At 37.0% G+C, this 463,060-nt stretch overlaps 64 protein-coding genes, 1 long non-coding RNA gene, 1 other non-coding gene and 8 pseudogenes across 89 annotated transcripts; 47 read left to right on the top strand and 27 right to left on the bottom strand.

The window, feature by feature from the left end:
* The first annotated feature begins 4,445 nt into the window (after nucleotides 1-4,445).
* On the top strand, nucleotides 4,446-7,895 carry LOC147276496 (DUF21 domain-containing protein At2g14520-like). The gene is made up of 11 exons (XM_086252910.1): nucleotides 4,446-4,813; nucleotides 5,458-5,534; nucleotides 5,622-5,705; nucleotides 5,925-6,038; nucleotides 6,163-6,249; nucleotides 6,388-6,527; nucleotides 6,626-6,713; nucleotides 6,862-6,935; nucleotides 7,055-7,179; nucleotides 7,331-7,599; nucleotides 7,705-7,895. The coding sequence occupies exons 1-11, from the start codon at nucleotides 4,636-4,638 to the stop codon at nucleotides 7,747-7,749; spliced, it is 1,281 nt and encodes a 426-aa protein (XP_086109036.1). The 5' UTR covers nucleotides 4,446-4,635; the 3' UTR covers nucleotides 7,750-7,895.
* A 2,211-nt stretch (nucleotides 7,896-10,106) lies between these two features.
* Nucleotides 10,107-13,773, top strand: LOC147276495 (DUF21 domain-containing protein At2g14520-like). Its single transcript, XM_086252883.1, has 11 exons — nucleotides 10,107-10,433; nucleotides 11,090-11,166; nucleotides 11,254-11,337; nucleotides 11,548-11,661; nucleotides 11,786-11,872; nucleotides 12,011-12,150; nucleotides 12,249-12,336; nucleotides 12,485-12,558; nucleotides 12,678-12,802; nucleotides 12,954-13,222; nucleotides 13,328-13,773. Exons 1-11 carry the CDS (start codon nucleotides 10,256-10,258, stop codon nucleotides 13,385-13,387), a joined length of 1,296 nt encoding a protein of 431 aa, XP_086109009.1. The 5' UTR covers nucleotides 10,107-10,255; the 3' UTR covers nucleotides 13,388-13,773.
* Nucleotides 13,774-15,839: 2,066 nt separating this feature from the next.
* On the bottom strand, nucleotides 15,840-18,689 carry LOC147276494 (G patch domain protein). 5 transcript variants are annotated; one of them, XM_086253772.1, is made up of 5 exons: nucleotides 18,545-18,689; nucleotides 17,988-18,042; nucleotides 17,206-17,395; nucleotides 16,494-16,764; nucleotides 15,840-16,356 (listed from the first exon to the last, which is right to left on the bottom strand). In XM_086253772.1, exons 3-5 carry the CDS (start codon nucleotides 17,372-17,374, stop codon nucleotides 16,041-16,043), a joined length of 756 nt encoding a protein of 251 aa, XP_086109898.1. In that variant the 5' UTR covers nucleotides 17,375-17,395; nucleotides 17,988-18,042; nucleotides 18,545-18,689; the 3' UTR covers nucleotides 15,840-16,040. The 5 variants fall into 5 exon arrangements, with proteins under 5 accessions (XP_086109898.1, XP_086109901.1, XP_086109899.1 ...); XM_086253775.1 differs by having other exon boundaries at nucleotides 18,004-18,042; XM_086253773.1 differs by having other exon boundaries at nucleotides 18,004-18,042; nucleotides 18,468-18,654.
* A 99-nt stretch (nucleotides 18,690-18,788) lies between these two features.
* Nucleotides 18,789-22,742, top strand: AGD2 (Pyridoxal phosphate (PLP)-dependent transferases superfamily protein). Its single transcript, XM_086253770.1, has 10 exons — nucleotides 18,789-18,946; nucleotides 19,039-19,115; nucleotides 19,219-19,286; nucleotides 19,691-19,807; nucleotides 20,070-20,132; nucleotides 20,676-20,780; nucleotides 20,901-20,951; nucleotides 21,235-21,555; nucleotides 21,866-22,072; nucleotides 22,189-22,742. The coding sequence occupies exons 1-10, from the start codon at nucleotides 18,867-18,869 to the stop codon at nucleotides 22,480-22,482; spliced, it is 1,383 nt and encodes a 460-aa protein (XP_086109896.1). The 5' UTR covers nucleotides 18,789-18,866; the 3' UTR covers nucleotides 22,483-22,742.
* Nucleotides 22,743-23,046: 304 nt separating this feature from the next.
* Nucleotides 23,047-25,882, bottom strand: LOC147276492 (uncharacterized). The gene is made up of 2 exons (XM_086254201.1): nucleotides 25,786-25,882; nucleotides 23,047-25,119 (listed from the first exon to the last, which is right to left on the bottom strand). Exon 2 carries the CDS (start codon nucleotides 24,963-24,965, stop codon nucleotides 23,205-23,207), a length of 1,761 nt encoding a protein of 586 aa, XP_086110327.1. The 5' UTR covers nucleotides 24,966-25,119; nucleotides 25,786-25,882; the 3' UTR covers nucleotides 23,047-23,204.
* Nucleotides 25,883-26,828: 946 nt separating this feature from the next.
* ADSS (adenylosuccinate synthase) lies at nucleotides 26,829-30,032 on the top strand. The gene is made up of 5 exons (XM_086253751.1): nucleotides 26,829-27,106; nucleotides 27,877-28,191; nucleotides 28,264-28,956; nucleotides 29,187-29,498; nucleotides 29,669-30,032. The coding sequence occupies exons 2-5, from the start codon at nucleotides 27,886-27,888 to the stop codon at nucleotides 29,837-29,839; spliced, it is 1,482 nt and encodes a 493-aa protein (XP_086109877.1). The 5' UTR covers nucleotides 26,829-27,106; nucleotides 27,877-27,885; the 3' UTR covers nucleotides 29,840-30,032.
* A 4,664-nt stretch (nucleotides 30,033-34,696) lies between these two features.
* Nucleotides 34,697-44,463, bottom strand: LOC147276490 (ARM repeat superfamily protein). Of its 2 annotated transcripts, none has more exons than XM_086255360.1 (22): nucleotides 44,090-44,463; nucleotides 43,789-43,999; nucleotides 43,611-43,692; nucleotides 43,218-43,506; nucleotides 42,610-42,702; nucleotides 42,381-42,521; nucleotides 41,960-42,133; nucleotides 41,598-41,797; nucleotides 41,312-41,485; nucleotides 41,129-41,217; nucleotides 40,350-40,497; nucleotides 40,057-40,144; nucleotides 39,538-39,701; nucleotides 38,443-38,609; nucleotides 37,658-37,715; nucleotides 37,500-37,572; nucleotides 36,462-36,563; nucleotides 36,248-36,344; nucleotides 36,065-36,160; nucleotides 35,750-35,979; nucleotides 35,489-35,629; nucleotides 34,697-35,095 (listed from the first exon to the last, which is right to left on the bottom strand). In XM_086255360.1, the coding sequence occupies exons 1-22, from the start codon at nucleotides 44,372-44,374 to the stop codon at nucleotides 34,916-34,918; spliced, it is 3,282 nt and encodes a 1,093-aa protein (XP_086111486.1). In that variant the 5' UTR covers nucleotides 44,375-44,463; the 3' UTR covers nucleotides 34,697-34,915. The 2 variants fall into 2 exon arrangements, with proteins under 2 accessions (XP_086111486.1, XP_086111488.1); XM_086255362.1 differs by having other exon boundaries at nucleotides 41,342-41,485.
* A 2,345-nt stretch (nucleotides 44,464-46,808) lies between these two features.
* LOC147276489 (squalene monooxygenase SE1-like) lies at nucleotides 46,809-50,491 on the bottom strand. Of its 2 annotated transcripts, XM_086255364.1 has the most exons (8): nucleotides 50,282-50,491; nucleotides 49,339-49,450; nucleotides 48,995-49,169; nucleotides 48,457-48,628; nucleotides 48,128-48,346; nucleotides 47,619-47,894; nucleotides 47,125-47,403; nucleotides 46,809-46,931 (listed from the first exon to the last, which is right to left on the bottom strand). In XM_086255364.1, exons 1-8 carry the CDS (start codon nucleotides 50,489-50,491, stop codon nucleotides 46,821-46,823), a joined length of 1,554 nt encoding a protein of 517 aa, XP_086111490.1. In that variant the 3' UTR covers nucleotides 46,809-46,820. The 2 variants fall into 2 exon arrangements, with proteins under 2 accessions (XP_086111490.1, XP_086111489.1); XM_086255363.1 differs by having other exon boundaries at nucleotides 46,866-47,403.
* An 8,616-nt stretch (nucleotides 50,492-59,107) lies between these two features.
* LOC147276488 (squalene monooxygenase SE1-like) lies at nucleotides 59,108-62,680 on the bottom strand. The gene is made up of 8 exons (XM_086255410.1): nucleotides 62,311-62,680; nucleotides 61,623-61,734; nucleotides 61,250-61,427; nucleotides 60,968-61,136; nucleotides 60,631-60,849; nucleotides 60,268-60,543; nucleotides 59,748-60,026; nucleotides 59,108-59,628 (listed from the first exon to the last, which is right to left on the bottom strand). Exons 1-8 carry the CDS (start codon nucleotides 62,557-62,559, stop codon nucleotides 59,524-59,526), a joined length of 1,587 nt encoding a protein of 528 aa, XP_086111536.1. The 5' UTR covers nucleotides 62,560-62,680; the 3' UTR covers nucleotides 59,108-59,523.
* An 8,855-nt stretch (nucleotides 62,681-71,535) lies between these two features.
* On the top strand, nucleotides 71,536-75,325 carry LOC147276487 (neurofilament heavy protein). Its single transcript, XM_086255124.1, has 11 exons — nucleotides 71,536-71,683; nucleotides 72,134-72,198; nucleotides 72,349-72,395; nucleotides 72,500-73,434; nucleotides 73,570-73,684; nucleotides 73,773-73,845; nucleotides 73,970-74,089; nucleotides 74,175-74,294; nucleotides 74,378-74,473; nucleotides 74,566-74,777; nucleotides 74,870-75,325. Exons 1-11 carry the CDS (start codon nucleotides 71,536-71,538, stop codon nucleotides 75,147-75,149), a joined length of 2,211 nt encoding a protein of 736 aa, XP_086111250.1. The 3' UTR covers nucleotides 75,150-75,325.
* A 2,652-nt stretch (nucleotides 75,326-77,977) lies between these two features.
* On the bottom strand, nucleotides 77,978-82,195 carry PIP (proline iminopeptidase). Its single transcript, XM_086253626.1, has 11 exons — nucleotides 82,015-82,195; nucleotides 81,716-81,921; nucleotides 80,751-80,849; nucleotides 80,555-80,665; nucleotides 80,411-80,473; nucleotides 80,218-80,311; nucleotides 79,708-79,805; nucleotides 79,418-79,519; nucleotides 79,202-79,315; nucleotides 78,654-78,728; nucleotides 77,978-78,265 (listed from the first exon to the last, which is right to left on the bottom strand). The coding sequence occupies exons 1-11, from the start codon at nucleotides 82,133-82,135 to the stop codon at nucleotides 78,167-78,169; spliced, it is 1,182 nt and encodes a 393-aa protein (XP_086109752.1). The 5' UTR covers nucleotides 82,136-82,195; the 3' UTR covers nucleotides 77,978-78,166.
* A 1,970-nt stretch (nucleotides 82,196-84,165) lies between these two features.
* On the bottom strand, nucleotides 84,166-87,813 carry LOC147276485 (receptor-like protein kinase 7). Its single transcript, XM_086253625.1, has 2 exons — nucleotides 85,038-87,813; nucleotides 84,166-84,820 (listed from the first exon to the last, which is right to left on the bottom strand). The coding sequence occupies exons 1-2, from the start codon at nucleotides 87,592-87,594 to the stop codon at nucleotides 84,435-84,437; spliced, it is 2,943 nt and encodes a 980-aa protein (XP_086109751.1). The 5' UTR covers nucleotides 87,595-87,813; the 3' UTR covers nucleotides 84,166-84,434.
* Nucleotides 87,814-94,130: 6,317 nt separating this feature from the next.
* On the top strand, nucleotides 94,131-97,237 carry LOC147276484 (malate dehydrogenase, glyoxysomal-like). The gene is made up of 9 exons (XM_086255464.1): nucleotides 94,131-94,413; nucleotides 94,649-94,864; nucleotides 95,634-95,948; nucleotides 96,039-96,128; nucleotides 96,225-96,308; nucleotides 96,470-96,505; nucleotides 96,593-96,682; nucleotides 96,774-96,868; nucleotides 96,979-97,237. Exons 1-9 carry the CDS (start codon nucleotides 94,342-94,344, stop codon nucleotides 97,049-97,051), a joined length of 1,071 nt encoding a protein of 356 aa, XP_086111590.1. The 5' UTR covers nucleotides 94,131-94,341; the 3' UTR covers nucleotides 97,052-97,237.
* On the bottom strand, nucleotides 97,217-99,224 carry TIN1 (tunicamycin induced protein). The gene is made up of 3 exons (XM_086255463.1): nucleotides 99,040-99,224; nucleotides 98,622-98,954; nucleotides 97,217-98,280 (listed from the first exon to the last, which is right to left on the bottom strand). The coding sequence occupies exons 1-3, from the start codon at nucleotides 99,151-99,153 to the stop codon at nucleotides 97,477-97,479; spliced, it is 1,251 nt and encodes a 416-aa protein (XP_086111589.1). The 5' UTR covers nucleotides 99,154-99,224; the 3' UTR covers nucleotides 97,217-97,476.
* A 312-nt stretch (nucleotides 99,225-99,536) lies between these two features.
* TRNAV-AAC (transfer RNA valine (anticodon AAC)) lies at nucleotides 99,537-99,610 on the bottom strand. Its single transcript has one exon. It is a non-coding gene; the product is annotated as a tRNA-Val (tRNA).
* Nucleotides 99,611-101,044: 1,434 nt separating this feature from the next.
* LOC147276481 (transcription factor bHLH18-like) lies at nucleotides 101,045-103,939 on the bottom strand. The gene is made up of 5 exons (XM_086254344.1): nucleotides 103,802-103,939; nucleotides 103,449-103,537; nucleotides 102,592-103,140; nucleotides 101,789-102,160; nucleotides 101,045-101,649 (listed from the first exon to the last, which is right to left on the bottom strand). The coding sequence occupies exons 2-5, from the start codon at nucleotides 103,482-103,484 to the stop codon at nucleotides 101,575-101,577; spliced, it is 1,032 nt and encodes a 343-aa protein (XP_086110470.1). The 5' UTR covers nucleotides 103,485-103,537; nucleotides 103,802-103,939; the 3' UTR covers nucleotides 101,045-101,574.
* A 6,629-nt stretch (nucleotides 103,940-110,568) lies between these two features.
* On the top strand, nucleotides 110,569-112,960 carry LOC147276480 (NAD(P)-linked oxidoreductase superfamily protein). Its single transcript, XM_086255515.1, has 5 exons — nucleotides 110,569-110,841; nucleotides 111,366-111,594; nucleotides 111,777-112,076; nucleotides 112,224-112,352; nucleotides 112,581-112,960. The coding sequence occupies exons 1-5, from the start codon at nucleotides 110,660-110,662 to the stop codon at nucleotides 112,710-112,712; spliced, it is 972 nt and encodes a 323-aa protein (XP_086111641.1). The 5' UTR covers nucleotides 110,569-110,659; the 3' UTR covers nucleotides 112,713-112,960.
* A 305-nt stretch (nucleotides 112,961-113,265) lies between these two features.
* LOC147276479 (auxin-induced protein 15A-like) lies at nucleotides 113,266-113,639 on the bottom strand. The gene has a single exon (XM_086255516.1). It carries the CDS (start codon nucleotides 113,587-113,589, stop codon nucleotides 113,296-113,298), a length of 294 nt encoding a protein of 97 aa, XP_086111642.1. The 5' UTR covers nucleotides 113,590-113,639; the 3' UTR covers nucleotides 113,266-113,295.
* Nucleotides 113,640-118,159: 4,520 nt separating this feature from the next.
* LOC147276478 (auxin-induced protein 15A-like) lies at nucleotides 118,160-118,739 on the top strand. Its single transcript, XM_086252797.1, has one exon. It carries the CDS (start codon nucleotides 118,337-118,339, stop codon nucleotides 118,595-118,597), a length of 261 nt encoding a protein of 86 aa, XP_086108923.1. The 5' UTR covers nucleotides 118,160-118,336; the 3' UTR covers nucleotides 118,598-118,739.
* Nucleotides 118,740-125,005: 6,266 nt separating this feature from the next.
* On the top strand, nucleotides 125,006-159,164 carry LOC147276472 (auxin-induced protein X15-like). 2 transcript variants are annotated; one of them, XM_086252796.1, is made up of 2 exons: nucleotides 125,006-125,091; nucleotides 158,936-159,164. In XM_086252796.1, the coding sequence occupies exons 1-2, from the start codon at nucleotides 125,006-125,008 to the stop codon at nucleotides 159,162-159,164; spliced, it is 315 nt and encodes a 104-aa protein (XP_086108922.1). The 2 variants fall into 2 exon arrangements, with proteins under 2 accessions (XP_086108922.1, XP_086108921.1); XM_086252795.1 differs by having other exon boundaries at nucleotides 158,933-159,164.
* On the top strand, nucleotides 127,325-129,990 carry LOC147276477 (uncharacterized). 2 transcript variants are annotated; one of them, XM_086252790.1, is made up of 4 exons: nucleotides 127,325-127,788; nucleotides 127,861-128,013; nucleotides 128,361-128,462; nucleotides 129,542-129,990. In XM_086252790.1, exons 1-4 carry the CDS (start codon nucleotides 127,657-127,659, stop codon nucleotides 129,842-129,844), a joined length of 690 nt encoding a protein of 229 aa, XP_086108916.1. In that variant the 5' UTR covers nucleotides 127,325-127,656; the 3' UTR covers nucleotides 129,845-129,990. The 2 variants fall into 2 exon arrangements, with proteins under 2 accessions (XP_086108916.1, XP_086108915.1); XM_086252789.1 differs by having other exon boundaries at nucleotides 127,327-127,788; nucleotides 128,361-128,609.
* On the top strand, nucleotides 130,851-134,333 carry LOC147276476 (uncharacterized). Its single transcript, XM_086252791.1, has 6 exons — nucleotides 130,851-131,389; nucleotides 131,485-131,684; nucleotides 132,380-132,520; nucleotides 132,741-132,821; nucleotides 133,482-133,606; nucleotides 133,879-134,333. The coding sequence occupies exons 1-6, from the start codon at nucleotides 131,167-131,169 to the stop codon at nucleotides 133,925-133,927; spliced, it is 819 nt and encodes a 272-aa protein (XP_086108917.1). The 5' UTR covers nucleotides 130,851-131,166; the 3' UTR covers nucleotides 133,928-134,333.
* Nucleotides 136,977-137,968, top strand: LOC147276475 (gibberellin-regulated protein 1-like). Its single transcript, XM_086252793.1, has 3 exons — nucleotides 136,977-137,203; nucleotides 137,286-137,328; nucleotides 137,413-137,968. The coding sequence occupies exons 1-3, from the start codon at nucleotides 137,093-137,095 to the stop codon at nucleotides 137,592-137,594; spliced, it is 336 nt and encodes a 111-aa protein (XP_086108919.1). The 5' UTR covers nucleotides 136,977-137,092; the 3' UTR covers nucleotides 137,595-137,968.
* Nucleotides 147,008-152,189, top strand: LOC147276474 (uncharacterized). Of its 5 annotated transcripts, none has more exons than XM_086252788.1 (13): nucleotides 147,008-147,712; nucleotides 147,926-148,104; nucleotides 148,210-148,267; nucleotides 148,716-148,840; nucleotides 148,933-149,143; nucleotides 149,239-149,536; nucleotides 149,652-149,721; nucleotides 149,799-149,859; nucleotides 149,992-150,055; nucleotides 150,152-150,236; nucleotides 150,368-150,718; nucleotides 150,790-151,002; nucleotides 151,347-152,189. In XM_086252788.1, the coding sequence occupies exons 1-13, from the start codon at nucleotides 147,634-147,636 to the stop codon at nucleotides 151,812-151,814; spliced, it is 2,262 nt and encodes a 753-aa protein (XP_086108914.1). In that variant the 5' UTR covers nucleotides 147,008-147,633; the 3' UTR covers nucleotides 151,815-152,189. The 5 variants fall into 5 exon arrangements, with proteins under 5 accessions (XP_086108914.1, XP_086108912.1, XP_086108911.1 ...); XM_086252786.1 differs by having other exon boundaries at nucleotides 150,143-150,236; XM_086252785.1 differs by having other exon boundaries at nucleotides 147,011-147,712; nucleotides 149,655-149,721; nucleotides 149,986-150,055; nucleotides 150,143-150,236.
* On the bottom strand, nucleotides 153,260-155,209 carry LOC147276473 (AP-2 complex subunit sigma). Its single transcript, XM_086252792.1, has 6 exons — nucleotides 155,040-155,209; nucleotides 154,830-154,928; nucleotides 154,675-154,725; nucleotides 154,346-154,519; nucleotides 153,798-153,857; nucleotides 153,260-153,449 (listed from the first exon to the last, which is right to left on the bottom strand). Exons 1-6 carry the CDS (start codon nucleotides 155,040-155,042, stop codon nucleotides 153,408-153,410), a joined length of 429 nt encoding a protein of 142 aa, XP_086108918.1. The 5' UTR covers nucleotides 155,043-155,209; the 3' UTR covers nucleotides 153,260-153,407.
* Nucleotides 159,165-161,630: 2,466 nt separating the features above from the next.
* LOC147276471 (auxin-induced protein 15A-like) lies at nucleotides 161,631-162,399 on the top strand. The gene has a single exon (XM_086253116.1). The coding sequence runs from the start codon at nucleotides 161,679-161,681 to the stop codon at nucleotides 161,985-161,987; it is 309 nt and encodes a 102-aa protein (XP_086109242.1). The 5' UTR covers nucleotides 161,631-161,678; the 3' UTR covers nucleotides 161,988-162,399.
* A 742-nt stretch (nucleotides 162,400-163,141) lies between these two features.
* On the bottom strand, nucleotides 163,142-170,483 carry MRL1 (Pentatricopeptide repeat (PPR) superfamily protein). Of its 3 annotated transcripts, XM_086254079.1 has the most exons (18): nucleotides 169,544-170,482; nucleotides 169,174-169,405; nucleotides 168,676-168,739; nucleotides 168,454-168,598; nucleotides 168,257-168,372; nucleotides 167,762-167,890; nucleotides 167,433-167,606; nucleotides 167,154-167,318; nucleotides 166,884-167,024; nucleotides 166,684-166,783; nucleotides 166,405-166,513; nucleotides 166,219-166,310; nucleotides 165,627-165,717; nucleotides 164,933-165,164; nucleotides 164,746-164,838; nucleotides 164,532-164,580; nucleotides 164,197-164,287; nucleotides 163,142-163,790 (listed from the first exon to the last, which is right to left on the bottom strand). In XM_086254079.1, the coding sequence occupies exons 1-18, from the start codon at nucleotides 170,403-170,405 to the stop codon at nucleotides 163,553-163,555; spliced, it is 3,123 nt and encodes a 1,040-aa protein (XP_086110205.1). In that variant the 5' UTR covers nucleotides 170,406-170,482; the 3' UTR covers nucleotides 163,142-163,552. The 3 variants fall into 3 exon arrangements, 2 of the variants coding, with proteins under 2 accessions (XP_086110205.1, XP_086110206.1); XR_015123846.1 differs by lacking the exon at nucleotides 164,532-164,580 and having other exon boundaries at nucleotides 163,650-163,790; nucleotides 169,544-170,483; XM_086254080.1 differs by lacking the exons at nucleotides 164,197-164,287; nucleotides 164,532-164,580 and having other exon boundaries at nucleotides 169,544-170,483.
* Nucleotides 170,484-172,552: 2,069 nt separating this feature from the next.
* Nucleotides 172,553-173,179, bottom strand: LOC147276469 (agamous-like MADS-box protein AGL62 pseudogene; annotated as a pseudogene).
* A 7,642-nt stretch (nucleotides 173,180-180,821) lies between these two features.
* On the bottom strand, nucleotides 180,822-181,589 carry LOC147276468 (agamous-like MADS-box protein AGL29 pseudogene; annotated as a pseudogene).
* A 2,747-nt stretch (nucleotides 181,590-184,336) lies between these two features.
* Nucleotides 184,337-186,788, top strand: LOC147276467 (putative HVA22-like protein g). The gene is made up of 7 exons (XM_086255211.1): nucleotides 184,337-184,405; nucleotides 185,191-185,321; nucleotides 185,439-185,537; nucleotides 185,637-185,693; nucleotides 185,881-185,944; nucleotides 186,067-186,282; nucleotides 186,500-186,788. Exons 2-7 carry the CDS (start codon nucleotides 185,290-185,292, stop codon nucleotides 186,677-186,679), a joined length of 648 nt encoding a protein of 215 aa, XP_086111337.1. The 5' UTR covers nucleotides 184,337-184,405; nucleotides 185,191-185,289; the 3' UTR covers nucleotides 186,680-186,788.
* A 1,531-nt stretch (nucleotides 186,789-188,319) lies between these two features.
* On the top strand, nucleotides 188,320-192,580 carry LOC147276466 (Calcium-binding EF-hand family protein). The gene is made up of 5 exons (XM_086254485.1): nucleotides 188,320-188,694; nucleotides 190,905-191,201; nucleotides 191,421-191,639; nucleotides 191,750-191,878; nucleotides 192,052-192,580. The coding sequence occupies exons 1-5, from the start codon at nucleotides 188,455-188,457 to the stop codon at nucleotides 192,262-192,264; spliced, it is 1,098 nt and encodes a 365-aa protein (XP_086110611.1). The 5' UTR covers nucleotides 188,320-188,454; the 3' UTR covers nucleotides 192,265-192,580.
* A 311-nt stretch (nucleotides 192,581-192,891) lies between these two features.
* LOC147276465 (aquaporin TIP2-1-like) lies at nucleotides 192,892-193,916 on the bottom strand. Its single transcript, XM_086255359.1, has one exon. It carries the CDS (start codon nucleotides 193,708-193,710, stop codon nucleotides 192,913-192,915), a length of 798 nt encoding a protein of 265 aa, XP_086111485.1. The 5' UTR covers nucleotides 193,711-193,916; the 3' UTR covers nucleotides 192,892-192,912.
* Nucleotides 193,917-200,402: 6,486 nt separating this feature from the next.
* On the bottom strand, nucleotides 200,403-201,982 carry LOC147276464 (aquaporin TIP1-1-like). The gene is made up of 2 exons (XM_086255397.1): nucleotides 201,824-201,982; nucleotides 200,403-201,140 (listed from the first exon to the last, which is right to left on the bottom strand). The coding sequence occupies exons 1-2, from the start codon at nucleotides 201,980-201,982 to the stop codon at nucleotides 200,403-200,405; spliced, it is 897 nt and encodes a 298-aa protein (XP_086111523.1).
* Nucleotides 201,983-206,165: 4,183 nt separating this feature from the next.
* Nucleotides 206,166-208,009, bottom strand: LOC147276463 (uncharacterized). Of its 2 annotated transcripts, none has more exons than XM_086254563.1 (3): nucleotides 207,907-208,009; nucleotides 207,682-207,778; nucleotides 206,166-207,069 (listed from the first exon to the last, which is right to left on the bottom strand). In XM_086254563.1, exons 1-3 carry the CDS (start codon nucleotides 207,969-207,971, stop codon nucleotides 206,275-206,277), a joined length of 957 nt encoding a protein of 318 aa, XP_086110689.1. In that variant the 5' UTR covers nucleotides 207,972-208,009; the 3' UTR covers nucleotides 206,166-206,274. The 2 variants fall into 2 exon arrangements, with proteins under 2 accessions (XP_086110689.1, XP_086110688.1); XM_086254562.1 differs by having other exon boundaries at nucleotides 207,889-208,006.
* A 7,869-nt stretch (nucleotides 208,010-215,878) lies between these two features.
* On the top strand, nucleotides 215,879-218,951 carry LOC147276462 (COBRA-like protein 1; annotated as a pseudogene).
* A 1,289-nt stretch (nucleotides 218,952-220,240) lies between these two features.
* On the top strand, nucleotides 220,241-223,928 carry LOC147276461 (Phosphorylase superfamily protein). Its single transcript, XM_086253614.1, has 8 exons — nucleotides 220,241-220,474; nucleotides 220,582-220,645; nucleotides 220,984-221,075; nucleotides 221,535-221,641; nucleotides 222,003-222,077; nucleotides 222,630-222,704; nucleotides 222,967-223,059; nucleotides 223,512-223,928. Exons 1-8 carry the CDS (start codon nucleotides 220,378-220,380, stop codon nucleotides 223,707-223,709), a joined length of 801 nt encoding a protein of 266 aa, XP_086109740.1. The 5' UTR covers nucleotides 220,241-220,377; the 3' UTR covers nucleotides 223,710-223,928.
* Nucleotides 223,929-224,897: 969 nt separating this feature from the next.
* On the top strand, nucleotides 224,898-226,530 carry LAP5 (Chalcone and stilbene synthase family protein). Its single transcript, XM_086254674.1, has 2 exons — nucleotides 224,898-225,081; nucleotides 225,423-226,530. The coding sequence occupies exons 1-2, from the start codon at nucleotides 224,898-224,900 to the stop codon at nucleotides 226,415-226,417; spliced, it is 1,179 nt and encodes a 392-aa protein (XP_086110800.1). The 3' UTR covers nucleotides 226,418-226,530.
* A 393-nt stretch (nucleotides 226,531-226,923) lies between these two features.
* On the bottom strand, nucleotides 226,924-229,741 carry LOC147276459 (uncharacterized). Its single transcript, XM_086253495.1, has 6 exons — nucleotides 229,343-229,741; nucleotides 228,441-228,640; nucleotides 228,089-228,229; nucleotides 227,903-227,983; nucleotides 227,255-227,379; nucleotides 226,924-227,139 (listed from the first exon to the last, which is right to left on the bottom strand). Exons 1-6 carry the CDS (start codon nucleotides 229,563-229,565, stop codon nucleotides 227,091-227,093), a joined length of 819 nt encoding a protein of 272 aa, XP_086109621.1. The 5' UTR covers nucleotides 229,566-229,741; the 3' UTR covers nucleotides 226,924-227,090.
* Nucleotides 229,742-230,961: 1,220 nt separating this feature from the next.
* On the bottom strand, nucleotides 230,962-236,580 carry A/N-INVB (Plant neutral invertase family protein). Of its 4 annotated transcripts, none has more exons than XM_086255511.1 (5): nucleotides 236,299-236,580; nucleotides 234,598-235,111; nucleotides 233,520-233,951; nucleotides 232,222-232,780; nucleotides 230,962-231,496 (listed from the first exon to the last, which is right to left on the bottom strand). In XM_086255511.1, exons 2-5 carry the CDS (start codon nucleotides 235,039-235,041, stop codon nucleotides 231,201-231,203), a joined length of 1,731 nt encoding a protein of 576 aa, XP_086111637.1. In that variant the 5' UTR covers nucleotides 235,042-235,111; nucleotides 236,299-236,580; the 3' UTR covers nucleotides 230,962-231,200. The 4 variants fall into 4 exon arrangements, with proteins under 4 accessions (XP_086111637.1, XP_086111638.1, XP_086111635.1 ...); XM_086255512.1 differs by having other exon boundaries at nucleotides 234,598-235,076; XM_086255509.1 differs by lacking the exon at nucleotides 236,299-236,580 and adding an exon at nucleotides 235,819-236,281 and having other exon boundaries at nucleotides 234,598-235,076.
* A 1,460-nt stretch (nucleotides 236,581-238,040) lies between these two features.
* Nucleotides 238,041-248,029, top strand: LOC147276457 (uncharacterized). Its single transcript, XM_086255508.1, has 10 exons — nucleotides 238,041-238,336; nucleotides 238,765-240,433; nucleotides 240,709-242,163; nucleotides 242,377-242,762; nucleotides 243,298-245,051; nucleotides 245,778-246,219; nucleotides 246,492-246,654; nucleotides 246,806-246,909; nucleotides 247,356-247,447; nucleotides 247,533-248,029. Exons 1-10 carry the CDS (start codon nucleotides 238,065-238,067, stop codon nucleotides 247,607-247,609), a joined length of 6,414 nt encoding a protein of 2,137 aa, XP_086111634.1. The 5' UTR covers nucleotides 238,041-238,064; the 3' UTR covers nucleotides 247,610-248,029.
* Nucleotides 248,030-251,521: 3,492 nt separating this feature from the next.
* On the top strand, nucleotides 251,522-252,247 carry LOC147276456 (uncharacterized). The gene has a single exon (XM_086254924.1). The coding sequence runs from the start codon at nucleotides 251,577-251,579 to the stop codon at nucleotides 251,964-251,966; it is 390 nt and encodes a 129-aa protein (XP_086111050.1). The 5' UTR covers nucleotides 251,522-251,576; the 3' UTR covers nucleotides 251,967-252,247.
* Nucleotides 252,248-259,670: 7,423 nt separating this feature from the next.
* Nucleotides 259,671-260,810, top strand: LOC147276455 (uncharacterized). The gene has a single exon (XM_086254967.1). It carries the CDS (start codon nucleotides 259,781-259,783, stop codon nucleotides 260,720-260,722), a length of 942 nt encoding a protein of 313 aa, XP_086111093.1. The 5' UTR covers nucleotides 259,671-259,780; the 3' UTR covers nucleotides 260,723-260,810.
* Nucleotides 260,811-261,293: 483 nt separating this feature from the next.
* Nucleotides 261,294-261,893, bottom strand: LOC147276454 (uncharacterized). The gene has a single exon (XM_086255316.1). It carries the CDS (start codon nucleotides 261,822-261,824, stop codon nucleotides 261,408-261,410), a length of 417 nt encoding a protein of 138 aa, XP_086111442.1. The 5' UTR covers nucleotides 261,825-261,893; the 3' UTR covers nucleotides 261,294-261,407.
* A 671-nt stretch (nucleotides 261,894-262,564) lies between these two features.
* TIM (triosephosphate isomerase) lies at nucleotides 262,565-266,690 on the bottom strand. The gene is made up of 9 exons (XM_086252889.1): nucleotides 266,328-266,690; nucleotides 266,033-266,059; nucleotides 264,887-264,956; nucleotides 264,329-264,452; nucleotides 264,020-264,104; nucleotides 263,785-263,917; nucleotides 263,503-263,676; nucleotides 263,019-263,101; nucleotides 262,565-262,889 (listed from the first exon to the last, which is right to left on the bottom strand). Exons 1-9 carry the CDS (start codon nucleotides 266,550-266,552, stop codon nucleotides 262,833-262,835), a joined length of 978 nt encoding a protein of 325 aa, XP_086109015.1. The 5' UTR covers nucleotides 266,553-266,690; the 3' UTR covers nucleotides 262,565-262,832.
* Nucleotides 266,691-278,607: 11,917 nt separating this feature from the next.
* On the bottom strand, nucleotides 278,608-282,422 carry LOC147276452 (transcription factor bHLH121-like). The gene is given in 6 exon segments (XM_086252888.1): nucleotides 278,608-278,637; nucleotides 278,640-278,762; nucleotides 278,906-279,385; nucleotides 279,482-279,609; nucleotides 281,647-281,768; nucleotides 282,166-282,422. Coding segments are annotated over 6 exon segments (1,029 nt in total). The 5' UTR covers nucleotides 282,312-282,422.
* Nucleotides 282,423-284,000: 1,578 nt separating this feature from the next.
* LOC147276451 (Translocon-associated protein (TRAP), alpha subunit) lies at nucleotides 284,001-288,067 on the top strand. Its single transcript, XM_086253635.1, has 8 exons — nucleotides 284,001-284,167; nucleotides 284,773-284,937; nucleotides 285,026-285,076; nucleotides 285,291-285,379; nucleotides 286,148-286,225; nucleotides 286,538-286,741; nucleotides 287,132-287,203; nucleotides 287,671-288,067. Exons 1-8 carry the CDS (start codon nucleotides 284,104-284,106, stop codon nucleotides 287,719-287,721), a joined length of 774 nt encoding a protein of 257 aa, XP_086109761.1. The 5' UTR covers nucleotides 284,001-284,103; the 3' UTR covers nucleotides 287,722-288,067.
* Nucleotides 288,068-290,555: 2,488 nt separating this feature from the next.
* LOC147276450 (uncharacterized) lies at nucleotides 290,556-293,104 on the top strand. Its single transcript, XM_086254716.1, has 2 exons — nucleotides 290,556-290,829; nucleotides 291,414-293,104. Exons 1-2 carry the CDS (start codon nucleotides 290,664-290,666, stop codon nucleotides 292,871-292,873), a joined length of 1,626 nt encoding a protein of 541 aa, XP_086110842.1. The 5' UTR covers nucleotides 290,556-290,663; the 3' UTR covers nucleotides 292,874-293,104.
* A 2,431-nt stretch (nucleotides 293,105-295,535) lies between these two features.
* Nucleotides 295,536-297,513, top strand: LOC147276449 (uncharacterized). The gene is made up of 2 exons (XM_086254732.1): nucleotides 295,536-295,808; nucleotides 296,311-297,513. Exons 1-2 carry the CDS (start codon nucleotides 295,643-295,645, stop codon nucleotides 297,174-297,176), a joined length of 1,032 nt encoding a protein of 343 aa, XP_086110858.1. The 5' UTR covers nucleotides 295,536-295,642; the 3' UTR covers nucleotides 297,177-297,513.
* A 5,660-nt stretch (nucleotides 297,514-303,173) lies between these two features.
* LOC147276448 (nucleoporin (DUF3414)) lies at nucleotides 303,174-321,475 on the top strand. Of its 2 annotated transcripts, none has more exons than XM_086254381.1 (31): nucleotides 303,174-303,510; nucleotides 304,010-304,105; nucleotides 304,280-304,349; nucleotides 304,485-304,612; nucleotides 305,430-305,570; nucleotides 305,651-305,808; nucleotides 307,846-308,014; nucleotides 308,106-308,204; nucleotides 308,451-308,528; nucleotides 308,610-308,669; nucleotides 308,818-308,975; nucleotides 309,823-310,024; nucleotides 310,184-310,303; nucleotides 310,969-311,054; nucleotides 311,154-311,258; nucleotides 311,968-312,045; nucleotides 312,400-312,488; nucleotides 312,770-312,918; nucleotides 313,150-313,293; nucleotides 313,435-313,491; nucleotides 313,817-313,927; nucleotides 314,540-314,644; nucleotides 314,752-314,862; nucleotides 315,528-315,706; nucleotides 315,875-316,337; nucleotides 317,145-317,252; nucleotides 317,476-317,534; nucleotides 317,928-318,312; nucleotides 319,114-320,670; nucleotides 320,860-321,067; nucleotides 321,159-321,475. In XM_086254381.1, the coding sequence occupies exons 1-31, from the start codon at nucleotides 303,220-303,222 to the stop codon at nucleotides 321,257-321,259; spliced, it is 5,865 nt and encodes a 1,954-aa protein (XP_086110507.1). In that variant the 5' UTR covers nucleotides 303,174-303,219; the 3' UTR covers nucleotides 321,260-321,475. The 2 variants fall into 2 exon arrangements, with proteins under 2 accessions (XP_086110507.1, XP_086110506.1); XM_086254380.1 differs by having other exon boundaries at nucleotides 313,384-313,491.
* A 1,116-nt stretch (nucleotides 321,476-322,591) lies between these two features.
* Nucleotides 322,592-323,497, top strand: LOC147276447 (peptidyl-prolyl cis-trans isomerase 2). The gene has a single exon (XM_086254382.1). It carries the CDS (start codon nucleotides 322,695-322,697, stop codon nucleotides 323,214-323,216), a length of 522 nt encoding a protein of 173 aa, XP_086110508.1. The 5' UTR covers nucleotides 322,592-322,694; the 3' UTR covers nucleotides 323,217-323,497.
* Nucleotides 323,498-326,378: 2,881 nt separating this feature from the next.
* On the top strand, nucleotides 326,379-330,835 carry LOC147276446 (putative magnesium transporter NIPA6). 3 transcript variants are annotated; one of them, XM_086252961.1, is made up of 9 exons: nucleotides 326,388-326,907; nucleotides 327,174-327,230; nucleotides 327,331-327,421; nucleotides 327,538-327,698; nucleotides 327,812-327,939; nucleotides 328,051-328,188; nucleotides 328,790-328,882; nucleotides 328,983-329,097; nucleotides 329,754-330,835. In XM_086252961.1, exons 1-9 carry the CDS (start codon nucleotides 326,784-326,786, stop codon nucleotides 329,855-329,857), a joined length of 1,011 nt encoding a protein of 336 aa, XP_086109087.1. In that variant the 5' UTR covers nucleotides 326,388-326,783; the 3' UTR covers nucleotides 329,858-330,835. The 3 variants fall into 3 exon arrangements, with proteins under 3 accessions (XP_086109089.1, XP_086109087.1, XP_086109088.1); XM_086252962.1 differs by having other exon boundaries at nucleotides 326,395-326,907; nucleotides 329,757-330,835; XM_086252963.1 differs by lacking the exon at nucleotides 329,754-330,835 and having other exon boundaries at nucleotides 326,379-326,907; nucleotides 328,696-328,882; nucleotides 328,983-329,098.
* Nucleotides 330,836-332,213: 1,378 nt separating this feature from the next.
* On the top strand, nucleotides 332,214-334,842 carry LOC147276445 (glycine-rich protein). Its single transcript, XM_086253913.1, has 2 exons — nucleotides 332,214-333,499; nucleotides 334,499-334,842. Exons 1-2 carry the CDS (start codon nucleotides 332,301-332,303, stop codon nucleotides 334,563-334,565), a joined length of 1,266 nt encoding a protein of 421 aa, XP_086110039.1. The 5' UTR covers nucleotides 332,214-332,300; the 3' UTR covers nucleotides 334,566-334,842.
* Nucleotides 334,843-337,598: 2,756 nt separating this feature from the next.
* On the top strand, nucleotides 337,599-339,101 carry LOC147276444 (Pollen Ole e 1 allergen and extensin family protein). Its single transcript, XM_086254268.1, has 3 exons — nucleotides 337,599-337,822; nucleotides 337,921-338,389; nucleotides 338,658-339,101. Exons 1-3 carry the CDS (start codon nucleotides 337,669-337,671, stop codon nucleotides 339,007-339,009), a joined length of 975 nt encoding a protein of 324 aa, XP_086110394.1. The 5' UTR covers nucleotides 337,599-337,668; the 3' UTR covers nucleotides 339,010-339,101.
* Nucleotides 339,102-340,786: 1,685 nt separating this feature from the next.
* LOC147276443 (putative amidase At4g34880) lies at nucleotides 340,787-343,031 on the top strand (annotated as a pseudogene). The gene is made up of 5 exons (XR_015123863.1): nucleotides 340,787-341,362; nucleotides 341,576-341,790; nucleotides 341,899-342,162; nucleotides 342,265-342,457; nucleotides 342,563-343,031. The product of XR_015123863.1 is annotated as a putative amidase At4g34880 (transcript).
* Nucleotides 343,032-345,672: 2,641 nt separating this feature from the next.
* Nucleotides 345,673-347,900, top strand: LOC147276442 (putative amidase At4g34880). The gene is made up of 5 exons (XM_086253851.1): nucleotides 345,673-346,205; nucleotides 346,468-346,682; nucleotides 346,787-347,020; nucleotides 347,126-347,321; nucleotides 347,436-347,900. Exons 1-5 carry the CDS (start codon nucleotides 345,717-345,719, stop codon nucleotides 347,796-347,798), a joined length of 1,497 nt encoding a protein of 498 aa, XP_086109977.1. The 5' UTR covers nucleotides 345,673-345,716; the 3' UTR covers nucleotides 347,799-347,900.
* A 926-nt stretch (nucleotides 347,901-348,826) lies between these two features.
* Nucleotides 348,827-349,156, top strand: LOC147276441 (putative amidase At4g34880 pseudogene; annotated as a pseudogene).
* Nucleotides 349,157-349,808: 652 nt separating this feature from the next.
* Nucleotides 349,809-352,467, top strand: LOC147276440 (putative amidase At4g34880; annotated as a pseudogene). Its single transcript, XR_015123823.1, has 5 exons — nucleotides 349,809-350,358; nucleotides 350,805-351,019; nucleotides 351,189-351,428; nucleotides 351,551-351,749; nucleotides 352,111-352,467. The product of XR_015123823.1 is annotated as a putative amidase At4g34880 (transcript).
* Nucleotides 352,468-353,427: 960 nt separating this feature from the next.
* On the top strand, nucleotides 353,428-355,799 carry LOC147276439 (dirigent protein 4-like; annotated as a pseudogene).
* Nucleotides 355,800-369,061: 13,262 nt separating this feature from the next.
* On the top strand, nucleotides 369,062-369,552 carry LOC147276438 (uncharacterized). The gene is made up of 3 exons (XR_015123961.1): nucleotides 369,062-369,127; nucleotides 369,257-369,330; nucleotides 369,502-369,552. It is a non-coding gene; the product is annotated as an uncharacterized LOC147276438 (long non-coding RNA).
* A 9,702-nt stretch (nucleotides 369,553-379,254) lies between these two features.
* LOC147276437 (putative amidase At4g34880) lies at nucleotides 379,255-382,556 on the top strand. Its single transcript, XM_086253865.1, has 5 exons — nucleotides 379,255-379,833; nucleotides 380,338-380,552; nucleotides 380,778-381,017; nucleotides 381,090-381,288; nucleotides 381,771-382,556. Exons 1-5 carry the CDS (start codon nucleotides 379,273-379,275, stop codon nucleotides 382,272-382,274), a joined length of 1,719 nt encoding a protein of 572 aa, XP_086109991.1. The 5' UTR covers nucleotides 379,255-379,272; the 3' UTR covers nucleotides 382,275-382,556.
* Nucleotides 382,557-383,574: 1,018 nt separating this feature from the next.
* LOC147276436 (putative amidase At4g34880) lies at nucleotides 383,575-386,610 on the top strand. Its single transcript, XM_086254161.1, has 5 exons — nucleotides 383,575-384,324; nucleotides 384,806-385,020; nucleotides 385,167-385,406; nucleotides 385,529-385,727; nucleotides 386,089-386,610. Exons 1-5 carry the CDS (start codon nucleotides 383,794-383,796, stop codon nucleotides 386,443-386,445), a joined length of 1,542 nt encoding a protein of 513 aa, XP_086110287.1. The 5' UTR covers nucleotides 383,575-383,793; the 3' UTR covers nucleotides 386,446-386,610.
* A 765-nt stretch (nucleotides 386,611-387,375) lies between these two features.
* Nucleotides 387,376-387,983, top strand: LOC147276435 (Disease resistance-responsive (dirigent-like protein) family protein). The gene has a single exon (XM_086254162.1). It carries the CDS (start codon nucleotides 387,376-387,378, stop codon nucleotides 387,940-387,942), a length of 567 nt encoding a protein of 188 aa, XP_086110288.1. The 3' UTR covers nucleotides 387,943-387,983.
* A 1,420-nt stretch (nucleotides 387,984-389,403) lies between these two features.
* On the top strand, nucleotides 389,404-390,186 carry LOC147276434 (Disease resistance-responsive (dirigent-like protein) family protein). Its single transcript, XM_086254893.1, has one exon. The coding sequence runs from the start codon at nucleotides 389,483-389,485 to the stop codon at nucleotides 390,056-390,058; it is 576 nt and encodes a 191-aa protein (XP_086111019.1). The 5' UTR covers nucleotides 389,404-389,482; the 3' UTR covers nucleotides 390,059-390,186.
* Nucleotides 390,187-392,676: 2,490 nt separating this feature from the next.
* Nucleotides 392,677-393,756, top strand: LOC147276433 (uncharacterized). The gene has a single exon (XM_086255186.1). It carries the CDS (start codon nucleotides 392,695-392,697, stop codon nucleotides 393,754-393,756), a length of 1,062 nt encoding a protein of 353 aa, XP_086111312.1. The 5' UTR covers nucleotides 392,677-392,694.
* A 5,872-nt stretch (nucleotides 393,757-399,628) lies between these two features.
* On the top strand, nucleotides 399,629-400,241 carry LOC147276432 (dirigent protein 22 pseudogene; annotated as a pseudogene).
* A 792-nt stretch (nucleotides 400,242-401,033) lies between these two features.
* TOC120 (translocon outer complex protein 120) lies at nucleotides 401,034-405,973 on the bottom strand. The gene is made up of 2 exons (XM_086254546.1): nucleotides 405,860-405,973; nucleotides 401,034-405,515 (listed from the first exon to the last, which is right to left on the bottom strand). The coding sequence occupies exon 2, from the start codon at nucleotides 405,483-405,485 to the stop codon at nucleotides 401,457-401,459; it is 4,029 nt and encodes a 1,342-aa protein (XP_086110672.1). The 5' UTR covers nucleotides 405,486-405,515; nucleotides 405,860-405,973; the 3' UTR covers nucleotides 401,034-401,456.
* A 3,669-nt stretch (nucleotides 405,974-409,642) lies between these two features.
* LOC147276430 (Pentatricopeptide repeat (PPR-like) superfamily protein) lies at nucleotides 409,643-411,788 on the top strand. Its single transcript, XM_086254970.1, has one exon. The coding sequence runs from the start codon at nucleotides 409,801-409,803 to the stop codon at nucleotides 411,601-411,603; it is 1,803 nt and encodes a 600-aa protein (XP_086111096.1). The 5' UTR covers nucleotides 409,643-409,800; the 3' UTR covers nucleotides 411,604-411,788.
* Nucleotides 411,789-413,667: 1,879 nt separating this feature from the next.
* LOC147276429 (uncharacterized) lies at nucleotides 413,668-415,188 on the bottom strand. Its single transcript, XM_086254680.1, has one exon. The coding sequence runs from the start codon at nucleotides 414,836-414,838 to the stop codon at nucleotides 413,882-413,884; it is 957 nt and encodes a 318-aa protein (XP_086110806.1). The 5' UTR covers nucleotides 414,839-415,188; the 3' UTR covers nucleotides 413,668-413,881.
* Nucleotides 415,189-415,457: 269 nt separating this feature from the next.
* On the bottom strand, nucleotides 415,458-419,787 carry FIO1 (methyltransferase). Its single transcript, XM_086254681.1, has 8 exons — nucleotides 419,546-419,787; nucleotides 418,677-418,882; nucleotides 418,114-418,570; nucleotides 417,811-418,018; nucleotides 417,092-417,199; nucleotides 416,855-417,004; nucleotides 416,702-416,771; nucleotides 415,458-415,959 (listed from the first exon to the last, which is right to left on the bottom strand). Exons 1-8 carry the CDS (start codon nucleotides 419,779-419,781, stop codon nucleotides 415,892-415,894), a joined length of 1,503 nt encoding a protein of 500 aa, XP_086110807.1. The 5' UTR covers nucleotides 419,782-419,787; the 3' UTR covers nucleotides 415,458-415,891.
* Nucleotides 419,788-421,518: 1,731 nt separating this feature from the next.
* Nucleotides 421,519-422,354, top strand: LOC147276427 (chaperone protein dnaJ 11, chloroplastic-like). Its single transcript, XM_086255178.1, has one exon. The coding sequence runs from the start codon at nucleotides 421,746-421,748 to the stop codon at nucleotides 422,067-422,069; it is 324 nt and encodes a 107-aa protein (XP_086111304.1). The 5' UTR covers nucleotides 421,519-421,745; the 3' UTR covers nucleotides 422,070-422,354.
* Nucleotides 422,355-427,865: 5,511 nt separating this feature from the next.
* Nucleotides 427,866-429,830, top strand: ARO1 (armadillo repeat only 1). Its single transcript, XM_086255179.1, has one exon. The coding sequence runs from the start codon at nucleotides 427,866-427,868 to the stop codon at nucleotides 429,828-429,830; it is 1,965 nt and encodes a 654-aa protein (XP_086111305.1).
* Nucleotides 429,831-436,181: 6,351 nt separating this feature from the next.
* GRP2B (glycine-rich protein 2B) lies at nucleotides 436,182-437,183 on the top strand. Its single transcript, XM_086255280.1, has one exon. The coding sequence runs from the start codon at nucleotides 436,288-436,290 to the stop codon at nucleotides 436,921-436,923; it is 636 nt and encodes a 211-aa protein (XP_086111406.1). The 5' UTR covers nucleotides 436,182-436,287; the 3' UTR covers nucleotides 436,924-437,183.
* Nucleotides 437,184-443,542: 6,359 nt separating this feature from the next.
* LOC147276424 (auxin transporter-like protein 2) lies at nucleotides 443,543-447,990 on the bottom strand. The gene is made up of 8 exons (XM_086255281.1): nucleotides 447,835-447,990; nucleotides 447,533-447,718; nucleotides 447,216-447,328; nucleotides 446,870-447,053; nucleotides 446,592-446,689; nucleotides 445,553-445,760; nucleotides 445,038-445,295; nucleotides 443,543-444,008 (listed from the first exon to the last, which is right to left on the bottom strand). Exons 1-8 carry the CDS (start codon nucleotides 447,988-447,990, stop codon nucleotides 443,748-443,750), a joined length of 1,464 nt encoding a protein of 487 aa, XP_086111407.1. The 3' UTR covers nucleotides 443,543-443,747.
* Nucleotides 447,991-457,169: 9,179 nt separating this feature from the next.
* On the top strand, nucleotides 457,170-459,746 carry LOC147276423 (Pathogenesis-related thaumatin superfamily protein). Its single transcript, XM_086255279.1, has 3 exons — nucleotides 457,170-457,329; nucleotides 457,448-458,141; nucleotides 459,251-459,746. The coding sequence occupies exons 1-3, from the start codon at nucleotides 457,269-457,271 to the stop codon at nucleotides 459,321-459,323; spliced, it is 828 nt and encodes a 275-aa protein (XP_086111405.1). The 5' UTR covers nucleotides 457,170-457,268; the 3' UTR covers nucleotides 459,324-459,746.
* The last annotated feature ends 3,314 nt before the right edge of the window (nucleotides 459,747-463,060 follow it).

The following is a 463,060-nucleotide window of genomic DNA, read 5'->3' as shown; positions in this document are numbered from 1 at the left end:
CTTAAGCGAAATTTCGAAAATTTCGAAAATTTCGCCGAAATTATACCGAAAATTTAACAAAACTAGGTTTCGATTTCGCCCACTCCTCAAATCGAAAATTTCGCCGAAATTTTCGAAATTTAAACCCTTGCCTCTCACTTGACTTCCTCTCTTATTCTTCTCGCTCCCTAATATAATTTTATGATCGAAACTGAAATTATTTATTTCTTATATCACACTTTAAGGGTCGTTTGGTTTGGACTTTAGAATCTTGTGAGTAGAAAAATAATTTCATTCTCATGTTTGATAAATACATGTAAAAAATTATTTCATGACACATAGAAATCTGATGCTTCCAAAAGGGAGAAAATAAATCATTTATCTCAACTTGGGTTTAGTTTTCCCTCCTTATGAAAAAGCTTTAATGATGTTTTTTCAAGAATATTTTACCCCATTTTATTTTATATTTCTGCACAAATTAAACATGAAAATGGAAATAAAAATGCATTTCCTAATGTACTTTCCCAACTTTACCAAACAAATAAATGAAATTCTTACATTCTCTTCTCTCTGAAAAATGTAAAAATATGTTAATGATCATCTTTACAAAAACTTAATCAAATTGAAAATTATTTAATCATGTAATTGTTATCCAACAAATTAATAGTGAATCTAACTACTACCAAAACCGTATGTTTATTTGATAATAGTACATGAACACACGATTTTCGATTTGGTTGATTTTTTTGTAAAAATAATTTTTAAAGATGATCTAACAAATGAACTATTTTGATCATAAAATTACAGAATGATAATAGTAAAAGAGAATATTGAAAGATGAGGTAAATTAAAGAAAGTAGCCAGTATTCCTCAAAAAAGTAAGCATCATTTTAGGTAAACCTATTTCAAATAATGTTATGATTGTTCTTATTGGATTTGGAAACAATATGTATACCCCAATCATCATTTGGTCTAATGATGGTACATGTGTACCTAATTTTTCTTTTGTGGGAGGAGGTAGTAAGTTTAAATCTCATAGGCAATGAGAATAATTCAAATGTAAACATGGTGAGTATGAAATATTTAGTGACTCTTCACTGTTCCCATTACCAACAACTTTTCCCTTACATTGAAAATTTAAAGTTATTAGATCTTAATTGGAAAAATATATTTACCAAATGGGTCGATCTAAAAAGAGTTAAACAAACTCAATATAATGTTAAAAGGTTAAAGACCATTTGATCTAGTGAATGACATCTAATTTCTCTTTATTGAATGAGGTCCTAAATTCAAATCTTATAGAGTTATAGGCGAAAATTGATTAAAAAAAAAACAAATTCATTATAAAGAAAAAAAAAACTCTTATCAAATATTTCAATTCCATGCACTAATAGTATTCTGACAAATAGTGCGTGCTATAATGCAACCGAACCCAAATTGTAACGGATCATAGATGTACAAGGCCCATATAGGTATAGTTTTGAATATGGGCCTATACTTAGCAAATAGTGATAAGGTGGGACTAAGCTATACTCTACTGGATGGATGTAGAGTCGTAGTCATGGACATAGACATACATTTCATGTCAAAGATTATTAGGCTTGATTTATTTGATGAGCAAAGCAGGGAAACCTATTAAAATAAGAAAAACAATATTCTTTCTTTTGTTTTAATATAGTACTTTTATTAATCTATTGTAATTTATCATTTATCATTTTAATCATTAGTAATTAAAATGAAATTATAAATTTATAAATTTGAAAATTTTATTAATTTATTTACAAATAGCCTAAATAAAACAAAGAACTAGGAGATCATCATCCCAATGATACGCAATGACATTAACAACAATAAAAGTTAGGAAACAGGAAGTGCATCACCTTACTCCAGTAATATTAAATACCTTATCCCACAATGAATTAGTAGTTCATTGTCTCCCAAAATAAATTATAAATAAATAAACAACAACAATCACATATTAAAGCTCAAAAGCTAGCTGGTCAAAGATTGATCAATCCCACAAGGCCACAAGTAATCATGATTAGTTAGCATTGTCCCAGGAATAAAAAGTCCCTTGGTACACACTCTTTTTAGTTGCACAACACAAATTTGATTTGATATGCAATTTTTATTAATTATAAATCATAAAAAAATGATATTCATGCTCATAATACCAAAAGGACATTGTTCTACGTGTTATATTTTCATTCATGACAAGACTAACGGTTGTAAATTCACTAAAATTGTCATCTTCTAAATTGATAGGCTATTTAGTAGAACAATCATGTTACATATATGGTGGATCTCATTAATATACTATTATATATTCTTATTTTTTATAAAATTTATAATTTTTTAAATAAATAAAACATAGGTAACCGCCCCCTATATACATGATACAACTGCCGTGTCTAAACATTTTTCTTCTAAATTTATGAAAAATCATAATTTTTCTAAAGGATGATATTGGACTATTGGATAGCAATCATGTGGAGAGTGTCCCATTAATAATTTAAGCCAATTATTAATCTAGTCAGCATCGTTTAATTAATGTAGGACCCACGAACTGTGCCCCAAAGCAGGTCTTCTCAGGGCGACCCCGCCAAATAAATGATGAAGCAATTGAAGATGATACCGACGAATTCCGTTGAGAATTGATATCAAACCCGCATATTCGGACTATCCAATTGACCCACTGGCGCACACACCTTTGTACTACACGTCACCCCCTCACAAACGCCAAACCCAACTGTCGGCCTAATCTACCCATTTGATTGTAATAAGAGTTTTTGGTAATTATATATATATTGGAAAAAAAAAAAAAGAAGTCAATTCAATGTGGCCACTCTTTTACTTTTTATTTTTATACAAGACAAAGGCCACCATATTTTTATTTAAGAAATTGATTACCTTGTTATATAAAATGAAATAACTTATCATGATTATAAAAGCATAGATTAGTTGAATTATTTTCCTATTTTATATGATAGTATTCTAATTTATTCAGTAATTTTATTATAGTTTAGAACTCATATGCAAAGCATGCCTTGAAGGACAACATCCTTCTTTGTTATAAACACATTATTTTAAACTATAAGTTTTTCTCTGTAATTTTCTTACCCAGGGAGTTATACTTTCGGTCTTTATAGTTTATGCCATTTTCACTTAAAATCATATAGTTTTAATTTTTGTAATGAGGTCTACGTAGTTGTTAACATTACCAATTACAAACAAATCAGATTTTTCGTGCATTGATAGAATACGTACATAATAATCAACTGCAATGTTATAATATTAATTTTGTGTGTGTTGACAGAAATTAGGTAAATGAATTGAAACCAAAATGAAAACTAATCCAAATTATTGAAGTTGTTTTAATTGTTAACGTTATGGGAAAGTCGTTTAATAAAATTTTTCTGTCTTATTGTTTACACTTTACAGTTAGGCAAAAGATAAAGATAAAAGTAAATAGAAAAAGAAAAAAACAAACATGTAAAAAAGGTAAAGACTAAACTTGGACAGTCGACAATACAAAAAATTGGGTCCTTTGCATTCCTGATAACACTATGACTCACTTACTCTAGAGCTTTATATGACCTTTCAAGGAATGATTATCCAAAAAATAAGGTTAAAAAACTGAAAAGTGAAAACAATTTGGAACTGATTTTGTCTTATAAGCTACCTTTATGTATTCTGATTTCTGATTCATACCTTCATCATCTCTATTACTTCTCTTCCTACAATCTTATCTGTTTACCAAAATAAGAAACAAAAAGAGGTTTTTGTAATTTTGTATTATTATTGGTGGAGAAAAACTTCCCTGTCACCGGAATGGCAGGTCAAATTTCTAATTTGACATCACTGAGTGCTCGGTATGGTCGCCGAGTGCTTGACACTGTCATTTTCTTCTTTTCTTGAGCACTCACCACTAGTCTGTCGAATTTATGTTAGTTTTAACTCTAAGATTTTGGACGGACACACTAGGTCACCGAGCGCACTGTCATGTCGCCAAGTGCTTGACATTGTCATTTTCTTCTTTTCCTGAGCGCTCGACACTTTTGTTCAAAATCTCAGAGTTAAAACCTAACATGTAGCCTCTACAAATCTTATTCTATACCCTAGAATCGTAGGAGGTGAACTCTTTGAAAAGTATCATAAAAAATTGGCGGAAGAAATATTGCCGAATGCTTCTAACAATGCTTGCTGGTTATAATAAAAACATTACTGAGTGTTCGGTAAATTCACCGAGCGATCGGCACTGTCAAACCAAAAACAAAAAAGGATGTGTCTCATTTTTATTGACTCGGGATGCCAGGTCAGTCGGGTTCAGGTAAGTTATTTCTTTATTGGTAATTTGGTATTGTCATTTAAAAAAAAAAAAAAAATAATAGAAAGAATGGATATTGAAAAGGTGATGCAAAAATGCTCGTGTGGTAATGTGGTATAAATTCCCATTTCCCACCATTCTCCAGAAATTCCTCTCTCTCTCTCTCTCTCTCTCTCTCTCTGAATTGTCGGAGTCGGTCGACGAAGGTTCAAGCAATCCAGCAATGGAGGTGTTTCTCTGAGTGGGAGTGAGATTAGAGCTTTGTTTTTGGAGATAATTGGTTGGTTCATTGATTGATTGGGAGCTGAGAAAAAGAAAGCTTTTTTTGAATGGCGGTGGAGTACGTGTGCTGCACGAGCGGGTTCTTCATTCACATACTGGTCATCGTGTTTCTGGTGTTGTTCGCTGGGCTAATGTCTGGGCTCACCTTGGGCCTCATGTCCATGAGCCTCGTCGATCTCGAAGTTCTCGCCAAGTCCGGCACCCCTAAGGACCGCAAATTTGCCGGTACGATTCTGCTTTTTTTCTTTTATGCTTTTTTATTGCAACTTTCTAGCATCTGCTCTGTTTGGTTGCTCGGAAAATGTGATGGACAAAAAAGAGGGAAGGATCAAAGAGGAAAAGGTGTGGGACCCAATATGATTAAAGTTTCTATTTTGATGTTAAATTTGAGTTTAGTTGATTATAGAAGCTCTAAATGAATGTTTGGATTGGTCAGCTTAAGAAAATTATGGAGTGTTGTTAGGCGGTGGAACTATTTTCTCCAACTATGTTGTATTTGTAAAAATATAATCCAAGCTTTTTCATGTGCATGAAAAGTGATATTAGGAGAGGAGAAAGAGTGTGTCACTGTTGGAATTAAAGAATGAAGAGTGAATTGACAAGACTCAAATGAATTGTTGCAGCATCTTTTATGAGGGTTGATACTGGGATTCTTTTTTATTTAATGTTCTGGGTTTTCAAGACTGTAAATTACTAGAAAGATATAGAGTTACCAAAGTGCTTTCCATAAAAACAACAATTTTGTGCAGGGGACTTGAGCTTTGTAATGATGGATTTTGGTTTCACTAGTCTCGCACGATATTTCTTATGATAATGTTTTTTGACTAATAAATGCATCTCTTTGTGTGTATTTTGTTCCTAATCTACAGCGAAGATATTGCCGGTTGTCAAAAACCAGCATCTGTTGCTTTGCACCCTACTGATTTGCAATGCTGCTTCTATGGAGGTCCGTGTTATTGATGTTCATTGAAAAAGATATCGAATCCAATATGAGAAAACAAGATGATACTGACATGGTTGTTCCTTCTTTCAGGCACTTCCCATTTTCCTTGATGGTCTGGTGACAGCTTGGGGTGCGATCCTAATTTCGGTGACACTGATTCTTCTGTTTGGTGAGGTCAGTGATATGGGATTGTGTTTGTATTGTAGACTTGTATGAATAATGATTCTGCACATGCTGCACATGCTGCACATGCATTCTTCAAGTCAGTAATGATGTAAACATGGTGTGTGTCACTAACTTCTATTCACATGTGTCAAACAGATTGTAGGATATACAATGACTTTTCTCATTTTTTCTTTTCTAAAATTAAATTCTATGTATTTCTGTGAGCAGATTATACCACAATCTGTTTGTTCCCGATATGGTTTGACGATAGGTGCAACAGTGGCTCCATTTGTCCGCGTTCTTGTTTGGATCTGCTTTCCTGTTGCATATCCAATTAGCAAGGTGTTATATGTTGATTTAACACTTACTTATGTCTTTGTAATTTCTTATACCAGTGGTTTGAGGAAACTTAATTGTTTAATATACTACTATTTTCTCTGACTATTTATGTTCTCATGGTTCCCAGTTATTAGACTATCTGCTGGGCCATGGACATGTAGCTCTATTTCGGAGAGCTGAGTTGAAAACACTTGTAGACATGCATGGCAATGAGGTGTGTCTGACAGCTCTCAAACCCTTGTCTTTTCCAATATCGCCATGTTGTTAAACTCTTTTCTTTTGGACTTTTCTTCTCATCAATGTTTACAGTAAATACCATCTGCTCTATAACCATATGATTGTTTTGTTCCAGGCTGGAAAAGGTGGAGAGTTGACACATGATGAGACAACAATTATTGCCGGAGCACTTGAACTCTCTGAGAAAACAGCTAGTGATGCCATGACTCCTATAGCTGAAACTTTTGCAATTGATATCAATGCCAAGCTTGACAGGTTTATTATGTTTTCAATATTAGAAGAGAAAAGTCACCTTCCGTTGACTGTATAACTTCTGTTTTGATTTGCAACCCTAAATGCTGCCTATCACACAGGGATTTGATGAATCTAATACTGGAGAAAGGGCATAGCAGAGTGCCAGTTTATTATGAGGAGCCTACAAACATAATTGGACTCATCCTGGTATTTTATTTAACATTTAAATGTTAATGGCATTTTGTTTTTTTTTTTTTTATTTGCTTTCATCCCATCTGATTTATCTTCATATTAGTTAGTTGCTATATTTTTCTTGGTGACATACTTTCCTCAACTTTTTTCATTGAAATCTTAGGTAAAGAATTTGTTGACGGCGAACCCAGAAGATGAAGTACCTGTAAAGAATGTCACTATACGCAGGATTCCGAGGTACTTTGTGTTGGTTAAAGGAAGGTTACATTTGTTGTAGGCTCAATTGCAGTACAAGTTTAGGATGATTTACGTCATGTTACTTATAATCTGATGTTCTACTCTTGTTTGTTTGATAGGGTTCCAGAAAATTTGCCATTATACAACATATTGAACGAGTTTCAGAAAGGTCACAGTCACATGGCTGTTGTTGTAAGACAGAGCAATAAGAATGTGGAGCAGCCCAATGGCAACCCTGCTGACTGTAAGCCCCTGCTTCCTACTGTAGAATGGCTTAAAAATTTTCCTAACCAAAATCTCTCCATCTGCAATTTCTGCCCCTTCAAACATTATGATGAGACTTTTTTGTTTTCCATTTTTGTGATGGTAACTGTCCTTTATGTCTCTCTCAATAGATCCAGTGAAAGAAGTGAAAGTGGACATAGATGGTGAAAAGCCTATTCAAGAGAAAATTTTGAAGAGCAAAAGATCACTGCAGAAGTGGAAGAGCTTTCCCAACAGTGGGAGTAATTCATATAGGGCTGGGTCCAGAAGCAAGAAATGGTCAAAGGAGATATATTCTGACATCCTGCAGATTGATAGCGAACCACTCCCCAAGCTCCCTGAAGAGGAAGAGGCTGTTGGCATTATAACAATGGAAGATGTCATTGAAGAGCTTTTACAGGTAATAGCCGTCATCTTTTTATACTGTATTTGTAATTTTATGTTTCATTCACAATATCTCTTACAAGGTCCTGTATCCTGACATCAAATATTCATTATTATGTAGGAGGAGATATTTGATGAGACCGATCATCAATTTGAGGACTCATAACACTGGCCTTTCTAGGAAGCAGAATGAATTGCAGTACATTGTTCTACGTGTTATATTTTTATTCATGACAAGACTAACGGTTGTAAATTCACTAAAATTGTCATCTTCTAAATTGATAGACTATTTAGTGGAACAATCGTGTTACATATATAGTGGATCTCATTAATGTACTATTATATATTCTTATTTTTAAAAAATTTTATAATTTTTTAAATAAATAAAACACACGTAGCCGCGCGCTATATACATGATACAAGTATACAACTGCCGTGTCTAAACATTTTTCTTCTAAATTTATGAAAAATCATAATTTTTCTAAAGGATGATATTGGACTATTGGATAGCAATCATGTGGAGAGTGTCCCATTAATAATTTAAGCCAATTATTAATCTAGTCAGCATCGTTTAATTAATGTAGGACCCACGAACTGTGCCCCAAAGCAGGTCTTCTCAGGGCGACCCCGCCAAATAAATGATGAAGCAATTGAAGATGATACCGACGAATTCCGTTGAGAATTGATATCAAACCCGCATATTCGGACTATCCAATTGACCCACTGGCGCACACACCTTTGTACTACACGTCACCCCCTCACAAACGCCAAACCCAACTGTCGGCCTAATCTACCCATTTGATTGTAATAAGAGTTTTTGGTAATTATATATATATTGGAAAAAAAAAAAAAGAAGTCAATTCAATGTGGCCACTCTTTTACTTTTTATTTTTATATAAGACAAAGGCCACCATATTTTTATTTAAGAAATTGATTAACTTGTTATATAAAATGAAATAACTTATCATGATTATAAAAGCATAGATTAGTTGAATTATTTTCATATTTTATATGATAGTATTCTAATTTATTCAGTAATTTTATTATAGTTTAGAACTCATATGCAAAGCATGCCTTGAAGGACAACATCCTTCTTTGTTATAAATAAATTATTTTAAACTATAAGATTCTCTCTCTAATTTTCTTACCGAGGGAGTTATACTTTCGGTCTTTATATTTTATGCCATTTTCACTTTAAATCATGTAGTTTTAATTTTTGTAATAAGGTCTACGTAGTTGTTAACATTACCAATTACAAACAAATCAGATTTTTTATGCATTATAGAATACGTACATAATAATCAACTGCAATGTTATAATACTAATTTTGTGTGTGTTGACAGAAATTAGGTAAATGAATTGAAACCAAAATGAAAACTAATCCAAATTACTGAAGTTGTTTTAATTGTTAACGTTATGGGAAAGTCAGTTTGATAAATTTTTTCTGTCTTATTGTTTACAGTTAGGCAAAAGATAAAGATAAAAGTAAATAGAAAAAGAAAAAAACAAACATGTAAAAAAGGTAAAGACTAAACTTGGACAGTCGACAATACAAAAAATTGGGTCCTTTGCATTCCTGATAACACTATGACTCACTTACTACACTATGACTCACTTACTCTTGAGCTTTATTTGACCTTTCAAGGAATGATTATCCAAAAAATAAGGTTAAAAAACTGAAAAGTGAAAACAATTTGGAACTGATTTTGTCTTATAAGCTACCTTTATGTATTCTGATTTCTGAGTCATACCTTCATCATCTCTGTTACTTCTCTTCCTACAATCTTCTCCGTTTACCAAAATAAGAAACAAAAAAAGGTTTTTGTAATTTTGTATTATTATTGGTAGAGAGAAACTTCCCTATCCTCGGAATGTCAGGTCCAATTTCTGATTTGGTATCACCGAGCGCTCGGTATGGTCGGCGAGTGCTTGACATTGTCATTTTCTTCTTTTTTTGAGTGCTAACCACTGATTTGTCGGCTTTATGTTAATTTTAATTTTGGGATTTTGGGCGGACGTATTAGGTCACCGAGCGCACTGTCTTATCGCCGAATGCTTGACACTGTCATTTTCTTTTTTTCCTGAGCGCTCGACACTTTCGCTCAAAAATTCAGAATTAAAACATAATATCTAGTCTCTATAAAGCTCTATTATACACCCTAAAATTATAAGAGGTGAACTCTTTCAGAAGTATCCTAAAAAATTGCCGAAGAAAATGGTGCCAAGCGCTTGTTGCATCGCTCACAAATTATAATAAAAACACCGCTGAGTGCTAGGTAAATTCACCGACCGCTCGGCACTGTCAAACCAAAAACTAAAAAGGATGTGTCTCATTTTTATTGACTCGGGATGCCAGGTCAGCCGGGTTCAGGTAAGTTAATTCTTTATTGGTATTGTCATTTAAAAAAAAAAAACTAATAATGGTAAGAATGGATATTGAAAAGGTGATACAAAAATACTCGTGTGGTAATGTGGTATAAATTCCCATTTCCCACCATTCTCCAGAAATTCCTCTCTCTCTCTCTCTAAGTTGGAGTCGGTCGACGAAGGTTCAAGCAATCCAGCAATGGAGGTGTTTCTCTGAGTGGGAGTGAGATTAGAGCTTTGTTTTTGGAGATAATTGGTTGGTTCATTGATTGATTGGGAGCTGAGAAAAAGAAAGCTTTTTTTGAATGGCGGTGGAGTACGAGTGCTGCACGAGCGGGTTCTTCATTCACATACTGGTCATCGTGTTTCTGGTGTTGTTCGCTGGGCTAATGTCTGGGCTCACCTTGGGCCTCATGTCCATGAGCCTCGTCGATCTCGAAGTTCTCGCCAAGTCCGGCACCCCCAAGGACCGCAAATTTGCCGGTACGATTCTGCTTTTTTTCTTTTATGCTTTTTTATTGCAACTTTCTAGCATCTGCTCTGTTTGGTTGCTCGGTAAATGTGATGGAAAAAAAAGAGGGAAGGATCAAAGAGGAAAAGGTGTGGGACCCAATATGATTAAAGTTTCTATTTTGATGTTAAATTTGAGTTTAGTTGATTATAGAAGCTGTAAATGAATGTTTGGATTGGCCAGCTTAAGAAAATTATGGAGTGTTGTTAGGCGGTGGAACTATTTTCTCCAACTATGTTGTATTTGTAAAGGTGGGAGAAATATAATCCAAGCTTTTTCATGTGCATGAAAAGTGATATTAGGAGAGGAGAAAGAGTGTGTCACTGTTGGAATTAAAGAATGAAGAGTGAATTGACAAAGACTCAAATGAATTGTTGCAGCATCTTCTATGAGGGTTGATGCTGGGATTCTTTTTTATTTAATGTTCTGGGTTTTCAAGACTCTGTAAATTACTAGAAAGATATAGAGTTACCAAAGTGCTTTCCATAAAATCAACAATTTTGTGCAAGGGACTTGAGCTTTGTAATGATGGATTTTGGTTTCACTAGTCTCGCACGATATTTCTTATGATAATGTTTTTTGACTAATAAATGCATCTCTTTGTGTGTATTTTGTTCCTAATCTACAGCGAAGATATTGCCGGTTGTCAAAAACCAGCATCTGTTGCTTTGCACCCTACTGATTTGCAATGCTGCTTCTATGGAGGTCTGTGTTATTGATGTTCATTGAAAAAGATATCGAATCCAATATGAGAAAACAAGATGATACTGACATGGTTGTTCCTTCTTTCAGGCACTTCCCATTTTCCTTGATGGTCTGGTGACAGCATGGGGTGCGATCCTAATTTCGGTGACACTGATTCTTCTGTTTGGTGAGGTCAGTGATATGGGATTGTGTTTGTATTGTAGACTTGTATGAGTACTGATTCTGCACATGCTGCACATGCATTCTTCAAGTCAGTAATGATGTAAACATGGTGTGTGTCACTAACTTCTATTCACATGTGTCAAACAGATTTTAGGATATACACTGACTTTTCTCATTTTTTCTTTTCTAAAATTAAATTCTATGTATTTCTGTGAGCAGATTATACCACAATCTGTTTGTTCTCGATATGGTTTGACGATAGGTGCAACAGTGGCTCCATTTGTCCGCGTTCTTGTTTGGATCTGCTCTCCTGTTGCATATCCAATTAGCAAGGTGTTATATGTTGATTTAACACTTACTTATGTCTTTGTAATTTCTTATACCAGTGGTTTGAGGAAACTTAATTGTTTAATATACTACTATTTTCTCTGACTATTTATGTTCTCATGGTTCCCAGTTATTAGACTTTCTGCTGGGCCATGGACATGTAGCTCTATTTCGGAGAGCTGAGTTGAAAACACTTGTAGACATGCATGGCAATAAGGTGTGTCTGACAGCTCTCAAACCCTTGTCTTTTCCAATATCGCCATGTTGTTAAACTCTTTTCTTTTGGACTTTTCTTCTCATCAATGTTTACAATAAATACCATCTGCTCTATAACCATATGATTGTTTTGTTCCAGGCTGGAAAAGGTGGAGAGTTGACACATGATGAGACAACAATTATTGCCGGAGCACTTGAACTCTCTGAGAAAACAGCTAGTGATGCCATGACTCCTATAGCTGAAACTTTTGCAATTGATATCAATGCCAAGCTTGACAGGTTTATTATGTTTTCAATATTAGAAGAGAAAAGTCACCTTCCGTTGACTGTATAACTTCTGTTTTGATTTGCAACCCTAAATGCTGCCTATCACACAGGGATTTGATGAATCTAATACTGGAGAAAGGGCATAGCAGAGTGCCAGTTTATTATGAGGAGCCTACAAACATAATTGGACTCATCCTGGTATTTTATTTAACATTTAAATGTTAATGGCATTTTGTTTTTTTTTTTTTTATTTGCTTTCATCCCATCTGATTTATCTTCATATTAGTTAGTTGCTATATTTTTCTTGGTGACATACTTTCCTCAACTTTTTTCATTGAAATCTTAGGTAAAGAATTTGTTGACGGCGAACCCAGAAGATGAAGTACCTGTAAAGAATGTCACTATACGCAGGATTCCGAGGTACTTTGTGTTGGTTAAAGGAAGGTTACATTTGTTGTAGGCTCAATTGCAGTACAAGTTTAGGATGATTTACGTCATGTTACTTATAATCTGATGTTCTACTCTTGTTTGTTTGATAGGGTTCCAGAAAATTTGCCATTATACAACATATTGAACGAGTTTCAGAAAGGTCACAGTCACATGGCTGTTGTTGTAAGACAGAGCAATAAGAATGTGGAGCAGCCCAATGGCAACCCTGCTGACTGTAAGCCCCTGCTTCCTACTGTAGAATGGCTTAAAAATTTTCCTAACCAAAATCTCTCCATCTGCAATTTCTGCCCCTTCAAACATTATGATGAGACTTTTTTGTTTTCCATTTTTGTGATGGTAACTGTCCTTTATGTCTCTCTCAATAGATCCAGTGAAAGAAGTGAAAGTGGACATAGATGGTGAAAAGCCTATTCAAGAGAAAATTTTGAAGAGCAAAAGATCACTGCAGAAGTGGAAGAGCTTTCCCAACAGTGGGAGTAATTCATATAGGGCTGGGTCCAGAAGCAAGAAATGGTCAAAGGAGATATATTCTGACATCCTGCAGATTGATAGCGAACCACTCCCCAAGCTCCCTGAAGAGGAAGAGGCTGTTGGCATTATAACAATGGAAGATGTCATTGAAGAGCTTTTACAGGTAATAGCCGTCATCTTTTTATACTGTATTTGTAATTTTATGTTTCATTCACAATATCTCTTACAAGGTCCTGTATCCTGACATCAAATATTCATTATTATGTAGGAGGAGATATTTGATGAGACCGATCATCAATTTGAGGACTCAAAACACTGGCCTTTCTAGGAAGCAGAATGAATTGCAGTACATATGATCACGAAAAATTCGTTAAATTTGTTTGCAGTCATTTGTCTATGTAGGTGATAAAATAGGTTATCAGGTACTGTACTGAAACTGTATTTAAAAGCTATAAGGTTGAGAAGTAGTTATGTGGCACTTGCTGTACTCTAGTATTAGTCTATGCGTATGTTTGAGATGAATATGAAATTTTCTGCAGGCCAAGTTGTAAAAAGGTTGAGTTTATGGTCTTTGAGTGAGCTGGCTACTTGTATGTCCTGATATACATCGACCGCACAAGAAACTTAAATTGGCCATAATTTTTATTTGTAGCCTCAACTTTCGATGTATAAATCAGAATAGTTCAATTCAGTCCCCAAAAATTATGTTTTCAATTGTTCTGGATGGTTTCATCATTTAAAACTCAAATAGTGAAATACTTCTTATACTTTTATTTTTATGCTTGTTTAATTGCATCTTTTGTTTTAACTACTTTGAACAATGTTGTACTAGTGGCAAAAAAAAAATGTTGTACTATTCTGCATCATGATTCATGAGTCATGACCAAACCTGACCATGGCGTGTTGCGGCCATGACCTGGAGTGGTTATGGTGGTTATGGTGGGCCTGACTAGACTGATTAGCCACGGTTAATATTTTTTCCTTGTAATTTTAAAAATTAAAACATTGTTAATGTAAGTTAAAATAATAGAATTTTTGTTGCAGTTAAAATAATTGAATTGAAATTTAAAGATACCATGGTAAATGCATATACCCATTTCTAATCAATCCACTTCTCACATACCTCACTTTTAGGGGTGGGTTCGGTCCGGTTACCGAACCGAGAACCCCAAACCGGCAACTGACCGGACCCCCCTCGGATGCCCCTTTTGGTTACCGAGACCGGAACCGAAATGCCGGTAAACCGGCACTCGGTCGGACCAGCATTTCGGGTCGGCTCGGCTCGGTATGGGCATTGACCGGCTTGAGTTAAGAGAGAGAGAGAGAGAGAGAGAGAGAGAGAGAGAGAGAGGAGCAAGGGAACAGAGAGATGCCATCGGAGGTCGAACTGGGTGGCTTTGATTCGTCGCCTTGGGGAGTCGTCGGCGTGAGGGAAAGGTACCAAAATGACCGGCTCGATGAGAGGAATGAGTTCTGGGTGGTGGGAAGTCGCGAAGCCGTCGGAGCACAGAGATCGCCGGCAAAGGGCTCGGCTCTGCCTCAGCTCAGGTTGCCATGATTCTTGCCTTTCTGGAAAATCAAAACACATGGGCAAAGAGAGGAGGGAGAGGCGAGCATTTCGGAGGTGGTCTCGCCTCCATTAGCCGTCGGACGACAGTGCATCACTGGTCAAAGGCACGGCGTGACGTCGGGGAGAGAGAAAGGGAAAGTGAGAAATGAGAGAGAAAGGGGGAGTATTGGCAGGAGAGAGAAGGGATAATTAAAAACTAAAAATAAAATGTTTTAAAAATTCATTAAAAATTTAGACAATAGGGTATTTTGGGGTTTGGACTTTAGGGTTTGGGTGGGGTTTAGGGTTTGGACTTTGGGGTTTAGAGTTCTTACTTTGTATTACATATGTTTTATAATTTATATAAAACATTTTATATAATGCATTTCTAAACCCTAAACATTTATATAGACTATAGTTATAAGTTAAAGACTATTATCATATTATACCATACTAAACATTTTAATAGACTATAGTTATTAGTTATATACCAATTATAAATTATTGAATTATTATCAATTATAGTCTTAGAGTATATGGTATATAGGTATAGGATATAATAAGCCTTATAATGTATATGATTTAAAAATTTTAAAATACACAATAGGGTTTAGGGTATGAGATATAGGAATAGGATATAGAGTTTAGTATTTAGTTTATAGTTATATGATATAAATTGTTTAGAATATGGTATAATATTAGTTTAGGGTATTTGTAATTAGTTTTTATATAGAAATGTATTATATAAATTAAAAAACATATAAATTATTAATTATGGGGTTTAGGGTATAGAAAGGGTTTAGGGTTTATAAATTTATATATTTTTTATATAAATTATAGAAATTTATATAAATGTATTATAGAAAGGTATTTTAGGGTATAGAAATGTATAAAAATATAATATTTAAATTAAAAGTTATATATACTCGGTTCGGTTCGGTAAACCATCGGTTTTAAGATCTGAAAACCGGAACCGGAACCGAACATACCGGTTCGGTTGACAAACCGAGATCTCGGTACGGTTTCTCTCCGGTACGGTTATTTTCGGCATCGGTTGAAGCGGTTTCGGGTACGGTCTCAGTTTTTCGGTCAAACCAACCCAGTCCTACTCACTTTATCTTCTCTTACTGTGATCTATCACATTGCACACTCATTGTATAACCATGATGTTTCTAGTGCACTATAATTTAAAAAACTTGAGAATTTAAAAAAAAAAAAGGACTTGAGAATAAATTGTTTTAAAATAGTAAATAAAAAAACGTTCTATTATTTAGGGCAACAGTTGGGTCTTGGTGAGACCAGTGAGTAGATGTTACCCAGCCAACATCGAAGTTATCATCACTAAGAACATGATTTTCATGCCCAAATTTAGACAATACGCATGTCATGAGTGACACATGTTAAGTTAATCCCATCTACATGTTTGCACCTATTAGCTGTGGTATCTACTTCTTCTCTCTTCCTTTCTCCTCTTCTTCTTCTCTTTAGATTTATCCTTGGATTTGTGCTTCTTTGAGTGCTGCTTCTTCGAGCTCCCAGACTCGACCTTTTTGGATTTCTTCCTGTTATGGTCTAGCTCTTCTTCAGAAGAATCACATAATTTATGTGAAGGCTTCTCTGGTCCATAAACACGACGTTCTTGTACACTGGGGTTTGCTAGCAGCTCTTCCTTGGAGTCTGGACAACGAGGAAGATAAGGACCTGTTTCATCCATCCTTGATCCAACAGCACCTCTGCCACGCTTTACCCTGCCATAACAAGAGATCCATGTCAACTAGTCATATATTCTTTCCCATCATGCACTTTGTTAGACTCCAACAGCACAGATTCGCACACGAACAAATACCGACAATCACGAAACTAAGGGAAACTAAGGACTTAATACCTTGAATGTAAAAATTCTTCAAGTTCTTCATCTCTTAAACCTTTCTCTTCCCTTGAATGGCAAGTCTCAAATACTCTTTTTGAGGAGCAAGTAGGACTAGCATTGTCATCTGTGACAGCATGCCTCTTACTACTGTTTCTGGGAGAGTAACCGTCTCCGTGACTCCTGTCATTTCTGCTCCCATCCTTCATCTTGCCTTTAAGCCTATCATCCAATTCTAGCTCTTTCTGCCGGAGTCGCCACATTTCATTCACTTCCACCGCTCGATTTGCTGAAGAAAACAAAAGAAAATTAAACTCGAGCAATAACACAACTTTCACCAAATAAATAATATATAGGATCCTGTACAACAATTTTGCTTGTACACTTGTACTTTAATGTAAAGGAAATAGAACCTCATATATGCTAATGAAAACGTAATGAGCTCATCATAGATCTCTAGTTACATAAACAGGGTTAATTTCCATTTGATACAATTTAGGAAAGGCAACAGTGCGTGTTCCAACTTTGAAGCACTGATATGGTGTGCCTTATATATTGGACATGTAAATCATTCCATCAGTAGAAAAGGCCAGAAGACACCTTTAGAATGACACTGCGTTTTCTTAAAAGAAACATTTACACTTATTATGATAATTTTTTCTCCAATAAAGAATTATGAGGTCATATCACAGAGATAACGCAAGTACTAATAAAGCGCATAGAAACTGACCTTGTTGCACGCCAAGAACAGTAGCACTGAGGAACCGTGAATTTGGCCGAAACCTTGCTTTAGGTTGTTGAAGATAAGCATGCACACCTTCCCTCTCAGCTTGGCGCCGCAGCTGTGCTGCTTCTTTCATAAGAATCGCAGCTATCCTGTTCTCTGTCTCAAGATCCATCTAATCCTGTTAAGCAACTTCCTGGAAAAAAAATTAAGGAAAAGAATCTTGATCAAACAGAGCATGGATGAAAGAAATAACTTAGGAACCACAATGAACATCAATCAACGATAGAGTTTTCTTATATATAATCATATGCTTCTAAATGAGGTGAACTGTTCAAGAACAATACAAAAAGTAAACTCATGGGAACATACACAAAGGGAAAGGCATCATAAGTTTGTAGTATTCTTATGGTAACTCCTAAACTTGCCCACTAAATTGGTTGATATTAAGAAGAATAAACAAATACAATCTTTTGGATTTACTATTTCAAAAACTCAGAACTCCAGACATTTCTCCTATATCATAACGACTAGCAAAAACAAAGAAGCTAACTCAGAACTTCTGCAAACACAGAATTACTAAAGGCAAATCAAGCAATTTTGGGGATCATAAACTGGGTTTTGGCAGTGGACAATTAAAGAATCAACAAGCATAGCAAACAAAACCATTAATCTGGAAGACTGGATCTACGTATTAGGATCAGTTATTACAGACAATACACATACTGACAAGTTATCTGTATGATGTAAAGTGAGGGCATAACTTAATGGAATTAACGTATATAAACCTTCTAGTTACTGTACTTTATTGGCTTCTCAAACTTTCTTTTGCAAGTCCTCAACCTGATACAAAAACACTTCCATTAATGTAAGGGACAATATAAAACTTAATTCAATTCTAACTGACTAAAATTTGTTTCTAAAACAATGTTCCAAAGCACATCAGATAGCTAACATTTTGACAATGTAGCTCAAGAAGAAGAAAAATGCATGACAGTAATTGATTACCAACATACCCCCTCAGAAAAAAAAAAAACCCAAATCAACATCAGAATTCTCGTTGAAACATACACATATCAATCCGAATTAAAAAATTTCACAGAAAACCAAACAAAATTACAAATAATCAAGACGAGCCAATATCATAAAATTCGATAATTTAAAAGGAAAAAAACAAAAAGCAAAAGCAGACAGAGACCAATCAGAATCACAGAATTTCATAAAACCTAGAACGGATTCGAATTGTGTTGATGAAACCTAGAACGTACCCAGCAGAGAAACAAACAAGTCCACGAAAAATTATATCTACAAAAAAAACAAGGAAGACTTAGCGACGGTGGCTGACTCGGCGTTGGACGGTGGCGGAACCGGTGACGGCGTTCCTTCCGACGACGACGATTGCGTCTCCGTCGTTGCTTCTTCTGAGAGGCGTCGATTGAGTCGAAGTCGGGCTGAGCGAGGAGTCGTTTTGAATAATACCCCACGTCATCATCCCAACTTTAGAAAAGTAGCCGCCATTAACCATTTTTTATTATTTTCTGACTAAAATACCCTTGCCTAGTCGCAGAAAGAAACTCATATTAAAACGCATCGTATCGTATTTGCTCTCTCACTGTCAACAATACACACAGAGTCTGCTCTATAGCGCCGTCGCGTTGCCTCCAAAAATGTCTTCATTGCAAGCTTCAATCTCGTCGACTTCCTCTGCGTTCTTCGCGCACACCAACTACTTCACCTTCAATTCTAGGTATTTCCCACTCTCTTCTCTATTTCTTTCTCTTTTTCTGAGCAACCAAACAACTCTTGTTCGTAGCTTACATTATCACTGGTTTGTTGCAGAACTCAGAATGTCTCCCTTCCAGCAAAAACCATTAGCGTCTGTACATGTGTCGCCACTCCGCAAGCAGAGAAGACAGGTTTGAACTCTGTGGTTTTATGACTTTATCTTATTAAATTTTAGCTGAATTTATTTGATTTTTTTTTTGTACAAATTAAAAAAATTTCTAATTGTATGTAAAGCTTATAAGACCCAGGTGTCTCGCAATGGCAACATGTCCAAACTTCAAGCCGGTTATCTTTTTCCAGAGGTATGTAATGCCTTTCATTTGCTATCTTTCGCTGTAATGTTAAGTTGCTCAGCTGGGTCTCTCCAAGATGGCACACCCTTTTAATTTTCTCGTTCAAATATTATCATTTTAAGCTATCTACATCTCTGATATGATTCCAGACAAAAAATGTATATGGGTTATGCATAAAAGTAAGGAAAACTTCTCATTTAATTTGACTGGAGGATTATCGACTCTACCTTGAAGTTTTTGAGTTTTCTTTATGTGTTTTAAGTATTCTGAATTTCTGATCCATTTCTGTATTGCATTCATGTATAATTGCTGTTTTTTAGTTGATTTGTGATCTTACATTTCATTTTATTAACTTTTCTCTTCGTATTTTTTTTTTCTTTTTGTTTTTGTGTCTGTTGGGGGGGGTGTTATAGATTGCTAGAAGAAGGGCTGCACACTTGCAGAAGTACCCTGATGCACAAGTGATAAGCCTTGGAATTGGTGACACTACTGAGCCCATTCCAGAAGTTATAACCTCTGCAATGGCAAAGGTACTTCTTTACTTTCATATTTAGTCTATTCTGTTACTGCCCAACAAGAATGTGCCTTTTTGATATGGAAATCTCTCTCTCTCTCTCTCTCTCTCTCTCTCTCTCTCTCTCTCTCCTGGATGTTTTGTGCTATGCTGGCCATGAATCAACTCAAGCAACTATATGCAACCATATTAAAAGGCAAAAGCAGTTGTTTCATGTTGATGGTGTGTATGGATACAAGGGTGAAAGCTTACTATATTTATTGTTTTTTATTTGGCAGAGATCACATGCCTTGTCCACCCTAGAGGGTTACAGTGGTTATGGAGCTGAACAAGGTGAAAAGGTATTTGGTCTTTTTATGTAATTAGCTATTTACAAGATTAAGTTTTTATTAAAGGTATTGTTGAGGTTTATTAACTTGATAAAATCGTTTCCCATTGTAGCATTTGCATAATTTACTCCAATTTTTTCATTTTAACTAATACTTTATTTACATACCTTTAGTACACTGCATGGGTAACTGATTTGATATAGGAGGAAAAACATGTACCAAATAGCCATGCTTTATTTTCTATAAGAGATTATGTTAAGTTAACTCATTGAAAGTTTTTGTCTCAGATAGAATGCAACACATTTCTCTTTTCTCAACTCACAGAGCCTTGATTCTATTCATGGGATTGGATGTGTTCCTTATGTCCACTTAGTTCCATAGGCCAATAGTTACAAATTCAGTATTGTGTATATCACAGTTTGACAAGAATTGTAGTGCTCGTTGTTGACTAGTACCCTTAGATTTGTCACCAGTTCGTTTGAGCGGAGGTTCTAGAATAATTAAGAGTAGCTTTTGTGATATTGAAGTGTTAAGCATAATGTTTTATATGTGCAGCCACTGAGAGCTGCAATTGCTTCAACGTTTTATGACAACCTGGGCATAGAGGAAGATGACATATTTGTTTCTGATGGTGCAAAATGCGACATATCCCGCCTTCAGGTTTGCTTGCTTTTATCTATTGTGATTTTCTTTTTCATGTTAATTGGCTTGATTGATTCATAACCATAACTGTACTTCAATTGACTTTGCTTCTTTCTTTCTTTTTTTACTCTTTGGCAGGTTGTTTTTGGGTCTAATGTTACAATGGCAGTGCAAGATCCATCTTATCCGGTAATTTTTGGTTTTGTTCTTTAGTTGTCTTTATATCTTGTCTTGTCTGATTTCTCTCTCTCTCTCTCTCTCACCCACACACTAAGGTTATGTTCAGTAGGATTTTTTGGCTATCAAAAAGATTCTTTGGAAATGCTCAGGATTACATTCTGATTAAAAGTTTGTGAAAAAATAATTATCAATGAACAAGATTGGGCAAAATGACCTATCTTGATCAGTTAATGGTGTGCCAACTGTTAAGACCTAATGAAAATTTGGGAGAATTTTCCTTCCATATATGCAGGCTTATGTAGATTCAAGTGTTATTATGGGCCAGACTGGACAGTATCAAAAATCTGTTGAGAAGTTCGGAAACATTGAGTACATGAGGTGTACTCCTGAGAATGGATTTTTCCCTGATTTACCCAATGTTTCTCGAACTGATATCATATTTTTCTGTTCACCAAACAATCCTACTGGTTCTGCTGCAACAAGGGAGCAACTGACACAACTTGTAAAGTTTGCTAAGGATAATGGGTCAATCATAGTCTATGATTCTGCATATGCAATGTATATGTCAGAAGATAATCCACGCTCAATCTTTGAAATCCCTGGAGCCAAAGAGGTAAAGTCTGCAGTCAATAGTTTGTTTTTGTGAGGCTCTTGATTCGTACTTATCTTGAAACTTTATCTTTGCCCATTGACGATAATAGATTTGTTAAATAATAATGCTATTGACATGGTTTTTGTACACAAAATTCATCTCCACTTTGAAAACCTTTCGGACGTGGCCCAGATTGGCTGGCATGAGTCTATGTGCATTATACATTTGGGCTTGCATTAGCCTGTCATTTCTCCTTTTATAAGAATCCCTTTGAGCTCTTATCTGTATGATGATACAAGTTCTAACATTTATGCTTCTATGGACATTTCAGGTTGCAATTGAGACATCATCATTTAGTAAGTATGCCGGATTCACTGGCGTTCGTTTGGGGTGGACTGTGGTTCCAAAGCAGTTGCTGTTCTCAGATGGTTTTCCCGTCGCCAAGGACTTCAATCGCATTGTTTGTACTTGCTTCAACGGTGCATCCAATATTTCCCAAGCTGGTGGACTGGCTTGCCTTTCACCAGAAGGTCTTAAGGTCCATTCTTCTGTCTCTTGATTGGTTGGTAAAGTTTAAAGTTTCATACTTGAGATCCACCTGCATGTCTTGTTACAAGCATTGCTTACATTTAATTTGATTTCAACTCCTTGTAGGCTATGCGTGAGGTGATTAATTTCTACAAAGAAAATACTGACATAATAGTCGAGACATTTAACTCTCTTGGCTTTAAGGTGTATGGAGGGAAGAATGCACCATATGTTTGGGTCCACTTCCCTGGCCAAAGCTCATGGGATGTATTCAGTGAGATTCTTGAGAAGACCCATGTGGTTACCACACCTGGAAGTGGTTTCGGACCTGGTGGTGAAGGTTTTGTCAGGGTTAGTGCCTTTGGTCACCGGAGTAATGTATTAGAAGCCTGTAAAAGATTCAAGCAATTATACAAATGAACCAGAGTATTTGACTTGTAGACCAGAGTATCTGCTGCCTACTTATGTTTTATGTTGTGTTCTAGTAGACTTCAGCAAGTTCCAATGTTCCATGTCATATTGGTTTGTGGATTCTATCGCAGAAATTGATTTAATCAGCATTATTCAGATGTTACATTTTACTGCTGCAGCTTTTGTATTAAGATCGAAGCTTGATTTGTAACTTATTTTTGTTAGCTACAAGTTATGAATAAAGCGGCAGACAATTCGTATCCTTCAAATCAGTTGGGATTGAGCAGTCCAAGATGGGTATTTTGTACTTTAGATTATATTCCATAGCCAAAACTGCCCAAATGATACGTTTAAAACCATAAAGGCATTTTGGGGTTGTTCATTTCATCAGTTAATCACTTGTTTCATTTAAATATTTTACAAAGAATGAACCTCCAAGTTGCAGGCATGAATATCACCACCTGGACCAAGTGAACAAGGAATGAACCCCTTTTAGTTCCAGGAGAGAAGGTCCTGAGAAATGAGAATCAGTGGCAAAGTGATAGAAATATGCTGCCTTTCAACACCTCACTATAGCAATAAACAAATATCTAACATTTCCAAAAGTTCCCTCTAATTACACGCGCATCTAGTAGTACCAATGGACAATTCCTATTTTACAGGACCTGAATAACTATTCTACGCTAAAGTAACAGTAAGCGTTGAGGTCTCTAGAATACAAAATTAGACACCTAGAACTGTTCAATACTATTCATAGTCTCTGCTTTGCAGGTTGTCTTATAATGGCCGGTTTGGTTACACCGACTACAATGCACAGTGTGTTTCTCACGGTTAAGGTCCTCTACACAAATTCGTTTCTTTTCAGGGCGTCCTGGCGGTCTACGAAACTTAGGAGGTCGCACAATTTGAGTATCATCATCCATAGCAGCCTCATCTGTCTTTCTCCATTCAACTTTTCCAGGGATAGGGTATATCACTTCAGCATATGTCTCACGATAACTTGCAACAGTAAAGCATTTCTCTGTAAAGGCGTAAACATCTTTTCGACATGAGATGAGGGCAGCCACAGCATGGGAACATGGTATCCCATATAGCTGCCAATCACGGCAGGAACAACAATAGGTTCCAATATTCACAATGTCTGATCGACCAACTGAGAGTACCTCAAATTCTACTTGATCAGATCGAAGGACCTGATATGTGGATGCACGGTTGATGGCTTCTATAATATGCTTCTCAGCAGATGGGGCAAGTACAGACAACCAAGAACTACTCTGCAAACGCCGTCCTTCAAACTCAGCCATCAATTTACTGTGAATCCTCTCAATCACCTGGATTATGGGCAGCTCACGAGCTTCAAGAATCCATCTATTGAACTCCTCAATATTTGATGAGAGGTGACCATAACGTGTTCCTTCAAAATACACTAATGCCCAGCGGGAAGGATGGAATTGTTGTAGCCATTTTGCAGCATCCGAAGAAACCTCCTCTATTTCAGCCATTCTTTCTTTGAAACCAGTAGTAGTAGTGGCATATGCAGCTTTCCAAAGAAGTTGAACGAGCCTTGAGTTCTTGAACTCTTTTCCAATCCTTTCACTCAAGTGGCGCATGCAAAAAGCATGTAAAGAATTTGGGAATTTTCTTCTAACTGCATCTGCAATGCCCTTCAGTCCATCAGATAAAAATGTGAGCTCTGGCATATTCTCAGTGTTTATCTCTAGCGCCTTATGCAACTCTGATAAGAACCACATCCAGCTCTCATCATTTTCTACATCGACAACACCAAATGCAAGTGGAAATAACCCACCATCAGCATCAAAAGAAGTTGCAGAGAGTAAGGTACCAAGATATTTGCTCTTGAGCTGGATTGCACCAAGCCCAACGATGGGCAAGCAACCATTCAGAAAACCATAAATGGATGCATAAAAGGAAACAAATAACCGCTGAAACCGGTGATCTGCACCAGTGGTAAACACCTCTGCAATGCTTCCAGGGTTGGTCTTCTTTATTTGCTCACAGTATGAAGGAAGAAGGCAATATCCTTCCTCAGAAGAGCCATAAATCGCAGCAAGTCCTCGTTCCTTTGCACGCCAAGCTTGCTTATATGGTATGGTAATCCCATATTGCTTATGAATATCATGCAATATATCCTTTGGTTTGTAATTAATGTTATCCCGTAGACGTTCTTCTATAAAACTGACAATCCAATCAACAGAAGCCTGATGGTGCCCATTGTGTGCATTTCTACCACAAGTGTGTGTCCCTTCAAGGCTTCTTATTGTGAAGGTTGGGGCATCAGGAAGCTTCACAGCACGGATGCGCCATGGACAACCATCCGCTGAACACTTTGCGAAGTAGCGGATAAGGTCACTTTTTATGATACGAAGCTCAAAATGTTGAGCAATTGCAGCTTCCTTAATTGCATTCCTGAAGGCCTTGACATCAGGGAACTCTTGACCAACAACAAACGTGTGGTCCGCTTGGTCCTCCATGTAGCAAACCCAAACAATCAGAAGTACACTTCAACTTAATGATCAACTGTCCAAACATTTTACTTCCTCAGAGGCGAAAAAAGCTATGAAGAAGTCCATCTTTTTGCTGCATCTCACCAGAAACTCCCAAAGGAACATTCTCATCACAAAAATTCTGAAAGAAAGCAAGTGATCGCATTTAAAGTCATACAAAAGTGAAAAGAAAGAAACAAAAAACTAAAAAGCCAAAATGTCTCCTGCTATGAAACTCTTTATATGGCACTCAACAGTCAACAGTCAACACAATTCAAATTATTAATATCAATGGATAAGGTGCCCATATTTCAACAACTTTACAAAAGGACATTTCAACTCAGAAATTTCATGAACCAAATGCTCTCTCCCTTAAAAAAGAAAAAAGAAAAAAAATTGTTTTACAAAACCATATAATAAGCAACGAACTTGTACTGACAACAATTTATGCGAACAACATGTTGCTAATTAATTTTAAGAACTTCGTGCTAACCAACTGTACTAAGTGGGTCACCGTTGGTTGGTCATTTTGGTTTACAATAACATGGAAGTTGACAGTTTTTTCTGTTGTCATTTAAAAAGAAGTGAACTTTTGTTACCGTCACAAACAAAATGTTGAAAAAAAAAAAATCAATAAAAAAAAAAGAGGAAAATTTAGAACACAAGAACCATGTTTTGGGTGTGCATCTAAGATCTGCAGCTTGCATTTTCTGAGGTGAGAATTAAATAAAAAACAGAACAATACAGCCTAATACATACAAATTTGATACACATATGTTGAAGATACAAAGAAGTGCGTATAACTGACCTTTAAAAGCAGAAGCAGACGATCGCGACCAGAGCAGGAGAGAGCGAGATCGGGGGCTTCGACATGAGAGAGAGAGAGAGAGAGAGAGAGAGAGAGAACACTGCTGGAATTCTGACAAAAGATTAGGGCTGATTAGGTCACAATGAGGTGAGGACTAACCTGTCATTTCAATTGCCAAAGATGGGTATTTTAGTCATTAGAAGTTATTACAGAAAACCTCTTGTTTTTTTTTTTTAATGAAAAAAATAGAAAACATGTAAAGAGTTTGATTGTTTTAATTTTACTATTTTATTTAGACAAAAAAAAAAGTTTTACTATTTCATTATTTTTAAAGTTAAATTTAAATGCCACAAATAGTCCTTCTTGTTTGCCGCGTAATTCAATTTTACTCTCATATCATCGTGTTTACATTTTCATCTTATTTAAAAATCAAAACTTAGTTAAATAAAATATTTGTGCAGATTATATAAAGAGTACAATTATAACTGCACGTGTGAGATTAGCGACTGATAAACTTGAAAAAATAATTTTACCCTCGTGATTGACGTGCGCTCTATTTAATGATCATTGAGAGTTAATTACACTTACACCTCTTGAGGTTTATCGTCTTTTCACATACACCTCTGAGGTTTTAATAATTACACATACACCCCCTGAGGTTTTAAAACTGTTGCATATAATCCCCTACAAAAAAATAAATAAATAAATAAAAAAGAAAATATTTGTATTCAGGTTGGACCTTACACCTTAAATAATCTTATTAAGCTATTTAATCCCTTAGCATGCTTTTTTGCATAATTTCTCCTTATTTTCATCTCACTATAAGGTGTTATATGTAATGATTTTAAAATCTCAGGTAGTGTAAGTGTAATTAACTCGTTCATCGAAATGCTGAGTTTTTTTAGCAAGATTGAAAATACTATTTTAAAATTAATTTCTTTCTCTCTTAATATTCTTCTTTATATAAAAATATTTTGGGATTTCTTTCTTTAAAAGAAAAAAAAAAAATTATAATTTTCCAAATATTTCAAAGGACTGCCACAAAGTTTCAGCAAAAGTGAAGTTCTGCTGTCACACTCATCACCTAGCAGCCCGCCTCCCCTTGTTGTGCTTTGGTTCTTCACCACTACTTCTTATTCTTCTTCTTCAGTTCTTCCCTGTTTACTTCTTCAGTTCTAATCCCTCCCTCCCATTTCTCTTGCTTTGTTTCTGCACTTCTTCTTCTTCTTTCAGACACTCCCACAGTTCCAGTTCGGCAGTCTCACCCAGAATTGGAGGCTTGCTTTGTTGATTGGTTCCCATTTCTCAAAAGGGCCAAAAGGTATGTTTATTTCTTATTTAGGTTGGCTTCCCAATTTCTCTGCTGAAAGATTAGGGTTTAATTTATAGTATCTTGTGAATATGCAATGGTGGTGTTTAGGGTTTAATAACTGTGTTGAGACTTGAGAGTTTCATTGAACATATAGCTACTGGATTGAGAGTTTCATTGTCCCACTTTATATTGTGGTTATCTTCTTAGTTGATTGGGAGATTCATTGGAGATTTAGCTAATAGTTACATAAACTTCTGTTGTATATATTAAATTTGTGTATTATTCTCTTTATTTGGTATTCTTTTGCCCTTTCTGTTACTTCCTAGCAGCTCTGCCTGTACTTCCTTTTTGTTGATGAGAATAGTGAAATTCTTAACAATGTACTTCAGCAAATAACCAACCCATGGAATAATATATTGTCACTTTGTGAACCATGAGCTAACAATTGGTCTGTAACTCTGTATCTTATCTTGGTCTCTTACTTGGGAGGTTAGGAAATTTATGCATATCAGTACATGTATCGAGAATGTATTGGTTTAAGGGTTTTCATTTATTTGGTATTTGGAAGTAGTCTCTTTAGTATACTAATTATTTTATATGTAGGTATGTGTTAGGATGTATTCAAATTTCAAACTATAGTCTCACATTAGTTTTCTAATATCAATTTCATCCCAATTTTCAATAGTAATTAAAATTATTATTTGTGTTTCTATTGTGTGTTATAAGTTTCTGTCTTTTAAGTTTTAACTCTCTTTGATTAAACATTTTCTCTCTCTCAGTGCTTCACCATGAACAACCTCTCGTCCTTCACGGCCCTTGACTCCAACCCACTGTCCAACCCTCGCTCCTTTGGGCCCCATCACCACAGGCCCAATCTCCTCCAGCGCCCCAGAAATGTCGTCGTATGCTCGGTGAAGCCCTCAGTCACTGCCCCATCATCGCTAAGTGTGGCTGAATCCCCCAACCAGGGGCTTGGTCGAATTGAGTCACTAAGCCAGGTCTCGGGTGTGTTAGGCTGCCAGTGGGGGGATGAAGGCAAAGGAAAACTCGTTGACATCTTGGCTCAACAGTTTGACATCGTTGCTCGTTGTCAGGTAAAGGCAAACTCTCACTGGCACTGCCATGGCCAAATTTTGTGGTTCTGATGGGTTTTTGTATCTTTCCAGGGTGGAGCTAATGCTGGACACACCATTTACAATGCAGAGGGAAAGAAATTTGCACTTCACCTTGTTCCCTCAGGTATTCTTAATGAGGAAACTCTTTGTGTTATTGGGAATGGAGTTGTGGTGCATCTTCCAGGGCTCTTTAAAGAGATTGATGGCCTTGAATCTAATGGAGTCTCCTGCAAGGGAAGGATATTGGTCTCTGATCGTGCTCACCTCTTATTTGATTTCCACCAAGAAGTGGATGGGCTTCGAGAATCCGAGCTTGCTAAATCTTTCATTGGCACTACCAAGAGAGGCATTGGACCTTGTTACTCTAACAAGGTTATCCGGAATGGCATTCGAGTGAGTGACTTGAGGCACATGGACACTCTTCCTCAGAAGCTAGATCTTCTTTTATCAGATGCTGCATCAAGGTTCCGAGGTTTTGACTATGGCCCCAATATGCTCAGAGAAGAATTTGAAAGGTACAAGAGATTTGCTGAGAGATTGGAACCCTTCATTGCTGACACTGTGCTTGTTGTAAATGAAGCCATCTCCCAGAAGAAAAAGATTTTGGTCGAAGGAGGTCAGGCAACAATGTTGGATATTGACTTTGGAACTTACCCGTTTGTAACTTCCTCTAGCCCTTCAGCTGGCGGGATTTGCACTGGTCTTGGCATTGCTCCCAGAGTTTTAGGTGATCTAGTTGGAGTGGTGAGTAGATGGTTTACTCTTGTATTTGTAGAATTGTATTTCATTTGACTGATGTCAATATTTTACACTTTACTACTAATATTCATGTATGGGAGTATCTGGTTAAAATGTCTTCAAGGGAGTCACAACACCAAATGGTAATACTAGCTATGGGATGTCTTCTTGCAGTTACTACAGAGCCCAATTGAGATGGTCAGGTCATGTTGCTAACTTGGACTTTGTCTCTGCAGGTGAAAGCGTATACTACAAGAGTTGGTTCTGGTCCTTTTCCCACAGAAATCTTGGGTCAAGGCGGTGACCTCCTTAGGTTTGCTGGTCAGGAATTTGGTACAACCACTGGTCGCCCTCGTCGTTGTGGTTGGCTTGATATAGTGGCACTGAAATACTGCTGTCAGATTAATGGCTTTTCTTCTCTCAATCTCACCAAACTTGATGTTTTGTCGGAACTTCCTGAAATTCAGTTGGGTGTTGCCTACAAAGACATTGATGGTACACCAATCAAATCATTCCCTGCAGATCTTCGTCTTCTTGAGCAATTAAAGGCAAGTTCTCTCTTCTCCCTTCTTTTGGGATACTGTTTGTTCTAATACTAAATCTTCAGTAGGATAATTGTTACAATTTTCTAGTAATTGAGACCCTGCTTATAATTTGATGCCTTAAAAGATGAAATTCTGGTAAACTCTTGTTGATGGTATTGTTTTTCGGTGTTTAGGTGGAATATGAAGTATTGCCTGGATGGAATTCTGATATTTCTGGTGTTAGAAACTACTCTGACCTTCCAAAGGCTGCACGTCAGTATGTGGAAAGGATAGAAGAACTTGTTGGCGTGCCCATCAATTACATTGGTGTGGGGCCTGGACGTGATGCACTCATTTTCAAATAATCATCACATTATTTCCTCAAGATTTTGGATGATGTTCATACTGTCAGAAGTAAAATGGCGCTGGAGGAACTTATCCCTGTTATGCTGGGAGATGTTTTTTTTTTTATAGAACTGATTTTGCATGGTTATGAATTTGATGCAACACATTCTCCACCCAAGGAGGCCACATTGAATCTATTTTGTGTTGGTAGAATTTTGTTTCAGTAACATTGCGTGTTGGAATTCATGGATTGCTAATTTGGTAGAGTAGGAAGTTCTTGGTAACAATTAGAAGTTGAGGGAATATTGTGGGACACATTATTTTCTTCCCTATTATGCATTTGAAATCAGAACCAGAATCAGTTAACTTTGGACCCATAATCACAACATAGGGATGATCTTTTGTGTCCATTCAACCATACACTTCCACACATTAGGTTCGTTTTGGAGTGCCAAGGCCCAAAATCATCTTCCCTTCGATATTTGGACTGAAATTCTCTTTTATAATGTAAGTTTTGTAAATTTGTAATAAATGTCAAAATAGTTTTGTAATAATTGATGTGTCAAATTATTATGAATTTATGATAAGGCACAAATTTAGTCAAGCACAAGTTTAGTCGTGCCTTACTACGATAAGGCACAGCCCACAACATGTGATGAGAAAATTGCCATAATCTTTCTTCTCCTAACGTACCTGATATGGTGATGGAGAGTGCTCAAATTTGGGTAGCAACTCAAGCTCTTCGTCATAGGAAGCAATTTGGGTATTGACATTTTCCCGCAAAAGCAAAAAAAAAAAAAATCAAAAAAGCAAACAAAATTTAATGGCAAGTTGGCAACTGTGATTGCAAAAATACCCAAAAGAAAATAAGATCCGAAGAGTCCCTCTAATTCTTATGGAAAACCCTTAAAGAGAGAACAAAAGAGAATGAAAACAAAATAATTTCCAGGAATAATCAAGCAAACCAAACAAATTAAACAATACTCAAACAAAACCATCCAGAACCATAAGATCAGTCTCAAATATTAGATCTGACAAAGTAAATGGAATTTCCAAATACAAGATAACTGGAAATTAACTATTAACCATCCATCTATAGTCTAGTAGATGATCAGATGATGAACATGCAACAGAGATCCACAAACTCAAATAACAGGAAATTAACTATTAAAGATAGGGTATTAAAAAAAGCAAACTCATCAGAGAAATTAACTCGGTACGGTAGCTCCATACTTGAGCCTCTTCAATCTTACGCCTCTTCCTCGTCTGCCTCTTTTTCCAGGTCATCACCGGCTTCAAGGTCCTCAAGCTCCGCCACTTCCTGATCTTCTTGGTGACCTTCTGCAACTTCATGCTCTTCGTTGTTGCCTTCAAGCTGTCCGGCTTCCTTGTCTTTAATGGCTTGAACTTCGTCCAAGAGTCTTCGAAGCCTGGCTTGCCTGGCTTGGAACTTCCCAAGAGCTTCCAGCTTCTGTGTCTGCACCAACCGCTCGAGGTGGCAGGCAGCCTTGTGGTTCAGGATAAATGTGTTATGACTCTTGCGAAGATAGTTCTTCCCCAATAAGAGAGGTCCATGGGAAAGAACTATCTTCGCAAGAGTCATGACCCATCAACATGTTATCCTCAACCAGAAGGCTGCCCGCCACCTCGAGCGGGTGCAGACACAGAAGCTGGAAGCTCTTGAGAAGTTCCAAGCCAGGCGTCCGGCAAGCCAGGCTTCGAAGTTCAAGCCATTAAGGACAAGGAAGCTGAGCCAGCTTGAAGGCAACAACGAAGAGCATAAAGTTGCAGAAGGTGAATAGTTGAGATTTCAAAGAGTGAGCTGAGGAATTGAGGAAATTCTCTGTGAGTGAATAGTGATATGGGATCGCTCTTTGAGCTCAAATACTTGTAGCACATGCACTTCTTGTGTGACACGGTCACAGATCAAATTCTGACATGTGGACCAAAAATGAAAAAAATAAAACTCAAAATTTTGTTTTGGACTTTACTAAATTACCCCAGATATTAACAAATTGATTAATCTATAGTTTCTTCTATCGTACATTGGTACCAAACAAACTGGTTCTCTGGAGCCTTTGTGATTGCATTTTAGAGCTTTTTGCTAGCCGGTCCAATGTTAATTAGTATATCATCCAAAATTCGAGAACTATCAAACTATTTTAAAAATTAATAATCATACTGTAAATGCATGAGACATAGATAGGTATAAGTTACTTGTTTTAAAATCTAATTTCCTACATCATTGGTTGTTGATGCTGAAAAATGGTAAAGCAGTCAATGTCGAGTCGAACCACGTGGGCCCGTGACCCACCACTGAGTGGATGACACGTCGAAGTGGGGTAGGAACGGGTAGCTGGGTCCGACTAGTGAGTAATGAGAGAGAATGATATCCAATGCACCCTGCACAAGCACACAAAAGTGAGCGGGAAGGGCACTGGTGTGGTACCGGCCGAAGCTTCTCCGACGCTTAAGTCAGTGTTCAGAGAATCTGTGAGCAGAGTGAGTGAATAGTATAATATTGATTGAATTGTCCTTGTGACAATAAAGTACCTCTTTTATAGTACTTTTGGAAGAGTGCCAACCAATCCGGTGATGACACGTGTCCCTTGTAATGACTTGCACTGTAAGAGCGCCACATGTCACCTGTCTCGAGGATCCGAGTGAGTTGACACGGGTCGGGGCCCAGGAGGCTTGAGCTTGGGAGACCGGAACCTAGGAGGTCAGGACCTAGGGGGCCGGAGCCTATGAGGCCGGAGCCTGGGAGGTCAAGGCCTATGAGGCCGGAGCTTAGGGGGTCGGAGCCTATGAGGCAGGAGCCTAGGAGGTCAAGGGCTAGGAGCCCGGGAAGGGCTTAGCCTTTGGGCCTAGGAAGTCGATGCCTAGGAGGGGCTTAGCTTTTGGGCCTAGACCCAAACGACATGTTGTTAAGCCTTGTGTGACTTGTCGTTATGCCCAGATGATTCATCATACAAACATTGGTTATTAATTCTGTTTATAGAATATTTAATTACATTAATAAATAAATCAGAATTAAATTTTTTTAATAGAACCCTTGGAGCTGTATAATTTGCTTTTGGTCAATAGTAGTGTACATTTGCTAGGAAAGAACAAGGAAAATGCGTAATGGTGTAAACAGGATCCACTATTCACTGATTTTATAAAAATCCCATTATGCCACTTTATTAATTAGCTATAGTATTAATTATGTTTGCCAAATTAAACTCGTAATTAATTATTCACTTACAACCATAACTAAAAGTGATCAGATCATAAATTAATCATTAATAAGCAGCACTGCAGCAGGGTGCTAGGTTAGCAATTGTAACTCCCTCCAAAACAAAAGCAGAGAAAAAGAAGCAACAAAACTCAGAAAAGCCCATGTCCACCGTAGGCATTTGGTACCACAATATTGGACCTGCAGATCCAATCTCATCCGTCCATGCTTTGATGTCTTTGGCTGGACATATTTGCAACTGAAGAGTTACTCATCATTTTTATCTGATTATGAACTCATGGACAGTTGTTCACCACTAAAGCAACTCATTTATAGTTATCTACCTGCTCTAAAAAACAAATCATTTTCAACTACACACCTGACTACAAAAAAAAAATTGACCAATATAAAAGGAAGTTGACAATCCCGCCCCCCCTCCCCCTCCTCCAAAAAAAAAAACCCCCAAAAACTCACACAATATGAAAATTCTCAGCAACCTTTTTGTTCCTAATTCAGCCCCTTAGCTTTTATTTCTCAAAGTTCTCTTTATTTTCATTTGCAAAGCCTTTCAAGGTCCTTTTAGTTGTATTTCTTTATGCTTATGCAATTTCTTTGTATTTTAGGTTTTATCAAGGATACCTTTTGTTCTTTGAATTTATTTTAGTGCTAGTTTTCATTAAGCTCTCTTTTAAATTCATGTTGCCCTTTTACTTACATTTTTGTTGTTCATTTTCAAAGTCTTAGGCAATCTAGGCAAGAAAAGAACCTAGATAGGTTTTTCGTTCTTTTTCCTATCGCACAATTATTTTTTAGAAGTTAGATATTTAATTTAGCATATTTAATTTAATTTATATTTTTTGCATTTTATTTTATCTTTTTCTAATCGACTATTCCAAGCCGATTAGCGGCATGCTCGCATCCAAGCCAAAGGTCGAAAACCTCGCCAACCTACGGCAAGGCGTGTTGTGATTGATCTCGGCCGTCCACATGGCTGAGGCTATTTTGAGATGATAACTATATATATGCCTCCATGAGCGTTTACTATATAAGAGTAATCCAACATCATCAACACGAGAAATGAGGAAAGCCAGATATCTCCCATTCAAAATAAATATTATTTGTTTTGTTCATATTTTAATTATGTACCTACATGTTCAGTGTAACAAATTGTATAAGAAATTTCAGATTTAGACCAAGTTTTTTTTAGCTAATTAACATATTCAATTACACATTAATTTGATATACAAACTACAAAATAGATTGCAAAGCTAGAGTGTGATGCAATTAACGGTGGAAATTAAGTAGCTAGCAGTTCCCCGCAACCACAAAACATTGTTTGTCAAATGTACAAACAAGGGATTATGGATTATGGAGAGGGTATGAACATGGCCAATCCTGGGAAGAGCCAAGTCAAGCAAAGATTAAGAGTCATCATCACACATCTCCTAATTACTGATACTTAGTGATATATAAATGTGTTTAGGCTGGAGTGGGAAATGTTCTCAAGAACACTTTTCTTAGGGTACATTTGATGAAAATATGAGGTCTTTTCGATCCCAAGTGTTACCTTGGTTTCTTACTCCTTTGTTGAATTGTTTTAAGACATAAAATAAAACATTTATCAAATAGTTTATATTATATACATAATATAGATTTGTATTAAAAGGTGTAGCTGGGACATTCAGTAGGCAGCTACACCAAATTTATAAGTAACTAATCAAGAATCAATTCCCTCAAAACATTTGAAACCATCCTACTTTTCCTTTGTAATACAATGCCATTTGTCAATTTAAATACAAAAGTATAAGTACATCTATATACACCTACCAAAATGAAAAATGAAGCAAAAAAATTAAGTTGTACCCTACCAAGCACCATCTCAAAAAGTTAGGCATGATAGCAACTTTTTACAGACTTGACGTAGCTCGATTGATGGATCTTTCAAGGATATATTAGACAGCACAGGTCTTGCTTCTACTAATCCCCCATATATACTTTCTAAGATTGCATCATCACTAGCCATAAGTGACCCCATTAACTTTGCACCAGCCATCCTTTCCTGAAGAATATTTTAGGCCATCAGTTAAAATGTTTTTAAACGTTTCTCAAGATAAAGAGGGGAAGAAAATGCACCATGCAATTGTATCTAGAAAGCCCAGCCCCCAGCCCCCAGCCCTATGTAAATGAACAATAGCTACTTAACATTAAATTTTTTCCTTTTTATTGTTCGCTAGTTCAACTGCAGGGCACGGCCATGGTTTAAATTCACCGGGCACCTTGGGCCAAATTAATTCATTCTTGTGGAGGCTAAGACGCTCTTATTTTTAAGAGAAAGAGAAAGAGACTCATTTTCATATTGAAGGGAATCAATTCAAGGTTCCACGATAACTGATGATATGGCATAAAGACAGTAACTAATATATTAAAAATGAATGGAACTGGATTTCAATACCTTCTCTGATCCTTTTCTGAGAGCTTTTAATGAGACTTTGAGAAGATCAGTTGAGTATGGAAGAACTGCAGATTTCAGATGGTGCACAGCTGAAAAGAGAACCTCAATGCATGCAGCTTTGATCTCTGACTTTGTCATCACCTGCAGTATTTGACACCACATGTAAGAATAAAGTGAGACGAAGCATGATCTTATGAGCCACACCTCACATATCTCGAATAAATGAAAAAATCATGATAATGAAATAAATAATCAATATACCTCAACAGAACGAATGAGAGATGGAAGAGTTTTTCTAGCAAAAGGTTTCTTGCCAGTGTCCGATATCTTCTGGCAAGCACTGATGAGAACATTAGCCATGCAAAGATAAAATGAGAGTGGAACTGGCACCTCAGTGTCATCCAAGTTGGATGTTAAAACAAGTGGGTTGTTATCTTGTATCAGCCGATTGACCACATAGGTGAGGACGGAGTTCCTTGATGCAGCATCTCCTGCATTTCAGAACATAAAAGCCACATGTGCCCCACTCAGACAAAAACAAGTTCAGATTGAGTATAATAAACTAACCAAGATTACCTTTCTTCTCAACACTGCTAAATGATTCTGGATCTCGCAGTTCAGCACATATCATCAGTGCCAGGCAATCAATGCACCCATGCTGTGCTCTGGAAACTGAGAGGAAAGAAGCCGTACAGCCATCAAATTTAACTGACAGTAACAAAATTTCTTAGTGTTTGAGAAACTTTACTTGTTACACACCTTCATCCCCATTCAGAGAAGACCATAATAGAATTGTCTCCAATGTTTTTCTGATTTTGGGCATAGATGGATGAGAAAGTGAATCCCTGCCTCTGACCTGTCGACCACAACAACCTCCAGATTAGTTCAACATAAATAAAACAGGTGATGCCTAGAATTTCGCAGAAACTAAAGCAGAAGCTCTGAAAGGCACACGATCATGAAGGATAATTACCATAAGGGAGGTGCAAATTGAAAATAAACAAGCTTTAATAATTAGTATATCCTGAGAACCAGCAGCATTTTCTAACTGGAAGCAGACAATCGGAATTAGCACCTACAAATCAAAAGGAAAGAACAGATTAAAATGATTGGTATGGATTGAGTACAACATATACAGAAGCACAGAGGAAGCAATAGACTAAACTAAAAGTAACTAACTGGTACATGTTCTTCATACACAATGTTTCATATAAATCCTGTGTCCTGTACGTGGAATTCAACTTCTACAATTATATAGGGTAAGTGTTTTAAATTGTAATTGCTACCACAAAAAAGATGTGTTGGTATTGGTGAAATCATTAATGGAAAAATGAAATGGAAAACTGATGAGTAAACACTTTGGAATAACCCAACTTATTATAGATGTCACACAATATAAAATCCCTTACTTTGAGCTTTTATGGTCAGTATAGAAGTTAACAGGTAGTAGTTAAGATAGACATGATGGTAACAGTGAAAAAAGATTTTGAAAGTCTCTGTAACATACCCAGTTTCTATTTAATATGACCCAATGATAGAGTTGGAATCCCAATGAAATAGCATTGGTACTGCTTTAGTACAATGGCTATTAGTCCAATTAAAAGAAAAAGATTACATAACTGAGAAGGAAAAGCGAAGAACAAAAATGCACTCTGGTGTATGTTCCATAGGAACAAATGCTCACTAATGTTTAAAGAAGGCTAGCATAACATGCAGAAGCTGCAATTGCAATCCATACAAGCACTACATTTTAAAGAATGAACCTATAATCATCAAAGCCATAAAGTAGCATAACTCAAGGCCTTTTCTTTGAGAGTGCGATTCATACTTTCACTAAGAAAGCTTTTAGTAGATTGTTTATAAATACAAACATGGATATAATCACATAACAAGTTGCAAACCTCAAATGATAAATAAAAAGCCATAAGATAAAGCACAAATCAGTCTTCCTGGAACATGCAAAGGAAGATGCAGTCATAATAAAGAGTTGGAAAAAGTCAATGTTATATACTTGGGGATGAATACGCCCACAGAGCTCAGCAGCTAGTTTCCGTACATCGTTGAATTCGAACTTACAAAATGCTCTGAAATAAGAATATTACCCAAAAAAAAAAATCAGATGCCATTCATATTACTGAATCTTTGGTATGGTCATGTTCATGGAGTAACCTTTTCAAAAGAAGAGTAGTAACACAATCCTGATTGATGGCATTGATATCTCCACAGTCTAAAATCAAACAGAAACCAAAAATAGGTTATAACAAGAAGTGCCTCAACTTTTATAGATGTCTCATGAAAATCATGAAGTTATTGAAGAAATAATCATTAGGATCACATAATTGAATTTCACAATGTGGTCATCCATAATAGAGATCTCTACTAACTACTGACTACCATGTGTCATGTTGTTGAAACCAGGTTGCCCAGATTTGACACCATTCACTATAATTTGTCAAAAAGTTCCCCAGCTCAAAAGGTTGATCATGATTTGGTCAATATTAGCTTCACAAAAGGAAGAGACATTTTGAGGATCTAATGAATGTCCTACTAAAATATGAGAAATAAGCTCATCAGAAAAATTGAGAATAACTTGTGATGCAAAAACATTATGTCAATGTTTTAGTTATGTATGCACTTGAATCCACACATGGAAGTGTGTAACGTGGACAGTGGGAAAAGATTATTTTCCGCTGTTTTATACTCACTCACACATACTCACATGTGGAAATGTTCTTTAAAGCATCATCCTCATTCTAGATCATGTAAGTTCTAACATGTGTTGACAAGAAATAAAACACCCAAAGTTTACGTTTCAATTGAGAAATATTATACCCTTTGTTATAACTAAAAATTGCACGAAAACTTACAAAATATTAGCCACAATATAAGCAACTGGATTGAAGCTTCAGAGAGAGAGAGAGAGAGAGAATCGATTAAGGAAGAGGAAGGTACACCTTGATTGAGAAGTTGGCCATACATGATAGATGAATTGGGGTCATTAAATACTCTCAGTGGAAGCATCCTAACTATGAGTAACGGGCAAAGGTGTTCAAAAAGTGTTTCAGAGTTGTCACTTTTATAGGTTTGAGACTCCAATCTAGAAAGGCTGCTTTCATCAATCCTGCATGAGGAAAACAGATAAATCAAAAAAGAGAACCGTAGCATAGAAAGCTGATAAAATTCTTCAAACAAGCTGAAAAAGATACGCAAGCAGAATCAAGGAACCCTCTGATTCATGCAATCTGCCAACCACATTGCTTTAAGGTAAAAGCTCCTCTGTGCGCATGTACAGAACTGAAGGCCCTGACCACTAGTTGTAATTTTCTGTGAATAGGTACTGTACTGGCACTACCCCGCAGATACAGTGAAATATCACCTGTTAACTACCTTAAAGCTTTTATTATTATTATTATTATTATTATTATTATTATTATTATTATTATTTTTGGTATTGCGGTGTTCCTTTCCAAATCATAAGGTAAAGGATACATGGCCAAAGTAATTTCCCCAGCTCGAGTTCTTCTAACTTGATTTGATTAATTGCATTCCATTTTTACAGAACACATAAGTACACAAACCCAAAATGACCGAGACATGCTGGCAGTGGAAGTACTCAAAGACATTCTGTGGATGCATTAAATTAAAAAACTAGCACAATTTGGTAGAAGTCAGAAACATTTTTTAAACAAACGAGGTTCAAACCTAAGACCTATTACTTCCCCACCCACCCCAATAGTAAAGTCAGAAAATTTTTACCAAAGTAGTTTCCATTATGGAATATATTATCTTTTCCAGAAATTGGAAAGCCAACATTGTCCACCAGTTGTAAGACGAGTACAAATGACAACTTTCAAAATTATGTACTCCTCCTGTACATACTGGACATTTATCTTAAAGAACATCGGCAATGAAAGTTGAATGAACAGGTACACACTACACACTAGGTAGTAGGTACTAGTATAAACCACCGAGGATTAATTATTAACAGTATAAAGGGCATGCTATTGCAATTAGAATTAGATAACTATTATATAACATAATGTACTTACTCTGTCCGTCGTTTAGCATGCAATAGAACACAAGAAAGGAGTACATCAGAAGCCTCTGCCAAGTCCTCACTTATAGAACTCAAAAACCTGACAATGGTTGCATTAGATGGCTCTGCAAACATCTTCTCAATTAACGGTCCAATCAAGAAGTTCCAGCTTTGGACCTGCGATAATTCAATAGAAAACAAAAAGATCAGCAAGATGAAATATTTGTAAGAAGCAAATACATATCTAACCCAAACTTGAAATTCCATTCTGTTTTAGGGAGAAACATCAGGTCTGACATCAAATTTGCATAGATATACAAAGCCCCAACCCCCCAAATAAAAAATAAAAACAAGCATTTTTTATTACTGAAAAAGAAAAATAAAATGAGTGGTGATAAAAAGGAGCCTCAAACGTCATTACAGAAGTGAATGCATAGAAGGCTCAAGAGCTTCCATGGTTGTCCAGTGCATCACTCACAAGGTGAAAAACATGAAAGATACATAAAACTTATCGTGGCAAAATCAATCTTACACTTTTGGACCACTCTGGGATCAGCCTAAGCACACGATCACATATATCTCCTGTAGTGTTCTGAAGATCTACGCTTTGGTTGAGGTTGCTGCAAGGAAGAATAAATAATGAACGAGTAAACTGTTGTGTGCTTCCTAATATATCAAGAATTAGCAGCTTTAACTCAATAGACACTTCTCTAACCCAAACCCTAAACCAAAAACTAAAACATCTCAACAGACATTTCCAAAAACTAGACAAACATATTAAACTTTAAGAACTGAGGAAAAACTATGAATGAAAAGGCAGAATACCTAAGGCAGTCAAGCAGTATACATATAACTTCAGCATTCTGGTTATGATATTTGAGCACCCCAACACAGGCATCACTTGCAGTTGATTGCAATCTTTCATCCGATGAGTAAATTAGATGAACTAAAGCAGGCAAAACTAATGAAGGGTCTGCAAGAAAAGGTATGTATAACTGACCAATGCAAAGTACTGAAATCAAAATGCCAATCTTTACTATAATAGTAGTGCTAAAAGAAGTTTCAGACAGGAACAGTTTTACCCAAAGAAGATGATACACAGTCCTTTTCAAGATTGTCCATATTAAAATATAAAGGGGAAGAGATGAATTTTGGCTCATGCCTTTCCCACAACCTAATCTTATATCTTGCATTTAAATTTAAAATGTGTCTAAAAACCAAAGGTTGTAGGGGCCATAACTCCCTAAAACATATATCCATCTCCATCTCACATGCACCAAGATATCCCAGTCAATCACACATCATTGTAGATGCCTAGCTCAAATGAAAATGTTCAAATTAGGTTGCCTACAAAAAATTATTAATATTCTTTCACAACCCAAGTCACTAGCGTTTCCAATAATTTATATGCCTATTCAAGATAAGTTTCCTTCACAGCTTGGATTTACTATGTTAATGCAGGTACAAAATATATTTATACTATTATAATCCTAAAAATTATAATTGTTATTAAATTTTGAAACACCAAAATACACATAGAAAGCAAGTATCTGGAGGATGTCAAACAAGACTTGGCAGGAAACGTTTTAAACAGTTAAACAAACCGATCATTGGAAGCAAATTGGATGCTTGTTTCCGAATTGCTATTTCTTCATCTTTAAGTCGCTCAAGCAAGTGATTTGCTATATCTTTCCTGTAATTATCATAGGGAAAAAATACAAAAGGCAAAATGTTGAAAACATCATGCTATTACAAAATAACAGAAGCTGCTAGAACATTCTTTATACCATGATAACTGGGTAAGTATTTCTTTATACCATGATAACTGGGTAAGTATGTTATCTGAATCTGACGACATCCGAACGAGTTCTGATATAACATCAACGGCATTCCTCCTTTGTTGAGCATTTCCAGAAGCAAGGCGCTCTAGAACTTCTTTAAGGCACTGACTGTTTCTGCTCCTGGTGGATCATTCATGCCAAATTGCCAATCAGGTAGAGAAAAAGAGAGATCACAAATTTGATTTATGCATCCAAGTACCAAAGAACAAAGAGAATAGAAGAAGAAAAATACATCAAACAGTATTCTGCTATTAGCATAACAACAGCTCTAGCTGTGCCATCTCGTTCATCTAGAAGGTGAATGAGCAATGGTAGAACAGCATCCACCTCTCTGGTGTCAGTCAGACTGCTTCCAGATGATTTTGGATTAAAAATGACTGCTTTGAATATGGAAACAACCCCGTCTATCACATCATCATCAGTAGAATGAAGCTTCAAAATGAAATAAAATGTTAGCGTAGTCTAAGCATATTACAAGTCTACAAGCCTTTCAAGGGCAGTGTACTATAATAATTTGCATAAACCATATAGCTGTATGTAGCTCTTGCTTAGAATAAAAAACACAGTAACCTTCAAAACCTCAAGCATTACTACCTGTGGTAAAAGAACCTGCGATATCCTCATGCCATATTCTGACACTATGCTCTCAAATTTCTTGCTGTCAAAACGTCCCAATAGAAGGCATAAACAATTCAGGAAAAACTTTCTGGTCTCAGCACCACCATCCTTATTCTCAGTATGGCCTCCAGCATAATTATCTGCATAAAACTGCATATGTTTCTTGTATCAGAAACTTGATGATTCCATCAAGTGAAATAAAAAAAAATGCATTTATAAAAATAACTGTTGGCACACCCAGAAAGTAGGAGAAATCATGGCCAGACAAGAGAGATTTAGAGATATACACTTAACAAACGAGAATTCTTATTATCGTGCAATTTAAAATAATCAAAATAAAGATCATGTAATCCTCAATGACATAATATAATGAAATTCAGTGTTTAGTATATCTAACCTGTATGCCTGCCAAGTATTGGTCCAACAATTCTTTGTAATGCTGAGAAAATTTCTGATCTTCCAAGTGCATTAGCATGCAGTAATGCTTCCAACAAGAAGACAGTAGCAATACACCAGTCTTGATAAACCTTGAGCCTGTCTTTCATGTTACAAACAAGCAAATCATGACCCATAGAAAATTAGACACTGTAGAATGAGATATTTAATAAAGAATGGCATGCCTCAACCTTAAAGCGACAATAATGTGCTTCTATCTCCTGCAACCACTTAAGCACTTGCTCCAATCCTTTGCCATGCAAGGGTCGGCTTTTTCTGCTCCACTGCAGCGCATTGTAGAATCATTAACATACTATAAACTTCAAGAAGGTCACAAAATTTTATAATGTTCATGTTTGAAGCAAGTTACATACAACACATAGTGAGATCGAGATTAAACATTAGTATGTATGTATTCTCTAAAATTGAAAGGAAAGATTTGATTAGAGGATTAAAGGAATTTCTGATAGAAATGGTGTCCTAGTTTTTACAACTCACAACTATATAGAGATGTGCATACTAATTATTTAATTTGTTTTGAAAAATAGCATCACCGCCAAAATAAAAGTTTAAGATCTGAGATATTTGAATATACGAACGTAACCAACACACAAGGGCTGTTTCCCACTTGACCCGGACATAACACAGTAACTATCAACTACAAATACTGTATGCAGTCAAAAAGGAAAAGCACACATAGCAAGAACTGATAACCCTCCGTATTAATAGTAAATATTGGATGGGTTAACTCAACATGCAGATGAGAGAGGAAACATAAATGCAAAAGTAAAGGACTTACAGCAAGGAGTTTTTGCACCAGACGAATAAGTTCCTCTAAATGATCCCAAAGTATATATTCCATTTCCATGTTTGAGGCTTCTAAAGATTCGGAAGCTGGTTTTACTTTCTTATCACCACTATTAGCGGCCACTAAAGTAACCTGCCGGCTTGGTGCATTTGAATCCGACAATATTGGCCTGTTACTTGGAACCTTAGCCTTTTTTGTCAGCGCTTCCGTGATAGCTAGAAAACAATCAGCAGCAGACACTGCAAGGCGAGATGGCAGTTCATATCCACCCTGCAAAGTGCTACCAAAACAAGCAGCCGAAAATGGGACAAAATAAAACCAATTATTATAAACTTGAATATGACAAGTAAATAAACACCCAATTCACATCAAGTCAGTAAATACCTTCCTTTGTTTACAACATGTGAGAGATGTGGAATACAAGAACAGAGTATCTTCAACATATCACTGTACCTCTCCTTTATTCCTGTCAATTTTCAAGCAGTAAAACCTCAAATTCTTCCATTTTTAAACATTACCTATAGCAACGGTTTTCTAACTATTTTTGCTTCAAAAACTTTACCATTCATCTGAAATTGAGTGATAGTAGTCTCGTACTCCACAAGAGCACGCACAAGTGTACACCAGCCAAGCGCTATAAAGCGATCGTCTTTCGTCGAAAAAACTTTAGCCAGGTCCGTCGCAATAGCTCGGAAGAGAAAATCGTCTTGAAACAGCCAGTTCAAAAGCACCATAGCTTGACCACCGTGCTTCGCGTCCTTGTTCTTCAATGACTAAAATTCAGAAACAACATATAATCAGAAAAAAAAAAAAAAAAGCAAAAAAGCAAAAGCCTTTATGAATGAATGAATGAAATTGCGTACATTTTCAAGCATGGGAATGAGAATTTCATCGAGGGGCTCGTTGTGCTTTACGGCGTCGTTTAGGTACATGTGCAGGAAGCGGAGGGAGTCGTCCAGAGAGTTTGAAACGGAGGCCGGAGTGACTGAGTTGAGGGGATTATGGGAGAGTCGTGAAACGGCGTCGTGGAGCTTTCTGGGGCGAGCGGAGAGCAGAGAGGTCATTGCTCTTCCGAGCGTGACTGACATCATTGACTTTGATGGTTCAGCTGACTCCGATTCCCATAGCAAGTGTTGGCTTTGCTCCATTGGATTGAGAGTTTGAGATTATGGGAAGTGGGTATTGTAGCTTTGGCTCAGAGGGGTTAAGGGGTTAGTGTGGGAGTGCTGTGCAGACTGCAGGGATGCAACCGCCATGTCAAAGCCTTTGAGAAGCTTCAAGCTTTAACAATTGGTAACGGGTCAGACTGAGTCGGATATTTTGAAAAGTTTTTACCCGAGTCCAAACTCTGGATTCAATCCAATCAGTTGTAAGTTGTTGGATCAGTCAAGCCCATGGCCACATTATTTGGAACTTTGGGCCAAATTGGGCTACCAATGGAAGTATGGGACCGCGGACCATGATTGTTGTTTTTAATTTTCCATTTTATTTATTTATTTAATTATAACTTTAATATTTTTTTTTTGGCAAATTACACAAAAGTACCTCAACTAACCACCCTAATTCACTTGAGTACCCCAATTAAAAAAAGTTGCTCAGAGGTACCTCAATTACTGATTTTGCACACCCAGATACCTCCGTCAACTTTTCCGTCTGAAGACTGTTAACTGCTTACGTGGCGTGCTGATATGGTTTTTAAAAAATGCCACGTGGACAAAAAAATAATAAAAAATTAAAAAAACTTTAAAAAATGAAATAATTATTTTAAAAACTTAAAAAAAAAAAAAAAAAAAAAAACCCAGCAACCCAGCAACCTCGCATCCCCGATCCCTCCTCCCTCCGCCTCCCCCCGTCGGCCACCCAACCCACCCACCTCCCTCCCCCTCTACAGCCACCAGCTTCACCCCTCCCCTTCCCTTTCCCACCACCTTCACTGCAGATCGCGTCGGCCACCCAATTAACCAGCGTCGAGCCCTCCTCCCTGTTTATCTTCTTCTTCTGCAAACACTTCCAGCTATGGCTACAAATATGAGGGACCAGATTGAAGTCTGAGAACTGAATCTAGCCCCGCCCCTCCCTTCCTCGCCCAGCCAAGCCCCCTCACCAAGCCCCAGCCCCGCCTTGCCCAGATCTGCTCGCCGCGCCCAGCCTTGCCCCGACAAGCCGCGCCCAGCCTTGCCTCGACAAGCCACGCCGAGCCTTGCCACGCCCAGTCGCTCCCAGCTTTGCCACACCCAGCAGCGCCTAGCCTTGCCAATCTTTTTGTCTAATGGTGGGTCACTGAATTGGGTGGCCGACGCGGGGGAGGAGGGCTCGGGGCTGGGGTTTCGGAGAGAGAGAGAGAGAGAGAGAGAGAGAGAGAGAGAGAGAGAGAGAGAGAGAGGGGCGGGGAAAGAGAGGGTGGGTGGCTGGTGACAAGGTGGCTGGGGTCGGTGACAAGGTGGCTGGGTTGGGTGGCTCTCGGAGGGAGGGGTAGGAGGCGGGGGGAGGAGTGCTGCAACAATGCTCCATTTTTTTTTTTATTTTTTTTTGTTTTTTTAATTTAATTATTGTGTTTTTATTTTTTTTAGTTTTTTAAAATAATTATTTCATTTTTTAAAGTTTATTTAATTTTTTATTATTTTTTTGTCCACGTGGCATTTTTTTAAAACCATATCAGCACGCCACGTAGGCAGTTAACAGTCCTCAGACGGAAAAGTTGACGGAGGTACCTGGGTGTGCAAAATCAGTAATTGGGGTACCTCTGAGCAACTTTTTTTAATTGGGGTACTCAAGTGAATTAGGATGGTTAGTTGAGGTACTTTTGTGTAATTTGCCCTTTTTTTTTTCTAGTCTTTGGCCTAATTCTGAATTTCTGACACTCAACCTTAAATCATATACCCTAAACCACGTAACATAAATAAATACAATGTGTGACATAGGTAAATGTACCTACTACCTAGAGCATATGTGCATCATTGGATCTGAGAGTAGAATAGTTGAGTTATCATATTTTTTAATTAGTATTTAATGTAAGAAAAAAAAAATCAAGTGAATGTACATAAAAGGTCCATGGTTCCGTTTTTATTGTTCATCTCAAGTCTCCAAATTCTCAAGATTGGCCGACATATATAATGTATTGGATAATTTTTTTCTTTATTTTGATATAGTGCTTTTCTTTTAAAACTTAGTTATGGATTGCCACCTAAAATTGTTACATGGAAGCCGTGGTGAACACATGGTGGGGGCAATATCGTCTAGCGACCCTTATAGCTTTTTAATTGATAATAAAGTTGATAAATATAGTACAAATTTGGCTAAATTTTTTAATCTCAGATAGAACATTTTTAATTTTTATCTATTTATCTTTATTTTGACAATGATATCTTGAAAAATTTTCAAGTAAGGATATTCTTACTTTATTTCACATTGGTTTGAAATACCTAATGTCAAATTTTATGGTTCATATCGAGTCTCCAAAACCTCAAGGCCAACATATAGAATGATTTTATTTTTTCTTGAAACAGTGCTTTTCTTTTAAAACTGAGGTATGGATTACAATATGAAATTGTTTACATGGAAGAATCTGGTATTCATATCATTGAAAAGCTGTGCCTAGGCCATTCTAACAGGAGGAGCTCTGTGATATGATGGCACGGTCACAGGGAAGAACATTTGTCTTACTCCCTCAGCATTGATTATGGGGAAGATGATTCCTGATGCACCCTGCAAAATATATGGAAAGAAATTAATACCTATGAGAAGGGCATTAAATTAAATGCGACCTGAAAAAATTAATACCTATTTTTTGAACTCTTATCAGTTTAGGACTCATATCACACACACAAGAGAGTTGAGAAAAAAAAAAATTAAAGAAAAGAAACAAGGTTTTATAGCATTTTCCAACAGAGATACACACCAAAATCAATCTGGCTCCAATCCACATGCGTTTGGGAGAAGGAAATGGAAGTAACAAGCGCCCAACAGCATAAATAGCCACAGCAAAGAAGTGGAGAACCAAGCTCAATGGACGAGGCTTTAGACCAGAGAGAAGAGCCAGAGGTCCATTTGAAAACACTCCTCCAAGGCTCAAATAGTCAAAGCATGCTTGGCACATTTCCTTCCTTGCTGGGTCAGAGGATGCACAAAACACCTTGTATAGTGCACCTGCCAATGTGTTTATGGTAGAAGCCACAGGCTGCAAGCAAAACCAAGCATCAAAATTTGAGCTGAAATCAAGACACTTTGGCCTCATTAACAACTTCTCAAGTAATTTCTCATTGAAATGCATGTTGTTAAAACAGTATATAACAAATCGAGAACGTAAAGTCTTGCATTACAATATATAATATCTTAAGGCTTCTTTACCTATTGCTAATCGGTTAAAGTATTTGATAAGTAAATTTATTATACCTTGCGTAGGGTATAGAAGGATTCGAGGTATTTGCAAAGGGCAGGTGGATCATTCAGATTGTGCAGAGGTCTTAGAAGATTTCTTAGAACAACAATGTCTGATAGAGCCACAGTCATGCCTCCTCCAGTTAAAGGATGGCGCATGTTGACTGCGTCCCCCATTAGAAGGGCACCGGGGGTGGGATGAGGAGCAGCAGGCATGCTCCTGTTGGGCATCGATTTTATGTTTCCTTTATCAGTGGCAGCCAAAAAAGCAGTATACAGCTCAGGAGGAACCTGAAATGTACAATTTGAAAATCCCTTGATTAGGCCAAAGAGTTGGATAAGCGAAGCAAAAATCAAAAGGTAATGCCAGAGGGACCATATAACATATTAATGGACAAGTGAAAATAATTGATGTAATAAGTAGCATCAATGTCACGTCATGTAATTAGCTAATGTGGCATGAAATTGTGTTCCTTTAGTATATATTAATCTAAGCCAAACTATGTGAAGGGCACTAGGCATACCTGGGGTGCCACCTTGGTCCTCAAGTAGTGAGCCATTTCACCACCAGAAATAGAAGGTACTTTCTGGCCTGGCACATCAACCAGACAGCGAATCTCGGTGCTGCTGATGGGATAAAACAATATCGGTGAAGGATCTGCCAAAATTACATGTCCATGATTTGCATATGGGAGCTGGCAATTCTCAAGAACCAGACCAACAAAACAAGAAGGAATATCAACCTGCAGAAATAATAATGAGCATGATTAATTTGCTACTCAAAATTCATATATGAACCAATTATACTTTCTTGTGGTTCTTGTTATTTCACATGATTAGCATGTTTCTTCACCTTGGGATCGCAGAGAGAGCGTCGCAAGTTTGAATAGCAACCATCGCATACTATTGTGAGGGGAGCGTGTGCAGTGAGCTCTTGATGACTACCTTTGGATTTGTACTGCACCCCTTTGATAGTACCCTTTTCTTCAAGCAGAGATGTCACTGTTCCTTGTTCCAATCTCACACTATTATCGAAATTTATAGAAAGGAACTGAATAAGATTTCCAACAAAGTATGCAAATTTCTTGACAGACTGTACATGTTTATTAGGCTGTGAAACTGATACATATATTGACAGATTGATAATAACATGCTAGGATGTCTGGCAAGAGAACCTTATGAGAGCATCTTAATATAATGTAATCAAAGGAACTAGCTTTGTATAGCAAAAACAGTTAAAATTTCGAATTACAATAGTGCTTGAAAGAAAATACTTGAGCAGAGAGAAAGTCCATGCTTTCAACTACAACTTTGAATTACACAACATGCACAAGGACAGCCTAGTTACAGCAGAATAATTTGGACATATTTAGAAGGGAAAGGAAGCATACTTGGGAAGAGATGAAGCTTTTTTGCGCATTCTTTGAATGAAACGTCCATGGTGAAAGCTTCTCCCAGCCACATCTGGGTGGAAGTTTTCCAGAGGATATGGCAGCTTGGTATTCTTCCCATCCTTGTAAAGAGCATATCCAAAGACTAGCTGAGCGTCAATCTCATTCACACAATCTAGTTCATCCACATAGACATATTAACAATTAGCATATATGTGAATAAAAAAAGAAGGAAACTAAGTTCAACTTCTGAATTTGTGCAATCATATATATGAGGCCTCATGTTCTTTCTTCATAGTACTAGGTAATATTGTATATGCCTAATTAAATTCCTTATTGCTTACCCTCAAGGCCTAACTCAATCAATCTCAGATAGCCCCCTGGTTGTAGCAGTTCACCAACAATTCTGTCTGGCTCAGTCAAATCTCTTTCAATCACATGCACTTGGCGCCCATCCTGCACCAATATGCAGATAATGTAAAAACAGCATTGCAATACACAAGATCTACATTCTACATTTATCATTAGACCCAAACCAAAAAATTAAGAGCAAATTACAATGTACACCCTTCAGATTGGGGGTGTTTCACAACTTGCATCTAATTATTTCAATTTTTTCAATTTAGTACTTAATGTTTTGATTTACCTATAATTCACTACCCCATATTTTTTACTGTCTATTTATATGTTAATTGATGATTTGACAGTTGCAGATCCCACATTTTTGCCAACCTATAAAGCCGAATAACCTCTTTGCATGTGCATTTTCAGTACATTAAGTTTGATATGGATTTTGAGAGTTCGTTTAAAAACCAAAAATCTATATCAAACTGCTGAAGCACTTCTTATGGGCCAGTCTAGGAGATCGTTCGGCCTTATAAGTAACAAAATATAGGACCCGCAACTGCCACGTCATCAATTAATGTCTGATTAGACAGTCATACAAACTTGAGGGGTGTAAGTTGTAATTTGCTCAAAAATTAAAGTAACCTATGAAAATATCAAGTTGTCTTTTCTTCCCAGTCAGACAGATCCAAAATCCTTCTTAAGTTTTCTTCCCAACCAAGCGGAATCCGAGACAAAAGAAAAAGAAAACTATCATGTACTCTTCATGAACTTACTTATATGACCATCTTAAACATCAAAACGAAATTAACAATAAAGCTTTAACCATTTCCATAAACGAAAAGAATATTAATCCAGCATACACCTTGAACCTCATCAATTATATATATCACAGCAATATAGATAGAGGCATAGAGCCCTCAGGGAGTGAGAGGCTGTCACCTTCCCAAGAGTGTAAGCGAGTGCTGAACCAACAACCCCAGCACCAACAATGATAATGTTTGTACTTCCACTTATCTCAGCTTGCAGGCACATCCCATTTTGGGTCTCCACTACTGGAGCTCTGGAATTATTCTTCTTCCCTTTTAAAATGTACAAGAAAACAAACCCCAACAAAGCTATGACTGCACCCAATATGTGCTGGTAAACCATCTCCAAAGATTGTTGCAAATTGGGTTAAAGAAGGTGATAGTGGCACTCTTTGAATATTAGTTTTGAGTTTGTGCTAAGTCTAAACTTGGCGCCCTTATATAGAGTGAGCCAACATTCAAAAACCGCTTTTGGGGTTTGGCATTTTTGTGATATATAGAAACGTGGACTAGTTATGCGCCCACCACAGCACCACTGTAAAGGGGTTTGTTTACCAGACCAAATTAGAAGACCACAAAGTAACGAGTCACTTCTATAAGACTGCATAGATAAATTAGGAAAAATTAAGAGGGATATTTTTGTTGAGAGTAATGTGGAGCAATATCCCACATCGGAAAACTAGAGCTTAACATTTGTGCTTATAAGTCTTGGGCCTCTCCACCCATTACCAATTGGTTTTGGGTTGGATGCTCTAATTCTATCATGGTATCAGAGCCAGGTTATCCGCATGTAAGGCCCAACGGCCACACGTGCTCCCACGTCACCCAATACAATTTGTTCACGTGTAAGGCTCAAAATATCGCCACACGTGCGGGGGCGTGTTGAGAAATGTGGAGCAATGCGGAAAACTATAGCTTAACATATGTGCTTATAAGTCTTAGGCCTCTCCACCCATTACCAATTGGTTTTGGGTTGGATACTCTAATTCTATCAATTTTCTCAAGTTGCATTAAACTTATTAGACCAAACCTTACAAATCAACTAATGATTAAGTTTGAGACAATATCGATCCAATATGGAGGCGGAAAGAGGTGAGCTTTCAACAGTTTGCTGGTCCATAGATAACCATGGTAATTAACTTCACAGTTCACAATATTATACTGTTCTTTACTAGATTTTGGAGCTAATTAATATTATCATCATAAAACAGAACAAGGATGAATTAGTGAGTGAGTGAGTTATAATTGAATGGCTGTACAAGTAAGACTGAGTTTTGGTCAGAGAGAGGGTTGGTAATATGTGGGAAGTGGATGTGGATACAATTATTAATCTTCCTAGGCATGCAAGGTCAAAATTTTCTTTCCTAGGTTCTCAAAACCATGGGTGCCAAACAGGGGGTGACAACTAGAACTAGTTGTGTTAAATTAATTAAAACATGAGAAAAGGGAACAAAAAACTTCTCAAATATATATATATATATATATATATCCTGTAAACAAAGCTCAGCATACAATCATCAAACCATTAATTCATGACTGTTGGAATAATCTTTCACAAAGGTGGCTGGCTCTGGCTGGGTCAAGTCAGCATGATATTTTTTTGTAATTTTTGGAATATTATTCGTTTATCTTTCTTTGGAGATAATTGCAATTGGATTAAACTATGTGAGTATTTGTGGCCCTCCTTACAATGTACATCCTCGAAAGCTTACTCGAAGAATTTATAAAAGGTGAACTCAAAAATAATTAAAGTAGAGCTATTCGCGTCTCATGATTTATGCACTCTCACAAAACAGCGTGATTGAGGTACATTAGATTAAAAGAACGCGAATATCATTTTCTAGTAATTTAATTTTGTTAGATAATTTTCAAATATTTGTAATTTGAATTGAATCAATGTGTCCTTTGGGAAAGGTTACTAAACTTTCTGTAGAGGTGTTTTATATTCATAGAGTCATAACCTTTCATGAAAAGGTATGATTCAAATGGTATCATACCTCTTGAATAAATATTTCAAATGAATGGTTGCTATACCATTTCAGAAAGGGCACATTGGATTCATTATAAAAAGAGAAGTTCTCTACATAATTTTTTACAGAAAAAACAACTATTATCTCATTCTCCATCTTTTCACCAAATCAAATACAAAGAACTAATTTCTGCAGTTTTAGTTCTTTGTGAAACTTGAGTATTCTTGTTATATCCATTTGTGTGTTTGGTTTGTTTTTGGTTGTGTAGGACATTAACAAACAATAGTGTTACTAGGCTTCATTGTATCCACAAGGCATATTTGCAAATCTCTCTACACACAAGAAGTGGGGGCAAATATTGTCTGAAAGAAAGCGTTGTTCAACGTGCCTTGAAGCAAGTTTCTATCATCCTTTCAGCAGCCACAACTCACAAGAACTCCAACAATTTTTCCAACAATTTTCAGACAATATTTCTGCTGTGGCTATGTCATCCATGAAGGATTTTACTTCTAATTTCGTGAAGCTTGAGAGGTTTGAAGGAGGGAATTTCAGACGTTGGCAGAAGAAGCTACACTTTCTTCTTACAAGTTTGAAAGTGGTATATGTGCTGACTACTCCAAGGCTTGAGGAAAATGATGATGAGTCCATTGCTGCCCAACGTGAACGTATCAAGTGGGATCAAGACGACTACATCTGCAAGGGACACATCTGCAATGCTATGACCGATGCCTTGTTTGACATCTACCATGAGATGGAGAGCTCTAAGGAAATTTGGGATGCACTTGAGGTTAAATACATGACTGAAGACGCAACAAGTAAGAAATTCCTTGTTTCAAAGTTCTTCAATTATAAAATGACTGATGATAGAAATGTTATTGAGCAATTTCATGAGATTATACACATGCATAACCAACTTTCTCAATACAAAATGTCTATGGATGAGTCTATCATTGTTTCTGCTATTATGGAGAAATTACCATCTTCATGGAAGGAATACAAGAAGAACCTCAAACACAAGAAGGAGGATCTCACCATAGAACAATTGGGACAACACCTTCGGATTGAGGAAGAGTGTAGGGTCCGAGAGAAAGTTGATGATGGTTCATCCTCAAAGGTTCATATGATGGAGAATGGATCTAAACAATCCTACAACCACCAAGGGAACAAAAAGAGGAAAGGAAATTTCAACAAAGACCACCAAAACACAAAGAAGACAAAAGGGAGTTGTTTCCATTGTGGTAAACCAGGCCATTTCAAGAGAGACTGTCGTTATCTTAAGAAACAACAAGAGTCAAACTCCAAAGACAAATTTGTTGCTATGATTTCTGAGATCAATATGATGGAAGACAATGATGCTTGGTGGGTCGATTCTGGGGCAACCAAGCATGTGTGCATGGACAAGAAAATGTTCAAGACTTATGTGCCTAATGAGGAAGCCGATGTTCTATACATGGGAAATGCTTCTACTGTTGTTATTAAGGGAAAAGGCACAATAGAACTAGAGTTCACATCCGGAAAGGTGCTTACTCTCAATGATGTTTATCATGTTCCAGATGTTAGAAAGAATCTAGTTTCTGGAAGTCTCCTCAACAAATTTGGGTTTAAGTTAGTATTTGAATCAGATAAATTTATCTTGACCAAGGGTGGGACCTTTGTTGGAAAAGGTTATATGTATAATGGAATGTTCAAACTCAATCTCAATAAAATTTCTATTGGTTCTGTTTATATGCTTGATTCGTTATCTTTATGGCATAATAGATTAGGTCATGTTAATATTAAAAATATAAATGATATGTCTAATCTTGATTTGATTCCAAAGCATGTGAATGATTTGAATGATAAGTGTGTTACATGTTTGCATACCAAGATTACTAGAAAATCTTTTCCTAAGATAGAAAGAACTTCTACTTTATTGCAACTTATTCATAGTGATGTTTGTGATCTGCATAGTACACCCACAAGAGGAAATAAGAAATATTTCGTTACTTTTATAGATGATTTTAGTAGGTTTTGCTATGTTTATCTTATGCATACTAAGGATGAAGTGTTAGAAAAATTTAAGATTTTTAAGAATGAAGTAGAAAACCTTTGTGAAACAAAAATCAAGTATCTTAGATCTGATAGAGGTGGAGAATTTCATTTTCCATCTTATTGTGAATCCGTTGGAATTGTGCATGAAACTTCTATTGCGTATACACCACAACAAAACGGTGTGGCAGAAAGGAAAAATAGGACTCTTGTGGAAATGGTTAACGCCATGATGTTGAATTCAAACCTTAGTAAAGGTTATTGGGGAGAGGCAATGCTAACGGCATGCCATCTCTTGAATAGAGTTCCTACCAAGAAACTAAAGGTCACACCATATGAACTATGGTTCAAAAGAAAACCAAATCTAAGTTATCTTAGAGTTTGGGGGTGTAGAGCAATCGTAAGGTTACCCGAACCAAAAATAAAGAAGTTAGGACCTAAAGCTATTGAATGCATATTTTTGGGATATGCAGCACATAGCAAAGGCTATAGGTTTCTTGTCATAGAACCTAATGACTCCATAGGGGTCAATACCGTGATTGAATCTAGAGATGCTGAATTTTGTGAAAATAGATTCATGTCTATTTTAAAGGATACGAATGAAGTGGTGGAGGATCCACAAAGGAATGGAAATATTTTACCAAATCTTTCTGAAACACCATCAACTGAAACACCACCAATTGATAATGAAGAATCTTTTGAACCTAGAAGGAGCAAAAGAAGAAGGACTGAAAAATCCTTTGGTCCAGATTTTATCGTGTACCTTGTCGAAGGTACAAGAGACTCTCATAGTAAACAAACTATGATTACACCAAGTGTAGAGTCAGATCCTTTAACATTTGAGGAAGCCATGAAATCTCAAGACTCTGCTTTCTGGAAGGAAGCAATAAATGATGAGATGGACTCGATCATGGGAAACCAAACATGGAAGTTGGTTGATTTACCCCCTGGTTCAAAACCTATAGGGTGTAAATGGATTTTCAAAAAGAAAATGAAAGTAGATGGAACTATTGACAAGTTCAAGGCAAGGTTAGTTGCCAAAGGCTTTACACAAAAAGAAGGCATAGACTACTTCGATACCTATGCTCCAGTTGCAAGAACCGCAACTATAAGAATGCTAATTGCATTTGCATCTATATACAAATTTGAGATTCACCAAATGGATGTTAAAACTGCATTCCTAAATGGTGAATTGGATGAAGAAATTTACATGAACCAACCCGAAGGTTTTGTCATGACTGGACAAGAACACAAGGTATGTAAATTGGTTAAATCATTATATGGTTTAAAACAAGCGCCAAAGCAGTGGCATGAAAAGTTTGATAAAGTGATTGTATCCAATGGTTTTAGGATACATGAATCAGACAAATGCGTTTATAGTAAGTTCCAAAAAGATAAAGGAGTAATTATTTGCTTGTATGTGGATGACATGTTAATCTTTGGAACGGATATGGAATCTATAAACAAAACAAAAGAATTTTTGTCATCAAGCTTTGATATGAAAGATATGGGCAGCGCCGATGTAATTCTTGGCATGAGAATCAAAAAATGTAATGATGGATTGATGTTGACACAATCACATTACATAGAAAAGATACTAAAGAGATTCAATTTCTTTGATTCAAATCCAGTATCAACACCTTTTGATCCAAATATAAAGTTATATCCTAACAAAGGTAGGGCTGTGAATCAATTAGAATATTCTAAAATGATTGGTTGTTTAATGTATGCAATGACATGTACTAGGCCGGATATTGCATTCGCAGTGAGTAAACTAAGTAGATTTACTTGTTGTCCTAGTGAATTGCATTGGAATGCAATTACAAGAATATTTAAATATCTAAAGGGTACTTTGGATTATGGAATTTGGTATAGTGGATATCCTAATGTATTAGAAGGATATACTGATGCTAATTGGATAAATGATTTTGAAGATCATAAGTCTACAAGTGGCTGGATTTTTTTACTCGGTGGAGGAGCCATATCTTGGGGTTCAAAGAAACAAACATGCATATCGGACTCCACCATGGCAGCCGAATTTGTAGCCTTGGCTTCTTGTAGTAAAGAAACCGAATAGTTAAGAAACTTATTAATAGAGATTCCAGTTTGGTCTAAACCAATGCCTCCTATCTCTATTCATTGTGATAGTCAAGCAACACTATCAAGGGCTTATTGTCAAGTTTATAATGGTAAATCTAGGCATATTGGCCTAAGGCATAGTTCTGTGAGGCAAATGATTACTGATGGAGTTATAACCATCAATTTTGTAAGATCATGTCAAAACTTGGCTGATCCATTAACCAAAGGACTTGCAAGAGATATGGTGTGGAAGACATCAAAAGGGATGGGGTTAAAGTCCACTCCTATATGATTACCAATGGTGGAAACTCAACTCGAACTCTTGAAACATCAAGTCTTTGAGTTCAATGAGCAAAGTACATCATATGATTGTAATCGCAAGCATTTAGTGTTGTCATTTTGAATGACACACTCTAATTATTTTTCCATCCAAGGTTAAAGTGCTTGGTACCTGTAATGTATGAAAGAGGGTGAGTTACAACTCTTAATAGATATGACTGAAAGTACTTGAGTTACAGGGGTACTACATGTCTACCTATATGCGTGTAGGAGGTGGTGCCGCTTCCTATGAGACAAGGACTTGTCACTAGAGCACGCATGAAAGTGGGTATAGACACAAGGCCAATCCACGTGTCGGTTTATAAACACACAAAAGGGGTTGCAAAGTTTTGTGTGTGAAATATGTCCGGTTAATCATATAAGATCGAAAGTTCAAAGCAATGCTACTTCTCTATCTTGATTAACTTTGATATGTTTTCACTAAGTTAAAGTTCAAGTCCAAAAGACACTTTAATTTATGCACAACGCTTTCAAGAAATTGCTCAAGTAAGTTTTTAAATGTTTTTAAAATTTGAGTCGTTTTATATTTTGAAAATGGTGGAGGATTGTTAGATAATTTTCAAATATTTGTAATTTGAATTGAATCAATGTGTCCTTTGGGAAAGGTTACTAAACTTTATGTAGAGGTGTTTTATATTCATAGAGTCATAACCTTTCATGAAAAGGTATGATTCAAATGGTATCATACCTCTTGAATAAATATTTCAAATGAATGGTTGCTATACCATTTCAGAAAGGGCACATTGGATTCATTATAAAAAGAGAAGTTCTCTACATAATTTTTTACAGAAAAAACAACTATTATCTCATTCTCCATCTTTTCACCAAATCAAATACAAAGAACTAATTTCTGCAGTTTTAGTTCTTTGTGAAACTTGAGTATTCTTGTTATATCCATTTGTGTGTTTGGTTTGTTTTTGGTTGTGTAGGACATTAACAAACAATAGTATTACTAGGCTTCATTGTATCCACAAGTCATATTTGCAAATCCCTCTACACACAATAAGTGGGGGCAAATATTGTCTGAAAGAAAGCGTTGTTCAACGTGTCTTGAAGCAAGTTTCTATCATCCTTTCAGCAGCCACAACTCACAAGAACTCCAACAATTTTTCCAACAAATTTTAAGTCTTTAAAATGTGTATCATTTGAAATGCGAAAGGGAACTTAGTTAGACATATCAAGCATGAAAAAATTATTGCTTTTAGATGTAGACTAGTATGGCATAATTTGCATTGTCTTGACTTAACTGATCACTACACTACCTGATCTTTTGTCAGTTTCAGAAAATTTAGGACACGAGATTTAAGTAAGCACTTATTAGTACTTCGAATAAGGATAAAATAACGTCTCCATTGTTTATATTAAATGAATGAATGTGATGTAAATGTTTGAAGGTAATAAGAAGGTAACAAATAATCATGTTGAATAATTAAGCTTATCGAATGGAAAAGATGATAATTAAGCATCTATATCAGTCTCCAGTCTCCACAAAAGAAAACAAAAAGTGATCGCAAACTAGGTTGTTTTGAATTTTCATATAATTATCTTTTTAACATAAGCTCTAAATATTAAACCTTCACATGAGAAAGCTTAACGTAGAATCATGAATTTAAATTGTTGGTAGGAAATTACATAGGATCCTATTTTGATTTAAAAATTTGTGTCAACCCAATTTTGGAATTTGCTTATGTCATTACAGTTCACACTTTGATAGTTCACAAAAAACAAGTGAGTCTTTTATGAGACATGCCCTAATGTGACATCTCTCACAATGAAGTGGGTCTCATGTGTTGAGATGCTCCATACAAGACTCAAGAGCCAAAAACTCCTTATGAATTATGAGTTGGGTCCCACAAGAAATAGTCCAAATTGCACCTTAAGCAATCGATCCATTATTGGTATAATAGTATTGTAGGCTAAGTATTAGCCTATTAGGTTATGGTCCTCTTGACCCTTGAACGTTATTAAATACTAATTAATGTCACAAATCATGCACCGTCTATATTGATTTCTTTCCCCCCTCATAAAACAGCACACCATAGTTGATATTATTCCATTTTCTGTGCGCTGATAACCATTGTGCAGGTGTGCAACACATGATCGAATAATGATATTGTACAAGAAGAAAAATAGAAAACAAACAAGAGGACAATTAAGAATAAGAAGCAACCACAATTTGGGGCCATTAAGGTCACGTGGTCCCTCCAAATTAGGTGATTTTTAAGTCGGACGTGTCATGCATGAATATAATGCATCACAAGAAAACAAGTAGGCAATGGCGACAAAATCATGGTAGTTAGAATTGGGCCATATTCGTGTCAAACTGTGAAAGCCAAAAGCAGGGTTGTTGGAAGCTTAAGGTTGAAAACTTTGACTTGTAGAATTAAGCCGGCCAGGGCCAGACCAATGCTAAAGAAACCACATTTTTCGGTCATATAAATTAATGCATCAACTGCAATATCATATGCTCGGCTACTATGGTTAAAAATGGGGTGGGTATGGAAAATCTTGTGCACATCAACTCCCACTTAATAATTATGTAATGAGCGAAAAAAAAATTTATATTTGAATTATTTACCAACTGCTAGCTTCATACAAGTGTTTTGTGGGAAGTCTTGTTCCCTATTGCAGAACAATAAACCCTAAAAGAATTAAGGACATAATTGCTTTCTCTCCTAATTTCAGCATTCACCCCCACCTTGATTTTTATTTATTGGGAGGATCAATGCTGCTGATTTGATACAATTTAGTTTTTCATACCAACTAAAAAAAATCTGGGTATTGAATTTTATCGCCCAACAAGATTACCAACTTTCTTTTTTCCAATTTACGTGACATGATTTGTTGTGGCTATATATATGAATATCGTGTCTCATATAATATTGGGAAACAAAGTTAGGAAAAGAAGTTGAGATAAGTAGCATTTTTTTTTCCCCAGATAGGCTTTGCTTCCATTTCCTCAATGAACAGGTGGAGCTCTGTAATATGCTGGCACTGTTTCAGGAAAGAACATCTTTCTAACTCCTTCACCCTTGATTATGGGGAATATGATGCCTGATGCACCCTGAAAATGGAAAACCAGAAAGATTTGTTTAAGTATAAAGTTATGTGCATATTCCAACTTGTAAATTGTAATTGACCAACATGTTGATGAAAGAGTAATGGCAGTATTAGTTAACTTACCAAGAGCAATCTAATCCCAAGCCATGTGCGTTGAGGTGAAGGATACGGAAGCATTAAGCGCCCAACGCCGTAGACAGCCACAGCAAAGAAATGGAGAAACAAGTGCAGTGGGCGAGGGTTAAGACCAGAGAGTAGCGATATTGGTCCTTCTGAACAGATGCCTCCAAGGCTCAAGTAGTCAAAACATGCTTCACGCATTTCCTGTCTTGCTGGGTCAGGTGATGCACAAAACACCTGGTACAGGGCACCAGCCAATGTGTTTATGGTGGATGACACAGGCTGCAATAAAAACCAAGCACCATCAGCAAAGCAGAAACCACAAAGAATGGCAACAGTCATGTATTATACATTTTCACATATAGGGTAATGTTCTTTTGTCAGACTGTGAATCAAGATCACACATTCGAATTCAGGCATGATTCTACCTATTCAATGGTTCTGATTCACAGTATGGCAAGGGAAAATTTCCGGACCTTCAAAATGGCATACAAGAAAGCAGTTTTAGGTACGACTTTTTTACCTTACGCAATGTGTAGAATGATTCAAGGTAGTGGCACAAAGCAGGTGCATCATTGAGATCACCCAGGGGTCTAAGAAGATCCCTTAGAAGAACAATGTCTGAAAGAGCCACAGTCATTCCTCCTCCTGTTAAAGGATGCCTCATGTTGAATGAATCCCCCAATAAAAGTGCACCGGGAGTGGGATGAGGAGCAGCAGCCATGCTTTTGTTTTGCATTGACCTGATGTTTCCTTTATCGACTGCAGCTATAAAAGCCTTGTAGAGCTGAGGGGGAATCTGAAATACAAAGTCCTGAGATTAGTCCAGTTCAGCTAGGTATGAATAAATGCTGGAAAGTAATCAAATCAAGCAAATTATAGATACCTGAGGAGCCACCACAGTTTTCAAATAGCGAGCCATATCACCATTAGCTACTGAAGGTACTTTTTGACCAGGTACATCCACCAAACACCGAACCTCAGTGCTGCTGATAGGATAAAACAGGACAGGTGAAGGGTCTCCCAAAATCACATGTCCATGATTTGCATGAGGAAGGTCACAGTTCTCCAAGACCAAACCAACAAAGCAAGAGGGACTTTCAACCTGCAGTAATTAAAAAATACCCCTGTTAGTCTCATGAAAGAACAAACACTACTGTGCCTAAATGAGTTTAATGTAGAACAAATGCTTGATTTTTCAAAAGTTGGCATTGCATCATTACCTTTGGAGAACAGAGAGTGCGGCGCAGATTTGAAAAACAGCCATCGCATACTATTGTTAGTGGAGCATATGTTCTCAGCTCTTCTCCAGCCTTGTTCTTGTACATCACCCCTTTGACAATGCCCTTTTCTTCAAGAAGTGTTGTCACTGTTCCTTGTTCCAATTTGACACTTTAAAGAAAATTTGAGCTACGTGAGTAAGAGGTTGATACAGATTACATCAAAATACAAGAAATCATGGAAAATAATCATCTAATACACTGAAGGAAAATTGGGATTATTACTTTGGAAGAGTTGCAGCCCTTTCGCGCATTCTTTGTATGAAACGTCCATTGTGGAAACTTCTCCCAGCCACATCTGAACTATATTTTTCCAAGGGGTAAGACAGTTTTGTATCAGTCCCATTTTTGTAAAGAGCGTAACCAAACACTTTCTGAGCATCAATGGACTCATTCGCACAGTCTGCAGCCACACATAGATGTTGATTAGAATGAATGCGTAACTCAAGAGAAAATTAAAAACCAAGAAGTATGCTTTCAAATAACTAAAAGTTTATTGAAGTTAGAGCACACAAATATGCAGAAGCACTTGTATTTTTTTTTTTTTGTTTATGGAAGTTGTCATGAGCTACTAACAAAAGGCTAGGCAATTGCTTACCCTCAAGACCCAACTCGACCAATTTGAGGTAGCCCCCAGGCTGCAGCAATTCACCAACAATTCGGTCTGGCTCAGTCAAGTCTCTTTCAATGACATGTACACGTCGTCCTTCCTGTAACAAGAAGCAAACACATACTTAGCTCAAAAGGCCACATTAAAGATGGAAGCTAAAAAATTCTGCCATGACAACAATTAGGATCTGAATTCTTATATAATTCACATATTGTCCTCCTCAGGCTTCTCAAAAATAATTTACAATCGGATACCAAATTTAGCAGTGTAAAATATATAAAAATGGTTTGGTTCTGCACCAATCAAATTAGCACCCAACAAAATCAAATCAAAGGGGAAAAAAATTAGCTTTCACCCATATCATCTATTGACTAAAGCCTCATGTGTGCAAAAGAAAAAAGTTCATTTAAAATTCCTAATATATGTTAAGCCCCGTGATCTCTGAAAACAAAAAACGAATAGAAGAAAAAGTCAAAACTAGACGGCTTTAAGTGTTTGATTGCTTAGCTGGGATTGTTGACGAAAATGGAGTTGAAAAAAAAAATAACAAAAAAATATTAATGGCTACGCTTTCTATTGGGAAGCAATGGGATGAAATTTTTCCTTTGGTTAGTTTTCTCTGTCACCAAACAATTGGGAAATGATTGAATAAGAAAGAGAAGGAATTGATTATCACCTTCGCAAGAGTGTAAGCAAGAGCTGCACCGGCAACTCCGGCACCGACAATGACGACATCGGTACCTTTCTCCATCTCCGGCAGGCACACGCCGTTAGCTAACGGCATCCTCGCGAACCCATTAGTACTCTCTACACCCGCCGAAGCTCCGACCTTCTTCTTGTTTCCTCCGACACTGTTGATGATCATGAAGGAAATAAGGCCCAGTAGAGAGGCCAAGAGTCCACCGAGAACGTATTCGTACACCATCTTCAAGAACAAGAAGATTGGAATGGAGATTGAAGAAGAAGAAGAAATGGGTCGACTCTGTTTCTCTCTGAGGCTCTCTCTCTCGCTCGCACTGTATCTTTTGACGTGCGGGGGTTGAGAAGTGCTTTGTGGTTATGGAAAGCAATGGAGGTTGAATGGGTTTATATAGAGTTATTGGGCCAGCACGCAACAAGTGAAGGTTCGTTGTTTTTTCTATTTCCTTTTCTTTTTATTTATTTATTTAGGTTTTTATTTATTTTTTGTCTGAATTTTTATTTTCTTGTTTTTAACTTTTTGCTAACTTTGGGGTTAAACGTGTAGGTCCGTCCAGCCTGTAGGAGAGAGTTTTCTAGCCGATTTCTTTTAATGGGGGGCTGTACTGTCCTGTGTGCGAGCCCATGGTAGAATAGGATGAGCTGGAGCCTGAAAAGATAAAGATGGAGTCAGTTGGGGACAATTTGAATTTACTGGTGTCATTGACTGAAAAAAATAGTAATAATGCAAACAGAAATCCGATCAACGCTGGTGATTCTTGGACCATCATGGTCTTAGTAGTATAGTACACACTATCATCATCATCACTATTCTTACGGCCATTTGGTATTCTACTCAAATTTTTTTTTTTTCAGAAATTAAGATTTTTTTTTTAAATATGAGTTTTCAAAATCAATTTTTAAAATAAACTTGTTTGATAAGAAATTTGAAAACAATTTTTAAATTTAAAAAATGATGACAATTAAGAAAGAAGGAAGTGTAAAAAAAAAATATGAGAAAAACGATGTTTTATCATTTTTAAAAAGAGGCATGTTTTTGAATTTTTTTTTTTAAAACTGTTTTTGAAAATAGTCTATCAAACACGTTTTTTTGTTTTTGAAAAAAAATATAATTTTTGAATAAAATACCAAACATGTCCTTAGTTATTGTTGGTATTATTAATATCGCTAACATATAACATGATTTTGTTTGAAATAATATATAGAAGGGATTCAAATACAACAATCATTTTAATCAGGGCCGGTCCGAGGATTTAGGTGGCCCTAAGCGATAAAAAAATTTGAGGCCCTTTGCCCATTCAATAACTAAACTTAATTGACCAAAAAATCAATAAGCAATTTCTAATTTGATAACTATCAATTTAGTAAGAGAAATTAAAAAATAGAACTGATTTGCATTAATTGAGAATCGTTAAGTACACAAAAGTTGAAGTCAGTTTTGAAGATAACTAATATATGTAGCAAGCTTTAAGCTGCAAGTAGCAAACTTCTTGACAATCTATACTCCAAATTCTCTACTAACAAACATTTGTTACCAAATTAGAGAGCTTTCTTACTCCTCGATATTAATAAAGGAGACAAAGTATAAAGCAACTAAATCCCTGTTTATATTTCAAATTTAATTATTTATTAATGCATTAGTATTCTTATACTATTGGCTGCATAACAAGGTAATTACTAATAATATGTATTAGGATTCTCACACATGTAAGTCATTGTAGAGCAATCAGTCACATTAAAGTAGTTCATCATAATATTAAAAAATATATATATATATATATATAAAAACAAACACAAAACATGAAAAACAGGAAGACTTTTTTTTTTTTTTTTTAAAAAGAAGTTAACTTAGAAGTAGGAGGCCCTTTGGGTGGGTGGGCCCTTGGCGGTCGCCCAGCTCGCCTGCCCTCAGGGCCGGCTCTGATTTTAATCAATTGATTTGGTAAGAATTTTATATCTTATTATATATCATAATGCTTATTAGACCGTCGAATCCTATTCAAGAATATCATTTGAACGAGGTTTTAATTTATAGAAAAATGCAAGATTATATGAAATTCACAACTCATATTAGGTGACGTGTGATGCTAGACCTAATACATGTATTGCTCACTATGATAACATGAATAGATTAGAGTGTATAACCTAAAACTAATTAGCAATTGATGAAGAGATATAAAACCTTATAAATATATTGTATGGTAAGACTTTAATTATTTTCTAGTTAATGTGGGATATTATGTACTCTCAATAAATTCATTCATTACCTGCATTGTAAGATAATTCTACGATCATCACTGTTTTTTAAAAATTGTGAATTATCTACTTCAGAGAATTTCTATAGACAATTTGTGAAATCATGTATTAATTTGTGATTATGATTTATGGTTTAATAGCATAACTATGATAAAAGTAACATTACTCAATATATTGGAAAACGATATTTGCACTTTAGTGAAAACTCATTGTAATCTTTTAATAGATTGTAAAGAATGATCAATGTTATAATTGTAATATTATTTGCACTTCATGATCATGTATAGGAATACAAGTGGAGAGCGCGACTAACGCTCCCCAAATTTGTTTCATAAATGTTCTATTTTCAGACAATTTATTGACATACAATACTTATCAATCATCATGCAAACTTGAGTAGTAAAGATTTGGTCTGAACTTAGATATTATACGGCGATATATGATGTTTTATTTTATACCAGAATGTCCTTATACAATGATACAGTGATACGGTGATATAAGGTGTTCATCCTATACCCTATATTAGAGTATTTTTACATATAAAATAAATATTATGTATCGTCGTATAATATCAAATGTGAAACAAGTTCTTAGAACTTGAGTGCTAATTCGAAAATTTTCGGTAATACTAATATTCTGAGACCAAAAAGTTAAATCATTCATTAGTTTAACTATCGGCGTAGTCCATATTTGCCACACTCGATCTCATCAAACATTAGTAGTACATTACCCACATGGCCACATTTGTTTCTCTAATATTTTAATAGTATCGAGTGCATATATGAAGTGGCTGACTAAAGATCGCATACCGAGATGATAGAGTAGAACACAAGCGAATTTAATTTAAAACTTTAGTCAAAAGAATTGCACTGCCACTGTAGGCTAGCTCTCCAATTGCGACTAAATTTGGTCAAACAGAGGGCCATCTTTGGTGGTAACGTACGTGGGCATTGGACGAGCATGCATAATAACATAGTATAAACCCAAGCCACGTCATATTTTATTTTTATTTTTATTTTTATTTTGTGAGACATTTTCATTTTTCAAGGTTTTGAAAACCATGGGAAACAACCAGGAGCTGAGGATACAATTAAATTATAAAATATATCATAAGAAATAAAAAAAGATGTTCTTATAAGTTACAAACAAATCATAGAACAAGTCCGGCCTCCAAAAAATCATGGCTAGTTGGCTACCGGGGAAGTTAGGTCAAGTCAGCAGTATGGAGCGGTACTTTGTCAAGGACTCCAAGTCCTCGTAATTAAATATTACCCATCATAGTTTTTTATTGGCAATTTGTTGGAGTTTTTTTTTTCCCTTCTCTCTCTCTCTCTCTCTCTCTCTCTCTCTCTCTCTCTCTCTCTCTCTCTCTCTCTCTCTCTCTCTCTCTCAATCTTCTTTCTTTTTTCTTTTATGCTAACCTCCATTGAGGTTTAATAAATTATAGAAATCTCTTTTTTCTTTGTCCGGAAATTAAACTAACCTCCATTGTTTTAGTCTTTTAGATGATAAATTCTTGTTTTCAATTTCAATATAATATCCATATTGAAATTGATATTTTATTTTATTTTTATTAAATTTTCATAAACACATACAATGATTGTATTTTTTTTTCTAAAATATTGATGCATATGTTAAATATATATTTGAATTTATTTATTCATTCAAATTAAGGAGATAAAGTATCACACATGCATCTCTAGATATTTTAAATTCTTAAGTCCAGTCCTTTTACAATATTATTGCCTTTACGAAATAAAATGCCTTCACAAAATTCATATGAAATGTCAACAAAATGTAAGATCAAGAGACACTAACACCTTCACTCATTTGTCAATATGAAAGCAAATTCAAGCAATTAATAATGATATGTCCCCACGTGTGTGTATTTTCTACCAATCTATATCGGGTAGTGGGAAAAGAAACACTTGATACATATCTAAGATAATGAAATGGGTCCACAAAAATAATTCATATATATAAATGACAACAAACTTTTTCACCTAAGAAAAGCATAATAACAACACAAATGTAGGTAGGTCTTCACTGCAAATCAAAATGATCAAAACTACAAACAAGATTGAAGAACTGAAAGAGGAAAAACTCGATCGAGTCCGAGTCGATCTGATGCGAAGATATTGGAGTGGCACAGATGGATAATCACGTACGTATATAATTAAGCAAGACGAATATACATCATGCCATATTTGCCAACAGGCCCAACACATCAGCCATAAAATGTCAACAACATTGTTTGGTTAAGGAATTAGATTTTCTCAAGCAAGTCTTAGCTCCAAACCCTTTTTATTTTTGATTAAAGGTGATCGCTCCAAATCATTCATTAATACTTGAAAGAGCATTTACATCTATTTGGAGAGCAACCTCATTACAAGCCGGCCCGATGCTGATGAGAATTAGTAACACTTGTATTTTGTAATTTAACAAGGAAAAAAAACTACCTTAACTCTATTAAAAAAACAGCATATGTGCATGGATTGGTATGATGAATCAACAATGTGCACTAGTCAACTAGACCACTAGATAATACTAATTTATATGATAGTGAAAGTATGTATGTCAATGACTATTTAGTTTAGCGGATGATATTTAATCTCTAGCTCTTTTGTGGAAGTAGATTATGAACGATAATATATTTTTAATTAAAATAAATAAATTGTACGTATGTCATAAGGTTGTTGTGGAACTTTTAATTATTGGAGAGAACATAATAATGTTCTATACATATGCTTAATATTTGCCACGTACATGAAATGTCAAATTAATTTGCTCTTAATTGGCCTCTCGTCTTGGGTGAAGCATATTTTGTTTTGGGATCCAGTGAATGATATGGCTAATATACAGGGACAAGAAGAAAGAGATAAGCCTAAATTCTAAAATTATTGTCAATGATGTCCTGCTCATCAGACTGGTGGGGGCTGAAGGCTGGGTCATATGTTGGGGGGGGGGGGGGGGTGGTTGGCAAAGACCTGGCAAGGTCTTTAAAGCACTAAAAATATTATTAGCTTTCCTTGAAGTTGCCATCTAGTGGACTCAGCAGTGGCCATTTGGTCTAAGCAATCAAAGGTTTATATATCATATGTTCATATAGAGTAAGTTGCTTTGCTAAATTATTGACTATTAAAATAGTATATACAAACAAAAGAAAAACGTTTCTTCAAATTGTTAAATTGTGTCTCTATATAATTTAGTTATTTGTATTAAACAAATTAATGTTGTATAACAACTTCTTAACTAGTATTCTTAATTTAAGGTACTACTTAAGATAATTTCAATTATTATTACTATATAGGGCCGGGAGTACAATATTCATGCTTCACATAGAACTCATGCACTCTATTTTTTGTAAATGAAAATTTTGAAAACTTAATTGTTTCATTTAAAGATGGGTTAAATACAAAAATAATCTACAAACTTTACAGTAATTCTCAATTTGGTCCATTAACTATAAAAAATGTCAATTTAGTCTACGAGTTTTTCAAATTGTACTAAAATAGTACAAATGTTAACTTTCATCGAAAAAGATAACGGAAATTGGTCATGTGCATAACATGTGAGCACATTTTCAGGGACATTTTAGTCTGTTCATCACATTTTCATGTAACCAGTTCCGTTAATTTTTTTGATGAAAATTAACATTTGTATACTGCTTTGGTTCAACTTGGAAAATTTGTGGACCAAAATTGACACTTTTTATAGTTAATGGACTAAATTGAGAATAAGTGTAAAGTTTGTAGACCATTTTTGTATTTAATCCTTTAAAGATTTTTTGCCCTTTTTTTTTTAGAATTTGAAATTTTAAAAACTCTCGAGTAGTATTGAAGTTCATATTTAAAAGTGCTTGAACCCCCTCAAGTAGTGTTCAAACCTTGTCGAGTACTACTCGTTGGGGATAATTACACTTCTTAATGGGAGTGCGATCATTATTTGAGGGTTAGATTTCTAGATTCTAAAAAAAAAAAAAATTAAAAATCTTTAATATGAGATATATATACTTTCAACGTGGCTGATGCCGTTATGTCATGGGAAAAGTATTTCAAATTTTGAAATTTAATGAGAATTAATATATGGTGGTGGTTGTTGTTGTTGTTGTTGAAGCCTTGATATGTCTTTATCAAATTGTTACTTGTGAGTTGTGAGGTAAAGGGTGCGGGCAAAGAAAAAAGAAAGATAGTTGTCTGCAGCCGGTGTGCAAATATTGACCGCTATATTAGTCTGATTGAAATTGATCTAAGCCATTTATTTATTTATTAGGCGGCGATAGCATGTCGTCGTGCACATACTACCCTCTGCCTGCCCATACTTCCATGCATGGAGAGCTAGCAGTGGAGACCATCCTTAATTTAGGTGGCAGTACGTCGACCAATATCATCCACAACATTTTTTAAGCATTAAATATATTTGTCTCACATAAGATAAGTGATCGTTTATAATCGAATATATCTCGTCTTTAAATTGCACAATACAATTAAAATCTCACATATATTGCTCCTTCACGTGGTTAAATTTGAAATATAGATGCAATTAACTTGGAGAGTCAAAAAATGTGAGCTCTAGTAACTGGTATCAGAGTCGACAATTCAGCATAAGACGCATATATGGCAAGTGATTATTATTTGAGATGGAGTAAATCTCAATTGAGTTGGAGTTGTGACTCACACGTATTGTTCTTTTCGGCGATTAAATTGGAGAGAATATTATCTAAGCGTGGCTCGGGCAATTTCTTGAACATCTATTTAATGAAGATTTGGGTATATATTGATTAATTAATTAGGAAACATAGTTGCAGTAGGATAATTTGATGGTCTAGTAAAGCTGATTTTTCTTTCTGGTTCTATTTTAATTAATTAGTTTATAGGATTAATTAGGAGGGGCTTTGTATAAGATGATGGCATGGACATACACAAAGATACAGCAATCTCAGCACTCTGACCAAAATAATGCTAGCTTCACTGAACGCTGTTACAAAGAAGGTTCTACATAAGCTAGATATGCTAATTTTGTGTCAAATTAAGAATCAGAGATTAATTCCCATCTTCATCGAGATTGGGAATGGCCGTATGGGTATGGGGTTTCCTTTTAAAGAAGTTAAGGACACAATTCCTCATTTGGGTCTCCATATTTGAAGCATATGATATGACTCAGTCCCTTGAATGAGTTGAGTCAATGTGTATCCCTAAATCTGAGTCTCAATTTGTGAAGTTCACCATAGATTCGTTTGCTTTAGAAAATTCTCAGACCAAGATATTTAGCGTATGTTTGGAAATTTGATATATTATGCTTTCAAGATTCAACAACATCACAAAACTTCATGCTTACAAGTTACATCCGATTGCCCTCCCTTTCTTCAAGTTTTGTTTAAAGTGTAGCTCAAGTACTTGACCTCTTAAGGAGTGTAAAGACTTTGGGCCTTGCAAATATAAGACAAGAGAACCTTGCCTTAGCCCAAAGTAGAAGTAAAATGGTTGGGCTTCCACATAGGAATGTTAATTCTAAAACAACCCCACAGTTTGATTTTCGAACCCCACACAAAAATTTTATCCCTTAATCTTCTGTTTGTACCCTTAATATAAAACAAATACTTAATACCTATTTTGCCCCCTCAAATATGATTTGTGTGTCAAATTGTCCCCAAATTAAATATCTGGTACATTAATCCATTAAATTTTTTAAAATAGGTAAATCTGACTTTTTGTATAGGATTTCATCAAAATTTTCATTCAAAAAATGTCATGTGTCGTTTTAGTGAAGGCAAAATAGACAATCCACACCCTAAACCTAACCAGCCCCTATCAGCGACCCCTATCTCCTCTCTCTCTCTCTCTCTCTCTCTCTCTCTCTCTCTCTCTCTCTCTCTCTCTCTCTCTCTTCGATCACTTATCTTCTCCCTCTATATAAGATTTTGGACTTCTCCACTATCAATTAATTTTGAGTTGAATACTCTAATTTCTACACTCCATCGAACCACTGAAATGCTCGGCAAAATTGCTGGCCACCTCTTGTTTGGCAACTACCATGGTTTGAAATTATAAGATGTTTAAAATTTTAATTATATAAAAGCTACCAGGTTCAAAGTGTAAGCTAGTGATGCTTTCAGCTATTGGACTCTCGCCATCTAGGGTGTGGCACTCCACCCCTTTGCCTAGCAGCATGACACTTATATTGCTCTCCCACAACCCTATTTTCACAGTTTAGGCTATTCTTGATTCACTCGTCACTACTAAGGGAATTGTTTTTGCTTTTTTTTTTTTTTTCCTCTGGCTACTAAGATATTTCAATTTGCCATGTTGTCTCTTGCCTGCCTATGGATTAAGTAGTAGTTTAAAAGGTTGATCTATTCGGGAATCTTTGGATATACACTTATTTTTCAACTCCTCGAAGCATTTCATCAGGTAATCTAGTCATTCAAGGACCCTAGCTGGCCGGTGATCTGGGCTATTTCCCTCTGGACGATGAAACTTATTCCCAATTGTCCCACTAGCCGGCCTTAAGCTCTGTTATTTTGAAGTCATATCTAGTATTTAGAGTTTGATTTGGTACTGCTCTCATGGCCCGCACCATATACACCCAACTAATTAAAAGACCATGATCAAAACAGTGGGCTTGGGCCTCACCCTCACATCACATAACAGCTTAGTCCCAACTGGCACCCGTTAGGAGATCTGATAGTTGGTTGGGCACTTGAGGAATATTGCACCGCGACGCGAAGACCAAATGACGAAAAAGACCCTGAGAAGCAGTTTCACTGACCTTCTTGTCCGAATATCAGAACCTTTCCCAACGGCTACTTACAGACACCCAATTTAAAACTAACAACATTACATACTCCACGCACCTCCATTCCTAATCCAAACTCACTCACCCTGTTACTCAACCAACGCTCCACTCTCTCTCTCTCTCAGTCTCTCTCTCTCTCTGTCTGTGGAAAATGGAGGAAGAACCTCAGTCTGCGCAGATTAACGGCCAGGAAGGTGGGGACGAGTTCTACGAGGAGATCGAGGCGCCCAAGTTCGTGGACTTCACCACACCCGATCACTACCGCCCCGACGACCGTTATTGGTTCTGCATGCGCGTAGGTTCGTCTCACTCTAACCCAGTTTACTGATAAGAAGCTCTTCCTTTAAGCTTGAAAATGTAGTTTATTTCTATGTTGGGTGTCTCTCTTAGCTTTATTATATACTTGATCTGTTTTGCATTTGATAATGTTTTGATGTGTTTGGTTTGGAGCTCTGTTTGGTTGCTGAGAAATTGAGGGGATGATAAGTAGGGAAATTAAGTGATGATTCTATAGGAAATGGAAAAAATCAACTGAAAAGATCATTTATTTGAGTTGAAAACTTTAATGGGTTGAGCCTGTTGTTGACATGGTATGTGAATTTTTCAGAATCGCAGTGATAGCCAAAGCCTAATTATAGAAATAAAAATATGTGCTGTTCTTAGCCCCTGGCCTCTATATGCCTTTTTTTTCCAGAACCCTTTTCTTGTTTGGTAGTGAATTTTTTACTATGTTGGTGTTTGCTTTGTAGGGTGTGATCGGAAGCATGAAGAAGAATTAGACCCTGAAGCAGTTTACAAAGACTTTGTTCTTCGGGTGAGTTGTACGCTTTGGTTTTCTTTGAATTGGCATCACATAATTCACTTTGTTTAGATATGGCATCACATAATTTACTTTGTTTAGATATGACATCACATAATTCACTTTGTTTTAGATATGGCATCACATAATTCTCTTTGTTTACAGGTCATGGCAGCAAGAAGTCCAAATGTACGACGAAGGAAAGCACCAAGGTATATATGCAAAGCTTTCAATGTTTCAATTCAGTTCCTCTTCATAGTCTTGTAATTGGGCTTATAATAATCAACCGCTTTCTTTTTTATTTGTTATGTACTAGTTTGAAATGCCCCCTTACAGCTCCTGCAAAATCTTCCAAGTCTAGAGTATCAAGGTTGGCCCTGATTTCTTCAGTCTCTCATAAGTTAGTTGATGCCAAAGATAAGGCCAGACCTGTCCATAAGATCAGTGCAACCCCAAATGTTAAGGCAAAGAAACCATCTGCTGTAGCCAAGGCTCTCACTACTCCAAGGAACAGAAACCCCATCTCAAATCCGGATACATTTCGAAGTGTTCGGAACCCCAAGCCAAAAAATCTTTTGGTGCCAAAGAATAGGGTGGTGGCAAAATCTCTGGTCTTTCACTCTCCAAAGAAGGCTGTGAGAACCAAGGTTTCAGTGGAAATTGGTAGTCCTGTAAGAAAACTTTGTGCAGCCATGAAGAAACTTGATATCACCAATGGAAAGAAGCAACATGTATTGGGGTATAACAAGCCATTACCTTTAGATACTTCGAGAAAGCAATTTAGAGGGCGAGAGGTTAAAAGCCGGGTTTTTGATTCATTGCATTCTCACAATCGTAAGGGCCAGGAAGCCAAATCCATGAAGAGAAAGAACAAGGAAAAAGACTTAAAGCAGTGTTGTGATCCTGTGCCTCATGAGGGGGTTGATAATGATTCTAGTTACATGGAGGTTGATGAAAAATCAAGGAAGGGTTCTGTAAAAGGGTTCTCCACTTCTGTTACTCCTAAGAGTGGTGAAGTAAATGCTGATGAAGAGTTATTGGGAACTGCAAAAATCTCAGAACTCGCATTAGGTGAGAATCAAGTTGAAGTCCTATCAGAGACCTCCAAAGGTGGCAATACCTCCTTGTCAAGTTCTGAAGAGAGGGATTCAGAAGAGAATGATGATAAGGAAAATGCCAATGATGGAAATGGCCATGATGAGAGAACAAAGTCAAGTTCAGAGATGGGGAACACCCATGAAGGGATGGAGAGTGATGACAACACCTCCTTGTCAAGTTCTGAAGAGAGGGATTCAGAAGAGAATGATGATAAGGAAAATGCCAATGATGGAAATGGCCATGATGAGAGAACAACGTCAAGTTCAGAGATGGGGAACACCCATGAAGGGATGGAGAGTGATGACAACAAAGAAAATGCTTTGGCCTCTTACAACACAGAAAATGAGAACGAGAACATAGAAAGTGATGATAAAGAAAATAATATGATCTCTGATGATAACAGGTATGGACTTGTGCATCTTTACTTTTCAGTTTTATATTATTATTTTCTTACACCTTAATTGTAATGACATTTTGTCAAATGATTACAGAGAACAGAATTTTAATGGTCACTCCAAGAGGACCAATCTTGGCAAGCATGATGCTTCTAAGAACTCACAAAAGGTAGCTTCTTAACACCCCCTTCAAAATCATACAATAATCTCATACCTTCTAGTGTGATAAGCTTCTGTTAAACATTTCTCCCTCATGGTTTTTGATGCCTGCAAACACTTGAACAATGATGCAGGTCAATCAAGCAGATAAGGTTCTGAAAGAGAACTCCACACCAGCTGCCACCAATGCTCATGGGGTGAAGTATAGGAAACCAAAGCCCACAAATCCCAAGCCTTTTAGGTTTAGAACTGATGTATGTGAAACCTTTTCTGACCAGTTTCTATAAGAAAGAGTAATGACATCAAGGATATATCTGATATGATTTGAGCATATTTCAGGAAAGAGGGATGCTTAAGGAAGCAAATTCGGAGAAAAAAGTTCATGCTCCTCTAAAGGAAATCACATTAGTAAGACTCCCAAGGGCAAAGTCAATAAAAAAGAATCACAACGTGATAGAGGTAAGTCTCTTAGTTAAACTTTTTTTTTCCCCTTCCATCATGTCATGAATAAAGCTCTAGACTAATACATCCATTTCTGATAGACAAAGAAAAACTGCCTTGTACAAAGTGAACCTGAGAATGATAACCATGGAAACTGTGAAAAGAGATTAGACAGAAAAACACGACTAGATCAAAATGTAAGTCTATCTTGTCATAGGGAAGATGAAACTAGATTACTCTTGAAGTTCCTTACACAAAAATTAACCGAGTTTTATGGTATATTATGCAGAGAAGGGTGGGAGCTACATGCTTTGAGACTTCAAAAGGAGACTTTGAACAAAAATTATCTGTGATGACTTCACAAAGAAGTAATGTTTCTACATGCCAAAAAGCCAGCCTTGTTACTTCTCAAAATGAACATGGCCAGGGCAGAGTACAAAAATCAGAGAAGGAAAGGACTAAATCACCAATGGTGCAGCAAAAAATTGTGATACTGAGAGGGTGAGTAGTAACATCTGGCATTTATTATCTTGAATGACAAAGGATGCATGTGTGTAAGTCAAACCAAATCATACTTGCCTTTTCTTGTGTAGGGTTGATTCAAGTAGGAAGAAGGCAATGGTTTCCTCCAAGACACCTGTCAAACTCAGTGTAATAAAGGAGACCTCAACGACAAATATAAGAAGCAAGAAAGCAACAAAACCATGTGGTGCTTCTTCGACAACCAAAGCTTCTGCTTGTACTCCTCCCAGATCATTGTCTCGGGGAAGAAGGCCTGCAACCATTCCAAAAGAGCCACATTTTCATAGTATCCATGTACCGAAGAGCTGTACAAGACTGCACAAGGAAAATGACTTAGTTCAAGCCCAATAATATCATTGGATATCTTGTTGTTATTCAATAATATCATTGAATTGTATTGGCTTGATTAAATTTGTTGTGGTTGTTGGGCTTTTGGGAATTGTTTATTTGTGTATTGTAACATGAGAGAGGATTGAGTTGTATTAAGGAAGACAATATATTTGATCATTTTCCCAATTGAGACTTCATGACAATGACCTGCTTGGCAAAATATTTTTCCCCATTCAATCCATGGGTGTTAAGACCTCCGGACTTAAAAAGCCTCTCAGCAAAAATAATCTGTGCACCTCGGGCATGCCCCTGCCTCCTTGCAAGAACCGACTCGAGTACATAAAAACATAAGTCCGTTGACTTTAGTACCAAATTTCAATGTTTTTTCATTTTAACTATTAAAATATTAAGTCATTTCACTTTAGATACTAAATTTAAATTTATGTACCATCTTTAAAAAACATGATTCTACTAAGCGCTCGGCAAAATCATTCAACTGTGACTGTTGTACAGCCACAACTTTTATACTGAGACACAATCACAACTTAGTTAATTTGTTATTTTTTCAATGTTTGTATTATGGTTTAAGGCTTAAGCTTTAATATTTAACCTATAGGTTGTAGGACTTCATCCCTTTATAAACTTCGAATTTTTATGAACTTCATACAATTACAATTGTGACTGTGTGACAATAAAAGCTACATACCAAACCCAAAAAAAAAAAAAAAAAAAGACAACTGTAGAGACTACTGAGCGCTTGACACTTTTCCCGAATACTCTGCCACAATAAATGCATGTTTCATATAGATTTGTGGTCTAATCCAAAATATTTTGCTATATATAGGTTTATACCTAAACTAAAAAAATTTAGTGTCTTACTGTTTTGTTGAAAAATTGTCGGTATTTGATATTTAATCATAATTTTCTATTAAAAAAATTACTTCCCATTTAATAATGTTTATTTCTTTTTAAAATAAAGAGAGGTAAGATGTGAGAAATATTTAGTTTTGAGTCTAACAAACAACTTATCAGCATATCAATCAACAAAATGCTTACATATTCCATAGCCACTATCGAAAACCAAGGGTTTTGGGGGTACTGGACCCTCAAACCCTCGAAGGGGAACACTACTACACAACTTTGATACATTAGTCCAATAATTTTACAAAAATTATGTGCATAAAACTTGCATCAGCTTGTTTGCAATTTGCTTTGTAGTGGATATCTGAACTCTTTGTGAACATGCATAATGATAGATGCCGATATATAGCGAGTTTCGATATTCATTTTAAAACTATTTAGTTTTCATCAATTTTTCAAAATGTTTGCCAAATAATGTCAATAGCTTCTAAAAGTTAATTAAAAGAAACTATTTCATTATTAACAAAAAGTAGTATAAAATTGTTGTACATTATATATATATATATTAATACGAGTTAATTACACTTACACTCCCTGAGATTTCAATAATTACACATACACCCCCTGAGGTTTTAAAACTGTTACATATAACCCCCTATAGTGAGACGAAAATGATGAGAAATTATGCAAAAAAGCATGCTAAGGGATTAAATAGCCTAATAAGATTATTCAAGATATAAGGTCCAACCTGAATACAAATATTTTCTTTTTTATTTATTTATTTATTTTTCTTGTAGGGGGTTATATGCAACAATTTTAAAACTTCAGGGGGTGCATGTGTAATTATTGAAACTTCAGGGGGTGTATGTGAAAAGACGATAAACCTCAGGGGTGTAAATGTAATTAACTCATATTAATACACATATAATTAGCATGAATGATATGACACTACTTTGAGTGATTACACCAAAACATATTCACAAGCATTTTGTGCTGTCTCTCCTTGTGGGAAATGGAGAAAGAACATCAATCTGTGCAAATCAACGGCTGGGACTAGTTCTAAGAGGAGATCAAGGCACCCAAGTTCGTGGACTTCACCACACTCGATCACTACCACCCAACGACCATTACTGGTTATGCATGTGCGCCAGTTCATCTCAATCTAACACAGTAACCTACAAGTTTATCTTCCCTTTATTTACTAATTTAAAGCTGTTGCTTTAAATTTAAACTTGAAGATGTAGTTGATGTACATGATGCGTGTCTCTGTTAATTTTTATTGTTTCGCATTCTATATATACGTGTTCCTATCGAATTCCCCATGGAGAGAGAATCAAGGGTTTCAGGGTACTACACAACTTTGATACATTAGTCCAATATTTTTAGAAAAATTATGTGCGCGCATAAAACTGTCACCAGCTTGATTGTAATTTGCACATCAAGAATGTTTCGACATTTATTTTAAAAGCTATTTAGTTTTTTCCAACATCTCAAATTGTGTTTCCCAAAATATAATCACAAGAATTTTGTGTATTTATAAGAATTTTGTATATGTTGAATTTAGGTTTTACACATTTGTTGCATTAATCATCATCACCAATTGTCTTTTACCATAACAACTAATTCTTAAATATTAATTTTCTAGTTTGGGTTAATTATATACTTGATTATTTTTCAATTGATGTTAAACTGTTCATAGGCGAATTGTTCAGGGAAAGGATTCAAATCCCTAATCTCGTTATTAAGGCTATTTGGTAAAAGCATTTTCCTGTTAAAGATAGAATAAGTACGATAAAATACAAAATAAAAATAGACATACCCTAGAGGGAATGCTGTAATTATTAGAAAACTTCATGTTTATTTTTTATTTTTTACTTGAAATCTCTTAAGCATTTGAATGGTTAGAGAATTCCAATTTAAATAATCTCTATAATGTTAAAGAGCAGAGTAAAAGAGAAGACAAAGTTTTTACAAGTGACACTGACACATGCTCAACACATTGGTATTCTCTATAACATATATTGATTTTTTTTTATTTCACAAGTTTGCGCCAATGAACATGTTCCCTACTATATTCCGCCCTTGAACATGCATTCAAACTATCTGATTGTAGTTTGCGCCCACCACAGGGGAAGACTGTTGATTATTCTCTGATATGCATTCTTGTCTTTGTCTTCCTATGGTCCCTTCTTTATGTGCTTCAGTTTCTCATTTGCAGCCACAAGTTCTGCAGCTATTCCTGGTTCATTCGCAGAATGTCCTGCATCTTGAATAACCTGTCAATAGCAAAATAATTCAGTATTCCTTCATATATAATCAGAAAAACAGAGCTAAGACTTCCACAATTCAGGTGATGCAACGGTGCACATGATGCAGGACATTATGCATCTTAAACAGTCGGTAAATATTTCTGGAATAACATCTTACGTAAACTTTACAAGGCATTTTTCCTTTATTGGTATCGTAAACGCTCTTCACATGATGGGACCTTTACAACACATTCGACACACAATTCTAGTATATTTTTTGCTCGTGTAGAAAATAGGTTTACACCAAACAGTATGGACATACCTGCATACATGCCCAATGATCAAATACCAACCTTCTTAGCATATAAATTGAAACCAGTTTACAGCAAGATAAATGGCCCGCAGATTATCTTACCTTGAGATCAGCTTCTGGCCATGCTTTATGAAGATCCCATGCTGACATCATGGGGCAGCAAACATCATATCTTCCCTGCAAATCAATTATTATAGTTCTTTCAGCTTAGGTATCAAGTGATACTAGAATACTAGATTCCCAATAAACCTTACATAAGCATATACGATTGGAAGGACTCTAAGTTACTAGATGTGCAACTGCTGTTGAACACATTTATCATACTCATGCAGAAAACTTTCATATATAGAGAAAGAGTTTTTGCCTTTAATATCATGATGCACACACACATCATATATCAAACTATATGCACACAAATGGACAGCAAGTAATAGGTCTAATTTATTCCACTATTCATTTAAAACAATGCCTAAAATAGGCTAAAATAATGACTGCTACCCTAAACACAAAAACTGAAAAAGCATGGCAATTGAAGATGATACATCACTATGTCACCAAATACCATGCCCATAATGTGATAAGGTAAAATGTTTTCTAGAAAAATTGAAAGAGCATCTCCGTGATGTAGGGAGGAAAAATAAAATATCTACCTGTACGATCGTAGTTTTTATATGCCTTATCTTATCAATGTTATCTAACAGGAATGCATCTGAAGGAAAAAATCCTTTGTTCACAAAGTAATGATTTTCAATCCTTGCGAAGGCCTGATACAACAAAGCAAATATCATTATCAATTGAAAGGGAATTTCAGTCATCACTGAATCAACTATGCAAGATCTCTTATACTCATTAGTAAACCAACCTACCAATGAAAAGTTATCATCTTCCCCTCTTTTGACGTTCTCATTATTTGGAAGAAGATGGGCAGTCATCATTTCCCACATGGTCCATGCTCTAGCAGCTGCATACTAAGAAGTTCGGAAAGAGTTAAGGAGATAAAGTAGTTAGAATATAGGAGTTCCAACAAAAATAAAAAAATTGCATGCCATCATTCAAATGCCTGAGATGTGAACCATACCCTTCATTGACATAAAGAACTTAAAAAAATTATTCAAAATAATTAAACAGCATATGTCCAAAACCAGGCAAGCCTTACTTGTATTTCCTTATCATCGGAGTTTAATCTCTTTCTGTAGGCATCAACAAAACTTCCCCTCTCATTTTCTGGAATGAGATCTCGGAATGGTTCCCAAGCTGTATAGTTTGAAAACAGCACAAGAATTCAGCCACTTCAAAAACTAATAAACATGCCAAACCCAAGCCCATATATCTGGATGCACCAAATTATCAAGTATTGTTACTAGGAAAATAAAAATCCTCCATTGTTTATGAATTTTGAAACTATAAATCATTTAATAGTTTTCCCAACTTCCAACATCACTACATCAGAAACTCAAGCCTCCAACAATTCTTTGTAACATCTAATAATTGGAAATTCCACAAATACATTTCTTATGTCAATAGAATGATGGTAGAACAGCAAAGTGATCATAGTCAATGCATAAGGATTTCCAGAAACTATGAAAATAATACATACTTGAACATACTCATTTACACAAATTTTCAAATAATGGCTTATGTCTACAGCAAAGAAATTGTAGCATACCGTCAGGGTATATGGCAGCAGCACCACCCTCGTAAAACCAATCAATTTCCTTTTTTCTCAAGAGAAAAATCCCTCTAAGGACCATGCCAGTAACCTTAAAACACAATGACAGGGATAGTAAAAAAATTTATAACATAGAGTGAAGAATTTAGAACTACATATGAGATAATGGTAAATCAGCAATGTAGTGCACCTTGTCGGGGTGTGACTGGCTATATGCAAGAGCAAGTGTACTCCCCCATGACCCACCAAAAACCTGAATGATCACAGTAAAGAAAATTCTATGAAGTAATAAGTATGTGTTTTCTTTGTCGAGAGCCAGAAATGACATGCTGACCTGCCATTCTGGAATTTCTAAGTGTTCCCTTAGCTTTTCAGTGTCATGAATGAGATCCCATGTGGTGTTTTCTTCCAAGCACGCATGTGGGGTACTTTTCCCTGCACCTCTCTGCACATAAGGAAATATGGCTGATATAAACTGTAGGAGTAAATAAAATGTACTAATAACTTAGCATGAAAGCTGAAATAGTAACCTGATCAAATAGAACGATTCTGTAAAAATCAGGATCAAAGACTCTTCGATTACTTGGCGAAGTTCCACCTCCTGGACCCCCATGAAGAAATACCACAGGCTGCAGGATAAGATTCACAAGATTATAAACCAATAAGTAATATAAAATCATAAACCCAACATGGAATGTTTAGACATATAATATAAACAATTAGTACATTACACATATCTTTAGAGAAGACCCATCTAAGATGTTGCTAAATACGCTTACTAGGGAACATTTACTGAATCGATATATATTCTGACTGCTATCTGCTGATTGTACGATTTAAAACGTATCGGCAAATTCTGGTAGGCCAGAAATGAAGAAGCAAACTTATTTTTCCCTTTTCAATTGGAACAGGTAGGTGTTAGGTCAGCATTGGAGAGGACGAGAGGATCAGTGAGTATAAATCAGTGTAAAACATACAGCAAGCCTCATACTGGCAAAGTAAAGCTATTCTCAACACAACCATCCTATAGTTTAATCAGCAAAATATGACACTATCAACTAAACATAACACAACTGGAGTTTTAATTATCACCTCCAAATTCCCTTTACTACACAACTCTTAAGAGACATTCGAAAACCATTCAAGTCTCACCATGCAACATTGACAAGAAAAGGTAGACTTTACAATAGCTCTTTCTTTGACTCAAAACTGCTTAATCAATCATACTTTGTTAACAATGCGTAAACTAACCAACTGTTTGAAACCAAGGTACATTAGTCAGTTACCCTTATCATTTCTTTAAGAAAGGCAATGATTCCAGGTTAATTTAGTAATTTCAACGTGAGACCACCTTCTCTAGTAGAGTTCATTTGCAAATCCTCGTTTTTTAAAGATTTGGAATTTAAAATCTTTAAAAATTAAACAATTCACACTCTATGAACTAAATGGAAAACTTTAACTAATAAACTCAATCCAAATGTATAAAGCTACTCACATGCCCACTTGGATTTCCAGACTGCTCCCAATAGATTGTGTGAATATCCGAAACCTTCAGAAAGCCCGAACTGTACGGTTCTATATCCGGGTAAAGGCTTCTGTTCAATTCCGGGAATTCCTTTTCGAATTCCATCTTCAAATCCTGTAGCTTCAATTCACTCTTGCAACCAATATTGTGCCCTCGTAAAATCAAATCCCTTTTCCCTGAATTCACAAACAAACCATCATTTCCAGTCAAATTCGCACTACGTACATACATACAGACATAGAGAGAGAGAGAGAGAGAGAGAGAGAGACCTGAAGCAGTGAACTTGTTGAAGGATGAAGATGCCCAAGAAGTCGAAATGGTAGAAATTAGAGAAATGGAATTTGTACTCAATCCTGTTCCTATTCCTAATCCTAAGGTCCCTAGCCTCATTTCTTGTTACTTCTTCTGTAGTATTTGGTGTTATTAGGAATTAATCCAAATTAAAATGGAAAGTAGAATTATAGAATAAAAACAAAATGGAATCTAAATTTAGAATAAGAATAAATGTGTAAAAAAATAAAAACCAAATTCGAATTTAATATTACACTAGTGATCAACTGATCATAGTCCATGATGGAAAAAAGTCCCTTTATTTGCATTTCAAAAGCAACTTTCAAAAGTAGCTTTTGCAAGTCCCATCTAATCTTATGATTCCTATTCCAAATATTTTAATATTATTCATATTATTATTATTTTATATATATATAGGGAGGTGTTATTCACACTCCTCGAATATAATCCTGCACTTTTTTTTATTTTTTTATTTTTAAAATTTTATTTAATATGCTTTAATCAATTGAAGTACCAAATATTACCCTCAATTAATTAACAAACGTTTCACCTAACGCACTATGGCCACTGCTCATGATGAAGATGAACCCATATTGCACCCAATTGGAAATATAAAATAAGAAATGACTGCTATTATGAGAAGCCAAAAAGTACAAGAAGTAAAAATTGAGGAGAAAGCAGCATGGGAAAAGAGGGAGGTTTTTGAATTACTTTGAGTTAATTGGGTCTACTTACGGGGTGAGAGTGGGTGTGATAAAAATGGGAATTGAGATATTGTTATTTATTTATTTGTTTATGTGAACATGGGTGAGTTGCAGTGGAGGAAAAAGGAGGTTGAACTCTGCATATATTTTCTTTGTCAAATAAAATATAAGAGACAATAGTGACTATGATTCTTTTGTGGATGTGAGGGAGAGACAGAGAGAGAGAGAGTACGATGGTGTGGCTGGGAGGAATGAGAGAATTACTGGGCTGCTTGGAAAAGAGATGAAATTGGTCATTTGTAGAGACGGAGTTCCTCTGCTATAATGCTTAGATCTTAAAATTTTTAATGGTTCAATTCTTTTGGATTTTGGATATAATTGTAGATTGGAGTAACTGATTTAAATCTATGGTTTTGGGTCATCGAAATGTAAAATCTCTAAACTGATTTAAATGGTTTTGGACCTTTTCTTGCAACAAAACCACAACCCACGGGGCATTTCATATGTTGTTATAGATGGGCTACAATATGGTTCTCAAAGCTTTATGGAATAAAATTTTTTATGATAGATTGTTCTTTATAAATTTAAAAGATACATTTTGCAAAAGTTTTAGAGAGGAATGGATACGTGGAAGGAGAGAGGTAGAAGATGGAGGACACATTAAACTTTAACAAACTCTGGTATATCCGTATATGTAATTTTGTACCTTAATTTTTAGTTGAGGGTAGTCTTGGCAATTTTATTCATAAATATTTATTAAATGAATAAAAAATAAGTGGAGTGCAAGATTACATTTTAGGAGTGCGAATAGGGCCTCCCTATATGGTTATATATATGCCATTAACTTTTCTTGTGGATTTTAAAAGGCTCACTATCAAGTTCAAGTATACACCATTTGAATTGTCTTTTAACTTTTAAGACTGTTAAAAAATATGTTTTTTTTTTTTTGCCACTATCAAAAGATAGTTGAATTGACTAAAATGTTTTATAAACTCATTGTTTTCAATCTTTCTCCAACTAAAGTGTTGCATGGTTACCCATGAAGAGATGAGTCAGATGACTGATCTCCTTTTCTCCAATTCAGTCCACAACTTTGAATCAAATGTATTTCATGGCTTTTCAATCAAAGTGTTGCAGTTCAAACTTTCAATTAATTTGTTGGGTTGTGTATGTGAACCTTTTTTAATGAGATGACACTCATAGATTGACAATCTTGAATCAATTGTATAATTTCCATTATTAAACTGCTTCAGTACGTACTTGGTGACTTTGTTTGGCTTGTTTGGATCTTGATACAGTTTGATCAACCTCTTTTCTCATTGCCCATAATAGGCTTGGTTTTCATATTGTTGGATACAAGTCTTAAGTTGAAAGGCATTTTATTCACACTGCCAATCAACAATGCACTTCCATGATTGCCTAATGTTTTTCAAAAGTGATTGTATTATTGCAATTATATTACAAAGTAACCCACTCTGAATGAGCAGGAAAAATATCAAAAGGAGTACAAAAACTCTCTCTTGCAAGCAGAGATCTAAGTGATTCAACTCCTCCCAAGCTTTGTAGGTAGGAGCTTCTTCCTAGCTAAGAAGCCTATTACAGTTCACAAGCTGAGCATTGCTTGTGTCTTGTGAGGTATCTGAATTTCTTACCTCAAAGGTAAAAAGCTAAAAACCATTGAACTATTTTAGCATTCAGTAGGGGTACTTCCCCTGACTATTTTCACCTTCCTTGGTAATGCTTATGCTGCTGAGTCTACAAGGCTCAGCCTCTTCAAGCATCTGAACCACCATTCTCATGGAGGGTCTTAGAACTGGCACTTTCGCGGTGCAGCGAATTGCTATGCTCAACACCTTGATGGCATCTTCTTTTAGAGCATCTGAGATGCTCGAGTCCAACAGTTCAAGTACACTCTCTTCACTCTCTTTGCAGTTCACTTTGCTGCATACCCAGTTCACTATGTCCTTGTTCTCTCCAAAGTCTGGCTCAACTGGCTTCTTCCCTGTGACCAACTCCATCAAGACCACCCCAAAGCTATAAACATCACTCTTCTCAGTGACCTTGTAGGTATATGCATACTCTGAACCACCAAAACAAAGAGAAATTTAGTCACATTTCTGTCATAAACTGGCCCATTAAAATGTTCACATGATACTTCATGAAAATATATCTGATATGTTATGTCACTAAACTCTAATCAATGGTTCGGATTCACAGTCCAACAATATAACATAACATATATGACAAGATAACATTTTCCAATATAATATATATAAAAGAAAAAAAGGGAAAATTACCAGGAGCTATGTAGCCAAGTGTCCCAGCAATCATCTGGGTACAATCTCCACCAGCCTGCACAATCTTGGCAAGTCCAAAATCAGCAATTCTTGGCTTCCAATCCCCATCCAGCAGAATATTACTAGACTTCACATCCCTGTGAATCACAGGCCTATGACAGCCATGGTGAAGATACTCCAATCCCCTTGCAGCCCCCACTGCAATCTCATACCTTACCTCCCAACCCATCTTCATCTTCCTACTAGTGTGCAGCTGATCCCATAAGCTCCCATTCGGAAAGTACTCATAAACCAGCAGATTGCTGTCCTCACTTGTTATGCTGCAGTAGAGCTTCACCACATTCACATGCCTCAGTGAGCTCAGAGTGGCCACCTCAGCATCATACTCCAATGACCCGGATTTAGACTTCTTCAACATGGAGGCGCTGCTCTGGTAACTTCTCCGGTCACCGGAGTCTGCAGACGCGGTCCAAATGTGCTTCACAGCAAGTTCTTTCCCATTGCTCAGTACCACTTTGTATACATTCCCTGACCCTCCTTTGCCAATCAAATTCTCAGCTTTGATTGAGTCCAAGATTTCCTTCTCTGTGAAGCTTAGCACATGGTACTGCTTCATAGTCCAAGAATTACTCTTCAATGGATGGTCAAGATTGTTCCTCCTTAGCTTCAAGAGCAAGAAAACAGCAAGCAAAACAAGCACAGCAAGTATTCCAGCAATGAAACAGGACAGGAATAACCGGGGACTGCTGGAATTCCCAGAATTCGAAGAACAAGACTGCATATTCTTCATGTTCCGGCTACACAAACCCGGATTTCCAGCAAAGCTTCCATTAAAGGCTGCAATGGATAGTGATTCGGGTACGCGGCCAATCAACCGGTTGTTTGTCAAATCAAGAAGGCTGAGTTTGAGGCTTGACAAAGTTGTCGGAATTTCATCCGAAAGTTGGTTTCCTGATAGGTTCAGGGAGTTCAGATTAGGCAATGATCCGAGACTCGCCGGAATTTGGCCAGAAAGAGAGTTGTGGGCAAGGTTTATTTCAGAGATACCAACACATGAACCTAATGACTCTGGTATGGTACCAGACAACATGTTCTGATCCAAATGAAGATTGCCTAATTTCTTCAATTTCCCAATTGTTTCTGGGATTTGACCCTCAAATTGGTTCACACTCAGCTGGATTGAGACCAATGAAGTAGCTTCAGAGAAAGTAGCAGGTAATTCACCTGAAAATCTATTGTTGGCTAAGAGCAATAGTGACAGAGAGCTTGCCTTACCAATTTCTGAAGCCAGAGGACCTTCAAATTGATTCCTAGTAAGATCAATTACAATAAGATTTGGCAAGCTCCATATTCCGGCAGGGACAGTACCCGAAAGCGAATTGTTATTCACACGAAGCCGAATCAAAGACTTGCAATTTGCATAGCTTTCAGGGATCCCACCTGTGAAATTGTTCTGCAGCAGAAGAAGATCAGTCATTTTGCCATTTTTACACATGTCAGGTGGTATAGGACCTGTCAGACTGTTCTCTGAGACATCAATGAAGTCTAAGCCTCCCCAAGAACCAAGCTTCTGAGGAAGAGTCCCGGTGAGCTTGTTGGTGTAAAGTGAGAGATCAGTAAGGTTCTTAAACTCCCCAAACTCCTCTGGAATCTCTCCTACTAATTTGTTTTGGAACAATTGCAGAGAGACCAGCTGTGTCAAGAATCTGAGCTCGGAGAGATCGCCTTCGAGCCTATTAGTCGAGGCATCGAAGTTCCCAAGGCTCCTGAGGTTGCCAAACCCGACCGGAAGTTTCCCGGTCAGGAAATTCTCGTAAAGCTCGAGTTGCCGGAGCTTCTCGAGCTTTACAATACTCGGCGGAATCTCACCAGACAATTTGTTACCGGAAAGCTCGAGATTTTCGAGCAGAGTAAGGTTTCCAATACCCTCCGGGATTTGCCCCATGATGCTTGAATTTGTGAGATAAAGCCAATAAAGCTTGTTAAGCTTTACAACCTCCACAGGAAACAGAGTTTCATCAAATGGGTTGTCACCAATGCTCAAAAATGACAAGTTGGTAAGATTTTCCAGCGATTTCCATGGAAATTTCCCAGAAAATCTGCTTCCATTCAGACTCAAGAGGCTTAACTGGCTCAAAGAGGACAAGTCAGGCACTTCGCCTGTAAAAGAATTGTTGCCCAAATCCAAGTGCTGCAAGCTTGTACAGTTCCTCAAGTCCTCTGTGAGAGTACCATACAAGCCATTTGAGCCTAGAGAAAGCTTTTCTAGCGATTGAAGCGAGCATATTGCATCAAAAGGAAGAACCCCAGAAATTTTTTGCTGCGAAAGATTGATTTCTGCGACAAGTCCATTGGAATTGCAGGTAATACCTGTGAAGTTGCATGTGGGATTTTCTTGTTTCCAAGAACTGAAAACACTTGGGTTTGATTTTTGGAGGGCGGTCTTGAGCTTGAAGATTGGCTCGAGTTCAAGCTCGTCAGATATGGAAGGAGAAAGCAGGCAGAGGAAGAGCAGAGGGAGAAGAAGAGTCGGAGGGAGTTGTTGCCTGAACGACATGCCGTCCGGTGAAGGCTTTGAGGTTGAGACGTCAGTTTTGGTTATGGTGAATGGATGTGGCAAGTTGAAAACGGAGTTGAGTTAGGAAGGTGGCTTGCTTGGAATTTTGGGTTCATGAGTTAGCATTGTGTCATTGTGATTGTGATCGAGAGAGAGAGGTATTCATTCACGTGTATTGCAGAGTAGTGAAGGAAGAAAATTTTCGCACGCAAAGTTTGGAACTTCGAAGAGCATGGTTTTCAACTTTTCATAAGCGGATCCGATTCCATTAATACATTGGCCGGTTCGGTTTTCTCTAAAGATGATTTATAACTTTCTACCCTACACTACAAGGCACTGGAAACATATTAACGAATTACGTATGTCACTTGAGGATTTAGATTTTCTACTAATTTATGTTAGTCTTTTATTTTAGTCATATATATTTATTATCTATAGATGAATATAATTGATTCGAAGTATTTTTTAAGTGTGAATAAAATTACATAAATTTTTAAATTTCTATTATATAGTGAAGATTAAAACTAGCAGAGAATCCAAATCTATCACTTATTATTAACTATTTATATTATTATTATTATAGTTTATGTAATACATTGATATCAATAGCCATATCATGCAATCAACTAATACGTTATAAAGATGAATTTAGATCATCTACTAATTTTTTAGCTTAAATCTTAAATGATAAAACAAATGTCAATGATGTTTTGATCAAGTGAATGTCACCCAGTTTTTCTTTATTAGAGTATGTTATAAATTCAAAACTTATGAATAATAGTATATTAATAATAAAAAATTGATAAAATAAAGGACTTTGTTTTAGATATAAATAAAAGATAAATACTAAGGGGGATGTCCCCAACTTAGATTTCATTGGCTTTTAAAAGTTTAATGAAATTTAGGTGTCCCCAATTTAGATTTTAATGGATTCCAATGAAGTTTAGGTGTCCCCAATTCAGATTTTAATGGATTCCAATGAAATTCAGGTGTCCTCAAAAAGTCATGGATTTCATTAAGTGAAGGATTTTAATGGATTTGGATGGATTTGAATGCATTTTTTACACATAACAAATTCCATAAGAATTCCACCCAATTCCTTTGGATTTTGATAGATTCTATGGATTTTAAAATCCATTAAACTCCTTTAAAATCTGAGTTGGGGACACCCCCTAAACATCAACGAACGATCCTATTCCTACAAAATGTAGATTGTTCAACATTTTCCATATGTAAATCACATTGGTTTAAAACAGTGCTGATCAATTTACTTCTACTTTAAATCAATTTATCAGTGTAACTCATAAAATTTTTTAAAAAAAAGTCCAATCTTACAAAAAGTTGATAATGTTTACTATTAATACATGAAAATGGCAATCAAGGGTGCTGAATAAAATTACCTTTTATCACTTGTAAATGACATGTTGATTAAACTTTTTCTCTTCTCGTTTATATAATGATTGAAGGTTTTGCATCAAATTTTGTTTCCTCCAATAATTATTTCTATTAAAATAAAAAATGGAAAATAAAAAATAAAAAATAAAAATAGCTGAAGGTTCCTTCACCGTCCAATAGTCCAAAATGTGAGTAAAAGTGAAGTCGACGGTGTCCTTGTGAGACTTTTTGTACAATGCTTCCAAATCCAGCACTACAATAAAGTAACAAAAAGTCCCTGAATCCCATTAATAACACCGCATTATCTTTAAACGTGACGAAATTAATCACTGCGTAACCGTGTGCATGTATAGATTAAACAAAGTGATTTAATCATTATGTAATAATTAATTAAATATGCTTTAAATCTCTGATCATAGTACATAGCCGCACTACAGTTTCCACACACAGGCACACTGGCATAGAATGTGGTCTAAGCCGCCAGAGCTGACTGACCGACTGACTTTCCCTTTCTGGCACGTGTATATTAAATCACTGCCACGTAAGCAACACCGGAAAGTACCCCCGAAGGCTGGAAAACAGACCACCTTCTGAAAATTTCTCATGAACAAACAAACAATAATGAATACTACTTGACTACTGTTAGTCTAAGTTGAAGGCTAGGCAACATATCTATATCACTGATTTAATTTCTTGCCTCTTTTTGGCTGTTATATAGTCAAATGTGTATTTCACTATGATAAAATACACAAAGCTCTGGCTATAATGGGGTATATGATTAGCTCATTGTGGATAGAAAATACTATCAGATTTTCCAGGAAAGTGGTAATTTACAGATGGAAAAAAAAAGGGTTTGAGACTCTTTTACTGATTATATGTCAAAAAAATCTATCACATCTGAAATGGAGCTATAAAGCACATGGTTAATTAATCTGTAAAGCTATCATCAACAAATGTAGGGTGAGGAATGTATTCAAAAGGCCAATCTCTTATAATATCTATTATGGCATATTCAAACAGATACAAAGGTACTAATATCACAGGTGTACTAGTCAGGATATTATTACTAACATCATATATTATATATAAGTACTAGAGTGCGTGGTCATTGTGTTCTTCAACAATATTTCAAACCCTAATTAGTCCTTAGACAAGTATTTATTCCATTCATAATTTTCCAAGGGACAGGGCTTGCCCATGGGACCTAAAATTGATAAGTTGCATACTTTTTTTTCTCACTTAATTAAATACCGAAAGTGGTGCATAAACTATTTTCTTTAATTTTTGTTGTGTGGGAGCTTGTAGCACTAAAAGTTTTTTTTTTTTTTTTTTAGTTGGGGGAGGAGGGATCGAATATAGGTGCATTGTGGGTAAATCTACGCATGTTCAATTAGACTACCCAGCAATTGCATAACACTAAAAGTTTAGAATATTTATTTCTACACAAAATGTTTCATGTTTAAACTCTACCTCTTTCTATATTGTCTGATAAAAAATTATATTAATTGTTTCTTAATTAAATGTGTTACAAGATTGAGAAACAAAATAATTTGATAATTCTTCCAAAAGTTTATTTATTTTAATTAGAAAGGAATAGCACTTTGCTTATCCTCCTATAAAATATGCAACATCACAGGGCAAGTCAAAGCGACTAAGTAGCTAAGGAGGTTGAATATTGGAAACAAGAAAAAAAGGAGGTTGAATATTGGGGAACAAATTCAGTGAATGTTGAGCTAAAGATTAAACATCAAGTCCATAGTCAAACTACGACCAAACTTGTGGGCCCATGGACCAACAAACATGGTCACACTCACTGACTCACATCTGCAAAAGAGAAAACAGAAAGATATATCGTGGCCAAAAAATAAAACAGAAAGCTATGTCTTTACATCACACTTGGGACTTCTTCATTACATTACAACTTGCTTGATGGCTTCAGCCATCCCACTCACATTTCAAATCTTGCAAGATCGGTCTTTTTTTGCCCTTTTGGTGTGTGTCTCTCTCCATATCCCCTACTTTTTTTTAAGTGCAAGTTTTCAATCCTATACATCCTAATTTTTTTTGTCGACTACACCCTAAATTTTAAAATGCCTATTTTACCCTTCATTTAAAATTTTGAAAAAAATAAATTATATTTAAATAAAATATTTCAATATTATATAATGGTCAATGTGAATTTTCTTTTCTCATAAAAGTATATCGTTTTTGAAATTTTATCACACTTTAGTCGTTAAGCACCAACTCACTTGCTGATGTCATGTATTTTGATGCGTTGAAAAATACTAACTTGTCCATTTCATTTTTTTATTACTTATGAGCATACAATTACGACATTACCCTTGATTTGGTTTAAAGTATAGAAATGAAGTTTAGGATTTAGAAATAAGATTTAAGATTTGGAATTAGAGTTCTAGAACTTATGCCTCTGCCCAAAACCCAGGAGTTAAACCCTAAGTTGTTTTGTTGCATAACAGTCAAACACAAACCTAATACAAATCTAAATCTGCATAATAATGTATATTTATTGATCTATTGTAATTTTTTTTTTCATTTTAGTACTAAAATGAAATTATAAAAAAAGTGAATTGATTAATATGTAACTTTGAAAATTTTTATTGATTTATTTATAATTGGCCCTTTTGAATTTTTCTTTTCATCCTAAAAAAGTATAGGATTGAGATAGACTAAGAATTAATAATTTTTTTCTATTTTTATATTCAATAATGACTAAAACTAAAAACTTTGAGTGAAATAATAAAAGCTCTAGATCACTAGAGTTATGAGTACCCACAAGTTAGATTCCTTGGAATATAATCAAAAAATGAATTCTCAAGTTTATAATCCAGGCTCATAATTTAGTATTTTCATGCAAATTCTTTTTTGGGTTATTTATCAAAAATAAAAATAAAAAACACCTGACACAATTGATGGTCTAATGTCAAATGTAGGAATTTGAGAGCCATGGTAAGGGTGCCACCTTACCACGTCACCAAAAACAAGTTTGAAAAATTATTATATATGATCGTAACACTATATGTCATGATAATGTGGTGTTACTAATCTACTTAGATTATAACATATGTATGATTTTAAGAATATTTTTGAAGGTTTAAAATTTTATAAATTAGTAATTATACACATGTTATAATTTAAGTACATTAATAACACCATGTTATTAATCTAAACACATGTAGAGAAAAATTTGCATTTAAGGGTTTATACACTCATACTCTCACAACATTTTATCACATATATTAGTCATGTGACCATTTATAATGGGAGAAAAAATGTTTACATTCGTTACATGCAAATTTCTCTCTATAAAATCATAATTAAAATTGTAAAGCCACAACTGAGAGAGATGGGATAGGATAAGTTGTTAAAAGAATTAGTGAGATTGGTTCAGAGTGGGTGGGTCTGATCGTTCCAATGGATTTTTTTTTTTTTTGTTTTATGCTAATTTAATGCTAATTTTCTGGGGTTTTGGCTCATCTTTTGCTTGAGAGGGGCAGGTGCACTCTGAGGGGATCCAAGTATTGCCCGCTTGAGAGTGGGTGATAGGAAAATAAAGTGAGGAGGCGGAGGGGGGTGGTCAAACGAATGACACTGTTGGGCTTAGGTTCAGCTGGGTGAAATTTGTTTAGTTCCTTTTTATTTTTATTTTAAATATTTTTAAATGATTTTGTTTACGAGACACAATTAATTCACGTGGTGAAAATTTGGCATCTATATCATTAAAAAAGTCAAGTCTGCAAAAATCATAGTTGGGTATTTATTTTAAACTTGTGCCTTAAAACAATTAGTTTCCATACAAATGAAAAATTTTCAAAAACTATGCATCATTCTTTCCGATCATCCCTTTGTATCTTTGTAAAATGGAATTTTTGAATTTATTATTTAATTATTTATCATCGATTAAATGTAGGTAGGAATGTTGGATAGCTTGTGATACCATTACACACTTCAACCCTCTCACTTTCAACTTTGTCTGAAAGAGCACAGAGATAATGGAGTCCAGTGTAGAAGCTAACCAACGCATTGCAAGACTCCAGGTTTGCTCTCTTGGGTTTTTCTGTGTGCTTGATACAAAGTTGATTCTCATGCCTTTGGCCTCATACATGTCATATGTTCTCAGTTTCCTAATTTCCTAAATTTCTTCAATGTAAAACTGAACTTTTTTTGTTTCTTATGCATTATATTCATAAAGAAAATTGTTAAAATGTTTTGATGAGGTAGAGCATTTAGTATTATCAATTAACAACATTCAATATTGTTAAGTTCATATTGAGAATTAGTTTGATACTGGCAAAGTAATGATGGATTGCATGCTGCAAAAAGATAGAGGATGGTTGTGGTATAAGTAGAGCTGATTGCAGAGCCAAAGGAGGAGCACATGGCTTTAAAGTGTCTATTTTGGGTGCTGCTGGAGGCATTGGCCAATCTCTTGCAATGCTAATGAAAATGAATCCACTGGTGTCAGTTCTTCATCTCTATGATGTGGTTAATGCCCCTGGTGTCACAGCTGACATTAGTCACATGGACACTGGTGCTGTGGTAATTCTCTCTTCATCAACTTTGATTTTCAGTCTATTTTTGTTAAGAAATGTTTGCTACATTACATTCCATAGTGCATTGAATACTTTTCTTTAAGTGTTGTGATTCCCCACTTATTGACAATGAGGCTTAAGTTATGATGCTTGTAAGTTACATAAGTATTCTAATGAGAAACTAAATTGAGTACTTATTTTAGGACTTGCATATAAAATGGTAAAGCTCTGGATCACTGGAGTTATGAGTACCCGCAAGCCCAATGGGCCTTACAATCCAGGCTCATAATTTAGTATTTTGGGCTACAAGGGATCTATGTATCGTTGCTTTAATGGGCTCTTGGGTGGCCCATAACGATTCTAGTCCTGCCTAGACATGTCCTTCAGTCTCACAAGTCACACCAGCTTCATGGGCTATTTATCCGTCTGATTTTCCAATTGATGGGCCAGTGTCACATCTAGCCATCTAGGAATGTGAGAGCCATGCCACGTCACCACGTCACTATAAACAAGTCTGGATCAAACCCAGACAGATGATATAAGTTCATAGTTAAATTTGTGAGAGCCACAACTGAGAGATGGGATAGGATAAGTTGCTAAAACAATTAGTTTCCACACAAATGAAAAATTTCGAAAATTATGCATCATTCTTTCCAATTATCCTTTTGTTTTTTTCTAAAATGGAATTTTTGAATTTATTATTCAATTATTTATCTTCCATTACATGTAGGCAGGCTAGCTTGTGATACCTTTACACTTAAACCCTATCACTCTCTCCCTTGTCTGAAAGAATACAGAAACAATGGAGTTCAGTGTAGAAGCCAACCAACGAATTGCAAGACTCTCTGCTCATCTGTACCCATCAAATCCCCAGGTTTGCTCTCTTGGGTTTCTCTGTGTGCTTGGTACAATGTTGATTCTCATGCCTCCAATGTAAAACTAAACTTTTTTATGCATTATATTCATAAAGAAAATTGTTCAAGTGTTTTGATGAAGTAGAGCAATTAGTATTATCAATTAATAACATTCAATTCATTGTGAAGTTCATATTGAGAATTAGTTTGATGCTGGTAAAAATACTGATGTTTGGATTTGTGTGCTGTAAAAAGATGGAGGATGGTTCTGCTATAAGAAGAGCTGATTGCAGAGCCAAAGGAGGAGCACCTGGGTTTAAAGTGGCAATTTTGGGTGCTGCTGGAGGCATTGGCCAACCTCTTGCAATGCTCATGAAAATGAATCCATTGGTTTCAGTTCTTCATCTCTATGATGTCGTTAATGCCCCTGGTGTCACAGCTGACATTAGTCACATGGACACTGGTGCTGTGGTAATTCATCCTTCATCAACTTCAATTTTCAAGTTCCAATATCTTTTCTGATGAAAATGTTTGTTGCATTCCATAGTGCACTGAATACTTTTCTTGAAATGTTGTGATTCCCAGTTATTGACAATGAGGCTTAAGTTAGGATGTTTGTAAATTGCGGAAACGTTCTAGAGTACCTTAGTTGAGGACCTGCATATCAACCGTTAGATTAGATATGAACGGATAAGATGTACACTGTGATAAAGTGGATGAGATTCATCTCAGCCATCCAAATCTATTTAGCAGCTGATATGCAAGTCCTTAAGTCCTTGACTTAGGTCCTTATTCTGCCACGGGATTAATACCATTTTGCTCCCCAGATTATTACACTTATATCAGTTTGCTCTCAAGACTTCTAATTTGAAAAATTAAGGACCCTGACTTTTTTCAATTTTGCCAATTGAGGTTCTCCCGACAATTTACACATTTTTCATCCAAATCTTTGAGGGCAAAATGGTCTCTTCTATTTAGATTTTACCATTTTTTCCTCATGCATCATTTTTCCCTCCTTCATTTCTCGCTAAATTTTGGTTGATCATCCCGACATTTTGGATGAAAAATATGTAAATTGGCGAAAGAACCTCAATTGGCAAAATTGAAAAAGTCAAGGTCCTTAATTTTCCAAATTAGAAGTCTGGAGAGCAAAATGACATTAATCCCTTCTGCCACTGATGTTAGTCGTATCTATTAAACTGTGAATGACTCTAAAATAAATGTCATCCTTGGAATTTAGGTGCGCGGTTTCTTAGGGCAGCCACAGCTTGAGAATGCTCTCACAGGCATAGACCTTGTGATCATACCAGCTGGTGTTCCAAGGAAGCCAGGAATGACAAGGGATGATCTCTTCAACATCAATGCCGGAATTGTCAGGACCCTCTGTGAAGGAATTGCAAAGTGCTGCCCCAAGGCAATTGTCAACTTGATCAGTAATCCAGTGAACTCCACAGTTCCTATAGCAGCTGAGGTTTTCAAGAAAGCTGGAACTTATGATCCAAAGCGACTTCTAGGAGTTACAATGCTTGATGTAGTGAGAGCAAACACTTTTGTTGTAAGTATTACTCAGAGAAGTACCTCAGCATGCTTCCTATCATTGGAATTCATGGTTTTCATTTCGTTTCTGATCGTAATATCTTTGCAGGCTGAAGTTCTGGGGCTTGATCCTAGGGAAGTTGATGTTCCAGTTGTTGGAGGTCATGCAGGAGTGACCATTTTGCCACTTCTGTCACAGGTCTTATAGAATGCATTTATGAGTTTCAGCATTTTCAGATGTTACTTATGTTTAGGGAAGTGGGCATGATTCTCAAGAAGGTATCTCTCTATGCAGGTCAAGCCTCCTTGCTCCTTCACCCCAGAAGAAACAGTATACCTGACGAATCGCATTCAAAATGGTGGAACAGAAGTTGTTGAGGTAATGCCACCCACCACAAAAACCAAGTCTCCCAATCATTTGTCACTGGAGTTTTAACCAACTGCTACAGCTTTTCAGTCCAGAATTCTGTTTTGGTATCTTCATTCTTTAACAAAAACCATCTACATGATACCATCAAGTAATTGTTCACAATTTTGCAGGCAAAAGCTGGGGCTGGCTCAGCAACATTGTCAATGGTAAGCCATTTCAATTCGTTCAATCACTAAGCACAGAAGTCAATTGTTTGGGATTATACAAGTATTATAACTACGAAATATCTACAGGCATATGCTGCTGTAAAATTTGCGGATGCATGCCTTCGTGGCTTGAGAGGAGATGCTGGCATTGTTGAATGCAGCTATGTTGCTTCTCAGGTACTGTGTTCTAGCCTTGTGGGTGCATATGGTCTTCATATTCAGTTCTGAACCTCTAATAACCAAACATAATGTTCATTGTTTATGGCAGGTTACAGAACTTCCTTTCTTTGCCACCAAGGTACGACTTGGTCGTAATGGAGCTGAGGAGATCTACCAACTTGGGCCCCTGAATGAGTATGAGAGGTATATAGTGCTCAGACAAAACAACCACTCCACAATTTGTTGCAGCCAAATAGCATACTAATTACAAATAATTATTTGCATTCTGATATGTTCAACATCTCTCCATACAGGGCTGGTTTGGAGAAGGCAAAAAAAGAGTTAGCAGCAAGTATCCAGAAAGGCATTTCTTTCATCAGGAAGTAGATTTCTCATCTCTCTTACAGGGATTTATATTTAGTAGTTGCTCTTGTACTCAGAATCCAGTTGGAGGAAATGAATAAACCAGGAAGTATTACATTGTCACTTTGAATCAACAGTCCCTCCGACTAAGTTGAACTTCTACAACATACATAGGCTCTGTAAATAATATATATGCAATCGTTTTCATTATCGTTTCATGGTTTACATAACAGAAACGTAGCTATGGCCCTCTCTGTCTAAGAAGGTCCTTACATCATCAAAAAGGGGTAAAAATGATATACAATCAGAGAGAACTCAGAAGTCGTTAAAAAATGAATAATCTTAGTACCTCCGTTGCATACAGCTTTACAGTATCAAAAAAGAAGAAAAACCATTTTATCTTTTTACACTTCAAGACTTTCTATCAGTAACCCGAAAAAACAGAAGCTTTACAGGGTTAAGGGGATGGGCGGGGGTTGAACGATGGGGGTGGTGGACATGGTGGCATTCCCAAACAGGGCATTAGGGGCCACAGTATCCTCCACCATCACAGGGTTGATCGGGACAATTCTCTCCGGCACAATCTTATCCCCATCAACCTTAGCCAGCACCTCAAAATGCATCCTTACAGTCTCAGGCTTTGTCCTCCACTCTTGAAAACCTTCCAAGTCCTCTCCTTTCAGCTTCTTCTCCACCCCAAATCCAATCTTCAAAAACGTCTGCGCAGACACATCTGCCTTCAACAACTTAAAAGAACCTTTCTTGTTGGCCTTAGGACCCAGCACAGATGCAAGCAGTGCCTCGAACCCCATCAAGTTAGGGTTCGACCCATTGATGGAAGCCAGAGGCCAAACCGTGGTGAAATAACTAGGAGTCAAAAGGGCAGTTGCAAGGTCTTGGGGCTCAACGGAGATAGGTTTGGTGTTAGATGGTGAGGATAGCTCCACAAGGCCAGGAGCAAGACGCTTGAGCTTGAGCTTGTTGTTAATGGAGGGCGAAGATGAGGAAGGCGACGTGAGGGAGGTAGGACCCACAATGCGGAGAGAGAGCAATGGGGTTGATTGGGTTCGTGAAGCATGGCGCAAAAATTCAGCCAGGGTTACGAGCCCAGAGGAGAAGCCATTGTTGGTTCGGTTCAATGGCAGTGGGAGCTGAAGTGGGTGTCGCAGGCTCACTGACCTCGCACCCTTCACAGTGACCACAGCGCCTTCTGCTAATATCACCTTCTTCAAAACCCCAGCCTCCACATCATGCTGCATAACATAAAATCAAATCAATCATTTCCCAATTCCAGGAAAATTTGAAGTCCTTTCTTAATTTCCAAGAAAGTCATTTAGCATATTTTTTTTTTTAAATTTAGAAATAGTAATGGTCAAACAAGTGTTTGAAACAGAGTTCAAGAACACCTGGTGGGGATTCGAGCACTGCTAGTTAGGCTGGAACACTCGATAGGGGCTCAAGCAATACACAAGCTTATATATCAAACATTCTAAAAAAAAAATATCTTTAAAGAATTCAAATTTTGATTAGTGTTTCAAATCAAATCCCTAATTTCAATTTTAAATATTCAAAATCCTAAAAGCCCAATACTTACCGGGAGCGAGAGCCGCATGTCTTTGGCGTCCTGAATCCAGAGCTCCATAGGCCCGGCCAACTGAAACGGAGCCAAAATCGGTGGCAACCCGTTTTCCAACTTCTCCTTCTGGACCAAACCGGTTTCCTCTTCGACCCGAAATATAGGCAAATCGATGTAGTCCCAGCGGTCCACGTCCTCCAAAAGCTTGAAAGGCAGCACCTTATTGTCTACCTCCACATCGAACTCGTACGCTACCGAATGCCCCACCTGCGCGTCCCTCAGATCGAACCCCGTCACCTTCAAATCCTCCGCTTGAAACCCCAATCCCTTCACTATAGCCTCCTTCAAATCCTACAATTAATAAAAAAAAAAGAATTAAATTATATCCGAATCCAAAAATTATTGATTTTGAAATAGAAAAAAAATTAATGCTTACTTTGATGGCTCTGGGACTGGGGTAGTGAGGATTGAAACCGGGGGTCGAAATTAGAGACAAGGAAGATGTGAAATGCGTCGTTAAGAGAATCAGAAACAGAGCTCGGAGCGCCATTGTTAGGGTTTGGAGGACGGAATTGGAATTGTTGTGATTTGGGATCTGGGAATGAAGACGGTGGGTTTGGGTTTCGTTGGGTTTAAGTTTGGGAAAGGGAATGTTCGGGAATGCGGGAAAATATGTGGTGGAGATTGTAGAGGGTGATGACGTGGAGGCAACGGACCAATGGGAAGAGAGGAAGGTTATTCGAGGGTTTACGTGATTGGCTGAGATTTGTTGGAGGTTCGATATTTTTGCTGTTCCTGATGACGTGGATTTTCGAACGCGGGGTTGCGTCCCGCCCGTTTCGCCGAGGTTCGTTGCTCGGACTTTGGTTGTGTGATCATGGGGAATGGAACGGCGTCGTTTTAAAGTTCGGGGATAAAAAAAAAAAAATTGAATGGCTTCGCCCGGGTTCGAACCGGAGACCTTCAGTGTGTTAGACTGACGTGATAACCAACTACACCACGAAACCTTGTTGTCATGTTTGGAAAATATTACATTCATATAGAAATTGTAAAGTAAGTTGAATCATCCCATTGATTGCTTCTCTTTTTTTTTCTTTACCCAAGAACATTTTTATCATTCGCTGCACCTGATTTTGCTGCACATGCTTGTTCCAACCAAACAAGAGTAAAGAATTCTTAATAGCAATCATGAGAAAAGAATTCAACAGTTTTATTAGTGGCCTTGTAGATGAAATTTACAATCAAAAGGTTGTTAGAACTTAGAAGTGGTCCTATTCAATTATTTCACCATTGATTTGGTCTATGCAACTTGACATTATGTATCCAAGAGTTAGATAATTAGATTCATAGGCTGTCAGTTTCTCTGTTTCTTTGTTTTAGCTGGCAATAAGCCACTTGCCACAAGGAAGATTGCTCCATTTCATTGGATAGTAGAATGTAAATTAATTTGCTGGGAGATTATACATTGCTTAATGTATAATAGAAAATTTCTAAGATTATGTCGTTGAATTCATTAGTAGAACTTATCCTTAGAAATCGATCGATTAATCTCAAAATAGTGTACCTATGTTCTTATATACTATATATTCTAAAGATATGCGGACAATTTGTACTATGCTAACACATGTAACTAGGAAGTATGTACATATATATATATATATTGTGATGATATTATAATATTCCTGATTATCAAAAGGGGAAATAATTCTTTTAAAAGAGACTTGCATAAAGTCATAGTCATACAAAGATCACAATCACAGTGGGGGGAGGAGTATGTTAAATCCTTTAATGATTCAATCCTAAATGCATGACGTACAAATTTGTAAACTATAGATAAGTCCTCCATTGGCAACAAAATTCCAACTTTGATAACCTTATAATATAAGAACTTGTCTGCTAGACTGTCAATTCTTTAAAGTCTTACTCCAGCACCGACCGACCTAAAATCAGCTTAGCTAGCATGGCTGTATTCCCAGCTAATGCACAATAATTTAACATGGTATTCAACTATTGCCCTTGTGATTATTAGAAAATCTTTCTTCTTTTTGTCTTGTTTGCAGAGCATCTACACATTTGTATTTGTATGCAATCATTTGAAAAAGGAAAATAAAAAATGATTGGACTTGTACATAGAATAAGATAAATCTACGTTGTTGGAAAAAGTGGCTTAGATTGCAGCATGCTTGAAAGTTCACATTGGCTTTGTGAGGAGTCATGAATTAATATATAATAAATTAGACCAAGCTTTTTGGTAAAATCAAATACCCGTTTGGCAATCTCAGTGACTAAAGTTGGGAGATTATCCACATATTTGATATCTATGTGGATTTAATATGGGTATTTATGTGAATTTTCAAGAGTGCATGATTGGACTCATCAACTGGCTTTCGCGCAAGATATGTCAATAATATGCAACAATCATTTATGGGTAACGTGAAAACTTGAGTTATTCTATTACTTTCAGCCAAATTGTTACATATGAGGGGACATTACTAGGAAAAAGAAGCTCAACAAGCCTCTAAAACACTGACTTAAACAAACTGCTAAAACAAATGCCTGCTTTTACACTCACCTAAAAAACCTTTTCCCTTGCCAACAACTTAAAGATAAGCAGGGGACACAACACAGGTTCAGTTGCATTTTGCAAACTCTAGAAAAACAAGCTCAAACAAGCTGTGAGATCACTTACTGAAACAGGTGGGTAACTGAACATGGTAAACAAGTTAACCATGCAAAAAATTTAAAGTAAAAAACCCTCCTGAAAAATGGACCTGACAGCTAACAAGCTTGAAGGTACTGGGTCTAACATGGTGAAGAATTGCAGGCCTTGTAAACAGAAATTCTTTGAAAAAGTAGACTTGAACTGGTTGAATAATTTGAGGATTACTCCTAGTTATTTTGAAGCTTCTGGCATGCAGCAGCATAGAAACTTAGAATGAGATTCTTCCATGTGCGAAGTTGAGGCTTCTTTTCACATGAACAAGTTGAAAGCTGATCGTAGATTCTCGACGAGCTCCTTCACAGAGAGGCAGAATTCCACTTCCATCTGCCAAAGGTCAAGATGGTTCAACTGACTTTAGATGAAAAATTATAAAAGCATAAAGAAACTGAATCAATTTCCAGGACTCCTATAATAAGGCTCAAAAATCTTGATTTCCTATCATATGATGACATAACAAAATTACCTGAGAAATAATGGTTACATCAAGAGCACAGCTCCCAAATGTCATTACACTGCTATTGATGAATTTTAGTTGGAGCTTCTCAACCTCTGCTATTATTTTCTCCACAACTCCTTTTGTTTTCTCACAGTGAATTCTTATCATGACGTTTTTGTCACAGAACCTTGCTTCAATTTCAGGTAGTGTCTCATAGGGGCCAGTGGAGTTATTTTTGTCTGAGGAAGAGTTATCACCATTGGCAAAGAGCTGTGATTTCTTCACAAAGACAACTGATTCCATGTTTTTCTTTTTGGTTTGTTCCTCAAGTGTCTTTACCTTCTCCTGCAGTTGTTTGATGTACTTGATAGCATCTCCAAGAACAGAAGCCTTGTCCATCTGCCATAGCAGGAGGTATGATATAGGATTAGAGAACAATTCAGCAGAGAAAAAAAAAATCCAAATTAATTTCTAAATTTGCAGGAGATGATTTCAGGAAATAACATATGAAGAATTGGACAAGCACTATATTCAACATTAACTGTTATCTGGTGGTTGCTTGGAGAATGCACTGATTGTCTTTTGCTTAAGTTTAGATTGCTTAGAGTACAATCAAGACAAGAAAACTCAAGAATGTTTAAATAAAACCTGCAATGAATTAGCAGAAATACATGAATATTTAGCACTGGTTTATAAGTTACACACACAATAGCAACAAAAGCCATTATGTTTCAATTTCAGATCACATTAGTTCTATTATATTCTCAGTCTGAAAGGTACAACATATATTCTCAGTCTGGAAGCATAGACAATAATATAGATTCTGTTACCTTCTTTAGGCCAGGAACCATTGCAGATAAAGCTATGAACCGTTGACTGAGCTTCTCTCTCCTCTTCCTTTCTGCAATAATGTGGTCTTGAGTTTGCGAAAGCCTAGTGCTTGGGCTGATCCTCTTTGCTCCTTGACTGGCCTTAAACATATAATTTTGGTTGCCAAATGAACCTTGAGAAAGCAATATATCAGAAGGGAGAGTACTGCTGATGCTCTTTGAAATCACTGCTGCCTCCTCCTTAGGCTTAATAATAACTCCCATTTGGTTTGTGTTATTAGAATTGACAAAGGGAAGAAAGTTTGGTGAGGAAGCAACTTGTGGGTTCGATACATGATCCGTTTTGCATGAACTCCAGCTGTTGGTTTTGAGCTGTTTCATGGGTCTATCAATGGCAGTATGAGAATTATCCACAGAAGTTTTAAGGTTGAAAATTGGGTGAAAGTGAGATTGTTGCAAATTCTCTCCAAATGCAGATGCTAGTGGTAGCATGCTGAGCTCATCCAGAGAGTTCATGTGCCACTGGTTGATGAAGGGATCCTCCATTCCCTGCAAATTCAAAATTTTCTTTGTTGTCATCTAAATGTATTGTACACTTACTCCCAAAAATATCAAATTATTTGCAGTCATTTCATCAACCAGATAACATCAAGTCAAGTAACTTCCAATCATTATAATATTTCAACTTTCAAGTAAGCCTTTAATCTCTTACCAAAGTAGTGAAACACTGTTTCAAAAAAGTCCAAAGTAATAACATTTATACAATTATGTGCCATATAATTCTTGACTTCTCAAACAAATACAAAAGCAGAAGAATATGAGAGACAAAGGGGTGCAGAACTGCAGATAGCATTTACCAGTTCAGATAATCCTCCTATTGATGAAATCTCCATTAAAGTAGCTTCTTTTGCTTGATAGCTAGTCTAGAGCTAGCTCAAGAAGGACCCTGGAAAACAAAATCACTGCAACAAGTTATTTGGGTCTTCTTGCTCAACACACCCTTTTTCTTTGTGGGTGCAAATAAAAACTTCCCAAAAATGTGGAAAATACTAAACAAACTCCCAAATACACAAACACATATGGTTTAAAAGCATCTGATCGAGTTAATATGCCACGTACGTTCTCAGATTCTCTTCTGTGTGACAAATGTTTGTTAGAGATTAGTAGTAGTAGTAGTAGTATTAGCAATAAGAATATATAGCTAACTTACCCTTCAACAATGACCAAAGCTTCTTCTTCTTCCAAGTACTCCTTCGATCTCCTAGAGGTTACAAGACCTTGACCTGCTTCAACTTTTATAGCTCTTGCTCAGTTGCTTGTGTAGTTAGTTGCTTACTTGCTTGTGTAGTTTACCAACTGTATACCTTTGAACAATCGCTCTCTCTCTCTCTCTCTCTCTCTCTCTCTCTCACGGGGTAGCTGAAGTGAAACTGGGACCAGATAATTTGATTGATGCACCCATTATTCTATATTGGTACTGACCATATTGTTCCTTGATTGTTTGCGTGTAATTAACTATATTGAGTAATGTCTTAGTGGGTCTCTAATCTCTTTAAGCTTATAAAATATACATATTAGCAATTCAATTTTTGTTGCTTTGTGGACTTTTAGCAAGCTCTTCACCAACTAGCCATTGAAATTTCATTCGAGGTTGCTATTCAAGCAACAACACTATTAGACATGTGGGCCCTCCTCCACAAGGTCCCAATCACCAAGCCAACCCTGCATTATTCTTTTTCACATTTCAAAATCAAAGCCAATGAGTGTAGAAAAGATGAGTTGGTTAATTATGTCATCCCAATTTAAGTCGGTGATTAAACACACAGTGAGTGTACTGAGTCCATGTGAGTTCAGACGTGTCATTAGAGATTGATGGGTGTGGAAAATAGTTTAAAATTATTAATGAGGGTGATTGTGGTTATTACTTATTAGGAACCTTCCTTTGACTATTTGGGTTCTGGCCCAATAGTTTACTGACGCGTGCTCCAGAACGGTACACCTGACTACTTTATGCTTTTATTGTCGGGCCGACGTGCTCCGTCAAACCGGCCCATTAAGAGGTCGGCTCATGTTTTGGATTGGTCTTAGACTCTCAACTTAAACTTTTGCATACACATTTTGGTTTCTCTTTGCATTCACATTCATGGCCATCTTGCTTTCTCTACTTCGATCTCTTAGACTCACTCTCTTAAGTCTTCCCTTCTGGAAGTTTCAAATATCCCTTTGTATGTTTGGCCATAAGGGGAAAAAGAAAAACTTGGAATTCAAACCCAAAATGGAGTTGGATATTGAGGATCATTAATTGATTTGGATTGTGGGTCTTGGAAGACCATGTTAGTCCCCACTTAAAAATATAACATTGGGATCAAAATCAAGTTGAATTCTCAACACCAACATAATATACATTAATAAGTATAGTAGCAGGTTTTGGACCGGCCATTTAGGACTAGTCCGGCCAGTTTGGTCTTGAGATTCTAATTCAGATTCATTCCGTACATATGATAATATAATTACATAATTGTGTAAACTTTTTGACGTTTTTTTTGCCAATGATAAAATAAAATCGGGTTGAATTGGGTTATGGTTGGCTCAGATTGATGCCGGACCTAAGATCACGAGACCAAATAATGATCGAGCCTAATTAAGTTTTAGATCTTACAAAATGAATGTCAATGCATGGGATCACCCAAACGTTTTATATTGATAAAAATAAGACTATACATGTCAATGTATGCATGGGATGGATTTGCAAGTATTTTCTTACTTGTATATAACTGATAAATAATATGATTGGGTGCTGGAACCAATTCTTTTTTTTTGGGTGCTGGAACCAATTCTAGGGCACGCAATTCATGATAGAGTTGACAACATGGTGTGGTGAGTACTACAACTCAACTTTACACTACTTTACAGGATGCCACCTAGCTAGCCTTGATGTCAAGCACTCACAACCTTCTGGAAGATTATTTAACAATGGTACTTATAGAGTTATAGGCTTATAGCCTTATAGGTGTTGCTTGCGGCCAGTTCAGATAAAAACCAAAAGAGAATGGAGTTGATCGATCGATGCAATATATAATTATAGAATAAAACTTATCTATCCCTGGATACCACCTGTGTGGTATCACCAGAGAGAGAGAGAGAGAGAGAGAGAGAGAGAGAGATACCACCTATCCCGGAATATGTAAGTCCTTCTCAATAATTATATATGCATGGTGTCAACATTGCCAACATAGTATATTTTCTATTTTCTAGAATGATCTTTTTTTATAAAGCAGTATAACAATATAAGATTGTTATATTGATTAAAAATTTAGATTACACATTCAAATAATAAATAATATTATTAATGATTCAGATTTATAATTTAGCAACATAAATATTTTATATGTGTAGAATTGTAAATCAACTTGATACATGTATAATATATGTTGTTAAATTGTTTAACAAGAAAACATTTCCAGTATTCCTTATATATATATATATACAATGTACTTAATTGATCCTTGGCCCTAAGATTCATGGACAAACTATTAGTCCTTGAATCTTGATATTTATTTGTATGAGTAATGTTGGTCAAACAGTTTGCATAAAATATTATACTGTTGAACTGTGAATCTAAATCTCATACGTTCAATTGAAGATTTGTATGAATCATTGTGTGTTGTGTGTCAGCAGACTCAGCACAACCAAAAAGGGATCGATATGGCCAAAGGAGGACAAAAATTAAATGGAGTTATTGTTACAGAGGGAAGTTTCCTGGAAATGAGTTCCACAACTGGTCTTGGCCTCATGGGCATAAAATCTTATCCACATTTGTACACGAGCGTAGACACTGAATTGCACTCCTCTTTTCATTTGGTTTATTAGCTTTTTTTGAGAGGAAATCTGTGATTTTATTTAAACATGCCAAATCCTCATACAAAGCTTCTCCAAACCAAGGAGGCCTAAATTTAACATCTAACCACACATTAACACTATGGTTAGGCAAAATGTGAGCGACCCTCTTTGTTAGACTTAGCAACAGGCCTCAAGAAAGGATGTTACCAATGATTTATTTAGCTTTTGTTGGTTGTATACGTATTTCGAGACTGGTTAAAACAAACTAACCTGCATAAATTTTAATTTTGTGTGGAAAATGGTAAAGATCAAATAGGAGGGGTACAATGTATGTGGTTGGTTCTATATAGGGATGGCAAAAATCCCCGCGGGGCTGAATCCCCGCGGGGACCCGATCCGATTAAAACCCTAATGGGGGGAATAAATGGGGCCGGGTTCGGGTTCGGGGATTTAGGCGGGGCCCCGAGTCGGGGGCGGGGCGGGGATGGTTTTAGATCCCCCGACCCCGAACCCGCCCCGTTTACACTAAATATATATATAACCAAAATTTAAACGTGATAAGTGCTATGCTGGGAATCGAACTTGGCACCTCAAACTCCTTCCTTCAGCTCCTTACCATCAGACCACCAACTTCATATGAGTACACTATCCCAATTTATATATTTATACACACTTTAGATAATAAAACCCTAAACCCTAAACCCTAAACCCTAAACCCTAAACCCTAAACCCTAAACCCTATACCCTAAACCCTATACCCTATACCCTAACCTCAAACCCTAAACCCTAAACCCTATACCCCAAACCCTAAACCCTATACCCTATACGGCTATACCCTATACCCTAAACCCTATACCCTATACCCTAACCTCAAACCCTAACCCCAAACCCTAAACCCTAAACCCTATACCCTATACCCTATACCCTAAACCCTATACCCTATACCCTATACCCTAACCCTAAACCCTAAACCCTATACCCTATACCCTATACCCTATACCCTAAACCCTATACCCTAACCCTATACCCTATACCCTATATCCTATACCCTAAACCCTAAACCCTATACCCTATACCCTAACCCCAAACCCTAAACCCTAAACCCAATTTATATATTTATACACAATTTAGATAATAAAACCCTAAACCCTATATATACCCTAACCCTATACCCTAAACTTATTCTTCCAATTTATATATTTATACACAATTTAGATAATAAAATTAATAACCCTATACCCTATATCCTATACCCTAAACCCTATACCCTATACCCTAAACCCATACCCTATACCCTATACCTTATACCCTAAACCCTATATCTTAAACCTTATACCCTAAAGCCTTTAAACCCCATAAACCCTAAACCCTAAACTTATTATTCCAATTTATATTTTTATATACACATTTAGATAATACAATTAATAACCTAAACCCTAAACCCTAAACTTATTCTTCCAATTTATATATTTATACACAATTTAGATAATAAAATTAATAACCTAAACCTTAAGCTTTATATAAATGAAAAAACATATATATGTTAAGTAAATTAACAAATATATATGTCTAGGGTATATACCATATATTAATGTATGTTTGTTAAATTATATATTTATATATATGTTTTAAAACCCCAAATTCCAAACCCCAAAGCCAAACCTGAAACCCCAATACACCAAACAGTTGCACTGGTCCAAACCCTAAAGTCTAATCTCGATCTCTCAGAGACTCAGACTCAAACCCTAAACTCTAACTATCTCAGATTCTCAGTCACTCCGTCACTCGACTCACTCGACTCACTCGGTCTCTCTCTCGCCCTCTCGCCACTTCGCCAGTCGCCTCTCTGTCTCGCCCTCTCGCCACTTCGCCAGTCGCCTCTCTGTCTCGCCCTCTCGCCACTCAGTCACTCGGTCACTCGGTCGCCAGTCGATCTCTCAGTCACTCGGTCTCTCTCGCGCAGTCGTGCCGCCCTTTCGCCACCATCTCGCCCCTCTGTCTCGCACTCTCGAGTCTCGCCAGTCGCCTCTCTGTCTCGCCCTCTCGCCACCATCTCTGTCTCGCCCTCTCACCAGTCACCAGTCACCACCATCTCTGTCTCGCTTACTCCCCTCTGTCTGGACTCTGGTATGTATTTGGTTTTTGTTTGTTGATGCTTTCTGAATTGGTCAAGAACGAGTGTTGCTTTTAATTCCCTTCGATTTAACAGATTTTAGAATTGAAAGGTTGCCGTGCGCAACCATCTGTACTGCAGCTTTTGATGGGGTTGAGATTTAGTTGGTTATTTTAGTTTGATGGCTTTTAATCTGTACTGCTTGTGATTTAGTTTGGGGTTGAGATTTATTTTGGTTATTTCAGCTTTTCCCTTCGATTTAGTTGTTGTGAATTATGCTTGTGGAGGCTTATTCCCAATTAAATTTCTGTCCTTGGCTAATTAGTATTTTGGTTGGTGCCTGTTTTTTATCCTAAAGAGAGATGAAAGATTTGTTAACTCTTCCCTCCCTAAATTTGTACCAATATATCTGATATATGAATGTGTGTGTGTGTGTGCGTGTAAGAATGTGTTTATTATCTATACTGGCAGTCCAAATATCTATACTTGCCTTGCTGATTCTAAGGTATCAAGTATGTTTAATCTTTTATTACATTTCTCTTGGTTCAGCAGCCAGCAAGTGATTACAGATGGTTTTTATTGCTAAGTCAATTGTCACATGAATTTTGAACTATTTTCTTTTTCAATCACAATTTTGACAGGCTTCTGTAGTTAATACTTGATTTTGGATCACATTGCAACCTTTTCATTGTCATGAAAGTGAATGAAAATTGTAGTTGCTGATAGCTCACCTCTGTTGGTATTGTCAAACCCTATGTACCCTTTTGCTATATTATATGGTTTAAAGTATTTCATCTCCCCTGTTTTAATGTTATGCTGGTCAGTATTTAAACAAGGACAGGGGTCTTTTATATGCTAAGTAGATTAGTCTTCGAATTTCATAAGTTGAATCACTATTTTCAAAGGTATTACTTATCATTCCTTACAGCAATAAACTGTTTGAAGGTATTTTCAAAGGTATTTTCAGGGGTCTTTTATATGCTAAGTACATTTCTCTTGGTTCAGCAGCCAGCAAGTGATTACATGTTTGAAGCTTGATATCTAAACCAGCAAGCAAGATGCCATAGATGAAGCTTGATATCTAAACCAGCAAGCAACATTTCTCTTGGTTCAGCCAGCAAGCCATAAAGGAGATATCTAAACCATGTTTGAAGCTTGATGCCATATATGTGTTTTCTTATCAATTGATGGATGTATCATGTATTTAGTTTTATCCATTTATGGACTATTAGAACATTAATTTGTGAGTTTGATGCATTGAAACATTAATAACAGGTCTGCAACTCTGCAAGTTTGATATGTATTATGTTAAGCAAGTTTGAATTGAATCTATTGATACTAGCAAGTTTGTATTAATATATTCATGGTTTGTATTAATAATTACTGCTAGCAGGTTTGTATCATACTGCAGTGCTATGTAAATATGTAATGGTTATTTGATATGCATTATGTTCAGGGTAGAAAAAAAAGTGGACATTGAGGCGGGGATTCGGGGCGGGGATTCGGGGCGGGTTCGGGGAAGCCATTCCCCGGCGGGGTCGGGGACGGGGAATCCCCGTTTACATAATCGGGGATTTGGGGCGGGTTCGGGGATTCAAATAATTTCGGGGGCGGGGGATGGGGGTGGCACCCCCGGCCCCGACCCGCCCCGTTGCCATCCCTAGTTCTATAAGTTAAAGAATACGATATAAAAAAATCCATCTTATTTCTAGCTTACAAATTTCATGCTAGTTTCATTTACAGTCTATAAATACCCTTTTATATGCTTGGGACTTGGGAGTTTTTTTTGATTCGGGGACTTGAGAGTTTATGTGTTGAAAACAAATAACTAGCAATAAAAACTTCTAAGATAAAATTATTATTTTTCATTTCCTAAAAGATTAGTGTTTATTTAAAATAAGATATTATGAGAATTTGTAATAAACTATAAACAAATAGTGCATAACCCAAAAATTTATGCTCTTTTGTAAAAAAAAAAAAAAAAAAAATTAAAGAAGATATGTTCAGTTAGTTTCACTTTCCCCAAGGGAGAAGGGAGACCGTTTTTAAACAGACTCTTCTGACTTCCACGTTTCCGAACATTTCTCCCTTTTGAATCGAAATCCCAGGCAAACAATGGCTTCACCACACCCGAAGGTAGAGCTTCGAGAACTCGGCAACACAGGGCTCAAGCTCAGCAGCGTGGGCTTCGGTGCCTCGCCTCTCGGCAACGTCTTCGGTCCAGTCTCTCATGAAGAAGCCATCGGCTCCGTTCGCGAAGCCTTTCGTCGTGGCATCAACTACTTCGACACCTCTCCGTATGTAATTTTAATCCACCCAAGTTTTAATTTTGTGCGTACTGCTTGTTCCGTTTGGTTGCTAAGAAAATGTGAGAACACAAAGGGAATTTCAGAAAATTGAGCTTATGTTTTACAGTAAAAGAGTAAACCTGAATGGATACGATGCAGCCATAAAGTTTAGAACTTTGTAAATGGTTTGGTTGGAGAGGATTTGACGGAATTGAGCTTTTTCTGATACTTTTCTTTATATGTGTGTAACTCTGTTTGGTTGCTTAGAAAATGTGGCAATTTAAGAAAACGAAGAGTTGGGATTTATGTGGCTGCAGATCAAAAAAGAAACTCTTGAATCTTTAGAGTCCCCATTATTTGTGACCCAGAAAACCTGTTTGGTTGGTGAGATGCAAAGAGACTAAAACAAAGTTTTGATATGCAAATATGTCACAGAACTTTTTGTATAAGTCACATGCTTTCCATTTTTTTTCTGATTTTTTTTTTGGTGCCATCTTTATTTGTTTTTTTCTTTTGTTCTTCCCCATTTTTAGATATTATGGAGGGACATTGTCAGAGAAGGTGCTTGGAAAAACACTAAAAGCTCTAGGCGTTCCAAGAAGTGAGTATATTGTGTCAACAAAGTGTGGACGCTATGCTGATGGTTTTAATTTCAGTGCTGATAGAGTAACTAAAAGCATTGATGAGAGCTTGGAAAGGTTGCAGTTAGATTATGTAGATATATTCCAATGCCATGATATTGAATTTGGGTCACTAGATCAGGTACTATGGTATTTCTTGTTCGAGTTCTTCAATGTCTGTTTGTTTTATTTGCATTAATTCATAGTGTGTGGCATGAAGAGTTGTTGTTCACCTTTTTTTTTCCTCGTGCATTATAGAGTAGAATCTCATTTGATATGGCGTAACGATCAAGCTTGTGTTCTCCTGTTTGGTTTTGTTAACAGATTGTCAATGAGACACTCCCTGCCCTAAAGAAACTGAAAGAAGCAGGGAAGACCCGGTTCATTGGTATTACAGGACTTCCATTGGGAATTTTCACATATGTTCTTGATAGGGTACCACCTGGGACGGTGGATGTGGTTCTGTCATATTGCCACTACAGTATTAATGATTCAGCGTTGGAGGATTTACTACCATACCTAAAGAGCAAAGGCGTTGGTGTGATTAGCGCTTCTCCACTTGCAATGGGGCTTCTTACTGAGGGTGGCCCTCCAGAATGGCACCCAGCATCTGCTGAACTGAAGGTAGACTTTCTCAATACATCAGTTCCAGCCGGCAGTTTATTTCAGACCTAAGCGAATCCTCTTATTTGTCGCCGTAGCACATCCAATCTTGTTTTCTTTAATGTGATTTAAAACTCAACTGATTTAATGTGTTTTATATTTTTACAGTCTTCATGCCGAGCTGCTGCTGTCTATTGTAAAGAGAGAGGGAAGAATATTTCAAAGTTAGCTATGCAATACAGCTTGTCGAATAAGGATATCTCATCAGTGCTGGTTGGCATGAACTCGATTAAACAGGTTCTCATCCTTCATTTAACTTGCACATTCTTTCAGGATCGTATAGTTGGGAACAAAAGAAGGCACCCTGCTCTATAGCTTTGTCGTAGCATGATCATGAAAGTAAATGAATTACCTATTTGTTTATGTTGCATTGACATTGCATAGTATGAAACCCTTTCTTCTATTATTTTATAAAATGTGTACATTTATGAAGATAATTCTTCTGTCTATGATTTACATGATCAGGTTGAGGAAAATGTTGCTGCTGCTGTGGAGCTTGCAACTGTTGGTAAGGATGAGGAAACTCTAAGAGAGGTTGAAGCTATTCTGAAACCTGTGAAGAATCAGACATGGCCTAGTGGAATCCAGCAGAGTTGACAATTTTTCTGTTGTATGTAACCATTTGAATCTTGTACTTATTTTTAATGCTTTTCAGTTGCCTGCATTGGCCTAGAGGCAAGATATTAATCTTTAGAAGGCCTTATGCTATTGTTATGGAACTCTCTATACATAAGAGAGGCTGGGCTTATATCTATGGGATAAATCAATAAATATATTGTTCATAGGCTTGTACTCGATCCTCCTTGCAGATTGCAAGGAGGCGTTATAGCCTTTTCTTTCTCCAATCAGAATGTATATTGTTCATAGTCAACAATAAGGTATTGATGCTAGTTACAAATCATCGAGATCTCATATCCAATAAATTTGTGTGCAATGGGCAGCAAAGAGAAAGATGGATAGAAAAAGAAGAAACAAGCAATCAATTTGACTGAGATGAAGATCTGTTACTCCCAAATTTCTTTACAAGACAATACAGTTTCACTTGAGTTCTCAGAAATTAAAAAAAAAATGGATTAGGAAAAACAAAAATTTTACACTCTTGGTGTACTCAAAACCATATGTTAGCCTCAGTTATATGTCAGCTGCCCTTGATGTCAAAACTATATGTTAGCATCTACTCTCATCCACTTAAGTCAGACATGAGATCAAGGAACTTGTCTTCACTGCAAGGGATTGTGATACCACCCATGGGATGATCATATCCAAATTCTTCCTCAGCCTGACTTAGCAAGTCTTTGAATGAAGGTTGGTTCAAGTGTGAGATTGGAATCACAAACCGCTTCTTTTGGCTTTCCCCAACATAGATTGCAAAAAAGCCCTTTGGAAAATCCATAGATTTTGAAGCAGCTCGGTTTGAAGGAGAGCGTCGAAGCTTTTGTGTAGCATGAATGACACCAGGTATACGAAAACCCATGATTAATTTTTTATTTGCGTTGAGGAAGAACAAGAAAAAGGTCTCAAGGAACTTGCAGAACAATGGTAGTGTGTATAAATGGTCAACAATGTGCGATTTCTGTTGCTTTTGAAACTACTAACTACTAAGTTTTTATAGATATGAAAGGGCGAGTGTTAAATTCTCTATTAGTTTAGGGAATAGAGACATCAGCTGATGAGAATTCACATGGACTGGTCTCCTAACTATTGTCATGAGGGCTTCATGTGACATTGGTCAAATTGTAACCTTCTGGAGAAACATCTTACCCTACCTCATTTAGATAAAAGGCAGCAGAATACGTAATATAAGATAAGAGAGATTCAGACACAACAAAGCTCTTAATATTTAAACCTCTTGAATTAGAGACATGCTTGAGACATTTAGTTATTGATAAGACATAACAAAAAATTATATATATTGGAGATGATATTGCTGCAAGCAAATGATGGGCCAATTCATCAGTCAAATATGGATATCAGAAAATAGTGAGAAATGTGAATAATTTAAAGTGGCGGAACAGGTCCAAATCTATGGCATTACCAATAAGAACACAAAAACATTTCTGATTTTAGTTCTACATTCATCAACTTGCAATGCAAGCTTCTTGAAGTTCACATGAAGCATGCCCTACTACTCATCCTATCACTCCACACACCAACTTGAACAGCCAAAACAGGCTAAATACTTGTAATGCTTTTGTGTCAAAGATGTCCAACCATATTTACTGTACTTGTCACATGTACCCCCAAAAATTATAAACACTACATCCCTTTTTTCCCAAGCAATTACTAGTCACATGTAACTCACAAGCAGCTTGACTGCGGGATGAAGTGGAGGCCAGTAAATTTAACACTAAGAAGTCTCATTTTAGCTTGATATATATTGTTGGCTGATTCGTTACTACTTCAATTTTTGGGGCTCAGGGTTGTCTAACCTTCCCAAATCCCCAGGGAATACATACTGAAACTTTAGACAATATATGATATATATATGTCATCCAGTTAGCTCGCGTGACTCATTTTCCAAAATTCAAAGAAGTTGTTGAATGTATATAATATATATAATCTAACAGTTGATATACAAGTGATATATATATATATATATATATATTTCATGAGGAATCACATGGTTTTGTCTCCCAACTAATGATAAGACTCCTTGACAGATTTCGTTCTGATTATTAATTTTGTGTCACATTATATCATGGCCTACCATCAATGAACAGATAATATATGTTTGCATGTGGAATTGAAGCTATATATTACCTATATATGTACCATCAGCTGCTCACTAACACATATAACCTTCAGACCACTGGGACTAGAGATTGTTGAATCTGTCTATCAACAAGGTTCTCAACCCATGTGATGGTGTATTTTGACATAAACATGCCAGGAGTTGGTGATGACATGAACTTAATTGGTGCCTATATCTAGGGTCTTTTAGATATAACACCATGATTTAAAAGAAAGCTATGGCTTTGAAAGATACAGTTACTTTTTTCCCTTCTACATTTGGTCAATTTTGATATTCCAATTGATTGGCCATACATGGAAGATCAAACTTATCAAAACAGGCACTTTAGTCTAGATTTGACATGGAAAAGTGAGGGGTAGGCCATGATTTAGCAAGTTGCAACAATTATAAAGATTAAATTGACCAATCAACTTTTGAAAATCAGTCACTAGACAGAAGCATGTGGCTTCCTACAGTACTGTAGTGTCCTCTTAACTATTCCGTCCATAATTTCATCCCTATATATACACAAAGACAGGTCAAGAACTCATCATCCCAAATCTTCACATCCTTTATTGTCACAGCTTTTTCTCAACATTCAATCTCTTAAGCATAACAAATTAACAATCCACGAAAACCATGAATATCAGATTGCTATCAATCATCCGGCGATCTCTCCTGATGTCTAAGAAACCAAGTATGGCTACAATGAACACCCCGAAGGGCCACTTTGCTGTTTATGTAGGAGAGCAGCAGAAAAAGAGACTCATAATCCCAATATCATACTTGACCCACCAGTGGTTCCAAGACTTGCTGAGTTGTGCTGAAGAAAAATTCGGATACAGTCATCCAATGGGTGGCATCACTATTCCATGCACCGAAGAGGCCTTCATTGGTCTCAGTTCTTGTTAACATTTCTTGTAATGGTATGACCAACATAAGTTAGCTGATCCAAACTCTTCAATTTTGTGCTGTGAAGAGTTCACAAACCACTTGTAAATGTCCTCTTTGTATTGGGATACTGAGAAAGTAATTCAAAACCAATTCTTAATTCTGTTTCACAAGTTTTGTTGCTCATGTTTTTTACATAGATTTAACAAAGTACTTAGCCTGGATGTTAAATATTTGCTACATGCTGCAAAGCCTGCATATCAGAAAAATCTGTGAAAGGAACAGAGTACAATCACCTAATCCCCCACCATCCATCAATAAAACAAACCCAGATGATGTACTTAATTAGAAATGGTAATGAAAAATTTAATCCAGATTACCTTGTTGCATTTTGGTAGACTGGATAAGAGAAATTACTTGTATTGCTTATGAACAGAACAGAGAAAAGCACCTTAGTTTATACAAAAAAGTGGCAAATAGTTCAGCCTAAGTAAGTATGAATCATGGTTACAGAAAAATCATGGTTCTCCCATTTTAGCATATAGCACAATGAATTTTGTGCCTGAGCAAGTTCTTGAATTATGGATAGTTTAAACAAGTTCGTGAACGATTTTTTTTAAGTTTTATGAAACAACCGGACCAGCTACAGGACACATTTGGTGTTAATTAGGCCTTGGATCAGCACTCATGGCACCATCAACAGAGAAGTTATATACAAAATCTGTATTTAATTATGTAGTTCTGTTCCATGCACATGCATTCCTAGTTCTTTCCCTAGCTGCTTGTTTTACAAGAAAATTAGTAAACCTAATTATATACTTACTAATAGAATCTTATGCTACTGTGTGATCATGGATGGACCTATAGTTGGTCCAAAAAAATATGACTGTTAAAAAGCAATTCATTGTTCACAAATGAAGTCAACATTAACTAGCACTATCGGCTCAGATGGTTCACAAACATGACCCTTCTTTTTTTTCCATATAAAACATGCGATTTTGTGGTCACATTCATACCATGGCCATATGCTGACAAAAATGAGATCACTATTAACGCATTTTTTGCAAGAAAGTAAGAGCGTTTGTGATTTTATGATAGCTATAATTCATGTTTCGACAATTCAGATGTTGGGATATTGGGAGAAAAAATGACTCACTAAACTACTCATCGCACTAAGTAGAGGGCCTTCAAAGAAAGCAGAAGATGCTTAGGCTGACGCCGAGGTGGAGGTGGCTTAGGAAGCAACAGTGTCAGTCCGAGGCAGTGGAAATGGCAGCCGAGCTGGAAGCAGCAACAATGGAAGCCAATGCAGAGATTGAGACGGCTATCAGCGCTGCTTGTTAGGATGAGCAAACAGTACATTGCCTAAATTGCATGTATGGTGGTCATCTGCAGTGGGGTTTGGCGTTGTAATTTCTACTTTGTTGTCTTTTTTTAATTAACAGGCCTCAGGGATTTTGTTGCCATTTAGCTTAATTTTATGGGGGGTTTTTTGTCTACATGATGCTACAATTGGGCAATATTTTGGATAAAACTAGTTAGGTGGATAATTATAGCAGCTAGTTTAGCTTCAATTTCTGAACGATTAAGGGAAATAAGTTAAATAACACTACCATACACTTCTTCATAAGAGTGCAAGAAGCTTTTTGTGAAGTGCGAATAGAATTACCACCAGGGTGTCCCAAATCCACAGGAAATGCATACATTGATCCCCATATATGATAAATTTTTTGTGTCACTTTCATTTTCCAGAATTCAAAGAGAGTAGTTGAATGCATATATATAACAGTTTATATACAAGTGAAGTATATTAATTTCATGAGGAACAGATTATACATGGCCTACTTGGCAGATTTCGCACTGCTTATTTTGTATCACAATTATATCATGGCCTACCATCAAGGAACAGATTATATATGGTTGCATGTGGAATTGATGCTATATAGTACCTATATATGTACCATCACCTGCAGACTAACACATATAAACTGCAGACCACTGGGACTAGAGACTGTTGAATCTGTCTATCAACAAGGTTCTCACCCCATGTGAATATGTGATGGTGTGTTTTGACATAAACATGCCAGGAGTTGGTGATGACATGAACTTAATGGGACCTTGGTTGCCTATATCTAAAGTCTCAAATGACTTTGGATCACCATGATTTTAAAGAAAGCTATGGCTTTGAAAGATACAGTTTTTAATTTCCCTCTACATTTGGTCAATTTTGATATTCCAATTGATTGGCCTACATAGAAGATCAAACTTATCCATTAAAAAAGCCACTTTAGTCTAGATAGACATTAGAATTTGACATCGAAAAGTGAGGGGTCGGATATGCTTTAGCTAGTTGCAACAATTATATAGATTAAATTGATCAATCAACTTTTGAAAATCAGTCACTAGACAGAAGCATGTGGCCTCCTCCAGTACTGTAGTGTCCTCTTAACTATTCCATCCATAATTTCATCCCTATATATATATATATATATATACACAAAGACAGCTAAAGAACTCATCATCCCAAGTCTTCACATCCTCTATTGTCACAGCTTTTTCTCATCATTCAATCTCTTAAGCATAACAATCCACACAAACCATGGGAATCCGATTGCTATCAATCATTCGAAGGTCTAAGCAATCGAGTATGGCTACAACGAATGTCCCAAAGGGCCACTTTGCTGTTTATGTAGGAGAGCAGCAGAAAAAGAGACTCATAATCCCAATATCATACTTGAACCACCAGTGGTTCCAAGACTTGCTAAGTTGCGCTGAAGAAAAATTCGGATACAGTCATCCGATGGGTGGCATCACTATTCCATGCACTGAAGAGGCCTTCATTGGTCTCAGTTCTTGTTAACATTTTTTTGTAATAGTTTGATCAACATAAGTTAGCTGATCCAAACTCTTCAATTTTGTTCGGTGAAGAGTTGACAACCACTTGTAAATATCCTCTTTGTATTGGGATACTGAGAAAGTAATTCAAAACCAATTCTTAATTCTGTTTCACAAGTTTCTTGCTCATGCTTTTTACATAGATTTAACAAAGTCCTTAGCCTGGATGTTAAATTATTTGCAAATCTTGCATATCAGAAACAATCTGATAGGAACAGACTACAATCACCTATCCCTCACCATCCATCAATAAGACAAACCCAGATGATATACTTAATTAGAAATGTTAATGAAAATTTAAATCCAGATTACCTTATTCCATTTTGGTAGATTGGATATGTACATAACAGAGAAAGCACCTTGGTTTATACAAAACAGAGTGTAAAATGCTTCAGCCTGACTTTCTTTCATTTTAGCATATAACACAAGGAATTTTGTGCCTAAGCAAGTTCCTGAATAATGGATACTTTAAAGTTTAAACAAATTTTTAAGCGATTTTTTGAAGTTTCAGTGGACCAGCCACAGGACACATTTGGTGCTAATTAGGCCTTGGAGTAGCACTCAGGGCATCTTCAACAGAGAAGTAACACACAAAATCTATGTTTATGTAGTTCTTTTTGATACACATGCATTCCTTGTTTTTTCCAAAGCTGATTGATTTACAAGAAATTTGGTAAAAATACTTGATTATTTATTTACAATAGAATCTTATGCTATGAAAAAAAATAAGGTCCGTTAACTTTAGGTACTAAATTTCAATAGTTTTTTAGTTTATATACCAAAATTTAATATCATTTTAGATTAAATACTAGTTGAAAAGTCAAATATAATAATATAGTAAAGTGTATTATAATTTACAAATATTACATCACATGCCACTATAATAAATAAAAATATGGTCAATTACAAATAAATCAATAAAAAAAATATTAGGTTTGTGTTTGACTACTACTCAGCAAAACAGTTTAGGATTTAGCTCCTGAATTTTGGGCACCCGAGACCTAAACCCTAAGCCATAAGCTCTGAAACTATAAACCTCATTTATATATATCATGCACTTCATTTCTATACCCTACATCACATTTTTATACCTAAACTAAGGGCCCGTTTGACACTGCTTCTTAGAAGCACTTTTATTTAGTAGCGCTTTTATCAGAAATACTTATGTTAAGAAACACATATAAATTTTTATAAAACTTCTAAGTTGTTCATGCAAAAGCACTTGAAAGTGCTTCTTGAGGAAGCACCTAGCGCTTTTATAACTTAGAATCACTTCTATTTATTTTTGTCAAACGCTATCAAAAACGGTTTTACTAATTTGAACGTGCTTTTGACTATTCTAAAAGCAGTGTCAAACGGGCCCTAAATTAAGGCTAACGTTGTAATTTTATACTCACAAGTACAATTAGACTATATTAGCCACTTTTCAAGACAATATAAAAGCCTCAATAACAAAAATGTCAAATAGAAAGGCCCAAAACAAAGGGGCCAACATGTTTGTGACATAATTTAAAAAACTACATTTAAATTTTGTAGTCCAATTGAAATAATATATAGTCTTCATGCTATTCTAAAAAAGTTATTAGGATTTGGTATTTGATCTTAATTTTCTACAAAAAATATGACTGTTAAAATCACTTCAATGTACAGCATGAGATGTCACTATGTATAATTTGAAATGCATCAAGAGTATCATAAACATTTAAAATTTTCAAAGAACGACTTATGATGTCATAATGAACAACTTAGGATGTCCTGAGAAATGATTTGGGACGCCCTAAAGCACAACTTGAGAAATTATAGGGTATGACATTAGCAGTGTCAAAATATGACTCGGGATGTCACTAGGTACAGTTTGAAATGCATCAAAAGCATAAATATTTAAAATGCCTCGAGCTACGAACTGAAATGCTGAAAAAACGACTTAGATACCCTAATGAACGACTTAAGATGCCTAAGGAATAACTTGAGAAACTCTAGGGTATGACTTTAGAAGTGTTAAAACATGACTTGTTATGTCACTAGGTATACTTTGAAATACTTCAAGGGTATAAATATTTAAAATTCTCAAGAAACGACTTGCGATGCCCTAAGAAACAACTTCAGATGTCCTAAGGCACGACTTGAGAAACTCTAGGGTTTGACTTTAGAAGTGTTAAAACACGACTTGAGATGTTACTAGGTATAATTTGAAATGCATCAAATCTATAAACATTTAAAATGTCTTGAGCTACGAACTGAAATTCTTAAGGAACAACTTGAAATGCCCTATGTAACGACTTAAGAAACTCTAGGGTATAACTTTAGAAATGTCAAAACATAACTTGAGATGTCACTAGGTACAATTTGAAATGCATCAAAGGTATAAACATTTAAAATACCTCAAGCTATGAACTGAATTTCTCAAGGAACGACTTGGGATACCCAACATAACGACATGGGATACCCAACATAACAACTTGGGATACCCAAAGTAACGACTTGAGATGCCCTGAGGAACAACTCGAGAAACTCTAAAATATGACTTTACAAGTGTGAAAACAAGACTTGAGATGTCATTAGGTACAATTTAAAATGAATCAATGGTATAAACATTTAAAATTGTTCGAGTTACGAATTAAAATTCTGAAGTAAGGACTTGGGATGCCCTAAGGAATGACTTGAGATTTCCTAAGGAACGACTTGAGAAAATCTAGGGTATGACTTTAGAAGTGTCAAAACATGACTTGGAATGTCACTAGGTACAATTTAAAATACATCAAGAGTATAAACATTTAAAATAGCTCGAGCTACGAACTTAAATTCTTAAGGAATGACTTAGGATGCTCAAAGGAACAACTTGAGATGTCATAAAGAACGATTTGAGAAACTCTAAGGTATTACTTTAGAAGTGTCAAAACAAGATTTATGATGTCGCTAAGTACAATTTGAAATATATCAAGGGTAAAACATTTAAAATTTTCAAGGAACGATTTGGGATGCCTTAAGTTACGACTTAGGATGCTATAAGACACGACTTTAGAAACTCTAGAATATGACTTTAGAAGTGTCAAAACATGACTTGGATGTCACTACATACAATTTGAAATGCATCAAGGGTATAAACATTTGAAATGTCTCGAACTGCGAACTGAAATTCTCAAAGAACGACTTAGGATGCCTTAAAGAACGACTTGAGATCCCCTAAGGAACGACTTGAGAAACTCTAAGGTATGACTTTAGAAGTGTCAAAACATAATTTGGAATATCACTAGGTACATTTTGAAATACATCAAGGGTATAAAGATTTAAGATGTCTCGAGATATGAATTGAAATTCTCAAGGAACGACTTGGGATGCCCTAAGAAACGACTTAAGATGCCCTAAGGAACGACTTGAGACACTCTATGATATGACTTTAGAAGTGTCAAAAAATGACTTGGGATGTCATTATGTACAATTTGAAATGCATCAAGGGTATAAACCTTTAAAATTCTCAAGAAACGACTTGAGTTGCCTAAAGGAACGACTTGTGATGCCCTAAGGAATGATTTTGGATGCCCTAAAGCACGACTTGAGAAACTCAAGGGTACGACTTTAGAAATGTCAAAACATGACTTGTTATTTAACTAGGTACACTTTGAAATAGATCAAGGGTATAAATATTTAAAATGCTCAAGCAACGACTTGGGATGCCTTAAGGAACAACTTCAGATGTCTTAAGGCACGACTTGAGAAATTCTAGGGTATGACTTTAGAAGTGTTAAAACATGACTTGAGATGTTACTAGGTACAATTTGAAATGCATCAAATCTATAAACATTTAAAATGTTTCAAGCTTCGAATTGAAATTCTTAAGGAACGACTTGAAATGCCCTAAGGAACGACTTAAGAAACTCTAGGATATGACTTTAGAAGTGTCAAAACATAACTTGGGATGTCACTAGGTACAATTTGAAATGCATCAAAGATATAAACATTTAAACTGCCTCGAGCTATGAACTGAATTTCTCAAGGAACGACTTGGGATACCCAAAGTAACGACTTGAGATGCCCTAAAGAATAACTATGGAATGATTTGAGATTTCCTAAGGAACGACTTGAGAAACTCTAGGGTATGACTTTAGAAGTGTCAAAACATAACTTGGGATGTCACTAGGTACAATTTGAAATACATCAAGAGTATAAACATTTAAAATACCTCGAGTTACGAACTTAAATTCTAAAGGAACGACTTAGGATGCTTAAAGGAACAACTTGAGATGCCATAAAGAATGATTTGAGAAACTCTAAGGTATTACTTTAGAAGTGTCAAAACATGATTTAGGATGTCACTAAGTATAATTTGAAATATATCAAGGGTAAAACATTTAAAATTCTCAAGGAACGACTTGGGATGCCATAAGTAATGACTTGGGATGCCCTAAGTAACGACTTAGAATGCCCTAAGGCACGACTTGAGAAACTCTAAGGTATGACTTTAAAAGTGTCAAAACATGACTTGAGATGTCATTATGTACAATTTGAAATGCATCAAGGGTATAAACATTTGAAATGTCTTGAATTGTGAACTAAAATTCTCAAAGAACGACTTGGGATGCTCTAAGAAACGACTTAAAATACCCTAAAGAACGACTTGAGAAACTCTAAGGCATGACTTTAGAAGTGTCAAAACATGATTTGAGATATCACTAGGTACATTTTGAAATACATCGAAGGTATAAAGATTTAAGATGCCTCGAGATATGAATTGAAATTCTCAAGGAACGACTCGGGATACTCTAAGAAACGACTTGAGAAACTCTAGGATATGACTTTAGAAGTGTCAAAACATAACTTGGGATGTCATTATGTACAATTTGAAATGCATCAAGGGTATAAACCTTTAAAATTTTCAAGGAACGACTTGGAATGCCTAAAACGACTTGGGATGCTTAAGGAAAGACTTGGGATGCCTAAGGAACGACTTTGGATGCCCTAAAGCACGACTTGAGAAACTCTAGGGTATGAATTTAGAAGTGTCAAAACATGACTTGAGATGTTATTAGGTTCAATTTGAAATGCATCAAAGGTATAAACATTTAAAATGCCTTGAGTAATGAATTGTAATTCTCAAGGAACGACCTGAGATGCCCTAAGAAACGACTTGAGATGTCCTGAGGAACATCTTGAGAAACTCTAGGCTATGACTTTAGAAGTGTCAAAACATGACTTGAGATGTCACTACAATTTCAAATGCATTAAGGGTAAAAATATTTAAAATTCTCAAGGTACGACAAAAGATGCCCTATGGAACAACTTGAGAAACTCTAGGGTATGAATTTAGAAGTGTCAAAACATGACTTGAGATGTCACTAGATACAATTTAAAATGCATCAAGAGGATAAACATTTAAAATTCTCAATCAACGATTTGAGATGCTCTAAGAAACGACTTAGAATGCGCTAATGCATGACTTGAAAAACTCTAGAGTGTGAGTTTAGAAGTGTTAAAACATGACTTGAAATATCAGTACATACAATTTGAAATGCATCAAGGGTATTTAAAATTTGCAAGGAACGTACTTTAATATTTAAGACAGGAGGAGCTAACACTATTGGCTTAGATGCTTCACTAATCAATAAATAACAGTAAGTCAAGCAATTGTTTACTAAAAATTAATATTATGTCACAAATGCGATACATGCATTGTTCTTTGAGACCTTTCTCGAAACCTATAGGATGAGATGATTGGTTGAACGCTACTGTCTGCCAAGTTAGCCATAGAGTACGTGTCCATGTGAATGAGTCAAGTGGCACCCAATAATGGTTTAGCTAGCCTAAAAGGGAATCTGAAAGTAGAAGCCATGAATTGGATTACACTTCGGAGGGCTAGTCACCACAAAGGCTTACTGGCTGGTTGTCACTAAAAAACTAAGAACAGCCCAAGTCCAAGTTCAGTGCTTATGTACAAGCTAGCACAATGAATCAGAGAGTCAGAGTATCCTCTTCAGTTGATCCTGGCCTTTTATGTCAAGAACATGCCTAGCATAAAAAAGGCCATTTGCTTTATTAGTTGAAACATTACTCAGATAACTCAATATATATATATATCTTTTAAATTGAACCACTCTTTTATTGGTTCCTAAAGGTGGTAGGGTATGATGTCTTGGATAATTAAGGCAAAGACCATGTGAACCCTCAGCAAGTCCTTCACCTGATATGTTTCTCAACATTCTGAATAGAGCTCTTACTATTTTATCCATTTTAAGATTTGAAGACCTCCTATATATATTAGGTACTAAACATGCCAATTCAATTCAACCAAAATCTGCAGTTCTAGCTCATTCAATCACTAAAACTTTTTTATTCAACCTTAATTTGAGGTGCATTTGTTTATTTGTCAATTCTGAAGATGGGTATCAAATTGATGGGAATAGCTCATGCCAAGCAGAAACTCCAGCGAACTTATTCTCACCAATATCTGACTGCCAAAATGGCATGCCTCTTATTCTCACCCTCTGTCTCTCTGAAGGCTTTGACACTTTCCCAACTCTGCTCTGTGCTGATGGCTGCTGTATGATTGATCGCAGAATGGTCAGTCAATATGTATTCATTTTGCACTTTATGATTTTAATTTAAATATCATAATGTTAAATAATCACATGAGTACCCAATTCAAATTACAGGGTGTATATGGCTACCCAATTGAAATTCAAGCACTGTTCTTCATGGCTTTGAGATGTGCTCTGGTTTTGCTCAAGCAAGACAATGTGGGGAAGGAGTTTGTGGAGCGAATAACAGACCGTCTCCATGCTCTAAGTTATCACATGAGGAGATATTTTTGGCTGGACCTGAAGCAGCTCAATGATATCTATCGCTATAAAACAGAGGAGTACTCTCACACTGCAGTCAACAAGTTCAACGTAATGCCCGATTCGTTTCCAGATTGGGTTTTCGATTTCATGCCGAGTCGTGGTGGTTACTTCATTGGAAATGTGAGCCCTGCGAGGATGGATTTTCGCTGGTTCTGCTTGGGCAATTGTGTGGCAATCTTATCATCTTTGGCAACACCTGAGCAATCTGATGCCATAATGGACCTTATTGAATCGCGTTGGGAAGAATTGGTTGGGGATATGCCATTGAAGATCTGTTATCCAGCTATAGAAAGCCATGAATGGCGAATTGTCACCGGCTGTGACCCCAAGAATACTCGGTGGAGTTACCACAATGGGGGCTCTTGGCCAGGTAAACATTTAATATGTAAATCTTCCACATGTATAATAAATTAAGGGTTCGATTCCTTCTAATATAATTTTGTGATGCAGTGCTTTTGTGGCTGTTGACCGCGGCGTGTGTAAAGACTGGGCGTCCCCAAATTGCAAGACGAGCCATAGAACTTGCAGAAAGCCGGTTGTCGAAAGACAACTGGCCGGAGTATTATGATGGGAAGCTTGGGAGGTACATTGGGAAGCAGGCACGTAAGTTTCAGACATGGTCAATTGCAGGGTACTTGGTGTCTAAGATGATGCTGGAAGACCCTTCCCATTTGGGGATGATATCATTAGAGGAAGACAAGCTAATGAAGCCCCTTGTTAAAAGATCGGCTTCATGGAGCTCTTAGATCATTCTTCACTTTCTTGTTATATATGCTTCCATTCCAAACATTAAGCAAATACTTAAGTTGGACATGTTAACTTTTCGATTGAAATTTTTGAAGCACCACATTAAAGAACTTTTAGTTTATACTTTATACTTTCTCTTTTTCCATTTTCTGCTCTAAGTATACTTTACAAATGTTTAGAGACACATAGGCTTCCTGCATTTAGGCTAAGCATTGCTGCATATATTGTCCAATTCATCCTTCAGAACAAGCATTGGTGTCTCTTGGGCAAGTCTGTAAATGGAAGAAAGTCACTTCTCACTGCACGGTGCTGAGGAGGTGGTATATACAACAATGGAGGCCATTCTTGAGGCTTAGGAATAGGACAAAGGCTCATTTCATTGAAATCTGTGTTGTTTGACCCACACTTATCTTTGGTTTTACCTGAATTCCCACTTTTTGTAGCTATTTGGAAAGTAGCAAGGAAACAGCAAGTATTAAATCCAGCGTAATATTCGAGCACATACTTCGTTTTTACAAAATGAACATAAGATCATAAATGAAGAAGGTTTAACTGGGGGATGAAATTGAGTAAATGTGATTCGCAAGAAGATGGATTCAACCGGGGGATGAAAAAATGAAGTTATTCCTACCACATCATCAATTTAACAGATTAAATGACATAATTAACCGAAAAAAATAAAATGAGACAAAGAAGTCATTTATAGGTAATAAAGTGAAACATTTAGATAGTAATGTGGGATTTGAAAAATACCGCAAAATAGGGTTGGCATTTTTGACCGATGAACCTAAAAAACCGCCATTGATCTAAACAGATCAATTAGCTTATTTTTGTGCATTTTCAACTTTGGTTGGCAGAAAGGACCGAACCACAACCATCGGTGGTCGGAAGCGGCATGGAAAACCACCCCTCGCAAAACACCAAACAATAGAACCGCCCCACCAAATACTGTCGACCGATCCCAAAAAGTCGATAATTGACATTAACCAGTTCTTTTAGGTTTTCTTATTTTCGTTGACTTTATGCTGATTTAGCTTTTTTTCTTAGTATGTTATAAAAGTAGCATTTTTAAAATTTGAATTTGGGTGTCGAGGCAAGTTTATTTTCGTTTCAGTTTGTGGTTTAAATTAATGGTGGGAATTTTTTCGCAAGTCTATATACTCGAAAGTCGGAACGCAAAGAAACACGATCAGCAATACTGAATCTCCACCTAATGTTAAAATTGACCTTTTCTCCTTCGTTATTCTTCAAGCTACAGATCCTAAGGTCTTTGTGGTGTCGTTTAGTGGATAAGAAGGAAACCCAGAAAGTCGTTTTACTGCTGGGGCAAAATTTCATCTCATTCAGTGCGTGAGGACGAGAGTGAGAAAGAGGTGTGCAGGAATCTTGTCGTTCGGTTTCGGAGACTCGATTTGTACGGTGTCGTTTGTCGAAGGTTACGATGTTGAAACCAACCCAAATGCCCCAAAATCCGAAGTCAAATGTGTGCTCAGTTCAAAGGCCTAAGCAGATCAAAATGAACTCTTTCCCAGTTCCAGATGAGATTTCCCTCAAAATTGTTTCATTACTGCAGGTGAGGCCCTTGATGATTTCATTTTCTTTTTTTTTTTTTTTTTTTTAACTTACAGAGATTCTTCAAACGAAGGTATGGGATGTATGTGCGTTGGGCAGTTGCTCTAGGTTTTGGAGGGAACTATGTAGGGCAGATTGCATATGGGAACCACTGGTCCGAGAGAGATGGCCTTCTCTGTTTGATGGGTCGTCTTCTTCTTCTGCAACCAAAAAACCCATGTCCAAGGTACTCTGCCTGTTCACTGTTCACTTTATAATACACTCAGTTTGTTATACCATTTTTTTTGTAATTGCAACTTGTTTTATTTTTTTGGTGATAACCAACCCTTCATATGTTAACTTATCAATCAATTGATTTAATTACTCATAATTTCAGTTTGTGATGCCACCTCTAATGAGATATCTATGATTGCTTATGAAGGAAAACGGTATATTTCATTATAGTCCATCATGTTTGTAGGTCTATATTTGTACAGACAGTTTTGCTTAATGGATATTTAAGTATTGCCTTTTTTCAATCATTTCATTGAAAGGAAAGGGTAATATTCTCATCTACAAATTAAAATGCTACAGGGGTGGAGGAACTTTTACGTGGAGGTGCATAATGAGAAGGTGGCTAAAGCTACCTCGGCAATTCAGTTTGTGCAGAAATGTGCATCATCTGGATCAATTGAGGTTAGACAGTATAATATAGCAATGGAAAACCTTCGCACATTGCAACTTGGGTATAAGGATGTGGAAATGATCTTTTTCAAACCAGAGCTTCCTGTGTTAGTTAACCTGCTTGGCTTGCATTACTGCATATGTTGGCTTCGAGTGCCGGTATATACTTTTACCACTATTGATTATATGGCATAGGGTTCTATGTTACATTTATTTTTCTTTGAATTGCATGAATACTCTATTATAGCCTTGTATTGAATACTTTGTTATATCCTTTTACATTGAATACATTGTTATAGCTGCTCTGTGTCCTCAAAATGGCAGATTGTTTCCAGATGTTTGTTCCAACATGGCCAAACTTACAAAATGTGCCATGTTTTTCAAAGTTATGGAAAATATGCTTATAACCTATTATAAGCAAATGGGTTTGACAGCTAGCAGTTACACTCTGCTAACTGGATGTGACAATTAGCAGTAGCGGTTGTTAGTATTCTGATAACTTTAAGTTATTAAATTAGATTTCTAATAAGGTTGTTAGAAAATGGATGTGACAGTAGTTACAAACTCATCTAGATTAGCTCCTCTGGCTGTGTTTAAGGAAACCTCTTTACTCTTGAGCTCAATTGAAATTCACTTCAGAGAGTACAAGTCATTTTCTCATATTCCCTTTCTCTTTTCCTTTCATTGGGTTTTCTGTGTTTTATTATGTTTGGAATAACTGTAAATGTTGATTTCCCTTAGCTTTACACATGCAGCAGACCTGCACATGTATACAACTCTTAATTTCTCTCAAAGAAAACAAGTGGAATGTTATCTTGAACATTTGGAAGCTAGAGTGCAGAAAGCATTTGATAGAACAATTGTCCATATATTTGAAAGCTACGAATTCTATGGTTGTTTATTTTTTTCATGCTAACACTTGTGCTCCTGTCCGTGAGAGTGCATATTATATGTGTTTTATTGCTGGCCTAACCTAATGGGCTTTTGACAAATAAATAATAATCAGAAATATCAAAATATAACATTTTCAGTCCCATATTTGCAACTATTGATTTTAGATATGTTTAGTTGTTAAAATACATAATTGGCAGGACAAATGTCTCTTGAAAGGACTTCGGAGGAGCAAGATTTCAGAGCGGAAAGCTCTTGTTAAGTGGTGGAAGGTAGGGGGAAGAACACTCAATGGGGATCGCAAGCGAGATGAGGTTCTTTCTCGTCACTTCTGTTTGGCAGATATGGCAATGACCAAAGAAGATCAGGTTCTGATGGTGATTTATCGAGGGGTCTTTAATGAGGTACTCCGTGTTCAGATATGTGTTGATGGTCCCTTGTGTACACATTGGTCCATCACTCCTGCCAAAACACACAGAGAATGGTTTAGAGGATTGGACTAGTAAAAATGTTTTGTATACGTGCATAATGTCTCTCTAGTTCTTGTCCAGTGATTTATATTTTGCTGCATATGATGTGTGTATACACAACTTCTTTTGGTGTATGATCTATGTATAAATTAACTTCTTTTGGTAGCGTTATGTGAATTTGCTTGGCATTTGTCTTCTTTATTTGAATGTAGGTCTTCTTTGTCAAGTCTATTTATGAGTTTAGATTGATGTTTTTTCTTTGAGAAAAGACTATCGTTTATTTGTTTTGCGAGTGTTACAGTTGAACCAAAAGGTCCAGCACAGATAAATGTGATGAGGATAAAAAAAGTTGGGACCAGAGCAATGATTTTGTCTGCCAATATGCTGAATTTTTGCTAGTTGGACGCATTTATCTTAAGATTCTTAACGATCTTCAAAAATATTTCAACTTAAATTTTGGGGAGACTAATGTAGAGGACTCGTTGCAAACAAGCAATGACCATGAAAATGTTCCAGTTCTTCAACAACGGCTATTACTACCATCTCCAATTAATCAGTCTATTAAAAGATCGTTTGCCATATTTTTCAGGAAAAAAATTAAAGAAAATGAAGTTGGGGGAGTGGGTGAAAATGAAAAGGTAAGTGGTTGGATAACTTTTGGATCTGAGGGCATTTTCAGAAGGGATTTAAATAAGTGAAGAAGGGCAATAACTGAGGCCATTTTTTGTTCTTTGTTTTTGCATTCAAATTAATTTTTGTTAAAAAAATAAAGTTCCCTCATATTTATTCATCTGTGGCCTGTGGGTGAAGCATGAAGCCATGAACTACGAAGCATTTTACTGAGGGAGTGAGGGGTAATGGTTCAGTAATTTCGATTATTTTTACCTTGTTGTTTATGTTGAGCATTTTACCAAAGAAACGCGGATCACGACAGTAACTCTGGTAGGTTCCGTGGGTTCGTCTATAAATGACACTTATGTTGTGGTACCACTGATGTGGCGCGATACTACTGGCTGAGTGACGAGGCACTCAGTCACAAAATGGTATAGCCGGATCTCCTCTTTCTCCAGCGGGCTACAGATCCTGCAAAAGCGTCTGACCAACGACGCTGATTGTCAAATCTTCAAGTCAAAGGTGTTGATGCACTTCTGCCGCGTCTGCATGAACTGCTCTACTGCACCGAATCACCCATCCTGTGAGTAAAGTGGGTTGTTGAGAAGCCGATCGGGTAGTTGAACCGCCCAAATACCCAAACCCGACTCAAAACCCCAGACTTGACACGCACTCTCTCTCATTCTCAAGTTTCAAGCAAGTGTAACAGCGCAGCTCGAAGCTGAAACTGAAAGTGAGAGGAAATGAAGGGAGGCAAAGGTCCGACCCACTTCGTGGCGACATGGGTCCGGCGACAGCCGCCGAAGATAAAAGCTTTCATTGCGGTGGTGTCGGGAATGGTGGCGTTGGTGGTCCTCCGAATGATCGTACACGACCACGACAACCTCTTTGTTGCCGCCGAGGCCGTTCACGCCCTCGGAATCTCCGTCCTCGTCTACAAGCTCATGAAGGAGAAGACTTGTGCCGGTAATGCCCAAATAGCTTTCGGGTTTTGTACATTTGGAGCTCTAGTATTTCGGGTTTTTCTACATTTTGATTTTGGTGGTTTTGAGTAATTGCAGGACTTTCGCTCAAGTCGCAGGAACTAACAGCAATGTTTCTGGCTGTAAGGCTGTATTGCAGTTTGGTGATGGAATATGATATACACACACTACTTGATACAGCAACATTGGTGACAACGCTTTGGGTTATTTATATGATTCGTTTTAAACTCCGGTCCAGCTATATGGATGACAAAGACAACTTTGCCATTTACTACGTGGTCAGTCCCTCTCTCTTTTTTTTTTTTGAGTCGAGTCTGCAAATATTGGTGCATGAACTTTTTTGGGCATTAGCAATATAGTAATGTCCATTTGGTTTGAACTTTGAAAGTATGTTATGTCACTTGGAGGTTGTTACCCTTTTAATTTTGTGTTTGTTGATTAGATAGTGAGTGCTTTGGGGAAGTTATGCTTAATTAGGATAATTGTTATTTCATATGTGGATGATTTTTCTTTGGCAAAACTTCTATCTGACCAAAAACTGAAAGTGTATTTGAACTAATGAACTGAACTTTGCTAAAACTTTATATCACGCTCTATTCGGGACAGCACATGTAATGCTCTCTCTATCAGAATTTCTATTTTCTAGTCAAGGAAAGAAAAATTGTAAAAATTGAAGCATGATAATTTCCTAAAAATTACTTATGGGCATCTTATACAGATAAGATACCCGATTGGATAATATTGTGTACCAACTTATGTTCTGGGATTTACATATACCCATAATTGCTGTTATAATTGAAATTTAGAACGATTTTTTTTTATTGATACATTGATCTTAATTATAAAGTAATGAGAGTTTGAACTGGGTTTTATTTAGAATGTTGTCTCGATAGTTCTTTTTTTTTTTTTTTTTTTTTTTTTTTTTCTGGGCTTTCCATATTCATTATCCTACTGATTTCTTACCTTGATGTAGGTGATACCATGTGCTGTGCTTTCTTTAGTCGTTCATCCCTCAACACGGCATTTTATTGTAAACAGAATTTGCTGGGCTTTCTGTGTTTATCTTGAAGCTGTGTCAGTGTTACCCCAGCTTCGGGTCATGCAGAATACAAAGGTATGATACAATGACATGCATGCCTTGTATTCTGTAATTGAATGGTTTTTCCTGCTTCTCAAGTGATTTTATTTAACAAAAGGAGATTTGGCAGTTTTCATTTTTTTTTTTTGCAGTAATGCCTTTTGAATTTAGAGAAACAATATGAAGATAAATGATCTTTTGCATTATTTTTATTTTTCTTCCCATCCTTTTTCTTTTCTAATCTAAATTTTTTCAGATTGTCGAACCGTTTACGGCACATTATGTTTTTGCACTGGGAGTTGCACGGTTCTTGAGCTGTGCACATTGGGTCCTCCAGGTTTGACAATGCAGCTTAAAACTCCTTTAGAATTGATGTCTGTTAATATGTATACCATGTACTTTGGAAGAAATTAAGCATTATGAATAACTTTGCGACAAGCTAATGTATGTTCTTATTTTCTGTTCTTTAAAAGTATTCATGATACAGGATGTCAGAAAACATAGTGTTATGCGTATTGTTTTTTAGCAAATTTGGAAAATTGCATTGAATCTCATTGGTTATTACTACTGATCATGTATCCACACTGGGTCACACACTCTTTTGGATATGCTGCTGTCTTTATTCTACTTGTTTTTGGCTGAATATCATGTGCTATTTATAAGCTAGAGGATTGACAACTCTATCTGTTATTTACTTTGTTGAAGGTTGACCTAAGCCGATAGTCATTACCATCCAATAAAATTTAAATTTATAGGTCTTTAAGATCATTGCATTTGATGAGGTTGACTCTTCTCAATCTTCTTTTCCATTAACTTAGCCTTGACAAATCTTTCTTGGTTGGAAGTGTTCTGCTCCTACATGACCCACAAATTAATATTTCTGCTAAGCATGGTTCTAAGCATATATAAGCAAATAGTAGTCTTGATATTAATACGTAGGTAGAAATGACTAACTAGCATACTCTGTCTAAGATTATGTCTGCCTTGTTTGGCACAGGTATTGGATTCTGGAGGACGCATATTGACCACTTTAGGTTATGGGTTGTGGCCCTGTTTGGTGCTTCTCTCAGAAATTGTCCAGACTTTCATACTTGCAGATTTTTGCTATTACTATGTCAAAAGGTCAGTACAGTTATGTAATGTACTAATATATTAATGTATTCTTATTTTGTTACATGCCATCTCTTTTTTGTTTGTTAATTTACACTTGTATGTGTGTACCCCGGATGAGACTACCCGGGTATTGATCTCTTGATCTCATCCTCCACCCTTGTTCTTACTTATTACACTGGGAGGAGCTGCCATGGGGCCCAAGGGCTACTGCAACATGCCATCTCTCATATATTTGCTTGATGATGAGCTTTTCCAAATCAATGCTATTATTCTGGTTGCAGTGCTGTTGATGGACAACTTGTTCTACGCCTACCCTCTGGAGTGGTGTAGCCTTATAAACCTTCACAGTGCAAAATCAGGAAGCTGCTTCCACGAAGTAATCGGAAATTTGGGAAAGTGTCTACCTGCTCTTTTAGCACGTTTTCTTTTCTGATGCGGTTATTAAGAGTTAAGACAATGGTGGAGTTATGAGGAGTGAACTGTAAAGCTAGGGGGATGCAATGATTATGTACACAAGTTAATGGAGTCTCGCACCAGTCTGGTTTACAATGTAGACTTAAGGTTTAGATGGTGTCTCTTCTTAGCAGTTAGCATGATGCGTGTGAGAGGCTATCTTCACAGTTTTGTTTCTGCAATTAGTTTTGAAGTGTTTTATTAAATTATCAGTTGGATTTCTAGTCTTCTGTCCTCTCTCTCTCTCTCTCTGAATGTGAAAGAGCTTAATTGTTGATGCTTATTTTCTTTTCTGCCAAGATTTTGTGTGTGCAAACAACAAAGATTTTGTGTGCTGGAAGGGCAGCAACAAGCAACAAATTGCGGATGGCATGTCGTGGGCTAAAAGGGGACCCGTGTGAACTTTCAACTTTACATACAAACCGCAGGCTGAGGAGGCTGCTCATGGAAACTACAGCTACACAGCCTACACGTACACAGGAGTAGACAAGTGAATCAATCATAGAATGCGATATTTTTATAAAATAACACGTGGCACTGTGGCAGCTTGGCGTGTACAGCTGCAGCGCACCTTACATGGAGTAGACAGCTAGTCGTCACTCATACCAAATATGCTCATTTTCTTTAACCAAAAAGAGAAAAAAACAAGAATAATAAACTGTAATCGTAGGTTTTTCTCTCTCTTCAATGGTCATTACTCATTCATTTAAAAGCTCAATTTGACCTCAGGTCCTCAACTACTCAACTCAAACTCTCAAAGTTTAAAGTTGACTCTCTCATCAATTATTCAACAAATATCTAATTCCTGTTGCCAATTTTATATGGCAACCTGGGAATTGGGTACGTACTCTGTTCATCTGCAATTTGGTGTTTGTTTGTTTGGAAAAAAAAAAAAAAAAAAAGAGAAACATTCGCTTCGCTTTAGATATTTAGATGTGGTTTGCACTTTGCAGCGGTCTATTAGTTTATATTTCTTATTAGCTTTCAAATAAAAAGAAACGAAAGCATTTCAAATAATGTGTAGTTAGTAGTTAGTGTCATGGTTATATTGTAATTGGATTATCGAGTAGGTCTGTAGGTGAAATCAATTGATCAACCAAATATTTATATATATGCCGGGTCTCCTTACTTGTTATATTGTTTACATTGATATTGGATCAACCAATAATCATCTTGAATGTCCATTATTTGAATGAACAATGGTACGTGGATATTGGATAAGATCTTTGCCAAATTGTGATTTGGCGTTTGTAATTAAAGGATGGAGCTAGCAGAGTGAGTACTACTTCTTGATTACTTTAATTAGCAGCAAGTAGTACTCCACTCCAGCTGTACGTGAGTTCCATTCCCATGCACTTGTGATAACACCATCACTGTCATTTTCTGTGCACGTGTGGACTGTGGGGCTTGCATATATGCCAGGGGAGGGCAGACAACACGAATACGTTAAAGGTTTATATATACTTTATATAGGTAGCTAATGCATGTTAATATATATAGGACCTTCACTTGTAGAGCTGATTAGTTAATTTACTTGGGCATTATAATTAACCATTTTTATTAAGAAGCTTGGACTGAATCCCTGGAGAACCCTACGTACAGCAAAGGATATGGGTCCAATTAAGCCACCAATATATAATAATGCACTACTAATTTTTACTAACCACTTCGATCATATACAATTGTCTTAATTAATTGGTTTGGTAGTCCAACGAGTTGAGCTGGCCGAGGAATCCACTCATATAAATTAGGTAGCAAAAAGGTTAGTTCTATGACAAAAAAAGATCCATCATGCATTAATTCATTAAGTAAACCTTGTAACGTACACAATGGGTAACCAAATTAAGCTAGCTAGCTTTAACATTTATGGTTTTTGATATTGAAACAAGTGTCAGTTTGCTAGCCTGCCAGAAATATCAATCAATTATCTTCAGGAATATTTGATTACTTTAGATGTACAATTAACCTCAGCCACTTGATTGTTAGCAATATATATATATATATATATAGCTGTCCACCCAAGATTTTTGTTTTTCTTCTGTGGCTAACTGCATTGAAGACTATTATAGATATTTGTCTACTTAAGATGTTTATTTTTGTGCATAAATTAATAACATCCACAGTTTATATGCAATGCAATGTAAGCATCTTATTTATATATATAGTCTCGTTATGGACTTTCACATCGTGCAAATGTCGCATTTGATCGTTGGATCAAATCAATCAACGTGATTCAAAGGTCAGATACGACGTTCGCATCCACACTTGATCGACGTTCGCATACACTCCGCTTATATATATATTTTTTGAATATATTCCGAATATCCCAATTGCAAATTAGAAATATTTGAAGAATTGATTGGATCGGTTGGCCGGTAACAAGAGATCAGCTTTCAATTTTCATTGTGATTTGTGCGTGTATATATCCAAATCCAATTAGCTGTCTAATTGACTCCTTGGTTGACCCCTGAAAGATAAGTTTCCATAACAGTGCAGACTGCTGAGTACGTTAATTAAATAAGTTTCTATATGTAGGTAGAATTCAGTAGATAACCATGAGCTAGCTAGTTAAAGCCAAAAGCCAGAAGCCAGTTGGAAAGTGATGCCATCGACCCACAAAGCAATATTTAAAAAAAAAAAAAAGAGAGAGAGAAATTAAATAGCTTCACTCATTCCAGATGATTCCAAAAGCTTTGAATTTTCTTCTTTTTAATTTGTTTACTTTAATATATTTTGGCTTTGTTAGTAAATTTCCTTATTCTCCGCGTTCTTTTGTTATTTTGGCTGGCTTTCTAGTAATTTCCCTTCCTCTCTGTCTAGTCATATGTCATCGACTCATCATAATATCAGCACTATCTCCCACAGTCCTCTTATGAGAATGACCAACTTTTGGGCTATAAATAGGGCTGCCATGCATCTCATAGTACGCACACACTATATTTTCATTAAGGTTTCAATCAGGTTTGAGACCACCAAACCAATAGAAGTTAATTAATTAACAATTAAGTTTGTTTAATTAATTAATTAAGCAGTAGAGTCGACATGATGATGGGTATGAATATGAATATCTCCAAGGTGATGATCATTGCTTCACTTCTCATTTCATCCCTTCTTGTTTTCAATCCTCTTGTTGAAGCTGATGGGACCTCCACGGTAATTAATTAAGCTCTCTCCCCTACTTTTTAGTATTTAAATCAAATTTCTTGATCATAATATTGCTTTGCAATTATTCTAGGTAAACAAAAATGTAGCACAGACGTCTCTCCTTGACAAATTAGGTACGTGTGTTTAATTTTTTGGGTGTTATATTAATTAATTAAGTTGTCCAATTAATATATGTAATTAAATTACAAACGACACAGACTGTGGTGGAGCATGCGGTGCGAGATGTCGTTTATCGTCAAGGCCACGGCTGTGCAAGAGGGCATGCGGGACTTGCTGCCAACGTTGTAACTGTGTTCCTCCTGGTACTGCCGGCAACCTTGAGGCCTGCCCCTGTTACGCCAGCCTCACCACCCACGGTGGCAGACGCAAGTGTCCTTAAACCTTTCAAATTCAGACCATCATATCAATAAGTAAAATGTTTTAAAATAAAAAGAATAATTAGTTTCACTAATTTGTATAATTAATGCTGGCTACAGTCCTTCCTCTTTCACCTCCTTAATTACTTTCAACCAAAATAAGAAAGAAACTACACAAATATGCTTGTATTATAGTAGTGGACTCAGTTTTCCTCTTATGTATAATATCTTGGCGTTTTTTTTTTTTTTTTTTGCTAAGGTATATGTGATATGTCGGCTTCAATAAAGTTGAACTTCTGTTTTTCTTTTTGGGTTCAATAAATATGTGGCCAGGGCTCAGGATAAAAGAGATATGTAAACCATCATGGGCCATGTTTGTGATGATGTTCTTAATTTGAATTGATTCTTGCTTCTTCTAACTTGATCCATTTACCCGATCACAAACATAAGAGCCCAATAAAGCCCAGTTTGCTAAACAGGCTGAAGCCCAAAGTTTCGAGACGTCTGACTCTGAAGTTAATATGCATTCGAAACTTAAGATTGATGACCCAACAACGCAAGTAATTTCGAGTCCTATAATGGTTTTATGTACAAGGATTTGTCATTTGTGGAATAAGTATTCAGTAATCACCTGTTTTAAGAATAATATAGAAAAGCAGTCCAACTAAGTCCCAACTCGAGTCTTGTCTGTACGTCTTACTCTTATCCGAACCGTTCAATTTTTACATCTCCATAGATAAATTATCATTGTAAAAAATTAGCCAAATTGAAAATTATTTGTCTATCTAACTTTGATCAAATAAATAGACGAATCAAATATTTTCGATGAAACTGTCCATTTGTTTTATCAAAGTTAGATAGGCAAATGATTTCCGATTTAGCTAATTTTTTGCAAGGATAATCTATCAATGAAGATGATCCTTGTGAACGGTTCGGATCGACATAAAACGACTCATGTGAGCCCCAATAAGGTCATACCTCAATATAAATAAGTTGAGGTATACGTCAAGGAGCATTTATATATATATATACCCTACTTACTCTACTCAATAGTCAATGATGCTCATGCATGCAAAGGGTGATACCATAAATTAGCTGTCCATTCATCAACTCATTAAATACCACAATTTCATTTTTCGCATCTCAAGGTTTTCATAGGTTGAAAGTGAGAATATATTTGGTTTTGCATGCAACAGTCAATACATGCCAAAAATTAACAACTGCTCTGCTAAAGCACCACCTAATTAAGAGTCTAAGACCATTTAATTACTAAGCAGTAAGCAACACATGCAAGTGATAGTTCCAGATAGTGCTGATTAATTCTCAGACGTGCATGTGTGTAATTATTACCAAAAATATGTAAATCACATTTACATGACAGCACGAAAACACAGCTTACTAGCTTGGTCCATTAATTGGAGGACTTTGTATTTGCGGTGTCACTGTGACTTGAGAATTAATGCCCTCCCCGTAGGTAACTCTAGCTAGCTATGACCTTGTGTATAAATACTACACAACTTCTCTCCGTAAACGCACCAAATCCCAATTCTAACACTTGTCTAAGACTAAGCCTCAATTCAAGGTTTAGGTATAATGTTCAAGGCTCTAATGGCTCAACTTCTGGTTTCTCTTCTCATTCTCCAACTTGCTCATTCTGATGAAACGGTAAGCTAATTTAATCCATTTAATTAATGATTAATCAACATATATGCATAGTATTAAGAGCTTCACTAACCCAGTACAAGTATGGTAAAACGTACGTGTTTCAGGTATCGGTCGTACGTGTTGGGGAAAAAATAGGTATCGGTCGTATCCAATTAATTAATTATATATATGAGTGGGATTAATGTAATTGCATGAATTAACATATGTATGGGTTTTAATATACGCAGATTGCGAGGAAGCTTGTAATGTGAGGTGCCAGTTATCGTCAAGGCATAAGATGTGCAAGCAGGCATGCGGAACATGCTGTAATAGATGCAATTGTGTTCCACCAGGCACTTCCGGTCGCTATGAACTTTGTCCTTGCTACGCCAATATGACCACTCATGGTCACAAACGCAAATGCCCTTAATTAATAAAACGCACCCTATATTTATTATCATCACCATTAATTTCACCATCATTTCTGTCTTTGTTCTAATCACCTGAATTTTCCCAGTCTTTTTATTTTATTTTATTTACAAGAATAAAATCATGTATTCATGTACTACAGCATCGATCAATGAAATAATTTTTATGTTACATCAAGCCCAATGACTATGAAGTCTATAATGCCAAATGGTAGTCGACTTCTCATTACAAGGCCCATTGGCCCAACCAGTTGCCTTGACTTCTCATGAGCCATGACTCAACCGTTTCATTTTTGGAGTTAGTACTATTGGACTCCAAGGACACAATGTTCATATGAAAGTCATAGAGGGTTGCCTTGGTAATTTCCAACGGGTCACGCAGTAAACATGACTCTCTGCCACTCCGAGTTGCAGAGAATCAAATTATTGTATCAGTATGACTACGAGTCTACGATCCCATGAAAAAAAATCGCCGGCAACCAACCAATTAATCGCCGAGTTGCCACCACCCCAGCCCACGTCAGCAACTCTCTCCCCCTTCTTTCTGTGAAGATTACATAGTCAGCATGCCTAGTCAGCTTAATCTACAGCTGTCATTTCTATTAGATTAGTCAGTTAGTCTCTAGTTAGTTCCACTTGTTAGAGTTTGTTTGAGTTGGTTAGAAGGTTGGTTATGCAGCTTCAGTTATAAATCCATCGTGTACTGTAATCATTAATTCATTCAAGCAAATTACAACAAATTCTCTCTTAGTTTTTCTCTTCGTTTTCTCAGCTTTCTTTAATTTTCCTGGTATCCAAACATGGTATCAGAGCCTCTCTGATCCACTTCGTTACGCTTCTGCTTGTTACTCTGATCATCTTCTCCGACTCGTCTTCTCCGATCGTCTTCTTCGATCTTCTGCATCAAATTTCTTCTTCTCCGATCATCTTCTCAGATCGTCTTCTCCGATCGTCTTCTCTGATCGTCTTCTCCGATCGTCTTCTCCGATCGTCTTTTTCGATCTTCTGCATCAAATTTCTTCGATCTCATACTCTTCGATCCTCTCAGGTTCTTCGTTTCTTGAACATCGTAAATTGCTTTGCTTGTTTCTTGAACATCAGAATTCGTTTCTTGATTCTTGTACAAATTGTTGTCTTCTCCATCGTCCTCTTCAATCTTCTCCGATCGTCTTCTTCAATCTTCTGCATCAAATTTCTTCGATCTCATATTCTTCGATTCTTTCAGATCCTTCGTTTCTTGAACATCATAATTTGCTTTGCTTGATTCTTGAACATTAGAATTCGTTTCTTGATTCTTGTACAAATTGTTGCTTCTAGTGATTTCTTGGGATTACTGTGAAATTTCAACAATGTCTTTGTTACCTTCACCTTGGTCATTGCTTTCCAATATCTGCACCTTGGTAACTGTTCGTTTGGATGACTCAAATTATGTCACTTGGAATTTCCAAATTGAATCAGTTTTGGAGGGTCATGATCTCTTTGGATTTATAGATGGGTCACTGCCATGTCCTTTGAAGTATAGGATAACGGATGCTGATGGCATTATCAATGAACTCACTCCTGAATATAGAGAATGGAAGAAATATGATCGGGCCATAATGTCTTTACTTACTGCTAGCTACCATTTCGTCAGATGCATTGTCTTATGTAATTGGGAGTAAGTCATCTAAAGATGTCTGGGATAACTTGAAGGAGAGGTTCTCTTCTGTTACTAGGTCTAATGTGATGCAGCTGAAAACTGATCTTCAAACCATTCAGAAAGGATTACTAGGATACCTATCTGAAAAGGATTAAGGAAGCAAGAGATCAGCTATCAGCTGTTGGGGTTAATGTCACTGATGAGGACATAGTCATTCTCACTTTTAATGGCCTGCCTACGGAATTTAATACCATTAAAACTGTCATCAGGGCTAGAGAGAAGGCTATCTCTATGAAAGAATTTCGTTCCCAGCTTCTTGCTGAAGAAAAATCTTTGAATCAAGCTTCCTTGGGTATGCCTGCCATTCCTGCTATGATGGCTCGGGCTCAACCTTTTTCTGAGAATGTTTTTGGTCAGTCTTCTGGACATGCCCCAGTGCCTCTTCATGCACAGGGATCCTATTCTGGCCCTCATGGCTACTTTGCTGGTAGCAATGGAGGAAATGGAAATGGTTCTTTTTCAGGAAGTGGTTCCTTTATTGGTTATAATGATTCAAGGCAAGGTAATTCCTATCGGGGCAGAGGAAGGGGCAGAAACAACTCTTTTGGACAAAGGTTCACTGGTAATGACAGAGGCTATGGTGGCAATGGTTATAATGGTAACAGACCTTACAATAATAATAGGAACTATGGGAATGGGAATGCTAGGAAGTTTTCAGGATCTCAAGTCCAATACTTTCGTCCACCTAATGCTGCTCCTGGTATACTTGGATCACCAGCTTCTACTTCAGTTGTTGAATGTCAAATTTGCTCTAAGAAAGGTCACTCAGCTCATACATGCTATTACAGAAACACATCTGAAATCACATCTCCTCATGCTCCTGCTACTGATCAATGCCAAATTTGTTCTAAGAGAGGTCATACTGCCTTGGATTGTTATCATAGAGCTAACTTCTCCTATCAAGGGAAGCCTCCATCTGCTACTCTCACTGCCCTTAATGCCTCATTCTCTCCACAACAATTCCCTGAAGATTTCTGGTTGACAGACTCTGGAGCTACTAACCATATGACTTCTGATCTTAGTGCTCTGTCTGGTGCAGTTCCATTTCCTGGTTCTGAAACAATTACTGTTGGTAATGGTGCTGGTATTGATGTTCAGAACATAGGTTTCTCATCTTTACCTCTTCCTTCTCATACTTTTCATTTGAAGAATGTACTTCATGTTCCTCACATTGCAGCTAACCTCCTATCTGTTCATAAACTTTGCTTGGACAATAATTGTCGTTTGATTTTTGATGATACCTCATTTTTGATACAGGACAGGCACACAGGAACAATCCTTTACAAGGGGCTGAGCATTAATGGTTTATATCCCATTCCAAAGTCAGTTTCTTCGTCTTTTCTTCAGTCCACTTCTACTGCTTTCTTGGGACATGCTGTTAAGTCTTCTCTTTGGCATCAACGATTGGGGCATCCCTCTAATGCTGTTGTATCTCAAATTCTTTCCAAAACAAATCTTTCATTCAAGTCAGATGCATCCAACTCACTATGCCAATCATGTTTGTCTGGCAAGCTTTCCAAGCTGCCTTTTTCTTTGTCTGTTCATCAGTCTGTAATTCCTTTTGAAATTGTGCATAGTGATGTTTGGGGTCCTTCTCTTTGTATTTCTGTTGAAGGGTATCGCTATTACATTTCATTCATTGATGAATGTACCAGGTATACCTGGATTTTTCCAATGGTCAATAAATCTGATGCTTTTTCTCTCTTTGTTAAATTTCATGCTTATGTTTTCAATACCTTTTCACAGTCTATTAAAGTCTTTCAGTCAGATGGTGGTGGTGAATATCTTAACAAACCTTTTCAATCGTTTCTTGCTGAAAAAGGCATTCAATCTCACATTTCTTGTCCTTATACTCCTGAACAAAATGGACTTGCTGAAAGGAAACACAGACATATAGTTGAAACTGCCATTACCCTTCTTACTGCAGCTCATGTTCCTCATAGATTCTGGTTTCATGCTTTCTCTACCTCAGTCTATCTTATTAATCGCATGCCTACAGTTGTTTTGTCTCACAAATCCCCCTTTAAGATGCTTTTTGGTCAGGACTCCCCTATTGATCATTTAAAGATCTTTGGTTGTGCTTGTTATCCTATGTTGAAATTTTACAATCTTAACAAACTTCAGCCTAAAACTTTTCAATGTGTTTTTCTGGGATATGCAGCCCATTACAAAGGTTTTATTTGTTATAATCCTTTGGTCCAGAAAGTTTATATTTCCAGACATGTCGTCTTTGATGAAACCTTGTTTCCTTTTAAGTCATTAACACAGGCATCTGGTGTCTCTCCTTCTCCATCTGTCTATTCACCTTGTTCTCAATTTGTCTCTCCTGTTATTTCTCTTTCTGTACCACATCATTTGCACACCCCTGCCCCACCACCATCACCACCACCATCCCCATCTCCATCATCATTACATGTCTCTCCACATCTGTCTTCTGCATCTGGTCATAGTCCTTCTCCATTCAGTTCTTCTTCTCTTGCTCCCTCTGGTGCATCTTCTCCTATTAATGCTCATCCTCTTGATGTTCATGTGCCTGGTCCTTCAATGGATCATCCCAATACTCATTCTATGCAAACTCGTTCTAAGTCCGGTATTCATAAGCCAAAGGCTTTTCATGCTGCCACAGTCAAAGCCTCTTCACCTGTTGAACCTCAGTCTTATTCTCAAGCTGCTGGTTCTCCTGAATGGCAGGCTGCAATGAAAGAGGAGATTGATGCTCTTATGAAACAAGGCACCTGGAAGTTGGTTCCTCTTCCACCAAACAAGAATTTAGTTGGTTGTAAATGGGTGTATAGGATTAAGCACAATCCTGATGGTTCAGTTTCTAGGCACAAGGCTAGGTTGGTAGCTAAGGGATTTAGTCAAGAGGCAGGGATTGACTTTGATGAGACTTTTAGTCCAGTTGTGAAACACACTACAGTCAGATTGGTTTTAGCACTTGCAGCTCATTATGGTTGGAAGTTGAAGCAGTTAGATGTCAAGAATGCTTTTCTTCATGGCATTCTTCATGAAGAGGTTTATATGTCTCAGCCACAGGGGTTTGTTGATGCCACTTCTCCTGGTTATGTTTGCAAACTTGAAAAATCTCTTTATGGACTCAAGCAAGCTCCAAGGGCTTGGAATGAAAGATTCACAAGTTACTTGCCTACACTTGGGTTTACAGCTTCTATTGCCGATTCTTCCTTGTTTGTCAGAGTTAGTGGATCCTCAGTGGTCATCTTGTTGCTCTATGTTGATGACATCATTCTCACAGGCAACAACTCAGTTCTTATACAAGAAATTATTGATCAGCTGTCTTTGGAGTTTGATATGAAGGATTTGGGGGAACTGAGTTATTTCCTTGGTCTTCATATCTCTTCAAATTCTCAAGGTTTGTTTGTCTCTCAGCACAAGTACGTTAAAGATCTATTGCATAAAGCAGGCATGGATGATTGCAAGCCCAGTTCTTCTCCTTCTCTTCCCAATGTTAAGCTTTTCAAAGATGATGGCGTTCCTCTTTCTGATCCCTCTCTTTATAGAAGCTTGGTTGGTGGTCTGCAATACCTTACTTTCACTCGACCTGACATAGCCTTCTCTGTTAATACTGTGTGTCAGTTTCTCCAACGTCCCACAGACAAACATAATAAGGCAATGCACAGGATATTGAGGTATCTCAAAGGAACAATGGAATTTGGACTTCAATTTAGACCAGGATCTCTTACTCTGTCTGCCTTTAGTGATGCTGATTGGGGTGGTGATCCAATAGAAAGGAAATCCACCACAGGCTACATTGTGTTTCTTGGATCCAATCCCATCTCTTGGTGCTCTAAAAGGCAACCTACTGTATCTCGATCCTCCACCGAAGCTGAATATAGAGCAATGACTTTCACTGCAGCAGAGCTTGCTTGGCTTAGACAATTATTGCTTGATTTACGTGTGTTTCTCCCATCACCTCCTGTAATGCAGTGTGATAACCTTTCTGCCATAGCATTATCTTCCAATCCAGTGTTTCACTCACGTGCTAAGCACATTGAAATCGATTTCCACTTTGTTCGAGAGAGAGTTACTCGAGGTGATATCATTCTTGAGTTTGTCTCCAGTCAAGAGCAACTTGCTGATCTGCTTACAAAGGCTCTTCCCTCTAATCAGCTATGTTTCCTTAGAGACAATCTCACGCTGGCTTCTCCATCATGAGATTGAGGGAGGCTGTGAAGATTACATAGTCAGCATGCCTAGTCAGCTTAATCTACAGCTGTCATTTCTATTAGATTAGTCAGTTAGTCTCTAGTTAGTTCCACTTGTTAGAGTTTGTTTGAGTTGGTTAGAAGGTTGGTTATGCAGCTTCAGTTATAAATCCATCGTGTACTGTAATCATTAATTCATTCAAGCAAATTACAACAAATTCTCTCTTAGTTTTTCTCTTCGTTTTCTCAGCTTTCTTTAATTTTCCTGGTATCCAAACACTTTCCTCGCGACTCGCAAAACTTCTCTCTGGAATTAACATCTGCTCTGCTCCACATCGCAGATTTCAGTGTCACTCACACTCACTCTCTGAGCTGAAACAAAATTTCTACACACTCCAAATTTACTCCCACGCTCCCTTAGAAGCGTGGACATAACACTCCCTGCAGTCACCTACTCATCGCAAATGAAAACAATCTAAAATAAAAATTAATCTTAAAATACGGAATACTGAATATTTGTTGCATTTGCAGAGAGCACAATCTTTTCGTACGGGGAGCTTGTGCGCTCGCCACATGGCAACGTAATAACCGTCGATGAAGAAATCAGGTTTCGGTTACGAGGATAAGCCGGACAGATCACGAGCGTAGATTTCAGGTAGGGCATTTATTTGTCTGACGTGGATGCCACGCGGGATAAGTTTGTCTGATGCGGGGGATGGTAATCGAACGGCTGTGGAGGGTCCACAGAGTGTAAGCCGTGGATGGAGAAATGACGTGACGAGGGAAAAAGAGAAAGAGAGAGTGCGATGCGATGCGTTGCATTTAAACGCGATTTTTCGGAGCGCAAGCTGCGGTTTTTCCGAATTTTGGGAACATTTGTGCTTTTCTAGTTTCACGATCCTTTGAGAGAGAGAGAATGAGTCGCAGACAATATTACATTGAGCTTGGTTGCCATGCCTGAGAGTTGTTCTTTGATTTTCTGATAAAATTTTATTCAGTTTACCAAAATTCAAGCTTCATTGTTTCCTTCGTCGACCCTCAAACTCAACAATGGCGGCCCAGACTTAGCTTCAGATTTAATTTCAATGCTTTGATAGGTATATTGCATATATATATACTTGTCTTCATGTCTTCCTTAATTCCTCAAAAAAATTTCTTTTTTAGTTTTTTGGAAGGCTGGAAGTGGAAGAGAGAGGGAGATAATTTATAGTTGAATTTGAAGGAAAGATGGATGGTTAGAAAAATGGGTTTGTTGGTGAATTGGTTTCTACGAGATTCGAGCATTAATTGTTTTTGCTTTAAATTTCAATGAATGCGATCTACTCCGCATTATTTCACGGGTGTCTCTCGGAGAGCCTTTTTCCCTTCTTTACGTTGTGACTTGTGTGACTTGTGTGACTGTGAGTTTCGTATGTATTCGTTTCCTCATTTTCATTTATTTTCATCAATTTCTCCTCTCTATCTCTCTCACATACACACACAGAGAGATACAGAGACTCACAGTTTGTGTGCTTTATTTGAGCAAAGCAAGGGTCCCAGAACCTGATTCTCTGGACACGAGGGAGCAAATTACTTTTATTGCTTTCATTTCATCTAATTTTCTTCCTTTTACATCTATCGCTTTGGTAGCTTTTGCTTTTGTCTTCTTCTTCTTCTTCTCTCTTTCTCTCTGCCTATAACTTTCTCTCCCAGAATCCGATCACGCAGAGACAGAGAGAGAGATAGAGCTCTAAACTCTCACTCTCACAGAAACGGAGAGATATCTGGAAACGAAATTGATTTTTCTCCTTCTTTGGAAATAAAAACCCAAACCCACTTTTTTCGGTTTTCTTTCCGGCGACTTTTTTGCCGAGTAACTATACCCCAAAAAAGAAAAAGCAAAAACAATAAAAAACTCTCTCTCTCTCTCTCTCTCTACACGTTGTTCTCATTCACTTTGTTCATCAGCACCTTTGCCTCATTATCCAGCATCTGGGCTCTCTTGTATTTCATTTTTCTGACCTGGTATTTTGCTTACTCTGTGATTGAAGAGAGCTCAATTGCAGAAACAAGGATCTGGGTTCAACTTTTGGAGGCGTTTCTTGAGCTCCTTTGCAAAATTCCAGATGTTAATTAGTACCATTTACAAATGGACAAGCAATCATCGCGAGACGTGAGACGTGGAACCACTCGGTTTAAGCAATCTTCTGGACACAAGGTCTTCTCTTGTAATTATAATCCAAAACTCTCACCGATTTTTTCTTTTTGGATTTTTCTCAGCAAAGAAAACAAAAACCTCTTATGGTACTTGTCGTTATCTGTGTACTCTTGTTTGGTTTCTGATAAGAGCCTTGCAGATAATGCGTGTCCCCTTATAATTATCACCAGTCTTTCTTTCTTTGGGTAGTTGTTGTTATTTATATGCGTTTGTGGTTTTGAAGGTTTGGATGGTGTTGGTGGGGACTTTGTGCTCTCGGAAAAATCGAAGAAGGAGAGGCTTAGAAAATTGAGTGCTCTTGGTAGAGAAGCGAGCTCGAGCTCCCAAGACTTCGAAATGGGTTGTGATGTGTCTGACAGAGAAGATGAGCTTCCCAGTAAGAGATTTAAGCTTCCCAAAAAGGTTGGTTACCGTAAAGCCAATCTTTGATCAGAGCAGCTCATGCAATTTTATTTATGTTCCTTGTTTAAATTTTCAACTTTTTCTTTTCTAAATTGTTCTTTCCAGTTTTTCGATGACTGCAATGGCGTTGATCATGCCTCTGTTCCCCGGAAGCTGCGGTCAGGTATTTGGGTTTTGAATTATATATGGAAAATTTTGTCTTTTTATGGTTGTTTTCAAATTCAATGCTCATGGCTCGAATTTTCCTTTTTTGGGTTATTTTCGCTTTGTTTTAATTCTGGATTAGAAATTAAGCAAAACTGAAGCTTTTGCTTTTTCTTTCTTTTTCGGGACGCAAGGTTCAGCCAATTTTTTGCCCCCCACCTTTAAAGGCTTTAATTCAATTTAATATGGTGCTGCCAGTTTCATGGTGCAATTATACTTTTGGATTTTATTATATTGGTTTGCGTTTTTGCCTCTTTGTGTTCTGTTGTTCACTTTTCCAAAAGAGATGCTTTAATAACTTTCAATGATTCTGACGCTTTTGGATTATAGGGTGTTAAAAAACCAATTTCTTGATATATTTTATTGTATTAATGTCCTGTGCCTTTTAAAATTGTTTTTACACGCAGCAATGAAGAAGCGCAGTCGTGAATCTCTATCTCCATCTTTGCCAAATTCAAAGAAGCTGAACCATACAATGAGTGTCATCGAATCCCCCAAAAGGGATGGTGTAAAGAAACCCAGACCATGCTTGGTATCCATCTCCTTCTGCTACTTCAACATTTACTTTATGTTTGCCTTTTCTGTTCAGCACTTTGATACATATACTTGGAATTACTTATGAAGAAACAAGGAAACTCAGATAGGTCCCAGAGAGAAACTGCTTCTGGGACTATCACAAAAGATGAGGAAGAAGTTGTGGAGACCTTGTATGCCTTGGCTGGATTGTTCCCCAACACTGAAGCAAATGATAATAGTAAATTAGACTCTGAATCTTTAGATGCAAATCCTTCAGCTTTGCCAGAGTCAAAGGAGCATCCGACGCCTGCACTTGAATGTTTGTTTCATTATTCTCTGCTCACACATCTTATCCTTTATAATTCTCCCATTGTGACAGACTGTTAATTTATATGGTGGTTTTGGATACTGCAGTTGGAAAAGACAAATTGGGTTCATTCTGCCCCTTGGGAGATACCAAGGCTGCTGGTCCATCCGGTGTTGGAGGATTAGCTAAAGAAACTGATAAAGTTGATTCTTTGAACAAACCCAGTACTCAACATCAGCCTGAATTGACCAACAGTACGAAGTTCTGTATAGACTCAGATAATTCTGTTCCTCAATTGAATCCAAATGTTTTGTCCTTGCCAGCTAAAGTTGAACAATGCAATGAAAAGCCTATTGGCAATGCAGTCAACTTTGGCGTTCCATCTGAGCTAAGCCTGGATAGTGGGTGGGTATTTTGCAATTAATTCCAGCTTCTGTCTTTCTTCTATTCTATTTCAGTGTGTTATGTATGTGCTTATTTTCATTTCTCTTTTAACCCTTATCATTTTCAAATCATCCAGCAGGTTAAAGCAGCCTGTGCAACAGGAGACCTCAATTTCTGGGAGAAAACCAGAAATTGCATTGGAGCTGGTAAGCAAGCATAACTCAACATGTGTAAGTCAAATGTTCATTCAGTGATCTTATTTTAAGATTTGATTGCCTTTCAGGGCACGACCATTGGGAGTCAAGTTGAACTGCATGATATGGTCCAGGAGTCCAAGAAAAATGGTATAATTCTTGCTTGCTGAGATCTTCAATATAATTTTCACTTTGGTCATGAAAAGCAGTGTTCTTATATTGTATTTCATACCAATTTCTTGAAGATGACCTGATCTTTGGTTCTTTCATTGGAAGGTCCAGTATTGTGGCCTGGCTTGTCTTCAAATGTCTCACATGATGCTAGGAATGATAGTCCATCATCACTGTAATTTTCTTCTTTTCTTTTAATTGTGTAGACCTTTCTGGATAAGTTTCCATTCATCTGTGTTTTTCTCATTGCTCATGTTTATAGCTATTTTAGGTCCCCTGCTACTAAAATTCCGGCTTGGATGGATGCTGCCTTGTCTGCCTCTAGAGTCTCAGTCCTAAATGATTCATTTGCAAAGGTGAAATGGACTTTTAATTTGTTGATGATATCAGCTATATTTAACAACCTCTCAATATGTGCTACCTATTTCTGCACAAATGTCTGTATACTATGTCAAGCTTCTGATTGAGGTTACTATCAACTGTACAGGTTACTAGTGTTGCCATCAGTAGAAGGTCATTTAAGAAGTGTGCAGCTCATGTGTACATAAGTCATCTGATTCAGGCTTTACAAATGTCTGAGAGCAAAGATAAGTTACGGCTACAGCCTAATCAATTGAGACCACATGAAGGATCCAAACAAGGGGCTCTTTTGGGAGTTAGTATCTATACGAAAGTGAAAAATAGTTTAAATGGGGTTGTTTCTGCTAGTAGCATAGGTATTTCTACTGCTGAAATAAATTGTAATGAAGCAAAGAACAGTACTCTTCAGCAGAAGAAGCTCCATCAAGATCAGCTACAGTCTTCTATGGCATCTGCGGTATACACTACAGCAAAGCAGGTAAGCGTATATTGTAGTTGCTATTGGTTTTCTCTCTCATGATGTTCTGACCAGTCTTGTGTTTCTTGCAGAATTTTGATTTCCTGTCATTGTCAGCTGGAGGTAGTGGCTTGGAAACTAAAGATAGCTTCAGTAGAGCTACAAACGGGATGAAGCCATCGTCACAACCCCAAGTTCCTTATCTCCATTCTCTTGTGCAGCATCACCCAATCATTCCTTTCTCTTTCCCCCAGTCGCGCTACAACTCTTCTGCTTGCCCTGACAATCTTTCAGGGGCACAGCAGGTACTTTAGTCTTCCTTTTCTCTTCTTTTCATATTTCAATTCTGCTGTAAAGCTTTGATGCATTTGATAGAACCAGGATTAAATCCAATGTATGCAACGGTAGCTTGAGAGGGCAAATGACAATGCCGTTTCTGAATGGATAGTGAGCTAATAGGACAGTTGTGCATTCCAATGTTCCTCTGTAGCTTACAATTGTCTATCATCTTCAACGCTAATTAAGCAGCTTTTCTTTTAATTATTAATAAAATGATAGAATCGATAATTGTCTAGTTATTTATTGTAATGTTATTCATAAATAATTTAGTTTATAAAGTACTAAAATTTGAAATAATACTCAATTGTAGGCCCAGCTGCAGCTACCTCGATATCATGGGAACCCATTTTGTGGTCCTCAAGCAAGTGCCACAGCCTTGACAAAGCAACAACCTCAACAGCAACAGCTACAGCTACAGCAGCAGCAGCAAAGGCTTTGGGCAGCTCAGTTGGCTACTCAGTACAGGCCAGCGGGGACTGCGGCCGCGGTTCACTTTCCAAGCTGGCAAAATGGAAGGCAGGAGGCTTCTTCGCTAATACCATGTCCTCAAGCCCTTATCTCTCCTTCCCCTTCAACACTTGAACTAGTTGGTCCCAAGTATACTTCACTATCTCAACAACAGCAGCAACTAATGGCCGTTACTTCATCTTGTCCCCCTGGCACTGGCAGGGTAAAACGACAAGACCACCATCTGCCTTCTGCGTATGAGGAGTCTAGTGGTGGGTTCCGTGCTGGGAGTGCACTGCCTTTGCAGTTACTCTGCAACGAGCGCCTCTGATGAGAGATGATGGGCCAAGACGAAGACTAGAGCTGTTTTACTGGAAAGTTGCTGGTTAGTACATTATTTCATTCTTTCTTCTGTTCAGACTTGAGAGTTGAGACGTACGTGGGACTTGCAAGTAGCTTCACTTTGTCGTGACTTAATAAGGAATGTACATGGTTTAAGGTTTAACTGGTCACCCTGCATTTGGGCCATGGCTTCATTAGCTGGGGCATGCATGGATTCGGAAGGTAGGAAAAATAATCCTAGAGACTACTTGCTCTGTTTGTTCAGCTGTAAGGGGATGATCGTTGGCAACAACATTTTGTAGTAGATATTTAAAGTACGATGTTAATTTTTTACAAAGAAGGTAATAGAAAGGTTAATTTGATATTCCCTGTGCTCTACCTTACAAAGTACTCATTCTGAATCCTGCCTGAGTGATATACCACTCCATGTACAAAATATTCCTTTTGAAACTTTCACCCGCTTTGTAGCAAGTAAAAAAGGAAAAAGGTCAAAAGAATAAGATCCAGCATGTGTTGTGGGTCTCCACTCTAAAGCTTCTTAAGTGGGGTTTTAGGCATTTGTTCAGCGAAAAGGCCTTGAATAGCTGTGTGTGTCCTTTCAAGGGGCTTGAATTGCTTGGCAGATCATATTAGTGAACAGAATAAAACATAAAGATGAGGCAACGCCTTTGCCTTTTCTTTTGTTGGGTGTCTGATTGAAGCCTTTTTATCTTCTTTGGAAATATTTTGGAATGTTAGGCGCAGGCAAAGAAATTTTTAAAACATTTAATCTTGTCGACTGTCACTAGAATTCTTGTTTTTTACTTTCTAGTAATATGTGGGAGTGAACGAACTCAGCTTGCGTCTCAAAAATGGCTTGGAGTTTTGCAAAGCCAACACAATTCAAAGAATGGGTGATACACCCATTTCCAAGGTACAGTTTGGTACTTGGAACTAAAATTTGGCGCTGTTTTTTCTACTATTTGGCGTCTTGACATTCATTTACAGTGTTGGCTTTCAAGGATTTTTTGTAATGAGATGGCCCTAACAAGCCCTTGCTTTGATTTGAAGTTATCCAAAAACATAAGCATACTTTATTAATCTTCTCATTAGTTTTCAACAGTGCATTGTAAATTTAGTAGTTACTCTCCAATACCTGATTAGTTTTCAACACAATCACCCAGAGTATAGGCTGCTTATAACTCGAGTCAATGGGCATACTTTTTAAAATTCAAACACCTCGGGAAGTAATTCCATTGTCCCATGAAATTTACAAAAATTACCCGCCTAGAAGCATAAAAACTGAAAAAATTGCAGTACTCAACCTGAACAGAACCCTTACAGACCAAAAATAGGTAAAACAAGCACCCTCGATCGTGTATATTCCTTCAATATATGAATATGTATTTGAAACACAAATGGCAAAATGAGGAAAAGCCGGGTACAAAGGGGATATGAAAAGAAGGAAAATCTAATAGTTCAATTAACTTTTTATTACACAAGTAGAAGACACAACAAATGGTGGTACACAAATCAACTGAAACAATCAGCAGACACAGAGAACCATGTTCAATCCTAAAAAATTGTCACCACAGGAAAGCTTTCACTCCAGTTTTTCCAGTTCCCCCATTCTCTCGATTATTGCCTGCAAGTTACAACACAAAAGTGTCATGAAACCAGATTCTTTGATATCAAGCACTTGTATTGCAAATAATCGCATACCAAATGCAGACCTTCAAAGAGGTCGATGATTATATCACAAATGAACTAATATGAATAAATACTTCAAAGAGTGGCCCAGCCAATGTTTGTATATAACAAGAGTGAAAATTGTCCTATTGAGAACAAGACAAGAGAAAGCCGGGAAAGAACAATAAGAATAGTTATGGTGATGGTACCACTTAAACCATATATCACATTCATAACATAACAACACAAACCGAGGTTTGCGTTGCCTGCCTATCTAAAGCATCAGAAGCAGAAGTATTCTCACCTTCTTGCTTGTTTCTTGGAGCTCTCCAGCAAGAATGAATTCATCAAGTATCAGATATACCTTCCATAAAAAGTAAATGAAAAAAAAAAAATCAGTAATAACAAACAAGATACTACAATGATCCTAACCCCTCCACCACAGGGAGTGGAAAAGAAATTAATAAGCTTACAACACTAACAGAACATAACAAATTGTAAGGTAGAGTGGAGAAAACAAAGAATGTTACCAAGCATTCCAAGAAATATATGTACATTCAAAATACACTCTTTATTGTTTTCGTTGAAAATCTAACAGAATCTAATAGCAATGCCCACTACCAAAGAATGCCAATTCATTGTTTTCACATGTAAACTACCCTTGCTCCACTCTTTTCACTAGAATCACTACATGATCCCATAAATGGCCACGGCTAACCAAGGTAAGTTTGGTGAATAGAATTAGGTGGGTGAGTGCTATTAACTCAGTAACTAAACACAAAAGGATCAATCACATAAGAGGGGTTCACTTCAGGGTGGTAAATGAAAGTAAAGTGATAATAAGCAACGGACCTTGTGGAAGTTAAAGACCAAATCGAGCTCGCAAACGTTGCTGAAAAAGTGGTCCAAAATCTCCACGAAAAGATGAATGCATTCCAAGTATGCCAACTCATTATCAGTTATATCAACACACAGTGAGAAAAATAGCCCAGCATATCTCCTGTAGATAACCTTGTGTGTACGGAACTGCAAGATCATGCTACAATAATCAGCTAACAACAAGTCCTTTAAGAACTAGGGTTGCATTTGCATACAACTTACAGCTCTTTAAATTCTTGGTTTAGAGTAATGAAAAAGAAAAACACATGTAAATGAATTTGCAAAACAAAAGAAATTACAACCTCAACGAAATTTGTGAACTTGGGATCTCTGTTGACCACCAAACGATGAACCTGAATTCAAAAACCCATAAAAGTCTAAACTTTGTTGCACAACATAAAATTAAAAATTACAAAAATCAAAGAAAATAAGACCGCAATTAGGTGGAACAACAGACCTCGTATTCGACCTTGTGCTTCTCGGAATCCTCAAGAGGAACGTAGTACTTGGCCAAACGGGTCTTTCCCTGCCGATTCTGTAACAGAATGAATCGGATCTGCCACATGGAAATGAAAGATTGACGACCATGGTCAGAGCTGGAAATCAAAGACTAATCATCCAAATCAATAATCAAATGAAAAAGTGTTCAGGGTTATCGGAGGAGTACCATTGTTGAAGGAAGAAGATTCAAAGAGAAATTTACACCCAAAACTTCGAACGTTGATTTTCCTTTTGCGATGTCGTTTCGTAGTGCCAGTGAGCCGCGGGTAAGGGAAAGAGAGAGAGACAGTTGAGCGTTACTAGCGTACTAGTCATGCAGGTCGATAAACAGTATGCTAACTTGGTCGAGGAGACTTGTCTCCGTTGATGCATTGGTCAACGCCAACTCATACATCCGCGGCTAATTTGAACTCTTGACTTTGACTACAACAACACTTCCACGCGTCCCGGGCAAAGCAATAAGTGTTAGGAGAGGACATTTTTTTTTTTTGTCAGGGATGAATAGAAGATTAGAAGCTAATTAGGAGAGTACATTTATAATCTATTAACAAAAATTAGTCTTGATTCCTCACATCAATAAGACAAAGCTATTATTTGAGTATTACCAACACCAATCAATCTCTAGATAATTTAAGCATTGCACTTGCTACAAGTAGCATACAAAATCTATAGTTGAAGGCACTCTGTCTTGAAGCTGCTGCCTAGCGTGATTTCTTGCTTTTTCTTCCCTCTCCAATTCTTCGACAGTCACATTTGGAACTTTGTAAAATCCATACCAAGTATGAACAGGATGAATAACAATTTTAATTCTCACCAATATCTCACCCAGGGACGGACGCACAGCCAAGCTTGGGGGGTCGGGCGACCCCCCGAACAGCGGAGCACACAGGCTTGGACCTCTGGACGGCGACACCAGCGACCCCCCGACGTGAAGAAGGCGACCCCCCGACCCCGATGTGAAGAAGGCGACCTCCAGGGCTCCAGCCTTCCAGGTGTTTGATGAAAGTCTTCACTGAGAAACAGAGAAAGTGAGAAGAAAAGAGGGCGCTGGGCTAGTGAGCTGCGTGGGAATGGCAGTTGAAGTAAATTTCCTTTGTTGGAGGGTTGAAATAAGACGACCATTGTTTTTTCTGCTACTTGCAGCTACTGAGAAGACCCCAAAGTGAAGAACAAAGCGCGCCAAGGTGAAGCTCATAGGCGCTCTTGCTTTTCGATTCACAATGCAGTCTGTTGTCGCTGCGGATAAAGCAACGGTACTATATTATGTGTGTGATGGAGCAGGAAGATACAGTGGGGATTATGACATGGAAGTAGTCTATTGGAACAATTGACGGACTATGTTACTAGGTAAAATGGGCCTCTAATGCCAAGTTAAGGGCTGCGGGCTGTTTTTTTTTTTTTTTTAAGTTCCTACTCAAAACGACGTAGTTTTGAGCTAGGAATTAAAAAAAAAAAAAAAAGACTTTTGCTGACTCAGTGAGACAGTGACCCGTGTGTGTGGCTCAATGGCTGTGTGCTCTTTCAACCTCTTCCTCAATCCTCACTCATTAGTCATTCCCGAATCCCTTCATTCATTTCCCCAAAAAGCAAAATCCACACGGCCACACACAGAGCCCAAGTGCCCAACCCAGCCGTCACCCCTGCTGTAGTGCTGCCCGCCGTCGCCCGTCGTGTACACTATGACCCCCCGGAATCAAATTCCTGGATCCGTCACTGATCTCACCTAATAATTTCAATAGTGTCTAAGAGTTTTTTTAATTTAACTCTTTCCATTATTAAAAAAAAAAGTATAAAATTGTTAAATTGTGTACATATTCATATATTAAATCCTCATATAATTATTATAAATGTTATGACACATTATTTGAATGACACTACACCTAAAATATAAACATAAGAATTGTGAATAGATATATATTTACTTTAGGTAGCTTTGTTAATTTACTTTATAATATAATATATACGTATAAATATCCAAGAAAAATAAATAGTTGTGTATTTACGAACGGATATCGTCTTATTAATAGTAGGCGGATAAGATTCAAATAGAAACCAGCAGATAAGATTCAAATAGAAACCATTTTTCAGATTTTGGCTCATTTTCTTTACTAAAGAAAATAAAAGTGTTATCAAAATTTGATATGGTGTTACTAATTTACTTATATGTTATAATACATATACATTTATTAATATTATACTCTAAAATTATAAACACACATCATCCACTTACCTTATAAGATTAAAAACACCGGCTATGTGACTACCACATACAAAAAAAATTTATGCCAGTGAGTGAGTGATTTTGTTATGACTATCTTTTTTTCTTTTCCCCAATTTTTGTCGGCTGATCGAAAATCAGATCTACGGTCTACCTATCCATTTGTATACAATTGTGCTACATATTAAAACTGAAAGCTCCTTAATAACACGTGCATCCATATATATACTACACTTCACATCTTACTATCTTAGAATATGGCCTTCTTCCAATACCTCTCCAAGCTTTCACTCTAGCTAGTTAGGTAACGTACTAAATATATATATCTATTGAGTATTAATTGACTGACTCGATCGCATAACAATCACAATTAACTAGCTAGAATGCAAATAATCACAATCATTTTTCCAATCATGATTGATTATCCTAGGGGGTGTAGAATCTCCATTTTAGAATTTAAGATTTAAGATTTAATTCTCAGATCTTGCGCGCTCCAATGTTCTCTCGACGTCCAACTTCTAGACGTCTATTTTAGAAATTTTGATTAACATTCAACCATTAATTAATTGAGTGATCACTAACATCAAGAACATGCTCCAAACATAAATAGCGTTAGAAGCTAGGGTACATCATATGTATTTTTTTTTTACTATATATATTATAATAGATAAAATTATCACATTGATTAAGTTGTTCATTAACCTATCAACTAGAGGTGTCAAACGGGCCGGCCCGGCCCGGCCCGACCCGTTTAAGTTGAGTCCATCGTGCTTTCGTGCCGTGCTCGGGCCGGCCCATATAGTTAAGATCTAAGCCCAGCACGGCCCATGGCCCGCGGGCCATTCGTGCTCGTGCCGTGCCTTAAACGGGCCGGCCCACGGACCTATTTTTATTTTTATTTTTTATGGTGATAAAACTAATCTTATGATATTTTTTCTTATTTATAATTAAATATTAACATTATTTTTCATGAAAATTGAATATTTTTGTTGAAAAGTTCTTTAAAAATAGAAAAAACAATGTTAAAATAGTCGTGCCTAATTCGGGCCCATTTCGTGCTCGTGCTCGTGCCGTACTTGGCCCGTGTCGTGCTCGTGCCGTGCCGTGCTCGATGGGCTAAAAACTTCGGCCCAGCCCGGCCCATTTAATCGTGCCGTGCCTATTTTAATCGTACCGTGCCGTGTCGTGCTCGGGCCGGCCCGACCCGTTTGACACCTCTACTATCAACTAGCATATAATGTGACTTGATAATGTACGTGGAGAGAAAATGCTTTAGCATTACTCTAAAGAAGATATGAAAATGTGGGCGGCTCCAAATTAATGTTGTAATAGTTAAAAACGGTGGGCAAATTGGCTGGCCGGTCTGCAGAGTATGGTATTATGTAGGACCCTTCAGTCCCAACTCCCAAGTAATTAAAAACATAGTAATGATACTCTCACTCACAAGCCTACAAATTAAGGATAAAGGATGCTGAAAAATGAAAACCAACCCATATGCATGCACGTTATACTACTATAAACGTGTTTGTATCTGTTTATCAAATAATGTGTCAGTATATATATTTATATCTTACTTAATGCAGTACTTATAGTGGTAGTCGTGTTCCTATATATATACCTTAAGAAAGGTCGCGGTTTGGAGAACCATGAAGCCAAACTAGCAATATCCATAAAAACAAAGCTTGAATTCCTTCGGCTTTTGTCTTGTGATAGTGAGAGAAATTGATCGAGAGGGAAAATGGGCATACGTCTGCCGGAGATGGTTGCTCATGCCAAGCATATTATGCAACACCGCTGCACCGGCGCATGGCCAAGCATCAATTAAGATCCACCACCACTACCACCACCACTGTTGATGTTCCAAAAGGGTATTTTGCCATTTATGTAGGGGAAGAAGGGAAGAACAAGAAACGGTTTGTGGTTCCTCTCTCCTATTTGAAGCAACCTTTGTTCCAAGACTTGCTCTTCAAGGCTGCCGAGGAGTTTGGTTTTGACCAAATGGGTGGCATTACACTTCCATGCGCTGTGGAGGATTTTACTACTCTCACTTCTCGTTTAAATTTATGCTCATAGCTACCTGCTGAAGCTAACCAAGTTCATTTCAACCAAATTTTATATTTCTTTGTTTTTTAGTTAAGTTTTTTTAGGTTTTTCCAGGATATATAGCAGTACTGTAAATCAGTGAAGGGTTCAAGGCTATCCATTCACGAGTATTGTGTCAACTGCTTTCATCAGAGCAAATTTCATGAATATATAGACAAATTTTCCTAGACTAATTAAATAATTTATACGATCAAGTTAATTAATTAATACATGTTACAATCATTGTCTTCAAATCTATTAAGGGTGGAATGAGAACTGATCGAAGATCAACTGCAAAATCTTTTGATAGTGTATAAGTTAATGGATCCTAAATTTATTTTATATATACAATCTACGTACCATGTCCCTATTATCTTTTGATAACAAATATGTTCACCTAAGTGACTTAATTCGAGGGATAAATAAGGGACCGTGCATCTAAGAGCCAGCTAGCTAGCTAGATTTACTTCAATTTTATTAATTTCAATCATTTAATATGAGGGTTAACGTTTGATCCATTGTGATCAAATTATGTCCCATATGTGAACACTTCTGATGTTTTTAAAAGCATTCGTTGTGGGAGAAAATTCTGAAGGACCACTCCTGGTCCATTTCACTGAACTAAGGCTTAAAATACCACAAGGAACTCGATCCTTAATTATGGTTCATTTGGGTGAAAAAGGCTGAAGGTTCCTTTGTTATCCTTTTAAAATACTTTTTTTTTTTTTGTTTTCATCATTGATCTTTATACATTAAATAATAAAAAATAAAAACTTCTAAACCCTCTTACTAAAGATCATCTCTGCAAAAATTTAATCAAATCGAAAATTGTTTGGTCATGTAGTTGTTATCAAATAAACATACGGTAGTAATAGTTAGACGTACTTACTATTTGTTTATTCAATAACAATTACCTAACCAAACGATTTTCAAATTTGGTTGATTTTTTGCAAAGTTAATCTTTAAAGGTGATTAAAAAATGAATGGTTCTGATTATGAACCTACATTGTAAAACGACATAATTTTTAAGAGATAATTAAGTTTAGATTCTTTATAAAAACAGTTTTTAGATAGAGACTGGGGGTATTTTAAAATTTATAAGAAAACCCTTGTAATTCATAATAAAGTCTTTTTAATTTATAAGAAAATTCTTTTAATTCATAATAAAGTTTTTTCCTTATTTGAAGGGTATTTCTCCCTATTTGAAAGAAATTTCTCTTCTTAGGGTGTAGAGTGGGCTTTGTAGAGACTGTATGTTAGGTTTTAATTCCGAGATTTTAAGAGGACTTAATTAAAAACCCTAAATCACTACCAGTCTTAGTTTAAGAAGAACTCATAAAATGAACTAAACTCTAAATCTCCCTAATTTTTATTAATTAGTATTTGATCATCAAAGAAGAGATTAGTAAAGGATCCAAGATTTAAGTTGCTCAAACCCTTTGTGATTGGCACCAACTTAAGGATTGTTAGGTCCACATTTTAACAACTTAAATTTTTTAAAATATATGATAAACTAACAATTTACAATCATAATTAGAGTAGGAAATTTATTTTTTTATTCATTTTTAAATTTGAAACTTCTTCCAACTAAGAGAAAAAAATATTATTAGACTAATAACTAATTGGTTTGAGCAATAGAATTCTACATATATATAAGACTCTATAGGTGAATAAAAATCTACATGCAAAAATTTAGATTATAAAATAGTTATTGGATCAAGAGCTAGCTTCATTTTTATGATTGGTCTAATCGGCCGTGATTTCAGGACAAGAATGAGGCATGCTTAGCATGTGGACGAGACGGTTTTAGGCTTTTAGCCATCGATTTTCCGCAACAACATTCATTATTCACAAAAGTAGATAAGGATGGAGAAGTAGTAGTGTGTGTGGGCATTGGATAGTGAGAACAGATGGGATTGGATTGGAAGCAACTTTTATATATGATGAGGCCACACCATTGCTGCAATTAATAAATACAATACTTATATATGGGGTCCAGAAAACCCACAGCATTGCCATGCCATTTCATCATTTAATTTTCACAAATAAGTTTTAAGCTGAAATTGAATTTTGTTCCAGAAAACCCATGTCACATGGATAATGTTCCAGCATGAGTTGCTTTAATTCCAATTTCCGGTGTAGACCCTCTGCAGGTTTCTTTTTTTTCTATTTTTTTTGGCCAGGAACCTCTGCAGGTTTCATATGCATTAAAGTTGGGTGACATATGGACCTAATGGCTATGGTGGCACTGCCACAGCAGCCAATGAGTAATTTTATTTAATTATTTATTCGGACCAAGTGGGAGTTAGCATTAAAGTCGGTCCATAATTAGCTAGACATGAGCAAAGCCATGTGAGAATTAGCCTTTGAAAAATAACTCTATAAATAGAAGCACAACATTTGGCTCACACAAAGTGCTATCTTCTATCTACTCCTAGCAAAACCTATCAAGTGATTCAAGACCCCATATTCATAATACTACTGTCTATTTCACTCTATTTCATAATGGGTATGATTCGTTTGCCTTCTTCTATCATGAAACACAATGTGAAGCAGATTCTGAAGCTGCAGTCTCATCACCATCATCATGGTGTCCCAAAAGGGCATGTTGCAGTTTATGTGGGAGATCAAATTGAAACAAAGAAGAGGTATGTGGTTCCAGTGTCTTACTTGAACCACCCTTCATTCAAAGACCTGCTTAAGAGGGCCGAAGAAGAGTTTGGCTTCAATCATCCAATGGGGGGTCTAACAATTCCTTGCAGAGAGGAGACCTTCCTTGATTTCATCACTTCTCAGATGGGTGCCAGATCATGAAGATCATATATAGAGCAATATAAATTCCTCCACCATTTTGACAATTTTTGAGTTTGTTTGATTTTAGTCGAATTGCGAATGGTATCGAACCCATATGATCGAACTTTTGTACATGTAAATGAGTAGCTAGCTAGGTAGGAGAAGGCCTATGAATCTATTGGTGCATGTAGTCCTTAAATTCTATTGCACAATATTTTTGGAGGAATTACAAGCTTTGTTCTTAATTAACTATCTTTCATTACATTAATATGTGGGATCTACTCAAATACAAGCATTCATTCATCAATGTCTTTGTCATTTGGGGAATGCTGGGACTTCATGCTAGCGCATTGAGGTGATTGGCGATTGGAAAACTAACTTTGTGATATATGCTAATCTCTTCAGTTGTGAGTCAAACTGTAAAAGACTCTCTATGACACTGTGATGACAAATTCATGAGTCTGAAACTCTGAATATATAAGTGATTAATTAGGAGAAATAGCTTATGATGACAATAAGCCTCTGCCATGTGATGCATCCATTGATGGAATTAACAGTCATGTGTAGTTGTAACCAATGCAAGACACAATCCTGAAGTTAAATTTTGGCTGGCTATCACTGGCCTTCAAAGTAATACCTCTCTAATTAAAATAACATACAAAAAAGAAAATTGTGTTGTACAACCATAACCTAAGACTTCATGAATTGTTGCACCAGCAGATTGCATATTTTTTTCTTTTTCTTTTTTTGTTTATTATGAAGGATGCTTAAAGAGTTCATTGCCGAGAGTAGAATCCTGACCGTAAGTATTAGGTAATTGCTCTTCCACTGAAATTATTTTCCACTGCATTTGTTTCTTTGCCACAATAACTCCACATGGTTTTGTTTCCTTTAATCTAATCCATGGCTGCCTTTGGTCTTAGATAGGTTGCAGCAGACTCAGATTTTCACTAATTTGATGGCGGCTTCAATGGAACATGTCGGGCTGAATTAGATAGGTTGGGGGTGGGGTGGGGTGTGGATTTGTAGGTTGTTCAGTTTCCATAACAAAGACGTGCTTTTAAAAAGCCTAGGTCCCAACCCAATTTTCCAATTATATGATCAGGGAGAGAGAGAGAGAGAGAGAGAGAGAGAGAGAGAGAGAGAGAGAGAGAGAGAGAGAGAGAGAGAGAGAGAGAGTCTGCTTTATATCAACATAACATTTTATAGTCATAAGCATAAATATTAACTCCAATGATGCTATTGAAAAAGTCATCATCGAAGCTCCGGGGTACACAAAGCAACTGGACATCACGTGTGTCGAACAAACTCAGACTGCATCATGCATTTGGTCCTCTTTGCCTGATGCATTAGTTTGCATATCCAAGGAGGTTCTTCACATACTGTCATTACTCTTCTATAAACTCTATGCAAGGAAGAATCTTTCAACTTCTTTTTCCCAAGTTCGAATGAACTTGGGAATGGGGTAGGGTATAGGCATGTGAGATCATTGATAAAACTGTTGAGAGCATTGGCCGAAGTTAGGAAAAATGCATTAGATGCTTCTAAAATATCTACCGGGCAGCATTAATGTATTAGGCCCTTTCTTAGTCCAAGGAAAGATTGCCAGTTCGAATGTTGCGCTGCTGATGTGTGATTCCTTTCCCCAGCCATAACTGGGATGAGCCCAATTCTCCTGGTTTTTCAGTGAAAGTGGGAGAAGCAAGCTTTGGCTGAAACCATCTTTTCATGGCTAACCCAGTGATTTTTATCTTTCCATGTGATGCATTTCCTTGGTAAGCTAGCCCAAGCCTTCTCAATAATGCTGCAACTGACTGGCCAACCCTGTCAAACAAAAGATGTCAAGCTTACATTAATAATATGAAGAATATACACTACTTCTCTGAAACTCCATGAACTGTGGCCAAGTTCGGAAGTGAAATAAAGTTGACGCGGTTTTAATGCATATGGTACCCCATCAACCTTTGCAGACATTTGATCATTCATATTGATTTTCTTTTGTGCTTATTTCTTTGATCTTTCAAAACAGGTAGCCACACATTATGTATGCAGACATCTTGTAGGTCGGTTTACTAATGCAGCAGGCCTTCCTATCTTGGTTACTAGCTCACACTTATCAGTATTGTTTAAATTCAACTAATCAGAAATTTATGAAAAATTTTATTGTAAACACAAAATGCAGAACTTGAAAAAAACTCATTTTGATTGCATACAGAAATCTTATTTTCACCTTCCTGCAAGGTTGATTGGCTTCCCCTTGAGAGACATAATTTTTGACTTCTCTATGGGAAGTAAAATGGTCATGTTGGGTAACTTTGCACCTGCAAGATATGCCACAGCAAACGAGCAACGAGAGAGCAGTTAAGATTTAGGCTTTGTACAAAGGAAAGCCGACTTTTTTTATTATCTAAATGTTCTATACTCTTTGAGATCTAGACTTTTCACAATTTGTTTTTTTGTGACTCACAAATTCTTTAAATTCACCGTTTTTTTGACATTCACTCAAAAAGTCAAAACTGTTTTTTTTTTTTTTTTAAAGAAAAGAATAGAAGTAGTTTATATTACCAGCAGCAAGCCGATGTTTGAGACCTTTCAGAACAGTCAAGATGTAGACCTGGCAAGTTTCAAACATGATTTCATGAATAGTAATTCATGTGCTTCTGCAGTATTAATTAAAATAATCTTCTCTGCGGAGGTTTTAGAAATATCATACAACAAGCACTTGTTTCAAAAAGAAGAAGAAGAAACCAGCTACACTGAAACTAAAGAGAGAACTCGCCTCAGCAGTATGAATCTGCAACTTCCTTGCATCAACAATAACGGGACTTACTTTGAAGGATACACAAGGAACAATTCCAAGTGAAGCAGCTTCCTTCAATTATATAACATTATGAGATGGTTTCCAGTCAGTTTTATAACAAACCATGAGTTCAAGAAAGCACAGAACAATTCAGCATCCAACTGACCTGAAGTAATGAAAAAGCACGAGGGTCATATTCACCAAACCCATCTATCAATGAACAGAGATTTGTAGGTCTTGATAAGCCGGCAGTTACACCAAGATTCTCAATAAGCCTATTCTTCAAAGATGCACCGTAAGGGAGCTGCAAGCATCCCAAAACTTGTGATAGAACCTCAATGGTAGGCATTACACCAGCTACAATAGTTTTGCGGTAGGTCTTTAAGGCCAGTGATGTCCTATAGAAACAATGCAACAATTAGAAACTGCTCAGAAGACCCATTTTAGCCTTGAAATCTAAATTATGATCTTTTTAACTAATTCAGGAAATATAACAAACCATCTAAAACCTTTTAGACAAATAATATATATATATAAACAAGATTTCCTCTTCAAATAAATGTTGGAAATGTTTTCTGAAATGTTCTTAGTCTTCCCCTTTTTTCCTGTTTTTATTTTTATTATTATTTCAAAATGAAGAAGTTTGGATCACAAACTCTGTACAATTGCACCCCTTTATATTCTGGTATATGAGCGACAGTCTCAAGATCAATAACATAACTCTTTCCATTACATTTTCGAGAAAAATTCATAAATACAAAATAAGTGAAGGGCATCTCCCAAATACATTTGTTGCTTTTTAAATGACCGCAACCAAACAAATCTAAAGAAGTATTGCATAAAGTCAAAGAATCAAATACCATTCGCTATCAACTTGTAGCCGGCCTGAGTCAAGCGACAAGACAGGCTCACCAAGTGAACAAGCCTTCTCAGATTTCCGTAAGCACATGCCTTCAAAGAGATCAAAGGTGAAGAAGAATGAAAGTTTGTAAAATACAACACAGACTGCAATTTAAATTTAGAATTTGAAGCCATGAATATGTTTGAAGTTCAAAGAAATAAAGCACGGGATCAAAGCAATGGTAAAGAAGATACATACATTACATGTAACTCATATGTAAATGAATTAATTGGACACATGAAAGTTTTCTCTACATTATCTAAAGAGTTATATGTAGCTCTGCATATCTTTAATCTCAGTAGTGGTTCTGGAATATCGTTTAAAATGGTAAATTTTGCATCTCATGAATGATAGGAACAAAAGTTTGGAACAGCATTTTCGTACAGACTTGTAAGAATTATTATCAATGACATTATAGGCATCTTGTTTTAAGGTTGTGTCCTTAATACAATGAAGAAACAATTCATGTTGTGGGACAAAAAAATGAATCTATGCATTCAGATGCCAAAGCACATAGGATGGAAAGAATTTAGTGACTACTATGAACTCACCAATAATACATCTACACATGACAAGGTTTGGGGCAACCCCATCCTTTTCGGCTTGAGAAAAGAGCATGAGGCCAGCTTCTAGATCATCCTTTCTACAAACAGGGTGCACAAAAAACAAGTGTGATTTTTAACAGACATACAAACCAATAATTGTGATAAGCACTTGATCAACTCTAGAAGACTCACTTTTCACTTGCCACTAGAAGTATGGAGTATGTTATGCTGTTTGGATGCAATCCTAATCCCTTCATTTCTGATAGAACTTCCATAGCCTTCTGTAGTTGATCCCCATCACCTGAAGTGTGATTATGCGGCATGTCCATTAAGTTTTGCTCACACGCGCACATATTTTATATACATTCCTCAGAAAATGCGACAATTTAGGATTTCAAAAGCTGAAGGAATCACCACCATGCCTATTGTCACAATATCTTGAAAAAAAGAAAGCAACATTTAGAGACTTACATAGGGCAGTGATCAAAGCATTCACAGTTGAAACAGTTTGCTTAATTTTAGTAGACTTGAGATCCTCAAAGAGTTCCAGTGCTTTCTGCCAGTTTTTGGCCTGAAACAAGGAATAGGCAATTTATTAATTATTAAAGCATTTTTAGGAGCATTAAAGAGTTTACATTAAAGGCTCCCAGAACTGCCTATGTGAGACATACATTGCTACAGGCTCCCATCAATGAGCTGTATGATACAGTTCCAACTTGTATTCCTCGATTTCTAGCTTCTTGTAGGATTTCAAAGGCAGCATCTAACTTTCCAGCATGCCCAGCAACATCTACTAATGCACTAAGAAACATCTACATGGAAGGGCAAAAGCTTATGTGACCACGGTTTTAATGACTGAATGCAATGATCATACAAATATTATTTCCTTCCTCCCAAACACATCAAGCGTAATAGATAGAAAGACAACCCAACTCCATTACCTCATCAGGGGTAACGCCTTTCCTAGTCATGTCGCTATACACACTGCGTGCGAATTCCCAATCACCTGTCTGGCTGCAACAATTAACAGCTATGGTGTAAACCTCAGAGGTGCCCTTGATGTTATATTTATGGATCATCTTATATACTTCTCGTGCCCGATCAACCTACAAGCAATGCATCAATCTAAGTTGATTAAATATACAAGTAGAAACACCACATGCACAATAAACGTGAAGAAATTGACCCTGCAGCTTTTGTAGAAATATGAAAAACTTTACCTGACCAGCATTTGCACATGCCTTTATTAGTGCACCAACAGTTGTGTGATCAGGTTCTATAGGCTGTGTCTCCGCTATCATTTCAGCTACGACATCAAAAGCACGATCAACTGCTCCTGATTGACCACATGCAGTAATAAGCGCATTGAATACAACTCGATCTGGCTTCACTTTCTACTGCATGTAACATCTTATCAGCATGAAAAACTTATTTATGATGCAGGAAGAAAAAAAAAAAAAATCACATCCTTGCTCAGAAACCAAGGACTTGATAGAGTTCTATCAACAACTATGAAAAGAGATTATAAAGTTTCCCACTGCAATGGTACCTTAGACCTCATCATCCCATAAGCACCAAATGCCTTGGCCACTTCCCCAGCTCTGCCACAACCATCAATAAGTGCCCCATATGTGTGAACATTTGGTTCTACTCCAGCATTAACCATCTCATGAAAAACCTTGGAGAAAAAGAAAAAGAATGTATTTGAAATAATATTGGAAACTCAGATAATATGAGTAAGCAGAGGTTTTGTTCAAGAAATATCTAAAATAGAAGATAACAATTTACCAACTGGGCACTCATTGGTTACAGAAGTCATAAATGACAAATGTAGTGAGAAAATCAATAATTAGATTGAATGAAATCAAATTTAAAGAAACCGGTATTCTCTGTACTTATAAAGGAAAGCCAAAAGAGCATAACTTATCAGCCTGGCAGTAACTGTGACTAGAATAGGTAAAACGTCAATTAAGAAACTTTGGTTAAAAACTCAAAGTATATATGTCATTCTGAACTAAAAGAAACAAGAAGGAAGATACCATACATCAAACATTGTGTAAACTTTTCCACTTTTACCGCATGTTGATATCAGAGTAGTGTAGAGTTTGCAATCGACCTTCAGTCCAGCCTCCCGGACAAGTCCCAGAACATGGAAAGCTCCTAAAACCATAATACAGACATTATGAGGTTACTTTACAATAAATAATTAATAGCTCATGTAAGGTGTATAAATGAATTTACCCTCTGAATTTTGAGAACTCGCACAGACAGACATAAGCATATTATATGTACTCAAGGTTGGATTTGGAATCAGTTTGATGAAACGAAAAGCTTCATCAACGGCCTTTTGCGATTTGCAGATTTCGAAAAACCTTGCATGATAAACCTGATACCAGAGAACTTAATAAAATATAGAAACTCAACACACAAGAACAATTCATTAACAAAAGGTTACATCCTTACCTTATTCATATCCAACAAAGCCCTTCTTTCCAAATCTTCAAGCAATTTTACAGAGTCAGCTAACCTAAGAAGCCCATATTATTCAATGATCAGCTTTAAGGTTATAAACATTCTGAAGAGGAAAAAGGCTGGTATGGACTACCAAGAATTTCTGTCAACAATGGCTCCATTTGGAATGTCAGATTTCAAATCTAGAAATTTTAGCTAATGTTTATAGTTAATTACTTGAGCATAATGTTAACAATGCATTAAAAATTATATTTATATAGAAAGAAATGGAAAAAAATACATGGATTTCAAATGATTAACTTGATCGAGTCATTTCAATTCTTAATATTTCATTATAATATAATCATCTCAAATAAATTGCATTTAGTATTTTTTATTGTTTTTCTAACCAATTTAAGCTTCTTGATCCAAATCCATTCTTTTAAATTCCAAAATCCAAAATAGACCCTCAAAGTATTTTATAACATATATGTAAAAGATAATATGTACCTCCCATCCTTTAGCAAAAGATTGTACACACTTAATTGCTCCGAAAGAAGATCTCTGTCATTCGTATGCACCCCATTTGGGTGAGGTAACTGGGGCATAATCTTATCGTTATTTTTAGAGAAATGTCCTAATTCTCTGTCTGTTGAATATGCACTGCTTTTCCCCAAGTGTTTTCTACTCTGTGAATGACCTTGCTTATAATTTGCAATAGGTGGTTTTCCTTCTGCATACTCTGAACAAAACACCCTTTATATAAAGTCAGTACAATGGGAAAACTCAAATTTCTGGCACTGCAGCAAAGTAAGCCATTAAATTACAGTATAAGTGTTAGCAACAAGGTCAAAATATGGAATTTCCTTAATGGCATTACCTATAGTGTGATGGGAAACTTGTGGTTGTGGATGTAAATCTGCTCTTGTGAGGGTGGTGTTTCTCAAAAACGAAGATAGTTTATTACCATCAGTGCTTGCTACAGATTTCACCTCAGACTTGTTTGCCGCATAAAACATGTGAAGCTCTTCTCTCACTGATTCTTCTCCATGAACTAAATGAAACCCAGTATTTGTATCCTCACCCCCTTCTTCACTGACTTGTTCAACAATTTCCTCATCAATTACAGGAATAGAAGCTGAAGCTGAAGAAGCTAAGCCAAAGTTAGAATCACCCAGCAATTCAGAAAAAGGGTCGTACTCATGACCCATTTGCTGCAACTCAGTCAAGCCTGTGGGAAAATGAAGAGGTGGGAGAACTGCAGTTGATTCAAACACCAAAGGCGAAAGAGAGTCCTGTTTGAGATTACTACCAGAACTGTGAAACTGCTTCACACCATGGCTGGTCTCTCTAATTTCATCCTTCAAATTGGGGTCAAAATCGATAATCTGATCGACAATTGGGGATTGACCACTGACCTCTCTGTCTTGAACATCCTTCTTCCTGGGCTTGAAGGAGCGATTACTGAGGTAGACGGCGGAGAAGGCGACGACGGAGACGACAACGACGAGTATCGAATGCGAGTCGAGAGAGGCTTTGATAAGAAAGCGCGAAGGGGGAGAATAGTGGCTTAGCTTTCGGTGTTTTGGGAGAGAACGGAGACCGCCGGAGAGGGGTCTACTGAGGCTGTGAGCGCAGCCGAGGAAGTCTCTGCGGATCGATCGGAGAGAGGAAGAAGATGAAGAAGAGAGAGGCGTGCATGAGATGAGAATGAGGGGTTGAGGTTTGGCAGAGAAGCTCATCTCCTTTGGAGAGAGAGAGGAGCAGAGGAAGCTCTCTGTCTGTGACTCTGAGTGTGTGTGTGTGTGTGTGGGAGTGACGAGAGGGAAACCAACAACCTTTTCTTGAATAGATCAAATTATCCTTTATTTTTGCTGACGTGGCGCAATTCCTGGTTACAGTTTGGTTTTATTTGGCTATTGATTTGCTTGAAATCAATGTGCCTGTTGGGGTATACGTTTGCGCGCCTCCCTTTGCCCACCGAATATTTTTTTGTTCTTTATCTTTTGTTGGACTTTGGGCCCAAAACTACAAGTCTTTTGGTTGGACATAGTTTACTCTATTTGTATTTTGTTGGGCCAAAAATGTCAACATACTAAAATTTCCTGGATAACTTTGCTCGGGAAATACCATATACACCTCACTCTTTTCCTGAATCATTTCTTAAAGCTTGCAATCATGATATGTGCACGCCGACATTCTAAATCGCGTGACAAACATATTTAGTAATACCAATAACACATCTAAACTAAATCTAACTAACTAATAACTATATAAGATTATCATCATAGATTTAAGTTCTATTTATAGGAAAGATTTAGATGATTTTATTATAATGTTTCGATAATCCTAAACACACGTCAAAACATGTTACAAACATGCATGAAATTGCTTTCCTAAATAACGCAATCAAATTTTCAACCATTTTTCCTCACCTTGTCACTTTTTGTTGCAAGTGTCAATAGAAGTGTAGTTAATTTGGCCTCTCAAATTAATACTTCTTCACATTTCTCTCTTTATTTAAGCTTTAAGTACATTCTAGAATAAGGACATTACAAAGAAAACCGTACGGATTTGAAGCATGAATCTGCGAGTTACAAAATACTCATGATCATCATACTAGCTTTTGCCTTTGGTTCGGCTACAAACCCAATCAACCAGAAGCTAAAATTCATCACTTCTTTTTTTTATACTCTATTGATAGTTTATTTCTAATAATAGAGGTGCAGTGATACCAAAAGTTTTATTCATATATACATATAGTTATTTGGGGATTAAATTAAGGGACAAATGATAAATGATATATCTAAAAGTTAGATTCACTTTAATACAGTAAAACCCGGCCTATAAATTATTACTATAGGGACTAAGAAAAATTATTATTTTAGAGTAGTTATTTATATATTGATAAATGAATAATTTATTAATTTATTGATAAATGAATATTTATTAATTAAAAAAAGAGTTTTATGTTGTTTTTTTGTTCATGTATTATTGTTTTTTTTTTGACAAAAATACATTGTATCTTATAAAAAATAAGTAATTATACATGTATATATGACTTCAAAGATATATACATGTATTTTAAAGATAAGGTTCAATTCGGTTTAGGTACAAAGAAAAGACAAACGACTTTAGAAGCATATTTTGAGAGAAGAGTTTAATTGAGAAAATAGAAGTTGTTAAATAAAAAGTTCTTTAATATGTATCATGAATTTTTATGTGCTATTTTTTTAATGTATTTCATGAATTATTAATTTATATATTCGTTGGGCCCTAAAGGATTTTAAGAAAAATTATTATCTTATATATTTAGCGAGGTTATTATTTTAGTACACGAGCCCGAGTTGAGACCGAAAGATTTTATTATTTAACCGAGATTATTAATTTATCCAACATTCATTTATAAGGGTTTTAATGTATTTTAATTAGATTGAGAGACAAATTATAAATAATACATCTAAATGTTAGATTCACTTTAATATTTATTGATTTTGTTAATTATAGTGTTAAACCTAATAACTAATTAAATTGAGAGAGACAAATGAAAAATAATGATGGAATTTCTTCAATCGTTGGCTATCAATTATCAGTTTATCACTCAATTTAAATTACTTAGATAAGTGTGTTAATACAAGGACGAGAAATCCAATCAATTGACAAAAACAAATCAATTTTATTTGATGAGCCAAACGGTACTGTTCACTGATACAAGGACAACCTTAAACTTCGATACAGTACTCCATGTGTACAAATTAGACATGGATATATATATTCATATACCCAAATACCAAACTAGCTAGAGACAAACATATATATATAACTCAAAAACAAAGATCGAGAGACAAATTAACATAACTCCATGTGTATACCACTACCAGCATGATCATCAGAAATGACCTCCATACCTAGGATTCAATGCATGAAGAGGCATATAACCATCCCCAATGAACCCAGCATTATTATTAGGACCCCCGAAGAAGTCAACATTAGCTGCGAGGTTCGCATTCTGATGATTCTCCGCCACTTTAGTGACGTTGATTTTCAGATGCTCCAGCGACACCCTGAGCAGCTCGAGCTGCCCCAAGTCGTTCAGCTCCTCCACCGGCTTCTCCAACCCACACTCAGCTCGGCTCGCCATCAACCTCTGGATCAGCTCCGCCCCGAGCTTCCTTTCCAGCTCCAGCAGGTCATCCACCATGGTCAGCTCCTGGTTAAGCTCCCGCAAGCTCACGTTGCGGTACGCCTCCACCAGCTGCAATGTGCCCGTGTTCAAGGGCATCTGACCGGTCAGGAACCGGTCAGCAATCTCGTCCACGGATGGGTGCCCGAAGGAGAAGACCTTCCCACCCGGGGAAAAGATGATGATTGCAGCCTCCGCTCCGCACATAATGCAGAGCTCGCTCGCCTTCTTGAAGACGCCATTGCGCCTCTTCGAGAAGGTCACCTGGAGGTTGCTTTCCTTCTCCATCTTCTTCATTTCAACCTTTCTTCTCCCTTTGCTTTTCTTTGCCATCCCTGAAACCAACAAAAAATCAATTATTTGATCAAATGAGACTCAGAAAAATCGTGTTGTAAATTTTTGTGTGATTCAGGGGTTATTTATACTCTGAAATTAGAAACCTTTCATTTTCTAATAGAGCTGAGACCATATTTCTAATAGAGCTGATCGAGACCCACAATATCTAGTATTGTTGTAATTATTTAGTAATATACTATTTTTGGAGATATTTAGAATCTTTTAGTTTTGAACATATATGGTATGCAATTTGTCAATTTTAAAGACAGTCAAAGACCATTCTTACTCATCACAACTAGACACAATGCATACATGCACGAGGAGGCTTCTAGGAAATACCAGATTCTTTTCCTAAACTGCTTACTTAATCTTGACTGGGGTGAATATGTTCTGGGTTGAAGTTTCCAAACAAGCAGCTTTGGGATATAATACGTACTACAGCACAGATATGGTCTGGATCCGGAAAATCAATTTTAAAATGCTAAGTTGGCATATGACCGATTATACTCCTACTAGCTAGGCTACTAGCTAGTACTCTTGAAGGAAATTTATATCAAAGGATCATATGAATAACAAAACTTAATTAATTGGGAATAATTTATGTACCACCGTTTTTTTAATTCTATTAATTGTTGCACTTTGGCCAAAAACCAATTCTTTTGTTGGACGGATTTACTCTATTTGTTGGCCCAAACTGATGTAGTGTCAGCATATTAATTTCCTTGATACTTTTTTTGGGGGAAATTCAATCTTTGCACCCCTAGCTCTCTCGCTCTTCTTCTCCCTCTTTGGTGTTGAGAGAAATCTCACATTGAAGATGTGAGGGCCTTGCTAGTGGCTTATAAGGGTTTGGACTACTCCTCCCATTGCCAATTGGTTCTGGGATGGATGCCTAGATTTCTTCATGGTATCAGAGCAGGTTATCCACGTGATGCGCCTAACGGCCACACGTGCTCCCACGTCACCTAATATAAATTGTCCACGTGTTAGGCTTAAATCACGCCACACGTGCGGGGGCGTGTTGAGAGAAATCTCACATTGAAGATGTGAGGGCCTTGCTAGTGGCTTATAAGGGTTTGGACTACTCCTCCCATTGCCAATTGGTTCTGGGATGGATGCCTAGATTTCTTCATTTGGCTCTTACACTGGACCATTAGGGTGTCCGACAAGATGGCCGATCTTTAGTTAGATTCAATGCGAAACAAAGATATATAAAGAAAAAGATGGAGGGTATGTACGTTACTCGTGTGAAGATTCCATTATATGATCGCATTATTTTATGTGTGAATGTATTGTACGTATAATCTTTCTATTATGCTCAATCGTAATTATAAATACACCTCACGAAAAATGCACGATCGATACGTTAAATAATTAATTTTTCAAAGTTTGCAATCAAAATATGCGCTGACATTCTTTTCCGTCTGGCAAATATATTTAGTAATACAAATAGGGCATGAAAACTAAATCTAATTAACTAATAACTATATATGATTATCATATATGTAAATTTTATTTATAGAAATTCATAGACAATTTTATTATAATTTTTTTTATTATTTAAACACACGTCGAAACAAATTACAAACATGCATGCACGTTAAACAATGAAGGCATGCAATATTTTTTGGCTTACCTAGAAGACTTTTACTATATAGCTAGCTAGTAATTAAGTGGCACTATTGCTATCTCCAAACTTAATTTCTCATTCCATCTTTTTTAAAAATTAATTATAAAGAAATATCATCATATTGTATCGTTTCGACATGTGCCCCTACAAAAAAAAAAAAAAAAAAAAAAAAAAAAAAAAAAACCTTTGTAGATCCCTAAATCTGTTCTCCCTCCTCTCTTGCTATGTGGTGATTTCTCGATCTCCTCTCTTGTTTCTCTTGTTTCTCTCTTAGTGAAAAGGATAGGGAAAAAAACAAAAGCATTATTAATTAGTACGACTAACATGGAGTTTTTCCTAGTACGTAACACAATCTAATTCTCAACCATTTTCTCTCCTTAATTGTCACTTGTTGTTGCAAGTGTCATATGAATTTATAGTAGTTTTATCCTCTCAAATTAATAATTCTCAACATATATCTCTCTTTATTTAACCTTTTAATAAGAACATTGCCAAAGACAATTACGGATTGAAAGCACGAATTATTAGCAAGTTACAAAATACCGATGGCCATACTTTTGCCTTTGGTTAATTGGTTCGGCTACAAATCCAATATATCAACTATAAGTCAATACATCACATTTTTTATACTTTATATATTGATACTATAACTCTCTCTCTCTCTTTGGCCACTTTATACTATAACTCTCTAATAGAGGTATGTAGTACAAATAATTTTGTTTGTATATATAGTACCTATAATTATTTTGTGACATGTAGTACTTTTATAAAACAAAATTTAAAATTGTTTTTTTATTCAAAAGTGGTTACCCATCAAATAATTAAATTAAGAGACAAATAATCAATAAAACATCTAAAGATAAGGTTGGATTCGCTTTAACATTTATTAATTTTCTCAGTTATGTTAAACCCAATCATAAAAGGCATTACCCTCATTTTAATTTGTGTTAACTTATACAACGACAAAGTTATAGTTAAATTTCTTATCAAACCCAACAACGAATTTATTCCAATCCAACCAATTTCATTTTTGCCATTAAAAAAACCAAAATAAAATTTCATTTGATGAGCCGACGACAGTACTGATATTTGATTAATGACAACCTTAATCGAACTTCTTATAGCAGTACTTCATGTGTCTAGCTAATCTAAAAATAAACATAAAACATGGATATTCATATCCCCCACAAACCAAACAAGAGACAACATAAAACAAACAAACCAAAACCCGAGAGACTGTTTAGTTGCGGCAAACACCACCACCGCCATCATCATCTTCATCAGAAAGTACCTCCATATCCAGGACCTCCATAACCAGGACCTCCATATCCAGGGCCTCCATAACCAGGACCTCCATATCCAGGACCCCATGCATTGAAAGGCATATAACCCTCTCCATTGAACCCCGCATTGTTCTGAGGACCCCCACAGAACCCAACATTATTCTCAGGACCCCCAGTAAGCCCAACATTATTCTCAGGACCCTCAGTGAACCCAACATTATTATAAGGATCTCCAGTGTGCCCAACATTATTCTCAGAACCCCCAATGAACCCAACATTATTCTCAGAACCCCCAGTGAACCCAACATTGTTATAAAGATCTCCAGTGTGCCCAATATTATTCTCAGAAACCCCAATGAACCCAAAATCATTCTCAGGACCCCCAATGAACCCAAAATTATTCTCAGGACCCCCAATGAACTCAAAATTATTCTCAATACCCCCAATGAACCCAAAATTATTCTCAGGATCCTCAATGAACCCAACATTATTAGCAGGAACCCCAAGTTGGCCAAAACCACTGGTACTGCCACTACCTGTCTCCAGCTGATCAAACTGAGCAGCTGAAGCCGCAAGGTTGACGCTCTGATCAGCCACGAGCTGATTCTCCGACTCGTTACGGATTCTCAGCTGCTCCAGCGACGCCTTCAGCTGCTCGATTTGGCCACTGTCGTTCAGCTCCTCCACCGGCTTCTCCAAGCCGTGAGCCACGAGGCGATTCTCCGCCTCATTAGCAACAAGGATTCTGAGATGCTCCAGCGACGCCTTCAGCTGCTCGAGTTGGCCAATGTCGTTCAGATCCAACCTGTACTCGGCTTGGCTCGCCATGACCCTGCGGCTCAGCTCCTCGCCGAGCTTCTTCTCAAGCTCCAGCTGGTCAGTGACCATGGTCAACTCCTGGTTCATGCCCTGAACCTGCGATGTTCCAGGGCGGTGGCGGACCTGACCGGTCAAAAACCGGTCAGCGACCTCCTCCACGGATGGATTCCCGAAGGAGAAGACCTTCCCGCTTGGGGAAGACACGATGATTGCAGCATCGGCTCCGCACAGAGTGCAGAGCTCGCTCGCCTTCTTGAAGAGGCCTTTGCGCCTCTTCGAGAAAGTCACCTGTAAGTTTTTCTCATTCTCCATTTTCTTCATCTCCAGCTTTCTACGGCCCCGACCCATCCTTGCCATTCCTGAAACCAACAACAAAAATTGAAAGCCCTAATTTGATTAGATCGATGATGAGACTAAGAAAGTAAAAGGCTGCTGTATGATATTACTTTTGTCCCTTTCAAGGGTATTTATATATAAAAATTTAGGGATTAGGGCTGTTCTGGACAACTATCATTTTCTGGTACTACATCTGGCATTGTTCTAAATTTTTTACATTTATGTATGTAGTTACTAATATAATAGTTTTGGAGAAATTTAGAATATCTTTTTGTTTTTAACATTTATGGTATGCAGTTCATGAATTTTAAAGACAGTCATTAGCATTCTAGCTTACTCATCACAACTAGACACAATGCATGTATGAAGGAGCGAGGAAGGTTCTGGGGAATTACTCATATCCCTAATATTGCTAGCTCCTTACTCAATCTCTACTGGAGGGAATGTGTTTTGGGTTGGAGTTTCCATACAAGCAGCTTTGGTATAATAATATTACAGCACAGATATGGTCTGCTCCCAAAATCCAAGTTGGCAAATGACAACTATCTTAAGTAATTGGAAGTAATTAATATATATTAATTCATTTACTACTGATTTACTTAATTTTTCTGTTGGACTTAATTTGTCCAAAAAGCAATTCTTTTATTGGACCGATTGACTCTAATTTGTTGGCCCAAAATGATATGTGGTAATGTCAACATATATATTAGTTTCCTTGATAATTTTGTTGAGCGAAATTCGATTTATATAAACCTAAAAATTTAATCTGTGCACCTCTCATATCATATTTCTAATAGAGTTGTCTTACTTAATTATAAACTGAACTTTAGGATTTATGGCTAGCTTCGATATATGGTTATCATTTTTTGTCACTTGACCATATATATTAGAAAATAGAGAGGAGACCTACTACATTTAATATTGTTCTAATTTGTTTACTAATATACATGTAGTTACTAACATACTAGTTTTGGAGAAATTTAAATCATTTTGTTTTTAACACATATGGCCGGTATGCAGTTCATTCATTTTAAAGACAGTCAATACTCAATACCATTCTTACTCATCACAACTACACAGTGTATATGCATGAATGAGGAAGGTTCTAGGAAATTACCAGATTCATATCCAAAGTTATCCTTAATCTGACTGGGGAGTTTCCAAACAAGCGGCTTTGGTATAATAATACTACAGCACAGATATGTCTGGAAAATCAAATTTAAAATACTAATTAATTAAGTTGGAGATTATGCTCATAAGTACTCTTGAAAAAACTTTATAATCCTTAATAAAAAATAAAAAATAAGTTCATAATCTAGGGTATGAATAACAAAACTTAATAAATTGGGAATGATGAATTTATTTACCACCGATTTGTTTAATTCTTTTGTTGGACTTTGGCTATAGCTCGAAAAGCAATTCTTTTGTTAATGGATTTACTCCATTTGTTGACCAGATCGAAAAATTGTAGTGTCAACAAATTTTTTTTTCTTGATAATTTAATTTTCTGGGGTAAATTCGATAGGATTTATATAAATCTAAAATTTTAATCGTGCACCTCTCCCTCTTTTCTTCTCACTCTTTTCCTCATCATCGAACTATTAGGGTACGTGTCTAGAGACCGTTGGTCCTTGGATATATTCAGCATGAAATAGAGAGAGATAAAGAAAAAGTAGAGAGTACACTACTTATATGAAGATAATAAAGTAGTAACTAAGTATCTAATTATAACTAGGTTTTATTATATGATCGCATTATTTTATGTGGGAACGGGGAACCTACTGTATAATCTTCCTACTATGCTCATAGTTGTACATACATTTCGTGACACGTACAAAACACGCAATGCATTAAATAATTTATCGATCAAAGCTTGCAATAAGAATATGTGAACGCCGACATTATTCGCTGTGTGGCAAACATATTTAGTTAATACATATAGGGCATTTAAACTAAACTTAATTAACTACCTAATAACTATATGCGATTATCATAGATATGTAAATTCTATTATTAGATATTTTTTAATAATATTATTATAGTTTTTTCAGTTTTTAAACGCGCGCGTTGAAACAAGTTACAAACATGCATGCATGTTAAACATTGAAAACGTAAAAGATTTTCTTGTTAACGTACGTAGAAGACTTTTACTATAGCTAGCTAGTAAGTGGTTCTATTGTCATGATGTATTGTAGAAGAGTGCTTATATATGCACACCCTTCTATCATATTTTCTCACTTATCTTATTTTTACACGTATCCCTTATTATATTTCAAAAATAGCATGAATATATAATGATAGTTTGATGAAATTTCTTGATTGTTATTCTCATATTGAGTTACTTGATATGCACCATTTATCATATTTTTACACCCCTAGCATATTATATTTTTTGAAATTTAATGGGGAGTGTAAAAATAAGATGGATAGAAAAATAGAACTAGAGAGGTGGGAATATAATCACTCATTGTAGAAATGTACTTACAACGTATGAATTCTTATAGTAAAATCTCATATCATATATTCAGTGTGGACAATATTTAATTTGCTTAGAACGTATACATGAAAATGTCGAGCAATGGCATATCATCAAGCATGTCACTTGGGTTTTACCATAACCTTAATAAAGATAGTGTATATAATTGAATATTAATTTTAGTAAAATTCATCTTTGGACATATACATATGTTCCCCTCCCAAAAAAAGGATTGTTTATTGTTTCTCTTATTTCTCTTTTAGTTAAAAAAAAAAAAAAAAGGAAATAAACAGCATTATTAAACGATCGAGTAGTACGACTACCCATCTGAGTTTTTTGGCCTTTTGTTCGGCCGGCTACAAATTCAATCTAAGAATCAAAGGAAAGGAAAAAGGAGAAATAAGGGCATTGCAAAGGAAATTAACTGTAGAGATTCAAAACTTGAATTAGTGAGTTACAAAATACCGATGACCATACTTGTGCCTTTGGTTTGGCTACAAATCCAATCAACCAGAAGTCAATACATCACATTTCTTATACTTTATTTATACTAGTTCTCTAGCTAATAGATAGAGGTATGTGGCAGGTACAAATAGTTTTTATTAATTTGTGTAATACCTATAATTATTTGTGACATGAAGTACTTTTATCAAAAAAAATTTAAGATTGTTTTCATTAAAAAAATAAAAAAATGGCTTACCCAAAAGACATAAAATTGAGAGACAAATGAGAAATAATACATGGTTGGAGGTTTGATTCACTTCAATATATATTAATCTCATCAGGTATGTTAAATCTAATCACTAAATTTATTGTCTCCCAATTATCCCTCATTTTAAATTCTGTTAACTTATACAAGGACAACAATTCATATAGTTAAATTTCTTATCAAACCCAAAAATTAATTTATTCTAATCCAATCAATTTCATTTGATGAGTACTGACATTTGATACAATGATAACTTCAATAAAACTCCTCATGGCAGTACCTCATGTGAATAATCTAAAAACAAACATATATAAAACATCTAAAACCCGAGAGACTGTTGTTGTTGCGGCTAAAACCACCACCGCCATCATCATCTTGAACAGAAATTAAGGACCTCCATATCCAGGACCCCATGCATTGAAAGGCATATAAACATCCCCAGCATTGTTCTCAGAACCCCAAGTGAACTCAGGAGGATCGTTCTGAGGACCCCCAGTGAACCCAACATTATTCTCAAGACCCCCAATGAACCCAACATTACTACCAGAACCCCCAACTTGGCCAAAACCACTAGTACTACTCCCACTACCTGTCCCCAGCTGAAACTGCGAAGCTGCAGCCGCAAGGTTGGCGTTCTGATGAGCCACGAGCCGATTCTCGGCCTCGTTAGTGACATTGATTCGGAGCTGCTCCAGTGACGCCTTGAGCCGCTCGAGCTGGGCCATGTCGTCCAGCTCCTCCACTGGCTTGTCCAACCCGTACTCAGCTCGGCTGGCAATGACCCTTCGGCCCAGCTCCTCTCCACGCTTCTTCTCAAGCTCCAGCTGGTCATTCGAAATGGTCAGTTCCTGGTTCATACCTCGAACAGTGCGAGAGCGGTATGCCTCGACGAGCTGCGATGTGCCAGTGCGGTGGCGCACCTGACCGGTCAGGAACCGGTCAGCGATCTCCTCCACGGATGGGTGCCCGAAGGAGAAGACCTTCCCACCCGGAGAAAACACGACGATCGCAGCCTCAGCTCCACACATAGTGGACAGCTCGCTCGCCTTCTTGAAGAGGCCATTGCGCCTCTTCGAGAAGGTGACCTGCAGGTTCGCCATGTTCTCCATTTTCTTCATCTCAACCTTCCTCCGACCCTTGGTTTTCCTTGCCATCCCTGAAACCAACAAAAGAAATTGAAAGCCCTAATTTGATTAGCTGATATTGATGAGACTAAGAAAGTAAAATGCTGCTGTATGATATACTTTTGTCTCTTTCAGGGGGTATTTATACATTGAAATTTAGGGTTTAGGGTTGTTCTCTGGATAACATATATGGTATCCACTTCATGAATTGGAAAGACAGTCAATACCATTCATACTCTTCACAGCTAGACACAATACATGCATGAATTAATGAGGAAGTTTCTGGGAAATTACCAGGTTCATATATATCCTAATTCTACTTACTTAATCTTGACTGGGGTGGGTTGGAGTTTCCAAACAAGCAGCTATGGTTTAATGATAATACAGCACAGATTTGTTTTGGAAAATCAAATTCAAAATGCAAATAAAGTATTTTAGTCTTAAAAATGCAATATTTTAAGTTGGCATATATATGACATATTATACTCATACTAGTACTCTTGAAGAAAATTTATAATCAAAGGGTATGGTTAACAAAATTAAACTTATGTAATTGGGACTAATTTTCATATGCGCTCGGTGAATTAATTTGACCTTCCTGTTGTAATCTAATAAGCACTCATGTCTAAAATTGTCATGAGGGTTTGCGCGCATCTCAGTCATTAGATAATTAGTTATATATTGTAGACGGATGAGATGCATATATAGATAGAATGAGTAAAAACGGGTAATTTTTCTCTTAAAAGTTATTTTTTGAAATCACCTACCACATTAGAGGGTCTCTTCAATAATTTATGCTTGGTACTTCTGTAAATACAAGAGTAATAATTCATGTATATATACAGGAAATAATTACAATCGGCCGGGTACTTCACTTTTTAGAAATTAATGAATAACTGACACTAATTAAACTATTTTCAAAATATTATAATTTTTTAGTATATAAAATTAATTTTCTCTATATTTTCTAAAAAAATTAATATTATTCCTAAATTTTTTTTTTTTTGCATTAAGTTATTTATTTATTAGAAGTTGTTCTTTTTGTTAATAAAGTATTATAATAGAGAAAGATATATTTATTCTGTTTGCAAAACTAACACCAATTTAAACCAATAAAGCAGAGTGTCATAAATTTATGGGGTTTTTTTTTTTTAAGTTCAAATGAAAAATATTTTGATTGGTCGGCCTACTTGCAAAAACATGGTGACTGGTCTGTCCACTGTAATGGGTCGAGTGTTTGGCACTATCACCAAGCACTTGGTACAACCCACTGAGCGCTCGGCAAAATGTCACTGTGCGTTCTGAAATATCATACAGTGGTTGTACAACAGTAGCTGTACAACAGTAGCGCTATATATTTAAATTGTAAAAACACCCTATAAATTGCCACTGACTTGCAAAACTAACTGTAGCAATTTGCCCATTTAAAAAAAAAAAAAAAAAAAAAAAAACTCCCCACTAAACGCTCGGTATAAAAAACACGGAACAAAACATAACATAAATTTTATTTGTACAAAGTCAACATATTCATTATTCTAATTTTTTGGTGAGTTTGTTTATTATTAAGAGATGTAAAATGAATTTTAGAATAATTTACTTTAAATTTATTTATTTTACGGGAAAGTTCAGTTTTTTTTTTTTGGCCATGGGAAAGCTCATTTTAATTATGCAAAAGTATAAAAGTAGTATAATTTGCTCTCTTTAATTATAGAGGGCTGCTATTTGCACACCCTTTTGTAAAAAAAAAAAATCAAAAATCAAAGGAAAAGACACACTCACCCCTCACCCAACACACCCCTTACTCTCAGACAAAAAAAAAAAACACACCCGACCTCATCCCTCCCCTCCACCAAGCCCCAGCCCCGTCGCACCCTCCTTCTAGCCCCGACCTAGCCCACCTCCTTCCCCTCCACCCAGCCCGACCTCCTCCCTCCCCTCCACCCAGCCCCGGCCCCATCGCACCCCCTCCCACCCAACCCCGTCGCACCCTCCCTCTAGGTTCGGCGGATATATACCGAATGATTTGTGGGTGTTTGGCGGGTGGCTGTCGAATGGTTTGTGGGTGTTCGGTGGGTGGCTGCCGAAGGAAACTCAAATTTTCGGCAAACCAGTGCCGAACGAAGGAGAAAGCAGAGAGAGAAAGGGAGGGATGGAGGAGAGAAGAGGAGGAGGTTGGGGGTGAGGTCGGGTGAGGGAGGGAGGGGGCTGGGTGGGTGGGTCGGGACTAGAGGGAGGGTGCGACGGGGCTGGGGCTTGGTGGAGGGAGGGCTGTGTGGGTGGGTGTGGTCGGGTGAGGGAGATGAAGGGGTGTGTGTGTTTTTTTTTTTTGGTCTATTGATGGGGTGTGCAAAAGAGAAAAAATGAAGTTGGTTTTTGAGTGTGAGAAAGAGAGATGTGTCTTTTCCTTTGATTTTTTTTTTTTTTTTTACAAAAGGGTGTGCAAAAAGAAAAGAAAAAAAAAAAAGAAGAAGAAGAAGAAGAAGGTGTACAAATAGCAGCCTTCTAATTATATGCACTAATTACAGTAGAAGAGCAAGTAACCGAAGGCCCAGGTCCGTGGCCCATGTGTTAACCCCCTCCAATCCTATTGATCTGTGGGCCTGTGGTTCGCAGGTAAGACCATGAACAAATATTTGTAATCATGGACCGACCCGTTCACGCGTATGATGGGTTATAATTTTCAAATCGCAAATACAGCTATGGCCCATTAATCGGTAAGCACCGTTTTGGGTTGTGTAGCGCCTTTTCGTGCGACGTGAAGACCAGCATACATACTGGTTTTCCGCTCCCGTTTGAAGTTGCAAAATACAACTTCTCGTCCTTCATCTTTCTGAAACTCACTGCAGGTACATTCTTGGTTTCACTTTTCACATCGATTCTCAATCTTTTTCTCTGCAATATATATGTAATTTCGTTGTAATACGTAGTTTGGTTTCTCTTATATATATGATGTATATATTACAAAGACCTCTAACATGGTTCACCACACTATGATTAAGCAAGGCCAATTCTAAAATTCTAGGAACATGCAACAAACTATAAAAATAAGGTTTTCAATTAGTGACGGATTCATAAATCAACCGTTATGTGGGTCAAGATTAAGAAGCTCTAGATATATTTCACGTGACTCACCCTTTCTTTCCTTTTTTCTGATTTTCTTTTCTCTTTTAGACATTTACACAAATACCTTACTTACATTCTTACCCCTGTGCATGCCACTAAGACCCGAGTTTCATGGGGCCAAAATTTTTCCTCAAGCCCAACATTTTTTGGTTCATGGGATCAATTAACCCCATTGACCCCATCCTGCATCTGCTAGTGTCTTCAACTCTTTATGTACATATTTGGACTTAACCAGTGTATATATAAGTATATAAAAAATTTATAAAATTTGGGAACCCTCAACATTTTGGGGTCCGAAACAGTCGTTTACTTTGCTTACTTTCAGAAAAACTCATATAGATACACAAAAATTACACTTAATGATTGAACACCAGAGGTCCAGAGCACACACGGGTGTTCAAACGGTCATTGTAAATTCTAGGTATCAGCACGAGAGGATGACTCATGGCTAATTTGCTTTTTTATTTTATTTTTTATTCTTTATTAACTACTTGTTTTCTGGTTTCAGGTTAATTTATTTGTGTAATGCACAAAGTCAGACGTAGAAGTGCACCAATTAATAATTGTTGTGGTTATCATTTATACTTGTTAGAGATCATCTGTCAAAATGCTGGGATCTTTTCTTCCAAGGGCTCTTCTGTAAGTAAATAATCAAATGAAGTACTCAATTAATTGGGTTTGCCCCCAGTTAACCCCCAAGTGTTTGTTTTAATAAGGATATTAGTAAAATTATTTGATCTACTAACTGCGTCGTAGGATGGTGTTTGGTTACGCTTATCCGGCTTATGAGTGCTACAAGACCGCGGAGAAGAATAAGCCAGACATGGACCAACTCCTCTTTTGGTGCCACTACTGGTATATGCACCTCATTTAATATATTATATATCATGCTTGATTCATTCATTCAACTTTCTAATTAAATATGCTTCACTAATTTCTATATGGGTTTTGTAGGACACTAGTTGCTATGCTTACTGTGTTTGAGAGATTTGGAGATGCTTTATTCGCATGGTAAGATTATATCTCTTTTCAAAACATGTAAATGAGATTCTTATACAAGTGGGTCGATAAATATTTATAATCAAAAAAATGTGATACACGTTACATTATTATATTTTTGTTATATATTTTTTTTTCTTCAATGATGATGTGATTAATTAGTGTTCTCTTTTTATATTGTTTGTTTGAATTAATTAAGGCTACCAATGTACAGTGAAGCGAAGTTGGCATTGTTTATATATCTTTGGTCTTCTAAAGTAAAAGTAAGCATTCATCAGCATCATGTGGACTTAATTTACATAAATATTCGTTAAGTTAGTATCTTTTTTTCTTAATAATATAATTTCATAATCACATTAATTGGATGTTTAATTAATTAATTCAGAGGACAACATATCTTTACAATCGCTTCTTCCGGGTTTTTGTGGCACAACATGAGGCAGACATTGATCGTAAGATATCTGAAATTAAAGTGAGGACTGGGGATATTGCAATGCTGTGTTGGCAAAAGGCTCTGAATTATGGGCAATCAGGTGTTTTTGAGATTTTGCAGTTTGTTTCTTCTCACTCAGCATCACAGCCTCAGAACCATTGCGATAAGGTAAATTATATATATGATAAATAAATTAATACAATTTTATACAATTTCAATTAATCATACCTTGTAATATTTTCTTAAGAGAGGTGTTACTTATATATATAAATTTCACTTTTATTTGAGAGATGATACAAAATATAATTAATTAAGATGATGCAAATAAACATTCATGTGTTTTATTTCAAACTTAGTAAGTAATTATAACTAATTGTGTATGCAGGAGCAAGAACATGGTGAAAGAACAACTGGTTTTGCTGATCAATCTGAATCTGAATATGAAGCAAGTGATCAATTCGAAGGGAGACAAACTGAATCATCAGTACCAATAGTACCATCCTCTGAAAATGGAACTCCAATTCTTCCCAGCAGAAAACGATGGATAAGGAGGCTCATCAGATGATCGATCTTTTTATATGTATATTTAACTTTAAGTTATTTTAGAGACTCAAAAGCTATTTAGTTTCGCTTCTTTTGAGGCTATCTCAACTTTTTTACTTTAATTATTTAAAACTAAATTGTGGGCAAGGCTTTTAGTTTAGTTGTAATTTTTTTAAAATAAATAAAAAAAAAAGTCATAACGAGCACAACTCGTATTGACCGTAGGATCCCACCGACTATGTAAAGTCGACAATTCAGCAATGACAACAGCTACTGACTTTACTTCATTTTCAGCGCTGAGCCACAGGTTCATCCGGTGAAGATGTCCGTACTCTATTGGGTGTCACCACGTGGTAAAAATGCGTGCAAGACACGTATCAAGAGTAGACCAGCTGGCAGGCCCACGTGTCGTGAGCATACGTGCCGACCAAAGTTAACAAAAGAGCGAAAATCTGACACCAGTGGGCCCCATACCTTTTGGTTGATTGTTTCAAACCGTCCCACGTGTCACAGCCACATATCAGTAATCTACTTGTGGCCACTGGCCGCTCGGCACGTGTCTAAAGCCCTGCTTTTACTTTTATTTATTATTTATTTCTGATTGGGATGTAGTTATAGACTTATAGCTAGGCCGCGTTTGCTTCTGATCTACTGTTTCATGGAGACCTTTGTTTATTGTTGGCCTGCTAGGTTTGTTTTGTTTTAATTTTGTGAAGGTTGTTTTTTTTGGCCATGTTAATTTTGTGAAGGTTGAAGAAGAAAAGAACAAAGAAGTTGAAAACCTGGGAGAAGTGGAAGACAGACGTGGGAGAGATATTAGTGGCTTGCAATAATAGTATTTGCCGACAGAGATATTAAGGTATACTCTTTTTATTTAAAAAGTTTTATGCTTTATGATACATCATACATGATAACAGATAATTAATGAGTTGTTCTTCTGGTAGATTCTAAATAAATTAAAACGTTAGCTAATTCACATTCAAATTTCCTTCCTAAATTCAAATATTTTTTCCACATTCAAATCTCTTTCCCAAATAACTATAAAAATAATTATGAGAAACAACAAATAATCTTCATTTGAGTAGGTACAAACTTTTATGTACGAGAAAAGAATATATTTGCATCACTTATTTTGATATCACATTTTTAATAGATGGATTGCCAGTTGGAACTATGTTTTTTTTTTCTTTGTTTTTTTATAAGATTATTTCTATTATTAACACCGACTATATACTTCTCATGTAGACACGACCATATTCATATGTACATAAGATAGGGTCACATTTCTTTGAATATGTAACATATTGCTCTCTATTACAATTTACATCATATGTTTTGACTAAATTTTTTCGAAGTACAAAAGGTAAGAAAAATTAGTTGTTTTCATTTTGGCCGGAAATTAAAGCAAGAATAGCTAAGTTAGAAAATTTCTTATCCTTTCTCTCATATTTCTCGGGAAAATGCTAAAAGAAATTGCGTTTTGAAAACGAAAGCTAGCTAGCAAACATGCCTAAATGCCTCACCATATATACCTTTCTCTTTCAACCCATTTCTAATTTTCTTTGCCCAAAAAAGCAGTACAATTCCACACAAAACACACACGCGCACACACACACACACGCACACTCTCTCCCTCTCTCTCATATTTAAAGCCTCAAGAAAACTAGAAGAACCACCAAAGCAAAAGGGTCTGACCCAGAGAGCTAAAGCTGAAGCTCTGGCACTTTTAACTCGTGTGTGACTCACGAGACTCACACACACTGACTCACAAGAAAGCTAAGAAATTTGGAAGAGAAAATGGAGAGTCCTTCAAAGAAGAAAAGTGGGCAGGTGCTGGACGGTTCGAATATAATGAAGTTGGTTGAGAACCAAGAAGCGTTCGGTAATTTTGTGGAGCATAAGTTCGATGAGCTGGACAGGGACAGAGATGGTCAGCTCTCTGTGAAGGAGCTTCAGCCTGCTGTTGCCGATATTGGTGCTGCTCTTGGCTTGCCTGCTCAGGGTTCTTCTCCTGACTCTGACCACATCTATTCTGAGGTTAATTCATTAATTTCTTCTTAATTATCATTTAATCATCTATTTATTATTTAATTCCCTTCACCATTTTGCTTTTTGTAGCTGTTTGATTTCTGGGTTTGCTTGTTTCCTTTAATCTAATACCATTCTGTGTAGAAAGTTCAATTCTTTTTTGGAAACTGGATCAAATTTGGATTCTTTACATTTAGTCCTCGTTTTTTTAGAGTCCTACAAATACAGTCATCGATTCCAGCACTATTCATAGTTATGTTTTTAAGTCTCTGAAAGAAAGATAAAATCTTTAATAGAAAAGCACAAAAGGGCTAGTTTCAACATTTATCATTTTATTAATCCTCTTATTTATATACATATTAAAAAAAAAAAAAATGGTACATGGGTACTGGGTAGCGTTCTTTTATCAAACTGACATGTTTTTTTTTTTTAACAATACCAGGATCGATCACATAGACTACTCTACAATAGCATGGTTTATTCTCACTCAATTTGATCTCACATACACTATTATGAATTGACCATTCTTTAGTTCACGCACATTTCCTAAGACATTCTTTGTGTCGGCACCCTAGAACGACCTTAGATTACACATTGGAAAGCGATTCAGATTCACAGTTTAATAATATATATAATATTCAAGACTATTTGAGAGGACAACAATTACCAATTATGATTGTTGTACCATTTTCTTGATTTTGTGTTGAATGGTTGGATAATTATTCAATTAAGAATTGAAATATAATGCATTGAACAAAATGAACTTTTCCATAGTTATGGTTGATAGAGTGCTCAATGAAACAGGCAATTCTTGGCAGGACAACATATATTGTCCAAAAGTCTGGTTGCCTAGCTGGCTAGGACTATTCTAACCACTGCTGATCCATACAAAACCCTCAAAATTAATTATACAAACTTACAACAGATAAAAATGCTACGTGTGATTTTGACTTTGGAGCTTTTGATTACGTTTTTTTGGTGGTACTTTAGATTCTACCCGCTCATTATCTTTCTTATATAATAATGTAATCAAATTTGATGTCATTTGTAGTTTATGGTACGGACATGTTTAATATATGGTTCCATTGTTTTTTTAATGTTTAAAGAGGGAGATGGTTGTGCTTGCTTTCTTGGATCTATCTATTGGAAAAACTTCCATTTCTAGCTAGCTTGAGAAGCATCCAACCTATAACCAAACTGTCGGTCTTATTATGCGATTTTGCTATTCAGTTGGACCTTCTTTCCCCCACTTGGGTTTTGTTTTTGTCTTCTTATGCCAAGAGGAATCTGGTGATGAACTATGTGGAAACTTATTTTATTCCAGAAGATCTAGTGTGACTAAAGCCACACTATGCCATAATTAATTTTCTATGATGAGACTGATGCCTTCCTACTTTTCAAAGGCAGTAATGATTTACTGGGGAGAAGTCAAAAAGCTTTCTTTTAAGGGACTTGCTTTTGAACAAAGCATAACAACCTTACCTAATCAGCTTATAATGCAGCTGTACTTTATATTACAGAGGTCCATGACATGCTACTAAAAGAATGTCACCTGTTAGGTGCTTGTTGCATGATAATTGAGGAATCAGGTTGAGAATTATTCTCATGTCCCAAAAACAAGTACTCCAAAGTCAATATGCAAGTACACATTGTCAACCCATTTCCTAATAGTTTAAGTTTTTGGGGGTATAGTGGTTGTTTAACATACACAACTGATTAAGTTGGTCAGTAATATATGTTTACGAGGATTGAGATTTCAAATAATGGAAGAGGAGTACCATGTATGTAGAATACTCGGTGAATCTACAATGCAGCAGAAATAATATAACTATCTGATTTGTTATCTTCTCATATATGGGTTTCTTGTGCCTGCCAATTATAGTGTAGTCTTGCATTTGTTTGGCTTTAGTTCAATTGGGACACCACTGATCACCTGCTATCTTTACCCTTTAGATATAAATTGGTGATCAAGGCCTTAACCTCAGTGAGAACCCAGTTAGTTTTCTTTCAACAATAATAGTGCTGACCAATTAGCAAGAATCGATTTAGCAGACTTAGTAGACTGAGAAAAGAAAGCCAGTTAATTAGATTTCTTTTAACAGAACTGTCTTGTGCCAATTTTTTTAAGTGTACTAAACTCATTTATCCACAAAGTAAAGCCTTCATCATACTTGCATAAATTGTTCAGTGAAATAAAAATGATTTGTTGATGTGCTTAGGTATTGAATGAATTCACTCATGGCAAGCAAGAAAAAGTGAACAAGACCGAGTTCAAAGAGGTTCTTTCAGATTTTCTACTAGGCATGGCTGCTGGTTTGAAGCGAGACCCTATTGTGATCCTCCGTATTGATGGAGAAGACCTCCTAGAATTCATCAATGGGCCAAGTTTTGAACCAGAGATGGTGGCCACGTATTCTCTGATAAAGTCAGCTGATGAAACCCTCCGTGACTGTATAATCAAAGCTTTGAAAACACTCACGGTTGAGCAAGGGATGCCCCCTTCATCAGATTCTTGGGTAGTTGATCTTTTACTATTTACCTTTTTTCAGTACTAATAATTCTATTATTGGATTAGGGAAAAAAATTATGCGAAAAATGCTACTGAATTTAGAACCAACAGGCTGGTAACCAGTAGTCAAAAAATGGCAACCATCATAGAAGATTTGCATAAAATATTTTCAGTCTTGACTGCTCCTTCTTTCTTTTCGTCTTTGTTGGTTATTTTTGTTCTTTAGGTTGTCAGCAATGTTCTGGAACCTGCTCTGCAATCGTGCACTGGCCCTGATTGGGACAAGCCTGTCTCTGAAGAAACATTCCTGGTGGAATTCAAGAAAGTAGCAGAGGGTGTGGCTCAAACTCTTAAGGAACAACCTGTGATTGTTGCCCATACTGAAAATGACTTTGAAGGAAGTGGCATTAAGAGACTATTGTCCAACAAGTTTGAATTAGACAAGGTTTCTCTCATAAATATGCCTTCTATATTTAAATTTGGTTTGAGTATATGTTTCTAGTTATGCCTCATTTCCTCATGGAAATCGCTTATTACAATCTATTGTAATTGCAGACTTTGACTGCAGCTATTGAAAATGTGCCAAAAGATCGTAGTGGGAAAATCTCCAAGGAGTATTTGCGCGTGGCACTGGATTTGGTGGCCCCGTCGGCTGGACTACCACCACTTGGAGCAGTTGAGGAGGTACGCTGTTAATTATCATACCATATTTTCATTTTTGATTTAGAACTCAGACAAGCCTTCCTTCAGTGCTTCCCAAGCTTGGTCCTTTTTACCTTCAGCAGATATTAGTAATTTATGCTTGTCCAAACCATTAATGCAACATGTCCATGTATTTCTTACATAAAAATCTACAGATGGACAAGGTTGTTGGGGATGCGTTCAAAATGATGAATGCAGATGATGGAAAGCAGCTTAAAGAGGATGAGTTCAAGAAGATATTGACTGAAATCCTGGGGGCTATCATGTTGCAATTGGAGGGCAATCCTATTGCAGTTTATTCAAATTCCGTTGTCCACGAGCCCCTTGCCTCTTCCTCTACACTACTGCAGCCAATTTCCGAGTCATAGAGCATAGCTCTCTTGGATATATTAAGAGAAACATAGGTAAAAACGACAATAAAATTTTGGTTAAGAAACAATTACTACCACCAGTTTGTGTGTTTCTTAGTTATTATAGTAATCACGCTAATGAAATGCTCTTAACGTGCAAATTTAGATAGAGATGGAGCCAACGTTTGTCAGTGGTATGTTGTGATTGATTTCTGTTTGATGCATTAAAGGCTCGAGCTAATCAGTTAAATTAAGTTGTCAAAGTGTTCAGGAGAACTCTACTTGGTGTAACTTGGCCTCTGCTAGATATAAAAAGAAGCTTCTTTACCTTTCACATGTTTCTGACTGTTCATAGGAATGCAAGAACATTTATCATTCATACAACTACTTTTAAGACCCTAAGATCATACCCTTATGGGCACACAGAAAAGTTTACTTGAGAGAAGATTGTGAAAACAACTGCATAACACTAATCAAAACTTAACGCATACCTCACTATGGATTGTGTGATCTAGATGGATTGTGTGATCTAGATTGATAATCTGACAATATGGAATTTGATAAAAAATCATTACCCTATAAATATAAGTTTTTCTATCTTGCGGAATAATTGAATAAACATACAAAATAAACAAAAGACGTTCATTTTTTATGTTTGGCACTGCCTTACTTCGGCATATACTTAGGGCCGCCACCTCCGAAGCAGGGCCCGCCTAAGCTGAGAATGTCACGTTCGCCTTCCACCGCCTCCAAAGGCTTCTTTGGAAAGGCCTTGGAAACAGCATAATACATCATACAAGCGAAAAAGGGTGCCAACCAGAAAACCCAGTGTCCATGCCACAATGGGCCTCCTCGCACCAAAAGTGGGCCCAAACACCTTGCTGGGTTCAGGCCCACACCCCCATACCCAGCCTTCCCTGTGAGTGTTATTGAAACAAAGACTCCCAATGCCATTGGGGCTGACAGCATAAAACAGACCCAAGCAAACCCAAATTCCTTGCTCTTTTTCTTGTCAAAGGCCACCGTTATGCCCACAAAGAGCAGAAGAAATGTGCACACAAACTCCATCAAAAAAGCGTGTGCTGGGCTGAGCCCAACTGTGTCCCCATTGCCATTGAGAGAGCAGCCACCCAACAAGTACTTGTGCTCCGCTTCACGGCCTATCAGGGTATGGATGAGGAGAAAGCCCAAAATGGACCCAATGCATTGGGCCTTGATGTAGACCAAGGCCCGAACAATGGTTACGACACCTTCGAGGGCAGCAATGAATGAGATGACGGGGTTCAGGTGACCGCCGCTTATGGGAACCATGACCATGAGGAAGAGGAAGACATTGATGAAGACCGCGAGTGCAACAAGAAGCGGCTCCACCATGTGGGAGCTCAAGCATGCAATGACGGAGGCAATGAGTGTGAACATTAGCAACCCGGTTGCTATCATCTCTGCAAAGGCTGCCCTCCACATCTGAAAAGAGAGTTCATGAGGTAGTCATAGGAGACAAATTTTCACCAAAAACATTAGGTATTTTTTCAAATTTTGGAATAGAAGATTCTAATTTGGGACCTCTCTTGTGTAGAGAAATCAAAATAAAACAATAAGTAGTACTAGGGATCTCAAATTTATAAAATTAAAATCTCAAATGATATGGAACTTTTTCATAGATTCATATTTTGGTTTACTTTGGAGATCATTTATTTATAACATGTAAAACACTAACACATGCACTGTCATATTATTTGGAATATAAATTTGAGATATCTAGCATTATTTATAGACCAATAGTAAGTTTTCAATAAGATATTGGTCTAGTTGTATTTTTCTTTCTAATGTTAAAAGATGTCTCAAATTTGAATTTCTTTGCTAACCAAAAAAAAAAAAAAAAAAAAGAGACCAATAATTAGTTTATTAAGATACAATATACTTTGAGAATCAAAGTGCATGTCTTTGTCCCTGACTTCATTTTATAGTTTCAATATGTTAAGAGGTATCACATTTTATGATCACATGATATGGATGTGTAGTTATTATTACAACATCATAGTATATGATAAGCTATTAATTAACACATTAATTGTTATTAATATGAGCCATGTAGAGCCCGACCCATCCTATTTTTCTTATATTTAAAGCCCACAACCCATTGAATTCACCCCACCCCACCCTACCCCACATTGAAATCTTCTCTATTCATGACTTCTACATCATTTGATATTTTAATTAAAAAATATAATAAATTACTCCCAAAGACAAAAATCCAAAGTTTATAACTAGAAATTCATCTAAATAAAAATTAAGCTAAGGCCAATTTATTCGTGTGCGCGCACCTGAGGCCTAAAAAAGGAGAAATTATTGTGTGTGACCGTAACACCACGTCATGCCAAGTGGTGTTACCAATCCACTCAAATTATAAAACGTGTATAATAATTAATTTCTAAAACCCTAAAATCTAGGAAAAAAACCCTTAAGATCGTCCACGTGCTATAATTTTGGTGGATTGGTAACACCACGTCATTATGCACGTACACATACAATAATTTTTCCAGAAAAAGGCTACCGAGTGTTCGATAGGATGTCGTGGGCTTGGCACATCGAGCGCTCGGTACTCTTGCCGAGAGTTTGGTGGATGCATCTTTTTAGGTTGCAGATACAGCTTTTTAAGTTGCAGATGACAGATTTTAGGTTGTATATGTATATTTTAGGTTGTAGATGTAGGATTTAGGTCGTAGGTGCAGGTTGCATCTGCAGCTGTCAAGTGCTCGACAAGAAATACCGAGCGCTCGACAATAACCGCTGAGTGCTCGGTAATAATTGCCCTTGATTTTTGTCCTGCAACTTAAGTTTTGGGCCAAGTGGACTTAGATTTATCTTTCTTTCTCATTTTGACCTCTTACTTAAAGCACCCTAGAAAATAGAAAATATGATCAATTTAACATTACTCTTCTAGTTTTTTTTTTTTTTTTTTAATTAGTTACTCTTCTAGTTACGTCCTTTCGTTTATATTCTGAAAGCAATTGAATATTTATGTGATAATGAAACCAAAATTCTTTCTAGAAAAATATAACATATGCTTACCTCAGGTGAAAGAATTTCATGGATACCAATTCTTTCCAGGAAAGTTGTACCTTGGAGGTGATTTCCTCCTGTCTTCCCAACTGTTCTTGGGAGACTCTGCTCAGCTTGAGGGGCATAATCCATGGCTCAAATCTAAAGAAATGGTGGCAAATTTAGCTTTCCAGGTTCAAAACATATGAAAAGATTGTTTATCATATATGAAAGGACTAGTTACTCTTCAATTAATGTAATGCATATCTCAATCTTTCATACATAATTTAATCCGATATAGAACTCAAATTAATTCCTCAACTTAGGTCTTCATTAAAACCGAAAACTCAAGCTGGATAAACAAATTTTCAAGTTAAGTAATTGTAAAAGTTCTCAAATTAAGTACGCAACTTAGTTCTTCGCTAAAAGCCTAAAACCAAAAACCCAATACAAGGGTAGAGGTTAATTAAATAGCTAAAATTCACCCAATCCCATATCAGTATTAATATGCTAAACTTACTAAACTGCATGATGAATTGTATTACTTGCAAATTAAAGATAGGATGCAATAATATCTAATAATTACCAAAATTTTCTAGCAATAATTATGCATTGGTAAATCAAGCTTTAGATACCTTGAGAAAAAACTTTGTTTAGGCTATAATAGTTAATGCAGTAGTGCCCCAGGATAGGTGGCTCATTAGATTATAAGTTAACCTTTTCTTTGCATGCATTCAGTGGCAAAATATTTTGTCTATTTATGGCTTCCAAATGAATCTTTCTAATTTGGAAGTAAATACATTGATAAAATGTAGGTATCTTCTTGCTTTAATTTCTCTCTAATTATTAAAAAAATAATTCATTTAATTGTATTTTCATTCCATACTTCTATTTTCTCATTAAATAAATACTTATTTTTATGTCTTTTCATTTACTTCAAGGTTAAGATCACATGTAATTACCAGCAAACATAGAGTAGCCATGAGATTTTATGAAAAGCCACCAAAGAAAATGCCTGATTATTCTTATGCAAAGCCATCAACTGGGTAAGAGTAAAACACATGTCACATGAGCTTAACCAGAAGTCACTTAATTAGTTCAAAAACTCATCACATTAATTTGAAGCCACTTTACTTGATCAAATTGATAAATTTCTATTAATAAAGATCCTTAAATAAAAAAATAAAAAAAAAAACATCCTTGAACAACTATTAAGATATACATTAATTGAAGTAATCATTCTTTAAGCTAATAACTAATTGGTCTAATGACATTAATCTCTATTTTGTTGGATTTCAGGTTTAATGTCCATGAATAAGATTTGATACTTATTTGTGGAGTAGGCAATTTAACTATGGAAAATATTAATAAGAGGAAATTGCACTATTGGTCCATTTTTTTTTTTAAAAGTTTCATATTGGTTCACGATCTTTTTTTCGTTTCATAGTTGTTCACTAACTTTATGACGTTTTCTATTGTGATCCAAACCGTCAAATTAGCACAAACGGCCGTATATTTTAGTAAACTAGTAAACCGTTCTTAATTGAAATACTTTGAATGTCACATCCTTAACTGAGATAAGGAATAAAGGTCGAGGCTTTTTCTAAAAGTTTTGCTCCCATAAATTGGTCACGTGCATGTCACGTGACTAATTTTAAACAACGGTTATGATGAAATTGACGGAAAGTTCTTGATTTGTACTTAAGTAAACTAGGAGTTTTTAATTAGAACACTGAACGTCACATCCTCAACTGAGAGAAAGGGTAAAAGTTGAGGTCTTTTGTTAAAATTTTCTCTTTCTAATTTGATCACTTTTGAACTACTTCAGTTTTTTAAATAGTCATATCATTTAAACTTGAGGGTTCCATCAAATGCTAGAACTTAGCCAAAGTTATTTGATGTGTCTAGCTAATATGACAACTTTTAGTTTTGTTAAAACATAGCGTACAAAATGGCATCCATTGGAGAAAAGTTAATCCATTCTTTGACATCCAATGGAGATGCTCATGCAGTCAATTTTGCCTTTGCAAACAAATATGTTTTGGTGGATCTAATATATGAGTTTTACTTTGTTCTGTTTTGTTTCTTGTTTGTCCTTCTTCCTTTCTTGTTTACTTTGTTCTGTTTGGCTACTCTTGTTGAATTCGTCTTTGAGGAATCCAGTATATATAGACAAGAATAAACAAAATCTCTGTTAAAACTTAAAAGTAAAAAATAGCCAAAAGTTATTTACTAATGTGCTTAATCAATTAATAATGTTATTTTGAAAACTGTCTTGTTGAGGAATATAGATACGAAACACCATGCTTTTCTAGTTCTTTACATAACCCAAAAGCCACCATGCTTCCTCAAAAGCCATTTGCCTAACAATTTGGCTCAAATTCTTATTGTCATTTTTGGCCAATAAGATAAAGTATTGATAATTCCTTAAGTTAATGATTATAACACCCAATTTTGAGCTTTCACTACTTTTAAGACCCAAGTCTTTTTTTGGTTTTTGAAGGAGACCCAGTTTATACTAAACCGGTCATTTCTTCCGTCTTTTATCATTCTCCGTCTGCACTCCGTCTCTCTCTATCTTGCCTTCTCTGTCTCCCTCCTTCTGTCTCTCACTCTCTGTCTCCCTCCTTCTCTATCTGTCTCTCTCTGCTCGTCTCCATCTCCATCTATCTCTCCATTTCTCTCCCCGTTCTGCAGCAGATCTACAAAGACCAAAAAGCCAAAACCCATTTCTTAACACCAAGCATGTTGTAGAGACCTCGACGACGCTGCGAGGGCACGGCCATGGGTGCCAGCGTGCTTAATTGCTCTATCCCTTTTTGTTCTCTACTTGACGTCGTTGTCATCGGCTTTAAGCAGATCCACTTGGATAACATAGAGCTTTGAAATCGCTCCACAACAATCAGTAAGACCGCCATCCATTTCTCCTTTTTTTTTTTTTCGTTTGATTCTTTCACTTTTGTTTTAGATCTTCGGGTTAATTTTACAAACTTGTGCTCAAGATTTCAGAGGCGGGTCAACTTTTTTCTTCTAAAGTTTAGATCTTTTGTCTAAAGTATGTATAGATTAGGGTGTTTTTTTTTAGGTGACATATGTTATGGTTGAGTTAATGATTGTCTGATTGATTAATTGGCCACTGGGGTTTAATCACTATTTTAATTTAGTTGCATAAGGAATTGAGTAATAACTTTATGAATTTAGTTTAATTCCAAGTGCAGTGGAATTAAACTGTGTGTATTTGCCTACTGAATTTACTATGTGTATTGTTCTTCAGGTTTGAGTTTTAGAAATGCATGCTGTTGGCTGTCATTATTGGCTATAGGACACCTTCAATGCTTCGGAATTGCAGTCACATTGGCCAAAAAGAAAAAAAGAAGAGCAAAGATTTTTGTTTAAGTTTTTTTGTTTTTTATGTGTTTATGTTAGAAAAATACATAGATTTGTATATGTATGTTGTTTCTGGGTTTTTTTTTTGGCACAGTGAGAATAGTCATTGTTCGATAGCGGCAATAAATAATAATTGTCACTGTGACAGTAGCAATTAGGTGATTGTTACTGTGTGATAATAACAAATTAGCAATCACCTGATTTGTTACTGTGTGACAGTAGCAATCAGGTGATTGTTACTGTATAACAGTAGCAATCAGGTTATTGTTATTGTGTGACAGTAGCAATCAGGTGATTGTTACTATCTGAATTTTGTGATTTTCTATGGTTTGAATTTTGGTGATTGTTATTGTATGACAGTAACAAAATATGTTAGTTATCTTCAATAGGTGATTGTTACTATCAAACAACAACAATACCTGATTGTCACTGCTACGCAGTAGCAATAAATGATTGTTACTATCAAATAATGATAATATTTGATTGCCACTGCCCGGCAGTAGCAATAGGTGATTGTTACTATTCGATAGTAACAATTATATTTACTATTAAAACGTAAAAGATTATGGATGCCTCATCTTGATTTTTTGTATTTTATATTGGTTATTATTTAACATGTTTTATGACATGAAAATACATAAATTATTATTTGATTTTTTGGATAGTTTATGTACCAATTGGTACTGAAATGGAAAAAAAAAAAAAAAAAAAAAGGGAAAAATGGCATTTTAAAAACACTGTAGCGCGCTACAGTAACGTCGTCACTGTAGCGCTGTTACTGTAGCACCGGGTTTTTAAAAAGTGGGCCGCTACAGTATTTTACTGTAGCACTTGAGCCGGATAAATAGTGAATTTTAAAAAATGGACTTTAAAAAAAAAAACCCTAATTCCTTTTGGTCAATAATAAGAGTGTTTATGTTTTGCTTTTCTTTCAATACCTTATGAAGAGACCAATAACATTCGTCGAAGTCGAGCCACCAACCCAAGTTGATTTACTGCCGAAAACCATACAAACTAGTTATTAGTTTAGTATATTTCTCTCCACATTATTATTTATTGGAGAGCTCTCAATTCAAATTAAAAAAAAAAAATAATAATAATAATTAACTATATAAACTTAACCCAACAAATTTGCATTGGATATGCTGGGCATCTTATATAGCCCAGCTTATCAGAATGAGTTAAATGGATATTTGGTTTATTTAAACGGGCCGAATGATAATTACGTTTTGACACGAAATAAATATCAAACTGTTTGACAAAATTATTATAAACTGAATGCAATAGAGATAAGAAAGAAGTTGGAGAAGGGTATATTACAAGTTTGACTGCATTAAAGGCCCGTTTGACACTGTTTTTTAGAAGCACTTTTATTTAGTAGTGCTTTTATCAGAAGCGCTTAGTTAAGAAGCACATATAAATTTTTATAAAACTCCTAAGTTGTTCATGCAAAAGAACTTGAAAGTGCTTCTTGAGGAAGACATGTGCTTCTCAAAAAACCCCTTAGAAGCGCTTTTATAACTCAGAAGCTCTTCTAATTATTTTTACCAAACGCTACCAAAAGCTCTTTTACTAATTTGCAAGTGCTTTTGACAATTTTAAAAGCAGTGCCAAACGGGCCCTAAGTTATTAACACATAAGTTTCAACATTTTATACACTGCCTTCTCCCGGGAGAATACCGGGCCTTCCATTTCTCCCAAAACAATCCCCAGCCAACTTCAAAATATTACTCTCCATCTACCCATGTCAAACCCTCCTTGGGTAAGTTCAAAGAGAAACAATAATACACACTGCAAGCCAATATGGGCCCCACCCAGAAAACCCAATGACCATCCCACAATATTCCCCCTTGCAGCAATGCTGGGCCCAAGCACCTTGCCGGGTTCAGGCCCACGCCCGCATAGCCGGCCCGCCCGGTTACCGTTATGGACACAAAGACTGCAAGAGCCATAGCCCCTGCCAGCACAAGACACACCATTGGCATACCCAACTCCTTGCACCTTTTCTTGTCAAATGCCACTGTGACTCCAACAAAGAGAACCACAAATGTGCAAGCAAATTCCACCAACAATGCAGTTTGGGCCCCAAGCCCAGATGTCGGCCCACTGTTGGTGATGGTGCAGCCACCCAAAGAGTACTTTTGGGCTGCATTTTGGTCCATCACAGCCTTGATTATAAGAAAGCCCACAATTGAGCCCACGCATTGGACCAAGATGTAGATGGAAGCACGAGCAAGAGTTATGACACCTTTGAGAGCAGCTATGAATGTGAGAACTGGGCTCATATGGCCTCCAGATAAAGGGACCGTGACCATGAGGAAAAGGAAGAATATGATGAAGACTGCAAAGGGAACAAGTAGCTTTGGGTCAACGTCATGTGAGTCCAAGCATGAGATGATGGAAGAGGTTAGGGTGAACATAAGAGAGGCAGTTGCCACTAACTCTGTAAGAGCTGCTCTCCACATCTGAAACAGAAATCAAGAGGCATATGTCAATCATACTATATTTGATTATTCAAAAGAGAATTGCTAGTGAGAGAGTGAATTTCTATGACCCTAACCTCACATTCTCATCTTGCACGCACAGAGAGACACATGCAAATAGTGAGATATATATATGTTCATTACATGTTACATACTTAGATTTTACAAACCAATAAATAAGCGATGAATGAAGATTTCGAGTAAATTTGATATACATATTTGTCTTATTTTTTAATAGCTTAAACTTTTGGAATGTAGTGGTAGTCTAATATGGTATTAAAGCTTTGTCTACAGTAGGTTCACAGTTCAAAACCTCTAATCCTCATTCCTTACTTCTTTGTTGGTTTGCAGGGTACAAAATGATCGAGGTTACATCTATATAGATATTTCTCTCTCTCTCTCTCTCTCTCTCTCTCTCTCTCTCCAAATAAATGTCTCACCAAGCTAATGCATAATAGATTTGAGGGGGAGTTAAGCTGGGATACATATTGTTGGCTCATTCTCTAATAGTTTGAACTTTTAGGGTCTAGTGATTGTCTAATATGTTAACACTCAAGTCCTCTTAAATCTAGTGCTCTAATTAAAATCATACTAAACAATCACTAAATCTCAAAAACTCAAGTTGTTAGAGAATAGATTAACAATATATATCTAACAAAGCTGACCTCTGGTGAGAAATATTCATGGGCACCAATTGAAGCAAGAAACCTTGGCCCCAAAGAGTTTCTTCCCACTAAGCTATTTGCCTCACAACTTCTGCCAACTGATTTGGGCAAATTTTGATCAGCTAATTCATGGGGGTTACTACTGATGACCACCTCCATATTGCCTCAAATTGATGTAAGGCAAAGGCCATGAGAGGTTTCTACTTAAATAACCTTCTTTATCAAAGAGGACAGATTAGATCATCAGACTATTCACTATTGTGACTTGTGAGTCTAAGTGGTCACTGCTCCACTAATCAGGTCGATCAGTACACATCCAAATGATAACATGCCAAAACAGCTTTGGTTTTAGCCCTACTTCCAAGAAGGTAGGCATGCCCAAGGTTATATACATGCTTAATTTAGGCATGCCCAAGGTTATATACATGCTTAATTTAGGCATGCCCAAGGTTATATATCAGTACACATCCAAATGATAACATGCCATTACAAAATATTCTAGAAATTGCCAAAACAGCTTTGGTTTTAGCCCTACTTCCAAGAAGGTAGGCATGCCCAAGGTTATATATATGCTTAATTTAGGCAACATATTCTTTGATACCTTTAGATGAAGTCGAAAAATGATTGGGACAAGGCTAATTAAGCTTTATAATTGCAAGCATATTCGATCATTCTGCAAAAACGAAGAGGCTAGGTATATGGGCTTAGATCAATGAACATTATAGTTAAATAAAAGTCAACAATGAGTAGTACTGGAAGACAAAGAATATATGCCAACATAACATTACAAATTTTCCTTTGTCGATCAGTCCAATTGACAAACAGTGCATATGACACAAATATGTTATGCAACACCAATAGGCCGGTGATATACTCTTCTGTTAATTAGTCTTTTTGTGCCTTTGGTAAATTGCGTCTTATCATTAATACAAACACTTCGGATTCACTTACACTGTGTTTGGATGAAGTAATTCTAGTTTTCATAGAAATTTATAAATGATAGAATTTAAAACTTCATCATTAAATTTCTATCAATTGTATTTTATATTATTTAGATATATGTATGTAGAATTTAGAAAATAACAAAAATTATAAATTTCCTTGTTTGGGTAACGGATGTTATTTAAAAATTTAAATAGTGCAATGGTAAAAAAAAAATTAAATAATTGTAGGAGCTAGAGTTCCCAGTCTTAGGGATGCTTCACGGCTAATATTGATTGATATGAGCTTGTTTCATGCCATTATATCATTTTCATACACACACACACACACATATATATATATATCAGGTCCCTTCCAATAAGCGATCCCTCATTTAGTGTTAAATGAGGGATCACCCTATGTGGCCCACACGGGTCGTTTTGTGTTAATCCGAATCGTCCATTTTTTACATCTTCATTGATAGATCATCTCTGCAAAAAATCAACCAAATCGGAAATTGTTTAGCCGTTTATTTAAGCTGTCAAAGTTTAAAACAAATAGACGAACAACAAATTCTTCTATAAACACCTAAACTTTGACCGTTTAATCGAACGGGTAAACGATTTCCAATTTGGCTGATTTTTTGTAGGGATGATCTATCAATGGAGATGCAAAAAACAGACGGTTCGGATTAACACAAAACGACTCGTGTGGGCCCCACAAGGTGATCCCTCAGTTAACACTAAATGAGGGATCCCTTATTGGAAGGGCCCTGTATATATATACCCATATTGATTAATTAATATTGGTGGGTATATATACTCACACACATATTGATTAATATGTTCACAGACCGTCGTAAGTCGTGATCAGATTGTGGGCTAACATATATATATATATATATATATATATAGGGGTCGGCAATGGACCGGGCCGGGCTAGCCTGGCCCAAATTTTTCAGGTGCGGGCCGGGCTCGGGTTTGAATTATAGATGCCCAATAGGGCTTTCGAGCTGGGCCGGGCCGGGCTTGGGCTTTAATACACAAGCCTAAGGCCCGCCTATCGGGCTTTGGCTTGCGGGTTTGGAGGACCGGGCCGGGTTAGGCCCAAACGGGCGGCCCAAAATGGACCCAAAGCCTATTTAGACACATATATATCTTCAAAAATAAATATACGATTTTGGCTATGTTGTGATTTGAACATGAGACCTCACATAGCAAGTTTCAACTCTCAACCAACTGAGCTGACTAGTTTATTTGTTAAATTTGTGAATCATAACATATTTAATAGCTTTTTCGTTTGTTTACTTCAATAAATTATTAATATGCTTATTAAGCTATTATATAATATTATTATGTTAGTAATAGTGTAATACCATAAATAATAAACTTTTAAAATTATATACAACATTACAACTATAATAAAACATAAATGTACATATGTTTTATTATATATTTTATTACATATTTTTATAAACAAACGATGCAATTGTGTTGTCAACAATCCAAACCGTTCAAGTTTTAGTTCCTCACTCAAAGATAATTCGTGCAAAAAATTAGCTCAATCGAAGATGTAAAAGTGACATAATGGTGGTCGAATTAATGAACGATCGTGGTTTTTCTAATGATGATCGAATGGGTAGATGAATTTCGATTTAGCCGATTTTTTGTATGGATGATCTTTGACTATGAACATAGAAAATGAACGGGTCAGATTGTTGAAATCACGTTGTGGTCTTCATAATTATGGGAACAATAAGGTTTCAACGGGAAAGTTATTAGAATTATACTCTTTAAGTGTATTTATATGTAGAAGCTCATATATCGATCGTGTTTTCAACGATCCGAACCGTTCAAGTTTTAGTTCCCCACTCAAAGAAAATTCTTGCAAAAAATTAGCTTAATCGGAGATGTAAAAGTGACGTAACGGTGATCGAATTAATAAACGATCGTGGTTTTTCTAATGATAATCGAATGGGTAGATGAATTCCGATTTAGCCAAATTTTTGTAAGGATGATATTTGACTATGAAAATAGAAAATGAACGGTTCAGATCGTTGAATTAATGAATTGACGATCGTGGTTTAATAATTTTAATTATAGTTGTATTATAAAAGTTGTATATACACATATACATTTATGTTTTATTATACTTGTAATGTTATATATAATTTTAAAAGTTTATTACTTTATTATTTATGGTATTACATAGTTTACACTATTACTATTTACTAACATTATAATATTATATAATAACTTAATAAGCATATTAATAATTTATTAGGGTAAACAAACGAAAAACCCATTAAATAAGTTATGATTCTCAAATTGGGCTTTGGATCGGGCTTTGGGCGGGCCTAAACGGGCTGGGCTTCGGGCAGCCCATGGGCTTCAAGGGGATGGCACAAGCCCAACCCAAGAGACTTTTGGGCCGGCCCAAATTTCGGGCCAAATCAGGCTTCGGACCTAATGGGCCGGCCGGGCTTCGGGTGGGCTTCGGGCCTTGGGCTTTTTGGTGAGGCCTATATATATATAATTGTTCCTCTACCTATAAATTTTATTTGCAATCCTTCGTAGACTCATGTTTCAATTCTCCCAAAAACAATTCATAGATTAACCATCAAATCATATTATAAATCAGAGAGAAAGAATACATGAGTATTTGTAGTGAAATAAAATTAACATACGTGAGAAAGGAAACAAACTAGCAAATCTCTTCAGTATAGCACCATGGTGACTGATCTGGTTGAGTTTTTGTCATTCTGCTTCTATTTTTGTAGGGACTGGGCTGCTTTGAGATGTAGAGAAACACCTATGTACCTACGTTTGTTTTTTAGGTGGGATGGAAAAGGAAGTTCCGCTTGTTTTTATGAGTAATTTTGTTTTTTTAGAATTTCCAAATTTATTCACACTTGGAAAACACTTGGAAAAGAGAATTCCTGCTTGCATAAGAATTGTAAAATGACGCCTATTGTGTTAGAATTTAAACTCATGATTTTAGCTCTGTAAATTCCACAAATATTTCCCTCATAATTTGTGAATTTTCTTATAATTTGGCTAAACACGGAACTTTCAATTTTTCACGCGTGAAATACTAAATTTTTTTAAAATCCCAATTTTTTTTGTTTCTGCATCCAAATACATTGTTATGGTGGACTGCCCGCTACATTTTATTTTACGAATGACTAACCCACATTATAATAATATTTGCAATTAATGTATAGGAAGAAGAACCTTTCGCGGATTGTCAGGAAGCCAACATCGATCTATATCAGAAAACAAAGAAAACTCAAAAAGTCACTAATCTAATACACAAGTGACAAGACCTTCCAAACATTTATTTTCTCATACTGACAATCCCATTTTAGCTATTAATAATAGTAGAGGCATCAAAACTTTGCAAAATTTTGGACACCAAATAATGCATCGGACGATATTCACTTTTTAAAATTAAATAAAGTTCAAAGTGAGTACAAATATAAATTAACGAAATATTAATACATAATTTGAGATTTAGCATTACGCTTTGAACTACTTGGGAAGAGTAGTCTTCACAATGTTGATGATATCATACTTGTATCCCTCAGCGTGGAAATGCTCGCGTGGAATGAGCTTGATGTACACGTAGAACGCCGTGCAAGCAATAATGGGCCCAACCCAAAACACCCAGTGGCCATTCCAGAGGTGCCCACCACGAACAAGTGCCGGGCCCAAACACCTGGCTGGGTTCATCCCAGCCCCGGCATAGCCCTTTACTCCGGTGACCGTCGTCGAGATAAACACGAGCAGGCCCACAACTATTCCGACGATGGATAAGACCATGACTTTGCCCATGGGGTGGGCCTGGCGGTGGTCAAATGCAATCCATATGGAAGCAAAAAGAAACACAAACGTGCATATAATCTCGAGCCAAAGGGCTTGGCCCGTCCCCATGCCAACCGTGATGGGCCCGTGTGGGCCTGGCCCAACAACAGTGAGGGTGCAACCTCCTAGTGAGAATGTGTCTTCAATGCTGCTGCTTACCACAGCCTTGAGTGCTAGTGCACCTAGTACCCCCCCAGCACATTGCATCACAATGTAAACGGCTGCGCGTGAGAAGGAAATTAGGCCGACCAGGGCGGCGGAGAAGGTGATGACCGGGTTGATGTGGCCCCCGGAAACGGGGTTGGTGGCAATGAGGAGAATTGCAATTACGAAGGATATGAGGATTGACAAGGTGAGGTTTGGTGTTGTGGTTTTGGTCTCAATGGTGGAGATCACTATTGTGTCAATAGCGAACACAAGCACTGCCGTACCAACTAGCTCTGCCAGAGATGCTCTCCAAACCTGGTCATTAATTGAGAAGCTGTTAAACTCAAACAATATTGCCACGTAAAAATATAAAATTTAAACGTCTCTTAGAAATTTTTTAATTTTTGTTACAAGGGAGACCAAAGGATGTGAGAGGATTCCTACTTTGGTTTTACCTGTATAACTATAACCCTCAAGGCTCAACCACTAGAGCTAAAATTCCACTATTAATTAACCTTAAAAATCTGAGTATGCAATAGCCAAAATATATATGTTGAATTTCACACACCTCTTGGACTCTGATATAATTCATATAAAAATATGCGTCACATAATAGTAAATTCTCACTAGAACTTGAAAACTGCGTGGGATTCTGGTGGATAGGATGCACCATGTTCAGTAGAGTCCAACACTACGTCTACATACCTAGCTATACTTGAGGCTTTGAAACCACTGAGGAATATTGTATAAGTACGTGATTAATGTCACAAGCCTCTAATTAGTTAACTTAGCTATAATCTTATAAACTATTTAAGAAAATTAAGTCACTAAAGTTGTATGTACTGCATCTAAATTGCATAATCATTAATTTTTATGGTCAGTTGGCCGGTCACTAAATATTGCAAATTTCAAAACATATATGCTAACCTTCAAAGAAAATAACTCATGCAAGCCCAACAGCTCACTCAAAGTGGAAGGATTGCACTTCTTCTTCTTCCCTTCTTCAGCATCCCAATGCTCTGACCTGCAAAATCATATAATATTTCCAGAACAAATTAAACTTGGGACTTTAGTTTGACAACTTTGACTGTTGGAAAGAAAAAAAAAACAAAGAATAAGATCAAGAAAAATTACTGGGGAGAATGCACTTGCATTTCTATGGAAGAAAAGGGATGGACTTTAATATCATCCTCTGCGACTGGCACATTTGCAGACATCTTCTAATGGTAATGAATGGATTGAATTTGAGTTCAGACGTTCAGTATATATGATATGTATATATATCTATATATAGTAGTGAGCAGTGAGATGCATGTAGGAGTTGGCAGAGTTGACAATAATATATAACTGTATATATCTAGTATTCATTTAAATATCAACTGCAATTTCTTGAACTGCACTTACGGCTGCCACCCTACTTATTTATTTTGTGATGTATGTACATGTTTCCCAATGCCAAGCTATTATTGATTTTCTAGAAACTCGATCTCTTTTGGCCCACAAGGACTTCGAACAACACAATAATGTTACTAATTAATATAAATATATAATCATTCTCTTATAGTCTTATCTAGATGATTAGATCTAGAAGTGCTATGGATGAAGTCGTCGACTGATTGATTAATATAAATTTTGTGTTCCCCATCCATATATATGTTCGATTAAATTTTAAGTTTTAACTTTAGAGTTTTAAGTTGTTTAAAATTTGAGAGTTAAAACTTAAAATTGTAAAAACAATTTTACACCCTAAAATAAAAACCCCTATTAAAAGTAAAATAAAATTTAACTAGAAAAAAAAAAAAAAAAACTTTATACATTTGTTGCCAATTGAAGCAATGTTGCTTCTGGCAGTTGAACTTCTAGAATGCTAATCAATATATCTGCTTTCTCTATGATCAATCATCATTGAATCCAAAATTAAGAAACTTCTGAACATCTAGAAAAATTTTATATATATGTACAGACAAAAAAAGTTTATTTTTATTTAAGTGACCAACTATGTACCACTCACTCTGCATTGTAGTTTATGATTTAAACAATTTATTTTTTAAGTCTTCATTTAAAAAAAGACTTTTGAAAGTAATCCGACAAATACAAATTTTATGTACGTTTAATTATTTTATTAAATAATAATTATTTTAGTGTGTATCAAAATATTATATTCATTTACGTATTTGATTATAATTAGATATATTAATGATTTAATTGGTGCCTATTCTTGCTCCTTAAGGGATGCATATTGTCTTCCATGTTGCTGAGAAATAGGTCTTTGCTGGCATATCCTGGGTTTAGCGTAACGTGTGACTTTGATGATTAGGTGTATTGAGCACTCCTGATCAATTGCATGGCAGTTTTGCGTGGCATGAGGGTATAACAGGAATTGCGGGATATGATCTAATTAATTATTAATTAATGATTTAATACACTACTTGTTGCCCCCTAAGCGCTGAGCAGTGCCGGCCCTGAAGGTGGCCCACAAATTTTTATATTATGTATATATTAATATATATATATTAAAAAAAATAGTTGTTAGGTCTATTTATAATGTCTTCATTGCAATTAGACCTTTCTACTTATTGTGTCAGTTATCTAGTTTCTTTCTTTAGGCTTAGGCTTCCCCCCATTTGTACCAAAAAAAAAAAACTAGGTTCTTCTAAAATATAAAGTTTGGATTCTGCAACCTATTTTTCCTTAATTATTAGTTGAAAACCACCTTTTTATTTCCTTAATTTGTGTTTGGCCAACTTGCTTCATTTTTCTTTGGCTTCTCATGTGAATCACAAGAGAAGCAAGCCAACATTCTCATCTGCATGGCAGTGGATCCTTTTTGCCCTTGGGTTTACACCTTTTTTTTTTTCTTTTTTTTTTAATCAAAAATACATGTATTCTTTCTTGAAAGTTGGATTCAAAGAACATGTTTGCTTTGAATTGGCAAAGACGGATCTCTGCCTCTCCATATAGACGGATCTCAACTTATTTATGTTGAGGTATACCATGTCGGGGCCCACACGAGTCGTTTGTGTCGATTCGAATCGTTTATTTTTTACATCTCCATTGATAGATCATCCTTGCAAAAAATTAGTCAAATCTGAAATCATTTGCATATCTAACTTTGATCAAATAAATAGATGAACCAAATATTTTCGATGAAACCATCCATTTGTTTTATCAAAGTTAGATAGGCAAATGATTTCCGATTTAACTAATTTTTTGCAAGGATGATCTATCAAGGAAGATGATCCTTGTGAACGGTTCGGATCGACACAAAATGACTCGTGTGAGCCCCAACAAGGTAGTACATCAACATAAATAAGTTGAGTTATACCTCAATAAAAAGAACCTGTATATATATATACATAATATAACAATTTGTGAGCCCCCCTTGAAGGTGGGCCGTAGCAATCGCACTCGGTACCCCCTTTCAGGGCCGGCATTGTGTATAATCAATAATCAGTAATATTTATACTGTAAATGATAAATCTTGTGTGTTGAAATTTTTATAGCACAGAGTTGTAGGCTTGTAGCTTTACTTCTTTTTTATTTTGGGCCATACTTCTTTAACTGGCCTCCTAAGTTAGTGGAATGCTATAACTGCACAGGTGATCCGTCAATGTCATGACAAGCAACTAGCTTATAATAAAGCCAGGCCTCATTTAACATGCATGATTGAATTGTATTATTACTCATTTTAAACTTTTAGACTTTGAGATCTTGACTAGATCCCAAATTGTAGGCGCAAAATTTGGGCTTCGAACCCCTTACACGAGCTCCGAGCCTGGAGCCCATACCTGAGACTCAGACCTCAGGACTCCGAACCCGAATTCGGAGCTAGATGGAGACCCATGACCCAAACCTCAGACTCGGGGGAGCTTCCCAATATGGATTTGAATTCTCTACTTGTCTCCATATTGTTTGTTTCAATCCTAACCGTTTAATATAAATTCAAGGGTATATCTAACTCTACATCACACCCAAAAAGTGTTCCAATCTATTTCATTTTGCCTCCTCTTGAATAATAGACACATGACTAATACTAATAGTCAAGCAGAAATTGGGTTTCTCTATACTGATGCAGGACATTTCTTGTTTATGAAGTCAACTTGGGAACAAGGTCTGTCTCATTGTACTATAACAACTTCTATCCAATCTCTTATCTCTCCTTGCTGCTGGTCATTCCCCCAAAAAAAAAAAAAAGGCTTTGTTCCATTCTTGTTTGTGGCCTTTTCAATTGGTGTCCATATTTTTAGTCGCTATGTGCAGTTTATCAGGCATGAAGAATCATATTGTTAATTTGGATACTTCTTGTTTTTGCTTTTCAGATTGCTCTGATCCCTTGGACCCAAAGGGAAATTTTACGGTTAATTTTGACACTTATCATGGACAGATTATGGCTATTTGGTTAGTATACTGTGATTCTACTCAAAACTTCATGCAGCTTGGTTCAATATACTTCAATTATATCAGGAACAGATTATGTACTAAACTATTGAGGACTGTCAAATATGCTGAGGACTGAGGAGGCAACTGGATTCCTCTGAAGCTTACAATTTCATTATAGTAATGAACAAATTTGTGGACATGACTAACCTTTTAAGTAGATTTGGGTTTGATTTTTCTTTCAAGTAACTGTATGGACATGCCTTTATGCCATTCCTATTGATAGTCTAACACCATTATGATCATTCTTTTCATGAGTAAAATGTAAAGCACGAGTGTTTGATTAAAATATGCATCTCAGAAACACCAATTTGATTAGTATAAGGTCTATATAATTCCTTTTGGGGTAATAAAACTTGATGATTGAGATTCAAAGAATGTCAACCTCAATTGAGGAGATTGCCAATATCTTCTCATATATATAAGGAGCCAATATCTTCTCATATATATAAGGAAATGTACAATAATATAGCTGATCTGTACAAAATAATCAATGATGGCCAAAAATAAAATAATCAACATGATCCTAGGAGATCGAGCCAACAAGTTACATATATGATTCTAGGAGATCAGACAATTACTTAAGGGATTTACACAATCATATGAGTTGGAATTGGGATCTAAAGAACTTCCATCTTGGACGACCCAAAGAAAAGTAAAATCCCATAAGTAGGAAAATGATTAGTTTTTTATTCAGCTTTGTCTTTTTAATCTTTGCACACTCTTGCCTGAGTAACATTAGCCATGTCACTAACGAATAACAAAACACACAAGTTGATTTAGTTTCAATTCTTTCTTAATTGACTACCCTCTGAAGTTTGAACAGACATAGACTGCATGCCTCTCTTTGTTTCACATGCTAGTGCACATCAATATATGTCTAAAAAGACATTCCCAGGATTGTACTCAGCATCTTAAGCCTATAAACAACGTGCAACACTTGTTTTTAGTTACATTGGAGTAAATCGAACCCTTATACTAATCCTATCCCATTTTCTCACTATTCCTCACTAACCCCAAGACTTAACAATGTGCAACTTTAAAGTCTAAGAATGACGAAGACTAACAGAAAAGTTTGCAGGCAAGGGTAACTATTCAAAACTACCATCAGTATCATCATGTGGACAAACCTGGTTGGAAGCTAGGGTGGACATGGAAAAAGAATGAGGTGATTTGGTCAATGAGTGGTGCCCTTGCAACCCAACAAGGAAATTGCTCAGTCTTCAAGTTCGAAGGGCCACATTGCCGCAAGAAAGACCCTGTCATAGTTGATCTCATGCCGGCTGCTTTGCCAGAAAACAGAACAGAGCACTGCTGCTGCGGTGGCCTTCTTGATGCCTGGGGGGCTACCAACCCCTCCAACTCATCGTCTTCCTTTGCAATCAAAGTTGGCAGCTTGGAGGGAAGTGTTGTTGGACATGCCTCTCTGAATCTTACATTAATGGCACCAGGTCCTGCATACAGTACTTGTGGACCACTTTTAGATGTCAAGCCCACAGTTCTTCCTGGTATTGGGGGTAGAAGACAAGTTCAAGTTTTCAGTAAGCATTTCAAACAAAATTATATACATACATGCAAACATACACATAAACAGGCACATGCACACACACACACACACATATATATATAAGGGTTTCTAGTTATTTTATATTGATGACAACATAAAATACTGGTTTGCAGGAACATGGAAAGCAACATGCACTTATTCCAGTTTTTTTGTAAGACATGGAAAACCATCTATCCTATGGAGATAGTCGACCATGATGACAGGGAGGTTTATGCTTTTGAGAGTCTTTATAGGAGGTTAGAAGATTCCAATGTGATAGGCGCAAGAAGGCAAGAATCCTATCTCCAATCCAGCCGATTGCAGTTCAACCTATTACTAGATATATGTTGATTTGTATGTTCATCGGAATTATAACTTTTTGGTGTTGGGATTGTGTGGCTCGAGATGGGTGTGCCTCAAGATTTGGCATCAAGTTAGATGTTTACAAACAGAATTGCATTCTTTATCCTATTCTTTTTGTGATTTTGCGATGTTTAGATGTTTTGACATTCTTGGGTATGTTTTGCTATTTAGGCTCTATTACATTTCCCCACAAACTCTATCGAAAAATGTGGCAGAGTCCCATTTGTTTGTTGAGTGTTTCCTAGGTTTACATGGATTCCTTAACAAGTTACAATTCAATCTAGAACCTTGAAAACTCCAATAGGATATGCAGTCCAACACAAACATGAGCACAAGTGCACAACTATCATTCATATCTAATTAAATTACTAAAGTTACATAAATGCAGTTAGCATTAACAAAGTCAAATCCTAATACAAGAAAGTTTCATTTGTTAAATTGTTTCGCAACCTAAAGCCCAAATTCTTTAGCATGTCAAAATCAGAAGCTGATGAAGAGACTTAAGCTCATCCAATGGTATTGAATATCATCTTAAAAGAAGATATTAGGCGGAGAGAACAAAGTATGTATACACATATAGTTTTATTAGGCATTTTAGTCAATTTAATGCAGGACCAGTTCTCATTATATAAAAAAGAAAAAATGGAGGAGCAGCTCTCAACATGGCCTATTCCATCCCCCTCTCACTTGGACCCAACAATCAACAATCCACAATAAACAACAAAACCAATACATCTTTTGTTTGATTTAAGGAAGAATAAAAAAGAAAAAAAACAATCACAACCGGCTCACCTCTAGGCACGATGGCAATGGGAGAAGAGTGACGACCCAATGGGAGCAAATGCGTAGCTGCAGAAGACGCTGTGACGATGAAGACACGACGACATTGTTCTCTTGGCTGTGGCGTAAGTGAGGGGGAGGAAGAATGCATTTGAGTAGGGACAGGGGTGTCTTTCTCCATCATCACTCTTAAAAAAGCCAAATTTTGTTTTTGTCCCTACAGTTAGTGCTAAATTCTACTTTGGCCTCTACAGTTTTTTTTTTTTTTTTTTGGCCAAGAACAAAAGGATTCCATTCAAAAAAGCCACAAAGGCAGCAACAAAACAAGAGAAGCAGAAATCTAGAAAAGACATGCATAATTTTTAATTTTGTTCTACGAAAATATATAGCACGTGAAGTACACAATTGAGAGTAGTTTAGGCTTTTGGATGATTTAGCATCTTGTCACATCTGAAATACCCCATATTGTGAAGGACACATACTATTTTTGTTTATCAAGTTCACCAAATTATGGATACGGAGAAATTTAAAAAATTAATTCATTTTGATTGCTATTAAAGATTTTTAACCTCTTTTTTTAATTTTTAGAAATTTGACTCTCGAGTAGTGCTCGAGTTCCCATCGAGAAATGCTCGAGCTCCCATTGAGAAATGCTCGAGCTCCCATTGAGAAGTGCTCAAACCCTCCTCAAGTAGTACTTAAACTCTATCGAGTAGTGCTCGAGGGGTGTTCGAGCACTTCTCAAGAGGGATTCGAGCATTACTCGATGGTCAAACTTAAAAAAAAAAAAAAAAAAAGAGATTAAAAGTCTTTATTTGACTTCAATTTAGGTTAGTTTTCCAAATTTTTTATGCATGTGTCTTCGAATTGCAACAACTAAAGAAACTACTGAGACAAAATTTGCACAAGTAAACTACAGGGACTAAAGTGAAATTTGGCATAATTTAGGGACAAAAACAAAATTTGGCCTTGAAAAAATGATTTTTTTTATCAGGAAATCTAAATTATGGCTATTTTTCTTGGCGAAAAAAGAAAATAGCCATATTTCTCAAAAACCCTTGGTCTTGTGCGTGTTCTTCATTATGTTGTGGAGGTATTGATATTCTGATGTGTTGAAAATTTAACTTGGTATCATAATTATATGGAAATGGGTTGAAAACTTGGCATGGATGCTGCAATATGTGAGTTATTTGTTTTCAAGTAGCTCTCAACAATCAAATGAATCAGGGCAGAACCACTACCGGATTATACACAACAGGTAGGAATATAAGAAATAAGATAGGATTTGAATTCTTGATCACATCCTTATCCAAAAACATATTGCCTGCTGCATCATAGTGACATCATAGTGACATGTATCTAGTTTTGGCATTTATTTATATGTTTTTTAGGGGCAAGGTATAATGCGGATGAATAGTAAATAAACGTAAATAAGTATGAATGCGGGCGCAGATATAGTGCCAGCTCAGTGTTGACACATCAATGAACTGGCTGTAGCACATCTCAATTAGCCGACTCAGTGTTGACACATCAATGAACTGGCTGTAGCACACGAAATTGAGATGTGCTACAGCCAGTTGATGATGTGTTGATACCGTATGAGCACGATGTCCGCGCCCGCATTCATGTTTATTTACTGTTCATCCGCATTATATCATATTGTTACCATGTTTCCGTTTCCTGTATTCAAGCAAGTGGTACAAACAAGAAGAGAATGCGAAAGCATTTCAATATTCCAGAAAGGAAGCCTTGCTATGCTTACTATACAGTCATACACGGGCTATACATATATATATATATATAAATATCCATCATTTGTGGATTCTTCTTTAATCAATTACAGCTTAACAGCAACAGTTTGAGTTTTTTTCTCCATGCAGTCTGAAACATAAGTTTGTGATGTCCTTTTTAGAAAGCCTTTTAAATGGGAACTTGAATATATAGGACATGTGGGAACTTCCAAATATGTTCTGTGGCTGATCATATGCATTAGCAGACATGGAATCTTCCTCTTCCATTCCGAGGAACCAGGTCATTTGGATTTGTCTTGTCATATCCAGTTGATATTTCCAATGTTTCTTGTTTGATTCGAGCAACAGCGAAAGAGGGATGAGCAGAAATTGGGTTTTCTGTGGACGGATGCAGAACATATCCTCTTGTTTATAAAGTTAATTTGGGAACAGGTTCGTCTCATTGCTCACTATAACAACTTCTGTCCATCTTTACCAAAATATGGCATTCATTCATTCTTGTTTGTGGCCTTTTGCACTGGTGTCCATATTGTTAGTTGCTCTATCAGGCATGAGGAATCATATTGTTAATCTCAATCCTATGTTGCTTTTTGTTTCAGGTTTTTGGAGAGAATGCTTCTTGCTAAATTAGATACTGCTTTCTTTGCTTTGCAGATTGCTATGATCCGTTGGACCCAAATGGAAATTTTACGGTTACTTTTGACACTTACGAATGGGCAGATGATGGCTATTTGGTTAGTATACTGTGATTCTGCTCAAAACTACAAGCAGTTTGGTTTAATTGATCAGGAACATAATGTTAAACTATCAGAAAGTTTATGAAGCTACCATTTAACATCTAGAACTGATGACTGCCAAATATGCTAAGCAGGAAATTGGGATCCTCTGAAGCTTATACTTTCATTATACTAGGATTAGATTTGGGTTCAATATTTCTTTCAAGAAACTCTGTCCACATGCCTGAATAGATCTTTAGGCCATTCGTATGATACGCCATAATATCATGCTTACCTCAGGTAATATGTGAGTGCTTGATTAAAGTATGCATCTCAGAGACACCAATTTGCTTAGTATAAGGCCTTTACAAATTTATTCTTGTCTTTGATGACAGAACACAGTTTTTTGGAGGCTTCTAAAAAACTTTCATCTTCACAAACTACCCATTGAAAACCCTTAGGAATGAAAATGATTAGTTTTCTTGGGATAACATGACAAACTGCATTCAATCATATGGATAAAACACATAAGTTGATTTAGTTTCAATTCTGTCTTGGTTGAGTCCCCTGAAGTTTAGACAGACTTAATTAGTTGTTCTGCACAAGGCTGAAAGCGTGAACAATTTCCAGATAAATGTATTCGATTATTAAGTCTAGAAATATTGAGTTATGAAGTGTAAATTTATGTCTAAAAGACAATCCCAGGTTGGTACTATAAACAATGTGCACCTACTAAGCCTCTAAAATGATGAAGACTAACAGAAACGTTTGCAGGCAAAGGTAACTATCCAAAATTACTATCAGTATCGTCATGTGGACAAACCTGGTTGGAAGCTGGGATGGACATGGCAAAATAATGAGGTGATTAGGTCAATGAGAGGTGCCTTTGCTACCGAACAAGGAAATTGCTCATCCTTCAGGTCCGATACACCACACTCCTGCACGAAAAATCCTGAAATACTTGATCACACGCCAGATGCTTCGCCAGAAAACATGTCAGAGGACTGCTGCAGTGGTGGCCTTCTTGATGCCTGGGCTATCAACCCCTCCAAGTCATTCTCTTCCTTTCAGATTACAGTTGGCAACTTGGCAGGAAATGGTCCAGGCCATCCACCTCTGAATCTTACGTTAAAGGCACCAGGCTTCGGTTACACTTGTGGACAGCTTTCAGACGTTGACCCCACAGTTTCTTTGGATATTGGGGGTAGAAGGCAAGTTCAAGTTTTCAGTAAGCATTTTAATTAACCATGTTTGAATGCCTATGAAGCAGAACAGTTAATTAGGTAGAATCATGTTTGAATGCACGATTCAGATTCATTATTTGACAACATAACATGTTAGACACTTGGCAAGAGGTCCTTCTCTCGATAATTCTTTTTCTTTCTAGGATGATTACGTTTGACATTGTTTCATCAATTTCTGGTTTGCAGGAACATGGAAAGCAACTTGCACTTATTCCAGTTTTTTGGCAACCAGAACACCAGTCTGTTGTGTTTCACTCTCTACATTTTATAATCCTGAAATCACATCATGCCCCAAGTGTAGCTGTTGATGCAGAACAACAGACAAAAATGTGTATACATGCACAAGGTGCGCTTTTAATTGTGTTTAACTGCATTCACGAATCATTAGAATGAGAGCTGCAACTCAAAGAAGTAACCTTGTGCAAGTTTGGATTCAACTTGTTGTCTCCTCTCTGACTATGTCTCTCTCTCTCTCTCTCTCTCTCTCTCTCTCCTCTTTGTGATAGCAGAGCAGCTTACCCCAGTTACCCATTAACAGCACAGGATGATTTTCTAAATAATCTAGACGTGGTGAAGTGCACTGATCATATGTGCCCAATTCGAGTTCATTGGCATGTTAAGACCAACTACGTCGATCATTGGAGGGTTAAACTTACAATTACTAACTACAACTATGTGAGAAACTTCTCAGACTGGAATGTAGTTGTTCAGCATCCTGGTTTCAGTGAGCCAGCAACAACATTTAGTTTCAACAGTACAAAGCTTCCCACTGGGTTTAGAGGTACTTACTGCTGCATCATTCTATCAAAAAAGTTTCTCTCCTTTGATATTTGATATTCAATAATGTTGAAAGTACAAATAAGCAATGCTGAGCATCATCTTGGTTATGTAAATTAGCCTTAGTATAAAGCATGATGTAACTATAACTGACCATCCAACTAGTCTAATGGTCAAAAGTGTATTATGAATTAGCACCATACATAACTCTATTATGACTTTATCATTCTATTACATATCACAGTAAATTATTTGTTGTTTCTCAAACATGGTAACTCTTGCAGATGCAGTAACCCTCTTTTGGGGTATAGCCTACTTCAATACTGAGCTGCTTGCTACTGATAAGGACCAGGTGGGTTCAGTGTCAACAGAGATACTTCTGAGCAAGGACACAAACTCATTCACATTCAAAAATGGATGGGCCTTCCCTCGGCGAATATATTTCAACGGCGAGAACTGCCAAATGCCCCTACCAGACAGTTTCCCAATGTTGCCAAATGGTATCTCCAAACCAGAACCTTCACATTGGCTGCTCCTCCTTTTGGTCCTTTTAACTTCCCAAGCCTCCTTTTGGTCCTTTTAACTTCCCAAGCCTACTAGTCCTTTTAACTATATTACATGGATTTGATGATGACAATATGAAGTGCCTTCCAAGCCTGCTTTTGAGTTCTTTTCCAACAATTGTTTAGCCATTCCATGACAGTTTGTGATCTTGATGGTTTTGTGAGTACTACTACCAAATTCTCATTTCAACCTACATGTTTGCACAGGATATATATGTGAATATATATGTATTTGTCAAACTTGTCGGTGATGTACAATAACTTGTAATATACCTAATCTGTTTGGGTTGAAAGAGTGTTGATAATTACAATGTTGAAAATACTTTTTTCTCAGTCTGTTTTTATTAGGCTGAAAGAAGCAACATTTTCTCAGTCTGTCGAGAGTCCTACTAGTATGAATATTTATTTTATTTTTGGTTGACAGGATGGATATTTATTTTAATAGCGGTCCCCAAATGTTCCTTTTTTGCAGCACAGGAGTTAGCAGTTGATATGGTCTTGTCTTTGCAAATAGTGCTCTTCTTATTTTATGAGCAATGCTAGCACACTATTATCCACCACATTAGGGACCATGTAGACAAATATCTAATAAATGTGGAACTCATTGAGTTATTTTTTAAAGCTGATTCTCACTTATTAGATATTTAGATGTGATTTACATAAAAAATCATGCGTCCAATTTTCTTTTTTGTCTTTAGTGGATGAACTCTACCACTAAGCATCAAAAGTTTTGTGAGGAGCTCATAGTCTTATCCCATAATTTTACACTTTTACGTTATGAGATGAAGTTTTTTTTTAAATAAAGGATAATATAAGATATGAGATAGTATTGAACGCTCATGGTTAATATTTGAATGTTTCATCGTATATTAATTTTCAATCAAAATCAATACTAGAAATCTAAAAATTTATGTGTGTAATTGCATTTGCATTACAAGATAATTAGATTGAAAATCAAATAAGAAAATTAGATTAAAAGTCAGATACGTCTTTGACTCCCAAAACTCCGATACAATATAGTATTGCCTCCATCGTGAAACATGGCTTGTTGTCTCAATCAACATCTTGATTAGCCAAAAAAAAAAAATCCCTATTTTTTTAAGAGAAAAACAAAAAAAACAAAAACCCCCAAAGAAACAGCCCTGAAAATTGGAAACCTTGAGATTTGAACACGTGGTCCAATGCTTCTAATATTAGATCAGCACCGCCAATCAACGGAAAGAGATCCATTCAATGCATCGGATCGATTCGTTAATTACCGAATTGTCCTCAGCCTGCTAGTCTGGCTTCTCGCTTTCTCTAGTGTCTAGTCCATAGTCTCTCAGAGCCGTAAAAGAAAGTGACGGCTCGCTAGAGAGAGAGCATAGATTCTGTTTGGTTGGGAGGAAAATAATCCGGAGAGAAAGCAAAGGAAAATAAATTAAAAACAAAAAAGGCTATCTATCAATGGCTCCTCCTCACGGCGACAAATCGGACGCTGCAGATGAAGCCATGGTTGCTGAAACTGAGAAGCGCCCCATTTCCACAATCCTCTTTATCATTGGTACGTTCCTATTTGATATTTGATATTTCCACTCTCTCTGCAACTTCTTCAGCTATTTGTTACTATTGTTCTTGGATAAAATAGTGATCTTTTCGAGTAACAAACAGCTATGCAGACTGAAGCGCTTCCTTTGGTGAACAAGCTCAATCTCACAGAGGACCTTCACCCCGTGTGAGTTCATCTTCTTCTTCTTCTTTCTTTACCAACTTAAACTCATTGTCTCATTGCTTTTCGATTCAGGATCACTTAATTTGACTTTGATTTAGTGCTGTGTTTGAATACTCAAACCTTTTGTAGATTCTTTGTCTTTGGTACTTTTCAGTTTTTGTTGAATAGTATAGCCAGACAATTACTATCACTTTCTAGTTGGTCTATGTGATTTTGTTACAGTGATTGCTTTTGAGAACTGGAGATCATCACTGGGTATTCTGTAATTTTGTTTTTAGAATTGTAAGCGTTTAGTTGGTCTTTATTTATTTGATTGATATGTCAATGCATGAATTATGCAGGTTCCCCAAAGGGGTCCCTTGGGTCCGGTATCACGGTTTTTACAAAGATCTTCATATTAATGTAGTTTGGCCTGGAAAAGATTCATCTTTGGGTAAGTTTTTGTCTCTTCTGAATTTGGATATTTGTTGTCAGGTTATATTGAAATAATTGATTATTTGTTTCGGTTGTTACATGGTTATACTTTCAAACATTTTATATGACCTTAATTGACATATTTCTTCAAAAGAGAATCCCACACATGATACATAATTAATTATAGTTGACCTCACAAGAGGAGGCCTAGACCAGATTTAATTGTAACAAGAAAAAAAGGATCGCTAAGTTGAAATTTCTACTTGATATCAGTTTATTTTAAAGCATAAATGAAGCTGTGTGATTCCTTCTAAAGCTAGTTCGGGTTTGTATTAGAAAGTCACCCACTCCCTCTAAATCATCATATGTTATCGTTGGTTTTTACCTTTTGGTCACTTTATTGTAATCAGACATCAAAGAAAAGAAGTGGCTGTTTTTGTTTCAATGTTCTGTACCTAATCCTCAAATTTTCTTTCAGGGGTTGATTGTGTAGGCACAATCTCTGCATCTCTTGTGACCTATGCTGCCATTCAAGCATTACAGCCAGACCTAATTATCAATGCAGGCACTGCTGGTGGCTTTAAGGTATTTTATTTTCCTACCAACTTTGCTCTTCTTCTTGTACTAGAAGTTCATTCTGTTTTCATTTTTCTTTCTTTCAATGAGAAATCTATGGGAGAATCTGTAGTATTGAAAGAAAAAAAAAAAAAAAGGTCATCCTTTTCTTACAAAAGACACTGAAAAGTTTGAGGATTCTATTATTGAAGTGCAGGGACCATGATATAAATGAAGGAAATACACAAGTGCATGTATTTATCACAGGCTCATGCTTGTGTACACACACACACACAAAATATTTATGTAGAAGTATGTTGACATGTGCAGATATTATGTGAAGCATGTTGACATTAATTATTTTGTATTACTGATTAATGGATGCTTTCAGGCCAAAGGAGCATGCATTGGTGATGTGTATCTCGCATCGGATGTTGCTTTCCATGATAGAAGAATACCTATTCCTGTGAGTGTTCCTTAGTTTTTTCATTGAAGTACTTTTGATGCTTTGTTAAAAGAGAAAATAATCTAAGCATATGTTTGGCCATCTATATGTTGGGTGCCTGTACTAATGTAGTATGAATTGAACGGACAGATAGGGGAAAGGAAAGATAGAGGGATGGTTAGCCTAAGGAACTTGTGTGCTTAATGGGATAATATCAATTCCTGTTTGCAATATTTTCTGATAATGACCAACCTTTTTACAACATGATGCAGCAGAAGTCCCAAACTAATTACATCTCTCTACAATATCTTTAGTATTGTGAATGCCATGAACTTTGCTGGATCTGATAGGGTGAATTGAATGATTGCTGATATTATGTTGCCTAGAATGGTTAAAGACATCAAACATTGGTATGAATGAGTAAAAGTATTCATAGTTTATGGGTAATGTTTGTTTATGAACCACCTTCCTGCTTCATGCTGTATTGGACTTCATTGATGTGGTAATTTGAATGGTAATTACTTATTCGAAATTTTCTACTCAAATTTTGTCTGCCTTGTATGTCTACTACAGGTTTTTGATCTATATGGAATTGGTTTACGACCGGCCTTCTCAACACCCAATCTTCTCAAGGAACTTGACCTAAAGGTAACTACCATGCAGCAAAATGCTTGGACACAAAAGTTAAACCTTAAAATCTATCTCTAATTGTAATAGCTTCCAAATCATTTAATATATTGCTGTTCAGTGTAAGTTTTTAAATTGGAATTGTCCGTTATGTTAACAAATGCTCTTAGGCATGCATATGTAATTTATGGTAGAGATTCACATGCATTATCGTGATACTTGGCTTTCCTTTTCTTTGTGTTTGATAGCGTCACAAATATTCACAGTGTCATTCATGCTTCAGGTTGGAAAACTGTCTACAGGAAACTCTCTAGATATATGCCCACAGGATGAAGCATCAATCGTTGCAAATGATGCTACGATTAAAGACATGGAGGTAACCTCTTAATTAAACCATACCTTAGCATCCTTCGCATATTAGATCAGGGTATCCCTGCCTTTTCACGGAAAGAGCATTGAACCTTTTTGCCTCTTTTAGATTTAATATCAGATGTAAATTTGGGCCTCTCTGCACAATGGTATAACTATCAGTTTAAAGAGGCGGAGTGGGGTTGCGATAGTTCGGGGGTTTGAATCTTGTCAATCAAGGAAAGAAAAAGCCTATTCTGTTAAAGAAGATGGTTAATTGGCATTCTAAACGAGACCTCTATTTGCTTAAGCTCTGACAAACATCCATATGGTCAGACTTTTAAGAGTTTTATGAATCACAGCCTTCGGAAAAATTAGATTTCCTTGTTTGTGGTATAGATACCTATTGAGAGCTCTGGAATCCGACAGTCATTTTTGCATTGTATTAAAGCATCCTTTCCTAAATTTTTTGGGTTTCAGGGTGCGGCTGTTGGCTATGTGGCAGATCTATTTAAAGTCCCATCAATATATGTTAAAGCTGTGACTGATATAGTAGATGGTGAGAAACCAACTGCAGAAGAATTTTTGCAAAATTTGGTAGCAGTTACTGCTGCTCTTGAGCAGGCAGTCACCCGAGTTATTGATTTTATTAATGGAAAGTGCCTCTCTGATCTCTGATTCATTTCATCAAAACTATATGTTTATGAATACTATGTGATATAAATTGTCCCCTGGACCTTAGATCATTAGGTATCTTCAGATTATGGTGTCGTTTTAAAGGTCCAACCACAACAGCTAAACAATATTTTTGGTGACCCGATATCACATAATATGCCCAGCAACAGTTTGTGTAACTAATATTGAAACAATATTTATGGTGATTTAATTTCAAGTTCACTTCGCACTTCTGTAAGTTAACATATTTTTGGTGAACTGTCTGTTACTTGCTCGGAAGCAGTTTGAAGGTTTGCAAGCAAAGCACAAGGAGAGGATCCAAATAGGCAAGAAAAAACAGTTTTCCTGGAAATTCTCTAAAAGAAATCGATGCAAGGATATGCTTTTTCAACATCCCTTAAATAGAATATGCCTAGGTATCACATAATATTGTCAACCTTAGTTAGAACAAACATGACATTTGATACCAAGGTCATGGTCGTAACCAATGGACCTGATGTCCCTGACTTCCTGAGGTTAAATTCTTTGGTCTGGCAGTCATGCCACGTCATCTAGAAATTGACCATGTGGCGAAGTTTGAGTTGACGGTTGCACCAAATCTGCTGGATTGACATGGCGCGACTGTCGTGCCAAATAACTTCTCTAAGGGTAAGGAAAGGATACAACCTCATGGAACCACAAAATGATAAGGATCATTTGAGGGGATCAATTAGAAATAGATTCAATTTTAATTATTTCCCTCAGCCAATGGAACATGCCAAGCCCATGAGTTTGAATTTTAGATTCTATGAACAGAATACACAGAGAAAGTACATGTTTGATTTTCAACTCAAAACGCCATAAGTGCAGCAAATAGTCAAATACTGCCCCAAACGACATACCAAACAGTTACCTGCACCTTTAAATATAACCCACATGAACACCTTGCTTCTCAACTAAACCACTATTTTATGTATGAGAATTGCACACTGCATGTCTGACCCTACATGAAAATGCCAATGCCATAACTCCCTTTGTAATATAATGCCATAAATATGCAGTGGAAACCGTATATATAAAAGCAGCATCCCAATTGTTGCTTTATTGCAAGGTTCAGAGGTTGTAAGAACTCTTATATATGCTAGTCAACATATCAGCATCTCTTTAGAGAGAGAGAGAGAGAGAGAGAGAGAGAGAGAGAGAGAGCAAGACATGGGGAGCGAAGGTTCTGTGCAAGGAGGTTCCACAATGAAAGCGAATGCCGGAAAAGCTACGATTCTGGCTCTTGGCAAGGCCTTCCCTCACCAGCTTGTCATGCAGGACTATCTGGTTGATGGGTATTTCAAAGATACCAACTGTGATGATCCAGACCTCAAGGAGAAGCTGGCTCGACTCTGTAAGTCCACCAACTTCTTTCCTTTCTCTTTCTAATAACAACATTGACACTAATAATTGCACAAACCCAAATCTGATCTACATTGTAAAATGAAACCCAATTCAGAATATTACTACATATATATACTACGTCTTGTTAGACTGTTAATCTGAATCACTGACTAAGTGAATTCTTATTCTTATAACACGATATATTAGATATTTGGTAAGAGAACATTATCATATTGTAGAATAACAATCTTGAAAAGAAATGTGACATTATATAGTATTAGGTGGCTCCTATGCCAACAACCTAACTGAAAGAAGTGCCACTAATTAAGTGATACTTCTTGCAATTGGCAGGCAAGACAACAACAGTCAAAACAAGGTACGTGGTCATGTCCGAGGAGATTCTACAGAAATACCCAGAGCTTGCACTTGAAGGCGTACCCACTGTGAAGCAAAGACTAGACATTTGCAATGAAGCAGTAACACAGATGGCCATTGAAGCTTCACAAGCTTGCATCAAGAACTGGGGAAGGCCTGCTTCAGATATAACCCACTTAGTCTATGTCTCGTCCAGTGAAGCTCGGCTACCTGGTGGTGACCTTTACTTAGCAGGAGGACTTGGACTCCATCCTCAGACTAAAAGGGTCATGCTTTACTTCTCCGGCTGCTCTGGAGGTGTGGCCGGCCTTCGTGTTGCCAAAGACATTGCTGAGAACAATCCGGGGAGCCGAGTTTTGCTTGCTACTTCTGAAACCACCATCATTGGCTACAAGCCACCAAGTGCACACAGACCATATGATCTTGTTGGTGTTGCACTCTTTGGGGATGGTGCTGGAGCCATGATGATTGGCTCAGACCCTGTATTGGTCACTGAGAAGCCTCTGTTTGAGCTTCACACAGCCATACAGGAGTTCTTGCCAGGCACTGAGAGGACCATTGATGGAAGGCTCACAGAAGAGGGGATCAGCTTCAAGCTAGCAAGAGAGCTTCCTCAGATAATTGAAGATCACATTGAGGGGTTCTGTGGAAGGTTGATGGGAGTTGCTGGATTTGATAACAAGGAGTACAATAAGATGTTCTGGGCTGTTCATCCAGGGGGTCCTGCAATCTTGAACCGGATGGAGAAGCGTCTTGATCTGTTTCCGGAGAAGCTGAATGCTAGCAGAAGAGCTCTGATGGATTATGGCAATGCTAGCAGTAATACCATTGTGTATGTGCTAGAGTACATGATAGAAGAGATCAATAAGGCCAAAAAGAAAGAGCAAGAAGATAGTGAATGGGGGTTGATACTGGCTTTTGGACCTGGAATTACTTTTGAGGGAATTCTAGCAAGGAACCTCTCAGTCTAAGTATGCAGCCAAATTTTATGCAGCACTGAAACTTTTCTCTGCTGACATTATCATATACATGACTATGTTTCCATTCATTTCAATGGATTAATCTAAAACTAAACTCCTTAAATAAATGGGGGGCAAAGTCACATACTGTATATGGCCATTCGTTCCAAAATCTCTGCTGTCAAAATTGCATACGCCTGCGTTGGCTGTCAAGCGTCAACCAGCTAAAAAAGACAACACTTGTGTGCATAATGGCCATTGGTCAAGGTTTTTCCCTTCTGTCCATTTATTTTCTTTAGGTAACCAAAGAGTAGTGGTGGTGTAGGCACTTGGCAACAATGGCACACCAAAAGGTAGTTTGGTTCCACTCAAATTGGTGGGAAGATAACAGACAATTGGGTTATTGACTTTCGAACTATATGATTGAAAGAAAACGGGTACACTCAAATGACGGACTAATTTAGCCATATACATTTTTAAGTGGATAGAGAGATCATTGCAAAAAAAAAAAAAAAAAAGGAACAAAGATGAGAACTTAAAATTATCAATCCGAGATTAAAACAAATTTAGCCAAATTTGTACTATATTTATCAACTTCATTACAATAAAAAAAGCTAAAGCTATAGGGGTCGGTAGACCCCATTGCCCCCACCATGTCTTCACCACTGGCAGAAGCGGATTGAGATCATACAACTCCTGAAGGGAGACGGAGTACAAGCTGCCCTCCAAAAACACTGTAAAATGAAAATAGCCACAATAGGTAAATTTTGAATGAAATAATATATACACCAGGAGAAAAATAATTGTGATGCAAATAAACTTGCAAAAACATCATTGATTAAGGCCAACCTTTTGACATAGTAGTAACAGAAGTCTGCTAATATGAAAGTCTGAACAATTTCTGAAATAAGAACCATAGAAGGCCATAACCCGTAGCCCAAGGCTACAAGCAAGTGTCCGCGAGTATCTAATACCTGTTAGAGCAATAGAACATATTTTATTCGTAGAAGAATCCGACGAGATCATGCCCTTTAACAAAATCAAACTAATTGCAGTAACATAATTCTTCAACCACTTTGATCATTTAGACACCCATATACAGAAACTACGTATTTAGTACAGGTGCCAACGCATGGACAGATAGACTACATCCATGTAAAGGAACTTCGGGCACAACAAGGGTTCTCATTTCTTCATTAAAAAATAAAAAATAAAAAATATTGTTCTAAATTGCTAGTTTATTAAAAAATAAAAAATATGAAATATTGTTCTAAATTGCTAGTTTATCATCAATATGCCACTTCCAAATATGACACTAAAGCCACCACAACAGGTGCCTACCCTGGAAATTGATTCAAAGCATGTTCATAAACAGCATCTAGGCATCAACTAAGCAACTCATCTTGTATCATGCATAATCAACATATTTCCAAAATGCCACAAACAAATCAACCTAATACAAAGCAAACATATATAATCAACCCCGAAAGATCAAACCTGAAGAACCCAATGGGCACAGCTCAGGAACCTTGCCACACCCAGTGCAAATACATAATGAGCTGTGAATGGCTCAACAATCTGAAAGTACAAAAAAAAGAAGATGAATCATAGAGAAAAACAGTAAATGCGATCAAATTTCAAAACCCCATAAACATAATAGTTTTCCGTTCTATGAAATTATACCTTTGTGTTCTGCATGACCCGCAACTGGGGCAGTACGGAAACAGCTTCCAGATATACGCAAAATGCCCAGGAAATCCTGTTCAATAAATGATGAGAAGTTGACGGATGAATGAACAAAGCTAATGCAGCACATGGTACCACCTGCATCCAATAAAAAAGATAGGATATTACTATTAGAAAGAAAGCAACGTCATCAATAACAAATAGCAAGCAACATAATATCTGAGGTCAAGAAGAAACTTCAGAACACATCACTACTGAAAGAGGAAGTCAATCAATTTGCCTTTAGAATTTTTGCTTCACATGTATAAATGTTTTTAAAAAATATATATATTGATTGAGAGAAACTCACAACATAATATATTGCAAAGTTGTCTTTGTCCTCCATGTAACTCGACTTTAAATTGAAGCGGATCATGTAAATAACCCAGAGGGTCGTCACCAGGGTAGCTAAATCAAGCAGGGTGTGTATATCATATTCCATGACAACACTACAGTATAATCTCACAGCTAAAAACATTGCTGTTAATTCCTGGGATTTGAGTGATAGCCCTGCAAACAATTCCAATATTTACCAATCAAACTTTCATAAATTTCTTAGAATAAAGCATATTCAACAGGCCAGAAAAAACCGAAAGATAGTTTTAAAAAAAAAAGAGAAACATACCACAGGTTAAACATTTAAGGGGAAAAAAGCGCTACTCTTGTTCCTCTTTATTTAAAGCATGGACTTATGAACTTCTTTTCTAACAATTATATCATCAATGATAAAGCCCAGATGTTTTTTTAAGCAAAAAAGCCCAGATTTTCCCTCAATCCCTAAAAATTTCTCATAAAGCAAACAAACCCAATAAAGGAAATTTTTACATATAAAATTCCAGTCTTCCTAATATTGAAGCATCTGCACTCCAACAGAAAAGCAACTATCAAATAACAACAAAAAATTCAATTACATCAACAATCCATTAAAACCCAAATTTTCCACCATTCCAAACAATTACTAAAAAAACCAAACAAGCCCAAATAAAGGAAATTTTTACGTATAAAATTTCAGTCTTCCTAATATTGAAGCATTCGCATTCCCACGACAGAGAAACAACTATCAAAATCTTCTATCTTAATAACAACAAAACATTCAATTACATAAACAATCCACTAAAGCCCAAATTTTCCACCATTCCCAATAATTGCTTAAAAACCAAACAAACCCAAAAAAAAAAAAAAAAAAAAATCCTGAAAAGTTCAATACTTTACCCGCACAAGTCTTCTCCTTCATGAGCTTGTAGATGAGCACGGAGATTCCAATTGAGTGCACAGCCTCAGCTGCAACAAAGAGATTGTCGTGATCGTGAACGATAAATCGGAGCAGAACCAGGGCGGCCATGCCCGATACGACGGCCAGAAAGGCCTTCACTTTCGGCGGCTGGCGTCGGACCCATGTCGAAACGGTGTGGATCGGCCTCTTCGGAGCCCTCATGAGGTTTTCCCTTTCTTTTTTCCTCTTCTGATTTTCTCGGTCTCTTGATTTTCCCGGAAAGTGTGATGGGTTGGAGAGAAACTGAGGGAAAATTAATTAATGAAGTAGTTGTGGTGCGGAACAGACTGAGAGAGAGAGAGATTTTCTTTTCTTAATTGGACTGCTTGCTTTGGAAGGAAAAGGAAGGAAAAACTTTCAGTGATATTAAATCGGGTGGGTTTTCGGATACCCGGATTACACATCCGGATCAGGGATATATAAGAGATGACAGACAAACGACTCCTCTGTATGTCGTTTGTGACACGGCCATGAATCATATGTCGTTTTCCATTGACAAGGGCAGCGTTTTGAGAAACAACTTTTACGCTCAGTTGCTGAGCAGATCCTTGCGTACGTATCCACGTAATAATATAATAAAAAACAAATTTTGTATATGCCACATATTAATATTTTATTGAGAGTGGTCTATTTACATCCACCAAAAAGTAAGTATTAGATCAACAATAAAAAACCAAAAGAGCGTTAATAGAAGTATAGAACCACCAAAAAATAATAAAATAATTCTATCTAAGGACTGAGGTGCAAATCAATTATCACATAATGTACACATTTTATTATCCTATTTTGTTTAAATTAGTGAAAAACTAAACATTATCTTGGTTGTTTTGGATAAGTGGAGAACGATATTTAACTCGAAATTATATAAATTTTTCAGTTGTAGAACACTTGCTGGTATTCAAACAAGAGATTGATTGTACCACTAAGGCTCTAACCCAAGTGGTGAGAGAGGTAGGGCAATGAAGTAATGGATTAGGATTTAATAGGTTCAGAGTTTGATTCCTCAAATGTAACCAAACAAGAGTTTGACTCTCACACTCATAAATGAAAAATAAAGAAATAAAAAAATGCTACGTTGCAATAGCTAAATTAGTGTAAAATTAAAGTACTTTTAAAAACTTTAAAAACGTTTTTTTCTTATGTTTGGCAAAAAAAAAATTAAAAGCGTTTTTGAGTTACAAGAACAATTAGAAATGCTTATAAGTACATTTACAAAAAACACTTGAATTTTTTTCAAAAAAATTTATGTCTTTCTAACAAAAGCACTTCTAATGAAAGCGTTACTAAGTAAAAACACTTCCTACAAAAACACTCCCAAACAAGCCCTAAGTGACACAAGAAATAGAAAATTATCATCAAATGCGGACACATGTTAACTAGACTGTTTTACACAAGTTTTTGTCCGTGGCCTAGCTTATGCTCAAAGGATTTCCCATGAACATGAAGAGCCAAAATTGACTCTTCAGGGTTTCTAAATGAGCTCCAGCACAAATGCAATTAGCTTTGGCCTAAAATATGATTTTGGCTGAAGTCTTAGTTGGAAAGTCCCTGTATCACGCTTATCTCTTCAAGGTAATATGTTATCCATCAAACACACACCGACTGAGAAAGAAAAGAAAAGAAAAAGAAATGTTCTGCACTAGGGAAGACATATTACATGCATACTACATACAAGTAGCTTATTTAAACTGAATAAGCAAGAAGCTCGTAGTACTTCATTATAGTTGGTTCCCTTCAACCCCCAAACCCCAAACCAACCCTTGTGCAGAGTAGGTGATCATAGGTTGATCAACGGAGTTAGCAAGTCCAGGAATTTGATCTCCTCATCACGGGCTTCATCTGTTTGTCTTCCTCAAGTGCTACCATACCCAAATGAGATGGGTCTTCCAACATCATCTTGGCCACCAAGTAACCCGCAATGGACCAGGTCTGGAATTTACGAGCCTGCTTCCCAACGTAACGACCGAGTTTCCCATCATAGTATTCAGGCCAATTGTCTTTCAGCAACCTGCTCTCAGCAAGTTCAATGGCACGTCTAGCAATCTGGGGCCGTCCAGTCTTGATGCATGCGGCGGTGAGAAGCCATAAGAGCACTGCCCCAACCACAATGACAAGTGACAACATGTTAACTCAGCAGGTAAATAAAGGATATGGCACTTACAATAATCTTATTGTCTAGTTATCATGATGAGAAGTATAAGCAGGTATGTATACAGAGTAATCAAGTTTTAGGCACACACAAGAGACTACACTTCTCATCTCAATCTATCACTAAGAACTCATAAAAGCCTTGCTGTTGATAAGAATGCTAACTTTTCCATGTGAATTTACAGAGTGCAAATACTTGTGAAATTTCCTACTAATTTGAATCTGTTGCTCTGTCCTAACAAATCCCTACATTCTCTCCATCTCATTTGAAATCATATGCAGACAATTAATCCAGGCCAACATTGATGCCTGTCTTGAAATATTTCAGACACCACTGAATTATTGGGAAAAATGGAAATTTGCATCATGGATAGAAAAATATGGACAAAAGAGGGTAACAAAGAAATCTACAAATTACAAACAGCAGGGATAGGTTGACTAAGGATTCAAGATGATATTAAGGGGAACTGCAAAATAGGTCCAGCAGAATGGCCATGGAACTGCCTAGGCCAAGGAGTGCAGGGGGGCAGGGGAGTTAGTAGTGGGCCACGGAACTGGCTTTTCTTTTCATTTGTTTTAGTGGACTAATTTTGCAGTTCCCATAAAAACATGAGTAGTTAGTAGTTACATTATGATTTTGTGCAGAGGAGACGAAAGTGTGAAAGCATACCTGGCCAAGACCCTCCGTTGTGGTAGCTCCATCTAGTATTTTTCGGGTCGCAGCCTGTTTCAATCCGCCATTCATGACTATCTATAGCTGGGTAACAAACCTTTAATGGCATTTCTCCTGCCAGTTCCTCCCATCGTTCTTCTATGAGATCCATGATTGCCATGGATTGTTCAGGGGTTGCCAAGGATGAAAGAATAGCTATACAATTACCCAAGCAAAACCAACGGAAATCCATTCTTGCGGGACTGACATTCCCAATAAAGTAACCACCATGAGTTGGCATAAAATCAAAGATCCATTCTGGAAGAGAATCTGGTATCACATTGAACTTGTTGACTGCTGTATGTGAGTATTCTTCAGTTTTATACCGATATATGTCATTTAACTGCTTAAAGTCTAACCAAAAGTAACTTCTCATGTGAAAGCTCAAGGCATGAAGGCGTTTTACTATTCGCTCTACAAACTCCTTTCCCTCATCATCTTGCTTAAGCAAAAGCAAAGCACATCTTAAAGCCATGAAGAAAAGAGCCTGAATTTCGATGGGATACCCATAAACACCCTAAAACAGATGATCAATACAGAAGTGAGCTAAGGGAATTGAAAAGATAGACAACACAACCAAAATGTAAAATAGCTGCATATCTATCCCAAAACATAAAAGGAAACCAACTTCTAGTGATGACTTATGAAGATCCAAGAAAGGCTAATAAGCATGCCCACAATGCCTCCTATTACAAGAAAATGTACTCCAAATAGATTTTCCTTAATCAAAATTGTTTTAGCAATTTAATTGAGAGCAATGCTCAAAATCTGATGGGTAGATCATGTCCTCAAAAGTAATGTACACCAAAGCATTGCTAGGGGTTTAGTTGCACAATTTGACCTCCACCATTTTGCCATATATAAGAACCTAAGACAATCATTCAGCCAGGAAAAATATTCGGGTTAACATGGTAAGTTATTTAGCTCACAAGCCTCTAGACAGACCTGATCTATGATATAATTTTTACTGCTGCACTCAAATCATGAGAAAATGTACTAACTGGGAGTCTGGAAGAATTTTTTTTTTTTTTTTATGCTTATTTGGCAGGCAAGAAATATTGACTCAGATTAGAATATATTAGATCCAAGTTCCATCCTCTTTCTTTGACAACTAAACAGATAGAGAGGTGGCCAGGTTGACAGGCAATTCAATATAAGCATTACTCACGAAAGGACGATTTGAATTTTATGGCATGCTTCATACCATTTATTAGAGGAAATAAACATAGGACTCAACATAATAATGAACAGCTTACCATTCTGCGATCAATCATGCAGCATCCATCAGCACAAAGAAGGGTTGGAAATGTGTCGAACCCCTCCGATAGACATAAACTTAGAATAAGGCGCATACCCTTCTGGCATTCAGGCAGGTCGGCCAATGAAGAGTCTCCAGTGGATTTTGTGTATGCCCGAAGCAATATGATCCACCAAAACCCAGAATCAACGGGAGCAACTCTTCCAATCGCACTCTCACCAAAATCTGCTATTAAAGTCTCACTATTCCTGACTGGATCATGGAGTACCTTGAAACTAGCTGGCATTACTCCTTCTCCTAGCTGGAACCTATCAATCTTTTTCTCCCATGACTGAAGACGAAGGGTCTTTAAGAGAAAATTTTTAACTATTTCAGGTTCACCGTTCATCAGAAAAGCCAACGCACTGGGGACAAAGTCTCTCACAAACACCTTCACAGATTCATAAGAACAAAAAATAAAAAGAAAATTAGTGTTTTCCAACTTCGTGAAACTGTTCCTAGAGCTAGTAAATCTGAGTAAAAAACAGAACCACAAATGGGAAAACAGATATGTTGAATATATATCATTTGTTCAACAATAAAAAACGTGTCCTACATAAAGCATATCAAGGGCAGCACTTTAGACAGCATGCATCCACCGTTTGAAACATAGTATTAGAATGTCAAATCAGCAGATTAATTATAAAGCTTGGAAAGTCTGGAAATATGACCTACACCTCCCCCCTCCCTGTGCGGGGGGGCAAAGGCCACTTGCAACAGAGACAATGTGCTAAGCCTGTTTATATGCATGCATCCAAAGTTCAAAAGGATTGTAGGTCAGCAAAAACTGAAGATGTAACCCCCCGAGACAACTAAGAACTGATAAGAAGGACAACACAATGATTTCAAATTTGTCAAATATATGGATGTAGATGTATCACCACTCTGCATCATGAAACATCATGTTTCATTGTAAAAGCATCATAACCCCCCTATTATTACAGACTTAATGTTCCAAACATTAATACAATTAATGAATGGAGCTACTGCTTTAACAAACACCAATGTAAGACCAACAAAGACATAGGGTCTCTTACCTGATCATAGTTAAGTTTTTCTTCGGAGGTATCCGTTGCAGCAATTGTCCCAACTGGCTGACCACGGAAAAACACCAACGAACGCCTCAAAGCTTCCCAAGCTTCAGCAACCATTGGATGTGGCTCAAAGCCAGTCTGTGACCTAGGGGTACCAATGAGTGACCTTCTAGAGGGTGAAAATACAGAATCATGATGGTCAATAAATCTGGAAGAGTTCTCAGCATTTCTTGATGGGGGATGCGGGGACAACGCAACAGATAATTCACTGAGTGACCTCTCATCAAATGATCTTTTTCTCTCCATATTCAGAGGTCTTGGCCTGTCTAATAACTTTGAAAAATCAATTTCTTCAATTTCCGCCACAGGACATAGGGAATCAATATTTCTTATGTTTCCATTCTGAGACACATCCATATTGAACGTTGACATGTCCGAAGATTTCATAATTGTACCCAATGAGGAGTTTAATATTCAACACCCTGCAATTCAACCACCAGAATTGAACCATTATCACCTGCAAACAAACACTAATCATCTATTTCCACCTCTCTCGGGTGATCAATGTCCAGATATTGGATGCAATTACTTTCTATTCCTACAAAACCGAACAGAGATATTCCAACTGCCCAAGTAAAGAACTGTAAATGTTAATCTTACTCATAAATTATTCATACAGGTCAATTTATTGAATGGTAAGTGACAATTAAGAAGTAGTTTCTTCCTTTATAAATTGATCAGCAAAAGTTTGTTGTATACAACAAGAATACTAACAACCCGCCAGAATTTCAATGAAGAATACATTTTGGGCATTTCATTATAACAATGCTTTAAAAGAATGTAGGGAACCAAAGATATTATTATGATCAATCCTTCAAATTTCACTAGGTGGGTCTCCCAATATTGTACCAGACAAAATTAGAGTTGGGTTTTCAATTTCTGAAAAGCCAAATAAAGATAATATTCAATTGATTCAATTTGCTTATCTTTTCCATTTTTTCTTCAACAACCAAGCACACTAGTACACAAGAAAATAATCCAATCTGACCGCCGCAAGAAGAGCAATTAACAGAATACAAATCCAACAACTGAAGTGAAAAACGCTTCAAGATCCAATCAAAATTGAATTTTCTGCTAATCCAAATCGACAAAGACATGCATGCATTATGGAATGGGAATCCTACCAATCAACCAATTGGGTTTCAACTACTACGGAGAACTAACCTCAAAGGAGTCTCAAAAGGCCAGAGTTTCAGGAAAAAAATAAAATGAAAAATGAAAATGAATGAAAGAAAGAAAGAACCAAGCTCACTGATGGGAGTGTATTCTTATAGAATCTTTGTTGGGGTACAATGAGGCGGTGGTGGGGCCACTAGTACTCAACCGGACAAGCCGGTAGGCCTCCTATCAGGGACGGTAGAGATGACTGGCAGATGGGTTAGTGATGATTTTGGTGATGGGGGTGCCTAACATCACACACACTGCTCTACACTTTGAGACCCTCTTAAGAGTATATGAGGCTCTGAGTTGTACGGAAGATGTTGAAATTTTGGTGCAACGTGGGTGACTCTGATTGACTGAGATGGGCAACTTGGCTCAACCCGTCAGATGGGTACTCGTGGGAATTGGAAAGCAATGTTTGCGAGCATAATTGCATGGCGTGAATGAGTGCATGATGTGTGGGAAGGGCTTTGGGACTTGGACCTTAAAAAACAACAATAAACCGGTCAGTCCTCTGCGGCATTTTGACAAATAATTGCTGTGCAATGCACAGAGAAGGTGTCTTTCAGTCTTTGTCTTTGTGCACGCGCTCGGTCAGTAGATCCAAAGTGCCTGGTGATCCCTTTGCTGATTCTGTTCCTCTTTTTGGCTTTCACCGAAAAGTCGGGGCCCCCTTCACGGCTTCACCAACGAAAAGAGAGAACGCTCACATGATGACTTGATGAGAGCTGGAAATTTTTTGTGAATAATAATCAGAACAAAATTGCAAATTTAGTCAAATCTGATGCTTTAATATGATGAGGAATATTATATACCAAGAAAATGTGAGAACTTGTTTACATTGTTTTGTTACATTGAAACTAGAATTATGACGAAAAGAAACAAGAATTATCAGAACAAGTAAAATTAAGTAAATGATAGAAACTGTAATTTATATTTACTAAATTATTTTTTACACTTTTAAATTCATTATTAATAATTTTTTAGATAATAAAAATAAACTATAAATATATTCACCAATGACTAAACTATAGCGAGTATTTCAAGTTAATTTCCGATTAAAAACATATTTCAAATAAGAATGATACAATTGTGTTGATTTATTCAATTCACTTTAAAACTTTTACACGTTATTATAGCTATATTTTAAAAAGTAAAATTGTTGGTGTAATAAGATACGCACGGTAATATATTATGGTATGAATGATAATACAATAATATAAGAATTATATAGTGTTTTAACTTATATAATTAACCGTAACACTTTTACACATAGTAGAACTTTACTTTGAAGAATACAATTCGCATTTTTAAGATTATCAACAACTAATATCTATGATATTTGAACTTAAAACATCCTCTCACAAAGAGGAAAATGAATGTCACCACTAGACCAAATGGTTACTTACAAATATTGAGCACACTTCTAAAAGCAAGTATTGCATAAGGCTAAATGATATAAGGACCAATTAAGCATTGAGCTAATATAATAGAATGAGTGTTTTGCTAATAACTTTGACACTTGGGGAGCATATGTTATGTAAAATATGAGACATTCACATATTGGATTAGGCCCAGCACGTTTGAGATTGTGGTTTGGGAACTAAAAGTAAATTTCTCTCACAATTCTACAATAGTCATCATAGTTTTAGTATTTGGTAAATAAAGTACAAGCATTTTTTTCTCTCATTTTAAGACCTCTTTTACCCTCACATCATTTTTGAAATATGGTTTATCAAAAACTAAAACCATTTTACTTCATAGCTAATTATACTATGATTATATTTTACAATATCAAACCAAGCCTTAGTTTTTGGTCACGCCCATCACCTATGAGGCTATGACACAAAATACTTTTAGATTTGAAAAGAAAAGGACAAATTAACTAGCGATACAAAAAATAATAATAATATTGGTTACACAATACAAAATAATTTTATTAACAAAAAGTTTTGAAAAACTACCCATAGAGATTTTTCGTGGCTTCAAATAAAAATATCCTTTTCAATTGCTTTTACAGTTTTACTTTAGTTTAACAAAATTTTGACTTTAGTTTAATTAAAATACTAAGAAAATTTGGCAAAAAAATAAAAATAAAAATTAAAGATAAGATCAATTGAACGACGTCGTCGATCTTTTCTTCATCTGAGGCCCGCTCTGCATACGTTAAACCCTTCAACTACCTCCAAGTGCCTAAACCCTAGTGAAAAACTTCCAAACAAAAACCACATTGACAGAAGAGTTCAACAATGGCCGATTCGGAAGCTAAGTCTAAAGAGAAACAAACGAAGAGGAACAAAAAGAGAAAGCAAAGGAGCCCTGGAGAATCTGAAAGACCTTCCAAAACGCACCGTATTAACCTCTCAGAGAAAGAGGGTGCACCACAAGAAGTGGAAGTGAATGTGGAAGTAGCTGAATGTCCCGAGCATAGAGAACCCAATCCAGAGCTGGAAGAACGTGGTCCATGGAGGAACCTGGAGTTAATTTTGTCAATCCAAAAAAACAAGCTTGAGCATCAGAAGTGAGTATATTTCTCTAACATTGAGGTTGATAAATATGATTGTTTTTTCATACATGTTTCTCAGCAGCTAAAATGGAGCATTTAAATTTAAATTTTAATAAATTAAGTAAATTATTCAAAATGGTGTGACCAAAGGTTGGTTCTTGGCTAAGGTATATACTATTTTGTTATTTATGTGAGTTGATAACAAGATTGATGAAATGGAAAGAAGACAGAGTTAGAATCTGTGTAGTAGGAAGGAAACCAAGAAACTTAACCCCATTTAAGCCAAGTGAGTTGAATTAGAGTCAATCTTTTGGGTTTTCTTTTCTCCTTGAGTTATTGTGTAAACCAAGATTTAAAGCTTCATGTTGTCTATGTTTCTTATGTTAAGTGATCAAAGTGAGTGTTCAGATTTGATTCTGATTAACGAGGGAATGTAAATGCAGGAATGTGGAACTAGCTTATGAATTTGTGATATCAAGAGTGAAAGAAGAAGGCAGCAACTGCCGCGATCAGGATAATGAAGCAGTGAAGATGTCACGTTTAATAATTTTTGTGAATAATTGGATCCAGTCATTGCTGATTTCTTCAGGAAAGAAAATACGGAGTGGTGGAGAGAAGCATCAAGCTGAAGTTATTGAGACGTATTTGGATTTTAGATGCTGGGAGATTTTCAAGTTCTGCTTGGAGGAGTCTTTGAGATTGAATGTTTCTTTAATTTTCTCACAGAACCTTTTACGCTCTATTCGTTGGATTGCAAGAAATGCACTGTCCTTATTGAACAAAACAGCTTCATGTCCAAAAGATTTGTTTTCCAGTGGTGAAGGGTTACGATTGCACAGTACTGTGCTTGATTGTATTTCTTTGGTATTTTCATCCCATGGAAGCTTGTCCAATGAAAATTTAAACCTGTGGGTTTCAGCTGTAGAGGCAGTGCTTGAACTCGTACACAAATTTTACATTGAAAATCTTGTTAGTGGCGATGAGGGTGTCTTTGTTTTCAGATTCTCGTGCTTGGTGCTTGAGCCATTTTCCAAGTTTTTGAGGGCTCACCCAGTTCGGAAAGATGGATTTCATGAATTTATTGGTAAACTCCTTGAGCCTCTGTTGCATCTCTTGGGTTTTTTGCGTCTTCAGATCGATGGAAGTAATCCTGGTTGGACAAGAAACTTACTGAAGCTAGTTGAAGAAGTCTTATCTCATGGGATATATCATCCAGTCAACATTGATGGATTTTTGAACTTATGCAGTACTAAAAAGTATGCCACATCCAATTATGGGAAGTCAAAAGACTCCAAAACAACCAACAAGAGTTATCACAGAAAGTTATTTGATAAACTGAATATAATTTTAGTTGAAAAGAATGCATTGGCAGTGGAAAGCATAGGAGAACTGTTTCGCTTGTTTATTGATCAAGTTAAAAAGCAAAAAAGGCCTTCAACGCTGACTGAAATTACCAAAATGATGGAGAGAACAGATGGTTCAAGGCAATTAGAAGATAATTTAATGAGTCATACTTCTAAGTTGTCATCTGGGAGTAGTACTGCACTAGTTGAAAAGAATTATTGCTCAACTAGTTTCAAGGCAGAAACCCGAAAGTCACTTCATGATTTTTTGGTACTGATTATGGAGCCTCTTCTGCTTGAGATTAATGGCTATCTCGAAACTAAGTTGGAACTGGGACCTGCATTATTGGGCGTTCATTGCACACTTAAATCTATTAATAATTTGCTTTCTGGCTTTATGCATGAAAAGGTTTATGTGAGAACCGAGGACACCTCTGAGGGAGCTTGCCTTAATTTCTTGAAGAAGGTTTACAATATGATTATATCATTGTCCTCCAATTTAATTCAGTCGTTAAATTATGGCGTAGTTAATGGGACACACATGGATACTTTAACTTTAATAGCCAAGGAGGTACTTTCTGCTGTAGGGTATCTTTTGGAAATTGAATATGAGGTTATAGAGAATGATTTGGTAAGCTTGTGGCTTGTGATGCTTTCTTACTTAGCCATTGGGATTTCTTTGATGGATAGTCCGGATCGATGCTCATTATCTTTCAAGATAACAGATATTGGATGCCAATTAGTTAATCTCTATAGTCAACTTCGCCAGGTTAGTTGAATGCCCTTTGATTAAGCATTTGTCTGATTTTTAACTTCTCTATGCCTATACATCCATATGTTAATAATTATATATGTGTAAGCTGTTTCTAAAATCAACTCTTTAACCAGTTCCACACATGAGTTGTAGGGGGGTGGGGCCGGGGAGGGGGGGGGGGGGGGAGTTTTTGAGATTTATTTTTGGGTCGTGAATTGTCACTAACCTTAATATTTTTATGGAAGTATTTGATTGAAGTTTCTTCTACTGATACTGTTTCACTAATGTAGGTGAATAATGCTATTTTTGCATTGTGTAAAGCAATAAGGCTTCTAAATTCACATAATGGCGATAGTGAACTGAACTATACTAGATTTGTGATTTCTTTACATGATGAAGCTTATGCAAAATCAGTGGAAATGCTATTATCTTCACAAGAGTTTAAGGTTGCAATCCATAAAGCGATCAAGTCGATACCAGAAGGCCAAGCAAGTGGGTGTATTCAGCAGTTAACATTGGATATATCAGAATCTCTAGAGTGGATGAAAATTAGTTGTTATAAGGCTGATGGAAAAGAATTTGGCAAATGGCATGTGCAAAGTAGCTTGCAAAATTTTAATCTGGAAGCTGAACTTTTGGGGAGAGGGTTGTCTGAAATGTATGCACTAGTGCTAGGGTCACTGATTGTCACAACTGGAAACTGTAACCTCATTGGAGTTTCTATAAAGGACCTTATAACAGTAATTTGTCCTTGCATGAGTAGTCTGGTTGGACTACAGCCGGATGCTGTAAACAAGTTCCTCTTTTCTGTCAAAGGAAAAGGTTTTGACAATGTGACTGCTGGAAACAAAAATAATTTTCTGATATTTGGATTGTCTACTCATTGGGTCTTTGTGTTCTTCTTTCAATTGTATATGTCCTGCCAACACTTATATAGGCAAGCAACGGTCCTTGTGCCTCCAGATTTATCAAGAAGGATGTCAGCAGCAACAGGAGATTCATTCACATCATACTCTGGCAGGGATTGGATGGAAATGACTGATTGGACCAATGGTGGATATTTTTCTTGGATCATACAACCTTCAGCTTCTCTTCTTGCTGTTATTCAGTCCATTTCATACATCTATTGTAAGGACCGTGCAGTTGATTCTTGTCCTTTGACTTATGTAATGCATGCTATGGCCCGTGATAGGCTCGTTGATTTGAATAGGCATATAAAGTCTTTTGAATATTTGATGCAAAATACTGATAATCTAGTGCAAGCCAGGTTGCTTGATGATTCTGGCTTGTCACGGTGTCGTAAAAGAAGCAAAAAGTTAGAAAGACACATCTCTGTTTTGAGGCAAGAGGCAGCAGGTCTTACTGGTTTTATGATGGAGCACCTATCGTTAGTGTCTGAAGATCAACAGCCAATCTTCGCTTCTGATGGTACAACTTGTGATAAGATGATTGCCCATGAAAGTGATGAATGGGATTTAAGTGTTTGTGCTGTGAACAAGAAGTCACTGCCAACTGCAATTTGGTGGGTTGTTTGCCAAAATATTTATATTTGGTGCACTCATGCCACTAAGAAGAATTTGAAGATGTTCCTTTCTCTTTTAATCCATACTTCCCTTCCCTGCGTAAGAAGCAGCTTTGGGGGTGTTAAAGATCACAACAACCGTGAAGCTGACAGGCTGAAGAAAGTAACCTTGCATCAAATCTCATCACAATGCTTTATTGACTCCGTACTGTATGAGCAAAGAGTAAGCAGCTATCAAACATCACATGGTGCTTCCCCACGCACTCACATGTGCATGCAGCACACATACCCTTGCACACTATTTTACTTTTTCTGTGTCTTTGTGTTTATTCTTCTTCGTTTACACTTTTCCTCTCTTGTTGATGTCTATACACTATTCTATGAACTTCTTTAGAGATTATTTCAACCCAGGTATTTATTCTATTTCTTGTATTAGTTTGTCCGCAGGTATTTTGCATCAAGGTTTTGCCAAGCATTGGAGAAATCTACATTACCATTCATCAGTGACTTTTCATCTGGCAATGTTGATTTCAAATCATCACCTAATTGGCCGGAGGTTTTGAGTGCCCTAGAGAACTCATCAGTGGTTGAATCCTGCAACACTTACAACATATTTGATTGTTCCTCAGCAGAAAAACCGGTTACTCATTCTTCTGATAAGCTGCTTACAGAAAGTTGCAAGGAACAAAAAGCACTACCATCGTTCATCATGAAATTTACAGCTTGTCAGAGTTTGCTTAATCTTTTGAGTTGTATGCCAAAAGGTCATTTGAATTCAAGATCATTTTCACTTAATGTGACTTCTATTCTCAACCTTGAAAGGTATGAGCTTTGTTCTATCAACATGAGCTTTAATGGTTTGATGCAGTAGCATGGTCCCATACCTGAAATAGCTCTTGTTGCTTTTTAAAAAAATTTGAAATAAAAACATCTTCTTTAGTGAGCAATTAGATTCCCAAAATTGAATAGTCAATAGGATGAGATATCCACTTAATTGAGTTGTGTTCTAAGATGAAAAACTGCATAAAAATTTAATATGGTTGTTATGCACTATTTTTTTTTAACATAATTCCATTTAATTTATGTAAATAAGAGTAAAGTGGTTAAAATATTGTTTGTACAAAATTGTTTCACAATGTGTTTTGCTCAGAACTGCTTTTCACTGAAAATGTATTTCTACTTATGAACTTTTTTCTATAATTTCATGGGTGAAGATAATAATATCACACTACTTATATGAGCACCTTTTTTCCCCATGCTTACCCTTTTTTTTGAATTGAAGTTCCCTGATGAAGCGTAATCTTTGTAGTAATTCATTCAAGATAGCTATTAAGATGACCAGTTCTATGTTTTTCAGGCTTGTTGTTGGCAGCTTATTAGATTCTCAGAATGTATTATACTCAAACCATTATTACGAGCTCATCAGATTGTTTGTGTCTTGTCGGAAGGCCTTGAAATATATAATTATGGCTTGTGAGGAGATGACAGTAGCCAGTCAAACCTCGCATACTTCAGTGTTCTTTGAGGATTCATTTCCTATTTTATGGCTTTACAAGTCAGTGCATGCAGTTGTTGGGCTTCAAGAGTCATTTTCAAAAGATAATTGCAGTCCAGTTAATGATATGATCTTGTCGTTGATGGATCACACATTTTATGTGTTTCTGACATTAAATAAATATCAATCTAATCATGCTGTTCATTTCCATAAAGTTGCTGAACTGCATGCTGAATTTGTCCATGAACAGAGCAATTTAAGTGAATCTGATCCATGCTTGTATTCTTCCAATTATGTTGAAGCCTGGAAGAGTGTAACAATTGTTGCTAAGAGTTTGAAGGAACAGATGCAAAGCTTACTTGTAAATTTGAAGGATGGCCTTTGTAATGGAAAAGTGGGAGTTGGTGTTGATGTTTTAAATTTGAACAAGTTTTCATCCATAATTTCTTGCGTTAGTGGGTTTTTGTGGGGCCTAGCATGTGTTGTGAACAATACAGATGCGAGAATTGATGATCATAAAGTAAACTTATCAAGGCGGAAACTTGAACCTATCTCTGAACTCAACGTCTGTATAAATGTTTTTGCAGAATTTTCTAGTCTTCTCTTACACATATTGCTTTTTGACGATAATCAACAATCCAGAACTTTATGTGACGTTCAAAATCTTCAAAAGTCTGACTACAACGTAGATTTGTTGGATGCAAAGGAGTTTTTACCAGAAGGCACTGGTGCTGACACTGATATTTCACGCTGTGGGTTGGAGGATGAATCTGGAGCTGCAATGATCTTCTCAGCATCATCTGGCATCCATGTTGAATCTGGAATTGGTAGTGTTCATAGGAGAAGGTTGCACTTGGAAGATGCAAATTGTGCTGTCAGTGTTTTGACTGATGTTAATTCAGTTGAATTGCAATCTTTAAATAAGCCTTTATTGAGAAGCTTGCTAAAAGGTGACTACCCCGACACAGCATTTTTACTCAGGCAGTTGTTAATTGCATCTTCAGCTATTTTAAGGCTAAATTTGCATATGAAGAGCGCTACCCTGTCATCAAGGTTGGTGCATAATTTTACTAGCATTGCGCAGGTCTTGTTATTTGAATCAGTGGACATGAGCCAGGTTCCACACTTCTTTTATTTTGTGTGTTTAGATGGTGTTCTGAAGTATCTGGAAGAATTAGCGAATCATTTTCCTTTGACTAATCCTACCTTATCCAGAAGTTTGTATGTCAAGATGGTTCAGCTACAGTTAAGGGCTATAGGAAAATGTATAACTTTACAGGGGAAAAGAGCTACTCTAGCATCTCATGAGACAGAGTCAAGCACCAAAATGCTCCATTCTCCTATGGGATTTTCTGAACCATCTCTTTCTCGTTGGCCATACTTATTGGATGATTTTAAAGCTAGGCTGAGGTCATCATTTGCAGCGTTCATAAAGAAACCATCGGAGCTGCATCTTTTATCTGCAGTACAAGCTATAGAGAGAGCACTAGTTGGTGTGCGGAAAGGGTGCACGATGAGTTGTGACATACATACTGGAAGTGCAGACGGGGGAAAGGTTTCTTCAATTGTTGCAGCTGGCATTGATTGTTTGGATTTGGTTATAGAATTTGTATCAGGTAATATTATATTAACACATCTATGGAGGGAATATTTTGATACTTATGGAATGAAATGGCTCTGCTGCATTTTCTAAAGTGTTTATAGTGACTGCTGTTGCTGATAGTAGCTGTAATAGAATTCTAACATATATTTTAGTTCCAGGTTCTGTTAATAGTAAAGTTTTTGGTGGACCTCTTCATTTTACAAGAAAACATTGTAATACATATTGGGTCATGTTTTCTAAATCTTACTAAATTACATACATTTTATATATGTAATTTGAGACACAGTACTTTCAAATGATTATGGGAAGAACTAAATGAATAAGTAAATAAATAAATAGATCTTACTAATTTTAAGACAAAATAAGATCTCTAGATATAAACACATACCTTGCTGAAAAATATTTGAGTACTTTGGAACCCATACGGTTCTGGAGCAAAGTGGTATTAACTAAATCTTTGCCTTTGCTGTTCTTTGACTATTCAAAAAGTGTGTTAAGAGATTTTAAATTAGAGTTGCTACATAATATTTCACTGACACCATCATTATCCATTTAGGTACTTGATGTTGCTAATTGTTATATGAAGTAACACGATTGAGATTACCATTATGCTACGTATAGTGGGTCATGTTGACTATTATTACATATGTAAAACAATTAATGCCATTTACATGGATTCAAGTGCATATGATTGAAGTTTGTTGGAACTTGCTTTTCTGACCATTTATTTGCCTTTTAGGATGGAAACGTTTGAGTGTGGTTAAAAGACACATCCAGAGCTTAATTGCTAGTGTGTTCAATGTTATTCTGCATTTGCAGAGTCCATTAATCTTCTATGAGAGATTGATCCAGAGTAAAGGTGATACTGATCCAGATTCAGGAACAGTCATTCTTATGTGTGTTGACGTACTGGTAAAAATTTCTGGCAAGCATGCTCTGTACAAAATGGAGGCCTGGCATGTAGCACAATCTTTACGTATACCTTCAGCACTTTTTCAAGATTTCCATCTTCTAAAAATTTCTGAAGTTCCTGTTCCAAATGATTCTTCAACAATTCCAAATAACCAAGTCTTTAATCCAGTAGCAAGTATACAATTCACTGGCATAGACAGGCAATACTCAATCGACCTATTTGCTGCTTGCTGCCGATTATTGCATAATGTTCTGAAACATCACAAAAGGTATGTATATTCTTTTGGGATAAAAAACCTCATAATAAGATTTGTAAAGTGCACAATTAAACTATTAACCTTTGGCCGAAATTGAAAACATAAAGATAAAAAGGAAGATCAATATAGTATGGGTATGAACACAGGCTTTTAACTTTTAATTTTCTTTTTGAAAATTGATTATTGAAAAGGCTTGAAACTCTGAAGTTACTTTCATTTTGGGTTTTCCTTTCTCATTAAGTAGGCTCTGCATAAAATTGCATTTATTGTTTTGTAATTTCTAGTGAATGTGAGCGGTGCATTGCTCTACTTGAAGCTTCTGTTCGTGTTCTTCTTCATTGTTTGGAGACACTGGATACTGATGCAGTTGTCAGAAAAGACTTCTTTTCATGGGAAGTTGAAGAGGGAGTCAAATGTGCTAGTTCTCTCAGAAGGATTTATGAAGAGGTAGGTGACGTTTTATAAATATGCCTCATTGAAAGTATCATTATTATCTTAGATTTTGGGCATCTTCCCTTAAATTTGACTTGTACGGTGATTGAGAACCAAAAGGAGAAAACATATCTCACTCATCCGGTTTTATCATATCTATTTGCAGATACGACATCAAAAAGATGTCTATGGTCCACACTGTTCTCAATTTTTATCCAATTACATATGGGTTTATTCAGGATATGGCCCCCGTAAAACGGGCATTAAAAGGTAACTTCGATACCTTAAAATATATATGTTGTTTCCTAATGAATATAAAAAGGCATAACAGATAAATTAATCATACATATATGCCAACAATGGTGTATCAAATGTTTTTCTTATGAATTAATACAATCAAAATTTATTTGTAAGATCAATTCCCACTGGCCTTTGGTTTAGGTGGACAAGGGGTGAAGTTGGTGTAGATTCTATGTTCATAACTCGCTTTCTTCTTCCCCATTTCCTCCTTCTTAAAACTTTTTGGGAAACTTGAGTTTGAAGTGATGCCATCACTTTCCAATTTCTATAGAATGGGAGGACAATATGACATGAAATAAGTACGTGCAAATTCACCTATTACAATCTCTAAAAACATTACTTTTTGGGGTGGACAATCATGAGAAAATATTAGTTTCACGCAGGATTAGCTGAACTATTGTATGATTGATTTGCAGGGAAATAGATGAAGCTCTAAGACCAGGTGTATATGCTTTGATAGACGCTTGCTCAGCAGAAGATCTTCAACGTCTTCATACCATATTTGGAGGTAAACAATTTTGATTTGATCAGGGCTAAAAGGTGACTGGAAGGGAAATTTGGTTATGTCTCACATTTTCTTCTTGTTTGTGTAGAGGGTCCTTGCAGAAACACTCTGGCAACCTTGAAGCATGATTACGAACTCAATTTCCGATTCCATGGAAAAGTCTAATCGAAGCTTATTCCTATGGTGGGTATTGGACATGCCAGCATCATCGTTGAATGTGCCTATACAACTCTTCTAACATGTAACACATAGGATAGCATGTAATCGATGTGATAATAAATTTTGTAGCGATATCTTTCTCTTTTTTAAGCTAGCGATTGCATCATCCTCATGGAAGTAACAAATCTGTCTTATTAGAATATTAGATAGCCATTCTTATTAGGGACTTGGGCCTAACAAAACTGATGGGAAAGGGGTTGTTTTTGTGTAGCTCTATTTCGAGCGGCTTGAATAGATGTTGTCAATGTTTTCTAGTGGGTTGTACATTGTTCATTGACAATCATACATACTTTCCATTGTAACTTGAATCAACTTATAAGCGCAACTGCAAAGGTTTCCACATTACTGTGTTCCACGGAAATGTTCGAACAGTTTGACTTGACATGCTATATTGTGAAATTGTAATTCAATTCACTAATCATGCATCTTCTTATTTATTTAAATGTATAATCTAAATTGATAATCTTAGCATAATATGTTAGATATTTAGTAGGAGTACATTAATTTTTGGCCAAATGACACTTTTGGTCTATGTATTTTTACGAGATTTTCACTTTGGTCCTGTACTTTTATTTTTGGTGATTTTGGTACAGTACTTTATATACGATAGCAATTAAATCTAAATATTTTACATCGTTTAAATTGTTGATGGAAAATCCGACGTGGAAGTATATGATTGGCACATGATTGGTATTTCGAACAATTTAGTCCCTCTAAATGCCTAATTAAATTCTTACTCGTCATTTAACATATTCAGTTTAATGTTAAAACTTCTTATTTTTCTAAAATAATTGCGGTAAAATGACAGGTATGACTTAAATAGGCATCCAGATAGAGTAAGATATCTGAAATGTCACTCACGTGTTTTGCACGCCGAATTTTCCATCATCAATTTAAACGAAATTAACGATTTGGATTTAATTGTTATCGTATTGGAAGCACAAGACTGAAATTAACAAAATTAAAATAACATAATTAAAGTGAAAATTTTATGAAAGTACATGAACCAAAAATATCATTTGTTCTTAATTTTTTTATAGGACCTCTAACGATAATGATGGATTTTCACATAAAATGTCTTGACCACCCACCACCCTATTCGACTGGTCCCATGTCATTTGGATCATTTGGTTGTGCCTTTCCCAAACGGAATCATTAGGCTGGTATGACACTGATTGATAGAGGCTAGCAAAGCAACCACCAATGCCATGACTCCAAAAGCAAACACCAACACTAGTGCGGTTCATAATAGACTAGGAGATACATACAATTGCTTGTTTATATCTTAACTGGGTTTCAATTTCCATCTACTTTTTTCCCCTCAAAAAATCACTTACAACTCTCATTGAGAAAGTCCCTTGAAAATCTTGATGGGCTATCATTGTTGCAGAAGAGAAGCCCCCCCTTCCACATACCCAGTTCTGGTTTTCTTGGCAGTGGTTGCAGTACTTCTTTTCTTGTCATCTTTGATCTCTTTCGAGATTGAGACCCCCAAATTGAGGATCAATTGGGGACTCATAGCCACACCATTGCTGTTGTTAGCTGTTGTGCATTGGTTGTCATCAATGGGAGCTCCCAGGACGCCCTGTGTGATGATGCCACCACCATGTTGTAAGTGTAAGCATGCTTGTAAGTGTGCCCACTACTTCTGATTGTGCTGCTATATATTATCAGACTGCGGTTCATGAGAGCTGGTTTGTCTAATAATACCCATTTAACATGAAGAGGATTTGATGTGTTTCTTGGTTTACTTATTGTATGTAACATGTGTGTTGAAGTAATATGATTGTCGTAACATAATGGAAAATATCATTGTAAATTTCGTTTTTTTTTTTTTTTTTGTTTAATAAAATCTAAGATCCATCTTCAGGAAGGACTTAGTGAAACTCATGGTTTTTTTATTTTTTATTTTTGTGTTTCTATGGAGGTCCTAAGGCCTAACAAGAAGCGAAACTAATATCTCAAACCGCACAACCCAAATTCAGATTAAGCCCAGGGCTAAAACTTTCATGACTTTTTTATTCTCTTTTATTTGAGGACAGAAACAATCAAACCGTAAATGTGAAGATAAGTGTTCTACCACTGAAATTATAAAATCTCAGCTCGCATAAATGCTGCTCTATTACCAAATCTACAAGCTCAGGTCACATCACTTTGTGTTATACGAGAAAAACTTGTATATCTTGGTTATAGTGACGAAGTATCATATATATATATATATGTATATGTATATGTATGTGAGGAATTTTATTCAGGTGGGCACGTGCCCACCTTCGAACATCTCACATTGAGCGTTTAGTGTATGTATGTTGAGTGCTCGATGTGAGACGTTCGCACAATTGCAAATGTTTACATGATTGAGCTTGTATATGTGAGAAAAGGAATAATCCCAAATTTCAATGTCTCAAACCTCTTTCTCACGTGTGTGTGAAGCTACGTTCACTGTATGGATATGAAAGTTTTTCTCCAGTTATACACTTGTACCCAAATATAGTATTTAATTAATTAGGTACAATGACTCTAATTAAATATCAGAGTGATAAGAAACAAGGTTGCTAAAGTTGCATAGTTTGGTATAGTTTACTTTCATTGCAGAAAAGTATAGGACTGGTAGTAACAGGGTTGTGATATTCTATAAAGGACCAATTAAATAAGCTCAACCTGTCAACCATTTATCGGTCAACATGAAAGGGTGCTCATCTTCCTCTTTATCATCTCAATTATTGTCCATCCCACATTGTTTTTCATCATTAAATGTCATGTCTAAGTGGATGGTTGGGATTGTATTTATCAATTGAGTTGAGTGTATGATGCACTTTAAAGTGCCACCACCGACGTTGTCGGCCCAAAATATCACTACAGATGGGGATGCATGCCCCAACGGAAATTAGACTTTCGCGCTTTTGGAAAAGGATCAAATATGTGCTAAATGATCGCTTTAAATATACTAGAATCATCAAACACATGCACATGCAGTCTAAAGAGAAATTATTTTGTATAATCGCTATATTGATATGTGATATAATTAGTTTATTTATTATAATATGAGTGAATGTTATTAATACTATACCCTACCAATATAAACACATCATCTAATAATACCCTTATACATTGGATTAGTTATACCACATAGTAGTATATCGGTTATATCACAAAATGATATATCGATTATACCCTATAATTTTTCCGATCTATGTGCATATGAAAGTTACTCGTTTCAACAAATGATCCATTTTGATGTCTTATAATTTGTTTTTTACCTCTCCATTAAAAATCTCTTTCGGTCATTTTAAAACCAAATACCTACTCTTTGATGGTGATTGAGATGTGATTGAGATCATCTCGACGATTGTTTGAACTACTATATCAACTATTAGTTCATATTGAGTGAAAAAATTTATATTAAAAAACATACTATTTTGCATAATAATTTATAAGAAATTGAACTTTTTTATTTATTGTCAATTAATTTTGAATTGATTGTTTCAATTTTCTTCTTGATATCAATTCATGTTAGATCCAACAATTACATGTGTCTTCACGTTATCCGATATAAATTCTTCACGCGTCTGGAAGTAAATGATAGATTTCTTATCCATCATTTGATTTTTATCGAAGAATAAAAGAGAACTTACTGTGCTTGAGCCTTGAACCCACGTATGCACAAGTTATGAGCTCTTCTTAGGTATATATGTGCATACTTTTCTTTGTGGCCCCATTACCTTATGAAAGCCCGCCCAAAAATAAGCAGATAAACTTGACTTTGGCCACCACCTAAGCCGACACACCCCTGTTTTTTTTGGCTATAAAAACACTGGGCCTTCAATTCCTATCACCCTCTTTAAATTGTCTGTCACACTAACGCCTCTCTTTACAATAAACAAAACTAAGGCACTCCAACACTCCATCATTCATGGCCTATGGAAGAAGCAGCCACGGCAGCTCTTTCTTAGACTCCTTCTCTCTAAACCCTGTGCCATACCCAGCTCTCCTAATCCTCGCAGTCATATCAGTCTTTCTTGGCATATCATGGTACTCCTCCTACGAAGAAGCTGTTGAAGAAGCTGAACAAAAAATCAACTGGGTCCTTCTGGCCACACCAGTAGTCCTGCTGCTTATTGTGCAGTGGTTGTCGTCCATGGACACCGACTGGCTCTTCGCCATGTCACCGTGGGACCAGCGTAGGAGGACCTACCACCAACCTTCGGAGGGGAGCTCACCGTGGGGTGTGGCTGCTTTCATTGTGGTGCTGCTGGTTTTGCTGCAATACCAGTCTGTATTCCGTGATGGCTGGTTTATATAGTACCTAGTACTTCTCTGTTTAAGATCAGAATTAGTACTGTGTTTTCTTTCTGCTAAAGAAAAAAGAAGAATCAAAGTTTAAAAGGTGTGATTTTTATGGTGTTTGTGAGTTGTATGTATTTATGTAGTAGTTGTATATATAATGACACATGAAGAAGATTAGCCATGGATGAGTTGAATCTTTTGTGCTTTTCCATGTGCATGGGTTCTAGATATATGATACACAAGTTGTTATAGAGCTTTGTTTATTTAATCCAATATATGATTTTGGGTTTTGGATCCTCTGTATGATTTTGTTTTTGGGTTTATAGTTTCAGTCATAGAGTAGTGACTCCCATACCCAGGGTCAGATCGATCGAGTTGGACTCTATGATTTTATTTTTGGTTTTCTAGTTACTATTTTCTGCATCCATGAAATTTGAACTTATTCCTTAGCCTCATTTGATTTCTTAGAAGTGATGATTAATTGTCCAAAGCTACAAGTTAAACAAACTTGATATGCAAGCCAAAGTGGCTTGTAACGTGTAAGCTAGTAATCAAAGTAGTTTTATTGAAATAAATATGAAGTAGGTAAGGATGAATGGATGAGAATGAATTAAATAAACAACTCCCTCCAAAGTCTAATGAGAGAGTTTCAATATATAGAGCTTGTATATGAGTTATAATTTGAAAATGAAAGGTGGAGCCGACAGCCAAACACAAGGCTAAGCTAAAAGGCCTAGAGGCAATACACCTACTATGTTCATTTAGACAGGAATACTATCCTGGTAATCCGGGAATTTACTATCTCCAAATTTTCTATTTCTTTGTTTGTTTATGTCTTGGCTTCTAGCACAATTGTAATCAAAGTTTGACAATGACCTTCAACATCCAATTATATAATATCCAAACCTACCACCGGCCTTGTGCCTTGTGGTCCAATTAATGCCAATCAAACCGACCGTAGGGAAGGCTTTAGTCAAAGTTCTCCGGAAGTCCGGATCACTCAAACCCACCAACCTTAGCTCAAATGGCTTGAGATGAGGTGTGGCAGTTGATTGGGTCCAAAGAGTTCTAAAACCGAACCGGACCCGGATCCTCCGTTTACTCTCCCTCCTATTCTCTTTTCTTTGGTTGAAGACTCGAATCTTAACCATTCCAACTCATTAAAGCGGATCTAATGGTTCATATAAACAGCTCATTAAAGAGAAACTATTGCCCTCAAACTAAATTGTAAGCCATTTTGTTGCAGGCTCAATATGATCCATATTGTTAAATTGTTGGCTTGCTTCCAAGGACTGAAACCACCCTTTTATAAAAATAATGTGTGCCTTCCCATGGGGTGACAAACTGGAGTGTATTGATTCTATTGGACTCTACCTCTTAGCTCTTGGCAATGGAGGTATAAGGCATTGCATCTCATCTTGGAGCAGTCAATTTTATGCACTCTGAGGCCGAGAAGAAGAAGAAGCACCAGAACTCTTTCTTCTCTTATCTTATTTTCTCCTTCTAAGTTTTGCAGAATTGGTTAAAACTGTAAGTTGTCATCCAAGTGTCAACTCCATCATACCCTGATTAACTCTGAATTTGGATGTTGGTGTGAGTCAACACGTGTGATTATTGTGTAATTATTAGAATTAATTAGGTGATTTATTAATTCCTGTATTTTAGTTATAGGCCCATGTATATAAACCACTTTTAGTGGTCTTATTCAATTAATCAGAAAATATATTGAAACCCTAAACCTAAGCCTCCTCTGAACATGGTATCAGAGCATGGTTCTCTATCCTACTGTTTGTGGATCGTTCGTGATTAATTTGGTTAACAATTTTCCATAAAATTGTTGAGTTCCGCTGCACTTCGTGATTAATTTGGTTAACAATTTTCCATAAAATTGTTGGGTGTTTCACTGCACCTTAATCTCGGGCACCACCATCGTCACTGCCACCGTCGATCACTGCGCGCCCCCTCCCCTCTACTGCTCCAGTCAACCAGCAGCGCCGCCAACTCTGCCTCCCTCGTGCGCCGGCGACTGGACGCGACTGGACGCCTCCGCCTCTGCCAAATCGCCACCGTTGCTCTCTGCCCACTGTCCCTGTTGCTCGGCTGCACACATCCTGCCACCGTCGCTCGCCGCACAACACCGTCGCCACCGTCGCTCGCTGCCACCTCGTCTGCGCCAGCGACGTCATCTCTGCCACCTCGTCTGCGCCAGCGACGCCATCCCTGCGCGACGCCATCTCTGCCCGTTGCTCGCGTCGACCATCAGCAGCGCCGCTGTTGTCTACCCACTCGCCTCCGCCACGCGTCAACCACCGGCGAGTTGCACCTCCATCTCTGCCTGCGCCGCCTGCCCACTCGCCTGCCCAGTAGCTCGCGTCAACCAGCGACGTCGTCCTCCTTCGCCCACAACGCCGAAGTCGACCGTCGCCTCTGCGCCGCCTGCCTGCGCGCCTTCCTGCGCCGCCTCCCTGCGCGCCTCCACTTTCCGTCGACAAGCCTGCGACGCCGACCCGACTCCTCACTTGACGCAGCAGGCACTGTTTGTTTTTTTTTTCCTTTTTAGCAGTGCACTATTGTGTACTGTAGCAGTACAGAGTTACCCTTTTTTGGCTGTTTGCTATTGTGTGTGTGTGATTTCTCAATTATCATGTCTCAAACACCACCCTCTAGTCCTGGAGGCTTGAATGGAAATAAAAACAAAGATGTAGTTCACTCCAAACTGCCGTTGCCTGCTCTCCCTCCGTTAAGCTCTCAAGATGTGTCATCCCTTGTCTCACCCGAGAAACTTGATGGCTCGAATTATATTGATTGGGCTCTCATTGTGCAAAATAAAATTAGAGGTCGAAAACGATGGGGTTTTATCACAGGAACACGAGCAGCTCCAGCGGATGTGAATTCTGATGAGTTTGAAGCATGGGAGGATGAGAATTGCATGGTCAAGTCTTGGCTTCTTGATGCTATGACTAAAGAAGTCCGTTCTCTCTTTATTCGATTGCCGACGGCGAAGGACATCTGGGACGCAGCCAAACAGACTTATACAGTGAGTCAAGATGCTTCCAAAGCCTATCAACTCCATTGTGAGGTAATCTCTGTACGTCAAAATGGTGGGTCTATTATTTCCTATTTTGGCAAGCTACAAAAACTTTGGCAGGATATTGATGCAATTGAACCTTGCATTATGGATTATGCAAGTGATGTTGAAAAATATACCACTATGATTAACTCTCAGAGATTATACATGTTTCTAGCTGGTTTGGATTCTCATCTAGATGGAGTTCGGGGTCGTGTTCTTGGCATGTCTCCTTTGCCTAAATTACAGGCGGCCTATGCGATTGTGTGCTCCGAGGCTAATCGGCAAGAAGCTATGATGGGGGGTACTGATGGAGCGGTCGCTATGGCGGCCCGAAAATTCTCCAATAAAGATGCTAAGAAACCTGACCGGAAGTGTACTCACTGTGGGGGTACAACTCATATGGTCGAAAAATGCTTTAAGCTTCATGGCTATCCAGAGTGGCATCCGAAGGGAATGAAAGCTTCTTCTTCTTCCAATCCGAAGGTTGATAACTCAAGCTCCAGGGTGAACTCTGTTAGTTCCTCCAGCTTTGTTGCCAAGTCAGGTATCTCTAACTCTGTTTTGAGTACTTCTGCTTGTACTAGTAATGGTGCATGGATAATTGATACAGGTGCTACGGATCATATGACTTCTGATCGTTATGTTTTTAGTCATTTTTCATCTGTCTGTCCTAAACCATTTATTGTTAATGCTAATGGTGTGTCATCTCCTGTTCTAGGGGGCGGCACGGTCTCCTTCTCCTCTGATTTATCTTTGCATAATGTGCTGTTTGTTCCTTCCCTAAATTGTAACCTTATTTCTGTTAGTCAACTAACCAAAACTCATAATTGTGTGGCCACATTCTTTCCTACTCATTGTGTTTTCCAGGACATTCATACCAAGGAGAAGATTGGCAGTGGTAGAAAGAGTGGTGGTTTGTACTATCTGGATAGTGGGGTTTCCGCTTCAGACAGTAGTGGCATTGTGCGTTTAGTTCGTGATGGTTCCTCAGAAAATAAGAAGAAGATCTGGTTGTGGCATCGCCGACTTGGTCATCCTTCCTTTAGTTATCTTAGACGTTTATTTCCCTCGTTATTTCTTGGTTTGAACATTTCCGATTTTAATTGTGAAGTTTGTGTGTTGGCCAAAAGCCATCGTTCCGTGTTTCCTTCTTGTGCTAAACGTATGGATGTTCCTTTTGCTTTGGTACACTCGGATGTTTGGGGTCCTGCCCCATGTGGTACACATAAAGGAATGAAATGGTTTGTGACTTTTATTGATGATTGTACTCGAATGACTTGGGTTTATCTTTTGAAACATAAAAGTGATGTGTGTGCTGTTTTTCGCCTTTTCCATAAAATGGTTCTCACCCAGTTTGCCTGTCCTATTAAAGTTTTGCGTTCTGATAATGGCGGTGAGTTCGTTAATACTGAGTTGACTCAATATTTTGCTTCTACGGGGATTCTTCATCAGACTTCTTGTGCTCATTCTCCACAACAGAATGGGGTTGCTGAACGCAAAAATCGGCATTTATTGGAAGTCACTCGGTCCCTTCTTCTGGGTGGTCACGTGCCCTCTTTACTCTGGGGTGATGCTTTGAGTTCGGCTGTCTATCTGATTAATCGGACCCCGTCTAGTGTTCTTGACTTTCGGCGACCGTTGGATGTTCTCTCGGATTTTGTCTCTTTACCAGGTATCCTTCATTTGGAACCCAGGGTTTTTGGGTGTGTTGCTTTTGTCCATTTACATTCTCATCAGCGATCTAAGCTCGCATCTCGGGCCTTGGAGTGTGTATTTGTTGGTTATGGTCCATCCCAGAAGGGGTATCGGTGCTATCATCCCTCTACTCAGCGCTTCTATGTCTCTATGGATGTCACTTTTCATGAACATCAACCTTTTTATTCTCCACGTCCACTGGATTCTACCCTTCAGGGGGAGGTTTCTAGTGAAGTGCAGAATCGAGATGATGTGTTGTTTTTTGATAAGTTTGGTTATGGGAGTAGTAGTGAGGAAGAGTCAGAACAGGCTGCTGATCACCTAGTGTCTGAGGATGATACTGAGAATGCGGAAATTACTGCGGATGATACTGAGGATGCAGAAATTACTGAAGATGATACTGAGGATATGGTAGGACAAGAACCTACAAATTCTGAGCCTGAGGAGTCACCACTCCATGATAGTACCGCCATCTCTCCTACTCCATTGAATCAATCTTCTTCATCCATTGAGGTAACAAACAATACTCTTGATTCACATTCTAGTTCAGATCTTGTTTCTAATGCTTCTAAATTTACACTCCCTCCTCGGTCTAACCGAGGACAACCACCAGCTAAATATGAGCCAGATCCAAATGCCAAAGTTAGGTACTCAATTAATAATCATGTGTCATCTGTTAGGCTGTCAAAGTCATATGAATCGTATGTTCTGCAATTATCTTCTGTTTCTATTCCTAGTAGATTGCAGGATGCTCTTGCAGATTCTAGATGGACCAAAGCTATGGCTGAAGAAATGGCGGCATTACAGAAAAATTCAACCTGGGAGTTGGTTTCTCTACCTAAGGGGAAGAAGACAGTTGGATGCAGATGGGTGTTTGCAGTCAAACACAAAGCTGATGGATCAGTTGAAAGGTATAAGGCAAGGTTGGTAGCGAAGGGGTATACACAGTCCTATGGCATAGACTACTTAGAGACGTTTGCTCCAGTGGCCAAGTTAAACACAGTACGGGTTCTGTTGTCTTTGGCTGCTAACAAAGATTGGCCACTTCTTCAGTTTGATGTAAAGAATGCTTTTCTCCATGGTGATTTGACTGAAGAAGTATACATGGATCCTCCTCCAGGTATACCAGAGTTCGATAATACAAGATTGGTGTGCAGACTGAAAAAGTCTTTATATGGTCTTAAACAATCTCCGAGAGCCTGGTTTGGGAGATTCACCCGTGCGATGAAGAACTATGGTTATCGGCAGAGTAATTTTGATCATACTTTGTTCCTAAAGAAAAGGGGGAAGAAGATTACTGCTCTTATTATTTACGTTGATGATATGGTTCTGACTGGAGATGATTATGAGGAAATCTCTAATTTGCAGAGGTACTTGTCTCAAGAGTTTGAAATGAAACAGTTGGGGGACTTGAAGTTCTTTCTTGGGATAGAAGTTGCTCGGTCTAAACATGGCATATTCCTATCTCAAAGGAAATATGTTTTAGACTTGTTGTCTGAAACTGGTATGCTTGGGTGTAAGCCAGCTGTCACTCCTATGGAGCAAAATCATAGACTTTTTGAGTGTTTGGGGGCTTTGCCTGCAGATAAGGGGCGATATCAGAGACTTGTTGGAAGATTGATATATTTGTCTCACACTAGACCTGACATTGCTTATGCGGTTAGTGTAGTAAGCCAGTTTATGCATGCCCCGTGCAAACCTCATATGGATGCTGTGGAGCGAATTTTACAGTATCTAAAATCTGCACCTGGTAAAGGATTGTTGTTTGCTAATCATGGTCATGTAAATGTTGAAGGTTTTTCTGATGCAGACTGGGGAGGTTCAGCAGATGATAGAAGGTCTACCTCAGGCTATTTTACCTTTGTAGGAGGAAATTTGGTGACTTGGAGAAGTAAGAAGCAATCAGTTGTATCTAGGTCGAGTGCAGAGGCTGAATACAGAGGTATGGCACTTGGAGTAGTCGAACTTTTGTGGTTGAGACATTTATTGACTGATTTAGGATGTCCACCTACCAAACCTATGGACTTGTTTTGTGATAACAAATCTGCTATTGATATAGCACATAATCCTGTTCAGCATGATAGAACAAAACACATTGAGATTGATCGACACTTCATCAAAGAGAAACTTGAAGCGAAGATTATTAACTTTCCATTTGTGAAGTCCGAAGATCAGCTTGCAGATGTGTTGACCAAGGCTGTGGCAAATCGGGTGTTTTTGGACTCACTAGACAAGTTGGGCATGTGCGATATATATGCACCAACTTGAGGGGGAGTGTTGGTGTGAGTCAACACGTGTGATTATTGTGTAATTATTAGAATTAATTAGGTGATTTATTAATTCCTGTATTTTAGTTATAGGCCCATGTATATAAACCACTTTTAGTGGTCTTATTCAATTAATCAGAAAATATATTGAAACCCTCTGAACATTGGATCCTCTACTAATCCTTTGTGTGCTAATCTCGTACTAATCAATTAAATTGCGCCGTACAGCCTCCATTTAGCATTCGTCATGCCTTGATCACCTCCATTAGCAACTTGATTTTCTCCTAATTATTATTCTTAGAATATACAATTAATTATTCTTCCATGCTTTGAGTTTAACAAAAACAACAACTATTGAATTTTATTTGAATGAGTGAGTTTGGACGGATGAGATTAATTAGGAAAGGAGGAAATGAGGGGATAAAAATGGAGAGTGGTTATGGGAAAACATTGTAGAAAAGATATCAAAACCAACAACTAGCCATACAAGTGGATCAACAATAGAAGAGGTATGTCGATTATAACTCTCCACCAATGATTCAAAACAAAGAAAAAGATAATACAGCTCCTTTTTAAACCAAAATCTAGAACATTTTTTCTGCAGAGAAACAATAATAATCAGTTTTGTACAAGTTAATTCTGCCATATAAACTCTGTTGTCTGAGGTTATGATGCTTCCTTTTATAACCCATAAACCTCACATTTTTCTCTGCACACCCTATTCAATCCAGAAAAGGAAGAAGAGAAGAAGAAGAAGAGGAAGAATTAACTCTTCTTCTTCTTCTTTCTTATTGGAAAATGGGTTCCCATGTCTCTAAACAGGTAGAGCGGCGTAAGGCGATCTCAACTGAGTTGAGAACAATGTATGATCTTCAGGACAGCAGCGGCGTAGACTTCCCAGCTTGTGCCTACAGGCCTCCGGATAGAAAAAATTGGATGGCAGGCCTCAACCCTGAGAAAGTTTACATAAACAAGATCGTGTGGCCGGGAACACATGACTCTGCAACCAACAAGATTGGAATTCCATGCATCACTAGGCCTTTTGCCCAATGCCAAACTCTGTCCATCTACCAGCAGCTTGTGTTAGGCACCAGGGTTTTCGATATTCGTGTTCAGAAGGATTTTCGAGTTTCCACGTACCACGTTGACGTTGTGATCAGTGATGTCAAGAGATTTGTATCTGAAACAAGGTCAGAGATGATACTACTTGAGGTCCGCACTGAATATGGACATGAAGACCCTCCTGACTTTGATGAGTACTTGGCGGAAAAACTTGGAGATGTTCTCATTCACCAGGATGACAATGTGTTTAACAAGACAATTGCGGAGTTGGTGCCAAAGAGAATCATATGTGTGTGGAAGCCAAGGAATTCGCCTCAGCCAAAGCTAGGGGGACTTTTGTGGAATTCTTGGCATTTGAAGGATAATTGGATTGACACGGATTTGCCATGGAACAAATTCGAAAGCAATCTCAACTACTTGAGTGAGCAGCCACCAATTTCGTCGAGGAAATTCTTTTATAGGGTAGAGAATACAGTGACACCCCAGCCTGATAACCCAGTTGTGTGTGTTAAGCCTGTGACCCGCCGGATTCATGCATTTGCAAGGTTGTTTATAAATCAGTGCTACGCTCGGGGTTGTGCAGACAAGTTGCAGATTTTCTCCACGGATTTTATAGACCACGATTTTGTTGATGCATGTGTTGCACTTACACATGCAAGAACTCGAGGGATAGCCTGAAATTCCCATGCTAATTGCATCTTCTTGTTACTATTTTCTGCATTCATGTAATTCGAACTGTTATTTACTTATTCTTATTAGTTGTTTGGCTATTTACTATGGAGAAACATGATAGATTCTCCATATGCATGTCCACACCAAACAACTTCTTCAAACAAACCCCTTTTTCATCTGCTCGTGGTTGCATGACCTTGAGTTGTGTCCATATCAATGTGAATACTTTCTTATTAATTCATTCACCATTATTCAAAATCTTTTCTCTTACTTTTTAGAAGGTTGTTTATAACTTAATGCTTCACTGCAATTCCCATGAGGTTATACAAAAAGTTGCAGATGTTCTCTATAGGTTTCTAGAGTATAATTTGATTAATGCATTATTGGAGTATGTTGTTGATTTGTTTATTTCTACCTTTGTTATTTCGTTTTGTAGAAAAAAGATGTTCAGCCATTTTTCCACTAAGAAAAAAGTAGAGATTTGTGTAATGGATCTCTATTCCATTTGTCTTCTTTCACTATCTTATTTTTCTATACAATTTAAAAACACCACTCAAACTCCAACCTAAACAGACTCTTAAAATGTAGTGGATATTTGCTACATTCACAATATTCCTCAAGAGTTCAAATTCGAGACTCTAAACATTCGATCGTTTATTCAACCCATTACATGTTAACAAATTAAGCATAACTAATCTGACCTCCAAAGAGGTCCAAACCACTTGGAGTGAAACGATGATTGGTAAGAGAGCAACACCAAGAGCAGCACCAGTAAGATGGCAACACCCCATGGCGAGCCACCAGCTCGGTGAGTCGACTCATGGTGTCCACGCTGGAGCCGAAAGTTGAACCATCCAGTACTAGAAGAATTTGAAGCCACCAAAAATATTAAGAAAATAGGCAACAACATTAGGAACAGCTGGAAGTTAATGGCTTTGTCTTGCATTTGGGCCTTGTACTCAGTGTACTGAGAAAGCCATAGCAAGGAAATGACAATGACAAAGATGGTGAGCAAATGTAGTGGTGGTGCTGAGACAGAGGCCAGGGTCTGGCTAGTCCACCCTTGTTTCCACTCTGGACCCCTCCTCCTAGGGTAGAACCACTCCATCTTAATTTCTCTTCTCTCTCTCTCTCTCTCTCTCTCTCTCTGAAAGTCTCCTTGCAACAAGGTCTATGTATATAAGAGTTTAAGAGGTGGTGATGGGTTTGTTTGGCTTGCCTTTGACAATAGGTGTTGGGACTGTTGGCTTTGGCATATATGCTTTGAGTGTAGGCTTTGCTAGACAAACTTTTACTTTGAACTTATGCTCCCCACATGTCATTGATACCAAATTGGTTTCTTAATGCAGTATGCGTGCTACGAATTATTCGGTATTAGAAATGTTAGTGTCTGGGCCATTCACGTGTAGATGATTGATAAACGTTGATATGTACCAATCAATGGTTCACAGTTGCCCACATTTTCACACATATAACGATAACTGTATTTGACAAAATCTAAAGTGACAAACAGAACAAGAGTTATCATCAAATTTCTTAAAAGTGAAAAAAAAAAAAAAAAAAAAAAAGTATTCCGAAGCATTAACAAGATGATGGGCAAAATTGTCCAAAACCCAGTTATGATTATTAACTAAAGTTCATTTTTGGTCTGTCTTAAAATTTGGCAATAATTCCTGGTTTCTTCTCTCTTGCCTCACCCTTGATTATTTTTTTCTGTATTTTTCCGCTTGGAAATCTCTTGCATTTATTTATTCATTTTCATGTATTAACTTACTTCACAAGCAGTCATACGATAGGAGAGCCGCTTTGTCATCTTAAAGTGGATGGGTACATTATGGACAAATGAGATGGGGGAAAACATGACATCCTCAGTTTAGGACTGAAAATGACTAATATGACTTGTATTGCTCTAGTGTCCACAAGACGAGAAGCATCCCATGGAAAACAGATAGAAGATATTTCCTATCTTTATGAAGGGGAAAAAACTTCAAAAAAAAAAAAAAAAAATCCGTACGATAGACTGGCTCATACCGTCATACATTTGTTACAACACGCTTCAAACTCAAGGTACCTTCTCATCGCCCTTTATTTGTTCCTGTTGCCGAAGTCACCATCATCAAGCTGCAACTTTCTTGGATGTTACAGCATTAACAATAGTAGCGAACTCAGGACCCTGGGTGAAGAAAACTCAACTTGTGAGCATCATTTGAGACAAAATTGCAAAAAAGAAAAAGTTCTAAAGCACATAACACTTTCAGCCTTTATCTTTGAAATTTTAAAGCAAATAATTGCAGGTGTATACCTTTAAGGAAGCACCACCAACGAGAAAACCATCAATATCTTCCTCCTTTGCAAGCTCAGCAGAATTGCCTCCGTTGACAGAGCCTGAAATGATATCAAAACTTAGTTACATTGCTAGAAGCAGTCAGATATCATTCAAAGCTAAGGCTAGAATATTCCAAGCAGCTGAGCTAATCATTATGTTTAAACAAAAGCTGTTGTTCAAAGGTGGTTAAATGGAGAAAGCCAAACTAAATTTTAAATCAACGACAAGGCGCAGGTTGAATGTTTCTAAGTTCTTTACATCTCACAGTAGTAAACTCCATAAATGATGCCATTATTACCAAGCCAACTACCAAACTCAACAATTTGCAGGGTCTAAAGACATATGAAATGAACAAGTTGCAGTGTATATGTGTTTTCTGTTGCTCAATCACAGAGGTGGAACCGCGGAATTTGTAAGAAAGGGATGACCATTCAGAAGATAGGTGCAGGAAACTAGATACCTCCATAAATAATTCTTGTTTTAGATGCAACTTCTGCTGACACATTCGTTTTGAGCCAATCACGAACAGCTACATGTACTTCCTGAGCTTGTTGTGGACTGGCCACCTTACCAGTCCCAATGGCCCATACAGGCTCATAAGCAATAACTATATTATCCCAGCTAGGTACTGCATCTGCACATAATAGGCAAAATCATGTACAAAGGACAAGTTTATTCATCTTGAAACAGGACTCGAAAATTAGCTGCACAATCATAAAAGGAAAAAGCATGGCAAAGTTACCTGCAAAAGCCTTAAGTTGCTGAAAGCAGACATCAAAGGTTTTCCCTGCTTCCCTTTCTTCTAACTTCTCACCAATGCAGGCAATTACTCCAAGACCCTCAATCAAGGCATAGGCAGCTTTCTTTCCTATAAACTGTAGTTTAAAAACTTCAGTCAAATACTTACAATAGATCAGAATGTACACTAATCATTTTCTCTAGGAAACCTCCATGAATAGAGAAAATGAAACATCCACCTGATCATCTTCACCAATTACATGTCTCCGTTCAGAGTGCCCAAGAATAACCCATTTGCAGCCAATATCCTTCAACTGTTCCACACTACAAATGGAAATGGTAATTACAGTAATTATGTGAATTCATTAAAATGAAAATATGGACAGAAGTGTGCTAATGTATTCATGACAGAATTATTAGAGATGCATGTCAACAATGAGAACGGTCCACAATCAACACAACAAAATATAAATTTTTATTGGCAAAATGAAAGTATATCTGTGAAAGTCAAATGCCTATGAAATTTTAACAAGTAGGATCAAACAAACCTGATTTCTCCTGTGAAAGCCCCACCTTTTCCAACCCAAGAATTTTGAGCAGATATTTCAATACGATCTGTTAATGAGTTCTTCACCTGATCTAGATAAAGAAATGGTGGTGCTACAACAACATCTGTATATTTTATAAGAAAATCAGAAGTTAAAAACATTCTGCTATTAATTAGATATAAATGAAAACAATACAAATATATAATATATTATACAAATGACACCATTCTGTACAGAAAAAATAATATATTGGACATGCCACCCTTACACTCCCATATGATATCCAACACCTCTTTGGACAGTAAACAAAAGCTCACCTTCATTTATATAAATACCATGACAGTCCAAGTGTCTTACTTAGTCACAATTTTATCACTTCTTTATTTTCTAAGTCATATATTTACAAACTTATTTTTCAATTACAGTCATGCAGGGTAATCTTCCTATCCAGATTTTGGTGATTCACCAATTCATGTGTCAGTGACAAGATTACTAGCACAATCTAGTAAATCTACTGCAAATGAAACAGGTATGTATTGAAGATCAACATTATCTCACCGACATCTGCTTCCAATTTTGCGCTGTTCAAGTCAGAGACTAGCTTGCTGATAGAGTCTTTTGTGCCATTCTAAATGAAACAGCAAAGATGAAAACATCACAAGAAGAAAATAAACCATATTAAAAGGTTTGAATACCTATTGCATCTTCAATATCCAACAAAAGCAAGCTAAGAAAACATATTAGAGAAAATGGATAATCCAAAGATTGGAAAATGAATGCCAAAAGAATGCACTATAATAAATAATGTAAGAAAACTTGATGAAAACACATGGTAGCAGCATGGTCAAGGCATTGCCAGGGGGTGGGAATGTGTCTTGTGTAAACATATACATATGTTTTTTTAAAAATGTTGCAACAAATTGATGTGAGAAGCATCCAATTAACCAAAAAAACATAAGGCATTGGCAAAAATAACACATTTGATACATCTTTCCAAAGAAACCAAATAAGGAAAAGGAGAACTTGAAAAACAACCAATGCCAAATTGAAATTTACAAGAATCATCCTACACTAGGCATTGAGAACCTCTTAGAACGTTACATTGTCACAGTTGGTTTCTTGTACAAAATAAGTTGAACAAGGAAAAGAATATGAGGAAGAAACTATGGTTCTTCTTCAATTCCACATTTGATTTTAAGAAACTTAGCTCCAGGTTCTCATAATTTAGTTATCCTTTTCATCCTTCACTGCAATTCCAATAGTTAGCAAAGATTGTTTATTGGTAGAGTGATGATCTAGATATGTAGAAAGGTCTCAACAATCTTTAGATGAGAGCAACATTGAATGTGTTTTGAAATATTTTCTTGTTCATGATATACCAATACCATTAATATTTAGACTAAATGAATTAACAAATAAAAATAATTGAATTGAAAAGTCCAAAATTAAAGTGGGCGGTGATGAGTTGGCTTTTATATTAAAAAAACAATTGAGAGATGGAATGATTTTGAAAGATACTATTTTGAAGATCAAACAAAGGAGAAGTTCAAAATTTTTACAGAGGGAAAATTTTTGAAGATGCTATTATGAAACTCCAAAATTGATGATGTGTTAGAGAACGGTTGCAGTCTTGCAGATGGTCTAAGCATATATACAGACAAACACACATTAGTCAAGCAGGCATTGTTGGCAAAGAGAACTTACACACTTCCAGTTTCCCCCAACAAAAAACTGCATTCACAATAAAAAAAAAAAAACAATTAATTAGAAAAATCGGACCTTGAACAGTTCAAAAATGAAAATCCACAAATACGAATAATTATTAGAACATGGCAGGAATTATTCCAGAAATTTCTAGCGATTTCTAATTCACAAGTGAAAAACAACCGCATTCTGAGAATAAGATCGCAGTCCGGAGATCCTTCATTTCTTTTCTGCATTTTCTCGGAAGCCAAACAAAACGCAAGGAACGAAAAAGAAAAAGAAAAAGATGATATACCTTTCCCGCGCCGGCCATGGCGACGACGCCTCTGGAGGGTTTGCGAGAGGAGGAGGAGAGGTGGAGATGGGAATGAAGCTGTTGGAAGAGGGATTGGGTAGCAGAGAGAGAGTGAGAGTGTGGTTCGAGTTTGGAGCACGATCTTCGGAGGCCAGAGTAGATTGAGGTGGACAAGGATTTAGGGCCTGAGAGTTGGGAGGCGAGAGATGTGGAGGCCACCGCCATCGCTAGCGAAACTCAAGGACTGAGAGAGAGAGAGAGAGAGAGAGAGAGAGTGAGCTTTCGGGTTTGGTCTTGGCTTCGGTTTTACTGCTTTTTTGTTGTTACGACGAAGTGAGTGAGTGAGAGAGAGAGAGAGAGAGAGAGAGAAGCTGAAGCTTTACACTTGTGGTGGTTGGGTAGGTTTTTATGGTGACCAGATGGTCTGTTAGGATAGGTCATAGGTGGAATCGATGGTTCACGCGCTTATTTAGGATGTCGATTCCACGCCGTATATAGCATTTGTCTTTTTTATTTTACCAACCATCATTTTTTTTTGTTTTTTTATTTTACACCAACCAACAATCCGTTTTTAGAATTTTACTGGTGGTTTGTAACGAACGGTCGCCTACGTTATTCCTACCAAAATAAGTTAAGAAAATCACGAATTACAGTTCATAAATTTGATCATGTTGTTAATTATAAATCACAGATTAAAGGTGTTTTTTTATCACGAATTACAGTTCATAAATTTGATCATGTTGGTAATTATATGAAAAGGTTATCGGACGGTTAATTATAAGATGTGACTTCTTCTAATGTGTAATCCAAATTAATTACATGAAGAAAATAAGAATAACAATGTTGAAACACACATTGAAACAAGAAAATGCTTATTGCCTCAAATTATTTTTCTCCAACTTTCGTTTTCTAATTTAAGTGGCACCAATATATGGAGAAATTATTTTGTATAATCAATATATTGGCATGTATTATAACTAGTGTATGTGTTATAATATGAGTGGATGTTATTAATATTATATGTTACATCGTCCAATAATACATTTACACGTTAGATTGATTATACCACGTGGCGGTATATCAGTTACACCCTATAATTTTTCCAATATATGTTTCGTAGTTTATCTTTTTATGTTTAAGTTTTTTTTTATAGACTCCAATATATGAAAGTCACGTAAGTTTGAAAAGTATAGAGAGAAAAAATGGGGGAAAATAATATTTCTTATAAGAACAAAACACTCCTCTATTAATAATTTAATATTTAAAAGATACATCAAATGGTACTAATTCATTTTCTATTTGACTAAATTAAATCATGTTGGAGCATTGGGGAGGCAAAAGGAATTTTACATGGGATAATACATAATAGTATTATCTCAATTTATTTTTCTTGCCATATTATCTTTAAATGTTGATGAGGTTACTTACTTTGCTACTATTATGATGCAAATTTTTCACTATTAGATGCAGTTGTATGTGATACCAAAGACCAACTCCATCAATTAATGAAATTTCATGACCATTAAAGGTTGAGTGAGTCTTGGGTCTTGCTGGACAACCCATGATGATGCAGCTTTTTATCGAAGTTTCAGTACAAACCAAGAAACAGTTGAAGAAGTTGAGATAACGAGGTCAAGTTAGCCGCTTATTTTTGTCTTTCATTAAGCACGTTTTGGTCAAGCATTCCAAATCGACAAAAAAGTATATTCAATTTAGATAAATTTCGGTATGTTGTTGCATTGCAATTTGCATCATCATCATATTCTGCACTCAAATGACATACACATATATGAGTTTCATGTATGAATTACAGCACTAAGGACTTCTAGAAAATTTTGCCAAAATTTGGAAAGGCCAACTATGCATAATATTTAGTGTTTAGATTTTGGTTGATTCATAACATCAAAGGGTTTATTTTAGGGTGGGGGTGTTTGAATAGAACATTGGGAGTTAAAAAAACTAAAACTCAAGTCAATACTAACATCAATCATTCATGCGATTTATGCATCAACTATGAGTCGTTCCTACATGTATGAACTACTAGTCACTAATGTTAGCAAAAGTTCATGCAATTATTGATTAAAGTCTAAACCAAATGCTACCCTTACAAGCCTTGCTCTATGTGGCGAAAAATACATGCATACATGATACATACGCAACATCTCTCTCATTATAATGGGTTACATTAGAAAGTGATTGTGAGAAATTATTGTATGCACTTACAGCACGTAAAAAAAAATTTCCTATGTGGAACATATAAATAGCGAGAAATGATCGAACAAGAGCTCAACCAAAATTGGGGCCTATGCTAGCTAGATAAAGTAGGACTATGTAGCATATATGGCTCAATCAGCTACAATTAATTATATCGATGAATGGATAAATTTAAAGGTCTTCCACAGCCTACAAGGTTGTCTGGCCAGTTTTCACCATTCAGTTTAAGTCTTGGATGCTAATCATTTTATCCAGTTCTTTTCATTTGTGGCTTTCATTGGATATTTCCTTGGTATTCATAATTTCATATACCAATATACACACCAGAGACTCCCCACTCTTTCAATAAGCACCCCACTCATGTCCCTTTCAGCATTAATGCTTTCACAATTTCTACCATCACGAACGTATGGCCCTTTTGGACCTCAATCTCAAAGATTCACGAATTGAAAATGACATGCTATATATGCATGTTTTCATGAAAAATGTACAAGACTTTTAACCACAGCCGCTCAAGCAGCTTCTATAGTTCTATGCCAAAATATCTTAAAGGCTCTCACTTACTACACATGATAAGCCTGTACTGTAATATTGTTGTCTTGTGCTAACACTAACACCATATAATTTTTCTTTTTCTAGCAATATAAACATAGTGGTTTTAGTGGTGAGCTGGATTACAAAGCAATGCCCCATGTAATAGTTCCTTGGAGTAATAACCTTCCCTTGTGATTTGATCAGACACATCGATAATATGCATGTTGTTAATTATAATGGAATGCACATCAAGCTGATCAAGCTGTGCTGAAATCAGAATAAAGTGTCTGATTGCAGATTTGCAGCCTCACCTTTCTCCACATATGTTGATTAAGTCCTTTTTTCAATCAAGCTTTGCACTCTGTAACTGTAGTTTTAATTTTTGATATGCTGCTATTGCACTGAAATTTGGCATAACATTAATTTACCAACTCAAAAGAGTCGAAACTAGTCATAATGCAACATCTTGAATTACTGAAAATGGGAAATTGAATCCCAATATAAAGAATGCACTTATTGTGTCTATATTTTGTTTTAAAAATGTAGGTTTAATTTGCTAATATATTGGGAAATTGAATTCCAATATAAAGAATGCACTTATAGTATGGGCGTCAATCAAGCGGGATTTCGAGCTCAGCTCAGAAGGCAAAGGAATTTGTCTATGAATACTTTGTCGTTGTTAAGATAAACAATTCTTCATCCTTAGATGTTGATGGGGTTAACTTTTGACTATTTAGGGTATTAGATGTGTTTATATGTCATACAAATGATGTGTTTTAAATTTACTCGCAAACTAATGAGTTTATTAGAGTATAGACTTATAATAACACGAAGTCAAACCCACATGATAGAAGATGGAAGAAACTAATTAAACTAAAATTAATTTAAATCTAACTTAGTTGGAGAAAATCTGATTGTGATTAATGATTGAACATGAGAATAATAATTGAGATTAACCCATGAGGGAGAAAAACCAAGATTCTACACCATTAATCAGTAAACCTTTAATTAATATAGCAAACTAAAAATCAATCTAGTACATCTCAAGATTTATCAATCAGAAGCGCATAAACAAACTTTGAGGTAGATTTTTCTTTTAAAAGGTACAAGTTTTAAGCATCAAATATATAACTAATGGAAAATTGGAAACACAAAGATGATGTTAATGTAAACTCTGTAATTGGCTATTTCCTTACTCCTAAGACAAAACATCAATTTGTAAGCATTAAGTTAGCTTAGAGTATTTGAGTCAATGTTGATCAAGTGTGTGAATTTTGTCAAAGGCTCCCAAGGCAAGGTTGATGTGTCCAAGTATTTGGATGCTATTTTGATGTACTTACAATATAATTGAACAGAGCTGAACAATTTGAATACATTAATATCAAATCAACGTACGACTGGATTAGCATTTAGCACACTTTTCTTATTTAATTACTTGTTAGATTTAGGTTTATTACCAACAACTTGGTTATTAAGCGCGCAGCAAATAGCATATATATATGTTTCCACTATTTTATATTGAATTTTTAGCAGCAAGATCTGCATCTTTTTTTTTTTTTTTCTTTTTTTGTGAGCTAGGCTTCTTTTAGTTCGTATATAATCAATTGAATCCTATCAATTTCATCGTTATTAGCAATCTACATTCAGATTTCTCAGCCTGCATGTGGTTATACAATGGTTGTAATTCATCCTCAAGGAAACTTTTGAAGAGTCATATTTGGAAGAAAGCACATACCAAAATTCTCAAACACAAGATATACTAAATCAGAGGAGAGTAGTGAAGTACATCAGTAGGATCGGGCAGGATATGGTTATATCACCAGAGTGGGAGGGGGGGCATCCTATAAAAGAATAAATAAGGATATATTAGAAAAGGTAATTTTCCACTTTTGATTTTGATTACTTGGTCAAGTTAATTTGAATAGACAATTATATTAAAATAGACAATTTGAATCAGCAGTCTACCAAACTAACACCCAAACAGGGCTGCCTAAGAAAGCCTAAACAATGCAACAGAACTACAACCACGGCTTTACGTCCCATATCAGTCTAAAACGATTCATAAATGACATTTCAAATGGAGGCATAGAACCACACTATCTCCGATGTCCTAGGGCCCAGCGGCGCCGTCATCGGCTTGCTCTCGAAGATGCGCCTCCAGCTCCTCCCTCATGCGAGCCATCCGTCTGGCGGAGCCACATAGGGACCAGGGGGACACAGGCCCCCCCTCACCTCTAATGAATTGATTTTTCTTTTCGATTTTTCTATTATTTTTGTTAATATATTATGACATATTTTCTAAATAATTTTTTTTACGCATAAAATATAAAATAGTTTCTTTTGTGTTGCATGTGTAAATCCAAGTGAATAATTATATATTTTTTTGCAATGGTAAAAGTTGATGTGTATTGTTCATTTTATAAAGAGGTCTGCTATTTGCACACTCTTTTTAAAAAAAAAAAAAAACTCAAAAGAAAATACCATTTGGCCCTTCCCTCACCCACACACCCCCCATCCATTTTTCTTTTTACACACCCTTCCTAAACAGAAAAAAAAAAAAAAAAAAACACACACACACACACTCAAAACTCACACATCCCATCCTCATCTCCCCCCTCCCCCCCCGTACACACCCCCTCCCCACCTCTCCTCTCTCCGGCACACACCCATCCCCAAGCAGCCTACCACCACCGGCGACCACCCCACCCTCTCTTCTTTTTCTTCCCCCTACCCCGACCACCCCACTCTCTCTTCTTTTTCTTCCCCCGACCACGACCACGACCACCTCCATTCCTCCAGCTAGCTCACCGTCGCGTGCTGGCCGGAGAGAAGAGAACTTTAAAAAAAAATTGGAGCGGGTTCGGTGGACCAGTGCCGAACCCGATGGTTTCGTTCGGTAGGTACCCACCGAACAATCCTATTCTATTCAGCGGGTACCTGTCGAACAAAACCACCGGGTTCGGCACTGGTCCGCCGAACCCGCTGCAATTTTTTTTTTTTTTACTTTTTTGGCTGTCTGCTTGGGTGTGAGAGAGAGAAAGGTGAAGAATGTGGTGGCTGTTTGTAGGTGGTGCATGCGGGGAGGAGGGGGAGGAGGGATTGGGGAGGGCTCGGGGGGAGGAGTCGGAGAGGAGAGGAGGGGAGGGCTCGGGGGGAGGTGGTTGGGGTGGGGGAAGAAGAAGAAGAGAAAGGGTGGGGGGTGGGCTTCGACGATGAAGAAGAAAAAAAAAAAAAAAATTTGCAGGTGAGGGGAGGGCCAAATTTGCAGGTGTGGGGTGGGGGTGTGTACGGGGGGGAGATGTGGATGGGGGTGTGTGGGTGAGGGAAGGGCCAAATGGTCTTTTTTCTTGAGTTTTTTTTTTTTTTTTTTTTCAGAAAGGGTGTGCAAAAAAAAATTTAGGGATGTGCAAATAGCAGCCTTCTTTATAAAAAAATGCTTACTCTTGTTAGAGATACTTAATGATTAATTACCTTAAGAACAAGTTAATTCTCTTAATTTTTTGTTTGTGAAAGTAATTCTAATTATGTAAAGATGTTTTTTTATTGTTGTGAATATCTTGAGAAAAACAATTGTGCATTCAAAACAATGAAGTTATCATACAACAATGAAATAAGCTGTAAAAACATATAGAAGTGCGCTTGGGCTTATTAGAAAAAAAAAAAAAATGAAGGTCAGTGAAGGCCCATTAGAAAAGTGTGGCATGACCATTTTACCCTTAAATAGCAAAAGTTTTGGCTCCCAAACTTTTGCTATATGACCATTTTACCCCCAATATACTCTCATGTGACCCCTCCACCTCATTGCCAGCCGACGATTTCTCCGACGACCCCTTTTCGCAACACCAACGACATCGTTGGCCCCAAGAGCACAGGTTTTGGGAGAGGCACCTCCTCTTAGTCCAAATTATGGCTGGTGAGGGTGAGGTTAGGAGAGGCAGTGGCGAAGACATGGTGGGTCCCTAGGGGCAATGGCGTCAACTGACCCCTATAGCTTTTTTTTTTTGTTAATGATATTGAGGATTTTTTTTTTTTTTTTTAGAATATGTTGACCTGTCCAGCTACTATGAGGGACAAGTGAGAAACAACATATCCACAAGTGAAGGTTCAAATCCAACCCTTGGATGTTTTGTCTCTCACTTGTTCCTTCTATTTTGTTCTTCATACTAGCCATTATGATATAGGGATAATTTTCTAAATATGACACATACTTAGAGGTCAATTCTATTTCAGGACACATACTTAGAGGTCAATTCTATTTCAGGACACATATTTAGATTTGTGTTAATGAAGGACATTAATTTATCGTTTGTATTAAAGAAGGACAATCTCTTACTTATGCTACTAACTCCGTTAAAATTAAGGGTAAAATTGTCATTTTGTATTAAAAACCATTTTAATTCAATTTTTTAATTAAAAATAGTAAAACTAAAAGCAAAAAAAAAAAGGAGGTGCAGATCGCACCCCCTTCCAGCCTGACCCCTCCCCACCCACCCCCTCCACCATTTACAACCTCCAATTACAAGACCCAGAAGAAGATCAAGAAGATGCATTTTCCCTTTGTGATCTCCCACTTCACAATGACATTGACCAACAACAAAACCCAACCTCTCCTTCTGTCCCATTAGACTTTTTCGAATTCTCCACAGACCCAAATGGGTATTCACCCATTGACACCATTCTTTTATGCAAAAAATCCATCCCTTACGCAGAACCCATTTTCATTCTGACCCGAAAGCCTCAAATCAACGACCCATTTTGCTCCAGATCTGAATCTTTGAGATTTTCACACACCTTCAATTCTCACTCGCATTTCTCACCAACTCGTTCCGACTCTCTCCAGTCACCGGCAACCGGGAACTGTCGATCGTCGTCGAGCAATTTGCGGAAGCACAAGGCGCTGATAAGGGGGTGCAGCAGTAGGGTGGGGAGGGGGTGGGCAGAAAGCAGAGAGGAAGAGATTGACAGAGGAAGAGAGAGAAAAAGAGGAATAAACAGAGAGAAGGGGAAGGGTGGGCAGCGCCGGCGGGTAGGGCTGCCGCTGGGGAAGGGGTGGGTGGGGAGGGGTCGGGCTTTTTTTTTTTTTTTTTTTCTGCTTTTAGTTTTACTGTTTTTAATAAAAAAATTGAATTAAAATTGTTTTTAATAAGATATGAAAATTTTACCCTTAATTTTAAGGGAGTTAGTAACAAAAGTAAAAGATTATCCTTCTTTGATACAAAAGATAAATTAATGTCTTTCATTAACACAACCTCAAATATGTGTCCAGAAATAGAATTGACCTTTAAATATGTGTCATATTTAGAAAATTATCCCTATGATATATTGACAATGAAGTTGATAAATATAGTACAAATTTGGATGGATTTGTTTAATCTCGAATTGATCATTTTGAGGTCTCTTCTATTCATTCAAAAAATATATATGGATTTTATGAACATGACATATTGGTGCGGGGGGATTAATTCATTGTTCCTTTCAACTGGGCTACACCCTAGTGTGAAATTTTATAATAACAATGAATTCATACGAGTTAGGCTAAAAGGAGGTCAATTGGCTGATTGGCTCAATAATTTTTTCTACTTATCTTTAAGCATATAATCAATATTAATATTATATGTGTTTTTTATAGGTTGCTCTTATGAAGTTTGATAAAAATTTTCGAAAATCTAAAAATATCATTTTTTAAATAAAACTATTAAAAGTGTGTTACAAAACAGATATATATAGTTAATAAAGATGAACAAATAACTTTGGATGTGAACTATGTCGTATCAATTACATGTGCTAATTAATAAGTCCACAAAATTGTGCAATATTTTTTAACACTTTAAATGTGATTTTGTAAAGAAAAAAAAGTGATCGTTAATAACTTTTACATGATAAGTTGATCATAATAAACTTATTTTTCTAATTTATGATAACAAAATATAAATTTGTGTCTCAATGAGCTAGCATAAAAACTACTAATGTAAGTGCTTTTAAAAAAACACTATCAATGTAAAAAAAAATTGATCGAGTTAATATGAATAATTGATTATTGATATATATATATATATATCTATCTAAGATATTGGAAGAAATTTTAAAAAATTATTGTTAATATACTGGAGTTTTTTTTTTGTCGAATATACTAGGAGTTAAAACTTGCCCCAATGAGTAAAATTCCTAGCTACACCACTGCATCCGTGCTAGCTTTGCTTCAAGCTTTGAAGCTCGCGACTCTTTGCGGCTCTTCTCAAATTTTTGCAGTGCAGACTTCGTAAAGATCTTAGCGTGGTCTTGCAAAGGTGGATGAATTGGCTCTTTGGCACCATGGAAGATTAGGTGATCGGCTTCTGCCTTCCACATCATGATGTGTTTTGCAAAGATGTTCAGGCGGTTTGGAGGAGGAGAGAGAGGGATCAGTGAGAGAGAGAGGGAGAGTAAGAGAGAGCAAGAGAGAGAAGTTAATTCGATTAGTGTAAGTTTTGTAATCTGTTATAGTTTTTTAACTAGTTTAACTCTCGATCACTAGGTAGTTTCCAAGAGTTGTTCATGAGAATATACACCTTTGTTATGTTTACTTGTTTAGTCTCTAGAGAATATGTTATATCCTAAAAATAAAAATTAAGAGGAATAGATAAGAAAATAAGCAAAAATAAAAAGAAAAGGAAACAACAAAAGATTATTGAAGTAATAAAAACAAAAAGAAGAAAAAGAATTCAGTTCACAATGAAAAAATATAAGGATTATATAAGATGGTGTATGCGTCAGGTGCCTCGTTCTATAAATTTCAGTTAAATGGTACGTAAGAGTCCTTTGTGCCATTTCGTGTGTCATGTTTAAAATAATTAATATTTTCTATGAGGTAAGACTTAAGAGTAACATAAATAATTCATATTATTAAAAGTCAAATTCTCAACAAAAAAAAGTTAAACGATTGACTAATAGGCTAATAATTGAATAATAAAGGAAACTCAAAACTTGTGGCTGAAAAGTGAAAACTAAATAATGACATGGACTTAAAACTTAACGGTCACAAATCGGTGGCTTAATAATAATGGAAAGAAGCCTACAACAGCGTCGTTTTGTTGTTGACTACCTGCACAGCGGATCTGGATCTGTCTATTGACCGTGAGTCTCTAATCGGGTGAACATTTACCCGCGCATTTTTTGTGTTTGGTGATGTCATTTTTATTGTCTTTCTTCCTATTGCACCATGCGATCAAACTAGGGGTGTGATTTAGATCTGGTGGTGTGGTTTTTATTGTCTTTCTTCCTATTGCACCACGCGATCAAACTAGGAGTGTGATTTAGATCTAAAAATCTGAATTCGACCGATTCCGATTTGAAAATTTTCAATTTTGTAAAACTCGAATCAAATATGAAACTCAAAAATTCGAAAGTTTAGAAATTTTTTTTTTTTTTTGTAAATTCCAATCCAATTTAAATTTTTTGGAAGGCATTCCAATTTGATATTTTCAAAATTATGCCAATTTATGTTAATATTATATATTTTATAATTTATTTATACTATATGTTTTATTAATTTGTTATTTATTTCAAACATACACATACATATATACTAAAAAAACTACTAATACTATTAATAAATATGTGTATATCATATATATAGGCCCCCTTTTGTTGAGGGATCTCTAGTGAGGTTCATTTGACATTGTATTTTAATGATCGAAATTGTCTTTTTTTATGTCTTCATTGAAGAATCGTCCTTGCAAAAAATTAAGTTAATCAGAAACCATTTGACCATTGATTGAATGATCACCATTTCAAGTGTTTATCCAAAATATTTTGTTCATTTATTTATCTGATGAAATTTTGATAACTTAATGGTTTCTGATTTGTCTAATTTTTTGCAATGATGATCTTTGAATATAAATATAAAAATAGACAATTTGAATCGTTGAAATACTATATTAAGTGAGCCTCATGAGGAATTTCTTAAATAAAATTATTTGAGAAATCCCTCAATGGGAGAGACTTGATCATATATATATATATATGTGTGTGTGTGTATCATAATAACATAAATGCTAACAAAAACACTCATATTTTTTGTCCATGGCAATTACTAATTTTTTTGTTTCTTTTTAATTAGGGTGGAGGGGAGATCGAAGAAGAAGGGGCAATTCTACGACCCCACCAACTATGTAATTACTAAATATTTATGTTTACTAGAAAAGCAGGAAAAAAAATATATATATAATGTAGCAAGAATATATAATAGCACATATATATTGTTTTATCTTGGAGGAGGGTTTTAATCTTTGTACCTCATCAAACACTGTATATTAAATGTCACTAATAGAACACACATTTCAAAAAAATCCAAAAATTTTGAGAAACCCGAAATTTCATAATTGAAATGAGATGGTGAAATTCCAATTTTTTTTGGAATAGAAATTGAAATATTTTCGAAATTCTTTGAATTGGAATTTTCCAACTGGATCCGGCCGAAACACAAACTCTCAATTAAATCATGGCCGATAATTAAGTTGCACATCACCAGCGCCTCCAATGATGCATCTTGCCTGTTCATCCGATCCTAAAATAACCCGTAACTCCAGATTTCAAACTCCAAACACTCTCTCTCGCTCCCTCACACTCTCCTTTCCTTCTCTCATTTTAAATTATTCTGATTTATTTATTATTTCCCATCAAACCCAATTAACTAAAGGCGCACGACTGTGGGTCAAACTTAAATACACTCTCTAAATCACTCCTAAAAATACTTTTGCTCTGAGGCTCAACCAAAATTGGGGTCTTCCACAGCATACAAGGTTTTCTGGCCAGTCTTTACCATTCACTTTGATGCTGATCATTTTATCGGTTCTATTCATTGGACATTTCCTGAGTATCCATGTCCCTTTCAGCATTTAAGCCCTTCAGATGCTTTCACAACCTCTGCCATCATATGGCCTTTTTGGACCTCAATCTCAAAGACTCACGAACATGACATGCTACGTTTTCAATTTCAGTTGCAACTTGCAACAGCTTCTATCGCTTAGAGCTAAATGCAAAAACCACAATAAACCGAATACAATGGCATATCCAGGTACTCTAATCACTGAATAAAAAGCTGTCTTTGTTCTTTATCAAGACTGCTATTTACAATAACAAAGACAAGTTCCTGTGGACTAGATAATCCTACATTGTGTATTTCTCTGCAGCAATGTAGGTACCTGAAAAGCTAACAAAGAACCCGCTTACTGACTATTCTTTCTAACAAATTTGTTGGTCCCACTATTAGCCTGTAGAAATCCACTTAAAGCCCCTACCTTGCCATGAAAAAGGGCACAATGAAAACCAACCACCATCCTTTGTCACCTTCATGCTTGCAAGGGACACCTGGCAAAAACCCAATTTTACATTTAGTATTAACAACATAAGCATTAAGTAGTTCAGTTCAGAGCCATATCAAATATTCAAGAGACTAAAAGTTCACTGAAATTAAACAAATGGAGGAAATTCTGACGTTATTGAAAAAAAAAAAACACCCTGACTTGTTCTGTTTTTATTACCTTACTCTTTTTCAGTCATCAGCCTTTCTGCCACCAACTACACACTATTAGATGAGCTACCCTGTACACTATGAGAAGAAGAACATCTACTTGAAGAACTCCCTTCTGTAACATTGATTTCCTTCCTCGTGGATTTCTGAGATTTTCTTTGTATTGATGACAAATCCTACAAAACAGCCACATTATTTCAATGAGGACTGTACTTTCCCCAAAAAGTAAAATAAAACCAACAAGATCCATCATAATCACTTCAAAATGGTTTGCAAAGCTTTATATCTTTCGAAAACAACTTAGAAGGCTACAGCTGACCTGATCAGTTGTAGATCCAGGAGTTTTCAACTCTAGTTCTGTCTTGACATCATTTGAATCTTCACTTTTGTCAATGTTACTCTCACCAGAAGATTTGTTTCTGGAATCTTGTTTGCCTGAAACATGAGACCGACTTCCTGGATGCACTACTGGAGATACACATTGGGTGGACTGCTGTTCAACCAGAGCATTAGGAGTGATGTATGGAACAAAAGTTGAACAGGGGTTAGGAATGACCCCCTGATTCTGATTTCCAAAATAAGGGTACGGCTGCATATGTGGATGCATGGGAATTGGCCCTGAAGTCATTGGTACTGGCATTGGAAATGGATACGAAGGTGGGGCCATTACAATTGAGTGATCCATACCACCCCAAGGGAACATAGCCCTGAGTCTCTGCTGATACTGAGCATTAAGGTTCTCAATGTCAGATTTAAGAGATGCCTTCTCTTCTCTCAGATCATTTTTCTCATGTGTCAACTGTTTTTAAACAAAATAGTGATTAGGTGTCCTATAAAAGAATCCAACAGACTTGAACATAATTCACCAGAATATAAAAATAAAATACTAAATCACCTCACGGGACTCTTCAGTTAGCAAATCACACTCAGCTTTAAGTTTGTCAACTTCTGATGACAAATCCTTCAGCACTTGAATTGTATCAGCTAGAATGGTTGCTTTGTCATTTTTGGGTCTGTCTGGATCTGTATTTTAAACAGTAACACATGTAATCAATAAAAAATATAGGCTAACCATATCTTCAGCAAGAAAAATGAAAAGGAAAACCCATAGATATGCACCATATTAAAGGTTACAAGCAGCTATGCATGCAGAACCTAGAAATGCATCAGATAGCTGAGGGAAGTCCTACAAATCTGACCCAAGCTTCCAAACTTCTTGACCATACTCCCCAAGTACTAGAATTTCAAGCATGAAGATAGTTATCAAATTTAGCCATCCCAAGAGAAATTCCTCCTTTAAAGTTTTTAGAAATTGTGTCATCAGTCAAATCTGGCACTCAGCTCTGTATGGAAATTCAAATATAAACAAGGTTCAAGTTCATTTTTGCCCATGAACTATAGGGTCTATTTCAAATGGCTCCATGTACTATCAAATGTTTCAAATGAATCCATAAACTAAACGAAATTATACAAAATAGCCCATCTGTCAAATATTAGAGGGGTAATTTTGTCATTTCATCAATTAATAATATTTAATTATTATTTAAATAACCAAATTAATATAACTAAAATAATTATATAAAAAAACCCACCCCACCCCAGCCCGTTCCCTCACCCCTGCCACCCAAGTCGGCGCCGGCATGGCCATGGTGACAACCCCAGCCCGTTCCCCCACCCCCGCCACCCAAGTTGGCGCCTGCATGGCCATGCCGACAACCCCAGCCCGTTCCCCCACCCTCGCCACCTTGCCCCTCCTTTCTCCGCCAGTGCACCCAACCCCTCCCTCCCCCGCCAACCCAAATCCTCCGTGAAGTCGAGCCCACGCCAAGGTCCGACCCGCTTTCCTCAACCAGTCAGCCATCGTACATTTCATACTCGGTTTCCCCCGCCACCTAGCCCTATCCACCCCGCCAACCCAGCCCCTCATTCCCCCCCCCACCACTCCACCTGCCCCTATCCCCACCACTCCACCCACCCACCCTGCGCCACCCCCTCACCCCAACCCCACCATCCCCCCACTCCACCACCCTCCTACTGCCGACAACAACCCCACCATTCCCGCACATTCCATGCCGATGTTGTCGTCGTCGGTTTCAGAGTTCGACATGTCGTTTTGATCGAGGAAGGAGCAGAGGAGGTTGGTGAAGAAGTAGGGGTGGAGGTCGCCGAGCCAGAGGAAGGGCTTCTCAAGAGGAGTGCGCCAGTCGGGGTGGAGGAGCTGAACGACGACGACGTCGTTTGAGGCGGCGAGGTCGAGCGCATCGTAGTAGGATTAGAAGTGGCGGTAGAGGTTGGGGTTGTGGCTGGCGTGGGGGATGGGGGAAGTGGCTGGGGTTGTTGCGGGAGGGAGAGAGAGAGAGAGAGAGAGAGAGAGAGAGAGAGAGAGAGAGAGAGAGAGAGAGAGAGGGGGCTGGGTAGCAGGGGTGGAGGGGCAACGTGGGGAACGGGCTGGGTGGCGGGGGAGGGAGGGGCTGGGTGCACTGGCAGGGGAGGGGGAACGAGCTGGGGTGGGTTTTTTTTTTTTTTTTTATAATTATTTTAGTTATATTAATTTTGGTTATTTAAATAATAATTAAATATTGTTAATTGATGAAATGACAAAATTACCCCTTTAATATTTAACAAATGGGCTATTTTGTATACTTTCGTTTAGTTTATGGGTTCATTTGAAACATTTGATAGTACATGGAGCCATTTGAAATAGGCCCTATAGTTCATGGGCAAAAATGAACTTGAACCTATAAACAATCTACTTGTACATAGTTTACTATCACAAAATAATACAAACATAGGATTTGACAATAGAAATAGTAATTTAGAGCAAAATCAAGAATTCAATATCTCTCTCTATGATTTCTATGCCATAGATGTAATGCATTACATGTCAAGGCATGAAGTTGTTTGGGAAAAAAGTTATTGACAAATGAGTTTATAGGGTGCTAAGCTCGATAGACACAAATCATTCTTTTGTTGTATTTCTGACCTAATCGTCAAAATTAATAAAGAGAAAACATACAAAATTCAAAAAAAAAAAAAAAGTATGAACAATTTCAACTGTACCTAAAACATTTCCCAACTCAAGAAATTGCTCATTCAGTCGATCCCTCCTCAATTTCTCCCGATCAGCCTTCTGAACCTTTCTAGCAGCTAGACCATCCTTAATTTCCCCTTCAGGCCTTTGGCTGTAAACAGTAATTATAAATCATAATAAGGCACAAGTACAATACTACAACATACATTAAATAGAGGGTAATCCACCAATTCAAAAGTGCCACAAAGTCAACTTCGAAAACGCCTTATGCACACATTGATTTGCTAACCGGGTTCACATCAGAAAATTTGCATACAACAAAACATGCAATGCCCCATTAAACTATATCCCAAACTAGGCCCATCCCCAGAAACTTTAAAATATGTTTAGCACAGCTCTCAGATAAATCATTGATCATTAGTTCAATACTTCAATTACAAACAACCCCAGAAAAAATATAATGACATTACCCATAATTTAATGCCAAAAAACAAAAATTTAAACAAAAATAAATAAAAGAACACATAATTAGCCAGAAAAGGACAAACCTTGAACTGGGTTGGGGGCGAGTGGTGGAGGGCAGGCGGGGATCGAGTGAAGGGGGCTGAGGGAATTCGGTCGCGGGTAGAAATTGGGGTGGCGTGGTTTGGATTTGAATGAAGGCTTGGTGTTCTAGCTGATGATGATGATCCATTGATTATTACTCTGCTGCATTTATCTAGTGGATGATGAACATGGAAGGCTTGGTGAATTGCACCACCGGATGGATGGTGATTGAAGGTGCTGTGGAAAGACAGGATGTATTCCGACGAAATGCTATTAATTTTAGGAGGAATATAATGAGGAGGACGACAGACCCCGTCACGATCTTATTTATTAAAAGAAAAAAAGAACTAAAGAAGTTTAGTTCCACCAGAACTTTTAACTAAAGAAGTTTAGTTCCACACTTCCACTGGAACTTTTAAAGTATTTTTTTTTTGTTTTTTTTTTTTAATAAGTTTATTTAGACAAAAGAAGTTTTTAAAAAAAAAAATGTTTGGGTACTCAGAAATGAGTACCAAGTTTGTCCTTACAACCAATTACAAGAGCCCATGATGAGGCTCACCACCTTCTCTCTCATGGCGGACCCTATTATGGGCTTATGTGATTGGTAGTTAGAAACTTAGAATAAGATTATATTCATTTTTGAGTACTCAAGTACTATTCTTTAGAAAATCCAAATGTGAAGCCTAATTCCTAGCTAGCCCACTTTTTAAAAATCAAGTACTACTGTAGCGCGCTACAGTACTTTTGAGATTACTATTTAACAGTAATTATTTAAATTGTAAAAATACACTATTAATTACTACTGTTTGGTAGTAACAATCATTGTTATTGTGGAACAGTAACTATTTAAATTGTAAAAATACACTATTAATTGTTACTCTTGAGCAGTAGTAATCATTATTACTAAAGCAATTTGCTTGATTTTTTTTTTTAAACCATGGAAAAAAACATAGTGTGAACTTATTTGTACAAAAAAGTGGATTTATTTGTCATTCAACTTTTTAGGTGAATGTTTTTTGTACAAAGGGCTCTAAAAGTGGATTTTTTTGTAATTAACTATTTATTTTTTCCACTCAAAGTATCCATTTTAAATAAAGGAAAATTATAGCAAAAAAACAATTATTATACCTCTTTTTTCAGTTAAAGATCTCGTTTTCACTTTAATGCAATTAAAGATTATAATTAACGAAGTGTTTCATTTAAAGATATTCCGTTAATCCTGTTACAATTTTTCGTTAAAAATTGATCACGTGAGGGTCACATGACAAATTTGTAAGGCAAAACAATCTTTTCTCCTAAAAAATAATTATAAAAAATAAAACTAATTGAATTTTAAAAAGTAAAAAAAAAAAAAGGGCTCTCCCTTTTTGTCATGTGACGCTCACGTGATTAATTTTTAAAGAAAAATTATAATAGAATTAACAGAATATCCTTAAATGAAATACTTTGTTAAATTGAATCAAAGTAAAAACGAGATTTTTAATTGAAAAATGAGCTAATAATTCTTTTGCTATAATTTTTTCCTTTTTTAAAAAGGATACTTTGAGTAGCCAAAAAAAAAAAAAAGGATACTTTAAAAGTTTTGGTGGACAGCGAGGCTAACAAAGGTACTCAGGTGATGAGATATCGTATTTAAGGTATTCGAATGCAATTTTTTGAAATTGAGGTACCAAGTTAAAAAATAATGTATAATTAAGATATATAATTGTAATTAACCTATATAAATAATATATTTTGGCACAACATTTCCAGTTTTCCACCATTTCCCATTAATTCAGAAACACAATAAATACCTTAGCCAAAAAAATGAAACACAATAAATACCAAAGAATCGTCGTTTTGGCCGAAACCCGAAGCTAGGATCCACCTTTGGCATTGTCACTTGTGTTGAAACCCACTATTCCACACACCAACCCATCGAACCCCAAAAGCTCCCATCCATGGCGACCACGATTAGGGTTTTTCTCTTCTCTCTCCTCCTCATCGCACCCCCTTTCCTCCAAGGTTTCCTTTCTCAATTTGCAGATCTAGATCTTTTCTGCTTTTTGTATTATTTCATTATTGAAATTTTGATTTTCAACATTGCAACAATTTTCCAGCTAATTTCTATTGGTTGCATGCTTGAGATCTGATTCGACTGCTTTTGGTTTTGATCGATTCGACTATGGGTTATGTTCGAATTGGTTATTGCTGGCTTAGTAGCTTCTGCATGGCGCAGATGAGCGTTGTTGTTGATAGTCTGATTACTTTGAAAGCGAAATTTCACTTAAAAGTCGAAGTCTTTTCAGCTACCAAGGCATCGCTTTTGTGAGCGTTCTGAAAAAGCAATTTTAATGCTTTAGAGGTTGCAAACGTGCTTTTAGAGGCTAGCTAGTTAGAACATGTGATTGGACAACACATAACTAATGCTTGCATGTTGGGTTGGATAAGTGTATGTTGAGTATTGAATTCAATTTGCAGTTTTGAACTGTGATCTACATTTTTGGCGTGTTTTTGCCGATTTAGATTCGGGATATTGGTAATTTGTGGAATGCATGACAACATTTTCGTAGTTTGATGTGAGTTTGAAGTGGGTTGTGTACTAAATTTATGGTTCTTCCTCTTAATAGTCGCCAGGGGTCAGTCTGATTCGGAAGTGGATGTTTCTGACTCTGTGGAAGAAAGCAGTGATCTCGGGATTGTTAGCGATGATGTCCAAGATTTTGGAGATGGAAGTTTTAGCCCAGCTCCGGGAGTTGAAACAGTCTGTGTTTTCCCCAAAAATAAAGCACGAGGTGAGAATCTCATCAAGATTGTACATGTTAGTTTTCGCTTTTGTTTGGTTTTGAGAGGTGTGTTTTTACTTTGATCTTGTCTTTGCAGCGGTGGCGGCAGGGGAAGAGACTGAAATTCTGGTCGGATTGAAAAACGATGGTAATAAACACAAATTTTCTTTTGTTATTGGACTCTCTCATTCAATGAGTGAAATGCACAAAATGTTTTTGTCACCTTTATGGTGGTTCTGTGTTGCAACATCCCTTTTAAAGGGCAACATGATTTCTTGTTGTGGGTGTGTCAGTGCAGTTTTTCTTTTCATTTCTCTCAATTGTTTAGTGGATAGCTTAGTTGATTTTTTGATGAAAAAAAGGGGATTCAAGCTTGAATGTAATTGCAATCAAAGCCAGCGTTCATCTACCTTTTGATCACAATCTTCTGGTTCAGAATCTTACTGCACAGGTAATTCTTGGTATGCTTAAATACGCGTCTTTTGGTTTACATATACATGATCTCTGTATTTGTTATTAATTCTTCATCAGGAAATCTTTTGTTTGTTAATGTGTTCTTATGATTTGGCAATGTGTTATGACAATTTGTGTTCTCTACAAAAAAATTGAATTTCATATTTGACTTCCATGTTGCAGTGTAATATCTTTTTTATTGGCTTGCTGTTTGAGATATTTACAAGTGAAGGATATGCATGTTTAACATATGATGGTTTGTTAATATCACTAAATGTTGTCACACCCACAACATACCCTTAAATGCGTACCTTTCAACAACATACCCTTAAATGCGTACCTTTCAACACCCAATATCGAGCCTGAAAGGTCTGCCACTTGTCTAGTCTTCTAATGTTGTAAAAATTCTTATCCTCAATTTGAGTCTTTAAAGAATGAGGGCTGATAAACACATTGAATGGATGATCAACTTGTGTCGATAGATTTCATACCTCAATCAAAAATTTGAGAGTGAAAAGGGGGGGGGGGGGGGGGGGGGGTTGCAGTTTGGTCTCTAATGTGGATGATTAGGTTTTCCCTTTATGCGATATTGAACTGATTCATATGGAAGTAGGTTGCTCATGTAGTTTCGCTGAACCATTATTTTCTTTCTAACTTGTAAAACCTGTCTTTTTCTATTCATCTTGGTAGTTTTCTGTTATGCCTTTCTTGAAAAATGCTTCTAGTTATTTTCTCAGTTGCATTTACAGTTTTGGTTTGGTTGTAGGCTTTTAACAATGGATCGGTTCCAGCATCAGCTCAGGGTACTTTCCCATACATATTTGTTGTCAACAAATTCTTGCAGGTACTTTCTTTGTACATCTGAAATTGCACCTATATGTAGTCATCTTTACTTTCAAATTCATTTGTAGTCATCTCAAGCAACTTATTTTCTTTGTACATCTGAAATTGCACCCATATGTTGTCATCTTTACTTTCAAATTCATATGTAGTCATCTCAAGCAACTTATTTTCTTTGTACATCTGAAATTGCACCCATATGTAGTCATCTTGACTTTCAAATTCATATGTAGTCATCTCAAGCAACTTATTTTCATTGTACATCTGAAATTGCACCTATATGTAGTCATCTCAATAACTTATTTGTATTGTGCAGCCTGGAACTTTTGATCTTGTGGGTACCGTTTACTATGAGATAGACCAGCAACCATACCAGAGCACCTTCTATAATGGTACTATTGAAGTTATTGAGGCTGGTGTTTTCCTCAGCATTGAGTCTGTTTTTCTTGTCACCCTTGGGTTCGCCCTTCTTATCCTCCTAGCGTTATGGATTCAAGGTCAAGTACAGAACCTTTCCAAGGTATTAAAACTTCTCTATGAGATAGTTATATTACCATACTGTTTTCAGATATTTATACGTATGATATCATATCAACCTACATGGAGTGTTGAATACTGTACTCTATCCATTCTGGCATTCTGAGTTTGTCCTAATGTACTTTTGCATCTACCTCAAAAGATGTTTAAAAGAGTGAGTGACTGAGTGCGTGCGTGTGTGTGTGTGTGTGTGTGAGTGAGAGAGAGAGAGAGAGAGAGAGAGAGAGAGGGAGGTGGTATTTATGGAATGAAGAGAATAGGCAGGAAAGCTCATTAATTTTTTCCCTTTGATCTCTCATGGCTTTATTGTCATATTTATTTGTTTTTAGATTCTTTGCTTGTTTTGTTCATGGAACTATTCTGTTGTGTCTAGAAAACCAAGAGGGCTCCCAAGGTAGAAGTTGGAACCAGGGCTACAGACGCCTCAATGGATGAATGGCTTCAGGTTTGTATCATTGCGCTAAAATGTTTCCCACAAATTTTTAATTTGCTGACCTATTTCATTAATGTTCAGATTTTGTTTTTCCAACAGTTCAAACATGGTTTTATATGATTTAATCTACTGGGGTTACATTTCTTTGAGATTTACATCTCTGGTTGTCCAAATCGTGGGTTAATATATTTTAAAATATGTTTTTCAAAACCAAAAGTATATGTTGTAAATGAGTTGCTTCATGTAGAGCTTCAAACATGAGTTTAAGTGATTTAATCTATGTATTGAATGAGGGATGGGGGGTTCAGCTAAAGTTGCTTCATGTTGAGCATCAACCATCATTTCATATAGTTTAATCTATGGTTAGAATGATGGGATTCTTGCATTTAGCTTAGTTACTTTTAGTAGACCTAACTTGCTCTTTATAAATCCTGGAACTGTTCTTGATATGTTCTTTTTTTGCTCATTTTGATGGTCAGGGAACTGCATATACTCAGTCAGTCAACAACAAATCAAAGAAGAAGAAATAGATTACAGAATTTTGCGCGGTTCAGCTGCACATGACATTACATGGAAGTGCAGACTCTTGTAACTCACGCTAGGGATGTGGAGATATTTAAGAGAGGCAAAAAACTTGAGCTAGTTATGGAAATTAGACCAGAAAAGAAAAAAAACTTGAGTTTCTGTTGTAGTCTTGAAGGAAATTTTTACATTTGCGTTTTTAGAGATGAAGTTGAGAAGTAAAACTAACACAGAGTTATGTTAGGAATGATACAACTTTCTTGAACCTTTACAATTTTCCTTGAGATCTCAATTCTGTTCAAATTTTTGTTTTGGCTTGGTTGTGGATGAATTCAAAGTTGGTTTTCTGCTTCATATATTACTTTGATGCCGAATGAGGTTTTCTGGTGAGACTGCTGCAGCTAAATCTGCATTTGTTGAGTCACCAATTCACCATGGAAGCTGAGGTATGTGCAGCCCATGTGTGATATCTGTCAGGTTAGATATAGAGGAAGGTTGAACTCTAGGGTGTAACCTTGGCACCATGGGATATATATATATATATATATATATATTTTTTTTTTTAGAATAAAGGCACCATCCATAACTTTTTCAGAATAATTCACGTGTGATATCTGCCACATTTATGAAGCACCAGGATTTGCTTTAGAAAGTAGAATCGTCATTGAAAGTTTTTTTTTTTTGGCCAATTTTAAAGTTTTAATATAAGGGAAAGAACTCATAATCGGAAAGGGGGCTCCTATGGTCCTGTCTAAAGTCCAATGTGACCCGTTTCCATTAAATACCGATAAATTTCGTTGATTAAATTGTTAGCCATAATTATAGGTTGAATTATATTGTTAGCTATAAATTATTTTAGGTTGCATCCTTTTTCTGGTTGAATACTTTGGGTTGTATTTGCATAAGCAAATAGGTATTTGGAATTGGATATGTGAATAGGAATTAAGTTATAACTTTTTGGTTGTATTGGAAATGGCCGAACATTTGAGTGCCGACGGTCCCATGGGGCTGCCGACCGGTTTGGGGGTTGGGGTTTTCTTTAATATTTTGAAAGTGCAAGGATAGAGTTGGAAACCAAATTTAGGGGGTTAATTCAGCAAAAAAAATGTGGGTGTATTTAGAATTACACTTATTACATAGGGGCTTGAGAGTTGAGAGTCTTGATCGCCTACAAAAGGTATAAACTATAAAGTACCAAAGGGTATAAAGTACCGCAACTGTCCCTTGTACCTGCAAGGCTTGATATAGGACTTGAGCCCACATGGTCACATAGCAATCTTAACCATTCTGACTTATGAGATGTGTGGTCCTCTGACCTTCTATAACCTCATAATAGAGAAGTATAAATATCACATTCTTTCACTTTTATGATACTGTGTAAAATGTAAGTTTTTTCTTTGTTCTTCAGTTATTATATATATTGTACAAAAATCTATCAAATTGCATTGATTTGACAAACCCCATATGTTTCTCCATATGCTCCAGCATCCCCACATTGTGAGAGCACAACAGGAGATCCAGTTCCATATATATATATATATAACAATAACAAATTTAAAGATTTGAAAAAGAAAAAAGAGGAGGCTTCAGGCTTGATTTTCCAGCTGTACTACTAGAGATATGACACATAATGCATCTACAATATGATGAGAGTTACACTAAAAAGGGTGGTGAGAAAAAACTAAAAAGGATAGTGAGAGAAATATGAGTTGGAGTTAACTACTTAGGTGGTGGGAGAAAATACTACATGCACCAACTATTATTTCAATAGTCATGATAGCCATCACAGATCTATTAAGGGGCAAATGGGTCACTTGACCCCCAAAATTAATTTTCTTTCACATAGATTTTAAGTGTTTGCCCATTAGTTTTTTGTTTTATATCTTTAAAGTTGGGGCAATGTGCTTGATAAAATGTCTCAAAGTGGTAACTAAGTTTTTTATAGAGCCATCAGCCATGCATGGCTAATTCGTGAATTCACCAATGTATGGTAATATATCACATATTAATATTTGGGATCATGTACTTATAACAAGTAAAACCTGACATATCATGTGCATAGATAACTGAAAATTGGAATGATAGTTGATGTCTCTAGTATTCTTTATTTTTTAAAAATTTCTTACAGTTTTTTTAATTTCACTGTTGCATTCATTTTTAATATAAATTTCATGTTGTAATAGTTTTTTTTTAGGAGGGAGCATATCTGGATTTTCCAAAATTCCAAAGTTTGGCTTCATATAATAGTATGGAAATGAATTAAATAGGCACATGATGAGTGTGCTCATTTAATACACATCTTGGACTTTTGATAAGAACTTGGCCGATATTTGTAGTTGATATATATATATATATATATATGCACGTGAAGTAGTTAGCTAGATATGTGCCTCAAATCAATTATGCAAATGCCCCCATTTGTTTCTCCTTTTCGTTTTCCCAACTGTGAGAAATTACCAAAACCAAGAAAAGAAAATGTGGGCTCAAATGACATTACCATTGCCAGATTGTGATGGACATTGCTCTTAGTAATTTAAACATGGGTTTATGTAAAAAGAAAGTATTAATGGGAACTGAGCAAGTAGGTTTAGACAGATAAGATCACACTGTAGAACCGATTAAGCTTTGCAGTTGGAGCTCATTCAATGAATTGATAATGCCATATGGTGGTGGTGCACGTTACTGGTCCTTTTCCCTCTCCCCAAACACAAGGTCATCATCTAGGGGTCCCTAAGCTCATGTGAAGCCCTTAATTTCAGTGTCGGTGTGCCTTTCAAATCACCCCCATAAGGCCACTATATAATAGGGGCTTAGTATGGACTCTATAGCCAAGTCACTCATGGCTTTGTAAGCTGTGTGTAACAAAACTAAGCAGCTTATAGAAGCCATCTGAATTGGTGGTAGTTTTGATCTTCTTCTTCTTCTTCTTTGTTAGGTGGGATTAATCCCAATGAAGATTTTTTCTTTTTGTGGAGGAGTACTTCTGTGCTTCTTGCTGTCGTTGTTCTTTGGGGTGAGCAGTTGCTATGCTGACCTCAAGACAGTTGAGGTAGTTGGGGTTGGAGAATGTACTGACTGTGCTCAGAATAGTATTCAGACCAGCCATGCCTTTTCAGGTACAATATATATAAGTATATAACTTAATTTTCTGGTTGCTCTTTTTATGTATGTATAAGTTGTTTCTTATGGATTGTGCAGATTGCCATGCATTAAAAGTTGATAACATTGAGATGGAGGAGAAGAGTGTGTGTGAATCTTAATTTCTGTGCATTGGTTGCCACATGCATGCACCATATATAATCATATTAATTACCGTGTGAAACTTAAGAAGGTGACAATATATGGAATCATGAAAAATCTCCCCACAAGCCTAGGTGATGGATCGGAAAAAGGGTTAAAATTAAGATAGGTTCTGGGTTTTGATCTTGTCTCATGTATCAAAAAAAAAAAAAAAAATACAACTATGCTGGTCCAACTAGTTTGATTGATATACACGCTACAGGAGCTATTTTCATTTTGGATAAGAATTTCTTGGGGTTACTTGTTTGGCATGAGGATGGCGATCACTCAAGAGTTTAATCCCAAGTAATCAAGCAATTGATATATACCAAATTTCTTGTAGTTATAATTTCTGAATACATGGTCTTTTAAAATTTTTGAATGAATACATAAATGATCACACTGCTAATCATTTTTGCAGGTCTTCATGTGACCATTGATTGCAAGCTAGCAAATGGGCACTTCAAGACAAGAGGGGTTGGGGAGCTCAATGAAGAGGGAGAGTTCAAAGTGTTTCTCCCCAAAGAGATTGAAAAAGATGGGAAGCTAAAAGAGGAATGCTATGCACAACTTCACAATGCACAGGCTACACCTTGTGCTGCCCACGATGGCCTACAGTCCAACAAGATAGTGTTCAAGTCCAAGAGCACTGATGGAAAACAAACCTTTGGAGTGGCTGGTGGAAAGCTCAAATTTTCACCTGTGACATGCACTTCTGCACATTTCTTGCCTCACTTTAAGCACCCACTACTACCCAAATTGCCACCTTTGCCTAAGTTCAAACCGCACCCACTCTTTAAACAGCCAAAAATTACCTTTCCTCCAAAAATTCCAATCTTCAAGAAGCCTCTGCCTCCACCAGTACCAATATTCAAGAAGCCTCTGCCTCCACCAGTACCAATCTCCAAGAAGCCTCTGCCTCCACCTGTACCAATCTTCAAGAAGCCTCTGCCTCCACCAGTACCAATCTTCAAGACGCCATTGCCTCCACCAGTTCCAATCTTCAAGAAGCCTCTGCCTCCACCTGTACCAATCTTCAAGAAGCCTCTGCCTCCACCAGTACCAATCTTCAAGAAGCCTCTGCCTCCACCAGTACCAATCTTCAAGAAGCCTCTTCCTCCACCAGTACCAATCTTCAAGAAGCCTCTGCCTCCACCTGTACCAATCTTCAAGAAACCTCTGCCTCCACCTGTACCAATCTTCAAGAAACCTCTGCCTCCACCAGTACCAATCTTCAAGAAGCCTCTTCCTCCACCAGTACCAATCTTCAAGAAGCCTCTTCCTCCACCAGTACCAATCTTCAAGAAGCCTCTGCCTCCACCAGTACCAATCTTCAAGAAGCCTCTGCCTCCACCTGTACCAATCTTCAAGAAACCTCTGCCTCCACCTGTACCAATCTTCAAGAAACCTCTGCCTCCACCAGTACCAATCTTCAAGAAGCCTCTTCCTCCACCAGTACCAATCTTCAAGAAGCCTCTGCCTCCACCTGTACCAATCTTCAAGAAACCTCTGCCTCCACCAGTACCAATCTTCAAGAAGCCTCTGCCTCCACCAGTACCAATCTTCAAGAAGCCACTTCCTCCACCAGTCCCCATATTCAAGAAGCCTCTTCCACCTCCCATCCCATTTTACAAACCAAAACCACACCCATTCTTCAAGCCTCTTCCACCTCCCGTCCCATTTTACAAACCAAAACCACACCCATTCTTCAAGCCTCTTCCTCCACTGCCAAAGATTCCTCCATTCTTTAACAAACCACCACCACTAGCTCCTAAGCACCCTCTTCTTCCCAAGCTTCCTCCTATCCCCAAGAAGTTCTTCCCCCACCCAAAGATTGGAAAGTTGCCAACCCTGCCACCTTTTGCTCCTCCTCATGCTTAGGCTATAATTGCAGTATTCTTTCCAGTTGTAAGTAGGTTGAATCTTCAATGTTGTGTGTGATGAAAGCCATGAAGGTCAGTGTGGAATTTTATTATCATAATTCATAATAAGTTATTAAAGCTTTTTAAGCCATAGAGGGAAGCAATAGATAAAGAGAGATAACAGAATGTGTGAAATTGAAACAATGTTATTTCTTGATTCTATTTATTAATGAATTTGACTTGTGTGGAATGCCTACTTCTTTACATGGTGTAATCCCCCATGCTTGTAATTTTTCAGATGCATATGACTTCTGTTGCTTTTCACAGTTCACAGTCTTCCATGATTAATATGAACTCCCCATTAAATATTAGTTCAACATTCACTCGAGATGTTTAATTAATCATGTCAAATAATTTGATACTAAATCGACTTATGTTTACTAATTACTAATTGGGTCGTACGAGTTCAAATCAACATCATTAATATCTCGTGAATGAGAACCTTAAGACTCATTTATGTTAAGTTCAATTGATTCTAATATTTCTTACTGTACTTGAGACTTGGGTTGACAGTTGAGTATCAAGCATAATTCATAGCTGGTCCACATATTACAGATCAAAGACACAGTAACTAGAATAATATGCTTGCAGACAAATGATGCCATGCCATCAGAATCATCAGATCAAGCAAGTGACTAATGGTACATAACAAGTCATCATATGCCTTCTAACTTACCACACACCTATATAAACAAACATATTTCAATTGACCCAAAAAACAAAAAACAGACACATTTCATATACTGCATTATTTCCAAGAAGTTCAGCTGTGAAAACAAACTCTAAACTTTTAAACTCTTTTAAAATTCATTGAAATCCCAATATCGAATGAAAGCAGTTCCATTTTTTTTTTTCTTGATGTTCTTCAAACATAAAGAGAGTACATTAATTAACTATTATCTCTTCACTTTGTTGCAAGAGATTGTTCGAAAGAAATAACAAGATCTAAATATCAGTTATTGTCATCTTCCAATTTAGCTGTCATGACATGTTGCATGTCTCAACAAAAGCATGTATTTATAGGCATGCGCTAATAAAACATCCTGGCTGGGGTCGTTTTCCAAGTATAAGGTTCTGTAAAATAGCTATTAGAAAGTATACATATCTAGGATTAACCATGCAATATTGTTAATACGTACAATACTATGAGTTATGATATTTCCAGATTTCATTCGCACAATATAATCCAAAAAATAACAATAAAATCATCCTCATTCATAGCATGTGTTATAGGCTCACTGATTACTACTAAAATTCTCTGATTATTACTAAACTCTCTCATTAATGTTCCAAAATGACAAATTCAATGAACGCTTACATGTGTGTTAAAAATATAACTCATCGCCTTATGAGTCTTAAAAATAAAATGTACAAAACTAGACTTTAAAAAAAGAGTACTAAATCACCCAACTAAATTCTTTTTAATTTTTTTTTATAGAACATTATATTAGATTGTCCCCTTTAGAAAAATAGTTTTTAGATAGAGACCGGGGGTGTTTTAAAATTTATAAAAAAATCATGTTAATTCATAATAATTTATAAGAAAATCATTTTAATTCATAATAAAGTTTTTTTAACTTATAAGAAAATCTTTTTAATTTATAAGAAAGTTCTTCCTCGATTTGAAGGGTATTTCCTCTCCTAGGATGTAGAGTGGGTTTTGTAGAGGCTGCATGTTAGGTTTTAACTCCGAGCTTTTGAGCAGAGCCCAAAATCTTGAAGTTAAAACCTAACATAAAGTCGTCAAAAAATAAAAATAAAAAGACTTAATTAAAAATTCTAAATTACTACCGGTCTTAGTCTAAGAAAGACTCATAAAATGGACTAAACTCTAAATCTCTCTAATATTTATCCCTACACCCAAAACTGAAGTTTGAACTACCTCGATCTATACCCTTCGGCCTCCCTTGAATTAAAAAACAAATAGTACTCTTTTTTTTTTGGCCACTAAACAAATAGTACTCTTGAATGTGGAGAATAGATAATTTTTGTGTTTTTATGGAACAAAAATCTGAGTGACCTTCACAAACCTAGTCATAAATTGTAAATTGCCTATAATTAAACAATGAAATTGATCTATTATTTATTTAAAAAAAAAAAAAAGAACTGAGCCCAACTGACTTTGGGCTGAGCAGACGGCTAATTGGGCTGGCTTGGACCAAGCCCAAACATTCGCAGAGATTCAGCTTTTTCAGACTCTCACTCAACCCTTCCATTCTGCTTCTGCTGGGGTTTTAGGCTTAACTCTCATCCTCCTAACTCCGTCTACGCCTCTCTCTGGTGGGACACATTGTTGTTGAAAGGCCTCTTGATAACAACAATGTAGCTCTTGATGGGAGCTGAGCAAGTAGGTTTAGACAGATAATTAAGATCACAGAGCAAACCATTAAGCTTTGCAGTTGGGAGCTCATTCAATAAATTGATATATAATGTCATATGGTGGCCCTTTTCCCTCTCCTAAACACAAGGTCATCATCTCAAAAGGTTAGGGGTCCCTAAGCTCATGTGAAGCCCTTAATTTCAGTGTTGCTGTACCCTTCAAATCACCCCTCATAAGGCCACTATATAATAGGGGCTTAGTATGGACTCTATAGCCAAGTCACTCATGGCCTTGTAAGCTGTGTGTAACAAAACTAAGCAGCTTATAGAAGCCATCTGAATTGGTCGTAGTTTTGATCTTCTTCTTCTTCTTCTTCTTCTTCTTCTTTGTTAGGTGGGATTGATCCCAATGAAGATTTTTTCTTTTTGTGGAGGAGTGCTTCTGTGCTTCTTGGTGTCCTTGATTTTTGGAGCAAGCATTTGCTATGCTGACCTTAAGACAGTTGAGGTAGTTGGGGTTGGAGAATGTACTGACTGTGCTCAGAATAGTATTCAGACCAGCCATGCCTTTTCAGGTACATATATATAACCTTTCTGGTTGCTTTTTTATGTATGTATAGGTTGTCTTTTATGGATTCTGCAGATTGTAATGCATTTCAAAAGTTGATAACATTGAGAGAGTGGAGAAGAGAGTGTGTGTGAAAATTACTTCGTGCATTGGTTTCCATGCACAATATATATTCATATTAATTACTTTGTGAAACTTGAAAATGTGACAATATACGAAATCGATCAAGAAAGTCCCACAAGCCTAGGTGATGGATTATGTATCGTATATATATATATATATATATATATATATAATTATGCTGGTCCAACTAGTTTGATTGATGCTAGGAGAGCAATTTTCTTTTTGGATAAGAATTCCTTGGGGTTACTTGTTTGGCTGAGGATGGTGATCACTCAAGAGTTTAATCCCAACCAAATTTCTAGTAGTTATAATTTCTGAATGCATGGTCTTTTTAAAAAAATTTAGTGAATACATAACTGGTCACTCTGCTAACCAATTTTTTTCAGGTCTTCATGTGACCATTGATTGCAAGCCAGCAAATGGGCACTTCAAGACAAGAGTGGTTGGGGAGCTCAATGAAGAGGGGGAGTTCAAAGTGTCCCTCCCCAAAGAGATTGAAAAAGATGGGAAGCTAAAAGAGGAATGCTATGCACAACTTCACAGTGCACAGGCTACACCTTGTGCTGCCCATGATGGCCTACAGTCTAACAAGATAGTGTTCAAGTCCAAGAGCACTGATGGAAAACAAACCTTTGGAGTGGCTGGTGGAAAGCTCAAATTTTCACCTGAGACATGCACTTCTGCACATTTTTTGCCTCACTTTAAATCACACCCATTCTTTAACCACCCAATCTTCAAAAAGCCTCTTCCTCCACCTGTACCAATCTTCAAGAAGCCTCTTCCTCCACCTGTACCAATCTTTAAGAAGCCTCTCCCTCCACCTGTACCAATCTTCAAGAAACCACTCCCACCTCCAGTCCCAGAACCCAAAAAGCCACTTCCACTACCAGCCCCAAAACCCAAAAAGTCTCTTCCACCACCGGCCCCAAAACCCAAAAAGTCACTCCCATCATCAGCCCCAAAACCCAAAAAGTCACTCCCACCACCAATCCCAAAACCCAAAGAGCCACTTCCACCACCAGCCCCAAAGAAAGTGTTCCCACCACCAGTTCCAGTTAAAAAGCCACTTCCTCCACCAGTTCCAGTGTTCAAGAAGCCACTTCCTCCACCAGTCCCCATATTCAAGAAGCCTCTTCCACCTCCCATCCCATTTTACAAACCAAAACCACACCCATTCTTCAAGCCTCTTCCTCCACTGCCAAAGATTCCTCCATTCTTTAAGAAACCACCATGCCCACCACTAGCTCCTTAACACCCTATTCTTCCCAAGCTTCCTCCTATCCCCAAGAAGTACTTCCCCCACCTAAAGATTGGAAAGTTGCCAACCCTGCCACCTTTTGTTCCTCCTCATGCTTAGGCTGTAATTGCTATATTCTTTCCAGTTGTAAGCAGAATGAATGTTGTGTGTGATGAAACCATGAAGGTCATTGTGGAATTTAATTTATTATCATAATAAGTACTTAAGCCTTCAGGCCATAGAGAGAGATAACAGAGTTTTGTGTGAAATTGAAACTCTGTTGTTTCTTGATTCTTTTTATTAATGAATTTGACTTTTTTGTATTACCTACTTCTTAATTTACATGGTGTAATCCCCCATGTGTGTAATTTTCAGATGCATATGATTTCTCATACTTTTCAGAGTCTTTCATTCAGTCGTGTGTTTAATTAATTGTGTCAAACAACTTCACATTAAATCAATTTATGTTTACTAATCATGCCGTATGTGTTCGTATCAGCATAATTAATTGCTCGTGAATAAGAAACTTATAGACTCATTATGTCAAGTAATAGTCAATTAATTTAATTCTAATATGTAAATTTCATACTGTAGTTGACATGGGTTGACAGTTGAGTATTAAGCAGACAAATGACCATCAAATGATTGGAATAATACGCTTGCAGACAAATGACCATCAAATCAAGGTGGTGACAAATGGTGGATAATAGGTCCACATATGCCTTCTAAGTTCTAACTTACCACACACCTAAATAAACAAACATATTTCAATTGAAAACAAAAATAAACATATTTCTTATACTGCATTGTTAGGTTCAATTGTAAGTTATTTGCCCAAAAAAGGTTCAATTGTAAGTTTTTATCAACGAGTTTGTGGTTTAATGGTATTTCACTCTGCAATATTAGACTTCAATTCACAACCGAAATCTTTTCAAACCAAATCAAGCACTTTCATTTTTTTTTTCTTGATGTTCTATAAACTTAAGAGGGGGATACTATCTAGCTGTTGGAAGAGATTGTTTTCGAAATTATTAAAAAAAAAAAAAAAAAAAAAAACCTAAGAGGTGCATGCTAGATTAGATTGCTTGTCATATACTAATTTTATTTTCTTTCAAGTTTCTTCTCCATTGGAATTATCGAAAGAAATAACAAGATATAAATATCAGTTATTGTCATCTTCCAATTTAGCTGTGATAGCATGTTCCATGTGTTTATAACTCAAAAGCAAGTATTTACAGGCATGCGCTAATCAAAGATCGTGGCTGAGGATGTTTTTCAAATTTCAAGTATAAGACTTTCTATAATAGCTAATATTTTGTTAGCTTATTTATTTAATTAAAGTTTGATAGTTTAATATTTTAATGATGTTCGATTTGTCTAATTTGTTGTAAGGATGATATTTGAATATATACCTACAAAATAAACGATTCTGAAAAATTATATGGAGTGAGCCCTACGAGAGATCTCTCAGTAGAAAGGATCTGTAAGTATATATGTAGGATTACCCATGCAATATTATTAATACAATACTGTGAGACCCAAAATTTTCCAAATTTATTGTGGAATTTTTCTTTAATTTCTAGAATTTTTCTAGAAATTTGTTTGGCGGAAAATCGTATTTTTCGCCTTAAGCTTTAATTGTTTGACCAACTTTGACTAGAGTTTTGACCCAAGTTAGACCTTTAAAAGGTGGTACTTTTACTCACGAACCCAACGGAGTAAGTCTCGTATTATTCCGAGTCCGGAAAATTATTTTATGAATTTCCCAAAATTTCTTTTTCTTTAAAGCATTTTATCTTAGTTTGTGGAGCTTAAAATTTTCAAAATTTTTTTAAAGGGCAAATTGGTAATTTGACCTCATAGTTAATTAGTACTAGTCGATACGAGTCCGTAGTATTTTTCGGGGTATTTTTCTGAGTCCCGAGCTATTTTTAATTAATTTTTGAAGTTGGAGAATATAGGAAAAAGAAAATAAAATAGGAAAAACACCAGATCGCGCCACGTGGCACGATCTGGAGCGTCCAACGATGCATGGCAGCAAGATCTGATGGCTGCATGTGCAGCCAAGTGTCAGGACCTTCGCCACGTGTCAATTTCTCATTGGTCAAAGTTATGACGGTTGACTTGAATCAACCCAGTCAACTCGGATGAGTCAATCGAGTTGACTCACTCACTCTTCCTATAAATAGTGGCGTGAACCTTGCTGGTTCTTCATTCATTTCAGCCGCACGCTTCCCAAGAGAGAGCTTCTCTCTCCTCTCTCCTCCTTTCTCTCTCTTCTTCAATCTTGTTTTGAGTTTATCTTGAGTTCTGGAGCTTCGATCGACAATCCGATTTCGCCTACGCGATCGTGGCGACGAGCTCTTCAATTCTAGTAGTGTGAAGGCTATGTTTTGGTGAAGTTTTAAAAAAATCACTTCTGAGCTCTATAGATAATTTATTGATCCCTGTCGAATTTCTGCTAAAATTTTGTTAAATAAATCTTTTGTTAATTAGGCTATTTTAATCTTATTATTTAGCAAGTCTAGTAGTACCGAGACTCTGCTCGTGGGAAATCTTCAACATGTATACCCTTAACCCAGCTTATTTAATTTGCTGTTGTTTAAGTGATGGTTATAGACGAAATACCGTTTAACTGTTGTTATTAAATGAACTTAATAAATATTGAGGTCATATCAGTGGTAACCAAATAACGTGATGACTAAGGTCAGTCCATGAGCATACAAGCGTTGGGTACTGAGCCAGAGCTCCCTCAGTTTCCCCATGCACTGACCTGGTCACGTTGTAAGGTTCATATCTGATCAATCTCCTCGACAATAAATTAAAATAAACTTAGAAACCACACGGTCTGACATGACTGTCTGCCTCGGGGAGCAGGGTCATGCCGGATCAAGAATTTAGAGAAGCCTAGCAAGTTACGCTAGTGCCAAACCTCTAAATTTTACCTGGTCTTAACAGACAAGGCCGAGAGTACGTTTAGTACGTTCCTAATAGTTGTCGTCGGATTCGGATCTTCAGTTTCCCAACAGGTACAAGTGGGACCCAGACACAGGAAAGGGATCAGGCAAGGGACGCACTTTGGTAAAGCAGGTAGGGGGAAGGTACCATATCCCGGTTATTAGATTTTCTGCCTATTTTCGTACTATATGTATATGAAAATGTCTTTCACAGAGAATGTGCATGATTTTTGTATGGCATATTTGTGTGATTTTCTGTGTGATACCTTAGACGACCTGAGAGTAACGGGCACGTGTTGTGACCTTGGGTTTCGATCCCCTAAACCTCCGGAGGGGTAAGTACGGACTAGTTAGTCGAATGTCCTTCTGGGGAGGCTAACCAATGTGGTATTACCAGGTAAATGGATACTCTCACCACAGTATCGAGGTGGTGGTTGAATTTCCGATACTGGTGGTTGGCCTGTATGTGATCGGTCGCAGGTATGTTTCTGAACTATGTCACGTGACAGGAAGGATTTTCACTGAAAAAGATGTATGAGCATGCAAAGGCTTTACTCACTGATTATTGGCATAATTATCTTGATCATTACTGGCTTTGGTTACAGTATTATTGATATTGATACCCTGTTTTTGGGTGTGCATTCCTTTTAAACTGTTTTCCTTGAAATCCTATATTTTCGAGTATTGCTTCAAACATAACCAGGATTTTCCCTCGAGGGGAAGCGATGAACGTATGTGACGCTTACCCCCTACTGTACTCTTGTGAGTGCAGATAATCCAGTTGTTGGAGACCAAGATTGAGGTCGTGGGTGTGGCACTTGCAGCTTGTCAGTTTCAGTCTTGCTATCTGGTTTAGATCCTTTCTTTGGATCCGTGGTGGTGTTTCTCTTTCATCCTCGTAGGTGGCATATCCCAATGGCTATCCATGAGTCCAATTTGTTGCACCACTTTGTTGAAGACTGAATCACTCTGGCGTGGGTTGGACTATCCTGACATATCTGTTTATCTACTGTTTTATTATGTAGCATTAGGGTTAGTGTATTTGAAACACATAACCCTCACGGGTTGGTACTCTTTACTGTTATTTATAATATGAGGCATTTTCAGTAATTTCTTCCGTTGTATTTTTACTACTCTGATCCAACCCGGGTTCTTCAATAAAAAGGGCTTAACTCGTTTTAGAGAGCTTGGGAATATAATACTCGGGGTAAGGGGTATTATAGTCTCAAGATCTTTAAGACGGGTGCCGCTATGGTGTTCCCAGTTTCGGGGCGTCACAAATACTGAGTTATGATATTTCCAGATTTCATCACACAATATAATACAAAAAATAACAATAAAATCATCCTCATTCATAATATGCATTACAGCCTTTACAGGCACATCGATTATGACTAAAGTTCTATGATTATTATCAAATTCTCTATTTTAAATTTTAATGTTTCAGAGACAAATATATAAATTAAACATTCATATGTGCTTGAAATATAATTCATCTCACTATGAATTTAAAATATAGAATGTACAAAACTACACTTAAGAGTACTAAATCAGTCAAATAATTTTTTTTGTGTGACATTATATTAGAATATTCTACTCAAATAACTCAATAACAATTAATAAATAACATTTATCCCTACACCCAAAATCGAAGTTTTGAAACACTCCTATGATCCTATCCCCTTTTGGGCTCCCTTGAACCAAAAAACAAATAGTAAAGCCCATGATGTGGACAAAGGTAATTTTTGTGTTTTGATGGAACATAAATGTGAGTGATCTTCACAAATTTAGTCATAAATTGTAAATTGCCAATAATTAAACAATGAAATTTATCTATTTTTTTAATTAATAAAAAAAGAGTGCTGCTATTTGCACACCCTATTTTTTCTTTTTGCACACCCTTATTAAAAAAAAAACAAACAAAAAAAAAAGACTATACAGCCCTTGCACACCCCTTCCTTTTCGCACACCCCTTCCTCTGTTTTTTTTTTTTTTCCTTCCAAGCCCGGCAGCCCCTTTCTCCTTTCCACTCGCCCGATCACCACTTTCCTCGCACCACCACCGCGCGCACCACCACCTTCCTCGCAGCACCACCACCGCGCGCCACCTTCTCTGTCTCACCACCTTCTCTGTCTTTGTCCGATGACCCAACCAGCCTTTCAGCCCATGCTCGACTTCTCTCTCTCTCTCTCTCTCTCTCCTTCCCTCTCTCCTCTCTCCTTTCTCTCTTCCCTCCCTTTCTCTGTTGCTGCAGTTGGTTCGGTAGACAGCCACCGAACGAAACTAATGGCTTCGGCAGATGACTGCCGAACGAAACTAACGACTTCGACGGATGGCTGCCGAACGAACCCGCCGGTTTCGGCGGATGACTGCCGAACGGCCTGCAATTTTTTTTTTTTTACTTTTGGCATGCAACAGGGAGTGTGGCAGGGAGGTGGTGCTGTGGGGTGGCGTGGCTGGGTTGGCCGGACAGAGACAAAAAAAAGGAGAGAGGAGAGAGGGAAGGAGGGAGAGAGAGAGAGTTGAGCTCGGCAGAGGCATGGGGTGGGGGAGGAGCGAGGGAGGGGGTGGGTTGGTCATCGGACAGAGACAGAGAAAGGGTGAGACCCAGAGCTGCGCACGGTGGTGGGCTTCGCGGAGCTTGCAGGCTTCGACGGTGGTGGGCTTCTCAGCGTGGTCGGGGATGGGGTGTGTGTGTTTGTTGATTTTGGTTAGGAGGAGGAGGAGGAGGTTGGGGAGGGTGTGTTTTTTTTTTTTTGTGAAATGGATAAATTAGGGGTATTAGGGTAATTGAAGGGGTGTGTTAAGAGAAATTGTATATTTTAGAAAAGAATAAAGGGTGTGTAGAAGAAAAAAACAAAAAAAGGGTGTGCAAAAAAAAAAAAAAGGTGTGCAAATAGCAGCACTCTAAAAAAAACAGAACTGAGCCCAACTGACTTTGGGCCGAACAGACGGCTGATCCCAAGCCCAAACATACGCAGAGATTCAGCTTTTTCACTCTCTCTCCGGAAGCGCGAAAAATAATCAAAACCCCCCCATTCTGCTTCTGCTGGGGTTTTAGGTTTAACTGCCAGAGCTTTCAAGCTCAAGCTCCTCCTTCAATGGCCAATCCTCCTCCGAACTCCGTGGACGCTTCTCTCTGGTGGGACCCATTCTCTCTCCTACTCACGGAGCTTGAAAATGCCTCTCTCTCCTCCTCCGACCTCCCTCCCAATCTGGTAGAGAAATTGAAGGACAATCATGCTTGGTTCGTGGACACATTTTCTCTCTTCAAGCCGCGCAGTGAGAAATCCAGGGAGGCTTTGAATTCACAGAAAGTGAAAATCGGGTCTCACCAGTTGACTATAAAGCCTGAATTGAAAGAAAAGGCTTTGAAAATCAGCTCCTATTTGGTAAGTATGTACTGGGTTGTGTGTGTATATATAGAATGTGTATATATATATAGAATGTTTATATATGCACGCATAATGGATTTTTTTTCATCAACTTTATTTTTAGAAATTGGGCCTGAATCTATAAACTTGTGCCAATCTTTTTTGTTTCTTTCTTTTGGGCTCTTTGTGAACTTTGATTTCAGTTTTGGGTTCTCAATTAGTAACTTGTAAAACTAATCAAGCAGTTTAATACTTTAATGCATTGTAAAATTGATTATAAAGGAATTTGTTCTGGGCTTGGCAAGACCCATTGCTAATTTTCAACAAAAAGGGCTCTGATTGGTTGATTTAATATTGTTTTATTTTCTTCATGCTATGCAAAACAGATAGGTTTTATGATATTCCCTGTAACATAATGCATATGCCATTGATGGTCTTATCGATTTTCCAATTTCTATAAAATAAATAATCGATTCCATTGATGGTCTTATTGGTTTTATTGTTTTGTCTGTTTCAGTGTCTAGATGAGGTTCAATCCTACATTCTTGTTGAAAGGTCTCTCGATAACAACAATGTAGCTCTTGACTCCATAGTGCAGGAATATTTTCATGCGGTTAGTATCCCACTCTTATTTTTTTTGTTTATAAGAAAATGCTATAGCTGTTAGTTCCAAGTAATTGGTCTGCAGGTTGGATGGGTTGAGTGTAAATGTCAAATTTTCTAGTCATCTCTCTCACTTATTTTCTTTCGTTCCCCCTCCCCCCCTCTTCTTTTCCCTCTCATGCAGGTATTAATACAGTATTACATTGAGCGACAGTGCCTGCTCAAGTGTACCAGGAGTATTCTCATGCATGCTTGTAAGTCAATCTTGAAGTCCTCCCTCATTTTAAGTCATCTAGGAGATCATGGATACTTTTTAAAGCTGAAATTCAACAATGTTTTAAAATTAGTCATTTTCTTTTCCTGTACTTATAATTCTACATGGAATGTAGTGTCTCTAGGAAATGTCGAAGGTAACGCTATTAGGGAGGAGGCACTAAAGTTGATTTCTGATGGATTGGAGAGGAAATTAATATCTGTGCTGGAAGACCTTTTATCCTCCAATCACCCTGAACAAATGGTATGTTTAAATGGCAATTCAAGCATGCACCCTGTGTGATTGAAGTATATTGAACTGGATGCCACCAACAATTTGATTCTCATGTAATTTTATGATTTACCCTTTGAAGTTTATAAGATCCCTAGTGGACGAATTATGTTACGTTTTCCCTTCTTCAGGTGTCCTTTTACTCTTTTAATTCTTATGAGTTCTTCTATGCTGAATTATGAAGTCCACTGATGTTGAAATTACTTACTGTATGTCTGACCATTCTTGGCTACAATGTGGGTAGTGAGGAATAGGAATCTGACACAATGGGTTGAATAACTCTTTGTATTTTATTGTTAGGTTTCCGTATTGATATTTGATAGTGTGTTGAAGGAGATTATGTTAAGCAAAATTGAGGTGGTAGTGGGAGTGGTTTCTATAACAAATAACAACTGCTGGATGCAGTTTTAAGTCAGTTATTAACAAGTAACAAGTCCCTGCTCTTATGTGATGTGCTCTAGCCCAAGGAGCATGTATTTAGGTGTGCAACATCTATTTGGCTGTCCCTGTATTACATTCATATGATGTGCTAGGACAGAAGAGCTGAAACTGGTTTTTAGCTTCTGTGAATTGGATGAAGTTATCATTGGTTAGTCTGCTAGCTTGGAAAATCTTATGGTTCATTGATTACATTTGAGATCGTATGATGAATGACGATGCCTGTGTAAAAAAATGAGTATAGACATATGCATACACGTCTGCATGCATGCTTTTATTTTAAAATATTGAATTGAATGATTATGTATTTGTTACATAGCCCTGATGTTAACTTGTTTGAATGCTTTATTAGGATGTTGACCTTTTCACTTTGTGGGCTGAGGAGACACTAATCGAAGACAATTTGGTTTTGGACATTTTTTTCCTTGCTTATTATGAGTCATTTTGTACTTGTAATGGTGAAAGGTGGAAAACATTGTGCTTGCTCTATAAGGTATTTTTTATCTCCCTCTCAGAATTTTTTTATAAACTATTTTTTAATCCTAATCCATGCTTGAAATCTTTGTGCTGCAGGGAATTTTATCCGGGTCTTATAACTTTGAAAAGCTGGCAATATCGACAGAAGCACTTCATTCTTCTTATCAAGCCAAAGTTCAGCTGCTTCTAATCCTTATAGAAACCCTGGACCTGGAAAGTCTTCTTCAAATGGTTCATGACGAAATGTCTTTCAGGTTAGCTCGTTAAAATGCATCTACTTTTTTATTGTGCAATTCATAAAATACCAAGAGTAAAACATCTTGGGTCAAATCAATGATTTACACTTTTAAATATCCAAATGATACATGAAGACCTCATTTGTTGCATAATGACAGTGCAACATTTGCTGGCATATGTCACTACTCAATGAAGATGCCTTTTGGTGTAGGCTAAGGGATGAACTGCCTTGGCATGGAATCCACTTTTCAGGCAGACATTGCTTGCCTTTACTATTCCTTCTCTTTAGAACATGGTGTGTAAATTGGGCAAGACAATTAAAATAACAAAATTGGACTTTAGTATTGGTTTTTATTGGATCAGAAGATGAGAAGATTCTAAGAACTATGAATAGCAAGGACAAATGATATTGTTCTTTTGTTATTTCTTCTTTTGTTCTTATTAGCTTGTTGCCAGTTGGTGGTGGGAGGGGGGGGGGGAGAGAATCAGATTTTGGAAGGATTGTTGGTTATCAGAAGTACCTTTATGCTCCAAGTTTCCTCGTTTGTTTAGGCTGTCCATCAATCCAGATTGTAGGGTGGCAGATATGGTGGTCTTTAATTCTACGGGAGTAAATTGGAACTTTGGGTTCAGAAGAGATCTTCATGAGGGAGAGACGGATGAATCTGCTGCACTTTTGGCAGTTTTGGAGAATGTTCATTTGGCTGATGGAAGTCTAGATAGAAGAAGATGGAAGTTGTAAGTCTTTTTTTAAGCATTTGTGCGAAAAGGAGCGTCCTGCTGTTTTCGAGCCTGCAAAATTCATTTGGAAATCATATGCCCCGCCCAAAGTTCGTGTTTTGGCTTGGATTATTGCTCATAGGAAGCTTAATACGTGCGATATGATTCAAAAGAGGAGACCTCATGCAAGCTTGTCTCCTCATTGGTCTATTCTTTGTAGGAGGGGAGCTGAATCTGGGATCCATTTGTTTTTGTTCTGTCCCTTTGCTTTGGGATTATGGAGGCGTTTTTTTGAAGTTGCTGATATTAGTTGGGATAACCCACGGTCAGTTTCTTTGTTTTTTTGTAAAAAAGATATTGTGTTTGGGAGGAAAGGAAGGAAGGCAAAGGTGCTATGGTCTTGTGGAGTGATGGCAGTAGTTTGGGTAATATGGTGGGAGAGAAATAGAAGAATTTTTGAAGATTTTAAGGGGGACAATGTGGAGTCTTCTTGGGAGAAAGTTAGATTATGGGCTTCTTTATGGTCGTCCATTTCACCAGCTTTCAGAGAGTAATCAGTTTCGTTGATTTTATTGGATTGGAGAGCTGCAGTTGGGTAGGCGGGTTATGGGTTTTGAGGGAGTTGATGCTATTAGAGTGTTTGTGTGCTTAAGTTTTTCCTGTGCGTTTAAGTTTTTGGGGGTGGTTGGGTGGTCTGCTGTTTGTTAATTTTGGTGGATATCTTGTCCACTTTTCTTTCCTTTTGTACTTCTGTTTTTTTTTGTTTTTTAGAAATTTTGTTTCTTATAAAAAAAAAAAAAATACAAATGATACTCTTATATAATATGATGAGAACCCCTAGGACTCATTATAAAGCAGGCCTACAGTTCTTTAAAAAAAAAAAATTATCGACAGGTCTTACATTTTCTGGACATGACGTTTGATTTAATAAACTTGGGGATGTTACTTTACTTGACTGACAAATCTGTTACTTACAAGGGATAATTCTTGAAAGATAAGATATAATTAAATCCTTCTAATTTTATTTTCAGACTTAGCTTCCAGGAAATAAATTGTCTCTTTCTTTCATTAACTTTAGGTTCTTTTTTAATTAATTCATCTTGGCTACTTTCCCCTGTGCTTCCCAATGGTGCCAAGGCTGCTTAATGCTTATCTATCATTTACCAACAATATGCATATGTCAAATATACCCATATGAGATGTTGAAGCTTGTATGGTATTGTTGGCTCTGTTCTTATGTCCATTGGTAAACCCTGTTCTTTCTGTTTTTATATAACTTCATCCTTTTCTTATTTGCTTTTTCTAAGTGTTAGAACACTTGTGCTATTTCTCAGGCAGGGTGCATCTGTTTTTACTTTGGCTGATGTCCAGGAGATGGAAGCAATAATTTCAACTTTCAATGCTTTTGAAACAAAAGAAGCAGGCCCACTAATTCTAGCATGGGCCGTGTTTCTTTGTCTGATTTCATCACTTCCAGGAAAAGAAGAAAACAATGTACTAATGGTATGTGGTCCTGTGCAGATGTTTTCTCCCATTCCAAGCTGTATGAATATTGCAAATGATTATTGTGCTTAGTGTTTATCTTATTTTCCAGGAAATTGATCATGTGGGTTATGTTTGTCAAGCTTTTGAGGCTGCATCTTTGACTTATTTTGTAGAAATCCTTCAAAGTGATGTATTGAAGGAATCAGATGTAAGTTATTCTGAGTTTATAAGTGTAATTGTTCAGAGTGATTAGTTTCTGGAGTTGCCTGATTTGTGCAAGTGCTCTGATTGGTTTCCCCCCTTTCTCCATTATAAGGCTTGGGGTCCATTGTCTGGGGTTTCAACTTGTGCTGATATACATTGTTTTGACCATTTTAGCTTTTACGTATTTGTTTTCTGGTCTGTTTTCCCTCAAAGCATATTCCATTTTTTGTTTTTTTTGTTTTTTCCTTAGGGGCCTGTTGCTGGTTATCGAAGTGTGTTGAGAACTTTTATTTCTGCATTTATTGCATCTTATGAGATCAGCCTTCAGGTAAATGTACTTCTCTGAAAATTCCTTATATACAGTTTATTGGATGCATTTCTTATTTATTTTAGTCCTTCCGTTGTGCAGCTGGAAGATAGTACTCTTAAGTTAATACTGGATATTCTGTGCAAAATCTATCAGGGAGAGGTTTGGACACAGCTATTATCTTTCAGCATCTGTGGCTTTCATCAAAATATTTTACAATCATAATTTTGTAGTTGAAATTGCAAGTTTTATCTTTGTTAGTGCATTTATTATACATTTTTTTTACTGGAAGTTACTCTGAATTTTGCAGGAGTCACTTTGTATCCAGTTTTGGGACCGTGAAAGTTTTATTGATGGTCCTATCCGATGTCTTCTTTGCAACTTAGAGGGTGAATTTCCTTTCAGGACTGTGGAACTTGTTCGGCTTTTATCATCCCTTTGTGAAGGAGCTTGGCCTGCAGAATGTGTGTGAGTAGACTTATTCGGCATGGTCATTCTTATCTGGTTTTTGATACGATCTTTAAACAAAATGAGTTGTAGAGCTGATTGCTGGCTTTGGGTTAAACTTCAATTTGGTTCTGGCTGTCCTCAGGCTAGACTTGTTTGAACTTTGAAGTTAGTTTGATCTCAAATTTAAACCCAACCCATGAGCAAGTGGTGTAGTCTGTAGCACGATGAGATGTTGGAATACTTGATGGATCGTGAAGTCCATGTTTCTTAGAGGGAATAATGGGAAAACCTATTTGGGTACTATGTTGGAACAAACCTAAACTTGTCTCAACCATCCATTTCCATTTATGCAAATAACATAAAAAGACCTAAAAACGGCTATAGTACCGCTACAGTTCTTATACTCTAATCGGAATTTTATTTATTTATTTTAGTTTCTGTTCTTGTCCTGCATCAAAAAATTATGGTATTGGTGCAGTGAGTAAATCAAATTTTTTTATTAGTAATTTCTTAAAAATCAATGTCTGGACCATATAACACCAGGATAGTGAAAATATATGATTTAGCTCCACCCATTTGGTATAACGTGTGGATATGTAGCCCTAAATGTGTGCAGAATTTTTTCTATACGTATGTGTATAAAATATTAAAGGTTTGGTTGTAATTTTTATATATTTTCTGGTGATACTCAAGCTTCTGTTTTTGAGATATGGTGTTGATCCATTTTCTCTTGGCTATTCCCACTTCCCAAGAGAATGCTCAAAATAAGCTCTATAATTTTTTAATCCTTTCCCATGCTACTTTATGCTGCTTATTCAATTACTTCGTCATTCTCTTATTTGTTATGTGCTCATCCTGTCAACAGGTACAACTTTCTAGATAAGTCTGTTGGTATATCATCCTTGTTTGAGATTGATAATGATTCTGTTGGGGATGACATCCCTCAAATTGTTGAGACGCACCACCCGTTGCATGTTCCTGGAATTGAAGGTTTGATCATTCCCAGTAACACTTGTGGACAGGTTTTGAGATTAGTTGGTGGAAATACTGTTCTTGTACGATGGGAGGTAAATGGCCAGATACTTTATATTTGCTAATTGCTTTGTTAAAGTATCACCAAATATCTGTGCACATTCAAGGAGAGTAATATAAGATATCCAATTGAATAGTCAATTAAATTTTGCATTGGTTGCCATTTTGTGCTAAATCATTCCTTTTTTGTACAGTATAAACAGTCTGGGGTGCTAGTGTTGCTCATGCGCCTGGCTCAGGAGATGTATTTCGACAGAAATGAGGAAGTTCTTCTTATCCTTGACCTGCTTAGCCGGATGGCTACCTTTAACACGGTAATGTTTTCATTATTTGTTGCTACAGTCTGATCCTTTTATGGATTTGGAACCGATCAGTTACATCAAGTGGGTATTTTAGAATTTATTGATGAAATTTGTTTCTGCAATGTCAAAGTTTCCTCCCAAATTTACTATTTTAAATGTGTGGCATAATTTTTGTGAATTCAAGTGAAGCATTTTCTTGATTGCCTCCAATAGTTTAACCGTCTTGCGTGGTTTTGGTTCCTTGATATTATGGTTCTTTGCTTCATGAACTCACCCTGCTGTTCATTGGCAAAGGCTGCTTCCTCTTCCCGTCAGGATTATGCTTCTCCTGCTCAGTTTATTTTTTCCCCTTTTCATGTTAATTAGAGATTCAGAGAATGAGCCTGTGCATATAATGATGTCTGAGTTTAAACATGGTTGTCTGACTGCCCCAAGCTTTAATTTCTCTTGAACCAAATTTAGCTGTACTAAAGCGATCCAGCCTGAGCTTGTCTTTTTTCAATCCTAAAGATCATATATAAGGAAATAATCAAAGTGAACATATTTCTCATAAAAACAAAAAAGTACACATATTGTCCCACTCCCTCCTCCTTTTTTCCCCTTCTTTCATTCTTTCTTGCTATTTTTGTAACAAACTCTTTTTTACCAAGTTTTTCCTACTGATGTTTTATCTTTAGGCTGTATGTTTTGCTTTGATGGACATTGGGAGCTCGTTGCATCTCCAACCAACTGGCATGAGTGGGCAGATAGAAAGTAATATGTGGTAATTAACCAATCTTTTTGTTTGTGTGTGGGTGTGCTTGGTATCCATTTTCATGGATATATTACTATGTTATGTGATTTGCATTTGTTTTTCATACAGGGTTGTTGAGATCATTTGCAGTTTGGTCAGAAAATTATCTCCTACTTCCAGTGGTGCTGCTGGAATGTCTGTTGGCATAAATATTTTGGCAAAGATGCTAAAATGGTAACTTCATGCTCTGTCATTATGCTTCTAATCATTGGTTCAATAGGGACCTATATGAAAAACTAAGGTTTGGTGTGTGTTTTCAATTTTGGGAATCTTATTATTTGGTAGATTCCAGCCCCCATCATAAGCTATGGTTTTGTCCTATGCTAGAATTGGCTCAAATACTCACAACTTTTGCATTAAGTCTTTATGCTATTAATTTAAGAAATTAAGCCCTTGATTTTTACAACTGTAGCAATAAGTGAAATTGAAAGAAATGTTGATATGACTTGGAGGAATAGTTAAACAAAAATATTTTGTTAATTTATTCATATGGTTTTTTTTTTTCTTAAAAAAAAGAGGAACATCAATTTTAGTGAAGATTAAATTATACAACACTATGGACAAGAAGTTCCACGCAAAAGTACATTACAGACCTTCACTGCCTCAAACAGAAAATCACAAGTCCAGAACAAGACTAGATTAAAACCATCTAGCCTACAGCGGCCTTCCGATCTAATAGAATAGTAGAAAAGCAAATTAATATGGTATAAATATAGAATAATCTGGTGAACAAGTAAATGACCAGACCTGATCATAAATTTGATGTATCTTGAACTTCGGATGGTGTTATATATTTGTGTTTAATTTTTGCTTGAAATTATTATTGGTGTATGCCAGACCTGATCATTGAACCTCTGTTTCTAACATGCATTTATTGTGGCAGTTCCCCTTCTCATGTTGCTGAGGTGGCTTTAAAGGCAAATATATTTGATTTCAATATTGGCCACAATGGCTCATCAAGGTGAATCCTTTAATAGAAAACACTTGTTTTCTTTGTTCTGCGGTTCTTGTGCATACATATAAATGTGCGGATTACATTCTTACCTTGAGTTAATTGAACTATATAATTATCTGAAGTGGAGCTGTATGTTACATCCTTTTTTCTCAGTGTCTTGTCTTGGGTTTTTTTGTAAGAGCTCTTTTTTATTGATTTTTTTTCACTGTACATTGTTGGCCATATTGATTTCCTGTTATTATTGTTCATCTCATACATTTGGCTTGATATTTTTCTTCTTTTTGGCAATGTTGGTGCCTCATGTGAGGCCAGGGTCGAAGTTTGTGTTCTAATCATTGTTATCACTTTGTATTGTTCTAGTGGATCCTGGTTGCTTTCTGGAAAACTGGCAAAGATGCTATTGATTGACTGTGAGCAGAATGATAGTGAATGTGCATTGACTATATCAGGTATAGTTTGTAGTTGGCATTTCGTTGATTCTTTTTTGTTTTCTTCTATATTCTTTGTTCAGTGATGCAATTTGTTATGGTCTGATGTTGCTGTTTTGACATCATCTATTTATTTTTTTGTAATTTGTTTAGTACTTAATTATGCCAACCACATACAATAATACAGGAAATACTGATACTCTAGTTTTGTTTTTTAAATTGAACTTCCTGCTTAGAGGTGTTTCAAAATTATAATATATATGTGCTCCATTTCTTGACATGCATCATTTAAAACCTTGCAGTGCTGGACTTTACTCTGCACCTCATGGAAACAGGATTGAAAAATGATGCTGTCCTGGCTTTAATTGTTTTCTCTGTTCAGTATGTTCTTGTTAACCATGAATACTGGAAATACAAGGTGAAGCATACTCGTTGGAGAGTAACATTGAAGGTACACCCTTTGGTTTCTCTTGTGCTGGTACTGTGACACAAGTTGGTCCCCTTCGTTTATTATTAAGTTTGCAACAAACTTACAAATTGATGAAAACTAATGGTGGTCAGCTTTTTTGTTTTGTGTAACTAGCTTAAATACTGATCTGGTCCTGATTTGTTGATTGATAATTCTCTTTACTGTTGAATTGAAGCTGGAAAAGTCAGTTTTTAATTCTCTTTAGTGTTTCAGGTGCTTGAAGTGCTGAAAAAATGTATTACATCAATATCACGCTCTGAAAAGTTAGATGAAGTCCTCCTGGATAGGTTACTTTGTGACTCTTCCATCCATAATACTCTCTTTCGGATTGTTTGTACAACTACACAAGAATTAGAGGTGGGCTATGTTGTGTATCTTTTGATCTTATTTGCTCATAGCCTTCTGTCATTCTGATGTAATTTCTAATTTGGCCACATGTTTCTGCAGAGGCTTTATTTCAACCGTCTCTTTGATCTAACAGAGATTGATGGTTTACAGATGGCTATATGTTCTGTTTTAGATATTCTTTTTGTCATGCTCTCCAACTTTTCTAAGGTATATTTGGAACTAAGCTTGTGCATTTTGATTGGCATGCTATGTTGGAAAGATTTTTGGTATTATGCTAAATGGTGTAGTGATTTGTGTTTGTTTAAAAGTGAATTTTCTTGAACGGTACAAGTTCAATTAGTAGATCAACCCTTTAAATTGCTTGAAAGAAGCAGTAAAATGTTGAGTGTTTCTTTTCCCTTTTCTAGGGTTTGACTGTGCTAACTATATGCATCTGTGATAGATATCTTTCTTTATTTGTAATATGGTGGTTGGTTTTATGACTTGTATTTCTATTAAGTACAAAAGTTGATGTTCTTGTGTTTATTTTCAGGATATATCTTCCAGCCTTCCAATTTTTCACCAAGCAGTTTTCTCATCTGCAACAAAGCCAATTCCTGTAGTTGCAGCGCTTGTATCGTTGATATCCTATTTTCGCAATCCTGTATGGATTTTCTCCATGCTTAATTGTTATTGTTTTTATTCTCTGCCTACGTTTTGGAAATAGTACTGTTTATATTACTCTCCCTCTTTGGTCATCGTGTGTTTCCACATGTATTCTATCAAAGTTATATTGTTGCTTTTCTTACTGTTACTTTATTCTGGGGTAGTTCCTCATCTGCTTGTCTCTGGTTACGGTCTATCCAGTTATTGTTCTGTGATGACTTGCAATGCCAATTTGCTGCTGTTTTATATACTTATCACAACATTTTAATTCATAGGAAACCTTTGGTTGCATGCATCTGTTCGTTTTCCCTATTCTCATAATCATTTCTTGCAGCACTGGGCATGATAGGTGTAATGTTAACTTTTGGCACCTTCAAATTGGCATGCCCTACTTCATAGAATATTGCACTGTGCACATCTTATATTTAATTACACAGAAGGTTGTACATAGAATAAATTTGTGGAGAATGTGTCTTTGTTGACCCCTAATTGTCACTACCAAATAATTGTAAGTGGTATTCTTTTGTATTTGTTATATAGACGGTTTGTGGGATGATATTTCTGTACTTGTTTAGCATTTTTATTAAAGATTTTTGAGTCTTATCTGCAGGGAATACAAGTTGGTGCTGCCAGGGTTTTATCAGTGTACTTAATGGTAGCAGATTTTATACAACCATATTTGTTTGGTAGCAGCTTTGGTCTGGATGATAAACAGGTTTGGTGTGTCTGCATATCTTGTAGTTCTGTATTAATTTCCTGTAAACTCAATTGATTGAACCAACATCTTCTAAATCTGTTTATTGCATTACCACACTGTTGTAGATTGCAGATCTGAGGCGTTGTGTTAGTGACATACTACTTGAGAAGTCGGTATGGAATGAAGATCTCTTTGTTTCTGTAGTCAATCTCCTCACTTCTGCTGCACGTTATCAGGTTTGGTACTTTAAGTTTTCATTTTCGGTATCTGTTATTGTTTGAAAAGGTTGGAATTATGTTTGAGTGCTAATGGTCCATTCCCTCTGATTTTAGTTTAGGCTCTCTCCCTTGAATTTTTTAATTAATGGCTTACGTTCTGCTCCTTTTTTCAATTTCTTGGAGAAAAACATTGTGTTTTAGACAGTTTTGAACCAACCAAAGGAACTGTTAACTAAATAACTCTGTATGTGTATGTGGCGGTTATTTTAATGCCTTTCATCCTCCATGGAGCAAACTATATTTGGTTCTATAGCAACCCTTTCGATATAGTTTTCTGATCTATCCAATTTACAATTTTCCTCCATTTATTATTAGCTTTTAATTCCAAAGTAGTATAACTAATAACGTTTTTAGCTGTTGGGTATCTAGTGCAAATATACTTTTGGTGCAGTCAAGGACTCAAGGTGACCAACCCTACGCTCCTCCCTTTATGGAAAATAGGAACAACTTTCTTCCAATCAAGCCAAGTTAGCTGGTTCACTAGATTTCAACTCATTAATGACCTTTCCGTGACCATTTTGAAAATGATTTGGTTTAGCTGTTCGTTCCTTGTTATCTGTCTGTCATCTTATTGGATCGTGCCGCCCAATATATTATTTTCTTATAATGGTTTATTCATACAGCCTGCTTTTCTTGTTGCTGTGCTATCCACCAAAGTGAATAAAGATGCCCAACTGAGTAATTCTGGTGATGCGAAGCTGCCAACAAATGAAGTTCCCTCCAGGTCATCTGAGTCTGAGAAATCTAGTGTTATGGATGCAGTTCTGCTTCATGTTGAAAGATCTAATGATCTTATCAACAGGTATTTCATCTTGAAAGAATCCTTTATTTGGTTTCTTTGCCAGTTATTTTTCCTTCATCATTACCTTGCAGTCTTGGAATTTTTACCTTTTGCTAAGCTTGATATAATCATGTTTCTAAATTTATTATTTTATTTGTTCAACTTTTTTTTTTTTTTTTTAATCTGCAGCAATCCCCGAATACTGCTGAATGTTCTTAACTTTCTAAGGGCGCTGTGGCAAGGTGCTGCTCAGTACACTAATATTTTGGAATGCCTGAAAAGCTCTGAAAAGTTCTGGAGAAAATTGACCAGTTCTATTTCGGTAATTTCCAGTGTGGAAGCTCCTCCACCTGAAATTAAAACTGAGATAGGAGCGCAAGATTTGGCATACAGATATCAATGTCAATCTGCCATATTGGAAATAATGGCGCATGACATGTTCTTGCAAAAAAAGCTGTTGCATGCAGAGTCACTTTGGAAACAAGTTCCTGAATCACAGGACAGAATACAAAATACACTAAGAACCGAAAAATCAAAAGCTGAAAATCTTAAGGATATTTTATCAGCCTGGTGTGGGAGCTCTGTTTTAGGCAATCTGATCAAGTCACTCACGTACTGTGAATATGACCCTGAGTTGTATATATGTGCAAAGGTGACTTCTATTGAGTGTTATTTGACTTTTTCTGTGATTGTTACTTTAAACTTGTGAATTATGTTCTGTTACAGTTCTTTTGTCTTCACTTTGGCTGGTTATTTCTTATCATCATCTCATCTTCACTCATTTCCATGATTTTTGTTTGTTGTCTTAATGTTACATTGATATCAGTTATTGAGTTTCCGCTTAAGTTGACTGTTCAAAGAAACAAGTTCTTTTTGTATAAGAATGTTTCTTACCTGGACATTACTCTGTTCAATCTGTGCTGTATAACATACATTAGTGTTCATAATACAAATCCCACTACGGGCATTTCAAGCCTTACACCACAATATATAATACCATAGGTCTCTTTGCCTCTGTCAACTTGTTTTGGGTTGAATAATCTAATTTTGTCTTGGATCAGAGCTGGAGATCTTGAGTTTGAATCCCTGGACTTCCATTGTCTGAATATAAGTTACATTCCACATGTTGAGCTCTGATAGTGGAGAAAGATCCACATGCCAGGCCTGGTTTGGCCACACGTGTTCCACGTCTCCCAATATTCTTGATTCACTTGTTTGGCTCAGTCTGGTCACACGTTAGGGAGGGATTGTTGAGAATATAAATCTCATGTTGGGTATTTCAAGCCTTCCACCACTATATATAATATCAAATGTATCTCTACTGACCACCAATTGATGTTGAGCTAGATGCTCTAACTTTATCAATTAGTATTAATAAATGTTTTGATAGGATGTATCAGACTTTTCCATTATTGTTTTTAATATTTTGAGTGCAATAATCATCAGTGTAACTTCACAGGTTGCTGCCAGTTTAGTCACTGCCCATGTGATGGTGAAATTAGCAATCGGCGATGCAGGAAGTTTGTCTGTGTCATTACTTGAGAAGTCCAGCAGCCTGTCAAATAAGGTTCAATCCTTTCTAGATCATATTACTTACTTTTGGACAAATGGTTTACAAATTTTGTTTAATTTTTCACCAAAGATGATTGTATGGTGATAAACCCATTACCCCTCAGTTTAGGTTCGAATGTCGTCAATTATCAAATTTAGTACGTTCTTTTGAAGTATTGTGATTTTAAATCTGTGTAATATCTAAATGTTGTTTTCCTTTTCTTTTCCTTTGTTAACAGCTCAGAAGTCATCCTGCTTTTTCTGAGTTGGTAGCTCAATACTCACAGCAAGGTTACAGGTAATATGTGTGTTATTATTAGCTTCTGTTGGAATTTCCATGTTTAAGGCTGCCACTTTTAAATGAGACATTTGTAAGTTTGCTTTGTCTGCTAGGATGCTGTTAAAACTGAAAAACTGACTATATGCAATACCTCCCCTGAAAATTCTGGATGTTTATGAGTGCCCCTTCGGGCGAATGTATCTTACAGTGAGAAAACAGTTCTACCACTAGGCTTTGACAGACCATATAAGTGGTGACATGTAATCATGCATTTTTTTTTTGGGTAGATTTGTTTGCATATTTTTGCTAATATGTTCTTTAAAATCTAGAGGCTTGTATATTCAATTTCACTTATTACTGTTTAATAACACATGTTATGACTCATCTGAATTATATATTATCCTTTTCCAGTGCCGGGAAGGAGCTGAATTATTTGATACTCAATGATCTTTACTATCATCTACAAGGAGAGCTTGAAGGCCGAAAAATCGGTTCTGGGCCATTCAAAGAACTCTCTCAGTTCCTGATAGAATCAAATGTTTTTCAGACTTACCAACATAAGTATGATGGTGATCTTTTTGTAACCGGCAAAGATGCATACTTGTTTGATCTCAATCATGTACGAGCTGATTTGGGATTAGAGCTTTGGGATTATTCAAAGTGGAAGGCATCAAAGGCGACTGCAGAAACAATGTTGCATCACATGAAGGATGCAAACTCAATGGTGTTGCTTACAAGTTCGAAGCTTTGTGCACTGAGAGCATTAAGAAGTGTCTTAACTGTGTACAGGGATAATGTGAGTTCTTAGAATTTAGTAATTGCTTTATGTTGCTTTCTTGTAGTTGGAAATTTGATATCTGTAGCTGCTTTTTATGGTTGGAGAAATTTTAAGGATCCAGATATATGAAATGGTTTAATAACACTTTACATGTAATGTTAATTAAAAAGAAAATGCTGATGTCTAATAGTCTACAGGGGCCTGTAATTATTGTCTAAACTATTTTCATTGTCTGATTTATCATTTCCAAGTTTTATCCACGTTTCTGGAAATTCAACAGTATTAATGATGGTTGGATTATGAACACTATGCTAGACCTATGTCATGTCTAATAGGGTGCTGAAGAATGCAACAAAAACACTAGGACCTAGAGATATTTGAAGTGTAAGTCTCATGATATATCATGTTTCCCATCTTCAAAATGCAGTATGAATTTTAAAAGCATTTAATTGTAACTGAAGAACATTGATTATCTTTTGAAATACTCCTGTAATTAACTTCTATCTATCTTCCAACGAGCTGTTATGAAGTAGTATTCCATCGAATCAAGAATATGATATGAAAAACAGAATTGTTGAGGTTTAAACATATAGTGAAGGCCCCAATACTCTGTTGCAAGAAATCACATGATCTAAGTCTTCTACTTTCAACAATGGGCATCAAAATTCTGATCAGCCAGGGGTCTTTGGCCTAGGGTCAAGATCATATGGCTTGATTTACTTGTCACAGTTATGTGCTATCAGCTGAGTACCATAGATATACTTTCTTTTGCATATGCCTTCTTTCTATTGAAATTAATTTGTGTACCTGCTTTTGCAGTCACTGGAGACGAAGAGCTCAGGGAGAGAGATCTCTGATCAACTTGTATACTCATGCATAGATCACATATGCCAGAGTTTCCTTCACACAGTAGAATCATTAGCTCCTGTACTCAATTCTTCTAAAGATATCTTTCACTTCCTTGCAGCTCAAGCAGAATTGCTTCTCTATCTTATGATATCTGCACATACAATCCTTCCTTCATCTGTTTGCTTTCTCGTGTTAAAAACATCAGGTTCTGGCCTTAAAGTGTTAAGTGATTTCAGACCATTAGTTACTGGGCCATCAGTTATGGGGGTTAACACTATGGTAAAGCTCTTACTTAGGTTGCTTCTTTCGGCAGTGGAGTTTAGTTGTCATAATTCACATTTAGTTGGGGAAAGAGACATAGTATCTGTTGAAGACACGGCTAAAGTATCTAATGTGAGTCTAGGTCTACTACCAATTCTCTGTAACTGCATTTCTTCTGCTGAGCATTGCACCCTCTCCCTAACTACTATGGACTTGATATTGAGAAATTTCTTGACCCCCAGCACTTGGTTCCCCATCATACAGAATCAACTCCGGCTTCAGCATGTTATGCTGAAGCTTCAAGATAAAAGTTCTCTTGAATCTTTGCCTATTATATTGAAGTTCTTTTTGACTCTTGCCCGTGTGAGGCAGGGTGCAGAAATGCTTATTAGTTATGGTTTTCTCTCGTCTCTGAGATCTTTGTTTGCAGAATACTTGGACGGTTGGTCTTCTTCAGTAACTATTGATAAGAGTCTTTCCAACTCATCTAACAAAATGGGAAAGCCTCAACAAATTTGGGGACTTGGTTTGGCTATCATCACAGCTATGATTCAGTCTTTAGGAGACAGCTCTGCTTGTTCTGATGTTGTGGAGAATGTAATACCTTACTTCTTTTCTGAGAAAGGATATATGATTTCTTACTATCTCAGTGCACCAGACTTCCCGTCTGATGATCATGACAAGAAAAGACCTCGGACTCAGCAGAGACAAACTTCTCTTTCTTCTCTTAAAGATACTGAGCACACTCTCATGCTAATGTGTGTACTGGCAAAACATTGGAATTCATGGGTTAAGGCCATGAAAGAATTGGATTCTCAGCTGAGAGAGAAAAGTATCCATCTTTTAGCCTGTATTAGCCGAGGAACTCAACGCCTTGGAGAATCTTCGAGTCTTAATGCCCCTCTCTTATGTCCTCCTATCCTTAAAGAGGAATTTGAGAGCTGCAGCAAACCCTCATTTGTCAACAGTAGCTGCGGATGGTTCGCTCTTTCACCACTCAGTTGTGTGTCAAAACCAAAATTCTCAGCTGTCTCTACCACAACTTCGGTGGCTATTAGGACTCAAGCAACTGAAAATAGTGATCAAATTTCTAAATCGTACTTCTCTGACACTATGGCCCTACAGATCTACAGAATTGCTTTTCTCCTTTTGAAGTTCCTTTGTTTACAAGCTGAGGGTGCTTCTAGAAGGGCAGAGGAGGTTGGGTTTGTTGATCTTGACAATTTTCCTGAGCTACCAATGCCTGAGATCTTACATGGCTTACAGGTACGGTGGTAATTTATATTCTTTAATTAAGGTTTTGACCATCTTTTAAGATCCTGGGATGTCCCATGGAAATGGCCTGTCTTTGATTTATTATTTGTTTATGCTAAAATATCTACTCTGCTGAAAACTTGGACAATAAGTTTCAAGGTGACTTTCTTGTTTGAGGTGGATGTGTTCTCTCTGATGCAGGATCAAGCAACTACCATCATTACAGAGCTCTGCAAGGCCAACAGATCGAAGGAGATTCAAACTGAAGTACAGAGTATCTGCTGCTTATTGCTACAAATAATGGAGATGGCCTTGTACTTGGAACTTTGTGTTCTACAGATATGTGGCATAAGACCTGTGTTAGGGCGTGTGGAGGATTTCTCTAAAGAAGTTAAACTGTTGATAAAAGGTAAAAACTCCATTCATTCCTGCTCACATCTTTTGTAACTTAGTGAATGGACATTTAACGATTGCTTGTCTGTTTGTATTATGTTTTGTAGCAACGGAGAGACATGCTTTCTTGAAATCATCTGTGAAGTCCTTGAAACAGATAATATCGGTCATCTATCCCGGATTGTTACAGGCAGAGGACATTTTGTGAGAGTCTTTATTTTTCCGAAGTGTTTGTGTATATAGGTAAACTGTAGGGTTGGGAAGGAAATATAAAACTGTGTAGAGATTTAAAATGTCTATATGATTGAGAGATAGTTGTATTGCTCTAGTCAATCAATGCCTTTAGAAATATTCCACACGCATATAAAATTGTGACATTTCTTCAGCCATTCTTTTTGTTTATTACTTTTTCTGAGAAGATTTCTTAAAATCTTGGCCATTTATGATTGTCGCTGTGCATGAATTCTTTTTTTCTTCTTCTTTCCCAAAGGCAACTATAGTTGATTCCTTGATGGGTATCTATCATGGTGGATAGTGAAAATGCATGGAATAAGAGGTCCAATCCTCTCTTTTTAAAAAAAAAAAAAAAATATGGGGAAGGGGGATTTGAACTTAGATCTTGTCTAACTTAGATTTTGCAGTAGTCATTACAAAAATTGATATACATCATCACAACTGTCATAATTCATGGAATACTTTTAGGAATTTCAAATTTGAAGTATTGTTAGGGATTTTAAATTTGAAGGAAAATCAGAACAATCTGAAGGGAATCTTACAACTTTACTAAAAATTGCCCTTGTTCTTTAGAGAATCACGACCCTGCAAGAATATGATTTCATTGATTTGTGCTTCTTTTTTCGTAATTAAGATTGCTTATAAGTTCCCTGGCCAAAAAATAAAAGATTGCTTATAAGTTATTTTTCCTTGAGAATAATGACCCTTTTAAGCATAACCTAATGGTTATTATTCTTCCATCAAACCACACTTCCAAGTTCCAAGATTGGACTTGGACCAATTCATGGGTCGGTGGGAATCCATGGCCCATATGGTCCATGGATATCCTTTTTTTTATTTTAATGTGCTCATGAGTCTTTTTTTTGGTCGAAAATGTGCTCATGAGTCATGATCCGTAATTTCAGATCTTTTGGCTTTACATATCTGTCGGCTTGCATCTCAATCTCGTGAAATGCAGGCCGTTAGATCTGATTCGGAGTGGGTCAGTAAAATCAGTTTTCACTTTTAATTTAGGAGCATGTGTGCCATGTGTGCCATGTGTGCCTAGCAACCCAATCCACACCGTAAATCAAGACGTCGTCGTTCCCCTCCCGAGTTTCTCTTCACAAAAAGTCCACCAACCCTATCCGAATAATGACAGGCATATACCAGTACAAACCCAACTTCTCCAAGCCTCGGATCCTAAACCCCAACCCAACCACGGTTAACTCATCCCCAGTTTCGATCAATCCACGTGTCCCCATCCAACGGCCAACACAAAACTTCCCATAAATATTCACCGCAAAGACTCTGTTATAAACCCCCTCGTCCTCGTGACCTCGTCCACGCACCACAAACCCTAACACTCTCATTTCCCCCAAATTATCGAACGACCAAACCCTAATTCTCTTCCTTCTTCGCATCCATCAATGGCTTCAAACCCTAAGGTCTTCTTCGACATGACGATCGGAGGCCAGCCGGCCGGCCGGATCGTGATGGAGCTCTACGCCGACACCACCCCCCGCACCGCTGAGAACTTCCGGGCCCTCTGCACCGGCGAGAAGGGCGTCGGCCGCTCCGGCAAGCCCCTGCACTACAAGGGCTCATCCTTCCACCGTGTGATCCCCGGCTTCATGTGCCAGGGAGGCGACTTCACCGCCGGAAACGGCACCGGAGGCGAGTCGATCTACGGCGCCAAGTTCGCTGACGAGAACTTCATCAAGAAGCACACCGGTCCTGGAATCCTCTCCATGGCGAACGCTGGACCTGGCACTAATGGATCGCAGTTCTTCGTCTGCACTGCCAAGACCGAGTGGCTCGACGGCAAGCACGTGGTGTTCGGGCAGGTCGTGGATGGACTCGACGTGGTGAAGGCGATCGAGAAGGTCGGGTCGGGTTCCGGTAGGACCGCCAAGCCAGTGGTGGTTGCTGACTGTGGCCAGCTCTGCTAGACTGCCGCTTGTTATGGTTGTGTGGATTAGAACGTCGTCGTTTTAATCTTTAATGTCGTCTGTTATTATTATGGGTCTTCCTTCGTTCAGTCTCTTTAATTTTTCGAATTTCGGTTTCGTAGGTGGTCCTTTTTTAGGGTTTGGGTAATGGTATGGGCCTTATGGCCATGGTCGTTGTCGTACTCTTTTTTTTGAATGCTCTGCTGGTTATGATCTGAGACTTCTATATTTTGGTGTTAAAAACTGAGCTACTTTTAAATAAAATAGGTCTTATTCTCAAATATTGCTCTATGTTCTTGTCCATTTTCGATATATTATTATTGTCTCTGATATAATATTGTAATGCATGTTTTGGGTCAATGGTTGAGATTTGTTAGATTATGCTCTTTGGGCCCGCCGATTGGGTTTGGTTTTGGGACTCATCGGCCTGTCGGTATTTTGTAAACGTGTATGCATTGAAAGAGAGATTTTGACAAACGGTGGAATGAGAGAGAGAGAGAGAGAGAGAGAGAGAGAGAGAGAGTGAGATAAGAATGGTTTCTGCATGATGCTGACTTGCTAGTCTTGTGTGCTTTGTTTCTTGAATATTGTCAGTTTTTGTGTGGTCCATCCGATGCTCTCAAAAATTTATCTGAGATATGTTCATTTTTATTTATTATTATTATTATTATTTCTTTACGAAAAAGTGGAATATCTTCTTTTGTATGCCTGTATGCCACCACACTTTTTATTGTGGGGAATTGGGGTTAAAGGCTTTTAGATTATTAAGGCATAGGATTTAGCTTTGAGATTAAGCTCTTTTGATAGTTTAAGCGGGCCAAGTGTGGCCCAAGTCAAGTGAGGCAAGTGATTGGGCCGAGTGTGACCCATGTGAAGTAGGTTAAGTGTGATCCCAAAATAAATAATGAAGATCACATCTTGGTACCCCCTTCTAATAAAGGTGGGTGGGTTACACTTTTATTAGATAGGTGGCATACAACATAGTACAAAAATATGGTCTTGCAAAATAATTTCGAATTAAGGCATGTTATGTGTTTGGATTTGTTGGTTTAGTTTGTGTAATCCAAACAACGGAAAAAGGTGGGAAAATGAATTGGAATTAATGAGTGATGAGAATGGGGGGATTTAGGATTAAAGTTTTGGTTTGATTGGTATAATTGTAAGTTTCACTCATAAATTCTTGTAAAAGATTTATTTATTTTTAAGCCATAAAGAGTGGTTTAAAATTAAATTTTTTTGATGACGTAATAATATGTAAAGAGTTACACTTTATCTTGTTATGATGCAATATGTAAAAAATTATACTTTATTTTGTTATGATACCATATGTAATTCTTGTAGAGTCTAATGATGTAGTATTGTTTTAAAATTTAAGCATTTAGAGTTTAGGTTTTATGACTTCATATTTAATGTTTTAGAGTTTTAGTCATAAATTCTAAAGACTAAACTATAAACCCTAAGCTCTTAAAATAATTTAAAAATTCATTTAACTAAAACCTATGTATGCTTGAATACTTATTTGGGTATGCTTGAGTTTGAATAATAGTATTGAATGCTTCATATTTGATTTTTCTTGAATTGTAGTTTAAAAAGATATTTGCTGGCTTAAAAAAAATACAGATTAAAAGTTTAGGTTTACGACTAAAAAATGTTATATATTGTGGCTTATTAATAAAAAAGAATGAGAAAATATTGCGAATCACAATGTCCTACTTTCAAGGATGGAATCAATCATATCCAATTATTTACTTACTATCAAAATTTACCTTCCAAAACAGTGTTTAATCTCATACTTATAACTTCACAAGTCATAATAAGACTTATTCGCATAAATGTTCTTTGAAAGTAACTTTTATTCTCACTTTGCTCCCTTAAAGTTTAATATTTTCATTTTACCCTCCGAACTTTACAAACCCTTTCAGTAAGTCATATTCTTTCAAGTTTGTAAATGACTTCGTCAAAAAAGTTGACGTGTCGCTTATCCACGTAAGCGACACGTCGGATTTTTTAACAAAACCATTGACGGACTTGACAAAATATGGAATTTGTAAAATTCAGGGGGCAAAGTGAGAATGAAATGTACTTTCAAATGACATTTGCGCGAATAAACCTCATAATAATGAGGGTTGCTATTTGCACAACTTTTTTTTTTTCTTTTTGCACACCCTTTCTTAAAAAAAAAAAAAAAAAACCCAAGGGAAAAGACCATATACCCCCATCTCTTTTTCTTTTTACATACCCTTCCTAAACAAAAAAAAAATAATAATAATAATAATACATAAACATGCACACACCTATCCCCGACCACCTCCCTCCCCACCTCTCCTCTCTCCGGCACACACCCCATCCCTGACCACGCCGAGTAGCCCACCACCGCCAACGACCACCCCCTTCCTTGCCCCTCTATCCTCTCTCCCTTTCTCTCCTTCTCCATCTCTTCTCTCCCTTTCTTTTCTGTCTGTCTGTCCAGCTCTGGCGACCACCCCTTCCTTTTCCCTCTCTCTTCTCCCTTTCTTCTTGGCGTCTTAGACGGTGGCTGCCGCTTGGATGAGTTTGATGAACCAGTGCCGAACCCCCTGCAATTTTTTTATTTTTTTGAAAGTTTTGGCTGCAGTCTACGGGGCGAAAGGAGAGAGGGAATGAGGGGTTGTGAGGCGGCGGGGAGAGATGAGCAGGAGAGGAGAGGAGGGGAGGGCTCGTAGGGAAGTGGTCAGGGTAGGGGGAAGAAGAAGAAGAAGAAGAAAAAAAAAAAAAAAAGAAGATGGGGATAGGGATGGCGTGTGTGGGTGAGGGAAATAGGGGAGGGGTAAGGTAGTCTTTTTTCTTAGGTTTTCTTCTTTTAAGAAAGTGCGAAAAAGCAAAAAAATTGTGTAAATAGCAGCTCTTATAATAATATATTTTGAATGTAACGCTAACTTTTTTTTTTTTAATTAAAATGTGACGCCAAATTTTCAGGAAAGAAGAAAACGTCAAATTCTAACAAGGTCAATCGTCACCGAGACTTCCATACATGACGTGTTTTTTTTTTGGTAATTTTCCATAGACGACGTTATGTCATTCTTCATTCCCCTCCTTCAATTTTCCTAGAGTCCAAACAGCATCTGAGAAAATCACAGAGGAAATTATAGTTCAAAGTCCCCACTGTACGTACCTTTTTTCTGTTTTTTGGTTAAGAGTTAAGACTGTACGTACCTTTTTTTCACTTTGTGCATGTGCTGTCATTCCAGCTGTAGCTGGACTCATATATGGCACCTTCCAGATGAGATAAGGGCACTGTTGTCATTTCCACACCAATGGATTTCGCACACCATTGGTAATGAGCGCGCGAAGCAGGGAATCATTCCCTCCGTCCGTACTGCCACGGGAAGCTTCCGACAAGACGACGAGCTCATCGAGTTTCGTTACGGGTTTTGCTCTGGAAATTCCGAATCAGATCTCTCTCTCTCTCTCTACATTGCGATTGACAGAGAGAGGTGAACCACTTAGTCAAGCCTGGTTGGCGAGAATCGGAATCCTTAATCAGCTGAAAGAGAGAGAGAGAAGAGAGAGAGAGAGAGAGAGAGAGAGATGGGGGTGTCGGAGAACATGAAGGGGCTGATACTAGCGGTGGCGTCGAGCGCCTTCATAGGAACCAGTTTCATCTTGAAGAAGAAGGGCCTCAAGCGCGCCGGTGCTGCCGGCACTCGCGCAGGTCATTTTCGTAATTTTATTAATTCTTTGAATTTTCATTCCCTAATTTCATTTGCATTAGTTCAAATTCCATGTCCTCTTGCCTTTTTGATGTTTTGGAAATTGGAAGAAATTACATAGATTTAATCGAAAGATTCCATTTTTTTAAGAATCAATTATGTGTTTGATAATTGATTGGTTCTACAATCCGATTTGAATTATGTATTAGGCTGCCATGTGATTAATTTGATATGGTAATTGAAAAATTCTCTCGTTTGAGTTATGTAGGAGTTGGAGGCTATACTTACTTGCTAGAGCCACTTTGGTGGGCGGGGATGATCACCAGTAAGTTTAGCTCTGCCGAAAATATATATATTTGATTCGAATGATGATAAGAAAGCATATAAGTTATTGATCTTTGCTTTTGAATTTTCTCAACTGGTAGTGATTGTTGGAGAGGTTGCCAATTTTGTGGCTTATGTATATGCTCCGGCAGTTCTCGTAACCCCACTTGGTGCATTGAGTATAATAATCAGGTAAATGCAGATGGGTCTGAGTTCATTTCTATGCTAATATCTGGTAAAATGAAAAAAAAGTTGTTTGAATGTTTGTGTTACAACTTACAACTTACATTTTTTTTGAATTTGTCTAGTGCTGTTCTGGCTCACTTCTTGTTGAAGGAGCGACTACAGAAAATGGGTATTGTGGGATGTGTTTCTTGCATTGTGGGATCAGTGGTGATTGTGATCCATGCACCTCAGGAGCATACTCTAAATTCTGTACAGGAAATCTGGGTTCTGGCAACTCAACCAGGTTCATGACTTTAAACCCCTTTTATCTTTTTTTCTGTCTTCGATGCTACTTGTCATAAAACCTTCATTGTCTTATAACTACTGATTGTTTTTGTTTTCCTTTTCTGCCAACAGCCTTTCTGGTTTATGTTGCAGCTACACTTTCCCTAGTGTTAACTTTGGTTTTGCATTTTGAACCTCGCTATGGGCAAACAAACATACTAGTTTACTTGGGAATCTGTTCTTTGATGGGTTCACTTACGGTAAATATGCTTCTCAAGTTTTCCAAGTACAATTAGGCCTACTGTTCCTCCATTTCTTGTGTTCTCAATTTGTTAGGTGCTTAGCTGTGTACCTCTGTTGTGCTTCTTCAGGTTGTAAGCATAAAGGCCATTGGAATTGCAATAAAGCTTACTCTTGAGGGAGTAAGTCAAATAGCTTACCCTCAGACTTGGTTTTTTTTCACTGTTGCAGCAATCTGCGTCATCACACAGTTAAATTACCTCAACAAGGTCAGTATTGCGCTATTAATGCTTGCCTCTTCCTCCATGACTATTGTCATTGGCGTTTTATGTAGCGACTAGTCATCTTGTTCTAAAAATCTCGTTCTCTACTTGGGATGCATATTCTGCATTTGCTTTCTCAAATCATGTTCTACCTATTTGTTACCTTATGACTACAATGTGTTCCTGGTCTATAAAGGAGGGGGATTGATGCATTGTGCCTTTTGAGTTTTATATAAATTGTAATTATAATAGCATCAGATCAAGCACACAGGATTTTTATTGTAACAAGTTTGGAACTTTCTCAAGATCTGGACGTTTTGTGATTGAAATTTATATGTAAGTTTAAGTTGGGCCTAAATAGCCACTGCATGCATGCAACTGCATAGTTTCACCTTTTAACTACCATCTCAGATTGGATAAATTTTTGGATATTTTGGTTCCTCTTTATTGAATAGTTGAGCCTTAAGTATCACATGCTGCTTGGACGCTAATCTTGTTAGTTTTTCATTTCAGCTATATTTAACTCGTTTCTTTCAAGGACTTCGGATTACAAACAAATACCTGCTGAATATTTATATCATTGATGTTCATGGCCTCTTTGCTTCAGGCGTTGGATACATTCAGTGCAGCAATTGTTGCTCCAGTATATTATGTCATGTTCACAACTCTGACCATTATTGCTAGTGTAATAATGTTCAAGGTAGATTGCTTGATCCATATGATGCCTTTACTCGTTAGTTGTTTTCCAGGGAATTACAAAGACATGGGACTTTTTACATTGTCTTCTTTATTCTATGCAGGATTGGTCTGGTCAGGATGTAAGCAGCATAGCCTCTGAAATATGTGGATTCATCACTGTGCTGTCAGGGACCATCATACTCCATGCAACCAGAGATCAGGAAACACCTACACAAGGTATATATCTACTTTTTTTCCTTATCTTCTATTATCTGGGATTTGTGGCTCTTTATTTTCTTTTAATTTCTTCTTTCAATTCAGATCCACATGATAAGTGAAAATTCGTCTCTAAAAGAAAGATTGAACATTAAACACATGCATGTTATAGATATGTGACATGAAACTTAAATTCCTTAACATAAGCTTCGTGCTCGATATAAAAATTTTCTGACTTAAGAGAATAATGTCAATATTAATTGTTTTGAATCTGATGATTGTACATTTTATCCCAACGATGTGAGATATTTAGTTGCCTCTTGATCAGTGTTTAGGGTTTAGCAAAATAATTTACAACATTCTGCGCCTCAAGTTTTTACTACGTTGCAACATCTCATCATAATTGTAACTAATGCTTTGGTTGAGTACCAAAAGAGAAAAAAGGACTGCAAAGGTAGTGTTTCTTATCTGGTTGAACTGTTCCAGGGGTTGATGTGGTCACAATGTTAGTTAGACTAAGGGGCATGTTTACACTTACAGTTGGCTGTAATATTCACATTCTTTGCTTTTGGCTGGCTATCTGGAGATGCTTCTTCAGTTGGCTGTAAAATCTTAGTTTTTGGTAAATCTTCGTATTGAGTTTTGGCTTGAGCTTACAGTACTTTTGCTCTTCATAGCAGGAACTGTAACATGGTACATTGGTGGAAATTCAATGAAGGTTTCTGAAGATGAACATCTGATCACCTTGCACAATTCAGGTTCTGGTTATCTTGAACCGTAATACCCAGTTTACCCTGCAACAATCATCTTGAAGAACGTAATCCCCAGTGATGAAGCTGCACTGCAACAATCTTTTTGAGTGGGAGTGAGTCTATGAGTATCTAGCACATCGCTCATTACACCTTACAAATATCTTAATACCCCTTTTACACTTGTTCATTAAAAATTGGTCTCACCTCCTCGTCCCTCACCGTTCCATCCCCTTTCCTCACCTCCCCTCCCCTACCCCAGTTGTGCATTGCCATGGCCACTCTTTTTAATGAATTCTTCTCTTTTGGATACGAAGGCAAGTGAGGATAAAATGATATAGTAAAGGAAATTTTTTTAGGGACAGGATGTGGAGAGCAATGTGTTGGGTGCCAATAGAGCCACCCTTTGAGTAGTGTTCGTAGAGTAGGGAGCTCCTCGTTTCTTCTAGGCAGACTTTGGGGCTATTATCAGATGATTTAAATTGCAAAATTTTACTTTATGTGCCTTTCTTCACCAGCCAGCAGATGAGAACCTCTACTGGACACTTAGATTAAAATGATTTGTGATGTGTGTTTGGGGCGCCACTCCCATTGCTAAGCTCCGAATCATCCTTTCAAGAAAAGGTTTGCAGTGCTGTATCAATACCAGTGCACAGAGATCTTTGTTGTGATCTTGGCAAATCCGTCCATGACGGCTAATGGCATCTGTACATATTACTGATGCTCGGCCTTTCTTCGCATTCACCAGTTCATGATTCTTGTTGATACCTGAGTGAGTTTGATTCCTTTCTCTTTTTAGTTTGTGTTAGCCCATTTACCCTTTAGTGAAGAAAATCTTGAGTTCACTTTTAGCACTGATAGAACACAGCAACGAGGCATATTTGCTAGTTATTACGCGAATACTGCTTGGATTTGTATATCATGTATTTAACTCTTGAATTTTTGGTTTCGTTGTAAATGAATTGGGTTGGTATATTCAATAGAATATACATTTTTTTATGCACTATAAACTATTGATAAGGATTTTCTTTGAGTTTTTATGTATTTAATTTTATTTGACTTCTAATTTTAGTCGTGTATTATAAATTCAAGAATATGTGAGCAAAAAGTAGTAAATTCATAACACTTTTTTGTTTCTCTGATCAATATGAATCATTGAATTTGTAATCTACAGTTAAGATTGAAAAAAGTGAAAATAAGCATAACAGATAATTGGTTCCGTAAACAATCACATGCATGGTTTGACAAATGCAATGTCTGTTTATACATTTATTCAAATTTAAGTTTCTCTTTTTATCAAATAAATTTGGGGTAGGGATATGAACTTGAGACTTTAGTGTGAGAGTATTATTTACTAGAAAATTTTTTAATTAGAAAAAAAAGGGTGAATGTTGATTGTGCATTATTTATTATTTAAGAGATGTAATCTTTCATCGGTCCAAAAAAGAAGCAATATGATCTTTCAAATTTCTTAGCCAATAAAGTAATAAGTAAATAGTTGTAACAAAAAAAAAAGTGAAGAGTGTGAGGTGTAACTTAAAAAAAAAAAAAAAACACTAGAATCTCTCCATTGAGAGATGTGTGATGTGTCCCTTAATGGACTAGTCTACAACGAGTGAGTCTTCGGTGGGACTTGTCCCATTGGGACATCTCTCACATGAGGTGGGACCCACAACCATGTGGGTCCCACCTCATGTGAGAGATGCCCCAATGGAGCAAGCCCCATACAAGATTTATCCGTCTACAACCCCTCTACTATTACTAGGGGTAATTACAATATTACCTTTAAATTATGTCTTATTTCACATTTTGTCCCTCATATTACAATTTTGAGGAGGACTTACCTGCACATAAGTGGTATCCCCATCTCTTTTATCTCTCTTCTCTCTCTCTTTCTCTCATTCCACATTTCTCTCTCTTTTTCCCTCTCTCTCTGGGTGATACCACACAGATGGTATCCCAGTGATAGATAAGTTTTATTCTACAATTTTTGACGTTTACTTCCCTAATCTAAATTTTGTTAAATTATGTTTTACCAATTAGCTATTGGTTTTGGTATATAACCTTAAAAACTATTGATTTAGTAATTTTTTTCTTTATTTTGTTGAAATATATCTTCAAATCCTTCATTCTCTAAATTAGATTAAAAAAAAAAAACTAGAATCTCTCCACTGAGAGAAGTGTCCCTTAATGGACTAGTCTACAAGTAGTCTACAACCCATCTACTATTACTATTACTATTGGGTAAGTTTCTGGTTCCTATGGCATAACGAAAATTTAAATTAACAAAGTCAGATTCCTTCTCCGATAAGCAAAATCATCCACCCTCCAATCTCCACCGTCGGATCAAATCCACTTCCCTACCCTATATATTCGTAACCCCCCTTCTCTTCGCGTTTAACGAACGCACCCCAATTCGCCAAAAACCTTCGCGCAAAAGAGAGAGCTCTTCACACGCCACTAAGCCCAGCAACTATGGCGGCAACAATGTCTCCATGGGCCAAACCCGGCGCTTGGGCCCTCGACTCCGAAGAACACGACGCCGAACTCGAACAACAAGCCAAAGACGAAACGCATGTCGTCGAAAAGCCCCTCGCCGACTTCCCTTCTCTGGCTGCAGCCGCCGCCGCCAAGCCCAAGAAGAAGAAGGGCCAGACCATCACCCTCGCCGAGTTCTCCACCTATTCCGAGCCCAAGCCTGCGGCGTATCAGCACGCGGGCCTGACCCATCAGGACCGATTGGTCCTCCCCACCGGTCCGCGCGAGCGGACCGCCGAGGAGCTCGACCGGAGTCGACTCGGAGGTGGGTTCAGGTCGTATGGGTCTGGCGATCGCGGTGGTGGGAGGTATGGCAACAGCGACGAGTCGTCGAATTCGAAGTGGGGTTCGTCGACTCCGAGAAAGGAAGGTGGTGGGTTTGGGAATGAATCGAACAGAGACGGGCCTTCGAGGGCCGATGAGATTGATGATTGGGGGGCTGCTAAGAAATCAATGGTGGGTAATGGGTTTGAGAGGAGGGAGAGATCAGAGAGAGGAGAGAGAGGAGGGTTCTTCGGTTCGCAGTCGAAGGCTGATGAATCGGACAGTTGGGTATCGAATAAGAGCTCTGTGGTGTCGTCGGAGGGACGGAGATTCGGTGCTTCCAGTGGAGGTTTTGATCGGGAGAGGAAGGTGGGGTTCGCATCCAATGGTGGTGGTGCTGATTCGGATAGTTGGGGGAGGAAGAAGGAGGAGAGTAATGGTGTGACTGGTTTTGATCGAGAGAGGAAAGTGGGTTTTGCATCCAATGGTGGTGGTGCCGATTCCGATACTTGGGGGAAGAAGAGGGAGGAAAGTAGTGGTGGGACTGAGAGTAGTAGTAGGCCGAGGCTCAATTTGCAGCCAAGGACACTGCCTGTGGCTCCTGTGAGTAGTGAAACCTCACCGGGGTCAGCAACAGCACCGAAGCCCAAGGGTTCGAACCCGTTTGGCGAGGCGAGGCCGAGAGAGGAGGTGTTGGCAGAGAAAGGGCAGGATTGGAAGAAGATTGACGAGCAGCTTGAGTCGGTGAAGATTAAGGAGGTGGCAGCGGATGGTGAGTCGTTTGGGAAGAGGAGTTTCGGGGTCGGGTTTGCTGGTGACCGGACTGAGAGAGCTTGGAGGAAGCCTGATGTGGCTGATGCTCGTCCTCAAAGGTTTGTTGTTTCAGTCATGTGATTGATTTTCAGTATCTAAATCACTCATGGTTAGGATGGTTCATTGTAAAGGTTGATGCTTTTGTTCCTTGTTGAACTTGGTTGCATGATTTTTGCTAGCAATGTTAATTGGAGAATGTATTGTTAGAATTAGTTTCAGTTCGTTATTGGGAAGTTTTGTTCAATGGAACAGTGAATTAGCATATTGCTTGGATAATTATCTTTCAGCCTATTCTTTCTAGTGCAAGGGGTTTCTTGGGTTAACTTTTTGAATCTTGTGGGGAGATATCCAGCATTGATATCACATCTGTCATCTGTGTCTAATATTGAACTCTGAATGGTGTTTCTACATTCAAAAAAATTTCACTTTGCTGATCCTTGCTTGCTGTCTTATCGATTCATGGAGTTTTATGAAGCATTTGTGCTCTGATGTATTGCAATACACTTTGAGGAGTTTTGTTCATGCTCTCTCCCTTACTCCCTCATTTCCGAATGTGCACATAGAAAAGCTTAAATTAGTGGCACTATTACCTTTTTGTGATTGCCTTCTGTAATGTATTTGTATTTTATTGGATGCAAGGCCCTCTTTTTTCATTTCCTTTCCTGACTTTTACATATTATGAAGGCTGCCCGTTGAAACTTTGATGTTTTTGGCATTGTTCATTCTGATGTTATTTGCACACACAGTCTTAGGCCCCTAAGCACCTAACCTTGGAAGCTGCAAAATATAAACCAAAGGAGGAAAAAAGGGGGAGACAAAGGGTGTTGTATGAACCCCTGGGAGAGTATTTTAAATCTGAGTATTAGACTAGCAGGATCTAGCTATTTTTTATTGTGGGATGATTCAAATTTAAGGCCCTTGAAATCATGTATTCCTCTTATGGTTTTCTTTAGAGGTTTTGTAACTTGTCACTGTGGGTTTGTGTATGCATGTCCTTTTAATTATCTGTTGGTATTTACAGGTTTTGTTAAAAACTAAATTGCTTTATTTGGGTGCAGTGCTGAGAAAAACGAGAGTAGGAGTGATTCTGAGGAACCAGAGAATGGGCATGTCGATGAGAATTGAAGAGGACATTTACAAGTTTCATCTAAGAGGGTGGGAAAAGATTTTGAAGTTACTTGAGCTCTTGGATCCATGAGGCAGTTGAATTTTAAGTTTTCTATATTTTATGTTCTTCTGCTACTGTTATACGCTTTAACTTAAGACAATTTTTGTAGGCTTTTAAGTAAGTATACTAGTTTTGCCTGTAGGGCTTTGTTTGTATGTTGTATTTGTGAGAGAGATATTGTTACTCTAATAATTATTTTTTATCTTTAAATTCGGGTTCAGGCGTTTGTGCTTTTGTGCGTGATTGCAGATTTTGGTTTTTAATTTGTGACCAAGTAAATTCAGAGTTGTCCTATGTGCATTTGGTGATCCACAATTTTGGCAATGTTCTCTTGATGCTTTTCTTTCATGCGTTTACATTGAATGTTGTATAAATTTGTGTATTTCTAGTTTTGTGGTGGATTGAATGTTTCTGAATGTACGGGGCTGGTGTGAGATGATTAAGCTTAATGGTTGGAATGTTGGATTTTTTTTTTTTTTTTTGTCAAAGGCATTGTGGATGTAGGGAGGGTTATTGCTGACTCTATTTTGGTTCATAATCAGATTTAACAATCAGTCACCAAAACTTTTATCAAGTTTGTCATAAAATGTTGGTGAGGTGACATGACAATTCTCATGTAAACAAGGACTTGTGAATTTGTGATATCAGTTGGGATCTAAATATGACATGTCAGCTGCCACATTATTTGAGATCAAAATTTGTGATTTCTCAGAGTGTAGGTTTGGTGTTCATTGTGAGAAAAATAAAGAGGTGTCTGTAATCATCATTTTCTTAATGGTGATTGAATCTGTTCATGTATTACTCTCTTCATTGCAAAATTTAGTTGCACGTAATTGTAGAGCGTAAACTGAATTCAAGGTTTTGGTCAGTGAAACAACCCAACGTCTAGGTAGAGCCTAATCGAAAAGTCAGGGAATCAAGATCCTTGGGAAGGTGAGTTTTGAGTATTTTCTGGGAAAACATTTCTCATAATATAATGGTTCGAATTTTGATGTCAACAAATTGGCGGCAAGGCCACACACATTGACATTGGCACACTTGGAAACCAAGGTAGTGAGCCAACCAAGAGCACTGTCGAGTCCGATGTGGGCCCATGTTATAGTGGTATTGTAGTTTTAAAATGGGGAAGTCCATGCACATCATGTCATCATCTAATATTTAGCCAAACAGAAATGTTTTTTTTTTTTTTGGAAAAAATTTAGGACATTTTCAACATTGTGAGGATAAATACGGTTAAGTGAATAATTAGTTTGTGAAATGTTAAAAAATTGAAAGAAAAAAAAAAATGTTACCTCTACCCTTTTTGTGATACTGTAGGCGACTTACCCTTCCCTTGACTTGGGCAAATTCCTTTCTCGGCTCTGTAGATTCTTCCTCACGTACTCTTGCTCCCTTTTCTCATTTCTCTTGGATTAGTTCAAATTGGAGGTCGACCACCTTGCTGGTCCCTAGATCAAAGGTTGTTGACCTCCAATTTAGTTGGACTAGTGCAAGGAATGAAGAGAGAAGAGTTACTTGTTACTCATTAGTGCATTTGTCTATAGGGTTTTGTTTTATGAGACTAAAATTTTTTAGTACTTTTGTCTATTTATGTAAAATGCTCTTGGTTATTTGAAAGCGTTTTTTGATGGTTACAGAAGCATGGCTAGACAGCCCTTAGTCTAGTTGGCATGGCATGGAATCCTCACTGTACAGGCTAAATAGCCAGCCTAAGCCTAAATCACACATCAACCCTTGTTTGAGCATGGGCACGAGAAAGGTCCAGTGAATGTGATTGAAATGTGAAGAGAAAAAAGCCCATATCTTTTGTAGACATGTCTCTAACTCTACATGCGGTGTGGTTGAAAACACATTAAAGACAATCCATTCTTTTCTCTGTGTCTACCTAATTACTGTCTAGACTCTAGGCTGCCTTAATTTGCACATCCCTCTTCAAGGCTCAAAAGCTCCATCTCTCTCTCCTTGCCCTCATCAATGTTTTCCCTACTTTGACGGCCAACTAATACCCTCCACCAGAAATAAAGAGCTCCAAGTATTCATGTAATCATGTCTGTGTTTGGCTACAAACCGACCCACGTCGCTAATAATCGGAACACAAGGACTTTTTTGGGTTGGTGATCTTGGTGAGAATCTAGTCCTCACCATGACAGTGTGACACCATTCCCGTCCTCGTTGTTTCTCTTGTTCATGTCCTTGTGTGAGTGACAAAGTCATTATGTTCAAACTATAAACTGCAGCCTGCACTTATATCTCCGGGCCATATGGGGCTCTGAGGTGTTCATGCACATAAATTTCCAGATCCAGATTTGGACCACTGTTGGTCTACAATAGTGGTGATTTCAATTACAACTAGAGTATTCAACTCAAAATAAATTAGTTATAAATAAAGAGGCCCAAAATCTTATACATTGTTATACTAAAGCATAGAGATGTTAAGCATATGTTACCCGATTTAGAATCAAAGCATCTAATCCAAATCAATCGACTACGAATAGAGAGACCCAAGATCTTATAAGTTGGTATGTAATGTTTAGACTTATCAACATTAGTAATGCCTACAATCATCCCTATACTAGGTAATTAATTAATGAGTTCCTTTACTTATGTTTTTGACACTTAGAGTGTACTTGTGTCCATAACAACGTTGTTTTAAATTAAATTTTGGCTTAAAGATCCATAAAACAATGTATTTTTTAGCATAAACACAATATGAACAGAGGAGACATGAGCAAAGAATGTGAACTCATAATTAATAGGCCTACAAAAGATTTTGTTTTCCAACCTCCTAATTAAATCAAGAATATTAGGCTATTAGCAATTTATCACTAGTCTTAAATGTATCTCTCCGTACTCTGTTTGTTTGAATTTGCAGTCCCTCTAGTTTGTAAAATATAAAGTCTTCCACACATTAAATGTAGGCAGTTGAGAGTTGAATGCAAGCATTACTAATTATATCCTGCATTTGCTTCTTCTGACCATCACATTCTTATTACACCAACCCTTTCCTCTTTGTTCCAAGCTCACTTTCTTTGCACTCTCATTTACAGCTCTCCAACTCTCATGGGTTGGCTAGAAAGTTTCTCTTTTGCAGTACTACTTGTCATTTTGGCTGCAGCCATTGATGGAGTTCAGGCAGATACCACGGTCAGTGGCACAGTCTTTTGTGACCAATGCAAAGATGGTGAAATATCCCTCTTTGATTATCCCATGAATGGTGAGATCCACAATCACATTCTCTATTTATAAATTTGTCTTATGAAAAGCCATTCTCTAAGACCCTAATGCTAAATTTATGTGCTTGCTTTTTTACAGGAATAAAAGTACAAGTGGCATGTAGTGACAGCAATGGCCAAACCACAATTTCAAGGGAAGAGACTACAAATTGGTTTGGGAACTATGCCATAAAGTTTGATGGCACCCCAGACATGAGTAGTTGTTATGCCAAGGTTTCAAGCACAGGGCAAGGGTCATGTGAGGCCACTGCTGGTCCTGCTCAAAGTCTTAAACTTGTGTTTAGCATGTTTGACATGGAGATGTATGCTGTGGACTCTTTGCTCACTCAACCTGCTCAGCCTATGCAATTTTGCCCAAGATCAGCTAATCCAGTGCCTGCACCAGTAACACCAGCTCCACCTAAACCAGTAACTCCCGCGCTGCCTTCCCCTAAACCAGTAACTCCGGCGATACCACCGCCTTTTAGGCTTCCCCCAATTCCTCACTTGCCGCCAATGCCGCCGCTGCCACCAATGCCCTTCTCGGAAGCTACAGCATGCCCACATCAGTAAGTTATCATTTTAAGGTTCAATAATAGTAGAGGCAACAAGAGTTTCTTAGATTTTGGTTACCAAGTGATGTGTCAAAGTGACATTATAATATCTTACTAGCTAAAAAGTATGATTTAAAGTTTTAAGATTTGATTTAGTGCTTGTAGTATTCTTAGAAATTGTTTCTTCATCTTAGTTGTTGCCTTGTTGGTTGGCTGCTTGAGAGTGTAGTGACTAGTGAGCCTCTTTTTCTGATGACCCATTAATGGGTTTGTGATCTCTCAGGAGTTGGACAAGGCCAGAGTACAGATGCTATTGGAGGGCAGTGAGGCCAGACACAAAGGTAGCTGTTATTTTTGGATTGGCTGCAGCCAGGAGATATGGGACTAACCTAACATTGTGGCAAGGCCTACAAGGAAGAGGAGACCCTTATAGGACTCTCCTAAGGGAAGGGATCACTGCATTTCTCAACTCCTACAATAGTCTTCAATTTCCATACAACACAATTGCTGTGGTCCAGCATACGAATTGGGGCTTGATGGGCTCCCAAAGGAATGTCCTATTTACAGCCTGGAGGTTCATCAGGGCTAATTCAGGTCATGGCAGAGTCCCTTGCAAATTTACTGCTTGCAAGTGATTTTTCAATTTTAAGTCTAAAGTAGTAAGCTGTACTTAGCTTGCTTGTAATTCAGTACTATTCTCTAATATATTATGTTGTCATACTGTCAATTTGGCACCTTAAATTTGAACAATAATTCATATGATTAATAGTCCAAATTGACAGGTAACATAACAATTTCATGTTTTTATATGTAGTTTGAATTATAATATGTTAGACATAGTCTCATGTAATCTTATTTTAAATTGTAGTTCATTCGTTAGAATAACAGTTCCTATATTTTATGAAGAATTATATAAGGTCTGTGAACTCAATCCTCATCAATGATTGATGGTGAAATATTAAGATGGTTAAAAAAAATTTCATACTAATGATCATTATATGTATTTTTGGTGAAGAAAATAAATAGGCGTATGTTTTTTTTTGTTGATAAAATTATTATTATTATTATTATTATTTGTGATTAAATAGTTTCTTGTTGCATCCTTATTTCTTACCGTTATCGGTGTGTGTGGATTAAGGCTGAAGTTGGGCCTTATTACCAGGGAATACAATAGGACTTCAATTTTAGGCCCAAGAGAGTTTCAAGACTTTCGCCATTGGTTTGGGTTGGGTACTTCGGTTAATTTCGAGCTGGATGACTAAGGCTTAGCCAATTTGGGCTTTTCTATGAGCTTGGGCTTGTCCAGTTTGACACGACTAGTTTTGATTTTTTTTTTCTTGAGCCTTAAGCCTTAAATGGACCACACTCGTGCCATGCTCCGACCAACCTTTAAATTATGGAAAATTTGTAGATGAATATTCAAGTGACCAAAATTAATCTTAGTAGGCCCATGTATGTTTTTATGATAGAAGTTTATTTTGCCAAAATAAAAAAGCATGCTAATTTAAATCTTTCTATCTAAATGAACCCATATGACCAGATTAATCACTTAGACAACAAAGCATTATCCATGCTGATAGATTTCTTTCGTCAGCAATGTGTTACACGATGTTGATAAGTCATAGCTGCAAACAAAATGAAAGTGAAGAATGGGACAGAATTAGTAGCCTTGGCCTTGGTTGATTTCATACACACAACCAATAATTCATTAACATGGGAAAAGAGGAATTGTCATTTCAAACAATCAAAATAATTCCATGAAGCAGAAACCTAGTAAACCTAAATTTAAATAAATGAAAAAATATATATCACTCGGCTTAAACTGATTATACCGGGCTGTACCAATCTTGGCCGTCCAAGAGAATGGTATAGCCGAGATGATGCCACATCTACATGACACATGTCACATCTACTCCATTGCCAATTTTTGAACCAACGGCTGAATTTAATTAAAGAAGTCGCTTCCATACTCAAGGGGTTAGTTTGGCGCTTCAAAGTAGCATCTAGACATCTACTCAAGGGTTTCGTGTTTAATTTTTTAATCCTACTAATCTGCACTTAATTTTCATCTTTGTGAGTCCTATATATATAATGATCCAATATCTTAGTAAACTGGACTGCTTATTAAGAGGGTTTATAATCAGTAGTGTTTTTTTTTAAGCGCTTATGCTCATAAATACATATAAAATTTTATAAAAAGTTTAAGTACTTCATGTGAAAATATTTTGAAGTGCTTATTAAGAAAGCACCTAATATGTGATTTTTAAAAAACTACTTAAAAGTACTTTTATAACTCAAAAATACTTTTATTATTTCTACTAAACACAACAAAAAAGGCTTTTATTAATCTAAAATTGTATTTACAAATTCTAAAAACAGCGTGAAACGAACTCTTTTTTAAGTCTCAGAGTCTGCTAATCCACTGCTTAAGCTATGGCACAACAAAGCCTCTCTCACTTGTCAATATCCTTGCTTATTCTGATTCTTCTTCTGTTCACATGGTCATCTGGGTCACAACCAATTACATCATGCCATGGACTCTCAATCACAGAAGCTACTATAGACGATCTCCAGCTGGGTTTCAAGCACAACAAGCTGACCTCCAGGCAGCTGGTCCAGTTTTACCTTGGAGAAATCCAGAGACTCAACCCTGTCCTTAAAGGGGTCATAGAGGTGAACCCAGATGCGCTTTACCTTGCTGACAAGGCCGACTACGAGCGCAGGACCAAAACACCAGTCTCACTACTCTCTAAGCTACATGGCATTCCTATTCTGGTCAAGGACAACATTGCAACCAAGGACAAGATGAACACCACCGCCGGCTCTTTGGCGTTGCTTGGCTCAATCGTGCCTCATGATGCTGGCGTGGTGACCAGGTTGAGGAAGGCCGGGGCTATCATTCTTGGAAAGGCCAGCTTGAGCGAGTGGTCCAATTTTAGGTCTTATGATGCACCTTCTGGTTGGAATGCCAGAGCTGGCCAAGGCGTGGTGAGTTGATTTGAGGATTTCCTCCTTCCTATATGTACCTAACTTGTTTCATTAATTTGCACTAGACATAAATTTTAAAAGTTGTGTTGTGAACTTGTGATATGTTATAATCTGAATTATTCAAATAGTTCACACAGTTTAACAACATAATATATTTAACGATATCTGTAAAAAAACATTCAACAAACTAAGACAAGTGAAAGGCTAGTGCAGAACCCATACAATCCGTCTGTAACGCCTTGCGGCTCAAGCAGCGGACCAGCAATTTCAGCGGCAGCAAATCTTGCAACGGTGACACTGGGGACTGAAACTGATGGATCAATTTTATGTCCATCCAGTTTTAACTCAGTAGTGGGGATCAAACCAACAATCGGCCTTACTAGTCGAGCAGGGGTTGTCCCAATCTCTCCAAGACAAGATACTGTTGGGTAAGTGATGATATGCTACCTGCTGTGCTACATTCATTTTGGGTACAGTCCATATGTCATATTTGACTAGTTATTCTCATTGTTTCTGGGTGTTTTTGGATTGAACAGGCCCATTTGCAGGACTGTATCAGATGCTGCTTATGTTCTTGATGTCATTGCAGGCGTTGACAGCAATGATGTAGCAACAATTGAGACATCTAGGTACATTCCAAAGGGTGGCTATGCACAGTTTCTCAGACGCGACGGACTTCGAGGAAAGAGACTAGGGATAGTGAGATTCTTCTACGACATTAAGGAAGCGAGAGGCTTATACAACTTTGAGAATGAAACTTTATGGACTCAAACATTTGAGCACCATCTCAACACTCTGAGGTAAAAAATATATATATATATATAAAGAATTCAGGTTTTCATATTCAATTTCTAGTCTCAACTGGAGATATCTATTCTGATGACATAATAAATTGTTGTTAGCAAAGGAGGTGCTGTATTGGTAGACAATTTGGAAATAGACCATTTGGGTGAAATCTCCTCCGCAAGCGGTGAATACACTGCATTGTCTGCTGAGTTCAAAATATCTTTAAACAAATACCTAAAGGAGTTGGTGGCTTCCCCAGTCCGATCCTTGACAGATGTAATAGCCTTCAACAATAAGAACTCAAAATTGGTGAGCAAATTATCAGCAGATTGTTTGCTTCTAAATTAGTACACCATGAAAACCAAAACCAATTTGATGATGACCATGTTAATTGGTTGAGTACTGGCAATGCAGGAAAAGGTCAAGGAGTATGGTCAAGGCCTATTTTTAGAAGCTGAAGCAACAAATGGTATTGGAAATGCAGAGAAGGCCGCGTTGTTGAATATGGCAAGATTAACAAAAATTGGCTTTAAGAAGTTGATGACAAAGAACAAGCTAGATGCAGTGGTCACTCCTCTTTCACTTTTCTCTACTGTGCTTGCAATTGGGGGTTCACCAGGTGTAATTGTTCCGGCAGGATACCAAGATGGGGCACCATTTGGCCTTTGCTTTGGGGGGCTTAGGGGTTCGGAGCCAAAGCTAATTGAGGTTGCCTATGCCTTCGAGCAAGCAACTAAGATTAGGAAGCCTCCTCCACTCAAAAACTAGAAGCTTTAGAACAACATTTTATTGCTTTTAGCAGTATTCTATGAAGCTAATGAGTGTACTACTGTAGTCTATATATGAACATGTTCCGAATAATAATGAGTTGAGTTCTTGAACATTTGGATTTCTTACAGCTCCTTTATTACAGTTCACTGGAAATATGCAATTATGCATAGAATGTGATACATGCTCTTAGAAGAATGAGTCAATGACTAACTTGAATGCCACAGCAAAACAGAACAAGTTGGAAAGCAATCATACCAAGTCCAAATGCATTGCTCTTTTAATGTAAGCTGAAAAATGCACAATTTAAGCATTCAAAGATTTAGCTTTCTATAACTTAATATAAACAAAACTATACTAAACAGACATATTCAAAAAAATATGCAGAGCATTACCTTTCGGAAGTATTATGTATGGCCAAAACTCACAGATGTGGAAGTCAAGCAGTCCATTGCTTCCATCATCCATGGCTAACAATCTCTTTTCATTTATGCTTCTAATAGTTGTTACATGTGAATATGTGATGATTTAGAGAGCAAATTCGCTCATGTCAGTAACTAGTGGTGAGCATGATGATGGCAACGGCGCAGGTTTGGGTCGGATTTGAACCCTTTATTAATAACATACTAAATCAACATAAATATATAATATAATATAAATGAAACATATTAAAATTCATTAGATTACATTATAACAACACTAAATTATAAAAAGAATACTATTAAATTTTAGGGTTTTTTTTCATATTTAGTACCTAAACTTTGACCATTGTCTTAATATGGTACCTAAACTTTTATTTGTCCCAATTGAGTACCTAAACTTTTATTTTGTGTCTAATAGGTACCAAAATGAATTTCTGTTAAAATTGTCAACAAAAGTTAGGGGCAATATAGTCACTTCAAAAAATTTATATTTTAATTTTAATTTTTAATTTTTTTTGTTTGTTGTGTGTTTTTTTTAATAATTTTAAACATATAAAGAAAATAATTAAAATATACTTTGACTATATTGCCCCTAATTTTTATTGACAATTTTAATAGAAATTCATTTTGGTACCTATTAGACACAAAATAAAAGTTTAGGTACTCAATTGGGACAAATAAAAGTTTATGTACCACATTAAGACAAAGGTCAAAGTTTAGATACTAAATATGAATAAACCCTAAATTTTAAAGACAATAAAAATTAAGAAAAAAAATTTATATAATATAATTTTTTTATTAAACGGATATGTAGATTTTTATTAAACGAGTATACGGGGCGGGGCGGGGCAGGGCGGAGCGGGCGGGAACGGGGACGGGAATGGTATTACCATACCCACTTAATCCGAACGGATCCTGTGGGAATTTTCGGGGTGGAGAACTTTGTCATCCATGTGACACCGCCATGTTAAAAGTTTGTTATGCATCCTATACAATGGACCCGGATCCTCTACCAGTTTTTTGTCTGCCAGACTCTACCAGACTTTCAATCTCAACCTTTGAAAAGAATTTAATGGTCAGGATTTTACCATCTATTTAATACTTTTAATAAACCCATTTTATATTTATCCATCAACCTTTTAATAATTTATCAAAAAACAAAAAAACACTTCAGCTTTAATGATAGATCAGCCATCGTCTTTTCTTGGGCATTTACTCTCCTTCCTTCCCTCTGCCATGGCTGCCGGCAAATTCAAGAGGATGAACCAAACTAGATGCTAAAACTATCAACTTCTCAGTGAACATTTTAAAGATTTTGAAAGAAAACCCAGAAAGTATCAACTACCAAAGAAGATTAATTGGTGGATTACGACCATTGAATAAGTTTGGGAAGAGAATCTATTAAGTTCTTAAACTATTTTTAAATGGGAATAGCACTGGAGGATCAAAAAACAAAAACAAGAAGATAATGGAAGACTAAATGAACATAAAATGAAGTCCTCTGCCATAAATGATTAGAAATAATCAATGTCACACTTGGTACGTAGTTGATAATATTTGGTAGAAATTCAATGGATTCTTGAGGAGAGAGTCAAATTGTTCATTGAGAGGAAAGGAATGGATGATGATTGCCAGCGGTCAAATTGTTCCTTCTCTTGAATCTAATTGTGGGTATTTTGGTGCTAGAAAAGGAATTCTTGATTATGGGTGTTTCTGTGCTAGAAATTCAATGGGTTCCTGAGGAGAGAGTCAAATTGTTCACTGAGCGGAGTGGGTGGCTGCCGGCAGTGGACAAGAAAGTCGGCGGCGGGGGAGATCTCTGGAAATGGGGAGAGGGGGCTGCATCTGGAGGGAATAAGGCGCTGGGATGGAGTTGCGACTACTTTTATCATTTTTTTGTTAAAAATAAATAAACTTTCTTGTTTTTGGTAATGGTTAAAAAGAAATAAATTTGGATATTAAAAATATGGTGAATCTTAACCACACAATTTTTTTCAAGGGCTGAGATTGAAAGCCTGGTATAGTCTGACAGACAAAAATCTGGTAGAGGATCCGGGTCCCTATACAATAATAATGGTTAACTATGATTAATTAAAAATAAAATAATATTTAACTCTTAAATAAATTGTGATTAACTATTAAGAGTTTTCCGGGAAGATGAGGTAGGGGCCGCCGGAGTGATGAGAACTAAAATTAATATTTATTATTTTTAATTAATCATAATTAAATATAGATAGCTATTGTATAGAACACAGGCAAATTTGCTCTTGAAAGTTGAAATAAAACAATCACATTATTTGGACACATTTATAATCTCAAGCCACTACTTTGACTTTTGAGTCTGCTAGCCCACTGCCTTTGTGATTGTTCTGTTCACAATGGCATCTGGGTCACAACAACCAATTACAGGCGATGGATTCTCAATTAGGGAAGCCACCATAGACGATCTCCAGCTGGGTTTCAAGCACAACAAACTGACCTCCAGGCAGCTGGTCCAGTTTTACCTTGGAGAAATCCAGAGACTCAACCCTGTCCTCAAAGGGGTCATAGAGGTCAACCCGGATGCGCTTGACCTTGCTGACAAGGCGGACTACGAGCGCAAGACTAAAGCACCAGTCTCACTATTCTCTAAGTTACATGGCATTCCTATTCTGGTCAAGGACAACATTGCAACCAAGGACAAGATGAACACCACCGCCGGCTCTTTCGCGCTGCTTGGCTCTGTTGTGCCCCGTGATGCCGGCGTGGTGACCAAGTTGAGGATGGCTGGGGCTATCATTCTTGGAAAGGCCAGCTTGAGCGAGTGGTCCTATTTTAGGTCCAACGATGCACCTCCTGGTTGGAGCGCCAGAGCTGGCCAAGGCTTGGTGGGTAAAGAAATTTTGTCTTGCATAGTCGAGCACTGTCAATTTCGATAATCAAAATTGCTCGTGTAAATGTACAGTACATATCTAGAGTCTATCAACATAACATGCCAACGTACACGTAAATTATTCCCAACTTTGTTTCATTGATCATAGAATAATTGGCTCTCCAGAATCTTTACACACACACACATATGCATATAAAATTATTTGGCGTGGAAAGGAAAAAATTCAACAAACTAAGACAGGTGAAGGACTAGTGCAGAACCCTTACAAATTTTCTGCAACACCTTGTGGCTCAAGCAGTGGATCAGCAATATCAGTGGCAGCAAATCTGGCAGCAGTGTCACTGGGGACTGAGACTGATGGCTCAATCTTATGTCCAGCCAATTATATTTCAGTAGTGGGGATCAAACCAACAGTTGGCCTTACTAGTCGAGCAGGGGTTGTTCCAATCTCTCCAAGACAGGACACTGTTGGGTTGGTGATGATCAATGTTATTATTTCCAAATAATATTATTTTTGGTACCTTTTCAGCCCATGACTAGTTTTATTCATTGTTTCTGGGGTGTTGGATTGAACAGGCCTATTTGCAGGACAGTGTCAGATGCTGCTTATGTTCTTGATGCCATTGCAGGTATTGACAACAATGATGTTGCAACAATTGAGACATCTAGCTACATTCCAATGGGTGGCTATGCACAATTTCTCAGATGTGACGGATTTCAAGGAAAGAGACTAGGGATAGTGAGAGCCTTCTACAATTTTGGAAATACTTTGAAGACTCAAATTTTTGAGCAGCATCTCAGCACTCTCAGGTAATATAAGACTCAGGTTTCCGCACTATATGTCTCAATTCTCAACTGGAAATGTATAGCCTCCATCTACTCTGAATCTCTGATGACATAATAAGTTGTTGTTAGGAAACAAGGTGCTGTTTTAGTAGACCATTTGGAAATAGACCATTATGATGAAATCTACACTGATGCAAGCGATGAAGACACTGCATTGTCATTTGAGTTCAAAATATCCTTAAACACATACCTAAAGGAGTTGGTGGCTTCCCCAGTGCGATCCTTGGCAGATGTCATAGCCTTCAACAATCAAAACTCGAAATTGGTGAGTAAATAGCAGCAAGTTCATGTTCCTTTCAATTTATATATGCCTTGGTTCTAAATGACTATAACCAATTTGATGATGATCATATTAATTGATTGAGTACTGGCAATGCAGGAAAAGATTGAAGAGTATGGTCAAGGCCTACTCTTAGAAGCTGAAGCAACAAACGGAATTGGAAATGCAGAGAAGGCAGTGCTGTCAAATTTGGAGAGAATAGCAAGAAATGGCTTTGAGAAATTGATGACAGAAAACAAGCTAGATGCAGTGGTCACTCCTGCTTCACGTATCTCTCGAGTGCTTGCAATTGACGGTTCCCCAGGTATAATTGTCCCGGCAGGATATGAAAATGGGATACCATTTGGCATTTGCTTTGGGGGACTAAGGGGTTCGGAGCCAAAGCTAATTGAGATTGCATATGGCTTTGAGCAAGCCACTAAGATCAGGAAGCCTCCTCCACTGGAAAACTTGAAGCTTTAGAACAACATTTTATTGCTTATAGCAGTATGGCATAAGGCTAATGGGTGTGCTACTGTAGTCTATGATCAATTGATGTTTCGAATAATAACGGGTTCTTGAACATTTGGATTTCTTATAGCTCCTTTATTACAGATTACTGAAAATATGCATAGAATGTGAAAAATGCTCTTAGAAAAATGAGTCATTGACTAACTTGAACGGGAGGGTAAAACAGAACAAATTGGAAAGCAATCATGCCAAGGCCAAACAGATTGCTCCTTTATTGTGTATATATATATATATATATATATATGAAAAATGCACAATTAAAACATTCAAAGACTTAGCTTTCCATAAATATATAAACGTGCAAAATATATACTAACAAGCATATGTAAACAAATATGTACCTTATGGAAGTATTGTATATATGGCCAAAACTCACGTCTGGTTCATACATCAGCATAATTTGTTGGGAGCTTTGTGGTTGGAAGTTTAGCAGTTCGTTACTTCCATTATCCATACCGAAGTTGATGAGTCATCATCAATCTTATACATATGCCTTAAGAAGCATTCCAACCTGTGAGGTACTATGAGGCAGAGGGACAGCTTCTGTGAATTTCACAATAGTAGTTTTGCTACTTCTGTGAAACAAACTGGGCAAGTACTTGTCTCAGCAAGTCAGCTACTTCATTGTTTCCATGGCTACAAAATCACCATCATCCTTTCCTCTCTTCCCATTATTGCTTTTGATTCTTCTATCCCTAATATCATCTGGGTCCCAAACTTTCAGGGTCCATGGGCTCTCAATCAGAGAAGCTACAATCTATGATCTCCAACTGGCTTTCAAACAGAACCAGCTGACTTCTAGACAACTTGTTGAGTTCTACCTTAAAGAAATCCGCAGGCTCAACCCTAGCCTGTCCCTTAATGGGGTCATAGAGGTGAACCCAGATGCGCTTTACCAAGCTGATAAGGCTGGATTGGCTAAACCAGCATAGGCACTAAAGCCCAACTTCAATGATGATGACCAACATACTTGATTGGCTATGCAGGAAATGATCAAGGAATTTGGCCAAGACATTTTTCTGGCAGCCCAAGCCACAAATGCGATAGGCAACGAAGAAAAGGCAGCATTGTTGAATTTAGCAAAGCTGACAAAAGGTGGATTTGAGAAATTGATGACAGACAACAAGCTAGATGCACTAGCGACTCCTGGTGCAGATATTGCTCCTGTCCCTGCTGGATATGACATGAAGGGTGTGCCTTTTGGCATTAGTTTTGGGGGACTCAAGGGGTTTGAGCCCAAGCTAATACAGATTGCCTATGGTTTTGAGCAAGCTACTAAAGTTAGGAAGGCTCCTACATTTCTACCGTAAAGCTTTACTTGTTTTTTTGTTTTTTGTCTTGAAATCATGGAATGGTGTGTGGTAATATCACCTATAAATTAATGATATGATCTTATTTGGGACAATTAAATTGGGAAAGCATCCGATGCATTTTTTCGTTGTCCTATTGCACAAAAGTTGAATTAGTTATTAGTTTAATAGTATTTCTCCATCTTCACTTACTTGGAAAATATTTCAAGTTTGAATTCTAATACTCTCATATTATAAAAAAATTATATATTAGTTGAACTTTGCCCTGTTGCTATGCATATACCAGACCCCAAGACCCACCTAAGAAGAAAGTTCACTAGACAAGTTGATGTATGTATGCCTTGAGAAGCATTCCAACTTTCAGGGTACCAAGTTGATTATAAATAACCAACCAAGTTGAAGAAAAAACTGGGCAAGTACTTAGTACTTGTCTCAAATTTTAATTTTATTAGGAACACTTTGAACAAATGAATTAAAGAAATTAAAATTGAAAGTCCACTACGTCATTGTTTCCATGGCTACAAAATCACCATCATCCTTTCCTCTCTTCCCATTATTTCAGGGTGCCAAGTTGATTATAAATAACCAACCAAGTTGAAGAAACAAACTGGGCAAGTACTTGTCTCAGAAAGTCAACTACTTCATTGTTTCCATGGCCATAAAATCACCATCATCCTTTCCTCTCTTCCCATTATTGCTTTTGATTCTTCTATCCATAACATCATTTGGGTCCCTAACTTTCGGGGTCCATGGGTTCTCAATCAGAGAAGCTACAATCTATGATCTCCAACTGGCTTTCAAACAGGACCAGCTGACTTCTAGACAACTTGTTGAGTTCTACCTTAAAGAAATCCGCAGGCTCAACCCTATCCTTAATGGGGTCATAGAGGTGAACCCAGATGCGCTTTACCAAGCTGATAAGGCTGACTGTGAGAGAAAAGGCTAAGGCCCCACGTTCATATTCTGGCTTGCATGGCATTCCTATCTTACTCAAGGATGACTTTGCGACCAGAGATAAGCTGAACACCACTGACGGCTCGTTTGCTCTGCTTGGCTCGGTTGTGCCAAGGGACGCCGGCGTGGTCACCAAGTTGAGGAGTGCCGGAGCCATCATATTGGGGAAGGCTAGCTTAAGCGAGTGGGGTAGTTTTAGGTCTTTTACAACACCTAATGGTTGGAGCGCCAGAGGTGGCCAAGGAAAGGTAAGCATGAACTTTGAACTTGTCAAATGCTTGTGAATTGTGATTCTTATTGAATGGTATGAGTTTCACATGTAAGCAATGACTGTGAGATATAAAATGACGAATCCAGAGCTTGTAATGGGCGGGTATGATTGACGAGAAATTCTTACATTACTACGGGTGTATGCAACGTTTCTCTCACATTCACTTCTCACTCGTTGGTTATATAACCAATTATAAGAGACACGAGTTGTATGTAAGAATTGTTCTTGCTTGATGGTCCATGGTTCACAATTTATACTTCAATAAGTATGCACAGCTAATGAATTTGTAGTCTAAGTTTGCATTTATCTTTAAGAACAACTACCAATGTTTACTTAATCTTCTGAGATTATGGATTGACTTAGTATGGCTTTGCATATACCATTAAATCATAACATGCATCAATGTTCTATGGTGGTGTGCAGAACCCTTCTGTACTATCAGCAGATCCTTGGGGGTCAAGCAGTGGATCAGCAATATCAGTTGCAGCAAATTTGGTAGCAGTATCTCTGGGGACTGAGACTCGTGGCTCAATCCTATGTCCAGCAAGCTTTAACTCAGTAGTGGGCATCAAACCAACAGTTGGGCTTACCAGCCGAGCCGGGGTGATCCCAGGAAGTCCCAGACAGGACACCATTGGGTAAGTTCTGCAAATCAAACTCAAAACAGTTTTATGGTAGACAATTAACTTTTATAATATATTGTTCAAGAATATTAAACAACTTAGTTCAAGAACCTACTATCTTTTAAGTTTCAATTACTACTTTCAAAACCTTAGCTAATGAACTAAGCTGTGTCAAATGGAACAGACCCATCTGCAGGACAGTATCAGATGCAGTTTATGTTCTTGATGCCATTGTTGGCTATGATTACAAAGATCAAGCAACCAAAGCAGCGTCCAAATACATTCCACGCGGTGGCTATAAACAATTCCTTGTTAATTATGGGCTCAAAGGAAAGAGATTGGGAATAGTGAGGAACCCCTTCTTCACTTCTGGCAGTGGATCTCTCCAGACTCAAGCATTTGAGCATCATTTCCGGACTCTAAAGTAATTAACAATATGTTCTTTTCCTAACTACTAGTCCCATTGAACCATTAAATGTCTCAAATTAGAGTTTTCTCAACCAATTATATAGTTTTAATATGATACAATCTCACTGCAAATTGCAGGCAAGGAGGTGCTGTTTTGGTAGACCATCTGGAAATAGCCAACATTGATGTTATCTTGAACTTAACTTTGAGTGGGGAAGCAACAGCATTACTGGCTGAGTTCAAACTAGCCCTGAATGCTTATCTGAAAGACCTGGTGGCATCCCCAGTTCGATCCTTGGCAGATGTAATCGCCTTCAACCAGCAGTTCTCGGGTTTGGTAAGTAAATTATGTACCATAAGTTCCCTTTCATCTTCTTAGACAACCATTAGACCTCAAAAACTTAAACTTTCAGGGAATTGGTCAACACTACAACTTAAACTAAAACTAGTATAATTGTTGGACGCCCCGCCATATAAGTTAACATGATAAGTAATAAGTGGGAATGAGTTTAGAGGTTTCAAACCAAGAACCTCCTGAATTCAGAGCTCTGATACCATACTAAACAATCACTAGACATCAAAAACTTAAACCATGTATATCAAACTAACATATTCATCCATTCCTCTATACTAAACCAGCATAGGCACTAAAGCCCATCTTCAATGATGATGACCAACATACTTGATTGGCTATGCAGGAAATGATCAAGGAATTTGGCCAAGACATTTTTCTGGCAGCCCAAGGCACAAATGGGATAGGCAACGAAGAAAAGGCAGCATTGTTGAATTTAGAAAAGCTGACAAAAGGTGGATTTCAGAAATTGATGAAAGATAACAGGCTAGATGCACTAGTGACTCCTGGTGCAGATATTGTTCCTGTGCTTTCAATTGGGGGATTCCCAGCAATTAGTGTCCCTGCTGGATATGACAAGAAGGGTGTGCCTTTTGGCATTAGTTTTGGGGGACTCAAGGGGTTTGAGCCCAAGCTAATAGAGATTGCCTATGGTTTTGAGCAAGCTACTAAAGTTAGGAAGGCTCCTACATTTCTACCTTAAAGCTTTACCCGAAATTGTCTTCACCCCAAATTTACTTGTTTTTTTGTTTTTTGTCTTGAAATCATGGAATATATGGTGTGTGGTAATAATGTAGAGAGGGACTTACATGTCCTGGGGATACACAGCTAGTATCCCTCTCTCTCTATCTCTCTTTCTCTCTCTCCTTTTTTCTCTCTCTCCTCTCCTTTTTCTCTCTGCCGTTACACAAGCCTGCCCCTATCACAAGGGCAGGCAAGTTCTTCTCAATAATGTAATATCACCTATAAATTAATGATATGATCTTATTTGGGCCAATTAAATTGGGAAAGTACCCGAGACATTTTCATTGTCCTATTGAACAAAAGTTGAATTAGTTATTAGTTTAATGTATAGTATTTCTCCATCTTCACTTATTTGGAAAATATTTCAAGCTCGAATTCTAATACTCTCATATTATAAAAATATATATATATATTAGTTGAACTATGCCATGTTGCTATACATATACTGATATACCAACCCAATACATGAATCTCGTCTTAATTAATGATTATAAATGAATTACTTATAACATCATTGAGAGGTGGATTTGTCATATCTGATTTGGCATTCATATATGGTAGCCACAATCGTAAAACAACAAAGAAAATCTTCATTTTTTAAGATTAGCTTTTACTTTCTATCCAAGTCTTACACGCGCACAAAACCCAGAAAATGCGACCCCTTTTTTCCCCTAAATTAAGCAGAAAATTTAGCTTTAATCACCCTAGCTGTTATTACCTTTTGTGACTAATTACCTATGGACATGGCAATAAGGTACCTTACATATAATTTGAGCCGTCAGATGGATATCTATTTCTTTAAGACAAATATTTCAACGGTCAGGATCATCCAACTCAAAACCATTCACAAAGAATGAGTCTACTATATAAAACAAAAACCTTAACCCCAACAGTGAGCTCCTCTCACAACAAACAAAAGATGAAACATAGCGTTTTGATTCTTGGGTCGGCCTTGGTTCTCCTAACCATCGCTGCCGCACCAACCCACTCTGCCTACCACTCCGAGACAGTCCCCCATGTCCAACACAAGGAGAAGGTCACGTGCCTCCATTTCTTCCTCTTTGACATTCTGAGCGGCGCCAAGCCCATTGCCGTGCAAGTGGGGCGTCCCAAAAACCTCACCACTTAGTCCCCCACGTTGTTCGGCACTGTGTTTGCCATCGACGACCCTCTAAGGGAGGGCCCCGATCCCTCCTCGAGGATCATCGGGAACGCGCAAGGGTTGTACGTGTCGTCGAGCCAAGATGACAACAAGCTGGCGATCGTGATGTACGTGCAGGGACGAAGCCAGGATTGAAAATTTGGGTGGGCTGAACTTTTCAATCTCATTTATTCATAAATAAAACCTCGATGGTACGAGTGAATTTCATTAATTAAAAAAAAAATACACTTAATAAGGGGGGGACGTAATGAGTCTTACCCCTCAAAATATAACTCCATACATAAAAGAAAAAAAACAACAAAACAATAACTAAAGATGCAATGCAAATCCAAAACACAACCTATTTAAATTTTGACCTACGCTTTTCAAAGCGTAGAAATCATCAATAAGTGTCTCTAAATTAAATTTCAACAACTCAACAAGCATTCACAACTCAACAACTCAACAAGCATTCATAATTCAAACAAACAAAATAAATTATAAATTAAAAGGAAAACATGACTAACATAAATGCCCAAAATTTGAACAAAAAAATCAAAGGGAAAGCCATAGAGCTTAGAGCTAACCTGTGACTATGAGAGTGGTGACTAATTGACTGGTGAGGCAATCGGCAGTGAACAAATTATGTTCTTCAAAATCTCAGAAATACCTAATCAGTCAAATGAAATTCATAAATTAACAAAATAACAACAAAATTAATATTAGTTTGAAATTTATATAAACCCTAAGTTTTAAAGAAAAAAGGGATAATGAAATTGAAAAATAAAAAACCATAGATTTCTTACCTGGAGAGAAGTGTGGTCTAAGTGGAGTTAGTGAAGAAAAATAAACTGATTAGATGCTTTGAAGACTAAACACTAAAGTCGAAGAGGTCCACACGCTGGAACAGTCACTGAAGCCAAAGAGTAAAGATAGAGAGTTAATTACACTTACACCCCCTGAGGTTTCAAAACTGTTGCATATAACCCCCTATAGTAAGACAAAAAATGATGATAAATTATGCAAAAAGGCATGCTAAGGGGTTAAATGGCCTAATAAGATTACTTAAGGTGTAAAGTCCAACCTCAATATAAATATTTTTCTTTTTGTTTATTTATTTTTTTCTCTTGTAAGGGGATATATGCAATAGTTTTGAAACCTCATGGGGTGTATGTGTAATTTTTGAAACCTCAAGGGGTGTATGTGAAAAGACGATAAACCTCAGGGGGTGTAAGTGTAATTAACTCAAAGATAGGAGAAGCTGAGCAGGGGAAAGAAGATGCCAGATCGTGAAATTTTTGTTTGAACAATGACTCAATGATAGGGATGGCAACGGGGTGGGTTCGGGGCAAGTTTGCCAATACCATACCCGCTCCGTTAGGTAATTGGGTCTCCATTAGGGATATTCGGGGTCTTTATTATTTTTTTTATTAATAACATATTAAATTAATATAAATATATAATATAATAGATGAAATACATTAAAATTCATTATATTATATTACAATAATACTAAATTATAAAGAAAACACTATTAAATTTTAAAGATATGCAACAAAAATTAAGATAATAAATTAAAATATAATTATATAATATAATATTTTTATTAAACAGGTATACGGAGCGGGGTGGGGTGGGGACGGGTATGGTATTACCATACCGTCTTAATCGGGGCGGGTCCCCACGGGGATTTTCGGGGGCAGAGAATTTTGCCATCCCTACTCAATGAGTTTTTTGTTTGTTTAATCTGATATGTCATGTGTGTAAATGTGGGGTCATGGCCCATGGGTGGGCTGGAGATAAGTCATAGGTGGGCTAAACATAAATGTGGGGTGGGCTAAAATAAAATAAGGCCCAAAAAATTACATAGTATTATGAAATATCAGTTGGACTTTGGCCCAGGCTAGCTAACCAATACATTCGTCCCTGTGTACGTGGATTTCGGTTTTACCATGGGGAAGTTTAACGGGAGTTCGTTCACGGTGGCGTCAAGGAATCCGGTGACAGAGACGCGACGGGAGCTGGCGGTGGTGGGAGGAAGAGGGAGGTTTCGGATGGCTAGAGGGTTTGCTAAGCTTAGGACCCATTTCTTAAATGTTACTAATGGTGATGCCATTATTGAGTGTAAGGTGACTCTCATTCACTATTGAGAGAGCATTGCATATTTGCATGCATGTCATGCTTGTAATGAAGGCGACTGAATTGAATAATTAAATTAAAAGGGAATTTTGATTGAATATTTACGATGAACAATTCTTAATTAGGAACAGCCGCTCACATGTAAATATGTAATGGGTGGGAATGTGTGATTTTTAGTTAATATAATATTTATGTGTGATTATTTTACAATCACATGCATTTACAGTTCAAAATCATAAGTACAATTGAGCCTCTGTAAATACAGTTTTAATTTACAATTTATTTTGTGGGAATTGCTTTTTGTTTTGTTATTCAAATTAAACCGCACTTTTTTTTCTAGATAGTCAAAGTGAAATAAAATAAAAAAACAAAAGGTTTTTCTAGGGGATTTTTTTCCTTAAGTTGTATGGTACATTTATGTCCTACCTAGAAATTTTCCTTTTTGTTTTTTTCTAGATTACATTGGATATGCTTAATCCTTTCCATTCCTTAAATTTCCCGCCCAGCATATTGGAAATACAACTAATTAATCAATGGCAGATGGAATAGAATTAATATTGAATATTGAATACATGGTAAATGGTAAATCAAACTGAAAAGGTATACCTTTGAAAACGCCCAAAAAATAAGTACTAAATGAGTTTTTTTTAAAAGGTTTTTACTTAATAGGGTTTTTAGTGAAAACGTTTTCGTTAGAAGCACATACTTTTTTACCAAAAAAAAAAAAAAGAAACAATTCAAAATGCTTCTTATAGGAAGCAACTATCAAAAAGAGGCATACGCATTCAACTTTAAAAAAGAGGCATGATGAAGTAACTATTCATAGGATATAGAAGCAAAACTGGTCGGTGTACGCAAGTTTGTGGATCAAGTAGTGGACCTGCAATTTCAGTATCATCAAATATGGTATCAGTTACACTAGGGACGGAGACTGATGGCTCCATCTTGTGTCCAGCCAGTTTTAACTCGGTGGTGGGATTCAAACCAACGGTTGGTCTCACTAGCCGAGCACGAGTCATCCCAGTCAGTCCGAGACAGGACACAATTGGGTACATGGAACACACATTGTTCTTTAACAAATTTTACTTTATTATGCCCAAATTTTTTCAATTTCCTTATGTGATCAGTTAAAAAATGGATAGCAAAGTGGTCATAGCCTTGACTCCTAGTATCTTGGTTGGAACTTGGAACAGGCCAATTTGTCAAATTTGGCAAAACTGTCTAGAAATGAATTCGAGAAGTTGATGACAGATAAGAGCCTAGATGCCTTGGTGACTTATGCTAACACTGCTTCTTCTATCCTTGCAATAGGTGGTTTTCCAGGCATTGTTGTGCCGGCAGGATACCATGACGCTGAAAAGTACCCTTTTGGAATTTGCTTTGGGGGACTAAAGGGTTCGGAGCCAAAGCTGATTGAGATAGCCTATGCCTTTGAGCAAGCAACTAAGATAAGGAAGCCTCCACCTGTTGATCCTCAAGAACAACTTATCTCTACCACCACCAGTCTCAGTACTCCTGAAGTTGAGTCCACAATACCCACCAGTGCTGCAGCCACAGTGAGACCCAACATAGCCACTCCAGAGCACCTCCAGGGAAGTCCAAGTCTCTTGTATGACATGCCTCCACATGTGGAACTCTAAGAGGATGCTTGCTGATTGCTTATTGCTTGGCTTTCCATTGTCAAAAGAGTAGTTTAATATGCTGCTAGTGAATGATAAGTGTGCCAATAGGTGTTGGAAGAATATAGAAAAAATGAAGGCAATAACAAAAGAAAAATGAGAACCTTGAGTCAAAGCACGAATTAAATTCGCTTTCTTTAAGACTAATTTGTCGCTCTTCCTTTGTGCAAAAAGAGTTTAAAAAACAAATTGTCTCCAGGATACTATAGACTCAAACTCACTTGATATTATTCTTGAGATTTGCACCACACAAGAATAACCTGAATTTTTAGAGACAATAAAGAAAAGAAGAATATTTTGTTATCTATCAATGACTGCAGTAGGTATGCTATTTATAGATTTATAAGACACCTCTTGACTTGAGAGGTGATTTTTCATGTAGGTGTCTTCACCATTTGGTGAAGCACCCTTTCATCTGAAACTCATAGCAAAAGATGCAATGGTTCAAAATTTCTATGAAAGGTTGGTACTGTTTCAAAACATAACCCATATGTGAAGGGTTGCATGTGTTCACAAAATATAACCTACTCATGAAAGGGTATGTCCCATTCCTTCATGTCATTTAATTTGTTTGAAATTTCCAACAATTCTCTCCACATTTCAAACATATAAATACTTATTTTATTCATAACTCAAAACAACACATAATCTATGAGGTGTCCTTAGACTTGAACCTCTAGTTAGTCCAAATGTATCAAAGTTTGTCAAGTGTTATGGTAGTCGCAACCTTGAACCAAAAAACTTTATATGACTAACCGGATACATCGAACATGTTTATTTTGAGTTTCTCTAAAAACTCTTAAATCTGCGCGTTTATGGCCATGCGCATATCCTGTTTCATAGGTAATCCTAGAGAAAGGTCTTATTCTCTTTCGGAAGCGGCCAAACCTCCTTACTTATATAGGTAAGTTTATCTAGGATGTCCTTGTCATTTACATCCCTGCAATACGTCATAAACTTATTAAGAGTACAATACTCAACCTCCATACAGACAAGTGTCCTAATTTTACTAGAATAAATCTAACACCTATGAATGAGACTTCTGTTGTAAAAGTATGTGAAAATCTAGGGTTTGTGGAAGAGAGGAGGCAGAGAGAATATGATCAGTCTATTTCATTCATGTTATAAATATCCTTATATAGAGGTAGGGTTTATTAGGTTTTAAATATTTACTAGTATACCCCTACCACTAATTACAGGAATAGCCACTTAATTATAACAATATATTTACAACACTCCCCCTTGGATATTCCATGTCATTAGTGTTGTCTCTGCTATGCGCTTCTAAGTTGCCTCGTTAAAACCTTGCCAAGTAATAAAAACCCTGTGGGAACAAAAACAACCTTGGTCGAAGGAAAAAGAGTGCAACGCGCTTGAGTGTGGAGTAGTCACATCAGAACCTCGAAAGTAGGTGAAGTCATATCTTCTGGATCATAGGCAAATAGTATGTCAATGGGAGCGGGGTGCATTAGAGTTGCTACACCAAAACCTTGCCCGGTAAACCCAATGGGAAAAACCCGTGGTCGAAGGGAAAAGATGAGCAAATGCATATATATCAGATCAACACATCTTCAGGATGTAGTATGAGTAGGGTGACCATGCCAAGATGTGCCTCATTAAAACCTTGCCAGGTAACAAAACCCAGTGGGACAAAATAACCCTGGACGAAGGACAAAAGAGTACACGATGGTCAAGTGAGTATGCTTCGGGATACTCCCCCTGATGTCGACTCCCCCTGAAGATTACATACTAGGTAAATCAGCCAATCTACGCAAACCAATACCTCGAACATGCATCAAGAACGTGGACTTTGGTAGTGACTTGGTAAAGAGGTCTGCATGGTTGTCTTGAGATCGGATCTGCTTGACTTCAATCATCTGATGCTCTTGTTGCTGTTGATTGAAGAAGAACTTCGGTGCAATATGCTTGGTGTTGTCTCCTTTGATGAAACCCGTCTTCATCTGCTCGATGCAAGCGGCATTATCCTCATAGATAATCGTTGGTTCATCAGTGGTGGAATTCAGCCCACACGTACTTCGAATATGTTTGGAAACTGCTCTCAGCCATATACATTCACGAACTGCTTCGTAAAGGGCTATAATCTCAGCATGATTCGAAGAGGTAGCAACAAGGGTCTGTTTCGTTGACCTCCAAGATATTGCTGTATTCCCAATGGTAAAGACATAACCAGTTTGAGAACGCGCCTTGTGCGGGTCTGATAGATACCCTGCGTCAGCATATCCAACAAGGCGGGCATCGTTCCGAGGATCGAGGGGGTTCGATCCATTCCTTGATGCATAGGGATAGAATAAGCCCATATCCGTCGTACCTCTAAGGTAGCGGAAAATGTCTTTTATGCCATTCCAGTGGCGGCGTGTTGGCGCAGAGCTATATCTAGCTAACAAGTTCACAGCGAATGAGATGTCCGGTCTAGTACATTGAGACAAGTACAATAATGCGCCTATTGCACTTAGATATGGGACTTCTGGTGCCAATATCTCTTCGTTATCATCTGCGGGACGAAACGGATCTTTCTTAGGATCTAGACTACGGACGATCATGGGCGTGCTAGAAGGTTTCGCTTTATCCTCATTAAAGCGCCTTAACATCTTCTGGATGTAATTCGATTGATGGACCAAAATTCCATCTGCACAGTGCTCGAGCTCCAGGCCGAGACAGAAGTTCGTTCTCCCAAGATCTTTCATCTCGAATTCCAATTTCAGGTGTTTAGCGGTTTCCTTGATCTCTTCAGGAGTACCAATTAGATTCATGTCATCAACATAAACAGCTACAATAGCGAAACCAGAACTTGTTTTCTTAATAAACACGCAAGGGCATAGATCATTATTCACATATCCCATCCCGATCAAATACTCACTTAGATGGTTATACCACCTCCGTCCGGATTGTTTCAATCCATAAAGTAAACGCCTCAAACTAATGGAGAGCGTGTTCCGTGGTCTGGAACTATTTGCATCGGGTGTCTTAAGTCCTTCGGGAACTTTCATATATATCTCTGTATCAAGATCCCCATAGAGATAAGCAGTGACCACATCCATAAGCTGCATACTCAGTTTTTCGGAAACTACCAAACTGATAAGGTAGCGGAACGTTATCACGTCCATTACGGGAGAATACGTTTCCTCGTAATCAATCCCAGGGCGTTGAGAAAATCCTTGCGCCACTAGACGAGCCTTGTATCTTACAATCTCGTTTTTCTCATTACGCTTCCTTACAAATACCCATTTAAATCCTACAGGTTTAACATGGGAAGGTGTAGGAACGACAGGCCCAAACACCTTTCTCTTTGTCAAGGAATCTAATTCGACCTGGATTGCTTCTTTCCATTTTGGCCAGTCGTCTCGACGTTGACATTCATCAACGGAGCGAGGTTCGATGTCATCGCTAGTTATGATTTCGGTAGCTACCGCGAACACAAATATATCATCGATGATATTCTCTTTTCGATTCCAGAGCTCACTTAAGCATGCATAATTTATAGAGATCTCTATGTTCTCGGGAGTGGGTTCTAACGTTGGAGCGTCCCCCAACGCCGTCTCTTCTGGGACGGACCCATAATCCGGAACTATTTCGTGAGATGGATCGGTTGAGATTGCGATGTCAAGAGGACTCGTTTGTGCCAAATTTATCCTCTTCCGGGGATAAGAGTCCTTCGAACCTAGTGGTCTACCTCGCTTCTGGGCAGGGACATAAGACTGGTTAGCCGCTATGGCCGTACCTCGTCCATCTGGGACGACACGTCCTCCTAGGACGACACGTTCTTCGGGGACGGGTATCCTTGCAGGCACATTTGCAGCAGGTATATGTGATCTCGTCACTTTAGCTAGATCAGAGAATGCGTCTGGCATATTATGAGTTATACTCTGTAGATCTAGAATTCTCCGCACTTCACTATCACATTGTGCGGTTCGGGGATCGAGATGAGACATAGTGGGGACATTCCACGTCAATTCACGTCGTTCTTCAGGAACGGTGACGTTCTTATCTCCCCCTAACGGCGGGAAGACTGTCTCATCAAAGTGACAATCCGCAAATCTAGCGGTAAAGAGATCGCCTGTCAAGGGCTCTAAAAAGCGTATAATAGATGGGGATTCATAACCGACATATATGCCCATCGTTCGTTGAGGACCCATTTTGGTATGTTGTAGCGGCGCAACTGGCACGTAAACTGCATACCCAAATACGCGTAAGTACGAAACGTCAGGTTCATACCCAGTCACCAGCTGTAACGCGGAGTAAGGTTGGGTAGCAGTGGGCCTCAACCGGACCAACATGGCTGCATGCAAGATTGCATAGCCCCACGCAGAAATTGGAAGCTTGGTGCGCATAACCAAGGTTCGTGCGATCATTTGTAATCTTTTAATGAACGCTTCTGCGAGACCATTCTGGGTGTGAACATGGGGAACTGGATGTTCAACATCAATCCCAAGGGACATGCAATAATCATCGAAAGTTTTCGATGTAAACTCTCCGGCATTATCAAGTCTTATGGACTTTATGGGATAATCCGGGTGGTGAGCCCTCAATTTAATGATCTGGGCGAGGAGTTTAGCAAAGGCAGCATTTCTTGTGGACAATAGTGTAACATGTGACCACCTTGTCGATGCATCAACCAAAACCATGAAATATTTAAATGGTCCGCATGGTGGTTGGATAGGTCCACAAATATTCCCTTGTATCCTTTGCAAGAAAATGGTGGAGTCTTTACTAGTCTTTGCATATGATGGTCTAGTATTCAACTTTCTGAGCGAGCAAGTTTGGCATGGTGTGTCACTAAACACAAGATCCTTATTAGTAAGGGGATGCCCGTGTGATGAATTGAGGATACGGCGCATCATACTTTGACCTGGGTATCCCAACCGGTCATGCCATAGAAAGAAACTGCTCGAATTGGTTAACTTCTGGTTAACTATGTGATTTGCCTCAATCGATCTAATGGTGGTCATGTAAAGACCGCTCGATAGACATTTCAATTTCTCCAATGTACGCTTCTGGCCATACAAATTGGAGGTTATGCAAAGATATTCCACTCCATTTTCCTCAGTGGTTTCAACGTGATAACCGTTGGCTCGAATATCCTTATAACTCAACAACGTTCTTCTGGAACTTGGAGAATATAAGGCCTCATTAATGGTAATTCAGTACCATTGGACAACATAAAAATGGGATTTGCCATGGCCCTCTATCAGGTTGGATTAGCCTGATATGGTTGTCACAGAGGTATGAGTAAGCAATAAGTTTGAAAAATACTTCCGATCTTGAAGTATGGTGTGCGTAGTAGCACTGTCTGCCAGACAACAAACTTCCCCACTAAACATGCTTATTCATAAATTTAATTCAATAGATCACATGTATGAAAATAACTTGATTGAATTAAATAATATTCGAGCATAACCAAATTTCCAAAACAAATAATCCAAATCATAAATCACCAAAATAATCCGAATAAGAAAAACATTATTCAGAAAATAAATACGGCACAAGCGCCGATCATATCCATGTCATCGAATTTCTAATCCTCGAAGTGTCCAGTAGCAGTCTGGAAATCAGTGACCTCTAAGGTGGTATCCATAGGAAATGATCCATCAACGAGATTGGTCTCTTGAGTTCCGCGACTGGCGTGATACTCATTTACAGCTTGCGCTGATGCACGGCAGGTGCAGGACTAGTGATCAGTTCCTCCACATCGATAACAGATATCATTCTGATTCTGATTCTGGTGGCGACGGGCCGGACCAGTGTTCCTCTCATTTCGAGTTCTTGGGGCCGAGGGACCGTGGTTCCTACCACGTGGGCCATGGCCACGTTGGCCTCGGTCATACAGGTCATTCAGGTCATTCCTCTGAGAACCTTTCCTTCCATATCTCGGGCGGTCAGACTTTGTGCCCTTTCCATGACCTCGGTATCCTCTTTCGCGGTTTGAATCGCGATAAGCAACAGCGTTTGCTTCAGGCAATGGTGCTGCTTTAGTACCGACAGGTCGGGCTTGATCATTTCTCATTAATAAGTTGTTGTTCTTTTCAGCGAGCAACATAGTGGTGATCAATGCCGAGAACTTGGTAAAATTCCTCTCCCTGTATTGTTGCTGCAGGACCAAACAGGAGGCAGGGAAGGTGGAGAAAGTCTTTTCCAATAGGTCAGCTTCGGTGAGCTCCTCCCCACAAAAATTGAGGAGCGACCGGATCCGGCAGATCTCCGAATTATACTCATTCACGGATTTGAAATCCTGGAAACGAATGTTCTGCCAATCATGTCTTGCTTCAGGCAAGAAAATGGTCTTTTGATGGTCAAACCGCTCTTCCAGAGCAACCCAAAGAGCTCGTGGATCCTCTTCAGCGAGGTACTCAACTTGGAGTGCTTCCTCCATATGCTTCCTAATAAAGATCATGGCACTTGCCTTAAGAGATTCTGCGACAACATTGTCTGCATTGATTGTCGATCTCATCTTCTTGGCAGTCAAATGAAGCTTAACATCTTGAGTCCACTTTAGATAGTTTCTTCCGGAAACTTCCAAAGCGACGAAATCAAACTTGTTGAGATTTGACATTCTTTGGTTGAAAGGAACAAATAATCATGATTAGTGCTTCGGGCAATAATATCCATAAACAATAAATAAGAACTTCAAGTTCTATAACATGGTATAGACATGTAAAATCTACTGGTTTTATCATGTATGGTGAATTTATGAAGGAAACTTCAGGTTCCTTATATGGCATTATTGAAGCTACAGGTTCAATATTTATGTATGAACTACTGGTTCATTAATTACCTGCAATTTCTACACATATATTCTAGTGCAAAAATTTAAATAAGTAAAATATTCATATACCCAAGTAGAACAGAAAAATATCACAAAATTATTTGAATAAAAGTTTCTGGCATTTAGAGTATATATATTAAACGGTTTGCATACTAACAATAAACTATCAGCAGCACAGTGGTTAAGGTGCACTCTTGGTACCCAAGAGGTCCTGGGTTCAAATCCCAGGCATGACAAGAATTAACATCTCCTTTTTACAAAGTTTCAGGAGGCTTGCCATGTGTCAGCGTGAGAGTGGCGCATGCGTGGCGCTGACGTGGCAGCTTGGTGGCGCATGCGTGGAGCTGACGTGGCAGTTTGGTGGCTGCCTGCGTGGCAGCTGACGTGGCAGCGGCATGGTGGGCCTGCTGGGCTGCCTGCGTGGCGGGCCTGCTGGGCTGGCAGCATGGGAGTGGGCCTGCGAGGCGCTGCTGGCCTGGTGGGCTGCTGCTGGGCCTGCGTGGGCAGCAAGGCTGCTGGGCTGCGCTGCAGCAAGAGTGGGCTGTGATGCTGCTGGGCTGCCTGGCCTGGGCTACACGGGCCTGCTGGGCTGCTGGGCTGCAAGATGCGCGCAAGGCAGCAAGGCTGCTGCAGGCAGCGAAGGGCAGCGAGGCGCGGTTGCTGGCCACGCGCGGGGTGGTTTTCCGATCACCCAAAAATTATTCCTCTTTTTATTTTAATCATTCAATCCAAGAAGACATGTATAAAATATGTAAACCCAAATAAATCAATCACATAAATCTAGGGTTCATGCTTCATGGGGATTTTTCAATCAATCAAGGTTAAATAACCATGAACATAAAATTATTTTATAAAACCTACTTGGTTGAAGAACAAATTGAATGATGATCCTCTTTCGTTTAGCGATCCACAATCCAAAGAGCTTATCGTGCTGATAACGTGTTGTAAAAGTATGTGAAAATCTAGGGTTTGTGGAAGAGAGGAGGCAGAGAGAATATGATCAGTCTATTTCATTCATGTTATAAATATCCTTATATAGAGGTAGGGTTTACTAGGTTTTAAATATTTACTAGTATACCCCTACCACTAATTACAGGAATAGCCACTTAATTATAACAATATATTTACAACAACTTCATTTATTATTATTATTATTATTTTATATCTAGCATTCCAACATAATCACTAATTCGACTTGTTATTACCCGTTGAACCTAGCCTGTGTTTCAAAACCTAGGTTGGGTTCCCATCGAAGTGATTGTTATTTAATAGACCTTAGTCCCATTCCTTTTGATGTTTTATACACCATCTCACGTGCGAGCCCTTTCGTCAAAGGATCCGCCAAATTTTCTATTGATTTAACATATGTTACACTGATTACTCCTTCACCAAGGAGTTGTTTTATATAATTGTGTCTAAGACCAATGTGTCTAGACTTTCCATTATACATCTTACTCGTTGCACGAGCAAGGGTTGCTTGACTATCACAATAGATAGTGATTGAAGGAGTTGGTTTTTTCCATAAAGGAATTTCAATCACCAAATTCCTAAGCCATTCTCCTTCTTTACAAGCTTGCTCCTAGTGCAATCAATTCGGATTCCATTGTTGAATGTGATATGCACATTTGTTTCTTGGAACCCCAAGAAATTGCTCCTCCTCCGAGGGTAAATATCCACCCAGTTGTTGATTTGGATTCCATATCAGTGTTCCAGCTAGCATCACTATAACCTTCTAAAACAGAAGGGTAACCATGATATTGTAATCCATAATCAACTGTTCCTTTCAAGTATTTAAACACTCGAGAGATCCCTTCCCAATGCTTCTTACTTGGGTTACTAGTAAATCTACTCAGCATTCCAACGGCAAATGCAATATCGGGTCGTGTAGAGTGCATTAAATACATAAGACTGCCTATGACCCTTGAATACTCTAATTGAGATATGCATCTACCAGTATTCTTTACTAATTTGACATTAGAATCATATGGAGTAGAAACCGGTTTTCCATCAAAATGATCAAATTTCTTTAGCATATTTTCAACATAGTGAGATTGTATCAATGCAAAAGAACCATTGTCTCTTTTTATTTTAATTCCTAAAATTACATCGGCTTCCCCCATGTCTTTCATGTCAAAACTAGTAGATAGAAACTTTTTAGTTTTCATTACATATTCTAGGTTAGTTCCAAAAATTAACATGTCATCTACATATAGGCAAATAATAACTCCACCATTATTATCAAACTTACTATAGATACATTTATCTGCATTATTAACACTAAAACCTTTTGATAAAATTACACTGTCAAATTTCTCATGCCATTGCTTAGGTGCTTGCTTCAGACCATATAAAGATTTGATAAGTTTATAAACTTTATTTTCTTGGCCTGGTTGAACAAACCCTTCAGGTTGTTCCATGTAAATCTCTTCATCTAGATCTCCATTCAAAAAGGCTGTTTTCACATCCATTTGATGGACTACTAGATTATGAATTGAAGCAAGAGAAATTAGAAGTCGAATTGAACCAATCCGTGCTACAGGTGCATATGTGTCAAAAAAGTCTATCCCTTCCTTTTGTCTAAAGCCTTTGGCCACCAACCTGGCTTTGAATCTACTTATTGAACCATCTGTGTTCAATTTTCTTTTAAATACCCATTTACAACCTATTGGTTTAGAGCCTTGTGGTAAATCCACTAACTTCCAAGTTCCATTTGATATAATGGAATGTAATTCATCTTCAATTGCTTCTCTCCAAAGAGAAGCATCAGGAGAAGCAATTGCTTCTTTATAAGAAGTTGGATCTCCTTCAATATTCATTACAAATCTTATTTCCTTTGTTATATCTCCTCTATTACCTTCAACAAGATAAAGATAGAAATCTGGACCAAAGGAATAATTTGTGACTCTAGCTCTTTTAGGATATCTAGGATTATCATCTTGTGAATTGGATTCACACATATTGGGATTGTCATGCAGATTATTTTTATCATTATGTGAATTAATGTGCTCATCAAGATTTAACTCTTGGTCTTGTTGTTTCAACGTATCTTTGGCATAAACATGCTCAAAGAATTCAACATCTCTTGATTCTATAATCTCATTTGTTACAAGATTAATGAATCTATAAGCTTTACTATTTTTTGCATATCCAATGAATGCACACTTATAGGTTTTAGGTCCTAACTTGGATCTTTTAATGTCAGGTATTCTTACATAAGCAAGACATCCCCAAACTCTAAAATAATTGAATTTAGGTTTCCTATTAAACCATAACACATATGAAGTCATATTAGACTTCTTGTGTGGTATTCTATTAAGGATGTAACACGAAGTGAGCAAAGCTTCTCCCCATAAATTATTTGGGAGTCTAGAACTTATTAATAATGAACTAATCATTTCTTTTAAGGTTCTATTTTTCCTTTCGGCAAGACCATTTTGTTGTGGAGTGTATGGGGCTGACACTTCGTGTCTAATTCCGTGACACTACAACAAAATTGTCAATAGATATCACCAATTTTATATCAGATTTGAAGTTGACTGATATTGTAAAAATTATTATATCAGATAATTTTTTAGCTGATTTCTAAACTCTATTAGAAATCACATGGTTTTTATCAACTGATGTATAATATTTTTCTTTTTTCTAAGAATTTATAAAGACGTCAGTTTAAACTGTCAACTGATATGTTAAGTTTACATTTTTTAATTTTTTTTCCCATCCACCCAAACACCTGATATAAAAAAATTTTACTTTTTCTTATATATTTTTATCATATCACTGTAACATGTCAACTGATATCTTAAGATCAATTGACCTAATTTTTGTATTTCCGCATCTAGGGTTAATTTAAACAACCCAAATCTTTTTTTATATTCTCTCTCCTCTCACCCGCATATCTCTCTTTTTCTATATTCTCTCGCCTCTCTCTCTCTCTCTTGCGCCGATCGTCTTCCTCAGAAAATTCGTCGTCGTTGTCGTCCGAAGGCCAACGACGACGAGAGTACCACCAAAAGGCTCGATCGTCTTCTTCTACTCTCCCTCCTCGTGTCTCTCTCTGTCCCAAACAACCGCTGATCATGGCGAATCGAAGCCACAGGGCCGATGGCCACTCCTGCGGCAATCCATCGATCCCGGCGAAGTTGAGATGCCAGGCCTTGTGGGTTGTGAAGCTGTCGTCGTTCTGAACATGTTGGTGGCCTCCGATTGTTCATCGGACCACTGTACAAGGCGAATCGACGCCAAGAAGCCAGCGGCGGCTTCGACGCGATTTTGACGGTTCCGGCGGCCAATTCCATTGAGTCAGGTATCGATTTCAATCTTCTCTTCATCCTCTACATGTTTGTTGGCTCCGTTTTGCTAAATTGTTAATAGAATCGAAAAGCCCAATTTGGATCTGAGAATGAATATGTGTGTGCGTTTTCCCGATGCACTCAAATTTTACAGACACTTCTTTGAAGAAATAATTAAATGTGCTCTGGTTTGCCCTGTAAATGGACATTTTGAATTGATATTAACTAGGCCTAACAATTTGTTGAACAATGGAAGACAGTAAAACAATGCTCGAATTGTGGTCACTCATTTTTTTTAATTTTTATTTTACATTTGTGTGTGTATAATTTTCCATTGCACTTTATATGCTTCTTGTACTGCATGCAGTTCGTTTTCCCTCATCTATATTCACTTTGAGGTTAACATCTGTTAGGGTGTTTTTTGCGTGAATTATTTAGATGAGTTTGGTGACCGATTCTCCAGTATACTCATCTAGCAGCGATGACTTTACTGGGTTTCTTGAGAGAGCACTGGCGTCTGGTTCTTCGGATTCATCACCAGATGAAGAAGCTGATGATGACAGTGACGAAAGTGATGTCGAAAGTGAGAGGTGTTGTTTAAATCTTTATTTAATGTTTTAATGATGTAGAATGAGTTTTCTATTAGATACCACAGTTTAAGTTGAAGTTTTGTTTAATGCTGAAAGCTTTTTAGATACAGCTTATGAATTACCTTGCAGGACAAAAAGGCGCAAGGTCGAGAATCTGGAAAGCGTAGAGGAAACAAATGGGTCAACTTCAAAAGGAAACTCAGGTAACATTTCTGATTCAGTTTGGTAATCGTGTCCTTAGATTTTACTGTTTCCAATTTTTTAAAAAACTATTATGTTATTATGTGCCGAAGCTCCATAAAAAAGGATGCATATGCACACCTTGTTATTGCTTTTGAATGTAGAATATGATATTTATCATGTTTTATTTTCAGAAGCATCCACAAAGACTGATGTGTGTGCACATCCTGGTACATTTGGAAATATGTATATGGTTTGTAGTCAGAAGTTGGATGAGGATTCTGGTGTTACATTTGGCTACATACACAAGGTACTCCTTTGGATGACTAGTTGGTTTTTAGTGGATTTTTCGGTGTCTTTTTGCTTAATATTGGAAGCATATATGTATATGTTTTTCAATAATTTCTTTGTAGAGACATTATCATGCCCAGTCAGCTCTGGAATTACTTTTTTTTTTTCTTTTTTCTTTTTTTTTTTTCCATAGGAGCAATTCTTGAATTACTGATCCCCTGATGTAAATGATAAATATACTGATAGCAAAGAAACTTGACCATTCTATGTATCCATTTCCAGTTATACTGTACAATGAATCCTAATCTTTTCCAAGCTTCTTTTGCATTGATATAAAATTATGATGTGGGAAACATTTGTTTCTGCAGGGATTAAGGCTAAATAATGATGAAATTGACCGTTTACGCAACAAAGACATTCAGAACTTGTTACGCCATAGAAAATTGTACTTGGTACTTGATCTAGATCACACGCTTCTAAATTCCACTCAACTGAATCATTTGACACAAGAGGAAGAATATTTAAAGAGCCAAACAGATTCTCTGCAAGGTATGTAATGTTTTCCCTTCACGTGGCATGCTGTAATTTTTTTTTATCTTAATGAGGTCTTCTATGCAAGATCATCAGCATTTCAAGTCACTGCCTTGCTAATTACTTGTAACACCCCCTGCCACGTGAGGTACCCTGACCATACTTCAGCTGGTGATGCCACCTTTGTCAGCCATACTTCAGCTGGTGAATCTAGGTTGTGAAAACCATACTGAATATTGACATGTCCATTGTGAGTTTATGGTTTCTTCTTGGTTGTTATTGTTTACTTCCTTATGCAGTTCAATTACAAAACCATATCTTGGTATGTTTGCAGCTTGAGGCAATGACTGATAGTATCTCTATTCTTGGGTTCAGGTAATATTAATTAGGCAAGTAATATAACAACTCCATTAATAGTTCTCAAAGTTGCTTACTTTTTTCATTAATTAGGCAAGTAATATAAGAAGGTGAAGGCTTATTGGAAATCTCAGGCAATTTCTTTCCTGTGAAAGGTTATTCTCATATTACATATGTGAATGTTGAATTTGCTGTTGATTTAGTGATGGTTAATGTTCTGACGTATCATTGAAATTCTTTTTACTTTTGTTCTAAGAAGTGAGTAAAAGTAAAGACTAGTGAACATTATGGCTCATGCATGTGAAGTATGCTAGTGAATATGATAACAGAACATGCTTCTGTAGTTCGCTGTGGTTTTGCTGTAGAATCTTGGAGTATCTGCTTAGTATTTTCTCCCCCTTATTCTTAATCTTTTATTTCTACTAATATACTGGAGTCTCTATATCTTGGCTTTATGATGATTTAATCATAAAATGAGTGAAATTCATCTATTAGATTTGTAGGTAAAGAATTATATCTTTGCAGCTCCAATTTTTATGACTTTGTATTTAGAATTTTTTATTTGGTATGTTTCTTAACTTAGTTGTATGTTGATTAACTTCTAAGTAGGGCTGTCTACACGTATATACATGACCAAATATATTGCATAGTCTGAACTCTCAAGGTATGTCCAAAGTTTTACGACCTTTTTCCTCTAGCTATTTGTATTTCCTTTTGTTGGTTATATGGGTTGTTGGTGTTAGTTGTCTTGGGTTGCTTGATTTCTCAGTATGTATTTGCTTTTTTTAATCAATTTAGCATTTGGTTTAAAATTGAGCTTGCAAAATAAGTTTTGTGACATAGTCCAAACCTTAACACATGCTCAATGGTACAACAAGGTGAGTTTAAAGCTACATTTAATTGTTGCATCCCTCTGTTCATATTTGTGTCAACAATTCTTTTCTCTTTACTTCTATATTGTCTACTAGCACAAGAGTTTTAAATGGGTTGGGTGTTGGGAAACGTACAATAACTAGAATATCTGATAGTTCAAGCTTTTTATGAATATAAATGTCTACAAGCACTCATTCCTGAAGCTTGCTGATGTTCTTGCTGACTAATTCCCTAGCTTGTTTAATGGCTGCAGAGTTACTCATGATTGAAATAAAAGAAACTCTAGTGTGGTCGTTAGATGGAGAGAAACTTGTGAGTTAGAAGTTCAAGCGGGGAAAATGAGATTTCCTATATAAAAGATATGTTTTTAAATATTTAAACTGTAGTATATGTCTTATTTATGTCTCCCTAAAAATGTGTGCTTTTACGTATATAATTTTTGTGGTTTACACATGTAAGGTACCCTAAGCATGGTTGTCTACACATATGCCAAGTTTGTATGTTGCACAATCTCAACTCTCAAGATTAGTCTTTAATCTCAAGGTGAGTATGTAACAACCTTTTTCCTCTATTATTTGTATATGAATAACTCTATTTTTTTCTTCCTTTTTTTTCCTCTTTTAGCAAACATATTTGTGCTTATTTCTACTGTCATTTTCTTTTTGTATAACTATAGCATACTATGTTAATATTGTATAACTATAACTCTATGTTGATATTCATTTCTCTGCTTTTTTTCCTTTTTGCTTAAGCTTAAGGGAAATAAAGGGTGTATTTGGATTGACAAAGGCATACATTTTGTACTGCTCTGTGTATTTTATTTTCCTCTAGTAAATTTTTGTTTTAAAATTGTTTATTTTATAGCTCAAATAAGGTCTTTAAATCTGCATGTATTAGTATTTCCTATGAATTCTAAAGAATAGGTGTTTTAACTCAAAAGAATAGCAAAATAAGCCATTTTTAGTGAATCTGACCTTACTAGACTCCTGCTGAATTTTGTACTGTTGTGTGGGGAATTTAAATCTGAGATTTAGGGGTTTGAAATTAGACTTACTAATGGTTGTTTTGGGATAATAACCAAGTAATTCGGATCTGTATTGAATTTTTTGTGAATTTTCTAAGATGGACCTGCTGGTAGAAATTTCTGCAGCACTAGAAACAACTATAATTTACTGGATTTAAAGGAATTTTGAGTGTAACTTGGTCATTTTGAGTCATGCTTATGATCTGATACTTATGAAATATGTACTAGATATGCTAAGGAGTGATTTAAACCAAAAACCTTGTGAATTGAAGCTATGTTTGATTTATGGTGAATTTCTAAACTGAGACAGTTTTCAGAAAGATAAAACCCGGCCTGATTTTTGAACTTGGAAAGATTTGCATATGCTGGTCGATCTGTGGCTTCAATTGACTTGATAATTTTTATCAATGTTCTTTTGAATGTCTAGTACAACTCTATGAAATATCATGTTCCTATCTCACAAGCATTTTGCCTTTCCTTTCACTTTTTCGTGAAAAGACTTGTTTCTTTCTTTGATGACTTTGAAATTCTAAGTTATTACCTATATAAGGCATGTGGTTTTTTAACAGGTTCGGTGAAGATACATGTTTCTTTTTGGCCAATAATTTTAACTTAGTTCATGTAAATGTTAATTGTTTAATTCATGTAACTGTTTAGTTAACTTAATTTATTGAACCATCGATCTTTTGTTCTTATGTAGGGCTGTTATATCTGAGGCAGCACAACACATGGAAGGAAATTGAAGTTGATGAGGTGTAGATTTCACGGGTCAATTTTGTCGGTAATTACATGTAGAGATGTTGCCATGCCAATATTTTGTACATGTGGGCAGCGTTTGGTACATTACAACTTGTTTTGGTTTTGTAAAGGTCTTCCCAAGTAGATTTAAGCAATATTGCCTTAGTTATTAGGCTGGTGGTTATGTTTAGACCTTTAGAAAACAAAAAATGTGTTCTCTTGTTGGATATTGTACTGTAAACCTTTTTTGGCAACTTTGAATATTGTTATTGGTGATTGAAATATATGGAATGGGAATGGAAGATTTTATAATTTCAATTTACAGGCACAAATTTATGTTCAATCAATTGATATCATTTTTAGGTGAAAAAAAACTGATATATAACATACATTTCAATAATAAACGATATCAGTTTTGGTCTAAAAATTGAAATGTTTTGATGTTTTGATATCGGATTTTATCTCAGATCTGATATATAAATAATGTTTAGATATCATAGTATGTTTCATACCTGATATTGATACCAGATTATATGTCAGTATTAGTGTCAAATGCGATATCTATTGACCAAACTATTGATACTCGGATTTTGTAGATATTAGAAATAATATAAAATTAGATATCTATTTTGTATTTAAGACATCAGATTAAGAAAAAAAAAAGATATATAAAATTATTTACATATCAGTTTAAAACTGATATCTAAAATGTGAACATTAGATATCACGACGCGCTATATCAGACGGGTACCCCATTAGATATCAGTCCACGACTGATATATATTGACATTTTTGTAGTAGTGTGAGTCTCACAAAAGTTTGTGAACTCATCTGAAAGATATTCACCTCCCCTATCACTTCTTAACACTTTAATTTTCTTGCCAAGTTGGTTTTCAACCTCTGCTTTATAAATCTTGAACTTCTCAAATGCTTCGTCTTTACTATTCAATAGATATACATAAGTATATCTTGAATAATGATCAATGAAGGTTAGAAAATATTTCTTACCATCACGAGTTATAAAACTCTTAAGATCACACAAATCCGAATGGACAAGACCAAGCAATTCAGAAGTTCGTTCAACCTTTTGAAATGGTTTCCTCACTATTTTTGCTTGTGCACAGATTTCACATTTTGATATACTATTAGTATCACATTTTGGAATTAAACCTATATTACTCATGCATTTGATAGATTGAAAATTTACATGTCCTAATCTATCATGCCACAATTGAAAAGACTCAAGCATATAAATAGAATTCATCACTTTATTAATATTGAGTTTAATCATACCATTACAAGAATAACCTTTTCCCACAAATACACCATTCTTGGATAAGAATCATAAGATAAACTTATCCGACTCATACACCAATTTAAAACCAGCCTTATTCAGAAGATCACCGGAGACGAGACTTTTTCTCATTTCAGGAACATGACGAACATTTTTCAATGTGATTTTTTTTCCAGATGTAAAATTGAGTTCAACTGAACCAATTCCCATTATCAATGCTGCTTGGTTGTTACCCATCTTGACACTTTGTCCATCAATAACTTTCTCATAATTTGAAAAAGCCTCTCGGTTGTCGGCAACATGTATAGTGGCTCCGGTATCCAGCCACCAATCATTATCAGCATCAATGTGATTTGCTTCAGTTACCACTGCTGTAAAATCATCATTTTCTTCAATCATATTGACTTGTGACTTAAGATATTTCTTATGATGTCGACAGTTCTTCATAATATGACCGGGTTTTTGGCAAAAGAAACATCCTTTCTTCATAGCACTAGAGTCTTGTCCTTTCTTTTTGAAACTCTTTCCTTTAGGAGGAATATTATTTTTCTTAGGTTTGTCACTTAACTCTCCCTCCACCAAATTTGCTTTAGGTAAATCAATTGATATTTCATTTAACTCGCTATCTCGCTTGCGAGATTCTTCTTCTATGCGAAGGTGTCGAGTTATTTCCTCTAAAGTAAATTTCTTCTCTTGGTGTTTGAGTTACTTTTTATAATCATTCCATTTTGGTGGTAATTTTGCTATAATTACACCAACTTGGAACTCCTCATCTACATTTACTCCTCCAATAGAAATATCATCAATAAGGAGTTGTAGTTCTTCAACTTGGGGAAGAATAGGTTTATTATCTATCATTCTAAAATGCACATAATTATCAATAAGAAATTTACGCGCACTAACCTCTTCCATTTTGTATTTGTTTTCTAACCTTGCCCAAAGTTCTTTTGCTGATGGAGCATTACGATACACATTGTATAGAGCGGTTGACAAAGCATTGAGAATGTGACCTTTGCAAAGAAAATCATCTTCCTTCCTCTTGTTCCTTTGCTCCTTCACTGTGTTTGATTCTCCTTCAGTTTCTTCAGGAATTTCAGGGAGATCATCTTTGAGAATATATGCCAACTTCAAGGTGGTGAGGAAGAATAACACCTTTTGTTGCCATTGTTGGAAAAATTGACCATTGAATCGATCCAATCGGACTAGATCTTGATTCATGACTTGAATAGATTGAACGGTGGTTGCTAGTGCCTCCATAATAAATTAGTCTTAAAATTGTTGGAAGAATATAGAAAAAATGAAGGCAATAACAAAAGAAAAATGAGAACCTTGAGTCAAAGCACGAATTAAATTCGCTTTCTTTAAGACTAATTTGTCGCTCTTCCTTTGTGCAAAAAGAGTTTAAAAAACAAATTGTCTCCAGGATACTATAGACTCAAACTCACTTGATATTATTCTTGAGATTTGCACTACACAAGAATAACCTGAATTTTTAGAGACAATAAAGAAAAGAAGAATATTTTGTTATCTATCAATGACTGCAGTAGGTATGCTATTTATAGATTTATAAGACACCTCTTGACTTGAGAGGTGATTTTTCATGTAGGTGTCTTCACCATTTGGTGAAGCACCCTTTCATCTGAAACTCATAGCAAAAGATGCAATGGTTCAAAATTTCTATGAAAGGTTGGTACTGTTTCAAAACATAACCCATATGTGAAGGGTTGCATGTGTTCACAAAATATAACCTACTCATGAAAGGGTATGTCCCATTCCTTCATGTCATTTAATTTGTTTGAAATTTCCAACAATAGGTACATTTGCAGTTTGATGTGGGTCCATATTTTTAAGCTATTATGTAATAAATTACTAATAAGTGAAATGATTCAACATACTAGCTAAGATCTGCAAGAAATGGTTGAGGAGTTGATGACAAAGAACAAGCTAGATGCAGTGGTGACTCCTACTTCATTTGTCTCTCCAGTGGGCCTCTTTAGAGTGAAAGACAACTTAGACTCCCAAGAATAAGCTTGTTAGTGTAAAATTGCTATTTTTTTTTCTTTCCCTAAATTGAAATTAGGGATGACAATGATTTTGATAAAAAACCAAATAAAGTTTCCTCTGTATAGTAACCAGCATGCAGAATTACAATGAAATTGCCAATTCAACCTACTTGTTTCTCATAATTACTGTATCAAAGTAATAACAATAAAATTGCAATTATTTTTTTGTTATATTAAAGAAAATCGAACCTTAAACTTAATCTAATCCTAATCATTATTTCACCTACCCTCACCACTTGAGCTAACCGATAGGCTATAGAATTGCATTTTAATAATTTTAAGGCATAAATTCAATTTAGACACATAACTATATATGTTATTTCAACAGGGTCCACGAACTTTCAAATATTTCAAATATATACCTGATTTATTATGTAAATTGAAAAATGAAATTTCGTCCATCAATTTATTGAGAGATAAGTTAAATGTCAACTTGGCTTTTGCTAACGGGAATTAATTGGCGACATGGCACCAACTCAGCATACATTTCCCGCCAAATGAGCAACACATGTCCACTTAACATGGGTCCACACACTCATCACCTCTTTCCCGCTCGTCGAACGCTCTCCTGACCATTTAGTCTTCAAAAAACATCACGTTTTCTCCCAAATTCGAATATAAATCTCTCGCTTGTGTTCAACGAGCGAGAAATAGATGATGAGTTTGTGGACTCGTGTTAGGGGTTAGGTAGACCTGTGTCACTCATTTGGCGGGAAATGAGCGACACGGGTCCACCTAACCCCTGACATGGGCCCACAAACTCTCACTCTCTCTATATTATTAAATTGTGGGCCTGTATTGCTCATTCGGCGGGAAATGTTTACTGAGATAGCGTCACGTCGTCAAGTAATCCTGGTAAGCAAAAGTCAAGTTGTCATTTAACTGATCTCTCAACGAATCAATGGACAAAAATTCATTTTTCAATTTAGATAATAGATCGGGTGTATATTTGAAATATTTTAAAGTTCATAGACCCCGTTGAAATAACTTATATAGTTATGTATCTAAATTGAATTTATGCTTAATTTTAATAATGGGTAGCAAGTGGGAGGGTATATAATCATACAAATGTTCAAAGACAAAGACAAATGCAAAAAAATTAATTGTTATTTGAATAAACTAGGGTTAATTACATATATATACCTCAACTATACATCACTTATCAATTGGGTACCTCAAGTTTAAAAACTTTCATTAGGGTACATCAACTTATGTTTTTTGTCAATTGAATACCTCCGTTAGTCTGACCGTTAGTCTAACCGTTAACTAATAATGTGGTGCTGATGTGGCACATTCACTTGGCATTTAAAAATAGACAGGTGGATAAAAATTAATTAAAAAACCTAATTAGAGTTTAAAAAATGATACAAAATTAAAAAATTAAAAAAACAAAAAATGGCTGAGAACCCAGCAACTTCACCCTCAACCCTTCTCTCTTCGCCTCCCTCCCCTTTTCTGGCCAGCAACTCGCAGCCCACACCCTCCTCCCTCCCCCTCCCCAAGTCTGCCACCCTCCACATGCACCCACTGACCACCACCACCGCAAACCTCCAATCGTAGCCCTGTCCCGACAAGCCCAAGCCCAAGCCCAAGCCCAAACCCACCGCCTCTCTACCTGTCACTGCCACCCTGCCAGCCTCATCATCGGTTTCTGCGCCCCATGCCTCCGCGAACGCCTAGCCGGTCTCGACTCCGCCGCTCACCCCGAAACCCCAACCCGGAACCCACATTTCGGGTCAGAGCTCCGACGCAGCAAATCATGCCAACAACTCTCCAGACCCGACTCAGCGCAAGTCCTAGCTCCGGCCCAGGACTAGATTTATCAGCCAACAACCTTCCATACCCGACTCGACGCAAGTCCTGCGACGTTAGGGCTCGGAACACTCTCTCGGAGCTATTCAACATCGACGACGAGCGCAAAGGCCTACCCAGAAAGTTCGAGGTCGAATTGAAGGAAGAGGACGATAATGGAAATGTGCTTAGGGTTTCTGATGCGGAGTTCAAGACGGTGAAGGAGTTGAGTAAATAAAATTGGGGGTGAAGGGCGTCGGAGAAAAGGAAGAGGCTGGGTTGGGCAGGATAGGGGCGGGCTGGGGTGGGGGGGTGCGATGGAGCTGGCTGGGGTTGGGTGGCAGAGGGAGGGGCGGGGATTGGTGGAAGAATGAGGTGTTGCAGAGGGGAGGGGAGGCAGAGAGAAAGAGAAAGAGAAAGTGAGAGGAGGGAGGTGGGTCGGGTCTGGTCGGGGTGGGGTGGGGTGGGGTGGCGGGGGGAAGGTGTGGCCTGGGTTTGGGGGGGAAGGACGGGGGATGTGGAAGGGTGGCCTGGGTGGGGGAAGGGTGGGGGAGGAAGGGGGAATGAGAGGGCTAGGTGGGGAGGTGAGGCCGGGCAGGGGAGGCCGGCCTGGCTTCGTTTTTTTTTTTTTTTTTTTTTCAATTTTATATAATTTTATTGATTTTATTGATTTTTTTATAAATTTTTGTCCATGTGGCTTTTTTTAAAAGACAAGTCAACGTTTAGTGGTGGGTCCGCTTGTGTCACGTCAGCGCCACATAAGTAGTTAACGGTCCTTCTAACGGTCAAAGTAACGGAGGTATTCAATTGACAAAAAACATAAGTTGATGTACCCTAATGAAAGTTTTTAAACTTGAGGTACCCAATTGATAAGTGATGTATAGTTGAGGTATATATTTGTAATTAACCCAATAAACTACACTTCCCTGCAGAATAAACAAATGAAATAAGGGTAACAAAAACAAATTTGTTGGGAGCCTAACCTCCTTTGTCCATTCCATCCATGGCTACCAATTCATCACTGAGACTGAGATTTTTTTCTGTCTTGTCCTTTTTGCTTCTAATTCTTCTGGGCAATCTAGTAAATGGGTATGAAACCCCAACACCCAAAACCCCAATGGAAGAAGCCACTGTTGATGATCTCCAGCTTGCTTTCAAGCTAAATACTCTGACCTCGAGGCAAGTCGTTCAGTTCTATCTGGACAAGATTCAAACCCTCAATAAGGACCTCAGGGGAGTCTTGGAGGTGAACCCAGATGCGTTATCCCAAGCTGATGCAGCTGACAAAGAACGCAGTGAATGTGAACCCACCAAAACAACACTGCCTAAGCTTCATGGTATTCCTGTTTTGCTCAAGGACAGTATAGCAACCAAGGACAAGCTGAACACCACTGCTGGGTCGTTTGCGCTGTTGGGCTCCATAGTGCCTAGGGATGCCGGCGTTGTTTCGAAGCTGAGGAGCTCTGGGGCTATCATTTTGGGTAAGGCTAGCTTGAGTGAATGGGCCTATATCAGATCATCTACAGCACCCTATGGTTGGAGTGCCAGAGGTGGCCAAGGAGTGGTGAGTTGACTTCTCAGCTGCTTTAAGAATCATGCTGTTCATATCAATTTAGTTAAAAAGTTTTGGTCTTTGATAATTATAACGTTGACTATCAGCTTCAGCAAATTTCTTGGAATTTTAGTAAGGAAAAAAAAAACTGTTTGTACCCCATTATTTGGAGAGGATTTATGTCCCAATTGGTGAATTGCTGATCACATTGATCACATAAAATGGGATCCACTTGGGACACATCTGTGCAAAGCGGCTCTCATCTTTGTGAAAGATGTGGTTATCAATGTCCTTGAACTCATGGGTGTTTTAGCAAACCAGTGCTTGCAAATGGACTACAGTTTTTGCACAATGGCAGTGGAGTGCTGTAAAATTTGGTTGCTATTTAAGCTGGGTATGAGATATTTGGATTGTTGTACTATCTGTCGTAAATTAATCACTAAATTCTACTACCATCTTTGGATTTAATAAGCATGAACCAGAACCAAAGACACAAGGTTTTCTTATGGTGTGCAGAATCCTTATAATTCATCACTGGAAGTTTGTGGATCAAGTAGTGGACCTGCAATATCAGTATCCGCAAATATGGTATCCGTGACACTAGGGACGGAGACTGATAGCTCCATCTTATGCCCTGCTAGTTTTAACTCGGTAGTGGGTTTCAAACCAACGGTTGGTCTCACTAGCCGAGCAGGCGTCATCCCTGTCAGTCCAAGACAAGACACAATTGGGTACGCGATATGCACATTGTTCTTTAACAAATTCTACTTTATGCCCAAAAAAATTTCACTTTCTTATGTGATCAATTATACATGTACACTTTACGTTGCTCGACGTTTCTGGTAATTTGGATAAATTGATCAACATTAACATCTTATTCTAATTTATCTGATTGACTTAAAATATTGGATAACATAGTGGCCATACCCTAACTCCTACTATGTTGGTTGGAACAGGCCAATCTGTAGGACTGTAGCTGATGCTGTTCATGTCCTTGATGCCATTGTTGGCCTTGATAGCAATGACGATGCAACAAATGAAGCATCACAGTATATCCCAGCAGGTGGCTATGCACAGTTTCTCAGGGCTGATGGTCTCAAAGGAAAGAGATTGGGGATAGTGAATCACATGTTTCTTCAAATCAAGGATGATCCTTTCTTGAATCAAACCTTTGAGCAGCATTTTACCACACTGAGGTAACAGAATAACTTTCACTGTACTCTCTAGTCTCTATGAACACGATAATACTATCCCTTGCTGCAATGTAGGGAACAAGGTGCAGTTTTGGTAGACAATCTTGAAATAGCCAACATTGGAGATATTCTGGATTTTACTTCAAGTGGTGAGTTTGTAGCATTGTTAGCTGAATTCAAAATAGCCTTGAACACGTACTTAAAGGACCTAGTAGAATCTCCAGTGAGAACCTTAAGCCAGGTGATAGCATTCAACAACAATTACTCGGATGTGGTGAGTGTATGAGCACAAATCTCTTCATTTCTGCATTAATAATCTATATTCAACTGATAAACTAGAAAACACATTTGTTGTTGGAAAATATTGTGTGCAATGGATTTTTAAAATAAATGCCTAGAACAATGAACGAGAGTTAAAGATTAGACTAATAAACTTATTTGACTGGAGATGTATAGTAAAAAAACCATAGGGAACTGCTAAGAAGATACTGATATTCGACTCTCAAATTCGTACTTTCTATTCCCAAAGACGCGCTTTATTTGCATGATTCTTACTTTCTATTCCTAACAAATTGCTTCACATACACATACTTGTGTACATGAGTATATATATAGCAGCCTTGTAGATAATTTCTAGGCTAATACATATACACATACATTTTGCGCATACTTGATAATACCTAGATACTTTTATTTATCTTGTAATACATGTACCAAAAAGATAAACTAAACGACATACTTAGTGCTCATTCACAGGAAAACATCAATGAATATGGACAAGATCTCTTAGAAGCAGCTGAGAAGACTAATGGAATAGGAGCAAAAGAGCTGGAGGCATTGTCAAATTTGGCAAAACTGTCTAGAAATGGATTCGAGAAGTTGATGACAGATAAGAGCCTAGATGCCTTGGTGACTTATGCTAACACTGCTTCTTCTATCCTTGCAATAGGTGGTTTTCCAGGCATTGTTGTGCCGGCGGGATACCATGACACTGAAAAGTACCCTTTTGGAATTTGCTTTGGGGGACTAAAGGGTTCGGAGCCAAAGCTGATTGAGGTTGCCTACGCCTTTGAGCAGGCAACTAAGATCAGGAAGCCTCCACCTGTTGATTCTCAATACCAACTTATATCTACCGCCAGGTCCACCACTCTCACTCCAGCAGTTGAGTCCACAATACCTACCAGCGCTGCAGCCGGGGGAGGACCCAACATAGCCACCCAAGAGCACCTCCTGGGAAGTCGCTTGCATGACACCAGTTGAGAAAGTGGTAAATCATTGGTTCAAAGCATAGGGAATAACATTGCTTATCGATGGATAACTTAAAACTTGTGGAACAATAATACATTAGGACAATAGCATTAATGAATGTTGTGGTTTTGACAATGTTGCTTAGAGTCTAAAATTGTAGTTTGTGATGAAAATGATCAAATTTAAATAAAAACTTGTAATTTAAATAATTAAATATTTTATTTATCTTAAAAGAAAATTTAAAATAAATTACAGTTTAAGAAATAAATTAAAAAAACATCTTTTAGTCGAAGAGAGGACAACATACAATGAGTGAAGTTGCATCACTCTCTCTCAAATGACAGTGTAATCGTCTGTCAAAATAAAATAACAGAGTTTGTGCATAGATATTAGATAGGTAATACAATATATGTATATATATATAGGGCAATGTCGTCTTCAGGAGGTAGAAATCTCTCTTTTCACTGTTATGCTCTCTTCAAAAGGTAGAAATCTCAATTCAGGAAGATGCTGAATGTCTTCTCGAACCAGTTCCTGAATATGCTAGAAGGGGGAGATTCAAAGGTGACCCCAGTCATTGAAGAAATTCAGGCCTACATAAAGAATAACACCTTCCTTGACGAGCTCTTTGCTATCAAATGTCCAATCCAGCCCTCCAAACGAGTATATGCGTGATGTGTTAAAACCCTGAGGAGCATTGTCCCAAACCCAAATAGACAAGACAGACAGAGCTATTAAATACCAAATACAAGCAAATAAGCAGTACAAGTTATATTCAATACAAGCGGCCGGGACGGCCAAGGCTAGTTATGAACTGGTCATACACAAGCTTTTATAACGAAAACATTTGCCAAAATTTAAAGTTAAAAGAAAAAAAAAAAAAAAAAAAAAAAAACTTTTCTTTCCAACATGTATCTGGACCATCTTCTTCTCGAATATTCCTAAAATGCTGCAGAATTCAGCCGATCATTGCCATATGTTCTTCATATTCTATGCTAAACGTTATTGTTATATTTTACTGCACAATAAGGCATGCTCAATGTATAAAGTACTTCAATATCTTTGAAATTAAATAACCAACCAACGAAGTTGATTATAAATAACCAACCAAGTTGAAGAAACAAACTGGGCAAGTACTTGTCTCCGAAAGTCAACTACTTCATTGTTTCCTTGGCTACAAAATCACCATCATCCTTTCCTCTCTTCCCATTACTGTATTGCTTTTGATTCTTCTATCCCTAACATCATTGGGTCCCTAACTTTCAGGGTATCAAGGTGATTTAAATAACCAACCAAGTTGAAGAAACAAACTGGGCAAATACTTGTCTCAGACTACTTCATTGTTTCCATGGCTATAAAAATCACCATCATTCTTTCCTCTCTTCCCATTATTGCTTTTGATTCTTCTATCCCTAACATCATTTGGGTCCCTAACTTTCAGGGTACCAAGTTGATTATAAATAACCAACCAAGTTGAAGAAACAAACTGGGCAAGTACTTGTCTCAGAAAGTCAGCTACTTCAATGTTTCCATGGCTACAAAATCACCATCATCCTTTCCTCTCTTCCCATTATTGCTTTTGATTTTTCTATCCCTTACTTTCAGGGTCCATGGGCTCTCAATCAGAGAAGCTACAATCTATGATCTCCAACTGGCTTTCAAACATAACCAGCTGACTTCTAGACAACTTGTTGAGTTCTACCTTAAAGAAATCCGCAGGCTCAACCCTGTCCTTAATGGGGTCATAGAGGTGAACCCAGATGCGCTTTACCAAGCTGATAAGGCTGACTGTGAGAGAAAGGCTAAGGCCCCACGTTCATATTCTGGCTTGCATGGCATTCCTATCTTACTCAAGGATAACATTGGGACCAGAGATAAGCTGAACACCACTGCCGGCTCGTTTGCTCTGCTTGGCTCGGTTGTGCCAAGGGACGCCGGCGTGGTCACCAAGTTGAGGAGTGCCGGAGCCATCATATTGGGGAAGGCTAGCTTAAGCGAGTGGGCTAGTTTTAGATCTCTTACAACACCTAATGGTTGGAGCGCCAGAGGTGGCCAAGGAAAGGTAAGCATGAACTTTAAACTTCTCAAATGCTTGTGAATTGTGAATTGTGATTTTGATTGAATGGTATGAGTTTCACATGTAAGCAATGACTATGAGATATAAAATGACGAATCCAGAGCTTGTAATGGGCGGGTATGATTGACGAGAAATTCTTACATTATTACGGGTGTATACAACGTTTCTCTCACATTCACTTCTCACGCGTTGGTCATATGACCAATTATAAGAGACACGTGTTGTATGTAAGAATTGGTCTTGCTTGATGGTCCAAGGGGTCAAGGTGTAATCACTAGTGGTAACTAGTTAGTTCCATGGTTCACAATTTGTAGTTCAATACGTATGCACAGCTAATGAATTTGTAGTTCCATGGTTCACAATTCCATGGTTTACTTAATCTTCTGAGATTATGGATTGACTATAGTATGCCTTTGCATATACCATTCAATCATAACATGCATCAATGTTCTATGGTGGTGTGCAGAACCCTTATGTACTATCAGTAGGTCCTTGTGGGTCAAGCAGTGGATCAGCAATATCAGTTGCAGCAAATTTAGTAGCAATATCTCTGGGGACTGAGACTCATGGCTCAATCCTATGTCCAACAAGCTTTAACTCAGTAGTGGGCATCACACCAACAGTTGGGCTCACCAGCCGAGCCGGGGTGATCCCACTAAGTCCTAGACAGGACACCATTGGGTAAGTTCTGCAAATCAAACTCAAAACAGTTTTATGGTAGACAATTAACTTTTATAATACATTGTTCAAGAACCTACTATCTTTTAAGTTTCAATTACTACTTTCAAAACCTTAGCTAATGAACTATGCTGTGTCAAATGGAACAGACCCATCTGCAGGACAGTGTCAGATGCAGTTTATGTTCTTGATGCCATTGTTGGCTACGATCACAAAGATCAAGCAACCAGAGCAGCGTCCAAATACATTCCACGCGGTGGCTATAAACAATTCCTTGTTAATTATGGGCTCAAAGGAAAGAGATTAGGAATAGTGAGGAACCCCTTCTTCACTTCTGGCAGTGGATCTCTCCAGACTCAAGCATTTGAGCATCATTTCCAGACTCTAAAGTAATTAAAAATTTGTACTTTTCCTAACTACTAGTCCCATTGAACCATTAAATGTCTCAAATTAGAGTTTTCTCAACCAATTATATAGTTTTAATATGATACAATCTCACTGCAAATTGCAGGAAAGGAGGTGCTGTTTTGGTAGACCATCTGGAAATAGCCAACATTGATGTTATCTTCAACATCACTTTGAGTGGAGAAGCAACAGCATTAGTAGCTGAGTTCAAACTAGCCATGAATGCTTATCTGAAAGACCTGGTGGCATCCCCAGTTCGATCCTTGGCAGATGTAATCGCCTTCAACCAGAAGTTCTCGGGTTTGGTAAGTAAATTATGTACCATAAGTTCCCTTTCATCTTCTTAGACAACTATTAGACCTCAAAAACTTATACTTTCAGGGAATTGGTCAACACTACAACTTAAACTAAAACTAGTATAATTGTTGGACGCCCCACCATATAAGTTAACATGATAAGTAATAAGTGGGAATGAGATTAGAGGTTTCAAACCAAGAACGTCCTAAATTCAGAGCTCTGATACCATACTAAACAATCACTAGACATCAAAAACTTAAACCATGTATATCAAACTAACATATTCATCCATTGCTCTATACTAAACCAGCATAGGCACTAAAGCCCATCTTCAATGATGATGACCAACATACTTGATTGGCTATGCAGGAAATGATCAAGGAATTTGGCCAAGACGTTTTTCTGGCAGCCCAAGCCACAAATGGGATAGGCAACCAAGAGAAGGCAGCATTGTTGAATTTAGCAAAGCTGACAAAAGGTGGATTTGAGAAATTGATGAGAGATAACAGGCTAGATGCACTAGTGACTCCTGGTGCAGATATTGCTCCTGTGCTTGCAATTGGGGGATTCCCAGCAATTAGTGTCCCTGCTGGATATGACAAGAAGGGTGTGCCTTTTGGCATTAGTTTTGGGGGACTCAAGGGGTTTGAGCCCAAGCTAATACAGATTGCCTATGGTTTTGAGCAAGCTACTAAAGTTAGGAAGGCTCCTACATTTCTACCTTAAAGCTAATACAGATTGCCTATTGTTTTTTGTTTTGAAATCATGGAATGGTGTGTGGTAATAATGTAGAGAGGGACTTACATGTCCTGGAGATACCACAGTTGGTATCCCTCTCTCTCTATCTCTCTCCTCTGTCTCTCCTATTCTTCCTCTCTCTTTCTCTGTCTGCCGTTACACAAGCCTACCCCTATCACAGGGGCAGGCAAGTTATTCTCAATAATGTAATATCACCTATAAATTAATGATATGATCTTATTTGGGCCGATTAAATTGGAAAAGCACCCGAGACATTTTCGTTGTCCTATTGAACAAAAGTTGAATTAGTTATTAGTTTAATATATAGTATTTCTCCATCTTCACTTTTTAGGAAAATATTTCAAGCTCGAATTCTAATACTCTCATATTATAAAAAATATATATATTTGTTGAACTATGCCATGTTGCTATACATATACTGATATACCAACCCAATACATGAATCTCGTCTTAATTAATGATTATAAATGAATTACTTATAACATCATTGAGAGGTGGATTTGTCATATCTGATTTGGCATTCATATATGGTAGCCACAATCGTAAAACAACAAAGAAAATCTTCATTTTTTAAGATTAGTTTTTACTTTCTATCCAAGTCTTAATTACACACACACAAAACTCAGAAACTGTGACCCCTTTTTTCCCCTAAATTAAGCAGAAAATTTGGCTTTAATCACCATAGCTGTAATTACCTTATGTGACTAATTACTTATGGAAATGGCAATAACGTACCTTACATATAATTTGAACCGTCAGATGGATGTCTATTTCTTTAAGACAAATATTTCAACGGTCAGGATCATCCAACTCAAAACCACTCACAAACAATGACTTTACTATAAAACAAAGACTAAGACCCCAACAGTGAGCAGTCCCTCACACAAGAAACAAAAGATGAAACGCAGCGTTTTGATTCTTGGGTCGGCCTTGGTTCTTCTAACCATCGCCGCCGCACCAACCCAGTCCGCCTACCACTCCGAGACGGTCCCCCATGTCCAGCACAAGGAGAAGGTCACGCGCCTCCACTTCTTCCTCTTCGACATTCTCAGTGGCGCCAAGCCCAGCGCCGTGGAGGTGGGGCGTCCCAAAAACCTCACTACCAAGTCCCCCACGCCGTTCGGCACTGTGTTTGCCATCGACGACCCTCTAAGGGAGGGCCCCGAGCCCTCCTCAAGGGTCGTCGGGAACGCGCAGGGGCTATACGTGTCGTCGAGCCAAGACGACAAGCTGGTGATCATGATGTACGTGGATTTCGGTTTTACCACGGGGAAGTTTAACGGGAGTTCGTTCACGGTGGCGTCGAGGAATCCGGTGACGGAGACGCGACGGGAGCTGGCGGTGGTGGGAGGAAGAGGGAGGTTTCGGATGGCTAGAGGGTTTGCGCAGGTTAGGACCCATTTCTTAAATGTTACTAATGGTGATGCCATTATTGAGTATAAGGTGACTCTCATTCACTATTGAGAGAGCATATATTGCATATTTGCATGCATGTCGATCATGCTTGTAATGAAGGCGACTTTATTGAATAATTAATTAAATTAAAAGAGAATTTTGATTGAATATTTACGATGAACAATTGTTAATTAGGAACAGCCGCTCACATGTAAATATGTAACGGGATTATGGGTGTGATTTTTAGTTAATATAATATTTAGGCTTATTCACACCATTGCCTCATGTGAGATACACTTTTTTTCACTTCGTCCCCTGAAACTTAAATCCTCTCAGTTTGTCACCTGAACTTCACACAGTTATTGCAAAAGACCCTATGCTGTCAACTCTGTCAATTTTTCCGTTAAAATATCTGACGTGGCACCTATATCGCATGGGTGAGACCCTTTTCTAGTTATGTAAGATCCATGTGGACAAAGAAAATTATAAAAAATTAATATGGATCTTATTATTTTTTAGTTTAAAAATTGTTTTTTATTTTTTATTTTTGTTCACATGGATCTTACATAACTAAAAAAAAGTCTCACTCATGCCATATAAGTGCCACGTTAGCTATTTTAACGAAAAAATTGACAGAGTTGACGGCATAGGGTCTTTTGCAACAACTGTGTGAAGTTCATGTGGCAAACTGAGAGAATTTAAGTTTCAGGGGGTAAAGTGAAAAAAAGTGTATCTCACATGGGGCAATGGCGTGAATAAGCCTAATATTTATGTGTGACTCTTGCATTTACGGTTAAAATCAGAAGTACTTGAGCTTTTGTAAATACAGTTTTAATTTACAATTTATTTTGTGGGAATTGCTTTTTGTTTTGTTATTCAAATTAAACCGCACTTTTTTTTCTAGATAGTCAAAAGTGAAATAAAATAAAAGAACAAAAGGTTTTTCTAGGGAATTTTTTTCCTTAAGTTGTATGGTACATTTATGTCCTACCTATAATTTTTCCTTTTTTTTTTTCTAGATTACATTGGATATGCTTAATCCTTTCCTTTCATTAAATTTCCTCCCAGCATATTGGAAATACAACTAATTAATCAATGGCAGGTGGAATAGAATTAATATTGAATATTGAATACACGGTAAATAGTAAATCAAACTGAAAAGGTATATCTTTGAAAACGTTTTCGTTAGAAGTTCATACTTCTTTAGAAAAAAAAAAATATTCTTATAATTATGAGGAAGCAACTATCATAAAGTGGCCTATGCATTCTTTAAAGAAGAGGCATGATGAAGTAACATTTCAGAGGATATAGAAGACATTTCACCTTGGAGTACTTCCAACCTTGTATTGTCTCGTTAATTTTGCTTCTTTTCTGGTTGCTACCGCATATGAGGAATTTACGTGCTATAAATAAGAGCAGTCAAACCCACCGGTAAAGACGTTGACCAAACTTTTCCATAACCAGTGGGTCCCTCGAAGAACTTTGCAAAACTACATTATTTCCTCTGTAAGGAAATAGTAGTAGGTTAGCTGCTTTTGAGTCCTCCCACATTATTTAAGACCCTGCAAAGTGCAAACCCAAAATAATATCAGACAAAAAGTAGAGAGAGATGGCAAACATGGGTGTGGCTCTGATGGTGATGGTGGTAGTGGCAGCCATGCGAGGAGGAGCTGAAGCTCAAAGCTCCGGAGAAGCGAATTCGAAGTGGGCCCAGAGGCTGGAAGTGGCAAAGCAGACGGAGACAGTCACCAACCTCCACTTCTTCTTCCACGACACACTCAGCGGCAAGACCCCAACTGCGGTTCGGGTCGCCCAAGCCACCGACACCCAAAACTCCCCGACCCTTTTCGGCGCCCTGCTCATGGCCGACGACCCGCTCACCGAAACCCCCGACCCCAACTCCAAGCTCCTGGGCCGGGCCCAGGGACTGTACGGCTCGTCTGGGCAGCAAGAACTGGGCCTCATTATGGCGTTCAACTTCTGCTTCATTGATGGGATCTACAACGGTAGCTCGATTAGCATGATGGGTAAGAACTCGGCTATGAACCCGGTCCGGGAGATGCCGGTCGTGGGTGGGACCGGGCTTTTCCGGTTGGGCCGGGGGTATGCGATTGCCAGGACGCATTGGCTTAATATTGCCACGGGTGATGCGATTGTAGGATACAATGTCACTGTGATTCACTAGATCGAGCTATCTACTTCTCTTTAATCTTTCATCATTATCATGTCACCTTTAATCCATCAGATGCTACCAGTTTTATAAACTTTTTTTTTTTTTTTTTTTTTTACTTTGTGATATATCGATCTGTGGTAGTTTGTTCTTCTTTGTTGGGCCAAATTATAAACTTTGAATTAAATAATTAATTACTAGATTGTGTTTTGCTTTGATGTTTTGTCAATCTGTGATGCCCCATTTTCTTGGAGTACATCTCTACTTTTCTTTTTCTTAGTTTTCTTGATACTATGTTAGTATATTTACAACTACAACGTTGTCGTTTCAATGTTTGTTAAGTATACAAAACAGAGACTTGAAACAGATGGACTAGAGATTCTTCCCTCTATGAGACATCTCTCACAATAAAATGGGATTCACAACACATACCGTAGAGCATGTCGAATTCAAGAACCAGTGCAAATCGACTATAGTTTGATTCATAACATAGTTTGAGAGTTAATGCTAAAAGAACATCTGTCTTTTTGTCTCTCTAATTTGATCCTTATTTTCTTTGGATTGGTGAACTAATTCTTGACTGTAAAAAATTAGCACCAAAGTCAAATAGTCAATAGCAGTAGCCTTAATTTCTTATGCTATGCAGCACCGACCCTCTTCCTCTCTCTTTCTCTCCGGCCCTCTTCCTCTCTCTCCTCCCCGTAGCACCACCCGCATCTCTCTCTCCTCCCAGCGCAGCACCACCCTCCCCAACTTAAAAAGAAAATAAAAAATGTGGATGTTCGGTGGCTGTCTGCCATGGCCCACCACCAATGCTTATGTACATAATAAGTAGTTATCTTAAACAGAGCATCTGCCAGTACCAACATGCCAGAATATAACTACAGTTGTTGGTGGCACCAGCTTCAATTTGTAGAAGCTTCCACTCAACGTGCACATCTGGCTTGCAATACCATTTAACATACCAACCCCTTAGTAGAGAGACAGAATGTGTCCTGCCCACGGGTTCAAAACGAACATCATCTGAGTTCTTTAATTTAATCGAAGAGTCGAAAGCAAAGTAGGTCTCAGAATCTACTCCTTTCCTGACTTCTTAATGCATGCAGATTCAACAAGCTTAACCTTTTTCGAATTCTCACTATTGACCAGTGAAAGTTTCTCAAGTGAGGATTTCAGCTGAGAGATTTGAGAATCTTGCACATGACGAGGTGCAGCTGCGTGTGGGAGGACCGCGAGCTCGTGGAGGCTGGGCGCTGCTCGCCGGGAGGTGGCCGGCGATGGCTAGCTTGGCCAAGGCTGGCCGCGGCAAGGTGGAGTCGTGAGAGTCGAGAGAGAGAGAGAGAGAGAGAGAGAGAGAGAGAGAGAGGGGGGCGGGAGAGAGAGAGAAAAAGAGTGAGGAAAGAGAAGTTTGGGATAAATGTGAATTTGTTGCAGATAATGTAAATGTTTATCACTTAGAAGCCTATAAATAGAGGCTCTATGGAATGGAAAAAGATACACTGTTCTCCCATCTTTTCTCTCTAAAATTTTTTATTTTTACAATAGCACGAAAGCTCTGGTATAATATTGTTCTTTTATTCTATTATTATAGTTGTAATATTACGCCGATGACAATTTTGAGGCTTTTATTAATAAGAAGCAAGAGCATATGTGCTTAACTCGATTGCTCTTATTTTTCTTGTTCGTCTCCTTAATCTATGCTACTGTGAGTGCATTGATTACTCATATTGATTATTTAATATAAGGCAATATAGATTATTACTGTTTTGTTCCTTGCTTTTCGTTTATAGCTTTGTAACTTTGTTATAAGCTTATGTCATATCACAGGTTTTATAACTTTGTTTCTTTCAAAGTGTTGTTTGACTTTTTGATCTAATCTTTTTATAGTAAAAGATATTTTAAACGAATTGAATAGGATCCACACTAATAGATCATGACACTGCTTGCATGATTATCTAATTAATCAATTAGTCTTCTCTCATTTAATATTTTCTTGTTATATATTTGGATATCTACTATCTGACAAACAATTAGTTGTCTTTAATCAATTAGATGATTTGCAATTATGAATATTATTCCACCTTGCTCACCGAATGCTTAATTCTAGTTTTCCTTATTTGAGAATAATTTTCAACCTGGAGTATTATTACGTATACAAATAATTAATTTAATTGTTTGTTTTGTATCAAATACTGTTTGATTCAAATTTTCTGTCAAGGCCGATTGCATGAATTTCTTTACATGAGTTGTTTAATTAAATTTCTTTATGCAATTATACTCATGTTTATATATGGCTATACTTTCATACGTGACTTATCTACTATTGTTCCTAAGTCTTTTATTGAATTGTACCATTACTTTATCAATTATTTATTACTCAGTTAATTCATATTTTGAACCTGAAGTTCAAATCTATGCCATAGAACCTGAAGTTCTGAATTAAATTTATATGTTCTTATATCAATGAACCTGAAGTTCGAATAAGATATGCGAAGACTTTAGAACCTGAAGTTCTAATTGTATTTATGGCGTCTTTTACCTTAAACCTGAAGTTTTTGGTATATGTGTATATATATTGGAAATATTAAGAACCTGAAGTTCTATAATTATTTTTCATGAGTTCTAAATATCTCATTTTCTTTATGTAGAAAATGACGAACTTGACCAAACGAGAATTTGTTGAACTCGACATCTCTGGAAAGAACTATTTGTCCTGGGTCCTTGATGCTGAGATCCATCTTGAATCCATGAATCTTGGTAACACTATCCAAGAAAGCAATAAAGCGTCCCCGCAGGACCGTGCCAAAGCCTTGATTTTTCTTCGCCATCATATTCATGAAGGGCTGAAGAGTGAGTATCTCACTGTCAAGGATCCGCTGACTCTCTGGGATAATCTGAAAGAGAGATATGATCACCAGAAAACTGTGATCCTCCCTAAGGCACGCCATGATTGGATGCATCTGCGTCTACAAGATTTCAAGACAGTTTCTGAGTACAATTCTGCACTTTTTCGAATCAGTTCTCAACTTAAATTATGTGGTGAGAAAATTACTGATGCAGAACTGTTGGAGAAAACTTTCACCACTTTCCATGCTTCAAATGTGCTCTGGCAGCAGCAATACCGTGAGCATGGGTTCAAGAAGTACTCTGAACTGATCTCTTGTCTTCTCCTTGCTGAGCAAAACAATGAGCTCCTGATGAGGAACCACCAATCCCGTCCAACTGGGGCGGCAGCATTCCCTGAAGTGAATGCTACTTTATCTCGTAGCCGTAGTCGTGGTCGTGGTCGTGGCTATGGGCGTGGTCAAGGACAAGGGAGTGGTAATGGGCGCCGTAATGGTCAAAGTGGCCGCAATAATAACTTGGGTCTTAAAAATGTGCAAGCATCACATACCCACCAGAAGTGGAACAAGCAAGACAAAGGGAAAGGTCAAATAGACAAAGCCCTTAAAGCTTCTGAGGGTGCCTGTCACAGGTGTGGTGGGACTGGACATTGGTCGCGTGCCTGTCGCACGCCCAAGCACTTGGTAGACCTTTACCAAGCCTCTTTAAAAGGGAAGGTTGAAGTCAATTATGTTGACCAAGTTCATGACCCAATGAACACTTCAGACCCAGTGGACATAAGTCATCTTGATGTCTCTGATTTCTTCGCTGACACCGATGCAAAGTCTTTTGATGCTATGATTGGTGGTGGGGTTGTCCATCCCAATTAATTTGTCGTTTATTTAATCAGTTTTATTGCTTTCCTTAGGATTAGTTTCAAATTTGCATCTATTACTTTTATTTAGTTGTTTTTCAGGTTTTGCACCTGTAAGAATAATTTTTATTATCGAATAAAATGTCGTGGTTATTTCTTTAAATTGAAAGTAATTATTTTCATTTATTTTATTGGAAGGCATTAAATATGGACTGCGGTGGTCAAAGTCATGGCGAAGATATTTGTCTTGTAGACAGTGCGACTACGCACACTATACTTCGAGATAGGAAGTATTTTTTCAATATAGCATTAACAAAAGCTAGAGTAACCACTATATCAGGTTCTGCAAACCTGATAGAAGGCTCCGGAAGAGCCCATATTACGTTACCTAATGGAACTCAACTGTCCATTAGCAAGGCTCTATTCTCAAGCAGATCCAGAAGAAATCTGCTTAGTTTTAAAGATATTCGTTTGAATGGATATCACATTGAAACCACAACTGAGCATAATGCTGAATATCTTTGCATTACATCCAATATTTACAGCCAGAAGCGTATATTGGAGAAACTCCCTGCTTTCTCATCTGGGTTGTATTATACAACTATAAAATTTATTGAGGCTCATGCTGTCATGAACCCGAAGTTCATTGACCCAAATATTTTCATGCTTTGGCATGACCGGTTGGGTCATCCTGGATCCACTATGATGCGTAGGATTATTTCAAATTCCTGTGGGCATCCATTAACGACTCAACATCTGGTTGAATCTAACAAAAAACTTTGCACAGCTTGTTCACAAGGAAAGTTGGTTATCAGACCATCTCCCTTAAAGCTTGATATAGAATCCCCATCATTTCTGCAAAGAATTCAAGGGGACATTTGTGGGCCCATTCAACCATCATGTGGTCCATTTCGTTATTTTATGGTACTAGTTGACGCATCCAGTAGATGGTCACATGTTTGCCTCTTGTCAACTCGTAATGTTGCATTTGCTAGGCTATTGGCTCAGATAATTAAATTACGAGCCCAGTTTCCAGATAATCCTATCAAGTCGATTCGACTTGACAATGCTGGTGAATATACGTCTCAAGTCTTTAATGACTATTGTATGTCGGTTGGCATTGATGTTGAACATCCTGTTCCTCATGTCCATACCCAAAATGGTTTAGCAGAAGCTTTTATCAAGCGCCTTCAATTGATTGCCCGAACTTTGCTTATGCAATCAAAGTTGCCAGTTTATGCATGGGGACATGCTATTTTACATGCTGCGTCATTAGTTCGACTGAGACCAGTGAATGATTATCAATACTCCCCTTTACAATTAGCACTTGGGAGCCAGCCAAATATTTCACATTTACGGACTTTTGGGTGTGCCGTATATGTACCCATTGCACCTCCACAACGCACTAAAATGGGTCATCAACGGAGGCTGGGGATATATATTGGTTTTTATTCATTCTCTATCATTAGATATCTCGAACCCTTAACAGGTGATATCTTTACTGCACGTTTTGCGGATTGTCACTTTGATGAGACAGTCTTCCCGCCGTTAGGGGGAGAAAAGACCACCGCTCCTGAAGAACGGCGTGAATTATCGTGGAATGTATCCACTATGTCTCATCTTGATCCTCGTTCTATGCAATGTGAAAATGAAGTACAACGGATAGTTGATCTTCAAAAGATTGCTCATCAAATGCCCGATGCATTTACAAATATAGCAAAAGTGACAAAATCACATATACCAGCTATGAATACACCCGCAAGGATTGATGTCCCAGTTGGACAATCAAATGTGCCAGCAAATGATTCTTCTGTTGCACGCCTGAAGCGTGGCAGACCAATAGGTTCAAAAGATACAGTTCCCCGGAAGAGGAAATTAAAAGTAAATTCCAGCGAAAATTGCGAACCCACACTTAATGATTGTTCAGTCTTAGAACAAGACATGGTCCATAATGAGACCCAAGCCCCAGAAGAGGCACAGGTACCTAACAATAAAGAAATTTCTATAAATTTTGCATGCAATGATGAATTGTGGGATCGCGATGAAATGATCATTGATGATATATTTTCATTCGCAGTAGCTACTGAGATCATTAAAGCTGATGATAATCTTGAACCTAGATCTGTTGATGATTGCAGACATAGGCATGATTGGCCTAAATGGAAAGATGCAATTCAGGCTGAGTTGAACTCTTTAGAAAAACGTGGCGTATTTGGACCTGTAGTCAAAACACCGCACAATGTGAACCCTGTAGGTTACAAGTGGGTGTTTACGAGAAAGCGTAATGAGAAAAATGAGATTGCAAGATATAAAGCACGACTCGTTGCACAAGGTTTTTCTCAAAGGCCTGGAATTGACTTTGATGAAACATACTCTCCCGTTATGGATGCAATCACATTCAGATATTTGATAAGTCTGGTAGTTTCAGAAAAACTCGACATGCAACTTATGGATGTTGTTACTGCATACTTATACGGAGATTTGGATGCTGATATTTATATGAAAGTCCCAGAAGGACTCAAATTGCCTGAAGCAATTAAAACAAAACCACGAAATATGTACTCTATCAAATTGAGACGATCACTATATGGGTTAAAACAATCTGGACGAATGTGGTACAATCGTCTTAGTGAATATTTGATAAGAGAAGGGTATATCAATGATCCTATATGCCCATGTGTGTTCATAAAGAAGTCAAATTATGGTTTTGCCATAGTGGCAGTTTATGTCGATGATATGAACTTAATTGGAACTCCTGAAGAGCTCATAAAAACTGCCGAATACTTAAAAGATGAATTTGAGATGAAAGACCTTGGAAAAACCAAATACTGTCTCGGCCTGCAGATCGAGCATTGTGACAAAGGAATCTTTGTCCATCAATCAACATATACCGAAAAGGTATTGAAACGCTTTAATATGGATAAAGCTCATCCGTTGAGTACCCCAATGGTTGTTCGGTCTCTTGACACTGAGAAAGACCCATTTCGTCCTAAAGAAGATAATGAAAAGGTCCTTGGTCCAGAAGTACCATATCTTAGTGCAATAGGTGCTTTACTATACTTAGCACAATGTACAAGACCAGACATAGCTTTTTCGGTAAACTTGTTAGCAAGATATAGCTCCACTCCAACACATCGACATTGGAATGGTATTAAGCATATCTTACGCTATCTTCGTGGAACAACTGATATGGGCCTATTTTATTCAAGTGAATCCCCCAATGGCCCAAAGTTTGTTGGATATGCGGACTCTGGATATCTATCCGACCCGCACAAAGGTCGCTCCCAAACTGGATATGTATTTACTTGTGGAAATACTGCGATCTCATGGAGATCTACAAAACAAACATTGGTCGCTACATCTTCCAACCACTCAGAAATACTTGCCCTCCACGAAGCAAGTCGAGAGTGTGTTTGGTTAAGATCAGTAATACGACATATCCATAGTACTTGTGATCTACCTCTAATTACAGATATTCCAACTATCATGTATGAGGATAATGCTGCTTGTATTGCTCAAATCAAAGGAGGATACATCAAAGGTGATAGAACCAAGCACATTTCACCAAAATTCTTCTACACGCATGAACTTGAGAAGAATCGGGAAATCGAAGTCAAACAGATCCGTTCTTGTGACAACCTTGCAGATCTCTTCACCAAAGCCTTACCAAAATGTTCATTTCAGAAATTTGTACATGGTATTGGACTTCGTCGATTTTCTCAACTATCAAATTAATGGATGCAATCATCAGGGGGAGCATCCAAGTACATCGGACATATGTGCGTTGTACTCTTTTTCCTTCGACTAGGTTTTTATCCCACAGGGTTTTTCCTAGCAAGGTTTTAATGAGGCAACATAAGCACGTCCAACGCTATTTCAATGATCAAGACAAGGTTGTACTCTTTTTCCTTCGCTTAGGTTTTATCCCACTGGGTTTTTCCAAGCAAGGTTTTAACGAGGCAGCTTATCATTGATTTGCGGACATCCAAGGGGGAGTGTTGCAGATAATGTGAATGTCCTCATCAGATAACTACATACCACATTTCATGTATTTATCTCCATAGATAATCATATAATATTAGTTAGATAAATACTCATTTTATTTTCCTGTATTTATCTTAGTGATAATGTATTTATCATAAGATGTTTATCTGATGTAAATGTTTATCACTTGAAGCCTATAAATAGAGGCTCTATGGAATGGAAAAAGATACACTGTTCTCCCATCTTTTCTCTCTAAAGTTCTTTATTTTTACAACAGAATTTTCCTTTTTAAGTCTTTTTGCATTGAGGTAATTCTGTAATTTACTGATTAAGTGAAAAAGAGTGGGCAAAAAGAAAAAAAAAATGTGCAAATATATAGCAGCACTCTATGAAAATTGCATGCATGTGACATAACACGGAAAATATAAGATTGTGCATGATTTATTGAAAATTAATCAAAGCTAGATATTTGTTCAGCATTTGCTATCACATAAATAAAGGAATGAAGGAGATTTTTTATTCTTTTTGGTGCCAAAGGATTGAAGGTGATTTGGCCATCCAAAAAGAAACAACTTTTTGGCCTCTTCTTTTTATGAGATTGAGTGATTCCTTTCCATGAGAGAACAAAACTTACCGATCCATGAGATGCCATCCCCGTCATGACATCTTAATTTCACTTTCAATCAATTTGTCTAAATAAATAATCCCACTATCGCTGCCACTCTACCACCCATATATCATATATATGCATACTGCTATGTTTCCACCTTGAAGTTACTTGGGGAGACAATTATTGAAAGAAATATCCTATATTGAAAAATATGAGACCTTGTAAGTTACTTTAAGGTTTGGGTTACTTTTTTTATTGTCAATTAATTTTGGGATGAATGTCTAAATTCATGCATGATATCAAAACCATGTTATATATCTATGTGTTGTATCAAACGGTCACACATGATATCTTGTATTACTCATTATAACTTGTTCACGTGTTAGACTTGAATGACGCCACACATGCGGGAACGTGATGAGAGAAAGATCTCACATCAAAAAATGTAAGTTTGTATAGTGGCTTATAAGGGTTTGAGTTACTCATCTTATTATGAATCCCTCATAGTTTAGGATTTTGATTACTTGTACAATAAATCAAAACATGGAGATATTATATTGCTAATTAATTTTGAGATGAATGCTTAGATTCTTTCAACAATTTACATGTTAAAAAAATATATATGAAATTTTCTATTCGACTTATTTTTACTTATCTCGATCTTAACTTTTTATCACAAATTCAAGAGTTAATAAATTTATTATCTTTTTACTCATTCTTTTATATAGTTAAAATTAAAATTTCGATGAAAACAAGCTGGTTAGAATTAAGTTACAACCACGAAGATGATAAGCCAATACATCTTAGACCCAAGCTTGGTTTAGGTGCAAGCTAGGGAGCTTGTCCTACAGCTGCTTTAATGATTATTCAATGTCATTTGAGACCCACAAAATTGTCATGCAAAAGTGCAAAACACATGCATGCCCTTAATAATTATAAGCCAAAGTATGAATGCATGCACCATCATTGTTACATCTGGTCCTGATATGCTTCTTTTCCTTTGTTCTTTTCTATGAACACTTTTTTGCATGTCCACCATTAAATAGAGACCAGATCAGTAGAATGAGCTAGCATTTAATTTCTCTAATCAAAACCAAAGTAAGCATTAAAAGGAGAAATAAAAAATGTAAATTTTTTATTGAAGATAATGGTTACCAAGAAAAAACAAGAAATGGTTACCAATTGGAAACAGATAAAAACAGAAAAATTAATGGTGATGCTTTCACAGTTCCACTATAAAATGCCTCCTAGCCCTCAAGTTTGGTTCATTGAGAGAGAGAGAGAGAGAGAGAGAGAGAGATGGGAAAGGTTGTTGGTCCAATTCTAAAGCTTTTGTTCATAGTGTTGACCATGCCAATGGTGCGTAGCACCATTGAAGGACCCAAAGAGATTGACCACTGGTTTCAGAAGCTCCATCATGCAAAACGGAAGCTGACCCGGCTCCATTTCTACTTTCATGACAATGTTTCGGGTCCAAACCAGAACTCAGTGGTTATAGCCCAACCACCCAAGAGCTTCAAATCATCCACCTCCTTCGGACAAGTAAGCATCTTTGATGACCCACTAACCCAGGGACCCGAGCCCACGTCCAGGTTATTGGGTCGGGCCCAGGGGCTCTATGGGCAAGCCTCTCAAGAGGAGTGGAGTCTACTTATGGCTGTGAACTTCATTTTCACCAGCGGCAAGCACAATGGTAGCAGCCTCACCATTTTGGGGCGGAATGCAGTGAACCGTGATGTCCGAGAGTTGCCGGTCATCAGCGGAACTGGTGTTTTCCGATTGGCACATGGATTTGCGATGGCCAAGACACATTTCTTTAATTCTAGTGTTGCTATTGTTGAATATAATGTTGCTGTTATACATTATATTATTAAATGAGAAATGCGTAGATCATGCTTAATTTTCTATTTGTTTTCGCACTCTTTCTGTTTTGTTGCAATTTAATATGTTACAGAATTGAACTTCTATAGCTTTTGATGGAGACCATTGGAATTTTTCATTGGATTTAGTGATCTAATTTTCATTTCTTTATTCCAATGCGCGGCATGCGCCAAGCCTTTATGAGTTGTAAAGTGATGACAAACTAATAAATGTTATGCCCGCCAACTTTATTTTAATACACGTTTACAAACTAACAAACTAATAAATGTTATGCCCGCCAACTAAATAATGTGACAATACACGTTTTCATATCTTATTTTTAAAAAAGTAAATAAATGAGATTTAGAATAAAACTATAACTGAAGTTCAGAGTGAACCTATGGCAGAAATGAAAACTAGGGATAATCCTTCACTCCAGTTCGAGAAGAACTTACTTGAAACGGGGATACCACAGCTGGTATCCCCCTCTCTATCTCTCTCCTCTTCTTTTTTTTTTTCTCTCTCCCTTTTTCTCTCTCTCCTCTCCTTCAGCTCTTTTTCTCTCACATCCGTTACACGAGTCTGCCCCTGTGACCTTATCATTGGGCTAGGGTCACAGGGGCAGGCAAGTTATTTTCCTCCAGTTCTAATCACTAAAACAATCGGCAGTGGAAACAATTCTTAAAAATCTGAAAAAAAAAAAAAAAAAAAAAAAGGAACTAGCCAGATTCCCCAAAAAAGGTTAGATGCACAATTCTGAAATATGCTCCAAAAAAGGCACATGCTGTCAAGATTGCATTACAGAATTATAAGAAAAGGAAAACAGCATATACTACATCTCAAGCAAAACATAGCATCGTTATTTGCCATCATCCTGGTGATGGCTCTCCTTACGAGATGAGGAAACATTGGTACATAAATAAGCATTGAGAATGGAAAAGAGGCCAAGCAATTACCACTATGGCAATATAAATGAATTTTCACACCCATACAGACAATTTAAGACAAAGGCCTTATAGAAGAAGTAACACTGGGTCCAGTACCTTAACAGGAACAAAATTTACCAACAGCCAGTATCTAATTATGAAGCTAAAATCACTATGATCAATGAAACACTTCCATATTGAAATGAGTTGAAACCAGCAGCTTAGAACCACACACTTGTGGTGATGACCATCACAAGATGACCTCCTCACTCACTCTTGATGCCGACCTATTACCGCAAGGCTGCTGCAGCATAACTATTATTACTCTAATTTTCATCATTGTCCAAACTGCAACTGTTGAGGAAAAGTGAAAAACTTTCTGAGCAGTGGAATGAGGCCGATCAGAGCTATTTGAAGCTGTTCTGAGCTATTTAAGCGCATGCTGAGTTGTCCTGCTCCCCTATTATTTAAATTGGCACGAGCAATCAGGTTTGTATGTCGTCCAACTGGAATCTGAGACTGTATATTACATCCAATGGCAAGATCTCCATGCCAATCCATGACAGAAAGCCCAAGAGTTGATAGTGAACGACCGAGAGGATGATCTTTGTCTCTCAACTGGGCCTCCAAACTACCACCATAAGCAATATCACCACGAGCAGTCATTGCACCACCAGTCATTACCAACCGGAACCGTTTATTAGCAATAAATTTGTCTTCAACTTTCATCCCAGCTGATAAAGCATCACCCAAGAGAGTAACTGAGAGACCAGCAGTTGCCTTATTCTTCCTAAAATTACTGAACCTTGTGTCACCTCGTAGAGTATAAGCCAAGTCCTTTCCAACAGTCTGCATATCAAATCCTAATGAAGTTGCTTTCCCTTCCCCATGCTTTATTGAACTAGCTATTTCCATTTGGACATTGGCATCCTTCTTGTCCTTGGTAACCTGGCTGGAAAAAGACAAGGGAATTTTGTCTTTAACAACAAACAATCTTTCTGCATTTATGCCCTCATAACCAACATCATGATCCCAACCATGAGTTTCTAGAACAGGTCTAACAAGCCACTGGTTCGAGGAATCTAGATATCGATAACGGTGAGTGGGATTATCAGAGTCAAAGGAAGCAGGTAAGGCCAAATCTGGCATGGGAACAGGTACAGATGCTGCACCAGCACTTTCTTCTTCTACATTTTCGCCAAAATCACTTGGCAGATCCTTTACTGCAGCCGCCACTTTTTTCATCAACCTACGTCGCCTTTTCTCCTCCTTCAACTGTTTCTTCATGAAAAGCTTTTCTCTATACTCTAACTCGTCAAAATATGCTTTTTTCTGAGATTTAGAGAGTTTTTCCACCTGGGCCTTTGTCAAACGTTTAAATGGGGGCAATTCATCAAATTCTGATTCGTCGTCAGAATCTGAAGATTCATCCAGATCATCATCTAGACTGTCATCATCACCAAACTGCTCCTCGGGAAGTTTCAATTGTGGTCTTGACTGAAGGAGAGATGAAAGAAGGAAAGGTAAAGGAGGTGCCCTAGATCGAGTTGCAAAAGGTTTTCCAGGTGGACTATCTTGCAACTTCAATAGTGCATTTGCTTCAGCCAGAATCTTGGATGCAAAAGAGAGCAATAACAAATGAGGTTTCCAGACCTGACCATTTGGCAAGACTCTCTGCCCAGCCCTATTAGTTCTGCAAGCAGAGTGGTTCTCCACTAATGAAACAGGATTCATGAGGCGCATATCCCCGGCTGCCTGACGAATGGCTTGCTGGACAACATGAGACCGCTGAGTGACAAACATGTCATAACTAGAAGCAGTGCCATTTGGGCCGTCAGGTGGAGCTGATGCAGCATGAGTCAGAACCACAATTGCATTGAACCATATAGATGCCCCAAAAATGTCAGTGATGGTGCGCAAGAGTGGCATATCACTGAAATCCCTGCTCTGCATGTCCAACCTATCAAGATACAATACAATATCTGGAGGTGTTTTCTTGATGAAGCGCTTAACAGTGAGGAGAATCTTCTCATTCTGACGCTGGTCTGACCAGGAAGGTAGAAGGCCAGGTGTGTCAATGACCCGTACCTTAATCCCTTGCACAGTACCCACAACATCCTGAACCTTCTTTGTCCCCATCTGAAAAGCATCAGTGCTGAACTTCACTTCATCAAATATAGAATTGATGGTTGCACTTTTACCAACGCCTGTCTTTCCAAGAACCATAATTGTACAAGAGAAATCAAGGGGTTCATTCCCAGATGCCTCAAGCTGCTCCGCCATGGCACTTGCACGGTCAAAACTAAAGGCACCAACACGACCCCCATTTCTTCCACGCAGCTGCTCAGCTAACCCCAGTCTGTACAAAACCTGAGCCACAACAACATTATGGGGAGTCTGCCCAAGCCTATGTGCAAGACGCAAAAATTTCACTCTTATCATCTGAAGTTTTTCACGAGTCTCATCAGACTCCTCGGCCTCTCCATTCACGGGGTCCTCAATTTGCTGGTTTTGCATATGAGATACTGTACCATTTACCCGAGGCTGCTGTACCACCCTAGGTGCAGGTTCCAAGAGTGGGGCAGCACGCCCAAGGCCAGCTGGACGAGCAGGAAGGGGAGTGGGGTTTGTAGAATTTCCAGATGAAGAAGCATGCACCTGTGCAGGCTGAATCTCTTGTTCTCTACTCACTTTAGTGCTTCCCTTCTCTACCTGAATGTTTTCTTTCTTATCAGGATCATCAGGAACAGCACCATTGTTGCAAATTTTATGAGCAATCTCATCAGCTTGCTGAGCTTGATCACCCTTGTTACTCTCTGCTCTCAAATCAGTGGCACCAACCTGAACCTGCTCTGTCTGCTCAGTTGCAGACCTTTTAGAAAAAGCTGAGCTTTCCATCTCTGATATCACAGTCCCCACTGGCTTTATATCGGGCTTCTCATTTTCAAGAACTGCATTGGGCTTTACATCAACCTCATCCCCATCTGTCAAAACTGCTATTTCCCCACCAGCACCAATTTCATAAAACTCTTTCACCCCGTCCTCCCCAGACCTATGTTGATCAGATGAAATGCCTTTTAGTTCAGATGTTTTCTCATGAAGCTCTGAACCCATCCCAGTGGCAGAGTCGTTCACTTCCCCATTCCTGTAATCTTGATGCTCTGCATCTGAAGTAGTCAAAGTGTCTATCAGTTCTTCAATATTATTATCCTCCTTCCTTGCTTCAACACTAAGTGTAGCATCTTTTGATTCACTACTATCGCATTCCTTATGCACTGTATCCATGTTTCTATCATGCAATTCCACATCCTTATCATCTTGAAGGTTCAAAGAAAGGCCATCTGAAGCATTTACCTGCTTCACAGTCTTGTCACCTTGATTCTCTATGCTCAAGGTATTCTCCTCTAATTCCTGACCATTATCAGCTTCCTTCTGAATTTCCTTATTAAATTCCGTTACTTGAGGCGAATCAAGATCAGCACCTTCATTATCTAATTTTTCATCTGTAGGCACTACCTCCGAGATTGAATTATCAAAATCATCCTTCTCAGACTTCTCATTCACAAGAACTACATCAGGCTTTACATCAACTTCATCCCCATCTGTCAAAACTGGTATCTCTCCACCTGCACCAATCTCAGAAACTTCTCTCACCCAATCTTCTCGGCTACCCACCAACCCATCATCCGTCAATCCATTTGATTGAAAATCGTCATTTTCAGAATTCACATTCTCAATAACTACAGACTTTACATCCACGTCATCCCCAATTGTCATAACTGCTATTTCTCCACCAACACCAACCTCAGAAATATCTTTTAACCCATCTTCCTGGCTACCCACCAACCCATCATCCGTCAATCCATTTGACTCACTGGTCACGGCTTCCTTTACAGTCTCTACCTCATCAACTCCTCCAGCCGCTGAAGCCCCATCAACACTGTTCCCACCCACCAAATTTTCCATCTGCTCTTCACCTTTGACAACCCCCACCAAATTTTCCAACTGCTCTTCAACATTGACAACTACCTCCTTCTCTTTCTCCTTGGACTTCTCATCCTCATCAGGAACCTCAATTGCCTCTTCGAAAACCTCATGTCCAGCACGAGGACTCTCAACAACAGCCGCCAAACCCAAAGCACCAACCGTCCCAGCCTTTCTTTCTCCACCAACAGCAGCAGCATCCACCAAATCACCTTTGGTTCCCTGCTCCTGCGAAAGTTCTTGTGTCCCTATTGCCTCCTCAAAAACCTCTTCTTCTAAATCATCCTTGAGTCCATTAGACCCCTCTGCAACCCTCTCAACTTCCACGCTCTTATTCTCTCCAGCGTGAAACCCACCAACAATTTCATTACCATTTTCCATACCAAGTCCTCAAAATGCAGCTTCAAAACCCTAGATTCACCAAAACCCAGAAAAACCCAATTATCCAAAAGAGCGAGGATTAAAAGAAAACAACCATTTCAACCATCATATAACCCATAACAGACCCCAAATATACCAATCAAAACAAAACCCCAATACCAAATTTCATTAAAAATCACAAAATTCCGACTAGAAACCCCATACAATCAACACCATTAACATTTCCACTATGTATTCATCAATGATTGACCAAAACAATAACTACAACGAAACGCCTCAGATCCTGGCATGGATTAATTAGGGTTTTGCGAAAATGAATAAGCATAACCCGATACGAGAATAAACAAATAAATAAAACAGAAGCGCAAGCATACCTGGTTTTCTGGGCCTCACAGAGACGGACAGGCTCTGCCTTTGGTCGCGCTCAGATTGAGAAAAGACTGAGGTTTGGAGGATCTCTCTTTACACTTCGTGTTATTCGATATCAAATAGATACTACTTGGCTTCGCAGCATGGAGTAATTCAGGATAAGAGTCCCATCGATGGTCCAGAATCGCTCTGGGTTTTCATCCGACGGTGGAGATTTTTGCATCGGTATCATCGTGCAAGACGCCAATCGTGCTGACGTGGACATTTAACTGGAAAAAGGGTTTCCTGTTTGGCTGTTGGCTTTTCGGCTTCCCATACGTGCGGATCGTGTGGGTGGCTCTTCAGCTTAGGAGTCACGTGACCTCTACTATCCGTCTGATTTGGATGGTTGTGATGATTGATTGGTCATCATGGTGGGGTGCTTGTTTTGCTTGCCCATTTTTGCTCAATGTTGTCACGTGATGACCACGTGGTTGATTTAGAAAAGTTTGGTGAATTTTATGGTGTGTAGCGCGCACCATTTCCAAGCATGTTGCACATTTTCAGCACGAGTATTATTTTTTTCTTGGTTTCCTTTTCTTTTCTTTTTTTCAATGTGGCTTTATTTTCTTGGTTACTCTTTGCTTGGGTAGGTGGATCTTCTAATAAAAAATAGGTTCATTAATTTTAACTATTAAATTTTAATAATTTTTTAATTTAGGTACTAAAATTAAATAGCATTTTAGATTAGGTACTAGTTGAAAAGTCAAACAAAATAATAAAGTAAAAGGTATTATAATTTACAAATATTACATCACATATCACTATAATAAAAAAATAAAAATAAATTACATCACAAATATTGCATTAATTTATACTATATTGTATTAAAAAAAAAAAATCAATCCAGTCACAACTTAACTGTGACTGTCTTGGTAAATTAAAAGAGACAACTCACATCACTATACTATGATTATTTTAAGCAAAAATATTGTTTTAACCTCTATTTATACTATATTGTAATATAATTTCTCTAAAAAAAACTCAATTAAGTCACAACTTAATTGTAACTGTCTCACAACTTAGATGTGACTATCATTCAGTCACAAGTAAATTTAAAATTGTGAGTGTCATGCAGTCACAACTAAATATGAAGTTGAGACTACATTAGTATATTTTCAAAATAATATAAAAACCTCAATGGCAATTTTGTTAAAACTTTATAAATTTTAACTAATACCCATCATATGTGGGCCAAATGATAAAAATATCAAATGGAAAAGGCTCAAATCAAATAGGCCAACATATTTGTGACCTAGTCTAAAAAACTACATTTAAATTTGGTAGTTCAATTGAAATATTATATGGTTTTCATGCTATACCAAAAAATTATTGAAATTTGATATTTAATCCTAATTTTCTAATAAAAATTGTATTGGGGGAAAAGATTTTTCCACTTGCCAAACATAGAAAAACTTATCTAAAAGTCTCCCCAATCATATATTTATGTTGAAAATTGTATACTTTTGAAGGTGTTTCCTTTCGATGGTTGCCGAGACTTACGTAATCCACACTTATTTGATTATTTTATTTTTAGTAATTTTAATGTTAATATAATTTTAAAGTAAAAGGCTTGTTTTTTACCAAATAAATAAATCAAAAACATTTTATATATTATGTCTATATTAGTAATTATAAGCAGTCACAGTATTAAAATTTACCAAATATCATAATACTGTTTTTTGCACACACAACACTTTTAAAAACATAGTTTATTAAACACTCAACTACTTTACTTTACAGCTGACTTTACTTCATAACTGTTTTATTTCACAATTATTTTTTTTTTCACAGCAATACTAAACTAAATCCTCTAAAATTTTCATCCATAAAAATTTTTGAGTGTCCAACAACAATCCCAAATGAGTCCTTAATAATGTAAATAACCTAAGTCTGAGCTGTCTTGTTAATGGGTCAATAAAAAGGATAATTTTATGCTGTCAAACATAACAAGCTTCACTCCTAAGACCAACGCTAATAACATTGAGAAACTAGATTAACTTGAGCTTCTTCTATTTTTTTCATAATTTTTGATAAATTTAAAGTTCTTTTAATAATCAATAGCAATAGTAAATAATACAAAATGTAGTTATCTTCTACCCTCTATCCCCTAAGGTGATATTTTTATTCTTATTGTTTGATGAGTTTCGTTTAAAAATTAAAGAAAATGAGGTGTCTTTTGTTTTATTTATTTTTTTAGAATCCCATATTACAAAGCTCCATCCTTGTAATTAGGTCAAGAAAGAGAGGTGTCTTTTATTTAGTCATTTTCAATTTCAATTCATTAGTTTCATCATGCTACTTTGAAAGAAGAACTCAAATTCATATCCTTTTCGTTTTTTGTTGTTATACGGCTTTTTTTTTTTTTTTTTTTTTTTTCGGCCAAGGGTTATACGGCTTTTCGTTTACAAGATATATATGCTTACTAAAGCCTTGGCTTTTTGGGGATTTGAAATGTCAATATAAATTGTAATTTGTAAAGAAACAAAAATTCCAACATCAAATATATGACTTGACATAAGCAAGCTATTGAGTCATTGACATGTGGGTTGGAAGTTGTGACTCATCACTCAAAATTGCAACATCATATATTCTGTGCAAACACGAAATTGCTTGCATGAGATAATACCCTTTTTTTTTATTAAATAGAAAGTCAAAATCAATTGATCGATGGCATGATGAAACAATGAGATTGACTACTCGCTAGTGATATACATTTGGTAAAATGAAGTAATTCAAGTTGTGACATTAAATTGTTAAACAAAATGACTGTTGATTTTTAATTATATTAGTACCATATCAGTTTATAATAGTGCTAGTGGATTCTAAAAAGATGCATCATTATATGTGTAAGTATTGTTGAAAAATAAATGAGTATTAAAGTGAGTCCGAATAAATAAAACACTGATACATTATTTGATATATAAATTTAGAATCTTTAATGCTACTTATTAATTTAAGAGATAATTAGGCTTAGGTGCTTTAGAAAAATAGTTTTTAGATGAAAACCGGAAGTGTTTTAAAATTTATAAGAAAATCTTTTTAATTTATAATAATTTATAAGAAAATCCTTTTAATTTATAATAAAGTTCTTTTAATTTATAATAAAATCCTTTTAATTCATAATAAAGTCTTTCCCTAATTTGAAGGGTATTTCCTCTTCTAGGGTGTAGAGTGGGTTTTGTAGAGGCTGTATGTTAGGTTTGAATTCCGAGATTTTGGGTAGAGTCCAAAATCTTGGAGTTAAAACTTAACATAAAGCCGTCAAAGAAAAAGAATAAAATGACTTAATTAAAAACTCTAAATCACTGCTAGTCTTAGTCTAAGAAAGACACATAAAATGAATTGAATTCTAAATCTCTCTTAATTAATCTGATGTTAAAAGAGTAAGTTACAATGAACTGTAAATTTATACATTTTTATCTAAATTTTTACATGCAAATAAATAAATAAATTTATTAAGCACATGACCCATAGTCTGCATGATAAATGTGAAAAAAAAAAACCATTAAACAAATCAAATTGAAATGAACTAATATCTAACCGAATACGATATGAACACGAACAAACTAAGAGGAATTGCCACCTCTAATTTCGCCTATACCTTAAAGCCATATATTAGAAGAGCCAATTGTGGAGTTTCATTTGACCAAAAAAAAAAATTGTGGAGTCTACTTTTTTCCCAAAAAAAAAAAAAGGTTGAGTGGGTAAGGCCCACCCAACTACATGGTACGCATCAAAACATCAGTTGGATCAGTGTGCGAGGCCCACATTGTCACTCCATCACTACCGGCTATGTTCGCCGGAGCCGGACACGCAAGATCGATAACCATCACCATCGCCACCACCAACCCACCATAGATGAAGACTTCAACACAACTCTCTCATCTCATGGTTTCACTCTGCAATGCCCTCTTTCTCTTCCACTCCAACTCTCACTCTCACCAAGCCTAAGAAACGCCTTCCCTGCCTCGTCCAATCTATACTCAATCTCTGCTCTCAAGGCCAACTCACACAAGCCCTCTCGTCCCTCGACCTCTTAGTCCAAAAGGGTATTCGCTTACCCACCAAAACTCTCGCTTACCTCCTGGAACAGTGTGGAGCCACCAGGTCTCTCAGAGAAGGCAAATGGGTTCACACCCATTTGAGGCTCACTGGGTTCAAACGCCCCTGTACGTTCTTAGCTAACCATTTGATTTGTATGTACTTTAAATGCGCTGATGACGTGGAGGCGCGCAAGGTGTTTGATAAAATGTCTGTTAGGAATTTGTACTCTTGGAACAATATGCTTTCTGGGTATGCTAAGATGAGGAAGTTGAAGGATGCGAGGAGCTTGTTTGATAAAATGCCGGAGAGGGACGTCGTGTCGTGGAACACCATGGTGATTGGTTATGCCCAGAGTGGGTTTTGTGATGAGGCATTGAGGTTTTATAGAGAGTTAAGGAGGTTGTCGATTGGTTACAATGAGTTTAGTTTTGCGGGTGTTTTGACCGTATGTGTGAAGTTGAAGGAATTGGAGCTTACTAGGCAAGTTCATGGGCAGGTTTTGGTTGCCGGGTTTTTGTCCAATGTGGTGCTTTCGAGTTCGGTTGTTGATGCTTATGCCAAGTGCGCAGAGATGGGAGATGCGAGGAGATTGTTCGATGACATGCCTGTGAAGGATGTTCTTGCTTGGACTACATTGGTTTCGGGGTATGCCAAATGGGGTGATATGGAATCAGCTAGTGAATTGTTCAATCAGATGCCGGAGAAGAACCCTGTATCATGGACAGCTTTGATTTCCGGCTATGCTAGAAATGGTTTGGGGCATGAAGCCCTTACATTGTTTACCGAGATGATGTCATTTCGAGTTAGGCCTGATCAGTTTACCTTTAGTAGTTGTCTTTGTGCTTGTGCTAGTATAGCTTCACTTAGGCATGGTAAACAAATTCATGCCTCTTTGGTACGAAGTAACTTTAGACCCAACACAATTGTTGTGAGCTCTCTTATTGACATGTATTCAAAATGCGGAAATTTGGGGGCTGGAAGGCAGGTATTTGAGCTCATGGGTGATAAACAGGACACTGTGTTATGGAACACAATGATATCTGCCTTAGCACAGCATGGTCACGGTATAGAGGCAATGCAGATGCTTGAGGACATGGTCAGATCAGGAATGAAGCCAGATAGGACTACCTTTGTTGTCATTCTCAATGCCTGTAGTCATTCTGGTCTAGTGCAGGAAGGGCTTAGGTTTTTCAAGTCCATGACTGCTAATCATGGCATTGTTCCTGATCAAGAGCATTATGCATGCTTATTTGATCTATTAGGTCGAGCCGGATGTTTTGATGAGTTAATAAACCAGCTTGAGAACATGCCATGTAAAGCTGGCGATCAAGTTTGGAATGCATTACTCGGTGTTTGTAGTATTCATGGAAAGACAGAGCTGGGAATAAAAGTGGCTGAACACCTTATTGAGTTGGAGCCTCAGTCTCCTGCTGCCTATGTACTACTTTCAAGTATATATGCCGAACATGGTAGATGGGAGTTGGTAGCGAAGGTGAGAAAGCTCATGAATGTGAGACATGTGAAGAAGGAGCGAGCCATCAGTTGGATAGAAATTGAAAATGGAGTGCATGTTTTCACTGTAGCAGATCGGTTGCATCCCATGAAAAAAGAAATGTACTCAGTTTTGGAACAGTTAGCTGGCCAGATGGAAGAAGATGTTTAATTACCTAATGCTGAGAGGTAAAAGTTTGATGATTTGTTACTTTGTGGGGAGGTAAGAGGGAGAGAACAAGTGATACAATATATCCATTCAATTTTGATAATTTGTAACATGTTTTTTAGGCCACTGCGTTCAGATTCTTTAGATTTGAATCTCCCAAATGATTTACATGTGAGATTTTATGCAATAAAATTTAACTATCTGATCCCTTGGAAGATACCATGTTTTGTTTTGCATCATTCTCCTCTCTGATTGTTTCATCAGTAAATTGGTATATTGAAGGAAATTCTCATATAGATCGTTAGCCGATTAGTTAAAGATAGGCTTCATGCTCAGGCCTGTTTACCACACTCGGGGGGTTTTACCACTTGAGCTACATGGAACCTTCATAATTGTAGTTATGGATGTGAATTTTAAGTATGCTCAGTTCTCATTTACACCACAACAAACTCAGGCTGCAGTTTGGGTGAGCTGTACTTGATCCCACCTGAACTGGCTGTCCATTCTGCGAGCAGCCAGAATGGGCGAAAGTTATTAGGCAGGGAGTAGGCTTCCCTACGACTATAGTTTGGTTGGATTTTGGATTGGAATCAGGTTTTTTAGCTAACAAAACCTATTCCAACAGATGGTTAGGTAATACCCAGTTGCCTGAAATATTTTGTGCATGTCTTGTTGTTTTGTATTTGATTTTTAAATTTCCCTGACTTCATGTCAGTCAATTGAGTAGAAATCAACAATCAGATTTATCTTTATTCAAGGAATCAAGATGAAGGTGTATGTTGACCACTAGATTTACCTATAACCAAAGAAGATTAAGAGGCTGACCAAGATTAATATGGAAAGAAGTAATACGAAAAGATCTTAAAAATATTAAATTTAATAATAGATATTACATATAATAGAAAAGAATGGAAAACTGAGAATTCATGTGACTGGTGCCATAAGAAGTAAGATTGAGACAAAAATTAGAATGATGATGATGTGTAGTAAAAAGGAGCTAAAAATGCTCCTGTGAAGTATAGTTTTCCTCAATGGTGATGTGCCCTACCTACCTTCAAATCTTTCTACATCTCTCAAATGGTGGTAATGGAATAAAAAAGTAGAAAGAAAAGCCAAATATAAAATAATCAATTGGTGCTGCTACAAACTCTGACAGCTGAATCTTATCAAGAAAGTCCAATAATCTCTTTTACCCATTTGCTCATGAGTTGTATACTGTTGCTATTTGGATTGAGATTGCAAGTGATGGTTATCCTGAATCATGAACTTACTCTACAGATAATAAGTAGCACTATTTGCACATGGCAGGCCCCATGAAACTTATGGTGTGGGGTTTGTGACAATTTTCTTGCTTGTCTAATTGATGAGTATGGTTATATTATGATCCCATGTGGACCATTGAGTTTTTCAAATGAGCTTCCAGCTTATTCACAAAGTTTTCTATGACTATAATGTTTTTCAGGTTTGTGGCCCTGCTCAACCAGAAAAACTTTATTTCTCAGAAGTTTTGAAATCATTTATTTTAACATATTTGGTAAAGAAGAATAATGTAATAGACTACAGACGGATCTCAATGTTTTTAGCCAAAACTGATGGAAAATAAAATTTAGTATCGCATGGAGGCTTATGCCTTTATCACTGATAATTATTTTCTCATGGCAAAAATGATGGCTCTATGCTTTTTCTCTTCTTTCTTCCTGCCGACAAAAGGTTTTCATCTAATTGGTTGGTATACATGTATTTATTTATCTTCACTTTATTAGAAGAGGTCCAAGTTAGAATCACCATCTATTAAATTAAAAAAATAATAATAATAATTCATGATTCTATTGTGGGTGTTTTGGTTATTGATTTTTTTTTTTTTTTTTGCCAGTTTGAATTCGAAAGGCCATTGAAGGTTCTTAACATTCTAGTTCTCAAGATCATTCTGCTGTATCTGAGCAGTCTAGACTTAAAGACTGACTGGCATGTACTTTCTCCAGCTCAAACATGGATGCTGCTCCAGAGTCAGTACCTGACTGCAGCAAAATTCTATGTGAAAACAGAAACCAGGAAAAACAAAAGGGATAGAGAAAAATAGAAGCTCACATAGCAATGTGCAATTGCATCATCTACTACATCCCACCCTTCATTTATTACATTACAAACAAAGAAATAAACTTACAGATAAACAAATCAACAATTGACCCCAATAGGAATTACAGTTCAAATTCCATGGAACAAAGATGTATCAACAAGAGAAACAAAATGAAAAACTGCACATAACACAAAACAATGAAACTCAGGCCTTCCCTGCAATTCTTGCATACGTAACTGCAACACATGCATCAACAAAATCCTCATCTATAAAATCCGTGGAGAAGATCTGCAGCCTATCTGCACAACCCCTAGAGAAGCACTGAGTTATAAACAACCTCGCGAATCCATGAATCCGCCCAGTCACAGGCTTGACACACAAAATGGGGTTATCAGCCTGAGGTGTCACTGTGTTCTCCACCCTGTAAAAGAACTTTCTTGATGACACTGGTTGCTGCTCACTCAAATGCTTCAGATTGCTTTCGAATTTCGTCGATGGCAAATCTGTGTCGATCCAATTGTCCTTCAAGTGTCCAGCACTCCACAGAGGACTCCCTGCCTTGGGCTGAGGTGACTTCCTTGGCTTCCACACACATATCACTCTCTTTGGCAGCAACTCTGAAATGGTCTTATTGAAAACATGTTCATCTTGGTTTATGAGGAACTCACCAAGTTGATCCACCAAGTACTTGTCAAACTCAGGAGGGTCTTCATGTCCAAACTCAGTCCTGATTTCAAGGATTATGATTTCGGACTTGGTTTCGGATAGAAACTTCTTCACGTCCTTGATCACAACATCCATGTTGTATGTGACAAGAATTCCATGACACACTTTGCGATCCTCCTGAACTCGAATATCAACAACTCTGGTGCCTCTAACAAGCTGGTGGTAGATAGACAGGGATTGGCATTGGGCAAAAGGCCTAGTGATGCATGGAATTCCAATCTTGTTGGTTGCAGAGTCATGGCTTCCCGGCCACACAATCTTGTTTATGTGAACTTTCTCAGGGTTTAGGCCATCCATCCAGTTTTGTCTATCTGATGGCTTGTAGTCACAATCTGGAAAGTCTTCGCCGCAGCTTTCGTGAAGATCACACAGCGTTTTCTTCTCAATTAAGATCGCCTTGCGCCGCTCTACCTGTTTAGAGACCTGTGAACCCATTTCGAATTATGCTCTTCCTCTTCTTCCTTATCTTCCTTTTCTTGATGTAAATGGAGTCAGATGTGCAGAGAAAAATGTTAGCTTTGTGGGTTATAATAGCAAGCATTGTAACGTCAGACAACAGATTTCATTGTGGTCAAGCGACCTATTGATTTGTACAAAAACTGATTATTTTTCTGAAGAGCTTTTTCTGTCTTTTATAATTATCATCATGATTTGATTTAGAATAGGACGAGATGTATTATCGTTTTTTATCTTGGTGGGTGGCCAATTCAATGTTTGATTGAATAAGTGGATTTGGTGGATGGTTATAATCGATGTATCTCTTTTTCTTGGTCCACTGGCATTTATCAATTGTTTTTTTCTTTGGTTGGTCCACTTGTATGGCTGTCTCCCAAGCTATGAGCGATTGTGCGCTATTTGATTTTGATATATTTTCTATAATGTTTCACATAATGAGAGATCATGCTAAATTTCACAGGTTAGCAAGACAAAACAGAGCATCACAATGTTTTGGGACTCTTTGGACTCAATGAGCTGCCACATAGCAACACAAAACAGAGCATCACAATGTTGTCTATGCATCCATTAATCCATTTGGCCTGGTTCAACCATCTCATAATGTGAAAGCACCAACAATTAATTGAAAAGAAGTTGCTACAATTATGGCTTTAACACAATTGCCTCAAGGACGCAAATATATCTAAGAGCATGTACAATGCAGCAGGTCAATAGGCAATGCAATTATGGTGACATTGGATGTAAAAAAGGTGCCCCAATGCTGATTACTATTCCGGCTCAATAGTTGCTAGGACAATATTTATCTCAATTTATAGCAACATATATTACATTGGTAGCTCAAAGACCAAGACAAGTTGCCGTACAGCTGTCGAGCAAAGAGTGGACCGGCATCAGCAGCTGTCAGCTATTGCATAGCCTATTTGACGCTTCATTGGAGCCCAACATAGAATTGCAATGCAATCACTGCAAATATATAACATGTTCAGTGCTGCTCTATTGCTGGATTTAGACAAGGAAAGGTCTACTGTGAGTCTACTTCTCTCTACAGAATTTTTGTTTCAGAACTTCCTCCAACCGTTGGAATATTGATGAGAACACTCCTGCAGTTAACAGAGACCACATCTTTTATCCATTTGCCATGAAAAATCTTTTGGAGAGAGCTACACCAACATTAAATGAATGATGCGATGAATTCTTATTTCTTTCTTTTGGAAAGTAAAATGAAAGATAAAAATGTGATTTGGTGAACCGATGGTGAAAGACAACTTACGGTTCCTTATGTTGTGACATCTCTATCACACCAAATTAGAGATTTTAGCATAGTTTTCTAAGACGCCTCAAAATTGAGTAAAGAACTTCAAAAGGATAATTATGTTTATCAAAATGTTGTGAAATCCAACTGATAAAATTAAAGGCAACTAATAATTTGGTTGAGAACAAGTAATTAACATATGCAAAGGTCATGGCGATCATTGATATTAGCATGAACACAAGTAAAACACCAAGTCAAAATTGACAGCCTAGAGATATTGGCAAGTCAATAATCTTAGCGATCCAAATTAATTGCACTGGTATGGAAGGAAAGATTGAATGGATGTTGCCTAAACCAAGTCACCAGGTTACCAGAGGGTCAGCAATGCCAAAAGCATAAGAATAGAAGGAAAAACTATAACTAGTAAAGAGATGTAAAACCATCACAGCAATAGCACATTCAAAGCATAGAAAGAATAATTTGGTGAATTGCATTCAAGGCACTATAACTAGTAGGATATGTAAAACCATCATAGCACCATAGCAGAAACGTTTAGATAAATAGAATTTGAAAAATAGGTGCGTGAAAACCTGAAACTTGACTATCTCTCTGCTGTAGTGAACCTTTCACTAGAAGTGTGCCTGGGATTTGCTGAAAGACCTATAGAAAGATAAATTTGTCCAAATCAATCACAAATTTTAAAAACAATGTCACCACATACAAGCCAAGCAATGACATCATACCGAAACACGGAAACTTAGGTTATTTGAAGGCAAGTTCAACCAGCTTGAACTTATAGATGCCTCTTGCATATCTTCACAACTAGCAAGTCTATCACCATATTGTGACTCGCCCTTCAAGATTGCATCTGACTGATCATTTGTTGTAGTGATCTATTAAAATTAGATAATGTTGCATATGAGCGCACGCCAATATCACTTGATAAACAAACACAATAACAAATTAACAGATAAGCATACATCCAGCGTAAATGAGGATGTGTTCAAGTTGCACAATGCACCACTATCACGGAAAAAGGATTCAACTGATTGCAAAACATGTATGGCACTGAGTTTTCGTTCGAGGCCCTGCGAAGTAGACAAAGTGTAGCATTAGATCTCCCGTTAGTAGTAACAGAAGGCATGAGATGGTGAGAATTATGATATGAAGTGATGTAATTCAATCCACATTGATGCCTATTTTCTGCACACATAAACACGTATTTTCCTTTTGTAGAAACAAAAGATAACAGCTAGGGCTTACTTTGGCTTAAAAATGGAAGAAAAAAAAAATCTATTTTCATTTTTTCAGATCACTGCTCTTTTGATTGTAACCTTTCTGTATACCACGGGTAAATCTAAAAGAAGAGAAATCAAGATGATCAGATCCCGAAAGTTAGATGTGCAGGGAAAGAATAAGAGCTATTCATCTTTCAATCTTTTGACAGGCTCAAAAAAACTCAATAAAATCAATCTTGGAGGTCTCCTGTTAACATACCAAAATAGGTCCTACATTCCAACCATCAGATGGGTGGGTGTGGGTGTGTGTTAGGCTGGGGCAAGGGTTTCGAGTTTGGGGGAATCCTTAACCTCATGTGGAAAACTAGCAGCTTCTGATTTGCAACATTCAGATAGATGCATTTCTGACATTGAAACAAATAATAGATTGTTGAAAAAATACAAAGGAAAGACATCCAAACCTCAAGCATGAAAGAGAGGTTATTCTTCACAGCCACATGAGATGATACTATCTTCTTGGCAGGAGGCAAAAAGGACCAAGCCAGCCCCCATCGACATGTTTGGCCTTGGACAAACTCAGTTGTCTTTACTATGGTGACTCCAACTTCCCAAAGCTTTGATGTCAGGAATTTGAGGTTCAATTTCCTCCCAATCATTGATGTGTACCACCTGAAATTGAAGGGTGAGATATAAGAGCTGAGTTTATGAAACCTTCAGAAAAGAGGAGATTTGGGAAGAACAGAATGTGTAAGAAAGCATATTACCGAAAAGTATGCTTCAACGTGACACTATCTTCAATAATGCGAGTAATGAAAGCCTTTTCTCCACCAGGACAAATCATCTCCTGTGGGGTCCCACCACATGAAGTTTTTGGATTCAGTCCTGCGTCCTCCATGGTCTCAAAAAATGGAGGGTTACACATGCAAAAGTCAAACTCCTCACCATCCCTAACCACACCAAGAAGGATAGGTGGCCCATAATACCTCTTATTCACATCAGCATGCAGATCAGATGAAGAGGAGGGCAAAGGCTCTGTTTCCCTTCCCATATTGTCAGTCAAATCTATTTTGCTTTCGGTATTAACCAATGTTCCGTTATGCGGTCCTTCCACTCGAAGGCTATTTTCACCACTTTCAACCTTTCTAATTTCAATAAGTTCCGAGATATGTGGATTATCTCTGACATTTCTTTCTGCCCACTCTAGTGCTACGTCACTCACATCTGCAACAAAGGTCCATAAAATTTAAATTTTGTTAGGTTCTAAGCAAGACCTTAACATATTCAACTACCCAAATCTGAAAACACTAACTGCTAACGAATAAACAACCTGACCCAACAAAGCTCCATCCTAGAAGAGATGCACCAAGAAGAGGATATATGCAGTTTGCTCCAGTTCCTATATCAAAACCCCTCACACTATCACCATTTCTTGTAGTCTTCACAATGATGTCAGACGAGAGAAGATCTTCAATCCAATGAATGTAATTCGATCTATTGGGAACTGTAGGGCATAGCTGCCCATCAGGAATCCACCTGGGAAATCAAATTCACATTAAACATACGGCATATACGAATTCCCATTACAATTCAACTTCACTAACTGAATGACTTCAAGGATTCAACCTTGGTTGATACAGTTACACCCTAAAAGGATGAGACCAAGAGAGATAAAGAAGTAAAGAACTGTATAATGAGTTAAGAGTTAAGTTGGGACTTCAGATATTAAAAATTAAAGCTACCAAAGTTTTATCAAATTACTTGGCTAATTATAGTTTTGTTCTTTAATTAAACACTGAATTTAAGATTTCATTTTCTTCTCTTTTCCTCATTATTCCACAACTAAGATTGTACTGAGATTAGGGGAATGTTTAATTTGATCATCCTGTTATAGGCTGCAATGCCTCGTGTCTAAAGGGCCATATTAATAGTTTGTGAAGCTAATTAAGGTGGCAATGATTTTGAATTCACTTCAGTGACTGGTAGAATTAAAAGCATTGGACACAGACACACAGAATAAATAGAATGAAAGCATATTCAACTAAAACAAGAAGCTGGGTAACCTCAAAAATTGATAATAAACAATAAAAACACTAACTTTCAAATCGAAACAGAAGCAAACCAAAGCATCCACATGCATAACCCTGTATTCCAACAAATGCCCAAGTAACCATACGTAAATTTGATGAGCAAAATTACCAATTGAGGCCGTGGTCGTGGACGAGCAGGACCCGGGTGAGTTCCCGGGTGGCGTTGAAGTCGGTCCAGTCGATTCTGGGTCGACCATCTCGGCCAAAGAAGACGAAGGGTTTGAAAGACGGGTAGAGAGAAGCTAAATGGGCGAAGTCGGGTGGGTTCTCGGAGTACTTGTTTCTCGGGTGGGTCGTGGGTCGCTCCACCTGCCTTCTCCTCTTCCTGTTCTTGTTCGACGGCATTTCAAATTTGGCGTCAAGGTTCTCGCCGGCAGCTCTCTAAGTCAACAACATTTTTGAGGCCCAACAAACAATTAGGAGGCCCATCAAGATTTGAGAATCCCAGGCCCAGTGAAAGCCCAAAATATGGCAGGCCAAATCAAATAGAACTTTATTTTTTTGGCCAAGAAATCAAATAGAACTTTAATCCCTTGCAAAACAACAGAATTTTTTATCTCGTGATATTTCTTTTTCCAATATTTCAAGAGATCCTAATTTTAAATTTCCTTCCTAAATAAAAAACAAAATGAGTTTAGTCTTATAAAAGTTATAAATAAAGAAGTAAAAATACAACATATCAAGATAAATGATACTTTTGAATAAATGTTTTTAGTTGAAAAAAAAAAAAAATTTAAATTCTTGTTTTACATAATAAAATATTACACAAGTGGTTGACCTAGAGAAGATCCAAAATCATTACTCTAAGTAAACTAAAGAGACAACAATCTCATATTTTATTATCTAATTTAATAATACTAGAAGCATCACATTGTAATATTGTATCTCAACTTATTAATCTCAACTAATGTAGTAGATGACATGTCAATTCCTTACTTGTGTTGTAAATAAATGAGGTTTAAAGTGAGTCCATAGATAATAAATAACAAACTCTCACATTAGTTGAGATTTATAAAGTTAGGATATAAGATAGTGCATGTAACACTATTAGATGATTGTTGATGTATATATGTTACATCAACTATATCAATTATAATGTATCACTATATATCAAAAGTTTATGCCCACACATATCGGACCCTACACACCCTAAATTCTTATACAAATTCATCACTATTCTACTCACACTCTTTGAGCCGACATATAGAATGACTGTAATTAGTTTTTTATGAATGCATTAAGGGTAATGATTTTCACATTTTAATTTTGTTTGTTTGTACTTAGAGGAGAAGTGCAAATGCACACAAAACAAAAGTCATTAGAATCGTGATTTTACGTCAACAAAATTTGGACAAAAGATTTCCATTGTAAAGAGGAGACTGAATATCACTTAGATCAGATGATCATTGATTTTGTGTGCACTAATTTGGAAATATCATTTTTTTTTTTTGGTTAGAGATCCTCTAGCATCACTCTCTGAAAATTCAATGGCTCTCTAACCGCTAACAAATCTCAACCGACCGGGTTCGTGCATTGATGGTGAACAAAGAGGAAAAAGGAGCAATGAAAAACCAATAGGATAAAAGGAGTGGACCCAGCTCTATCCATATATACAAGAGTGAAAGAGAAAGTGGGACCAGTCAATAAAGGATAGGCCTATCCAAACAAACAGAAAGCTGAGTCAGCACAGTACAGCATCCTATGGATAAGGTCATAAAAAGAACCTTTACCATTCTAAAAATAAGACTTTAGACACAAACACAAATGCACAACCCATATTATTAATTTTGCATAAATAAATAAAAATTCATAGATCACATACTAACAAGACATGATCTTAATAATAATAATGCAGAAGAAGTTTTGTGCGTGATGTTTTTATTTGTTAAATGTGTCAATCAATATTAATTATGCAAAATAAATTGTGCGCACGATATTATGTTTTTATTTGTAAAATATATATGATTGACGTATAAGATTTATTTAAATACAAGTCTTTCTTTAAATAACGAGAAAAACTGTCATAACTAACGAACTCTTTGTCAAATATAAAACTATAAGATACACCTCAAATACATACAATCACGAAATAAATATCAGCTTCGCATTATAGGAATTAGTATCAACCATATTCTTTACCTCTCTATAAATTCACTCCCCCTTCCTTTTATTGAACTCCTCAAGCCCTCCCAATCTCAATATTTGCCTCATAATCCCCTACTCAACTGTGTGCTTCAAAACCCATATTTTGACCAAAATTTGAAGCTGCCTATACCAAACCAACAACGTTTGATCGAGAATTGAAAAATATGGCTGCAGCAAGTTCAAGTAGTTCATCACTGTACGAGGTTCTTGGGCTTCCAACTGGAGCAAGTGGGCATGAGATCAAGGCAGCCTATAGGAGGCTAGCCAGAAGGTGTCACCCTGATGTGGTGGCCATGAACCAAAAACAGACTTCTGCCACCGAATTCATGAAAGTTCATGCAGCTTATGCAACACTATCAGACCCTGAAAAAAGAGCAAAGTATGATAGGCAACGACCTTTTTGTTCTTCATCCTCCTCAGCCGCCGCCGCCATGTCGGGCTCTTCAGGACGTAGTTGTAGGAATTGGGAGACTGACCAATGTTGGTAGAAAATTAACTAGTGCATATATGATTTGTGTAAATTAATGTATATACGTACTCTACTGTTTTAATTTCTAGCTAGCTTGCTCTGTTCTCTGGTAATCAGTTTGGTTTTGATTGAAAACAGAGAGAACAGGGGATGGAGGACCACACCTCCTATTTAGTTCCTGTGCATGGGAACATTTAGTCAACTTAGTATATGTAGGCAAAGGCTTGGCATTGGAAATGTATTTTAAATTGAATCTTGATTAGCTAGCTTTCTATAATTCTATTTTATATATTAATCTCTTATATATATTTGTTGCTATACTTGATTAACTTGACTAACATAAAGTTGGTTGCTATATTTGTTTTTAATGATTTTTAAGTCTATCCATAATCCATGTATTACACATACATGGGTTATAAATTTATTAATGCAACCCTACACGTACTCAAAAGTATTATAAGTTTATTCACCTTTTGCTCATATATTTTTAAATTTATGATATACAATAATACAATTAAGATTAAAAGTTCAACACAAACAAGTGGAAGTCCCGGATTTCAAACAATAAGCTCAGTAATACTAATACCACATCATATGATCAAATAGTGTGAATCAGAAAATGTGATTTTTTTTTTATATTTTAATTTTTCAGATTAATTTTGAAGAGATTCACATGCAGGAACAGGAACAACAACATTATTAATGGAAAAAAGTTAAAAAGAGAAAAGCAATATCTTTGTTTCTGGCCACCAGTCAGTCTGTTGTAAGTTATAATTTACCAACTATAAGTCATCATCATGCACAAATCCCCATGAAAGGACTTCCCTGTCATTGCAAATGTTTCATTTTTTTTCTTATTTTGGAATTAATGGCCATTACATTTGCATCCATCTAAAAACTTGGTAGTTCAGGTTGGAGAGGTCAGTTAGTATTTGAACTATCTTGTTGTTTAGCCAAAAAGAGAGGTAAAGGAAGTTATCTTTTTTCATTTTTTGTGTTCTGATTTTTCATAGGATAAAATCTGAATAAAAAACTTATAAAAAAGGTAAAGATTTTATCTTTTGGGAAAAGAAAAATGAAGAATTATTCGGTCTAAATTCGTCTTCGGATAGTTTTCATTTGTTCTCAATTTCTTATATTGTTCACAAATAAGATCAGCTTAGTCTTGGGCTGATATTGTCTTCCAACCTTGTTAAGAATCAATGAAGTTCAGTCATCTCCCCATCAAGCCCAGTTACTATTCCCAATTCACAAATTTGCATTGGGATGGAGTGATGGACCATCACCATATGGTATGTGGCCCAGCCCCAACTGATCTACATATATATGAGAGAAACAATTATTTTGGCCTTCACGATGGTGTGTTGTTAGTTGTTACTCACACCCGAAAAAAATGTTTCAAAATTTCCAATTTTACCCCTTTCATTAATTTATTATTTTTATCAGAAAAAAGAAAACTTGGAGGACATGGTTTCTCTCCTTACTTGCATATATATATATATATATATTTATATATATTGAGGTATAGTTCAACTTATTTATGTTGAGGTATGATCTTGTTGGAGCCCACACGAATCGTTTTGTGTCAATTCAAACCGTTCATTTTTTGCATCTCCATTGATAGATCATCCTTGCAAAAAATTAGTCAAATCAGAAATCATTTTCCTATCTAACTTTATAAAACAAATGAACAGTTTCATCGAAAATATTTGGTTCATCCATTTATTTGATCAAAGTTAGATATGCAAATAATTTCCGATTTAGTTAATTTTTTGCAAGGATGATCTATCAATAGAGATGTAAAAAATGAACGGTTTGAATCGACACAAAACGACTCGTGTGGGCCCTAACAGAGTATACCTCAACATAAATAAATTGAGGTATACCTCAATAGAAGAAGCTTGTATATATATATATATATTTTTTTTTTTCATATCCCTATTTTATTTTGAAAGAATATTTTTGTGTGACTCACATGATATTGTTTTTGCGATTCAATGTATTTACAATTAAAAGGGTTTAATAAATGTTATTTGAATAATCCTATTAGTCAGTTCAAAAGAAGATTTCAATGATGGTGGGGGGTTAGGGTTATGTTACAAACTCAATTCTTTCCCGATCTGCCTATAAATACTACTTTTCATATTGATATATTATTAAGGAACTTCCGTGTCAAATTATTGTAAAAATCATAAAATTCAGTCTTAATATAATGGATTAAGTCGAATTAATGAACCTGTTTTAAATAAAATAGGATAAATAAAAGGTTGGAAACTTGGAATGCAGGAAATTATTGAGCTGACAGTCATGTACAGCAATAAGTATATTACATATGTGCCCTTTCAATTCTCAAAGAGTCATGGAGAGATTCCTAGCTTCTTTACACTGTTCAGGATCGAACAGAACTTCGAACTCCATATGGCCTATTAGGTAAAGCAAACAAAACCATGCACAATAATTTTCGTACAATGCAGATCATTGCACATGCATGCAATAAGTATATATATATATATATATATATATATAATAAGGGAGCTGAAACATATGCCGATATACATAGTTGGGAAAACTTCCACGTACAAAGACATGTCCAAGTGGTTGTAAACTAAAGATGGACAATATTAATAAGCTTAAAATTAGTAAGTGACCTAGCTACTGACCTGGTTGGTGTATTATGTCGTTCCTAAGTACTAGCTATAGTACGTACTATACTTTATCCCCCCTGTAATGTTTGTTTGGAAATTGGGTTTGTAAAAACTGTGACGTGCATTAGTCTAACCCAAAATGATGAGTTCATAGTATATGGCCCGCGAAAAAGGGTACCAATGCTTTGGTTTCTTGTGCATTCTCATAAGAGCATCCAATGCATGCTTTTTTAAGTTTCTCTAATGGTCCAGTCTATAGCTAGTAGAATTTAGACAGCCCGACAAAGAAGGATGTGAAGAGGAAATTAAGTTCTAAGTCTGTTTAGTGAAAACTTTCAAACATCCGTTTTTGTCATATCTCCTTAATTTGTTAGCTAGAATCTTTTTGCCTTGAGCTTCTTGGCCATATATAGTGGGTGTAGCATAAGATCAGTCACTTTACGCCATAGGTGCACTTGAAAATGACACGACGTTTCTCATGGCTCCATATCCAAAACCTACAAAATATAGGTTAATTAAATTCATTTGCATTTAGACAAAGAAGATCGATGTGAGTTTTTTGTTCTTATTCTTGTTTTTAACTTAATAATAAAATTATAAAGATGGTATGATGATTAGACCTCATTAATTAAATTTCGTTGGTGTATGATATTGTGATTTCTATTCCTTTCTATTTCTAAACATTATAACTAAACATGTTAAATTTCATAAATTTTTAAAGGGAGAAGAGAGAATTGAATTTGGGACCGACATTCTAGAGATGAATATATACCATTAGATTAATAACTAGTTGGTGCGAAGTAAATATATAATACCTTTAACATTAACATGACAAATTTCACTTACTTTTCACTTAGCTCTTGAGACTAAGATAGAAATGCATGGTTGTCCTCAACAGAATGAGGAATCCGACAAACCCAAAATATATAAATTACACTATTATGAAAAATAATTCCTCCACCTTAGGGTTGTGGTTGTGGAGATTTCAACTCATAGTATATAACTTCAACATAAAAACCAATATTCTTAATTGTTATTGAACCCCATTTATCAGACAAAGACGAAAGATAATGATGACAGAATCCACCCTATATATATATATATATATATATATATATATATTCTAGATTCATTTATAGAAACTATTCTGGAAATTACATGATTGACAAGTCGGATGAGGGAATGAAAATTGTATATAATGGGTGTAGTGGGTGGGTCTTACCCGGCCGGAAAGATCCGAATAGCACAGAGGAGAATCCAGGGCATCCCATTAGATCGAGCTACGCGTCAACTTGGCCTCTCGGCCTGGTTGGAATCTTCACTGCGCTTTCCTTGGATATATGTGATGGCCCAACCAGAAGGAATCGGGTACACAAGCTAAAATAAGGAAAAAAGAAAACTGCAAAAACTTGCGTCTTCAATCATTCATGACATCTCCAATACAATTTTTTTCAAAGTTTGAACTGTGTTGATGAGCTGCCACCCGTGACTCATTTGCTAGGTACGTACATCCTGGATTTTCTGCCCCCCACATCATGCCACCACAGCCATAGTAGCTTGTCAACCTATATGGATGCTTTCATCATCATGAAAAGGATTCGTCTGTCCACGTACAGTACAATGGACATGTAATTGTATGTCATATAAATCAATGTACGTATATGACATACAATTATATTTGATTTTATCAAAATACGCCAATATTTAAGGATCAAGAGATAGTTGTATGTCGTACAATGATTGTAACAAAATTTTCCTATGAAAATAAGTGCTTGATCCAGATTTGAGATAGGGCTAATTAAGACTAAAACTTAATTTGCAGGTGGTTCTTCCAAAGTTTTAACTGTCTAAGGAGATGACTGGATTAGAGTTATGTACGTATGTAATATCATATCTCATAATGTCTTGCTATTTTCGTAAAGACCTAGCTGATATTTGACTGTCAAAGTGAATAGCAAAATTAAGGGAAAGTTTTGTATATGGCCTTGTGAAAGTGGTGATCAAACTCGAGTTTAAGCTCATCGTTCAAAAGCCCTAAGTAGGTACAATCAATCGGAATTGAAGTCCCCCTTCACTTAAGCTGCCCATTAGATCTAAACCCCACCATCCTCACTAGGCTATCTAATAACTGTATATGTAAAAACGATTTAACATGAAGATCATTAATCATATCGCCAATCTTTTGTTTTTTGTTGTATAAACTGGAGTTTCATCACTAGAAGTCACTAGCAGGTGCATGCAACTGGGAAGCACCTGGCTGAAAAAACTTATTAACATGTTATTAGATGTTGTACCAACAAATTACACCGACTCAGTAGATAATTAAAATTAGTGGTAACATCTATTATATTAAGATAATAACATAACTCGCTTTTACTCAATCCATGAGGCTAGGGAAGAGAAGGGATTTGAAGTAATAAATTAGAAAAAAAAAAAAAAGATATATATTTTTCTATTTTTCCCAATAATTGTCCATATTTCGAAGTTACAAACTTACAACTTCCTACGTACCCCACCTCAATGTTGCTTGAGATACAGTTGATGTGTGTCATTTTCTAACTTATTAATTAGTTGACTAAATATGTTTCTGATTATGCAACAAAATATTAGAACGTATCTTTGTTACTATTCTTCAAAAAAGCACCCCGCACGTATAGTCAATTTCGAATTTCCCACTTTACGTATACGTATGAAAAATCAAATCCAGAGAGGTTTTTTTTTTTTTTGGACAAAAAAATCGAAGTGAGTTTAGACCAATGAATTGATCAGTTGCTATATATAACGTGGAAAAGTAAATGCAATTTTCTTTTACATGAAAGTGGGAGAAAAACCCGTCTGACCATACCCAATACCTCCTCCTCCTTCTGCCGGCGGCGCCACCCTCCCTCCACCTCTATTACTCCCTAACAGAGACATCGGAATGCAATAAACACATCCCTAATTATGATCCCTCACCTGAAGAAAAAACAAGGAAACGAAACTTGATCTGCCATGGAAATGACACCATTCATTTTACGTTAAGTTTTTGATTGATTGAATAAACATGGTGAAGGACATATAGAAAGGAGCAGGCCACGCACATTGTTCTCATCCTTGTACGACGAAAAGCCATCTCCATTAGAAGGTGTTTGATCTGGTTTTGAAGGTCTTTTGTGTAATTCTTGGGGGTCATGGCGGCAAGAGTGAAGGAGATCCTGGCCCGGCCAATCCAATTGGCGGACCAGGTGACCAAGGCCGCCGACGAGGCGCAGTCGGTGAAGACCGAGTGCATGGAGATCAAGGCCAAGACCGAGAAGCTGGCGGGGCTCCTCCGCCAGGCGGCGCGTGCGAGCAACGAGCTGTACGAGCGCCCCACGCGCCGCATCATTGACGACACCGAGCAGGTCCTGGAGAAGGCCCTCGCCCTCGTGGCCAAGTGCCGCGCCAACGGCATCATGAAGCGCCTGTTCACCATCATCCCCACCACCGTCTTCCGCAAGACCTCCCAGCAGCTCGAAAACTCCATCGGCGACGTCTCGTGGCTCCTCCGCGTCTCCGCCTCCGCCGACGACCGCGACGACGAGTACTTGGGTCTCCCTCCGATCGCCACCAACGAGCCGATTCTGTGCCTGATTTGGGAGCAGATTGCGAATCTGTACACCGGGACGTTGGAGGAGAGATCGGATGCGGCGGCGTCTTTGGTGTCGTTGGCCAGAGACAACGACAGGTACGGCAGGCTGATAATTGAGGAAGGTGGGGTCCCACCGCTTTTGAAGGTGGCTAAAGAAGGAGGGAAGGAGGGTCAGGAGAACGCTGCCCGGGCAATCGGGTTGTTGGGTAAGGACCCGGAAAGCGTCGAACAGATTTTGAACGCGGGAGTTTGCGCGGTGTTTGCGAAAATCCTGAAAGAAGGGCACATGAAAGTTCAGGCCATGGTTGCGTGGGCGGTGTCCGAATTGGCGGAGCACCACCCGAAATGTCAAGACCCGTTTGCCCAGAACAATGTGATTCGGCTTCTGGTTAGTCATTTGGCTTTTGAGACCATTCAAGAACATAGTAAGTACACGATTGCGAGTAAACAACAGATGTCGATACATTCCATTGTCTTGGCCAATAGTACCAATGGTACGAATAATTATCATCGTCCCGATCACAATGGGGACGCTGGCGTTCATGTCTCGCATCCGATAACGGGGAATCAGCAGCACTCGATTACTCAAACGCAGAATATAGTGAATAATACTCCGGCTATAAAGAAGAGCCAGAGTCCTACTGCTGCTGCAGGGACTGCCCTGCAGCAACATGGAAAGACGCCGCATACTCACACTCACCACCCCAACCCTAACAACCCAAAGGTCTCGCTGTCCGGGCCCAGCATCAAGGGGAGGGAATACGAGGACCCGAAAACCAAGGCCGAGATGAAGGAAATGGCGGCAAAAGCCCTTTGGAAGCTGGCCAAAGGGAATGTGGCCGTGTGCCGAAGCATCACGGAGTCCAAAGCGCTTTTGTGCTTTGCAGTTTTGCTTGAGAAGGGTATTGGTGAGGTTCAGTACTATTCCGCCATGGCGTTGATGGAAATCACTGAGGTGGCGGAGCAGAACGCCGACTTGAGGCGCAATGCGTTCAAGCCCACATCCCCTGCCGCCAAAGCTGTGGTGGAGCAATTGCTCAAGATCATAGAAAAGGAAGACTTGGAACTCCTCATCCCCTGCATCAGAGCCATTGGGAACTTGGCAAGGACTTTCAGAGCAACCGAAACCAGGCTAATCGGGCCATTGGTAAAACTACTTGATGAAAGAGACGCAGAGGTTACCACAGAGGCTGTGATTGCTCTCAACAAGTTTGCATGCACTGAAAACTTCCTCCATGTCAATCACTGTAAAGCAATTATAGATGCAGGAGGGGCCAAGCACCTAATCCAACTGGTCTATTTTGGAGAACAAATGATTCAGATCCCTTCATTGATTCTGCTGTGCTACATTTCATTGCATATTCCAGACAGTGAGACTCTGGCTCAGGAGGAGGTGCTTATTGTGCTCGAATGGTCAGCAAAGCAGGCCCATCTCGCGAATGAACCCTCATTTGAAACATTATTACCAGAAGCCAAAAGTAGGTTGGAGCTTTACCAGTCCAGAGGGTCAAGAGGATTCTATTGATGTAATCATGCTGTACAATATTAATTGTTTAGGGGATATAAACCAAAAATTTTCAGTGTTAATGGTTTTGTTTTCTTTTTCCTTCTTCTCTTTTAAGGTGTACGTACGTAGATTAAATTAGCATCAATTGCTGTCATGATCACTGTTTTCGTAAATTTGGTTGGAAGAGTACATACTCAATTGCATTAGTGCCTGCATGTGCTGCATTTAATTTGGTTTTTTTTCCTTTACACCTATTCTAATACCACCATTCAAATTTTCCCGGTCGTCTCACATTACCACCAAAAACAAATTGAACCACATTTTCATTCGAATTTAAAATTTATTACAATGTGAAAATCATACCTAATTTTGTCAGAATTTTCGTCTAAAATATCACACATGATCCCTTTGTAAAGAGTATTTTTATTTTCTTACACACATTTTGATGCTTCTTAAAACCCGAAAATCTTAATAAAGTTAGACATAGAGTTTCATGTTAGAACAAATTTGTAATTCGAGTAGCAATGCAATTTAATATTTTTTAGGTGGCATAGGTGTATAATTTCATAATTTCTAGCTCTTTTCTTCTTTGAAATCTTTTCATTTCCCTCATTGTTCAAACAGAACTTTCAACCTTGTTGTATGCTTGTAGCTAGTCTTCTTTCATGTGCGTTTTGCTAGCTGTTGGAATTGGCAGTTTCTTTTATATGGATGTAGTCTGGAAAAGCCTGCAGTTTTTCATCATTTCGATTCGAGAGGCCTATGTCACAACCAGTACGTACATCTGGCTTAGGTGAATTGGTGTTGGCTAATATAAGATGTATTTGTTTATGGTAGCCATCTCTCAGATTTAATTACCAGTTATGGAGTTTAATTGAGTTCTCTTCTTAAGAAACAAAAAGAAACTCAATTCATTAAATAAATATATAGGTTAAACCAATACTTAAAAAAAAAAAAAAAAAAACTCTTATTAAAGTTATTTGTAATTGAATATAAGATTTGAGACAGGACAAGCTCAAGCTCGAGCACGCACACGTTTAGGCCGATTTGACGACCAATTATGGATTGAGGTTGGGTCAAATCTTGTTGCTCGAATGTTTGAATCGTACTTGTACCCGACCGAGATTGATATACCATATGTATATAAATTTTATCAATACGAAGACATCGTACTCAGTACTGGTGATTCAATTATTCAACTTTGTGGCAAACTGACTTGGTTCAAGTACTTGTGATATGCAGCGCATCAATATCTATATGTGTGAAAAGGCAGCCTTAAGAAATACATGCATGGTGGCAGAAGCCATTAATGCTTGAAAGAATTGAACAACTCTCTTCTATCTCTCTATCTCTTCCACACACACACATGCACACGTGCATATGGCTAGCTAGCTATGCGACCAAAAAGACATAAAGCTTCCATACTTTCATGGAGGGACAACCCTAGGACCATGTATAAATGTCGACCCAAGTTTCTGCTTGGTACAAAATCAAGTACCTCTCTGTTTTGCAGCTGTTCAAAATTGCTCAGGATTTCGACCAAAAAAAAAATTGCTCAGGATGTGGACCTCTTTCATTTTCTGTTGTAAATTGAATAATTGTCACAGCCTTGCTGCACTGCTATCTAGCTCTAGTAAAATGTGCCATGCATGGACAGAGGATCAATAATTCAATACTGTATGCTCACACAGTCACACATTTGAATCAGAGTTGGAGGCTCGATCTTTTTCGAAATTGAACAGCAATTAAGAGTTCTTCCTACTTTGAAAGGATCTTTTTTGTATTTGTTGTATTATATCGATCTGGATTTAATTGTGAGTATCTCTACCTCATGAATGTCCTAGAACTCTTTTTTTAAATTCCCAATTGATTTTGGATTTGATATTCTAATTTGTACATAGTATTTTATCAAAAAAAATTTGTACATAGTATAAGAGTGAACAATTTATGTGTCATGTGTTACAATCACACGTACTTTCATGTCAACCAATATAATTTGTAGATCGTATTCATGCAACTGACTGAGATGACATACATGATGGGGGAGGTTGGAATTGTTGAATTATAGAAAAATAATTTTAAAGATAAGAAAGCTGTTATGAAATCGACTAATTGTATAAGTTTTTTTTCTTTGCTGAATTTTAAAAATGGAATTGTTGAATCATATAAAATCAAATTTTAAATTATATATGTTAATTGAGTTAATTAGATGTGACTTGAAGATTGAAGAATGAAGACAAGTGTATAAAAACGAACATGTCTGCAGTCATGGAAATCTTCGCATGCCAAAAATTGCTTTACCCCATTACATATATACTTTTCAATGTAAAAATAATCATACATGTCAGCAACAATTGAGAATCCAATATAATTTTGTTAGGAAAATTGCATTTTTAACTAAGAAATTGTAGGACTTTTTTATTCTAATATGGGGACCCAGTTATTACATCACCTTGCTGTCTCATCATTCTATATGGGCCTCGAAAGATCAGGCTTTGAAACAATCAAATCTTTGTCCAAGGCTTTTAAATATATGGACCTACAAAGCCAGCCCAATACAAGATAATTGGGCTTTTTTTTGGTTGATTGTATGATACCCAAAAATTGTTTCTAGACACCCACTTTCTATACACACCTGTGCTAAAATTTTAAAATCATAAAATCATAAAAGTTTTTCTAGAAATCCAAACCACACCACATTTACCTAGTAAATAGTAAATTGCTTTCCTATAGTATTTTACTTACAGACAAAAATAAAAGAAACAATTCACTGAAATTAGGCCAATAATGTTTAAAGGCGTGCAGCATTTCTCTTTGTGTGATTTATTGTTTCTTTCCCCTTGCATGAATCTCAAAGATAGAGAAGAAGAAAAACTGACAAAGAAAACAGAACACTAGAACGGTTAAAATTAAATTTTCTTGGGAATTATCCAAATTTACTGTTTGTTATTTCAAAGGGACATGTATCATGTATGCCAGCTGCTTTCAAGCTCTGTGTTTGTACGGTCGTATCAGAGTATGTTTGACCAATTTGCCCCACACCCAAAAAAATATTCTCTAATCACAAATCACAATTCATGAGAATTTTATATTCAATTAGAATTTTAAAGACTTTTGAAAAATTCATAAAAATTTTGTGGTATTCAATAAAATATTTATAAACTCTACCAAAGTACTGCACTATTCAAAAACTTATTAACTTATAACTTATAAGGAATTTATTAATTGAGGAATGTTTATGGATTACAAACTCAAACTCTCCTATCAACTATGATTACAAAGATTGATATTTGCATGAAATATTTGATTCATCAAAGCCAATCACGTTTGTTGATCAGTTGGTGTCCACCAGGTTTTTGAGATTATAGCATACATTTTTTGAAATAGAGTTTGTATTATGTGTTTTAAAATTTGTTGGAATCTAGTTTGTGCAAATATGGTCATACAAATTCATGATTTTTTTTTTTAAGAAAACAAGAAAACAATATGATTTGTCTTATAATGATTTGTAACCATTAAAATTTAGGAAAAATGTCTATCAAACTCTTACAATAATTATAATTGTGCAACAATCTATCATTAAACTCTATTGAATTCTGAAAAAAGAAATATCATTAAATTAGTGAAATTTATAAAAAATAATCATAATTCATAAACTCTCCCAAAATCTATCATTTAAAATAACTCAATAAAAGTTTATATAAATCCGAATTCAATACAACCTAGCTCCTTAAGATCTTTGTTTGATGAGAAAGTGGGTTGCAAAATTTTCCTCATTATTCAAAATAAATGTATGTGCTTATAACTTATAAGATTAGTTGAGATAAATTATGAACATTGGTTAGATAAATATCCAAGGTTTGTTTTTGTTTAAACAGAAAACAAGTCTTCTTCTTGTAAGAACATTGATTGGATAAAGTTATTGAGGAATTGATTGGAAAGACAAGAGTCACAAGATGCAACGATAAGACTCAACCTGCAAAATTCTTTACCTTTTGACCAGTCCAATCAAAAAAAGCAAAAGGTCATTTTCTCTTGTGGGACCATGGAGTACATGGTTATTCAGGACCAATTTTTCCATCCAAATTACCTTAATTAGATATTTATCACATTCATAATTTGGGATTCCCAAAACTACCCTCCCTTTGGCTAAAAAAATAGTAACAACTAACAAGTACCTGGGAAACCTGCAAATGCTTTGACGGACCATTGACCCCTTTGACCAGTCCAACCTTTTCCACAAAATCAAAAAAATAAAAGGTCATGTTCTCATGTCATGTGGGGGAGAATAACTTGCCTACTCCCAGGGCAAGCTTGTATAAGGAGAAAGAGAAAGAGAGAGAAAAAGAGAAAAAAAAAGAGGGATACCAACTGTGGTATCCCCAAGATATATAACTCCCTCTCAGGGAGCTTGGGGTACATGGTAATTTTCTTTATTTTTTCTACTAAATTACTTTAATTAGATATTTAGTGTAGGATAAATTTCATTTTTAGTTTTCTAGTTTAGGTTAAGTTTTACCTTTGTCAATTTAATTTTAATTGTTTTGATTTTTGTCATATACTTTACAAATTGTTGCATTTTAAAAACATATATAGTAGCATTTTCCTCCATTAATGTCTTCAATTTTTCCTTAAATTGCTTTGCAGAGTATATAACTAGAATCGCAACAATTTGTAAAGTAAATTACAAAAAATGCAACGAATTTGAAGATTTCATAAACGGAAATACTAATGTATCATTGAATTGCAATGGTTGTAAAAGAAAAGACCCAAATTTAAACAATTGAAATGACATGGACGAAACATATTAACATTTTCTTCCATTAATGCCTGAATTTTGTCCTTAAATTGCTTTGCAGAGAACATAACTAGAAGGACAATACTTAGGTCACCCCCACAGTGCACCTCCATATACTCCCCAATGGGTATAATCCAATAGTAACTTGACACATGTCATTTTTAAAAGGGAAAATTCTCATTACACCCTCAAATTATGTTGGACATCCACATTAAAGAAAACATAATAAAAAGAAGAAGAGAGGAGTGTATGAAATAAAGGAGGAGAAGTGGGCCACCAAAGACAATGACAAAGGCGATGGTGGCCGTGTCCAACAAGACTAGCAGCTTCATCGCCTGCTTTGATGACCTTGCACCCTCTATCCATCTCCCATTTCTCCATTTTCTTATCTCTTTCTCTCCCTATGTCTTTAATGGCACTTTAGATGATCGATTCCTTGTGTACAGCGGCTGTCATGAAAAATGGTTGGCTGGTGATCATTGTTGGAGACTTGCCAGGTGGAGTCTCAACGGCGGTTAGGGATGGCAACGGGCGAGTTCGGGCAAACCCACCTCGCCGAGTAATCGAGTCCCCGTCGGGTATTCGGGGCTCCTATTATTTTGTTAAAAAATAAATTTTTTTATTAATAACATACCAAACCAACATAAATATATATAATATGTTAGATAAAATGCATTAAAATTCATCATATTATATGACATAACATTAAATATAAATAAAACACTATTAAATTTTAAAAACATGCAACAAAAATTAAGATAATAAATTAAAATATAATAATATAATATAATATTTTTATTAAACGAATATACGGGGCAAGGTGAGTCCCCACGAGATTTTTTAGTGGCGGGGAATTTTTCCATCCCTAGTGGAGATGACAATGGAGGAGGCATGTGAAATGCAGGTCACCCATGTTTTGTTATTTTGTTAAGTGAAAAGAATTTTTTTATTTGTTGGTGACTTTTTTTTATTTAAAAACTTACATGTGTAAAGCTACTATTGGTTTATACCCATCGGGTGTATATGGAGGTGCACCCTAGGGTAAGTATATTCCTAACTACAATTGTAAAGATTTATAAAGTAAATGAGAAAAAACGTAATTAATTTAACGATTTTATAAACAAAAATGTTAATATATATATCATTAAATAGTAAAGGTTTGTAAAGAAAAAGACCAAAACCTAAAGCAACTAAAACTATATGGACAAAATAAAATTTGACCCGAACTAAAAAGTGAAATTTGATATTTAGCACATTTACCAAAATCCTATATATTTTTTCAATTCCCGAAAATGCCCTAGAAAATAGTAACAAGTACATGGGGGGAAAGAAGATATTTTGGGTACCAATGAAAAGACGAAAAACGACAGAACTATTGGAACTCCATGATTTCCATCCTTAATCACCAATCGAACGGCCGATATAAATCCCAGAAAAATCCAAATATCCCCAGCCGTGGGATGAGATTGGCCGTCGCTTAGGTTCTCCAAGACCCTACTTGGGCTAACGTGGCGCGTATCTGTGGACCCTTTCCAAGATTTGGATGAATATAAGTAGCTACCAAACCCTCAAAGCCAAAGATCCACACTGTGCCTTTGAGAGAGAGTGAGAGAGAGGCGGTGGGTCTGTTTGGGTTTTTGCGAGTTTTTCTAGGGTTTCGAGAGAGTTTGAACAAGGATGGCTGAGAGGCAGAGCGGGACGGTGAAGTGGTTCAATGACCAGAAGGGGTTCGGCTTCATAACCCCAGACGACGGCGGCGACGATCTGTTTGTTCACCAGTCCTCGATCCGATCCGAGGGTTTCCGGACCCTCGGCGATGGTGAGGCCGTGGAGTTCCAGATCGAGTCCGACAACGGCGGCCGCACCAAGGCCGTTGACGTGACCGGTCCTGAAGAGGGTCCTGTGCAAGGGAGCCGCGGCGGAGGTGGTGGAGGTGGCGGAGGGAGAGGCCGTGGCGGCGGCGGTGGTGGTTATGGCGGTGGTGGCGGTGGGTTCAACGGTGGAGGCCGAAGTGGTGGTGGAAGAGGCGGAGGCCGAGGTGGGTATGGTAGCGGTGGTGGTGGGTATGGTGGCGGTGGCGGTGGGTATGGCGGTGGTGGCGGTGGAGGTGGGGCTTGTTTCAAGTGCGGTGAGGCTGGACACATGGCAAGAGACTGCTTCCAGAGCGAAGGTGGTGCCGGCGGCGGCGGTGGAAGATATGGCGGAGGTAGCGGTGGTGGCGGTGGCGCTGGTGCTGGTGCTGGTGCTGGTGGGAACTGCTACCAATGTGGTGGGTCCGGCCATTTTGCAAGGGAGTGCCCAAACAGAACCTGAGCTGGGCCCTAGCTGGGGTAATTTCGTCCTTTTGTTTTAGTAGTGGGTCTGGTGTTGTCTTTCAAGAATGTTTTAGACTTTTTTTATTTTCATTATGAGGGTTTGTTTTTGTGGTCACCATTTATTTTGATCTTTTGGTCTCATGGCTTGGTTGGTGATGTTTTTATGAATTAGGATTTGGTATTTGGGCAGAATGTGATGTTTTATTGTTCGCTGGTTGATGATTGATACACATTAATATACTCTGCTCCTTTAGTTAATGTTATTAGTTCTATTTTCACCTAACCTTGAAACCCTTGTGAGTTGTGAGATGTTACTTTTTTGACTGCTTGTCATGGATGGTGCTATTCTGCCTATAAATTATGGGCCCCTGTGTGTTATAGCTTTTATATTAGAAGGGGTCTATTTCATTTTGAAACGAATTGATGCAATGGACTATTTAGTGCATAAAGACAATAATAATGCACCTGCCATCCAATTTCACCAGCCTATTGTTTTGGGTTTGTGGCCCTATATGTTATGTCCATTCTTCTGTACGATTTTAACACATTTTTTTTTGTGTGGTTGGGTCTTTTGCATTATGTAGTCAATTCGTTTCACACATTGAATTAGTGAGCCTTTCTGTGTTTTGCAGAAATTGTTTTGTACCTTTTTGCAAATGGGTTTGGTTTTTCTTGGCCTCACTCAAGCTGGGTCACGCATAGGTTGAGGTTCTTGGAAATTTCGTTTTCATTGGTTGTATTGCATTATTTCTCCACATTCTGACTTCAGTCCTTAGTTGTTATCGAAGAATTTACCCATGATTTTGCAGCTTGGGAAAAAGTGACTAAATGTTTAGGCAGTAGCAATGGCTATTTGGTTTAGGGTTGTGGTAATTCTTCGATTAGATTGAAGAGCATGAAATTGAAAATATGGACGACCTCTCTTATCACACCAATGATAAGCAGAGGTTGTGTAAAGGTCAAACATGTACAATTTGTTTTTGTTGTGAAAACCCTATTTAAACTATTCTTTACTATTTACTAGTACTGATTTCCCAACTATCATATAGAAATTTTCAGATTTCTCTTGGTATTTTAATCCACTCTACTCAACATTTCAACATACCCTTTCTAATCTCTATCCTACTTGGTTTCTAATCTCTATTATATTTCTACCCACAACATCATGTGTGGGATCCACCTAATATAATGTTGGGTTGAATTTGGTTTTGTTAGCTTTTGAATCAAGTGAATTTATGAGGATACATGAGTGTGATGACTTTGGTTTCTAGGCAAAAGTGTATAATCTAATTATTTGTCAATTTGAAGTTTTGAACCGAAAGGTGGTTGGTTCAATACGGAAGATGTGACTCTATTGCTACCTTTAATTCCGATCAAGCTAATTAATTCAGTTTTCTCTGGGCTTTTGCGGACCAAGTTCATTAGACCCGTTCTCAGCTTCTTTGTACTTTCTTTGGTTACAGACGTGTTTTTTTGGGTCGAGGATGGGGCCCTAATATTGTGGGGCTGTGGGCTGGGCTTTCCATTGGTTTATTTCGCATTTAATTGTTTTCACTTTTGTTTTGAGAATACAGTTTTCACACCCATAAAAGTTAAAAAAAAAAAAAAAAGTATCCGAATGGACGAATTTATTGTTTAGGTTCCACATTTATTAGTTTCCAGTTGATAATTAAAACGCACCTACTACTACTTAATCATTGACCAATGATAATAAAATACAAATGCTGCGTCTGGTGGTTGTTCTATGTGGAATCTCATTTCATTGGAGCTCTGTCTGTACACTCTTTACTTATATTTATAGTTTTTAATAAAATTGTACAAGGTACCAACAAGAAAGAATTCCAACTTTCAAATTTGAAGTGCCCAAAAATTCTATTACGGCTTTTTTTTTGGGCCACTAAAATTCTATCAAGGCTTTAGAGAAAGGATTTTTCTTGTGTATACTAGACTTGGCAAAATTGTTCATGACCTGTTGACATCACAGTTCTTAGAATGGTTATAAGGAATTCATCTATAATTTGGCTTGGGGTGAACAAGGGAATTAAATCGAGTTAATTACACTTATACCTCTTGAGATTTATTGTCTCTTCACATACACCTCTTGGGGTTTCAACAATTACACATATACCTCTTGAGGTTTCAAAACTGTTGCATATATCTATAGTGAGACAAAAAATGATGAGAAATTATGCAAAAAAACATGCTAAGGGGTTAAATGACTTAATAAGATTACTCAAGGTGTAAGGTCTAACCTCAATACAAATATTTTTATTTATTTTTTTTTTCTCTTGTAAGAGGTTATATACAATAGTTTTGAAACTTCAGGGGGTGTATATGTAATTTTTAAAACCTCAGAGAGTATGTGAAAAGATGATAAATCTCAGGGAGTGTAAGTGTAATTAACTCGAATTAAATCTACTTATTAGACTTGGTTTCTTGGACTGGTTAAGTAAAAAGGTTGGTTTTAAATAACCCAATGATCTTGAGGTTGTATGGGCCCTAGTACTTTGGACTCGTTGAACCGTTTGGGTCCGATTACTTGGGACTGGTTGAAACCATTTGAACCGAACCGTCGGCCTGCCCCAAGTTGTTTGAATCTGGTTCATTATTTTGTCATCTTGTACGTAACTTTCATATTGATGATAAGAATAAGGCATAAATTCAATTTAGACACATAACTATATATGCTATTTCAACGGGGTTCACGAACTTTCAAATATTTCAAATATACACCTGATCTATTATGTAAATTGAAAAATGAAATTTCGTCCATCAATTTATTGAGAGATCAATTAAATGTCAGCTTGCCTTTGGTAACGGGGATTAATTGGCGACATGGCACCAACTCAGCATACATTTCCCGCCAAATAAGCAACACATGTCCACTTGACACAGGCCCACACACTCATCACCTCTTTTCCGCTCGTCGAACGCTCTCTTGACCATTTAGTCTTCAAAAAACATCACGTTTTCCCCCAAATTTGAATATAAATCATTCACTTGTGTTCAACGAGCGAGAAAGAGATGATGAGTTTGTGGACCCGTGTCAGGGGTTAGGTGGACCTGTGTTGCTCATTTGGCGGGAAATGAGCGACACGGGTCCACCTAACCCCTGACACGGGCCAAAAACTCTCTCTCTCTCTCTCTATTATTATTAAATTGTGGGCCCGTGTTGCTTATTTGGCGGGAATGTTTGCTGAGATAGCGCCACGTCGCCAATTAATGCAGGTCAGCAAAAGCCAAGCTGTCATTTAACTGATCTCTCAACGAATCAATGGACAGAAATTCATTTTTTAATTTAGATAATAGATCAGGTGTATATTTGAAATATTTTTAAGTTCATGGACCCCGTTGAAATAGCTTATATAGTTATGTGTCTAAATTGAATTTATGCCTAAGAATAATGTTATCGTTACCAAATCTATCAACTTGAAAGAGGACTGGGGACTGGGGACTTTTCAATGTAGTTAGTAAATTTGAAGAAAATGAATTGCATGCAAGTAAATTAATTAGTCGATTGAAATTGAAAAAATGAGTCTAGACCAAATAGAAATAAAGATGACAAATTTCTTGGATGAAAGGAAGTACATTAGTACATTACAAACAACTAATGGAGCACATGTGTATTAATTATCGATTGGTTAAAGCAAACCATAGCAAGAAAAGTGATGCTAGAAAAGTTTTTATCCAAATTGCTCCAATAACAACATGTGTTACACTTACATATATTACAGGCTTGTCTCCCATGTTTATATCATTGTGACATTGTCTTGTTGTCTAGCGAATAAAGGAGGACAAAAAAATAAAGAAACATGTAAGAGAGACAAAACCAAAAAAAGAGGTTTGAGCCTTCAACTGAAAAGGTACAAGGCTTTTATTTTCAAGTGGGGTTCGCATGCTAAAATAAAGGTATGTATGGTGGTCTCAAAAAAGAGAAGTGTGAGCAGCTTTGTGGGTATGCTCCGACAGCCCTCTGGGTCTGAGAGAGATATATCATACACACATGGTAGATAGATTGATTATTAGACTAGATTAGATTCCCATAACTATATATACATACACATCTCTCTACGTCATATTAAGCAGCCTTATTTGTTCATTGGAGTTTGTTTTGTTTTTTGGGTTTAGGGTTTTTCATGAATTGAGGTAAGTGGGTAGCTAGCTAGCTAGATCTCGTAATCATGGATTTGATGATGTTGGAAATTTAACCAATTGGTAAAGAAAAGAAAGAGTATATGCTGCTTTCAGGCTTTGACAGGCGACAGCAATGCTACATAGCCTACATTGTATGTAAATATGTAATGGCTTTACTTTGATGAGTTATCGTTTTCAATGTCTGGGACTCTGAGAGTGAGAGAGTGGATTGCCATATCCTCAATCCGAGGGCGAAGTACTGGATATGATTGGAATCCAGAAGATTTAAAATCAAAAGTGGTCATTCTTTGAGGGTACAGTGTCAACAAAATCCAATGGGTTAACACTAGTCCTACATTGGTTGGACCAAGTGTCTAATTCTTCCATATATATATATACTCATTCAAGTACTTCTCTATCTAATAATTTTGTCTTTAATTTAAGATAAATATTAAGATGATGTTAGAGTAATCAAAGTGTAGGTTATCTTTAACAAGACTCTTACATAAGAACTCTTAATCATGTGAAAAATGAACATTTGTTCAGGGGCATATCGACCTATAAAAGGGATCTCATGTGTGAAGGAGTGTTGAATATTAGTATCACATTAATTGATTCAAAAAAGTGTTGAATATTGAAATTCTCCATCTACTTAATAACTAATTAATTTTTTTTATGATGGATATTCAATAAGTTTAAGAACAACTTATGTATGCCTAAGTTGCTTAATTATATTTGTTTTTTGGGTCAAGTATGCCCAAGTTGTTGATCAATGAAAATTAAGGGATTGGTAAAGGATGTATATTATACAGCAATAAAGAAAGTGATGTATCATGTTTGGTTTGTGGGATGTAGAGTTCGTATGCAGCCTTGGAAAGAAAGATTGTTATCTAATCATAACTCTTGCTTATATTATTGCCCTAATATATTATGCATTTAGAGGCATAAACTATTATCCTAAGATTAGAGACATAAACTATTATCCTAATATATTAGACACTAGTTAATGTGCTAGTATGTTATTTGTTCATGTCTAAGTCTAATTTTACAACGGATTAGAAATTGACATATCATATATCACATTAGTTGATAATTAAACGTTTAGATATAATTTGTTGTTCTTAGAATATGAATTGTATCTATAAGCATAAGGTTTATTCACATCATTGTCTCCTATAAGATACATTTTTTTTTATTTTGTCTCCTGAAACTTAAATTCTCTCAGTTTGCCTCATAAACTTCACACAATTATTGCAAAAAAACCTTATGCCATCAACTCTGTCAATTTTTCCGTTAAAAAAGCTGGTGTGACACATATATGGCATGTGTGATACTCTTTTCTAGTTCTTTAAGATCCATGTGGACAAAAAAAATTATAAAAAATTGATATGGATCTTATTATTTTTTAGTTTAAGAATTATTTTTTATTATTTTTTTGTCCACTTGGATCTTACATAACTAAAAAAGGGTCTTACTTATGCCATATAGGTGTCACGTCAATTATTTTAACGAAAAAATTGACATAGTTGACGGCATATATATATAGGGTCTTTTACAAGTTGCAACAACAATGTGAAGTTCAGGGGATAATTTGAGAAGATTTAAGTTTCAGGGGGCAAAGTGAGAAAAAATGTATTTTATAGGGGACAATGGTGTGAATAAGTCTGCATAACTATAAACCAATTATTATTTAAAAAAAAAAAAAAAGAGTACCATAAGCCAATGAAATTGTGATATATTTAACAGAGTTACAACGAGGGAATATAAGCATCGATCATTGGTTCTTCCACTTGTGCTGCATGCTTGGCCATTATTGACTAAAGGCCTGCATCAGTTGCATTATCTCTGGTCTACTTTGCATAAAAATGGGTCTGATGAGTTGCAATATACAAGCTCTTCGCGGTCTGAAGCAAGCAGATCACCAATATTATTAGGCATCCACAGATAAGTTTCACATTTTTCAACTTATTCTCTTCAAAAGGTCAGAGTCTTGATAGACAGTGAAAGAGAGTAGTACTCATGACAGTTGGTGAAAGCACCCTCATGATACTAGCTTCATGTTTCACTTTTACAATAGTATTTCTTTATGTTGAAATTATAAGGAAAAGTGTACTCTCAGAGGTACTAAATATTATCACGATTTTTTCGAATCCAATTAATATGTCAATATTCCATTTGTTCATTTGTTAAGCAGATTCAAATTTTCTTTCATTCACAACAAAGAAATAGTGCTATATGGTAGAGCAGACACTCAAAAATTTGAAAGGAATCAAAATTTTCAAGGGAAGTGTTGATCAACCTAAAGAACTTAATGAGTCTCCTAAGTTACCCAAGTCATATATGCAAACAAATTTGAGAGATGGAGGACAAGCACTTCACTTGGCATTGTATAACGAAAATTACAAATTCAATTTCAAATATTTCATACATTTTTTTTTGTTGCCAAATTTTGACTCATAGCAATGGCCCTAAAAGCTAAAGAAGACAGAAAGATAAAAGAGAAAAATATGGTGTGTACTATTTTGATGGGTGGAAATAGTAATTAATTTGGGCCACACATTTTTTTATGGGTTTGCCTCAGCAACTCTAAATTTCTATTGTGTCCATGGTACGTACACTCTAATGAGCAAAGATGCAGTTGGACATGGACCTGCAGGCGTGGGATTATCAAAAGTGGGGGTGGCCAAATCAAGGGCTATGAGAGGGAGGGTGTGGGAGGTGGAGCGGCGGAGCTGCGGTGGTGTTGAAGACCATGGGTGGTGGTGGTGGAGGGCATTGGTAGCACTTGGTGAAGAGCCCAAATGTGTCAATCTGGTGCACGAAGTTTGTGATGCTCGCCCACCCACCGAATCCAAACCCAACCACAAACACCCACACCACCACAAACACATTGATCGTGACCGACCCGATCCACCCTCCTACGAATCTTGGTGGCCTCTCCACTGCATTCTGCAATCATATATAACCGTTCATCACAAAACCATCAGCCAAAATTGTGATTAAACCATCAAACTCACAGCAGAAAATAGAAATAGTAATATTTGGTGCACAAAAATCATGTCACACTGGTGTGTATATCGATCCTCTTACAATAATTCTTTTACATGTTGATCACATCATTCATTGTGATCCAATTATTGTAAGAGAAATATTGTATACAAGCATTTGCCTGCTAAAGAATTCTACTTTACTAACACATATGGCATACAACTATATTTTTAACCCTTCGATTTTGGCATGTTTACCTTTCTCTGCTAAGATATAGATTTGTAAACAATAAGCAGAAGTGTAATTTGATCGCTTAGATCCATTTGTATAGTAGAGATTAATCCTTATATGCTTTGTGGGACAAAAAGGGTCCCACATATTTTGTTGGCATCAAGGTATATAATGCTCTACTGCATGCATTATGGAGAGTGTACGATACAGATGGAGATTTTAAAGAGGACTCCCCAGATAAAGGAGTATCAGTATCTGCCTATCCGGTAAGAACAGATATTCTGCACCATTGGTGCAGCGAATCTCGTGCTTTTACTGCACTGTACAGGATGGTATTTAACTATTTATTGCTTTTTTTGGTGAATTAAGCAAAGCCAAATAGAAAGGAGAAAATAGCGTTCAAATCCCAGTTATCAAAATGGATTTCACAAAGTTAAAATATGAGGAGAAAAGAGACACAGCCGGGTCTGGTCTGCTTGACTGTGACCACACGCTACCACTCTCTTCTTTTCATGGTTAATTTACACTCAACTTGGTGTTTAAATAAAAGAGCACAAATGTTTAATAATTAATTGATCATTTTGATTAATGAAGTTCATTAATTTTGTGTTTGGTCAAATTTACAACTCAAACACTGCGACTCTGACAAAAGTACGCGATTCAGATGTTCAGATTTGGCCATATTAGACAGTGGAACAGTGTATGTGCTAAGCAGCTAAGATGGGTAGTTTTGTAAATTCAAGTAGTGTTTGGGAGTACCTCTCTGGCAGCAGCTGATCTGTACGTGAAGATGTGGGCCAGGGCTGGGATGATGTAGACTGTGAAGCTAACGAGAAGAGATCCAACGGTGGAGTTGATGGGTCCAAAGAATGGGAAGATGATGGCCAAGAACCAGATGGGGATGACCACAGGCAATCTTGCTGCTGCACGCTTGCATAAGCTCTTGCACTCATGCATGCCAATGGCTTTCTCCCACACAAAGTATAGTGGTGTGCATGCAAACCCAAATGTTATGAACTGCAAAATCAAAATCCCCCATGCAAAAAACACATTAATTAATATTTAGGACGTGTATATATCTAAACAAACTGCTTCAAGTGTGAACGTTTGCATGCACGCAGCTAAGAGAGCGTCTAAATGCTCGTTAATAAGCATTTGAACGCTCTGTCAAGTCCATAAATGCGAATGTTCGTACATGAAGTTTTTCTTATATGTATATTCATATATATTAAAAGAATTAAAGGGCAATGTGAAGATGAGTTTTAGAATAATGCCTGGTGGATGAGCATTAAAATGACAGCCATGTCCCTGAAGTGGGATTTTGGGAGGAGAGAGAAGGCGTTGGAGTGGTTGAGAAGCATGTCTCCAAATGCCCAATACACTGCTGCTGCGGAGGGAAGTGTAAGTGTCATCACATACAGGGTAGCCAGTAAATATATGGCCTTGAACTTCTGAGGTTTCCACATTGCGTGCATGATCTCCCTGCATTATATATATGCATCCATTAATTACTTCCTATATATCTTTTTCATCAAGCTTTTTGCCTGACATTAAAATGTGTACCTAGACCATCTATTTATAAAGATTTTTGTTTTATGTGTGATTTAAATAGATAATCTAGCAATTTAAAATGTCACAATGTTTAACATCTGATAAACAAACATGACTTATGTTTTGATTTATTATATGACATCTTTAGCCTTTTCTGGGATAGGCTATAGCTGATAAAAACTGGATTGCTTTGGCCTCTTTCTCAAGATAAAGACAAAAACTACAAAAGCAAATATAGGAAAGAGCAATGGCTTTCTACAAGAAAAAAAGGAATTTCATATGTACCCAAGAAACAAGGACTTTTTGCCTCCCACGCCTAGCAAGGGCATCATGGGAATAAAGAAAAAGTTATATTACTATGCAATATATACAGGGGAAACAATAGAAGCTTTATTTTTTTTCTTCGCTGATAAAGATTGGTCATTAGACAGGCTGGTTAGATCATGCCCGAAGAAATGAAGGTTTGGTCACTTTCAAAATGACATCAAGTCCTTGGTTCTGTGCTTATTTTTCTCCACTGAACAGGACAAACATTTAAAAACTAGACCAGTTTTTGGTAGATTTGTAAATTACAACACAAAGGACAAGAGTTTTAATGCATTTAAAAGTTTATTCTGACGTGGATTGGTCTTGAACGTTAATTTGTTTAAATGCCTCTAAAACTTTTTTTGGTCACAATAAATGCAATAAACTACACACTTACATATAATAAATGCAGAAAAAACAGAATCTATATTTCTAAATCTGAGGATATTGTCTTACACAGTAACAGCATGTCCCCCGAATGTGTAGAGAATGTTTGTGGCCCCAGTGAAGTATAGCACCAACTTGGTTGGACCAGAGTGCTTAACTCCCTCAACCTATCACCAAAATTAAATTAACACAGAAATTAAGTATATACTATTGATTTCTTCTTAAAAAAAAAGTATATACTATTGATTATATAGCTAAAAGATTCTTGCTTAGGCTTTAGCTAGCTATGGTTGTGTAATTACTAATTACTAATATATGATGGAATTAGTAATGTTTGAGTTACCCACCTGACCATGGAGGAGGGAGGCAATAGTGAGGTACCAAGCAGTGTAAGTGGTCATAACGAGTCCCAAAAAGGACCAGATTCTGTAGTTGTGGAACGAAGGGATAAAGACTGTGGTGGCACAACAAGCTCCGAAGATGTAAGTCCAAGTCCTCTTGTCCAGATTATCATTTATGTAATATATGTTACTGCAACAGACAACAATATTACAAAACATATTAATTAAATGTATACATTGAGTACTGATCAATCTACTGACCCTTTTTGTTTATGTGAGAAATCTCTATTTAAAATGAAGATAGAGTTAAAGCTAGGGTCAGAGGTGTGGTTTAGTGTAGCTAGCTAGGTACCTTGCGCAAGCTATGAGTTGAATGACAGATCCAAACAGAAGAAATGTGCAGTTAAATGCCAAACCCACGTTCCTCCAGTGTTTTCCAAGAAGCCCATCAAGAACTTCAAACCACTAATTGCCATTCAAAGCATCAAACATCAAAACCCATGTCAGAACTTAGCTAAAATAAATTGAAAAGCCACATATAACATATGTATGTAAACAATGGAATCAGATAAACAAAGAACATTATTTTATATATGAGAATCATCAATCATGTATGTCATTCAGTACCAAGTTGTGGGGTTAGAGGGTGAGTGAAAGTGTTAAACTAACCTGGATGACATGGTTTCTGAAATCAACTTTTTCTCTTTCTTTTCTGGTTCTGTATTCCACATAGAGTGTGCTAATGAGGTAAGCTGTCCAGCTTCCCAACAAGCCATAGAAGAGCTGGAAGAGTATGCCTGAGAGCATCCCCAACTGTGAGAATGAGTACGGCAGAGTAAGCAGAACTTGAGCCACCTGATCAAACACACACACACACACACACACACACACCACAAACAAACCAAACCATTAGAACCCACCAAAAAACAAACACATAATGAACAAAACAAAGATGACCCATTTCAAGTTACCTGATTTGAAGCACAGCTGAACCAAGCATCATAAGCAGAGCCACCATCCCAAAAGAACTTGGAGAGCTTTGTTTTGAAGCTCTTGGGCTTCCCCTCAGTCTCCATCTCCACATAATTTCCCACTATCACTGTCTCCACCACCTTCTCTGTTGCCATCACTCACTCACTTGCACTATAGTACACCCTTCCTTTAACTTTCTCTTACACTCTCTATTAATGGTGGAACTGTGAACAACAACAACAACACTGAAACACAGTACTACAACTGGGTCTGTTATTTAATATGGGATTTTGTAGAAGAGGGGTTGTTATGGTGGGTATATATATACAAGAGACGAGGGAAGTGAGGAGGGGTTGGGTTCTCGAAGGGTGTGTTTTGAAAGGTATTTTTGAGAGCGGTTTTGGGAACCGAGTTAATACCCTTTGGGCCTTGTGGCTTTTTGCTTCTGGTGTTTGGTGGGTGTGGGTGTGGGGCTTTGACGAAATCCGCTGGTTCTCGGACCCTTTTCGGTAATTAAAATTTTGTTGTTTAGCTCATAATATTATTAAATTAAATGCGTAAATTGCTCACGGCCAAAAAAAAAAAAAAAGCGTAAATTGCGAATTTTTTTAAAACTAATTCTTTTACGGAGCGTGGAGTGGCTTGTCCGCACGAGCGGGTCTACCCGCTTCCCGAGCCGGGTGAAATGATTATTACACTTATTTAGTTGCATAATTACCTTGTTTACAGCCCGTAATTACCGTCATGCCATACAAATTTTTTTTTTTTTTGGCCAAAATGCCATACAATTTGGTTATTAAGAAACAATAAGAAAAAATTGACAAAAAACAAAAATCTTAACCTCACCGGTAAATAAGAGTCATTATGATAAAGTCGGTTATCCTAAATTGTAATTTATGAAAGAAGAGGCATTAAAAACATTGTCTAAAGGAATGTTATGGATAGATAGTTACAAGTTATGAATATGAATCAATATGGGCTACCCAACTTGTGCTTTCTTAAATTGCATACATATTTCTAAAAGGATTTTTGTTTTAGTAGTTATTTATAAAGTCGGTTATCCTACTTGAAATTGAAATTTGGCCGCATAAGCTACTATGTTGGCAAATTAATAGTTACAAATCCATAAAAACGATTAGGGTGATAAAAAAGTGAGCATGAACTGAGCTCAACTCAAATATTTTAATTTCGAACACTCTCAGATATAAAATTATTAAAATTTACTTGATACGTTTTATTTACAAGTAATTAGACATGTTTGACTCGATCTTGCACTCGTACGGGAGTAGATCATGAGACTTTTTTTGTTGGTACCTAAAGAAAACTAGTAGTTACATCCAATTAAGTCAAGTTAAAGCCTTGTGTATGTACCCATGCATTTAAGAACAAATGAGGGGATAAAGATAAGACTTAGCGAGGGGTATGAAGGTAAAAAGCCAAGTGATGTAATTTGATAATGTTGTAGAAGAACAAGGTACTTGGGGGGGGAGGGGGGACAAAGGGGATAAAAAAAAAGAAAAGAAATAAGGTTAAGGCAAAGAGTGAAGGGACATTATGGCAAAGTAGACCGCATGATTGCAGGCAAACGGGCGTGGTCGCTTTACAAGAACCACAACATACAAAGCTGCTTTTCTCACATGGCCTCTCAAAACTCAAACCCTTTGTGGACTCGAGAATCCGCCCCCCTCTTCCCACCGCTGCAAGCCTGTAAGCCCAAACCCCAACTCCAATTGAAATCAACGTACTCCAACTTATTACTTATTTTCACATGGATTATTTTATGTTTTGGACAAAATATATGGACAAGATAAAATGCAATCTCAAAGTTTCTTGATGCATCATGTGCCTAGTTCGGTATGTTTTCTTGTCATACAATCTAAAATATTATATCGATTTTAATGTAAATTAGTGATATTGTTAATTGTTATGTAAACTAAATATACATTGTTGTCTAATTTTATAAATTTTTTAGTCTAATAGTATCAAAACCTTTGTTTGTAGGAGGTCATGGTTTGAAACCTCTAACTCACATTCCTCGCTTGTATGACAAAGAATGAGATTACACCAATATGTTTTTTTCTCTTTTCATTTGTTTCTCTCTACGTGGAATATGGAGTTTATGCGATTAAATGTATAAGTTTGATATACATAATACTGTATATCAATATTAAATATGTAAGTTTGTCTCTTTTGTAATTATTCAATAGCTTAAACGTGTAATATGTAATGTGAATGAATAATTTAACAAAATAACATATTAGATTATTAATTGACATTTTATGTCTTCTATGTCTATTATGTCTCTTTGTACTTGCAAGAGGAACTACCAACTAGATCTTGTCTACTAACTAGATCTTTTTTATTTAATGTATTCATATAATATAACAAAACTAGGCAATGCACCCCGTGACCTATCAAATTGCAGGCTTGTAGCAAATTAAAGATTTTAGCATATGATCAAACATATATATCAGATTCAGATACGTCAATGTGTTGATTTTCCTATTAGCCCAAACATGTGAATTGAAACAGACAGCCCCCCTAAACCCTATATGGTAGAATGATTGTTAAAAAAGACTATAATATACAGAGGAAAAAAAACAAAACAAAAATAGAGGTTGAAAATTAGACAAAGGTTAAATTTTAATTGAAGTGCCATTATATACTAACTTACTAAGTGACAAACATTAATTTGGGTCATAATCAGCACTAACACACCAGCAAGAACATAATTTCCTCCTCTTTTTCACTTCTTTCAATGTTGTGAAGATCTATGCTGCAGCCTAGCTAGGTCTCTTTTGAATTTGAACATAGTCACCTGACTCACCTGGAGAGATTATTGATTATCTTCCACCTAATGATGATAAACCATAATGGGGTTTGTCTTTATTTAAATAATTATTAGGAAAAAAAAACCATTTATGTCAGCACTAGTAATATATACTGCTGATGATATTAAGATATCACTATTCAGCACCTTATTGATCAGATCTCTAAAAAGTTCTGTTTGGGTGCAGAGAAACATATTCATGGGTTTTGTTGGGCACACCACATCCACTCCTTGTTTGGTAATTCTTTCTAGTCTCAAGGAACAGAAACATTCCCTGTGACTTGTGTCTCCTTGACTAAATATTCCAGTGCAGTACTGAGCACCAAAATTTTGCATATGCTTAATTCTTATAGCATCACCTACACCCTGTGATGCTATTCACTATTTCATCATATGGTGTCAATGATAGAGCACAAAGATCATCTAACTTCACTGTCAGATTAACTAGTAGTTGATCGAGAATGTTTGGGAATAAGTAGTCCATTCAGCTTCTGCATATGTTTGAAGCAACAACAGAGCAATATGATGTCTTAGCTAGTTAGGCGGGCGTTTTCTTATGTGGAATCAACAAATATAGTTCTAGCAATAACCATGAATGCTAAGCATAGTCATCCACAAGCGTATAGATAATTATCTGTCGTTGATGTCCACACAAGCGTATAGATAATTATATGTCGTTGATGTTTAGTAAAATGTTTACGAGTACATAGATGATTATCAAACGTTGATACGAGTTATAAGTTTTACTATGAGTTCCACATATAGTGAATGACACTTAGTAACACTTTAGTAACAATTTCCAATCATGAGTTGCTAGTTTGGTCTTAACTCTTAAGCACCAACACAACAAATGGAGAGAGTTCCGAAGTTAATTAGACAAAGCATGTTGATCGGTTTAAATTTTGCCAAACTATATATGGAATCTCTAAGTCTAAGGTGGAGACCAAAACATAAATTATAATAATCGCCCACATGCATACAAATGACAGATGATAAACATATCACTGATGTATAATGAGACATCCACGCGCATAGATAATTATTAGTTGTTGATATATCATATATGTGAGTCTCACTATGCATTCCACATACCCCAATAACTAACAACCCTCCTTTGGCGTGTGTGTGATTGTTGGCTTATAACAAATTTCATTCAAAAGTAGCTAGATCAAGTTGGGTCTTAAACACCAACACAAAAAATAGAGGGAGAGAGTTCTCATCTTCGTAACTGGTGGAATGAGTAAAGCCAAAATTAACCTGAACAAAGCATGTTGGTCGCTTTAAATTTTGTCTCTCTCAGCTACATTTGGAGTCTCTAAAAGTGGAGTAGAGACATAGTGTATTAATTAGAACCCTCATCTTTTGAAATAGCGCATGTGTGAGACAAAAATGTAGACAAAGCATGTCAATTGCTAAGCAATGTGTTTACAAACAACATTTTGGACTGGTCATAAGGTGGGGGACCAAAACACAAAAGCTATATCATTGAGATTAATCAGTCGTGCTGATTAAATTTAAGAAGAAACCAATTGAAACCTCCAAAATGTTGAGGAACACCAAAACAAGTAACTAATAATATCCAGCGTGGTAAAGGTTTTTAGCACGCGATCGAGCTGGTCCATATATTGGAGCTAGCTAAGTCAGCCTATGATGAACAATAATTTCTTGAGCTTCTTTATAATTCATATGCAAGAAGTGGGTTGACGTATGCTAACTGCTTTGGATATCTTTAGATCACAAGATCACCATCATATTACTCATTAATTCTCTTTGTTCATATCTACTCACAATGATGTCATCCATTCAAGACTCTAACCAATGCCCTTAATGTAAAGCTTGCTTGAACTACTAAATGGATACATGAAATGAGGCAATTCACTAAGCTTCTAATACATGAAATTCATTAATTAACTTTTCCCACAAAGCTCCATAGGATTAAGGGATGTATTGATTCCTATAAGTTAATAACATTATTCTTTTTTGCCAAAATTTAGGGAAAGATAAGCTTAATTAATAAACTATTTACATGGCTTATCCTTAGCAATGATTAAAGCTCCATAATTGGTCAAACTTTTGCTCTTCTTCTTTTCCTGTTACGGTGAACAGTTTCTATGTGGGTGTCTTTTTGTGCTCATCAGAGAAGGACCTTGGCTTTTTGGAAAACCTACATTGACTTGAAATGCAATTACAGGAAGTGGGTCCTTCGGTTTTGAGTTATGAATCGATTCAACTCTGGTCAACCCCGTTAGCAAAGAAGCAAAGGATTGCTTGCCTTGTATTATTGGTGCAAAATAATTGAATTGAAGAAATATATCATCCAACATAATAATGCTAACTTGCCTTTATGGCCTCCTTTCTAAGAACAATTTTTAAGATAGAAGAATCCTATCTTTAAAGAAAATGTGTATAACTTTAGTGCCCCCTTGGACTTTGGGTAATACATTAAAGCTGCCACTGGACATGGCATAACAGAAAAAGGGTAGAGGGTAGTACTGTAGTTGGTATGGTAGATCTGATATTTAAAACAAATTGATTCCCTTTTTTCATTTTTTGGCTAAGCAAGTAATTGGCCTTGATTAGTTTTTTCTTAGCTTTGAAATGTCTCTATTTGGTGACTATGGCAGAGAACTATGGTTAGGATTTGATGAAGTGATGACACATTTTTTTCCCAACTCAATCATTCGAAAAAATATCATATGTAACAGTTATGTATGACTTCATTCTCACAACATATATATGAGAATTGTTTTCGTATCCTGGACTTAAGTTAAGGGGGGCAAAAGTGCCCTATTTGCCCGGGAGCAGTGCCTGTTGTTTGTTTCCAAGTCAAGCCCCGTATCCCTATCTCTTTTTAGGTTCCGACAATAGAAAAAACAGTGAAGGGTAAAATTGTATTTTCATTAAGAAAAAAAATAATGGAGCTAATTGAGCAAATTTGGGATTCAAAAGAACTACTCGAAGTTAAGTTTACAATATGCTTTGGAAGACAAAACATAAGTGTTATTAACTTATTATGCTTGCAATATAATAATAGTGCCTAATTTTAAACACCCTACTCACCAAAAAAATTTGTCTAAACCCCCACCCATCTAGAAACTCTTTCAAAACCCCCTAAAACTTATAATCCTAAATTACCCTTCTGACGCATGCTGACGCGCGCTGACGCATGCTGACACATGCTGACGTCACTGTAACTGTATTTTGGTGAAACTGTTTTTTTTTTTTTTTTTTTTTTTGGAATTGAAGTTTTTGCTAAAACTCAATATTTCACTAAAACTAAAATCAAACACTGAAATTGAATTTCATTACACTAAAACTGAATTTCAAAAATTCAGTTACACTGAAACTGAATTTCAAAAATTCAGTTACACTGAAACTGAATTTCAAAAATTCAGTTACACTGAAACTGAATTTCAAAAATTCAATTACACTGAAACTGAATTTCAAAAATTCAGTTACACTAAATTGAAGAATTCAGTTATGAATTCACTTACTGAAACTGAATTAAGTGATGAAACAATTACACCTCGACTAAAATGCAATTACACCTTAATTAAAAAACAATTACACATTTACTAAAACAGTTACATCTTTACTGAATTCCGTTTCACTAAAAAGAACACAGCAACCTTATAAAAAAAAAACAATAACAATACAATAAGGCATTGAGATGAGAGGAGTAGCCAACAATACAACGTCGTCCGATCATCTCACGCGCGACGAGTACATGACAGTCGCCACTACCTCGATCTGTTTCTACCTGCAAATTTGATTCATCATATTTCAGAACCATAATTTCATTCAAAATTCATTTAAAACTCATGTTTCACGAGCTGAAACTGTTTCACGAGCTGAAACTGTTTCACGAACTGAAACTGTTTAATCAATAAATGTAGGCTTAAAGTTCCCTATACACAGTTACAACAACACACAATGAGGTTCGATTTGGGGTTTTTTGATTCATCAGCAATTGGTCCAATCCAAACACATAGCATTGAAGAGTACAATGAGGAGAATAATATTAGTACCTGACTCGACGAAAATGGCTGCCGGAAAAGCCAAATCGCCGGCGAAGAAGCTGCGGTCTTTGTGGCTTCGATCTGCCGCCGTGGCTGATCAGATGGAAAATCCGAGCACACCATCGTGCTCAGGACGTCGAGAGGAAGAAGGCTTGGGTGGTTTGGCATTCCAACTCCGCCGAAAAAGGCAGATCGCCGGCGGAGAAGCCGCGGCCTTTGTGGCATCAATCTGCCGCCGTGGCTGATCGGATGGAGAATCCGAGCATACCATCGTGCTCAGGACGTCGAGAGGAAGAAGACTTGGGTGGTCCGGCATTCCAACTCCGTCGAAAAAGGCAGATCGCCGGCGAGCACCACCGATCGTAGTGGCGGCGATCTGGGCTGTTTGGGCTTGATTCGGGGCGAGTGATGACAGAGGGAGAAAGAGGAGAGAAAGACGAAGCTGATGGTGGTGGTCTTGCTGGCAACCGTTGCCGGACGACACCACACGCGCCGACGACAGCCGCGCGCGGAGGAGAGAGAACAGAGAAGGTGCAGGAATGAGAGAGAGAGAGAGAGAGAGAGAGAGAGAGAGAGCGTGAGGATGAGGATGAGAGAAATTAAAAAAAAAACTGATTTGAATAATAGGGTTATAATAGGAATATTTAAAAAAATGTGGGTCAAACATAAGTGGATGTTAGTTGACCAGGGGGTTTTGGGAGAGTTTAAATGACTAATAGGGGTTTTGAATTATTTTTAATAAGGATGGAGGTTTTGAAATAACTAAACTCTAATTAGGGGGTTTTGAATAGTTTACATATATAATAATTGGCTTTACAACTACATGAACATTAAGGCCTAAAGTAAAACAATTTTCTACACAATCATATATTTGGTATGATGTTGCTTGTGGTTTGACACAAACACAAAAAGGTTTATTAAAGCTCCATTAGAAGATTGGTCATTGGTTTTCAGCCTTATATTTTGAACGTTCCCAAAACAAAATTATTAGATCAATGAGAAAAAATTTAAGAGGAAAAAAAGAAAAGAAAAGAGAAGGTATGCTTAGCAACACAGTACTTTCTAGCCCAAGACCCAAGTTACCAACGGGCTGGTCTTGTGAAGCCCAATTAAATTCACCCATTGATGGCCCAGCCTAGCAACGAAAACTATTGGACGGCTAGGATCATCTACATTTTAATGATTCAAGATGTGACGTGGCAGCAAATCATTCCAGCATAAACTGTCTACATTTATAACGCTACTCCCGCGCCACATATGAAGGAAATCGCCACTAGCTAAAAGCTTATGTGAGGTACTTATTATTGGGAATATTCTCCTCCCTTCTTAAATTCATTGTTGCATTACGTTTGGCTGCTGAAAAAATGTGGCGAAATAGTAGAAAATGAGAGTTCCAACTTCCAACTTCCAAGTTTTCAACTTTCAAATTCTTAGGTTAATAATGAACAGAATTTAAACCCATTTATAATTTTTTTTTTTCCATTCTCTTGTTAATATTGATGTCATATACACATTTGTAAATGTATGTATATGTGCATATTGGTTGAGGTCTCTATGGCAAGCATAGTTAGCTTTTCAATTTTAGCTTAGACCCTTTCATTTTATGCCTCCTCTCATATCTTAAAAACAGAGCACGTTATTACTTGCCTCATGATATTTCTTCTGATGTAGGCGGTCTCATGCTTAAACATACTTAGTGATAGCTTTCTTTCTTATCAAATTCTGTTTTCTTGTAAATATGGTTAATCTGTATGTAGCTATGTATACATCTGAGGTTTTATTTTTATATACTGAACATATATTTTGTTACTGTCATTGTTTGTTGAATAATTTATCATAACAGTGTGACTGATATGGAGCATATCTTATGTCCCCAAATACAATTTCTAGCAAACAGTATTCTAGAAGCCCTCATGGTTCCCCAGGATTTTTTTTTTTCGGGCCATATGGTTCCCCACAGTCAACCATTCAAGAACCCATTGAATCAAATTTGACCTTATTAACAGAGAATGACTTGTATTTAGCATTTATTATGTGGGAAGTGATGTGTGTGGTGGATAAGATTCCTGTCCTCTCATATTAAATATTGTGTTATACATATATAGCTACTACTTCAACATTACATGATTACAGGCCTTGCCATAAATTGAACTGCACAAAATCTACTCTCTTTGGTAACCTAAAATGGGTCCAAATCTCACACCAGTCATCTTCCTGTTATTAGGTCCAATGGGACCCACACATTACTCCTACATGGCATCTGCCACATGGCCACACCCCTACTGTTGAAGCATGCACAGTTGATTTCCATACATTTTGCCATTGTGGTGAATCACTGTCAACTAGAAGGTGGCCAATGACCATAGTCATTGTAATGGTGGCATGGTGCTTACTGGCTTACTGCTTATAAATTTATAATACCAATTAATTTTGTCATTTTTTTTTTCAAATAAAAAATGAAAAAACCCAAAAAGCAAAAGGAAAAATACAAACACCCTTCTCTCTTTGCAAGAAAAGTAAAGTTCTTTGGCACTCTCGAACCTCAATTAATTATACACTTCTTCTTCTTCTTTCTTCTTCTGTAATGGCTCGTTTAGTAGTCTCTGCCTCTATACTCACACTTCTCACTCTCTCTCTCTTCTCAGGTAATCAAAGAACCAAAAAAATATCATACAATCCCCAACTCCCTTTAATTTTCTTTAATTTATTGAATTTTCTCTCAAACCCAATTCTTAACTTTTCTTTTCATTTTGGTCCATGCAGAAGTTCAGTCAGCCTCCTTCAAGCTAGTGAACAAGTGCCGCTACAAAATCTGGCCCGGACTGCTCTCCGGCGCGAACACCGTCCAGCTCTCCCCCAGCGGCTTCTTGCTCAAACCCGGCAAGTCCCGGACCCTATCCGTACCCAAATCCTGGTCGGGTCGGATATGGGCTCGGACCCTCTGCACCCAGTACTCCCCCGGCAACTTCTCATGCGTCACCGGCGACTGCGGCTCCGGAAAGGTCCAGTGCGCCGGGAGCGGCGCCAAGCCTCCCGCCACCTTAGCCGAGTTCACGCTCAACGGCACCGACGGCTTGGACTTCTATGACGTCAGCCTGGTGGACGGGTACAACCTCCCAATGCTCGTGGTGGCCCGCGGAGGTACAAGAGGAGGATGCAGCCCCACGGGGTGCCTTGTGGACTTGAACGGCAAGTGTCCAAAGGCTTTGAGGGTCTTCGCGGAAGCGGCGCGTGGCAGCGTGGCGTGCAGGAGCGCGTGCGAGGCGTTCGGTGATCCGCAGTTTTGCTGTAGTGAGATGTACTCCACGCCCGACACGTGTCGTCCATCTGTTTTTTCGGAGTACTTTAAACATGCTTGCCCACGCGCGTATAGCTACGCGTATGATGACAAGACCAGCACCTACACATGCGCATCCGCCGACTACACTATCTTATTCTGCCCTTTGCCTTATACCAGGTAACATTTGCTATGTTACATGTGATATGGGGTGTTACTTGATTTTCTATTAAAATTATGTGATGTGGGATAGACAAGATAAGCAATTACATATGAAACTCAGAATACTTAAAATGAGTGACTAGAATGTTTCAGTTGAACGTAATGGATTCAGATTACTCCTAACATAATATATCAAACTGTCTAATATAAACTTGTCTATTCTTAATTATTGAGATTATTGACAATGTTGGCAATCTGAATAATTAGTGATAGCATGTAGACTATGTGGTAGGAGAAAGTTGTTTTCATTAATATAAATTATTGGAGCTGTGAATGTGATGGGCATGTTGTAGGCTTGTAGCTGTGGGGTATGTGAACCCTAATTTGCACCTTTTCATGCGCCAAAGGTTGCTTAGAGCCTGTGGTACCGTTTTGTCACTATTAGCAAGACACCTCGAAATTCCTACCAATATGATTTTTCAATACCTAAGAAGATAACATAGAGTAAAAGATGAGACAAGAAGTTGGATGTGCAAGTGGGATTGTTTCTAAATGCCCAAACTAGTTAGTTGATTCAGCTATAAGTTTTAGGATTACAATGTAGTCAATATAGCAGAAACTAATAACATGGTTAGACTTATAGTTACAATATCTAGACACCTCCACATGATACAAGTGCTTCATTAGTTCATTTGATTCATTTTTTGTTTATTCTTATCTGGTTTGATTTATTTAAAGCTGGTAGTGGGACATTTGTGGTAAAATGGGTCAAATTTGTATGAATTTATATATTTGCATATATGCGTATGTCTTGCCTCTTTTCTGTCAGTAACTTTGGGAAGTTGCATTAATTATTCATGAGTAGCAAAATTAGTGAACCTAAAAAACAATTCAACCACACCATTTGTTGTTCGTGATTCAATGTTCTCTCATGCTCAAATTCACTATCATCAAGATGTGCTTCGATAGAGCTCATCTTACCTTAGGGCCGTAGACAGTCCAAATGTTTTTCCCTTTTTCTCGTTTAATGCATAATGAATGATGGATATGATGTTGAGTTCATCCTATATCTTACACAATTGAGTAACTTGATGAACATAAATTGGTGCCTTGTATGAAACTTGCAGTCAAAAGGTGTTGGGAGCACGAAAAGATGGTGCTCCGTTACCACTGGTGAACAAGACCATGATGTACTTATAAGGAGAGCCAACATGCAAGTAGGTCTGGTTCGGATCTCCCTGTTCCTTGCACTTGGTATAATTAGCTAGTTCAAAGTTAAAATGGGTTTAGGGTGGTGGGGGACAAACTCCTTTGAGAAATATTGTAGATAAGTTGATGTATTTGTTTGCTTGTATTCAGTCATATACACAGGACTCTGTGGATTTTGCCTCTGATGACTTTTTACTTCAAAGGAGCAGTAAAGTTAATGTAGTTGGTAGGATAATATGGAAGTGTATATTGAATATTACACAAAGCATGCATCTTCTATTTTGAAGACACTAGTGTATCAAAAGAAAAGTTCCGAGGGAGGCTTCCCCTTGTTCTTTCTTTTCTTCTTCTTGTGCGGTTTAGTGGGCGGTTTGGTGGGGTCCGGATCCTCTGGATCATCCGTCACCAGAGCCTCCTCCACAAAAGGCTGTTTCCCCATATCCAGATCATCTAAGACATTTGTTCAAATTTTCCATTCAAATTTTATTCTCTCAAAATTCAAATTCGACAGAAAATTTGAAAAAACAAAAAACAAGAGAGTAGCAGTTAGTTACCATCTTTGAAACCATGCATCTGGGTCCCATTCTTTTCTTTTGCAATCTTTGCAGCTTCTTCGTCAAGCGCCGCCAATAAGGCTTTCTTTTCCTTTGCAATCCTCTCCGCTTCTTCTTCAATATTCGCTAATTGGGACTGAAGCCTCGCCAGTTGGGCCAATTTCTTTTCCTCTAGTTTAGCCCGCAATCGAGTATGGGTGCTTGACATTTGGTAAGACGGCGACGGTGGAGGGGAAGACTCAGAGAGACTTGTTTGATATATATATATATATATAAATATCTGATGGGTATAAATATCTGATGGGCCGCACGTGGGTTAAGAGTTTCTACCCGTAAATGTTCTTTGGAGTTTGGAGTTGCCCAAAGGCCCAACGTGACACGACATTTTCACCTTTTTTTATAAATGGAAAAATTAAAATTTAGTCTTTTTACTATTTCTTATACGGCCCACCACCCAAAAAAGATTTTTGAGACCAACGACATGGCCATAAAATTAATGAGCCCATTCTAGTAATGGCCGGTATAAATTTTCGTGGCCCATTTCAGAGATTAATTTATACCGAAAATAGCATAAACGACAATGCTCCCATTAATTATGCAGGTCAAAACAAGACAATAACCCCATGCTTGCCACATGCCTATGAAAAACTGAATTTGGTAATCCTTTGCTGAGTGGATCTGCAATCATCATGTCAATACCAATGTGATCAATCTGAGTATGCCAATCTTCTCTCTCACTAACAAAAATTTGAGCTCCAAATGCTTAGTACCAAATGATCTTTTATTGTTTTTTAATCTACACCAGCACTATTATCACACCAAATATGTTTAGGCCTTTCTATGTTCTCTAAGAGCATGTGCATTGGTAGCTATAGCTAAACGCAATATTTAGCTATAGCTTTTAGCTAAAACTACAAACTTGTACATTAGTAAATGCTATAACTAAGACCCACCTATTTAGCTTTTAGCTTTCAGCATGAGACCTAGCTGCAGGACATCCTCCAATCAGCGTGCATCACATCCATGCCTTTTCTTGATTTTTGAGCTTGCAATAGCTAAATTTTTAGCTAAACTTAGCTAAAGATTTAGCTATTGCAATTTTAGCTTAACTAAATGCTAACCAATGTAGAGGATTTTTGTGACTTTTAGCTAAATTTTAGCTTTAGCTATTGCTTAAAATATGCTCTAAGACCTTTATACTTGAAATGAAATTAGGATATATTTTCAAAAAAGTTATAGTTTTGTTTAGTGTTTAGACACTACTATAGTAGTTATCAAAAACCAAAATATTAATAATAAAATTAAAAATTAATCTTTTGTTTGTTGCCGCCAGCAAAATCTCCACACTCACGAGTCACTTCCTAATTTAATACAAGATTTTTAAGATAATATGAATGCATTAACATTAAAACAACACGTATCAAATATATATATGTTTTAACATTCATAATAATTGAAATGAAAAACCAGTTTTACTATGAGTCTGTGGTCATTGGGCTCTCTACTGTCTTATAATCTGTGAAGCACTACACAGTTTACTCAATCATATTCATATCAAACATTAAAACATGTTTCCATCAATTCTATTTCTTGAAAAGTATGCTTTATATTTAAAACACTTTTACAATCACTTTAATTTGAATTATTAAAATTTTCTCATTCTTCCTATACTATACCCTACATGCGACAAATTTTCTTACCAAAAGTGGCTTCAATGGTCTCTGCAATCGTGCAATTTGGACCCCAATAATGAATACCCTAAACAAAAAAAATAATGAAATAACCCATATATCACATGAAAAACATTTACTTGGATCCAAGTGTTGACAATAAGTCAAAGAATTGCTGTAAAGCTTTCCCTTCTCCCAAATCATTGCATATTTGCATAGAGCGGCACAGAGAACGCATTGGCTATTATAAAAAAAAAAAAAAAAAAAAAAAAAAAACAGAATTTGTATAAATGGCAAAAAATGGGAGAATTAAAGAGTTTACATAATTCCTTTTCACTAAAATAAATAGTCAAAAATTAATCATTTTCTGTCTTGGATGATTATACCTAACTAGAATTTACCTTGTACAGTTTTAAAAGAAATGATTCTTATGCAAGATAAATGAGTAAGTGAAGAAACTCCCATGGATAACGGAATAGTGCGACCATCGTCCACATAAATGGGTGTGACTTATAAATATTTGTGGGTTGCACTTCACTTTCTTGAAAGATGGGTTGCACTTCACTTTCTTGAAAGATAATGTCGTTTTATTTTAATAAAATGTTGTTACATTGAATAGAATAGAATCGAATCTTGAATTTATATTTTTTTCCTTTTAAATTTTTTGAGTAAAATAGCATATGGAATTTTTCATAGAATAAAAATAATTTGTTGCCTAATTTACAAAACTTATGTAAGTCAAAATTACAGCTTTCAAATAGTAAAAAACATGAAAAGAAGAGAGGTGTGGGAATCCAATGCTGTTGCCCATAATTTGCACTAGCAACCAGCAAGAACCCTGAATCCCACTGGCCCACTTGGGATGCATTGAACGGTCATCTCATCTGACGTGTCACTGACTGTAGACACTGTAGGCACTCCCTCTCAAATGTGATTGGTTTAATGGGTGGGTGATGATATGACACGTAAGCAGAAAAGCTTGTTGGTAGGCCCCATTATTCCCAAAGCTTCCACTCTTTGTTGACTTCCTTTGTGTGAAGCACGCAATGTCCTCTACCATCAACTTATAGGGATTCGCGTACCGGATCAGCCTCGCTCTCATGGGATGCCTCCGATATGGTAGTACCAAGGACATTCGTTAATTAACACTAACAATATGGAACATGGTTATGTTAGATTATGTTATCGGGGAATTTGAATCATTTTTTTAAATAAAATTCTACATAATTAATGACCGAAATTGACATTTTTCCATTCAACAATTAATAAATTCTGAAAAAAAAAGTTCAACATCTCTACTCATGCCTAAAAGTTTCTAATCTGAATCCTTATATTCAACTAAATACTCTTCATACATTATTTCTCAAACGTATCAAATAAAATTTTACATTATTTATATTTTACACTAGCAACTTCCTTTACTTTTCAATGCCAAAATGAGTTGATCATTCCGATAAATGGAGCAAATGCCCTCCTTTTTTATAGCCTTACATGCTGGCTAATG

This window comes from Dryas octopetala, chromosome 8 (genome assembly GCF_963921425.1).
Source record: "Dryas octopetala chromosome 8, drDryOcto1.1, whole genome shotgun sequence".
Classification (NCBI taxonomy): domain Eukaryota; kingdom Viridiplantae; phylum Streptophyta; class Magnoliopsida; order Rosales; family Rosaceae; genus Dryas; species Dryas octopetala.
Note: the sequence above shows the minus strand (reverse complement) of the source record. Positions and strands in the feature narration are given on the sequence as shown.

Excerpts from the sequence above, each read along its gene's own strand:
- LOC147276496 (XM_086252910.1), top strand. The coding sequence starts at position 4,636 with ATGGCGGTGGAGTACGTGTGCTGCACGAGCGGGTTCTTCATTCACATA. Across the intron at positions 4,814-5,457 it reads TAAGGACCGCAAATTTGCCG|CGAAGATATTGCCGGTTGTC; the intron begins GTACGATTCTGC and ends CCTAATCTACAG. Across the intron at positions 6,528-6,625 it reads ATCAATGCCAAGCTTGACAG|GGATTTGATGAATCTAATAC; the intron begins GTTTATTATGTT and ends CCTATCACACAG.
- LOC147276495 (XM_086252883.1), top strand. The coding sequence starts at position 10,256 with ATGGCGGTGGAGTACGAGTGCTGCACGAGCGGGTTCTTCATTCACATA. Across the intron at positions 11,873-12,010 it reads TAGACATGCATGGCAATAAG|GCTGGAAAAGGTGGAGAGTT; the intron begins GTGTGTCTGACA and ends GTTTTGTTCCAG. Across the intron at positions 12,151-12,248 it reads ATCAATGCCAAGCTTGACAG|GGATTTGATGAATCTAATAC; the intron begins GTTTATTATGTT and ends CCTATCACACAG.
- LOC147276494 (XM_086253772.1), bottom strand. The coding sequence starts at position 17,374 with ATGGATCTTGAGACAGAGAACAGGATAGCTGCGATTCTTATGAAAGAA. Across the intron at positions 16,765-17,205 it reads TGTTCTTGGCGTGCAACAAG|CAAATCGAGCGGTGGAAGTG; the intron begins GTCAGTTTCTAT and ends TGTTTTCTTCAG. Across the intron at positions 16,357-16,493 it reads GAAGAATTTTTACATTCAAG|GGTAAAGCGTGGCAGAGGTG; the intron begins GTATTAAGTCCT and ends TTGTTATGGCAG.
- AGD2 (XM_086253770.1), top strand. The coding sequence starts at position 18,867 with ATGTCTTCATTGCAAGCTTCAATCTCGTCGACTTCCTCTGCGTTCTTC. Across the intron at positions 20,781-20,900 it reads GCGACATATCCCGCCTTCAG|GTTGTTTTTGGGTCTAATGT; the intron begins GTTTGCTTGCTT and ends ACTCTTTGGCAG. Across the intron at positions 22,073-22,188 it reads TTTCACCAGAAGGTCTTAAG|GCTATGCGTGAGGTGATTAA; the intron begins GTCCATTCTTCT and ends AACTCCTTGTAG.
- LOC147276492 (XM_086254201.1), bottom strand. The coding sequence starts at position 24,965 with ATGGAGGACCAAGCGGACCACACGTTTGTTGTTGGTCAAGAGTTCCCT.
- ADSS (XM_086253751.1), top strand. The coding sequence starts at position 27,886 with ATGAACAACCTCTCGTCCTTCACGGCCCTTGACTCCAACCCACTGTCC. Across the intron at positions 28,957-29,186 it reads TAGGTGATCTAGTTGGAGTG|GTGAAAGCGTATACTACAAG; the intron begins GTGAGTAGATGG and ends TTGTCTCTGCAG. Across the intron at positions 29,499-29,668 it reads GTCTTCTTGAGCAATTAAAG|GTGGAATATGAAGTATTGCC; the intron begins GCAAGTTCTCTC and ends TTCGGTGTTTAG.
- LOC147276490 (XM_086255360.1), bottom strand. The coding sequence starts at position 44,374 with ATGGAGCAAAGCCAACACTTGCTATGGGAATCGGAGTCAGCTGAACCA. Across the intron at positions 41,486-41,597 it reads ATAGCAGAATACTGTTTGAT|GAGCAGAAACAGTCAGTGCC; the intron begins GTATTTTTCTTC and ends ATGATCCACCAG. Across the intron at positions 36,161-36,247 it reads TTCTCTGAATGGGGATGAAG|TTTCCAGAGCACAGCATGGG; the intron begins GTGTGTAACAAG and ends CTTTCCTCTCAG.
- LOC147276489 (XM_086255363.1), bottom strand. The coding sequence starts at position 50,491 with ATGGTTTACCAGCACATATTGGGTGCAGTCATAGCTTTGTTGGGGTTT. Across the intron at positions 49,451-50,281 it reads TCGCTTACACTCTTGGGAAG|GATGGGCGCCAAGTGCATGT; the intron begins GTGACAGCCTCT and ends ATATTGGTGCAG. Across the intron at positions 47,404-47,618 it reads CCTTCTATACCCTACGCAAG|CCTGTGGCTTCTACCATAAA; the intron begins GTATAATAAATT and ends TTTTGCTTGCAG.
- LOC147276488 (XM_086255410.1), bottom strand. The coding sequence starts at position 62,559 with ATGGTGTACGAATACGTTCTCGGTGGACTCTTGGCCTCTCTACTGGGC. Across the intron at positions 60,850-60,967 it reads GCACTCTCTGTTCTCCAAAG|GTTGAAAGTCCCTCTTGCTT; the intron begins GTAATGATGCAA and ends TAATTACTGCAG. Across the intron at positions 60,027-60,267 it reads CATTCTACACATTGCGTAAG|CCTGTGTCATCCACCATAAA; the intron begins GTAAAAAAGTCG and ends TTTTTATTGCAG.
- LOC147276487 (XM_086255124.1), top strand. The coding sequence starts at position 71,536 with ATGGAGGAAGAACCTCAGTCTGCGCAGATTAACGGCCAGGAAGGTGGG. Across the intron at positions 72,199-72,348 it reads ACAAAGACTTTGTTCTTCGG|GTCATGGCAGCAAGAAGTCC; the intron begins GTGAGTTGTACG and ends CTTTGTTTACAG. Across the intron at positions 73,846-73,969 it reads CTTCTAAGAACTCACAAAAG|GTCAATCAAGCAGATAAGGT; the intron begins GTAGCTTCTTAA and ends ACAATGATGCAG.
- PIP (XM_086253626.1), bottom strand. The coding sequence starts at position 82,135 with ATGAGGCTAGGGACCTTAGGATTAGGAATAGGAACAGGATTGAGTACA. Across the intron at positions 80,474-80,554 it reads TAGAAATTCCAGAATGGCAG|GTTTTTGGTGGGTCATGGGG; the intron begins GTCAGCATGTCA and ends GTGATCATTCAG. Across the intron at positions 78,266-78,653 it reads GGCCAGAAGCTGATCTCAAG|GTTATTCAAGATGCAGGACA; the intron begins GTAAGATAATCT and ends TGCTATTGACAG.
- LOC147276485 (XM_086253625.1), bottom strand. The coding sequence starts at position 87,594 with ATGTCGTTCAGGCAACAACTCCCTCCGACTCTTCTTCTCCCTCTGCTC. Across the intron at positions 84,821-85,037 it reads ACTTGGCTACATAGCTCCTG|AGTATGCATATACCTACAAG; the intron begins GTAATTTTCCCT and ends TTGGTGGTTCAG.
- LOC147276484 (XM_086255464.1), top strand. The coding sequence starts at position 94,342 with ATGGAGTTCAGTGTAGAAGCCAACCAACGAATTGCAAGACTCTCTGCT. Across the intron at positions 96,309-96,469 it reads GTGGAACAGAAGTTGTTGAG|GCAAAAGCTGGGGCTGGCTC; the intron begins GTAATGCCACCC and ends ACAATTTTGCAG. Across the intron at positions 96,683-96,773 it reads GCAGCTATGTTGCTTCTCAG|GTTACAGAACTTCCTTTCTT; the intron begins GTACTGTGTTCT and ends TGTTTATGGCAG.
- TIN1 (XM_086255463.1), bottom strand. The coding sequence starts at position 99,153 with ATGGCGCTCCGAGCTCTGTTTCTGATTCTCTTAACGACGCATTTCACA. Across the intron at positions 98,955-99,039 it reads CCAGTCCCAGAGCCATCAAA|GATTTGAAGGAGGCTATAGT; the intron begins GTAAGCATTAAT and ends TATTAATTGTAG. Across the intron at positions 98,281-98,621 it reads ACATGCGGCTCTCGCTCCCG|CATGATGTGGAGGCTGGGGT; the intron begins GTAAGTATTGGG and ends TATGTTATGCAG.
- LOC147276481 (XM_086254344.1), bottom strand. The coding sequence starts at position 103,484 with ATGGAGATTTCATCAATAGGAGGATTATCTGAACTG. Across the intron at positions 102,161-102,591 it reads TGGTTCCTGGCCTAAAGAAG|ATGGACAAGGCTTCTGTTCT; the intron begins GTAACAGAATCT and ends CTGCTATGGCAG. Across the intron at positions 101,650-101,788 it reads ATGTAACCATTATTTCTCAG|ATGGAAGTGGAATTCTGCCT; the intron begins GTAATTTTGTTA and ends GACCTTTGGCAG.
- LOC147276480 (XM_086255515.1), top strand. The coding sequence starts at position 110,660 with ATGGCTTCACCACACCCGAAGGTAGAGCTTCGAGAACTCGGCAACACA. Across the intron at positions 110,842-111,365 it reads AACTACTTCGACACCTCTCC|ATATTATGGAGGGACATTGT; the intron begins GTATGTAATTTT and ends CCCCATTTTTAG. Across the intron at positions 112,077-112,223 it reads CAGCATCTGCTGAACTGAAG|TCTTCATGCCGAGCTGCTGC; the intron begins GTAGACTTTCTC and ends ATATTTTTACAG.
- LOC147276479 (XM_086255516.1), bottom strand. The coding sequence starts at position 113,589 with ATGGGTTTTCGTATACCTGGTGTCATTCATGCTACACAAAAGCTTCGA.
- LOC147276478 (XM_086252797.1), top strand. The coding sequence starts at position 118,337 with ATGGGAATCCGATTGCTATCAATCATTCGAAGGTCTAAGCAATCGAGT.
- LOC147276472 (XM_086252795.1), top strand. The coding sequence starts at position 125,006 with ATGGGTATCAAATTGATGGGAATAGCTCATGCCAAGCAGAAACTCCAG. Across the intron at positions 125,092-158,932 it reads TATCTGACTGCCAAAATGGC|CACCACCACTGTTGATGTTC; the intron begins ATGCCTCTTATT and ends CACCACCACTAC.
- LOC147276477 (XM_086252789.1), top strand. The coding sequence starts at position 127,657 with ATGTTGAAACCAACCCAAATGCCCCAAAATCCGAAGTCAAATGTGTGC. Across the intron at positions 127,789-127,860 it reads AAATTGTTTCATTACTGCAG|GTATGGGATGTATGTGCGTT; the intron begins GTGAGGCCCTTG and ends CTTCAAACGAAG. Across the intron at positions 128,610-129,541 it reads TATGTTGGCTTCGAGTGCCG|GACAAATGTCTCTTGAAAGG; the intron begins GTATATACTTTT and ends CATAATTGGCAG.
- LOC147276476 (XM_086252791.1), top strand. The coding sequence starts at position 131,167 with ATGAAGGGAGGCAAAGGTCCGACCCACTTCGTGGCGACATGGGTCCGG. Across the intron at positions 131,390-131,484 it reads GAAGGAGAAGACTTGTGCCG|GACTTTCGCTCAAGTCGCAG; the intron begins GTAATGCCCAAA and ends GAGTAATTGCAG. Across the intron at positions 131,685-132,379 it reads ACTTTGCCATTTACTACGTG|GTGATACCATGTGCTGTGCT; the intron begins GTCAGTCCCTCT and ends ACCTTGATGTAG.
- LOC147276475 (XM_086252793.1), top strand. The coding sequence starts at position 137,093 with ATGATGATGGGTATGAATATGAATATCTCCAAGGTGATGATCATTGCT. Across the intron at positions 137,204-137,285 it reads AAGCTGATGGGACCTCCACG|GTAAACAAAAATGTAGCACA; the intron begins GTAATTAATTAA and ends CAATTATTCTAG. Across the intron at positions 137,329-137,412 it reads GTCTCTCCTTGACAAATTAG|ACTGTGGTGGAGCATGCGGT; the intron begins GTACGTGTGTTT and ends CAAACGACACAG.
- LOC147276474 (XM_086252784.1), top strand. The coding sequence starts at position 147,634 with ATGGACAAGCAATCATCGCGAGACGTGAGACGTGGAACCACTCGGTTT. Across the intron at positions 149,144-149,238 it reads TCCGACGCCTGCACTTGAAT|TTGGAAAAGACAAATTGGGT; the intron begins GTTTGTTTCATT and ends TGGATACTGCAG. Across the intron at positions 151,003-151,346 it reads ATCTTTCAGGGGCACAGCAG|GCCCAGCTGCAGCTACCTCG; the intron begins GTACTTTAGTCT and ends ACTCAATTGTAG.
- LOC147276473 (XM_086252792.1), bottom strand. Across the intron at positions 154,520-154,674 it reads AGTTCACAAATTTCGTTGAG|TTCCGTACACACAAGGTTAT; the intron begins GTTGTAATTTCT and ends ATGATCTTGCAG. Across the intron at positions 153,450-153,797 it reads TCCAAGAAACAAGCAAGAAG|GCAATAATCGAGAGAATGGG; the intron begins GTGAGAATACTT and ends TGTAACTTGCAG.
- LOC147276471 (XM_086253116.1), top strand. The coding sequence starts at position 161,679 with ATGGGTATGATTCGTTTGCCTTCTTCTATCATGAAACACAATGTGAAG.
- MRL1 (XM_086254079.1), bottom strand. The coding sequence starts at position 170,405 with ATGAGCTTCTCTGCCAAACCTCAACCCCTCATTCTCATCTCATGCACG. Across the intron at positions 166,514-166,683 it reads TGCTTTGATCACTGCCCTAT|GTGATGGGGATCAACTACAG; the intron begins GTAAGTCTCTAA and ends ATCACACTTCAG. Across the intron at positions 164,581-164,745 it reads TGCAGATTCATACTGCTGAG|GTCTACATCTTGACTGTTCT; the intron begins GCGAGTTCTCTC and ends GAAACTTGCCAG.
- LOC147276467 (XM_086255211.1), top strand. The coding sequence starts at position 185,290 with ATGCTGGGATCTTTTCTTCCAAGGGCTCTTCT. Across the intron at positions 185,694-185,880 it reads GGAGATGCTTTATTCGCATG|GCTACCAATGTACAGTGAAG; the intron begins GTAAGATTATAT and ends GAATTAATTAAG. Across the intron at positions 185,945-186,066 it reads TTTGGTCTTCTAAAGTAAAA|AGGACAACATATCTTTACAA; the intron begins GTAAGCATTCAT and ends TAATTAATTCAG.
- LOC147276466 (XM_086254485.1), top strand. The coding sequence starts at position 188,455 with ATGGAGAGTCCTTCAAAGAAGAAAAGTGGGCAGGTGCTGGACGGTTCG. Across the intron at positions 188,695-190,904 it reads CTGACCACATCTATTCTGAG|GTATTGAATGAATTCACTCA; the intron begins GTTAATTCATTA and ends TGATGTGCTTAG. Across the intron at positions 191,879-192,051 it reads CACTTGGAGCAGTTGAGGAG|ATGGACAAGGTTGTTGGGGA; the intron begins GTACGCTGTTAA and ends AAAAATCTACAG.
- LOC147276465 (XM_086255359.1), bottom strand. The coding sequence starts at position 193,710 with ATGTGGAGGGCAGCCTTTGCAGAGATGATAGCAACCGGGTTGCTAATG.
- LOC147276464 (XM_086255397.1), bottom strand. The coding sequence starts at position 201,982 with ATGGAGGTGGTCATCAGTAGTAACCCCCATGAATTAGCTGATCAAAAT. Across the intron at positions 201,141-201,823 it reads ATGAATATTTCTCACCAGAG|ATGTGGAGAGCAGCTCTTAC; the intron begins GTCAGCTTTGTT and ends TTTCTGTTTCAG.
- LOC147276463 (XM_086254562.1), bottom strand. The coding sequence starts at position 207,971 with ATGTCTGCAAATGTGCCAGTCGCAGAGGATGATATTAAAGTCCATCCC. Across the intron at positions 207,779-207,888 it reads ATGCAAGTGCATTCTCCCCA|GTCAGAGCATTGGGATGCTG; the intron begins GTAATTTTTCTT and ends ATGATTTTGCAG. Across the intron at positions 207,070-207,681 it reads ATGAGTTATTTTCTTTGAAG|GTTTGGAGAGCATCTCTGGC; the intron begins GTTAGCATATAT and ends ATTAATGACCAG.
- LOC147276461 (XM_086253614.1), top strand. The coding sequence starts at position 220,378 with ATGGCTCCTCCTCACGGCGACAAATCGGACGCTGCAGATGAAGCCATG. Across the intron at positions 220,475-220,581 it reads CACAATCCTCTTTATCATTG|CTATGCAGACTGAAGCGCTT; the intron begins GTACGTTCCTAT and ends AGTAACAAACAG. Across the intron at positions 223,060-223,511 it reads CTACGATTAAAGACATGGAG|GGTGCGGCTGTTGGCTATGT; the intron begins GTAACCTCTTAA and ends TTTGGGTTTCAG.
- LAP5 (XM_086254674.1), top strand. The coding sequence starts at position 224,898 with ATGGGGAGCGAAGGTTCTGTGCAAGGAGGTTCCACAATGAAAGCGAAT. Across the intron at positions 225,082-225,422 it reads GGAGAAGCTGGCTCGACTCT|GCAAGACAACAACAGTCAAA; the intron begins GTAAGTCCACCA and ends TGCAATTGGCAG.
- LOC147276459 (XM_086253495.1), bottom strand. The coding sequence starts at position 229,565 with ATGAGGGCTCCGAAGAGGCCGATCCACACCGTTTCGACATGGGTCCGA. Across the intron at positions 228,641-229,342 it reads GAAGGAGAAGACTTGTGCGG|GGCTATCACTCAAATCCCAG; the intron begins GTAAAGTATTGA and ends AATTGTTTGCAG. Across the intron at positions 227,140-227,254 it reads TGTTACTACTATGTCAAAAG|TGTTTTTGGAGGGCAGCTTG; the intron begins GTTGGCCTTAAT and ends TTCATTTTACAG.
- A/N-INVB (XM_086255511.1), bottom strand. The coding sequence starts at position 235,041 with ATGAAATCTTCGGACATGTCAACGTTCAATATGGATGTGTCTCAGAAT. Across the intron at positions 233,952-234,597 it reads AAAAACTTAACTATGATCAG|GTGTTTGTGAGAGACTTTGT; the intron begins GTAAGAGACCCT and ends GAATCTGTGAAG. Across the intron at positions 232,781-233,519 it reads GCATGATTGATCGCAGAATG|GGTGTTTATGGGTATCCCAT; the intron begins GTAAGCTGTTCA and ends CATCTGTTTTAG.
- LOC147276457 (XM_086255508.1), top strand. The coding sequence starts at position 238,065 with ATGGCCGATTCGGAAGCTAAGTCTAAAGAGAAACAAACGAAGAGGAAC. Across the intron at positions 238,337-238,764 it reads AACAAGCTTGAGCATCAGAA|GAATGTGGAACTAGCTTATG; the intron begins GTGAGTATATTT and ends ATGTAAATGCAG. Across the intron at positions 245,052-245,777 it reads GGTTATAGAATTTGTATCAG|GATGGAAACGTTTGAGTGTG; the intron begins GTAATATTATAT and ends TTTGCCTTTTAG.
- LOC147276456 (XM_086254924.1), top strand. The coding sequence starts at position 251,577 with ATGGCCTATGGAAGAAGCAGCCACGGCAGCTCTTTCTTAGACTCCTTC.
- LOC147276455 (XM_086254967.1), top strand. The coding sequence starts at position 259,781 with ATGGGTTCCCATGTCTCTAAACAGGTAGAGCGGCGTAAGGCGATCTCA.
- LOC147276454 (XM_086255316.1), bottom strand. The coding sequence starts at position 261,824 with ATGGAGTGGTTCTACCCTAGGAGGAGGGGTCCAGAGTGGAAACAAGGG.
- TIM (XM_086252889.1), bottom strand. The coding sequence starts at position 266,552 with ATGGCGGTGGCCTCCACATCTCTCGCCTCCCAACTCTCAGGCCCTAAA. Across the intron at positions 264,957-266,032 it reads TTGGGGGAAACTGGAAGTGT|AATGGCACAAAAGACTCTAT; the intron begins GTAAGTTCTCTT and ends TGTTTCATTTAG. Across the intron at positions 263,102-263,502 it reads AACAAGAATTATTTATGGAG|GCTCTGTCAACGGAGGCAAT; the intron begins GTATCTAGTTTC and ends ATATCATTTCAG.
- LOC147276451 (XM_086253635.1), top strand. The coding sequence starts at position 284,104 with ATGGCGACCACGATTAGGGTTTTTCTCTTCTCTCTCCTCCTCATCGCA. Across the intron at positions 285,380-286,147 it reads TTCAGAATCTTACTGCACAG|GCTTTTAACAATGGATCGGT; the intron begins GTAATTCTTGGT and ends GTTTGGTTGTAG. Across the intron at positions 287,204-287,670 it reads CAATGGATGAATGGCTTCAG|GGAACTGCATATACTCAGTC; the intron begins GTTTGTATCATT and ends TTTGATGGTCAG.
- LOC147276450 (XM_086254716.1), top strand. The coding sequence starts at position 290,664 with ATGAAGATTTTTTCTTTTTGTGGAGGAGTACTTCTGTGCTTCTTGCTG. Across the intron at positions 290,830-291,413 it reads GACCAGCCATGCCTTTTCAG|GTCTTCATGTGACCATTGAT; the intron begins GTACAATATATA and ends TCATTTTTGCAG.
- LOC147276449 (XM_086254732.1), top strand. The coding sequence starts at position 295,643 with ATGAAGATTTTTTCTTTTTGTGGAGGAGTGCTTCTGTGCTTCTTGGTG. Across the intron at positions 295,809-296,310 it reads GACCAGCCATGCCTTTTCAG|GTCTTCATGTGACCATTGAT; the intron begins GTACATATATAT and ends AATTTTTTTCAG.
- LOC147276448 (XM_086254380.1), top strand. The coding sequence starts at position 303,220 with ATGGCCAATCCTCCTCCGAACTCCGTGGACGCTTCTCTCTGGTGGGAC. Across the intron at positions 304,613-305,429 it reads CCAATCACCCTGAACAAATG|GATGTTGACCTTTTCACTTT; the intron begins GTATGTTTAAAT and ends ATGCTTTATTAG. Across the intron at positions 312,919-313,149 it reads GTTGGAGAGTAACATTGAAG|GTGCTTGAAGTGCTGAAAAA; the intron begins GTACACCCTTTG and ends TTAGTGTTTCAG.
- LOC147276447 (XM_086254382.1), top strand. The coding sequence starts at position 322,695 with ATGGCTTCAAACCCTAAGGTCTTCTTCGACATGACGATCGGAGGCCAG.
- LOC147276446 (XM_086252961.1), top strand. The coding sequence starts at position 326,784 with ATGGGGGTGTCGGAGAACATGAAGGGGCTGATACTAGCGGTGGCGTCG. Across the intron at positions 328,189-328,789 it reads AGTTAAATTACCTCAACAAG|GCGTTGGATACATTCAGTGC; the intron begins GTCAGTATTGCG and ends TCTTTGCTTCAG. Across the intron at positions 329,098-329,753 it reads TCAGGAAACACCTACACAAG|CAGGAACTGTAACATGGTAC; the intron begins GTATATATCTAC and ends TGCTCTTCATAG.
- LOC147276445 (XM_086253913.1), top strand. The coding sequence starts at position 332,301 with ATGGCGGCAACAATGTCTCCATGGGCCAAACCCGGCGCTTGGGCCCTC. Across the intron at positions 333,500-334,498 it reads GCTGATGCTCGTCCTCAAAG|TGCTGAGAAAAACGAGAGTA; the intron begins GTTTGTTGTTTC and ends ATTTGGGTGCAG.
- LOC147276444 (XM_086254268.1), top strand. The coding sequence starts at position 337,669 with ATGGGTTGGCTAGAAAGTTTCTCTTTTGCAGTACTACTTGTCATTTTG. Across the intron at positions 337,823-337,920 it reads CTTTGATTATCCCATGAATG|GAATAAAAGTACAAGTGGCA; the intron begins GTGAGATCCACA and ends GCTTTTTTACAG. Across the intron at positions 338,390-338,657 it reads GCTACAGCATGCCCACATCA|GAGTTGGACAAGGCCAGAGT; the intron begins GTAAGTTATCAT and ends GTGATCTCTCAG.
- LOC147276442 (XM_086253851.1), top strand. The coding sequence starts at position 345,717 with ATGGCATCTGGGTCACAACAACCAATTACAGGCGATGGATTCTCAATT. Across the intron at positions 346,683-346,786 it reads CCAAGACAGGACACTGTTGG|GCCTATTTGCAGGACAGTGT; the intron begins GTTGGTGATGAT and ends TGGATTGAACAG. Across the intron at positions 347,322-347,435 it reads ACAATCAAAACTCGAAATTG|GAAAAGATTGAAGAGTATGG; the intron begins GTGAGTAAATAG and ends CTGGCAATGCAG.
- LOC147276437 (XM_086253865.1), top strand. The coding sequence starts at position 379,273 with ATGGCTACCAATTCATCACTGAGACTGAGATTTTTTTCTGTCTTGTCC. Across the intron at positions 380,553-380,777 it reads CCAAGACAAGACACAATTGG|GCCAATCTGTAGGACTGTAG; the intron begins GTACGCGATATG and ends TGGTTGGAACAG. Across the intron at positions 381,289-381,770 it reads ACAACAATTACTCGGATGTG|GAAAACATCAATGAATATGG; the intron begins GTGAGTGTATGA and ends GCTCATTCACAG.
- LOC147276436 (XM_086254161.1), top strand. The coding sequence starts at position 383,794 with ATGGCTACAAAATCACCATCATCCTTTCCTCTCTTCCCATTATTGCTT. Across the intron at positions 385,021-385,166 it reads CCTAGACAGGACACCATTGG|ACCCATCTGCAGGACAGTGT; the intron begins GTAAGTTCTGCA and ends CAAATGGAACAG. Across the intron at positions 385,407-385,528 it reads CATCATTTCCAGACTCTAAA|GAAAGGAGGTGCTGTTTTGG; the intron begins GTAATTAAAAAT and ends TGCAAATTGCAG.
- LOC147276435 (XM_086254162.1), top strand. The coding sequence starts at position 387,376 with ATGAAACGCAGCGTTTTGATTCTTGGGTCGGCCTTGGTTCTTCTAACC.
- LOC147276434 (XM_086254893.1), top strand. The coding sequence starts at position 389,483 with ATGGCAAACATGGGTGTGGCTCTGATGGTGATGGTGGTAGTGGCAGCC.
- LOC147276433 (XM_086255186.1), top strand. The coding sequence starts at position 392,695 with ATGACGAACTTGACCAAACGAGAATTTGTTGAACTCGACATCTCTGGA.
- TOC120 (XM_086254546.1), bottom strand. The coding sequence starts at position 405,485 with ATGGAAAATGGTAATGAAATTGTTGGTGGGTTTCACGCTGGAGAGAAT.
- LOC147276430 (XM_086254970.1), top strand. The coding sequence starts at position 409,801 with ATGCCCTCTTTCTCTTCCACTCCAACTCTCACTCTCACCAAGCCTAAG.
- LOC147276429 (XM_086254680.1), bottom strand. The coding sequence starts at position 414,838 with ATGGGTTCACAGGTCTCTAAACAGGTAGAGCGGCGCAAGGCGATCTTA.
- FIO1 (XM_086254681.1), bottom strand. The coding sequence starts at position 419,781 with ATGCCGTCGAACAAGAACAGGAAGAGGAGAAGGCAGGTGGAGCGACCC. Across the intron at positions 418,883-419,545 it reads CACGACCACGGCCTCAATTG|GTGGATTCCTGATGGGCAGC; the intron begins GTAATTTTGCTC and ends TTGATTTCCCAG. Across the intron at positions 417,200-417,810 it reads ACCTCTCTTTCATGCTTGAG|GGCCTCGAACGAAAACTCAG; the intron begins GTTTGGATGTCT and ends TCTACTTCGCAG.
- LOC147276427 (XM_086255178.1), top strand. The coding sequence starts at position 421,746 with ATGGCTGCAGCAAGTTCAAGTAGTTCATCACTGTACGAGGTTCTTGGG.
- ARO1 (XM_086255179.1), top strand. The coding sequence starts at position 427,866 with ATGGCGGCAAGAGTGAAGGAGATCCTGGCCCGGCCAATCCAATTGGCG.
- GRP2B (XM_086255280.1), top strand. The coding sequence starts at position 436,288 with ATGGCTGAGAGGCAGAGCGGGACGGTGAAGTGGTTCAATGACCAGAAG.
- LOC147276424 (XM_086255281.1), bottom strand. The coding sequence starts at position 447,990 with ATGGCAACAGAGAAGGTGGTGGAGACAGTGATAGTGGGAAATTATGTG. Across the intron at positions 445,761-446,591 it reads GGGGGACATGCTGTTACTGT|GGAGATCATGCACGCAATGT; the intron begins GTAAGACAATAT and ends TATATAATGCAG. Across the intron at positions 444,009-445,037 it reads GATCAGCTGCTGCCAGAGAG|AATGCAGTGGAGAGGCCACC; the intron begins GTACTCCCAAAC and ends ATATGATTGCAG.
- LOC147276423 (XM_086255279.1), top strand. The coding sequence starts at position 457,269 with ATGGCTCGTTTAGTAGTCTCTGCCTCTATACTCACACTTCTCACTCTC. Across the intron at positions 457,330-457,447 it reads CACTCTCTCTCTCTTCTCAG|AAGTTCAGTCAGCCTCCTTC; the intron begins GTAATCAAAGAA and ends TGGTCCATGCAG. Across the intron at positions 458,142-459,250 it reads TGCCCTTTGCCTTATACCAG|TCAAAAGGTGTTGGGAGCAC; the intron begins GTAACATTTGCT and ends TGAAACTTGCAG.